We start from the raw sequence: 506,821 nt of genomic DNA, 5'->3' as shown, positions 1-506,821 counted from the left end.
TAGTACATCTGCAAGATTCATCCTTGTGTAACAGATGTCAGAATTTCCTCCTTACTAAAGGCTGAATAATATTCCATTGGATGTATATAAGGAATCCCCATTTTTAACAAGCACTGTGAGGAAATACACACACTACAGTTTGCAACTACCAATGAGTTTTCTGGTGTTCAAATTTTACTTTCCCAAAGCACAGATTTGTAAGGTTCTGCTAATTGTCTCACAACAATGAGGTTCAAAAGAAAGGTGCTTCACAATTACTGAATTTTCAAAATGAACATTCAGGAGAAGCTAGTAATATTCTGGGAATAGAGGAAGCTTCAAATAACACCACTGTTAAACTCAGTTTTTCCTTTTCACGCTGGTGAATTCACATTTGCTGCGTACAGAAGGAAGGGGTCCTCCAGGCTTTTCTGCAGCTCCTTTCCAGCCGGCTAGGAGAATTGGACTGATACCAATCTTTGATGTTATGGGAAAGATCTCAGGCAGAGATTGCAAAGACTTCTGTTTTAGAGGGCTGCTCCCTGCAGGCCAAAGTTTCATGTTCAGTGTCAGAGAGAGAGAGAATAATCAGCAAGCCCAGAGCTGAAGGTTGAAACACTGTCCCTGAGAATTATTCTTGCATGAATTAATCTTCCAAACTCAGACTCCTTTTGGGCTCTTGATATCTCAGAACAAAACATAAACTTTGATTTGTTAATATTATCCTATGTAAGTGGTTCTTATCCAGAGTTGCCTCCCGGGAACATTGGGATAGTCTGGAGACATTTTTGAAAGTTAGGACTCAGGAACAGGGATAGGGCACCGTTGGGGGTGGGGAGGGGGGGGGTTGCTACTGGCAACTAATGGTTGGAAACCAGTGATGCTGCTAAATATCCTACAATACACAGGACTCCCCCCCGAAACAAAGAATTATTTGGTTCAAAATGTCAGTAGAGCCAGATTGAAAAGCTTTGTCCTATTTGATATTGTCCTGCCCTGGTCATTCTCTGTTCCACCTACCCTCTGCCTCTCTACCCTTTGCTGGTTTTCTCTTAACATTTCTATCACAAACAGGTTCTTGGTTTGAGTAATTTGCCCTGGTCCAGCTTTTATGGCAAATTATAGAGCTTATAAGAGAATGTGTGATTTCCTGAGCAGCTAGGGTATAAGAGAGGCTCATTTTTGCACTGTTGCTTTAATCCTCTGCAGAAACTTTCAGAGGGATTTGTTTCTCTTCTGTACTTTTTTTTTTTTTAAGACTTATTTATTTATACATGCAAGCGACCTGGAGGGGCAGAAGGAGAGGAAGAGAGAGAGTCTCCAGTGGACTCCCCACTGAGCATGGAGCCCAACCCTGAGATCATGACCTAGCAGAAATCAAGAGTCGTCCACTTAATCAACTGAGCCACCCAGGTGCCTCCTTTTTTCCCTTTATTTAGATTAACTTGATCTTTGGGCCTCTCATTGAAGAAGTGAGTAAGATAATAAAGCTCAGTGTCATCACAGTCCTTTGGCTCTTGCCTTTAAAAAATCCCAAGTAATTCTTATGGTTACTTTTCATTTACCCTTGAAAGAAGTTTTGATATTTTCATTGATACGCCCTCTGCCATCTGTCTGAAGAGAATTTCTAAATGGAAACTTGAAATGGATCATAGGGTGGTGGTAGGGGATGAGTGAGTGGTGCCCCAGAGACCAGGGAGTTGGAGAGTGATAAGAAGAAAGAGGATCATACTCCAGTGACTTTACCATGCCTTTGTGAGATCACAGGATTTTTGTCGTTTTGTTTCTGGAGGGAGGGAATAAGAGACTGGAATTAACACTCAATTGGCAATATTTGCTTCAGACTCACAAAGTCCATTGTGTGCGAAATGCCAATTCTCAAATAGGACGGTATAATCTCTAAGGTTTTGAAAAATCAAATTCAGTATTTCTGACCATCCCAGGAATATGGTTGAGGAGTCACAGACCAGAGGAGGTGCATTTTCTCACTTCCCTGGAATAGAATGTCTACCATTTATTTATGTTATTATCCTTATTAATCATTTTCATGTATTTTCTTATTAATGCTCACAGTAGTTCTATGAGAATTAAGTCATTTCCAAATCTCACAATTCTAAGATGTCCATTTTTTCACACTTTACATTCTTGAAATCAGGATGCATCATACAATGTCTTATAGTTACTGTGAGAAAGACAGAGTACATGAAACCAGTTGTCATTGCCTGTTTGTGAGCAACCTGGATTTTTAATCCTGGTGGCACAAAAATATGGAAGCAGCAAAGCACGACTTGGAAGAAAATTCTAGGAACAACAGTAGAGACAGCTTCTAAAAAAAGGAGCATCATCAGTACTCTTGATGGCATAGAGACCAATATTATGTTGAAAAAATGGGGACATGTATGATTCTGACTCAAAAGTAATTCAGAAAGATCTCACTATGTAAAATTTGAGAAAGACATTAGTCTATTTTGCTAAGTTTTTCTTTTTATTTATGTTTCAGGAGTACATATGGATGAACTCTGAGTATATTTAAAGGATCTTTTTAAATAAATACGAAATAAAAATTCTGCATTGTAAGGAAGTATTGCATCTAATTGGCAGTGTTTTCTTTTCCTACTTATATGTGGAAGAACAATGAGTCTCACAATACACAGAATATTAGATTTCCATGAAATGTGATAAAATCCTTTTCCTGTCCATAAGTCAAAAGAGTCTTAATAATATTAAGACTCTTGCCTAGAGTCACACAACTAATAAGCGGCAGAACTAGGATGTGACCCTAGCTGTCATTTGTTCCAAAGTCTTTCCTTATTTCCCACTGCATTGTCTTGCTCCTCTACAAAATCTTTCTTTTTTTTTAAGATTTTATTTATTTATTCATGAGAGACAGAGAGAGAGAGAGAGAGAGCGCGAGAGAGGCAGAGACACAGGCAGAGGGAGAAGCAGGCTCCATGCAGGAAGTCTGACCTGGGACTCGATCCCGGGTCTCCAGGATCAGGCCCAGGACTGAAGGCGGCGCTAAACTGCTGAGCCACTGGGCTGCTCTACAAAATCTTTCTTAAAAATCATAGACTTGTTTATTTATTTTCACGGGCATTTTGTGGCTCTAGAACCAGGATATTTACTTCCATTTTCTTTATCTTCCTAAGTTCTTTTACAATGTGATGCATGAACTCAATAATTTAGTAGTGACTTTTGACTACATGAAAGCAAAGTCTGACATTTTGTTCCTATTTTTAATAGAGCTTGTCAAAACATTTAAAACTTAACAAAAAAAAAATGAACGGTTATTGCACTCCAGCTACACCAGGCACTGTGTTTGTGAGGTAGATCATAGAATTTAAGCAACTTACTCAAGGAGATACTGACAATAAGTGGCAGGAGTAGGACTTTGGTTCTTTTGACTGTGAGCATGAATGTCTTTTCCCAATACACAATAGCAATAAAGTGTGTCAATTCACCATTACTAGATACTATTGAACCAAAGTTACACTTGTCTTATGAGGAAGAATTAAACAATGCATATCTATCCCTTACATATACTTGCTTTCTATTGTTGTGTTTGGTATTAAATAGTGGCACTGCTGCTTCTTAGGCAACCTCAGCCAGACATAAAATGATCCCAGTTTCTAACTCCTCAGGTGTTACATATATATTAATGCTGTATTAGATTCCTTGGCACTCCTGCTTCCATTGGCAAAGATGGGATTTCTCCCTGTGCTCCAGTTTGAAGCATTAGAGATGCCCAAGGCAACAAACCCTTAGAGGAACATGTTCAAAGGTTCAGGATCAATAGTGGTCATTCAAGACTGTCATTCTCTGATGCTGACAGAGAAGCAGGGTCAGTCAACCTATCACTCCACCATCATCTTTTCCCAGTTTTATTGAAATATAATTGACATATAGCACTGTATTAATTTAAGATGTACAACATAATGATTTGGTATAGGTATGTACCATGAAATGATTACTCCACCCCCCTCATTTTTTATGAGCATCTGGGAACATGGTGAGGAGTTACTCAGTTATTGTTGCAAGTAGCATGCAGACAAGATTTTTTTTTTTAATTAACAGGTTATATGAATTTCTGAGTAGCATTTCGGAGAAGTTGGACTATTAATTCTTATACATGTTTTTGTCAGAACAGACTTTAAAAGCATTTATACCTCTGAATTGAAAAATACTTTTATTTTTTTTTTATTTTTTTTTTTAAATTTTTTTTTATTTATTTATGATAGGCACACAGTGAGAGAGAGAGAGGCAGAGACACAGGCAGAGGGAGAAGCAGGCTCCATGCACTGGGAGCCCGATGTGGGATTCGATCCCGGGTCTCCAGGATCGCGCCCTGGGCCAAAGGCAGGCGCCAAACCACTGCGCCACCCAGGGATCCCTGAAAAATACTTTTAAAAAAAGTTTACACAAGTAACATGATTAAGATGGTCATGTACAAAGTTTAGTTATATTAAATAGTAAAATTTAAGAAGCTACTATAGTCATAGTTCATTACTGTGTTACTGCTCATCAAGACATGCCAAGTGAGTACTGTTGTACCAAACAGGTTAACTTACAATGGAACGAGCACGTATAGACTACTTGTACTAATGAGTCATGATTTTTAATTTTATTTTTTATATATTTATTGAGTCACGAGTTTTAAATTTCCATTTATAAAGCTTATCAATCAGCCACTGTGATGACTGAATTAAAACTGGTAAAAGACATTACATTCATTAATGATGGGGGAAGAAGTTACATTTCATGCTCTATTCTTACCTACATAGATCAGTACAGAGCAGGAAGCTTTGAGTCAAATGACCAGAGTACATTGCAATAGTCTAGTCAGGGTCATACCCATACAGACGTGTCTACAAATGTTTATTTGGCAACTCTCAACATCAACAGGTGGCATGAGAAGAGACTACTTCTGATTAGAATTGCTGAGAAGGTGTCAAAACAACAGTTCAAGAAGTTTATATGGAGGAATTACCAAAAGTTCAGAATTTCAAAGTCAAGAAATGCATTAATTCATTCACTTGTTCATTCATCAAATATATACTGGACACTCAATGTGTGGAAGATACTTGCAGGAAGCCAAAATTGCTAAGGTTGTTCACTGGCAGAGAAAGCTTAGTTGTGTTAAGCATTACACAAAGACATTGAAAGGGCTTTTTATGAAGAGAAGTGACCGACCTATCTCTTTCTTACCAAAAGCCAAGAGAAAAACTTTAACTTATAGTAGTGTATTAATGAGATTCTAATATTCTTCTCCTCCTTTTTGCTACTACTACGCATCTCCTTTTATATTGTGATAAGTTTTTATCAGTTATATTGCTTAAGAAATAACAGAATTCATGTTATCTCAAGAGCAATGGTTATGCCAACTAAGTTAGGAGAGGGTTTCCTGTAGGAAAAACTGTATTGTCCTGTCCTCACTTCAAGAGTATCCATAATAATTTAATATGTGGTATTTAATTTGGAAATGAATGTTAAGTTCTAGGAATGCATACGGAAGATTTATGAAATTGAAGAAGTATATATGATTTATTTTCTTTCCTCCTTATTCATAAAACTAAAATATATTTGTGCATAAGTAATATTTAAATGAAGAAATAAAATAATCTGAGCCTTTTGTTTTCATCTGTACATAGGGTATACTGCCCATTATTAGACTGATGAACAAAACAACCTGAATATTCAAACTTAAAACATGACTCTTCTGACTCACATTGCCACTTGACTTTAAATCCTATTGCCTAATGATTGCTTCATTGAGATTATATGAATCATCGCCTCTCTTCTGTGTGTTGACTAACTAGAAGGAGACCTCCCAGTTTCTCCTGAGAGATTTGTTTCCTTTTTCCTGTGGTCGACATCACCATGACTCCTGGATAGGATAATCACATTCCAGGCACTAGATGCTGTCCTGAGCCAAGAGGCTAAATTAGGGATAGCACAACTTCCTTCTGTCCCTTAAGTATTCCATGAACATCTATTCAGTGTAATGCTCAGAATCATAGTCGCTGGCCTTTAAGACTTTACAGCGTGGCAGAGGAATGTAAAATATAGGACTACATTTTACAAGTGGGCCAGAGTAGGAGGTTTCTAATAAGCAAACTCAAAACATTCAATATTCATCCAGGTCTCTCTTAGATTCAGAGACTAATCTCAACCAAAATACTCTCCCATTTTGGACTAAGAAATCCTAACACGTCCTGTTTTTTCTTAAACATCAAAATAGATGTGTAGTGTTAAAAAAAAAAAAAAAAAAAAAAGCAGCACTGTGAGGCATCACCAAGAGCTACTTTGGAGTTTCCAAACTCAAGGGTCCAGTCTATACCACTCATTTTTTTCCCGATTCATAGCATTTTCCTTTGTAAGCACATTTCAGTGTGTTAACACCATTTACAGAAGGAAGAAAATAAACCCTTGGTTTCCTTGCTCAGTGTCTTCCCTCTCAACGCTGTAAGAGTGTTATTTGTTAATGAAGTGTCCTGTTTGGAGACAAGAGGAGATGAAGGGAGGAGGAAAGCAACAGAGAAAGATGATGAAGGCCTAGTTCAGGGATACTTCAGTGATTCAGAAAGAGGAAGAAGCCTGCCTGTTTACTACACCCTCTGCAGGTACTGTTTGTGGGCATGAAAAGCTGAGTCACTCTGCAGTGGTGAAGATGAGGCAAGGCCTTCTGTCTCCATTCTGTATTTTCTATTAGCATCAGATATAAAGTGGAGAAGTTCTGGACTGATGAAAAGTGCTTTGGGATTGTATTTGATTAGTGAATAATGAATGAATTTATGGCAGACTTTTGGGGAAACTGAAAAAGAAAGAAAGTCACCTGAAGCAAAAGCTACCTAAGCCACTCAAGCAAGATGTTTAGGACATGATCGTATAGGTCTGACCTGTCAGAGACTCCTAAGAGCTACACCCCACCTCTCTTTCTTTACCTTTTGCAAGCTCCTGTAGCACAAGGAGACTTAGTTTTTACCCTTAGTATGATTTGTTAGAGTTATTTATAAAACTTAAAAGTGAGAGGAGAATGCTTTTTAAAAATTCAGATATGTTTGAGTAGGCAAAATAGAAATAAGGAGGCACTTGTTTAGGAATTTAGAAGTGAAGTGGTGTGTGTATGTGTGAGAGTGTGTGTGTGCGCACATGCACGCACATGTGCATGCATGCCTACATGCTCATTTTTGTAATTTGTGATCCATTTTTGAGGGGGAACGATCCTTTTAAAATTAAGAAAAATTTTTTAAAAAAGAAACATTTCTGCCAAATACACTTATTTTTCTAGAGTATTCTTAGGAGAAAATTCTAAAATGGAAATCTTTTTTTTTTTTTAATTTTTTTTTTAATTTATTTATGATAGTCACAGAGAGAGAGAGAGAGAGAGAGAGAGGCAGAGACACAGGCAGAGGGAGAAGCAGGCTCCATGCACCGGGAGCCTGATGTGGGATTCGATCCCGGGTCTCCAGGATCGCGCCCTGGGCCAAAGGCAGGCGCCAAACCGCTGCGCCACCCAGGGATCCCTAAAATGGAAATCTTAAATTATGTCTGCTTCCACTTAGCTTCTGAGCACAATAATCCTGAATGGAAAAGAATTACACTGGATAGCCTCCTGTCTGAGAAATAATAAAACTAGTTTTCACTGGAGTTTCTGGGAAAGCTGAAAACCTCCCTCCTACAACTCAGGTTTTATCCAGAATCGAATGAAGAAACTTTATAAAAGAATTTTAAAAATTAATTACATGGTGTTCTATCTTCTATTCTCTACGTAGCCCCTATATAAATAAAATTGGTAACATAAAAAATAGTAGTTATTTTCTTGTGTAAATATGATTCATGTCTACAGCAGCCCCTTGCAAAATTGCCTCATTTCATATCGCCTTATTTCTCATGAATCTGAGGTTGGTAGTTGAGAAATTATTATTATCAGTCTTCTACGTGGACTTAAGATCCAAATCTGGTGTCACTCTGGCCACTAATATAAATGTATAGTAGTGGTGCTGTCTGAAAATGATAAGTTAATCTCATCTGGCAATTTTTAGTTCTTTATGCTGTGTAATGTGTCCCTTCCAAAGAGTGCCTGCAAACATTTTTTTGGTCTCTATATGTATTAGTCAAAAGCTATATATTTTTTACATATATGTCCATGTATTTATGTATAGATCTTATATATCTACATATATAGATAGACAAATAGAGATTTTATTTTATTTATTCATGAGAGACACACAGAAAGGAGAGAGAGAGAGAGAGAGAGAGAGGCAGAGACACAGGCAGAGGGAGAAGCAGGCTCCATGCAAGGAGCCTGATGTGGGACTCGATCTGGGTCTCTAGGATCAGGCCCTGGACTGAAGGCGGCACTAAACTGCTGAGCCACCCGGGCTGCCCAGATAGATAGATAGATAGATAGATAGATAGATGTATTCCTTTTTTTTTTTTTTTTTAAGATAACATCTAAGCTGGTGGGGAGGGGCAGAAGGAGAGAGAGAGAGAGAGAGAATCTTGAGTAGGCTCCACTCCCAGTGTGGAGCCCGACATGATACTTGATCTCATCACCCTGAGATCATGACCTGAGCTGCAACCAAGAAATGGCTGCTTATCTGACAGAGCCATCCAGGTGCCCCTGTGCATTTTGATTTTCTATTGAAAGTCTATTGAGCATATACTGTCTTCATTTTATCTACCAATTTGAGACTCTACAAATAGAACAGTTGCTTAACAGTCATTCTTATAAAAAGCTAGCTTATTCTGGTAGGAAGATACGCTGTAAACATGAACTTCACTCTCTCTCAATCAAAATAGTATACACATTTTTATAAAAGTGGCCTAAGTCTTTATGGCCTTTCCATGTAGGAACCTGTCCTGCTTATCTTGAGCTCTATAATACTGCAAATGTTTTGGCTTTCACTAAGGTGGCCTTTATGACAGTGGTAGACATCTTCATGCGACACTGGGTTAAGAAATGGAATGGAGGGATGCCTGGGTGGCTCAAGGGTTGAGTGTCCCTTCAGTTCAGGGCAGGGTCCTAGAGTCCTGGGATTGAGTCTCATGTGGGGCTCCCCTCGAGGAGCCTGCTTCTCCCTCTGCCTATATCTCAGCCTCTCTCTGTGTGTCTCTCATGAATAAATAAAGAAAATCTTTAAACAAAGATGGTTGTATGACAATTTCATATGGTTCAACCCAATTGAAAATGCTGAATGGAAAAAAAAAAAAAAAAAAAAGAAAATCCTGAATGGCAGTGTGGGGATTCTGCCTCTAGAATCCTGTCTGATATACCACTGTTTCTTATTTGGATCCTCAATGATAACTTATACTGCCTTTATTTAAATGTTACTTATGTACAAACATAGACAAAGCATAAACCTCTGATTCATGCATCTTTATTACACTATATGAGCAACAATTTAAAATAAATTAAAGAAAAAATCCTTAAAGGTCAAATAAAAGGAAAACTAAAAAATAAAGGAAAGAAAACTCAATTTATCACATCTATTTAATGAAATAATGGTGTTTTGCTGAAAGAAAACAATGAACTAGATATTTTTTAAAACTGTTACTTTATTACTTTAATAAAGTAATAAATTGAATGAAACATTCAAATTAATAGTGTTTCCCTCAGTTCTATACCAAAAGATAATTTATTTTATTTATTTTTATTTTTATTTTTTTAAGATTTTTTTTTTATTTATTCATGAGAGACACAAAGAGAGAGAGAGAGAGAGAGGCAGAGACACAGGCAGAGGGAGAAGCAGGCTGTATGCAGGGAGCCCGATGCAGGACTCCATCCCAGGTCTCCAGGATCATGCCCTGGACTGAAAGTGGCACTAAACCACTGGACCACCAGGGCTGCCCCCAAAAGATATTTTAAAAACCCACTGTTTTAAGAAATTTTTTTCACTCCATATTTACTGCTACACATAATGGTCATAAAATCTTGAAAGTGTCTATGTATCAAGATGGAAAGAAAAACTAAAACTCTCCCCACTGTCCCTAGGGAGACTCAGAGTAAACCTGTCAATTCTTAGGTCTTTAGCTTTGAAAAAAAAAAGCCCTCTCACAAGAAATAAAAAACTCAAGTTCACTCTATGTATGGATTTGGAACTTTCTGCATGGTCTAGGAAATTCCACCCTACCTGTTTTGCCCCAAATCAAAAAGTTAAGAGCTTGTCCCCATTGGTGGTACCACTCAGGAGCCTGACAAAAGCAAAAATCAAATAACAAACAAATAAGCTACTTTGAAAGGTGCTCCAAATCCAAGGCTATACAGAAAAAAAATCCCCACTGAAGAGAAACTCAAGTTTTGAAAATTAAGAACAAAGGGAACATAATTCACTATGTATGAAAGCTATCAGATTCAATAAAAAGCAGGTACATACATTCTCAAAACTTCAGTTTATAGTACTATAAAATACATATGTTTAAAAGAATTTAAGAGGGGTTGCCTAGGTGGCTCAGTTGGTGAAGCATCTGCCTTCTGCTTGGGTCATGACTTGGGGTATTGGGATCAAGCCCTGTGTCAGTCTCCCTGTTTGGCAGGGAGTCTGCTTCTCCTTCTACTCCTCCTCTCTGCTTGTGCTCACAAACTCTGTCTCTCAAATAAATAAATAAAATATTTTTAAAAAATAAAAATAAAAGAATTTAAGAGATAAAGATTACAAAGTGTAGAAAAGTGAGATATTATAAAAAATCAGGCTTTAAAAAGCAGAACTCCTAAAAATAAAAATGGAAAAATATAGTTGTAACTTATTTCCCTAAAGGAGGAATTCATGACCTGAAATATAGAAGCATACAGAGAATGTGAATCTCAAAGAGTTTAAGATAGGAAAAACATGAAAGAAAGTTTAGGAGACATGGAAGAAAGAAGAGGAATGTCCACAGTGTCTAATAGGAATTTCCTAAGGAAAGAATGGATATTGAAAGTGTGGCACTATTTCAAAACAGAATGGGTGAGAATTTTCTTGAATTGAAAAACATGAATGTTCAGAATAGAGAATTATAGAGCACCTAAAAAAATGTTAAGACAACCAGAGACTTTTAAAAGTTACACTAAAAGGGAGCATTGGTTAAAATGACCAATAGATTTTAGATTTTCAGAACTCATCAAGTTTAGAGTCAATGGAACAGAAGTTTCAAAACTATTAACTTAGGGGCACCTGGCTGGCTTAGTAGAGTGTGCAACTCTTAATCTTGGGTTTGTGAGTTCAAGCCCCACATTGGATGTAGAGATAACTTTTTAAAAAATCTTAACTTTGTGGGGCACCTGGGTGGCTCAGTCCATTAAGCATCCAACTCTTGATTTTAGCTCATGTCTTAAGACTGAGCTGGGCGTCAGGCTCTGTGCTCAGCATGGAGTCTGCTCAGGCTTCTCTCTGCCTTTGCCCCTCCTCCTGCTTATGCTCTTTTTCTCTATAAAAAATAAAATAAAAATAAATAAATAAATAAATAAATAAATAAATAAATAAATAAATAAATATCTTCTTAAAAAATTGTTAATTTAGAGTTGCATCCCCAACTAAATTATCTTTCAATTGGAAGGGTAAAATAAGGCAGAGAAAATTGACCACTCATAGACCCTTGTTGAAAGAGCTAGTAAAAGATTATTTACTCCAGGAAGAGGCAATTTGAATGGATAAGGGAGGAACAAGGAGAGAGAGGGTTGATAGATGAATGAGAAGGACAGTGGTTTCTGACCTCATGCCTCATCTCGCCCATCTCTCTCCCATTCCAGAGGGTTTCTGCTTCCCTTCCTAGTCTTTTTTTTTTTTTTTTTTTTTATAGTCACACACAGAGAGAGAGGCAGAGACATAGGCAGAGGGAGAAGCAGGCTCCATGCACCGGGAGCCCGACGTGGGATTCGATCCCGCGTCTCCAGGATCGCGCCCTGGGCCAAAGGCAGGCGCCAATCCGCTGCGCCACCCAGGGATCCCTCCCCTCCTAGTCTTGAAGTACATTGCCCTCTACCCTCCCACTTAATGGAATTTTTTTGTAACTTGTACTTTCTTCCCTAAGGTACCATGGTGCTTAGCATGAATGATAGAAGGGTACTGGAGAAAATAATTGATAAGGAAAACAAAAAAACTAACCTGTTTAATATTCTTAAAATATTATCCTCATGGTGCTTACATTCATTTGGTTGGATTATCATTGAAATGAAAATATGTCCCCGAGGGTTCAAGTCCCCAGCTTGAAAGCTCTGTGTGATAACATTTGCGCTTTTAACTTAGCAGCAGGCTCATTTGCATTGTGGTTTTAGGCTTGTCCCAAGCAAACAACGCAACATACATTCATTATCTTGTCAAAAGTTTTTCATTGGAGGTAGAGGGCTTGTGTATTAGAGATGTTTCCATGGTGTAATGGGCATTATTGTGAAAGGTAAACTTCCCCAAGAATCAACACAACTGTGTCCAGAGTACTTTCTGGGTGCAGGGTTTATATTGGCATTTAAGTCCACAAAGAGCTCAGCTTCCAGGTTCTTCCTTCAATCACATTATAAACACAAGTTCAAACAGTAATAAAATTATTCTATGGCTAGATAGCAACTTTTATCCTTTAAGAATCGAGCAGCTCTCATTGGATGGTTCTTTAGGATTCATTCGAAATGTTTGAGAAGACCTCATCTTGTGCCTGTCTGCTTTCATAAAGCAGGAAAGGACATAGATCAAAACCTAAAGGACATTTAAGATTCTGCAGTTCCACAGTCTATGCTCTGTCCCTTACCTTTTCCTTTTAACTCATCTTTGTTTGCACACAGAGGGTGGGGAATTGATAATTCAACTTTACTAGCAGTGAGTAATAAAATGCTTATGTCAGTACACAGAACTGGAAACACAGCTCATCCAGATAAGCCTTAGAGGATAAGTTACCCAAGTGACAATACATTAGCATATCTTTAGAAGCTTTTTTCTAAAAAGCCCACTTTTCACACTGAAGCAAAGATTTCCTGGCCTGGTCTGATAAAACACATTCATTGAGACAAATGTCATGGTTCCTATCTTACAAAAATGGAGAACAATGAAGCACAGAGAAATTAGGATCAAAAATAGCATGAATAATCCAAAAGATCCTGGTCCATGATTTCTTTTTCCAGGGGCCCTGCTTAGGTGGTAGAGGAGGTGTGTAGAAATAGGGAACAATTCACAAAGGATTGCCAGTGATATGCTGAGAGCTTGACCTTAACTCTGAGAGGATTACAGGAAGATGTTAGGGGCTATTTTTTCTTTTTTTCTTTTTAAGTAAATAATTTTGTCTTTGTAAACATGACACTGCTCATCATCTAAAGCAAAAACTAGGCAAAAACTTTGGAGGCTGGAAAGCAAAGCGATTAGTGTCAACTGACTTAGCAGAACCAAAGAAGGTGAAATCTAAGAGCTAGGGGAGGCCGAGAAGCATGGTGCTTCATACTGCAGAAAGGCTGGAATTTGGACGTGATGGGTACCCATAAAGTTAGGGTGCAGATAAGGTTAAAATAAGAGTAGTTGAAAGTCTAGGTAAGAAGAAGAAAAACAAAAACAATTATTAACTCCAAGAAGAAAATAAATTATTCCAAGGAAAGCAATAATTATGGCTTAGCTGTGGATTATATTTACATGGACATAATAATGCAAACACAGAATATTGACCTAACAAAGTTATAAGTGTAGTTAAAAGGGGAACAGCTTAAAAGATCTAAATATTCATTTTCCATGGAAAAAAAGTCAAGAGATAATGCCTAAAACTGAAAGTTAGGAATTGCCCTTACAAGCATGTTTTGGAGGAAGAAATATATAATACCAAAAGGAATAGCTAAAAAGAGTTTAAAATGGCTGCTTCTGGGAGTACAAAAAATTGGACATCTATGTGAGAAGGAGAGATTCCTGTTTTCATAGTACATCTTGTCAGACTTTGAGTTTTATTGCTGTGATACATATAACTTAGGAAGTTAAATTTCAAAAGTAAAAATATTAAACACACTCATCTCATAGGTTATTGAGGATTGAGAATAAGGTATGAGATTCTAATCCTATAAATTCTAGCTCATAGTAAGTGCTCATTACATGCTAGTTGTTTATATTATTATTGATCTAAAATAATTTTAAATATTAAGTAGGTAAGAAAAGTACAAAGATAAACAAAGTAAAAAGCCCAGCATTGAAAAATAAAATGTTAACACTGAGTGACCTTACTTTAAGTATCTATCTTTATATACCAAGAGGGATGGATTAAACTATAGGTGAATAGATTAAAATAATCTTATCAAAATAGAATCGTGACATATCTATTTTTTTAAAAAACTTTTTATAAAACAATTTTAGATTTACAGAGAAGTTACAAAGATAGTACAGAGTTCCTGTATTCACTTTTTACCCAGCCTCCATAAAGTTCACATTTTACATTACTATGGTTTATTTGTCAAAACTAAGAAATCAAAACTAGTATAAAACCATTAATTAAACTACCGACTTTATTCAGATATCACCTGCTCTTATAACGTATTTTTTTCTACCCAGGACACCACATTGCATTTAGCCTTCATGTCTTCTTACTCTTCTTCAATCTATGACAATTACTTAATCATTGTTTCTCATGACTTTGACACTTTTGTGTGGTACTAGTCATATATTTTGTAAAATGTCCATCAATTTGAATTTGACATTTTCTCATAATAGGACCATGGAAGATGAGTTTTGAGGAAGAGTACCACAGAGATGAAGTGTATTGAGGCACATGATAATAAAATTATATATTATTGGTGCTTTTGACCTTGGTCCCTTGGCTAAAAAAAAAAAAAAGATGATGCATCACCAGATACAAGGAAAATTATGAAATTTAATTTTCTGAGTAGTAGAAGAAAATAAACAAGAAGATCAAGAAATTGTTAAACTTCAGATGAGGTTTTCATAGTGAGAAATAGTGACTTCCAAAGTTCACTAAGGATTGAAGAAAAGAAATGATAAAATCCATGCATAATGTCGAGTCATTATTTTAAAAACGGTTTTAATTTTAATTCATTCAATAAATATTTATTTCAGCACATACTATGTGTTAGGCACCGCTCCAAGCATTGAACAAAACAGGCAAATATCCCTACCCTTGCAGAGTTTGCATTCTAGTTGGGAGGAAGGTGTTTAAAAAAATAAACACTGGGCAGCCCGGGTGGCTTGGGGGTTTGGCGCCGCCTTCAGCCCAGGGCCTGATAGAATCCCACGTCAGGGTCCCTGCATGGAGCCTGCTTCTCCCTCTACCTGTGTCTCTGCCTCCTCTCTCTCTTTCTCTCTCTCTCTCTGTGTGTCTCTCATGAATAATAAAAAATAAAAACAAAAAACAAAACACTAAGCACAATAACTGAGTACAGTATATGGTGTGTTGCAGGGTGAGAAGGCAAGGAATGCAATGGGAAAAGTGGAACAAGCTAAAGGGACCCACACATGGGAGTTGGGGGACAAGTTGTTTTAATAGTAAGGTCAGAATAAGTTCTCACAGCTGGGGAGAAGTCTTCCAGGCTGAGAAAGGGAGCAGCCAGTGCTAAGGTCTGAGGCAAGTATGATGGCTAATTTAATGTGTCACTTTGGCCCTGCTATTCAGTTAAACATTGTTTTGGATGTTTCTGTGAGGGTTTCTTTTGATGAGACTAACGTTTAGATCTATGGACTTCGAGTAAAGCAGATTGCCCTCTGTAATGTGGATGGGTCTCATCCAATCAGTTGAAGGCTTCAATAGAACAAAAAGCAAGAGGAAATGCAATTTCCTCCCCCAGGCAAGAGGAAATGCTGCAGTAGATAGCCTTCAGACTTCCACTGCAACATCAGCTCTTCCCTAGGTCTCTAGTGTGCTGGCCTACTTTGGGAGATTCTGTGTGTGTTTTTTATTAAAGATTTTATTTGTTTATTCATGAGAAACACAGAGAGAGAGGCAGAGACATAGGGAGAGGGAGAAGCAGGCTCCCTGTGGGGAGCTGAAAAACAGAAACAAACTTAGCATCTCCAGGCATGAGCTTTTCTCCCCTGCTTGCTCACTTATCTTTATTTTACACCTTCTTTTTTGTTAATATAGCTCAAAATTTCCTTACTTATTGTAACTGCTGGTTCAGATCAGAGGACTTAGGATAATACCTTTTTGTGAATGACTATTCCAAACTCTCCTGCTGGAGAGAAGACCCCTCACAATGAATCTCTATACTAGTAGTTGGCAAACAATAGCCCTAGGACCAAGTAAGCCTCCTCCATTTTTATAGATCCAAGGAGGTTTTTCACAACTCTTAATGGTAAAAAAAAAAAAAAAAAAAAGGAAAAAAGAAAGAAAGAATATTTTATGACATGAATATTACATGAATCCAAGTTTCATGTCCTATGTATAAAATTTTAGAACACAGTCCTGTATATTGTTTATATATAATCTATAGTTGCTTTCGTGATTCAAAGACAGAACTAAGTAATTAAATTAGGAACCATATGGTCTGCTGGGTAAAAAATAGTCATTATTTTGCCCTTTACAGACAAAACTGGTGACCCTACTCTATATGTCTATTCTCATTTTCCTTTGCTGGAAAAAAAATGAAGTTTTTGTGAGATTTACAGTCAGTATAATGAAACCTCTGGAATAATTTATGTTTGGACAAGCTTATGTAAATTTTCACTTTCAAATAAGTTTTCAGTTGGATGACATAAAACACAAGGTCACTGAGTTTAGCAGTTCCATAGGGACAGTATCTTTATAGGAAGCCCATGCCTGGAGGTACTAAGCTAGTTTCTGTTTTGGGAACAAGTGGAATCCTCTTCTCTGCGAAAGTGAGCCCCAGCCTCTTCAGACCCAGATCCCTGCAGCCCAACTGGGGCATCAGTGATCCACTCAGCCTCAGGCGAGGTTACCTCTTGCACCTCTCTTCTCTCCTCCTGCTGCCGCCTATGGCAGCTCACTATTCTGGGAGCTGAAGTGAGATAAATGACTCTGACTCTTTGTGGTCTCTTCCAAAGTGTATGTCTTAGGTCTGGATATTTGCTTTGGAAACTCAAAATCCAGAATTTGACTCATGTTTTTGTGTTCTGAGGAGCCAGCTTTTCCTACAGAGGGTAAGTGCAGAATGTTCTAGTTGCCTGTACTGGAGTAAGGGATTGGGGGACAGGAAATGAAAGACAGGGTCAAGTATCTCAAAATATTATCCTGACACATATTTCTTGCATATTTCAATTTGTGGACCAAGATGGGCACTCTATGCCTTCCTCCTGTTACTTCTCCCTAAAGATATCTTTCTCTGTGTGCCTTCTTTTGACAATCATACTCACTCTGTGATGGCTTCCAAATCCTTTCTCCAGTCTTTGACTTTGGACTGTTAACACTACTGACTTCTGGATAAAGCCCTTGGATGGATGGCCCAAGTACACCTTTGATTCAGTGAGACCAAGACAGAACTCATGATCATTCTCTAGAAACCTTTTCCTTAGTGTTTCTAACTTAGTTGATGGCAGCATCATTTTACCCAACTATTCAAATTGGAACATTGAGCTTTATCCTTAATTTGTCCTCAAATCCTGTATCAAACCCATTTCTAAGGCTACTGATTTAATCTCCAAAATATTTCCCTGTAGCCACTCTACTTGTTCCTATTTTGTTGTCTCATGTCTAGTTTTTTGTTTTGTTTTGTTTTGTTTTGTTTTGTTTTTGCAGTCACCCCCTGGCCATGTTCCTACTTCTGGTCTCACTCACCTTTAATCCATTTTCCACATCGCAACTGAAATGACATCTCTAAAACATAAAGTCCTCTCTCCTCTAGTTTTTACCACTTCCTTAAGCTTCAGCAGTTTGGTGCTGGTCTACCATACATTTACCCTCTGACCTGTCTCCCCAGGGAGGTGAGACACAGGCTGGATGGGAATTCTAGCAAGAGTCTGAAGCCCAGGTGACAGTGTAACTAGAAACAAAGAAGTTCCAACCTGCAGAGGTGAGATCAAAGTGAGAGAGCTTTTAACTGGGAATAGGAGAGATGACCCTGTTAGATGTGAGACAAAGCTGGGAAGAATCCCTTTAGGCAACAATATCCAGAGGGAGGGAAATATTTGTTCAGTGGAAATGCAAGTCCCAAGGGAGCAGAAAGGTGCTGTGGAACGGTAGGATTCTGGGACCTTTCCTCTTGCGGTTCTTTGTGTGTCTAATTTTTTGTCTTCATTTAGGACTCAGGTGGGACAATACCTTTTATGGGAAATCATGTCTTATCCTACTGTCTATGAGCTTCTGCCTTCTCCTGAATCTCTGGAAATGCTCCCACCTCTATGAGGGGTCCTGTGCTTCTACCTACAACCAATGCCCCTTTATAGTGAAATGACCAGTTTATGATGATCTGCCTCCTTCCTTGTACTATTGAACAATTCAAGGGCAGGACTGGATCTTATATATAATTTAAACCCAGTGCCTGAGATTTATTAGGTACTCCAATGCTGAATGACATCACTTCTTCTAGAATCTTTACTGTCAGTCTCTCCCCCAGCACTAATTTCTGTCTCTATACCTCCCAACTCTGTGTTTCCTCTACTTGTCTTTGTCACCTTCTCAGAGATGTTGAATGGCTCTGTTCTTTCTTTTTTTTTTTTATGTCAGACTAGATTTTAATACAAAGTTTGTAGGAAGAGGTAAGGATGGTCATTATATTATAATTAAGGAATCTATCTTTCAAGGAAATCTGACAATTCTCAACATTAATTCCTCATTTAAAAAAATCTTTTTCAAGAACTAGGATTGGTTTTATTGATTTTATGGATTTCAATTTTCCATTTTATCAATCTTTGCAGAAATGATTTTAACCCATGTGTTGCTTATTCTCCATATATTTTAGAATTTTCTATTTATCTGTTTTATCTTTCCATATTCATGTTTTCCCTTTGGGTCTGACAGCAAATTTCTATAAGGTCTCTTGTTTTAACTTTAATGAGGTGTGGGGGTTTATTTCCCTCCGAACTTGGTGATGCTGGTCAATGTTCCACCTGAGTTTGGGAAGACTGTGTGTTCTGCTGTTGCTAGATAAAATATTTCCTAAATGTCATTTAGCATTGATCAAAACACCTGTTCAGTTCATCCTTAATGACTTTATGCCTGATGCATGTATCAGTTACTAAAACAGCAGGGTTTCATGCTGGATAAAGGACTGGGAGTTTGACTGGCTATCCAACAAAAGAGTGGATTTGTTCGTTTTTCTTTTCCACCTTCAACACTTTTTGCGTCACATATTTGGTGTGTTGTCAGGTACATTTGCATGAAGGATTGGTTATGTCTTCTTGGAGAATAGACCCCTACCTCCTTAGGTAATGCCTTTATTTATTATTTATTATTTATTTATTTATTTAAATTGGAGTTCAATTTGCCAACATATAGCATATCACCCAGTGCTCATCCTGTCAAGTGTTCTTTCTTTTTAAGCACTCCTGTAACCCTCAGCTTTACTTCCTGATCCAGCCCCGAACTCTTAGTATGTTATTTTAATCACCCTCTTGCCAGCACACACTGTCTCCCCCTTGTCTTTCTATCACTTCCATCCAGCAAATCAGTCACATCAGATCAATCCAATCTTTCTCTCCCCTGTCCCTAAAATAGGGAACTTCCCTTTTGTAAATAATGTCATAGTTAATACATAGAACACAGATATAAACTGGCGTCTGTCCTTTGGGTTTGAATGGTCACTTCTAATTTTGCTTTTTCTCAAGAAACCTGTGCTCTTTGCATTTCTGGAATTTCAAGTTTGCATGTCCTATGTTACGGTATTTACCAATAGAGCTCTTTGTAACAACAGACCTGTAAGATGCTTGGGTGGAAATGGTTTCTGATATTAAGTAGTGCTGAAGTCCTTGAGTGGTGAAACCATGGTTAACCGTTTTAGCTCTGTCCCTTCCCAGAGAGTGTTGGTCTATACTCCCTTTATAATTCTACTTCCCTTCAGGTCTCACTGGGCACAGCTCTCTCTGTCTCTGCCCCTGACCCACCCACACACAGCCTCTGTCAGCTCCAGCTCATTGGAAGTCCAAGTTAGCTCTCAGGGTAGCATCCAGGTGACCTACTGGCCACACTATCACCTTCCAGAACAAAGGGATACCATGCTCCAAATGCAAATTCAAGTTTTCATACAGGAGGTAGGAAAGGTTTTTTAACTTGCAATTTTTTAATCTTCAGAAAACCATCTTTACATAAGTAATCACATTATAAGTGGGTCTTTAGATGTTAGGAATAAAAGGACTTTGTTGGTATGAATGTAAATTGTTAAAACCCATCTGAAAAGGAATCCGGCTACATATTTTAATAGCATTAAAAAAATGATCATATCAGGGCCTCTGGGTGGCTCAGCCTATTAAGCATTTGCCTTCAGCTCAGCTCATGATCCCAAGGTCCTGGTATCCAGGCCCACACTGGGTTCCCTGCTTAGCAGGGCGTTTGCTTCTTCCTCTCCCTCTATGATCTCTCTAGCTCTCTCTCTCTCTTAAATAAATAAATAAAATCTATTTAAAAATCCAATCATATCAATTTGTGCAATAATATCCATTAGAAAGCTTTCATAAAGATACAAGGCAAAATGAAGATATAGATTAATATGTAAAAATCTTCACTGTGATACTATTTTTAATGTCAAAAATCAGAAACAATAAACATACTTGATTAATTTTTCATACGTTCATATGTGATATCGTGTAGCCATTAAAATTGTGTATTTGAAATTGTATTGAAATTGTGTATTTGATTGTGTATTTGAAAGTTGCTAAGAAAGTAAATCCTAAAAGTACTCATCACAAGAAAAAAAAAAGAGAATTTGGGACTATTACATGAATAAACTGAAAGATCAACGGAACATTCCAACATTAAACTCACATACATGTGAAAAATTAGAGCACGAGAAAGTAGCACTGTTCATTAGTGGTGGATTGTAAACTGTATTATAACGATGGACTCACCTTTTAGAAATATGCATGCATATATATATATAATATATACATTTTAATGGCTTTATTGCTTTTGTAAAAATGATAGCTGCTGATTTGTATTTGTCAGTAAACTAGAAATCTTGAAAAACTCTCCCAAAGAAAGCAACAACAAAAAAAGCTGGATAAATAGATATTTTTAAAAAATTTTTAAAGATTTTATTTATTTATTCACAAGAGACACAGAGACATAGGCAGAGGGAGGAGAAGCAGGCTCCATGCAGGGAGCCCAATGGGGGACTCAATCCCAGCATTATGCCCCGAGCCAAAGGCAGACACTCAACCACTGAGCTACCCAGATTTCCTTATTTTTTAAAATTTTTTAATTAGGTCAGCAAAGCACCAAAGTGAGTTTTCATTCTAAGGATATCTACCAAACTGGATAACCATGTGATTCCCTTAAGGCTGCAATTTTCATGAGAAACAGAAAATAAAACTTAGGACTTGCCTGAGATGGGTGTCTTAGGTGAAACCTCAAAGGGTTACATACTCAGCATAGAATAAGAAATAGATCCACTGTCTGGAAGTAGTCAGCAAAAAACAAACCAAAACACAAACAAACAACCTTAGACTATCTTGATCTTGGTACAGGTTTGAGGAAAAAAAAATCTCCTCCTTAGAATTCATAACCACAAGCTAAATCCCACATTAGTTTTTTTGCTTGGATTCCTGCAACTTCTATGTCTAAAAAACCTTAAGTGGAGACTAATTTAAATTCTGATAGTGGACTGAAGTTACAGACAAAAGGAAATGCAAAATCTCTCCAGAGAAATGCAATGTACTTCAATCCAGCTGCCAAAGGATTTCCACAGATAGAGTTCACTTAAGACTCACAGAATTCTTAAGGAAGAAAGTATTTCATGAGTGAAAACCAGTAGAAGTAATAGGCAATAAGATCAAACCTATCAAGACTTCAAATACTGTCATCAACAGACACAAAGTATAAAATAAGAACTTTCATTACGTTTTGAAAAATCAAAGACTAGAAAGTGTGAGTAAGAGACATGAGACTATTTTTTTAAGTAAAGATTTTTAAAAAGATTAAGTAGAAACTTTAAAAAGAAAATCTGAATAATTGAAACTAGAAATGAGTGGATTAATTACACAATCTGATAAAAGAAAGTGAAATGGAAGACAGATCAGAGGGAAATTTCCAGGATGTGGTTCTACTACATAAAGAGATTTTAAAAATGTATAAGAGAAGTTAAAAGATCTGGAGAATAGAATGAGACTAACATACATCTAATTATATTTCTAGATATAAATAATAAAAAATAAGAATTCTAACATTGTAACTGATAACTTTTCTCAAAATTTTTTTTTTAAGATTTAATTGATTTATATATTTTTGAGAGAGAGAGAGTGCAGGCAGGGGGAAGGAGACAGACAAGCAGACTATGCTGAGCATAGAGCCCAACATGGGGCTGGGTGTCAGGACCCTGAGATCATGACCTGAGCTGAAACCAAGAGTCAGACAATTAACCAAGGGAGGCATCCATGTGCCCCTCCTAGAATTATTTAAAGACACTAAACCTCAGATCCAGAAAGGGTAGCTAACATAGGAAATACACACCTGTTAGGGAGCAAGGATTCTTGTCCCATTCAAGGAGCTTCAAGCCAGACCAAGAATCAACTTGACATGAGATTGATTAACAGGGGAAAATCAGATTTAATATCATATGTAAGGGGAATCCACACAGACATGGAAATTCCCAGGATAGGCAAAATCAGGTTTATATGTCATCCTAAACTAAAGAGAAGAGGGTAGGAAAACAGGAAAGGGCTCCAGAGGAAAGGGCTGCATTTCACAAAGCAAATAGAAGAGCAGATGTTGTAATTAGATGTCTGCCTTGCCATACAGGTGGATCACTCAGATAAAATTTATCTCTGGTAATAACCCTCATTCTAGGAAATATTCACCAATTTGGATTCTTCTAGTTATTTAAGGAAGGGGCAAAAGTTTCTCTTGAACCCCAAGAGGGTGTCAGTTGCCTTCAGCTCAAAATAATGTCATACCCAAGTGACCCATCTTGGGCAAGAGTAGTCTGTCCTTGGTACCTGCACAACTATATGCACAATCATGAAATAACAGAATAATGAGAAGATCCTAAAAGCAGCTGGAGAAAAGACAGATGGAAGACAATTAAAGCGATGTACAGAGGAAGACAATTGAGCCAGCTTCTCAACAGCAACAGTAAAACCCATAAAACAACATCATGATATTTTCAATGATAAGAGAAAATTGCTCTTGGTCTAGAATTCTATACCGGTTGAAACTATTTTTCAAGAAGAAGGGCATATACATGTTTTATTATTATTATTATTTGGGGATATAAAATACAGAACTTACCATTCAGAGTTTAGAAATTTTAAGAAATTCTAAAGGATGTCTCTCAAGTAAAAACAAAGTGATGCTACTATAAGCCTGAAAAGCATGAAAGGATTCGTTAGTAGAGATAAGTGTATGAAGGAATTAAAACAAACTTAATTCATGTAAAAATCTAATGTTTAATTAATGATCAAAGCCTACCACCTTTCATTAACTTTGCAAGACTGTTTGGTATTTCAACAATGTCATAGAGAAATGAGACATGGCATCCATTCACTGAATAAATGAGCCCCAAATAAGTCAAGGTTTATATACAAACATACCAATAAAAACAGATTAAGCCAAAAGATTTTCGTCTTTGCCTACCAAGCTTTACACGGATTCAAGAAAACCAGAATAGATTCCTAATCCTGAATGTTATTCCTGCTCATTAAAATACAGGGATTAAACCAATAAAAATGCAATAAAACTCTACAAAGCATTTAATTGCTGCTCCTTTACATTGAATAAATAACTGCTATATGATGAAATCAAAATATCTTTAACCAACAAATTTATTGAGTGTTTGCTCTGTTTTGTATTGAGAGATACTAAGAAATACAAAACAAGGACTGGGCCAGTAAGCTTTGAATAAAGTTTGGAGGGAAGCCTGGGTGGCTTAGTGGTTGAGTGTCTGCCTTTGGCTCAGGTCGTGGTCTGAGTCTTAGGATTAGGCTCCTCTCAGGGAGCCTGCTTCTCCCTCTGCCTGTGTCTGCCTCTCTCTATGTCTCTCATGAATAAATAAATAAAATCTTTTTTTTAAAAAAAAAGAATAAAGTTTGGAAAGAATGAGGACAACAAGGAAAGAAAACAGACATGTTAATACTTCATAAAGATGCCAAATGAGTGTCAAGGTAACTCATCCATTTATTAAACGTAATTGAGCATAGGAATTCAACACAGGGGGGATTGCTGTAAATTGGATGGAAGAATCGTTTATAATGCGTTTGAGGTGATGGTTCAGATGTGGGCTGAGGAACACAAGGGCAGAATCCAGTGCACAAAATCAGGGAGGCAGAGAATGGAAAATCCATTAAATTGTAAATCATTACATGAATGCCCAGAGGATATTGATGTCAGAGAGCACCATAGTCACCCGAATGGTAAATCATGTGATTAAGATGTTTGGAAAACCCCAGATGAATGTTTATAGGCACGCACTGCATACTTAGTTCATAATAAAATATGCATAGCTGTATAATGGCCTCTAGTGGTAAATATCTGTATGTTAAAAACCAAATGCTTCCAAAACTACTTCCTCCTTCGCTACTGTATTGCTTTCCTTGATGACTGCAGAGTTGCTAACAATTTCAAGTCATTACATTCAAGATTTAGTTTGACCACAGTATGAAGTACAAACAGAACTTCATATATAACATTAACTCTTGCATTTCCTATTTATCTACTGAGGTAGTTTTAGTCCACACTGTTGTTGCTGATAGAATTTTGCAGTAGTTTTCGGTTTCCAGATCAGGATGATCAATGCTGATTTCTGAAAAAAATAAAATGGCTTGTTTCTAGTACGAATGATTTGTGTTTGTGCTGAAGGAGTCTTTACCAGCTAAATGGTCTGGCAGGAACACTGCCCATATATATTGATGACCAAACAAGACATGCTTTCAATTTACTTTTATTGTTGTTGTTGTTTTCATTGTTTTTTGAGAATAGTGTATCTGTCTAAATTACCTAGTGAGAAGCCTTCCTTTGCTATCCTAAATCTACATTACTCCAAATATTTTAACATTTCATGAAGGTAAGATTGCATATTTATATATTTCATTTGATAAGATAGGAACTTAAATGTAGGAATACGAAATCATTATCAATTTACATCCATTGAATTACCAAATCTGGAGTTAATCCTAGCTCCAGGAAGTTCTGAGGGAACATTTTATGTATGATATTACCAGTTTTTTAAGATAGTATCCTTAGGGACACCTGGGTGGCTCAGCAGTTGAGCATCTGTCTTTGGCACACGACGTGATCCCAGGGTTTTGGGATCAAGTCCTGCATCGGGGATCCCTGTGAGAAGCCTGCTTCTCCCTCTGCCTGTGTCTCTGCCTCTTTCTCTGTGTGTGTCTCTCATGAATAAATAAATAAAATCTTAAAAAAAAAAAGATGCTATCCTTAATTAACCAAGAGATTATGTTCTGAAAGTTCATTAGCAAATCTTACATAAAAATAAATACTTTATATTGTAGCCATGTTCTCTGGGCAATCTTCAAAACTCTTCATCTCATAATACAACCTTTCAATACAATTAGTTAACTGTTTTTTTTTTAAGATTTTATTTATTTATTTGACAGAGAGATAGTGAGCGTGAGAGCACAAGCAGGGCAGAGGACAAGGGAGAAGCAGGCTCCCCCACTGAGCGGAAGCTTGCTGCAGGATCTATCCTAGGACTCCATCCTAGGACTCCGGGACCATGACCTGAGCGGAAGACAGACACTTAACTGACTGAGCCACCCAGGTGCCCCTTAACTGGGATGTTAGCAAGGATGTCTGCTCTGATCTTCCTATTCTAAATTATTCTGGAAGTTTTAGCTAATATAATAAGGAAATCAAGAAAGAAAGAAGGTAAGCAGAAAAGAAAAGGATATGGGGATATATATATATATATATATATACACACACACATACATATATATTTATATATATATATATATAAAGGAAAAAACAAAATTGTTGATATTGACATACAAAAGCTTCCAAGAAAATCTACAAACTTTTAGAACTAATGATGAAATTTTGGAATCCAAGTGAGGTCCGGAGCCAATGACCAAGAAAGAATTCTTGAGACATCTTTGGTGCAAAATGGAGGTTTTATTAAAGTACAGGGAGAAGATCCCTGGACTGGAAGATCTGCTGCCTGGGGCTTCTGAGGAGTGGCTGATTATATAACTGGGAGTTGGGGGAGGTAAGGAAAAGGGAGATTTCAAAAGGATTTTCATGTGCTAAGGAGGCCCTACAAGATACTGGAGGCCTTGCCATTGTCAATTTAAAGATTGCTTTTCCCTTTAGCAAGGCATTAACATTAAGACAACTGGAAAATTTCTGAAGAATGTCACACATATCCCATCCTAGATGGAGGTTGTATGTGGTATATCAGCTGTGCTTTGTCCTCAGCTAGCCCTGTTCCCCCATCACTAATAAGATCAACCAGCAGGCTTACTGGACACAAGATCAACATATACAAAAATAGAGAAAAATGTTCTTCATAACAGAATAAACCTTGTGAGGTAGCCAGCCATGAGGTATAGAGGGAAGTGATTAATGGAGCGGGCTCTGAAGCAGAACTGAGCAAAGGGTCTGGGCTCCAGCGCTGCTACTTACCAGTCAGGTTTGGGCAATTGTTGGCTTTCTAACCTAGACATGTTAGCCTGGTTCCAACCATAAATGTTTGTGTTAATGCCGAGGCAGTTCTGGCTAAAGGCATCAACAGTTAAAGTGATCTTGGGAAAGCTACCTTACCTCTTTCACCTTTCATTCTTAAATATTTTCATGTCTTGGGTTTTTTTTTTTTTTTTTTAAGATTTCATTTATTTATTTGACAGTGAGAGAGTGCGAGCAAGCCTAAGCAGTAGGAGGGGCAGAGGCAGAGGGATAACCAAACTTCCCACTGAGCAGGGAGCCCTGTGCAGGGCTCGATCCCAAGACCCTGGGATCATGATCTGAGCCTAAGGCAGACGCTTAACTGGATGAGGCATCCAGGTGGCCCTCATGCCTTGTTTCATAAATTTGAGAAGGTCTTTTTGAGCTAGTTTTGGTTCTCCCTCCCCCGGGATCATTGGCCACTACCTAAAATTATTTTTCATTTGTTTGTCTTTCCAAACAGAGCATTTCTGGTTTATCCTCAGCACCTTAACTTTCTTCATATATAAATGGAGATTCCAGTACAAAGTTACCTGTTTTACTTTCAATGCCATAATACTCATATTTTGCTTGTTCACAACAACTTTGACAAGGTTGATTCTTTTTTTTCTTTTTTTTAAGATTTTATTTATTTATTCATGAGAGACACACAGAGAGAGAGAGAGAGAGAGAGAGAGGCAGAGACACAGACAGAGGGTGAAGCAGGCTCCATGCAGGGAGCCTGCCGTGGGACTCGATCCAGGGTCTCTAGGATCATGCCCAGGGCCAAAGGCAGGCGCCAAACCGCTGAGCCACCCAGGCTGCCCGACAAGGTTGATTCTTCCTTAACTTTTTGACTTTCATTTTCTTCCCCCAGTGAAGGTCTCTGACCCCTTCTGTGGTCACTAACCAAGTAGAAGCACTGTTTGTTTAATCCCCTTGTTATGGTGACTATTTCTATATTTGATGAGTTTATTTGAGCTTGTCTTCTTTTTTCTGTTTTATAGCAAAAGATATGTGTTTACCATTCAAGTGAACTGATACAGTGGATAAATCGAAAGGCTAACATTATTAGAGAAAATTGTCATTTATGTAGGTTTTAGATTAATCATTAATAAAAATGATGCTGCCTCAGTTGATGTCTTGCATTGGGGACCATAGGCTGTGAAGTTCCTACACGGTCATGTCCAAGGTGTGAGGCTGCCAACCTACATTTCTTAGCTGTTACTCCACCTCCCTTCAAGAGAGTATCCCCAGAGGAGAGAATTAAGGCATAGGTGGGAAAACAGAAACAACGGAGAAATCAAGCATGGAGAGCTTCATGCTCTGCACAAACCTTTGTGTATCATCCTGCCCACAATATGGGGAGACACCAACTCAATTCTTCAACTGTGCTGGCATGATGGAAATCCCTAATGTAGTGCAGTGTGCAGGGCAAGAGAAACAATTATACAAAGGAGCAACATCTTTCTATTCCTTTGGTATTCTGAATCTCAGCATAGTGGGGGGGAAAGCTTTCATATTCATCTCCCTCACCTAACCCCCCCCAAAAACAAAAAAACCTTCAACAAAATAAAACTCTTTGTAGCTTTATCAAATTCATTTTCCCTGCTCTCAAAATAAAGGAGCTCTTTTTAAATTATATTCAGAAGTCTACATTAGACATGGCATATGTGATTTTGAATGACTGATCTGCTTCCTAGCATTCATTTAATCCTAAACCTCATGAGGTAGTTTGTAGGATTCCTATGAGGCTCACAGAAGTTAAGTGCTTAGCTAAGTCATATAAATATTGATCAGAAGAGGCAGAATTCAAACTAGGTCATCTTTAAATGAAATTCTATTAGTCTCTAATTCCTAGGAAAGCACTTTGGTAAACTCTCAATATTTCCTGTAGTTGGTCTCTTCAAGGAATATGAATGTCTTGGACATGGATTCCTAGTAGCAGAAGCTAGTTCTTTCTCTGGGCATTTCTACTGCTCCCTATGATGACAGAGAAGGTGTACTTGGATGCAAGTCACTCTGCAATTGAGGCAACTTCCTCAGAATTTTGTAAATATCCTTTTGAAAGTATTCTAGGACACGTGTTCTTATTTTTTGCATATAGATACACACAAAATAGATACTATATTCATTGAATTGTCCTTCATAAAACTACTTGCAAATATTGCACCATCCCCAGAACCTCTAGGCTTTCTGAATAAGAACCCAGCTCAAGACATTACTTCCATGTCAATAATCAAGATAACTTGATGACACATGATTTGAGCTGCTAGGACCATTCTTAGATGTATTCTCTCCTAAAGTGACTCTTTCTTCCTTAATTCCACCACCAGAGCCTCCACAGCGAAGCAGGATTTTAAAGGATGCTTGGATTATCAAGGGTGAGCATTTCTCATTTTCTATCTAGAAGAGCAGAGAATGAGTCAAGAATGAGTCCTTGTCTTCCAACTGCACTGAATGCAAGAGGAGAACTGACAGTGTCATCCTTTGTCTGGAAATACCAGTGTCCGTGGTTCAAAAAAAATTTAAATCTATCCAGTTACCTTAGAGAAGATGCAATTGTGATTTTAATGTCTTTAGTATCCTACTTCTGAGAATATAGACTGTGCCAATATCAGGATTTTATGGAATTTTATAAAGTTAAGTATTAGAGGGAAAAGTGTCATTCAGATAAATAAGTTGACCATAATAAAAGGATTTTAGGGAATTTGGGGAATCATAACTTTTCACTATAAGCCATACAAATAGTGAAAATGAAATAAAAAGCCATGGAAAGTAGTATTATAAATGCCAGATAGATATTGTAAAACCTTTGCTAGGGTCGGGGGGTGGGGGGGCAGGCATGGGAAACAAACATTTTGTTTGAAAGATAGCATTTAAAGACAGATGAGTTTTGGAAAATTCTAGCTCCATAATTTCTCATTCTGACTAAGCTCTCATATACTTACAGTCAAGGACATTTTCACATAGTCAGATATTAAAACATAATTTGTATAACTAATGATACTTTCTTTTTTTTTTTTTTTAATGATACTTTCTATTCACTTGTTTGTATTGCAGATAACTAAGCCAAAAACCCTGATCAAGCTGATTTGCAAATTTATTCTAAGCATGCAACTTTGCATTTACAATGAAGGTTTTTTTTTTTTTTTTCTATCAGCTTAAACACCTTTTCATCTCAGAGGTTCATTTAGGATATTATTCTCTCAAGATATTTAGGATAATTTACTGATGCACATGCAAACTGGATAAAAACTTTTTAAATAAACTCTTGATTTTAGAACAGTTTTAGATTTACAGCATTATTGTGAAAAGAGCCCACAAAGTTGCTATATATCCCACATCCAGTTTCCCCCATTATCACAATTAATGAGATAATATTGATGGTTTTATTAACTCAAGTCTATACTCAGATTTCCTCAATGTATGTCTAAGTCCCTTTTCTTTCTTTCTTTCTTTCTTTCTTTCTTTCTTTCTTTCTTTCTTTCTTTCTTCTTTCTTTTCTTTCTTTTCTTCCTTTCTTTCATTTTTTTATTGGAGTTCGATTTGCCAACATATAGCATAACACCCAGTGCTCATCCTGTCAAGTGCCCCCATAAGTGCCCATCACCCAGTCACCCCACCTCCTGCCCACCTCTCCTTCCACTACCCCTTGTTGTTTCCCAGAGTTAGGAGTTTCTCATGTTCTGTATCCCTCTCTGGTATTTCCCATTGTCTCTCCTTTCCCCTTTTTTCCCTTTCACTATTTTTTATATTCCTCAAATGAATGAGACCATATAATGATTGTCCTTGTCCGATTGACTTACTTCACTCAGCATAATACCCACCAGTTCCATCCGTGTTGAAGCAAATGGTGGGTATTTGTCTTTCTAATGGCTGAGTAATATTCAATTGTATACATAGACCACATCTTCTTTCTCCATTCATCTGTTGATGGATCCCGAGGCTCCTTCCACAGTTTGGCTATACTGGACATTGCTGCTATAAACATCAGGGTGCAGGTGTCCTGCCATTTCACTGCATCTGTATCTTTGGGGTAGATCCCCAGCAGTGCAATTGCTGGGTTGTAGGGCAGTTCTATTTTTAACTCTTTGAGGAAACTCCACACTGTTTTCCAGAATGGCTGTACCAGTTCACATTCCCACCAATAGTGCAAGAGGGTTCCCCTTTCTCCACATCCTCTCCAACATTTGTTGTTTCCTGTCTTGTTAATTTTCCCCATTCTCACTGGTGTGAGGTGGTATCTCATTGTGGTTTTGATTTGTATTTCCCTGATGGCAAGTGATGCAGAGCATTTTCTCATGTGCTTGATGGCCATGTCTATGTCTTCTTAGGTGAAATTTCTGTCCATGTTTTTTCCCATTTCATGATTGAATTGTTTGTTTCTTTGCTGTTGAGTTTCATAAGTGCTTTATAGATCTTGGATACTAACCCTTCATCTGATATGTCATTTGCAAATATCTTCTCTGATTCTGTAGGTTGTCTTTTAGTTTTGTTGACTGTTTCTTTTGCTGTGCAGAAGCTTTTAATCTTGATGAAGTCTCAATAATTCATTTTTGCTTTTGTTTCCCTTGCCATCATAGATGTATCTTGCAAGAAGTTGCTGTGGCCAAGTTCAAAGAAGGTGTTGCCTGTGTTCTCCTCTAGGATTTTGATGCATTCTTGTCTCACATTTAGATCTTTCATCCATTTTGAATTTATCGTTGTGTATGGTGTAAGAGAATGGTCTAGTTTCATTCTTCTGCATGTGGATGTCCAATTTTCCCAGCACTGTTTATTGAATAGACTGTCCTTTTTCCAGTGGATCTTCTTTCCTGCTTTGTCGAATATTAGTTGACCGTAGAGTTGAGGGCCCATTTCTTGGTTTTCTATTCTGTTCCATTGATCTATGGGTCTGTTTCTGTGCCAGTACCAAACTATCTTGATGGCCAAAGCTTTGTAGTACAGCTTGAAATCCGGCATTGTGATGCTCCCGGCTCTGGTTTTCTTTTTCAGTATTCCCCTGGCTATTTGGGGTCTTGTCTGATTCCACACAAATCTTAAATGATTTGTTCCAACTCTCTGAAGAAAGTCCATGGTATTTTAATAGGGATTGCATTAAATGTGTAAATTGCCCTGGGTAGCATCGACATTTTCACAATATTAATTCTTCTAATCCATAAGCATGGAATATTTTTCCATCTCTTTGTGTCTTCCTCAATTTCTTTCAGAAGTGTTCTGTAGTTTTTAGGGTATAGATCCTTTCCTCTTTGGTGAGGTTTATTCCTAGGTATCTTATGCTTTTGGGTGCAATTGTAAATGAGATTGACTCCTTAATTTCTCTTTCTTCAGTTTCATTGTTAGTGTATAGAAATGCCACTGATTTCTTGGCATTGATTTTGTATCCTGTCATGCTGCCAAATTGCTGTATGAGTTCTAGCAATCTTGGGGTGAAGTATTTTGGGTTTTCTAGGTACAGTATCATGTCATCTACGAAGAGGGAGAGTTTGACTTCTTCTTTGCCAATTTGAATGCCTTTTATTTCTTTTTGTTGTCCGATTGCTGAGGCGAGGACTTCTAGTACTATGTTGAATAGCAGTGGTGAGTGGACACCCCTGTCGTGTTCCTGATCTTAGGGGAAAGGCTCCCAGTGTTTCCCCATTGAGAATGATATTTGCTGTGGGCTTTTCATACATGGCTTTTAAGATGCTGAGGAATGTTCCCTCTATCCCTACACTCTGAAGAGTTTTGAGCAGGAATGGATAATGTATTTTGTCAAATGCTTTCTCTGCATTTGTTGAGAGGATCATATGGTTCTTGTTTTTTTCTCTCGTTGATATGATCTATTACACTGATTGCTTTATGAGTGTTGAACCAGCCTTGCATCCCAGGGATAAATCCCCCTTGGTCGTGGTGAATAATCTTCTTTTTCTTTTCTTTTCTTTTTTTTTTTTTAATAATCTTCTTAATGTACTCTTGGATCCTACTGGCTAGTATCTTGTTGAGAATTTTTGCATCCATGTTCATCAGGGATATTGGTCTATAATTCTCTTTTTTGGTGGGGTCTTTGTCTGGTTTTGGAATTAAGGTGATGCTGGCCTCCTAAAACCTGTTTGGAAGTATTCTATCCCTTTATATCTTTCAGAACAGTTTTAGTAGAATAGGTATTGTTTCTTCTTTAAACATTTGATAGAATTCTCCTGGGAAGTCATCTGGCCCTGGACTTTTGTGTCTTGGGAGGTTTTTGATGACTGCTTCAATTTCCTCCCTGGTTATTGGCCTGTTCATGTTTTCTATTTTTTCCTGTTCCAGTTTTGCTAATTTGTGGTTTTCCAGAAATGTGTCCATTTCTTCTAGATGGCCTAATTTATTGGAGTATATCTGCTCATAATATGTTTTTAAAATCGTTTGTATTTCCTTGGTATTGGTTGTGATCTGTCCTTTTTCATTCGTGATTTTACTAATTTGAGTCTTTTCTCTTTTGTTTTTAATAAGGCTGGCTAATGGTTTATCTATATTCTTAATTCTTTCAAAGAACCTCCTGGTTTTGTTGATATGTTCTACAGTTCTGGTCTCTATTTCACTGAGTTCTGCTCGAATATTATTAACTCTCTTCTGCTTGGTGTAAATTTTATTTGCTGTTCTTTCTCCAGTTCCTTTAGGTGCGGGGGTTAGCTTGTGTATTTGAGTTTTTTCCAATCTTTTGAGGGATGCTTGTATTGCGATGTACTTCCCCCTTAGGACTGCTTTTGCTGTATCCAAAAAATTTTGAACTGTTGTATCTTCATTTTCACTAGTTTCCCTGAATTTTTTTTAATTCTTCTCTAATTTCCTGGTTGACCCTTTCATCTTTTAGCAGGATGCTCTTTAACCTCCATGTGTTTGAGTTTCTTCCAAATTTCTTCTTGTGATTGAGTTCAAGTTTCAAAGCACTATGACCTGAAAATATGCACGGAACAATCCCGATCTTTTGGTATCAGTTCAGACCTGATTTGTGACCCAGTATGGTTTATTCTAGAGAAAGTTCCATGTGCACTTGAGAAGAATGTGTATTCAGTTGCATTCAGATGCAAAGTTCTGTAAATATCTGTGAATCCATCTGGTCCAGTGTATCATTTAAAGCTCTTATTTCTTTGGAGATATTGTACTTAGAAAATCTGTCATTTGCAGTAAGTGCTGCGTTGAAGTCTCCCAGTATTAATGTATTATTATCTAAGAATGTCTTTACTTTGGTTATTAATTGATTGATATACTTGGCAGCTCCCACATTAGGGGCATATATATGCATGATTGTTAGGACCTCTTGTTGGATAGACCCCTTAAGTATGATATAGTGTCCTTCTTCATCTCTTACTACAGTCTTTGAGATAAACTTTAATTTTGTGATATGAGGATTGCTACCCCTGCTTTCTTTTGAGGACCATTTGAATGGTAAATGGTTCTCCACCCTTTAATTTTCAGGCTGGAAGTGTCCTTAGATCTAAAATGAGTCTTGTCAACAGCAAATAGATGGGTCTTGTCTGAAACCCTGCATCTTTTGATGGGGTCATTAAGCCCATTCACGTTCAGAGTTACTATTGAAAGATATGAATTTAGTGTCATCATAATACCTATTCAGTCCCTGTTTTCATGGATTGTTTCTTTGGGCATCCTCTTTCTTTTACAGAGTCCCCCTTAATATTTCTTGCAGAGCTGGTTTGGTGGTCACATATTCTTTCAGTTTCTGCCTATCTTGGAAGCTCTTTATCTGTCCTTCTATTGTGAATGAGAGCCTTGCTGCATAAAGTATTCTTGGCTGCATGTTCTTCTCATTTAGGACCCTGAATATATCCTGCCAGCCCTTTCTGGCCTGCCAGGTCTCTGAGGAGAGGTCGGCTGTTAATCTAATATTTCTCCCCATATAAGTCAGGGATCTCTTGTCTCTTGCTGCTTTAAGGATTTTCTCTTCATCTTTGGAATCTGCAAGTTAAATGTCGAGGTGTTGAATGATTTTTATTGATTTTTAGGGAGGTACCTCTCCATGTCCTGGATCTGAATGCCTGTTTCCCTCCCCAAATTAGGGAAGTTCTCAGCTATGATGTGTTCAAATATGTTTCTGGTCCTCTGTCCCTCTTGGTGCCCTCTGGAGCCCCAATTAAACATAGATTTTTCCTTCTGAGGCTGTCATTTATTTCCCTTAACTTTTCCTCATGGTCTTTTAATTGTTTTTCTCTTTTTTTTCCTCAGCTTCCTTCCTTGCCACCAACTTGTCTTCTATGTCACTCACTCTTCTACTTCATTAACCCTCGTCGTTGGGACCTCCAGTTTGGATTGCATCTCAATTAATTGATTTTTAATTTCAGCCTGATTAGATGTAAATTCTGCAGTCATGATGTCTCTTGAATCCTTTATGCTTTTTTTCCAGAGCCACCAGTAGCTTTATTATTGTGCTTCTGAATTGGCTTTCTGACATTGAATTGTAATCCAAATTCTGTAACTCTGTGGCAGAGAGTACTGTTTCTGATTCTTTCTTTTGTGGTGACTTCTTCTTTCTAGTCATTTTGTTCAATGCAGAGTAGCTAAAAACGAGTTGTGCTTGTTAGAAGTGGAAACTCTTCTCTCTTTAGCATTCCAGCTGGAATGCTAAAGAGACCTGGAATGCTCTCAGGTCGAGGGCAGCCCGGGTGGTTCAGCAGTTTAGTGCTGCCTTCAGCCCAGGGCATGATCCTGAAGACCCCTGATGGAGTCCCACGTGGGGCTGTCTGCATGGAGCTTGCTTTTCCCTCTGCCTGTGTCTCTGCCTCTCTCTCTCTCCCTCTCATAAATAGATAAATAAATAAATACATACATACATAAATACATAAATAAATAAATAAAATTAAAAAAAATCTCAGGTCAAATTCGTAGGTTTTCAGGATGATTTGAAAGTTGTCTAGGTAAGTTGGTGGGGAAAGGTGACTTGGGGGCCCCACTCCTCTGCCATCTTGCCCCGTGCCCCTAAGGTCTCTTTTCTGATGTAGGACCCCATCTAGGACACCACAATACAATTAGTGCTCATGTTTCCTTAAGTCTGTCTTGGCTGTCACAGTGTCTCAGATTTCCCTTGTTTTTTGATGACCTTGACAGTTTTGAGGAGTACTGATCAAATATTTTCTAAACTGCTCCTTCAGCTGGAATTGTACAGATGTTTTCCCCATGATGGGACTGAAGCAATGCATGTCTAGAAGGAAGAGTAGGGGGTAAAGTGCCATTCTCATTACCTCACATCACATCAAGAGGACCTACTATCACTGGGGCTTAGTAGTATTGGTGTTAATCCTGACCACTTGGCTGAGATGGTTTTATCAGGGTTGCTTCATTGTCAAGTTATGCATGACCTAGACTCATGAAGTGTGGCGTTATGCCTCCCACTCCTTAAGGGAAAGTATCTATATAAATTATTTAAAATCCTTCTACAGGGGAGATATCGCTTTTCTTCCCCATTCATTTATTCAATCAGTTGTTTGTATCAAAATGGACTTGTGGATATTTATTTCATACCTTGGGATACCTATCCAATATTACTTCATTTATTCTATTGCTCATATTTTTCCAGTTGCTCACATTTATTCTGTTGCTCACAGCTACTACTGGTAGCTCTTTCAGTTTGTTCCTATATGTTTGATATTCCCCAGTATTCTGGGGTTTTGCTTTGTTTTGTGTTTTGAGCCCTTACTTACTTTCTGACTCTAAAGATGCAACAGGTTGCCATCTCAGCTGGCAAAGACCCATGTGTGTGCACATATCTATAAATATTTCTGCATCGATCTTCATCTATATTAGAATAATCATGTATTCTACTGGTGTCTCCAACAGTACTCCATTACTGCTGAATCATTCTAGCTTCATCCTCTTGCTTATCTAACTTCATTATCTAATTTCCCACTGCAAACAGTGAGAAACCCAGACCTGTCCATTCAGTACATTTAATTTTACAGTTCCAGAATACATGTATAGTGGTTTCAGAATTAACTTGTACCCCTATGGGGAACAGCTTGGTCAACTAGAGAACAGTATTTATGTCTAGTTCCTGTTGCTTTTGTTTTTACAGACTCCACTCATTTCCAACGTTATTCTGGTCAGCACCTTTTCCTCCTACCTACTTCAATGAGACTGTTTCATACATTTTTAATACATTTAGATTCTTTTGTCACATTCTGCATTCCATCTGGGATCCTTTCTGCCCTCCCAAATGCTTTTTTTTTTTTTTTTAATTTACTCTCTTCTGAGGTTTACTCTTTGTTCTATAAAGTTCTACAGGTTTTGGACAAATGCTTTATGTTCTGTATTCACCATTATAGTATCATACAGGAAAAGTGTGATCACACTAAAAAAAGTCTCCAATGCTTTATTTATTCAACTCTTCTCCTACTCCCATCCCCAATCACTGATCTATTAACTGTTTTTATAGTTGTGCATTTTCCAGAATGTAATGTAATTAGGATCATATAGTATGTGGCTTTTTCAGACTACCTTCTTTCACTTAGCAATATACATTTAAGATTCATCCATGTCTTGTGGCTTGATAGCTCATTTGATAGCTTTTTTCTTTTGAGTACCCATTCTGTAAATATGCCACAGTTTGCTTATTTGTTCACTTGGTGAAATAATCTTGATTGCTTCCAATTTTGGGCTACTATGAAAAAGACTACTCTAAACATTTATGCGTGGATACCAGTGTGGACATAAGTTCTCTAGTAAATTGGGTTAAGACCTAGAACCACAATTGCTGGACTATGAGACTCTGTTTAGTTTTGTTGGAAACTTCCAAAATGATTGTACCATTTTGCTCTCCCAGCAGCAATGAGGGACGGCCCCTGTTGGTCTGCATCCACTCCAATAGTATTTTCAGGTTTTTAGGTTTTAGCTATTTTCATTGGTGTGCTGTGATATTTCATTGTTTTAATTTGGAATTCCTTAATGATAAATGATGTTGGGCATCTTTTCAGGTCCTTTTTGCATCCTTTTACATCCTTTTGGTACTTTTGTATGTCTACTTTTATGAGATGTCTGTGCAGATCTTTTTTCTATTTTAAAAATTGAAACATTTTCTTATCATTGAGTTTAAATAGTTACTTATATATTTTGTTTTTTGTTTCAACATTTTATTTTAATTTTTTTTGGAAACACACTTGTTAGCATGTAATGAACCTCTCTCCATGTGTCTTCAAGCTACCAGGACACAGTACCCCCACACCTTTATTCTTCTCTTCAGCTCTTCTACTAAAGACTTTGGCCTTCATGGTGACAGGCCATTCTGGAGCTTTCCTTTCCCCAAAACTCCTTGACCACACCAAGTCAGTGAAAGGGCAGCTCCAATCTTGTTTTTGGTAGCATTTACCAGTGTCTGCTCTCTGACCAAGGTCCACAGTTTATCAAGGTTGACGATTGGGCAGAAACTCTAGTTCTTTTTTAAGTGATAATGCCGCATACTAACTTTTCTGAAGTAACCAGGATATTTGTTGAAGTTGCCACCAGCATTACCCTGGATCCTGGGTGCTTACACTACTTGCCTTCAAATACTCTTCCCCACACCCTGGCCAAAGCCACATTTTTTCAGATCTTCACCTTGAGAACCTGGTGGGGTTTACCATTCCTCTACCCCTCAAGAACTGTGGCTTCTACTCATGCTAGTCTGTACTCAGCCTCCAGCATTTCATCAGAATTATAATTTTTTTTCATCAGAATTATAATTTAAGTGTTCCTATTAGTGTATGGTGCCCGCATCTTCTGCTCCTGGTAGGCAAATCTTGGCTATGATTCTCTGGATTTACTTGTTTCTCCAGATTTCAGGATGGCAATTTTTGTCCTCCAAACTCAGTTTTCTGATGGGTCCAAGAAAAGTAATTGATTTTCACTTTGTCCAGCAAGAATGACAACATACAAGCTCTTATATGTCAGAGCTGAACTGGCAATCTCCTGATGAAGATTCCTTATTTAATCTATGCAAAATGTAGAAATGTATGGAAATAGTACATAAGTAGTGGACTATTACATTTAAGATGATCCTAAATAAGCAAACTTTGTCTCATGTTAGAAATAATAAAATTGATCCCAATTGAACATAAACTACTAAGATCCTAATTTTTCCTATAATGGAATAGATGGAGGGTGTTCAGTGATAAAATAGATGGAAATTATAAATGTCTTGCAGTGCCACAAAATGGGATGTAATACCTGTACAGATCATTTCATCTTTTCCAGCTTCAAGTTTTCTCATCTAAAAAATGGGTTATATAGGGTTTAGAGATAACATAGTTAATGAATCTAGCCATGGGCAGTCTTTACTACATGCTCAAAAAATGTTAGCAATTACTTTTAATTGAAAAAATGTGATGAAAGAAAGAATTCAAAAGTATTGCAGAGAATCTGAGGAATACTTATTGTAAACCACATTATTAAAGTAGGTAAGGCAGATAAACCCACCAGGAAACCAACTAGTTGGTGGCTATAAAAACCCAGGCTGAATTCCATTTAACCACAAGTGGAAGCTAGCTAGTATATGATCCTAGACTGCCACCTGCTGGTCTATGATAAACCAAAAAGAACACTGGAAGTTCCTCAAGTGGGAAGAGTGATAGAAGCTTAGTTTCTCTGAGACAAATGAATAGAATGACTTTTGAGCTATTTTTACTGGGAATCCTCTTTAGCAGAATTTCTTATGTGTGAGAGCCACTGTGATTTTTATAGATAACATTGGTGAGTAGAGATGGTTTTGTTAGGCTTATTAGTATTATCTATGGCTCAAATGTGAATCAAGGGCATAAGGAGACTTTATTCATTATTATTTTCCTTTCATATGTTAATCTTTCATAGTTTAATTATGGTACAATTATAGTGGCATTAAACTGGAACCAATTCAAATTATATAATAAATTATAATCAGCTCCAATTGTTATGATTAATTATAATGGTAGACCAGGTTCCCAAAAGGCAATCTGCAGACCAGGTTCCCAAACAGATCTGGCTGATTGCATCAGAATTGCCTAGTCTCAATTTCATATTTGTAGAATCAGAATATTTTTGGGTAAAGCTGAGAAAGTACCATTTTATAAAACACTGCCAATGTGATTCTCATTGAGAGGCCTCGATACTTGATTATAAGCTCCTTGAGGCAAGGACCATTCATTTTTATTCATTTTTTTATCCTTGAGGCTTAACAGTGTCCAGTACACTGTAGGCACTCACAGAAAATTAGATGAGTGAATGAACAAATGTGTGCATAGATAATTGATTCATGACTTGAGGCAGCAGTTAGCAACACAATGAGTGTGGCAGGCTAGACTTTCTTCTCTTGGTTTTCTAGTTTATGTGTACCAGTCAATTAGGCAAATATACTTTTGTTGGTCTTGAAAATATCAGAGGTTATACTCTGGGATTAATGTGGCTGCATGATGGGGTACCTGGGTAGCTCAAGCGGTTAGGTGTCTGGCTCTTGGTTTGGGCTCAGGTTGTGATCCCATGGATTATGATCTCATGGGTGGTAGGGAAAGCCCACTCACATTAGGTGAGGAGTTTGCTTCAAGATTCTCTCCTTCTGCCCCTCCCCTCTGCTCTTGTGCTATCTCTCTTTCAAGTCTTTAAGAAACAAAAACAAAACAAAACAAAAAACAAAACGTGTGGCTGCATTTTGGCCCCACCAAGTTCTAGAGGGTATAAGTTTAAAAAGTTGGAGCTAACCTAAGCTATAGTCTCTGAAATTCCATAGAGGTATTGATTGTGTCCTAAGAATGACATCAGACTGAATATGTTGATAAGGCAGAAAGAAACAAAAAGGGATCTTTTTATTCAAATAACCATATGCTTTGTTATTTTTTCCAATAAAAAGTCAACGTATTGCTGAATTGATTTACCAAAACTTATTTGCCATTTTTGCATAGTAAGAGGATGGGGATTGGTCACCTTTTAGCTTCTTTAGGTCAAGTTATTCAAATCTTGCAGGACTCTTTTGAAATTAACCACTGTTTAATGTCAGTAACCATGTGAAGAGGCAAGTACAGAGTTGGGAACAGAAAAATGTAAACAAAGAACTATTAGTGAAGAGGTCTTTTTTTGTGCCTGGTTAAAAATGGACCCTGTAGAGGCAAAAAGTTTTCCTTTCTTCTGCTCTAGATTCTTGGGCTTATCTAATGAATAAATTGATATAAGATAGATTAACAGAAGAAAAACGAATTTAATTCTCAAATATGAAAGCTTATAGATGTACGAGACACAATGAAGTTACCAAAGTAGGTAGCTTTTATATCTTTTAGACAAAGAAACAACACATTTGTGAAAAATTGACAAGACAAAGTTCTGGCTTGGGTTACTAAATTAGTAAAGAAGTAACAAGGTTTGTTCACATGCCTTCTCAGTCTTGATCCCTATCTCTGGTGATAGAGATGTTTGTCTCCTTTTCTCTTGGTACAAGGAGGGTACCTTTCACATGGGAAATTTATTTCCAGCTTTCAGGAAGTCAAAGGACAGTCAGAGGGTTTTTGTAGTGGCTATTTCTTAAGTAATTTCAATTCAAAATAATTAATATGCCAAAGCGTCATATTTTGGGGAAATCTGCCTTGATCCTTATCAACCCATAACAATGAACTCTAAAATATAATTTAGTAAATCGATCAGATTTGTTAAACAAAACAAAACAAAACAAAACAAAACACCCTCTGATTCTTCAGTCAAAACCGATAAGGTTCCAAAAGGGTAAAAGATAAAACCAAATAATTAATACTCTCACAGATACATAAATGAAATAATTCGAATCACTTGAATAAGGCAAGATGTGCTAAAAAAAATTGCTCAATTATTTTAGCTACAATCTCTTAAGCCCCAGGGAAAACAGGTAACAGTTATTAAGTTTGTGGCTTTCTGAAGTCTAACATTTTTGTATATGAACATAGATTTTGCTCAGCAAATGACATAACTGGAGAATGACGAGATCTGCATATTTCATAGACTGCACAGAAGAGAATCCAAAATAATGTTGGGGGGGGGGGAAGAGATCTTTGTGATTTGGGACAATGCTCTTCTGTCATGACATCAAATTGGCATGTTGGCCATAGCAAAAGAAATAAAGGTAAATGCTAACGTGTAAAAAGTTGTGGAAAAAAAAATGTAACCTGACTAAAGCTTGAAATGCTAGTTTTTAAAAGATATTATGTCAAGTTGAAAATGGTATCTCCTCAAGAAAAAAAAAAACATATCTTTTGGGGTGCCTGAGTAGCTTAGTCAGTTAAGTGTCCACTTTTTTTTTTTTAAAGATTATTTATTATTCATTCGAGACAGGGAGAGAGAGAGAGAGAGAGAGAGAGAGAGAGAGGCAGAGACACAGGCAGAGGGAGAAGCAGGCTCGATGCAGGGAGCCCGACGTGGGACTCCGATCTGGTTCTCCAGGATCACGACCCTGGAAGAAGGTGGCGCTAAAACCGCTGGGCCACCGGAGCTGCCCAGTAGAGGTAATATTATTATTAATACAATACCATTAATGGTATTATTATTACTAATAGTTTAAAACCCAGAAATATGACAGGGTCACAATTTTGAATGAAAAAAATACTATATTTTGATAGGAAGATCCTCAAAAAGTAATTCTTGATCATTCCTTATCCCTTGTACATTCTTTAAACTTAATGGTATAAAATAAACCAAAATCCTTTTTTGGGCACTTTTGAAATTTTAATTCCATCCAAGAACTATAAATCTACCTTTTAGTTCATTGAAACACAGAAGGGTGTTGAAATATTAATTTTGAAATCATTATAAAATAGATTATATGAAAGTCCAGTTGAGGCCATCCTGTCACTAGTAGTTATTTAGAGGCAGTAAGCAAAGCTTTTTAAAACTAAATTATTGATATTTTTTACAGATAAGTTATCTAAATTTTTTTAAAAAAGATTTTATTTATTTATTCATGAGATACACACAGAGAGAGGCAGAGACACAGTCAGAGAGAGAAGTAGGATCCATGCAGGGAGCCCAATGCGCGACTCGACCTGGGTCCCCAGGATCATGCTCTAGGCGGAAGGCAGGTGCTCAATCGCTGAGCCACCCAGGCATCCTACGGATAAATTATCTAGATAAAAGTTAGAATGCTAGCCAGAGAAATACTTCATTTTTTTTAGCCTTTTTTTAAAAAAAGATTTTATTTATTCATGAAAGACACACAGAGAAAGAGAGGCACAGAGACACAGGCAGAGGGAGAAGCAGGCTCCTCACAGGGAGCCCAATGTGGGACTCAATCCTGGATCCCGGGATCATGGCCTGAGCTAAAGACAGATGCTCAACCACTGAGCCACCCAGGTGTCCCTCAAAGAAATACTTCGAAAACACCTGTATTTATATTTATTTCCTCAGTACTAATTTGGCATGACTCTTTTAGTGTGGACATTTTATATTATAAACCATTTTTATTGGGGCGCCTGAGTGGCTCAGTCGGTTAAGTGTTCAACTCTTGAATTTTGCTCAGGTCATGATCTCAGGGTTGTAGGATTGGAAACTGCCTTGGGTGTGGAGCCTACTTTAAGATTTTCTCTCTCCCTCTGCCCCTCCCCCATCTCACACTGGTGCACCTGTGTGTGCACATTACTCCTCTCAAAAAAAAAGCAAACTATTTTTATTTAAAATAGAACATACCTATAGAAAACTACATAAAATGGGTATAAAGCCTAATGGAATAAAAGTACTTAAGGCAAACATTTTTAAAACTACCACCTAGATCATAAATGCCCTCCATTCCCATCATTCTTTGAGCTCCTCTTTATTTTCTGGCACCTCAAGATATCCCGTACTGCTCTGCCCCAGCCCTAGAATTAGCTCTTTCTCCAAAGAGCTCTGATTCATTTGATTGGGAAAATGGTATCTGTAAACTGAGATTTGGGGGACAGTTGTATTCACTACTAGAGTATTATTGCTTTCTCAAACAAGATAGTCTTTTTAAAAAATTTACTTGTTTTTTTGTAGACAGAGAGAGAGAGTGAGAGAGCATGTGAGCAGGGAGAGGGGTAGAGGGAGAGAGAAAACAAACTCCCCATGGATTGGGGCCCAGACCTGGGGCTCAATCTCACAACCCTGAGATCATGACCTGAGTTCAAACCAAGAGTCAGACACCTAACTGACTGAGCCACCCAGGCACCCTTCAAACAAGATAATCTTATTAAAAATGTTTTAAAGTACAGAAAGAATATAGTGGTATTTTCACAGTTTTAGAGACATATGTAATGTAAAGAATTATGATGATAAACAGCAACTATGAAAAAAATTACAGTAGAAAATAACTGATGAATAATAGGAAGTAGGATATCAATGATGAGGAACAAATATTACACTTCCTCTGTCACTCCTTCAGCAAATTTTAGTATAGCTGCTCCCCCAATTGAAATTTTGCCTATGTCTGTAGTACTAGTACCAGGCATGTTTCCACATCCTTTTCAGCTCTTTAGGAGCTTTCTGAATACTTGTTAGTAATGGAGAACATAGATGTCACTATTAAAATGTTGGAGGGCAGCCTGAGTGGCTCAGTGGTTTAGCGCCATCTTCAGCCTAGGATGTGATCCTGGAGACCCAGGATCCAGTCCCACGTCGGGCCCCTTGCAGGGAGACTGCTTCTCCCTCTGCCTCTGTCTGCCTCTCTCTCTCTCTGTCCTTATGAATAAATAAATAAAATCTTAAAAAAAAATGTTGGAAAAACTAATGTTCTCAATGTCAAAACTGAAAGCCTGCCTAGGGATCGTTTCTACAGAATACAAGATAGTGGGGCAAATAAAAGTTGAAATCATCATAAAGGTGTCATTTTATGCAATCAAGATGTGAACTATTCATATTACAAATTATTTCATCCTAATGACTTCAGAATGTGAGAGTGAGTTCATTGTGATTAGACTTCAAATTTTCTATTATTTTATGTCAAAAATTTGATTTCCATTACAAACAAAATCATTTCTATTAAGAGTTCTATTCCATTCTCTGAATAGTTTTTGTTCTTTTTCATGGGTATAGCAATGCCTTATGTTTCTAAAAATATTAATTATTTCTTTGGAAGATTTCTTTTGCTTTCTGCATTGGTTTATTAGGTTTAGCTTCCAACATTTAAGTCAAAGAATTTCCTGAAACATTTGGTGGTTTTTATTACTCTTTCATATTTGAGTAGGGCTGATTAGAAATGACTAGTGCATGGGAGAGCTCATGAAGAGTGGGCTTCACTGAAGAGATGAGGCAGTTTAGCAACCTGCTATTTCTTTGGTGGTTGCATAAATGCTGTCAGGTCCAGGTCTGTCTCTTGGGCCATTTTTCCTAGGGATGACTTTTTCAGGTTTTTTTTTTTTTTTTTTTTTTTTTTTTTTTTTTCCGGAGGTATGTATACACCTAGCTGCTTTAGCTTTAGGAGGAGAGTAATAGAGCTGAGAGCCTCATTCATTGTATATAGATACTTAAAACAATTTTAAAAATTGTGATAAAATGAAATTTACCATTTAAACCATTTTTAGGTGTATCGTTCTGTGGCCATTAAGTACATTCCCATTGTTGTGCTACCAACCTCCAAAACTATTTTCATCCCACAAAACTGAAACTATATACTTATTAAGCAGTAACTTCCCATGTTCCTGTCAACCTCTATTCTATTTTCATTTCTGATTTTGACTCCCTAAATATCTCAGACAAGTGGATTCACACAGGACTTTTTGTGACTGGCTAATTTCACTCACCATGATGTCCTCAAGGTTCATCCACATTGCAGCATTGTCAGGATTTCTTTTGTTTTTAAGGCCTGATAGTATTCCAACATACCTACATAACACTTTTTGCTTATCCAGTATTCTTGGATGGACACATAGGCTGCTTTCACCTTTTAGATATTGGGAATAATGCTGTTATGAATACGGGTTTGTAAACATCTATTTCAGACCCTGCTTTCAATTCTTCTGTGTGTACATCCAGAAATAGAATTGTTGGATCATAGGGTCATTGTATCTTTAATTTTTTGTGGATGTATATAGAAACTTTTAAATAACTTCCCTTTATTGACCATTACCCTCCACCACATCTAGGGACCCTGGGTTTGAAGATTCCCTGGGTCACAGTCTCTGCTTCCCCAATCATCTTCTGTCTAGGGAATGGGCATGTGTTTGGGGGTAGTCATCTGGCTATATGGCACTGAAAAATAATATGAGGGCCTGAACAGCCTGCATGTGAACTTTGAGCCTAATCTCTTTCCCTGCCACAGCTCTGCCCTCATCTCTATCCAGTGTATACTAGTGGCCACTGCAGATAAATGTGTCAAAAAAACAATTCATTGGGCACCTGCGTGGCTCAGTTATTGAGCATCTGCCTGTGGCTCAGGTTTGATTCTGGGGTCCAGGGATCGAGTCCCACATCAGGATTCCTCGCTCAATGGGGAGTCTGCTTCTTCCTCTGCCTATGTCTCTGCCTCTCTTCTGTGTCTCTCATGAATAAATAAAATCTTAGCCTCCCCCCATTCATCGAAGGCCGATTCATGTAAATGGCCAACCTGCAAATAACTTTTCTTCCAATTCTTTATTTTTAGTTTTCATTTTGTCTTCATAACTGCATTTTAAGGCAAATTCAGTTCAATTCTGCTTGTTTCCTGCTGCTGCAGCGGAGTCTGAGGGGTCTGCAAAAACAGGGACATTAAGATATAGAACACTCATTTTTTTATTCCTGGGGCAGTATCCTGACTCAGATTCAACTTGGAAGTTATTAAATAGGTGTTTGAGCTTTGGGCAAGTGCGCGTGTGCGCGAGAGTGTGCATGAGTGCGTAAGCGCACGCTTTGCCAAGATTAAACCCAGGGCAAGCGCGCACTAACAACCCTGAAGCGAGTCGTGTGACGTCACCGTAGTAGCAGCAACCCGTGCGCATGCGCCCATTTAAAGAGCCGGCGCTCGCCAGGCGCCGCTAGCCCCGCCCCCTTCCTCAGATCGCTCCTCCTCCGTCTCCCCGCGGCTTGCCCGCTACGCCCTGCGGAATCCAAGTAGCCAATCAGCGTTCAGCCTTCGCTTGCCGTCAACGGCGCGTGCCCCGGTTTCAAAAGCTCGGGGGCGGGCTCCGGGTTCCGCGCACGCGCCGTCGCCTCTCTATCCCCACGCTGGTTCCGCGTCTCCTCACTGCGGACGGTGCGGCTGGCCTGAGGCTTCTGGTGTCCGGGGGAGGTCGGCTCTGTCGCCGCCGCTGCTGTTATGGGCAAAACTGCCGACTCTCGGGGGCCGGGCGGCCGGCCCGACCCGGTGCGGAGCTTCAACCGTTGGAAGAAGAAACACAGCCATAAGCAGAGCCAAAAGAAGCAGTTGAGGAAGCAGCTGAAGAAGCCCGAGTGGCAGGTGGAACGCGAGGCCATCAGCCGCCTCACGCAGAACTACGAGAAGGTGAGGCCGGGGGCGGCGCGGCGGGCGGGCCGCGGGGCTGCGCGTCCTCGCGGCGGTGGGAGACCTGTCATGGGTGGGCCGAAGGGGGGCTGGAGACGGGGTGGGGTGGGGTGACAGGTGCGGCCGGGCCCCCCAGCACAGTTGAGGCCCCACAGGTGGTCCGCCCGGCCCCGCGGACCAGGCTCTGGACCCTCCAGTCGCTCTTCTGCTCGCCGCCCTGCTCGGTAGAAAGGATGGGGCTGAAGTGGCTCTTTAAGAGCAAGGAGTTAGTGAAACGGGGTAATAACAGTGGTACTAACGGCAGTAGTCATACTGACGACACCTACGATTTCAGCCCCTCACCGTGTGCTTCACGTTAATTATTTGACCTGAACTGGGTCTGGGTCTTATTCCCATTTTGCAGGTGAGAGCGTGGAGGCTCCGAGAAGGTAACGTACTTGCTTTCAGCTCACATGTTAGTAGGTGGTGTGGGATTGCAGCCTAAATACCCGTGTCTTTCCAAGTCCAAAGCCTCACGCCGCATCTGCGTCCCTTCTTGTGCTTATTTTCTCTCCCTGATTCGTGTCCCCGTCCAGGAATTGGCACAGGAAAGCTGGGCTCCTGGTGTGTGCCTGGCACCTGCCATCCCCCATTGTACTCGATGTTCTGAATAGCCCTGTAGTTACCATTTTGACCTCTTGCGCCTCCCCCCCCCCCCCCCCCCCCCCCCCCCCCCCCGCAACCCGATGTGTTGGCCGACACCCACCTCACTCCCCTCTCAGTAATTGCCCCTTCTACTGCGGTGTAGTCAAGGATTTAATATGTGGGACGTTTCTGGAATTATAGTCATCAGGTGTCATGCTGGTATGGCTTTCCTTTAAAGGACCCTTAGGTCAACAAGATTAGATAGATAACCTTTGTCTTTGCTTAGGCTTTTGAGTTAAGGTAAATGATAATTTGATCCTGGCTTTTGGTCACCGGTTGAATGTGTGGGCAGGTTACTTACTCTCTCTGCTTCCCTTGTCTTATCTTTAAAAGGCATAGTAATACCTGTTTTATAAGTTGTTTGGAGAAGTTAGTGACTCTAAAGCTTATCTGCACAATGCCTGATACATATAAATATATTAGCTGTTACGTTATTACTACTATTGACATACGCACACCATTTTAAGAAACCATTGATTGCATTTTAGAGTCTTCTTTATCTAACCAGACTTGTTTAAGGGGTATGGTCCCAGCCTTTCTTCTCTTTTGTAATCCCAGTGCTTATTCTTGTGGGTTATTGGCTCCCTTTTGTATTCTACCCACAGCTCCTCTGAGTTCGTATTCTTTTTTTCCGATGGTGCTGTGGATGTCTTTACCTGTCAGAATATTTTAAATACACAAGGTCATTATCTTTGACTCCAGAATTCACCGTTTTAGTTCCCTCTTGCCACTGTAACAAATTGCCACAAACTTCATGGCTTAAAACAACAGAAATTTGTTCTCTCGTAGTTCTGAAAGCCAGAAGTCTGAAATCTGTTTCACTGTGCTGGAATCAAGGTGTCAGCAGGGCCATGGTCCATCGGGAGGCTCTCAGGGAAAATCCATTTCTTCCTGCTTCTCACTTCTCACTCCTGGTGGCTGCATTCCTTGGCTTGTGGCTGCACACTCCAAACTTTGTCTCCATGGACACATTACCTTGGGTTCTGTGTCAAATCTACTTCTGCCGTTCTTAAATAAGGATGCTTTGTATTGCATTTAGGGCCCACCCAGAATATTGAGGATAATTTCCCATCTCAAGATCTTTAATAATGACCTGTACAGAATCACTTTTGCCATCTAAGACAATATTCACAGTTCTGGAGGTTAGCATATGGACATCTTGGGGCTGATACTTGGCGCACCACATGCTGGCCCCACTATCTAAGCGGACTACTGAGCTAGAAACCTACAAGTAATCCTAGAGACTTCCCTTTCAGTGGTCATACATCCAGTCATACTGATAATCTCTTCTGCCTTTAAAATTTTTTAAAATGTTACTCCAGGCACCGCCCCCCATGCTTCCCCGCCCCCCCACCCCCAAATCCCAAGCCCCAGGCTATGCCTTAGTTCAGGCCCCATCATCTCTTGCATGGATTACTATAGTAGCTGTTGCTTATAATGGGGATTAGCAAGCTTTGTAAAGGATCAGATAGTAAATGGTTTTAGCTTTGCAGGTCAGAAGGGTGGAACTACTTAACTCTGCCTTGTAACACAAAACCTAACATAAAAATACTTAAATGGGTATAGTTGTTTTCAACAAAACTTCCAACAAAACTTCAATTAGGAAATCTCATGGCTGGATTTGACCCTTAGGCCTTATCATCCTCTAATCTATCTTCATATTGCAGGTAGAATGATTCTTTCCTAGATGAAAATCCAATCACCTTACTCCAGATTAAAACCCTCCCTTGGCTCACAATTACTTTCAGGAAAATGGTCAAGTACTTTAGTGTGTCGACACGTTCTGCAGCAGAAGAGTAAGTTATTTGTGACCAGGCACACCTGGTTTAAATCTCACTCAGGAGGATCCCTGGGTGGCTCAGCGGTTTGGCGCCTGCTTTCAGCCCAGGGTGTGATCCCGGAGTCCCCGGATCGAGTCCCACATCAGGCTCCCTGCATGGAGGGAGCCTGCCTCTCCCTCTGCCTGTCTCTCTGCCTCTCTGTCTCTCTGTGTCTCTCATGAATAAATAAAATTTAAAAAAAAAATCTCATTCAGTTTGGGTATTGACTAGCTAAGTTCTTAATATTCCTGAGTCTGTTTCTTTCATTCAGCAGAGATTACTAACTACCCAGAGTGTAGTAAGGCTCAAAGAGGTGACATATGTAAACCAAGTGGTGTGTGATAAGCATATGTGCAGGAGCAGCTTCTAGTTTTGTGAGTTGGCCATACTCCCTGATACTGATGCTGCTGCTTCTTTTTTAAAGATTATTCAAAGATTTTACTTATTTGAGAGAGCACACATGAGCATGAGGAGGGACAAGCAGGCTCCTGGTGGAGCGAGGAGCCTGATGCAGAGCTTGATCTCAGGACCCTGAGATCATGACCTGAGCTGAAGGCAGATGCTTGACTGATTGAGCTGCCCAGGGACCCTAGTCCCCCATACTTCTTGTTCTGTACTTGATGTTTCTACCACTTGAGTGAGCACCTCCATTCTCCCACTCTAGGAACACCTACCAGTCCTTCAAGATTTAAACTTCTCTTCCTGACCTCCCTAAGTGGGGTTAGGACTGTTTGTCCGTAACATTTTGTATAGAGCTTTATTATAGCATTATCACCAGGCTGTGATAATTGGCTTCTTTCTTTAACTTCTTAACTCCTGCATGAACCTCTGAAGGTCAGAAACCATCAACACTCTCACCTTTGTATTTCCCAGACACTGGTTGCACAGTGCTTGCCTGGAGCAGGCACTCAGTGTTTCGATGTGGTTTGGTGCATGAAGACCTTTTCCAGATGGCTTTATTCTGGTTGGTAACTGGTTCCAGGTTAGGTCAGGCCTAGGAAACTCAGTACAGAGTGCCTCAGATGATAGTACCAGTGCATAAAACGTCTATTTCAGTATATTTGTAATACAAGGGTGGTGTTCAGTAGCCTCATTGGTAAAATACTGAACAATTTATTTTTTATTTTTTATTTTAAAATTTTCATTCATTCATTCATTCATTCATTCATTTATGATAGTCACAGAGAGAGAGAGAGAGGCAGAGACATAGGCAGAGGGAGAAGCAGGCTCCATGCATTGGGAGCCCGATGTGGGATTCGATCCCGGGTTCCCAGGATCGTGCCCTGGGCCAAAGGCAGGCACCAAACCGCTGCGCCACCCAGGGATCCCCAATACTGAACAATTTAATTTAGAAACATTTGGAATACTTTGATAAGGTATATATTGAGGCCTAGGTCAAAATAGATGGAAAAAAATACATATCTGTGTCTCTGGGGGGTGTGGGGGTTGATACATTTTGATAAATGTTGTAATCCTAAATATGTAGAGCTCTGTGGAGTTAGATGGTAGTGTAATTAGGGGGAAGGAGGTTGAATTTTTCTGTCCCTGCCCTTGGCTAGATGAGTTAGAAAAATGTGTTTCCCCTGGGCCTGTTGCCTTTCCTCCTTGTGGTCGCAGCCTCAGGCCTAGCTTATGGAGCTGAGTGTGAGCTGGATTTCAGCCTCCATATACCTTTGTATAGGGTGCAAACTGTCCAGCAGTTTGTGGTAGCCAAGAGTGGAGCTAGTTCTTGAATGATGTGTTTTCCAGACAGAAAAGATTAGCAAGAACATTGTAGGTCCAGGGAGCAACATAAGGGTATACAAAAAGATGTGAAAATGTGTGGTGTTCTTTGATGGGGAGATACTCCGTGGAGTGTGCTATGTGTTCCTGAACTGGCTTCTGATGCGGTTGCAGGAGAGGGTCAGAGATGGATTGTCATTGATTTTGGAGGTTGTAGTTGTGAGAATAATGGCCTCCTAAAGATGGCTGCATCCTAACCCTGAGCCTGTGAATGTTACATGGTAAAGGGTAATTAAGGTTGCAGATCAGCTGATTTTAAAATAGGGGATCTGGATTATCCAGGTAGGCCCAGTGTGATGACCAAAGGGTCCTGAAATGTGGAGGAAGGAGGCAGAAGAGTCAGTATGGGAATGCTGTGTAGTGAGGAAGACCAGAAGTCCATTGCTGATTGGTTTTCAAGATGGAAGGGGGATGTAAGCCAATCCAAGGAAGTAGGTAGTCTATAGGTGCTGGAGAAAGCAAGGGGTGGATTCTCTCCCATGGTTGCCAGAAAGAACTTTAGCTTACTGAGACCCATGCTGGACTTCTGACTTCCACTGTTATAAGTTAATACATTTATGTTGGTTTAAGCCACTGTTGGTCATCATTTGTTTCAGCACTTGTGGGAAATTCATACAGAGGCCCTTTTTAGAGACTTTATCTGGAAACAGTGGGGAGTCTCTGGGGGCAATTGGAGAACATAGCCAAGCTGTAAAGGCTGTGGAGATGGTTGGTATAGTCTAGGTCTTAGATCTTCTGAGAGGTTGATGCCAAGTTGGGATTAAGTGAATCGGAGATTGATCGGGGGAAATGTCTGCAGAAGTGAAGGAGAAGGAACAGAAATAGGGAAAGGAGGGAAGACAGAAGGAGGTGCCAGTAGGAAGAATCTCAGGCTAGAGCGCAGTCTAAGAAAGCTTCTGCTCTTGGGATGTCCTGCAGCCAGTGTTGCCCTTGAAGGGACTCTCCCATTCTGCAGGAGTGGGTATCCAGTCATGCCACTATGCACAGTCACTGGGAACAGCTGGGGAAGCACGGCCCTGGCAGGTGGATCCAGAGGATCAGCTACTGCTGGTCAGTCAACTATGTTTCTGCAGCTGGAGATCTGGGTAGTTTATTTCTAAGGCCACCGGGTAGGGTGTGTGTGTTGGGGGTTCTGAAGGGGAGTTGGGGGTTGAAACTGGTTGAGAAATGTTGAGCTCTGTCGGCCCCGATCAGAATTTGACATGGTTTGTGGCAGGTTGCTTTTCTTGTCATGATTGCAGTAGATGGAGCATTCTAGGACGTTCTTATATTTTCTTCTTCTGCTTTGAGAATGTGAAAACATTATTCACTTTTGTGAGAAGAAGAGAGTTGAAAGAAGTAAAGGGAGGTGGTCAGTGATATCCACCCCGTTCTCCCTTCCATACCCTCCAGCTTTCCCAATGGTGGTGGGAATTTCTGAACAAGTACTGTCAGTGAAACATCCGTTCTCTGAATTTAGAAGAGTTATACAAATTTCAGAGGGAGTGTGAACATTAGAAGAATAGAGCTGAAGAAGAAAATGGGTTAAAGGGGAGATAGAGTTTTATTTTGTTTGTAGGAACCGTAGCTGACTTCTCTGGCTTCTAAGTATTCCTTGAAATGTAATCAAGAGTCTTCTGGAACAGGGTCGGTAACCTTTTTCTGTAATAGGCCAGATAGTCAATATTAGGTTTTGTGGACCATGTGATCTCTGTCACAACTGTATAGATGATATGTGAGTGGTTGTAGTTATGCTCTGGGAAAACTGCAAGAACAGGCAGCAGATTGGATTGGGCCATAGTTTGCTGACTTGCTCTAGTTCATCAGTAGATTTTAGTCCTTCCATTTCTTCGACTTTTAAGAATGCGTTGTATAGCTTAATGGCCCAGAGAGTGCTGGAACAGTTCAATTCTTTCAGACTGTCCATTTACGACGTTAGCCGACTAAAGATAGGTGTGCAGTATTTCCTTGGAGTAGCCCACTTTGCCTGTGCTGTGTCTCTGATGGAGGCTCCTCTACTCCTCCTAGAAGCATTTCCTTTGTGAAAACAGCTTTTTAGCTGATCATATCACAAGTGCATGGGTGGACTGTGCCTAATTTTGATGTTGTGTTTGGGAGATTTATCTTCCAATTAAAGTTCCCTGATGGGACAGGTTATTTTAATGAACTTTTCTCTTTCTAATGTGGGTGTGCTGATTATTCCACTCTTCCCTGGAATGATTTGTAGAGATTAAGGCGATGTTTTAGTGTTTGTGTTTTCAGCATGTGAGGACTGGGGATAACCCTGTCTGGGCTACATTAAGAATACAGGAAAGATGATATGTAGACTGTAAAATGCAATAAAAGCTGTCATCCCTTTACTGCCTGGAGTGTAATTTAAATAAATGAACCTTACAAATGCAACTCATCCCTTTTGTGAATCATAAATAATTTGGCAGCATATTCCCAGATCTGAACAGGAGTTCCTGCTTTCAGCATCTGTAATAAAATAATTCTCCTGAGTAGCTGAAATTAAATTCAGAAAATTGGGTTTATGCTAATGAAGAAATCAGTAATGAACATTTAGATAATGTAAAGTTAAAGGGCAAAATGTTAGTTATTGTGGCTTCAAAGTGTGACTAAGACATTTTCTTCTGGTGATGGTTAAGTAATACTCCCTCCTTCACTGTACCCGCAGGTGAAGAGTTGTCAGGTTGGATTTGGTATGCCACTGACTTATGGTTAAAGCCCAAAAAGATTTGCGCTAACAAGATACATTTCTTTAATTAACTTCAATCTGTTCTCCAAAATGTGTAAATAGAAGTATTCTCATTGTGCTCTGTGGCTCAGAGTCATTTTCCCCCTTATTTCTTAATATTTCTTGATGGGCTGAAAGTAGAGTGTCTTCCTAAAATTGATGTGGTGATGACTTACTGTGTTCTCAGAGGTGAAGGAGGGTAGCGGTAGTGTGTGTTTCGAATGGATGAGGTGTTTTTTTCTTTAAACCAATTTAAATTGTTACAAGCTTATATTTTTGATTCATTACAGCTTCCTTAAGGCATATTTCTTTGTAGAAGGAATGATGGTTTTTAATTGGAAGTGATGATTGAATTCAGTCGTGTAGTACCAAGGACTAGCCAGGCAGCACAATGTAGACCAAAAATGGCTTTGTTGTAAAATAGATGAATTATAGAGTACATGATTTTGTCTTAGGTGACACAATCTTCTTTTTCTTTTTTTCAGATAAATGTAAATGAAATCACAAGATTTTCAGATTTCCCCTTGTCCAAAAAAACATTGAAAGGTAGGCCTATGGTGATCTTGGGACATGTTGTTGAGTTTCGTGATGTTTTTAATAAATGAAAAAAGATTTAAAGCATTTAACATGAAAGATACTTTTTGGCAAATAATTTTGATATCTTGAACCTCTACCACCAAGAAGCTATATTAATTCATTCAGTTTTTCTGATTCGTCATTCTCATCCTTTGTGGACTGTAGAACAGTAGTGAGAAAACAAGATGCCAGGGCCTCTCAGTAATTAAAATAAAATCTAATTATGTTAAAATGAACAAGAAAACAAAAGTGCTATCTTTTATATTAGTGTATTAGGGACACTATAACAAAATCTCAGACTGGAGGGGCTGCTGCTTAAACAACAAATTAATTTTCTCACAGTTCTGGAGGCTGGAATTTCAAAGATGGAGATGCTGGCAGGGTTAGTTTCCTCTGAGAGCCATTATGGAAGGATGGGTATGTTCTAGGACTCTGCCCTTGGCTTACAGATGACCACTGTCTTGCTGCATCTTTGGTGGTACCACTGTGCAGACATACCGTTGGTGTCTCTGTGTCCAAATTTCCCCTTCTTATAAGGACACCAGTTACATCAGATCAGGGCTCATTTGAACTTAATCACCACTTCAAAGGCCCTATTTCTGAATATTGTCATATTCTAAGGTACTGGGTATTAGGGCTTCAGTGTAGGATTTTTAGGGGGCATAGTTCAGCCGGTGTTCCTGTTTTACAGGGATTTTCTAAAGTGTCCCTCTTTCCCTCTGAACTGGCAGGTTTGCAAGAAGCCCAGTACCGTTTGGTAACTGAGATACAGAAGCAGACCATTGGATTGGCTTTGCAAGGTAAAGATGTTCTTGGAGCTGCCAAAACAGGATCTGGCAAGACTTTGGCTTTCCTTGTTCCAGTAAGTAGTTTATTTGTATTGGGTCAGGTCTACTATTACATGTTTTTAAGACATTCTGTGCCTAGGTAGAAATCATTATGTAGAGTGTTGTTTCCTGCTGGATTTCTTTGGCTAGAATGCAAACTTTATCAAATGGGAGCCATAGCTATCCTGTTGTCCATCATATTTCCTGTCCCAGCACAACTGCCTTACATGTGGAAGGCACTCAGTAACTTTTTGAATGAGTGAATTGCTGTGCCTTGACAAGCCTTTACATTCTTGAAGTATGTGGGTGTTCCACTGGGGAAGGCCGGGGAGGCTGTTTATGTGCTCATGCTTGCAAACCTGCCAGTTGCATTTATACTTGCCACTTATTTAGGATAAAGCTGAAATATGCACTCGAGAGAGATTGAGTGATTTGTTGAGAATTTTCCAGGACATTGATAGCTGTCCTTTTGAGCAGTAAGACAACAGAGCCTCTTAGGAATTTGCTTATATCTCATTTATGCAGTTGGTTTCATAATTTAATTCCTACAAAATAATTGGCTTATAAAAATCACACTTGAGTTTTTGTTCCAAGTATTGCAAAACCATTTTTTCCTTAAATCCAATTTTTCATAACAGAGTTTCTCCGTAACTTTCACTGTAATTACACAGTGACTACACAGATGAAAGTTTAATGTGGTTTCTGTTCAGAAAATGGTGACAAGGGGCACCTGGGTGCCTGAGTGGTTGAGCATCCGCCTTCAGCCCAAGGTGTGATCATGTGATCCCAGAGTCCCAGGATCGAGTCCCACATCGGGCTCCCTGCATGGGGCCTGCTTCTCCCTCTGCCTGTGTCTTTGCCTCTCTCTCTGTGTCTCTCATGCATAAATAAATAAAATCTTAAAAAAAATTGTGACAGATATTTCCCCGAAATCTGTTTTAATAGTTTGAGGGCTGCACATACCCCTCAGAGATTACCAGTCTCCTGTCTGCAGAGCTCTGGCGGCAGCTGACCTGCACGGGGCTTATGTTCCCTTCCCTCTATGACTTGAGGGGTCTGGTGGCTGGAAGAAAAAGAAAAAGCAAAAAAAGAATTTCTTCTTTCTGATTGGATGACACTTGTGACTGGTATGTCTTCTGCTTGGAAGATGCCTTTTTTTTTTTTTTAAAGATTTTATTTACTTATTTTGAAAGCAAGAGAGGATGAGCAGTGTGGAGGAGCAGAGGGAGAGGGAAAAGCAGGCTCCCTACTGAGTAGGGAGCCCAATGTGGGGCTCGATCCCAGGACCCCGAAATCACAACCTGAGCCGAAGACAGATGCCCAACTGACTGACCCACCCAGGTGCCCTGGAAGATGCCTATGATTTGGAAGAACAAGGTTGTTGGTTCAGGAAATCAAAATGCTGCCTTCTTAAAGGACTCAACACAAATTTGCTGTCTTTTTGAGGTGCTGGAAGCCTTGTATCGTCTGCAGTGGACCTCAACAGATGGGCTGGGGGTTCTGATTATATCACCTACGAGAGAACTGGCCTATCAGACCTTTGAGGTTCTCCGTAAAGTAGGAAAGAATCATGACTTTTCGGCTGGTCTCATCATTGGTGGAAAGGTTTGTCCTTTGTCTTTTTTTCTATAACTTTTATTGGAGCACAGTGACAGTTGATAGGAAAGAAATGGAGATTTCATTTAAACAGGTAGGCTGGTATCCTGGTGGTGTCACTGTTATCGAGGGTTCTGATTATCAATTTTGTGGGTCCAGAAAGTCCAGTACTGTGAGGGTATCTGAATTGATCAGGTTCTCTGAGATTAATGTACTCTAAAAGCCCTTAAATCTGGGATCCCTGGGTGGCGCAGCGGTTTAGCGCCTGCCTTTGGCCCAGGGCGCGATCCTGGAGACCCGGGATCGAATCCCACGTTGGGCTCCAGGTGCATGGAGCCTGCTTCTCCCTCTGCCTGTGTCTCTGCCTCTCTCTCTCTCTCTCTCTCTGTGTGTGACTATCATAAATAAATAAAAAATTTTAAAAAAAAAGGTTGTCATCCAGTTTGTCTCTTTTGCATGTATCTGTCCAGTTTTTTTAACATCATGAATAAAAGAGACTATCTTTTCCCCATTGTATATTCTTTTCACCTTTGTCATAGATTAGTTAATGTATGTGTGGGTTTATTTGTGGGCTCTGTATTCTACTACACTGATCTGTGTGTCCCATTTCGTGCCACTAATATACTGTTTTGGTTACAATAGCTTTGTAATACAGTTTTTTTTTTTTTTTTTGTATATTTTTTTATTGGTGTAATACAGTTTGAAATCTGGGATTGATACCTCCAGCTTTGTTCTTTTTTCTCAAGATTCTTTTGGCTATTTGAGGTCTTTGTGGTTTCATGCAAATTTTAGAATTCTTTGTTCTATTATTGTGAAAATACCATCCTTATTTCAATAGGGATTGCACTGAATCTGTAGATTGCTTTGGGTAGTATGGACATTTTAACAATATTTTTGCAATCTGTGAACTCGAGATACCTTTCTGTTTGTGTAGTCTTCAGTTTCTTTTACCAGTGTCTTAAAGTTTTCAGAGTACAGATTATTTTTATCTCCTTAGTTGTTAATTCCTAGGTATTTTATTAGTTTTTAGTGCAGTTGTAAATGGTACTGTTTTCTTAATCTCTTTCTAATTTCTTGTTATTAGTATATGGAAACACAACTGATTTCTATATGTTAATTTTGTATCTGTGACTTTACTGAATTCATGTATTATTAGTTCTCACACTTTTTTGGTTGAGTCTTCAGGGTTATTTATATATAATATCCTGTATCAGCAGATAGTGACAATTTTACTTCTTTTCTACTTGGATGCCTTTTATTTCTTTTTCTTGCCTAATTGCTCTGGCTAGGAAAAGTTTTTAGATTTTTTTATCATTGAGTATGATGTTAGTTTTGAATTTGTTATATGTGGACTTTATTTTATTGAGGTACATTCCTTCCATACCCACTTTGTTGAGAGTTTTTATCATGAATGGATGTTGAATTTGGTCATATGCTTTTTCTGCATCTATTGAGATTATACTTTGTTTTGTTAATGTGGTATATCATGTTGATTTGCAGATGTTGAACCATTCTTGCATCTGTGGAATAAATCTCACTTGATTGTGGTGTATGATTCTTATGATGTATTGTTGGATCTGGTTTGCTAATTATTTTTTATCATTTAAATATTTTCATCATATGTGTATTGTTTAACCTCCATCCCTTAGTTCCCCCATCTCTCTACCCACCTCCCCTCTATAGTTAAGAGTCTGTTTCTTGATTTGTCTTTCTTTTTCCTTTGCTCATTTGTTTTGTTTCTTAAATATCACATTCGAGTGATAGGATATGATATTTGCTTTTCTGAGACTTATTTGAGTTAGCATGATCAGCTCCATCCATGTCATTGCAAATGGCAAGATTTCATTCTTTTTTATAGCTGAGTAATATTCCATTGTATATATATACCACCTCTTCTTTATCAATCCATTTATCCTTTATCAGTGGACACTTGCGCTGTTTCCGTAATTTGGCATTTATAGATGATGCTTCTATTCAGGGGGCATGTATCCTTTTGAATTAGTATTTTTGTATTCTTTGGGTAAATACCTAATGGTGCAATTGCTGGATCCTAGGGTAGTTCCATTTTTAACTTTTTTCTTTAAAGAGCTCGTTAGACAAAGTTGTCTAGTATTTTTTTTTTAAGATTTTATTTATTAGAGTGTAAGTGCATGTTCAAGCAGGGGGAGGGGCAGAGGTGGAGGGAGAAGGACAGGGAAGACTCTGCATTGAGCACAGAGTCCTATGTGGGGCTTGATCATCTGCTCAGAGTCTAAATCAAGAGTCCAGTGCTTAGCCAACTGAGCCACCTAGGCACTCTTATTTTTAACTTTTTGTGGAACCTCCATACTGTTTTCCAAAGTGGCTGTACCAGTTTGCATTCCAACCAGTAGGGCAAAAGTGTTTTCCTTCTTCCACATTCTCACCAGCACCTGTTGTTTTCTCGTGTTGTTGATTTTAGCCATTTTGACAGGTGTGAGGAGATAGCTCATTGTAGTTTTGATTTGTATTTCTCTGATGATGAGTGATGTTAAACATCTTTTCATGTGTCTGTTGGCTATCTATATGTCCCTCTTTGGGAAAATGATGGTCTTCTGCCCATTTATTTTTATTTATTTATTTATTTATTTATTTATTTATTTATTTATTTATTTATATTTTTTAATAATAAATTTATTTTTTATTGGTGTTCAATTTGCCAACATACAGAATAACACCCAGTGCTCATCCCATCAAGTGCCCCCCTCAGTGCCCTCCACCCAGTCACCCCCACCCCCTGCCCTCCTCCCCTTCCACTACCCCTAGTTCATTTCCCAGAGTTAGGAGTCTTCCATGTTCTGTCTCCCTTTCTGATATTTCCCACTTATTTTTTCTCCTTTCCCCTTTATTCCCTTTCACTATTATTTATATTCCCCAAATGAATGAGACCATATAATTTTTGTCCTTCTCCGTTTGACTTATTTCACTCGGCATAATACCCTCCAGTTCCATCCACGTTGAAGCAAATGGTGGGTATTTGTCGTTTTTAATGGCTGAGTAATATTCCATTGTTATACATAAACCACATCTTCTTTATCCATTCATCTTTCGATGGACACCGAGGCTCCTTCCACAGTTTTTCTGCCCATTTTTAAATTGGATTATTTGAGTATTGAGTTGTATCCGTTCTTTATATATTGGATACTAACCCTTATTTGATATGTCATTTGTAAATATCTTCTCTCATTCCATAGGTTGCCTTTTAGTTTTGTTGATTGTTTCTGTTGTGCAGAAACTTTTTATTTTGATATAGTCTCAGTAGTTTATTTTGATATAGTCTCAGTAGTTTGCTTTTATTTTACTTGCCTTAGGCACATCTAGAAAAATGTTGCTATGGCTGATGTCAGAGATTTGCCTGTGCTCTCTTCAAGAATTTTTATGGTTTCAGGTCTCACATTTAGGTCTCTAATCCATTTTGAGTTTATTTTTGTGTATGGTATAAGAAATAGCTCTAGTTTAATTCTTTTGCATGTGGCTGTCTGGTTTTCCCAATACTACTTCTTAGATTGATTTTTTTCCATTGGATAGTCTTTCCTACTTTGTCAAAAATTAATTAGCCATATCATTGTGGGTTGATTTCAGGGTATTATTCCTTTGATCTGTGTGTCTGTTTTTATGCCAATACCATACTGTTTTAGCATAACTTGAAATCTGGAATTGTGATACTTCCGTTTTTTTTTGTTTGTTTGTTTTAAGATTGCTTTGGCTACTCAAGGTCTTTTGTGATTCCATACAAATTTTAGGATTATTTTTTCTAGTTCAGTGAAAAATGCTGTTGGGATTTTGATACGGATTGTATTAAGTCTGAGTTTGCTAGTATTTTGCTGAGGGTTTTTGCATCTGTGTTTATCAGAGATAGTGATCTATAGTTTTCTTTTTTTGTGGTGTTATTATCTGGTTTTGGTTTCTGGGTGATGCTGGTCATATGAAATGAGTTTGGGAGTGTGCATTCCTCTTCAATTTTTGGGAGCTGTTTGAGGAAGATAGGTACTAACTCTTCTTTCAATATTAGAACTTACCTGTGAAGCTGCCTGGTCCTGGACTTTTGTTTTTTGGGAGTTTTAAAATTATTGATTCTGTTTCATTACTTGTAATTTGTCTTTTCAGGTTATCTATTTCTCTGTGATTCAGTCTTAGAAAGTTGAGTGTTTTTAGGAATTTGTTGTTACCTAGATTTCTCAGCTTGTTGTAATTCTAGTTTTTTATAATTTGTATTTCTGTGGTATTGGTTATAACTTCATTTGTAATTTTTTTGGGGGATTTTTCTCTTTCTTGATGAGTGTGGTAAGGAGTTTATCAATTTTTAAAAAGTCTTTTCACAAAACCAGCTTTCATTCTATTTTTTTTTAAAGACTTTATTTGAGAGAGAGAGAGAGAGGAGGAGATAGAAGAGAGTCAGAGGGAGAAGGACAGGCAGACTCCCTGCTGAGCAGGGAGCCCAACACTGGGCTTGATCCTAGGACCCCGGGATCATGACTTGAGTTGAAGGCAGATGCTTCACTGACTGAGCCACCCAGGTGTCCCCTTCTATTGTTTTTTGAGACTCTGTTTCATTTATTTCCACTCTGATCTTTATATTCTTACTTCTAATAACTTGGGGCTTTAGCCGTGCATTTTCTGTTACCTGTCAGTGTAAAGTTAAATTGTTTATCTTGAGATTTTTCTTGTTTTTTGAGTTAGGCCAGTATCACTGTGATGGTTGATAATGATTTCAATCTTCAATTTGAGATTTGTTTTGTGGCTTAACATGTGATCTGTTTTGGAGAATGTTATATTTACACTCGAAAAGTATGTGTATTCTGCAATTTTTAGATGAAATGTTTTGTATATACCTGTTAAGTAGATGTGATATGATGTTTTTGTTTTTTAAAGATTTTATTTACTCATTTGAGAGAGAGAGCATGCACATGTGAGCAGGGGAGGGGGCAGAGGGAGAAGCAGACTCCCCACTGAGCAGGGAACCAGATGTGGGACTTGATCCCCAGACTCAGATCATGACCTGAACTGAAGGCAGATGATTAACCAACTGAGCCACCCAGGCACCTCTAATGTATTAAGTCCAGTGTTTTCTCATTTGTTTTCTGTCCAGATAATCCATATGTAAGTGGGGTCTTAAAGTCCCCTACTATTTGTGTATTGCTATCTATTTCTCCCTTTATGTCTGTTAATATTTTTTGTATTTAGGTGCATCTATGTTTGGTGCAAAATATTTATGAATGTTATATCCTCTTTTCGGGTTGATACCTTTATCATTATAAAGTAATACCTTTTTTTTGTCTTTTGTTATGGTCATTGTTTTAAAGTAAGTTTTGTCTGATACTCTAGCTTTTTGGAGTAGAAGATGGTTTTGAGGAATGTTGATTTTAGCTCATGGTGGAACCTGCTGTGCAACTTGTGCTCTACTTTCTAGTATACCTGGAATACTTGCTTCTACTGGAGTTTCTTCTAGACTGTGAAGATAATACTTGAACTCTTGAATTGATATGCAGACATACTCAAAGGAAGAGTAGCATTACAAACCTTACATATTCATGTACCTGTCACCCATCTTTAAGGACTAACATTCTGTGGTTCTTGTTTCAAGGACACAACTTCTAGAACATAGAGTGCTCAGCCCACTTCCTCTTCCACCCCCTCCCCACCCCCCAATCCACAAAGTGCAGTGAATGATGTTGGAGAGCTTCCCCACTGCCTCTGGTTCTGGCTTAAATAATGGCAGTGATTCCATGGTAAGTCAGTTCTGGCAGATGTAAAGAGAATTGAAGACTTGGAGCATTTATAGAAAATTTTTCTTGGCCTCAGAATCCTGGGTATAATTAAGAATCTAGTGCACTCTGAGCTCTTTAGGACTTCACTTAGGACTTTTGTTTGCCCAGAAATTTGGACATGTTGCAGAAATATAAGGGGGAAATCCTGTCTCTTTGTAGCATAGCTACTTGCTATGATGAAATGATACATGCAGATGGCTTTTATAGTTTTGATATACAGGCTGCTCATGATGTGTCTGTGTAATCAAAAGAAACAACTGTTTTCAGGATCTGAAACATGAAGCTGAGAGGATCAATAACATAAATATACTTGTTTGCACTCCGGGTCGACTTCTTCAACACATGGATGAGACGATATGTTTTCATGCTACCAATCTCCAAATGTTAGGTGAGTCTAATGAATTTCCAATGAAACAATCTGAGACCTAGGAGAGAAACCTCATAAATTTTAATGACAAATTTTTATTTTATTTTTTCCTTTATTTATTTTTAAAATATTTATTTATTCATGAGAGACACACAGAGAGGCACAGAGACATAGGCAGAAGGAGAAGCAGGCTCCTGGTGGGGCACCCAACATGGAGCCACGCAGGTGTCCTAATGATAGAAATTTTTAATCTTAATATTTATGTAATAAAACATCTGAGAAATAACTTGAAACAATATTTTGGCATAGGGATTCTAAACCTAGAGAGTACTAGACTTTTTTTAAACAAAATGATCAGAAGAATATAAGTAGTTGTATATGAAATTAGACACTTCAGTAGTTGACACTGCTAAGAATTTATCTTTTAAGATATATGCACTTTTGATGATATTACCTAATGTAGCTATTTTTTTCTGAACAGCTCTGTACTTTGGAATAGTTCTAGATTTACAGGTGCAGTGATAATACAGGGAGTTCCTTTATGCCCCTCCCCAGTTTCCATGTATAATGTCTTACACAACTGTGGTACTTTTGTTAAAATGAAGATTAACATTGATCGTTATATAAATTACAGACTTTAGTTGGATTTCACCACTTTTTCCACTAATGCCCTTTTTTTCTCTTCTAGAATCCTGTGCAGGATACTAGATTACATTTAGCCTAATGTATATTTTAAATACTGTAGTTCACCTTGAATTTTCTCTTTTTAGTTCTTGATGAAGCAGATAGAATCTTGGATATGGGCTTTGCTGACACCATGAATGCTATTATTGAAAATCTTCCCAAGAAACGTCAGACTTTACTTTTTTCAGCAACACAAACCAAATCTGTAAAGGACCTTGCACGCTTGAGTTTGAAAAACCCTGAGTATATCTGGGTTCATGAAAAAGCAAAATATAGGTATGTACTATTTGAAACCATATTTGATTTAGTCAGAAAAATCAATGTTCTTTTTAGTATAATAATTCAACATTTTAAATTAATGCTTTTTTAGGAAACTAGACATCATTTTATGGGTTATGAATTGTGGGAAGCAGAATAAAATATACTATTTAAAATTATTTAAATATTTGATGCACATTTAAATGTTGGAATACTCTAATGCTGTCTTTTTCAAAATGTGGTCTGAGGAACAAATATCTTTCTGTAAGATGTTAACATGTTAACAGCTATTTATTAATAACTACTTCTGCATAAAATGAGGGGCAATGGGGTTGTGTGGCTGTGTGGGAAATGGGTTTGGGGAAATAGATTTTATTTTATTTTATTTTATTTTATTTTATTTTATTTTATTTTATTTTAATTTAATTTTATTTTATTTTTGGGAAATAGATTTTAAAGAGTATTTTGACACAAGTGGAAGTTTGTGTATGTATCATTGTAGACTGTGAACATACCTGACTTGTAGAAATATTTTCTAGTCAGGGTCTCAATATGGATTCAACCCTACCATTATCTCTATCATGACTTCTCTTTCTTCCTATGAAATGTTAGTCTAAAAAGAAATAGATTGGGGAAAATGCTGGGTTATCCACTTGGAAAGTTTTCAAGTGTTGGGAATATGGGCCTTGAGGTCCACATTAACTTGGTTCCGCTAATAGATGTCTAGGATTAAAGATAGCCTTAGGAGAGGCCAGACTCCGTGCTTCCAGGTGATCTTAATGGATGAACTTTGGTATCTTTGGTTATCAAGAACTCGAGAATGGCATAGCAAGAGATTCTTGAGGTAGTTTACTCCTTAGCTTAGTGGAGTAGACAGTGGTCCTTGTTTATAAGGTTGTATTGAGATAGCTATTGAAATTCTTGGTACAATTAATAATCTAAAGATTGTCTAGGTCTTTAGATTTTCTCTGTTCTTTTTCTATTTGTTTTCTGCCTATTTTCAAGACTCTTTAGTGTTTTTACAGGACACGAATTTTTTAATCATTAGGGAGTCTCTAAAACTGTGCATAAGTTAATTGTACATAGTACCCTTGTTGCCAATTTCTGTAGATAACAATGAGCTATTATCTATAGATCAGTTAGAAAAAATTGAATGCAAATACTATACATTTCATAGATGATTTTTTAAAAATTTTATTGTTTTAGAGAGAAAGAGAGCATGAGTGGGGGGGAGGGGTAGAGGGAGAGAGAGAGAGAATCTCAAATCGACCCTGCAATGAGTGTGGAGTGCATTGCAGAACTCAGTATCATGACCCTGAGATCATGACCTGCCCCAAACTAAAAGTCAGACACTTAACTGACTGAGCCACCTAGGCAACCCTATAAATGATTTTTGAAATGCAGTTCCATCACTTATAAAAAATGGGGCTTTCAGAAACCATGTCTCCAGTGACATAATTGACAACTGCAGGCTGTATGGTAATGACTGTGGCACTCTCTAATCTCCTGTTCACCAGAGTGCTACAAAAAGCAGACTTGTGAATTTTGTCTCATGTCATTATTGAAGTTTCTTCTCTAGCTATTAATTTGGTTAATACACCATAGGAAAATCATAGTCAAGAATATTTTTAAGGGCCACTGTCTTGGGTCCCCTCCCTCTTTTGGAGTTTTGTACTATTGTTCAATAAACTTGATTTGCTTCCCACTTAAAAAAAAAAAAAATTAAGGCACTATAGAATATCTGCTCTCAAATTGTGAAGGACCAGAAAAGTAATTTAAAAGTTAGATCTTTCTGAAGTTGTGTATTAGAGTATACTTAGAAACAGTATACCAGTATGTTTTCTTTATATTGCTATTGTAGTGAAATGGTGCTTCTAATGATTTTTTTTTTTCTTTGAGAAAAAATTGTCTTTAGATCATGGTAATTTGCTGTTTTACGGTGAATATAAGTTGAATTCTGTGGTGAATTATGAACCATTTCAAATTCAAGATGGATATGCTGAGCTTATGTTATTAGGTGCATACAAATGTAATATTACATTTCCTGTTAGCGTAATTAACCATTAGGAAATGTTGCTCTTTATCTTTACTAATGCTTTTTTGCCTTGAAGTCTAGTTTGATCTTAGTCTCCCTATAGCAGCTTTCTCTAGGTTCATGTTTGCATGGTGAGTCTTTCTCTGTTCACTTACTCTGTACATTATATATGCCCTTATGTTATAGATTTGACTTTGTAAGCAACATATGGTTTTATCAGGTAGGTTAATTCCTTTGCAACTGGAGAATTTAGTTCATTGACCTGTGACTTACCATAATAGGTAATAGTTTTTACCCCTTTCCACTGTGTCTTCCTTGTGAAGTATTTTAGTTTCATACATTTTAAACTCCATAAGCTGTTAGTAATTACTTTTTGAAACACGAATATTTATTTAGATCTATCCAAATAGTTATTCTTTATGATATTTTTATTTCTTAAAAGAATTTCCTTTTATTCTTTGGGTTTGGGTTTACTAGTGGAAAAATTCTGTTTGGACTTTTCTGAGAACTTCTTTATTTCTTCTTTACTCTTGAAGGATATCTTGGCAGGTTTTTTCTTCACAGATACCTTTCTGTTGGTCTAACATAACTTTTGTTATTTCAGAGTTAGCTACAATTTTCTTGTTCCTTTGAAGGTATTGTGTATTGTTTAGGATTTTCTTATCTTTGATTCTTAGTTAAACCATGAATGATTTTATTTATTTATTTATTTATCATTCATTCATTCATTCATTCATTCATTCATTCGTTTGTTGGCAGGTAGATGTTGTAAGGACAGATGACCCTGATCTGGGCTACCCTGGCTTTTAGACTCTGGGACTGTTGTATTTCTGTTCTTCTTAGAGCCCTGGCTGGGTATTGACCTTCTGGAGGTCTCAGCTGAAAGGTGTGGGTATTTACCAGAGCACTTCCATCCTGGCAGGCTCTGAACTTCAGAGCCCTGAGACTGCCAGGATCTCTGGTCAGCTCTGAGCTTCCCAGTTGTTGCTTTTTGCTTGTTTTCATTCATTTTGGTGTGTGTGTGTTTAGGAGTTGTCACACTTCTCGTGGGACAATTGAATGAAGAATTTAAGATCCAGTGTTTTTTTTTTTTTTTTTTTGGTTTCTTCTCTCTGGGATTTTGGACTGCCGTATTTAGGCAGAAGGTTGCTATTCCACCTCACACCTGCCTTGCAAATCAGCAGATGCTTTTTTTTTTTTTTTTTTTTATTTATGATAGTCACAGAGAGAGAGAGAGAGAGGCAGAGACATAGGCAGAGGGAGAAGCAGGCTCCATGCACTAGAAGCCCGATGTGGGATTCCATCCCGGGTCTCCAGGATCGCGCTCTGGGCCAAAGGCAGGCGCTAAACTGCTGCGCCACCCAGGGATTCCCCCAAATGCTTTGAAGGAAAAGTGGAAATTACTCTGGGGCTTGCCTCAGGGCATGTCTGTTTATTTTTCTGTACTTTAAGTCCTTAGACACCTTGCTTGCTCTCTGATGCCTTCTGTTGTTTTTGTTTTATGCTGAATCCAGGCTTTATATTAGCACTAGAGGCCTTCAAAATGTTAATCTGATATGGACAACCCCTTTAAGGCAGGAATGATAGCTTTTTAACCTTAAAGTTTTAGCAGCCAGTGATGGTTATTGCCTAGATCCTTTATTTCATTATGATTTGCAAAATTGTGATAACTGATTCTATTTTTAATTTCTAAGAAGTTCTCTTTCGCAGTATGTGTATGTATATATGTATGAGAAATTTGTTGGAGAGGCATGCTGCTGTTAATAGTTTCCTAATTTTTTTTTTCTTTTTTGGTGGGTCTGGATTTTAAAGTTAACTGATATGGCATATTTTTAATGTTTTTTTTTCCTCTTATTTCCATAAGCACCCCTGCCACTTTGGAACAGAACTACATAGTTTGTGAGCTGCAGCAAAAAATAAGTGTGTTATATTCCTTTTTGAGAAGCCACCTGAAGAAGAAAAGTATTGTATTTTTCTCCAGTTGTAAAGAGGTACTGAATGATTAAGTAATTGACGTTGAATCATCCCTTTTAAAATAGCAAGTTTCAGTTAGATAAATAGCAGTTTCTTCTGTTTTAATAAATACAGTGCTAGACATGGTAAAGAATATGATAAACAGGTGTAGTATCCCTCAGTGAATACTGGTAGAACAAACCATTCATTGAATGGCTAGATGAACCACAGGTCTTTATAATCTGACACCCACCCTCTATGAATACTGAACTGAGTATGCTATATATTTCCATGCTTTGATGCCCTGATGCTCTCAGGCATGCCCTCTCTGCATTCCTTTACACTAATGGCTGAGGGAGTGGTGGATGTCCTTTGAGGCTAAGCTCAAATGTTACATCTGGGGATCCTTCTCTAATACTCTGGAACTCCTTGTTAGAATCAGTGGGTTCCTCCCCTATCATTCTATAGTGTGTATGACTTTAATGCAGTTACACATTTGTTTAATATTAGCCGTTTGCTGTGAATGAAGGATTCAGTGATAAATAAGAATACTTGTCTCTTCCCTTAAAGAGAAGGCACCTTAAGTGATTTTTATGTCACTTTCCTCTCTATATTTAAGATTACCTGAGGATATATAGTTGTTGGCATATAATAGATAGATTCTAGATTTATAGGTTTTTGAATACTTAATGTGGTAAATATGCCATTAAGTTTCCCTCCAGCTTATGGGGAAGATAAGTGGTGGTCTTTCTGTTGTACTCTGTCTTTTTTAGGAAACCTCTTCATTTCCATGGCTTTAAATGCCATTTGTGTTCTAACAACTGCCACACTGACATCTCAAGCCCTGACCACTCTCCTGAGCCCCAGAGTTATGTATCCACTTGAATACTAGAGATTTCCAGTTGAGTGTCTTGAGGGCGTCTCAAGTTTAAAATAAGAACAATTTAAGATTTCATTTCCTGAAGATTATTCCCTCCCATCTCTTCCCCATTCTAAATGACTGAATCCTTAATTGTTGCCTGTCTTCAGCTTATTGTCAGTATTTTGATAACTCTCATTACCTCTACCACCTCTCACCACACCTCATGCTACAGCTAAGTCTAAGCTATACTAACCTTTCTCTTACTCGTGGCTGGTCTCTTCATTCTCACAGTTTCTTTCCTATAGTTATTGTACATTCTAGCCAGAATGATCTTAGAAAATCATCTGCCTCAGCGAGTTTTTTTCAAGAGCAAGAATTCAATCAGTTTTGACTCTGGAGATGGAAACTGCAGAAAAATTTTCATGAACTCTGTTCACACCTCTAAGTTTACATATGCACTTTTTTGAGCTTAGTTTACCTGTATCTGTCATCTGCAGGTTCACCTTTCTCCTCTACCCTTTTCATGATAGCCCTTTTAAAACTGCAAAAGAAAGGCACAAGTCCGACTATATCTAATCCTACTGGTGCATTGTCTTAGGACCTGAGAACCTTCCTGGCACCAGGGGGATTGCTGTTTAGAAAGTGAATGGCTTTAAGAACAAGCCAACAAATTTAGTTGGCTTACATTCTTTACTTAGAATTTGTAGGGAGACTTAATGGACTTACTAGTTGATGGATTATTATAAATTTTCTTTATCATCATTTTGAAATATAGGCATTTAGGGCAGCCTGGGTGGCTCAGCGTTTTAGCACTGCCTTCATCCCAGAGTGTGACCCTGGAGTCCTGGGATCAAGTCCCGCATCGGGCTCCCTGTATGGAGCCTGCTTCTCCCTCTGCCTGTGTCTCTGCCTCTTTCTCTCTCTCTCTGTGTCTCTCATGAATAAATAAAATCTTAAAAAAAAAAAAAAAGAAATATAGGTGTTCAATGAAGTAAGGTTCTTTCCAGTACATTTTCTTTTCTTTTTTTTTGAACTTATTTTTAAAATTCCAGTATAATTTTACATATGGAGTTACGTTAGTTTCAGGTGTGTAATATAGTGGTTCAATAATTCTGTATATTAACTCACTGCTCACCATGGTAAGTGTACTTAATCTTCTTCACCTGTTTAACCCACCCACCCTCTGGCAACCACTAGTTCTCCATATTTAAGAGTATGGTTTTTTTGTCTGTTTCTGCCTTTGTTTGCTTGTTCTCTTAAATTCCACATTCGTGAAATCATATGGCTTATATCTTTCTCTGACTTATTTCACTTAATATTATACCTTGTAAATCCATCCATGTTGTTGCAAATGGAAGATCTTATTCTTTTTTATGGCTGAGTAATATTCCATTGTATATATGTATTGCCTATTTTTAATCCATTTTTTTCTGCAGGGACACTGTGCTTACCCTGTCTTGGCTATTGTAAACAATGCTGTAATAAACAGGGATGCATGTATTTTTTTGAATTAGTATTTTGTTTACTTTGGGTAAATACCCTGTAGTGGAATTGCTGGATCATTTGGTAATTCTATTTTTAATTTTTTGAGGAGCCTCCACACTATTTTTTTTTTTAGAGATTTTATTTATTTATTATTCATCAGAGAGAGAGAGAGGCAGAGACACAGGCAGAGGGAGAAACAGGCTCCATCCCGGGAGCCTGACATGGGACCCGATCCTGGGTCCCCAGGATCATACCCTGGGCTGAAGGTGGCGCTAAACCGCTGAGCCACCAGGGCTGCCCACCTCCACACTATTTTCCACAGTGGCTATACCAGTTTGTGTTCCCACCAACAGTGTACCACAGTTCTTCCAGTACGTGTTCTGTATTTTTGTGAAGAGATTTTCCTAACATGCATATTAGAGAAAATAGGAATAAAATAATATGATACTCTACCTCAGTGTACCAATTAGTATGCATTTGTTATCATTTAAACTAAAGAGAAGTAACAATCAGTTCCATTTACTTCCATATATGAAGAGATGTAATAACATCCAATGTTGTATAACAAAATTATTATCTATTAGTTTGTTTTGCCTTTTGTTTTTTAAAAAGATTTATTTATTTAGAGAGAGCATGCATGTGGGGGGTGCAGAAGGAGATGGAGAGAGAGAATCTCAAGAATACTCCCTGCTGAGCAGGGAGCCTGCTGCAGGGCCTCAGTTCCATGACCCTGATATCATGACCTGAGCTGGAGGCAGACGCTTAACTGACTGAGCCATCCAGGCACCTCTCTGTTTTTCTTTTTATCCAATTCTAACATTACTTGTTCTGGTTAGTTCTACACTAATGTAGTAGTAGCTCAGCCTGAAAATTTTTAATGCTTTATTGTAGAAAGTTGTAAAAAGTTTAAGATAATCAAAAGACTTTGAAGCATTAAACTATTAAAGTAAAATTCTGTGGGGTCAGAAAGTTGACATAGGAGTTCAGGAAGGAAAAAAATGCAAAATTTCTTTGTCTTGAGGAGTTTATTTTGTGTTTAATTTTTTTCTAGGACTTAATTTTTTTATGGCGGTTTTAAGTTCACAGAAAAGTTTAGGACCTTCTTTCACACAGGCATGGCTTTTATTATTTATTTTCTTAAAGATTTTATTTATTTGAGAGGGAGAGCAAGAGAGCTCGAGAGAGCACAAGACCAGGGGGAGGGAGAAGCAGACTCCCCTGTGAGCAGGGAGCCCATGTGGGGCTCCATCCCAGGATGCTGTGTTTGTGACCTGAGCCCAAGGCAGACAGACATTTAAGCAACTAAGCCACATAGATGACCCATGGTCTTCATTATTTTTACATACTTTAAAAATGATTGTGGATATCAAATTGCTCTGCTACTTAGAATCTACTGGGTACATGTATAAGAAGTTTATTTTAAATTCTGAACATTTAATATATCCGAAATTACATTTTTTGCAGCTAGTTACATTTGGAAAAATGTCAGCTATCAAGTCGAAAACAAAAGGGGAGCATAGTTTTTAAAAAGTTCTCACAGGACATAATGTGAGCAAAAAATGCTTGAAGACCTCAATTCTAGACTGCATTTCCCTTTCTCTGCTTTTTTTAATTAGTGAAACTTGTGCTCCTTAAAGCAGTTTTGCTGTTCATCTCAGCTTGCTGTGCTGCTGCTATCTGGAAGAACCAATCTTCTTTCTCTGTTCGTGCCCAGGTTCAGTATCTGTACCGAGTGTTCTGCCGGCTACGTCCTGGCATCTCTATCCTTGCCCTGCACGGCCGCCAGCAGCAGATGAGAAGAATGGAAGTCTACAATGAATTTGTCCGCAAGAGATCCGCAGTGCTCTTTGCTACTGATATCGCTGCCAGGGGCCTGGGTAAGAGCTTAGCAGAAAATATTCTGGGATCATGGGATATAGAATTTGCTTATAAATGGATGGATTTGGGAATTCAAGTTGTTTCACTCAAATAATTGGGCCACTTTTTCTTAGAAAAACAAGTAAATTGAATTAAGGCTACATTGGTGAAAATTTTGGTTGTATTTTTGTCTTTGCTTATTATTTATGAAAATAATTCTAGAATCCTGAGGACCCCCCACAATCAAAGGAGGATAAAGGTTTAAAGATAGGAGGAAAAACTACTCTTGTTTCTTTGAAAATTGGAAACTTGGTAAAATATGACAACTTAACAAGAAAATTTGAAGTCAATTTTTTTTCACCAAGTGTTTTCAATTTAAAAACATAATGTATTGAAGCTTTCTAGAAGCCCATTGATACTATTTTACAGTTGGTAGCTTTGTGGTTGTGGAATGGGGTATGGAAGTGAATTACAGGATGTAGAGATATGAATATAAGACAAGAAAATAGGTAGTATTTTAAATTTTTCAGTTTATTTGTTAATGACTGCAGCAGATATTAAACACACATGAAGAATATGCCCAATATTACCCAGCTTTAGTGATGATTTTTTTTGTGGTCCCCTTTTTCTTCCTGTCTGCTTGTTTGTCTTGGAGTATTTTAAAGCATATCTCAGACATCATATCCTGTTCATTCCCATGTGACTGAAGGCCTTAGCCAAGTATGCATATATTTTTAAAGCTCTCTAGCCTATATTGTTATCCAAGACTTTTAGTAAATTCAACATTTTGTATTTACCTTGTTTGGCCATGTAATTGTTTGCTGAGGGAAATTGTGTATCAGTTGTCTCTGATCTTGTACTTTTGTGTTAATAGTTAAGATTTGCTTAGTTTGTGATCCTAGTTATTATTTTTCTTAACTGTCCTAGCAGATGTCCCATGCTTATTACTTTTCTAACAGTTCAAACACAGCCTGTTTCTCTCTTGCAGCCTTCCATTGCCAACTCTTATCCAGACTGGTTGCTCCATAATCCTCCTGCATTTTTGTTATCCTGAGATGCTTCTATCCAGATCTCTTTCTTCCTCTTTCTTGATTTATTCTCTCATTTCATTTAAAAAATTTTTAAATGTCATTCTCTAGGGGTGCCTCGCAGGCTCAGTTGGTGGAGCATGTAACTCTTGGTCTTGGGGTTGTGGGTCTGTGTCCCACATTGGGTATAGAGATTGCTTAAAAAAAATTAATTAAAAAAAATTAAAAATCTCATTTTCTTATAGCTGCTTCAGTAAGGGTGCACAAGAAGTCAATTTGAGTTGTTACATACATTTCCTATTTTTTTAAAGATTTTATTTATTTATTCATGAGAGGCACAGAGAGAGAGGCAGACATAGATAGAGGGAGGAGCAGGTTCCTTACAGGGAGCCCCATGTGGGATTCGATTCTGCAACTCCAGGATCATGCCCTGAGCCAAAGATAGACACTCAACCACTGCGCCACCAAGGCATCCTTCATTTTCTATTCTTGAATGATAGTTGGGATAGGAATAGAATTCTAGGTTGAAATAACTCTATAGTATTTGCAGTTATTTTTGTGTATAGTTTATACTCAGGACTACTTCAATATTATGGTACTTATTAGACCCACAATGATGTCTAATGTATTAGTAAACAAGCATATACATTACTATATCAGAAACTTCAGTAAATAAAAAAGCTTATAACTCCTTGCTATTATGTTTTACTTTATGCATTTAAAAACATTCTGAGAAGGGGTTCATAGGCTTTATTTATAGTACACAAATGTCAAAAACCTCTGTTCTAGATTGTTTTAAAAAGTTTATATGAATGTATTGATAGGCAATACATAAAGTATTGAGTATATAAAAAGTTTACGTGAACAATGTTATATATGCTAATATAGGACTTGGCTTTTGAAGTCTTTTCATTTTTTTTTTTTTAAGAAATCCCTATATCCAATGTAGGGCTCAAACTCACAGCCCCAAAATCAAGAATCACTCCACCAACTGAGCCTGCCAGGCACCCCAGATCTTTCCATGTTGACGTATAAAGATCCAGTGTGTTTTGTAGAGTGTCTCATGGTATGAATTTACCCATTCCTGGAATAATGAACATTGAAGTCTTTTTATTCTAAAAATGTGCAATGAATATTCTGACGCTCTGTTCTTAAGCATCCTTGAATTTCTTTAGAATACACCAGTACCGTTTTAAAACTTTATTAACTTTTTTTTTTAAATGAATTATCACATGTACATGGGTAAAAAATAAGGTACGAGTCCTAGTAGGCTCTATACTTCCTCACTCTTCAGGAGCAACTCTTTAAATTTCTGTTAGTCTTTTTTTTTGTATTTAGTTTTATATTTTGAAGTGATATTCTTACACTGTGCTTCTTAATTTACCAAATTTAGAAGAACTGCCAAATATTTCCTTTTGTTGGGATCCCTGGGTGGCTCAGTGGTTTGGCGCCTGTCTTTGGCCCAGGGCGCGATCCTGGAGTCCCGGTGATTGAGTCCCACGTTGGGCTCCTGGCATTGAGCCTGCTTCTCCCTCCTCCTGTGTCTCTGCCTCTCTCTCTCTATCACAAATAAATAAATAGATAAATCTTAAAATAAGATTTCCTTTTGTTATGTCTGTATCATTCTTCTTGTGGTATCCCCAATATTGTTTTTGGTTTTGTTTTGGTTTAGTGCTGAGCCCTTTTCTCTGTTATAGAAATTGATCTGAAATCCAAACAGTAAAATCCACAGATGATTAAAGGTAGTTGTTTTAAGGAGTTGGGAACAGGGTGTCTGGAAACAAATGAAAACTTCTGTAGCCAGATATGTGTACTGCATAATTATTGCTGAGAAATGAGAAAAGGGACTTAGACATCATTAATTCAAATGGAGATGGGAATAGCAAGGAAAGTAAAGTTTCATTTAAATTGGGAAACAAGTTTTATAGTTCACTAGGAGTCATGAGAAGTGGTTTCTTTTAGGTTATTAAATACCAGGGTATTTCATTATTTGTCTGACACAAAGCAATCTGTTCTGTGTCAGATACAAATAATGTTCATATTCAAACACTGTCAAAGGAGAATTGTTTATTATCTCTTGATTCATGCAGTTAATTTAATTTTTTATTATTTTATTTTTTTAAATTTTATTTATTTATTCATGACAGACACAGAGAGACAGAGGAACAGACATAGGTAGAGGGAGAAGCAGGCTCCATGCAGGGAGCCTGATGTGGGACTCGATCCCGGGTCTTCAGCATCAGGCCCTGGGCTGAAGGTGGCACTAAACCACTGAGCCACCTAGGGATCCCCTTGAAACTGATTTTCTAACTTGATGTTCTTTGTATACAGATTTCCCAGCTGTGAATTGGGTTCTTCAGTTTGATTGTCCAGAGGATGCCAACACATACATTCACAGAGCAGGTAGAACGGCCAGGTAGGTGTGCCCACTCGTTTCTTTGCTGTTGCAGTTGAGACATGTACGCTGTTGATAGGGTGCTAAGTGGTTAACATCTTTCTAGGTCGCATTTGGCAATGATTATTGAAGCCTGAGAGTTCTTCCTTTTGTTTCATGTTCCACATTCAGAAACTGATCTTAAGAAAACAGAGATGGGGAAAGTTTCAGTAAAGATGTTCATTTTATTGACTTTTGTAATGGTTAAGAATTGGAAACAACCTAAATAATAATAGGGTTATGAGTAATTATGATTAGCCACAGACGGACTGTTTCTTTGCATTTACCTTGTGCCATTTACTTTCTCATTGTAATTGGATGCATATTTATAACATGGTTGTCAGTGAGACATTGATCCTTGATGATGGCAGAGACACCACCTGTTGGTCTGCATGGTCCAACAGTTACTTCCAATTTTTAAGTTGCAACTTGAGCTGAATGGTTTCCCAGGGATGGCAGGATCTTTAGACCCAAGATTTATTTTTTAATTTTTTAAATTAAAAAAAAAAAAGATTTTATTTATTTATTAATGAGAGACACACAGAGAGAGAGAGAGGCAGAGACACAGGCAGAGGGAGAAGCAGGCTCCACGTAGGGAGCCTGATGTGGGACTCGATCCTGGGTCTCCAGAATCACACTTGGGGCTGAGAGGCAGCGCTAAACTTCTGGGCCACCGGGGCTGCCCTAGACCTAAGATTTAAACCATCTTGCAAGCAATGACTGCCATTCTCTAGCAGGCTTGCCTTGTGTCCCGTTTAGCAAATAGCCCCAAGTGTCCCCTGTCCCTTGTTTATCTGGTAAATCTCATTGGTGTGCAGTTATTTTAAATTTCTTTGAATCCACAGTTTTTGGATGGCTTTTTTTTTTTTTTTTTTTAAAGATTTAATTTATTTATGAGAGAGACAGAGGGAGAAGCAGACACCCTGCAGAGAGCCTGATCTGGGACTTGATCCCAGGACCCTGGGATCATGACCTGAGCCAAAGGCAGATGCTCAACCGCTCAGCCACCCAGGTGCCCCGTTTTTTGGATCGCTTTAAAGATTTTTTTTTTTTTTTTTGGTTGTATCTGGTGAATTTTATATGTTTTGGCTGACATGAAGGTTTCTCAAGTCTTTTAGCAGCCTAGGGAGAAGCAGAGCTCTTCCTTCATTTTTAATTTTCATAACATATTTGATTGCTTAAACATTTTTTGACCGATTTACATTTACTTTGTGGGCCATTAAACATGGGCTATAATCAAAATGTAATCAAACACATTTCTTTTGATCAGTGTGAATAGAGAGACTAGTATAATAGTGAAAAATAAAGCTATTTAAAAATAGGATTTATATGCTACAGGGTGAAAAGTAAGCCTTTGTATTGCAATTAACAATATAATTTGAACAAGCAATGGAGTTAGAAGTGGGTTCTGTATATGGTGTCACTGTGCCTTCAGACACAGTTGGCCGTAGACTGATGACATTTTGATTTTCTTTATTTTTTTTTCCATTTTGATTTCTAATGGGGTATGAGGAAATGGGACCTGAGTGGTAGAACAGATATCTTGCTTTCCATTTTATAGGAAGGTGGGTGGTGTATCGGTGATCTTTGTATTGGGTACACGTTTGGGTTATCTTACATAGTGAGATACTCAGAAGGTGATAAATAGTGGTTGGTGGAATGTTTCATGCTCTTCAGTAAACGTGTAGCATGTATGAATTTGTACATGTACTCACGCACATTTGCATTCTAGATAAAGTGGAATATGACCCTTCACGAACATATAGCTTCAGGGGCACGTAGACTTGTTTAGTTATGCCGTTTGGTGTTGACATAGGGCAAGCAGGTATCTTTATGGAACACTTTAATTAATTAATTTTAAGATTTTATTTATTTATTCATGAGAGAGAGAGAAAGAGGCAGAGACACAGGCAGAGGGAGAAGCAGGCTCCTTGCAGGGAGCCTGATGTGGGACTCAATCCTGGGTCTTCAGGACCACGCCCTGGACTGAAGGTGATGCTAAACCACTGAGTCACCCAGGCTGCCCTATAGAACACTTTTAAATAGTATTTTAAAATTATTGTTCCTTTATGAAGATGATTGGATCATCTTATTGCATCAGAAAACAGTTCACCAAAGAGGCGTTATTTCAGGGTGTTTGGTTCCTGAGAGGTTGTTAAAAATTTTATGTAGTTGAACATGCCAGGGTGAACATTAAATTGTTCTAATGACATTGGAGATGAAGAGTAGGTACAGCAACATTATAATTGTGTTTGAAGAGAAAATACTAATTTGAAAAACTATTGTAATGCAACTTCTGCTGTTATTAATTTTTAAGGTACAAGTCTATTTGATCCCTCATAACCAATTAAAAATGTTTTGAATCGGCTCTTTTAGATGAGTAGTTAGTGGAAATGTTTAGGATATGCAATGCTTATTTTTTCTTGAGTTTAATAAAATAGTGAAATAGCAGTTTAAAAGTTGCCATTAATGGGCTTACAGATAATTAGAAAGTTTCGTGGGCCATGAGATGGGATAATTGAATTGATAAAGGCTAAATTAAAATTTAAAACTCATTAAAATCTTGTGTTTATGCTGTAATTAAAACTGTGTTGCCAGATAGTGTTTAGTTGTGGAATTGAGCTATAATATATGAATAGAGAGAAATGAATTCAGTGCTTTGTATCAAAATAGCTAAGGTTTGAGGAATCTGTTTTTCTTTTCTGTGTTTTAGCTAAGTGAAAGTAGTGATTCTGGTACTTGTCTTGAAGTACTTTGTTTTAATTTATTCACCTGAAATTCTCTTGATCCTTAGTATTGAGAAAAGTTTCATCTTTTTTCCTTAGCCATCCACACCCCTTTTAACAGAATGATCTCATTTAGAGACAAGTGAGGCAAGGAATATGAATATAATTTTATTAAGCTGTATTCTGAGGTGCATTGTATTTAAAAATGATTGTCTTTAGGGCCTGCAGTTCTTGGTACTCATAAAACCAGACTTTTCCATTTCTTTTTTTTTTTTTTTTTAGTTATTTATGATAGTCACACAGAGAGAGAGAGAGAGAGAGAGAGGGGCAGAGACACAGGCAGAGGGAGAAGCAGGCTCCATGCACCGGGAGCCCGACGTGGGATTCGATCCTGGGTCTCCAGGATGGCGCCCTGGCCAAAGGCAGGCACAAAACCGCTGCGCCACCCAGGGATCCCCCCCCCCTTTTTTTTTTTTTAAGATTTTATTTATTCATGAGAGACACAGAGAGAGAGGCAGAGACATGGGCAGAGAGAAGCAGGCTCCATGCAGGGACCCCAATGTGGCACTCTATCCTGAGACTCCAGGATTACGTCCTGGGTGGAAGGCAGAGGCTAAACCTCTGAGCCACTCAGGCATCCCAAGGCTTTTCCATTTCTTATGGAAATTTGAAATTTCCATTTCAAATGCCCATTCGAAAACAGCAACAACAAAAAAAATTGGGAATAGAAGGTAGGTATATACTCCTCTTTTAAAAAAAAAATTGTTTTTAAATTAGATATTTTTTAAAGTAGGCTCCATGCCTGGTGTGGGGTCCAGTGCAGTGCTTGAATTCACAACCTTGAGATCAAAGACCTGAGCTGAGATCAAGAGTTGGACACTTAACTGACTGAGCCACCCAGGCACCGCACTCTTTTTTTTTTTTTTTTAATGCTTTTATTTGGGGAGTACAGGCCTGTGGATGGAGGATGTGAATTATATGTAACTGTAGATAAGGTGAGAGTCAGTGCCTAGCTGGCTCAGTCAATAGAGCATGCCACACTCTTGATCTCAGGTTCATGAGTCCAAGTCCAATGTTGGGCCTAGTACTTACTTAAAAAAAATGAGTTCATATATGTGTAACTATTGTTTTTTTCCAGAGTCAAGGTAAAACAATTTCCTCAGAAGTGGTATTTCTCCTGAGCCTTACTTTACTGATCTCAGACTGTGTGATGTAGATAGCAGAAGGTGGTTCCACTGGGGGGCAGCAGAGGCCAATTCTTTGCATCACACACTGGCAGCAGTTTAGATCAACAGCAAAGATGAAGATGCAAAGTAGTTAAAATTTCTACTGTGACAACTTTGAAGAGTTTATGGTTTGTGGAAAATACTGGTACTTTATGGAATAGATAAGGAAGATAATTTTTTTAAAGTGCCCTTTATTGTTTTGTAAATTGAAATAAAGTGAAAAGACAATTTCTGTGAGCCTTAATTTACTGAAGGTTACTCTGAATATCTTAGGTATCAGATGGGAGCAATCTTTGCTAGTGAAAATTCTTGTTGCTTTAATTCCTTTAGGTTAGATTTATGAAGATCCTGTCTTCAGCCTGCTGCTTCTTGGTAGATAATGGTTCTTTACACGGCCTTCTTCCTTGGTCTAGTTGCTATTTAGAATTGAAAGTTTTTTTTTGTTTTTTTGTTTTGTTTTTTTTTTTTTAAAGGGCAAAACCAGTTTTTTATTTTGCATCAGGAAGCATTGAACTGGGATACAGCAGGGCCAGGACAGCTACAGAGGTAGATAAGTAGGCTGATATTTTTTTAGGAGTCGTTGAGTTCCGTGAGTTCCAGGGCTTCTTCATTGCTCTCCTGCTGTCTGTTCTCAACACAGCAGGCAGAGTGATCCTTTTAAACACAAGTCAGATCATGTCAGTGCTCTGATAGCTTCCTCTTCCCTCAGAATAAAAGCCAATAACTTGATATTATTCAATCTCCTCTAGCCTTCCTTTCAATTCCCCTATGTACCATGCTGTACACTGGTGGAGTGGTTTTGTTCATGCCGAGCATATTCCTCCCTGCACCCCCCCCCCCCCAATCATGATCCTTTTATATTACTGTTTCTTTTGCTGGAATGGTTTTTCCTCAAGGATCTGCATGGCTATATTTCTTAACCTGGCTATCTTAACCCTGCTCCAGCCACTCCTCCTCACTTCACTCTGTACTTTCTTTTTTCCATAGCACTTAATGCTTTCAAATATACTAAGCATTTCTTTATTACATTGTTTCTCTTTCTCTTCACCAGAATGTAAGTTACATAAAGGCAAGGAAATATGTCTACTTAATTGATATACCCCGAGTGCTTAGAACCCAGATTTTGCACAGAGTTGGCAGTTTAGATAACACAATTACTTTCTCAAATCAGACTCATGAATTAGAGCTTACCTAAAATTAATTAATCCACTGCAGTATAACAAATTACCCCACAATGTAGTGTCTAAAACAAGAACTGTATATTATCTCACAGTTTCCCTGAATCAGGAATCTAGGTGCGGCTCATTTGATTCCTCTGGCTGCTCATCTGGATCCTTACAAGTCTGTGGTCAAGGTGTCACAGGGTACTTGAAGGTTCAACTGGGGTGGATCCTGTTCTAAGCTTGTTCACCCTGCTTGTTGGCAGGTGCCTCTCTGGTCCTTCCACATGGCTTTTCTTTTTGTGGGGCTTTTTATAACATAGCACCTGGCCTCATCAGAGAGAGTAAGCGTAAGGGGGAAGCAGCAGTGTCTTGTGACCTAGATTTGGAACTCAAACTCCATCTTACTTGGGGTAGCCTAGTGATTACAGAAATCAGCCTTACTCAGTGTGGGGAAGACCACAAAGGTGTGAATGCCAGAAGGCCCAGCTCTTTGGGAGTTGTTTTAGTAGCTGTCTACCACTCCTAATAGCAAGCTTTCCTAGTAATTTCAAGGGTAAGGGAAGGTAATTAATGACAAGGAATATGTGAGGCAGGAAGAGGTCTGCCTCTTCCATAGCTCCACAGGGCCATTCTCGACACCTCAGGGCAGGCTCTGACCCAGCTTGACCTCGTGGTCACTGAGCCATACATGCCCTTTATCACTTCCATAGATGGGCTATTGGTGTACTCAGTTACATGCTGCTTATAGAGACCTCTTCCTTGCATCCACAGACTTTAAATGAACTCGGTACATCCTGTTATTAACATCTCCTAGATGAGGGCTCACATGTGAGCATATGCCAAGTTTGTTTCCCAGAAGGCCTGTCATTAGTATATTTATGAGGAGATTTGACTGCATCACTTTTTCATTTTCAGCCAGAGGCGCCTCTTCCCTAAGAGAATGAACAGGTTGTAGCTTAGACATTTACTTTCTAACACTCAAATATCTGTTGAGTGAACAAATGCAAGAACTCATTTAGTCTTCATGTAAGCCTTATGAGAGAGGAAACAATTTCTTAGGGATTATGCGGTAAACTGTATCTAAGATCCCTCTGGAAATACCAGGGCAGGGATTTGTATTTGGGTCTTTCTGACTCTACAACTCCTCTTCTTGCCTGTGTGCCCCAGACCAGATGTTTTCATTTGGTGAAATGTAGTGGCTGCGGCTCCCAGGTGGGGCTTCCAGAAGGTTTGAAAGCCAGGTGCTGGGAGAAGGAAGGTAGATATTTTTATTTAAACTTGCTGCTGTTTGTGATCTTGAAGATAAACTAAAAATAAATTTATTTTCCTTCTTTATTTGGATTACGAAGGACAGATATCCCATGGTAGATCAACACTATCCTTAAAAGTCAAGAAATTTAGATTTGGATCTGACTCTGTCACCTGATGGCTTTGGACCCTTTGACCAGTTCTTAATCTCTTTAAGCTTTAATATCTTCTCTTGTAAGATGGAGTTAATGATCTCTTTCAGTAGTTTCCAGAAAGTATAATTTCAGGTAGTATAATTTTTAGGCAGTACTTTTATGTATGTTTTCTTCCTGCTTTTAATGTATTAAAACTTAGTTTAGACTCTTTTTAAATTCTGGGAACAGAGTTGATAGACTGTAAGGACGTCTACCTTTTCTCTGTGAGCTCCCTAAATCCTTGTTCTTAATCAGTGTGTTAGAAGCTTTCCATACAACCCACCGTAACCAACTTGGTTTCTTCCCAATTATTGTGAGCTTTGTCTGTCAAACTGCTATGGTGTACCTGTTTCCAAGTCCTTACACTGCACCTGGCTCTATTTTTCCCAGAATATTTTACAGTCTGTCCTTTTCTCTTACATCTAGTGTAGAGTCTTTAGCTATTCTGTGAGTCAGAGATCACCCTTTTCCTGGAATAAGCTCTCCTTTGTGCCATATTGTGCAGGAGGAACAGAGCAGTTGGAGTCTGGTTCCTCTGGCCATCTGCGTGCGTTCTGCATGGCTGACTGCACTGTTGTCTTCAGTGGCGAGGCGCTTCATGGGGCTGCTTACCCCAGGAAAGACTACGGTGTAGGGAGGATAGAAGGAGATGCAGAGAGGGGGCAGAAAGAAGGCTGTGGGATAGCAGTGTGCCCAACAGTTGTCTCTGTTTATCCACCTCCTGATCCTACTTCTGTGAACAATGACTAGTATTTAAGAATCACGGGTATAGAACTTGAGGCTCTGAAGGGACCTGGATCATCTCCTTCAAACTATTTATAAAGGAGTGCAATATATGGTGATAAAGGGACTCATTATTCCAAGGTTATAAAGATAATGAATAGTACAGCTGGGGCTTGAATTCAGTTCTTTTGACTCTAAATCCAGTGTTCTATCTGCTTACACAACTTCGGGTGGTTTGTTTATATCTGTCACTCACCAAATATTTAGTGAGCAGCTCTTAGGTACAAATGTATGGTAGGTAGGAAACATGTATTCATATATGTCCTCAAATTTCTGGTTGAGATAAGGAAGTACCCTGATGTTGATAGTACTAAGATGTGTTCAGTAAAGTGAGAATGACACAAAAGATGGAGATTTTGAAAGCATATATATTTTTGTTTTCTACTTCATATTTGTGTTTTGTTATAAAAATAGTGTTTGTTTACTGTATAGATTATAGACATTGGCAGAACATACCACCCGCATCTTACTACCTAGAAAAGTTCTCATATATATTTTTAGAATTACAAGAAGTGGCATGTTTGGGTGGTTCAGTTGGTTAAATGTCTACCTTTGGCTCAGGTCATTATCCCAGGGTCCTGGATCAAGCCCCATACTGGGCTCCGCACTCAGCGGGGAGCCTGCTTCTCCCTCTACTTTCCCCACTGCTTGTGTTCTCTTTCTCCCTCATGCTCACTCTCTAAATAAAATATTCCAAAAAAATTACAAAAGGACTTATTCTGAAACAGACTCTCTTATGGTCTGATCTGTAATTTGAAGAACCAGGCTAGGAGATCTGGCAGTCATGAACACTGCCAGATCTTGTTACAGTAGTAGTTGGAGGTCTGAATGGGCAAAGTTTAAGGGACATTTAAGGTCTCAGCTAGAATGGAGTTTGTATGTTGGGAAATAGGCATTGGAGTAGTTGAGGACTAGTGGTTATTGGGTAGAAGGCAAATTACTGCCAGAAAGGCAAGGCTTTTTCCTCCTTCGGTCCAGAGTTTGTTTCGAGGTTATTTCAGTGGAAGAATTACCACTGGGACCCAGAAGTCCGTGGTCTGGGTCTCCCAAGTTTAGTTAGAAATGCTCGTGAGCTGTAGGATGTGGAGTTAAGTTTCTGGGTGTTAGAGAATCATGATCAGCCTATTAAGGATCTTTCTTTCTGGAAAGAATCCTGGAGAGCTGAAAAAGGTAATGAACTGGAAGTTTAAAGCCTCTGATATATAATAATTAGCTAGTGGTTTTTGTTTTTGTTCCATATTTCTGGATTTATATATATATATTTTTTATAACTTCTTGGTCTTTCCAGAAATTTATTTTCTCTACCAATTGCTATAAAAAACTGGCAAATTAATGTAAAATGAATTTTCTCCTAAATTCTAAAGGCTACATAAATGTAACATGGTGTTACTACTGATGGTGCAAGTGAGATTTTTTTGTGTGTGTGTGTTTCATATGCAGGGCTTTTTATTTGGTGCCTGGAATGTTTCTTACAATAACCTGTCTAAAATGGAGTTCCAAGATGTAGATCTTGTGAAGAATGTTTATTTCTCTTTATACAAATACCAAACTTCAGCCCTTGAATACTGCTTTTGAAATATAATAAAAAGCTAGATCATGGGTTATAGGCTATCCTTATAAGCATTTGAAAAAAAAAAGAAATGTGGTTCTGCCTTCTTTTTAGATGTGTTTTTTATTTTTGAAATGAAAGCTTACTGGAAATTTTTGGGTATTGTATGTGGAAGATAGTTTGTGCTTTATGCTGTTTCAGGGAAAAAAATGTGTATGATGTTAAGTAGGTAATGTGGCCAGTGATGGTTTTTTTGATAAATGTTTGCCTGGTGGGATTCAACTTTGGACATTTTTTCCATTTTCCTTTGGGAATTCTGTTCTTTTAGATTTCAGGGTTGCACTCTGTTTTAACCTTGTGCAGATCTGTCTTTTAGCTATTACAGTTGTAAAAGGTTTGGATATGGCCCTTGTGTGACTTGAATCTGATCCATTCTTCCAGATTGTCCTAGGTTGCATGAATGGGTAGACAAGATAGATGTAGTGATTAGGCTTATGATTCCTGTTTTGGACTCTGTCTGAAGATCTGAGGACTTCAACGGGTGCTGTTTTGATACCTTAGAGATTTCTCTTTACTCCTTTACTGGCTTCAGAAGTTGAGATGGCTCTCAGACACCTTCTCTGCTCTGGGTGTCACTTCACTACTTCCTAAACTAGCGATTTCTGCCTTCACAGATGGTTTAGTCCAACACTGTGTAGGGAGAATGCTTTAAATTCATATATCTTCATAGTAAATGATGATGAAACATTTGAATCATAATAGTTGGTGTTGGAATACAGCAAGGAAGGTATTTGGCATTAGTTTCTCATTTATGAAACAGTAAAAGGAATAAATGTATGTTCCACTTTTTTCCTTTCTCTCCCTGTTCGATACACATGCATTTAGAAACCCTAGAAAAAGCTAATAAGCATGAAGAAGATGAAACTATCCACTGGACTCAATCAAATGCTGCCTTTTCTCCCTGGTAAACTTGACTCTCCCCTAATGTCTGACTAATTTGTACTTTTTTAGGTCTCTGCTCTTAGATGTCATTTGCTCAGGGCAATTTTCTTGACTCCTAGACAGCATTCAGTAGGGCTGTCTGTTACATCTTTAAAGCTTCCAGTATGCCTACTGTAACACTCACACCACTTTATTGTTAGTTACTGGTTTTAGTGTCTGTTCCTGATTGTCTATAAGCTCTGTGACAGCCAGAACTATGTCTGTTGTAGTGCCTGGCATTTAGTGGCCCCCTAAAAATGTTTTTCAATTTATAAATTTAAGAGAACTTTTAAAGCACTTTTAATAGGATTTATTTCATACTTTTCTGTGTGTGTACACAAATATACGTACAAGTATTTCTGTTAAAGATATTACACTGGAATTTCACCTTGTGTGTACAAGGGGAGTTTTGAAATCAACATGAGGTAAAAATTGCTCTTCTGTCTTTTAATACCTACAGTAAGTCAACATAGTCAGTTTTTCCCTCCAGTGTTCAATGATAAAATTGTACTTACATACAGTGGTATGCTATCTCTCTATACACTGGCAGCCATTGTCCTCCAAAACCAGACTCTGATGTACCTTTCTGGCAGTCTTTTCTGGTGTCCACTTAGTTGCACTGGCTTCCGTTGGATTTCTTCTATCTTTAGTTAGCTAAGTTTGCCTTGTATTTTTCTGGTTTCTATTCCTTTGTTCATGCTATGCTCCCCCTTTGAAGACCTTAGTTTTTCCCTTTTTGTATTTACTTTCAAGATCCTCCCCAGATTCATCTGCTCTGACAGATGTGTGTTTCTCTGGCCAACCCTGAGTGGTCTCTTTCCACTTCATGGCATTTATTGCCCCTGGTCATCCTTTTACATTTAGTAATGTACCATCTTGGGGAATGTTCTCTTGGATCTCTGGCTTTTGTGTGTGTTTGTGTTTTCTAGTCAGCTAGATTATTAGATCACTGAAAGACAGGGATACTCTTTTATTTCTTTGTGTTCTTCATAGTTTATGCCTGGCACAATGTTTCTCCATAAATAATGTATTTAACTATAAAAATTTGCTCCTCCTATTATAGCATGAATCCTGAACAGAGTGCTTTGATGAGAATACTTTTTCTTTTGTTTCTTAAAAAAAAAAATTCTACAAACACCCAATTCCATTTTGGCTTACTGCTTGCACACAAGTTGTTGACACAATTTTTCATTTGAGCAGAGATTTGTTTCTTAAAACTGATGCCACTAAACAATTTTGCTCCCAAGGTATAAAATCCCCAGAAAGATGATTTGATTCCCTTAATGTATTGGGTACCATGTTTCTTAAATTAGTAATTGTATTATAATTCTCTTGTGGCTTGAATGGGGAATTATCTTTTTGCTGTAAGTAGAGAGCTATTTAAGAAATTCTTTTTAGCGGTGCCTAGGTGGCTTATTTGATTAAGCCTTCACCTCTTGATTTTGGCTCAGGTTATGATCTCAGTCGTGAGATTAAGCCCTGTATCAGGCTCTGTGCTGGACATGAGCCTCCTGAAGATTCTCCCTCTTCGTCTGCTTTTCTCCCCCTAAAAAAAAAAAAGAAAGAAAAATTCTTTTTAATTGATTTGTTTCTTAGGATCTGACTCTCCTCCTGTGGTATAGTTTAAAAGTCACTCAGAATTAGAACTGGTGGTGAAATTTTGAAAAAGATGCTCAGAGCCTTAGTTTTCTGTTACAGAAGTTAAAAAAATGGTATTCCTAATATTTACTAATTAAGTGAAGTTACTTCTGTGTTACCTATTCATCAGAGTGTTAAAATGTAAAATGAAGATTGCAATGATGTGGAAGAAATTTCTTGTTTTTTTAGGTACAAAGAGGATGGTGAAGCCTTATTAATTTTGCTTCCCTCAGAAGAAAAAGGGATGGTGCAGCAACTTCTCCAGAAGAAAGTGCCCGTGAAGGAAATCAAGTAGGAGCTGCTGCTGGGTGTCTTGATGTTATTGTTAGGAGAATAGAGAGACAATTATTATGCTGAGTATGGACACTTAATTCCCTCCTTCCTCTTCTGCTGTCTGGTTTGACTTTTTTGTTTGCTTGTTTTTTTTTTTTTTTGTTTTTTTGTTTTGTTTTTTTTAACAAGTTTTTGGAGAAAATAAGATGAAACAGAGAACTTGTTACTTTCAGCAGGCATTGGTGGATAAGATTTGTAGGGTTGTGTGTCCATTTTGGAGGACTGTGCTGTCCTTTGAAGACACTTAAATTGTCGGCAGAATTAGGATCAAAGTTTCACCTGTGCTGGGGTCCTTGAAACACTGGCTTTACTTGGAGGGTGTTTAGATTGGGGCAGTGGGCTGGAGGGGTTGGGTAAGAGTTTGATGGAACAATGCTGTGAGCTCTTAATTGCTGAGGCCCAGTGAAAATTTTCTACCTTTTGAATCTTTGATTTTTTATGTGATTTTATAATTAAAAGAGAGTAAAGAATACCTCATCCATCCCCTCCTACCACCATCTTGGCTTTACAGGAGTTGAGTGGTTCACTCTAAACTTAGGGAAACAAGTGGGATTTCTTTTGTGAGACGTAGACTCCTGTAAGAAATTCATTGTTTCCTGTATCCTCCCTTGTGGAGTTAAGTAATGATCCCATCATGTTGAGCCTAATTCCCAGATAATGAAAGCATTATTTATATCTTTGGGTACTTGTTTATTATTTGAAATTAGTTTTATGGTATTTGACTGAAAATGGAGGTACTTACAAAAATGACGTTAGAATAGATTTATTCTCTTTCATGGACAGTAGATCTCCCATGAGAAGGCTACTTTCTAACTTTATGGATGTAAGAAATAACCAGTGATAATTGAATGTTAACCTTAGTATCTTTCACTCAGCCTGAGGCATCTAGAGAAGATTCCTGATCTTGATCTCCATCCCACCCCCTCCCTGCCCCGCCCTGCATTATGCCTAATACGTGATAGTCAAATTTATGTCTAGAGTAATTTCAGTCTACTCTGGTGATGAGAAATAATGTTACAGATTTAAAAATATTGAGAAAAATAGGAAAATGCTGTATGCTATCTTCAGTTTCTAAAATTGAGATGTCCTAGTTTAACCTTTATTTTTTTGTTACAAAGAATCAACCCAGAAAAACTTATTGACGTGCAGAAAAAATTGGAATCATTTTTAGCACAAGATAAAGATTTAAAAGAAAGAGCTCAAAGGGTAAGTTGTTGGAGTGGACCATTTATGAAAGTTAAAATTCATTGTTTTCTGTTACTTTTAGGTTTCATTATTATGCTTCAGATAGTCAAGTAGTGCAATTTGCAGATAATTTTAGCAGATTCTTTAACTTTTAAAAAGACTATATATTTCTTAGAGTAACCTGGGAAACTGTCATTCAGCTCTGTGCTTCTTCAGCAAACTTACATAATTTCTTATATGAGGTTAAATTTCTAGAGAGCATAGCACTTCTACTAAATTGCCTTTTAGGAATGAAGTTTTAATCTATAAATAGTACTTAATGTTCCTAAATTACTTTTTTGACTTAGAAATCCTTTTGATTAGCAAATACAAAGAATTCTCACTTTTCCTTAAACTTACTTTTTAATTCTTAGAGTGCCCTGTGCCTCCTAACCTGCTTTAGGAAAGGAATAAGGAAAATAATTTTGTGTTGTGCTTACAGCTACCCAGTCTTTAAATTGGATGAATATTTGAGTCGGGGTCATAAAGCTCACTCTTTTCACCATACTTTTAAGTACATTGATTATGAGATCTACATACGATCTCCATCTCTGTATCTCCCCAAATGTATCAGCAGTGAGTTAAGAGAGTCAGGATTCAGAGTCAGGATTTCAGCAGATACATGAAGCGAGGGGAAGGAAATAAAAGATGTGGAAAGAGCATCCTAAGTAGATAAGGAGTCTGAGCAGAAAAACGATCCATAGTAAGGCTTTTATGTTATGGTTTGGAAACTGGATATTCTCGGGAAGGAAGTTTTATTTAAAGAGCAGATCTTACATTTCTTTTTAAAAATTAACTTATGTTATATTTTATCAAGTTAGCCTCACTGTGCTTAAAATAACACAAGTGATGAAAGCTAAAATTTGAATGCTTGCTTGGTGTTAAGCACTTAGTCATGACATGACTCTGCTACATGGCAATTTGATGTGTGTTCTTAACTTCATCTTCCCAACAGCCCATGAGGGAGGGGATATTGATGTGGTTTTATACAGGAGTAAATAGTAGATTGAGAAAATTATAGATTGTCCAGGGTCACATAAGCTCTTAAGTAGCAGGCCCAAGACTGAAATCCTTGTGTGACTTTCTTCAGGACTTCCATCAGGAGAAATATAAAACAACCAAATATTGAACTGTGCAAAGTTGAATTTCTAGAAGCTCACTTCACCTAAAATCTAATGAAAAGGACCTTTAAAGGCAAAAAATTTTTCTTAATTTTTGGACTTGCAAACATCTATGTGTATATTTTGTTTAAGAGACATACATTAAGTTAGGAGTTAAACCTTTTAACGGTTTTATTTTTTTATTTTTTTAAATTTTTATTTATTTATGATAGTCACACACAGAGAGAAAGAGAGAGGCAGAGACACAGGCAGAGGGAGAAGCAGGCTCCATGCACTGGAGCCCGACGCGGGATTCGATCCCGGGTCCTCAGGATCGCGCCCTGGGCTAAAGGCAGGCGCCAAACCGCTGCGCCACCCAGGGATCCCTTTTTAATGGTTTTAGAAATAGTATGCACATTTAAAAATATACATGAATTCTGAAATGTCGTGACTTGCATACTTAAGAGGCCATTCAGTTATGAATCAGGAAATAAGGAACATTGGAAGGATGTTTCACTGGTTTGTGCATACAACAAATGAGGCTTCCAGAACAAAGATTATAGAATGCACATTGAAATAAATGATGTGATTTATTGGGTGTCACGCATGGTTTAACAGAATGGCTAACTGTGTGCCAGCAGCACCAAGCTATCTAGTTTCATAGAAGTGATTTTCTAGCCTTTGATTATAATATGGATAGAACAAAAATGATAGGCTACATAAGGGGTGATTATTTTTTTTATTTTAATTTTTTTTGTGAACAATTGTAGGGGAAAAAATAAAATTATCCTTGAACTGTAGCCATTCATTGTTTTTCATGCCTATGGAGATAGGGAAAATAGTTTGAAGAGAGGATTAGTGTAAAGTTAGAGCAAATGTGAAGTTCAGGGAATATAGAAATGGGAGTTAAGTATACTTTACAAAAATTAATTTTAAAATAATGCTTCCTTAGATGTGTTTCATCATCTTTGGTTATGGCTGACAAATAATCAGGATCATATTTACTTTTTTGGCTTATATAGTTCTTGATATAAAGATTCCTTTTTTCTTTTTAAACACCAAAGAAAAATAACTCAGGTTGATGCCAAATTAATTGAAATGATAATATAAAAGGGAAGGCTTTAGAAATAAACGTTATTCTAAAAAAAAAAAAAATAAACGTTATTCTGTTATGATTTTATTATGCTTAATTTAAATACAGTAACATTTTATTTTGTTGGAAAACATATTCTTTGACTACTAAAATAATTATTACTGATAGCTACTGTTTATTGGTATTTACTGTATTCCCAGAAGATACACCAAGGTACTCTAGATGCATTTTTCTGGTTACCTTTTTGTAACGCTTTAAATAGAAGGTGCTCTGATCTCTGAATGAGGAAATTGATAGAGATACAAGAGATATGCTCAGCTATTAAGATAATGAGCTCAGATTGTCATCTGTATTATTCCAAAGCCTATATTTTCCCCTTCTTACACCATATTGCAACAGAATGATACTATCATTGAGAATAGCTTTTTGAGGTGATATTCTTTGTTGAGTTGGCTTGATGAAACAAATTTAAGGTCTTATCTAATTATCTAATATTACAGTTCTAAATAGGTAGGTTGTATTTTTTTTTTTTTTTTTTTTGGTGGAATGGAGATATGCCCAACTATTTTTTAAGATTTTTTACTCCTGTTGAATTTATCCCTTTGGTTAATTTTCTTTTATCTTGATTTATTTTCCATTCCTATTATATGTCATACTTTTAAACCTCTTATTTTTACAGTGTTTTGTCTCCTATATACGTTCAGTATATCTGATGAAGAATAAAGAAATATTTGATGTGAGCACATTACCTGTACCTGAATATGCCCTGTAAGTATTCATATTACAGTTTTGATTGTGAATCCTCAAAGGTAGAGCTCATTTGTCTGAAACCTGGTTCTCTGAGAGGCCTTCTTGAAACTACTCTGCCTTATTAAAAGAATCTGTTAAAGATCTGTAGAGAAAAAGAGATTGTGTTAACTAGAAAACTAGGTGAATGTTCCTTTTTTTTTTCTTGTCATACACAAGTTTCTTAGTTCAAAGTGAAAATTTCTGAGTGTTACATTGGCCGTTTCCTATAGTTTTGTCTTAGTGGAGATGGAGAACAATTTTTTTTTTAATAAATGAATTTTTTATTGGTGTTCAATTTACCAACATACAGAATAACACCCAGTGCTCATCCCGTCAAGTGCCCCCCTCAGTGCCCGTCACCCATTCACCCCACTCCCTGCCCTCCTCCCCTTCCACCACTCCTAGTTCGTTTCCCAGAGGGAGTCTTTATGTTCTGTCTCCCTTTCTGATATTTCCCACACATTTCTTCTCCCTTCCCTTATATTCCCTTTCACTATTATTTATATTCCCCAAATGAATGAGAACATACACTGTCCTTCTCCGATTGACTTACTTCACTCAGCATAATACCCTCCAGTTCCATCCATGTTGAAGCAAATGGTGGGTATTTGTTGTTTCTAATGGCTGAGTAATATGAGATGGAGAACAATTGATAAGCATTGTTGGAAATCTTTAAATGTCTGCAGTTCTCTTGTTCTTTGGAATGCTGACCTGGTACACTGTAGACATTCTTTTTTTATGCTTTGATTACGAGTTTCCTTATCAGTTCTTCCCTTATTTTAGATTGATTGCCATAACTGCGTGCTTTATTGCTTGGATATTCTTTGTGTTGTGGTGTTTCTTATAGGTGCTCACAGTTACCATGGCAAAATGTCCCTGTTTAGTAACTGAGGTTACTATTACAAAAAAAAGGAACTCTTGGTTTTGTTTTGGCTTAGTATTTGAAGGACTTTTTTTCCTAACCTTTCAGCTATAAAGGAGGGAATGCTCATTTTTTCAGTGGGGTTCTTACCTGTGGGAAAAGCATTGACAAAATCCTATAGAAGCACTGTTGAGGTTAATAATACATTAAATGTCAGCATAAAACTTCCCAGCCTGTGATAAAATATATATTTTCAAGGCAAAGTCTGTATATTTGGGCCTACTCTCCAGGAATTCGAATGTCTTTACCTGTAAATGGTGTCTGATAAAAACTCATTTCTGGGCAAGCTGCTATTTTCTGCTCTTCATGTTGGATTGTAAGTTTAGTATAACAGGTAATTTGTCATTTTTAACATTTTAGAGTGATTGAAATTACTAGATAACAGTGTGAGGCTCCTGACTCTGTGTGTAGGTATTGATAGAAGACTGCATACCATGTATATAACATGTTTTTGTCGCTTATCTGTTTATGTAGCAGTTACTAATTTCACCATTTCTGAATACAATTCATGGTTTAGGTTATTAGCTCCTTTTTGTACTCTATGAAGAAGTTCTATCCTGGTTTTCTGATCGACTTACTGAGACATTAGCAAATAGGAGAAGCACAGGGTTTTAACACTGGAGGGTCATAATTATGGGACATTTTGTTGCTGCCAGCACCAGGAATTCTCATCTGTTCATAGTTGAAGACCTTTGCTTTTTATTGGTGATGTTTAGGAAAGGCAGAAAGTTAACTTCTGAGCCTAAATTATTGATACAGTTTAATTTGGTGTTGTTGCTTAATTTTTGTGGATGTTTAGATGTGTAATTTCCTTGATCTATAAATTGCCTTAGAAGCCCTTTGTTACCTAAAGCAGTGTTATGTATGTAGGATATAATAAATGATTTAAAAAACCATTTTCCTAAAGAAACATGTTTTGAATAGCTATTATGTATAGTTCATTGTGCTAGATGTTAAAATTATAGATGTATGTACTCCTACCTTAAAGGAGCTCCAAGTTTTAAGTAGCTGAGATAGAACCATAAATGCAAAAAAAAAAAAAAAAGAAACATAAATGCGATTGTAATACACTGAGAGAAACGCTCTGGCAAATGATAGGTAGTGGCTGCCTGTGTGGCAGGCAGTATTTTAAGTGTATTGCTTCTATAAACTCATTTTATTCTTATAACATCCCTGTGGTGTTGGTACTGCTCATGCCATTTTGCAAATAAGAAAACTAAGTATAGAGGTTAAGTAATGTCTTTTGGCCACAAAGCTAGTGTGTGACAGTCAGGATTTGAACCTCTGCAGTCCCATTTCTGAGTGTATGCTTTACCGCCGTACCTCTCAGTTTCTTGGATCTTGTCTCCTAGCAAAGAGGCAATGGATTCATGTTATAATGTTGGCTGTTTATCATAGCAGGCCCGGCTTTAGGAGTTTATTTCCAGGCTGTTAGTGGGCACATAGGACTTGGGAAAGACCTGATTATAAAGTCAATCTTGATTTTAGAAAGGGAAAGTAATTTTTCTTTTCTTTTTTGGTCTTTTGTTTAGAAATCCTTTTTTTTTGTAGAAGAGATATTATTAAGTGACTATTATTAAGTGACTTATTAAGTGTTTATGAGGAGAGGATGGTGACAATGTGGGTTTATTCTTTGCAGAAAACTGTTCTGTCCTTTCATGTCTTTTTCCACATCCGTGTCTTTTTCAGCTTTAGTATTTATGTTTCACAAAGTGTTTTCACATAGTTAGCAAGTCAGGTTGTTACAACAGTTGTGAGATGGGCCTGATAGGTCCTGTTACCCCATCTTTGTGGCAGCTGAAGCGGAGAGGTAAACTGGACATACGCAGATTGGGTACATGAGCTGTTCCCTTGTTTCTGGTCTTGTGTTTTTTGTTTTTTGTTTTTTAAAGATTTTATTTATTTATTTATGAGAGACACACAGAGGCAGAGATATAGACATTGGGGGAACCCGATGTGGGGCTTGATCCTGGGACTCCAGGATCCCGCCCTGAGCCGAGGGCAGACGCTTAACTGCTGAGCCACCTAGGTGTTCCGTGTTCTTTATTTTGTACCTTGTTAACCTCTTAATGAAAAATGATGTATCACCAGTGTTTTCTGACAGGTGTTCAGTATTTTTTGGATCTGCTTTTTTTTTTTTTTTTTTTAATTTTTTTTTTATTTATGTTAGGCACACAGTGAGAGAGAGAGAGAGAGAGAGAGGGGCAGAGACACAGGCAGAGGGAGAAGCAGGCTCCATGCACCGGGAGCCCGACATGGGATTCGATCCCGGGTCTCCAGGATCACGCCCTGGGCCAAAGGCAGGCGCTAAACCGCTGCGCCACCCAGGGATCCCTGGATCTGCTTTTTGATTACCTAACCTGTCAAGATTGAGTTGTATCTCAGAGAAGTGTTTTTATTAAAATTGTCGCATGGTACCATAAGCACACCATCAGTGTCCTGAGATAACTATTTTCATTTGTTCATATTTAAGGTCTCTTGGTCTTGCTGTGGCACCACGGGTAAGATTTCTTCAGAAAATGCAGAAACAACCCACCAAAGAATTGATGGTGAGCCAAGATAATCAAGTGATTGAGCCAAGGGCTCCCTCCCTCACCAATGATGAAGTAGAAGAATTTAGAGCCTACTTCAATGAGAAAATGTCCATCCTTCAGAAAGGTGGGAGAAGACAAGAAGAGACAGAGTACACACTGGCTAATGGGATTAGTGATGAAGAGAAGGAAGATGAGGAAGACCTGGAAGAGAAGCTGACAAAAGCAAAAGAGTCTCAGCCTCAATCTGTCCCTCTCACTGGGGAGGCCAAGGAAGCTTCTGGGCAATTCTTGGACAGAGATGAGGAAGAGGAGGAAGATGGACATGATGCTGATTTCTTTACAGTGAAGAGGCACAATGTATTTGGGTTGGATCTGCAGGAGAATAAAGCACTACAGGTAAGTTTACCACTAGTGGAGGGTCTTCTGTGATTTCCTGCCATTTCTTACCTTATGCTGCTTGTGGCCTTTGGGGGATTATGGGGGAAATAAGACTAGGAGAAATTTGTAGAATGACTTTCTTTGCAGTGAACTCTCCCCTCCTTCTCCATATTTAAAGATGGAATAGGTGCCTGAGAATTCTTCTTGTTTATAACTTTGGGAACTCTAAGAAGGCTGACAATTTTAATCTTCTCATTTATTGTTCTTCTGAGGCATATTTTAAAAGTATCCAAAGTCATGGTTACAGGGTTATGGAAGGCAGGTGATGGGGTTCTGTGGTTTATGGTGTGAGGAGCCTTCACCATGATTCTACTTTCTGATTTAAATCATGATAGATGTTCCTTACAACAATTTAATCTTCCTAAGCAAGAGTTTTACTTTTAATGAGACGTTTGCTTTTGGGCACCAACCCAGTAGTATCTTAAATAGAAAGCCAGCACTTTTTAGAGGCCACTTATGAAGGTTTATTAAAAGTTTCATGTAGATACTTTGTTTCTCCATAGCTCCCTGCTAGGAGAAATAAAAGGGATAATTCAGATGAAGCATCTGTTTTCTGGAGAATTTGTAGGTGTACAGTAAATGTATTTCTCCTTTCCTTCCCCTTCTTGTTCCCCTCCTGTTTTGTATATCTCTGCTTTTTTTTTTAATCATTTCTTTAAAGCGAATTGAATAAAAAAATGAAGCCAAGCTCTTATTTTTTTATACAGTGTTCTGTATACAGTGTTCTGAGTAGTTTTGGAATACTAAATTTTGAACTTTGAAACTTGGATAGGTGTTTAAGTAACTAAATAAAAATCTTGGAAAGGTAGCAAACATCCTTATTGAGTACTTCATATATAATCAGGCATTTTCTAAACATTGTCTCATTTGGTCCTTGAATAACCCTGTGAGGTAGGTACTATTTCACTATATAGGTAGAGGGAAAAAACAGCTAGGACACAGAGACTGTAAGATAGTGAGGTGCACAGCTTGTTACTAACATAGTTAGAATTTGTGCTTAAGTATTCTGATTTGATTGAACAAGAAAAGGAATACTGAGCTTGTTTTTGAAGTGTGATTTATCACTTTTCCTTACAGAATTGATATACTTTGTGCGGTATGTGATAAATCTGTGGTTAACCTAAGGCCACAGAGATTTTCTCCTGTGTTTTCCTTGAGAGGTTTTATAGTTTTAGCACTTAAATTTTGGGCTAGGGTTTATTTTAGCTTAATATTTGTGTACATTGTGAGAGAAAGGTTAATATTTAAAAAAATTTTTTTTAATGGATGTCCAATTGAACCAGTACCTTTTGTTAAGTAGTTCTTTCTCTATGCAATAATCTTGACCCTTTGTACACTGTTGACTATGTATTTGTTGGTCTTTTTGACTCACTTTCATTTCTATAGCTATCCTTTCATCAGTAACATCCATCTTTATCAGCTTCATGGTAAATCTCAAATTAGGTAGTACAAGTCTTCCAACTGGATATTTAAAAAAATTTGTTTTGGTTCTTCTTGGACCACTGCATTTCCATGTAAGTTTTTGAATCATTTGGTTAATTGGTACAAAAACATCTTACGATATCTTTTTTGAGATTGCATTGAAATCTTTAAATCTGTTTGGGGAGTATTGATATTTTGAGTCTTCTGTTTGGGGAATATGGCCTGTCTTTCCATTTATTTAGGCCTTTTAATGTCTTTTTGTGTGGTTTTATAATTTTAAGTATGCATACTTCCATGTTTTTTCTTAGATTCATCTCTATTTCATAGTTTTCAATGCTATTATAAATTACACTTTTAAAATATAAATTTCTAATTCTTGCCAGTATATAGAAATACTGCTTTTTTTTTTTTTTTTTGTATGCCAGTAATTCTAAACTGGCGTGTTGGTTCTAGTGGCTTTATTTTTGGAGATTCTTTGGGATTTTCTCTGTAGATGGTCATGGGGTTTGTGAAGAAAGATGGTTTCATTTCTTTTTTCCAAGTTGTGTGCCTTTTATTTCATTTTCTTAATTATACTGTATGTTGAGTAAGTGGTGGTGAGAGTGGCCATCATTGTTCTGTTCCTGGTCTGTGAGAGGGAAGACATTCAGTCTTTTAGGATTACATCTAATGTTAGCTATAGGTTTTTTGTAAATGTCTTTATCAGGGTAGGAAGCTTCTGTTCTGTTAGTAGTTGGGCTGGTGTATTTATCAAAATGGATGGCAAAAATTTTGTCAGATCCTTTTTTTTTCCCAACTTCATTAAGGTGAACATATATAGTTCTTTTGATACATTGATTTTATTTTTAATGTCAAATCAACCTTAAATTCCTATGATAAACTTTAGTCATGGTGTGTTTTAGCTCTTGCAGGATTTTGCTTGCTAATATTTTGTTAAGGGTCTTTATTTCTGTGTTCATAAGGGATATTTGGCTTAATCTCTTCTAATGACTTTGGGACTGTGACACATTTTTAAAAGCTTTTGATACATTTTGCCAAACTATCCAAAGAGCAGTCATAGTCATTGCCCACTTACTTACTCGAACACTGAATATTAACATTTTTTTACTATTTTGAAAAAAAAATCAATGTGAAATGTGTTTACCATATGAATTTCTTTCTTTGGTTCTATTATTGAACATTATTCATTTATTTCACTTGTATAATTTTTATGTATGTATATTATGTTTTCCCTTGCTATGATACTGTTTTTTTCTGTTGATCTCCAAAGTGTCCTTAAACATTAGTTACTGTCTCTGGCTTTAATATTCCTTGTCACACAAAGTTGTGTGTTGCCCTGCCTCCCTTACTGGATTCTGAATTCCTTGAAGTTAATGTCTTGCTGACTAGTAGTACGTGGTTAGGACTGGTACGGTGTCTAGTTCATGTTGAATTTCAAAGATATTTCATGAATGAATTAGTGAATTACTGAAATTCTTATTCTTTCACTTTGATTGTTTTGTTTGCTGTGAATTTCATATAATTCATGCATGTGGGGTGTATTTTTGGAAATCTATGTTTTGAAACTGTAAGATTTTGAAAATAGATAAAATTTATCAGATTGACTACAAATGATTCAAAAGATATTGTTTAATTTTCTATAAACATGAGCATAAATAACTACCTTTTTTATACTCATTAAATTATATATCTGTGCAGGCCAAGCTTTGGAATTTAGATAGTAGATGAACATATCTAATAGTGATACAAAGTTCTGGTTAAGAATACATTTGCATGGTATACTGTAAAAAGTTCTGTCTTTAAAATACCTACATGGGGGCATCTGAGTGGCTCAGTCAGTAAAGTGCCTGCTTTCACCTCAGGTCATAATCTCAGGGTCCTGGGATTGAGCCCTGCGTTGGGCTCCCTGCTTAGCAGGGACCCTGCTTCTCCTTCTGCTTCCACCTGCCGCTCCCTCTGTTTATGCTCTCTCTGTCAAATAAATAAATAAAATCTTAAATTTACATGACTTTTTTTTTTTAGATGTAATAAATTGGAGTTTATGACCTCTATGTCAAATGTGAGGAACAGTTTGGGATAGCAGGATTTTGAGATGCTGATAAGAGAATGCTTTTTCTTTTTCTTCTGGCACATTCCCTAGTAAAACAGCCAGAGTTGGAATTATTGGTTCTTTGGCTGAAATAGAAATACAAAGGCTACTGCCTTTCACCTCCCCGCCCTCACCTAGTCTTGCGGCTTTACTTGTTATGTACCTTCAGGCTTTCAAAGTCAATATTTACTTGTCCTCAGATTATCATCATCTTTTTGGTTCTTCATCATATTTTTAAAGCATTTGGTTTTGAGTGTGATTTTTTGCATCTGCAGTCACAATCAGCTTTCCATTTTAGCCTTTGTTCTTGCATTTTATATTTTAGTATTTAGTTGTGCTAACTGGAGGCTGTTTTCTTCCTTTATTATCTATTATTAAGGATAGACCTGAGAAAGTAAAGAAAACCAAACTAACTATACTCAAAAGGAAAATAATACTATTATTTACACATAAATGAATGTATTACCCTTGGGAGACTAAGGCCTTTTTAGACACTGATGTCTTTGTTCAAATATTTTTGTTGCTCTTGTTTCAGAATTCCCTTTGGGGACAGCATACCAGATACACAAGAGAACTGGTCACATTACTTATATCATAGGCTATTCTTTGTCTGGATTATCTCTCTTTCCTTTCTTGCCTCCTTGGAAAAGGGAGGGGATTTATTGAATCATTTAAAGCTTGGAGCCAGTGGAGATGCATTGGATTGCAGATGACATGAGATTTGTTTAATAATCCTCATTGTCGTTGATAAAATAACGTATTTGGTGTTTTAGCACATACAAAATTCTTACAAGTTTTTATTTTGTCCTCATGACAGGAAAGGCAGATGATATTTAAATTTCACAAAGCCTTTTAAATGACTTTTCCAAAGTCACAGTGGTGGAGTCAGTACTCAGAACCTATCTCGGATGCCAAATCACATTCTCCTTCTACTTTGTCCTGTTGCCTACCACAATTTGTACTTAGTTTATTTGCTCTAACTGGGTGGTGTCAGCATAACTGACAGCATTTTAAATAACTTTGTGCTGCCCATTGTGTGCAGAAATGTGGAATACAGAATTTATAGGTTTACCTCTTTAGACCTGAGCATGAATGGAGAGGTACCGAATTCCAGGTGCCAGCAATGTCTTCTGGAAGACTGCCTGTCATAGTCTTTTTCTGTTTGACAGGATCAAGGTATTAGCAGAGAAACGGATTTCCTTAGCACTGGAGAGCGAATCATGAGTGACAGAGCAGTAAAAGAGATGGGTAGGAGAGAGCCCAGCTGCCGTGATCACACACCAGGGCAGTAAGAGAAGGTTGGCTGATCTCCTGTCATAGGGAAGAAGTTTGTGTTTTGGGTAGTTTTTTTGGCTGTTGGCTAGAAAGTTGACCTCCATGGGAACAATGTTAGAGAAGAGTATAAAAATACGAAGTGATGAATTTGAAAATGATTTTAGAACATTTTCTTAAATATAAGAATGAAGTCTCCAAGCATATACTTTTTTCTCTCTCATTTTATAATTGTTTAGAGATGAGACTGATAGGTAGATTGCATTTTTAGTTCATCCACTTGTTTAAAGAGTAAAGCCAGGTCAGCCTTGAGATTTGAATGATACATATAGATAATTCTTTGTTTAGAGTAGAATCTATACTTTTTTTACTTGAAGTCTTACATTTTTGCATGAAAATTCTTGGTATTGCAAGAACTTCCTAGTGGTAAAGCAGAGATTAGCTAAAGATGTTACTATTATTTATAAGTATTCTCTTATGAAAGTATTCTAAAATTCTGAATCAAGATTCTGATATATGAGAACTGAAGTTTTCCTGCCTCTTGTGTCTATCTTTTCTCTCTTTTCCCTTTCCTTCTCCTTCCCTCTTGTCCTTTTTTTTTTTGTCTTCCTTCCAGGAGCAAAATTACAGAGAGCCTACTGGGTGCCAGGGATTGTTCTAGGGACTTAGTGAGTTTTAGATGCTTGTACTTGAGTTAATGTGATAAAATTTACTAATTATTAAACCAAAATTTCAGTAGAGAAATTCCAACTTTCTCTTCATTTATTTGTTATGCAACCAAGTGTTTTAAAGCTCTGTTATTGGCACCTGGGAGAGAATTTGACCTGGGGCAATTTTACCTTAAAGAATGGATAGGTGTGGGGTACCTGGGTGATTCAGTAGTTGAGTGTCTGCCTTTGACACAGGGTGTGATCCTGGGGCTCTGGGATTGAGTTCTGCGTTGGGCTTCCTGCAGGGAGCCTGCTTCTCCCTCTGCCTATGTCTCTGCCTCACTCTGTCTCTCATGAATAAATGTATTAAATATTGGGGAAAAAACCAGTTAAGTGTTCATAGGAGAGGAGAAAACACTCTAAGCAAAGAATATAGAGTGAGAAAAACCATGACCATAAGAAAATACATGTTTATTTTGGGGAACTGTTTTTGGTATGATGTTCAGTAGTTAGCCTTTCTGAGCCTTAGTGTCTGCATTTGTAAATTGGATCCAATAACAGTGTCTACTTGGCAGACTTATGATTAGACATAGAAAGCACCCAGCACAGTTGTGTACATAGAAGGAGATAGTTACCATTAGCTCTGATTTCCACCTGATAAAGTATAATAGGAACATACAAATAAGGGAGTGATAAAATGTTGCCAATGCCATGGCTGGGCAGTATCTGAGGTAGTTGCTGGGGAAAAATAAGGCCTTTGTGTGAATCAGGGCCAGTTGTAGAAAGAAAAAGTGATGCATTTCACTTACTCCAGGTGTAATATCAGGAAACAAATTTGCTTTTATGATTATAGCATAGTTGATAGAGAATTTTTCACATTCTCAGTTTTGTACATTGATCTGGAGTGCTAAACCCTACACTACTATCACAGGTCTAGTTGACATCACAGCCAAATATTTATGGAGAACTTGTAATTTGATATAACAGGCTATTAGGCAAACACAGTACCTTGTAGAAATAAATTGATTGCTTATAAATAGAACTAAAAGTGGTATTAACAATAGATATTTATTTCATGTGGAATCATTAAATAAAATTATTATATTTTCTGGATGGGGAGTTCTTTCCAGTTACCTGGAAATACTCTTGTGGATAATAATACTGTGCGGTATATTTCTAGAAGATACTATTTAGAAGATACTAGGTTATGGATTTTGCTTATATTTAAATACCCTTGATTTAAAAATGGACATTAGAGGAAGTAATGCCCTTGTTTGGGGAATGATTGGGATGTACTGATAAACTGTTGTGGGAGAGTGTTGTTTTAGCTGTTTTTTTAATCCCTATAATTATTTGATGTAAAATGAGAATGAACTATGGTAGCTTCTTTTCTGAAATTTCTTGCAGACGACTCAGTTTTTGTAAAAGAAATAGCAGGAAGAATGTCTGTTAGTTTTCTTTAATCTGCTGTGCACTTTAATTATTGTATATTGTTTAGTAAAATCTTATGACCATTTCATGTGGTATTACCCCCATTTTGCAGGTTAAGAAAAAGACTGAAAGGTTCAGTTGCTTGCCTGATGTTTCACAGTTAGTGAAGTGAGATAAATAGAATTTGTACCTAGGCCCATCTGACAGGAGCCTTAGTGTGATTGTGCTTTTTTTTTTTTTGTTTTTTTTATTTGTGTCGTTTCTACATTTAGCAGTGTTTGTCTTCACTTCCCATGAGCACTGCCACTATTCTGCCCCAGCCCCTTACTGCCTCAGACTTGGCGTGGGATGAACCTCATAATTGATCCTTATTGTTGTTCTTCCCCTGAGGTCCTCTGGGGATCCTCTGCAGACGGTTGTCAGGTTAGTATTTTTTTCACGTGGTTGAGTTTCCATGCTTCCTCTCATCTTTTCAAATGGGCTTTGTAAGCTAGCTGCTGCCCTACTACACCACCAGGCCATTCTTCCCAGTGTGAGTTTCCACTTAACCCTGAGGATTGTCACCATGACAGCATTTCAGATCTTAGCTCCTGTTCAAGATGCAGTGCTGATCATGCCTCTTTCTTGAAACCAGCCTTTTACTTTATCTCACTGACATCTGGATTCCAATTTTCTATTTCACTAGCTTTTTCTTTTTGGCGTTTCATAATATACCTCCACAAATGTCTTAATTTTATTCTGTATCAAGTGACTACTGAGATTGCCATAACCTTTGTTTGCAAGGGTCTTATATAATGCTTACTTGAATTAAACAGAAAGGAGAGCTCTTTAAGACCTACGAGTCAGGATTACTTTACTCTCCTCAATTTTTGGTAACATGAAGTGGTGGGATGACCTTAAATGTTAGGTCAGAGTTGGTGTATATGCTTGTTGTGCTCAAGATTGCGAATCCGAGAAACCACCAAGGAGCTGACACCGATGCAAGTACACGAGGGTTTATTTACAAACTCGAGCTTGGGTCCAAGTGTACCCGACACAGCGGAGCAGGGACTTGGACCCCAAGGTTAAGAGGCATAGCAGTTTTATAGGGGCCAGTGGCCAATGAGATTGTAACACACCCAGAAAGTTGCACAGTCATGTCGGTCCACACGCAGGTGGCCAATTGAATTACAATTTACCCTATAGTGACTACCTTTTGAACTAGCCTATCACTCTGGTCAGAATTGGCACGCAGGTTTGTTGAAGGCAGGGTTTACATTCTTTGGCGGCTAGGGGTTTCGCATTCCTATATGAGCCGGTTTCGGGTAAGGGTGTGCTCAGTGGCTTGACTAGGGTGGGGGAGTACCTTAAGCAATAAGCAGGTCATGTGGGGGTTATACAGGAGATGGCGGGTGTAGCACAAAATGGAGTTAGTCCTGCTCTGCTTGTCCAGGGGTAGGGGATTTTTGTTAAATTCCTTGGGTCCCACAATGCTCTTTTGTCTTCCTGGAGGTGCCTTTTCTTTTTCTTGTTTCTGTTCTTAATTCTTTGTCATTCAAGCTTCATTTCCAATCCAAAAGTTGTTGTGTGATTTGAAAGTTAGATGTACATACTGAGTTGGTATATAAATATGTTTTCCATCCTTCTGTATTTGAATTTTTTATGCATATGGTTTCCTGAAGACATAAATTGACAGTGGAAAGCTAAAAGCTTTTGGCTTGATAGTTATTCTTTCACATACTGAATCATTGTTGTATCAACAATATTTTGATTTTTTTTCCCTCTTCATTTCCTACTTTTATCTGTCCTCAATATTGAAAGCATCTGCTGGCTACAGAATTCTTTTCTTTTTTTTTTTCTTTCTCTCTCTCTATTTATTTTTTTTTTATTATTTTTAATAATAAATTTATTTTTTTATTGGTGTTCAATTTGCCAACATACAGAATAACACCCAGTGCTCATCCCGTCAAGTGCCCCCCTCAGTGCCTGCCACCCACCCCCACCCCCCGCCTTCCTCCCCTTCCACCACCCCTAGTTCATTTCCCAGAGTTAAGAGTCTTCCATGTTCTGTCTCCCTTTCTGATATTTCCTACCCATTTCTTCTCCCTTCTCCTCTATTCCTTTCACTATTATTTATATTCCCCAAATGAATGAGACCATATGTTTGTCCTTCTCCGATTGACTTATTTCACTCAGTATAATACCCTCCAGTTCCATCCACGTCGAAGCAAATGGTGGGTATTTGTCATTTCTAATGGCTGAGTAATACTCCATTGTATACATAGACCACAGCTTCTTTATCCATTCATCTTTCGATGGGCACTGAGGCTCCTTCCACAGTTTGGCTATTGTGGACATTGCTGCTAGAAACATCAATGAGACTGAAGAAAGAGAAATTAAGGAGTCAATCCCATTTACAGTTGCACCCAAAAGCATAAGATACCTAGGAATAAACCTAACCAAAGAGGTAAAGGATCTATACCCTAAAAACTATAGAACACTTCTGAAAGAAATTGAGGAAGACACAAAGAGATGGAAAAATATTCCATGCTCATGGGTTGGAAGAATTAATATTGTGAAAATGTCAGTGTTACCCAGGGCAATTTACACGTTTAATGCAGTCCCTATCAGAATACCATGGACTTTCTTCAGAGAGTTAGAACAAATTTAAGATTTGTGTGGAATCAGAAAAGACCCCAAATAGCCAGGGGAATTTTAAAAAAGAAAACCATAGCTGGGGGCATCATAATGCCCGAATTCAGGTTGTACTACAAAGCTGTGGTCATCAAGACTGTGTGGTACTGGAACAAAAACAGACACATAGATCAATGGAACAGAATAGAGAATCCAGAAGTGGACCCTCAACTTTATGGTCAACTAATATTCGACAAAGGAGGAAAGACTATCCACTGGAAGAAAGACAGTCTCTTCAATAAATGGTGCTGGGAAAATTGGACATCCACATGCAGAAGAATGAAGCTAGACCACTCTCTTGCACCATACACAAAGGATAAACTCAAAATGGATGAAAGATCTAAATGTGAGACAAGATTCCATCAAAATCCTAGAGGAGAACACAGGCAACACCCTTTTTGAACTTGGCCACAGTAACTTCTTGCAAGATACATCCAGGAAGGCAAAAGAAACAAAAGCAAAAATGAACTATTGGGACTTCATCAAGATAAGAAGCTTTTGCACAGCAAAGGATACAGTCAACAAAACTAAAAGACAACCTACAGAATGGGAGAAGATATTTGCAAATGATGTATCAGATAAAGGGCTAGTTTCCAAGATCTATAAAGAACTTCTTAAACTCAACACCAAAGAAACAAACAATCCAATCATGAAATGGGCAAAAGACATGAACAGAAATCTCACAGAGGAAGACACAGACATGGCCAACAAGCACATGAGAAAATGTTCCGCATCACTTGCCATCAGGGAAATACAAATCAAAACCACAATGAGATACCACCTCGCACCAGTGAGAATGGGGAAAATTAAAAAGGCAGGAAACCACAAATGTTGGTGAGGATGTGGAGAAAAGGGAACCCTCTTGCACTGTTGGTGGGAATGTGAACTGGTGCAGCCACTCTGGAAAACTGTGTGAAGGTTCCTCAAAGAGTTAAAAATAGACCTGCCCTACGACCCAGCAATTGCACTGTTGGGGATTTACCCCAAAGATACAGATGCAATGAAATGCCGGGACATCTCTCTCTCTTTAAGTAGGCTTCATGCCCAGCGTGGAACCCAACATGGGGCTTGAATTCACAACCCTGAGATCAAGACCCGAGCTGATATCAGAGTCTGATGCTCAATGGACTGAGCCACCCAAGCACCCCTGACTACTGAATTTTCTAGTGACTTAATTTTATAGCCTAACTTTTGGAAACTATTTTTAATCACTGTATGTTTATCTTCATTTTAAAGTAGAGGTAAGGAAAAAAATGTGAAATCGGACAGGTTATTCTTGAGGGCCTAATTACAGCCCTTGAACTTGATTGTTAGGATAATCAGAGATAAGGAGCTTTCAAAAGTCATCAACTTGTTTGATGGTTTGTATTTATAGCTGTAATAAATGTAACTGTAGAGAATTTAGCCTAATATAGCAGGTACCTTCGTTATGAATAGGTTAGTTTCCAAAATGCTGTTTGTAGGATGCTTTGTTCTTAAGCCTTAGCAGTCTATATATGTATACTTACCTAAAGCTTTTTAATGGGAGGACTGTATTTATGGAAGCACTGGATTTTACTCATCATGTTCTCTTCACCTCTTAAATTTCCTTGAACATTAATTCTGTTTATATTGTTCTATTCAATATATGTTTTTTGAATAGCTTCAAAAGTATATGCTGAATCTAAGTCCAAGGCAGCAGCTGAAACAGTGCCGGGTGACAAGCAAAGTTAAATCACCTTTGATGGGGGATCCCTGGGTGGCTCAGTGGTTTCGCGCCTGCCTTTGGCCCAGGGCGCGATCCTGGAGTCCCGGGATTGAGTCCTACGTCAGGCTCCCGGCATGGAACCTGCTTCTCCCTCTGCCTGTGTCTCTGCCTCTCTCTCTCTCTCTCTATGTCTATCATAAATAAATAAAAAAACTAAATATTAAAAAAATAAATAAATCACCTTTCATGTAAAGCTTTGCCATGAAAGTTTGCATTTCAGGTGAAATGGAAGCTTATTAAATGAGGGCTTCATGGTTATTTATTTATTTATTTATTTATTTATTTATTTATTTATTTATTTATGAAAAATTACTCACTAGATACTTAATGAACACCTCAGTTGCTAAGTACCAGGTGTTGAAAATGTTAACAACATTCCCTGCTCTCATGGAGCTTAAATTGTAGTGGAGGAAGATGGACCAAAAAATAGGTGCATGTGTTGTGGGAAAAATGAAACAGAGTAGTTGGGAGGCAGGGCTCAAGGGGTGGGGTGTTGCAGCTTCAAATAGAATGGTCAGAGGCCCCTCCCTGGGGCCATTTCTGCCATTGCTGGGTTAAGACCTTTATTGATTTTTAAGCACTGGAAAGATTACTGTGCTCTCTCCATCCATATGTAATTTGAAACAAAAAATATACTAAATTTTGCAACGAAAAAAGTCCCTAAGTTCTGATTTTTTCCATAATGACTACTTTATTGCTTTTGTAGAAATATATTATTTCACAAACATTTTAAAGTATTGTGGCTTGGCTGGTGCCCTGAGCATGTGTGATTTGCTGGTTGGTTGTTGGAACCTGGGAGATAGACTGGGTAGAGAATGTAGAGAATTCATACCCTTCTGGGATCCCTGCTAGCAAGTTAATTGGCCAGAGCAGTGGCGCTTCAGTAAAGTTTGGTGAGAAGAGGGATGCTTGTACATTAAGAAAGGCCAATTTTTTACAGTAAACAGTTAAGTGTAAGTATCACCTGTATACAGTTGATGTTAAAAGCAGAACAAAACCAAAGGAGCCAGCTCTTTATCAGCAAAATGAATTTATTCAGGAATTTATTAGAATAATTGCAATTCAGGACAGAAAAAGTATGACCAAGGGGCACTGGGTGGCTCAGCCAGTTAAGCACCTGACTCTTGATTTCATCTCAGGTCCTGAGATGGAGCCCCTTCTGGATCTGTACTGGGTGTGGAGTCTTTTGGGATTCTCTCTCTCCTTCTGTCCCTCCCTACTCATGCGTGGATGCTCTCTCAAAAATAATAAAAAAATAAAGAAAACCACTGACAAAGCATAAACATCTCAGAGAACAGAGGAAAGGAGGAAGTTGGGAGAGGCTGTTTTGAGGAGTTTCTGGTGACGATGGCTTCTCCTTGGCCCAGTATGTAGGTTTCTCATTGACTGGGCTATTGCTGGGCAAGGAGAACTTCTTCCTTCCTCCTGACTGGCTCGTAAAATAAGTTTTCCTATGGTTTGCGATGTGATTGGTGGTGCTTGAGTGCTCCCCTTTCTAGGCTCCCTGACTTCATTATAAAGGAGGCTTCCTTTACCTTTGATAGTAGTTACAAGAATAAGATCAGTATGCTGACTTCACGATGGCTTAAATTTTGAAAGGTTTCATGGTAGTGTTTCCCAAGCTATGTTTTCTCAAGGCCTAATTGTTTATTTTCCAATCCATCACAGACCAATAATGCTATAGAACATTAAAGAAAAATTGCTAAGGTAAAATGAACCTTTCTTTGTTTTCTGGCTCTACCTCTACCTTTTTTTTTTTTTTTTTTTTTTTTTTGTGCCATATTTGCTTTCTTTCTCTAGGCTAAATGGTTTTCCTTTTAATTTTGGATCAGAGTCACCTTCTGTATTTTTTTTCTTGTTGGCAAATCTTCTGTTTATATGGCTGTAGTAGAATACAGTGTTGTAGGATATTTGTGTAATGAATGATGCTTAATGAATGGAACGTACTATTTGTCATTTAGAAAATTGTGCAGTTTCTCTATAACCCTACCATGTCTTCTGGATTATTTTTGATGGGTGGGATTTGGCTCTGTGAGGGACACCACCACACCTGGGGTATGAGGCTTCTTTCATCCCTTGTGGTACTGGATTCCCTTTTTAAATTGGGTGCTCACCTCTTCAAAAAAGGAAGGAAGAAAGATTAAGGGGAAGAACTGGTAAATTGGTCTTTGGTAGGTACGTTGACTATGAAAGAAATGTAGTCAGATAAAACTCCTTGAGACCAGGTTCCATTTCTTGCTTGTTGCCGCAAGGTCTGCAGCATCTTTCACCTGGTAGACACTGCTTGTTTCTAGTTTGGGGTCATTCTCTTTCAGAGTCTCTCCTACAGGTATTCATCAATAGCACTTTCATCTCTAGTATCAAAGTAAAGCAATAATGTGACTTCCTAAACAAGTCATGATTGGAAACATCTACAATGAAGTTTTAATAAGCTGAATTTTTCAAGTTGGGAGTGTTTCGCTATGGGACAAAAAGTTTATCTCTATTAAACAGGTAGTGGATTATTAATCTCTGGACATTTCCACCTCCAGACAGCTATTGCTATTTTTGGTTTGTTTTCCTTTCTTCTTTTAGCTTGCCTGGTGGTTGTTAGAATAAAGGTGACAGACGGTCCTGATATAGTGTTGGACAGAAAATCTGCTGGTTTTTGTTTGGCATTATAAATGATTGAAAACAGAATGATATTTTGTTACAGTTCTAATAAAGCCAACACAGTAGTGATTCTTACAGTGCATTAATTTTAAGCTCCAGAAACAAGTGCCTTAATAAATGTCCCTGGAATATATGAAGAAAGTCCTAAGCATTAGGCGTGCATGAGATAGAAATCACATATTGCAACTTTTCTGAGAGCACATAAAGGATGCGTTCATATTTTCATGGATAATCTCCCATGATGCAGTTTTCCTTACCGTTGATCTGCTTCCTCCCCATCCCTCACATTGGTGGGATAAATGAATCACTTAATTTCTTAGTAGCAATCACTCTAGAGCCTGCCTCCAAATAATAATTCCTAAGTTTGTTTTCTAAATTAAAAAGGCATATTTCCTATTACATCTTTTGGATAGTCATGATTAGAATAATTCTGCCACCTGCACGAATTTTCATATCTGCTGATTTTTGTTATGGAAAGCAGCAGAGCAAAAGAATGCTTTCTTCCTTGCTGTGATTCCTAGTTTTGGAAGGTACACTAATTTCAGAATGTTTGATATAGGAAATGGTTGCATATTCCAATCTCACTTAGTAAGAACTTGCTAAATTATCTGTTCTTTCCTATGGTTTGGTTCAGCATTGTTTTGTTTTCTTTATATTCTTGATCTGTCAAGACTTTTTTTTTTTAATATTTTATTTATTCATTCATGAGAGACACACAGAGAGAGGGGGGCAGAGACATAGGCAGAGGGAGAAGTAGGCTCCATGCAGGGAGCCTGACATGGGACTCCATCCCAGGGCCCCAGGATCGTGCCCCAAGTCAAAGGCAGACGCTTAACCTCTGAGTCACTCAGGCGTCCCATTTTTTTTTTTTAAAGACTGTTTTTTCCTAGCTGCAGACATGTCCATAAAGTAGAACTTTACAAATCAAAGACTAGGTAAAATTCAATTAGGCTCTGTCCTCCCCCACTACACCTTCTCTGATTTTTTTTTTTTTAAAGGGATCTGTAAAGCTGGCTTTATGTGGCTCTTTTCTCCTTAGTAGTTTCTTTTTCTTTTTCTTTTTCTTTTTCTTTTTTTTTTTAAAGATTTTATTTATTTATTCATGAGAGAGACACACAGAGAGAGGCAGAGACACAGGCAGAGGAAGAAGCAGGCTCCATGCAGGGAACCTGACGTGGGACTCAATCTGGGGTCCCCAGGATCACACCCTAGGCTGAAGGCGGCGCTAAACCACTGAGCCACCCGGGCTGCCCTCCTTACTAGTTTCTATTAAGAGTTGTTACTTGACTCAGCTTCAAGCACACTCAGTAATAGGTGTTTTAATAGTTGTTAGTCCATTTTATTTGATAACTTGAACAAAGTATTGTTTTTTTAATGAGTGTTTTAGAAATAATACTGATTTCTAACTTTCCCTCTTTCACAATAAGAGAGAGAAAGTATTTAATTCCCCAAAACTATGCTATCAGGCAGGCTTCAGGACACTGTTTGGTTTCTAGCCCTAAAATTTCTTACCTATTTGGTAAGGCCCTAAAATGGAGAGGATTTATGTTTGCTGGGACTGAGTAGGTGCTTCAAAATGTGCTTCCTCAGCTGCCTGCGCTTAGCAAGCTCATAGCCCAGAACATGCTGCACTTTCATATTGTTTGTTTTCCCTGCCATACTATTTACCTTTATGAAGGCAGAGAATGTGTGTCATTCTTTTTTGTGTTTGTATCCATCAGGATTGCCTATCACTGTAGTGGGTTCTCAGTAGCTATTTGTTGAATGGAATGGGTGAATGATAAGTAAATTAGTAGAACCTTCTAAATTGAAATCTAGTTGACTTTTTATCTGTTTATTCAGATTCCTTTCCCCAGTTTGAGACTATACCACATTCTCTCAACCTGAGAAAACCAGAATTTAGAGCAGTACATCTGATAACTGTGAAATTTTCATTCTTTTTTTAGTTCATATGCTGTGTTCATAAAGCATCATATACTAAATCGTAAGTTTCAAGATATTTAAAAGGGTTGGATTCATACACAGTATATAGGGATCCCTGGTTGGCGCAGCGGTTTGGCGCCTGCCTTTGGCCCAAGGCATGATCCTGGAGACCCGGGATTGAATCCCACGTCAGGCTCCTGGTGAATGGAGCCTGCTTCTCCCTCTGCCTGTGTCTCTGCCTCTCTCTCTCTCTCTCTCTCTCTCTCTCTCTGTGTGACTATCATAAATAAATAAAAAATAAATAAAAAAAATACCATACACAGTATATATATTGATTACAACTGAGTCAAAATAGAAATCAGTAAGACATCTAGGAAGACCCCCAAGTACTAGTAAAACTAAATCTGATTAAGGATTGAAGAAGTGAATGTCTTTGCTTAGTACCTATTACTGGCTTTTCAGCGCTAATATTGTCATGGATGTTCATTTTTAAAAGTGAGGTAAGAATACAGAGGAACACAGAATGGGTGGCATATGAACTATTGAAATCTACATCTGAATTCCTCCCAGCTTTATTGAGATACAATCATGTGGATGTTATTAGAGGCCAGAGTATGATGTCGTAGGACTCCATTACTGCACACAGTTTGTGAAGTAGAGATTTGTTACAGGGTACTCCCCCCCCTTTTTTTTTTTTAATTTATTTTTAGAGAGCAAAAGAAGGCATATATGAGCCAGAGGAAGAGGGAGAGAGAATTGCAGGCAAGCTCTACATTCAGTATGGAGCCATCTTCGGGGCTGGATCTCATGACCCTGAGATTATCACCTGAGCTGAAATCAAGAGTTGGATACTTTTTTTTTTTTTTAAGATTTTATTTATTTATTCATGAGAGACACACAGAGAGAGAGAGAGAGAGGCAGAGACACAGGCAAATGGGGAAGCAGGCTTCATGCAGGGAGCCAGATATGGGACTCGATCCCAGGATTCCAGGATCACGCCCTGCACCAAAAGCAGGTGGCTAAACCGCTGAGCCACCGGGGTGTCCCAAGAGTTGGATACTTAACTGAGCCACCCAGTCACCCCTGGGGTATTTTAATTCTTTCAAGTTGATGTGTATACTGTTATTCATGAGAATCTTCATTTAAGGAACAGGGAGTTACTGCCTTATGTATTTCACTATTCAAGTTTGTTAGTTTACTGAGAGGTTGCAGGTTTTATCTAGTCGAAATTAAAGGTTCTCTTGATGTTTAAAGGTCAAAGGACTGATTCTCTTTTGTTATGCTTGAAAGAGAGAAACCATATAATCTTATTAAATGTTCCCTTTAAATGCTTGGCTTTGTCTCCAAGCTTCTTGGAGGTGTCACTGCTATAATTTTTTTTCTGTAAATGTCAATATATAGAGAGTGTATAAGAAGACATAAAGTAAAAAAAAAAAAAAAGACATAAAGTAAACTGTGGCTGAATCACATTGAATATGTTGAATTTCATTAATAAAATTGAATTATGAAAGAAATCACATAAAAACTTTTTAATGATCATTTAAAGAGTGCAGAGTTTCAAGCAGGTGTTATTTTGATTAAAATTATTCTTACCTGCAAATGGATTATTAAAATAGTTGTTTGTACTTTTTGTTAACAAAGGTTTTTGTTTTTTTGGTAAGAAGATTAGGTTAAACAAGTATTTAAGAACTGTATTTTCCTGACATTCTACATTGAATTAATTTGTTGGAAATATGATGATTCAGTAAGTACTCTGTAAAAGTAATTTTTATCTTGAGCTTGTAATTTCTTTTTTTATAGAAGAAACAATCATGATTAGTATAATCAAAGCTAAAATAAAATTGCAGAATCTGTATGAAGTACAGCTGTTACTTTGAATGTTGTGGTTGATGGAAATAAGAAGCCATATTGAGATTCTGATATGAAAGATCCTACTTGAGAAATTGACTGTCATTGTTTTCTTCTTTAGAAACAATTGGAAAAGCTAACCTCAAATAAATCTTTTGTTTTAGTGTGTTTAGCAGTGACTGTTGTTTTATAATACCATTACCAGCTTGGTTTGTCCTTCTTTTAGTATTGACTAAGCAGATATACTTTGGGTTGATTTATACTTTAAGGTTCACCTGACAAATGTGATTATAGAGAATGGGAGATCTGAATTATAAGCTTTCTACTAAGAATTTATAGGATATTGAACTACTCACACAACTGTGCTGTATATCTGTTTCCCTGTTGTGTAGGGTTCCTCACATTCTGTGTCACTGTTACCCTCTTGTCTCCTGCCATGGGCCCTTTTAGCAGTCTGATAGTGCCTATAGACCCTACTCAGTACTGTGTCAAATGCATAAGATAAAATACAAAGAATTACTTGGTACAGAGTTCATGGCCACACCCTTCTCCCTTTTCTCATATATCAACTGCAGATGATGAGGTTTTGTTATAGGAGGAATTGAGTTAGATGGACTCTACTACTTCAAGTCTTTGATTCTAAACTGTGGAGAGTCTCTTGATGAAGTATCTTAAAGTAATTCAGAAATCTCTTACATTGTAATTTATTGTGATTCTTTAGATATCCTATAAACTACCCATCTCTAGTGCCCTTCAATATTTTGTGTTACAATACATGGCCTGTTTACTTATTTATAAACATTGAAACATTTATAATAGGCAGTGAATATATTAAACTCTTCCAGCATCCATTTGAGTCTAACATAATGCTAGGAATATAAAGCAAAACGAAAGGTCCTTTCTGTCATGGGACGTCAAAATGTAGTTTGGGAGATCTCTACATCCTAAAACAACACCAGGCTTAAAGTGATTAAGAAATTAGTGAAAATACACAGAGTGTAAATCAGAAATATTTTACTCAAAAGCTAAGTAGAGTTATTTTCATACCATGAAACCTTAATTATATGGTCAAGTTTCTTCTTCTTCTTTTTTTTTTTTTTAAAGATTTTATTTATTCATTTATGACACACACACACACACACACACACACACACACACACACAGGCAGAGACAGAAGCAAGCTCCCTGCAGGGAGCCTGATGCAGGACTCAATCCTGAGTCTCCAGGATCAGGCGCTGGGCTGGAGGTGGCGCTAAACCGCTGAGCCACCTGGGCTCCCCCTATATGATCAAGCTTCTAATGAGTGTTGTAGACTTCAAGTTTAAGAGTTCCTCATCATGCGATGAATAGAGGTGGGGAAGACTTCCCCAAAATAGAATTATATAGATTCTGAAGAACGGAGCAGATGGTTAGAATGAGGGACTGACATCATGACTTTGTTTTGAGGATTGTCAATGTAGATCAATGTAGTGACTCGTGGGTTTTTTTTTTTTTTCAGCTTTATTGAACTATAATTGACCAATGAAATTGTAAGATATCTAAGGTATACAGTATGATTTGATTTATGTATATATTGTGGAAGGACTTCTCTCATGGAGAAATTCACTTTTATCACCTCTTGATTGATTGATTGATGTGTGAGAACATTTAAATTCTGCAGATTTAGCCAATTTCATTTATACAATACATCAACTATAGTCAACTAGTTACATTAGATCCTCAGTTTTTATTCCTTGTATAACTGGAAGTTTGTACCTTCCTATCAACCATTCCCTGTTTATCCCACCCCTTAGCCCCTTGAACTATTTTTCTTCTCTCTTGCAGTGACTATTTTTATGTGGAAGTATTAGAAATACAGTTGTGCAGGGTATTCAAGTTTAATCAGATTAAGTGCTTATTTGCTCTTGTTATGCATACTCAACCCAAGATTGAGAGAAAAGCAGAGTTGTCCTAATACTGCCCTTTAGCAAGTCAGTGTTTGGGGTATCTGCCACCTATTTTTGCTGTTTTCTTCACCTTTTATCCTGTGGGATGAATTGGGTAGAGGTGGCCCACCGAGTAAAATATGTAGAGCCTTGATGAAATTCACAGATGTCACCACCTGATAGCATGAACATCCAGTAGTATTTTATCTGATAGCCAGTGATGTATATTGTGTATTATTGGATCTTTCTTGATGTACTTAGTCTATTTTGAATCGGTAACTGATGAATATCATGGTTCAGTTGGAATACTTCTGTTGTTTTTGTCTAACAACCTCATTGGATTGCCACATGCCATGTGATATTCTTTGTGGGATGATCAGAGTGGAGAAAACTTGTGTTCATTTGAAGTGGTTTTGTATTTGTCACAGACATATTCTGTTACTTCTAAAGTTGAATTTGTAGAAAATTGCAAAACAGATGTTTTCCCAGCACCAAACAATAAATGTAACCTAACATTTCTGCCATTTTTGTCAGCATAATAATTTTTATATTGCTTAGGTAATTCAGTGTTATTTTTTTGATGCTAGATTTTGAGTCAGTACTAGGCAATCAATGAATATCACAGGGACAGTTCCATTTTTCTTCTTGGGGTCTGGCACATGAAAGGTGCTAAATAAATGTTTGCTGGATTGAATTCTGGTAGCCAGTCTAGGGTGTTGGAAAATGTACAGCTCTTTATCGTAAACTAGAAATGTGTTTTATATCTATTACCAGTGACTATTAGCAGTCTTTATTTCAGAAGGGAGAACTTTATAATAAATAATAATTAGTACAAACCAAATAATATAATTGAATAGCAGGACTTGAGTATTTATTAAAAATTTATAGCTTAATCAAAAGGCATAGACCCTATGTAATTACTAAAATGCTTATCCTTGGCTGGATAAAGACTATTTAAATAGAACCACTGATTTTTTTTTTTTTTTTAAAGATCTTGTTTATTTATTTGAGAGAGAGAGAGAGCGAGAGAGTGCACACCTGCACAAGAGGGGGGAGAGATAGAGGAGAGAAAAAATCCCAAGAAGTATGGAGTCTGATGTGGGGGGCTTAATCCCATGACCTCGAGGTCATGACCTGACCCAAAACCAAGAGTTAGACATTTAACTGACTAAGCCCCCCAGATGCCTCTGCAACCTCTGATTTTTAATTTTTTTTAATTTGCTGTATTCTTATTTTTAGATTAAAAGAAATAACAGTAAAATATAGATTCATAAACATACAAACAAATCTACAAAATATAGTCATCCACTCCAATGTGGATAAACATTACAAAAAGAAGCAGCAGCCAGCCCTATTATGTATATTTTATCCTTACAAGGATTTATAAAACAATGAAAACATATTTTGTTAGGTGTTAAAGGAACTCCCAAATGGCCATTCTTCATCTGTGTTTCAAATTTTCATTGGTTATGCTTTTTATACATATAAACAGTTTCTTTCTTTCTTTCTTTCTTTCTTTCTTTCTTTCTTTCTTTCTTTCTTTCTTTCTTTCTTTCTTTCTTTCCTTCCTTCCTTCCTTCCTTCCTTCCTTCCTTCCTTCCTTCCTTCCTTCCTTCCTTCCTTCCTTCCTTCCTTTCTGATTTTATTTATTTATTCATGAGAGACAGAGAGAGAGAGAGAGGCAGAGACACAGGCAGAGGGAGAAGCAGGCTCCATGCAGGGAGCCTGACGTGGGACTCGATCCCGGGTCTCCAGGATCACGCCCTGGGCTGAAGGCAGAGCTAAACCGCTGAGCCACGTGAACTGCCCAAAACAGTTTCTTTCATTGCACTTCACAGGTACTATGTTTTTTTAAATATTGAAAGTTTGTGGCAGCTTGTGTCCAGTAAGCCTGTTGATAGCCGTTTTTCAGCAGCAATTTTTCAACTTTGTGTGTCTGTGTCACATTTTGGTAATTCTTGAACTATCTTCTGCTTTGTCATTATTATATTTGTTGTTGTGATCTGTGATCATCAATTTTTGCTGTTACTGTTGTAACTACTTTGGGATGCCACAAACTATGTTGGCCACTTAAGATGGTGAACTTAATCCATAAATGTTTTTCATATTCTCACTGCTCTCTGTTGACCCACTCTTTCTCTGTCTCTCTTCCTCTTTGGGTCTCCTATTCCTGAGACACACAAATGTTGAAATAAGGCCAGTTAACCCAACAGTGGCCCCTAGGTTTTCAAGTGAAAGGGAGAATCACATCTTTCACTTTAAATCAGAAGCTAGAAATGATTAAGCTTTGTGAGGAAGACATGTCAAAAGTCAAGATGGGCCAAAAGCTAGGCTTCTTGCACCAGTTAGCCAGGTTGTGAATGGAAGGAAAAGTTCTTGAAGGAAATTAAAAGTGCTACTCCAGTGAACACGTGAATGATAAGAAAGCCAAAACTGCCTTATTGCTCGTATGGGGAAAGTTTTAGTGATCTGGATAGAAGATAAAATCAGCCACAGCATTTCCTTAAGCCAAAGCTAATTTAAGAACAGGACCCTAACTCTCTTCAATACTCTTGACAGTGGAGAGAGGTGAGGTAGCTGCAGAAGGAAGCTCGCAGATGTTGGTTTATGAGGGTTAAGGAAAGTGGTCCCTATAACATCAAAGTTCAGGTGAAGCAGCAAGTTCTCCGTGAGATCTAGCTAAGAGAATTAAGGGAGATGTTGCTAACCTTAAAAACTGCCGGTTATTTTATTAGCAAATGTGTTTATTTGGAAATAACAGAGAACTGCAATCTGGGACAAGCAAACTAAGCCAAAAACTATAGGCAAGTTGGCAGAACAAGAGGAAAGCTCTTCTATAGGAAAAAGGGGTAAGTTGGGAAGGCTGTCATAAATAAAAGTCCATTGGAGTAAACTGGGAGCTGGAAGCATGGTGGCTTCTCATTGGCTTGCTTGTTGTTGGGGCAACAGGAAAGTCTTTCTTCCTGATAAAGTAGTATTTGTGGGCAAGGTCCCTCTCTTCTATTGGATTTGCAGTTGACATTAAGTGGTAGGGTGTGAGAGCTCTTCCTGCCTAACCTCCTGACTCCATGTTAGTGAGATTTTCTATTATTAATTTTCACAGTGTGACACTAAGCAGATTTTCAGTGTAGATAAAACAGTCTTTTGGAAGAAGATGCCATTTCAGATTTAGCTGGAGAGTAGAAGTCCATGCCTGGATTCAAAGTTTGAAAGTACTGGCTGATGCTCTTGTTAGGGGCTAATTCAGCTGGTGATTTTAAGTTGAAGCCAGTGTTCATTTACCATTCTGAAAATCCTAGGGCCCTTAAGAATTATGCTAAATCTGTCTGTGCTCTATAAACGGAACAGCAAACCTGGATGACGGTGCATCTGTTTATAGCATGGTTTACGAATATTTTAAGCTTACCTTTAAGACCTACCCCCAGATAAAGATACCTTTCAAAACATTACTGCTCATTGACAATGCATCTGGTCACCTGAGAGCTCTGATGAAGATATACAACGAGGCTAATGTTTTCATACTTGCTAACACACTGCAGCCCATGGATCAAGGAGTAATTTTGACTTTTGAGTCTTAATATTTAAGAAATACATTTTGTAAGGCTATAGGTGCTGTAGATAGTGGTTCTTCTGTTGGATCTGGGCAATGTCAGTTGAAAGCCTTCTGGAAAGGTGATTTACCATTCTAGGTGCCTTTAAGAACATTCATAATTCATGGGAAGAGGTAAAAAAATCAACATTAACTAGAGTTTAGAAGTTGATTCCAGTCCTGATGGATGACTTTGAGATGTTTAAGACTTCATTGGAGGAAGTAACTATAGATGTAGAAATGGCAAGAGAACTAGAATTAGAAGTGGAGTCTGAAGATGTGACTGAATTGATAAAAGCTCATGATAAAACTTCAGTGCATGAGGAGTTGTTTCTTATGGTTAAGCAAAGACACTGATTTCTTGAGATAGAATTTACTTTTGATGAAGACGCTATGAAGACAGTTGAAATGACAACAAAGGAGTTAGATTAGAATATGACAAACTAAGTTGATAAGGCAGTAGTGACAGGGTTTGAGAGGCTTGGCTCCCAATTTTGAAAATATTTTACCCATAGTAGAAGTTTTTTCAGGTAGCATGACCTGGTACAGAGAAACTGTTTGTGAAAGGAAGAATCAGTTGATGTGGCAAACTTCAATGTCTTATTATAGAACTTCCCATGGCCACCCCAACCTGCAGCAATTATCACCCTGATAGGTCAGCAGCCATCAATACTGAGGCAAGACCCTCCCATCACCAAAAAAGATTACAGCTTTCTGAAAACTCAGGTTTGGTTAGCATTTTTTAGCAATGAAGTATTCTTTTAATTAAGGTGTGTACATGGGAAATCAGAAATTCATTTGACTTGCTTTATTGCAGTGTTTGCTTTATTACAGTTATTTGGAACCAAACCCCACAGTATCTACAAGGTATGCCTGTTTCATGGATGCAAAGGATTTTGTATGCACTGAGTCATGCAGATTTCTAGTTGAGAAGAATATAGGAAGCTAGAATAGCATATTTTTTTGAGATTTATTATTTTAGAGAGTGCAGGGGTGGGCAGGAGCAGAGGGGGAGAGAGAATCTCAGAGTCCCCACTGAGCATGGAGCCTGATGCAGAGCTTGATCCCATGACTCTGAAATCATGATCTGAGCCGAAATCAAGAGCTGGACACTTAATTAACTGAGTCACCTCGGTGTCCCTAGAATAAGCATTTTAGATGTATAGTTCATATGATGTATTCTCATTTGAACATTTAAAAGCATCATGAAAAGTTGGAAGTATTGAATATGTGACAAATAAAGCAAACATATTATCCTGGAATTAATTTGGAAATTTTTAGTGAAGTTTTTTATTAAACTATGAAATGTGTGAGCTTAATTTTTAATTTATTCTACTGAGCCACAAGGTACTTGCTTCATAGGAGTATTAAAAGATATGAATTAAAGTTTCTTAGGCTTTTCTTGAGATGCCTTACAAATGTAAAATGCTGACTGTAGAGTGGTTATGTGTGTGTGTGCGCACGTGTGTGGTATATAAAGTAACATACATTACATTTAATACTGGCTGCCTTTTCCCTTAAAAGAAAGTCATTAATTTCCCAATTTATCTTTGCATTAAGTTTTGACAATTATTTCTAATTCATTAAAGAATTTGTTTCTAACAAAGTTTTGATTCTGATTTATGTTGCAGTCAAGTGATGTGGACTCTATACAGTGGCCTATTTTCTGTTCAAATTTGCTGCTGTTGTTTCTGCTGGAATGTATCATATCACCGAGTTATTTACTGTTCCCAGTACACAGTATGACTTGAATGGCCCAGCCTTATGCTTTCCCTGGTGGGTTGTCCAAACTGAAAGAATCATACCCTCGTTGGTGTTTCTCACTGTGTTTTTATACATTGACATGTTTGAGTGTCTTGTTCATTTTATAAGGATTATTTTGGTAGTGCCAAGTTTGAAAACTATGGCCGTAAGTTTCCAAGTAGAATGTGCTTGATGAGTCATTGGGATATATAGGAAGGCATGTTAGAATTTGTATGTACATATCTTACTCTTCATATTCTTCTTTTATGTTTGATTTTATATTTTTCCATGTATATTTGTACACAAATTTTGTAAAGTGATTAAAAATACTTGGAAACCAAATAGATACTAGGTGGGTAAAAGTCAAATTAGACTGGTAGCATTAAGAATATGAGAGGAAAAGGAGTGATTTAAGATCTATTGTATAGTTAGCTGTAGGTGACAGAATAAGATGAGCAATAGAAAGGTGAAGAAGATTCCATTTTTGTTGTTGATATCTTGAATTAGGCCAGGCCAGAACAAGATCTGTCCTCTGTTCCTGAGTGCTAACTGGGTGGGCAGCCAGGAGGATATCAGTTAAAAGCTTGAAAGTCAGTGTCAGAAAAGGTTGAATTTTCAGATCAGTGCATTTACATCTGTTTAATTTGTAGATGTTAACTGAAGTGTGCTCTTAGGCTTCCTTCCTTCACTATTCTAGGAAGATTTTGTTGGCTGAATGTCATGACCCCCACCCCAGCAGAACAGATGGTGTATTGATGGGGAGTAAATGTGGGCCAGGAACAAAAGTAGACTGGCAGCAGCCCTGGTGCAGACTGCTGTGGCTCTGTGAAGCCTGTTCTTGGCTGGAGGCGCTGCCTTCCCTGGGGATTCAGAAAACCCTAGAGGTGCCCGGGTGAGGCAGCAAAGGGAAAAGCTTGCTCTTAATGCTAAAACAATGCATTTTAACTGTAATTAAAAAGGACTTTTTTTTTTCTGCAAACGAAACCACTTTCCCTTGAGAAAGCCTTGATACTTCTGACAGGTTGTGTGCAGTTTTTGCTGTAATTGATTTATATAGGAGTCATGAATTTTGAAGTTTTTTGAAATTTTTAAATCTCCTGTTTCTTAGCTAATTTGGACTTAGCAACGTGGGGCCCCCCCAAGTCAAATCTGGCCTATTACCTGTGATTGTAAATTTTTATTTTTAAAATTTTTATTGGAACACAGCTATGCTCATTTGCTTATCATTGCTTTTTTGGTTTCAACAACAGAGTTGGGTAGCTGTGATAGGGATCGTGTGGGCCACAAAGCCTAAAGTAATCATCTGGCCTTTTGCAGAAAGTATTTGTCTCTTTCTGGATGAGTTGAATTCGCAGATATTTTATGAAGAGTTTTTTTTTTTTTCTCTCTCTCTGTTAGATGGGTGTTTGATGTTCACATGGAGCAACTTACCTTTTTTCAGACAGTATAATAAAATGGTTAACAACACTGGTTCTGGAGTAAAACTTCATGAGTTCACATCTTGCCTCAGCTTGTTCTCATCTTGCCTCAGTTTGTCAATTTTGTGACTTGGGGAATGTTACTTCTCTTCCCTTTAATTTCCTTTTGAGAAAGTATGGCTAATAATAGTACTAGCTTAAAGGGTTGGTGTGAGAATTCAATGAGCAGAGCATCTTGTGTATGACAGTTGCTCAATAAATAAATATTAGCTGTTTTCACTAAAGATTCTTTTTTTCTTTGCAATTTGAAATAGAGGAAAAGGTAAAAGGAACTCCACCAAGTTCATACATCATGTTCAAAGTTTGTGCTTTCCCTCCTACCTGGCCTCTGGCTACACTGACTTTGTTAGTGCTGCTATAGTTTTCTTCTTTAAAGATGTTTGTTCAAACCACAGGAAGGTTAGTTTGCAGTGAACTTAATTGAATGTGATTTCTATTGGTTAATCCATGCTTATATTTCATATATCAATTTAATGAAATTTCATCTGAAGTTCATTGGGCTGGGTGATTCTTATGTAGAGAATTTACCTGTGACGTGACATCTCATGCATCTGGATGTCAAAGTTGCTGAGATCAAGTTGCATTCTTTATCTCCTTTAATCAGATTGCAGGCATAATGAAGTTCAAATTTTAGTTGTCTTAAGAATAAGGGCACTGAATAGACCAGAGATAAATTGTTATTGACCCTTTATTTTCACTTAAGTTAATTTACTCACTTCACTGAACTATTTATTTAGATTTTAGGTTGCTGCATGTAGTTGGGTTTGTCTGTCGATTTAACATATTATAGCATTTACCTTATACTTTGTTTTACATGGACTGAACTAGTAACTTTGCTTTTGTAATATCTTCAGAGCTATGAATAATTTTCTGCAGACTTCAGGTAGGCTACTTTTGAAGTCCCCTTCACTGTAACCTGTCTAAAACCAATAAGGTAATAAATATTCTCATGGTGTTTTCACATGCTTTCTTGATGGTTTGTGATGGCCGGTAGGCTCTTTTGCCTAATTGACAGTGAGAATGTATGTTCTTGTGTTTTAGTAAATTTCAGTCAATATCCATCTAGTCATATCTTAATTTCAGATTATTTTGGTCTTAATTGAAGGAGAATAAATTGTAAAGTCATTAAGTAAAATTACCTCTCTTGTAATTCCTCAAGCATCCTGACATGCATTAATTCCCCTGACCTGGGAAAGATGTAAACAGTGAAGCTGATACAGAGCATATGATTTCAGCTTTGGTCTGTGTTGAAATTCTCAGGGAGGTAGATTCTTCCCCAAGAGTGAATGGAGGTTGGGGGGTGGGGTGGGTGGAGTGGGCGGGTAAAGACAGTGGTGGAAAGGGCTGTGTTGGGAACCCGATGGCCTTCTGAGTCTGTGATCTCTGGCTTCAGGAGGATATCTCAGGCATAATTTTACCAACGCAGTCAGACAATTCTCCCATATCTCCCTGCAAAAATTCTCTAAACCTAAACAGCCTATTTGCATTCCTCTCCATTTCTTCTTCGTACTTCTTCCTCTTGACCTGGCTCTGTGGAAGAAATGCTTGTTCTTTTTGCAGTTCATGTTGCATATCAAAATCACTTGATTTTCAAAAACTCAGTTGTCACCATTTATGTACTTGTGTGTGTAACATAAGGTCTACCTCTTAATCATAATCTAGTTAAAAATATTTACTCTATTTTTATAGTTTTTATAGTTTCGCAGATTATTTATGGTCTTTGGAAGCAGACGTATGCACACACCACTCTGTTTCTTATGATAACTTCCATACTTATCAAAGTTCCTAGGGCCAAATAGCCAAGACTTCTGTGGCCAAGAATATCCCCCAAGGCGATTTCTACAAAATATTTCCTAAAAATACCTCCCAAGGGTATACCTCCTTATCTTCTTTGGTGTCAGCTTCAGTCAAGCTTCTTTTCATAGTCTTGTGCCCAGTCTCTTATGCCCAGATTTGAGCAAACTCTTTGATTCTGTTTCTTTCTGGAATTATCAGTCAGTTGCCCTTGTGGAAACCGTCACAGTTCTAGTTAGATCATAATTGTGTCTCTAAGATGCCTTTATGGCAGCCAGAGGGAGAATAGGAAATATTTGCTTGCTGTAAGGTGGTTTGTTTTGTTTTTGTTTTGTGTGTGTTTGTGTTTTTTGGTCCACACTAACAAATATACCAGTTCTAGGAGTGCTATTGTAGTATAATCTGTATGATCTTCTTTTGTTTTTCCCTCAACCATGTTGAGTTTTGCACTACTGGAGGTTAGTAGTAGTATGGTTAATACATGTAATGAAAAATTAATAACAATAATACTTGTTTACCATTTAATGCTACGTAGTTGTCTTAAATTATTTAATAACAATAATACATGTTTACCATTTAATGCTACATAGTTGTCTTAAATTATTTGATCATAATATAACTTAAAACTATGTCTAAGTTCCTCATACTTTTACAGCTCTCCTATGCCTCTAAAATCAAAACAAAATAAAAAATGAAGCTAAAAACCAGCATTTGTTTTATGAGATTGATGATACTCTTTTAATCAGTCATGCTAGTGCTGAAGTGGGTGATGAGTCAGTTTCCTGCTCTACTTGAGGTTTTCTAGCCTTTGCTTAAGAACTTCAGTAGTTCTACATGGTGCCAGTATGGTTGTCAGTACTCCACTGAGCTCAGATGTTAGATATGGTTGTAGGATGGGCCTCCACTTGATCCAGATTGTGAACTAATAAGGTTTTTAGATTGTCATTGAAATGAAAATGCAAAATTATAGAAATTCTTATAGTGAGACCTCTTCACTGTGTCTGTCCCAGGGCTTTGAAGCCTCCACATTTGACAAATACTCAACTGGGCAGAATTTGGTTTTGTTCTATCATTCTGCATCTGTTTTCCTCACAAGTTATAGCTCATGACCTAGATTTTCCATAAATTCATTTAATTCAATAGTTTGTGGACTCTAGGATGTGGCAGTGAGACTTTTGTTACAAGACGCTAACTCCTAGATGCTTTATTTTATTAGGAAAATTATCAGAAAGGAGGGAATTTTCTAGGTATCTACTCTGTTGCCAAAGATGGAGATATTTTTGTGTGGAGGATGTTTTTCTTAGCCACCTTCCATTTCACTGTGGTATTGAATTGGTCTATGAAAGAAACAGTTTTAATAGATGTAGATACGGCGCCTGCCCTGATTAGTGTAAAACAACAAAAAAAAAGATAACCAACTGTAAGAGAGATAAATTGTGTATGTGAGTGGAGGGTATATCTACCAATTCTTAGGTTTCTTACTGGTTATTCTTTTTTTTATTTTATTTATTTATTTTTTATTTTATTTATTTATTTATTTATTTATTTATTTATTTATTTATTTATTTATTTATTTAATTTATTTTTCTTACTGGTTATTCTTTTCTTTGAACCTGAAACTTCCACTCTTTATTTTTTCCTTTTTGTTAATGTTTTTGTGTTGTATGTGTATAGTTTGGTTTTTCTTAGCACTGGTTTGCTTAAATTTTACGAATTTGTTATCTTGAACTGAATTTTGCTTGGAATATGTGCTGTTTCTTCAAGAAATACGTCTCAGGGTGCCTGGGTGGCTCAGTTGGTTAAACGTCTGCCTTCAGTTCAGATCGTGATCTCAGGGTCCTGGGATCGAGCCCCATGTTGGACTTCCTGCTCCTGCCTACCTCTAGTGCTCTCTCTCATGCATGTGCTCTCTCACATGAGTGTGCTCTCTCTCTCAAATAAATAAATAAAATCAATCTTTAAAAAAAGAGAAATACATCTCTATAAGGAAATTGGCATAGCTCATTAGATTACCTGGTGGGTTTGATTTGTGAGCTGATAAGGGTGGGTGTTGACATGTGAAGACTGAGGGAGAGATAGGGAAGGATATAGAGACATTAAAATATTTCTACTCCTTTTTTATAACTATGAAAATAATTACCGCATTTAATGTATTAAGAAAAAGACCTGAAACTTGTTCTAGTTCCTATATGCTTTCATATGAGCTCATATGAGAATGTTCCTAAATTGACCTTTTACAGTTACAGGTAATTTATTTGGCAGCTGAGGAGCAGCCTCATTGAGAACACCTCCCTTCATATTGTGTTTTTATTTGGGCAACTATGAGATTGTATTGGGACTTGGTTAGGACATGGTCTTACTGAAGTACAACATAGCCTTGTTTGTTTTAAAAAAAAAAAAAAAAAAAAATGGAGGTTCAGGACCTGTACTGGGAAAGATGGTTACCTTGTCCTGTCTATAACCATTAACCTACAGATGAATGGCTTGTTGAACTGGAAGTCTAGAGTTTAAGAATTGGGGTAACTTCCTTTTGTGCTGTTCTCAGAAGAGTTTGAAGTTTGATTTTTTTTAAAACTTTTGCCATTTATTCTTTCTCATGGATTATTTTAATGGCTATTTTCTATGTTATTGGCAGAGCTATTCACCTAAATCTTCTTTGAAATGATGTTGAAAGATCTTAGGACTGCAAGATTGAATAAACAAAGTAATTCATTCACCTAAGCACATGCTGTAGGAATTCTAGCTATGTGACAAAACTGAGCTTATTTGTAGTTCTTTACTGGGGCTTCTAGAAAAAATGATGCAAATACAAGGTATAAAGTAAAAACAATTTTCAAGCTCTTATCACTTCAGAGAGCTTTTATTTTGGAGTGTGGTAAGACTTTGAAGGACCTGGTTGGTTTTCTGCTTCTCTTCCCCAAATGTGGCAACAGTATGAATAGCCTTCAAGAATGAGAAAGCCAGCAGATCTCTTTTCAGCTTTTGGAATGCTCAAAGCAGGGAAGTTGTGCTGGAAGCTTGACTCCATTTTGATTTTATATGAAAATCATCTTATTATGTACTTTTGTATTTCTCTCGGAGAACAGTATTTCAGAGGTAGCTGTGTGCTCAATTTTTTGTGGTTTGTGAGGCAGTTCATTTTTCATGGCAATAACTGCAGTATGTATGGAGTCCTATTTAGCATCCTTTTTGATTCTGGACTTAATTTCCAAGTTAGTTAACTTTTAATGACCTTTTGGACTTTCAGTCCCCTCTAATATAAAATTTCCTTGATTTTTAGAACATTCTTAATTCTGGCTTGGTGAGATTGCTATTTCCCTTTTAGTGTGTTACCTTCATTGATCAAGAGATTACTGAAAAAAAAAAAAAGAGAGATTACTGATTATAACTTCTTTGTTGGGAAGCTCAGAAAACATGCCTGGACCACTGTATCAGGGAGATAAGTGTTTTAGAGAAAGGGTCAGGGTTAAATTCATACGTATTCTCCTTATAAGACATTTCTGCAGCAGTACTGGTGATGTTTCTGCTCCAACTGGCATATCTTTTGGTTACCTGTACTTGGGGTGGAAAAAGAAAGAACCATCAGATAGGCTAAATATCTTGTAGGAGACGTGAAACTTACTGGTAGCCTGGAGATTGCATATTGAAGGAAATTGGAATATAATGTGGAAGCACACTATGTTACTATGGGAGACTTAGATTGGAAATAGACATAATTTGTAATAAAAAAGTAAATATACATAATATTTTTCTGTAGTAATATAAATGTGAAAAATCAAAGTTTAACATTGCTTTCATTGAGAATAATTGTGATTGATGTTTATTGTTTACTGGGACTTCTCAGGTTCAGTTCTGGTAGTTGGGTTAGAACAGTAATCCTCCTTTTGAATTGAACCTGCTGTTCCTAATTTTCTTAAATTATTAAGAAGAAAGGCCTGTATATTTAAAATGAAGAATTATGAGCAAGTCATAGCTAGCAGTACTTTTGTCTGACCCAACAATAGTGTACATGGATAAAGGTTCATTTACCAAATCTGCTTCACTTGTCAAATCTGTTTATGTTGAGAACATTACTATTATAGCCTACCAGGTATGAATCAGAGGTAACTTTTCCTTAATTCCTTGTCCCAAACCCCTCCTGATTTGCCATAATCACTTTATAGTGGGCACAATAAGGCTTATTTAGAGAGCAAACAACTTGACTTCATCTTAAGTATTAGTTGTATTCAGCCAAAATTGCATAAGGGGACATTTTGTGCATTTAAAAACATTTCCCTGTTGACTTCTATTGAATGTAAGTGCTATGTTAATAAAAGATTTGTACCCAGTACATAATAAAAATCTTAAATATTCAATTCAAAGGGCATTTAGCCTTGAATGATATGAAATCTTGGGGGGGGGGATTTAATTGCCATGCAAGAAGGTACTCAAATGGACAGTCTTTTTGACCTACTCTTAAAAAGGCTCAAATATGTCAAAATGACAGTTTCTATTAGTTTTTAGAGATTTCTATACTTGTCACATAGTAAGCTTTTAATCAATTTTAGCTGAACTAAATGTTTAAGCATTTGGAATGATTCCAGGAAATTGCTATTTGCTAGATTTCTTTTCATCCTCCTATCCCCTTGATACCATTCAATTGTGTCTACATCTCTCCACTTAAAACAACAGAGTTAATTTTGGCATCAGTGTTATCATATGCTTCGCTTTTAAAGAGAATTATAGATGTATACACAGAATCACTGAATAATACTTGAAGATTTAAAAGCAAGTGCAAAAAGTTAGAAGGATGGCATATAGTAGGTTTTTTTTTTTTTTTTTTTTTTTTAAGGTAGATTCTGGGAGTGAAAGCTAGTAAGGTAGCCTTGATATTTGATTATAGTCCTATGACGTAATAAATAGTTGTAAGCGATGCAGGGAAGAAAAAGGAATGAACTCTTAGGAGTGTGGATTATGTAGTTCACTTTCTGAGCAGGTTTGTTAGATTGAAAAATACAGGGAATTCTTTAGATGCGTACATAGTGTGTTCTGTTTTTGACAATATTCTCAGAGCATCTTTGGTAGCAAGGTAAAGAAACTGGGAAACCCCAAAGAACTGTCTGTTTTGTTCTAAAGCAGTACTACTTAAAGTATGATCTGCACACCAGATTTAGTCCATAAACTGTTACTGGCCTTAATCAAGTTGCTGTTTAAGTTTCTAACCTTGACTGTTAATTTCTGTTTTCCACATGGCACACCTGAGAGAGCTTGCCTAGATATGTCAGCTTCCTTCCTTGCTCTCAAATTCTAATGTTTGGGGTATTCTTTGTGCTAGTGGTTCTACTTGGTTTGCTTGTCGCTGAATGAAATGCTCAAGTAAATAACACATGCATTACCTTACATATATTTATTAAGTTCTAGAATTGTAACCGAAAATCAAAGGTGGTTTGCTAGTTTTCACTGCCAGGATCTACCTCAACTTAAAAATACAGTAATATAATACAGATACATACTAGTGAGGTGGAAATAGATCAGCACTTCCTATATAGGTATTAAAAGTCAACAGATTAGGTAGTTACTACTCCTTGAGTTATTTTCTCATTTAGGAGGGTTGTGTTGTCATGCAAACAGTGTGGTTTATAGCACACAACAAATCTGGGACTACAGGATAATTAATAGATCCTTTCTGTTGCTGATAACATCATGATGGGAATTGGGTATTGTCAGTGTAGATCAGAAGCCCAGGCTTAAAAACTGCAAACAAAGATGCAAAAACTTGGGAGTAGCCCCTGAAAGCAGGACTGACCTCCAGGTCAGCTAGTGGCTTTCTTCTGTGCAAAGGGGAGCTTGATTATTCAGTGAAAGAGTTGAAGAGATGGAGGTTCTCAGAATACCTTTCTGTCACCGTGGTATGAAGCAGATCTTGCTGGAGGTGAGCAAATTGTACTCATTAAAGTTAGAGGAAAGCAAAGTTATTTCTAGACCAGTGATCTCAGTTTTTTTTTGGGCATTTATATAAAAATTATGTACATTTCTATCCTGATTTTATATATTAAGTATTTTTTATTTCACGTACTCATGAAGAACACTATTTAGCTGACAGCAAATGTTCCTTTCCTTCCCCCCTTTTTTAGAACAATGTTATTCCTTCAAATGTCAAAAATAGGTTCTGCTCTTTCTTGCCTTGTATATAGAATGACTTCCCATTAGAATATCTTTGAATTTCTGTATCATGTTTCAAAGAAATAAATTCTAGTCACAAAGCAACCACAGTGCACTAGGGGTCCTTTACTCCCTTTTCCTGTTGCTGCCTCTTCTGTTCTCATCGATTCTCATTGAACTTGTGCTATAGTGCATGCCTCCATGCAGAGTGGAAGAAGTTGGTTACCCTCAGCAAAAATCACCATGACTGGGCAGAGCAGGTGCTCATTTAACAGACTCAGAGAAGGGCCTAGTGCTGTTCTTCCTCTGGTTTCAGTTCCTCTGCTGCCAGCACAGTAGCAGTGGGATGGCACTGACATCTTCATTTCATAGGCTTTTCTGAAGGTCATCCTCACTTGGGCTTATTTTTACTTAGCCCCTCTCTTCTTGGTTTAAGGAGAATCCATAGTAACATAAATCTTTTTAAAAAGTATCCATGAGGGAGTGCCTGGGTGGCTCAGTTGGTTAAGCATCTACCTTTGGCTCAGGTCATGATCCCTGGGTCCTGGGATTGAACCCTGCATAGATCCCAGCATCTCCCTCTTCCCATGCCACTCTGCCTGCTTATGTTCTGTGTCAAACATTAATAAAATATTTTTTAAAAGTATCCATGAGGCATTTTATTACCAGACACAGTGTGTTAATAATACATAAAACCAATTGAATCAGAAGGTGAGAGATGTGAGGATGCTTAACACTTGAGAAAGAACATATATTAAAGATTTATTGTCTCCGCGCCATGCTTTTTCCAGTGCTGAATTTATTGGCCTCCTTTTTTAAATGGGTAGAAAGCTTTGTATTTGTGAAATATTTTATAGGTGTGCAGTGATAACCAGAGTCATTTGGTGAAAGAATGGTGGACTCTTAAAATTGAATTTTAGGGCAGCCTGGGTGGCTCAGCGGTTTAGCGCCTGCCTTCAGAAGGCCCAGGGCATGATCCTGGAGACCTGGGATCGAGTCCCACATTGGTCTCCCTGCATGGAGCCTGCTTCACCCTCTGCCTGTATCTCTGTCTCTTTCTCTCTGTCTCTCATGAATAAATAAAATCTTAAAAAAAATAAAATTGAATTTTAAAATGAGTTTTGAGTCATTGGATAGTAGGTTCTGTTTTAATGGGAGGAATAAAGGAACTGGGTGGGAGAGAAAATATTTGATTCTGCTCAAAATGTATGTATAGTAAAAAAAAAAAAGGTTTCACTACCTAGTAATACTGCATTAAATAGTTTAGGCTTACAATTTTGTATAAGAATAACTAATATTTAAAGAAAACATATGAACAAAAACAATTCTTCTGTCATACGCTTATAATCTGTTAGAGGAGAAAGAGGGTTTAACAGAAACATAGGACAATACAATGAGAACTATAAATGTTTTCAAATTTGCAGAAATTACAAATTAACAAGGGCCAACCATTCTAAATGTGGAGTTCTTATTTTGTTGGTCAGGTGAAGAATTGTATAAATAGGCATCTTTATTTTGAAGGCAAAATGTCTAAATCCTCTGGCAGGTTTTAAATGAAAAAAACCTTTGTATTTTAGTGCACTTTTATAACCCCAGATTTATGTTTGAGAACTGCCTTTGCAGGGCAATCTATCAGTGGCAACATGAAATTTGCCTCTTTCAATTCTGTGAAATAACCCAGCACAAATTAAAGGAATATAATCCTGTCTAAGAAATTTTTGGTGTAGCCAAGGAGACCACAAGATGAAGAGTGAGAGAGTTGTTAACAGGGATTGTTAGTTAATTTTGGTGCTGGAGGGAAGTATCCTGAAGTTGTTTTTTGGAAATAAAGTTCACTACTACACAGATTACTTTGAATATGTTGCAAACAGGCATTATAAATTAGGACTTTTAGAGGGCAAAACAACAAAAACAAAACCAAACAGGAAGAGAACACACACACACACACACACACACACACACACACACACTACTACCTTGATGCTATGAAAGTAAGAAATAATGAAGTCTATTTGAGATGAAATGGGGCATAGAATGCATTTTTTAAACATTACTTTCCTTGACTTTGTCTCTTAAAAATCTATAATGATTTGAGAACTGTGGTATGATGAACTAGTACTTGGATAAAATACCTTTTGAAGTGTCATAGCTATGGTGATTCTAGTAGAAATTACAAAATAAAGTTAAAACTCACATTCATTTTGTTTGCTTTGGAGTAAAAGGCACGTTCTTTAAAAGCATATTCTGAGAACATGCAAATACAAACAGATCTACATGGATTGCAGTTTAAAATTGAACACTCGTTTCTTTGTTTTTATTTTTGTTAATGTTCATGAAAGGTTTTAATTGACCTTCAAATTAAGTAACAGAAGAAAGCAAAATTTTTCATAGATCTGAAAGAGACAGAAAAATCTTAAGATTTGTACTATGACTCTGAGGCAATGAATATAACAATCTATTACTTGCTTAAAATTGATGAAAGTGTCAAAACAGCTGTAGTGATGCAGGATTTAAAAAGTAGGCTGCTTTTGGGGTTTTATGCTCATATTGTCCCTTCATTGAATTCTTAAACCTATGTAAAATTATAGTACTTGAATACAGATTAAAAAACATCAACAATCAGGTTTTAGGTACCACAGTATTAGAAAATACAGCTCTTTTAGACATGTTATTTAGGACTCAGTGACAAGGTGCTGTTAGTTTTTAAGTAAATCAGATGCTCTGTCTTTAAATTTGGCCTAGAAAAATATTTGTAGCCACAGTTTCACTTCAGCTGCGGAGAGGAAATAAAATATTTTGACTGCAGTTTGAGAGATTTGACAACCTCATATTAAATCCAAGAGTTATTCTGTATTTAATACGTGTCAGTTTACTTCTGCATTGCAAAATATTTTACTAACCACTGTGGTTGACATTTGTTCATGCACCTTTTTACCTTTTTTTTTTCACGTGAGTACCACAGAATGATTTTTGTTCTGCATCTAAATAGATGAGGGTTTCTTTTTTTTTTTATTAAATCAGGTATGCGATACAATCGTTTATTTTAATTAATTAATTAATTATTTTTTATTAATAAATTTATATTTTATTGGTGTTCAATTTACCAATACAGAATAACACCCAGTGCTCATCCCGTCAAGTGCCCCCCCTCAGTGCCCGTCACCCATTCACCCTCACCCCCTGCCCCTCTCCCCTTCCATCACCCCTAGTTCGTTTCCCAGAGTTAGGAGTCTTTATGTTCTGTCTCCCTTTCTGATATTTCCCACACATTTCTTCTCCCTTCCCTTATATTCCCTTTCACTATTATTTATATTCCCCAAATGAATGAAAACATACAATGTTTGTCCTTCTCTGATTGACTTACTTCACTCAGCATAATACCTTCCAGTTCCATCCACGTTGAAGCAAATGGTGGGTATTTGTTGTTTCTAATAGGTGAGTAATATTCCATTGTATACATAAACCACATCTTCTTTATCCATTCATCTTTCGATGGACACCAAGGCTCCTTCCACAGTTTGGCTATTGTGGACATTGCTACTATAAACATCGGGGTGCAGGTGTCCTGGCGTTTCATTGCATCTGAATCTTTGGGGTAAATCCCCAACAGTGCAATTGCTGGGTCATAGGGCAGGTCTATTTTTACCTCTTTGAGGAACCTCCACACAGTTTTCCAGAGTGGCTGCACCAGTTCACATTCCCACCAACAGTGCAAGAAGGTTCCCTTTTCTCTGCATCCTCTCCAACATTTGTGGTTTCCTGTCTTGTTACTGTTCCCCATTCTCACTGGTGTGAGGTGGTATCTCATTGTGGTTTTGATTTGTATTTCCCTGATGGCAAGTGATGCAGAGCATTTTCTCATGTGCGTGTTGGCCATGTCTATGTCTTCCTCTGTGAGATTTCTCTTCATGTCTTTTGCCCATTTCATGATTGGATTGTTTGTTTCTTTGGTGTTGAGTTTAAGAAGTTCTTTATAGATCTTGGAAACTAGCCCTTTGTCTGATACGTCATTTGCAAATATCTCCTCCCATTCTGTAGGTTGTCTTTTAGTTTTGTTGACTGTATCCTTTGCTGTGCAAAAGCTTCTTATCTTGATGAAGTCCCAATAGTTCATTTTTGCTTTTGTTTCTTTTGCCTTCCTGGATGTATCTTGCAAGAAGTTACTGTGGCCAAGTTCAAAAAGGGTGTTGCCTGTGTTCTCCTCTAGGATTTTGATGGAATCTTGTCTCACATTTAGATCTTTCATCCATTTTGAGTTTATCTTTGTGTATGGTGCAAGAGAGTGGTCTAGTTTCATTCTTCTGCATGTGGATGTCCAATTTTCCCAGCACCATTTATTGAAGAGACTGTCTTTCTTCCAGTGGGTAGTCTTTCCTCCTTTGTCGAATATTAGTTGACCATAAATTTCAGGGTCTACTTCTGGGTTCTCTATTCTGTTCCATTGATCTATGTGTCTGTTTTTGTGCCAGTACCACACTGTCTTGATGACCACAGCTTTGTAGTACAACCTGAAATCTGGCATTGTGATGCCCCCAGCTATGGTTTTCTTTTTTAAAATTCCTCTGGCTATTCGGGGTCTTTTCTGATTCCATACAAATCTTAAAATAATTTGTTCCAACTCTCTGAAGAAAGTCCATGGCATTTTGATAGGGATTGCATTAAACGTGTAAATTGCCCTGGGTAACACTGACATTTTCACGATATTAATTCTGCCAATCCATGAGCATGGAATATTTTTCCATCTCTTTGTGTCTTCCTCAATTTCTTTCAGAAGTGTTCTATAGTTTTTAGGGTGTAAATCCTTTACCTCTTTGGTTAGGTTTATTCCTAGGTATCTTATGCTTTTGGGTGCAATTGTAAATGGGATTGACTCCTTAATTTCTCTTTCTTCATTCTCATTGTTAGTGTATAGAAATGCCATTGATTTCTGGGCATTGATTTTGTATCCTGCCATGCTGCCAAATTGCTGTATGAGTTCTAGCAATCTTGGGGTGGAGGCTTTTGGGTTTTCTATGCGATACAATCGTTTAATTGCACACTGTGTGCTCCACGTATTACTTGGTGCAGTGAGAGAGTATTGAAGGAAGTGGAAGATTGAGTTAGGTGATGCTGTAACAAATTTGAAATTGTTGTTGAATTTGACCATGTTTTAAGGAAATGGAAATAGCTTCTCATTAATATGTTGGAGTCTTGATTTGTAGGTACTTACAAAATTGATCGTTGGGAGTCAGTTGTGTTCCTAACTTCAGCAAAACCTTATTTAAACTTAATTGATGGTATATTGCTTTAAAAAATGATTTTGAATTGTGTCTTTTCTACAGGTTATTTCCATAGGTCTCTACATTTACAGCTCTCATTGTATTGTTCTTTGTTTCTGTTACTTTTGTACTGTCTTTCTCCTCTAGAGTATTATAAGCTTATGAGGGCAGAATTGTTTTGTTTGCTTTTATATCCTTCCTAGAACCTAACACAGCTTTCCTCAGATAGAAGTAAATTCGTACATAGCTATGCAATTGGTTTTGTACCATTTATCGATGGTATCCGTCCATTGTTCTTTTGTAAAGTCTGATTGATCATTTATTTTTAGGATGACAGTTAAACCAGACACAAGAACATTATCTAGTAAAAGCAGCTCTTAACATATGCATGGCTTTGGACATTCTTACTTGAAAATCATCACAAGCTACTTATTTTTTCAGATTTTTTAATGATCATAATTGCTTTAACCAGACAGTTCTTGAGCACCTACTATGTAAGATGTATGTTTTCTCATCCTGATTCTTTAGATTTGGAGCAAACTTAGAGTCACATGGGTCTGAGTCTTATTTGAAGACTCAAATAAAAAAAAAAATTTTTTTTAAATTTTTTTAAAATTAAAAAAAAAAAAAGCAATATGAAGAGAAGGTTAGTTTAATGAAGGATCTAGTTCTTGAGATTAAATTGTAGTAAACTAGGTATGTCATATTGGGCAAGAAATTTATTTTTATCACCAGAAAGCAGCACCAGTTCTTGGTACATAGAACCAAGAGTTCTTAATACTGAGTATTTGAGTGACTGAGTGAAGGAATGAATGTATAAACAACTGGATGTATAAGGAATAAATGTATAAATAACAGTTACATAAAGTTGATATGTAATTACCTGGTTAGGCTGTTATGCAACCATTAGGACTTGAGTTGTTTAACATCTTCAATTCAATTAGGTATAGAAAACTTAATTTCTTTGAGAACTCCTGATATCAAGTAATGTGTGCTGATTGTCTATTAAATGTTGGCAGGGGCAACAAAATCTTCCACTTTTGGGGTGCCAGCTATATTATCTTTCATATTGGAGAGTGAAAGAAAAAATAGGCCCCAAGTGTTACGGACTCCTCATTATATATTGCCAGTAGTTCTTGTCATCTGTATATGCTTTCAGCAGCCAGTGGATTCATCTGTCAAATGGTTCTACCACTTACTAGAAGTCAGTATTGTGATTACTTTTTTTACACCTAGATGTATTCTGAGAAAAGGCAGTGTAAAAGTGCACCTGTGCAATGGAAATTTGTTTTATCCGGCAGAGTGGGACTCCGATTTCATGTTCCTTTGAGGCTAGTGAAACCCTGTCTGCTTTGCAATACAGGCATCTGAGACTTGATAATATGTGGGAACCACGGATTACTATGAGGAGAGGAAGGTGGAAAAGATTAGACTGGGATCCACCAGCAGCTTTATATTCTACAGTGAGGATAAGGATGTCACATCTTGGATTTTAGGAGTGAGTGCCAGGGACATGAGCTTTGTGCCTTAGCAATTCAGAACTACAGTTTCAAGCTGTGTGTTTTTTTCCTCACAGAGACCATGCCCTTTTATCTCTTTGGCCTTTGCTTATGCTGTTACATCTCTCCGCAAACTCTTCACTTAGTCCCTTCTTTGCCTAGTTAACTCATGATTCTTACAATTCAGGGAGTATTTTATCTGGGGAAGTTGTGCTTAGTATAGAATCCTGCGCATATAATGTGTCTTTGCAGAGTGAAGAGTAGGGTTAGGTTATCCTTTAGAATGTAAGAAGAAAATCATAGATTTTGTTGTTGTGTATATATTTATCTTGAGAGAGAGAACTTAAGGTTTGGTAACATTATATGGTTGACACTGGCACTCATGTGTCAAGTGACTTGTTACAAACAATATGAGCAATTCCCCAAGGTAGAGTGGGAGTTTGTGAATCCCAAAGGGGTTTATGTCAGTATCCATACTTACTTGGCTTTTGGCACACTTCAGTGCTATTTTTCAGTTTGTCATATGTACCTGGTTGTCTTTGACATTGAGATGTTTTGGTTACCCTTGATGTGATAAAGGCATCCTTGATTTAAATCTAAAGTTAACCATTTTCTCTGCCCTCCTCTTGTACAATATGAAACCCTTGGACCAACCACCTTAACTTCAGTCTCTCTCCCAACTCAACTCTAATGTTGTTATATTCAGATTGTTTCATGCATTTTTATGTCTTACACATTAGTTATTTCTCTACCCCTTGAGCAGCAGTGCTTATTTTTTAAAAGTAAACCTGCACATTTACTTAGTTGATCAAGTCTTGTGCCCATTTTTCATTTTTAATTAGTTTTCCTCAAAATACATTTTGTAGTAGTTCTTTCAGTGAGGACATGTTGATAGTAGATCCTTTTTTTCTCTGAATACACTAGACTTAAGTGTTGGTTTGATTGGGTGCTATAGCAGGTTTTTTTTTTTTTTTTTTTTTTTTTTTTTTTGCTGTTGTTAATAAAAAATATTATCCCACTGTCTGCTGGCTTTTGCCATTGCTGGTGTTAGTCTATTTGTCATTCTTTTGTAGTAATTTGATTTTTTTCCTTCTGTTTTTTCTCCGTGAGTTCACAATTGAGGATTCATACTTCCTAAAACTGAGGAAACTCCAGTTGATAGTATCTAGTATGTTGTGTTTATATTTTATTCTCTTGGTCTTGTCATCTTTTCATATTTTCTGTCATGTTATCTCTGTGCTGCCTCTGCTTAATTGCTCAGATTTATCTCCCAACTCATCTCTGTTCTCCTCATCTGTGTGTAATTTAGTGTTTAGCCCAACCATGCAGGTTTAAATTTCAAGTGCCTGTTTTCATTCCAGTAAGTTTTATTTGATTTCCAGTATACCCTAAAAAGAACTTATTCTCATGTTTTTTATTTCTTCTCTTACATGTTTAATAAATTTTAAACTTAATCATTTGAGCCTCTACCACATAATTTCTTGACCTAAATATCTTGGGACTACAAATCCCTGTGTTTTGTGTATGGTTATGATTATTATTTTTTATGATGATGGGTTGTTACCATGTGCATTTCATAATTTTTGGATTCTGAAGTTATTTTCAGGCTGCTTTTCTCTAATGGAAATTCTGTAGGGTGGTTTACAAATATGTTCCTCCAAACCTGTTCTGTCTTTGTTTGGCAGCTAAGGTATTATAGACTTCACTTAGATGAATTTCTTGGTTTGGGAGTTGTCTCAGACCAACCATGTACATAAACTTTCGCTTGCTATTGTTCATTTAAATTGTTTTGAATTGGCATGTTTATGTATATATCCTTAATTTCTTATTACTGAGATCTTGAAACTTTCAAGGAAGCACTGGGGATGGAATTGTAATTCAGTTTTGTTGTTGTACCTGCTAATTGTGTGAGGTAAGATTTGAATAATCTGAATGTAGATTCTTTGTCACATAAAGTTACTGGAACTGATGTGTTTCTAGAAAAAAATGAAGCTGTTTTGAAAAGTAGGAATGCTTTAGGCTAGCAAGTCAGAAACTTTATGGTTGCAAGAAGTCTTGAAATTTGTAGACATTCTTTGTAGCCCAAAGAACTTTTGTTTTTGTGGGTTATATCTTTTGATATTTACTCTATTAGAAGCTAATGTTGGAAAATTTTTATAATAACTTAAAATAGCAAACTGATCCCATGTTTAGCATAAAGGTTTTTATGTAAGATAGTTTTCCAAAATAAAAAAAAAAGAAAATGGCACTATTATATTTTTGCAAATCTCCTTAACATCTGGCTAAATAGAATTCTATTTAGAATTGTAGATAGCTGGATTCTAATAACAGCTTCTGAGTTCAGTCTGTTTGCAACATGTTTCATTGAAGTATATGAGGAAAATCTGGCCTCCCACGTAATTCTACTTGGCAGAAGAGGTATGATGGATTAGCCCTTTCAAGTGATTGAGGATGCTCTTTGATGCTACACTAGAACTGACCACTGAGAATTTCTTAAAGGTTAGTTGCAGTATAGAATCTGAAACTATTAGTTGGCCTCTTTGTTCTTTGTTAAAATAAAATTCATTAGTCTATCTTGCACTCTGAAAATACTTTTTTCTTATGCATTATTTTTATATCTCATGCTTTATTTGGAAAATATTTGTTCTCCAAATTACACAGATCTTCTAAATGGTGACCCAGTTCATTTTATAATGAGAACCCTCTATTCCACCCCCACATCGTTAATATCAGCACCATTCTCATTTAAGAGAAGTCTTTAAATATTGGAAAGTCATCCAGTGCATGAGAGATGAAAGTTCCCAAAAAATCAAATTTTCTCTTGAAAACCTGAATTTTATCATTGGCAGTACATGCTGTTGGTTGTTTTCCTTGAAATAACAGGCTCACCTTGTTCATATTTGAAGAAGTATTGCAAATGTCCAAGACTCAGAAACCATTGTCACAGCTGTGTAGCCAGACATCAGCAGGAATTCACCTGTAGTTGACTAAGTTGGGTTTATTACTTGTGGTAGCCAGGGAGAATACTAAGAATTTGTCAGAAAGGATTTATTACAGGACTTGGGTTTGTGTTAGATGTTTCAAGAGAGGGTTAAAAGAAGGGGGCTTTGTGCTGGATTAGATGCTGTAGGTAACTGGGATGATTGTACAATTAATTGAGTATCTTAAATCTCATATTTAAGAAGGAATAAATGGTAGGGGGGCAGCAGTCACAGTTACTAGCCAGTAGAGGGGGATGTTTGGTCATTTGTGGTTTGGATGGTGTTCATATTTTTGTTTAGATTCATGATGGTTAGTGGTGTTATCTAATGTTGATGTTTAGTTATGTTTAATAGGAGAACATCAAGGCTTAGTTGTGAGGCCCTGCTGATAGTACCAGACAAATTTCCATCTTTGCGGACTGCTCTTGTTTCTGCATTGTAGCTTGTCAGTTGTTTTAAGTAACAGTGATGTGCATGCAAAAGGCATCTAGTTCTCATTGCAGTTCAACAGTCTCACAAGTGCTTTTCCTAGAAATAACCATTGTATTGCCCTGTGCAGCAGAAGTGCTCTCACTCTGTCACAGAGAATATTAAAGATACTTGGAATGAGCTGAATAATGTCCTTAGAAGATATGTTCACATCCTGATTCCTGGAATCTGAGAATGTTTTCTGGAAAAGGAGTCTTTGCAGGTATAATTAAGTTAAAGATCTTGAGATGAGGAGACCATTTTGGATTATTTGAGTGGGGCCTAAATCCAGTGATAAATATCCATATGGGAGAGAAGCAGAAGAGAAGACATACTTGGGGATGATGAGGAGGTAATGTGTGATCGTGGAGGCTGAGGTGAGAGTAATGGGGCTACAAGCCAAGAAACACCTGGAGCTAGCAGAAACTGGAAGAGATGAGGAATGACTTCTATTCTAGACTCCTCGTTAGAGGGAATGTGGCTTTGCTGACATTTATTTATTTTTTTAATTTTTATTTATTATTTATGATCGTCACAGAGAGAGAGAGGCAGAGACATAGGCAGAGGGAGAAGCAGGCTCCATGCACCGGGAGCCCGACGTGGGATTCGATCCCGGGTCTCCAGGATCACGCCCTGGGCCAAAGGCAGGCGCCAAACCGCTGTGCCACCCAGGGATCCCTTTGCTGACATTTAAATGTTATTCTGGTCTCCAGAACTCTGGGGGAATAAATGCCGATTTTAAGCCACCAAGTTTGTGATTATTTGTTATGGCAGCCTCAGAAAAGGTATATGCTTGTACTTAAGGGTTGAGATTTAATGAAATCTGTAATTTTTACTGGTTTATGAAAGGGCATTTGCAGGTGCAACTGATATCTTCTGTTATAAGGAGTATGTGTAGGTGGCAAGTCCGAGAATTGGTTTTGCCAATTCCTTGATTGGTGCTAATGCACCAGCAGTTTTATCTACCATTGCATTTGTATTGTGACTGAAAATGTCAATATGGTAACACATCGTAGTAGTATTATTATGAAGATAGGTTTGATCTTGCAGACTTCCTAAAAGGGTGTCGTGGTAGTAGTGGATTATCTGTGTACCACATTTTTGAGAACCATTGCCTAAGAAACCCTGACTCACTTGCAGAACCCAGACAGAAAATGAAGAACTTTATTCTTTGAGACTTTAGGGCCCAGGATATTCCAACCACTATATTCTTTTTCACTGCTGGCTGACATAAACAGTGGCATAGTGTATCTTGACATGTAACACTTCTGTTGAAATACAGCTTGTATACTGTTGTAAACCTTACTGTACTCATGTAAATGAGAAGGTAAGAATGATTTATCTTCCTAGGAAGTAGACCTTTTACTTGTAGTAGAAACTCAGCTCAACCCTAACTTTCTCTTCTGCCCACTAAAGATGACTGCTCTTGCTTTTGGAGATTTACGTATCAAGGGAACAGCACTTACTATTGGTGTCTTGTTTTTTGATGAGGTCTGCCTGTCTTACCTACATTCTTTATATGCCATAGTCTTTGCTTTTGGTGCTATAAAATGCTTGTTTTTTTATACCAAATTATTTCTAGATCTGTGAGCTTTTTCTCTCTTCTAACCTGTGCACATGTGTGTGCTCCCGTATACACACTCAAATGCACTTTGCACTTAGTTATCTAATTGTTTCTCACCTTGGAATCTGCCTCTGTTATCACAGAGTTATAGATACTGATTTCCATAGATATTAAAGGTTTGGCATTAGTTTATTTATAGCTACACTGAGGAGAACAAAATACAGTGGAGTAATTCATTTGCATCACAGAGTTGCCTATAAAAAGGATTTTAAAGCTACTACGTGTTTAAAGACTCATAATATATTCTTATTTAATTGTTTTGGAGTGTGCCATAGCAGTGAGATGGGAGTTCTGGCCCTGAAACCTCTAGTTGGGAGCATAAGTATTTGGCAAGAGGATATCTTGCTTGCATTGACAAGGAAGACAGTGCTGGTTCCCTGGGATCCAGAATGCTGGGCTGGGGAAGGGGCCAAAGCTGTGAGGAAGCACAAAGGAAATTGCTTCGTGGGTGAATAGAGTTAAGGTGTTTTTATAAAAACCATAACAAAAATGAACTGTTACAGTTAAGAAAAGTCTGTGCAAGTACTTGATAATCCTAGGGCCTCCCCCTCCCCTACATTGGCTTTGGACTAGTTGACAACCAGTAAGAGAAATCTCATTTGTACCTAGAAGGAAATGCGATGTCTAGTAGGAATGATGCTGTGGTTCAGTATAGGAATGGATTTGCCCTTCGTCAGAGGAGAGCCATTTGTCCTCTGGCATGAATAGCCTGGCGTATTGTGGGCATTTCCTGGTGCAGCCACTCTGGTTGTGATTTTCTTCACTGCTGATTATTGCTTTACTGTTGTTCATCCACCTAGCATAGTATTAAAATGTTGTTACTATTTGCTGTGTACTATCCTCTTTCTCTTGATTTTTTTGGGGGTTTACACTTCTCATCAAATGCTTTTTAATTTATTCCTTTTTGGAGGGATATATTATATATCCATATAGTAGTGGTATATTCATTTCATTGTTTGAACTGGAAATCTCTGCCTTGATTTATTAACAAGTCTTGAATTACACCTCAGGCATTAACTTTTTCTGCAATTCCTAGAACCCATATCTGGTACATTAATTAATGTTGTTTCATATTCCTTTTCCCCTCCATTAACCTATGCCCCTATAGTCTTTCTTATACTATTGTAGCTAAGAAGGCTTTTTATAGTTTGTATTACAGAAAAATATAGGCACATTAAATATGCTGTCTCATGCCGTTTCCTGGTATGTTTTGAGGAAAGATTTAGATTTGGATCCCTTTTCTCCAGTGAAAATCATACAAAGCTCACTGTTTAGAGATTACTACCTCCTCTCATCAGTGTCTAACTTGCTCTGGAGCCAGAAGACACATCTGTTTATATAACTGGATGTCTGGCAGCTATTGACCCTTGGTAATTAGTTTAAACTTTTCTTACATGTTTGCTTTTAGTGAAAAAGCTCAGTACCACGTAGCTTTATGGGTGACATAGGACACAGTGAAATGTTTTCAAAACCTATTCTGAATTGGATATTGCCTCATTTAAATGGTTGGTATTGCCAAATGTATCCAGTTCTGAAAGAACTGAAATAAATGTGAAAGCTATCTTTAGCTCATTAGTGAAATGAAGGAAACATTGTGAGTATGAGGGTGAGTTGTCATGGGAAATTGAATGGAAATGAAAAATGTTAATAATCTTAAATTGGTTTTGCTATGCATACCAATTTTTAAATGTCTCAGGTTACACTGGCAGCTGGATGCTCTAAAGACTGTGACCTTCACAAGGAAGCACACAGTTCATTTGACAATTGAATGAATGTATCAGCAATTAAATGAGTGAGATCCTGTCTAATTCAGGAATTGATGACTAGTTAACTGAAAAGAGTAAAGAGGAAAAATGTGAGCTAAGTCTTGTGGTACCTGGGTCGAGTTATGGAAATTTTAGCATCTGTCCAGTTAAATTCAACATTTCAAAGCAATACTTAAGGTCTTGGTTTGCTTGTATTAACAAGGCTGTTGAAAGGAATGGATTGACTTTTTTATAAATTTCCATGTCCAAATACCATTTAGAATATAAGCATATAATTGTTTCCGTGTCCAAATACTATTTAGAATATAAGCATATAATTGTGACCCTGAAAAGAATTGACATTTGTTCAAAATTACTCATATGAGTAATTCTGCATACTTATGCCTTTTCCTGCCCTTCTCTGACACAACTGCTATTCCATTCACCTAGCTTAGTTTTGTTCACTTTAGAACATCAAATAAACGTAATCCTGCAGTATGAACTTTGTGGTCTCTTTTGCTCAGCATGTTTTAAAAATTTATCTGTGTTGTCGGACGTACAAGTCTAGTACAGTATGGCGCTGGCTTAAGAACAGATACATGGATCAGTGAACTTGGATCAGTAAGGCGTGCCTGACTGGCTCAGTCAGTAGAGCATGTGACTCTTGATCCTTGGGGTTGTGAATTCGAGCCCCACATCTGGTGTAGAGATTACTTAAATAAATCTTTTAAAAAAGCAAAAAACAAAAGATACAGGGACTGGCAAAACAGAACCAAGATCTCAGGAATAAACCCATGCATTATGGTTATATTTGACAAGGGAGCCAAAATAGTCAATGGGGAAAAGATAGTCTCTTCAGTAAATGCCATTGTAAAAATTGGATATCCACATAGAGAAGAATGAAACTGGACACTAATTTATACCACACACAAAAAATTAAGTGAAAGTGGATTAAAGATACAAATTTAAGACTCAAAACCATGAAACTCCTAAAAGAAAACATGAGAGGGAAAGCTCTGATATGGGTCTTGGCGATGATTTTTTTTGGATATGACAACACAGGCAAAAAAAGCAAAAGTACACAGGTGAGATTACATCAAACTTGAAAGCTTTTGCACAGCAAAAAAACCGTCTTCTCATTTCTTTCAACAAAACCAACAACAAAATGCAAAGGAAACTTATAAGATGGGAAAAAAGTATTTGCAAACCATCCTTCTGATAAGGAGTTAACATCCCAAATGTTCAAGGAACCCATACAACTAAACAGCAAAAGCCCCAAAATTTTATTCAAATAATGGCAGAGGATTTGAAATAGACATTTTCTTCAGAGAAGGTATAAATGGCTAACAAGTTCATGAAAAGATGCTCAGTATCACTAATCATCAGAAAAATGCAAATAAAATCCCTCTGAGATAACCCCTCATGCCTGTTAGAGTGATTATTATCAAAAAGACAAAAGATATGGAGAAAAGAGAACCTTTGTGCACTGTTGGTGGGAATGTAAATTGGTACAACCACTGTGAAAAACAATGTGGAGGATCCTCAAAAAAAAAAAAAAAATAGAACTACCAAATGATGTGGCAGTCCTACTTCTGGGTATATATCTGAAGGAAACAAGATCACTACTTTGAAGAGATATCTGTACCCCGATGTTCACTACAGTATTACTTACATCAGCCCAGATGTGGAAGTGACCTAAGTGTTCTATATTTTTTGCAAAAGTTTCTGTTCAAGTTTTTTTCCCAATAGAAAAACTGGATTGTTTACACAGTCTCAAATTCTTTTCCAGACATATATTTGCATATATTTTCTCTTGGTCTGTAGCTTGCCTTTCATTTTCTCATAATGGTAACTTTTGAAGTTCAGAAATTGTAACCTTTGGGGTCCAGTTCACATCTGTTTCTTTTCTTGCAAATCTAGAGCTTTGTATATTTATGAAGATTCGTTATACCAAGATATCAATAATCTACTCTCTTTGGTTATTGTCTAGAAGCTTTGTACTTTTAAGTTTTATATTCTCTTGGAAAGGATTTTTTTTTAAAGATTTTATTTATTTATTCATGAGAAACACAGAAAGAGAGAGAGAGAGGCAGAGACACAGGCAGAGGGAGAAGCAGGCTCCATGCTGGGAGCCTGATATGGGACTTGATTCTGGGTCTCCAGGATCAAGCCCTGGGCTGAAGGCCGCGCTAAACCCCTGAGCCACCCAGGCTGCCCCAGGAAAGGATTTTTTAAATAACACTTTGAGGTAGGTGGGGATCAGGATGTATTTACTTTTTCTTTTTAAGATTTTATTTATTTATTCATGAGAGACCCAGAGAGAGAGAGAGGCAGAGACATAGGCAGAGGGAGAAGCAGGGAGACCTATGTGAGACCTGATCCCTGATCCCAGGATCATGCCCTGAACCAAAGGCAGATGCTCAACTGCTGAGCCACACAGGCGTTCCAGGATGTATTTACTTTCATATGGATTTTCACTTTTTACACACCATTTCTTCTTTCCCCAGGAATTTACTTAGTCTGTTGCCAAAAGTCAACTGATTTGTTTTGTGGGTCTGTGTTTGGACTTCCTATTCTTCCCTTTTTGATCTGTATCTGTCCTTATTGCCAATATTGTACTTTGTTAATTATGGTGGTAATTTTAGAGTAAGTCATGAAAACAGGCAGTGTAAGACCTTTAACTTTATTCTTCAATATTTCACCTATTCTGAGTCTTTTGAATTTCTCCTTTTTAAAAAAAAAAAAAAAAGATTTTATTTATTCATGAGAGAGAGAGAGAGAGAGAGAGAGAGGCAGAGATACAGGCAGAGGGAGAAGCAGGCTCCATGTAGGGAGCCTGATGCAGGACTCCATCCAGGGACTGCAGGATCACGACCCTGGGCCTAAGGCAGATGCTTCTTAACCACTGAGCCACCCAGGCGTCCTGGTCTTTTGAATTTCTTTGTAAATTTTAGAATATACTTGAAACATGTTGGGTGGGTTTTTTTTTTTTTAAAGATTTTATTTCTGTTTTTTTTTTTTATATATTCATGAGAGACACACAGAGAGAGAGAGAGGCAGGCTCCATGCCAGGAGCCCGATGTGGGACTCGATCCCGGGACTCCAGGATCACGCCCTGGGCCCAAGGCAGGCAGCTTAACTGCTGAGCCACCCAGGCGTCCCTGTTGGGTGGGGTTTTAATGATGATGTCATTGATCAGTTTGAGAATTGGCAAATTGTTAATATTGACAATATTGTATCTTCCTATTTTCAGACATGGAATATATATTTGTTTCCTTCTGACAGCACTGTTTTACAATTTTCTGTTATAGGTCTTAGCGTTTTATTTCTTTTTAAGTATTTTATGATGTGTTGTTACTGATGTTTGTTTTTTGTTTTGTTTTGTTTTTTGGAGTAGTGTGAGGCTTGAACTCCCAATCGTGAGATCAAGAACTGAGCTGAAATCAAAAGTCAGACACTTAACCAACTGAAGCACCACTGCGATATGATGTGTTTTTAAGATTTTATTTTTTAAGAGTAATTTTAGGTTCACAGCAAAATTGAGAAGAAGATACAGAAATTTTCAATACTTCTTATGTCTCCACATGCATAGACTCCCTCATAGTGGTACTTTTGTTAAAAATGATGCTTACGTTGATATCATAAATGCTCAAAGCCCATACTTTATGTTAGGATATACTTCTGGTATTGTACATTCTGTGGGTTTGGACAAATGTATAATGACACTTTATACACCATTGTATATTTTCACTCCCCTGAAAATCCTCTATGCCTCACCTATCATAAATTTCTTATGAAATATTTTAAGATTTATGATAACATGTAACTGGTATTTGAAAAAAAATATTTTTAGGTTTTTGCTAATGCAACAAACTTGGAATTAATGTTTGTATTTTGGTTTTGTATCCTGAAGCATTGGTAGATTTATTCTATTAGGATTTTTTTTGATATATTTTTTAAGGATTTTTTGCATAAACAATCTTGTCTTCTAAATATAAAGATAGTTTTAATTTTTTCTCGTTGTATGTGTTTATTTACCTTTCTTGCCTACTGCAGTGGCTAGGACCTCCTATGCAATTTTAAGAAGAAGTGAGTGCCTTTTCCCTGATCTTTGCAGGAAATGCATTAAATATTTAGCCATTAAGTATGATATAGAATTTAAATATTTTGCTCCCACCCAAGGTTTGTTTAGGTTCACCTAAACATTTGGATGGAAGAGGGAAGACTAATTGCTATACTTGGCTTTCAGAGCAACCTCAGGTGTCCCTCTTTTTTGGGAGCCCTTGCTGCATTCCATGGGTTAATCTTGCTCCCCCTGCCCCCATGAGAATTCAGATGCAAGGAGACAAGATCCCCAGTGAGTGGGTGGGGGAACCATACTGGCTTAGAAGCTTCCTGGTCCTCCAGAAACCGTCTCTTGTAATAACTCCATTAGGTATCTCCTCCATGGTCCATTCTGCAAGGGACATATCCATTATAAAGAAGTTTAAATTTATACTTCCTATCAGATTATTAGTTTTCCTAGTCCAGATGCAGTCCACTAACCAGGGTCATTATTATTGTTAAGGGTAAAGTTGTGGATGTGTACTATCTTTATCAGATAGGAGCTACCTGGTAAAGGAGATAGAACTAGAAAGTTAACCAAATGTCTACTTACCCATATCATAGTTGTCTTTCATCAGATTGAGAAAGTTCTCTATTCCTAGTTTTGAGTGCTTTTCTTTTTAAAATTATGAATGGTCATAATTTGGTCAAGTGCTTCTTATAACATCTAAGATGATACATAGTTTTTGTCCCATATTTGATTATTGTGAAATATTACATTGATGGATTTTGCATTCCTGGGCTAGACCCAAATTGTAAGTTAATCTTTTTGAGCCTCATTTTCATCTTATGTAAAAAGGTAAGAAAATCTGTCCTTCATGGCTACTTGAAGATTTAATTATATGGTTTATAGAAAGCCCTGGGAAAAGAGTGGACGGTTCATATAGATGAAATTGAAGATCATAGCTATAGCTGTAGATGTGTTTTGCCATCTTGCTTTCCAAAAGTAAAATGGCCAATTTGCAGTTGATTGCTTTCTTTTAACAGGCCTTCTATGTAACTAATGACACAAAGCAGAGAGATTACAAGTAGCAGAGCACAGGGTAGCAAAAGTTAGACATTAAAGAACAGACTTTACAATACTACCCTGATATTTGGTACCAAATCAGGTTCCCAAAAGATAGTTAATTGTCCTTTTCTCCTGAGTTTTGTGCATCAGGAGGAAATCCTTTTTAGGTGACTAAAAGAGTGGTTTCTGGACACTTTTTCCCCCTTTCTCCTCCTGCTTCCATTTAGGACCAGCTTGTTTGTTTAGGCAAGCAAACCATATTATCTGAATTGTTTCCAGTATAGCTGCTGTTTGAATAGTCATGATTTCTAAAAAGCTTTGTATTGGAGTTCTTTATCAAGTGCTAATTGGATTTGTAATTTTCCTAGTTTACCACATTCTCCATAAATATACTTGTCTTGTGTCTGTGTCCCAAGGGATCCTATTTTGTTACAGTGCATTCAAATAACCTATTTTTAGTATTCTACTGAACTATTTTATTAATGTGAATGCCTGGGTTTATATTGTTGCAAAATGTTTCTCTTACAACTTGCTCTCTTTCTATTTGGATGGAGCAGTAAATAAAGGTACTTAATTTACATAAGCCTATTAAATGAAATTCTCAAGAGGAAGGAAAATAATTTTAAATGCAGTGTACAATGTGGTGACAGCTGATCCACTTACAAACAAGTTCATTTAGTGGAATTGGATTGAATGAAAAAACTTCACAAGTTTTATAACATTATTTGTGATACATCCCAAATGGTATTCATAATATTAAGCTGTATGAAGAGAATAGCTCCATTTCTGTTGACCCCCTTCTCTTCTCTGTTGTTACTCCTAGAGGGTAAAAAAAGAAGAAGGGTATTTGTTTTGCCTTCCAAAATGATTCTGTCAATTTACAGCTGAAGTGGCTTTCCCTTTTAGGAAGCAGAGAGTCTGAGCTGTAGTTATTAAAGGTTCTGAGAGTGTAGCTCATATTGCACACCCAAGGAGCCTCTCCCTTTCCTTGTTTATTTTCTTTGTTGGATGGACAATTAGCAGACTTCTTTTTTTCTGGTAGACAAAATTAGCAAAAAAGTATGCATGGGACAACCAAATTGCTCTTTTTTTTAGTATCTCTTTAAAAGTTTTTAAAAGCTGCTTTTGTAATATTGTAAGGACTTCTGTTTCCATTGGCCATTGGGAATTAAGAGCACAACCATCAGAAGAGATTATTCTCACAAATTTCACTTTGACCTCTACAACGATGGATTTGGATTTTCTGTGTTAGCAAGCCACTGGCAAACTCACCTAATGAAGAACATGGAGTTCATTTGTTTTAAAGGGTTGCAGCCTTAGGGCAGAAATATGACACATCAGCTTTTCCAATTAATTTCTGAGAAGCTCAGATGATGACTGATGTGTCAGATTTTATGGTATGGATATGGGCAGTGGTTACCTTAGAAACCATCTATTTCCTTAGGTTTTTGTGTAGGAATTGTGATTATTAGAGGCAATTTCTGCAGGACATTCTCAGATTTGAATTTAGAGGTAGAAGACCCACTTACATTCTTCAGAGAAAGCACAAGTCTAGAATTCTGTTAATTCATTCTGCAGTTCTTTTTGAACATCCTTTAGATCTGGTTAAAACTTGTATGAGCAATTTTTCTCATCTGCAATTAAATTCCAGTTAGACTATTTCTAAATCACTTTAGATTCTGCAATTTAATTTCCCCAGGATTACTTTCTGCTTGCTTCTTTTCAATGCATTTTATTAATCTGCCATAGTGTACCTTAAGTCACTATTCTAGCACCATATTATCCTTATAACTGCTATTTCTTTGTATGTTAGTTTGTACTTAACTTTTATGAAAGCAATTAATTTGACCAATTCTGTGGAGAGAACTGAATATTCTTTTGTACTATCATTAAAATTACAAATGGAAACTTTACTGTGATGTGGTTTGCAGTGTCAGTCAGTAGTAAGCTTGGATCAGATCTTCAGAGAGCAGTTAGAGTGTGAGGAGGATGGAGGCAGACTCTGGAATAGAAGAAGAATCCAACAAAAGAGAAGGATAGGGCAGAGAATATGAAGAAAGGAAAGAGTGTGATCAGTGGTATCAAATTCTGCATGACAGGGATCCCTGGGTGGATCAGCAGTTTATGCCTGCCTTCAGCCCAGGGTGTGATCCTGGAGACCTGGGAACGAGTCCCACATCAGGCTTCCTGCATGGAGCCTCCTTCTCCCTCTGCCTGTGTCTCTGCCTCTCTCTCTCTCTCTCTCTCTCTCTCTGTGTCTCTCATGAATAAATAAAAAATCTTAAAAAAAAAATTCTGCATGACAAGTTAATTGATTTCTTCCCTCCTTCCTGATCATGGTTGTGGCCTGAGTTTAGATCATTTCTGTATTCTTAACACACATATGCTTTGTCTGGAATATCCTTTTCCACTGTATGACATTTAAGAATTTCTGTTAAACCTTTAAAACTGAGATTATTCATTGCTTCTTGGAAACCATTTCCTAGCTCCAATTCCCTATGATTTCCATCCATCATATATACACCACTGTCACTGAACTTATTTTACCACCATATTGATACGATCTCTTTTACTGTTCTTCCATAAGACTGTGAGCTTTTTAAGATAGGGACTATTTTAATCAACTTTGTACATTAAGTGTCTAACATACAGTTTGACTTTAATGGAAACTTAAAAATAAGTAAGAAAGAAATATAGAGACTTACTAGGGGTCTTTAATTTTAGCAATGATGCAATAATTGGTAACCTTCCCCAAAACAGTTTTAATCCAGTAGTGGAGGTGGAAGGACATAGTGAAGTGGTTCGATAAATGAAGAGATGAGAGGACCAGAGTTCCAGAAGGGTGGCTGTGAAGGGTGTGGGGTGGCATGGGGTCAGTGGGTGTCATGGTGGTAGCTGGTGGGGAAAAGAATATATGGTACAATTTATTGGTTGTAAGAACTGGCAAGTTTGGACTAGGAAATGTGAACATATGTAAAAGCCTAAGGGGAGGAGCTCCTGAACCTCATTGAAGAGACTGCGAAGCAAGCATGTTGACGAGGAATAGGAATGATCAAACCCAGAGTATGGGGCAGAGGTGAGCCTTGGAAATGACAAGCTATCCATACTCCTTGGAGAACAAAAGGAAGAAAGATTTAAATAATTGACTTGAAAGTGAATTTTAGGATAGAAACCTTTATTTATTTTTTTTAATAGTCTTAGTTTTCATGCAAGGAAAGTAAAGTGAATTATGTGATAACCACACTGCAGCCTGAGTCCTCTGCTGGAAATTCTGGTATGGAGCTTTATGAGGTGATCCCTGAATTCCTGATTGGGAGACTTGGTGAACATAGTCTCTTTACAGAGGTCGTTGGTGAGATGGCTCTAGGTTTTAAAGACATCAGTGGTGACCTTGGCAAAGTTGTCCATGGCAACAAGGCAGCCTCTGGCTAAGGTGCATCTATTGTCAGTACCCACCACCATCAGCAGCTTGTTGAGCACAGGAGCCAAGACAGTGCCAGTGCCCCTGAGGATGAGGATGAGACCCACCAGCACAGAGCCTTAGTGATTGTCACCTTGGGACAGTGGAGGGCCTGCTGATCTTGTTCCCCTAGTAGCCTTGGCACACAGGCGACAGTGGAGAACTGGTGCAGGATGGTGGCCCTTTGTATGGTGATGGCTAACTCCTTGGAGTGCTTAACACACAGACTGACCAGTTGGTTGTAGACTCCCATAGTGACAGATTCCTTGAATCTAATCTACTCGCCAGTGTGGCTCTGCTTTTGCACAGCCATAGTCTTCAAAACATCATCCTTAAGGAATAACCCCAGGAAAAAGTCAGTAATCTCAGATTTCTTGAAGAGTAGGGAGGAGAGACAGATTTCCTCTAGGGAACTCAATTTTCATATCCTAGACCAAGTGGCTCAGTTTGGTGATGGAGATCCACACTTTGTCTTGGCTCCATGGAAGCTGTCTTGGCCTCCCATTCCAGGACCCTGGGGCTACCTAGGTGTCTCACAGCACTGGTGTCATCTATTGTTTTGTATTTTCTTGGAGAAGAAAAATGCAGATTCCTTTAAATCAGGTGCTTCCTCCTCTTGTACCTTAAATCAGAGCCACGTTGAGTATCTTCCAGCAGCATAAGATTGGTGGCATTGCTTTTTGCATGTTTAGGTGGACTTGAATTAAGCAGAACAAAGAAGGAAATGCCATCTATGTATTATTTCTTTCTTTTTTTTTTTTTTGAGAATGTCATTTATTTTAGACGAAAATTATAGTTCTGTCTGGGAGATAGTTCTTGTTCTTCTTGTTTTTTTTTTTTTTTTTTTTTTTAAGATTTTATTTATTCATGAGAGACAGAGATATAGACAGGAGGAAAAGCAGGCTTCCTTACAGGGAGCCTGATGTGGGACTCGATCCCAGGACCCCAGGATCACTACCTGAGCTAAAGGCAGACGCTTAACCACTGAGTCAACCAGGTGCCTGTGCCCTGCCCCCCTTTTTAAAGATTTTATTTATTTATTTATTTATTTGACAGAGAAGAGCAAGCGAGAGAGAGCACAAGCAGGGGGAGCTGGAGCAGGAGAGGGAGAAGCAGATTCTCTGCTGACCAGGGAAGCCTGATGTGGGGCTTGGGCTCCATCCCAGGACCCTGGGATCAGGACATGAGTCGGAGGCAGACGCTTAACTGACTGAGCCACCCAGGAGCCATGGAAGATGGTTCTTAAAAAACACATGTAAAAGATATATACAAGGTAGTACTGTCTTATATACTACTACATCATTCAGTTTTAAAGAAGAACTTCTAGTCATTTGGAGAGGCAACTGAGCAGACATATCTTTTCAAGTATTCTAAATAAGATACTTTATAAGCTGTGGGAAAACACCTTTTCATGTACAGTAAAATGATGACATTCTTTGCTAGCTTCTGTAAAATTGCCTTGTTTTTTGTTAGCAGAATGCTTCAGTTCTGCTTCCTGTTTATAATGAATGCCAAACTTTTATCCTGAAAATTTTGTTGCCGGGTATACATGTAGGATACTTGTCACTGCAAGTGACAGAAAACACAACCAGAACTGGCATACAGGAAGAGAAAAAAAAATGTGTTAATTACATAATGAGAAACCTGATAAAAGACAATTCTGTTGTCAGTTCAACAGCATTATGGATCACTGTTCTATCCATCCTGCTGTTCTGACAACCTTAGTTTCTGTTAAGTTGATTTTTGTCCTCAGACTTGTCCTCTAATGATTAAAAGACATTTTGGGCAGCCTGGGTGGCTCAGCGGTCTAGTGCCGCCTGCAGCCCAGGGTGTGATCCTGGAGACCTGGATCGAGAGTCCCACGTTGGGCTCCCTGCATGGAGCCTGCCTCTCCCTCTGCCTGTGTCTCTGCCTCTCTCTGTCTCTCATAAATAAATAAATAAAATCTTAAAAAAAAAAAAAAAAAAAAAAAACACTAACTCCAGACTGATTGAGTTGGGGAGGATTGTTGGGGAGGGAGGGAGTCCTGTCATTGTTTTTTTAAAAGTTCCCAGATAATTTTGGCTTGCAACTTGCTAGGATTGATAACAGTTATACCAAGTAAGATTTACCGTGAAGATTTTATTAACCCAACCCCCTTGGCCATTTGATGGCTGGAGAAAGCAGGAATTCTTTGAGCAAGGAATAAGGAGGGATACAACCCGTGTTACAGGCCCTGATGCTGATGATTTTAAAGTTTAAAAACCTTCCACAAAAAACACAGTGTGATTGCTGTTACCACTTTAAAAAGAGCTATTTAAGTTGTTCTTACCCCTTGCCTTAGGGACAGTTAGGCAGCTTTATTAACCCAGTTAACTACAAAGAGAATGTTTTGGGTAAAAAGGAAGCAGAACTATTAAAGTATGTTTTGGGGCATTTGTCTGGAGATAAGTATCCATCTTTTTAGATAAAGGCAAAGTAATGCTCTATGTTGCCTTGTCTCAGGATTGTAGCCAGTTCTTGATTAGTCAGAATTGAATCTCTCCTTCATAGGTTATATAAAATATGTCCTGTGTTGTGACTCTTGCCCTTTGTAATTTTCAGATGCATTCTACCTTCACCAACATGTGCCAAAACAGAATTTATTATTGTCCTTCCTACAGTTTGTGTCTTTAAATGGCATCAACATCTTCCAGAGGACTCAGGTTTACTTGGATGTTCTATTTGCCCAGACATTTAACAGGTGTAAGTGTCTCTGGCAAGCATGTTTTCTCCTCACTCTTGGTCACAGACTCTGCGCCACATGGGGGTCTCTTGCTTTTGACTCTTGAAATACTACTATAATGGGTCTCTCTCTCTCCATTCTTCTGCCCACACATACTTTTTTCAGTTTTTCTGTTTTAATTTATTCCTAATAGTGCTTTTGGAGTTCTCATCCTAAAATACAGATGGGATCGTGTTGTTTTGCATTCCCCTAATAAACCTCTTGACCATGATTCTTCTTTATGCTTGATTCAATTTGCAAATACTCTGTTGATGATTTTTACTTCTGTGTAAAAATGAGACCAATTGTTCTATAGTTTGTTTTTTTGGTAATGTCTCTGTGAGTCCGTTTTTAAACTATAAATTCTTCTACTAAATATGGGATTATGTCATTTACCTTTTTCTTAAATGCCCTTCAGTAGTTTTTGTTTTTATTTAAAAAATTTTTTAAATTTTTATTTATTTTAGAGAGAGCAAGCAGGGGGAAGGACAGAGGGAAAGGGAAAGGGATACTCAGAGTCCACATTAAATGTGTGTGGTTCAATCTCATGACCTTAAGATCACAACCTGAGCTGAAATCAAGAGTCAGCCACTTAATGGACTGAGCCATACAAACAACCCCACCTTCAGTAGTTTATTTACCTCTCTAGGAATTTTCCCATTCCACTTAAGTCAGCTGAATTTGTTGATGTGAAGTTGGTGGTAATATTCTCTTATTAGTCTTTCAATGTCTTTATGATCTGTAGCAATGTTCTCCCTCTCATTTCTGATACTGTGAATTGTGTTTATTCTCTTTTCCTGATTTTTAGGAAAAAAAGGGCTTATCAGTTTTACTGAACTTTAAGCCAGTTGATTTTCAGTAAAAACCTTTTTATGTTTCTTGTTTGTGATTATTCTTGTTCCTCATGACCTTGATGGTACATATCCCTTGTATTCTAGTTGAGTGTGTATTTGTGTTTTACCCCTTCACCTCCCAGGGGACAGTATGCTTTTTTGGCACAGTGACTGTTAACTCATTTTTGCCTTTTCTGCAGTCTTGAGTCAAACTGGACTCAGCAATAGTGGATAATCATATCTTGGAAGTTGGCATAAGTTGATTTATTCTTTTCACTGTTTCATGTAAAATTCAGTAGTAAGTTAAAAACGTATGGAGAGAATGCTCGTTGGGGATGACAAATTTAGCGTTTTTTTTTTTTTTTTTTTTTTTATTCATTCATATGAGAGAGAGAGAGAGAGAGAGAGAGAGGCAGAGACACAAGCAGAGGCAGAAGCAGGTTCCATGCAGGGAGCCCGATGTGGGACTTGATCCCGGGACTCTAGGATCACGCCCTGGGCGGAAGGCAGGCTATAAACTGCTGAGCCACCCAGGGATCCCCCAAATTTAGCGTTTTTAATAAAAAAGTTGTTTGTCTCGAAATATACCAGTAATTATATTAAGATTCACATTCTTGTTAATATGCTTTAGATGAATCTAGTTTCACTTTTCTTTGGTAGGCAGAAGGAGAAGGGTTCTTCTAGTACCTCTATCTTATTTAGATAATATTTCTTTTAACCTCCCTCTAAGCCTTTCTCTCATGCGGTAGTGGAGATAAACAGGAAGAAATCTGCAGGAGGATATAACAAATAGATAAATGAATTCTATTATAAAAGATCCACTCTTGGAGATAGAGCTCTATCTAGTAAATAACGGCTTACCTAGTACATTTAACGTATGACTGGAGTTATCACAATTTTATTGATAAAATCTCTCAGAAGTGCACCTCTTATGTAATTTGTAAGGAGAGCTCTGCCATTATCATAGCTCAAATTCTGGGAAGTATAAATATTCCTATTGTGTTCTGCCAACAGCAAATAACAGAACAGTGGGTTATTTGCTGACCTTTTCAGATCTTTTAAGATGAGGAGAAGTATAAATAAATAAAGCAATTCTTTGATTCCTGATAAATGGCCTGGTGGCCGCAGAGCAATAGAAAGGGCTTCTTCATTCTATGGCTTATGCAGTTGACTGCCCCTTTATCTGCTTGCTCAGCCACTCCTAAATAATGATCCCAAGGGAGCAGACTTAGGCTGCATCCTTCCTCTTCCCATGCTTAGAAACCTTAACAACCATCTTTGAACCTATCCCTTGAATTCTCTTTATTTTTTCAACCTTTCTAAGCTATGTTCTTTGATTGCCTACTTCCATCTCTTGCTCCATTTCAATACATTGATGTCTTATTAATCTTGGTGAGAAACATTTTAATTAAATCACTGTTTTGACCTGCCAGTTTTGCTTATAGAATAAAAGACTCTAAACTCTTGATCTCCAGTAAAGGTTCTTTTCTTTCTCCTTCCTGAGGCACAGACTCATCCTCTGTTACTCACCTTTTCAGTCACAATGAATTTATTAGAATCTTTTGGTTTTTTAATTTATTTTTTTAGTAACATTTAAAAACTCACAGAACATTTCCCATCTTAAGTGTTCTTAAGTGTATGGTATAGCACTGTTAAAAATATTCACATCATTTTGCAGCCAGCCAATCTCCCGAACCTTATTACCTTGCAAAACTGAAACTCCATTCTCTTCTCCCTCCAGCCCTAGGCGACCATTATTGTACTTTTGTTTATATGATTTTGATGACTCTAGAAACCTCATGTAGGTACAGTCATACAGTATTTGTCTTTTTGAGATTGGCTTATTTCATTTGGTGTAATGTCTTCAAGATTCATCCATGTTGCATGTGTGTGAATTTCCTTCCTTTTCTTGGGCTGAATATCTTACCTCTTATTAAGAGCAAGTTTTTTTATGGGTACAGGATTGGGAAAATTGGAATGTTAGAAGAATTAGTGTAAGTTCCTTGGTAGAGTGGGGAGAAAAGAGATTCCAAGGTGTTTGAAGATTCAACTTTGCTTAGCTTTGCTCATGTAGGGTGACAGAACATGCCACCGCAGAACATGCTGCAGGGGCAGGAGGGTTATTTTGAGTTAAAGGCACATAAATAACAGCACATGCAAGAAGGACTCTGACCTTCCTTTCTCTTCTTGAAGGGAGAGGGAAAACTCTTGTGAGAGGTGCCTTCCATACCAAGAGAAAGGAAGACATTTTTACCCGGAGAGAGGGAATAAAGGCTGAAAAAAATCTGCAAACAAGCCCTATTAAACTAACTCAGGGCGCCTGGGTCATTTAGGCCGTGAAGTGTCTGCCTTTGGCTCAGGTCATGATCCCAGGATCCTGGGATGGAGTCCTGCATCAGGCTCCCTGCTCAGAGGGGAGTCTGCTTCTCCCTCTCCTGCTTCCCTCCCCCCACTCTCTCCCTCGTTCTCTCAAATACATTGATAAAATCTTAAAAAAAAAATCTGACCTTATTAAACTAACCCTACCTTCCCAATTACTTCTTCACAGTTTTCTGTCCCAGTCCAACCCTTCTTCTTGTCCCATCTTCCTAATTTATTGCTCTTTGTCCAGCCTAATGTGTGATATCTTGGCCCTAAGGGCTTTGAGTCTTCATTTTTCTTATGAAGTCTTCCATGTACATAAAAAATTACAGAAACAATTTGTATGCTTTTCTCCTGTTAATGTGTCTCATGTCCATTTAATTGTTAGGTCAGGCCAGAGATCTGAGGAGGGTAGAGTAGAAATTTCATCTGCTTTGTACTTGTTTCCTATTTATTGAGTTGCCTCTAAGTATCAGTAGTGCTGGGGTACTGTTTTTTTTTTTTTTATTTAAGTAAATTCCCATCTAAGACCCAGTTTATTTCTAATTAATAAGCATACCGATCCAATAACTGTATCTCCTGTCTTAGGAATTGCTTTTCTTGCAGTTTTTATGCATGCATGTGTGTGAGAGAGAAATTGAAGAGCTGTTAAAAGTGATGTGTAAATGTCTTTTTGGACTCATGATAATTCACATGATCTGAAAAGTATTATTTTTTAGAGTTCTTTAAATCAGTGATAGGAGTGGGGAATTATATTAACATGTGGAATGTGTGTTAGCATGCCATGCTAAGTGCTTTGCAGTGTGATGCAAAACTAAATCCTGCTCCATCTCTTCCCAAAGTCTAGTTCTGTCACCACTCACCTTCATCCCTGACTTCACCTCTACTGGATTGACTAAGAATTCCCTAAACATGGCTTACCCTCTCCTTGCAAATCAGGTTCTCCCTGCCTGGGATGCCCTATGCTTGTTTTTCCTGTATCTGGTGAAATCTCATTATTTGATCTGCCAGGTTCCTGGTCTTAGCCTTAGAACTCAATGACTTTGAATAACTGTTTCTGAATTTTTCCGGGGATGGTATATGAATATTATCATCCTAGAAGTATAAGAGTGAAGGTAACTCTTACCTTCTGCGTATGCTTTGGGACATTAGGAATTCAATGGATATTTCTAATATTCATTAAGAATATTATCATCCTAGATGTATAAGAGTGAAGGTAACTCTTACCTTCCGCGTATGCTTTGGGACATTAGGAATTTTTTTTTTTTTTTTTTGGAGACCCCTCACTAAAGATCTAGTCCCCTTTTATTGCCCCTTTTATTTGTTTGTCCCCTTTTATTGCCTTTGCACAGACTCCACTCCTCTGGAACATTAGCCACCTTGCAATTATTCGTTTATGTATTCAGCTTTTCCATTTAGGCTGGGTATCTAGAGGACAGTCTCTGTCTTATTTGTTCTCTCACCCCAGGACTAGGCTCCATGCCTGATACAGGGTTGATGCTCAATAAATATGAGTAGACTATAGACAGATACAGATCCTCGGGCTTACAGTGACTTCCCAAACGTAGTTCAGCTTCACTTTTCCCAGCATGATCATAGTCCATGTCGTTCATTCTGTGTTCTTTCTATAATGAGTACCTGAATATTTATTGCTCTGCTCTCCAGTTGTCTGTATTCACTTCAGCATATTCTTGCTCCTTGTGGCTGCTTTGCCTGCCTAGATGGAGCTAAATGCTTCTAATGAGTTGGTATGAATTTTTGGAAGCTCTAGTTTCAGATTTATAAGAAATAAAATTCATGTCGATTAATTGACAGTTACATGGAAAATTGCATGAGATGATGCTTTTGTGTAACTTTTTGGACAAAAATAGGATTAAACCATTTATTTGAATAATAATGTTGCTTTTTTAGGATTTATGGTTTGTATGTTATCTCTTTTCTGAGTTGATATTAGTTTCCACTATATATTATTAAACTTAGCCTCAGATGTTTGCTCTATAAATTGATTTGCCGTCCAGGGGATAAAGCAGCTTCTCCCCATTCTTTTCACATCCTTGCTTATCCAGTATGTAGAGATGGAAATGGGTTTTGGTTGTTAGTTGAAGTCTTTTTGTCAAAGACTATGTGCTATGACCATAAAGAATTAATCCTTTGAGTTGGCAAAACTGCAGACCTGAGGGGTCAGTTCTCTCTTTTTCAGACTCTGAAAGGTGGTGATAGTACATCTTTTCTTCACAGGAAGGACTCTGATGTTAGGTTATGTCCATTGGGATATCAGAATGGGTACTTTGAATGTTGGAGTGATTGTCTATATTTTGTTAAGAAAATATTTAACCAGATCAGAGTTTTCTAACAATATTAGAATAAAAAAAATTATTTCCACTTCTCCTTACCTGCCTAACTTCTGAATGGAAAGGACACATTCAGTAGTTTGTAACCACTCAGAATCAGCACTGGGTTTCGGTTCTATTGGCTTGTCTTTCCCATCTTCTTAAAGCTTGAGATAAGTGTGCTTTTTTGAGTGTGTTTAGGAACCATGTTTTCAAAGTGTCTGAACTTGGTAAATGTTAAACTCATCCAAGATTGGCAGGAGCTTGGTGTGTGTGGAAAACAGCATCTGCTGGACTAGATGTGAGGAGCCCTGTGGACCCTGAGTGTACTGTGCTCTGTTACCTCACCACAGGCAAGGTCTCTAGCCTCTTATAGCCTCAGTATCTTGTGTACCCTGTTGTGGAATGAAGTAAAAGCTTCAGGGGGAAGTCTTCCTAAGCCGGTGTGGTACAAACGTGAAGCGGCTGCAGTTGCTGCATTTGATTTCTGTGTTGTTACTAAATCAACTCCCATTTCTTGCATAAATACATTCTCTACGCACCCAGCCCCAGACACACTTCCTCTTGAAAAATTTGTGTGTGTTTTGTGTGCTAGATACTGCTGAATAACATAATGAATAAGTAACAAATTTAGAATCCAGATCCAGAAAAGTTCTGGCCATTCACTACTCTGTATCTGTTACTTATCAGCATTCTTTTGTCATCATTAATAATAAGGGTGATTTTGTTATTTAGAGGTGACTATTAAAAGGGAGCTATGGGAGGCTTGAAAAAGAAAAATGTAGAAATTCTCGATCTGGCACTATTTTAGTAAGTGTATTTGTAGTCCTCCTACCCCCAAAAAGAAAGAAAAAAAATAGAAAGTGTGTATTGAGTACTGTGTGGCCTGTTGTAGCTGATCAATTGGAACCCATCCCTGTTCTGTTTAGAAAACCCAGACGTGTAAGGGTAAATCTGCAACATCCAAGTAATAGTATATTGATGTGATTTAAAATGCACACAATTCAATAATCCTGTAACACGAAAGATACCAGTTTTTTCCCCCTTCTTTAAAGCAATCTTCTACATTTTTATTAGTCCTCGTTTGTTTATGTATCAGAAAAAAAGAGCATCTGATTTCTTTTCTTTCTTTTCTTTTCTTTTTTCTTTTCTTTTCTTTTCTTTTCTTTTCTTTCTCTTCTCTTCTCTTCTCTTCTCTTCTCTTCTCTTCTCTTCTCTTCTCTTCTCTTCTCTTCTCTTCTCTTCTCTTCTCTTTTCTTTTCTTTTTTTTGAGCATCTGATTTCTTAGGAGACAGCAGCATACTATTTCCTGTCAGGAATAGGTCATTCTCTCAAGCCTGGTCTGTCATGCTTAGAGTATGTTGCTTTCTTTTTATTATTTTCTGAAACTTTATGAAATTCTTTAAAAAGATAATTACAAGATTCCTGGAGTTAGTTGCTTACATTGCATGGTAAGGGCCACATATGTACTTTTATTTTTATATGTGTGCCTTAGTGAAACTTCCACCGTGTGTTAGCACAGTGAAGGTTTGAATGCTGTAAGTGCTAACACAGAATAGTCTCTCATGAATTTATCTTTCTGGACTTGAAATTTAATTGTATCAATCATTCAGATTTGGATATAGATACAGCTCCTAAGTAATACAGGTAGAAGCAAGCCTATAAAATTAATGTCTGCACCTAATCATTTTTAGAAATCCAACATAGGAAAAAGGAAAAAAAAATAGGCAAACAGATTTGACTTTCTTCTGTAGAACTGATAGTCTGCTATTAGAGACACCTGCTGTCTCCAGCAGGCATTGCCCCCTCCCCCACCCCCCCTTGTTTTAGCTGCCTTCCGTTTCCTCTCTTTCCACAAATAATTCTTTGCTAGCAGCATTCTTTCAGTATATCAAATTTGGTTCAGTATTTTAAGTTTTTTACTACTTTTTATCCTCAGGGTCGTTTCCACTCAGGTGAATATTATTAGACAGAAGCAGTATTTTAGAACCTTCAAGCGTCTTTGTTTTTGTTTATCATTTCTGTCTTCCTCATTGTATCTCTGAGGCATCTGGTATATAAATCAAAGTTCTCTTTTGAGATCACGCACTTAATATGTATTTTTATAGTCTCATTCTTTTATATTTTTAGTAAGTAAACTTCAGATACTCATTTCAGCAGAAGGTTCTTGATTTTTAATCTTTTATTTCTAAGGTAATCTCTAGGTAACAGCATTTGAGAAATAAAGCAAATGGTTTTGTGTTGAAATATTTTAAGTAGTTGCCTCTGAACTGTGTCTTCCTTTTGCTAACTTGTGAGGATATTTTCTCACTTTTGGTTCTACAGCCTCTTGTCTCTTTTTAGAGTAAGGCATTGCTGATGAGTCTGATTCCAAAGAAATTTCCAGCTTCTCTAACGTGTGTGTGTGAGCACATGCACACACGTGCACCTGTTTTATCATACAAGTGAAGTGTAAGTGGGCCAGAATGATCAGACACTCACAGTTAATAAGCATTTTTGCAGTTATTGTATATTGTGTTAGTCCAAGTATATAGGAGAAGTAAAAATAACATCAAACTAGAGAGCAGTTTTCTATTGCTGTATAACAATTTTCCACAAGTGCAACAGCTTAAAACAACACACATTATGTTGTGTTTTCTGTGGCTCAGGAGTCTGGGCACAGCTGGGTCTCCTGTTGGTGTCCCATAAGGCTGCAATCAAGGTAGTGGCCAGTTTACATTCTCATCTGGGCATTTGAATGAAGAATCACTTTCTGAGTTCATTAAAGTTGTTAGCAGAATTTCTTTGGTAGGTGTGTGACTTAGAGCCCCAGATTTTTGCAGGCTGTTGGCTGGGGACCACCCCTAGTTCCTAGGGGCCACCCACAGTTCTTGACCATATGGGCTTCTCCAGCATAGCTGCTTACATCAACAAGCCTTCACAGGAAGTCTGTAGCTCCAGTTGCTTGGTCAGATGGGAGTCTCATATAATGTAACACAGTCATGAGAGTGATATGCCATTACCTTTTCCATATTGTGTTGGAAGAAGGTCCTGCTTCCACTGAAGGACAGAGGATTACACAAAGGCATGGACACTAGAAGGTGGGATCATGGGAGTTCATCTTAGGATCTTTTTGCCAAAGACAAGATGTAAATATATGGGTGAAAAGTAAATCTCAAGTGATTAACAATAATGCATTTTATTGTTTAGATACTGTGTTCATGCTAGGACTGTATGGCATGATCTACCAGTAGGCCAATGAGGGAGTAAAGAATGAATGGAGAATGGTATGAGATGAGGTTGGAGAGTTACACAATGGCCAGATTGGGTATGGGTCTGTGGGCCCAGGATATGGAGTTTATATTTTGTTATAATTGTCTTGGGAAGCCATTGAAGGATTCTAAACACATCAGTGGCTTGATCTTAGTTTATCCTGGTTGCTGTTTGGGATAAGAGAGGAAGCAATTGTACCATGTCTAAATAAGAAATGTCTTGGACTGAGGTAGTAGGTGGTGCAGATGGGAAAGAAATAGATTTTTGAGATAGTATTGATGGGATTTCTAATCAGTTGGATTTCTAATGATTAGATTTAGGAATCAAGAAGGATTCCTCAATTTTGGACCTAAGCAACTGGAAACTAAAGGACTATGAAGTGTAGTGGAGATCTTTGAAGTGGAAAAGGTCGATGAGGATCAAACCATGGGAAAGAGGTTTTCTTGCTTAGTGTGAGGCATACCTCAACAGGACTGTGATGTGATGTCATCAGATTTACATTTTAGGTCATGACTGATAGCAGTGTCAGGGCCTCATGAGATAGATTCAGAAGGAGAAGTGAGAGAACCAGTGGAGAGACTGTCATAGTGACCTTTACATGGTGGTGCCAAGGGTTGGCTTGAGGTCGAGTGGGCATGGATTTTAAGGGGAAGTTTTGAGAGGTAGGAAAACTAATTGGGTATGTTGACAATATATCACATGGAGAGAATGTGTTCTAAATATTTGAATAAAAGCAGGGGAAGGGGAGGAAAAAGAATGACTTATTTAAGCTTCTGAGTTTGATTACTGGGCATTGATCAGAAAAATCCTGGTGGGATATTTATGGGAGAAGATGATAAGTTTTATTTTTTTACATGGTAAGATTGTGTGCCTTTCAGGCATCAGAGTTGCAAACAGCTGATAAGCAGCTGGACTAGGGGTCTGGGCCCCAGGACAGGATTTAAGATTTGAGAGACATCTGTGTATAGGTAATAGATGAAACCATATCAAGGATAAGATCTTCCAAAAGAGAAGAATGTAGGAGAAGAAGGCTGGAAATAGTACCTTCTGAAATACTAGGTACAGAGTCATTGGTGGGAAGGAATGGGTATGAAGGAGAAGGGACAGAGATATGCTTATCAGTAAGGTAAAAGGTACGTTAAGAAATTGTCATATCCTGGACTCAGGGAGGAAGCCGTGAGACACAACGTCAGTGCCACAGATATGTCAGGTAGAAAATTGCAAAGATCCTCATGACCATACTTAAAACCCATTTTAGTAGAAAGGACAAGAATGAGAGGTTAATATGAGTAATTGAAGGAGAGAGGAAGACTATTTAAAACAGGCTTAGTTACAATGAAATGAGAAAGAGAGTAGTATCAAGAGACATGTTTCAATGACTGGAATGTGCCTATTGCCGCCTAGTAATTTTTTTTTTTTTTTTTTTTTTACAGTAGACAACGATGAACACTTTGAGCATGTAGACTACCCATGTAATTTAATGTTTAAGTGAAAAAAAAAGCTTAATTAATTTTGGGTGGAGGCACATTATGGACACATGCATTTATTACTTACACGTGGATTTGTGTATCTGTTAGAATGATATCAACTTCATTGGTGCTTAGTTTGGGGAACTAGATGAGAATGACTTTAAGTACCAGAAAGATGTTGACCTGTAAAGGTCCTTTAGTTAGTTACTCCTTTTCCTTTCTCCCATGTTTCTTGATTTTATGCTTGGAGTTTTATTTTGTTATCAAAATTTGGTCCTTTCTGTAAAGGAAAACATAACTCCTGCCTCATTTTGCTTTACGTGCATCTTTATATCATCTAATTATCTCATTGGACATACTATATGGTATGGAAGAATGAGTTCAGGAGGAGCTGTGTCTCTGTTTGCTTCATTCAGTCAATAAATAATCAACTGTCTTCATGTACCAGGCAGTGTGTAAAGACTGGAGATACAGATACAGATGTGGTTCATCCCCACACTCATGGAGCTCACATTCCAGTGTATATATCTTCTGCATATTAGCCACTGGGTAGTAGTTTTCTTATGTAGTGGTGTCTGGCAAGGTGCTTGGCATACATAGTAGGTACCCAAAAAATAAGTTAATGAATTCCTCTGTACTTACTTGTTCTGCTGTTTTGGTAACTTATACTTAAGGTTATATAGCCACGTCTCTTTACTTTTTTGGTATAAGAGGCATCTCAAAAATTTTTTATAAGTGGAAGTAATCTCTACATGCAGTGTGGGATTTGAACTCATAACCCCGAGATCAAAAGTCACATATTCTTCCAACTGAGCCAGCCAGGCACGCCCAGAATTGGTTGGTTTAATACACAAGTAATGTAAATCTTAAGAAGTAGTAACAGAGTTTAAAAAAAAAACTAACATCAACACTACTGATAGCCTTTCTTTTATGAATGATTACTGTTTGAGAATTTTTTGCAGCTTGGAATACATTTTGCCATAGGTCATCCATAAATGTTTGTTTAGTGTTCTCCATGTATTCAGGACTTAGTCTGGAAAAAGAGATGAGTAAGGTCAAATTCTGTCTGAATAGATGGACATTTTAACCACAAGATATAGAAAAATATAATAAGTATGAAAGTAGGTTATGGACAAGTGATAGGGGCATGAAGTGGGGGGATGATTAATTATGGTTGGATATTTGTTTTCCTTCTTAATAAAAATCTGTTCTATTAGTAATGCAGGAGAACTTGCAAATTTTACTAGGCAGAACTCAGGGCCCCAGGAGGGAGAGTAGAGATGATTTCTTTTAAATGCATAGGTTTTTTAAAAATTTGGTATTATTTGATATGGTTTTAATCATGATTCATTAGAGCAGTGATGACAACCTCTGTGGGAAAGAGTAGGAGTGTACCCAGTGTATTTATAGATGATTTATAAATTTGTTTTGGAGGGCTGGCGTGTGGGGGAGAAGGAGGGAGAGGGAGGTGAGGGGGTGGAGTGGGGAGAGGTTGATTGAGAAGCAGAGATTGTGTTGGGAGTTCTGTTAAATTTGTATTTAGAATTGACTGATGAGGGCCACATCTCTAAAATCAGGAAACTGGACTAAATTCAGGCTACTATTAAAGCTTATTAAGTGTAAACCATTATTTTTCCATGGAATCTGTGCTTTGTTTTATTTTGAATTTTTGCCATACTTGTGTAATGGTTTACACATACACAAATAAATGCATGGCTAGACACTCTGGGAATTTTAATCAACTACTGACCCCTGATCTTCACCTCCCCCCAAAATGCATACCACCCACTAGTCATTCCTCCTTTACCCTGTTATATGTATTTTCCCCATAGCACTTAAGCCTTCCAACCATTATTCCTTGTCTATCTCCAATGGAATGTAAACTCTCCAAGGGAGACATCTTTGTTTTGTTTACCTTCTATAAAAAAGATGAACAAAATATCTTCTACAAGATACTTTTATTCACCTCCTATAGGAGGTCACTAAATTTTGTTGATGTTAGTCAGTAGTTGGGCCACTTGATATACTGGATAAGTGTATTATATTGACTGTCATTTTTGTACTCAGCGTGTGCCCTGTGAAGTGTGTGTCTATGTGGGGATGGTGGTGGTAGCTGTGGCTACATACACTTCCAGTCTGTCACACCTCACACAATTACATTGTGGACATAGGTAGTATGTGTAAAAATCTGGAAATGACACAAGACCTTATAAAGTTAAGTGCTATATTGTGCAGTAGGAATTGATCAAAGATCAATTGTTGAATTGAGTAGGAGAAGGCTTCATGGCTTAAATGGAACTTGAACTTAAAATGGAAGAGGCAAAGGTGAGGATGAAACTTCTAGAAAAGGAGCCCTCATGCTATTTCCTTTTTAAATTTTCTCTGAAATTACCCCATCCCTTGGGATTTTATTTTTTTAATATAAGATTTTATTTATTTATTTATTTATTTATTTATTTATTTATTTAGGAAGAGAGAATGTGTGTGAGCAGGGGGAGGGGCTCAGGCAGAGAGAGAGAATCTCAGGCAGATTCCACGCTGAGCGTTTGGCCCCTTGCAGGGCTTGATCTCATAACCCTGAGGTCATAATCTGAGCTAAAATCAAGAGTTGGAGGCTTAGCCCATGAAGCCACCCAGGCGCCCCCAGGATTTATTTTTGAAGAGGAGACCGACTAAAAAAGTTACCGTCTTCTACCATGATCTGACATATATCACATAATGAAATTTAAATGTTATTTTGTAACATAACCATTGAGTACTATCTTTCCTCAAAGGAAAAAATATGTTGGATTTACTGTTATTACCTTAGGGATACTTGTTAAAAAGCCGTCAGGCAAAGGTGTGTTTTTGTGGTGGGTAGGAAAGAATCATTAGAAGACTTAGTATGGCTTTTAGTACCCACTTAAATTTTCTTATTAATTTCCCACCAGCTTCCCATTGCCTTTATGCTATGGAAATTATTGAATTTTAGTTAGGACAGAGAAAAGGACGGTACACTTGTCCTAAAATCTTTCACTTTCATACTGGTCATAGCATGTTACTGTGTTCCTGTTTTCTCTCCTAGGAAAATTGTCTATCATTTTGCATTAATGGCCAACAACCAACCTGCTCATTAATTTCTCTCTTGCAAGAGGCTTTTTCTAACACACTATATGTTATTTGTGGCATGGGCAATAAAATCAATAAATAAGACGTTAACAAAATCCAGTTATCTTTCCAGGTTTGTTGAACAAATCATTACTACACAGATACTCTGCCTTTGAAATAGGCTGTTTTTGCCACCACAGACCATCAAATCTTGCTGCATTTGATACTATAAGTAGCCAATTAATTAGGTACCTTTGTTGATAGTAGATTTTTGTCTTTCAAAAGTTCATTTACTAAATCTTCCCTTTTATAGCACTTGGAGGGGAATGTCAGTACTTCATAGATTTTTGAAGAAATAGGTTAGCTTGTTAGTTATACTGGTTTATAAGTAGATTTATGTTGTAATAGACAATATCGTGTTACATTTTTGTTATTTTTACGTATTACTATCCTTTATCTAATGTTCTTTAGTGACTGTTGACCAAATTCATGGAGGCATGTGTGAAAAGATATAAATGAAGATTTCTGAAACTGTAATAAAAAGACCATCATAGGGCAGCCCCGGTGGCACAGCGGTTTGGCGCCGCCTGCGGTCTGGGGTGTGATCCTGGGGACCCGGGATCGAGTCCCACATCGGGCTCCCTGCATGGAAACTGCTTCTCCCTCTGCCTATGTCTCTGCCTCTCTCTCTCTGTGTCTATGAATAAATAAATAAAATCTTAAAAAAAAAAAAGACCATCATAGGGCAGCCCGGGATTGAGTCCCACGTCGGGCTCCCTGCATGGAGACTGCTTCTCCCTCTGCCTATGTCTCTGCCTCTCTCTCTCTGTGTCTATGAATAAATAAATAAAATCTTAAAAAAAAAGAAAGACCATCATAGGGCAGCCCCATCATGGCTCAGCGGTTTGGTGCTGTCTTTGGCCCAGGGCGTGATCCTGGAGTCCTGGGATCGAGTCCCGCATCGGCCTCCCTGTGTGGAGACTGCTTCTCCCTCTGCCTGTGTCTCTGCCTCTTTCTCTCTCTCTCTCTCTCTCTCTCTCTCTCTCTCTACTTGTCTCTTATAAATAAATAAAGTCTTAAAAAAAAAAACATCGTAAAATGCCATGAACAAATACTTGCTCTGTATGAACAGTTTTCCTAAGTGGTTCTTAAATTGGTATAAAATTAATGATATGTTTTTAGAAACAGTCAAAATTATATGTATTTTCTTCTTTATTAATATTGAAAATACTTGATTATATTTAGAATTTACTGTCTTCATAGCAAGGGAAAAAAATCCCCAAATTATGACATGTTTCTTGTTCAAAACTTGTATTCCTTCTCATATTCAGGGTAAAGTCAAACTCCTTAGTGTTCTACAAGGCCTTATGTAATCCAAAATCTTCTACCAGTCTCCAACTTGCTCACTCTCGTCTAGTTGCTCTGAATTTTATGTTTCTTGAAAACAATCTCATTTACACTTGGAGGCTTTTGGTGCTTACTCTTTCCATTACCTGTAATTCTTTTTTTTTTAAGATTCATTTATTTGGGGGAGAGAGCAAGGTGAAGGGGGCAGAAGAAGAGTCTTAGGCAGACTTTATGTTGAGCATGGAACCGCCATGGGGTTCAACATGGGGCCTGCTGTGGGGCTTGATCTCACAGCCCTGAGATCATGACCTGAACCAGAACCAAGTGGAGGATGCTTAACTGACTGCTCCATCCAGGAGCCAGCCTCTCCTTGACCTGGAATTCTTACTAGGTCATGGATGACTTCTACATAATTTAGATCTTTGCATCAGTGACTCCTCTTCAGAGAGGCCTTCTCTAACTATCTAAAATTTCTTCATTCTATGCAGTCACTTCTTAGCCCCTTACTCTGCCTTCATTCCTTTAGTTTAAAGCTCCTTGACATGTTCTGTGTGTGTGTGTGTGTGTGTGTGTGTTATTCTTTCCTGAAATGCAACCTCCATATCCTAAGTGCCTAAGGTAGGACTTGGAATATAGCAGACATTCAGGGTTTGTTGAATAAATGGCTGAGCCTCCTTTATTTTATTTTATCCTTCCTAATCCCACAAGAAATTAGAAGTAGCTTAAAAAATACTTCCAGATGTAATAAAATAGAAAACATCAAGCATGCAAAGTATAGATAGAGTAGAAATGGTGGGAAATTTAATATGCAGGTCATGTAAAGTTTTACATATGGATCAGGAATTTGGCTGTGAGGTCTTAACTGCCAGAATGAAAAGAACACTTTTTCCATAAGGAGCAAACATTCTACTCCAGAGAAGCACAGCTTTTCCTTGCATTTCAACAACTGTCCTACAAGACATAAAAAGAATTTTGTATGGAAATGTTTAATATCCATCCTTAAAGGAGACTGGAGAGGTGATACCAGCATGAGGTTCAGGAAGAGCAGCTCTCTGGAAACAGACTGATAAGATACACACATCCATACTACCTCCCTCTCTGTCTCCCCACCCACTGATGTACACGTGGGCATCTCTGAGTAAGGTAGAGCTGTCTTAACGTGATTATCAATGTACAATTCTTTTCTACCAAAGTAGCAAGAGAGTTTACTCATTATTCCTAAGATGGATAGCTCATTCCAAACCAAGTTGAAAATCAGCCAGACAACATGCCTTTACTCAAGTGAGGCTTCCTAGATGCTCAAAGAAATAGCTGATAATAGTACTGTTTTGATCAGATCATTCTATGATAGTCTGTGGCCTTCTAAAGGAAGTTTTGACATCTAGAATTTTGGATTCAGAATTAATGAGGCCAATTATTGGTGAGTTTCATGATATTGTAACTCTGGAAATCTTAATGCACTGGTAGAAAATTAATTGCTTCTTAATAGAGATAATTCCCATCAGTTCAACCTGTTTACTTGATGTGTTTGAAGTTGAATGTATTCACAGTTAGTTTGATGTAAATTTTTTATTAGGATCATGTTATTTAATGCTTTCATTTATTAATGACTTGGCTAAATCCTTCAAATAATTACATGGTTTAAATAATTGAAGTATTTTGGGAAGAAATAGTGCAGAATGTGTTATAGTGTTGGCCAGTGAAAGCATACTAACTTAGAAATGACTGCACTGATTCCTAGAGACTCATTTAATGTTCCAATATAGTCTTTTCTTTTGGATTTACCACTCCTAGTCTGATATCTCAGACATTCTTTAGGTGTAGTGGAAAAAATATTAAGGAGATGAATGCCAATTATTATGCATCCTGTCAGTGGCTGGGCAAGAAATTCTTAAAGAGTTTTCTGTTTCAGTTTAATCGTTTGGTTTTTTTCCATTTAGAGTTAATAGTTTGGTTAGGTGTCTATTAGGGGAAAATCGGTTTGGCAATATGGTGCAAAGTTGTTTTTTTTTTTGTTTTTTGTTTTTGTTTTTTTGCAAACATCACTAATTGTCAGAGGAATTTGTTTTCATAGTGCTCTTCTTCTTCCTTGTCTGAGTTTCTTTGATTTTGTTTTCAGATTGTCTCCTTTCATTACCCTGTCTTACTCTGCATGGCTGTCCTGCTTTTTACTTACAGGCTGTGTCTTGGTATCATAGTTGTCCCTGAATCTTGTCACAGAATTCTTATTACCTTTCTAATTTTTTCCTCCAACTTTATTTCATCTCTGCGTGTAATTACTAATTGTCTTTTTCTTAGGGTGACAGGTTTAGAGCCTACCTCCATCCCTTCAAGCTGGATAATTGCTTAACTTATTTTACTGCCAGCTTCATCATCTATAAGATGTAAGCAGTACCTCAAAAGGGTGAATGATATATAAAATACAGCTAGCATACTGTCTAGCACTTGGCATCTCTATTTACTGTTCCATATACTTCTCAAAAGTTTAGTGACCTTTTGATATGCCAGGTAAACCCATCTGTATTGCCACTTATTATGCACTGGATTATAGGACAGATTTCATAATCTCACGGATTAAGGAATAGGCTTTGTTGGAAAGGGGATGTTTTTGGGGAAAAGAAGTAAGGCCTGAGTTTCTGCTCTCCTTATTATTCCATAGAGAAGGATGCCAGGGTTTTAGCAGTCTGCTCAATAGAAAGCATAGATTTTTATTCTAGTGAAAGTTTGCTGTCCCCTATTATTCTCTCTTATTATAGAAGTGGTAGGTCAACCTTATCAGTGAGTGGTCACCCAAACTGCTTCAGAACCAGAAAGCATATTTAGGGGGTGCCTGCAATCATCTGAGAAATGCATTGGCCCAGCATGTGGAGACCTGGAGCCTGGGAAGTTGGATCTATTTTGCAAAGAGAAGAAGCCATGGTTCTGTCAGAAGCTGAGTGTGGTTGCAGCCTGTCATGTTGGGAGAAGGGGATGGTGAAGTGATTCCAGTTTATTGAGTAGGCATCCACAGTGAATCCTGACATCATTTTCAGATAGTTCTATTGATTTCATCATGCTCTGTTATTGCCCAGGGTCAGTGGATCCATTTTCTCAACAAATAAGTGTTAAATTGAATGTGAAATATTTTGTTGTTGTTTTTAAAATTTCTGTGCTATTAAATGGCACAAGTTGATGTCAAGATAGCTAACTGAAGAATTCATTTCAGAGTCTTTGGGTCAGTGTTGCTCCCAATGAAAATTGTCTTGATTTGCTCAGGCCCAGCTCAGCTTCACAAGTAATTACTGATTTGTTCAGGCGCAGTGTGGGCACTTTCTGTAGAAATTAAATGTAACACAAAGTCCATAGCCTCAGGGAGTTCAGTGTCTAAGAGAGGTAAAATAGAAGGGGAAGAATCTCTTAACAGTGGGAATATTAGAAATATCATTAGAGACATTACCAGAGCCTGAAGGTAGAAAGTGAGAAAAGTTTCCCAAAAGATAGGCAGCATCACATCTTAATCAACTTAATTTTGCCTTTTAGGGGAGAATTTCAAGCATATTGATAGCTCTTGTGTTTTCTAGTCTATGGGTGGGACAGTAGGAAGGAGAGTGATTTTTAAAAAAATGATGGTTAGCTAGGTAGCATACAGTTTAGAGACTAGCAAAGATTTCATTTTTTAGTATATGTACTGCCGAAGAGCACCAAAGATTTCATTTTAATTCTTTGGAAACTGTGGTTTACAGTAGTAGTATGTGGTAAGTTGTGATTCAGAATATTACATTTGTTGCTACAGCTTTCCTAACAAAATGGCAGGGATTCATTCTAAGATGGGAGAAAAATTAACGAGCAATCATCTGTCAACAGCTTCTAATGACTGTCAAAATTTGTTTTTAATGATTAAGTGCCAAGGAGGGCAGATGGAACTTGTATTAATCACTACATGCTCAGCCGCAATTGCCAGGAAATAAAAGGACAGCATAGAGTATTGAGGGACGAATACTTTTTTTCTATGGATGCTATACTTTTGAGATTTAAGAATATTAGAGGTTAAGTTTAGTAGTCCTCTCTGTGGTCTTCCTATGAAAGCAGAAAAGGACACTTTTAAAGTGCATTCCTTGAAGGATTCTTTTCCTTTTAAAGAAAACATTAAAAAAAAAAAAAAAGAAAACATTTGCTGTCCATCAGTTCTTGATTTCAGTTTTATAGAGTCTCTTGAGTATTGTTTAGGAAAATTATGATTGTCGGAGGTGTTTCTAAGATACTGTTGCTGTATGTGGTGTCAAGGTAAGAGCACAAACTAGATTTCTGGGCCTAACTTTGCCATCACTAGAGCTGTGGTCTTGAAATCCTCTTATCCTGTGCAAGTACACATGGTGTTTGTTTCTGTGAGTGATCTTGGAGGGCCCTTTCATCTTCCACGTTCTGTACTTAATAATGCCAATATCTTTTATCAGCATTATATGGCTTTGCAGACCACCATTTCATAAATGTTCTATTTTTAAGAATATCCAATTTTAAATAGACATCATCTGAGCACATTTTGATGAAACGTGGTACAGTAGGCTGGCTTTTGACTTTTCATTTGGTGTTTTTTGCTTAGCTAACATTTTTATACAATAAAAGGGAGATCTTGGAAATTTTACTGTACATAGAGTTGTGCACATGGCTTGGACTGGGCATGGTAGTAATGCTTGTGATTTCTCTTTTAGTTAAGATACATCCTATGCATATCTTGTGATTTATTACTGTTAAGAGTATAGAAAAATGCCAGACACTGGAACCATGTATAACGAGTAGCAGTAATTGCTTTGTCTTGGTGTGCTGGAAGGTCAGCATTAGTATCTCATCAGTGTTTTACAGTAATGTGTCAAAAATGTCTAATTTAACCAGGTACCAACCCCAATTTGAGTTTAGTATATATCTTCGTTCTCTTATTGTAGTTCTTTGTGAAGTGTTTAAATCATAGATTCTCTTTCTGTAATGTATAGATGCAAAAGTTTGTGTGTAATTTTTTAAATTGGTGGTTTACTGAATAAGCAGTATTATATGGCCTATATTTGTGAGACTTTCATGATGAATGAATTTTCAGAAACTGCTTTAGATTACACTAATCAGACTGCCAAGTAATTTGTTAATATTGTAGGTGCTGGAGCCAACTATAAAATTCTCAGCTAAACTTATAACTAAATATTGTTGAATGTTATTTTGATGCTCTTTCATTTTGTTTAGACAAAGTCTCAATAAATTAGCTACTGATACATTTTTGCTGAGTCTCTGCTATCTCTTGGAAGGAAGGTGATAGAGGTGAAAACCGCTCAAATGCTCCCTCAAGAGAAGTGTAGTTGTCATGCTGCCTTATAATAGTTGCATAGATGCTGCCCCAGGTCTTTTTACTTCATTCATTACTACTGTTCTGCCTCCTTAATACTGTTAACTGAATGGCCATGTGATACAAATTAGCTTTTGTTTTAATACTACTGTTTTTTTTTTTTTTTTGTATGTAGCTTACTATATTTCTGAATTCTAGAAGAATTTCAAAAGTTGTGGGAGACAACAGGAATTTGATGTAGCCAATTTGGTTACAAGTTAGAAATGAAATCCATACTGTCATTTTTTGAAATCTAAAAAGAGAGGAAAAAAGTGTGTATCAGGCCCTCTTTCTCTAAATTGCTTCCAGCTGCCTGCTTCCTAATATAGAAATATTTATTAAAAGTGGCAGGTTAAAAATTGGATTCCTAAGGCAAAATATGACTGGTTCCATAATTTTGTTAAAGAACAGGAAGCATCTGAGATTTCATGTTTATGGTGGCATTTTTTCTTTTTTTTTTTTCCTTTAAAAATTTACTTGGTTTGTTTTTTTTTTGGAGGGGTATGGTGTGGAGCAAATAATACGTATTTCCTGACTAGCAAAACAAAATAGTAAACAGCTTGGACAATTTCAGTCAACTATAGAACATTTCCTAAGGTAGCGAATGAGAAGTAAGAAATTTTCTTTGTGTTCCAACAGGATAAATGCATTCAAAAGAGTAGAACAGAGCATTTAAGACAGTGATGGCTCTGGCTAGCCATGAAACTCAGGGATGAGGCCTGAAGTAAGGAAATAAGCAAAATAAAATACAGCTGGGTGGAGAAACGAAACTGAAATCTTCTAGACTAATTAGGAGGCAAGGAAGGATTTAAAGAATTATTAGACTGACATGCTGTAAAGAGGCTTTTTAAAATCGAGGAAAAATTTGTTAATTCTGACAAATTATTGAGGAAGGTGAATATGTTGAAGGAAAAAAACTGGTGTTTTAGGGTTTGGTGGGGGAACTTGTATCTGAAGAGTAAGAGAAGGAATTGAGGAAAATAGAAACCGTATTGGAGATATATCAGAAACTTATTTTTCTGAAAGCATTCAGTAGTTAAGGTGGCAAGCACACACTCTCAGAAGAGTTTATTAGGTTAAGAGCATCTTCTGGATGGTATCCCAGGTTAAGCCTGTGGATTCAGGAAATAGGAATCCAGAAGGAGGATTAAAAAAAAAATACAGGGTAGAGAATGGTTGCACCCTGTGATCCTCCATAGGCAGAAGGAGGGAAGTCCACACAAAGCTGAGATCACTACATATCTGTGTAGTTTTTGATCAGGTGGGGGGAAAAAAGCAATATTCAGTTGTCTGCTTTCCTGTTTAGATTGACCTGTTAAGATGATTTTTTAAAAGAATCATGAATATTTTGTAATAAATATTTTGTTACATTGCTTAAAATATTTAGTATTCATTAAACATTTTCATCACTTTATACATTAGAATTGCAGTTCACAGACTACAAAGAAAATAGTTCATGGCCTTATTGACTATACAGAATAGAGATTGACATTTACTTATGGTCTGCTTCTTACATAATCAGAAGGACTAATCTAGCTTTGAAATATGAAGAACTTTGAAAGGATATGTGGGCTCTCATCTGTATGATTTTGTTTGAAATAAACATGCATTATCTAAAATATAAAAAATTGGAAGGATTTCTAGAATGGGTCTTTATACTGGCATTTATTTATTTATTTATTTATTTAAATTTTTATTTATTTATGATAGTCACAGAGAGAGAGAGAGAGAGAGAGAGAGGCAGAGACACAGGCAGAGGGAGAAGCAGGCTCCATGCACCAGGAGCCCGACGTGGGATTCGATCCCGGGTCTCCAGGAACGCGCCCTGGGCCAAAGGCAGGCACCAAACCACTGCGCCACCCAGGGATCCCCTAGACTGGCTTTTAGATACAATTTATGAAGTATTGATATCAAGTAATGAGACAAGTATTACACACAAACAAATTCTATTAATAGCTGTGATTCTCATCAGAAAGGAAGTAGAATTAGGGCCTTTTAATTTGAAATTGCATATTCAGTTCCTAACATTTATATTTGGATGTGAAAACAATTATTTTAAAAACCAGTACAAATACTGTATCAGAAAGTAGAATCTGAAAAAAGTCTTTCTTAATGGGCCATGAACTGGATAGTTGAAAAAAGAATTTTTTCTAAGAAATCCTTTTCTAAAGGTTTCAGTTTCTCAGAATAGCAATTTTCAAACATTCTTTCAAACTTGATAGAAACGTAAAAGGCACATATGGAGTCAGATTATGATGCTGTAACCTAAGACAGTTTGAACAAAAATCAACTAAGCATTGTAGAATATGAACAACAAAGTCAGGTGCCTTTTGATTTAAATTGTACACCCTTGAACAAATTGCTGAATTTATCTAAGCTTCCGTTTTCTAATTAAAATTATCAGAGGCCAGCTTTGAGTCATAGTTTTTATGAGCAAATGAAGTATTGCTTTTATTCCACTGGGAATTTGCTCACTAATTCTTCTTTCAAGAAATACTTACTGAATGTTTCCTGTGTGCCAAACTCTCTGTGATGCCCTGCGGATATGAATTTTAATACAAATTATCTTAATCCTCCTGGAGATTACAATCCATTAGGAAAAATAAATCAGGAACACAAGTGACGACTCTGGCTTACTGTAGTGGTGGCAAGAATGTATGCAAAGTCCATGAACAGGCCACCATTGGTGGTGGTTACTGGGACTTGGGTTGAGGGGCACTGGTTCTCCTCGTTCTCTCCAGGTCTTGCATTTATGATTTTATTTATGCATATTTCATGAATATGCATGCAAATTTATGCACAGTACCAAGGTTTGTTGTAGCTTGCCTTCTATTAAACTTTAAACAAGGAGATTGGTAAATGTGGACATTTTGAAAAAGAAAAATCCTGTGAGATTGATTAGACCATTTTATAAGATCATGTGTATTATTTATAATTTATAAGTGCCCCTGTTTCATGCCATTTTACTTGATCTGCATTTAAAGTTCTCTTGTGTCCTTCCCATCCCTTTCACTACCCGCCTGGGTCCCCATGCTCCAGCCACTGTGTAATTCCAAGACTACTGCTTTGTCTTAAGTTTACATTTGTGGAGGAGTTCTGAAAAGAGAAATGATTTCTATAACAACATTTTTTAATTTTCATTTTTTATATATTTGAGAGTGAATGAGAGATAGAGATGTGTGTGTGTGAGAGAGAGAGAGAGAGAGAGAACACACATATGCACATAAGCAAGGGCAGGAGCATAGGATAGGGTGAGAGAGACAAATCCAACAGACTCTGTGCTGAGCAGAGAGTCCCCCTATGGGACTAGATCCCACAACCCTGAGATCAATACCTGAGCCAAAATCGAGAGTGTGATGCTCAACTGGCTAGGCCACCCAGACTCCCCCGTAACAACATTTTAGCAGGAGTCCAGTTGTATTCTAGGTGGCTCTTTATTTTTAATTGTAGTAAAATACATATAATGTCAAATGTACTACTACTTGAACTTTTTTAAATATAGTGTTGGTCAGTGTTAAGCACACTGCTGTAGTTGTACAACTGATCTTCAGACCTCTTTCCTCCTTGGAAAACTGAATCACTCCACCTCTTAATTTTAAGACAATAGTTGGTGCCAAGATTTCACAAATATACCTTTTCTACATACTGGTGGTGGTGTTTTATTTTTTTTCCCCTCCTAGCTTTATTGAGGGAATAATTGATAAATAAAATTGTAGTATTTAAGTATACAACATGATTTTGTTTGTATGGACAATGTGAAATGACTACCAAGATTGAGATAATTAATTACCTCACAGCTAATTTTTTTTTTTTGCGTGCGTAATGAGGTTGCTTAATATGTACTCTCAGTAGATTTCAAGTTTACAGTACAGTATTAACTATAGTCACCATGCTCTACATGATGTCCTCAATTTATTCATCCTATAACTGGAAGTTTGTACCCTTTGACCTACATCTCACAATTTCTCCCTCTTTCTAGCTCCTGCCAGCTAACCATTCTATGTTTCCATGAAATTAGCCCCCTCTTTTTCTCTTTAAATGTTCCACATATAAATGATACCAGACAATATCTGTTTCTGTCTGACTTCACTTAACATAATGCCCTCCACGTTTGTCCATATTGTCACCAAATGGCAGGATTCCATTCTTTCTCATGGCCCAATAATATGCCATCGTATTTGTATACCATGTTTTCTTAGTCAATTTATCCTTTGACAGATACTTGAGATTATTTTCGTGTCTTGGCTATTGTGAATAATGCTGCAATGAACATGGAAATGCAGATATCTTTTTTAGAAACTTATTTTGTTTCTTTCGGATGTATACCCAGGAGTGAGTGGTATTGTTGAGTCATATGGTAATTTCAATTTTTAATTTTTTGAAGAACTTCCAATCTATTCTCCACTGTGGCTATGCCAGTTAACATTCCCACCAACAGTGCATGAGAGTTCCCTCTTCTCCACTTCCTTGCCAGCACTTGTTACCTTCCATCCTTTTGATGATCAGTCTCCTAATAAGTGTAAGGTGCTGTGTCATTGTGGTTTTGATTTATTTCCCTGGTGATTAAAACTCCTGGAAGAAAACATAGGAGAAAAAGCTCCTTGATGTTAGTCTTGGCAGTGATCTTTTGGATAAGACATTGTAAGCTTACAGGCAACAAAAGCTGAAGTAAACAAGGGGCATATATAAAGCTTCTGTACAGCAAAGGAAACAAAAAGGCAAGTTATGGAACGGGAGAAAATATTTGCAAACCGTATGTCAAATAAGGGCTTTCTGAGTTATATGTGTAGGGAACTCCAAAGCAAAAAACCCAAATAATCCAATTTAAAAAGGACAAAGGACCCGAATAGACTTTTCCAAAGAAGATATACAAATAAATGGACAACCAGGTGCACAAAAAGGTGCTTAACATCATTAATCATCGATGAAGTTTATTTCCTAAACGATTTTGTAAGTGGCTTTCAAATAAAATGTCAAATAGTACATCCTTAATTTATACTGTAAAATTACAACGTGTGAATTATTGTGTTCAATAACTAGGATGGTGAAAGAATGATACATAGCAGGTGTTTATTTTGTTTGCTTTTTAAATCATGAGTTCTATTAGGGTATAGTGATTTAGGCAATGGAAATTAAGTACACTTGGACTCTTGAGCGACAATGCTTACAAATGCTATGAAATGCCTTTGTTTTTAATGTAAGGGCTTAGGTTATAATAAGTAATCTTTAAGGTTACTTATATATTAATCACCAGGCTTGATAGTTCTTTCTTTTGTTGGTTTACTTCACATCTATCTATCTATCTATCTATCTATCCATCCATCCATCCATCCATCCATCCATCCATCCATCCGAGTTGAGAGCGTGTGCACTCTTGTGTGTATATGGTGGGTGGGGACGGAGAGGGAGAGGGAATCTCAAGCATTTTCTCTGCTGAGTGCAGAGCCATACAGGAGGCTCGGTCTCAGGACCCTGAGATCATGACCTGAGCCAAAACCAAGAGACAGGTTTCCATTTGAGCCAGCCAGGTCTCCATCACTCTTAGATATCATTTCTGTTATAAACTGTTAATTATTCCATGATGCATATAGGGAGCTACTTTAAGGAAACCTAAACAATCTGATTTCTTTAGAGAATCTTTTTTTTTTAATTTTGACTTTGATCTCCTTTTGTTTTGTTTTTCCTTTTTTTGCAATTATATGTTTATTGTATTCTCTAGAAGTATAATACTAATGCTTATATTAAAGTAGGTGTTCTTTTTTTCATTGATTACATTTTGAATCTTCTTGTAGCTAGTGTTAAAATGAACATGTGGGTATTCTGTATGTTGGCAAATTGAGCACCAACAAAAATTAAATAAATAAATAAATAAATAAATAAATAAATAAATAAATACATACATAAATAAAATAACAACAACAACAAAAAAAATAAAATGAACACGTCCTGCTAGGAACCCTTGCTTTTTGGGACTGTTCTTGTTCTGTTATTTTCCAGGTTATTTGTGGCAACCTCCTACAGTTATCATAAGACCTTGAAAATAACTTGATGCTTTATCATATTTGTATTTTATGATATTTTTCTTTTAGCATTTTATTCTGAATTCTAGCATATATGTAGTGAAAGACATGCAAATGGAAATGAAAATTTCATTTTGATGTTTTACATCTTGTCAGGAAGTCTTTCCTTAAACTCTTTGGTGGCTGAAAGTTTCATTCTTTTTTTTTTTTTTTTTTTTTTTTTTAAGATTTGTTTGTTTATTCATGAGACACAGAGAGAGAGGCAGAGACATAGGCAGAGGGAGAAGCAGGCTCCTTACAGGGAGCCCGATGGAGGACTTGATACCGGATCCCAGCTGATCACAACCTGGCAATCCCAGGTGCCCAACCACTGAGCCACCCAGGTGTCCCTGAAAATTTCATTCTTATACCAATAATACAAAGTCTTGTAATCAAAATATGACTCTTGCCTCACAATAAGATACTTGATATTTTTCATGATTTTAATGAACAGAAATTTAAAGTATTAATGAGCACTCCCCCTGCCCCCCTTATCCAAGAGCCAGTGTTGAAACTTTTAGGAAGAGTGAAATCTGCATTTTAAGAAGTTAAATTCATTTTTGAAGTCTTTTAGTTGGGTAAATATTGTTAAGTGTGGTACAAAAAAAAATCCAGGAAATCTTATTAATTTAAAAAACTGATTACACAAAGATGAAAAGCATATGTTCAGCAAAAAATGAAACAAAGGAAAACAAAATATTATCCTGTATGGCAAAAGTCTAAACAAATGATGCAGTGGGAGAAAATATTGATACAATTTTACTAAATGAAAATATTTCACAAAGTAAAAAGTAAAATGCCAGGAATTCATTAAAAATACTGGTAAAGAGTATACATGATGCATAGGAAAAAAATGCCTTTGAAGAGATGTTCTGCAGTGCTTAAAACAGTACAAATGCAAATTAAAACTTCACTGAGATATTATTTTTTCACCTAACTGGCAAATATAAAGCCTAATAATCTATTTTTAAAAATAGATATGGAGAATCAATTACTCTCAAATTTTTGTTGGGAATATTAAATTTTGTGTAACTTCTCAGGAGTGTTATTTGGAAATAGGTTTTGAAATTTGAATGCACATAGTTTTTTACTTGAGTGCTTTAACTTGTAGAAACTTATCCTAGGTAAGTAGGTGCACATTTACATGAAAGTATGTATACAAGGCTATTGATTGCAGGGATAGGTCTTTTAGTATTTTTGTGTTTTTCATATATATATTTGAATGTGGGCAGAATATCTCTGGAAAGGATATAGAAAAAGCTATTAACACTGTTTTTTTGAGAGGTAAACATGTGGCTGAAGGAGACATGAATGGCAGCTTTTTAACATGAATATGACATGAATTCATAGAACATGAATATCCTTTACAAAATAAATAAAATAGCATGTATCACGTGCTACAGTTAATATTTTAAAGAATGACATTGAACCCAGCTAACTAAGCCTCTCTTGTAAACTGTATGCGAAATCCACCATCTGTGGACACCCCGAAGGTACCAGTAATGCCACCATGTTTGGCTATTTGCCACTCAGTTCAAACATTTTTCCCTCAAAAGGAAATTTTCCTTAACTTTCTCTCCTCAGCCTAGACTGAGCAGGGACCCTATTATGTAGAATTCATTCATCTTGTATATTTTTCCCATGCTGATGTGGAACTCGATCCCAGGACCCCGGGATCATGACCTGAGCCAAAGACAGATGCTCAGCCACTGAGCCACCTAGGCAACCCCTCTTTTTCCTTTTTTAAAAGATTTTATTATTCACTAGAGAGCAAGCACAAGCAGGGGGAGCAGCAGGCAGAGGGAGAGAGAAAAGCAGGCTCCCTACTGAGCAGGAGTACTATATGGGGCTCTATCCCAGGACCCTGAGATCCTGACCTGAGCCAAAGGCAAATGCTTAACCGACTGAGCCAGCCAAGTGCTCTTAATGTCTTCTTTCTACTGATAGAATTAGGCTCAGGAGGCTTGGGCGTCCACCTGTCTCTTCAGTGCTGGATCCCCAGTATGCACTATGATGTGTTGTGTATGACACTCTAGTGCATATTTGAATAATTGAATAATAATTCTCAAGTATCGGAGCAGAGCTACAGCCTGTCAATAAAATAAAATGAAATAAACATGTGTCTTCTCACCCGTGTTGTAATTTCTGTTCTTCCTTTCTGTGGCTTCCCTCAAACAAGCAAACTTAAAAAAAAAAATTTTTTTTTTTGGAGGAGATCACAGCTCCCTTTTAGAATCCATGATAAACCATAAAGATACAAATAACCCCAAGTTTTGTGACATAATTTCAGTGGTTTCATGGGTTTCAATAAAGCTCTTGATGTGGACCTGCATCATCCCAAGTTCCACTTCCCAGGGTTGGTTTTCTGATGGACTTTTTTCTATTCTGACAGTTTTGGGTATTTTTGCTCTGTGACTTTTTCTCTTGTTCCTGGGACCAGGCTTCTATGTTTTATTATAAAAAATTTTTAACATAAAAGTTAAAGTGTACTTTTGGACACCAAAATATCCATCACTCATATTCTACAATTAACCTTTTACCATATGCCTTTTACCATTTAATTCTTCATCTATCCATTTATCACTCTTTTAAATTTAATGCATTTCAGAGTAAGTTGCCAACAGCATTACATTTTCTTCCATATACTTGAGCTTGCCTGGCATTCATTAAAGTTCAGTATTTGTTTACAGGACTCTCTCTCTTTTTTTTTTTTTTACAGGACTCTCTTGAGGTAGAAATTTATGTATGGTAAAATGTACCAATCTTAAGTATAATATTTGAATTTTGACAACTTAAACATCTATGTAACTCAAACTCCTGTCAAGGTATAGAGTATGACTATCACTCCCAGAAAGTTGCTCCTCAGCATTTTTTTGTTTTTATTTAAGTGGTGTAACTTGCTCCTGTTTGTTATTTTTACATTGTGATGATCATCTGAGTTTGCACTATTTAATCAGCATTCTCTCTCTGGTGACAGAATATTAGCCAACCCAGGATCTTCAAGAATTGACCTAACTCTAAAACCAAGAAGGTCAAGTAGGAGGAATCAGTGACACAGTTGCCAACCCTGGTGGCTATGTTGGTAGTGCTGTTTCATAATTGTCTGTGGGGAAGAGCAGGGGCTGGGGGTAGGAATAATGGCTGGGCAGAAGGAAGTGCAGGGGGTGTCTTATTAATGCCCTGTGTCACAAGGTGACCTACAGTTGGCAACTTAATCTCAGTTGACAAGCTTCCTATCACCCTGTTTTCTTTCAATTTAGAAGTTTTACCACCACACAACTTACTCAGTTACTCTTAGAAGTAAGGAAATGAAGATTGTATTATTTTCTAAAAGAGAATAATAGTAATATATCTCAGAGTAGAGTGGTGGGGAGAGAGTTATGAGGGGATGGACAGAGCAATTTAGGGTCCTGTGCAACTAGGACAGGCAACATTCATGCAGTCAGAGCTGGTGGTATTGGGGGATAGAGGAGATGGGATATCCCATGGGAAGAAAAAAACCTAAAACAATTGTATTTCTTCTCATAGAAATCTTGTGGGGGGCACACATAGCAATCGTATCATATTGATGTCTCTCTCTGATGTAATAAAAATTTGACATTTGAGAAGAAATGAATCTTTTCATAAGCATTTTATGGATTTAAAATCTTAGTATGTTTTTAAATTTGAAATGATTTGTGGTCTGAGAAATAAGCTTAACTAGATAGTATAGCTTGCATGCCTTAAGAACCAGAACTATAAAAGCAGTATTAGGAATACACATATAACAGAACCATTGGTGTCAAAGCAACTTTATTGTGCTTAAGTTATCATATCGCAGATACGCTAGCTGATTTTCATAGTAAGTATTATTATCTAAAAATATAACGTATTGATAGCTTGACACAAACCTCTGTTTTAGTAAGTGCATTGTTTTTTATTTCATCGTACTTATTTTTAAGCATTTTTGATACACTATCAGTATTATTTACCTTAAGTGAGTTATTCTTTGTATATATACTTATTAGCATAACATAACAATCGTAGCTAAAGTATATCTTCTCGAAGCTTATAGTAATTCTTGTTTCCTAAATCAGTTTTTCCTTCCTTACTTTTTCTTGGGTGGCTACTTGTAACACAGAGTTAAAAAACCAATCAATTAGGAAATTCAAAGTCCAGAATTTTGCAAATTAAACCTTTGTACAGTTAGCATGATCTTTTTAGGTAGTGTGAAATCAGTACATAACAGTGGTATTTGTGGTTTATCGACTACTACATTTTGTGTGTTTTACATTTATTAAATTCTCCAGAACAACCCTATGAGATATAGATATTTTTGAGGATACTCCATTTATAGGTAAAGCATAGTAACTAAACTTGCTCTTACATAGCTCACAAGTGGTTGAGCTTGAATTCAAATCCATTTTCTTAACTATTGTCCAAAGACGACTTCTGTCTACTCATCTGGTGGAGGCTGCCTTAGATTGGTTTACTAACCACCACCCATGGTAGTCCTGGATCTAATGTAAGGAGTATAATCAAATTCCCCTAGGTTGCCATCAGTGCAGGCTGTGGTCTGACCTGGACAGCTCCCCATTCAGATCGTTCATTCATCATTCACTTAGCATCAATAAGCAATGACTCTGTATTTTTAGTACCTTGCTTTGGTGGTTTTAGGACATTAGGTGGGTTCTGATCAGTGTATCCTGTTAAAAGTACTCTGATTCTATCTCACCTTTGGACACGTCTTAGTTATCAAAGGTATTTCCCAGTGTTCATATAATGAATTACTGTAATGGGAGGAGGAATGTTGAATTGCAAACAATGTATTGCAGTAATTTTGCTTTCCAAGTAAACATTTTCCTATTCTGAACATTTAAGTTTGTACTTGGAATGAAAGCTATTTATAAAATGTGCTCAGTGTTATAGCTTCAAGGTAGCTTTATTTATCTTGAATGTCCATTTGTTACATTTTCATGTTAGTTTCTGGTGCTTCAGCATTATCAGGATAGCATAGTTTTAGTAATAGAAGAAATTTTAAAGGTTACTTATGTCTAATATTTTTCTTATTTAGACGTAAGTCCCTTTAGCACTGGGGGTATCATTAGTTAAAACGTCTGATAACTTGGTCTCTGGACAGTATTTTCGATGCTTCTTATTAGCCAATGAGCAGTAAATACATTTAATTTTGGAAAGTGTATTGCAGACTTAAATAGCTGATATAAAGCAGCCATTTAATCATCTCTCTTTTTGTACTTTTTCATACAGAAAAAAGAACCTTCTAAATCCAGTGTCAAGAAAAAAGTGACAAAGGTTGCAGAAGCAAAAAAAGTAATGAAGAGAAATTTTAAAGTTAATAAGAAGATAACATTTACTGATGAAGGGGAGGTAAGATTCTTAAATGCTTCATTTCTGAGGTACCATTCAGGTATTGTAAAGAGTCTGACTCTCTTGCTGACTTACATTCATTAATGAGAAAAAAGAAAATGTTTCTTTAAAGCAGTTCTTTTCACTGTTGTCTTAGGCATTTTGTCAGCTGTACGTCTGTAGGTAGGAATGCCTCGCTGACAGTAAACTGCCATACTTTTGGGTGCTAATGATTACAGAGTTGGTTTTGAACTTTATAAATTCCATTTTTACAGATTAATCTTTCCCTTTAGGGTGTCTGTCAACACTATCTGTGGCAACAAATACAAGAATAGTAACACAATTACTTGCCACAGCTGCTTTTTCTGGACTCTAAAAAGTCTCTGCTTCACACACATCCTCAGTTTACATGCTGTGTCGGCATGTTTCTTACTGGCCAGCTCTGAGATGGCATTTCCTGCTTCACACAGGTGCTGGGCTCTCACTTCACCCTTACTTTGGTCTTGGTGTAAGTACATACCCGCAGAGTAGGAGAAGGTCACCACTTGCGGATGGCTCATGGAAACTCCCTCTCTTGAATCACAATGTCATCTTTGTTTTTAAACAAGAGAGAGGTCTGGAAAGTCAGGTGACTGATCTGAGGAGTGATGGTGGTTAGTGGTCATAGTGGGATTTGCAGAATAGCTGCTCTTGGTTTTCTCTCTCTTTACCCTATAGCCTTTCCTGTGCATCCTGGTTGAGCACACAGCTCACTGTGCTCTCTGCCCCACCATCATCTCATTTTCCTTGCCTTGTCTTTTATTTATTTCTTCCTAGCACGTATGTGACTTTACATTCTCTGTTTACATGATTATTGTCCTTTTCTTCCGCTCCAGTGGAATGAGGGTAGCTACCTGAGGGAAGGTGTCTATTCACTTTGCTCACTACTCTGTCCCCAACACTGAAGATGGGGCCTGACAAATAATAAACCCATAAATTTATTGAATGAATGGACTATTTTCCAATATCCCAATAAAATAACACTTTTTAAGGTACTGACTATAATGTGTCACAGAAAACATCTACTCATCATTAATACAAATGTCGCATAAACAGTCTGTATCCAGTGGAGTATGTTTCCTGGTAGCTGTGAGGTTAACAGACATTTAAATGTTACTTTGGGGAAGGAAGACCAGACTTGCAGCACTAAGAATATGGGGTAAAGTGGTATACAAATTATGAAAAAAGAGTGCAGTTTAAAGTTGTTGGAAGTTGCAGAAGAAGCCTGTGGAATTGTTGATAAGTAATGGATCTTTATGAGATGGCTGGAAAGAGGTCAGCATCTGCAGCCAACGCGGTCAGAGTAGAGTTGTGTGACATCAGATGCTTACTGTACAGGAAGATGAGTGCTGGTAGTCTGATGAGTCTCCTCGCTGTGCTTGTACGTTTCACTGTGCAGCTTATACCAGTTTGCTTCAAGATGAGCATAAATCCTTAACTGTAAAATGCTTCACTGGAAGCTTACTGTTGATAGGAGCCCTGTGTATGGCTGTGAGCCACACCGAAACTTCTGCTCTAAAGCTCTGAAAGAACTTCTCATGCAGCCCACAGAGACACAAACTTTTTTTCATGTGGTTATAAAATAGGACTGAAGACTTAGAGCAGTGGATGGCATTTTTTCTGTCACAGCCGATCCCTTTCACTGCTTCTTCAGTGTCAGTGGCTGCCAGCATGGCTGCTAGTGCAGTGACATATGTGACCCCCATTCACTGCCAAAATTCGAGACACTGTGGGAATCCCATCTTGAAGAGTGGCTGGTGACAGGAGTGATAGGAAGTGACAAGAGAATGTTTTGTGCCTACACCTTCACTTAGCTTGCAGTTGAATTAGTGGCCTTTCAAAATAATGGCAGCTACTGCAATCCTCTGGCAACCAATTACTGGTTGAAAATAAGACAATAGGTTTTGTTTAAATTGTCTTGAGTTTTATACCGTTAGACCTGAACGATTATTGAGCCAAATGGACGTTTTAAAATTTTTTTTCAGACAAGGACACAGATGCCCAGAATGAAGTAATTTATTCAGGATTATGCAGTAGGCCTAGCAAAAAAATGAAGAGTAAGCCAGATCAGTGCCCTAACTTCTGTGTTACCTTGTTCCTAACCATGAACTGTATGTGTAAATTGTGTATCTTTGAGCCAGCTCCTAAAATCCAAGCTAATTTTCTTCTATGCTCAGTTATTTTAGTCTTTGTGTATAGTACTGGTTGATATGTAATTTATTGATCAATTTTGAGCATCTGATATGTGCCAGCTACTGTGCTGGGCTCTGAGAGTACATGAAGAAGATAGACAACTGCCCTCAAGGAGATTAGAGTAATTCTAGTCAGAGAAACAGGAAAGTAAACAACACAGTAGGGTGAGAGAAGTGTTGGAGGTGCCGAGTAGTTGGTGGGTCCTGCTTGGGTCCCCCTGGCTACTGCTTTGCACACATTGTTTGGAATGGAGCTGGTAGAGCATAGCCCCTGAAGAACACTCTTTGAGATCATGTTGAAGCAACCAGCTTCTCCTGCAAGGTATTTCATGACCTTTTCCTTGAATCTCACCGTCACTGGATTGTGGCAGTATCACTTCCTCCTCACTAGGACAGTCTTTGTAGGGGTGGCTCACTTTATAAAGTTTGTGAGAAAGCTTAAGAAATACAGGTTGTAAGGCAGAAAGTGGGTAATGTACCATTTTGAAATCATGATACAAAGGGAAATGTTGATGTCCCCATCCCGCTCCACACTTAACCTTTTTCCCATCTGCAGTTACTTCAGCAGTGGCCACAGGTGCAGAAGTCTGTCTCCAGAGATGCTGAGGAGGAGGACAGTGCTGGTGGCATCAACTTAGATAAAGCAAAAGAAAGGCTGCAAGAAGAGGACAAATTTGACAAAGAAGAATATAGGAAGAAGATCAAGGCAAAGCATCGGGTAAGCTTTCCATCTTGAATTAATGCTGAGTGGGAGATCCCTGAGTGGCTCAGCGGTTTGGCGCCTGCCTTTGGCCCGGGGCATGATCCTGGAGTCCCGGGATCGAGTCCCGCGTCGGGCTCCCGGCGTGGAGCCTGCTTCTCCCTCCTCCTGTGTCTCTGCCTCTCTCTCTCTCTCTCTCTATCTCATAAATAAATAAAATAAATCTTAAAGAAAAGAAAAAAAAGAATTAATGCTGAGTGACGTTTAATATGTCCCTAAATATATCAAAATAGTCAGGGATCCCTGGGTGGCGCAGCGGTTTGGTGCGGGCCTTTGGCCCAGGGCACGATCCTGGAGACCCGGGATCGAATCCCGCGTCGGGCTCCCGGTGCATGGAGCCTGCTTCTCCCTCTGCCTGTGTCTCTGCCTCTCTGTCTCTCACTGTGTGCCTATCATAAATAAATAAATAAATAAATAAATGAATGAATGAATGAATGAATGAATGAATACAAAATAGTCATTAGATGTTTATCAGTAACTGCATTACTTTCTTCATTGATTTCTTGAATACTTCTTTCTCTGTGGGTATTTTGTCATTTTATCTAGTCTCTTTTTCTTGTTTCTACTGATTGAGACTTTATATACTGACCGATTTCTGAGAACGTCACCCAAATCTATTTTTGGTTGAGATATCCGAAATAATATTAGTGATTTTTTTTTTAAGGTTCTGATTTTGAGACATGTAATTTTACATGTTGCTGTAAGAAGTAACATACTCTCTGTATTACTCTCTCATCCTGTGTACTCCATTCCTATAATTGTTGCCATTTCAGGAATGTTATATAAATGAAGTAGTGTGATGTGTAGTAGCTTTTTGGGATTTGCTTTTTATACTCAGCGTAGTTCTGTGTAGATTCACCCAGGTCGTCATGGGTGTCAGTACTTGGTACAGATGTACCACAAGTTGCTTACCATTTACCTAAGTAAGTGATATTATTATTTCCAGCTTCAACTGAATAATTACATTTATTTCCATAGCAATTAGTTGATAATGTATGGAAGATTTACTTAGTGTATTTTTAAAAAGCTAGAAAAGAAGAAACCTTGTAAGAGGGCTGCTTCTGTAGAAGCATGTGCACCGTTAGCCTTACACTTGGCAGTTTTCTGTTGTCCTTGAACTGGGCTATTGCATTCTGGTCACTCATGGCCTTATGGTCTTTTCACTCTACTCAATTCCCACAAAAATGGACATTTCACTAGATAAATGGTTCAGTTAAGGAAATAAGACAGGTTTACATTTTTAAGGACATTTCTATAGCATGCCCTTGAGTTGGTAAATGATTTCTGGGGAACACAGTATCATGCCCAAGAATCACTGATGTAATGTAAGGTTCTGGGTTAAGAGATTTGCAAAGCTTTGAATGTAGACAGAAGGATTCTTGTGGTTTTTGACTCCTCTTTGACCTAGTAATGATTCAGTGGCTCAGTCAACTTTTATAGGCCAGCAATTCTCATTTTTTCTTCAAGGTTTGATGCAGCTTTGCAGTAGCACTTGATGCATAAGAAAAAGTAGACATTGAAGATAGCTGCAGGGGTGGAAATGAATGGTGAGAAAAATCCTTTTAGAAATGTGGGAAACAAATGAACCTCAAACATAGTTTGCAGTTTGAGACTGTTATTTCAAAAACTAAACATTTTATGCATTGCTCTTTATTACAGTTCTTTAAATGGAAATTTCACACTAATTATTTGTTATTCAAATGTTTAATAATATTAAGAATGTCAGCAGTGTGTCACATTTCAGCTTACCGTCTACTTAGAATACTTATCCAGGGGAAGATTGAGCATAAGGACATTTTATCCTTTATTTTTAAGTTGTAGCCAGCAGTAAAGGCAACAGGAGGCATTTACATGATGTAAAGGCTTTCCCACTCCTGCCCTTTCTTGTCGCCCCCCTCCCCCCATTCCTCCCCCATGTGTGGAAGTTACTGTATCTAGGCTGTGGAATATTGTTTCTGAAACCTTTAGAGACAATTTCAAATTGACTAATTGTACATTTATTATACAACATGTGCTAGGCTCCACCCTAGGCTGTGAAGATAGAATACTTAAAATACTTGGGTTCCTCTGTCCTTGGGAAGATTATAATTAAACCATAGTTAACTGTGGATCTTCTGTCACTGCACAAAAGCTTTTTATGCCTCTATTTTTTTACATCAACATTTTTGAAATGAAAAATATATTCATGTTCTAAAATCAAGATCATAAAAAAGCTAATGTTGAGACATCTACTTCTGTCCATGCCTGTCGTTCTTACTCATACCTACTCCCTCTAGGTAACTATTTTTATTAATTATTAACATATCCTAGGAACACCTGGGTGGCTCAGTTGGTTAAGCTCCGACTCTTGATCTCAGCTCAAGTCTTGATCTCAGAGTTGTGAGTTCAAGAGCCACATTAGACTCTACCCTGGGCAGGCAGCCTACTTAAAAAAAAATTATTAACATATCCTGGCATTTCTTTATGCAAATGTGTATAAATAGAAATACAGATTCTTATTTTTTCCCTTTGTTACAGAAAAGGTGAATATACTATACGTAAATTGTCCTGCACATTTCCATTTTCACTTATTTTTATGCTTTTAAATCATTTGTACCATTGTTGAAAGTAGCATATTATTTTTAAACTATCTTTATGACTATCTTACAGCAAGGTTGAACAGAGCACTTTGGGCTGACATAGTTTTGAGAGACATCACAAGAACTTCACATACTACTGGTTTTGATGCCTCCATAACAAAAATAGACAAAAGGTCCTTTTAACAAGTCAGAGCTTGTTATTTTGTATGAAATAGGTATATTCTGCACAAGGTAACCGATAACCTGAGGTATACTTTCCATATCAGATGTTGAAAATATTATGTAGCCTGAAAAAGTGCAAGGAAATAACTAAAATAGTCTTCTCTCTATTCAACTTCAATGTAAATGCTACCTGAGTCATATATGATTAGTTTCTTGGTATTTGCATCAGTAAATTTATTACTTATGCATACATAAGTATTTGTGTATTAACTTAGAGAAAATTTCACATTTGAGCACTTTGGAATAATTAAGTTTATTGGTAGCATACATAAGACATAATACAGATGCTCAAATTAGTAATGCACCAAGCTGTCATGGACTGGATTTCTGCCTAGAAGGCACGGAATATTTTTTTGGCAAATTTGAGCATTTGACTTGTTTGGTGGAATGAGTCTTACACTGTAAGGTGGAGTAATTGAATTTGAATCTTGAGTCTGGCATTGCCTAGTCCATTTGGGATTACCAGTAACCAGTGTGGACTGCAGTGTCTTGTTATGAAAATGAGCAAGTGGGAATGGGAGTTCACAGCCAATGGTCAGAGGGATCCTCTGGGTCCATGTGTATAAGGAGGACATGGGAATAAAATTACTCCTTGTTGTTTGGAAAATGGAATTTTAATTGGTCACCTTTACCTGTTGACAAAATGGATTCCTTGCTTGATGATTAGGTCTCCTTCTTGTTCACTTATTTTACAGTGGTTGCTAAAATTTAACTTAGAAACAAAGTATATTATTAACCTCACACAGATTATTTTATCTTAATTGCTTCACCTGAACATGAAATTCGTTTTGAAATCATATATTTTTTCTTAATTGAGGATATTACTTATTATAATGACAATTCTTGGTTCTTCTGCATAAGGTTTTATCTTGGGCAAATATAATATGTTTCCCTTGAAATTGTCACTCATAATTTTGTCATTTCTATGGAAGAATATTGAGAAGAATTGTATGTCTCTAAAGAACACTTGAAATACTAACTTAGGCTCTAGGAATAAGCTTTATTTCATGAAGATAGAAAAAGATGAAGAAACTTTGACAAAAAATTATAAGGAAGGGATGTGCCTGAAAAAAATTTATATATAAAAAGAAAACTCTATAAAAATCTATATTTCTAAAAAATATGTATCTGTTTTAGGAGTTTTCATAAGCTTAGAAATGTTCTTTTAGCATGTTTATTTCATGACTGTTTTTTGGTTTCAGAGGATAATATATTAATGTATATGTGAATTTTGTCTTAATGATTCTGTTTGAAAGTAGTCATTTGCTCCTGTTCTTTAAAATGAACAGCTTTGGGGTGGCTCCGGTGGCTCAGTGGTTTAGTGCCGCCTTCAGCCCAGGGTGTGATCCTGGAGACCTGGGATCGAGTCCCACGTCAGGCTCCCTGCATGGAGCCTGCTTCTGTCTCTGTCTGTATCTCTGCCTCTCTCTCAATCTCTGTCTCTCATGAATAAATAAATAAAATCTTTAAAAAAAAATAAAATGAACAGCTTTTTGCACCTAGTTTTGATTGGACACAGTCTTTTAGGTGTAGAACTCAGCTGTTCAGTTTTTTCCTACGTGCTGTTATACCTATTCTTGACTCATAACATTCATCTAGCAGATTTTGAAAAATGTGTAATTTCTGCTGTGACTCAAGCAAATATCTTTGCCCTAATGATTTAGAAATGGAACAATAAGAATTTTAACAATAAGAAATACAAAACCATTATGGCATCACTGGTAGTAGAATTTTAGCTGCTGCTGGAGCTCTGAGCTCCTCACTCTGTGGACTTCAGGCCCTTGTGTACCTGCTGTGGGTCACTGAGTCAACAGTGTTCTTTATCTCTGTGAGGCTTCTTTGCAGCCATTTAACCACTTATTTTATTTTTTTTCCTGAGACCATTCCAGTCTTCAGTTTTCCCTGGCAGCATACAGGTGGCTGTTCTTAACTAGGCCTGTTACTGTTTAATATACTGAACCTCTTGAAACCACATATCAGAGCTAAGATTATAGTAGGAGCTATTATCTTTGCACAGAAGACCATTAGAAAGTAGTACATTGTAAAGGCAGAACCACTACTTTTGCATAGAAACAGGGTGTGTTTTCCTTTAATTCAGTCAGAACTCTGAAAGGTGGGCTGTGGATCACATCACTGAAAGGTGTCTTTAATGGAGTGAAAATCTGCTTTGTGTTATGTGTTATCATTCATAGCTCTGAAAGATGACTGTATTTAGTGTGATAATATCTGCTAGAATAGCTGGGAGTGGAGAGAAAGCAGTACATCATGAAGTTCTCTTTCATTCCCTTGAAATTTGCTTTGAGTGCTTTATCCATTTTGGATTGTGTGTTTCGATAACACAGCCATGTCAAGATGTGGCTCCGGACTGCTTGCAGAGATGATACAGTACTGCTCTGGGTCCCACTTAACTACTAGTATGAACAGCAGATAGGAAAGAATTAAAGGGACTTTGTAAAAAAAATCTATTTCACCTTTGTTTTTGTTGACACAGAATTTAGTTTTCATGGAATCCAGATACCTCAAACCTAAATGTATATGAGAGTCAAGAGGGAGGGAAGCAGTCCTCAGGCGTCTTAGAATAGTAGTAACAAGAACATTGATATTAAAAAAAAAAAAAAAAAGAACATTGATATTAATAAGCAGTTAGTTGATTGGGTGCTGTGCTAAGTGCTTTGTGTGTATTACTGTATTATGTGCTAACAAATTACAGGTGACAGTGCAGACGTAGAAGGATCAGGTAGTTTGTCTAGTAACAAATAACAGCCCTGGGACTCTTAACCCCAAAGTCTTTGTTTTTCACACTATCTTAAACCATCAGGCATTCTCTTAAATGCTGACTCTGAAACAGTGAGTGAAAGGGTTGGAACAGGAGTGGAGGATTTTGAGGAAGGAATGACAAATAATGGAAATTATTCATGTTTCCAAAGCAAGGCCATTGGTGTCAAATAAATTAAGGAATAAATTAAGTGTTGTGATTAATAGCTTAGTTGAGGACCCAATACTAATAATGCCTTTGCCTGAGTGTTCATTGAATATAGAGTTACTAGTACTAGAGTCCGTGTTTAAGTAGCTATGAGTCTAAAAAGCCTAAGGCATTGTCTGAGACTGGTTTGGCTCAGATGACCTAAAGAAATTTTTACTACTGTTAGAAATGTCATCGTTAGGATAAAGGACTGAACATCTGGTGCTTAACTCTTAAATAGACTTTATGAATAAAGTTTATTCACAGAGGAGGAAAAGGAATCCTCTTCCTATACATCCTTAACCCCCTTTCAGTTTCAAACTTTCCTTACTACCACCATTACAACAAGGTGTACTCTAAGAGAGGAGGCAGCCTGTTACTATGGAACCTTTGCCTGTAGTTTGGAGCTGTCTGCCTGGAGGTATCTGTTTTTATTTCCAAGAGCTTACAGCATCTTGTGATACTCAGTTCAGCTTCTTGGTACATGGGCCCTCCTTCATATACAGCATCCAAAACAAGACTAACAAAATACTCAAAATTGCAAAGATCTTATCAACTCTGTGGCAAGCTCTTGAGATATTTATAATGTCTGTTTTTTATTGTTAAGTAAAATGGGATTATGGGATTTTTTTTTGAAACACCATATAATGTTTGAGAGGCAGAGTGGTGGTTGTTAGATGGGTGGTCAGTAGATGCTGGGTTTGAGGAACAGGGACAGAGTTTGGTGCTAATGTAATGAGGGGGTCTGACGAGGAAGGCTAGGTCGTAGACTACAAAGACCAGGGGCAAGTAGGAAGCTAGACTGTTTGCTGATCCCTAGAGCCCACCGTGAGGTCTAGCACATAGTAGCTCAGCAAATGTTTGAAAGAATAAATTAGTGTTTCCACATACACTTATTTTTCTTCCTGTCTTCATATCCTTTTTGGAGTTATTACAGATTTATATATAGGAGATCAATTTTTTATGTCATTCTCCTGAAACTGTGGAATAGGGAACAGATCAGAGAACCTTGCTTTGTTCTGAGTCCTTGGGAAGGATTTAGGTTAACTGGGGTTTTGTTCTCGGAGGGCTGGGGCTGTCTTCCGGGCCACAAATCCTTGTAATCATTCTTTTCCTCACTTCATTGACCTAGTTTTCTTCCCTGAAGAGAGATTCCTGTGCTCCTGAAATAAGAATAGATGTCTCCTGTTTTCTGTGGCAGCTGGGAAATCAGTTCCTCACCAAAGTAACACAGCTGCCTGAGAGTCAGTCATTCAAACAGCTCATGCTTCCCCCACCTCCTGAGTTGTGTTTCCAAATATTGCCATAGAATGATTGCCATAGAATGAAAATGATTTAAATATGTAGCCTTGACTGCTGATGACATTCATACTTAATGGCATTTTCTTTTCTGGAAGCTAAGGACCTATAGTTGTAAGAAGCCAAAAGAAGTGTAATAACATCTATAAAGGGAGTGTTTTGTACCTTGAAATGTGATTTCTCTGTTTTCCTATCCCTTGCGAATTTGGTTTCTATTATTGAATTTCATGCTCTTCTTACATTTAGTCATTTGTAGCATGGTAGGACTGAAGATACAATTTTGCCTTCTTTTTGTGTGGCATCAAATACCTTTTGGTACCACACTGTCCTTAAAAATGAAATAGGAAAATAAAGGGTTTAAAGCATATGAGCCACATAAAATTAAAGGGGAAGGAGAATCTCAATTATTAAATCTAATAAAATTAAATTATATTTGCCCCTCAAGTCATTGTACACCAACTCTTTGTCTTTATGTCTTGTCATTTATACCATCTATAATTCATATATATATATATTTAAAAAGTTAGTTTTTCCTGCACTTTCTTCCTATGTTCATTTTCTAAATTTTGGATTACCATAAATTCTACTTCCTGTTTTTCTCCTCTGTTTGAAGACTAATGTTTATTCCTTCCTCTTTTCAGATAGAGCAGTACCATAGCTTTTTAAAATAAGAAAAAATTTTTTCTAGCTTTCCTTGTGTTTCACTCAGTATTGAAAGTTATTCTTATTTGTAATGAAGTTCTGTGTGATGTTCACTTCCTATTTTCAAGGTTTTAGCTATCCTTCATCCATCCAGGACTTGTGGTAGAAATCTTACAAGGAAAAATTAACCTATTTGCATGCACATGTGAGTTCTGATAGTTAAAATTGGAGATTTGTAATGTCTCTCAGTGTCTATAATAGATTAATACTGGAATTTTCTTTAGCAGTGGGGAATTATCAGTATATTTTTTCTGCTAGGATTAAAATGGCTAGATAAAAAGTCCTAGAGTAGAGATTATGTTTACTGGTATTGATAGGGTTTTTCCGATTTGAACATATTGAGGTTATTCTTTGGAACTTTGAAGTGCCATTTTCCGATCCTCTAATGTGTTGAGAGAAGGTCAATTACTGAATAATTATAACAAAAATTTTTGTGACTGTTAAATAAATGTTTTTTTCCCCCTGCACAGAAGGTTGGCAAAAACTAATTAGATAATGTCCACAAAATGCTATCAGGAAAAAAAAAATGCTATCAAGATGAAAAGATCCATACGGTAGCAGGCCATTATTAATAAAAGGAAATGGAGCATTTGTCTTAAACATATTGATAAGATAAAAACACTATGTATGCATCCACAAAGCAAGTACGCTTTCTAATGGACTAGATAGACAGTGGTGAAGAGGTGTGCTGGAGATGAGGGGGAAGGTGTTGGCTCTGTAGACCCAGTTTTAGTCTCAGTTTCATTCACTGACTGTGGGATTTCAGGCCAGTTACTTAATCCCTTTGGTTCAGTTTTTTTTTCCATCTGTAAAATGGGAAAAATAATACTTCAAAAATTTTGTTAAATGGTTTCAAAATATATGTAAAATGCTAGCATATTGCTATTTAATTCAGAGCTATTACTGTAGTAAGAAAATAATAATAGTAATAATGTGTTAGTGGACACAAGTTTTTTTTTTTTTAACAAGTTCACTTTCATTACTGTTTTATTTGTTTTATACAGCTGCATCTCATGTAGGTATAGTTTTAAAATAACTTTAAGCGGTGCAACTCTTGAAAGTCACCATGACCTTTTAGAATAACAGTAAATACTGCTCTGGTTAATGTTACCTTCCAAAACATGAAAACTTATTTGTAGAAAATAGAAGTGTGTGTGTGTAAGAGAGAAGAAAGATTACAAATAGCTGATAGTCTATGGATATTAATATAACTAAATGTAACTATGATCAGTTGTGAATTCTTTTAATATTTTGCTACTTTCATCTATTCCTATAATCTGCTAATGCCAATAAAAAATCAGTAAATGCTGGCAACTTTTATAAAAAATTTGATTGCAAATATTGAGAAACTGCCATCCATGAACTTTTTTTCCTCCTGAGGAAGGGTTGAGAGTATTTTATTTTAGTGGCAGAACCAGTCTCAGAAGCCTGTCAGAGAACCAGGTCAGGGGTGGTGTGGGGTAATAGCAACGGCATTCATTGGCTGCTTGTTAAAATAATACCAGGTACTATTTCCTCTATTATTAACGTGTCATCTGTTAAAGTCTCTAAACCCTGACATTTTAATTTTTCTTGGATTGTATTGGAAAAAACCACTAGACTTGGCACACGAAGACCCAGGTTAGAGAACAGTCCTGTCACCTCATCAGCTTCTCACAAAGAGTGAGCCATGTTCTGAGTTCTTGTTCAGCATTCCTTTTCCTCTGACCTTGGTCCTGGGACTTCCAGTCTTTAGAGTGTTCCTCTGTATAATTGCACATTGTTTAAGTTTTACCTGCCCTTTTAGTTTTTATGTTTTATTTGGAAGTCAAAGGGATATCCATTTTCTCCAAAAGTGGGTTAAAAAAAGAATAATAACAGAAAGGAATAATTTAACATGATGCATTATTTAGGGGTGTGACACATTCATAGTTGCCATGTGCGTGTGAATTTTTGTTAGCTTCCCTTAGAATTTTGCTCTCCTGCTGTGCATTCCAGAGCTCTAGAAACTGAGTTGGTAAGCTCTGTGGAACCCCCATCTCTTTGCAGTAATTATTATTTAATCTCTTTTGAGACTTTCAACATTTATGTTCTCAGTTTGTCGTAAAGGAGTCTATAAACCTAGATGAGGAGGATAGTGATAGTTGGCTACTGTCAATGCTTGGAGCAACAGAGAGGCCTCAAGTCTGTCTTCAGAGTATGCGTTAGAATTGGCTTTTGAATCTGGAGAAGATCATGTATCGGTACAACATAATGATAATGACAGCCCAGATTCAGAAAACTTGTTAATTTTCAAATTAATAAATGTTGTAATAGTGAATCATGGTCATAAAAGGAAATTACTTGTTGTTTACTCAGATTTTACATTGACCTAGCAGTTCATTAAATTTTTTTACGAATAACATAGTTAGTTATGAACTTTGGATTGAGTCTAGCCTTTTTGTTATTTCAACACTTTGTTTTTGGAGAGAGAAATAGTTTTTTTTTTTTTTTTTTTAATGTAAAACAATTGTTTTTGGGGTGTTTGGGTGGCTCAGTTGGTTAAGCATCTGCCTTCAGCTCAGGTCATGATCTCGGGGTCGTGAGATTGAGTCCTGCATTGGGCTCCCTGCTCAGCAAGGAGTTTGCTTCTTTCTCTGCCTCTGACCCTCCCTCCTACTCATGCACATGTGTGCGTGTGCACGTGCTGTCTCTCAAAATCTTAAAAAAAAAACAAAAAAACCAACATTCTTTTCAACTTTAGCTGGTTGTTTCATTTTGACTTTTAATGTTGTATACACTGATTTTTTTCTTCTAAAAATGTTAGTTTTGCATTTTCTGTTTTATGATCATTGGAAAACTAATGGGGCAATTAATTATACAGCAATTTAATAGAAATAACATGCTTTATAAGAATGATCTTCCATTGTTTTTTTGTTTGAGAAAATGTTGCCACTTTTCTAAGAACAGATTTCATATCCTTATAAATTTTCCTTTTAGAGTAGTAGGTAAATAGTCACCAATGGATTTTTTTCCCCTATTTATTCTAATAGCTGACATTGACTATATACCAGTCATATCTCAGACATTATCTTAAGCACATATGTATATAGTATCTTATATAATTCTTATACCAATTTTATGAACTGTGTGTTCCTGTTATCTTCATGTTTCAGTGAGAAAACGAATTACAAAATATAAATAAGTTGCCCCAAATTACAAAGCTAGTAAGTGGTAGAACTGTGATCTGACTCCAGATCTGTTTGACACATAATTAACGATTGTGATTACTTATACCAAACCCGTTGTGGACACTCAGTAAATATTTATTGAAATATGAATGTCAGTATCAGTTGACTTTAAAAAAATGACGAATGTGTAGTTTGATTTAAACGTAATAAACAAGAAGTTTACATGCTTCTGATTTCCCCCTCTTGTTGTAGGAGAAAAGACTGAAGGAAAGGGAAGCCAGAAGAGAAGCCAGTAAGAGACAAGCAAAGGTAAGTATTGATATTTTTTATGAAAAAAATTGTTTTAACATTGAATGGGATTTAAATATTCTGCTTTTCCATATGCATGATGTTCATATTGGATATAAGTCCCATGTGTGCCTGTCATTTACTTTCTCCTTTTCTTCCCTCCATAAAGCATGTTGAAAAATATATAAGATAATTTGCTTATTGGCCATTGCCCTTCTATTCACATCACCTTTTTCCATTATATTTTCTGCCTAAATATGGGGGATGGTTTAGGACAAGCTTGACAGGATTTTAAACTCTGCCATCTTTTGACTAGGCAGACAGCTATGTGGACCCAGCTCAATAATGGATATCTCTGAAAGCACTGGTTGCTTCAACTCCTGAGATCTAGGGGAAAGCAGTCTGTATCATATGCCTTCACTATATTCTGTAAACAAAAATTTTCAGCAAGTATATACACACAGTATCATTCATATATGTGCATGTATACACTTCTTTCTTTAACAAAATTAAGATAATACAATGTGAACACCACCCATGTGAACGTATAATATTTGGCTGTTGTGTTTCACACTGAGAAAGGCTCAGCTTCTACATGCTGAGGGCATTTAGTACAAATGATTTCCTAGAACCAGGACCCAGTAACATGTCATTTCTCATGCCGTGTCTCATTGTGCTATGCCTGACTAGCCATGATTTTTTCTTGGCAGTTAGCAAAGATCCGACTCCCTCGAGTAAGCCCATAATATTCTTTGTCATTTTTTCCGTGCTGGCCATAGCACTTACAGAGCAAGTCAGAGATGATAACTCATTTTATAGTTCTGAAGTGGGAAGCAATTACTCTGCAGTGTAAGATGAAAAGACTGCTTATATTCAGTATTAAATATCACTCTGTCTTCAAAGGTGCCCCAAAACGAGAGCTATACTGTGTGCGGCCTGACTGCGAAATCAGGTGGTGGATTAGGCATATGCTTTTAAAATACAGACATGCACTGTCATGGCATAGAAATTACATCTAAGGGGCTGTAGTGGAAAAAATTTAAATTTAAGAAGGAAACTTTAAATCTAATGAAAGCATTTGATATTTATGAATATTTCATGTTCAGCATAAATCTAAACTTATTTTATTTCACTAAGAAGCTCTCTCATTTCTGCACAGAAAATTATAAAATGAAAGATGTGTAATCTGAAGCTATAAGAAAGCCTGCTTACTGTATTGCCCTTCTGTATATTCCTGCATATTTGTGTATATTCCTAAGATGGTTAGTTGTATTCTTGTTGACGTTGTATCCTTCACCTGTGTAGTGGTTAAAGTCATGAATTATTCTCACCAGTGAGGCTGCTTCTTGTGCCTCTTCTTTTATCTTCCTATAAATTGGCATATGTATTTGGTTTTGATACTTTGCCAGCTGGGACATAAACAAAAAACTGGTAATGGCTGTCAGTTTATTTTTTCCACTGGGGCAGATTGCTGAAGTGAACTCCTCAAGCCAAGCCCACTCTTCCACTCCTTACCCCCTTAAAGGTTTGTCATCTTTTTGCTCCTGACATCTAGGAATGAGGACACCTCATTCTGTCCAACCACTAAGGTTTGTACTGGAAATACAGAGAAGAGGCTCTGCAGCTACTATGGCTGTGCTGCTAGGCCAGGAGCCCTCAGTAGACAGAGGCTGTCTGATTGCTCACTGGTGGCACCTGTCTTGTAAGAATGATTTTAGCAGAGAGATGAGTGGCCAGGTTGTAGCCAGGACTCAAACATTTCATGAGACACCAAGAACTGGCAGCAGTGACAGATTCAGGCTGACTGGTGGAGTCCCAAGGAATTAGCTTGAATCAACCTGTTTGCACCCCACTTCTTTTCAAATGAAAGTGGCAAGATGAAGACTCCCATGGCTTTTCAGGTGCCCCTTTGGAAACAGACCCACAAAATATTATCTGGAGCAACTGTAAAAAGGGGTGATGGCCTTATGTTCTGTGATGTCTAAGAAGTACATGGTGCAAATTATCAGGTGTCCTTACTGTCTTTATGAATGTGCTTTAAATGATAATTTAATTTTATCATCTCTTTAATATATTTCCACATAATCACGTGTGACTTGTGGCTGTGCCTTCTGAGGCACTTTGATCAGCTTCAGGCTAGAGCATCTTTCAATTACTAAACCTACAGGATATCCACAAGATGCCTTAGTGGTGAAAGGAAGTGGTCTTTGCAGACCTCCTGTACCAGGATGTGTAGTCTTACCCGTTTAGAGCTCTGTAAGGAGTCAGTGTACAGCAGCTGACAGTGTGAGAAAGGGACACTCCCATGGCCTATCTACCTTGTTTTGTGCTTCATTTGGCTGATATCATATTACCTGAGGAGGAACATAGAAGACACAGAATATTATTTTTAATTGGGGAAAAATTTTCAAATGAAAGTTGATGGATTTGTCTTTATTTCACAAAAAAGTGAAGGCTTAATGGTAATGTGAAATTTCAGTTTTATAAATGACAGTTGGGGGTTATCTCTTCTGATATATAGAAAGTATTCCTAAGAAACATTGCTTTGAAGATGGAATACAGTGAAACAAAGTTGAATGAACCTCTCAGGAATCTGATGCTACTTTTAGTGAAAAGAAAGATCTAAGACTTGCATGGAGAATGTTATGTGCAGTGTCAAGAGTAGGAGAGAAACATGAAATTGAAAGTTTTGAGGTTTTCTGGGTGCCCAATACTTCATGATCCTGAAGATAGAAGTCTTTCGAGTATCAAAACTTTGTTTAGCAGAGAAATATTTGAACTGCAAAATGGACTTTTACTTTACCAAGATGTTGTATGTTCTTATAACTTAGAAATTTTAAAATGAGATGTGGCAAAAAGAAGTTACAGCAATGAGCAGTAGATCACATTGCTTTTCAGGTTCAGGAAGATCAGGTTCCAATAGTCCTGGAAATACAGCTTCACCTTATTCTTCAGCTAGATTTCCTCAGGTCATAAAGTGCTTGTACCAACCTCTGATGTCTGGAATGATTTTGTGGAAATGTAAAGAAAGGAACAACAGTGCTGAAACTTGAGGAAATAGATCCCCAGAAATATCTCTGTGTTATGCTGCTTTTGAAAAGAAAGTAGAATTTATTAACCAAGAAATTTATTAACCAAGTATAAGGTTGGTGAACCAAACAGAATGTGGAAGAACAGAGTAGGAAGCAGCTCAGAGGCACTTGAACACGAAAACATTACGTGTTGCTTGAATATATTACACATGCTTATAGTTGTTATTTTTTAAGCATGGGGAAAATTATATTAAAATAACTAAAATGATGTTCTTTGTTTTGAGGTTGAAGTTTTATAGTCATAAACTTGAGCTTACTTTTCTCTGTTTTTTATTGCTGTTTTTTCATTTTAGTGACCCTGGGACACTTTATTTATTTGCTTTACAAATGGTAGACTTTAGGAAACAATTTTTTGGATATGTAAGGTAGTCTTAGTTAGTTCTTCAAGGATATAGGATCCAAAGACGTAGGAGTTGTGTAGGTTTCAGATGTGAGTAGACCTGAGACATGGTATTCTAATCTGCTGGTCTGTCATATCTTTTTTTTTTCTGGCCACTAATAGTTCTATACAGCTAAGCTGCATTTATTCATTCTGCGAGAATGTTCTTTTTTTTTTTTTTCCTTTGGCTTTGGAATGTCCTTTTATTTATGAAATAATAATGATTTTTTAAAATTGTCATTGACAAAGTAATAACCCTGTTTCAATCCTTCGAAATCTCTTTTGAACTTTTCCTGGTCCCTGACATTTAAGAGTGTGGCTTCCACTGAAGCGTTCTAGTGGTTTGAGTTGTTAATAGTACAGTGAGTACCTAGGTGTTTTATGGACCTATTTGGTGCAGGATCCTGGGCTACCATTTTGACTTCCATCTGAGCCACTCCATTTTTTCCTTCATGTATATATTAAGGTTCCAGGGGACCTTTTGTTTGGCTCTCCTTAAATACCTACATTCTTAATATCAAATAAATTAAGTCTAGAAGCAAGTAAATGACTTACCCCCATCCCTGGCTTCCTTGGTAGCAGAAATGGTATGTATCCTCATTCCCTGCTACTGCTCCATGCTGCTTCGGTATGTTACTTTTTACCCCTTTTATTTTATATTATATATTTTATATTATAATTATATTTTATATTATTTTTCTTAAAAACAAACCTGATTTATGTACACTTATGTATGTAGGCTAGCAGCTCTTCATAGAAAATGTTCACAGCAAATCTGTGAAGAGAGAACTTTGTGCTGACACTAGGAAGTAGGCCATCCCCATGTTGCTGGGTGACCCCTGACGTGTCTTTACCCCTTCTGGCTTCTTACAATGTGTAAAATGAAAAGTGTATCTGTCATAGTCCCTTTTAATCATATTTACATTTGTGGTCCCATATAATCTCAATCTGAGCGAGTTAAGTACCAAAAAGATATGCATTGTACTCAGTACAATTCCAATGTGGGTCCTCAGCCTTTCTCAGCATTTGTGGAGAACTCTTGTGTTTTCTATCACATCTTACTGTAGGCCTATTTGCTAAAGGATTCTTTCCTTACGGAGCTACAGATAGATGTTCATTAATGTTGGTAATGGTCATGCCTAGGTCTTAAACCTTTGCATTTATTTCTTTTTGGCAGTGTTTTATTTTGACTGATACCAAATTAAAATTTTTCATCTTGAGGGGAAATTTCTCCTCATTCCATATATTTCATATAACCCTGTGCACACACCGCCCCCATTTTCCCTTTTCCTGGCATTTCATAGTATTGGAATTTACTGGTCTCTTTCTTTGTTTCTAATACGGTTGGGATTTCAAGGGCTGTAGGGGGTCAGTTTATTTTAAACCAAACAATTTTTGATAAAATTAAAAACAAGATAATGGAAACATAAATTTGTTTTTAGTCCCAGTTCCCAGAGAAAGAAAAGGTCCTCCCTGAAAGTAAATTGCTCTTATATTTGAAGGGGCTGAACCCTTCTAAGCTCCCCTTTGCTGCCCTGATACAGTCACTTATTTAATGGTGCCCTTAATGAGTGGTCCTCTTTCTCAGAGCAAAATACTCAAATAATATTTTGTTTTAATGCTATAAGACCCATTATGCTTTCCTTCTACTTTTTAAATAACACAGAATCTTTTAGATAACATGCTTTTTTCCCTTTAATATCTAAGTCAGCAACGAATACTCAAATAGATTTAGCTTTTATTGTGATTCTAGTGTTGGTTTGGTTTGCATGGATATTACTATAATGGCTCTTTTCTTTACTCTTATTTCCTCCGGTCCCCACAGCTTGTCCCCTCCCTTCCCCTTCTCTTTCTTTGAGAATGAAGAAGGGGATTTAGTAATCCCCTTTGAATTTTTAACCCTCCTGGATCACTTAACAGATGCTTTCAGTTCCTTTGTCAGAGAATTGTTCTCCAGTCAGATGGGAAAGTGCAGGTCATCATACCTTCCATCATGGTGAATACAGGCTGTTCTTTTAAGACTCAACTTCTGTGTCCTCCCTTTTATGAACACTTTTCTACCACCTCAGATAAAATGGATTTCTGCTGTTATAACTCCCACTTCAGTCTCCCATAGGAAGCATCTGATGGTCTACAGTACTTACCTGGGCACATATTTGCCTTTTCCTGTTCAACTCTAAGTCTTATCCTAGTGTCCCCATTGCAGTGCTTGTTTCCTGATAAGCGCATGATAAATGTTTGAATGAATGGCTGAGTGGGTGAATGAATGACTTTATGGCCACAGGGCACAGACTTAAACATTCTTCTAAAGTATATTTTATTGCTGTAGAATATATGTAAGATTCACTCTTTCATCCATCTTTAAGTGCACTGTTTGGCAGTTATGTTCATATTGCTGTGCAACCACCACCAACAACCATTTCCAGAACCTTCTCATCCTGGACAAAAAAATCTCTGCCCATGAAACATTAACTCTCCATTCCCCCCTGCCAGCATCCTCACCCCAGAAAACAAACCTTTAAAGAGAAGACTCTTATACTCCAAATCATTTTTCAAGTGAGGAAGTGAAGGGTTTTTGTGAATAGGTGATTCTTCCAAGATCCTACGCCAGGTGTCTGGATGCTTATGTGTGTGTGTTTTCATTCTACCTTACACTCGCTTCCCTCCAAATACCAAAGAGCACTGCATGTCGTTTAGAATTTTATTATATTTATTTTAAGGTGTCATGTATAAAAACGTAACAAAAACAAGTTATTTAATATTATACTCAGTCACATCTCAACACTTATTAAAGATTGTGACATAAGTAATACTGAAAATTTCAATAGCAATGTTAAATTTATCAAAAAGATTTTTGTAAAGAATATCTCCCTTTTTTTCTGTAGAATGTATAGGAATTGTAATAGGAACATGAGTTTGGGGTACAATTTTTATGGACATTGTAAAACATAATAGTAATTGGTGGCTGCTGTCATTCATTGTGTGCTGTGTTGCAAATACTGTGATTAAAGGTTCTACATGTGTTATTGCTTTAATCCTCACAAATAGCACTGTGAGTTAGCTGGTATTATTATCTTCATTTTGTAAATGAAGAAATTGAGGCTTAGGAAATTTATGCAACTTTATGAAGATTTTGAAGCTAGGATATGGCGGAGCCTAGAGTCAGTCTGCTTTACAGTACTTCAGGGCCTTGACATTTAAAGCATTGGGCCGTACTGGCATCTCAGTTCCAAGGCAGTAAGAGCATAAGGAATATGAAAATCTTAAAAGTTAAAGCAGACATTGCAGGTAAACAGATTTTTCTCCTGAAATCCCTCTTTTTATCTTCATTTAGTTCCATCTTAGAGTAGGTACTAAGAAACAGAACCATTGGCAGATACAGAATACCGTTGATTTCCTAGTAGTTTCTATAAATCACCATAATCCTTTACCATTATTTTCAGCCATGGAGAACATGCCATATTCTCCTTTACTTCTTTTATATAAGCTTCCCTCTCCCTGGGTGGTCTTCACCTTCATTGCTTCTTCCTCCTAGCACTGTTTCCTTTTTGAAGCCTGTCCTGCCCTCTTCAGGCAGATTTAGGCATTTCTTTCTGCTCTACTATACCTTTTGTATATTATTTTGCCTTGATTCTAATCTAAATGGTTTTTGTCTTTCTCATTGTAACTTGTAAACTCTGAGATCAGCCACGGAGTTTTTTTGTAGTAGCTGGCACATAGTAAATGCTTATAAATTTTTATTGAAACAAGGAAATGCAGGCATATTTATTCTTAAAGTTAGCATTTACATGTTAATGCTGTATCATCACAGGCTCCTTAAAACCCAGGGGCTGGATTACATAGAATACAGTGGAGTTGCACCATACTCATTTAAATTTGTGCCAGATGGGGTGCACCCATGACCCCCAGGGCTCTTCAGATTGCTCCTCCTTTCCTCCCCCTTCTTGTGTGTTCATCACCACTACAAACAAATCCATTAACTTATACTAAAGTTATAGATTTTAATATTAAAACAGAATGTAACAAATTGCAGGTAGTTCACATTCAGTTAGAATATTTGACGAATACTGTTTGCTAAGCATTTAATAGTCTTACAGGTTGAAATGTCCTAACATGTACCTAATAGTTTTCATTTTCTTCCCTTCTTTTATCTAAACTTAGAATATACATAGCTCCTATATCTTACTGGTGATAGATGCATAGACTGCAGTAGTTTGATCCTGATTTTCACCTTGCTCGTAAATTATTTGTTTATTGACCAAAATAGGGGATTCTGTTAAAACTTCTCTGTTGGCAGTGTCATGGTGAATATTGTATTTGGTGGTCTTGATCATGGTTTGCCTGAGTAATTACAGTCTACTTCAAATGTGGTTAGACCGTGAGAAAGCTAGGACTCAGTCCAGGTGGAAAGCTAGAACTCAGTTCAGGTCTGTCTCTATCTCCTAATTCATAACCACTGAGAGCTGTGCAGTGGATGTTAAGATTAAGGGTGATCATAAACCTGTACTTTGCAAGCTTTAAGCCCTGAGAACCAGAAGAAAATTTTCAAAAAACAAGTTAGACTTGTTAGACTTGTTGCTTTTAAACTTGCAATTCAATACCAGGTTAATTTGAGACAATTTTTGAGACAGAATTTTAATACCTATTTCAGGTTTTCTTATAGTACTCCTTAAAGAATGTTGTTTCTTTTATAAAACTTGCAAAATAAATGTTATAACCATTTATATATTTTGGGAATTTATTTATATATAAATATTCAAATTTCTAACATTTTGGGAAATGTTTGAATAAGATGCTAAAAAAGCACTTGTGTACTCATTCTTTCTTATACATATATGTATATATATTTATATTTATATATGTGTGTGTGGTTATATAGGTACATATTTATGTGCATACATATTATCCCTTTCTGTATATTATAAATAATTGTATTCTTAAATGTTTTGATGGTCTCTGCTAATTTGGGTGGTCATTTAGGTACATATTAGTACTTTAGGATCAAGTTCAGATTGGACCCAAACAGATCCAGATGGATCAGATTGGATCAATCTTTACAATGCCCTTTTTGGTTATGCTTTATTATGCTTAATCTCAAGTTATAGATAATTTGACATTTATATGCTTGAGCTGGTGGTTTATAGAAACATCTCTGACAGAATAGATTAACTGCATCTGAATCATTGTGGTCAGCTGGTAATTGTGTGATCATTAACACATACCCTACTTTGTGGAAACTGTTGGTGAGCATGTGTATATATGTGTGGCCATAATAATTATGGAGGCTGATGCTTAGAATCATCGACCCATATTTTTATATATATTATCATTCACTAACTTTGCTTGGCTGTTACTCAAGCTGTTAGTATCTGTTGGGAGATTATACCATCATAATTTCTTACAGTATACAAAAATCTCAAATTACTGGGGAAAAAAAGTACATGTGGGTCCTTTTCTCCTTTCTTGTTAAGATTTTGCTTCACAACTCAGAATTCTTTCATTTATACTAGGAAATAGAGAATACCATAAATCTTGATTTTTAATGATTCTCAGTGTGATACAAGAATCTCTGCGTTCTCTATGCTATTACTAGAGATTTTTTCAAATTCTTATAAATACTCAACATTGGCTATCCCAAGAATGAATACATTTATTATAATTGCTTGAAATTACGTAAAAGCTGTTAAGATGATCAAAATACGAATTTATATTGCTAAATTGTCTTTTCTTAAATGACACACCAAATGTAGAATTGCTACCTTATACATGGTTTTATGTTAAACGCCCTCTCTTATCAAGAGAGATGGATTAATAAACAGAATGGTGTGTAAACAGCATCAGCCATACTTGTAACTCTTAGAATTTAAGACTATTAGTGGCAGGCAGAACAGGGAGGAAGAGGATGCCGGTATTTCTTAACAAGGAGGCTGTTCCCAGTCTTTTAAATGAGGAAGTTGGGAAAAGGGAATAACAGAAATGAAAAAGAAAATGGGGATAAGACTATGTTCATTCCTAAAGACTATTCCTCATTTTGGAATTGGGAATGGGTGAGAGAATGAAGCTGACTCCTAATTTTCAAATATTTCTGGTATCCACTAGTCCTGTATGAAATACTTTTTTGTGAATTAGGAAAGCTATTTTGGGGGACGAACTTTAACTTGCCGTGGTATTGTGAGTGAGCTGTAGAGTAGCCAAGCTTAATCACCCCTTCTCGAAGCCATAAAGACTTGTGTTGGAGAGTACCGTAAGCCAGTGTTTGAAAGAAAAAAGCTGGTGGCTAGAAGAATTTGTTCCTGGAGATGATCAAATATACAGAAAATAGCATTGAGGACTTGTTTTTCTCACAGACACCTTTTTCCCCAGGCCTCTAAAGAATTCTATCTGAAATGCTTTGTGACCATGAAGCTCTAATTAGCAAATCTTATTATTGTTGTTCTTGCAGTTATTGTTACCAGCAACATTAACAAATTCCTGTTTGTTGTGTTTTCTTTCTTTGGGTAAAGTTGTAGCCAGGCGTCTGCAGTGTTTTGTGTGGGAATATCTTTCCCTTTGCTTCAGAGCTCTTTATTATTGATATATATTTCATGATCCAAAGGTTTCTTGACTTCAAGAGGACTCTAGAATTTGCTGTTTATAGACTGTGTTGTTGCAGATCGTCGACACCATTACAATGTTTATCCTTTTCAAAGAGCTTCCATCAAGGTTTATCAGTTTATCTAATAAGTGGAAGCATTACGGTCATCTGACAGTGGAAGAAGCTTTAGAGAGAGAAGCTAGGTAAGTAAGTGACTTGGTTAAGTTCATACACCTAATTTTTTTTTTTTTCATACACCTAATTTTGCAGGTAAAAAACCCCTTTGGTTTCTGTCTCAAGGCCTGATAGGCAGAGGTCTTCTGGTACTGGTGAAGGATTGATCTGTTTTCTTTCCTGCAGATTGTACATTAATAAATCTCAGCCTGATTACCTTAAGCATTATCTGCCATGTTCAGGAGAGAGTGCTATTAAATTATGACACCTGGAACTTATCTCTTTCTTGTCTTAAATCACTATATATTTAGGTGCAAAATCATTGTAATCCCCTAAACTTTAGTTTTCCTGATGAATAGTGCAACTCTTTGGGAGAAATGTTTGGCAGTGTCTGCAAAACTGGATATATGTCTAATCCAGAGCCCCACATGTGCCCTCTTAGGAATAAACTCAAGAGAAATGAAGAAATGTCTCCTAAAAGATGCTCACAGAGCACCACTGTTCATAATCCTAAGATTCTGGAAATAACCCAAATTGTAGAGTATACAAATTTTGCATATGAATACAGTGAGATATATATAAGTTATGAATTATTACTATATGGAATAACAAGGACACATTTTACAAATACTGAGCAAAAGAAGCCAGACACAAAAGAGTAAATAAATACTGTAGTATCCCATTTATGTAAAGTTTTTTTGTTTTAAAATAAAATCAACATTGGGGATTAGGTTAGTGGGGTTACCTTTGGGGAAAAGAGGGAATTATTACTGTGAAAAAGTATGAGGGGGGGCTGCTGGAGAACTTCGTGTTCTGATTTCTTACTTTGTGCAGTAGGTCTGTAGGGGTATTCTTTTTATGAAATTTCATCAAGCTCTATGTTTATAATTTGTTGTACTTTCCTGAATATAGGTCATACTTAAATTAAAAAGGTTATCTTGAAAAATGGAGTGGCATACTAGATTTTTCTGTATGTGCCTTCAGTCTACATGTTTTATTTTGTGGATTTAGGAATATATAAGCTATTATGGATAACTCTTGGAACTCCACAACTATTGGGAGCCTTAGTCTCTCGAGTCATCCATGTTTTATGAAAGCTATGAAAGAAAATTAATAATTTATATCCTTCATATAACACATTTCCTTTTTAAATCTCCTTTTTCCAAGAAGTGTTGCATTTTACCTCCTAAAACTTGTAAAACAGTTTCTTCAAAATGAAAAATGAAAAAATAATATTCTTATGATTCCCATGCAAATTAAAAAGAAATATGCATGCATATTTTCTGAAAGGGCATGGTAATCATTGTGCCCTTCAGACACTTTTAACCTCCTTATGACCCAAGTGAATTTTCCAGTTTCTACTAGAAAACTGCTAGAAACTAAATTGTTGGGCTTTTTGGTATCTTAAAATGTTGTCCCAGTTCTCTACTGTTAATGCCAGCTGAGAAGACCCTGAGAGCTGTTGAAGTTGGATTTTTTTTTTTAAAGATTGTATTTATCCATTCGAGAGAGAGAGAGAGAGAGAATGGCAGAGACACAGGCAGAGGGAGAAGCAGGCTCCATGCAGGGAGCCTGACATGGGACTCAATTCTGGGTCTCCAGGATCAGGCCCTGGGCTGAAGCCAGCGCTAATCCACTGAGCCATCCGGGCTGCCCTTGGATTTTATTTTGAATAGTGAACACAAGGGTTGATGAAATGGACATGGTATGAATGGTCCCTGCATGTACTATCGTAACTTCATGAATTGGAACGTATGCACAACTGAGCACAGAAATTGAGAAATATTCAGAACTTGAAGGATTATTTAATCAAAGAAGTGATTATCTTCCCATGAGTAGGCTTTTTTCTCCTTTGGTTTATCTCGTTCTTGCTTATAGAGATACTCAGATACAGTACTTTCCATGCATATCTTCTGTGAATTAAGTGTTCACTCCCTTTCACCATCTACAGATAAATATCATTTGACAGGTACCTGTTCAGCATCTGTCACGTACCTGGTCTAGTAGTAAGAGTTTATAGTGTCAAGGAGGAAGGAAGTAGTAGGCTTTGTTACATAGCTTCACATTATCTTACTTGAGGGAGTAAATCTTTTGCCATTCTGAATCAAATGTTAAGCTTTGAAAATGCTACAGAAATAGTATATTCATGATCCAAAAGTTCCTTTATCAGGAATCATGCTGCTGGTCTGTCTTTGGACTATAATCACTGCTAGAACTAAGGCCACTTGTTTTATTTTACCCATCTTGATTTTCAGCTGTGTACATCAATTTTCCCCCTACTACAGACACATTTGATTTTTATTTCATAAAGTCCTCTCATTCCCTTCAGTTGGAAATGATATACACTTTCAAGTTTATCCATTTATTTATATTAGTGCCGCTTGCTTTGGAAATGAGAAAGTGTATTGTCATAGGGCATCAGCTTCATGGAAGTGGTTTTAACATGATTCTTATCTAAATTCTAAACATGACTGCTATTGATTGCTGCCTCTTGGCATCCATCCAACCCTGAAATTTTTACCCTTCTCAAGTACAGCTGACACATGGTATTTTGGTGGTGTTACTTTGAAGATAACAGAAAGTGAAAAAAAGAAAACAGAAAGTGAAAAAAAGAAAGATTAAGTCCTATCTAAGTAAAAGAGAAAAGTAAGTGAATTGTGCATTGTGAGTTCATCAGTAATGTTAGATCAGAGATTTTTGAGTATAAGGTCAGCTTTTATCACTAACTGCCAGCTTGTTAGAGCTCTTCCACCAAAAGCATGAAATTTGGAAATAGAAGACCCAGGGTCTGTTCTTGCCAGTAAACTCTGGACTCCAGGGCAGCCATCTTTCCCCTGGGCCTCAGTTTCCTCTTTTGTAGGATAACAATAGTGATGTTGCTTGCAGTCTTCCAGGTCTCTTGAGAAGACAGTGCAGGTGTAAGGGCTTTGCAAGCTATGAGTCACCGTAGGGAATGCCAACCATCGTTTTTTTAATTTTAATTTTATTTTATTATTTTATTTTTTTATATTTTATTTTATTTAGATAGGCACACAGTGAGAGAGAGAGAGGCAGAGACACAGGCAGAGGGAGAAGCAGGCTCCATGCACTGGGAGCCCGACGTGGGATTCGATCCCGGGTCTCCAGGATCATGCCCTGGGCCAAAGGCAGACGCCAAACCGCTGCACCACCCAGGGATCCCGAATGCCAACCATTGTAATCAGTATTATTATATGTTGCCTTTTTAGCAGGCTTGTTCTGAATTAGCCAACATCTAAAACAGTTGCTCAGTCAAGACTGGAGTGTGTTGGGGACACCTGGTGGCTCAGCAGTTGAGCGTCTGCCTTTGGCTCAGGGCATGGTCCTGGGGTCCCGGGATCAAGTTCCACATCAGGCTCCCTGCATGGAGCCTGCTTCTCCCTCTGCCTCTCCTTCATGAATAAATAAATAAAATCTTAAAAAAAAAAAAAAAAAGACTGGAGTGTGTTAAATCCAAATCACTGAAAGATGTCTCAAAATGCACGTGTTTAGCTCCTCCTCACCTTCCTCCCATCAGAATCTCTGGAGAAGGGGACTTATTTGCATACATTCATGCAGTATATATGTGTATAATTAATGTATGACCACCACTCCTTTAAGAGCCACTGATCTAAAGCCAGATGCACACTTTTGTACTTGCATACAACCCTGAACTGTTAAGCTTTTTCTATTTTTGGTTTGGCTTATGCCACTGTGCCAGAATGTCTGCTAGAAACACATGCATAAATGCAAGCTCAGTCTCTTGAGTCAGTCTGTAATCCAGCTTGACTAGCTCTAGTTCTTCCTCAGTGTGTCTGACTGCATGTAGGTTGGCATCAGAGAAAAAAGCTCCTTTTGTTCTTGCCCTGAACTTTCATGGACAGCCTCAAGGACCACCAGGATTTGGCTTTTCCATGCCATGTATATAGAAGTCCTAGTTTATGTACATAGTTTATTCAGCTCATTTGAGGAGAGAGAGAGAGGCCTATAAGTGACCACACTGGGAGGAAGTGCCCCTGGTTTGTTAGGTGGAATCAGTGTTGACCTACAGGATCTAGTGGGCTGGGAGCCTGATCTTCAGGCTGCCAATAGATCACTGTGTGGCCTTGAGCAGATTTCTCAACTTGCTTGAAGTGTTTTGCACTGGATGTTCCGCTTGGCCCCTTTCACCTCTATAATTCTGATGTGCTTTTTTGGGGGGAGCTGATAAATCATTCTCTATCATTTTTAGATCCTTTCTAACCTTTCCACATAATGCTTGCAGGTGTGTTGTCTGTTCTATGTAACATTCACCAGTGATAGAAATATACCAAGAGATTGCAATCATTACAATGTAAGGCGTTTGGTGCTCTCGGCAATCATTATGATATGAGAGGATCTATTAGTTTTTACTAGCATAAAGTAGAATAGTAAAAGCTAGGGCTGGAGAAAGTTGGTGGATCATAGAGGATCTTATTTTTTTTAAGATTTTATTTATTTATTTATTCATGAGAGACAGAGAGAGAGAGAGAGAGAGAGAGGCAGAGACACAGGCAGAGGGAGAAGCAGGTTCCATGCAAGGAGCCTGATGTGGGACTCGATCCTGGATCTCCAGGATCACACCCCAGGCTGCAGGCGGCGCTAAACCGCTGCGCCACTGGGGCTGTCCATAGAGGATCTTAAATGCCTAGTTAATGATTTAGGCTGATTCAGGAGAACGTGGGGATGTGGTGAAGATTTTGTTGAAGAGGTACAGAATCAATAGTAGCCTGACCCTAGAAATAGTCATTTATTTACTTCATATATATTTCTTGAGTGCCTACCCTGTATGATCAAGCATAATTCCAAGATAGAATTAACCTGCTGTTGTGGAACTCTAAATTTAATGGAAAACATTTGTAAGTAGTACAGTGTGTTGAATGCAATGATGGAGAAATTTTGTGAGATATATCCATATATAATGCTTGCAGCCAAAGGAGAAGAAATGAAGCATGTATATTGTGCTTTCCATGTGTCAGAGACCAGTTCAGGTGCTTTCCATGGATTTAAAAAAAAATGTATATTAGCATTTGAACATTAGCCTTTGAAGTTATAGGTAATAATATTATCATCCCTAATTAACAGATGAAGGAATTTCAGCATAGGAATGTTGCACACTTTCTTGTCTACAGTGATTCAGGATTTCAGTGTAGTGTGACTCCAAAGAATAGATGAGAGAGAGCCAGGTGACAAATCCTTGGGAATAGCACCTTTGCGGGGCAAGCAGCTGAAAAACAGGACAATTGAGAAGATGGTATCAAACAGATCAGAGGAGAGGAAGAAAAATTGTATATTGGTCTAGGAAGTGTAAAGAGAGAATTTAAAGAAGGGTCTGGTTTAAGAGTGTTAGGTGCTACAGAGAGATGAAATAAAGGGAGAACTGAAAACAGACATAGCTTGACGATTATCACTATGATCTATCTTGCCAGGATTAATATTATTTGCACTGTGTGATTGAATTGCAGTACTAGGACAGCTTGGGAAGTCAGGAGACCATTTCAGGAGTTGAGATGTTAAGTAATGATAGCCCACATATCACAGTGAGTGTAAGAATAAAGAGGAAAGGATGTTTTATTCATGGTATTCAATAATATAACTGCCAAAGATTGGTGACTAAAGGGGGTACTGGGAAAGACGAGTCAGATTGCCCCGATGTTTCCTAAACTTCGCATCTCTCATGTACTGACTGTGTTAGGAAGTGTAAAGATCAGTAACAGAGGACCATTTTTAATAGCCAGTATCAAACTGCTGTGCAGCATATACTGTGCTAAGGCATTTTATTTAGTACTCACAGGTAGACATTCTCAAAACAGTTTGATAGATGAGGGACCTAGAGCTTAAAGAAATTAAACATATTTGCCCTAGGACTGACATTTGGTAAGTGACTATCTGAGTCTCAAATCTTGCATTTAACTTCTGTTCTGGAAGGCAGATCTAGATAAAAGAGATAAAATATTGGACATGATGATAGTAGCAGAACCATTCATGAGTGAACAAGGTGCAAACAATTCAGAAGTTGGAGAGGTCATTTCTGAATTATAGGATTCAAAAAAGAGAGAATCCCAGGAAGAGGGCCATTTGGAGCAATAAATCAAGATAAGTGTTCCTGAACATCCACTAATTGTAATGTACCATAGAAATATTATAATGACCGTAAGTGGGGTTGAATGTTGGCACCAAACAGAAGCAGGGGAGTATAAGTCACAATTTAGTACCAACAGAATTTTCCCAGGGTGAGGTAGAGATTTTTCAAAGTGGGGAGGAGTACAAGTTGAGGCTGGAAATAGAGGGCCTTGAATATTATAGCAAGTAGAATGCACTTTGTTAGTGGGTGACAGAGAGCCATGAATTGTTGAGAACATAGCGTGTTTATGAACACAGCTCATGTTTTAGTATTTTTTGCAGTTAGGTAAATTGAATAGCATGAGTAGCAAGTTGGAACTTTGAAGAATGAGCCAAAACTTCATTTGATTCTTCACTATGGGAGGATTTAGTATACATTTAAACAAATAGTTTTAAAATTGAAATTTAATGTCATCTCTGATAAAGTACCCCACTAATTTGAAATTTGACTACCATACTCAAGAACCAGCAGTGAACAAAAAGCTTCTGGCCTGTCAGCACAGAGCATGTGCATTGTGGCTCCAGGGAAGGCTGCACCCCTTACACACTGATTTGCATTATAGTCACATTCCAACAAACATGGTTTCGTGGGTTGTGAAGCTCCACAGGATAAATAGCAAAGTAGAATAGGTAGTTTGTTTATAGGACACTCTCCTGTTTCATCATTGAAATGAGATCCTTAACAGCAAGGAACATTAATAGCAGAACTATTAATAAAACAGACATCATGATTGAGAAGCACCATCGTATGGGGACAGAGACGGCCATCAGGAGTCTCAGGAGACCCAGAAGGCACCACCCTATTCCAGTCCTGATGGTTATGATTTATGCTCTCAGACAGCAGGGAAATATTGTTATTTTCTTTCTTTAGGCAGCCTCCATATATGGTTTGACTTAAAGGTCTCTTTCATATGAAAGTACCTTGGGACGCAAGACATTAGGATACTCCCAACTTTATAGATATTACAGTTTGGTATCCACTGGGATGATTTTCTTTTGCCTCCAGCTTAAGTCTGTTGATATTACTTTACGTTGTCATATGGGTTTGCAGTCAGGAAAGACGAAAAGGCAGAGAAAGTCTCGTGGTACCTCATCTCATGTAATACCTAGTAACAGGATTTTGATCTGTGATTCATAGCAGCACTATGAGGTAGCTCTTTGTGTCACTTCCATTTTTTCAGATAAGGAAAGGAGTCCCAAAAGTTTAGGTAGAAGGGCATTCTGGGTGCACGGAACGTGATTGGTGTGGCCCGATGGTAAAAGATGATGAAGTATGGTTGTAGAAGAGTGAATGGTTCACTGCAGGCTTTTCCATAATTTCCTGCCAGGACCCTCAAGTAGGAAACTAGCTTTACATCCCTTCCCAATAATATGTGCACACAACACTGAAAAGTGAATTTCACAAAACCATACTTAAACTTACCATGTGTTGTATACTTATTCTATTTCCTTTTGGAAAATGATAGTAACAATCTACCCAGTGACTTCCTGAATCACTGATGAGATGTGCATTGTGATAAATGGTAGTCTACTATGGAATTGAGTTACTTTATGAGGACGCAAAGCCGGAGAGATTATTGCAGTGATTCTATTGCACATGTTCTCCAGTGCCAGGCCAAAGAACTTGTCTTAACGTAATGGGCAACAAGGAGGATTCGAAGAATTTGTGTTAAAATGATAACATGATTACGTCCTTGTGCCCAAATAGGATGGTAATTCTCTAATAAGGTTCTTTAATGGCTTTCAATTAACTTTCACATGCATTATGTAACTCATTCTCAATAGTAATAACGTACAGAGATAGGTAAAAGGAGTTATTGCCTTTATGCAGATGAAGAAACTGAGGTTTACAAAGGGAGACCTTATCCCAAGTTTAAAACCATAGCTGGGAATTAAGTTCAATTTTTCTGATTGCTAGATCAGCGAGTAGGTGGGAGAGCTTAGCCAACTGGCCTTTTCAAAAGTCTGGGCAAAAGGTAATGATCGTGATGGAGTGGAAGGGAGATGTCAGATGCAGAATTCAAGGAAAACTCCGATAATTGCTTGAAGAATTTACTTTTATGTTGAACCTATGTGCATGCATCCTGAACTCTGATTTCTTTCTTTTTCAAGATAGTTTTTTGTTGTAAAATTCCAACCAACCCATTTACCCAGCAAGGCCAGGGTATGAAGTTGCCATTATGCTCTGTTATGGCTTGTGGTAGTTTTCATCACTCACTTTCTCTTTGGAAGGAACTGAATTGAGAAAGCATTTTCCATTGTTTAACATTCAAAGCTGAAAATACTGATATTTAAACCAGAAACATCCTATGTGGAATAAGATATATCAGCTGGTCTTCTGTAAGGTGTGAATTGTTATAGAGATGCCTGACTTTTTCCTTTCTGTTGCAGTTTATTCTGTATTTTCATTGATAACTTTAAGACATGATTTTTTTTTTTTTAAGATTTTATTTATTTATTCATGAGAGACAGAGAGAGGCAGAGACATAGGCAGAGGGAGAAGCAGGCTCCATGCAGGGCGCCTGCTGTGGGACTTGATCCTGGGACTCCAGGATCCTGCCCTGGACCAAAGGAAAGGCAGGCACCAAACTGCTGTGCCACCCAGGGATCCCCAACATCTGGTTTTTAAAAATATTTTACCCCTCTGAAAGCCATTAAAAGAATACTAAGTTTGGCTCCACATTTTACTCTGAACAGACTACAGATCACCCTTGTTAGTCTGAAATGCAGAAATGAAGGCATGAATGCTTAAATATATTTGTATGCAAGTAAACTTTAAAATCTCAGTTTTGTATTTTCTGATCTTTAATTCTGCCAAAAGATTTTTTGTTTCATTTACCAAGAACCGTTTGATATATTTGATATATATCATGTTTTTTTTTTCTAACTAATACTTTCTGCAAAAAGTGTTATGTTTTTAAAGGTCATTACTGAAATTTTGACAGTTGAGATTTTTAGCTTCATTATAGAGGATTATGGTAAAATGTGGATAGTAATTAAGAGAAGGTTAAAATTGAAAAACTTCCCTCATTTGCCTATCTTTTCTTGCCTAGAAATCTGAGAATCATTTTTGCCTCTCTGTACTCACCATACGCAATTAAGCATCAAATTCTTGTAATTCTATTTTTAAAAATCCCTCTCCAGCTAATAGGCACTGTTCCCTGGGACCAGTGCTCTTATAAGCAACTGCCCATTGGACATCTTCACTGGAATTTTTAGTTGGAATCTCAAGCTTAACATGGCTAAATTCAGACCCCAAATTTTTATCTCCCCAGTTTTTTTCCCATAGTCATTCCGAGGAAAGGACTTACTCCGTCCTTCCAGTTACTCAGGCAAGACCTTGGAGATGCCCTTAGCTTCTCATTCTTAAACTCCATCACAATTAATCAGTAAATCCTGTTGCCTTTGCCTTAAGTGATCCAGAAAAATTGGTGAATCCAAGACTGCAGTCCAGTTAGTAGTAATATGCTAGTGTTGGCTTCCTAGTTGTGACAAATACACCCATATGATGTTAATAATTGGGAAAAGGATGAGGCATATATGCAAACTCTCTATTATCCTAGCAAAGTTTCTGTAAATATAAAATTATTTAAAAGTACTTTCTTAATAAAATCCAGAGTCCAGCCATTTTGTAATACCCCCATTACTATCATTTTTAATCCAAGTCACCATCTCTCTACTCTCTCTATATCTCTCTACTGTGGACTATTAATTTTAACAACCTTCTAACTAGCCTGCTTGTCTCCTTCTCACCTACCCCTGCCCCCATCTCCTGCCCCAGTATATTCTTAAATAATAGCTGGAATAAGCCTTTAAAAAGTCTTGTCATATCAACCCTCTGTTCAGAACCCATCCCTCAAAGGGCTTCCCTATCTTATTCATGAAACTACAGAGTCCTCCATACATGACCCAGCTCCCAGCTTTCTGTCTGGTCTATGCCCTACTGCTCTGCCATGAACTGCTTAACCTCAGGCCCTCCTGATGATTCCCTAGATGCACTAAACTGAGTGTACCCTTTGCCCTTAGCAACGTTGATAGTTTTGTGACTTGCTTATCCGATCCCTTCACCTTCCTACCCTGCATACTTTTAATTTGATTTGTTTTTCTCCATGGTGCTTACTTCTACAAGACAGTATATAAAAGCATGCCAGTTGCTGTTGCATGTCTTACCCTCACTAGGATATGAGCTCTGTGACAGGTGTATCACTGATGCCTAGACTCATACCCAGCAAATACCAGGCAGTCCATACTTAATGAGGGAGTGAGTGAAGTGGTCCCTTGTTTTCACTGTGATAACGTGGTGTAGCAGAATTATAGCGTGCTTTATATTGGAAGGCACAATAATAGCTTTGGGGATATTTCGGGTTTATTTCAAAAGAAGAAGAGTAAAACAAAATGAAAACAAGGAGGGGGACTAGAAAGCAGTGTTACTGGGCCTACTAAATCTCGGCAGTCTCTGTACACTTTGTTTCTCCAAGTTCATTTGTAAGCTGGAGCATTTTCTCCTAGAAAACATGTTGCACACTGCAGCTGGTTTCCATTGTTACTTGGGGTGACCATGTCAAGTACCATACAAGCAGGATGCTTAAGAGGGAAAACGGGTGCGTGAATTATTAGGCTTGGATACCTGGTACTCACCAAACCTAGGCTGTACAGTCACCCTCGTGCTAAGAAATTTAAAAAATTAACAAATGACTGCAATAATAGTAATGATTTACTAAAATAACATACTTTGCAATGTTCTGAATTTGCCCTTAATTATTATGCAGTTATCTCTCTATTCTTCCCTTTGTACAATATATTCTTAAAAAACATCTTGTCAAATGTTCCTGTGAATACCAACCTCTGGTATAATGTTATATCAACAAGATAAATCACAAGTATGTAAGAGATTGATGACTAATTGTCATCAAAGTGAACTTAATTTTACATAATTGATTTTCTATTAAGTGGTTATTTGCCCTCCATATCCTTTAGGATCACTGTGTTCTCTTTTAACATGTGTAAAACAAGCAGTTTCTTCACTGTGTTAGCTCTTTCAGAGAAAAACAAACTAGTATAAGCCTAAGATATTTAGGAAAACAGTCCTCATTTCCTTAAAATGAGTGCTTATGTAAGTGAGTAGAGGGTGTAGCCTAAAAAAGTATTTGAGTTGCACAGAACCAGGGATACTTTGAGATAATATTCTCCCCAGGTTTAGACAGCTTTGGTTTGCAAAACAAACTTGTTTTGACAGCAAAAACACAACTATGTTTTGGTTCAGTTGCTAGCTTCTTAACTGATTTCTATTATTTCTGGCATGATTACTATTCTGCCCATTTTAGAAGAACTTCTGAATATATATTGTGGTACTCAGTGGTGTCTGGTGGGGTGTGTGTGTGTGTGCGTGTGTGCACGTGTGCGAATTTGTGGAAATACTTGTCAATATTTCCCTTCAGCAGTGCTTTCTTATGCAAATACAAATGTGTTGTTTATCTCAGAAATATAGATGTGCATTTTTCCTATCAACTCCCCCACTCACCTGCTTAGTTTTCTTTCAGTTCTCTTCTCTCTCTGTCTCTCATTCTCCTTTCCCTTCAGTTACTCATGCTCCTATCCCTTTGGCCCCCATACTATAAAGTCTTCTGAAAACTAGAAATTACCCTCATTGCATATGGGCTGTGCTGTCATTTGAAATCTAGAGCCACTTACGGAAAAGAGACCTGGAATGGATTTGTGAGTAAAGTCTTTATAGTAAACATCATGGACATAGTTAAACATCCTGAGTACAGGATTCTTTATAACTCTCTCCTGAATCAGTGGAAGGTTACCCTGATATGTTGCATTATCACTTTGGGTTAGCATAATTATTATAGTATTTAAGTTTGGATTAAGTGGCCATATTTTTCCATTGGAAAATACAGCCTCAGTGTGTCCACTTTCTAAGTAGGTGGACAGGATGTCTTTTTCCTGTCCTTTACTATGCGAAGGTCAGATTTGAGGAGAACCTGACACTCTGTTCCTGAATAGCATGATACATATCAGGAATGAGTGTGTTGTATCGTCCCCAGGGAAAAGGCTTGCACTCTCCTTCCCTTCCATCTTTTCACCATCAGCTTTCCATCCCAAACGTGGTATGCCTGATAGTTCAGGGAGACATCTTTTTTACCCTCCTAACTGATTGAACATCCTATTTATATAGGAGCTGACCATCACAGAGCTATTTTTCCCTCTTCATTTATCATTCTTTCTGTCTTATAACATTGTCCTGGGTGTTCCAACTAAGAAAACTTTTTTTTTTTTTTAAGTTTTATTTATTTAAGTAATCTCTACACCCAGCATGGGGCTTGAACTCATGACCCTGAGATCAAGAGTCACATGCTTTTCTGACTGAACCAGCCAGGCACCTCAGGAAAACTTTTATTTACCTGAGAGCACCTTCTCTTGGGGACAAATTCTTTTATGGTCAGCATATCTGCTTCTCTTTTTCCCCTTATAGGGAATATTGAATTTCTTTCATAAAACGTCTTTCGGAAGAGGTTAAATGATTGATTGGCCCAGAAGGAGAATGCAGACTTAATGTGCTCTGACATCTATGTTGCCTATGCATTTTGTTTGACCTAGAACATCCCTTAACTATTTTGTTCATGATACAAAGCTGCCTTGTAAGAAAGTTAAGATGTAATTATAGTTTTATCAAAACAGATTATACAACACCAGTCCCAAATAAGTTACTTTATTAATGCTTTATCCCTCTAGGTATTGGACTACATTGGATCAGACCGTACCTGAACTGTGTTTCATTCAAATAACTCCAAAGGGTCTATTTCTCTGAAATGCTTGAGCTATTCCCCAGCAGGTCCTGAAGGAGGACACATTCCATTTAGTTTGTGAGATTGCCGAGGATAAGAAGGAGTATTGCTTTAGGTGACTGTATTGTGTTTTCACAGCAACAGACAAAATTCCAATGTTTTATAGCCACAAGAAGTGCAGCAAAATTGGCGATTAGCCCAAGATGACCTAGCTTATGAAAATGAAGCCAAAAAAGTATTCTATGTGATGAGGAGCAAAAGTTGCCCTGTGGAAGAACGTCATGACAGTTCCAGATGAGGGTAAAGTGTTGTACCTTCCACTGTCAGACTCTGCTCTCTCAGAAGCCAGGGACTCCTGCCCTCCGTGGTACTCTGGGTGAGAGAGCTTCTCCGGCCTATCAGGAGACTCCAAAGCTCATAATTCTGTTAATTGTACTTGAAGAGATATCTGAGAAGGTGCACAACAGCATGCTGTCTAGCAAAGAGCTGTCTTTAAGGGTGATAGTTCCTTCCAGAATTAGCACTCACATATTTGAAGGTGCTTGAAGAGAGTTCTGTTTAGTAGCTTAGCCCTTTCTAATATCCTCACAAATCCAGCCCTAGTTGATCGATTAACAGTTCATTTTAGCTAGACTGTTTTTTAAAAACCATCGGTGTCAAAGTGACAGGGCCTAAATTAATAAAGCATCTCTCAGTTCCTTTATGGGGGACAGTAAAGCAGAATGACAGAGGGCTAGCTCTGGAACCAAACTATATGGGTTTGAGCACTTGGGCAAGCTACTGAAACCCGGACAGCACATTCTACATTTCTAAAATGAAGATAATAATATTTCACAGCACTATTGGGGGGATTTAGTGAGGGATGCATGCAAAGTGCCACTACTAAAGTTAATCATAATAAAAGATTGCTGAGCCAGGAGAAGCATTAGGGCAAACGGTTTTCTTGACTTTAAGGAATAACTCTAGACCAAGAAGAGACCATGTTTCTGTGAAGCCTTCATTACCGTGCACAACATTTTAATTCTGTTTTAAAAGAAAAGATACTGGCTGATATGGGTCCATCTATACTGGTGGTCTATTGACACACAAATATTTCCTAAAGTTGTAATCCATATGTTTTAAAAATTAGACTTCCTGCATCATAGGCCTTCGTCTCCACTGAGAAGTAATGAGTCATGGTTTGCAAGTGCAGAATCCTGGTGGAAATCAGAGGGGTTTGTGGTCACAAGCTTTAAAAAAATTGCAGGTGCTTCTAATACCATTTTTAGAACTACTGGTGGCCCTTTTTTCTGTCAGTACAGAAGGATAGTTTTAGGAGTTGTGAAGTCAGAAGGGTCCCTCAGCAAGAGTTTGTTGTTCTTGTTTTTAAGCTCTTATTAGAATGCCTCTTGCAGCTGCTGGTGTGTGAAGTACACAGGTGCACAAGACTGCCTGTGACATTCAAGCGCTTACCTAGGGTAAATGACCAGGTGGCCAGGAGAACAGTTGGAAGAGGGAAGGGTCTATTTCCACAGAGAGACACCCCAGCTGTTATTCTGCCAGATGTTAGCCATAACAACGGTGGCCGTCTGCATGGGCGCTCCAGTTCCTGGAGTGCTTGCATATAGCTTGCTCCTGTTGGTCAGCTTCTCACTACAACCTTTGCAGTGATGTGGATGGGGACTACTGTTGTATTAGTCGGGACTAGAGGTGGACAGTGAGATTGGAAAGGCCACATGAGTGATTGCAGGGGGCATGCATGAGTTTTGCCATTTTATCTTTGTGTCAGTAACCATAGTCTGATGTAGGGAACCTGATTGAGTGAGTGACGTTGTTGTGTACACTAGAGTATCATGTTCTCAGCAAACCTGTGGTGTAAGTACTGTTTTCTCAGTTTTTTTTTTTTTTTATAAATTTTTATTTATTTATGATAGTCACACACACAGAGAGAGAGAGAGGCAGAGACACAGGCAGAGGGAGAAGCAGGCTCCATGTACTGGGAGCCCAACATGGGATTTGATCCCGGGTCTCCAGGATCGCGCCCTGGGTCAAAGGCAGGCGCCAAACCGCTGCGCCACCCAGGGATCCCTCTCTCAGTTTTGTACATGCAGAAAACAGAGCCTTGGGGAGGTTAAATATTAGGTTGAATCTTTAAAAATTACTACTACTTGACAACTTTTTAATGGACATAAGCAGCAGTTTCATATGGTTCAATTTAATAATTAACTCAATAATACTAAATGGGCATGTTTGTAGATCTCTGATCCATTTTATGTTAATTTTGTTGTTTGACTCTTAGAAGACTTATTTTCACTTGGTTTTAGGTTCTTTGAAAGTACTTTGCTGTTGTCTCCATGACCTACCTGAGAGTTATTACTTTCTTTCATAAAATGAGGAGCTCTAGAGTCAGAGAGCTTAAGTGATTTCTCTGAAGTTGCACAGGTTATATGTCAGGGAAATCCTCATACTCCAAACTTATTTTCCTTCTATGCCACATCAGTGGACAAAATGGTGAGGGGACTTTGAAGTCATGAGAGGCAAGGAATGGTTACAGAGGAACTGTGGGTGTTTAACTTGGCAGAGAAAATATTTAGGAAGGGAAAACAACATTGACTTTTGAGTCAATCAGATTTGAATTAAAACCTGTCTCATTATTTGCAGCTAAGTAATCTTGAGCAAGTTTCTCTTTCTTTCTTTCTTTCTTTCTTTCTTTCTTTCTTTCTTTCTTTCTTTCTTTCTTTCTTTCTTTCTTTCTTTCTTTCTTTCTCTTTCTTTCTTTCTTTCTTTCTTTCTTTCTTTCTTTCTTTCTTTCTTTCTTTCTTTCTTTCTTTCTTTTATTTATTTATTTATTCATGAGAGAGAGGCAGAGACATAGGCAGAGGGAGAAGCAGGCTCCCTGCTGGATCCCAATGTGGCATTCAACCCCTGGACCCAGGGATCACACCCTGAGCCAAAGGCAGATGCTCAACAGCTGAGCCACCCAGCTGTCCCTTGAGCAAGTTTCTTAAGCTAAGTTTCTTCTTCTGTCACATGGGGCTGTACCTAAATCTTGGAGTTATTGAGAGAAAGAAGGTAACATTTGTGAAGTACCCATTAATGCTTGGCATGTAAGAACTCCTCCACAAATTAGTTCCCTTTCCTACTGTTTCCCCTTTAGAAGAGAGAAAATGCATGCTTTTCTGTTTGTTGTGGAAAGTCACACTAAAGGCCATTGTATGAATGTTAAAATGTGGCAGGTTTCATCATAGGTTTTTTAAGGATTTCCATTAAAATAATACTGCCACCATTTCTAGCTACATCCAAAGAAAAGTCAAAGGTTCCCTTTGTTATAAAAAGGATTCTTAGTTCAATAATGGTTGGTCCAGTTGACCTCCAAAATCTTTCCTAGTTTTTTGGAGAGATAGCCATAAGCATAGAGAACAAAGGGCCAACACTTGTAACGTTGTCTTCATAAACCATCAGAATATTCTGTAAGAGTCAAAATTTTGGTACATTTCTAAGATTGCTTTTTCCCCATAAACTTGAAGATATCTAGCTCCCATTGTGGAAAGGCTAAGTGGATGAAGTCCTGGTTGTCTTGTGACTAATTTTATGTACCACATATAACTTTTCAAAAGAATGTTCTTGGATTAGAGCATGGCACAAACTTGAATATAAATAATTTATGAGGTTATTTTCACAGTTCTTTGAAACTCATCAGCACCATTTGTCTTTTGGGGTTTTTGTTTGTTTGTTTGTTTTTGTTAAAGATTTGTTTATTTATTCATTAGAGACACACAGAGAGAGGCAGAGACACAGGCAGAGGGAGAAACAGGCTCCATGCAGGGAACCTGATGTGGGACTTGATCCCGGGACTCCAGGACCAGACCCTGGGCTGAAGGCTGTGCTAAACTGCTGAGCTACCTAGGCTGCCCCAGTCTTTTGTTTTTTATGATCTAGATGTTCTGGGGGGGAAAGTCTGGTAAAGTTAAGTGTATTTATAGTTCTTTAAATTTATGTAATGCAGGTTTTTAATCTACATTTAAAAGAAAAATGCTAAAGGTCAGGGAGTTAACAATTTATGCAAATTTAGTTAATAAGTGGCTAATGGAGATCTCTGTCCTGGTTTTGGCATTCAGACTCCAAGTCATAAAATTATAGAAGTTTGTATCAGGAAGAGATATTACAGACAAACTCCTTTGTTTTACTTGCAGAGATTGCTCAACTACTTAGAGGAAAAACAAAATTATACTATTACTTTCAGGCTTCCAGTCTTGAGGTCCTGCCATTCAACCAAATTGCTGCAGATTTAACACCTCTCAGGAAGGAATCTGATAACACTTTGTCTTTTGCAGACCCCATAACAATATAGCAAACATAGTTACCAAGAAAACATTTTGTATACTTATGTTGATTGTTTATGACAATTCAAAAGTGTGTCTATAAACTCATAAATCAATTAATAAAATGATAACACATAAAATAAATTTATGTAATGCTTTTGGATATAGATAGCACAGGTAGAAATCTCATTTTAGTAACCTGTTGAGATTTTAGAAGGTTATGTTCTATCTAAATCTCAGCAGTTTGAAACCTATTGTTACATCATAGTTGCTATCAAGAACTTAATTGACTTTGTAAAATATTTGTATAAAGCAAACTTGTGTTGGGTGTTTATTGTGTTCCCAACCAACAGCTAAGAGGGAGGTTGGTTATGCATGACTTGTTTGGAGGCATGGGGAGGTACCTTCTGAAGGTAAACTTATATTGTGCACATTTGCTATGTAAAAGGTATACATTTGATAATCTAATCTAGTGGACCTAGGTAGCTATAAATGTTGTCATGGGAATCCTGTAGAAGATACTTGTGTAGCTCTCAGGCTTTTGTCTTGAAACGTAAAAAGTTGAAAAGTTAGAAAAACGCAGTTTGCATTTGATGTGTTGTTTGCTGTAGCTTTCCCAATTTGGCAGAATTCATTTGATCATTTGAAGTTAAACAATCAGTCTAGCCCAAGGAAAATAAATTTCACATTCAGAAAGCTTTATTAAGGGAGAGCCAGATGATGCTAGCTAATGTTTCTTTTTCCTTATCTTGCTTCTATTTGTATCTTGGTGATTTCCTTTTCACCTCTTGTCTCCCTCTCTTCCTTTCTTCATTTATTTCAGCAGAAGGAAGATATGTAAAGGAAAGCTTTTTAAAAATCGACTTACTATTTGAAAATAACACCCAAGACAAATTACCAGACTTTACTGTCTTTGAACCTTTATGTTATTCACAATAAAGCATATGCAGGACAAGAAACTTTTTTGTTTGAGACAGCATTTGCAAGTATGGAAAAGTTTAAAAGCAAAGAAGAAAAAAAAAAAAACCCAAAACAGGTGGACTGGACAGAAATTTTTCTTCATTTTTTGTTTCTCTGGAAGAAAAACCAAGTAAACTGAGATGCCCTGAAACATGTTACAAAGAACTGGTTGTCTCAGTGAACTTTAGATGGCCTGTCAAAAGTTTTCTATAAATTACATTGTGGATACAGATGTATATCACACCATTGCTACAGACGATTTTTTTGTATCTTATTTTCACCCCTTTCTCTTGGCCAGCTTCTGTTTTTTCACTATGATTGCCACGCTGGTTCTCTTTTCTTGCTTTCTTCCTGTAATACAGCATTGCAGTTTTTCTTTGGGAATGAAATTATGATTACCTGAAAGTCATCCTTTTTCCTACGGCAGTCCATCAATTATGACAGAGCTTTCTTTAATGTCTCAGTTTGTTTCTTTCTGATAAGGTCTTTATATTTGACATATTGTTATATTGGGATTCTCCATCTTGAGAATTTCTTGGATAAGATTTGGTTAAGGTTTGGGTAAATACTCACCAAGGCCATGTTTTAGTGTGAAGAGCTTGGGCATTGCTGACAGACAGACTTATTTTTATCATCTCAATTCAGAAACTTAATAGGCCTGTGAACTTGGGTAAATTACTTCTCTAAACCTCAGTTTACTGACCTACAAAGTGAAGATGGCCTCTAAATAGAACTGAAATACTTCTACTTTTATTACAGCTTCTGTGGAGTTCCACTGTCAGCACCAGCTGGAATCAGGAATAGAAAATTTTTTTTCCATTGGAAGTCACGTAAACATTCAGTTCAGTTCATTTGCTGCATTCTTCCTAAGATAAATAGTCTCCTATTTATGTGTATAACATTTAGCTTATACTCAAGCTTAGATTCCTCTTCAAATTCCTGAGATAGAGCCATATTCATAAATAATATTATCTTCCTGAAATAGTAACTTCTGCATTGCTCCTACTGATGAAAGATCATGAAATAAGAATTGCACTAGGCTTTAGCAGCAGTTAGTAATACATGATTACATAACATTTGTCTGGTTCTTTTGATGCGGGGACATGCTGAAGTGCAAGAAATACCAACAAAAATGTATTACGTGGACCTGTTTTGTTACCGCGTTATGATAAAGCAGGGAACCCTGCTTCTGCCTGAACACTCCGGCCAGCTCTGGATAAGTGGCAGGAATAAATTAAGAGTCATCACTATTTCTACACATAATAACTTGTTAATTAAAAAAAAAAAAAAGATTTTTGCCTTGTAATGGGGTTATTCTGACATGGCTTCGTCAGATTAGCCTTGTCAGATTGTCCCTTTTTTTCAAGGTGACAATCATATCAAAAATTTTTTTTGCTACTTACATATATCAAGACCAGGTTTTTATTGATGTAATTGCATACTTTTCTAACTTTAAGACATGTTGTTCAAAAAATATGTTGAAAGGAATAGTTGAAATTTTGAAGGAAATTTACTAATATGTGTATCTTTTAAGACTAGCTTTGAAGAACACCTCATGTGACAAAATACTTTCTTGGCATTTGTGTTAGCTCTGCTGCTATAACAAAATACCACCGACTGAGTAGCTTAAATAACATATTATTTTCTCGTGGTTCTGGAAACTACAAGTATACAATCAAGGTTCTGTCAAGATTGGTTTATGGTTAGGCCTCTCTTCCAGGCTTGTAGACAGCTGCCTTATCACTGTATCATCCCATGACATTTCATCTGTGCATGTGTATTAGGGGAGAGAGATCTTTGGTGTTGTCTTCCTCTTCATATAAGGATTCCAGCCCTATTAGATTAGAGCCCTACCCTTATAACCCCATTTAAACTTAATTACCTCATTAAAAGCTTTATCTACAAATGCGTATCTACATTGGGCGTTAAGGCTTCATGATACAAAGAGGACAGGGGTCACTGTTTTTATCCATAACAACATCACATTAAGCATTGCATATATGAACATTAATTAGACTTCATCTTAATCTTCAAGAGGCTTGTTCTCTAATGTAGAAGCCCAATGTATAAATAAATTACCAGGAAAAAATAAATAAATAAATAAATTACCAGAGTGTAATCCGGTAAGTAGAGTAGCAGATATATTCAAATGACAGTATAATTTTAACTGGATAATGAAAACATTGTGTTTTTGTTATGAATAAGGAAAATATAGGCATTTTGGGAAAAGTAAGTAACATCATACTACAGAGCTGAGCTCTTACAGAGTTAACTCTTACAGAGTTAAGTGAACACTGTAGTTTTAAACAGGAAAGTGACATAATCTGATTTGTATTTTAGAAAGATAGCTCTGGTCATCTGGCCCAGACTCCAGATGGATGTATAACTCCCTGATTCTTTAAGCACTTAATCCAGGCTATTCCCAGGTGGTACATCTAACTGCATTTCTGGGAAGAGCTTTATTCTACTATGCTATTTTGGAGTCTTTTCTGATATTGACCTTGAATTTTCCTTATGCAGCTTAAAGCATTTTTACATTGTTTTCTTTGACCCGAAGGAAAAAAAAAAGTCTATTTTTATCACAACCACTATATAGATAGACTGTTACGTACCTTTTTGCTTTCTCTGAACTTAGCCATATGTTTCTGTATTTAAAACTTCCCCTTAATCATTTTTGAAGTGCTCTTTAAACTTTCACTTTCTCTGCATTGTGAGCATAAAATTTTACAGCACCAAAAAAGGGTTCAGTATTTTTATCCTGTAGAAAGCTCTGTGAATAGTCAAACTGGTGGCTAACTGGGAGTTCTCTCCCGCAAGATGGTTGAGGTTGTTAGGTTTCAAAAATGCTTTCTGAGTGAAGATTGGCTTTGTGGAAATTTTTTCATTATCAATTTGGTAATGTGGAAAGCTTAGATGTGAATTAAAGATGAGTTCACACACTGTGGTTATAATGGCAAGCCTGATATTTGAGGTAAAACAATCTGGGAAAATGTACCTTATATAACAAGGTTAAAGGAATTAAGTATCTTGCCTAGAGGAGAAAAAGACTTTGAGAAAATTTAAAAACCACCAGAAAAAAAAAATATGTGTGTGTGTGTGTATTTTATATACGTATGTGTGTGTGTGTGTGTGTGTGTATGTATGTATATTTTTCAGATGATCATGGTAGACTCCATTTTCATTTTGGACAGGACTAAAGTATGTCAGAAGGAATTAGGCTTACCACAAGAGCTGTTGAGTCTCTGGAAATTTCAAGACAGGAGGATCAGGAATCTTTTCTGGGGAGGGGCTGAATAGATATGCCTTCTTAAGTGCCCTTTAAATTCTGTGCTTACATGAGGTTTTAATACACTGTGGCTGTTAACAGAGTCAGAGCTTATATTCTGGGTAAGATCTGTGCTTGATGGAAAGGAGGGAAGGGTGATTATTGCTGGTCAGAGACCAGAAATATTAATAATTAGTTCTTTGCTGCAATTTTTTGTTTCTGATTGCTAGGCAGAGTCATTTTTCAGTGATCGATTAGTTTAAATATTATTGTCTGTCTCTTACCATTAATTACAAACAGGTTAGAATCACCAACAAACAATTGTCTTTAACACCTGCTTGTTAGAAACAAGGAGTCTGTGCCTTACTTTCTGGTAAAGAGAATGTCCACTAATTTCACTCCTAAGTGATTGGTAAAAACCACTCCATGCTTCCTTCTGTAAGTGTATTCAGTGTTTCCCTTCCAGTCTTCTTTCCCACTGCCATCCACTCCGGCTTGAGATTTCATTGTGTCCAACCACACTACTATGAAAGCTTTCTAAATGACTCCAAACTCTTGGAGGGGCTGTAGTTCACATACAGTGTCATGGATAATGTCACCTTCTGGTTCAAGGTAGCCCTGTGATACCCCCTTCACCAGCTGTGCGTAGTTCTGTACAATTAATCCAATCAAAATGCCCTTCTTACTGTGTTGGTCTGTTGTTTAAGAATCTTCATATTTCCCCTTTGCTTCTTAGCTAAAATCAGAGCTCCTATTTGGAAATCTAGCTACCCGCCTCATAGATTATTTTTACTTTATTTTGTGGTTTCCCCTCACTTCCTACTTCCTTATATGAGGGCTACTCATTTTCCTCAACATTTCAGACTCTGAACATTCCCAAAGACCTTCCTAGTCCATAAAAACCATGCTTCACAAATATCCTTTCCCGTTTTAAGTGTGCTGAGGGAAGGGGTAGAGAAAGGAAACTACACCAAGTGAGCCAGGAGCTCCCCACACCATCTTATTTAATCCTCTTTCCAAATGTATGACATCTAGTTACTGTACCGATTTGACAAAAGAAGAAATAGCATTAGAGAGATTCAATCATTTAGCTGAAGTTATATGCCTCTTAGAGTTGGGATTTGAAGGTGGGTTTACCTAATTCTAGAACTTCCATATTTGTTTATCACTTAGCCCTTCCTATATTTGTCTATATTTAGCAACAGGTCAGGTAATATTTTCTTTAGTTTTATTTAGGCTATGACAGCATCTCATGGAGACTACTGAGGACGTTTCTCTCCTGTCTCTGTCTCACTGCAGGGTTATAGTGGAATAGTATGAACCTTTACAGTTTACTAAAATAAAGTAATCATCGTGATAATAAGTGATGTATGTCAGACAACTATCCTGTGGTAGGCTATCCTTCAAGAGCAAACTATTAGAATTCATTAACAAGTGGACATATTCTGTTTTTATTCAATCTGTTTATTTCCTGATAGAGGACGGAGCACCATGACGGTTGTTAACTATGAAGTAATCATGGTTTGTGGGGGAGAAAGAAACCTGGAAGCATCCCATCCTCTCTCAACTAGATGAAATAATCAGTCCAAATTATTCAAGAATTCTCTAAAGTCACTTTCTTGTTTTTCTTTATTATCTTCCATGAAGTAGTGTGTGTTCAAAGTCTGTCCCCCCCTTCTATAAAATCTGAAAGCAGGCAAGGCAGAAATGGTCCCATTTTTGTGTTTGCTAATTTTAAAAGAGGATTCTCCACCATTATGATGTCATGGTGTTTATTCACGTAATTCCACATCTCACCCAGAAATGGAAGCAGCTGTTAGAAAGAACAAGTACCTAGTAGTCCATGGGAATCTGGTTGAAAAAAGGAGCTTGTGTGTAATTCCACTTTGTAAAGACATACATTCTATAGCCTCATTATAATTTCATGTTGACATCCATAATGTAAGCAGTGAACCCTCAATTGTGTAGGTAAAAAGTAATTTGAAACATGCTCACAAGGTATTATGTAGTTAGAGAAATTTGTTGCTCTTCATTGATGGATAGGAGGTCAGATTTTTAATTTTCTTATGTTTCTGTTACCTTTGGTTTCTTTTTCTCTTAGTATTTTAGGAAACTACAGAAAATGAGTTTTAGTTAATATTGTACTAAACTATTCTAATAAAGGATTTGGCACAGTAGACTGGAATTACGACACTATGCTTCTTGCTCGTTCTGGGTCAGTGACATGGACCTTAAACAGGTGGCTTAAAATCTCTGGGTCTTCACATTTCCTCATTTATTTTTAAAATGTTACTTTCCCATGTAAATTTCTATGATTCAATCATGTCTTTGCATTCATTCTTCTTTTTTCCTCCTGCCATTTAAAATAATGATCCTTAAAGATTAATTATAAAAGAGCATGAGTGGGTCTGCCCTCCCTCCCTCCCTCCTTTCCCTTTCTCTTTCCTTGCCTTCTCTGTCTCTCTTCTGATGTGCTTTCTGCTTAAGAACACATTGTACTAGTTTCCATTAAAGCTTGAGTTTTAATATGTTAGCTATACTTTAATTAAAATTAAAAACTTAATGAAGAAAAAAAAACTTGAGTTGTAGCTCACTCAGCAGGTTGCTAATTATGTTTGGTTGGTATACCAAAGAAAACTGAAGATAAGTTTTTACCTATATGGCTCATAAAAGCAATGATCATACTGAAAGTCTTTATTTCCTTAGTAATAATAATCATGAGATTCACAAGCCAATTAGTAGATTCTTTTTTTTTTGGGGGGGGTGTCTTTGGATCAGTCTATAATGGAATGAGGTTCCATATATAGTACATACTGTTTTGTTCTTTACTTTGGGGGAATACATAGACTGGGGAGAGTGGGGGAGGGGTGGGGTGGTGACATCATGCAAATGATTTTACACTTTTTCATTTCTTTACGAATATATGCAGATCATACCTTATTGAGGCTTTATTATAAGAAGTGTAGTCTAGAAGAGTGAACACCAGAGGAATAAATATTTCAGATCTGTTTTAGGGGACTGTGGCTCTGACCTTAGGGAAGATTCCTACCCCCCAATTCTGTGACCTCCTCTGCGCTAGAAGGAGGTTGAACTAAATTATTTTTGGTAATAATTACAATCACTAACATTTCTCGATTACCTGCACAGATGTGTGACCTCATGAGGTATGTTCTGCTATTACCCTACCCCATTTAAAGATAAACTGGGAACACCTGGTTGCCTCAGTCGGTTAAGTGGCGGACTCTTGATTTCAGCTCAGATCATGATCTCAGGTTCATGAGATTGAGCCCCACCTCAGGCTCTGCATTCAGCATGGGGTCTGCTTGTCCCTCTACTTGTGCTCCTTCTCTTGCTCATGCACGCTTTGTCTCGAATATAAGTAAATAAAATCATAAAAAAAAACAAGCTGTAGTACAGATGACCTGACTATTCCCTGCCTCTAAAACTCATAATTTGACCAGTTTAGTACACAGCCTTCCATTTTAAGTGGTTCGTGATCCTGCAAACTTCTAATACAGACTTACCTATCTTACAGTGTTCACAATCTCAAGGTACTGCTCATATCAGTTGCTTTAGCCTTCCTATGTAAATCTTGTACACCCCACACCATATCATGGTGCAAACTTCTGACACCACTGCTTCTAAACAACTTTAAAATACTCTGTACTTAAGTTCATAACACTCTGGAAGGAAGGATGGGCAAGTGGGTATAATACAAATAAGAAAGGAGATGTGGCAGGTGTTGTTTAGGCAGCAAACTGGTGGAACCCAATCCAGAACCTACTTCGGGCTGCTCCGGTTTCAGAAGACCATGAACCTTACAATGATTGCTTTGGAAAGTTTGCTAAAAGAAAAAAAAAAAAGATAAAAAGAATAAAGTCACTTAAAGGCTCTATCAGATTACTACTGAGAAAATAGTAATAATAGAGATTATATTATGTAATATTCTTTCCTGTGTCTGTGCCTTTCCATCTGTTACCATGAATAAATTGTCCCAATATTTACCCAAGGCCTGTGTCTTTACTTGGATGCTGGGTCCCATCCCTTCCCTTCTACTCAGGAGCATTGCTCTTGAATTTCCCTGTGTCTCTTTTGTAAAATCAATTTCTCCCTCTTTATCGGATCATTCTTTTTTAGAGAGAGAGAGAGAGAGCATATGAGCAGGGGGTGGGGGGAGGAGCAGAGGGAGAGAATCCTAAGCAGACTCTCTGCCCAGCGTGGAGCCTGATATTGGGGTCTGTCTCACCTCCATGGATTATAACCTGAGCCAGAATCAAGGGTCAGATGCTTAACTGACTGAGCCACCCCGGCGGCCCTACCAGTTCATTCTTACAAGCATACAGTCATGTAATATCTGTCATCGTGAAGGGGGGAAAAATCCCTAGATTCTGCATTCTCCCTTAGTTTTGTCACATTTATCAATTTCCCTTGAGAGTAAAACTCCACAGATTTTTCTGTGCTTCTTTGACCACTTCCTCATCACTCTTTTCTTCAGGCTCATTGTTTGGGATGCTATCCGTCCACTTCACCCAGATGTTTCTTTTCACCTCCCCAGCAACTTTCCACTTGTCAAGCAGTCAGTGCCCAGTCTTCATTTTACTGGACCTCCCATCACTTGACCCAGTTGTTCATTCTTTCTTGAAACCTTTCTTTACTGAGCTTTCAGAGTATCCAGGTCTGAAAATCTCTCTGGGAACCTTTCCATCTCTTTTGCTAACTTCTCTTCTACTTCTGTACTTCTAGTTCTTGGAATACTTCTGGGCTTAGTCCTTGGACCTCTTCTCTGGGTTTACTCATCTCCAGATGATCTCCTCCTTCCTCACCACATAGATATCATCCTTATGTTGATGATCCTAAATCTGTATCTTTAGCCTCCACTTCTCTCTTGAGCTACTGGTTCATACATTTAACTGCCTACTTAACAGTTTCGCTTGGGTGTCTTTTCGGCATTTCAAATATATCATGGCTAAAACAAACGTTTTTTTCCATGCTAAGCAAGGAAATTCATAATAAGCTTTTAAGATCAATAAACTAAAGGGAAAAATAATTTCAGTGGTCTCCATTCTTGGGAAAGCATAAGAGGATGTTACGTGATTGGTGGAATGTCAGTTCATCTTCACTTGCAGGCAATTCCTAAGGTATTCTATTCTTTCCCATGAAAGAGGGAACATGGTAGGGGAGTCATTCTTGAAATGGACCCATTGCCAGAGAGAGTCTGTCTTAACAAATGAGAGACCTCCGTACCTGGCAGTCCTTTTCTCAGTGCCACCCATTGCATTTAGGTGAGAAGCGGGAAAGGCAAGACATGTTAAGTTGAAGTGCAAGCTAAACAAGCTGTTGACTTAAAAATCTCTGCCCCAATTTCTGCCGGATTTATACATCTCCACGTCTTCACATCATGGTTTATGATTCACGTAGTTGATTGGGCTCAAATCATAGGAGTTCCGTGAAACCCCCAAGTTCATTGCTATCTCTGGGTCTTTACACTTGATGGTCCCTATACTGAAAATGTTTGTTCCCCAAGTCCATGTATGGTTCTTCCTTTCTTTTCCTAGCCTCTTCTTTGCCTTATCTTTCCCCTTGATCCCCTCCCCCTCCCCTATCACTTTCCCCTCACTCTCTCTTCCTTCCCCCTCCCCCCTTCTCTTCTTTGTCCCCTCCTCTCCTCTTCTTCGCTCTCTTCCTTTCTCTCCTTGTCTCCCTGATACCCCTGCTCTCTTCCCCTGTCAGTTGTCTTCCTGCTATGGTGATGAACCATCTGAAAAACTATACAAAACTTCTTGAAGAAAACTCATTTATTTTTTATTACCAGGTTTCTGGTGAACTGGAAGTGAAAGAAAATCCTCTCTCTTCCCCCTTAAAATCTGGGCTTTGTGAAAGGACTGCTGAATTTTGCCATGAAGATCCATCCTCATTTGAGTGCTATTTATAATATTGCTTTGACTGCTCTGACATCTAAAAATGTCTGTGACATCAGAGTATCAGAGTAGCTTTTATTTTCTTGGAATGAAACAAATGGAAACCACAGGATAGCAGTTAAGGGATACATTTCTTAAGACAGAGCCAACAAACATTTTTTAGCTGTTTACTGCCTTATGAAGATGATCATTCTTTGAATCTGTGTTCCTTTGTTGTTATTGTTTACCAGCAAATATTATTCTATTAGCCACATAAAACTCTCATGAGATGAAAATGCACATGCTTTACTGGACATTAAGGGTTATCATTTTTATTGCTGTTGTTCACATAATGAAACATTTCCAGATTTCATCTTCTGGGCAGTCTTGAACACCATCCTCCTCTTCTTCCTCCACTGAATATAGCAGTCCCTACTTATCCACGGGGGACATGTTCCAAGACCCTCAGTGGAAGCCTGAAACTATAGATAGTACCTAACCTTGTATATGCTATGTTTTCTCCTATATGTACATACTTACCATAAAGTTACATTTATGAAGTGGATACAGTAAGAGATTAACAGAACAACAATAATGAAATAGAATGGTCATAACCATATACTGTAATAAAAGGGAAATGTGGTTTCTCTCTCTGTCCCATATTATACTGGACTCACTCTTCTTGTGGTGATATGAAATGATAGAATGACTTCATGATAAGATGATGTGAAGTGAATGACATAGGCACTGAGGTACCACTAGGCCACTACTGACCTTCTGACAGTTTGTCAGGAGGAGGATCATCTGTTTCTGGACCGCAGGTGACCACAGGTAACTCTGGAAAGCAGAACGACAGATGAGGGAGGGACTGTTGCATATAACTGTTATAAAATAATATATGGCATGGAAACATTAGAAGCGGAATAACTGGTTACTTATGTGTTTTAGTTTTGGAAATACCTACAATTTAGCAAAATTTTATAATTCACAGAGAAACGAAAGGTTAGTTTCTTTTCTGCCATTTTAAGGCTTTGAATAGAAATACTTCGTTGCCATATTATACATAGGCCATGTAGGTATCACATAATGTATTGCTTTACCCAATACAAAAGTCAAGGCTGTTAATCACAAAGGAACTAATTGATCTTTAGCATTAAGTACTTATTTCCAAAACAGAAAAATGTCAAAGCATTTCTTAAAATCTTAGAGGTATTTTTTTCCTTATATTTGTGTAGGTAGCAATTTAGTTGCTTGTGCAAGTGTTCTTATTTTTGTTTTGTTTTGTTTTAGTTTTATCATTGATTTTTTTTCCTTAAGAACTGTTGGTGATACAGCAAGTTTGTTAGGCTCAAAGTGGATAACTAGTGAATTCTCATGATACAGAAAATAAACTCATATCTGAAATAACCTGAAAATCAGTCTGCTAAAGACACTGGTTAGAAATAAATTAAAGGCTTTCCCCCCCCCTCCTTCTAGTTACTAAATTACTCTTGATTTTTTATGACCGTTTCAATCAGTGGAAATGCATATTGCTTTGTTTGAGATAGTGTTTTTAATGCTTATAAGTATTATTTTTAAGATTAGATGACTCAAGGATTTTAACAGCCCTGTCAGTCACTTCATAGACAAGTCTTCTCAGTAGAGGAGTAATGATTAGAATGAAAATAAAGATACCAAACCACTTATATTATAGGCACTGAACTGTAAAAATCATCTGTCTATAGGGAATGTCAAATTAGATTCAAATACAAGAAGACAATACTATCAAACTCTAATGTGATTTTATTGATAACGTATTGACAGACAACATGCATGGCTTCAGTTATCTTAAAATACTTCCATTTTCTATCTCTGTCCCTCCCTCCCTCTCTCCATATATATATATATATATATAGCACCACCCTCTTAGTGTTGTAGTTATGTTTGCCAAAGAGGCTATTAAACTCATTTTTTTAATTATACAAAAACCCAGTGATTGTCTTCACATGTAAAGGATACTGCCTTCTGGTAATTGCTACTGCTACCATGCCTTGACTATCTCTGTATATATTCTGCATGAGTGCAGTCTGCACACAAAAGATTCCTCAAAGACTAGAGCTGTAGTGTTGAGTTTATGCTCTAAAATCTGTTTACTTTCCCAATTGAGTAAAGTTTGCTTAAAACCAAAGCACTTTACCAGGGAAATTGGACATGCTGTACTCATTGTAAACAAGAAATGGGACATAGATTTTAATATATCTGACAAGCTTTATCAAATCCCTCCCCCCCCCCCCCCCCGGCAATTTAAAATTTCTTTTTGTAGTCTGCTTGGCAGATTTTCTTGGCGTTCCTCTCTACAGTTGAAATCTAGTTTAATAAAAGATTAGATACTGTGATTTAGTAATAAGAACACAGAACATGCAGTTAGAAGACCCGATTCCAGTCCAGAGCCTGGTCTTTACCAGAATTATGGCTTTAGGCCAAGATATTTAAGATCTCTGAGTCTCTTTTCCTTGTCTGTAAAATAGAAATAAAGGCCCCCAAAATAGATTGGTTTGAGAATTAAGAGTCAATATAGTCAACAATGTGTTTTTGTATTGATTGTATAGTCATCAGAATTCTTATAGATACTATTTTTTCTTAATAATTGAGCATCCCACTGTGTTTCCAGGTCTTCCTCAGCTTTTATGATGATTACATAGTATGTAGATGTCAAGAAGACAGAAGATCGAGCTAAGTCTGTATGACCCACAACACAAATTGCTTCTTTCACCTAAAAGTTCACTGAACCCCAATTTTTACATAATTGAAGATTCCAGTTAGTTGTGTTTGAATAATGGAAGTTTTAGTTTATGACATTGAATTACTTTCAGCTTATAAAACTTAAGCCAGAGCACAGCTGACTGTAGAAAAAAATTCTAAATTCTGTAGCCACACTAGAATAACTGGAATTATAGATGTTTATAAAGACACCTTCAAGAGGTTGTTTATGATAATAGTAATCAACTGTGTGTTCTTATTATGGATTATTTTATTATTTGTTGTTGCTGTAAAACAAGTAAAACAGAATTAAAGAACAAATACAATTTCAGCAGAACCAAAACTAAGAAAGAAAAGCATGAGAAAGATGAAATGTGCTTAGAGTTTGGTTTGAATAGCCACATTATCAATATAGGTGATTGTTCTGATGACACATTGAGGCGTTATAAAAAAAAAAAAAAAAGTCCGGTGGGTCTTTAATAGACATTTTCTTTTCTTTTCTTTCTTTCCTTCTTTTTTTTATTTTCAATAATTAAATAGGTTAGGTTAAGGAGTAGCAGTTAGATTTCTTTCATGGTAGAGATTTCAAAAACAGATTGCAACTATTGAATCTCCTCTGTAAGAGAAAAATACGTGAAACTTGACATGGGATCAGACATTACAGAATAGACCGACCAGTAGATGTTAGGTATTTTTTAGGTGTAAATGTATGGCTGCCTTAGATGAAGCTCCTCCTTGAGAATGTCACAGTTCTGAGTATTTGGTAATTTTACTATGTCTTCTGCAAGGGCAAATACATTATGAAAGAAGTGTCTCGAGATGATCATAATCTCATAAGAATGAGAAAAGAATAAAGACTTACTATGATACCCCCATTTTGTGCTTAGAAGAGAACATCCTTATGAACAGGCCATCAGTTCCGAAAGTATTGATCCATGTCACTGTGATAGAAACTGCAGCCGAGAGAGACTTTGCCTTCTGCCTCCTGATAGCTTGTTGGGGATAACAGCTGGAGTCTGGGTAGGATCCACCGACAGTATGTTGCAAGTGCCTTATTCTGAAGCTGTTGCTTTGTTCTTGGTGTCTCTGGTTGTCACCTGGTACCTGTGATGCCTGAATGCCCTCTCCAATTTCTGCTTTTTTTTTTTTAATTGAAAATTTTTTTATTGCTTTTACTGTTAGAATGAAAGTTTTAAATGCCTCTCAGTACTTCAAGTTAGATTCCTATAGCAGTGACACCCACTGTTCAGCAGTGTGAGCTTTTCATACCTATCTTTTATGGTCGTCAAAATTGTATTTTAGGTTCAGGGTCCCTGGGTGGCTAGGTCAGTTGAGCATCTGCCTTTGGCTCAGGTCATGATCCCAGGGTCCTGGGGTTTAAGCCCTACATCAGGCTCCTCGCTTGGCAGGGAGTCTGCTTCTCCCTCTCCCTCTCTGTCACTCACTGGCTTATTTCACTTAGCATGATCCCTTCAGTATCCATTCATGTTTCACAAATGGCAAGATCTTATTCTTTTCTATGGCCAAGTAACACTCTGTTATAATCTGTCTCAAAGATGACAAAAGCACAATTACTATCATTTGGGGAGAGACGAGAATGGAGGGATCTACCCAGTTCTTTTTTATGATCAAAGAAGTCCTTAGTTTTATAAAACTGATAACCTTGGGCTCATAATTTATGAATTTATTATGAATATACAATTAATATAATTTATGAATTCCAGATTTGCTGAGCTGACCCTTGCATACTTCATTAGCCTGGGCTCTCAGTATTCTCCCATCCTTCATTGCACTGAAAACCACTCTTCTTCCCTGCCTCTTTTTCTTTCTCTTTGCCCTGTAAATTCTAACCCATCCTTAGGACAGGTCTTTTTGTGAAGTCTTCATGGTCCTCTTAGATTCCTTTTCTCGTGTGTATGTGCACACTAATAAAGTAGTTTACTATATAGAAATCTTTCACCCACTACACTGGCATATAGATGATCAATAAATATTTGCTATGAAAAGAAGGAAAAGATGATGTGTACATGAGAATTACATAAATTCATGCTGGAGCTCTCTGGCATAGTGATTGTTGAGTATTTGTACTGATTTGAAGATAATTGTTATTAACATCATTTATTTGGTAGTTCTCATTGTGGGTGAAGGACAGAGAAGCTTGATTAAATTATCTTTTGTGTATGTGTGTGTGTGTGGGGGGGTGTCTTAATTTTCTATGAAAATCCAAAGATTTGATTTCTGGCTCTACTAGTAACTATACTTAAATATATATTTTTTAAGATTTTATTTATTCATGAGAGACACACACAGGCAGAGACATAGGTAGAAGGAGAAGCAGACTCCCTGCAGGGAGCCCAATGCAGGACTCCATCCCAGGACCCTGAGATCACGACCTTAGCCAAAGGCGGATGCTTCAACCACTGAGCCACCCAGGCATCCCTATACTTAAATTTTTAATCCTATTTCTTTGTCTGTAAATGTAAGATTCTAGCACCTTTTCATCCATTTGTTCATTAGACCAATATTTATGTTCTGGACATTATTTTTACTTATAAATTTTAACCTTTAAGTTATATATATATATATATATATATATATATTTTTTTTTTTTTTTTTTACTCATATTTCCCAAACCTTTAGAAAAATGCACTAAAACATTTGTTTTATCATTTTCTTCTTACTTACCATATTCTTCTGGAAAACTGCACTAAATAAACTGTCTTTGAAATACATGATCCCTAGGGATTGTAGTCTCAACTCCTTATCTCTAAATAATTATACATGGATAGGTGATTTAAATCTTAGCCCAGTACCTGAATTATGTACAGAAATTGCTTTTTGTCAGTTTCTTATCAGGGCAGCATTGATTGCTAAGTAGAATATTAAAGAGATTGATATGTAAGATTACCTATTTTTTTCCAAACAGTAACAGAAATAATAGAAGATAAAAAATTTCATGCAAATTTATGCAGTAGATAAGTTAGCTGTGATTTCCAAGTATTCATCTCCTCAGAATATGTTTCTCCTATGTCAACAAAACATTTGCTTTGCTTTTGTCTTGCTGAATGGAAAATTGATTATCTTAATTGAACCTCTGTTCAAACTCACCAATGACTGTGACAGACTGTAAAGAGAGAGAATAGGGAATTTCCACTCTTGAAAGGGGTTTCACTGCACAGGTGAATTTTATGAAAATCTAATTTGGATATTAAAATCATGAACTAGTTAATTTATTTCTCGGTAAAAAAAAAAGAAAATCACATAAGTGAGAGCATGGGAGTAATACACTTTGTACGTCACATAGAAGGTAAAAGGTTGGTGCTGAGATGTTTTATATCTAGCAGGGAGAGTGAGAATTAGGAAATAGTAAAGTTGAAGTATCTTAATTCATTGTTAACAGTCTTTAAGGTGAAGATATAAAGATGCAGGAAGTTGATAGTAAGAGATTTTTATCTTTTCTGTAATGACATACACTTCAGATGGAGATTCTTATGTAGAATTTAAGAAGATGTATTTTTTCAATTTAAAATGAGTTTTGTCACTGTTTGTGATATAAGCACATTGCTTACTATGTGCTGTAGATCCTGAGTTTTCTGATTTTAATTTGTAATTCATTTCAGCTTTACTTGAAAATGAAGCCTAAAGTGAATAGTGAAGCAGATTTAAGAAAATATTATAATGGCTTGTCTTAGAACTGGCTTTTGTTAACTTTTGTAAGTAAAAATTTAATTCTTTTGTTGCCAAATTGTCATGGGATAGGTAACAAAGTTAAGAACATTCAAAATGCAGAATGTCTTAGAAAATGGTATTTTCCTCATTTAGATATACTTCTTAATATTCTTACTATCCTTTTGTAGAATATTTCATTCTTAAAAACATTTAAATTTCTGGTAAAGGACATTGTGACTTTTCAATGAAATACTTAATGTGAAATATTAAGGGAACTTGGGGACATTTAGAATTCCTTTGCATTTGAAGAAGAGCCTCTTCATTTACTCTATAGATTATTGAATACCTTCCTTTCTTCCTTCCCTCCTTCCTTCCTTTGGAAATTTCCCACTCTATCTAGAAACAGTGTGTTGGATTTATAGTAGGCATTTATGCTGTGGCCTATTTTAGGTAGTTTGTAACCTAAATCGGGTGAGATTGGAATTATCTACCTTGATTAATAGAAACAACTTTGAGCTGGGTAATTAGAATGCATGCAGGGACCACTCTTAGGAATGCTTGAACAATAAAATTCACTATTTAAAGGTATGAGAGTTTTCTGAAGCCAGTGTAATACTCTTTAGAATCCTTTTCCAGAATATGAAATGCATCTAGTGATTGATTTACCTTTTTGCTTGTTGCACAAGGCATGACTTTTACCTTTTTTTTTTTTTTTTTGAGTCCCATTGTGTTATATTGAAATCTTGTATGTTCTCCTTCAAATGTGAACTCAGATCGGAAAACTTTGCTTTAGTCTCTTGTTAAATGAACTTTTCCCAAAATCAGAATGCTATTTCTTAGTGAATATTAAGGATTCACTGTTTTTCTTTTTGTTACATGTTAGGTAATATAGCAGCTAGACTCTAATTTAGCTTTCAGATATAAAGGAATTATGTTTCTATATTTTAGTAATACATTAAAATTAATTGTAACACCCATCTTCTAAAACTATCACACTTTCTCTATGTTCTAACATAAATTTATTTTTATAAGGAGGAAATAATCATATAGGCTTGCTTAATAATACTGTTATAGCACTAGAATATATCTTAGGCATATGTCAGGAGATTAGAATTTTAATCCAAAATCCAGTAGTTTTGAATAATATAGAGGTAGTAGTTGAGGAAACATCCAAGTCCTGTTTTAAGTGTAAATGCTCAGATACTAAACATGCATGGTGCTTGTTTTCCAGTTGTCTTGCTTTTGGAAAATTCAATAAAGCTTTTCCAGATAACCCAAAAGTTATCAACCTACTGCCCAGAATACCAAGTTGTTTTCTTCTTTTGTTGTTTATAGTGAACCATGAGTGTGGAAACATATTAGTGAGCCACAGTTAAGAATCAGTGCAGCCCCATCCTATCTGCAACTAGCAATTTCTAGAGCAGTAATCCCTCATGTTTTTTCTTCCTGCCAATGCATGTTTCTAACTTTTCTCCTCCTGGGCCCCATTTGGAAAGGAAATGGTTTAGGCATGTTTCTTGTGATGTGTTCTTGTGAGTGATGATAAATGCATGTATTGGAATCTGTCTAGCCATGTCTCTCTTGTCCTAAAATACTAACCCGTGCAGGTTTCAGAGTTGGAAGTTGTCTGATACTAAAGTAGAAAACCCAGTCTATAGTATATTGATAAAACAATGATCATACCTGGTCTTTATCAGAATTGTCACTGAATTCTGTTTTGAAATCATACCAGTTCTATAACTGAAGCTTACTCAGAGGAGTTCAAGTCAGCTTAAAATTAGATGTCGCTTTCGATGTCTTGTTTTAGTTGCCTTTCTGTTGGGAAGGAAAGAATTTTAGTAAGTGCTACCTCTTGCCAAAATACTTTATACACATGTAATTTTTATGAGAGCGTGGCATTGTCTGTCCTTGACTGGAAGACTCAAAAACTAAAGATGTAGACTTAGTTCTGCCATTAACTTGTTTTATGATTTTAGGGAATTTGCTTAAACTCTATAGGTCAGCATATGTTTGCTTCTACTTATTTGTAATCTATAAAGTTGAAAATATTAGCTAATAATCTTTTTTCAAAAGATTTATTTATTTATTTTAGAGAAGGAAGAAGGACACAGAATCTGGAGCAGACTCCCCGCTGAGCATGGAGCCTGATGCAGGGCTCCATCCCATGGTTGTGAGATCATTATCTGAGCTGAAATCAAGAGTCAGATGCTCAACTGATTGAGCCACCTAGACACCCCTAATAATCTCTTTTAATTGTGGTAAAATACATAACACAAAATCTACACTTTTAACCATTTTTAAATGTACGGTAGTGTTGACTACATACACATTATTATGGAACTGATCTTTAGAACTCTTTGACTTTGCCAAACTACAATACTCTACCCACTGGACAGTTACTTCTTTCCTGCCTTCTCTCAGCCCCTGGCAAGCACCATTCTATTTTCTGACTTTTGAAGTCAGAAAATTTGGACTCATATGAATGGAATCACATGGTATTTGTCTTTGTGATTGGCTTATTTCACTTAGCATAATGTACTCAAGGTTAATCCGTGTTGTACCATATGTCAAAATTTCCTTTCTTATTAAGGGCTGAATAGTATTCCATTATATATTTATGCCACATATTGTTTATACATTGATCTGCCAGTGGACATTTAGGTTGGTTCTACCTCTTAGCTATTGTGGATAATGCTGCAGTGAACACGGTGGTCCAGATATCTCTTTGAGATCCTTCCGGTCTTTAACTTGCAGTTCTGATGGTGAAAGGCAGTGATTCCTGTGTGTTTTGTTCCCATCTAACCAGTGTCCTAACTGTAATAAAGAATGGAGAGGATCAAAGTAATGAAAAGTTCCAATAGTATTTTTTGTTTTCAGGAGGTTTTTTTTTTTTTTTTTTTTTTTTTTTTTTAGTAGAACCATCTATATAACAACAGCATTACATTGTAGTACACATACAGAATGCAAAATACAGAATACAGATACTAAGATACTCATAAACTAGTGTTAATAACAAGTGGCAGAGTAGCTTATGAAATTCTTCATAAGTGAAGAATATGAGCTTGGACATGATTTGTATTCCATTTAAACTTAAAGTACCATAGCAACTTTATTTCCCTTATTGAAGGTAGATGGCAAGTTATTTAAACAATGCAGATTCTCACAGATGAAATATCACCAGTAATATGTCACTGTTTAGGAAAATTAAGGAAAATCCTAGAAAATATCTTAGTATAATTACTTAGAAAGTTGTATGCCTAAAAATGTGCAAACATATATAACCTCTGTATAATTAATGAACAAATCCAGTTGATAATGATAAAACTAAAATAACCAAGTTTCATAATTGAAGAAAAATAACAATTGAAAATTTTACCAAGCTGAGATAAGAGGGATAAAGCTATGATAACAAAGTGACCCTTAATTTTTTAATACATCATTTTACTAATCTCTAGTAATTTGGCTAAATAGATTCCCAGTAAATAGCCTTTAGAGCTGTATGAAAAAAAATTAAAAGTACAGGGAATTATTAATCATTTTCCTTAAAGGATAGCAGAAGGATCTTGTGTTAATGAGTTTGCTACCTATCTTAGCTTACTAGTAGGCCACGGACCATCCCTACTTTGAGACTCATAGCTCTGAGACAGAGGTTCTCCATGTACATGGACCCTTCAGAGTTATGTGATCCAATCATGGTCAGTCTACACAATTCATCTCCCCTCACAACTATAACATTCACATCGTGAAAGCAGTGACTGACCAATAGGAAGTTGAGGACAATTTCTGTGTTGTGAATTTAGAAAGGCATTACCTGCTGCATGTGAGAGGTCAGAGTCCTAGGGTGAGGTTATCTGTGCCTGTGTCAACCACAAGTTAGGTGAGAAAATAAAAAACTTCCCTTCAGAGCATATAAGTAAATACAGTCATGGCACTTATTCCATGTAAATGTGACCTGGTACCCAAGAGTGGTGCCTAGTCAACAGTAAAACAATGATGGGTAGTTTGTAAATGGAGCACAATGCCTCACACTTTGACACATGACATTTTTGGCTCTGTAGGAATAATCATATTTAACTGTGAGCATTTTTTGTGTGGTTTTTGTTTTGTTTTTGTTTTTCTTTTTTCTTCTTCTTCTTTTTTTTTTTTTTTAAATCTTACTGTCTTTAAGCAGGCCACCCAAAATTCTGGTGTTCCCAAATGTTCTCTGAATACAGTGTTCTGAACTTCAGCTCTAAGTTACTGTCTCAGGGTACTTTCTTAATACCCGCTGTTGTTTTCTCACTTTTCACCTGCTTCTGGCTTAAGTTTCTGATCCTCACAGATGGATGGGTATCTATCATTTTTTACTCTGCTGTGTTATTCTGGAACTACTTTTATTGTTTTTTTCCTCCTCTGTGTTAGGTTACAAATTATTTTGACTTTTCCAGTAGGCATCTATTAACATTATTTGTTTATAATCTTGGGCTGAAATTTATGATACCCTTAGGTAGGTTATAAAACTAATTACAGAGATCTCAGGAATATATTGAGTACAGTGATCCCCAAACTTTTGCATTTTAAAACAAATAGAGAATGAGGGAGAGGTGCCTGGGTGGCTCATTGGTTAAGCATCCAACTCGATTTCACTCAGCTCTTGATCCCAAGGTTGTGGAATTGAGACCCACATTGGGCTCTGTACTGGGCATGGAGCCTGATTAAGATTCTCTTTCGCTCTCCCTACCTTTTTCTCCCTCTCTCTTCTCTTTAATTAATTAATTAAATGTTTTTTAAAAAATAAAGAAAATGAGAGATATCATAGTATTGCCACTTCTTGTTTCCTTTCCATTGGGCACATATAAAAGCACACACAACCATCATTATATTATTTTGCAAAAGAAAATGTAAATGGGTAATTTAATACTAGAATAAAATGAGAGAAGTCCTTTACTATGGTAGTTGGCAGTTTTGTACCAACATAAAGAAAACAATACTGAGAATTATTTTGTAATCCTAAACTTTACCTTTACTTGGCTAAACAATAGCTACCTAATACAGATATTTTGACCCTTCAGCAGTCCAAAGATACATTAGCTCTGGATCCCAGGCCCATCCACCTTTCTAGAATAATTTACATTCCTTTACTTCCCTTTTGCCAAAACAACTATTTTGTGTCATTTATTGAGTTGCATTGGCCAAGCTTGGTACAAAGCACTATTTCCTCATTAATCCATGGCATCGCTAACTACTTATTAATACCATATTAATTCCCAGAGAGTGAAGCTCTAGTGCAGTGAGGTTGTGATTTACCAAAAGTCACACAGCTCAAGTGGAGGACCCAAGATTTAACAGAGGTTGCTTGGTCACCACCACCACTGTCCCTGTATGTTCTTCCCATACAAACCCGATCCTGTCTTCCCCCATTTGGTTGATAGATGTGGGAGAATGCCTGGCTGAGGGAGTTCAGTGGAAGCTAAAACCAAGTGGTCTTCTACTTCCCAGGCTCTGTACCCGGGCAGGGACTGCATCTGGTTGGAGACGGGGGAAGTATCTTGTTCTAGTTACTTTTCCAGGAATGACCTTTTATGTGCCTACGTGGTTTATGCCCTACGTCTTTGCTTATGTCTTCACCTGAAATGCCCTTCTTCATATCCTTGACATGTTCCAATCCTTATTTAGCCTGAGCATAACTTAAATGATGCTCTGCATAAAACTTCCTCTAACTTCTGCAGCCACCGCTACCCTATCCTAGTGTCAGAGCAGGCCTTCCCCTGGTTAAGCTTCTGTAGCATTTTAATTGCATTTTCTCCTGTAAAACATACATCATTTCTTCCCTTGTATTAGAATTACCTGTATTTGTGCTGACTGGCCTACCTTTTCCCTTGTTTATGATTCAGATAAAGGCCACAGAAGAAAAATTCCTTATAGAGCAGTTGCTTATTAACAAATAAAATATTTAAGACTGCAGCATATGTTTATGAGCTTCTTATTCATTCAGAACAAAGGGAAGCTTTCTAAAGTATTTTAGATATATTTCAACATAACCCCAGAATATTCACAAAATTGAAAAAAATAGGGTAAAATATCTCATGAGGTATATGTAGGGTCATATATATTGCTTATAGTTTTAACCTTGGAAATAAATGCTATAATGAAAAGCTGGTTACAAATACAGAAGCTGAAATTTAAAGCATATGAATTTTTTTCTAATACAAATCTTAGGGGAAAAAATGTGTTGGTTGTTTCACTTGGTCCAGGGATCTAGGACCACAGTTAGCTTCTATGTTATATTTATGCAACAAATATTTTCTCAATGCTTACTCTGTGCAAAGTGCACATGATAAGGGGCTTTGAGGGATACAGAGAGAAATACAAGGTTACTGCTCCTAGAGTGCTTCCAGACTAATAGGGTCATTAATGTAGGGACATATATATAGTAGTTGCCCCTTATCTGTTGACAGTACGTTCCAAGACCTCCAGTGGATGCCTGAAACTGTGGATAGTACAGTTATACACTATTTTTTCATATACATACTAATGATAGAGTTTAATTTCTAAATCAGTCACAATAAAAGATTAATAACAATCAAATAGAACAGTTGTAACATTTTATTGTGGTAGAAGTTATGTCTTATTGTATTGGACTCACCCTTATTGTTGTGATGATGTGAGATGATAAAATGCCTGTGTGATGGATTCAGTGAGGGGAATGATGAAGGCATTTTGACTTGTAGTGCTAGGCTTCATCAACCCCATGGTGTGTCAGGAGATCTCTGCTTCCAGGCCATGGTTCACTGCAGGTAACCGAAACCATGGGTGAAGGCTACCACACTTCATTTCTTTCGTTAATGAGTGACATTTCATTGTATGGATGCCCTGCATTTTATTTATCCATTTATCCTTTGTTAGAGTATTTGGGTTGTTTAAATTTTTTGGCTATTATGAATCATATAGCTAGGTACAAGTTTTGTTTAGGTGTAAGTTTTTGTGTGGAAATACATTTACATTTCTCTAGGGTGTGTACCTAGGATTGGAATTGCTTGTTTAATAACTCCATTATTAACGTTTTGGAGAACCACCTATTTTCCAAAGCAGTGTCCTTGTTTTATTTCTCCTCTCCTCCCCTTGAGTCATTGGTGTTATAATAATGGCAGAAGGGAGCGAGAGAAAACAAGAAAACATTTTTATTGCTGTGAGTGTTTTTTTAAAATGGACAGTTTATCTAATCTAGCCCTTGGAAATGGTCTACTTTTATTAGGAGGCTGACTCTCAGAGTAGGGTGATCTTAGCAGAAGTAACTGCGGCTCCTCTTTACAAAATGCTGAAAAAAGTTGGTTTGAGTTGGGAATGTTCATTCAGTAACATCTCATTCAATGATACCAGAATCACCTGTTTCCTTGGAAGATAAGCCATCATAGTTTGTAACTTTTACATTTGTAGGGGATGTTTCACACTGTATTTGGCATTTTTGGATTTTTGTATGCTCATAGTCAGTGAATTTTCATGTTCTACTGGATTCATTCATATACATTTGTCAAAACCTGAATTCATTCAATTTATTTCTGATTTTAAATTACTATTTAATTTTCATCAAATGTGAACCAGTTTTAGTCCCTGCAGAGAGTAGTTTTCCAGTAGTTCACTGAGAAAAGTTGAGGTTATACTTGGATTTCCCCTTGGAGAAATGAAGAGTTGATAGAACAAACCATGAAGAATGTAGTCAGAGTAAACATACACATGATTGAAAACCCATCTTGTCAATGCTGTAGCTCTAGCTCTAAAGCTATAGCCTAACTGGCTAACCATGTCATCATGGCTCTCTTTTCTCCTTGAAAAATGAAAATTTTGGCCAAAGATTGCAAAGATAGTCATGTGGCAGAGGGGAACATGATCTCACTCATTCTGTGACTATTTTATGAATTGCTATTAGGAATTCATGCCCTTAAAAATGTTGGTTATGACTTCTGTGTTTTTCTGCTTGTCACCTTAAGAGATGCATGTATCATTAGGTAGTGGAAACCTAATTCATGTTCAGAGCTTTTGGGGAGGAGTGACCCTCCTATAACTCAGACCTGTCTAATTTGAGGCCTGTATGTTGTCCCAAGCATTAGTTATTGACCAGGGACAGGAGTCAAGGATGGTTGGTGACTCATGGACTCTTAAAAGTTATGGCTCTTCCTCCCTCCAAAATATATATGTAATTACTAAGAATTTTTTTATATTGTTTCAGTAGTCTTGTGGTTTCCAGAAACTCTACATTAAGAATTTCTAATTGAAAGTGCAGTGTCATTATATTAGAGAGTCCATACAAACTTCTTTAGAATCTTTTAAAAACAGTATTTCATCTCTTTGACTTCAAAAATATTACTCATTTTTTGATTGATAGGAAGAGGAAATACTCTGTAATCCACGCCTGCCACCCAAAGTTTCCTTTATACATATTTATTACTATGGTCTTTATAATCTACTGATTAATTATCAACACACTTAAAGACATTAAAATATTATTTGGGGCTCCTTTACTAACTTACGTGTAAAATTCATTATTTGTGGTGTTCATGTATGGATTTTGACAGATATGTGTGTACATATCTCAATGCTTACTCTGTGACAGATAATGTGTACATCTGCTACCATCAGAGATACACAACATAGGTTCATCGTCATCCCCTCCCAAATTTTCTTGCTGCCTTCTCCTGAACACCTGGCTTGTTGTTTTTCCCAGACTTTAATATAAATTGAATCTCAGTATATAGCCTTTGGGGTCCATTCTCTTTCACTTAGCAAGGTGCATTTGAAATTCACCCATGTTGTTGCATCAGTCCTTGTCATTGTTGAATAATATTCTGCATATCAAACTATTTACTACTTGGTTTACAAAGTAATTCTTTTATTTATTCTTGAACTACCTTTACTAACATTCTAATGTTGATACTTTCAACTCTTTATAACCTTAATAAATATTAGAGTTTCCTTTCTGTTCTCTTTTGTGTATAATTTTCTGTTTATTTTTATTATGAATATACTGCTCCCTGAGGAGATTCAAATCTATTGCACATTTCTGTCCATGTTAGAATTATGTCTGGAGAAAGCAGAGGGATGCCTACAAAGGATAAGATCACCAAACTGCTGGGATGTCTTCTTCCTGTTCGTATAGTTCTGCTATTAATGATGATAAACATTATCGTAGACTTTTTCTCAAGCTTTCCTATTTGATGCTCATAGCAACACTGAATGGTAGGTGGCAGTGTTTAGATTATACAGATGAGGAAACAAGCTCCCAGAGTTAGTAAATTGCCTAAGGACACACAGCCAGCTACTGGTGGGACAATCAAATCAGGGTCTTGTGACTCATTTTATGTTAGAGTGTTCATTATTGTGACAGGAATAGTAAACTGGAATTTGTATTTTGTTTAACATCTTATTTGGTGTAACTTTCCTCTGGAAAGAAGAGAATGAAAAATAAAGATGATCAATAAGGGGAAGCACTATTATTTAGTAGGATATTTTGAAATTGTAGCATTCTCAGTATCTTTCCGAGCTCCGTGAGATATTCATATATTAGGTAAGCAAATAAGTAAGCAATTTAGGAAGAATAATGAATTTTGTGCAAGGCAGCTTTAGAAGGAATTTCATTTTGTTGAAAGTCTTATTAAGGTTAAAATGCTGAATCATAGTTGCTTCTGTCATGGTGTGTTTCAAATTACAATTCTTCTTCTGTAGCAATGCTCAGCAAACAATAAGTATGCAGTAAATAGTTGTTGAGTGAATTTTCCAAATTCTGAAGATCCTTCCAAATGTGAGACTTGCTCTTTGAGGCTTTGAATATTCATGTGCCAGCCTTTCACCTGCCATTCTTAACTGTGTTCGCTTCATGTATTATTTATATCACCTCCTCATAGTCTTTCCATCAAATATTTCTATTGTTTTGGAACACTTAGAAGAATTTAAAGAGAGTACTGAGTGGAATTCGGGTAAGCTTGACTAGATTTAAGAAAGAAATTCTCTAAACAGGTGGCCTTTGCCTAAATTCTGCTTGTTCCCCTGGATATTGCTTTCATCATTCCGCAACATCCTGTATTCCCTTTGTGTTCTTTAGGTGGCCAGGGCTGAAATGTGTTGCCTTCTGATTCACTATGCCTGTTAGCTGAGTGCTGGAAGTTAGGAAGGACAGATATATTTCTGAACAGGAACCCCATAACTGTAGAGTCCAGAACCCTTGACAGGATTGGGGATTTCAAGTGCAGTTCAGCCAGTGCATATTGGAAGTGCAGAAAAGGCACACTTTGGCCATATTCTGAAGAACCAAGTATAAAAATTAGTATTAGGCCAAAGCCCCACATCCACCAATATGGAATAAATTTCTGGGAGCCAGAAACCAAAAATATTCTAAAATATTTTAATGAATATTACAGCATCCTTATTAAAAAGTGAGAGAGGCTATTAAAATTTGGCATTATGGTGCAGGAGGGGCGATTTCTCAGCTCTGCCAGTTGCTCCTGTGTTTACAGTTCTGCACGTGGACCTTGGTAGGTAGATGTCGACTTTCAGTGTTTAATATCATTAACCTTCTTGTGCTCATAGTTCAGAAGAACCATTTCAGTAATTTTTTCATCCAGGAACTTTATCCCTGGAATTTATAGTGTGGGTAAATCTCAAAAAAATCAATCCATCTCTAGCTACTGAAGATGGTTGGCTGTCTTTAGCAATCAGAAATTTTAAGTTTCAAAACTATGAAGTACTATCTTCTCAATGCCTTCTTTGAAAGTTATTTTGAAGTTTTATTAGTGAGAAAAAATGTATTTTGAATACCTCATTTTTCTCTACAGTTCTCTTTTACTGTCTTTACCTTCCTTTTCAGGATCAAACGTAGTTTATTATGAATTTTGGAATTTTCCATTATGAAATTTTGATGTCAGAGTTGGCATTCTGCTTTTCATTCATGCAATATGGGAAGACTTCTTTTTTAAAATCCTGAATGGAATTAAATAGCTAAAATCTGAAGACATTTCTTTAAGCTCCTTTAATTTATTTTTGATGATGCCGTCTGGTTTACAGGAAGGTAATCCAGATAGTTTCTCCACATGGAGACTTTGGGTTGATTTTTCCTCAGTGATGGTCATGACCTGTAGGCATGTGTGTTCCCTCCATTCGCTGAGTGCAGTATTGCCATTTCTACTCCTTAGCAAAGTGATTGATATCAAGTCTTATTCCCCGTTGTTTTATAAACATTTAAGGTCTTTGGCCCTAATAAAATATACTGTGGTGCTAGGTGAGGGTCTTGCTTTGTGTGTGGTTCAAGGAAATTTGTTTTCTTTCCCTCCCTCATCAGTCCTTCTCTCTCCTTCTGAGAGATGTTCTACAGTTAGGTTGCCTTTTGCTTTCTTTTTATTAAGCTTTGAGTGTTACATTTCTTATTGGGCCATTTTGTGCTCTCTCAGTTTTAGCATTAGGATTTCACTTTTGTTTTTGCTTTTACTGTGGTTATGAGTGCCCTCAGAAAGAAAGAAGTAAAGGAAATACAGCATGTATAAGAAGTGTATTTAAGCATAGGTTCTGACTTTATCATCTGTCTTCTTTTTTTTTTTTTAAAGATTTTATTTATTTATGAGAGAAGCACACAGAGAGAGAGTGAGAGAGAGGTAGAGACACAGGCAGAGGGAGAAGCAGACTCCATGCAGGGAGCCCGACATGGGACTTGATCCAGGTCTCCAGGATCACACCCCAGGATGAAGGCAGCACTAAACTGCTGAGCTACCTGGGCTGCCCTATCATCTGTCTTCTGAAGGAAATTTAAACAATATTCTATTCTAAAATTTAAAATTTTTCAAAGACTCTCGTTCATTTTTTTCATATCCATGATGGGCTAAATATACTGAGCACTCAGGATGATTATTAATTCAAGCTGAAAAAAGTGCTTGAGGTTTCTGTATTTTTTGAATGAGTATAAGGATCAAGGACTTGGTCATAGCTAAGTCCATAACTAGATTCTTTGTGTATGTATAAGCCCTCAGTGTGTGTATAGACTCTGACCTGAAGTTTTCTTGCATGATCTTCTAGAGGAAATTTAAACATAATTTATTGTTATTTTATAGGCATTACCAAACATTCATTTTTTTTTTACTGACCACTCATTTTTTCCTGGTATGATGTTGATTGTGTATTTTCTAAGCATCTACAATTAAAACTGTTATCAGCTTCCTTAACCCTAAATACTTGAGGAATCTGAGACATAAGTAGTTAATGAGATTTCTAACTTAACTAGTATTAAACTTTAATCATAATAAGGATTTATATACTGAATGATAATATTGTATCGCACTCTAATATTTTCACATTAAATATCTATTTATTAAATATTTGAGAACCTGCTCTATGGTTTTTGATTACAGCAGTGAGCAATGTTAAAAAAAATGTTCAAAGAAGACAATTTTGGTGATACAAACTTTGTTTAACATGTTGTGAAATGGACAGTCTCCTTTTGGAGAACTGCAAAATGGGGCATATGGCAGGAAGCATTTATAGGATAAAGAATAAAGAACAAGGAAGAGGAAAAAATATCTAATTGGTTGGAGCACATAGTCAATCTTGTTCTGGGTAAGGAGACCCAGAGTTGGCTTAGCACTTGGGGATTAGCTGACTGGATGTAGTGCATTTCTGATCAAGCAGAACATTTACAGGAACACAAAAGTTTTGATTTGCTCATGTGGCACCCCCTGTAGGAGTGCTTCCATCTTGGGTTTGGACATTGATTTCAACAGCAATAATGGGATATGGTCTCTACTCCCATGGAACCTACTGCTTAGGAAGGAGTACAGACATTAAACAGTGTATTCACTCTAGATGTAGCCCTAAAGACAAATCTACAGGAAGTTTTGCTAAGGATGTGATGTTTAGAAATGTTTAATGTGAGACTTGATGATTTGGAATTGGAATACCATGTGTGGTATAACAAAAAACATATTTGATCTTTATTCCTGGTTCCTGACACTGAAATTCTAAAATCCTTGGAATTTCTTGAGTGATAGGAGTGTTCATTACTCATAAAGAGCCCCTGTCCAGTGCACATGAGTTTGTGTTACAGAGGTAACTCAGGGTGGGGTTTCTAGATAGCTTCAGAAGGAGGCCTGGTCACTAAAGAGACTGAACACATGATTAGAGGATGAGAACGTTTAGCCCCACCTCCTCTCTCGGGAGGAAGTTAGGCCTAGAAATTGAGTTATAAGAACTCTTGAAAAATAAAATTCTGAGAACTTCCAGATGGTGAATATGTCAATGTGCTAGGAAGGTGGCCCACCTGGAGAAGGCCTGGTGGCTCTGCACACCATCCCTACTCCATACCTTATTACACATCTCTCTTCCATTTAGTTGTTCCTGAGTTATAACCTTTATAATAAAGAAGCTGGCAGTTTTAGGCAGGACCCTTTCCTGAGTTCTGAATCGTTCTAGAGAATTTTCAAACCTGAGCAAGAGATTGTGAGAATCCCTGAATTTGTAGTTAGCTGAGGAGAAGTGCAGATAGTTTGGGGACCCCATTTGCAGCCGGCATTTGACGTCTTATGGGACCAAGCCCTTTACCTATAGGGTCTTTGCTAACTCTGCATAGTGTCAGAATTGAATTATTGGGACACTCATTTGGCATTGGAAAATTGGTGTTGAAAAGATACCACACTTGGTATCTGAAGACACCGTACACCAGGCAAGAGGAAGTGAAAGAGGATCTAGTGAAAGAATAGCTGGTGTGAGGATGTTGAGATGGGAAGGAGCTTGACTTGTTCTAGAATGTGAAAGAAAGTGTGTCTTAAAGATTGTAAGCAGATGAAAACATGATCAGATTTGAAACTTAATGAAACAAATAGCTCTAATTACAAAGTAGACAATTGATATTATCAGAAGGGAGGGAAAAATGGTTACAGGGAGTCTCATGAAGAAGTGGGTGCAGGACTGCATGCAAGAGAAACCAGAAATGTACTTGGGAGACCAGAGTGGTCAGAGTAGAGATGGATGCATGCACAGTGCACTGAAAGCAGCGCTCTATGTTTTATGAAACTTATAAAATATGCTTGATTCTGAAGAAAGAATTGTTACAGGCAGCAAATCCAGAGATTTTATGGTGAAAGTTAAGATTCTGGGTGATAACAGGAGAAGGCCTGCTGTACATCCAGGTTTATGTGACCTTGGTTAAGTTATTTAGTCCTCTGAATCACAGTTTGTTTTTTTTTTTTTTTTTCATTTTGAAAAGAAGAACAATAATTATCTTCTTATTTCATAGGGCTTGAAAATGTGTCAGAGCCCTTTATGAATTTGTTGTTGGAGGGTGACACTTTCCATATGTATTGCTTGCCATCATCAAAACTGAAAGCAAGCTAATAAATAAAATAAAAGCTAGTTGGGTTACATTTCTTTTTCAGATATTTCTTCTGTCCTACTTATAATTGAGTCTTCCAAGTAACTATATTAGGAAAAGCCATTCTTAGTTTAGGTGAAATATTTTCCTCAGAAGTTCTTAAACTATATTTCAAGAACAACTGGTTCATAGAGGTGACCCTGATCACTTTGTGTGTGAGGTGTATTTCTCAGGGGTAAGAGGAGTGTGTGACAGTATGGGTTCTTGTTTTGTTTTGAGCTGGGGTTGGGGGAAGGAGGTAGGAGACTGATTAGTCAGTGAGGCAGGAGTGGTTGCAGGTTCTAACATGGAAGTACCTGAAGAGAAGTATGTTGACAGTCAGGATCCATAATCAGTCAGCTGCATGTTAGAGGAACCGTAAGTTGAAGACTGCATTCTATAAGACATAAGGCATTTTAGTGACTCTAGTCACTAAATTTAGTCCACTAAATGACTCTAGTCAGTGGAGTCCGTTCATGCTAAATCAGCTATTCCCCAGAAATAGCAGAACCTGGCTTTCATGTGAGTGCTTCTCCATGCATAACTATCCTAGAACAGTTCAGTTTCTTATTAGGGTAGAGACTTTGTTTTGTTCACTCTGCATCCCCAGAACCTACTCATGTATCTGGTGTATATATAGCCTCTTAATAAAGACTTGTTGAATAAAGGCATTTTTTTAAGGCGTCTTCACAGTATTTATCAAGCTGCTTTCTTGGACTGTATTTGACATGTATAGTTATGGTTCTGTGCATATTCTCTGGAATATATTATGTACCGTGTAGTCCACTGAATCTGGTTGGTTCTCCCTCCTTAATGTCTCTCAGACATGTCCGTACCTCCATTTCCGTTGGTATTTCCCTCATTGAATAACCTCCTTCCACCTGGATTATTATAATTTTTAAACCAATATCCTACCTTCAAATCTTAACACCCTTCAGCCACCCTTCCCATTACTTTCAGCCACCATCTCTAAGGTGGAAATCTACTTTTCTGCTTAAATTCTTAAGTTATTAAATAGTTCCCTTTTTGCCATGAGTTTCTAGTCATGATGTCCTAACACACTAAGGTGTCACAGTCAGTTGGGAGTTGATAGGAATATCAGAGTATTTGTGTTCTCCTGAAGAGAAGTCCAAAAGGAGATAAAAATTAGTATGGTGCCATTTTTATAAACATTCTTTTAAATGATTTATGAAATCACAAGGATAGAGATGAGAGCAACTAGCATGTCTTTTTTTTCCTGCCTTATATAGCTAGAAGGAACATAGTTCTGAACTAGACCTCACAAGAAAGACAAAGAGTACTTTTCTCTAGAATGTTTTCATTGTGACGGTACTCCTAGTGACTTTTATTTATGCTTTGTGTTTATTGTAAATGATAGTTTTTGTTTTAATAAAAGCTACCAGAGTCTCATTATATTTTTCATAATACATATATATTTTATAGTTTTATTTCTGATCATATGAAGAATAAACCAAAGGACAAGAAAGATCAATATAAAAATGACTTTTTTTCCATCATCCCTACACTTCTGGTAGATTGAAATTGTATTTCTGGGTGGCCCGGGTGGCTCAGCGATTTAGTGCCGCTTTCAGCCCAGGGCCTAATCCTGGAGTCCCGGGATCGAGTACCGAGTTGGGCTCCCTGCATGGAGCCTGCTTCTCCCTCTGCCTGTGTCTCTGCCTGTGTGTGTGTGTGATGAATAAAACCTTAAAAAAAAAAAAAAGAAATTGTATTTCTGAAAGGAGTGATTGCCACCTTAAATTCATTTGTCTTTGTCATGCATTAAGGTATGTAATGCAGTACAAACAATATGGTGATCATCTTAGAAGTTAGGAAATAGCAAAATCTGAATGCTGTTAATTGGAAGAGAATTATATTAACAGAAAACCAAATAGTATTTTATCTATTTAAAGTAAATTTTCATCATTCTTAGTATTTTTCTTCAAGTAGTTAAATATATACACTGGAATATTGAGTGAGATATTTATACTAAGTCTCCCTAATTTATTTCTCCTATTGTAAGCATTTTATGAAGGCCACTTGCTTTATAATAAATGCTAAAAGGGCATATTAAATGGTACTAGGTGTTAAAATGCAGTTAAGTGAAATATTCTGCTTGAAGTGTCAGAGCATAGATCTCAAAGCTAACAGAGCAGGTGGAAATTAAAGTGATTCTCACAAGCAAAAAAACTATAGAGAAGGTGAGCCCAATTCAACTTAAATCCTTGGCTGAGTGTCACATGTCATAGGCTCAGGGGAGACCTTAGGAAGCCAAGCTAAAAAAGCAGCATTTGGAAACCACAGAGATAAAACAGAGATATAAGCAGCTGAGCACCATGGTTTAGAGTTTGTGGTTTGAATCCGAGCAAGATAACTGCCTAATAGAATACAAATCCGATAGTACTCGGAAAAACATGACGGAGTTCAGTTTCTATAACTGCAGTGTCTGTTTTTCTACAAAAATATTAGAGATGCAATTAGGCAGTAAAATGTGATCCATACTCAAGAAAAGGCAATAAAAAAAAATTTAAAAAAAAGGCAATAAAAGAAACTATTAGGCCAGATTTGAATTTAGAAGACTTCAAAGCAGCTATATTAAATATGTTCAAAGAATTAAAGGAAAGTATGTTGAGAGAATTAAAGGAAAATATAGTATGGATGAATAGCAAAGAGATAATCTCAGCAGAGCAATGGAAACCATACTTAAAACAAGCTTGGAAGTCTTAGAGCTGAAATACACAATTACTGTAAGAAAAAAAAATTGCCAGATGGGCTCAAAAGTAGTTTGGAAATATCAGAAGAAAGGAATAGCAAACTAGGAGACCTAGTAGAAATGACCCTATCCAAAGACCAAGAAGAAAAAGGATTGGAAAAAAATGAGTAAAACTTCAGAGAACTGTGAAGTAGGCCAATATACATGTCATTACAATCATGGCAGGAAAGATAACAAAGAGGCATAAAAATATTTGAAGATATAATGGCCAAAAACATCTCAAATTTAGTGAAAAACATGAAATGATAGATCCAAGAACCTTGCAGAGCCCAAAGAAAGAGGAACACAAAACCATTCCCAGACATATAGTAAAGCTCCTTTATGATAAACATTTGAAAGCCACCAGAGGAAAATTACATATTTGCTTACATTTCAAGGAAAACACTGAAAATATTTGTTGTTAATCATAAAATTTGAATTTTTAAGAAAAAATAAGAATTTTGGAAGGCTTGTATCTACCAATACCTTCCCATATTTTGAAGGACCCTTTTTATAATTTTGATAGTGAAATTAACAAATACGATTTTGAAAAATACTGTGAAATGAAATGTGTCAGCACTTGAAGATTCACATAAGGAAGATCAACATAATTCAGTGAACCAGTGTTTTCCAAATAGCTGATGCATGATGTTATGAGACCACTCACTGGTAAAAGATGGATTTGAAGTGAAAAGTAGACCAATGGATTTTAATGTAACAGTACAGAATGGCTTCAGATTCTACATTGCAGCTACTTGTTCTGAAACTACTCATCAGGGTTTGTTGTATTACCAAAGAAAAGTAACTGCAGTTACCTGAAAAGGCTATTAAACTAATCCTCCCTTTCCCAACACTCTTACCTCAGAGAGACTAGATTTTTTTATATTCTTCACCCAGAACAACACATTGTGAATGCGGAGGAACATTTGGGCATCCAATTGTCTTCTTTTAAACTAGTTAATGAAGGGGCACCTGGGTGGCTTAGTTGGTTAAGCATCCAACTCTTGATTTTAGCCCAGGTCATGTTCTCAGGGTTGTGAGATCGAGCCCTGAGTTGGGCTCTGCACTGGGTGTGGAGCCTGCTTGAGATTCTCTCTCTTTCTCTCTCCCCTGACTCACATACACACACTCTCTCTAAAAAAAGAAAAAACAGGAAAAACAGGAAAACTAGTTTTTGAAGGAACTTGCAAAAATATAAAAGTGTTCTTTTATTTTGGAGAATTATAGCTGTTTTTCATAAAATATGCCTTTTATGTTAATATGCAGTGAGTTTTATTTTTACTTTAAAAGTAATTTTTAAAATCTTAGTTTTAATTTCTAATACAGTAAATTTCAGTAGACATAATCCCCATTCATAGAAGATCTTTGGAGTCCTTCATAACTTTTTAAATGTAAAGATGCCCTGAGACCCAAAACTTGAGAATTATTTTGAGTCTGCTCTGTCTTCAAATTCCATTGAGAGCACCAGACTGGAAAATTGGAAATATCTTGTAGCCCAGGAGATTAGTGTTTCTGAGTATATGATGACATTCATTTTTTGTTGATATCCTTGATTATTTTCAAGTAGACCATATAGTATGCTGTGGAGGATGCTGCTTAGTGCTTTTGATGGCAACTCCCCCTACCCCCACCTTTGATAGATTTTTTTTCAGACCTGTTATTTTCAGTAGGGAACTTTACCAGAAAAGCAATAGGGGCCTTTTGCAGTGATGACTAATTCTTTTCTTTTCTTCTTCCTCCTTTTGTTATGTTTAGAGGTTATCAAGAAAGAGATGTTGAGAAAGTGTTAGAGGGCCTCTATTGTGGCCTGCACAGTCACTTGCTATGCTATTCTGAGTTGTTATTCACTTCCTGGGAAAGAACATTAAACATTTGAAAACAGAATCATTGACGTTTGTCTTATATGGTGTGAAGAGGAATTATAAAGATGGTAACTGAGAGAAACTTATCCAGATTTTTTTTTTTTTGTCCTACTTATAATCTGTTAAATGCGTGTGGCAATGCTTGTTTGGTTTTGTAACCTAGTAGATAAGAACCACAATGTGCCAGAAATAAATTTTCTATAAGGGATGGTCATTACATAAATGTGTAGTAAGTTTATTTTAACATTACATTACTTTGTTCTTTGACAAAAATAAACCACTATAAAATAAAAGCAAAAATAGCCCACCTACTTACCTACTTGCATGAAACTGAATTATTCCCAGCTCCTTTGATGTGTTACTGCTTCTCCTGTCTCTTAGTGTTCCTCTTATTTTCCAGTGTTCTTACTGACTTCATACTTATACTTGAATTTAGAACAGTCCTTATTATTAATGAGCTTGTATTGGTCTGATTGTTAATTTTATCACTTAGATTACCGTGGTCATAAAAGTCATCAGACCAAAAAGAGAGTTTCTGTACCCTGTCTTCAGGCCTTTTATATTTTCATATAATACTTTTGAGAGTTTAAAATTCACATGTGTTTGAACAGGAGCACAAAAACAACTTTATTTTATACTTTATTTCTTTGACTGTTGAGTTACGTGGAAGTCGTAAAACTGACCATTTCCCCATGTTGTGTTTAAGGACTTAATGATGATTTACTTTCTGAACCGTATTTTCATTATATTTTCGAAATGACACAGGTTTCCTTTATCTTTGCAAATGATTATGATTCTGAAAGTCACAGAGACTTTCACCAGAAGAGAAAGCTTCCAATTTGAGGATATCAATTAGAGAAGTATTTATTTGAGTCTAGAAATAAAACTTGATTATTCATCAGCTGTTTCCTTATACCACAATTCCCTTTGTGTTTTCTTTAGCTCAATGATGAAGAGGAAGCCTTTCTGGATTGGAGTGAAGATGATGATGATGATGGCTTTGATCCAAGCACACTTCCAGATCCAGATAAGCACAGAAGCTCTGAGGAATCAGATAGTGAAGACCTGGAAAATAAAATAAGGTATGTTTTTACTTTTGGTAGGATTGTATATGGATCTTCTCCTCTGAGTCCAAAGGATGTGTAGAGACAAATATCTTGTACTCTTCCAATCATTTAGGAGGCTCTCTTATTGTTTCTGTTATCACTGTTAGTTGTGAGAGTTATAATAAGAATTGGTTTTTTTCCCCTCTATTTTTCTTGTCTTTCTCCTTCTGAATCCTTTATGCTTAAGTATTTGATGCAGTAGGGTATATTTCATGCAAACAGAATTTTATTTTGATTCACTGTCAAAGGACTCTGTTGAGACTATTGTTAAAAATTTTCTCTGAATTTTGTGCTTGCTTCGTCAGCACATATACTAAAATTGGAATGATACAGAGAAGATTAGCATGGCCCCTGCGCAAGGATGACATGCAAAAATTTTCTCTGGATTTTAAAAAAGGGCAGTTGTACTTTCACATTCTTTGATATAAAACTAAGTAACAACTACATAAAATAATGGGAAACTTAAACAGCCCTTGGAAGAGTCTCTTAATTTAAAATTTGTTCATTTGTAATGTGAACTTATTTGTGACCATGCCAAAAACAGATAAAATGCATTGAATTGCATAATAGTATGATTTGCTCAGCATTTGTTTCCAGAGTACTGTATTGGATTACATTGGGATTGTATTGATTTAAAAAGTTGAGGTCACTGAACTTCATGCACATTCTAAACCAATGAGCCTCTTCGGACAGAAGGGAGGTACTAATAACAGATGAAGGTAATATGATTGAAGGAAAGAGGAAGCTTGTTGGAAGCCCTAACTACTAGCTCAGGGATTTGGGAGTTGGAGAGATAGGCCACAAAGAGCTATAATCTGATTTTAAGTAAGAACATTATGAAGAAAAAAATCTCAAAAAGATTATCCCCTAAGAGTAAATGTTAAAGGAGGGATCATTTCAGTTACCCTTCATTGTGATCTTGTGCTCATTTAAACATAGAATTATTTTCTAATACTGAAATGACATCCATAATACTGTCTTCCTAAGTGAGGCCAGAAACTTGAGACATTTGCTATTGGACAACTAGGTAGCAGACAATGGTTTTTTAGTATTTCTAGGGGACACAATAGCAAACCAGATAGTGAGCATACTGGCACCACAGGTGAAAATAATTTGATCATGATTTAGAAAAATATGTGCTGTAAGGGTTAAATAATTTAGGTTCAGAGCATATTCCTAATCTTTAGAAATTGATCTTTAAGGGAAAATATGCACACTTTCCTTCAGAAAGTTCTTTGGTGAACGTGTTGAAACCTTGATGAACTAGCAGTTCATGAAGTGTTTAAGTTTGCTTCCCTTTATGTTCTAAAATAAATGTCCCCTTTTCAGAGATGGCTTATGGGATCTCCATTTTGATAGATGTGATCTAACTCAACACGTATGACTTTATGTCATTAACTTTGTTTAAAAGACCAAATTCGATTGAGTAAAATTTACAAGTTTTAATGGATTTATTTGACAATTCATGAAATCAGACAGCATCCCATCTAACAGAAATGAAGGTGCTCTGAAGAATTCTACCAAATGAAAGGCTTTTATAGGTAGAGGAGAGCAGGAAAAGGAAATCATGGCAGGAGAGATGACAAAGAGGCATAAAAATATTTTTTAGCCATATTTTGTGTATCTAATATACCTTTAGGACAGAGAACCTACCTTTGAAGTCACTGGCCAGTTGTCAGCATTCCTTTTGCATCTGATTTATTATAAGAATTTTTTTCCTAACATTTCTTATAGCTTCTGGGTCATCCTTAATCTGTGTGCAGCAGACACTTCATTTCATTCTTCTCGCATTTCTTACCCTCATAGTGACATTTCCCTGCTACCACCTCTAATAGTGTCACGTGCTTCATTCTCTTAACTAGCTTATAAATGCTTCAGAGCTAGAAACTGTCTTTTTTATCAATATATCCAGCTCTGTCTCCACTCCTATGTCCACTGTTAATGTCACAGGCACAGAGAAGGCCCTGAAATATTTAAATTGATAGATTAATTGATGGAGGAGATTTATAGAGTAAAAAAAGAGAAGTATATTTATAAGCAACTATATAATTGTCCCTCATAGCTTACATGATATAAGAGATGATAGCTTAGATGGTTGGAGAACTGAAGAAGCCAAGTTCAGATAATGTAATGGCAAGGAACTAGAAGGCTAGATAGAGTACCTTGAGATGCCAAAGCATCTTATCATAAAGGTTCAGATGGAAAATAATTAAGCATTACCTGGAAATTAAAATGGTTTTAATTTCAGGCACAGCTAGTAAATTTGCATTAACAGAAATTGAAAAGAATTAGTAACCTGTCTTAGCCTGAAGAAAAATTGTCTTTTGTTGAAGAAAGTATCAACAAAGGTTTATTCCCTTTAGCACACGTGAGGACTTTCTAGCAGTTTTGTTTTTGTTTATGACAACAGATTGTCCTAGTCTAACACTCTCTTCTTAGAGATAAAGAAACCAAAGTTTCAAGGGGTAGAATATTTTGTGATCACAGTGCTAAGGGGTGGATCAGCATAATGTGCGTAAACCACATTGATTCTGTAGTTCTAATACTCCCAATGACGTTATAGAGAATTACTCTGGCATTAAGAAGGGTAGCTCAGGAACACTCTCTGAAGACTGTTTTAATGTCATTTGGGTAAAGACTTGATCCATGAGCTAACTATAAGATAGATTTGACTAGATCATGGTTTCCTGACTTCAACATTACTTACATTCTGGTACAGATCATTCTTTGTTTGGGTGGGTTGGAAATGATTGCAGACTGTTGAGCACCATCCCTGGCCTCTACCATAGTGCTTCCCCAGTTGGGGCAACCAGAAATACCTTTAGACATTGCCACATATCCCTCAAGGAGCAAAATCTCCCACTGGACTAGACCCAGGATGACAGGCCCATATTACTGGTGATTGATTTCCCCATCCCTCATCCAGTATATACTTTGTGTATATTCCTTTCCATTCAGCTTAAGCAGTCCTTCTCAATACAGCCTGAATCAGTCAGTTGGGATTCCTACCGAAGGTAAGACCTATGTGCCGTTCCCGAACTAAGGTAGGATATGGGATAGTTACAGGAAGTAGCCCACATGTGAAGTTCCTATGTTTCCCCTACTTCCATTTTTTCTCCCTTTCCCTTTCTCCGTGAAAATGAATAAAGTATAAACTAAAGCCAAAATTGTTTTTAGAGAAGTAAAAGTATTCACAAGTCAGTCCATATACACTAAATTTTGATAGTAGTAATTGCTGTGTTGGTACTGCTATTTATATTACTAGCACCAGTACAGTTTTACTGCATTGTTCCAGTTTGGCTACATCTTTTTTTTCATGCCTCCCATAAATAAGAGTAGGTGCTAGGATTTTGTGGCATCAGCTTTAGAGGGCTCTCCTGGCACACTCACGTTTGCTGCACTGTTTCTAACCTCAGCTGAGTAATTGCGGCAGCAGTGAGTGTTTTGGCCTCTTGGTCATCTTTGCTCTCTCAGTGGGTTATTCCCTGCTTATTAACTTCACATTTTCTGATATGAGTTACTTTTATGAGACCAGATAACACCAATTAGAAAATGGCTTAGTCCCAAAGTAAGTAGCATGAGCCAGTTTCTTTGAAAGTTTCCTTTGGGTATTTCATTGTCCTTTACCTCAGTGACACCCCTAAATATTCAGCATGAGTAACACTTTTGTCTCTCTGCATGGTGAGACACTTAGTAAGAAGTAGGCAAAGGAGAGCCAGATGTAGTGGAGAATGGCAGAATCTGAGGTGGATCATTCTTCCTCAGGGAGGTGTGCTTAGGGTTTAAAGAGTATACCTCCCTCAGCACAGTGCAGTAGAGTCTACACTATCCTTAACCCTCTGTAGAATTCTCAGAATTGTCATCTCTAACACTGATTCCAGAGGGATTCTCTTGTGCAAGATTCAGCTCCTTTAGGTTCACACGACAAAAAGAGATCTCTTGTTTAAATATGGCCCCAGAGACAATGAAAATAATGTGACCTTGAGTTCCCTTGAAGGAACCTTAAGAATGTTCTCTTAAAAAAAAAAAAAAAAGAATGTTCTCTTTAATAGCTTGTTGATTTCCAGAAAGAGAACAGTGAAATAGGAACAGTAGTGTCCCCATAGTACAGAAGGATGTCTACTGGTTTGTCAGCAGCAGATGCCCAAGTTCCATCAGAGGCTCTGAGCTTTTGTGTGCTATTTTTGAAAACAGAGAAGGGAGAGCTTGCTTTGATGCCTTGTGGCTTCTTTCCTTATTTTCCATCCTCCTTACACATTGGCCCAGGTTGTGTTTTACTCTGTAGCTTTCCCGTCTGCTTCCTCCTAACTGTGGAATTAGCATGGGTTAGAATTACTACAGAATGTTAGTATTTGTTGTTATTGTTGTTGTTACTGAAACAATTTGATAGGAAACCTAGATCTTTGCTGCAGTGGACTTGGTGACATTGTGGGAGTCATTGTTCGTTAGGAACTGCACAGAACTGCGTTCTTGCTTCTAGTAACTTGTGATACAGACTTAAATACTTTCTTCAGAGGAAGAAAGACCTCAGATATTAGAACTGTCTTTGTGCTATTAAGTGATTTTTTTTTATTTCTTTATCTCCCCAACAGGCTATATAATGTATTTATATGCTTGTATGATAAAAATATTTGGTGTTCTTCTCTATATGTGGTGCCAAGAACTGGAGTAAGAATCTTCTATATTATTTAAATCATGTTCCACTTATTTAAGAGTTAAAAATACCTACTTATCTGTTAGTCTCCAGCTTGCTGTAATATTTCTTCCGTCTATCCATTCAACTACGAATATTTTAGTAAGCTATCAGGTGCCAGGTGATAGTGCAGGTACAGAGGATAAAACATAAAGAAAAATATCTTTCCTGCTGTCACAGTTTGTGGTTTAGCAGAGATTACAGACAGCTGAGCCTGCACCTACAAAACAATATGATGGATACAGGCTGTGATCTGTGCCCTGGGAGAGGCAGTAGGGAGCAGGGCAGGGAGGGAATGAGCTGAGCACAGAGAGCAAGTGAAGAATCTAACCTGGGCATGGTGAATCTGGAAGAGCTACCTGAAAGGAGTAACATCTAAGCTAAACCTGAATGAAGTTTTAAATCTTACCTGAGTGGGGAGAAGGTAGGTTGCGCTTCTAAACAGTGTGGCCTTTGAAATGAAACAAAAGTATCTTTAACCATATTCCAATTAAACTCTTTCACTAAGATTGTTCCTTTCAGCTGCGCCTCAGAAGCTGAGAGATTTGGTTTTGAGCATGTAATATAAGATTAATTTTTGTATATCTAGAAGCATTCATCATGTTTGGTTTATGGCCATCTTCATGTGAATTGCTAATGAGGAAAATTTGCAAAGTGTTGAATATGATGAAAAGCAGCTGGGTGTTCAAGATATTCATTATCCAGTCAAATTAAGTTTTTAATATTTATAATCCTAACCTTTTTCAAACAGAAAAAGGAAAGAGAAAGAAGGTTGTGGTTAGACTTTTACTGCCTGATAATATCTCACTGTTTATTTCACAGACCATAGTCTCTAACCACGGCAGGTTGCTTTATAAAAATCCTTAAATTGGTGGCGTGTTTGGTCAATCATTTTAGGTGGCATAAGACCCATTACATCTATAATTTGTACTGAGATTATTGGCATAATTTAGACATGGTAACTTCTATATGGATTGATGCCTTTTCCTGCACAGCGTAAACTGTTCAACATTTAATATCAGGAGCTGTTCTTTTTGGCTTATGTGACACAGCTCTGTGTCAAAAGACTGATGAAGGACTTTTGTTTATCTTTTTTCATTTGTTTGAGGTTTTTGTTTTATTTTTCAACCATGTTCCACGTTGGCTTTCTGTGTCTACATAAACTTATGTTTAAGAGTTCTCCCCTAGGTGAAGGAGGTGACCCATGTTTATCTGTGTGATGCCTCCTTCTGTTGTTCTGTGACATTTCTTCACTAAATCTTGCTTCCCAACTTCTCTTCCAAGACTTATCAGTCAGCTTTGTAATGTGTGGAAGGCTTTCCACCTGCAGCAGAAATGTGTATGACTCAGAGACGAATTTCTGAGGAAGGAAAATGCCCAGAAAGTGTTTTCAGTTCTTTGTGTTTTCGGTTGGGGCCAGTTATGGCACATTATTGTTTTTATGTGAATTTTAGTGGAATTGTTGGTGCTGAATCTAGGAGGTGATTATTTTTTAAGGGGATTTTTTTTTTTTCCTCACTCAGAGTCTAGGTAATTGTGAAAAGAAAAATACTACTGACTACACTTTCCATTTAGTTGAATCCCTATTCGTTGGTGGATCTATTTGTGAGTGGCAGATAGGGAAAGAAGTCAGCTCAGCTTAATGATATATTGACTTTATTGTGTGCCTGTCATTCCTTCCTTTCACTCTTTTTAACTTCAGGAGATTTATCCCTGATTCTAATATGCCTAGCAGCTTCCAAGGGAAAAAATCTCCATCATCTCTTGTTATTTGTGAAATAAAAAGTTCATGAACTATCACATTTCATTGGGCTTTGATCAGAATTTCATGTAAATTATAGTTGACAAGGAGTTAATTTTATTTGACTTTCTTTCAATTGTGTTCATTTTCTCTTTCTCCCCTTTGCCATTGTCCTTATAACACAACACAACACAACAAAAAGAATATCCTGTGTGGTATATAGCATGAATGGAGAAATTTACAAGGCAGATTGTTGGGTTGGGTGTGGGAAAAAGCAGTACTAGTCTTGGGATTCATAGGGGAAAGGAGGCTACCCATTGAGGAAGGAAGGTGTTGTTTTCTGAGGTGAGGGTTAGGATGAGGAAGACATATTTGGGAAATTCTCAGCTAGACCTTACTTGTGGTCCTAGTTTTTGCCCTGTGCTTTCTGTTTCTTTGTCGTTTAGCGACCCACTGAATAAATGGGACTTGATGACAGGAGTTTGTCCTGTTTCAGAAGTGCTAGGGTCTCTAGGAAGATGGATGAATGACTTGGATGCCAAGAAGCCAAGAAAAACCATGTAATGTAGCAAGGGTAATGAACCAACTAGTAGGGTTCTCTTGGCTGCTACCCAGAGTCTGGTGCATGGCAACTTTGTTTTCACCGAAAAGACTGTTGAGAACTTCACTTTCTTAGGATGATCCTTTTCTTAACTTCACATGACTTCATGTAGAATGGATTCATAACTAATGATAGCATTCCATTATTTATACACTGTAATTTCCTTATCTACTCCCCTTTTAGAGTTCTAGGTTGTACCCATGCTCAAGATTTTCATTTTTGTTGTTTTGTTTACTTTTGCTTTTGCCATTGTATTTTTTAATTGAAGTAAAATTAGTATTTAATTCAGCTGTACAACATTGTTATTTGACATTTTTATGGGATACAAAATAGTGATAACCAAAAGTCTAGTTACTATCTATCAACATACAGTTTGACCCCCTTTACCCATTTCACCTAACCCCCAACTCCCTTCTGATAACCATCAATCCATTCTCTGTATCGATGAGCTTGTGGTGGTGGTGGTGGTGGTTTTTGTTTTTGTTTTTTTCCCAAATTCCACCTATGAGTGAAATCATACAGTACTTGTCTTTCTCTGTGTGGTTTATTAGCATAATACCCTCAGGGTACATCCATATTGTCCAAATAGCAAGATTTTATTCTTATGGCTGTTATTTATACAACATATTTATTTATCTGTTGATAGATATTTATGTTTTTTTTTCTATATCTTAGTTATTGTGAATAATGCTGCAGTGAACCTATGGGAATGCACATATCTTTTTGAATTGGTGTTTTCATTTTTTTTTTGGATAAATATCCAGAAGTGAAAAACCTGGATCACATGGTAGATCTATTTTTAATTTTTGAAGGATCTCTGTACTGTTTTCCATAGTGGCTGTACCAGTTTATATTTCCATCAACAAAGCATGATGGTTCCCTTTTCTCCACATCCCACTTGCTATTTCTTGTCCTTTTGATAATAGCCATACTAACAGATATAAGGTGATATCTCATTATAATTTGGAATTGCATGATTAGTAATGTTGAACATCATTTCATGTGTCTGTCGGCCATCTGTATGTCTTTGGAAAAAATATCTATTCAGATCTTCTGCCTTTTTAAAAAAATTATTGTTTAGTTATATACATTCTTTATCTAGTTTGGATATTTACCCCTTATGGGATATGATTTACAAATATCTTTCTGATTCAGTAGGTTGCCTTTTCATTTTGATGATGATTTTCCTTGCTGTACAGAACCATTTCAGTTTGATGTAGTACCGTTTGTTTATTTTTGCTTTTGTTTCCCTTGCCTTTGGAGTCAGATCTACAAACACATCATTGAGATTGATATCATGGAGCTTACTGCTGCTGTAAGTTTTTCTCTAGAAATTTTATGGTTTCAAGTCTTCTATTCATATCTTTAATTCATTTTGAGTTAATTTTTGTGTATGGTGTAAGATAGCAGTCTAGTTTTATTCTTTTGCTTGTGGCTGACCAGTTTTCTGAGCACCATTTATTGGAGATACTGTCCTTTCTCCACTGTATGTTCTTGGCTCCTTTGTCCCAAATTATCTCTGCGTATGTGGGTTTACTTACGGCCCCTTAGATTTGTTCCATTGACCCATGTGTATGTTTTTGTGCCCATACTGTACTGTTTTGATTACTATAGTTCTTAGTGTATAGTTCTAGTGTAGTTGGAATTAGGGAGCATGGTACCTCTAGCTTTGTTCTTCTTCCTCAAGATTGCTTTGGCTCTTCAGGATCCTTTGTGGTTTCTTACAAATTTTAGGATTATTTGTTCTAATTCTGTGAAAAATGCAATTGGAATTTTGATAGGGATTGTGTTGAATCTATAGATTCCTTTGGTTATATGGACATTTTAAAAATAATAATTCGTCCATCCGTGAGCATGGAATATCTTTCCATTTATTTGTGTCTTCAGATTCTTTTCACCAAGGTCTTGCACTTTTTAGTATACAAGCCTTTCACCTCCTTGGTTAAAAATTTTTCCTACATATTTTATTCTTTTTGATGCAATTGTAGGTGAAATTGCTTTTTTAATTTATTTCTCTAAGTTCATCATTAGTATATAGAAATGCCACAGATTTTTGCATATTGATTTTTGCATCCTATAACTTTCCTGAATGTATTTATTAGTTCTAACAATTTCTTAATGAAGACTTTAGGGTTTTCTATAGTATCATGTCATCTTCAAATAGCAGTGGTTTGTTTTCCTTTTTCCTTTTCAATTCTACTTCTGACTTTTATTTATTTTTGCCTAATTGCTGTGCTTAGGACTTCTAGTGCTATATTGACTAAAAGTGATGAGAGTGGGCATTGTTGTCTTGTTCCTAACCTTAAAAGCTTTCAGTTTTTCGATGTTAGCTGTGGGTTTGTCAGTATGCCCTTTATTATGTTAAGGTACATTCCCTCTATACCCACTTAGTTGAGAGTTTCTATCATAAATGGAAGCTGAATTTTGTCAGATGCTTTTTATGCATCTGTTGAGATGATCATATGATTTTTATACTTCATGTGCTGTATCATGTTGATAGAGTTGCAGATATTGAATAAATCTTGTGGCCCTGAAATAAGTCTTACTTGATCGTGGTGTGTGATTTCTTTTTAATGTATTGCTGAATTTGGTTTGCTAATATTTTGTTGCAGATTTTTGCATCTATGTTTATCAAGGATATTGGCCTGTAATTTTTTTTTTTTTTTTTTTTTTTTTTTTTTGTGGTGTCTTTGCTTTTGGTATCAGGGTAATGCTGGCCTTGTAAAATAAGTTTGGAAGTTTCAGTTTTGATAAAAATTTGAGAAAGATAGGCATTAAATATTTAAATGTTTGATAGAATTCACCAGTGAAACCATTTGGTCTTGGGCTTTTGTTTCTGGAGAGGTTTTGATTAAGGATTCAATTTTCTTTTTTTTTTTTTTTTTTTTAAAGATTTATTTATTTATTTTATGATAGACATAGTGAGAGAGAGAGAGAGAGAGAGGCAGAGACACAGGAGGAGGGAGAATCAGGCTCCATGCACCGGGAGCTTGACGTGGGACCCGATCCCAGGACTCCAGGATCGCGCCCTGGGCCAAAGGCAGGTGCCAAACCGCTGAGCCACCCAGGGATCCCCAAGGATTCAATTTTCTTACTAGAAATTTGGTCAGTTCATATTTTCTTTATCTTCATGATTCATTCATTGAAGATTGTGTATTTCTAGGAATTTATCCATTATTTCTGGATTGTCTAATTTGGTGGCATATAATTGTTTGTAGTGGTTTCTTATGGTCCTTTGTATTTCTTTGGTTTCAGTTGTTATCTTTTATTTCTGATTTTATTTTTTGAGGCTTCTCTCTTTTCTTCTTGATGAGCCTGGCTAAAGGTTCATCAATTTTGTTTTTTACAGTAAACTAGCTCTTAGTTTCACTGATCATTTCTATTGTTTAGTCTTTATTTCATTTATTTCTGGTATGATCTTTATTACTTCCTTTCTTCTCCCAACTTTAAGTTTTATTTGTTGTTCTTTTTCTAGTTGCTTTTAGGTGTGAAGTTAGATTGTTTACTTGGGATTTTTCTTGGTTCTTGAGGTCTTGAGGCCTGTATAGCTATGAATTCCTTATCAGAACCACTTTTGCTGCATCCCGTGTATTTTGGTATATCATATTTCTGTTTACATTTGTCTTTAGGTAATATTTTGTTTCTCCTTTGATTTTTTTCAACGATTTTTTTGTTGTTTAGTAGCAAGTTGTTTAACTGCTATGTTTTTGTGGTTTTGCCACAAAACCAGTTGTGGCAGCAGTTGTTTAACTGCTGTAGTTTTGTGGTTTTCTTCTTTATACCATTGTGATTGGAATTTTCTTCTTTATACCCTTGTGATTGGAATTGGATTTCAATTTTTGAATTTGAGACTTGTTTCATGGTTTAACAAGTGAGCTTTCCTGAACAATGTTTCATATGTACTTTACATTTAAAGTCATTAATTTTCAATAGGTACATGTACATGTGGCCATTTTGTTTATTAACTTCAGGTTGTTTTTGTAGTTCCTTGTTCCTTTTCCTTTTGCTCACCAGCCCCTTGTATTTGATGAATTTCTTTAGTGTTAGGCATGGATTCCTTTCTCTTTGCTTGCTTTTCTGTAGTTCCTCTATTCCCTTCTTTTTCTCTCTTCTCTCCTGGTTTGATGACTTTCTGTAGTGTTATGGTTAGATTTTTTTCTCATTATTTTGGTGTGTATTTACTACAAATTTTTGTTTTGTAGTTATCGTGAGGTTCACATATAACATCCTTTGTATATAATGGTTAGTGTCATTTCTTTTCAGCTTAAAGAAGTCCCTTGAACACTTCTCATAGGTTCGGTTTACTGTTGATGAACTCTGTTTGTTTGTTTATCTGGAAAACTCTTAAACTCCCCTTAATTCTGAATGATAACTGTGCTGTGAGTGGAGAATTTCTTGGTTAGAAATTTTTTTCTTTCAGCACTTTAAATATGTCATGCCACTTTCTTCCTTTAGTAAAGTTTCTGCTGTAAAATCCGTTAATAGCCTTATAGGATTTCCCTTGTACTTAATAAGTTGTTTCCTCTTGCTGGTTTTGAGAAGTCCATCTTTAACTCCCCCACTCCCCCACCCCCACCCCCAGTCATTGAAGGGGAAACTTTATTGAGGCCCCAGGCAGGAGGCTACCATGTGGTCAAAGGAAGAGCCAGTGGAGAGGCCTTATTTTACCTTCTTGGGGTGCAGGTTGTTGTGGCCACACTGCTTGTGGCAATCGAAAGCACAAGGTATAGGCAAGCGTTACACTGGAAGCAGATCATCTTGTCGCAGTTGGATTTCTGGGCCAGCTGGCAGAAGGAAGGCTCAGTGATGCCACCATGCAGATGAAAGACCAAGTACAAGATGGATTCTTTTTGGATATTGTCTGAGAGAGTGTTGCTATCCTCCAGCTATCTGCTCTCAAAAGTTGGATGCTGCTGGTTAGACAAGATGCCCTCCTTGTCTTTGTTTTTTTTTGTTTGTTTGTTTTTGTTTTTTTAATAAATTTTATTTATTTATTCATGAAAGACACAGAGAGAGAAAGGCAGAGATACAGGCAGAGGGAGAAGTAGGGTCCATGCTGGGAGCCTGATGTGGGACTCGATCCCGGGTCTCCAGGATCATGACCTGAGCCAGAGGCAGACGCCCAACCTCTGAGCCACCCAGGCGTCCCCCCTCCTTGTCTTTGAATTTGGCTTTAACATTCTCAGTGGTATCACTGGGCTTATCCTTTAGGGTGGTGGTCTTACCTGTCAGGGTTTTCCTAAAGATCTGCATCTCTGTGTCTATAAGGCCTGAGCCCTCAGCCACTTGGCAATCTTGTTGAAAAGAAAGAGTCTCTATCTTTAACTTTTACCATTTTATTTATTTGTTTGTTTATTTATTGTTAAAGATTTATTTATTTATTTATTTATTTATTTATTTATTTATTCATTAATTCATTCATTCATGAGAGACAGAGAGAAAGGCAGAGACACACAGGCAGAGGGAGAAACAGGCTCCAGGCAGGGAGCCTGACATGGGACTCGATCCAGGGTCTCCAGGATCATGCCCTGTGCCGAAGGTAGTGCTAAACTGCTGAGCCACCCGGGCTGCCCAACTTTTACCATTTTAATTATAATATGTTTTGGTGTGGAGCTCTTCGGGTTCATCTCTTTTGGAACTCTCTGGGCTTCCTTGATCTTAATTTTTGTTGCCTTCCTCAAATTAGAGGGGTTTTAAGCCATTCTGGCCTTTTCTCTCTTTTCTTTTTCTGGGTTCCCTATAATGCAAATGTTATTCCACTGGACAGTGTCCCAAAGGTCCCTTAAGGTATCTTCTTTTTTAAAAAATTCTTTTTCTTTTTGCTGCACTGTCTAGGTGAATTCCATTGTTTGATATTTCAGCTTACTGATCTATTCTGCTTTATCCAGTGTGCTGTTGAACTTCTCTAGCGAATATTTCAGTACAGGTATTATTCTTCAGCTCTGTGACTTCTGCTTGATATTTTCTTATGTTTTTCTGTCTCCTTTGGAAGTCTCACTGTGTTCATCCATTCTTCTACCAAGTTCAGTGATAAACATTGCTTAGAACTCTTTATCAGATGGATCATTTATTTCTGTTTTATTAAGGTCTTTTACTGAGGCTTGTTCTTGTTCTCTTTTGGAGCATATTCCTCTATTCCTCTGTCTCCTCATTTTGTTTCTCCGTGTTTGCTTCTAAGTATTAGGTAAATTAGCTACCTCTCCCAGCCAGGAAAGAGTGCCCTTGTATAGGAGAGGTCTCATGAGGCACAGAGACACTATCTCCCCAGCCACTTGCACTAGAAATTCAGGGTGCATTCCCCTGTCTGAGCTCCATGTGCCTCCCTGCTGTGTTGGAGCCACAGCTGTGGCACAGGAGTGTGTAGGGATGTTGCATAGCCTAGCTGCATTGTGCTGCTGTGGCACAGGGGTGAGCAAGGCTTTTTCTTGGCCTGGCTGTGGTATGGAGGTAGGCAGGGCAATCAGCAGTGGGTACCCTCCAGTGCCAATAGGCTTGAGGAAAAGTTCCAAAATGGTGCCTTCCAGCACTGACATCAGCAATAAGACTTCAGAAATAACCCTTACCAGTGTCTGTGTCCCTAGAAAGTCCCAGCCAAGTTCCTGCTTCTCTGGCAAATTCAAGATTAGTAAGTTGGTCTCCTTCACATATAGTCTAGGCAGTATTCCAACTCGTGTCTCTGCACCAGGTCCCAGAGTGAGGGAGTCTCTTGACAAGCCCTTTATGAGTATGTTTTTTTTTTTTTTTCCCCTATAGTTAAATGGTTTTCCTACATGTAATCCCCATTTGTTTTCATAGCATTTGGGGGGCTCATCTCTCCTGTGCAGGATCTAGAGGTTGGCTACCTGATGTGGAGCACAGACCCCTGACTTCTTTGGGAAAAATTCTGTATCTTTGAGATTCCTCCGGCTTAGGCATCACCACACTTGGGCTTAGTTGCTGTTTTGTTTTGCCAAAACCGTATCTTCTTCTCCTACTCTTTTCAGCACTACTCTTCTATCCTTTGTTGTGGAGGCTCTGTTCATCTGGTTATCAGGTCTTTTTCAGAGGAGATTATTTCATATGTAATTTAAATTTGTTGTGACAATGGGAAGAAGTGAGATTGGGATCTTCCTATGCCACCATATTGACCCCTCCCTTCTTTAAGTAATTCTTTAACGGACAGCTTTTGCTGAAGATTGGATTTTCTTTCTCTTGAAGTCATCTGAAAGACTAAACTGTAAAACCTAACTTTTCCAGATATCTGGACGACTAGGGGTATGTTTGGGTAGGTGATGATCTTGAATATTGAAAACTAATGAGTGAAAAGTAGTTTGAGAAAAGCTGATGTGCTCCTGGGAAGCCCAAAATGTTCTACGTAGACATTAGCAGTGAAAAAAAAAAAAATGCATAATATTAACCCAGCTTGTATGGGTGTTTAATTTTTTTTTTTAATCTGAGAGAAGAGAAACAATTATGTATGCCTTCTAAATTACTGCAGAGCAGGGTTTCTTAATCTGGGCTCTATAGATGAACTTTAGAAGAATCTTGAACATCTTGAAATTGTATGCAAAAATGATGGTGTGGGCGTGCATATTGTGTAGATACTCCCATGCATTTATGTGGAAACGGAGGCTATTTATTTTCATTGAATTCTCAAGTGGATTTATGAACCAGGAAAAGAGAGTTGGAAGGCCAGAACATTTTGCCAATCCCAAATGACCCATGTGCATTTTTCAGAAGGAGGTATGTACATGGATCGTTCATGTGATTGTGGTCCTCTGCCTTCTGTTTCCTCTCACCAACCCCAGCCTTTTCTCATTATTAGAATTTTGACCTAAGAGGGGATCTTTTGCTCTTTTACTTACGTTTGTAATGAATGCTGAGCCAGTTAGTCTTTTCTTTGACTACTTTTCTTTTAAGCAAATCTAGTTTTAGTCCTAAGCAGCTAGAAAAGAAGCATTAAGGATATAATGCATTCAGTTCCATTTCTATATGTAGGGGCCTTCACCATCAGAAGGAAGCTGGACAGATTTTATGGAATGTACTGCAGTAATCTTCATTAGGACTGTTGCCATAGCCTTGTAAATTAAAATTTATGATAATGGGTAAGGTCTCTGGCACAACATATTTGAATACCAGAGTGCCTGTCCTTAAGGATAGATACAAAGATTCCTGAGAATATTTTTTAATGGTCCCAAGCTTATTTATTATTAGCTTAAAATTCTTTAGGAAAAAATCCAGGCTACATTTCTTGATATGAATGCAAAAGGAGAGCTTTATACAAAAGGGCATGAACTGGACACTCAGGTGCTGACTCTCATAGCTTTCCACATGTAATTCGGCAGCATGTTTTAAAAAAAACTCAAGGGTTTCTGTATAAGTGAATACTTACTGTTTCCCATCTCAGTCCTCAGCTTCCTTTTAGCTGTATTAGTCAGCAGTTTCACCTGATTTCTTTCCTTTGCATTCCAAAAAAGGAAAAAGCAAGAATTTGAAAAGCTGCATGGCATTATAGCAAAGGGAGTGTGCTTTCTCCAGTCTGCACCCTGTCCTGGCTTTTGTTAGGTTTCTAAAAAGGTTTGTGAATTGATGTCAATCCTCTATTTTATGATGTAACATACACAAAAGTGCACACTCCTAATTGCGCATGAATAAATGCAGCTGCCTCAGAGGTTAAGAGCTCAAACATGAGCAAGCCATCATGATGCTTTCTGGCTGCAGTCTCTTTTCTAGTGCAAGGCTTACAGAATTCTCAGTGATTTTGGCTGCCATTTTATCACTTAATAATTGGAACTGCTTGCCCCAGTGTCCTTGGAAGTTTGGTACTCACTCCACTACATTGTGTTTCTGCAAAGCCTGCATACACCAGGGAAGAAGTTGACAGGATTCCCCAGCAGATCTTCTTCTCCTATAGTGCCTTGGCCACAATCATAACAGACAATGTTTGGAACATTCTTGAAGCTCAGAGTAGTGGTTTTGACCGCAGCATCCTTGTAGTCCAGAGATTATGCTTTCCAGGTTACAGAGGACATTCTGATCTCTTTTTATTGGAATTAATTCACACATCACTTATTTAAAGTATGCCGTTCAACAATAAGCGGTCTTCCGATTCATGGCAGGTGCTAATGACTATGTTCTTTTTCTTGTAATGTGTCATTTGTCCCATCCCTCCCCACTTGTGTAAGTCTGGCTAAAGCCTCCTAAGGGTCAGACAGAGAATTTTTAAAAGATCAAGTGGCGTACGACCCCGTAGTTTCCTCTACATGGAAAAATATCAGTGAATTACTCTTTCCTTTTGCCTTTCAGTTTTTTTCATAGATTTATTTACTTGAGAGAGAGGGAAAGTATGCACACACACAAGTGGAGGGAAGAGCTGAGGGAGAGAGAATCTCAAGCTAACTCCCCACTGAGCATGGAGCCCAACAGGGGTCTCAATCTCACAACCACCACAGAGGGCTTGATCTCACAACCACGGGATCATGACTTGAGCCGAAATCAAGAGACGGAAGCCCTACAGACTGAACCACCAGGCACCCTTGCTTTTCTGTTTTAATACATAGGAATTGAAATAGTGTCTGCTCCTGGTGGGGTGAGAGGCATCTGTATCTTAAATATAATTGCTCTAGCAAGTGTTAAATAAGAATTACATGAAGTTCTATGGATCAAGAGACTGAATGCTTTGCTCAAATACACCACTGCATATAATTTGGTAATATCGATCTCTGTGCCATATCCTTATAAACTTTGCAACCCTATCATAAACCCCATGTTGAGAGGTAGGAATTTTGTGAAACTAGGTCTATATTAGAACAAAGGCAGGCTACTTGGCCTTGTGGGAAAACTGGCTTTTGGAATCAGACCTGAATTTGAATCTTCCTTCCTTTTATAAACTTTGGACCATGGACAAATTACTTAACCTCTGTGACCCTGAGTTTTCTTCAGTGAAATTAAGATAATTTTTACCCTGCAAGATTATTGTGAAGATCTAATGAAGGTAAAAAGAAAGAGTATGGGGATCCCTGGGTGGCGCAGCGGTTTGGCGCCTGCCTTTGGTCCAGGGCGCGATCCTGGAGACCCGGGATCGAATCCCACGTCGGGCTCCCGGTGCATGGAGCCTGCTTCTCCCTCTGCCTGTGTCTCTGCCTCTCTCTCTCTTTCTCTCTCTGTGACTATCATTAAAAAAAAAAAAAAAAAACAAACCTTAAAAAGAAAGAGTATGATATGTAATAGGATCATTAATATATGATCTTTTTAATTACTAAAAGCAAAACTCTGATGGGAATTTTTAAATTAATATATATATTTATAAGAATAGAATTTAATGTCCTCTGGGATATCTACTTTCCATTTTCTTCCTCATCAGAATCGTTCATTATGATGTGGTGGGCCTTATATTCAAAATAGTCTGCAAAAATATCCTACAGACTCGAATGAAATGATGAATAATGTAGTGAAGAAAATGTCATGTAATGTATTTTGTTCAGCATCTGGTTAGAGAGTCTGTATTACCAAATTGGAGCGTGGGAAATGCCCTCCCTTGTCTGTTCTCCTCCTTTGGCATCCCCATTATTTAGGCATTCACTAAACTGAAAGTTAACTTGTGTGCCTGGTGTAGAGCTTTAAAGAAAAGAGACTAGATGATCTCAACCCTCACGAAGCTTAGCCCCCGATGGAAGAGACAGACCATAAAGGAGTAAACAAAAGGACAAAAAGGATCCTTGATTAAGGCCATGAAAGCAATCTCTGTGGAATAATGGGAGAGGATCTGGGAGAGTTGACTCTCTATGAGATGATTAGGGAAAACCTCTGTGAGGGGAAACCTGAAGAATTACTGAAAACCTCAAGTAGAGAAGTAATAATCATCCTAACATTCTAACCATTGCTTGGACAGTTAACAGAATTTAAATATTTATTCTAATAGCATAATTGTGGCTGTACACTCACACATACTCCTGCCAGAGGAGATTCCTGGGCTCCTTCTCATCCCATCGTCCTTAAATCATGTCTCTGTCCTGACTCTGATGCCAGTTGGTCATGGAAGGTGATGAGGGTAAGAAACAGCTGCTGTCCTATTCCATAGAGTGGCAGTTCATTAGAAGGGCATGTGGCAGTATGAGGTTTATGAGAACAGGGGAGAGAATGTGAGATGATCTGAGTATTCCTGATGAAGACTGCGAAGTTACTTCAGGTTATGAGTTAAAACAGCATGTTTTAGCATTAGAGAAAATTCTAATAATTTAAGTTATGCTGGTGTATATCAACTCTTTTGAACTAGGCAAATATTTTTATAAATAGACTTGACTTTTTTAACAACTTTAATTTTTATACTAAAAATTTAATGAAAAGTAGAGTTGCCATGTGTGTACCATCCTGTGCCATGCCTTTTCTATAATCAACATTTTATTACTGTTCATTACCATCCAGGGAACCTATATTAACACATCATTATCACTCAAAGTTTATAGTTAGCTTTAGGATTCATTCTTGTACATCCTATGAGTTTTGATAAATACATACTGACATATATCTACCTTTATAGTATCATACAGAATAATTCCCACTTCTTCCTTTTTCTCCCCATCCTTTCTTCTTCCTGCCTCTCAAACCCTGGCAACCATGGATATTTTTCCTATATCCATAGTTTTGTTTCTAGAATATAGTATAAGTGGAATGATATTGTATTGTGGCCTCTTTTATTTAGTGATACACTTTCAAAGTTCCTTCATGTATTTTCATGGCCTGATGAAAATAGTCCACTGTATGGATGTGCTACAGTTTAGTTATCCATTCATCTATTGAAAGACATCTTGGTTGTTTTGGCAGTTATGAATAAAGCTGCTATAAATATTCATGTGCAGGTTTTTAAACGTACATAGTTTTCAATTTCTTTGGGTAAATACCAATGAGTACAGTTGTTAGATCACATGGTTAAGAGTGTGTTGAGTTTTGTAAGAAACTTCCAAATCGTCTTCCAAAGTATATATATATCATTTTGCATGCTCATCAGCAATGAATGAATGTTTCTGTTGCACCACACTGTCACCAGCATTTGGTATTGTCAGTTCTTTTAGATTTTAGCCATTCTGTAAGAGTTTTTATAGTTTAGAAACTGGTTTTATTTGACTTACAGAACATAGTAGAGCCTGACAATCAGATGCTTTGTTTTTAAAATTTTGGTAATATGTAGAGTGAAATCCTATTTCACCAAACATGAAATTCTAACTCAGCAGAGCCCTTTCTTATGAATGGGACTGCCCTTTGAGGAACTGTGTTCCCAACCTCTCAAAGCTTAAGGTTTCCTGTTGTAGATAGGAATAATGATAGACTTAATAAAAGCAGCAAAGACTACTGTTGCTGAGAAACTTCACCTAACAGAGCACCCAGAAGTCTGTCTCCTTACAGAATTCCTGTCTTAGATTCTTACCCCATCAAGGCCCAGATCTCCCCAGTATCCCTTCCTGACTATCCCAGGTCCCCAACAGTTCTTTCTATTGGTGGTTCCACATCCATTAGGATGTGAGCTGAGTAGTCAAAATCTGGGTTGTGGTCACTCTTGTTCAGTAGCCTTACATGTTTGATGAGTTTCAGGGATTAGCCTTCACTTCATCTACCATTTAGACACACCCCCCCCCCCCTTTTTCAATGAAAAACTGTTCTGACCTTAGCAGACTTAAAACTGTTTGGAACTCAAGGCATTTTAAATTAAAAGACTTTCACCTTATGTGATAAAGCCCAATATAACCCAAATAGCATTAAAAGAAAGATCAAATACTTTCTACCATCAGGAGTTGGAGAAGGTCAATGAACTCTTACAGTGTATTTGCTATGCATGTATCACTTGTTTATCACTGCTTTCCAAGAGGTAGATGATAATCATATTTTAGAAATTAGAAAATTGACACTCTTTGAAGTTATGCCATTTCCCAAGTTTTAAGCAGTTGCTAGCATTCCAGTAAGGTGTGACCCTAACATGCCTTTCTTTCCTCCATACCAAAATTTTTGTAGAGCCACATTTAATAACTGTAGAGTCACTGTTAAGTAACTGGTTTTAAGAAATAACCACTTCAAGAGGAGATATGATAGAGGACAAAGGAGGTATTCTTTACATTGCGAGATATATATATATTCCAGAGAAGTTACATTTATTGTTGCAAAGAAAATAAAAAATACTTGCTCATTGAATTGAAATGCCAGGTTATACTCTTTCTGTAATTTTGAAGTATTGCCTCATTTCTTATTCTGAGTTTGAGGTTATTGGGTGCTTCTTGCTAGTGTTATTTTCCTTCTAATGTATTAATTTTCACTTTGGCTTTGATCGGTCAGATTTTGGAATTAGTGATACATTCTTTGAAAAAAAAGTACAGGTTTAAACATTTGCTTACATACTGGCTTGCAAAGAAGGTATGCGTGTGGTTTTAATTAGAGATTGTTCTGTCTTACCCTATATATTTTAAAGTAGGTCAGTCAGATATTTAGCAGTACAGAAGCTCAGCCCACTGGCTTTATTCATCATTTAAGAAACACTTATTGAGCCTGGGATACTAGGGCAGTGTGGCTACAAAGAAGAATAAAAGTTTTTGTCCTCAAGGAACTTGCAGTTTGAATCTAGAACAATGATTTGCAGCATTTTTCATCATCAGAGAACTTGTTCTTTCAACCTTAATGGTCCCTATGTTTTGAAAGATTTTTGTGTTTTAAGAAAGTTAATAAAAGTTAATGTTTCATATTTATTTTATTAACAAAGACAATTTCCAGTCCACCCAAGTGTCTGGAGTCCAGTGTTTACAAAGCTCAGTTAATATTTCCAGTCAAACCAAAGAAATACCAAAATTTAGTCTCGGGCACACAGTTGTAGGTGTTTTGAAATTCTGGAAATAACCCATGATCCATCTATTCTGACAAAAGAAATCTCAGCGTTCTGCATATTTCTATAGATCCAAGGACCCAAGTTGAAGCTTAGATAGCATACCTACTCTCATGCTTCTGAGCTTTGTGGAATTACAAAGAATAATTATAATTATTCTTTGCCCAGAAGTACTTTTCCCTTCAAATTTAACTTTCTTTTTTTATTGCAAAGAGTAATACAAGCTTGTTAGAGAAAAATCAGAACATCTAAAAATTCTTGCAAATTTTTTTCTCTGCAAACATACATGGAAGCCTTTCTTAAAGATGGAGTCTTGCTCTATATTGGTTTTGTAACTGTTTTCAGTGTCAACTAAGAAATTCCTGCAACATTGTTTTTTTAATAGCTGCATAGAGTTTCATTTCTAATTTTATAACTTATTTAATGAATTAATCCCTATAATTGGACATTTGGGTTTTCAACTTTCTGAAATTACAAATAATTTTGCCTTTAGTATCCTGCAACTAAATCTTTATACACATTCTTAATTATTTCTTTGGGATAAATTCTCAGAGGAAAAATTGCTAGGTAGGCATTACCTGAAAGACTTTTGAAAGGGGGCACCAAATTGCCCTCCAGAAAGTTTAGTAGTAATTTATACTCCCACCCAGGAGTTTACCTTCTAAATAGGAGTTGAATTGCATACAGGTGGAAAAAAAATCAATTTAGTGTTAGGAAGTAATAATGCCTATTGCAAAATGACTAATAAACAATGAGAGCTGTAGGCTTTCAGAGGAAAGAGATCCAATTGAATAGGGAGTTCGGGTACCTTTCATGGAAGACAAGGAGCTGGAGAGGGCTGAACAGGAGGGAGCGCCGCACTGACAGGAGAGCATAGGTGGGACACACTGGAGGGGTCTCTGATCTAAACCAGTGCAGGCTGTGTTTGAGGAGTCCAGGAGGAAGGCTGCTTGGCTTAGCAGCGGGCCCAGGGGTGCGGGTGCAGGCATGGGCACTGGGCAGGATGGGACTCCAGGTGGGCAGGATGGGACTCCAGGTGTTCCTCCCTCTGGTTTCTCATTAGTGTAACACAGTTACTTACTTTGAGAGAGGAGGCAGCAGCAAGTACTTGAAAAAGTTAAAATGTTGAAACCAGGAAATCAAACCTCCTGAAAAGATCTGTTCACTTTCCAGGAGAGCTTTGGGTTTTGAGTTCAGAAAATTTAGAAAGAAATGTATATTCCATTTAAAATTCAATTACTAATATATTTATTAAGATGTTAAAATTGAATTCACATTTCAGTGTTAAGCCCTTTTTTCTTCTTAGTGATGAACAAATTGGTTCACATGTTTCCTTGGTATCATGACAAGCTTTTGTGTAATTACTTTCACGAACATTTCAAAGCCATTGAAGTAACATTATCCTGTTGTTGTACATTCTAATTATATATTACAACAGGATATTTTCTTTTTGTTTATCATAGGATTAGTTCTTTAAATGTAAGACATTACTAATTAAATCTCTATTAATTGGATTACTGCAAGATAAGTAGGTCTGAATTCTTTAACTGGTGGTTTTGTTTTTATAGTAGTAGTGCCCTGAGCCATGCTTTTACTTTTTAGGCTGTGTTTTATTAACCAGTATATTATATTTTTATAATGTTGAGCAGTAAGATGGTCCTTTTTGACACTAACTTCATAGATTTGAAAAACGTGGAGATAGTTTGACACTTTATGTCCCATAGAAATCCTGAAATAAAAGTAAAATACAGAGCTCAGGCCCAGACTCCTGGCCCTGATATATAGGCCACCATCTAGTTCTCCATTCATACTGTGAGCCCTCTTCTTCAATTCAGTAAACTTTCTTCGTGAAGAAAACTCAAAAATGTTACTGCTATTTCTCACCTGTACTGTGGTTCTTTCTTCCAGCAGACCTATTTTCAGAATGTTCCACCATCTGATTGGTAAACTATACCAATGATGTGCTACCATGGGATAGCTAATAGAACTCTTGATTAAGAAGTACAAGCATCCTTTCTAGCAGTTGCAGAAAATAATTGAAGAACAAAGAAACTAGAACTCACTGTTACACACATTAGACTGTGAACCAATCCTAAAAAAGTCCTAGGTCTTAATTAAATCCTGTAAGCTCCTGTTGAACATTAACTATATACAGGGTCAGAACCCTTCTGCCTGATTCATCAGGATGTAAATAAAATAGAGGTTTCTAATGCCACACATTTCCCCTCACCTTTATTGAGATATAATTAATATATAGCATTGTGTGACTGTAAGGTGTACACCATGTTATTTGATATATTTATATATTGCGAAATGATTTGCACCATAATATTACTCGCTTACACCTCCATGGCATTACATAATTATGTTTGTGTGCGTGTAATGAGAACATTACCATTTATTAGCAACTTCCAAGTATCTAATATAGTATTGATAATTAGAATCTCCATGTTGTACATTAGCTATCCAGAACTTACTTATCTTAAAACTGGAGCTTTGCACCATTTGACCAACATCTCCCCATTTCCCCTACCCCCTAGCCTCTGGTAACCACCATTCTAGTCTCTGTTGAGTTTGCCTTTTTTAGATTCTACATATAAGTTGCTATCACACAGATTTCATCTTTCTCTGCCTGTCTTATTTCACTTAACATGATGCCCTCAAGGTCCATCCATTTGTTTGCAAATGGTAGGGTATTCTTTTTTTCTCATGGTTGAATAATATTTCATTATGTATATATATACTACATTACCTGTTCATCCATCTGAACTGGACAGTTGGGTTGTGTCTATTTCCTGCCTGTTGTGAATAATGTTGCAATGAATGTGAGAATGCAGACATTTCTTCAAGATCCTGTTTTCATTTCCCTTTTTTTTTTTTTTTAAGATTTTATTTATTCATGAGAGACACACAGAGAGATAGGCAGACACGCAGAGACATAGGCAGAGATAGAAGGAGGCTCGCTGCAAGGAGCCTGATGCAGGACTCGATCCCAGAATCACGACCTGAGCCAAAGATAGATGCTCAACCACTGAGCCAACAAAATGGGTATATATACCAATAGGTCATTTGGTAGTTCTGTTTTTAATATTTTTAGGACCCTCCATGCTGGTTTCCATAGAGGCTATACTGATTGCATTCCCACTAACAGTGCACAAATATTCCCTTTCCACACTCTCACCAGCACTTGTTATCTCCTGTTTGATGACAGCCATTCTACCAGGTATGAGGTCATATCTCATTGTGGCTTTGATTTGCATTTCCCTGATAATTAGTGATAATTGAGCACTTTTTCTTGCAACCTATTGGTCATGTGTATGTCTTCTTTGGAAAAATGTCTTTCCATTTCCTCTGCCTATTTTTCAATAAGATTTTTTGTGGGTTTTCTCTTTTTGCTGTTGAGTTATTGGGTATTAACCTTTTATCATATTTATTTATGGCTTGTAATATTTTCTTTTTTGTAAGTTGCCTTTTAATATTTTTGTTGTTTCTTTTACTGTGTAGAAGCTTTCTAGTGTGACATCATCTTATTTACTTTTGCATTTGTTTCTTGTGCTTTTGATGTCATATCCAAAAACCTGTTGCCAAGACCAGTGTCATGGAGTTTTATCCCTGTGATTTCTTCTAAGAGTTTTATGGTTTGGAGTCTTCTGTTTCAATCTTTTTAATCCATTTTGTGTTAATATTTGTGGAAGGAATCCAGTTTCATTCTTCAAAATCTGGTTATCCAGTTTTCACACCCTTTTAATGAAAGAGACCATTCTTTCTTCATTGAGTATTTTCTGCTCTCTTGTCCAATATTAATTGACTATATGTGCAAGAGTTTATTTCTGGGCTCTCTATTGTGTTGGTCTGTGTGTCTTTTTCTATGTCAGTGCCATACTACTGTTTTTTTGATACCATAGCTTTGGTATAGTATAGTTTGAAATCAGGATGTGTGATGCCTCTGGATTTGTTCTTAGGATTGCCTTGGCTTGTTGGAATCTAGAGATTTTATATAAATTTATGGTTATTTTTTTCTATTTTGTAAACAATGCCATTGAAATTTTCATAGAGATTTCATTGAATCTATCAATGGTTTGGTGTAAAATGGACATTTTAATAATATTATTCTCATCATAACTTATGGGATATCTTTCCATTTATTTGTTTTCTTTAATTTCTTTCATCAAAATTGTACAGTTTTTAGTGTACCAATAATTCACTTCCTTGATTAAACTTACTCCCAAGTATGGTTTTGATTTTGTTGTACATAAGATGCTTTTTAAAATTTCTTTTTCAGATAACTTGCTGCTAGTATAAAGAAATGGCACTGAGTTTTGCATGTTGATTTTTGTATCTTGCAACTTTATCTTATTAGTTCTAACAGTCTTTTGGTGAAGTCTTCAGGATTTTCTATATATAAGATCATATCTGCAAACAATAACAATTTTACTTCCTTTCTGATTTGAATGCTCTTTCTTTTCTTTTCTTTTCTTTTCTTTTCTTTTCTTTTCTTTTCTTTTTTTTTCTTTTCTTTTCTGCTTGCTTTCTCTGAGACTTTCAGTATGTTTAATAGGAATAATGAGAGTGGCTATCCTTGAATTGTTCCTGATCTTACAGGAAAAGCTTTCAACCTGTAACTATTGAGTATAATGTTACCTGTGGCTTGTCATAAAAGATTTTTATTATGTTAAGGTACATTCGCTCGTTACCTAATTTGTTGAGAGTTTTTATCAAGATAGGCTGTTGAATTTTGTCAAATGCTTTTCTGCATCTATTGAGCTGACTATACGATTTTTACTTTTCATTTTATTAATTTGGTATATCACCTTTATTGATTCAGATATGTTGAACCATCCTTGCATTCCAAAGATGAGCCCCAACTTAATTGTCATATGTGATCCTTTTAATATCCTGTTGTTATTTGGTTTGCTTATATCTTGTTGATAATTTTTACATCTGTATTCATCAGGAATATTGACCTATAGTTTTGTTTTCTTATTAGTATTTTTATCTGGCTTTCACATTAGTTTAGTACTGTCCTTGTAAAATATGTTTGTAAATATTCTCTTTAGTGTTTTAGAAGAGTTTGGGAAGGTTTTGCATTAATTATTTTTTAAATGTTTACTAGAATTCACCAGGGAAACCCTCTGGTTCTGGACTTTGTTGGGAGGATTTTGATTACTGATTCAATCTCCTTATTCATTATTGATCTGTTCAAACTTGTTATTTTTTCATGATTTAGTATTGTTTGGTTGCTCTTTCTAGGAATTCATTCATTCTAGGTTATCCAAATGGTTGGTGTATAATTAATCCATAGTGATCTCATGATCTTTTATATTTTTATGGTAGCAGTTGTTATGTCTCCTTTCTCATCTCTGACCTTTAGTCTGAATTCTTTTTTCTTGAGTTAATCTAGCTAAATGTTTTCAACTTTATCTTAAAAAATAAAAAAAAAAAACCAACGACTTAGTTCTTAGTTTCATTAATTTTTTTCTTTTGTTTTTCCAGTCTCTTATTTATTTCTTTTCTGACCTTTGTATTTCATTGCTTCTGCTAACTTTGGACTTCATTTGTTCTTTTTTTAGTTCCTTGGCATATGAAGTTAGGTTGTTTATTTAAGATCTTTCTTGTTTCTTAATGTAGACTTTTAACACTATAAACTTTCTGGTTTGAAATGCTTTTGCTGCATCTCACAGGTTTTGGTATTTTGTGTTTCCATTCTCAGAGATTTAAAAATTTTTTTTTAATTTCTTCTTTGACCCAATGGTTGTTCAACTGTGTTATTTAATTTTTATGTATTTGTGAATTTTTCAGTTTTCTTCTTGTAATTAATTTCCAATTTGATAACAATTTCAATATGATTTTCATCTTCTTAAAATTTGCTAAGAGTTATTTTGTGACCTATCATGATCTATCTAGCAGATTGTTCCATGTGTGTTTGAGAAGAACATGTATTCCTTTGCTATTGGGTGGAACGTCTAGTATATGACTGTTAGGTCCTTTTGGCCTAAAGTATAATTCAGTTTTAACATTTCCTTTATTAATTTTTTTGTCTGGATAATCTAGCCATTGTTGAAAGTGGGTTACTGAAGTTCTCTTTTCTTGTATTGTTGTCTTTTTCTCCCTTCAGATTTGTTAGTATTTGCAAAATATATTGTAGTATTTCAATGTTGGTTGTATATATATTTGTGATTGTTATATTTTCTTAATGTATTGACTTCTTTGTCATCATGTAATGATCATTTTCATCTTTTTTTTTATTTTTTTTTATTTTTTTTTTCATTTTCATCTTTTGTTACTGTTTTTGGCTTATGGTATATTTTGTCTAAGCAGCTACCCCTGCCCTCTTTTGGTTTCTACTTGTGTGGAATATCTTTTTCCAGCCCTTCATTTTGGAACTATATGTCCTTAAAGATGAAGGTGAGGTTTTTGTAGGCAGTATAGTTGGGTCTTATGCATCCAACCACTCTTAAGCCTTTTGTTTTTTTGTTTTGTTTTGTTTTGTTTTGTTTTGTTTTTTCTTAAGCCTTTTGATTGGAAAATTTAATTCATTTTAATTTAGAATAATTATTGAGAGGTAAGGACTTAGTAATGTTATCCAACTCTTTTTGGGCTCTTTTGTTCCCTTGTTTTTTTCTTCCTCTCTTGGCTGCCTTTCTTTTTGAGTTGATTTCCTTTTAGAGACATGCTCTGATTCCCTTATCTTTATCTTTTGTAGATATACTGTAGGTTTTTACTTTGTGGTTACCATGAAGCTTACACAAAACATCTAGATAAAAGTCTATTTTATGCTAATAAAGGCTTACTTCAAATTATTTTATTTTATTTTATTTATTTTATTTTTGCTTACTTCAATTTCATACATAAACTCTGTCCTTTTATTCCTCTCTTAAGTTTTTGGTGTCACAGTTACAATATTGTGTATTCATTAACCAGTATTGTAGCTATAGATATTTTTAATAGTTCTGGCCTTTAACCTTTATAGTGGAATTATGTGTGAACATGTCACTATATTAAAGAACTAGCTTTTTTTAAATACTAGCATATTTTATGTTTAAAAAAAAAAAAAACTTTGAGAGAGAAAGTGAGGATGAGCAGGGGGAGTGACAGAGGCGAGAGAAGCAGACTCCCCACTGAGCAGGGAATCCGATCTGGGGCTCAATCCTAGGCCCCTGGGATCATGACCTGAGTCAAAGGCAAGTGCTTAATAAACTGAACCACCCAGGCACCCTTATACTAGCACATTTTATTTTATTTTTTTTTTAATTTTTTTTTAAATTTTTATTTATTTATGATAGTCACAGAGAGAGAGAGAGGCACAGAGACACAGGCAGAGGGAGAAGCAGGCTCCATGCACCGGGAGCCCGACGTGGGATTCGATCCCGGGTCTCCAGGATCGCGCCCTGGGCCAAAGGCAGGCGCCAAACCGCTGCGCCACCCAGGGATCCCTACTAGCACATTTTAAATTTAACTATATACTTACCTTTACCAGTATATTGGATAGTTTCATAGGTTTTCATGTACTCTGCATTCTTTCATTTCAACTTGAATTCCTTCAGCTTTTGTTTTTTTAAGATAGTCTGTCTCTCCCTCATTTCTGAAGGATAGCTTTGTTGAATAGAATGTTCTTGGTTGGAGTTTTTTTCTTTCATATTACCCATCCTCCCTAAGCCTGTAAAGTCTCTGCTGAGAAATCTGCTGATAGCCTTATAGGAATTCCCTTGTCAGTTATAAGCTTCTTTTCTCTTGCTGCTTTTAAGATTATCTTTGTCTTTGAATTTTGACAGTTTTCTTATAATATATCTGAGAGCAGATTTCTTTCAATTGAATTTGTCTGTCAGCCTGAGGTCAACTAGGAATTGTAAGGCTTTCTCAGACCTTCTGTGGCTCCACACTTCTTGCTCCCTCTTGTGCCAGAATTTTTAAGCTTGTATGTCTTCTCTTCATCCTGAAACATATGAAGCCAAATGTTTGTAGCCCCCTTTCTGCTTTCCCAAGAATGGCACTCATGCTGAATGGTCTTTCCCTGACCTGCAGATTTGAGTCATGCTCAGTTAGCTGTCTGCCAAAGCTTACTCTCACCACCACTGTCAGGAGCATGCACAGGAAGTTGGACACAGATATAGGGGGATGTGGGTGAGGACACAGTGCTGGAGGATGCCTATGGGCCCATTGGAGGGATCTGTGTGCAAGGCATCTTCTCTGGTTCATGGATAGAAATCCATAACACAGTGAGTAGGATTCATATTCTTTTATTCTGAGAGTCCTGTCTGCCACTCTCCCAGCTTTGTTCTGCCTCCTGACCTTTAGCTGTGCAATTAATGATTTAGTACTTTGGATGCAGTGAGAGAGAAATGGGCCTTTTGGGCAGCATTCCACACAATTTGGGGAGCTGGGCACTCACTTGCTCTCACTTTCCACCATGGGAAAAATCATGGCCAAGATCTCTCAGGCCTCAGTTTTGCCATCTAGAGGGAAGAGTGATATGCATGAAGCCAAACTGTCCCTCTTACCTTCTCCAGTGTGTTCAAACTCGCACTCCGCCCCCCCCATCCCTCCCCCCCCCCCGCCCCCCGCAGTGGTGTGCTGAATTTCTCCACTGGAAAACTGGACTTCCACAAAGGTTCTCTCATCTGTGGGTAATTGTTTGAGGTGGTGTTCTCCCACTGCAGAGAAGGGCTGGAGCTAGTTCACAGCTGGGACTGTAGTCTATATGCCTATTACCCGAAGTATGATTGGGTGAGACTCCTCTCAGGTCTCTTGACATCTAGTATTGGATGCCACAGGTCCCACAAAAGCATTTTTGTCTGTGGATAGATACCACATGTTGGGAAGGGACACAAACCAGGGATGCCTTCTTTAGCCATCTTGCTGACCTCACTCTGTAGTACTTCACCATTTGGAAGAGGCCTTTTCTGAAGGTACTGCATTGCGACTGTATTTTGCTTTCTTGCTTACCTTATATTTTCTAGATTCATTACATTATTCCCCTTTTGGGTGAATTACCTATAGAATATCTGTATTATTGTTTAATAATTAATTTGTTACACAAATTACTACTTACTTGCTATGGAAAGTAGGACAGAATACCTTTCTGGAATTTGAACTGGTCTACAAAGCAGCAAAGCTGCTAATTATGAAAATATTTGGGTTACATAAAGTTCCCATCTTCCTTTTATTATCTGAACCAGCTATTTCCTGCAGGGAATATGATGTTCAAGAGCACATTAACAAAGGATCCATTAGTAAAGCCCACTAATTAGGCTGTTTCTGATGAGCTGCTCTGAGGTGCACTTGAAGTACAGGCAGGGCACAAATTTGTATTACCCTGTACCAAATAAATCGTGGTACTCTAGCCCAGTGGAACTGACACAGACAGGACTGGCAATACTCAAGCAGATTGAGACTCAGTACTTTTTTTAAAGGCCCCTTTTCACTAAGAATTACTGTCTTTGCTAACTGAATTCCCATCGTGGGGAACTCTTTCATGGTCATCTCTCTAAGCATCCTTTCAAAATGGAATTGTCTGTAGCTTTAAGTAACCTCATAATGCTATCTAGTTTGTCTTCCCTCCAGTGGTGAGAGAGAATGGCTGCTGAGTCAGAGCATTGGTCATTTCTGGGAGGTGAAATGGGAAATTATTTACAGCTGTGCTTCAAGCTAGTCATAAGTAGATATGCTAAGCGCATTTTAAGCACATTCTTGTATCTAGGCACACTTTCTTAAGTAATATACTCCATTGGAACTTGAGCAATTTGTTCTTTTTTGGAATACATCATATGCTTGGAGTATATTTCTGTGACTTTTTTTGCTTATTTTAACATCAATGTAAGAATTTATTTGAAAGGAAGTAGTTTATAGGCAGAAGGGAAATTAACATGTATTATTAGAATGTTCTCACCTTTGTATAATTTCATGTAAATTCATATACCAGTTCTGCTAAGTAAATTATATAATCTTCATCTTTACAGATAAAGAGACTAAGGCTTAGAAATGGTAATTGACTGGCTAAGATTTGACCATTAGTGCCAAATCAGTGCTCTTTCCACAGTTAATTCTTTTCTTTCTTATCTTACAAATATTGACTGAAGCAAGTCAACTCATTGCTTTCAGTAGCCCAGCTTTGGAGCCGAATTTAGTCTTTCAAATCTGGGTTTGAATCCCATGTTTATAATCTAGATACAGTCGTTTAATCATTGTAGAATGAAGGTAATGCTCCCATACCAAGGATTTTCATAAAAATAAATTACGTAATCTGTGTAAAGCATGCAGCACAGTGCCAGACCATTAGTAAGCCCTTAATGAAGGGTTGCTACTATGAAGACTACTAGATGGGCTTTTTATTTTGCTTTAATCTTGGATACAGTAATTGGGTCATTTTTGAACATGATGATGATATCTCAAAATACTTTGAGAATGTTTTGCCTTTTCTTCTATTTTTAATGTATCAAGTGATTTCTTCTACCTTTAGAAACTAGCTTCATTTTTATGGTCTGTGCCTCAAGTGTATACAAAATATTGCAATAATATTTGGGCTTTTTAAAATTAAAATATAGTTGACACCTAATCTTACATTAGTTTCAGGAGTACAACATAGTGATTCCACAACTCTATACCTTATGCTATGCTTACCACAAGTGTAGGCACCATCAGTCACTGTACAGCACTATTACAATACTATTGATTATATTCCCTGTGTGCTGCTTTTCATCTCCATGATGTATTCATTCCATTACTGGAAGTCTGTATCTCCTATTCCCTTCACCCATTTCACCTGTTCCTGCCACTTTCCCTCTGGCAACAACCAGTTCTCTATGTTTATGGTATGTTTCTCTCTTTCTGCTTTTTGATTGTTTTTCAGATTCCACATATAAGTGAAATCATGATATTTATCTTTCTCATTCTGACTTATTTCACTTATAATACTCTCTAGATCTATCCATGTTGTCACAAATGGCAATAGCTCATTCTTTTTTATGGCTGAGTAATATTCAGATGTATATATGCTACATCTTCTTTATCCATTCATCTGTTGGGGAACACTTTGATTGCTTCAATATTTTGGTTATTGTGAATAATGCTGTGGTGAACATAGAGGTGCATACCTCTTTTTGAATTAGTGTTTTCATTTTCTTTGAGTAGATACCCAGTAGTAGAATTACTGGATCACATGATATTTCTATTTTTAATTTTTTGAGGAACCTCCATCTTTTCCACAGTGGCTGAACCAGTTTGTATTCCTACCAACAGTGTACAGTGGTCTCTTTTTCTTCACATCCTTGCTGACACTTGTTATTTTTTATCTTTTTTTGATACTAGCCATTTTGATACTTAATTGGATTGTTTGGCTTTTTGGTGTTGAGTTGTTAAGTTCTTTATATATTTTGGATTTTAGCAGTTAATAGGGTTGCCTTGTTTCGTTGATAGTTTCCTTCACTGCAAAAGCTTTTTAGTTTGATGTAGCCCCAGTAGTTTAGTTTTGCTTTTGTTTCCCTTGCCTGAGGAAGGAACATATTTAGAAAAATGTTGCCAAGGCCAATGTCCAAGAGATCACTGCCTGTATTTTCTTTAAGGAATTTTATTGTTCAGGTCTCACATTTAGGTCTTTAGTCCATTTTGAGTTTATTTTTGTGCATGGTGTAAGAAAGTGGTCCAGTTTCCTCTTTTTTCATATAGCTGTCCAATTTTCATAGCACCATTGATTGAAGAGACTCTCTTACCCATTGTATATTCCTGTAACCTCTGTCATGGATTAATTAATCACGTAAGCTTGGTTTATTTTGGGACTCTCTATCCTGCTACATTGATCTATGTGTCTGTTTTTGTGCCGGTATCATACTCTTTTGAGTACTATAGCTTTGTAGTTTATTTTGAATTTGGAATTGTGATACCTCCAGCTTTGTTCTTTTTTTTTTTTTTTTTTCAAGATTCCTTTGGCCATTTGGTGCCTTTTGTGGTTCTATACAAATTTTAGGATTATTTGTTCCAGTTTTGTGAAAACTGCCATTGCAGTTTTGAAGGGATTGCATTGAATCTATAGATTGCTTTGGATAGTAGGACATTTTAATGATACTAACTTTTCCAGTCAATGAACATAGTGTATCTTTCCATTTATTTGTGTTGTCTTCAAATTTCTTTCCTCAATGTTTTATAGTTTCCAGAATACACGTCTCTTACCTTGGTTAAATTTATTCCTAAGTATTGGATTTTTGTGTGCAGTAGTAAATGGGATTGTTTTCTGAATTGCTCTTTCTGTTACTCTGAGATTAGTGTATAGAAATGCAGTGGATTTCTGTACTGGTTATGTGTTCTACAACTTTACTGAATTCATTTATTTCTAATAGTTTTTGGTGGAGTATAGGGTGTTCTGTATATAATACACATCATGTGAAAATAGCAGACAATTTTACTTCTTTCTCCAATCTGGGTGCCTTTTATTTCTTTTTCTTGTCTGATTGCAGCAGCTAGTACTTCCATTACTATTTTAAATAAGAGTGATAAGAGTAGAATACTGCAATAATGTTTGTTTTTCTAAGACTATGGGTCTTAGAGATTTTAAATGGGGGAAGTTTATTTGATATCTTAAATAATTCAACATGTGAGGTTCTATTTTATTCATGATCTATATAACACAAGTTAATAACAACAGGTATTAGTGTCTGGTATTCTGATATCTGGTAGCCTACAAACTCCTACCTAAAGGATGACCTAACTTTAAACAGGTGGTTTGTTGTAGCAGGACAGGCACAGAGAGGAGCCTGTCTGGAGCCAGAGTATAGGCCATCAGTGTCCCCAGATTGTGGATAATGTATCCATAGTTCCCTAGAACTGTGAGGATTGGATGAGACTATGTGTACAAAGTATGCCATACAGTGCCTAATACATAGTAGGCCCTCTCCCTCTACCTGTTGGTGGGAAGGTACTTAGGACACAGTTATCCCAATGATGTTACAGTTTCTTCTGCTCTTGAATAAATAGTATTTTACCAACTGTTTTTGGTAATTTTTTCCTATTTTAAGTGTTTGGTTTTGTAATGGATTTAGTTATTTATCAAGTAAATCATTGGATTTGTTCCCACCAGTGATACCAAGAAGAAGCAGGGAATGAGGAAAAGAAACAACAGCGGAGTGGAAGATGTGGGATCCACAGGTCGTAGCAGGAAGAAGGCCAAGTGGGAGACCTTGGAGCCTTTGGATACAGGCCTGTCTTTGGCAGAGGATGAAGAGCTGGTGTTACATCTGCTCAAAAGTCAGAGCTAGATACTCCGTGCTCTTCTCCTTGAAACCTCTGGTCATGATTACATGGACAAGAAGTTGAAAAAAAAACAAGTGGCTTTGGAACTAGGTGATGAGTCCCGTGCCCAAAGGACCTCTCCTCTGGACCGAAGCGATTCTGTCTCTAAGCCCCTTTTCTCAGGTTGTACTTGTACTTCCTAGAGCAAAGTCAGAGTGAGGGCAGATTATAAAATTTCCTGATCCCATTTTCCAGCTATGTGCTCTGTTAGGTTTTATCTCGGGGTTCCTACATCTTGTCATTGGAAATGGCTTCCTATGTTTTATTGGCAACTTCTGGAGACTTTGTTTCATTGTTAGAAATTCCAGTCTTGCGTACCATACAGAAATTTCTGTGTACTGTAAAACAAAATTGCTCACAATTTTGATGTATTTAATATCTCTAAAGAGACAGAGTATGGTGGACCAGCCCTGAGAAAAGAGTATTTTTGAATAATGACAATCATTAATAAACCTATTTCCTATAAAATAGTAATGTTTTCATTGTGTCCAGTAATATGAGAGCATTCTCAGGGGAGGGTTCTTGAGAGTAAAATGCTTGGCCAATTCCTGACAGTGAATTTTTCATATTCTTAAATTAGCCTTCCTAAAGATACCGTTTAACTTATACTTGCAGATTTCATAGCCATTTTTGAAAACTGTAGAAGTTGTGAATCTGAAGACAGGGATCCCAGACCAGCCCCTTTGTGAGCACCCAGAAGGCCATAGGTCTTCCATAAGGGCCTTGTCCAGCTCGCACCACAGAGCCCCGCCCAGAGTCAGCTCTTGGTAACAACAGTAGAAAGAATGACACAGAGCCTGTTTCTGGTTATAGATAACAGATTCTTTGTGGGAAGAGAAATCTGGGCCTTTCCATGCTGGCTTTACCATAGATTTATCATCCTCTCCCCGTTCTCTCTCTTGGCTACTTCCCACTGCATGAACAAACAGAGATAATTTTTGATAACTGGTGCAAGTCACTCATGAATCCCAGGAAGGGAGTATCCCACCTCGATATCCCACTAACACTTCCAACTCTGCCAGAGTCCATATTGTTTCTGAAATGTTTCTCCTACTTGTGTAACTGGTATCCCTCATGGGTGACACCAAGGGACTCAACAATTCTCAGCCTCTACCCTGACCACTCTTCACTTTACTGGTTCTGTTGATTCCTCTTCACATGAGTCTTCGATCCGTGGTTTGTGCCTTCATCTTCCCAGCGTCTCTCTTCAGTCAGAATTCACATTCTCCTCACGACCTGCTCCCATCATGCCAGTGACCTCCCAGCTCGGTATGATGCCTCCAGCTTGCCATTTCTCCGCCAAGCCTTTCACACTAGCCAGAGTTCTCTGCATAGCACGTTCTCCTAGCTCTTTCTTACTTCTACTATGGTGCTTACCATGCAGTGTTCCAGACACTGTTTATCAGCCTGTAACCCCTGTTATGTGACAGGTTTCTAGACCATGTTTATGCATCCTGTGTGCCCTCCCCACCAGAGCCAGATAAAGCACCTGCCTCATAGTGGGTTCTTGGTAAATACTTACAGAATTAATGAGTGAACAATAGTGGTTTGAGACAGTTTTTTAAGCAGTATGTTGTCATACATTCCATTGTCACCTCTGGTAGGAAGGATATAGAGTGATGGAAATGAGAACTGGGTAAAATAGCTATTATGAGGAAGAATGACCATAATGGGGAAAAGAGATGGGGAAGGAATGTAGGGTGTATGACAACCTGAGAAGATTTTGAAATTAAATGTTCTGGTACAGGATCCCTTGGCCTTGACTATTTCCAAAGGACAAAAGGATGTGAGAGTATGAAACTGAGGGTTTACCATTGAATTCGCTCTCTGCAGTTTTGGATTTTGTTTGTTGTAACCCAAATGAGGAATTAGGGCTGTTTTATTACCCCATATTTGTAAACAGGGAATAAATACATTGTCAGGTCTTTAGTTCATAGACTAATTTGAGTTGTTTCTGTCCTTGGAACTGAATAAATGTAGGGGATTTTAATTCACTGGTTTTGAAAACTAAAATATCAGAACAGCATTGATAGAAAACATGCATGGTAGATTTTATTTGGTGTTATTGGACAGTATTATTTTTCACCAGATATTCCCAGCACTCCCCCTCCCCTTTCCTCCCTTTGGAAAGTGTTATTTTTTCCCTCTCTCCTGGTAGTCTTGGCCATGTAACTCATTTCAGCCTGTGGAATGTGGTGGAAGTGGCTGTGTGCCAGTTATGAGCATAGTTTTTAAGGTACATTGATATTGCCATCAGCCCTGTACCTTGAGACCAACATGGCCCAGAGAGAGGATACAGCTTCATTGTGGGTGCAAAGTGATCACAGGACATGTCAAACAGACCTGTAGCCACCACGTTCCCTCTAAGTCTTGGGTAGCAAGAAATCCACTGAGACTTGGGGGTGGGTTTCCACAGAAAAAAGATGAGCGAACCAATGAGCAATAACATCCAACCATTCAATAGATGTTAATAAATTCAACTACCATATGCCAGGCTCTGTACTTGTGAGAAATACAAACAGTTCCCTTCCCTGCTACCATATAGTAGGGGAAAGAAAGAAGCAAGTTCATAATTTTTGTGCATTATGATAAGAGGTGGAAAAAGGAAGACTTTCTGGGTGAGAGCAATGTTGCTGAAGTGCAGAAACAGGGGAAGACATAGGTGGTGAATGTCCTAGGACCCAGAGATTAATTCTTGCATGGTGCTTAACCGAGGCCAAGAGGTCATTCGTCAGATCCAGTCGTGTAAGATGATCCCGAAAATTGCAAGTCTTATAGCAGATACACCCAGCAGCAGAATCCTTTGGAGGACTGCCATCTCATAAGCTTAACATGGCATTTTAGATTTGTTTGGAGCTGTAAAAAATGGGTAAGTTTAATTAAATGTAATTAATTTTGTTATACAACATTTGAAATACCCTGAACATGAAGAGTCATCTCCATGCCTGTCAAAGCCTGCCAGAGGATGCAGATGTACCTGGGAGGTGTGGGGAGGAAACTGGGATGGGAGGTGGCTGATGTAGGTAGAGGGGGATCGATTCTGCAACCAGTATTTGGAAATCTTGTTTCATATCTTTTAAGACCATTTTAACCAGAAGTGTGATCACGGTGTGACTTTCTTCCCCAGCCCCTGCTGATCAGACAGCCCAGACCGGACTTGCTTTATATGATAATACTCTGTGCCTGCTGAATCAGGAGTTGGCAGCCAACCCAAAGGCTAGCTGTGAGCCTGTGAGCAAGGCTGGTTCAAAAAGCTCTTTCCAAACAAGGACAAATTGGGCAAATAAAATAATGTTCTTACTCCCAGAAACTGAAATTTAGGTAGTCAAGAGAATAAGGTTAGGAGAGAGACCAGGAACCATGATAGGTAGAGAGCAAGCTCAGATTAGGAATCAGGCACAGCTATGAATGAACAAGAACTCTGGCCAAAATATAAAGGTAAGTGATGAGGGGACCCATTTGGTCATAGAACATGAGGCAAATCCATGGAAAGTAGAGAATCTGGGCCAGAGCCATGAAGACCTGCAGTCCCCACTTGCTGAGCTCTCTGAGATCCACATGGACCCTCTAAGACTTGTCTCTGTGAGGCTTTACTTTCTCCTCCATCCTGTTAGATTCCTGTGTCTCCCTCACTTCCTGAGGTGTAAGTCTCCATTGCCTCAACTAGTCAGAGTGAGTCTGGGGCTTCTGTATCCACAAGAGCTTCGGTAAACTCAAAATACCCTAATGCCATGCTGCTTAGACTTTAATGTGCATGGGAGTCATGAGGGGATCTTTTCAAAGTACTAACCTGAGTCAGCAGGTCTGAGATGGGGCCCAAGAGTCTGCATTTCTTACAGGCTCCAGGTGATGGTCTGCTCTTGGCCCTTGGTCACATTTGAGGAGCAAGATACTAATGGAATTCAGAGAGTTATTAAAATCATTATTCACAGGGTTCTGTCAGAGTTCCCAGCAGGAAACAGATGGTGTACACAAATTAGCATGATTCTAAGGGGATTTAATAAAAGGATTATTTACGCAGGCCAGGACAGGTGTAAGGAAGTCATAAAGGACGGTCTACCTGAAGCTAGTCATAGAGATGTTCCCACTCCTCACCCTGAAAGAGTGAGGGGAGAGGCGGGAAGGAGAGACAGCTGGGTTTTGGCCTTCCTTTACAGCCCACCGGAGTTGACCATAGGGAATAAATAAGTCCTGGCACCTTGCCGTTGCCTCTCTAGCCCAAGAAGCAAGCTGCCTATAGAGGTAAACCTGTGTAGTCACCCAGGACACCTAGCAAAGTGGAGAAGTAAGGGGACCCACCAAAGAAATTGGCACAGAGATAGAGGGGGTAAATAGGTGGAATCTTTCTGTGGGACAAGAGAAAACTTCGTCCCTTCAGCACTTACTGGGGAGCGCGCACTGCTCCAAGGACGAGGCACACACCAAGGATGGACTGCAAGTACTGCAAGTGCACCAGCCTGTAACACGCTGTCAGGTAGGGAATACATGTTGTGGAGAAAGGTAGCACAGAGTAAGGAGATGGGGCAGCGGGGCAGAGAGCAGGGACTCTGGTGCTGAAGGCCAGCCCAACCCCGGGCAATTATGCAGTTGGAAGAGCAGGGGTGACTCCCCAAGTGCAGTCGCAGCAGCTTGGCAGCAGGAAGCAAGTAAAGAGAGCTGTCTAACTGTATGGACTGGTGTCCCTAGAAAATTCATGATCACTGTCCTCCAGTGGCCTTCAAGTGCCACATTCCTAGCTTTACTGTCTCTCCTGCTCTCCAAGACAGCTATTCCACACCGTCTCCTTTCAAATTGCTAAAACCTTTTCTTCACTCTTGGCCTATGATCTTCCCCAAACTGCCACACCCCACCCACCCAGTGGGCTGCACCTGTGCCTTCCCTCCTGCTGCTGGGGAGGGACTGCACTCCCACCTGGGCTGCCCCCTGCATGTGCTGGGCCCCCTCCTCTGCCCTCCCACAGATGTCACTGCTCCCATTGTTCCTCACTTTTCCCTCCCTCCTGGGCTATTCCTATCTGTGAACAAACATGCTGTACAATCTCCCATCTTAAACCAAACCCAAACCATCTCTTCCCAGCCACAGCTCCATTTCTCTCCGTCTTTCCCTTTTGGGTATATATAATGCCTTGAAAGAGTTATCTCTGCTCCCTATCGATGCCTCCTTCCTTCGGAGTCCTACAATTGACAGTGAATAAATTGCACGTTTAAAGTACACAGTTTGAGAAATATTGACCTGTGCATATATCCCTCCATGTGCACAATGAATAATGGACATATACCTACTGACCCTAAAGGTTTCTTTGTGTTGTCCTCCCTCCCCATCCCCCAGCCAGCCACTGATGTGTTCTGATTCACTAGGGGTTGGTTTACATTTGCTAGACTGTAAGAGTCTAAATAAATAGGATCGTACAGTTTGTGTTCATTTTTGTTTGGCTCCTGGAACTCAGCACCATCTTGAGATTCATCCATATTGCAGTGCCCATCAAGGATTCATTCCTTTTATTGCTGAGTAGTAGTAATCCATTGTATGGATCATAACAGTTTATCCCTTCACCATTAACCAATGGGGGAAATGTTCATTCTTAATACTTACAAATAAAACTGCTAGGAAGTTTACAAGTCTGTGTGTGGGATCCTATGTTTTCCTTTCTCTAGAGTAAACACCTGGGAGAGCCAACGGCTGTCTCATGTGGCAGCTGTATATTTAACTTTTTAGGAAATTACCAGATGATCTTTTAAAGAGGGTGTACCATTTTACATTACCACCAGTAGTGTATGGGAGTCGCAGCTTCTGCACACTCTCACCAATGCTTGATATGATGGGTCTTTTTAATTTTAGCCATTTTAATGGGTACATTAGTGGTATCTCATTGTGACATTAATCCAAATTTCCCCAATGGCTAAATACGTTGAGCATCTTTTCAAGTGCCTATTCCATCCATATGTCTTTGGTGAAACGTGTGTTCAGATATTTTGCCCATTTTTTAATCTGTTTGCGAACCAATGAGCGAACCAATGAGCGAACCAATGAGCAATAACATCCAACCATTCAATAAATGTTAATAAATTCCGTCTTATTGAAATTTATAAGTTTATCTGATATTCTGGACACAAGTCCTTTATCAAATACACGATTTGCAAATATTTGCTCACATTCTGTGGCTTGTCTATTCATTCTCTTGTTTCCTGGTTGTCTTTTGGAGAGCAGAGCTTTTCATTTTGATGATGTTTATGTTTTCTTTTATTGATTATGTGATTGGTGTCATATCTAAGAGATCTTTGTTTTATCTCAAGGTCACAAAGATTCTCTCCTGTGTTTTTCCTCTAAAATTTGTTATAGTTTTTAGGCTTTCTGTTCAGATTCATGCTGCATTTTGAATTAATCCATGTAAATGATGCAAGATGTGGATCAAACTTCATTTTCTGGCACATGGATATCCAGTTGATCCAACATCATTTGTTAAAAAGACTGTTTTTTCCTCTGCTGAATTGCCTTTGCATTTTGTCATGCCAGAAAGTAAGAAGATGCTCAAAAAGAAAAAAACCCCACAATGCGGTGGTAGCCAAGGGGTATATGGGAGCCAACTGAAAGGACTCTCAGTGTCCAGAGTGGAGATAGGTTGAGCAACAAATAAATGAAGTGGATTGAATTATAAACCAATACATATAAGGACCATGAGTCCATGCTGATCTAAATAAATTATTGAGTAAATAAATGTGGGTGAAGAGACAAATCTCACATGTAGAAGAATCCCAAATAACTTGGGTAGATACTCTGCTCTCAAGGAATTGGGCTGCATATAGTGACTTTCTTCCAAAGAAGACAATATAAAAAGAAGGGGGAAAACCAAAGGAGTAATTTCACAGCAAAAACCTGACAAACACCACCTCAGCCAGGTGATCAAGCCTATAGTAACAGTGGCACGTGATGGTGACAGCATACACTCTGGATATAGATGGCATAAGAATGGCATGCTACCTCAGTAGTCTTCCCAAAATGCATAACTGCAATCTGATCATGAAAAGAGACATCAGACAAATCCAAGTTGAGAAACATTTTACAACACAGCTGACCAGTGCTTCTAAAAACTCTCAGGGTCATCAAAAAACGTAAAGTCTGAGAAATGCTTACAGCCAAGAGGAGCTTAGGGCGATGCACTAAACAAAATATAATGTGGTGTCTTTGGTGGGATCCTGGAACAGGAATACGACATTAGATAAAGACGGAGGAAATCTGAATAAAGCATGGAGTTTAGTTCATAATAATTTATCAGTATTGGTTTATTAAATGTGAGAAATGTACCATAATTGTAGAAGATATTAAACACATGGGAACTGGGAGGAGAGTAGAGTATATGGGAGCTCTGTACTAGCTTCACAATGACTGTCTTTTTAATGATGAAAAAGTTTTAAATGAAAAGTTTATTTTAAAAATGACACATAGCAGATGCCACATATTTAATCTCTTATGATTGGACGTTTAAGTAGTTTCTAAATTTTTGCTTTTAAACACATTTATGATGAGCATCCTTATGATTAAGTCTTTGCCTACATCTGTTACTATTCCCTTTAGAATAAGTTTGTAGAAGTGAAGTTGTGGAATAATAAATATGCATATTAAAATGGTATTAAGGATTTTGATATAATATACCTAAAGCACTTTCAATGGAAGAATGGTAACTCCAAATAATGAGGGATGACCCGTTTTGGAAAGAGCTGGGGTATTTTCTCTGTGCATGCCAGTCACATCAAAATGCCATGAAACGGTCCTGTCAGCTCCCTCAGAAAGTCACTTGCCAGTGTTTGAACGCTTGGGGCCTGTGTTCAGGGGTGCACCTGGCATTGGGATCTGCAAGCCGTACAACAGATTAATGAACCTGTTAAGGTACAGTTCTCTGTCAGAAGACATGACTTCCTCATGCTGAGGTGGACAACCCACTATTTTAAAAAAATGAAAGCAGAAAGAAAAATGCAGATCTCTATAGGATGTGACAGAGTCCTCCTGGATTTTATCAGTAAAACTAAGACTAATATTCTAGATCAGTGGTTCTCAAAGTGTGGTCTCTGGGACCAGAAGCATCAGCATTACCTGGAAATGTGTTAGAAATGCAAATTCCTAAGGCTCCAACCTAGATGTACTGAATTGGAAACTCTGGGGTTGGGGTTTTGTTTTGTTTTGTTTTGTTTTGTTTTTAGAAGTATATGCTCTTAAAATTTTAAGAGGGGCCTGGGTGGCTCAGTTGGTTGGGCATCAACTCTTGCGTTTGGCTCAGGTCATGATCTCTGGGTCATGAAATTGAGCCCCAAGTCGGGCTCCAGGCTGAGCAAGGAGTCTGCTTAAGATTCTCTCTCTCCCTCTCCCTCTGCCCTACTCCTACTCCCACAAGTGCTCTCTCTCAAAAAAAAATTATATATATTAAAAACTCAAGTAGCTTTATAAGCTGTAATTCACAGGCCACACAATTCACCTGTTTAAAATACAATATTGAACGGTTTTCAGTTATTCTCATATTTGTGCAACCAACAGCACAGTTTTAAAATACTTTCATTATTTCGAAAAGAAACCTTGTGCCCTTTAGGTGATAATCTCCTATGCCCCCAACTACTGATCTGCTTTCTGTTGTTATAGATTTGTCTGTCAGTCATATAAATCAAATCATACAATATGTACCCTCTTCTGTCTGACTTTTCCACTTAGCATAATATTTTCAAGTTCCTCCGTGTTGTAGAATGTGTCAGTACTTCATTTCTTATGGCCACATAGTATTCTGTTATATGGAGAAAACACATTTTGTTCACCTGTTCATGAGATGATGGACATTTGGGTTATTTGCACCTTTGGGTGATAGTGAGTAGGGCCTGCTATGAACATTGTTTCCACAAGCTCTTCCGTTGAGGCCTGTGCACACCACCGGGTGGAAGCACCAGTGTAGATGAGAGGAGGAGTGAATAGGAGATAGTTCTTTTTAGTAAGCACACAGTACTGTTTATCCTTTAGGCCAGACGTCAAAGGAGAAAGGCAAGACCCAGGGCAGCGGAATCCACCAGTGTGAGGTCCCTGCGCTGAAGTTCCTGTCACAACAGACACAGGGAAAGGTGGGCTTGAGATGGTGAAGGAAAAGAAGCTATGGTTGGAGTGGAAGGGCTCACTTTTTGACCACGAGGCCACCCCTCACTGACTGACCAGCATCTTGAGGTGGTCTGAGGGTCACCTGGGCTCTTAGGCAAGGAAGCTTCTCCTTAGGAGTGCCTTCCTGGCACCGCGAGTTCCTGGGTTTTATAAAGTGTTGCTGTTTGCTTCCCTCCACAGACTCTCCATATCCTCAGGGCAGCCTGGTGTCTCCATTTTACAGATCACGCCACCAAGGCACAGTGAGAAGAAGTGTCCTGCCTGAAGTCACAGAGCAGGATATGGTAAAGCAGGGGTCAGCCTCAGTTTCGTACCCCCGACGTCACTCCCACAGTGCCTCCCAATCCCAGTGGCACAACACCATCAGGCTCTGTGCCTGGAGACTTGATTTAATTGGGCTGAGATTAACCCCAAGCCTTGGTATTTTTTAAAGGCCTCCTGGAAGATTTTTTTCCCCCTGATTACTTTCTTCTTTTTTCTTTTTTTCTACTCTTTCTATTTGAAATAATTTTAGACTTAAGCAAGAGATGCAGAATAGCAAAAGAAGTCCTGGCCGTCCCTCCCCCTAGCTTCCCCAAATGTCACCATCTCACATAAACACAGCATAACCACTGTTATATGTGAACATTGACACAGAGCCATCCACTCATCTCCAGTGCCATCCACTCAAATCTCATCGATTGCAATTCTGGATCATTTTAGTTGCTCAATCTCCTCAGGGTCCTTTAATCTTTCCCAGGTGATTTTTATTATATTTATTTATTTTTTTTTATATTTTTTTATTTATTTATGACAGTCACACACAGAGAGAGAGAGAGAGGCAGAGACACAGGCAGAGGGAGAAGCAGGCTCCATGCACCGGGACCCCGACATGGGATTCGATCCCGGGTCTCCAGGATCACGCCCTGGGCCAAAGGCAGGCGCCAAACCGCTGCGCCACCCAGGGATCCCTATTATATTTATTTTTTAAGATTTTATTTATTCATGAGAGACACACAGAGAGAGGCAGAGATACAGGCAGAGGGAGAAGTAGGCTCCCTGCGGGGAGCCCAATGTGGGACTCAATCCAGGACCCCGGGATCATGACCTGAGCCAAAGGCAGATGCTCAACCACTGACCACCCAGGTGTCCCTCCCAGGTGATTTTTTTTTTTTTAATTGGAGTTCAGTTTGCCAACATATAGCATAACACTCAGTGCTCCTCCCAGGTGATTTTTAAATGCACATCCAGGGTGCGAGCTGCTGGGGTGGACAGTGGAGCCACTTAGTGTTCTACAGGTGGACCTGGTGGCTACACGGTGCACAGGCCCCACCTTCTCTGACATGAAAGAGCCTTGTCTGAAAATCCAGAGATGGCCAGGCTATTGTTATGCTGCTGATGGGATGAATCGTTTGAAGATTCCTGACTATTTTTTATGAAGTGTCTTTTGTGATATCTGCCAGGAGGAGAAATGAGGCTAGTTATATTCATTAGCAAGGTTACCAGCACCCTGGTGGCGATGGGAAATGGTACATCAGGGAAGGAAGAGGTAAAGGGCTTTCACATATTAACTTGCAACTTAGAGGTCTAGAGCTCTGCCCAACAGAATGCCTTTCTTCAGATGTAAATGTCTTGAATCCAATTTAGATTTTAATTAGAGATGTGCTGTATCTTAAGGTAGCGGTATTTATAGAGGGAGGCCAAAGATGCTACACTGAAAACCTCGAAGTTCTTACAGATGGTTTATTAAATTAAAGAGGGTCTCCCAACCTCTAGCCTTGACCCTGCCTTTGCCAGGATGACTCACTGAAACCCTAGCCTATCAGTTATCCTGAGTGATTGGCTGGGCATTCCAGCTGGGTGCATTGCCCGACAGCCCGCCAAGCTGAGTAATTCATAAGGGTTTTTATTTTTATTTTCTCCTCCAGTTGAACCACCTTTATCCAATTAGAATTTTCATCCTCATCTATTTATTATCTCCTGCTCTGAGTAAAAAAACAAACTTGTGTGTCTCTGCTGTGTGCAAATTAGCCTGGCTCCCGAGGCCCCAGGGCTTAGCAGAAGCCCATCCACGAGTAAGTAAAAATGTTATTAAATCTGAAACCAGCATCCCCGTCATCAGCTCTGGATTCCTCTAGGCCACAGATGTTCACTGTCAGCAAAAAGGCACCCACTTGGAAGCATTTGAACCTAATAGCATTACATGTGTGCTTATATCCAAAATCGTATGCACAGATACATTGATTGCCTTCAGCTTCTCAGAGAAAGCAGCCGGCTGCAGTCACGGCACACAGCTGCCAGGGCTCCTGGCCTGCGGGCCTCAGCACGGCACATCCACGGCCCCGGCTTCGGAACACGCTGCTCCCTCTGCCAGGAATGCGCCCCCTACCACCCTGCACCTGCACACCCCTTCTTTTCCTGATCAATGTCACCACCTCCTCCCAGAAGCTTTCCTCGATTTCATCCTCCCACCTGAGTCCCACATCGTCTCCGTGTATTTGCACAGCATGCAGTGCTTGCATGTGCCACAGTGTGATTGTTTCTATGTCTCTTTCCCCATGCCCTACCCCCAGCCCTGTGCCTGCTACATAGCCTGTACCTAAGCTGCGCTGGTGTGAATGGGTGCATGAGGACCCCAGGCTCCTTATCCAGCCTAACTGCACCAAGGTAGTGCTGAGCCCTGGCACCCACTGTCCCCTTCAGTCCAGACTACCAATCTGAGGAGGGGACGGTTTTACAGATGGAGAAACTGACTGTGATGCTGGGAAACTTGCTTCCACAACACACAGAATCTGGATTTGAACCCAGCCGATGGAGCTGTGACCCCAGGCCTCAGCTGGGTGCGGGCATGGCTGGCCATGAGACCCCTGACGCTCTCCCTATGGAGCCCCTAGCTCTGGGCCACCCGGACCTCCGTTTGAGAGGCAGAGCCCCTGGCCCTGTGATGAGGCTGTGCTGTGCTGCTGATGGTCCCGACCAGCCCCACTTTGCACTGTGTGCCAGGACAATGGCCCAGGAGGAACACGAGTACCCCATGGCCGCTGGGCCATGTGCCTAGACCCCAAGAAGCACTTGCGGCTCGGCCTCGCTGGCGGAGTGCTGGGACACACGAGGCACAGTCTGGCAGATGAGAAGGACTGTGAGCCAGTGTCTGATCCCTGATGCTTGGGGGGTAGCTCCTTGTCTCGGGGTCCCGGTAGCACCAAGCAGCCGGCTCAGCCCACAGGGTGGGGCGGAGGGGAAGCCACCCCTCCAGCAGGAAGGCACCAAACTGGCGGGGATGGGAGGACTGCGTTCCAGGCTGCCTCCCCAGGAAGGGCCACTCGGGTGGGGACGTCCCGCGGGGACGGAAGCCTCGGCGCGGCCACCGCACACGCTTGCCCACTGGCTCTTCAGGTGAGTCGCACTCAGATCCATGCTCCTCTTGGGCACACGTCTCCGGATGTTCTGGAAGACACCACAGGGGACAGGGGACCCAAGAGACCCCTTTGCATCTGGAGCTTCCCCGCAGGTAGCCTCCTCTTGCTTCCTGGCTTTTCAGCTGAATAGGTAACAAATCGTGAAGACAGTACAGATACTTTTCAGGTTTCAAAGACTCAGGAAAGCAATCTCTACTCGGGGAAGCCTCTTGTTGCCTTAGAATACTCTCTGTCCCGACCTACTCTTTCGGAGCCTCCTACACCTGACAGCTAGAGCAGTGGGGGGCGGCTTGGGCTGTCTGGGTTATTCACATTTCCCTTCCTTGCCTCCCCCTATAAGGTTAATCCATATATGGAGGTCTCTCTGGCATCGTAAGCGTGATCCTCACAGAACCTTCTAAGAAAAGACACCTGTCCCACCTCCCCCTACCTCCCCCAACCCCATGAGAAGGCTCCACCTCCCAGGAACCTCTGCTCCTTCCTGCTTCACGGCTGCCACTGAGCAGCACCGGGTCAGGGCCCTCAGCAAACGCTGACTTGGCTGCTGGAGAGAAAATAAAGGGGCTGGAGCAATGAGAGGCTTGTGAGGGAGTTTAAATCAGGCGCCACTGAACTGTGGCAGTGAGGCTGGCGTGTTTGCTGGAGACCGAGTCTGTGGTACAAAGGCCCGAGAGGAGGGGCCACACACCCTGTCCGGGAGCTGCAGACCTTGTCAGAGCCACAGTGGGAGGAGCCGCCAGTACACGCGGCCGGCTCTGCAGCTGGGCCTGCAGAGAAGCCCCAGCAGGTGCTTTCTCCCCCTGGTGCTGCATCTTGTCCCGAGCCCCACACTGTAAGAACAAAATGTCCCCTGTCATTGGTCTTCTCCTCAAACAGTCCTCGAACCGCTGCCCTGGGCATGGCATCCGTGTTCCTCTGAGGCCCAGGCAGCCTGCGGGGGGGCTTGTGGACAAGCCCGTCTCTTGTCAACAGGCTGTGCCCCCAGCTGAGTAAACACTTCCCAACATTTCTGAGGCGAAGATGCAGAAATCTGGACGTGACCCTCGCTGGAGAGCCACCACCAAAGCTCGGGCACGTGGGATCCCCAGGGGGGCCTGGGGTTTGCAGGCGAGGAAATGCCATGGTGAGGTGAGCTCTCGTGGGCACCCCCCTGCACCCCACCAAGAGCAGTCCCCACTTCTGGGCAGGCCGAGGAGCGCCGAGGAGATCCCAGGAATCAGTGACCTGCCATAGAAGAGGGTTCGGGAAAGAAGCAGGAGCTTCCAGGAGTAAACATGGTATTGAAAACTGCCCCTTAGACTGTTTCCAGAACAAACACAAACACAGAAAATTGTCATTGTTTGTTGAAGGAGGTGTTCTAGGGGATTGGACACTGTGGTTTTTAATCCAACTTTGTGACTAATGGAGCAGCTTTGGAAAAAAGAGAGAAGCTCATACACAGGGTCACCAGGGGGGCTCCTGTGTTTGTTGGGACAACTTGGCCACTATGCAGCTGAGCGCCGCTGCGCTGGAGACAAAGGCCACGGTGAGGCCTTCAAGCCGCTGAGACCCTGCTTCTGCTCTGCCTTGAAGACTGCGCAGAGGTCTGGGGAGAGACCCCCAAGGAGTTTTTATTTTGGTTGGATTTTCTTCTCTGTGCTGGAGAACGTTATTGAATTCTAAAAAAAAAAAAAAAAAAAGAAAAGAAATTAAAAGAAAAGAGAGATTGAGAGAGAGAAGAAAAGGAAAAGGAAATTAGCCCTGTTCAGAGTCTTAAGAAGCTGCCTTTAAAAAAATAACAGAAATTATGAGTTTTTTTCTGCCTTGCAAATCTTTATTGTGAGTCAGGGACAGCCAGCTGCATTCGAGGAGCGCCGCCTGGGCTACAAGGGGACAGGCTCAGTGCCTGAGCAGGTGCTGTGACTTCCAGGGCACTCAGGGGCATTTCTTTCACAGACACAGTGTAGTACAGTGTAGCAGTAATTAGAAACCCACCTGCCTCAGATTCTCTTTACTGTTTCTCAAGGACAACTTGGCAAAATCTGTCAAGAGCTGTGAATGGTGTGTTTCTTTTACCCAGAAAATCCAGTTTCATCAGTTTATGCCAAGGAAATAATAAAGGATATAGAAGGGTCTTCATTTCATCCTTGTTCATAATCATAACGTTCTCTCCCACCTCAGGGCCTTTGCACGTGCTGTTCTCCCTGCCCAGAGCACTCTTCCTCTGTTTTCTCCTGGGCAGCTCCTTCCCATCCTTCAAGATCTTTGAGCAAATGCCACTTCCTCACCGGGACTCGCCGGTGTTCCCACATGTGCTGTCCACTTCCATCCTCCCCCCCATCTCCCGGCATTTTGGGGACCCCTATAAAACACACAGCTACTTGTGTAATAATGTCTCCCACACTGGACAATAACCTGAGGACAGGGGCTGAACCTCTCTGTCTTGTTAGTCTCTGTGTCAGATGGCTGAATCAATAAAGCATTTGGATCCTTTGGGCGCGCGCGGGGTAATGGTCTCAAATGAAGGGCGTTAGAACCGGGTGGGAGTTATGTTGGGGGGGCCTGCCAACCTAAGGAGAGAGCCTTTCCATGAGGAATGCTAAAAAGGTAAGCAAAGCATTCTCTGACCTTGTGGGGGAAACGTGAGTTTTAGATATGGAAGAAACTGAAACGGATAAAAATCAGATATTTTAGAAGGTGTAAAAAATAAATAGTCTGACCTTGTCTTCAGAGCATCCCTGGCCTCTGGGATATATTTGTATGCAGCTGTCACTTCCTATTTATAAATTAGCCTGGAGGGGCTGCGGGTAGGTCGGTGGACTGAAGGTGAGTCTACGTGGGGTGAGAGAGGAAGGGAAGAATGCAGAGATGCCGCTGTTCTTCTGTATCTCATACGTCCATTTACAAATATTTCTTATTTTTTATTTACGAATAGTCAATAGTGACTTACCGCTGTGCCCAGCGCTGTGCTGTGCACTTTTGGGGGCCGGAGGGGCTGGTACTACAGAGACAGAGGATTGAAGGCTCGAGGTCAGTGGACGCACAGAGCAGACAACAGTCTGCACAGGTGCATAGGTGGGAGCAGGTGTCACCGGAGGTGGTGAATTTCAGCTGAGCCTTAAGGAAACGTTGGATTTTTTTGGTCAACAAAGAAAGGAGAGAGCGTTCCAGAAAAGGGAATAACATGAGCTTGGAAAAATCCCAGAGCACTGGGGTAATAGCGAGAAAGTAGATAGAGTAGAGCATGTATCAGGAACCCAGGCTGGAAAGTGGTGATAATCGTAATAATAGCCGACGCTTAGCAGACACGTCTTCTGTGCCAGACCCCGCTTATGTGCGTGAGCCGTGTTATCTCCGCTTGTAAGTGGCAGAGCCAGGGTGCTCAGCCAAAGCAACCGAACTCCAGAGCCGCCCTCGTGAGCACGGAGCTGGCTATTCCACGCTGTCAAGGAAACCGAATGCCATGCTTGGCTCCTGGGCGGGGAGAGACCTGGGGAAAGACTTTACCATTTGGACAAGGGCCCACTCAAACTGTGCTTTAGAAGGAGCTGCGTGCAGACCCGATGTGCTAGGTGTTACCCTCAGAAAATGGAGAGCCTCACAAGTGAGCCAACAAAGTGCAAGAGCTGTTGCCACGGATGAGAAACGAGGGAGTTCTAGAGGAGCTTGGAGACAGCAGAGCTACCCTGGTTCAATGGAATGCATCCATTTTAACTCGAGAGAAGGTACAGCTCAGGACTTTCTTTGCCTCTCTGGAGTGGAATCATCCCATTTTTCCTGCCAAATATACTCCTTTGTGTCCTCCCCAAATTCATGCTCATCCTGAACCTCACAGCATGACCTTATTTGGAAATAGGGTCATACAGATGTGGTTAGTTCTGATAAGATCATTCTGGAGTCAAGCGTGCCCAAGAGGAAGAGTGACTCAGTCACGTGCACAGAGACACAGACACATGAAGAAGGCATCGTGAAGGCCGAGGCAGAGCTTGCAGCGATGCCAGGATTGCCAGCCACCACCAGATGCTGGAGGAGGCGAGGAAGGAGCTCCCCTGCTACAGCCTTCGGGGGCGGCGGGTGGGAATCCTACCTGCTGACACCTTGATTTTGGACTTCTAGCTTCTGGAACTGTGAGAGAATACATTTCTATTATTTTAAGCCCCCCAGTTTGTGGCATTGTGTTATGGCAGCCTTAGGACCACCAGGACACCAAGTAGCCAAGAAACCAGAAGCAAGATCCTGTCCACGCACCTAATCTTATGGCCACGGATCCCATAGCAGGGGTGGGATCCAGCTCCAGACAGTGGAGCTGAACCAGCTCCCGTCTCCTGCCTGCAGCTTGAACCGGCCCCAGACTGTGTTCAGGGCGTGCACTCTGGATTTCAGGTCCCTTTCCGGCACTTACTGCTGAGTGATCTTACACAAGCTGCTCACTGGCCATGTGCCTTGGGTTTCTTACCTGGGAGACCAATTCATCACAAGGTTGTTATGAGGATGAGGTGCGTTGATACATGTTAGCATTTAGAGCACCGGTTGCTGTTGCCTGTCATCGCCAATGGCATCAGTCACTTCACAGTGGGGAGCAAGATGCCACGGACCTCCGGTGCTATCCCCCTCGCTCTGAGCAGCCATGCTCCTGCCTGTGTGTGTGGCATCCTCAGTGTTCCATATCCCTGCTGCCCTACACATGGTCCTGTGATGAGGGCTGCGAGGGTTTGTGCACAGACAGGGCCCGAGGCTGATGAAACCCTTGTCATGTGCATCTAAGATTCCGGCCTGTATGTGCTAGTGTGGGCTCTTCTACCTGAGAACCATCTGTGACTTGGATGGTGCGGCGTCCCAAGGGCTCGCACACCGAGCCTGCTGTGAGGTTGTTTGCTCCAGAAGAGGTGGTGCCAGTTGCCAAGCAGTGTAGAGAGGCCTCAGCTGTTGGATCCCAGGAATCATACCTCCTGGTCTCACAAGGCCCATTGCAAATGCAAGGGTCTGGGAAGAGCTCCAAAAGCGTCATTTGGAGCCTCTCTTTCCTAGACCCAGCCTATCCCACTGGTCACCCGATAGCAACTGCTGAGCATACCAGTTCTGAGTTTTATGCTGGCAGCAGAAAAGTGTTGAGAAGAGATTGTAGTGTTCTCTGGGGTTCTCACCCTATTAGCCTGCCCTGGTTTCTCAGGACCCCTAGGGCCTGGGAGGCAGTCATCCCTTCTACTATCCAGGGTTCTGGCTTATAGACTATCAACACAAAGAACTGAGCCAAGCAGGGGTCTCCATGTCACCTTTATTTCCAAAACTAAGGGCTTAGGTAGGCTTGCTGTCAAAATGGGGCTTCTTGCCCCATCCCCCACCTCAAAATATGATCTACCCTTTGTGGTGGAGAAGCATGGTCATAAATCCTTTGACCCTCCTGCCACTGCCGGTAGGATCAACGGTCCCTATTCTGGGGTCTGGGTGGACTCTGAGTGCTTTGGTCAATACCATATGGGCACAAGTGACACTGGGCCAGTCCCACAGCTGTTCTTCTGGCCTTTGGAGCACTCACCCTTCCGGCCGTGAGCAGCCTTTGAGCCATCCAGCCACCCTGCTGGAGACACCGTGCCTCGAGGCCCTCAGACTCTGTGGAGAGGAGGAAGCACCAGCTGAGCACTGCCGTCCGGCCATCCCCGCTGTGGTGCCAGGCCTACGAGTGAAGGAGCCCTGACCCAGCCTAGCCACCAGCTGAATATGACAGAGCAGATTCAGTGGGTGCTATGTGGGGCAGAAGAATTGCCCAAATTCCCAATCTACAAAATCACAATATAGTGCAACATGGCTGCTGTTCTAAGGTACTAAGCTTTGGAGGAGAAATTGAAATGTGTTGCCTCAGAAATAGGTAAGTTTCTCAGAAATAGGTGGAGAAGCTAAAACTGAGAGCAGAGGTTGGGCTTGGTAGAACAGGTGGGTGCTCCCCGGTTGTGCTGAACAAAATGAGGCTGGTGGGCCAAGGACAGCCCAGGGTCCCAGAGCAAGAGGTGAGCAGTGAGCCCAGGCTCTTCCGGTGTGAGGATCTGCCCCCCGTGGGTGTCAGCTTCTCAATAGGTCACTAATCAGATCAACCCTTTCCTAGAGGACTTCTTGAGAGGATGGACGTGTCTGTAGAAGTTTCTTCTTCCGTGGAAAACTGAAGGTAGAGGAGTAAATATCATATGCTAACTGGAAAAACAAATAAACAAACAAACCACCCAAAGACCAGAAACAGGTTATCTGGTTTGACTTTGCAAAGGCAGACATTCTTGGAAGTGGCAAGATAGAACCTGGCAAACGGTTGGATTTTCCCTCCCTGACTTGTCTTTAATCTAGAGCTGGCCAGGTCCCATTCTATGCTCTCTTGGCACTTTTTATGTCTCCTTTGGAGCTCTTTTCACCATTGCAATGAATGATTCCTAGGATTATCTGTTTGACATCTGCGCTTCCCTACCCTATGGGTCCATGTGGCAGGGGGTTATTCTCCCTGAATCTCCGGGAGAGATTGAGGCCTAACTCAATCCCTGCTCGTCAGTAAGTACCCACTGAAGGGGTAGGTGAGTCAGCAATGTGTCCCCAACATTCCCCTTATAGAGCCCTGATCTCACCTGCTCTTTATGCCTCATCCTGAGCCAGCACCTCAGCTCTCCTTCCCCCACCTCTGCATGGAGGCCTTTCAGAAGGGGGCTCACCCTTGTAGGGCATGGGACCCACTTGTAGGGCATTGGCAGCTCTCAGGTCGCACTGGTTGATCTGTATCAGCATGAGGAGGAGAAAGCTCCAAGCGCCGGGAGACAGGTGTTGCTCTTACCACCTTGCACTGTCAAACTGCCTGTGTGGCCCTAAACAAGTGACATACCAGTTTGTACCCCAACCTCCTGTAAATAAGCATAACCTCTGCTCTGCCAACCTCACATAGTAGTTGTGAGAATCCCATTGGAAAATAAGGCTAAGACATTTTGTAGAACTCCCCTTTAAGCCATGAGGCGTGGACATACATTTACAGAATTCAGGACTGAAATAATACACAAACTTTGTGGTTCAAGATTTAAAAAAAAAGAAGAAGAAACATTGACATATAATTCACTTTTTTTTTTTTTTTAATAGAGGGAAGGAGGACAGAATCCTAAGCAGGCTCTACCCCCAACACACAGGCTGACTTGAGGCTGGATCCCACAACCCTGAGATCATGAGCTGAGCTGAAATCAGGATTGGATGCTTAACCGAGGCACCCAGGTGCCCACAATTCACCATTTTAAAGTTTGCAATGAACCGACTTTAAGTATGCTCCCAGAGTTGTGTAACCACCACCACAATCAATTTTTAAACATTTTGATCCCCTCAAAAAGAAACCTCATACCTGTTTGCATTACTCCAGTATCCCCTCGGGCCTCCCCAGCCCTAGGCAACCACTAACTTACCTTCTGTCTCTATAAATTTGCCTTTTAGTTTTTGCACATTTCATATAAATGGAATTATACAACATGTGGCCTTCTGTGTCTGGCTTCTTTCACTTAGCACAATGTTCTCAGGGTTTGTCCATGTATCTATCTCATTCGTTTTTATTACCAAATACTATTCCATTGCATGGATATGTCACATTTTGTTTACTCATTTGTGAGTTGATGGGCATTAGGATTGCTTTTCCTTCTTGGCTATTCTGAATAACACTGCTAGGAGCATTCATCTAGGAGCTTTGGTGTGCACCCATGTTTTCATTTCTCTTGAGGATATACCTGCTGGGTCATGATGTAACTCCACATTTAACATCACGGCTAAGGGATTTAGTGCTTTGGGAACAGAAAAGTGAGGCCCGGCCGAATGGCAAGTGTGTGTGTGTGAACATGCATGCACTCGCGTCGATCACAGACTGGAGTGGTGCTGCCAGGGTAGAAGCCACTTGGGAATACCTTTTCATATTCAAAGGGATTCTTGACCCATCAATCCCTTGTGACCTGCAGTGTCTGCCTGTCTGCCCCATTGTCTAAATATTGTTGTCTGTGTGGGGTGATGGTCGTCAAATAGTTCCTCCATCAACTCAAACACTTTGACAAAAGTAGAAGCATTCTGGAAGAATCTGTTGTAAAGATATTGTAAAAGTTATTATAGTTGTCACTGTTGTCACTCATATCCATAGAATTTGTGGTCAGTGTGTGGACCAGCACTGTGGAAGATGCAGCCTCACTGGCTGGTCTGCCAGCGTCGGAGCAGCTGAACTGGGGCAGACAGGGAAAGGGGGTTTACGTTCCAGGGTAAAGTTATTTCCCAATTATAGACAGTCATCCTTCCAGATGACAATCGCTGACATTTCTTCCTAGGTGGGCTTCCATTTCCCCCAATAACTCCGAATCCCTTCTCCCCTTTGAGAGGGGGCTGCATTTAAGTCATTGCTGCTCACGTCACCCTGGCTGGGAACCTAGGGTCGCAAAGGCCTGGCTTTCTATCCTGGAGCCCCATGTCCTGTATTCTGCAGTGTCCATGACAAGCACTCATCAGAATGGTCCACGTGTACTTCTCTGTGGGCAAAATTGGTTCTTTGTGGGAAGAGTAATCTCTGGAACAGACATCAGAAAGACACTCGGGTTTCCATGGTTTGACTGCACAGCACAGATGCGAGGACCTGCTGACGTCAGCAGAGCAGGTGCCTCTTGACTTAAGGCATCTTAGTTCCCAGTTGATGACAGCTTCTGATAATCCTCAGGATTTTCCTCCTGAGCCATGCCCACAGGGCTGATTCAGTACTGCATAATCTGGTGGCTTTTTTTTTTTTTTAAGGGTGAGGGGAACTCTGACCTTAGTTCACCTATTTATTTTTCCTTTAAACCATGTGCTCTTGGGAGAACTCAGTGGGGTGATAGTTCTCTGCCTGCCCAAGCGGAGCCTCTGGCTCCAGGTAGGAAGTCTGTTTTTCTGCGTCCTGCTGGCTGCCTCCCAGAGGCTCCTGTCACTCAGCCACAGTCCTAACTCAGCGGGAGCTCTGCGGCCTTTACCTGGCAAGACCTGTAGGCCCACAGTGTTGGGGAAAGTGGGAGTGTAACAAGAAGCCACATGTCTTCTCTCTGATCCCAGGCTGGACAGTGGATCCTCACATTGCCTCTAACTTCCCAGAGCTTTTATAGCACTGTCTGAGATCATCACCCTCGGGAAGAATCAAGACCCTTGCTCAGGCCACCACAGGTGGGCCAGGATGTTGAAATGTCAAATCTGCAGAGAAAGAAGTCACTCGGTGACAATTTTGGGAGAGGAAACCCTGTTACTAACATGTCTAAAGATTTTTTGCGGAACCCCTAAGATTCATGCAACAGTGAGTGCCATAAAAAATTGGCATATCGATCCCTTTGTCAGGGAAATGAATTGTTCAGGGGCTCACATGATGCCCTTGCATAGATTTTATTACACCTGCTGAACTGAGAGCATTTCTGATTGGAGAACGTGTTGACACCCTAATTGATAATATTCCCTAATTTTATTATAAGCCACAGGACTGCTTCTGAGGGTAACAATTTATGTTTTTATTGGCAAGAGCTTCGGAGCAGAACGTGTGTGTTATTTCCCAAAAGGGATGCAAATCAAGACACGTGTGAGATTAATAGGAAAACATCTCAAACTTCAAATCCAAGAGAGACCAGTGTCAGTTCCATGCAGTTCATTCTCATGGGGACGAGTGTCTCCACACACAGACGGGAAAGGCCCAGCAAGTGTGAGGGCTTGTGGGTTATAACTCGGATCAGCAGACTATAGTTGCCTCCGGGAGAGTCAGACCCGGGTCTGGTTTCCCACGCACAGGGAGCTGCCCAGTGCTCTACCCGTCGGCATAGTTTGCCTTCCCCAAGTCACCGGGGAGACTTGGAGCTTTCTAGGAGGCTGGAAACTAGGGCAGACCCCTTTCCCCTGGAGGCCCGTCTCCAAACAGTGCTGACACGACTCCCCGTGCCCCAGGAGTGGAAGGTAAGGCTGGCTTACCTTACCCCCTCCCAGCCCTCCACGGCCGAGGCCGTTCAAGCCTTGCCCAAATATTTGCAGGTGCACACCTATCCTGAACAAATAATTGCTCACAGACTTAAATGGTTGGTAGCATTTAGCATTCTGGGCTGCTAGCTTCCCTCACACACTTGCAGATTTTTAAGTGCAGCCGGCAGCAGGCGTGTTGGGGAGGCTGCCCGGGGCCCAGAAGCAGAGCGAGTGTGTGCGCGTGGAACGTCTGGTCCGTTCCAGCCCGGCCCACAGCCCCTCCTCACCTAGCCCCTGACGTGATTGTTCCGAGCTAAAAATAGGAGTGTTATCAGCCCTCCTGCAGCTGGGAAGCTTTGTGAAAAGAGATCGTCTTTGTCTTTTCCGTCCCTTCCCAAGTCCTCGGGTGCCGCACGGACAGCCGCTGTGGAGCCGTGTGCGTGCCCGGGGGGCCGGGCGGTGGGACCCACGGTCCACTCGTGCCCACACTCAGAGGCGGGGCCAGGGCAGGCTCCCCTGTTCTACTCCCATCATCTCCTGCTGTAGCATCCCAAACAGCACTGGTATGTGGTAAAACATTATCTTAGAAAACTGCTGAATTTTGCTCTTTTCCTGCTATACTTGGGATAGTACTTGGAAAAAAGGAGAATAGGGAGTATTAGATGTACCTACTGGAGAATAAGTTCCTAAATATTTATCCACTTCCTGCTCTGAGCAAAGCAAGAAAGGTTTCCCGGTCATGTAATACGGGAGCCACCTCCTAAGGAGATCCTTTGGTGACATCAAGGAGTCACGGTATAAACATACAGGTTATGGTAACATAATAATCAATATACATTAACAACTATTTAGCATACATAGGATTTTCTCTTACTTCTGGAATAATCTCTTAGGAAAGCTGCTGGAGCAGTTGTGTAAATGTCGGCCACTGTCCTGGGAGGAGTGGATGAGCGAGAAGTGTTGGGTGAGGAAGTGAGGTAGGGGTACTTGGATTTTGCAGGAAGCAAAAAAGTGGGCCCTTATAAACAACAACTCTACCCCTCCACCCCATCCAAGTAATCTGCATGAGGGACACATGGAAGCCAGCACCGTGGATTTACTGGAGACATTCCGCCCCACACGTTGTCATTTCTCCTGAATATTGCCACTGTGGGCCTCATGGCATCCCTACACTGGAGAGGATGTGTCTGTCTGCAAGTTATATAGGGTCAGGGCCCCGTGGGCTTACCCTGTATGGTTCAGGGTGGCTAAGCTGCTGACAAAGCCCCCCACCAAGTGGATGAACACCATGTTGGTTTATTTCTGACTCATGTGGCAGTTCAAGATCAATTGCTTCCATGTGTTCAACCAGGGACTTCACCTGATGGCTGCCTTTTCAAGAGTGGGTGTTTTAGGGGGATCCCTGGGTGGCTCATAGTTTAACGCCTGCCTTCGGCTCAGGGCATGATCCTGGAGACCCAGGATCGAGTCCCACATTGGGCTCCCTGCACAAAGCCTGTTTCTCCCTTTGCCTGTGTGTGTGTCTCTCTCTCTAAAAGAAAAAAAAAAAAAGAGTGGGTGTCTTAGCTTGGGTTCTCCCATTAGAAAGCAAAGTCTGAGGATCACCTGGGTGGCTCATCTGATTAAGCATCTGACTCTTGATTCAGCTCAGGTCATGATCTCAAGGTCATGAGATCGAGCCCCATGTTGGGCTTCACACTGAGCATGGAGTCTGCTTGAGATTCTCTCTCTTCCTCTGCCTCTCCCCCTACCCTCTGAAAGAAAGAGAGAGAGAGAGAAACAAGAAAAAGAAAGAAAAAAGAAAGAGAAAGAAAGAGAGAGAGAAAGAAAGAAAGAAAGGAAAGAAAGGAAGAAAGAAAGAAAGAAAGAAAGAAAGAAAGAAAGAAAGAAAGAAAGAAAGAAAGAAAGAAAGGATGGCTCAGGGGTTGAGCGTCTACCTTTGGCCTAGGGCGTGATCCCATAGTCCCAGGATCGAGTCCCACATCAGGCTCACTGCATGGAGCCTGCTTCTCCCTCTGCCTATGTTTCTGCCTCTCCCTCTTGGTGTCTTTCATGAATAAATAAATAAAATGTTTAAAAAAAAAAAACAAAGAAAGAAAAGAAGGAAGAGAGGGAGTGTCGGAGGCAAGAGTGAGGTGCTGGGACTTTATCTGGAAATTAATTTTGAGATGCAGGGGCCTACGAGAAGTTTCCAGGGAATACTGAACCAGGCACTAGGGAGGCCAGTGTATTGTGTGAAACTGAGGCACCCTCTTGCTGGGACATTCTGAGAAGTTATCTCTTCATTTTCTAGGGTTGACATAACCAAGTGCCACAAACACGTGGCCTAAACATCAGGAATGTATTGTTCTGTGGTTCTAGAGGCTGGATGTCTGAGGTCAGGCTGGTTGGTTCCTCCTGAGTCTGTCCCAGCCTCTCCCCCAGCTCCTACTGGGGTGCTGGTCATCTTGGGAGTCCATGAGCTTGTAGAAGCATCATTGGTCTCTGCCTACATGTTCACGTGGTGTTCTCCCCATGTGTCTATGTCCGTGATGAAAGTCCCCCATTCTGTAGGGACGTCCGTCATACTGGAGTAGGGCCCGCTCTAAACATCTCATCCTAACACAGTCATTTGCAAAGACCCTGTTTCCAGATGAGGTTTGGCTCACAGGTAGTAGGGATTAGGACTTCAACATGTTATGGGAGAATGTCATTCAACCCCAAACAAGCCATATAGATTCCACCTCCGAACTATCTGCCCGAGTGACTGAAGAGGAAGCATTGGCTGCTGACCTCTATGGCCAGTGTCCTAGGAGAGTACACTTTCCTACTTTCCCAGATGACCCCTGCTGGCATCCCATATGGCAGCTGCCGAGGATTTCCAGGACAGAAAGCACATTAATCTGGATCCAGCTGTGGGAAGCTTCCAGGGTAACTGCAGGCCTCAGGGGATGGGAGATAGGCCAGGAGGAATCTGATGTGGTGGGTGAGGCATCCCCGTGATCCCCTACCCACCCCACAGCACTACTCCTGCGTGTCTGCCTCCCCTACTGCACCGTGAGCTCGGTGAGGGCAGGCTCACGCCGGTCTTTCCCACGGTGGCCTCCTTGCTGCCCAGCAGAGCACAGTACGTGAGAGCATTGCCAGGACGTAGGGGTGTGCATCTAGGCCCCACGTCCCCACCATGCTGGGCACTTTGGAGACTTGACGGAGCTGCAGGAAAGCTGCTTAGGTGAATCAGGGAAATAGGATTCTCTCTCGTCTCTCCTCCACACGCAGACAAACCATTGGGAAGGTTACAAAGCATGACCTGCCTCCTTCTACGTCCTGAGGGGTGGGGGTGTAGCAAGGCATTTCGTGTGTTTGCTTGTTTTGTTTAGATTGATCACATCAGCTGCCTTTTTGATGAGACCACCTTAGAATGTGTCCTTTAGGTACTTTCATAACCAAATTTTTTCGGATGGGATCCAGGATGGAGCCTCAAAGGAACAAATAGTGTTAGCACAAGGTTACTGCATTATTACCACGATCGCGGGCTTCTTTATTTCAACACGGACTTGCCGAGAGAGGAGAGGTCATCTGTAAAATGCTCATTTAAAACTAATTTCTAAGCATCTGTCCTCACTGAGCGCTGCATTAGGTACTAAGTGTATGGAGCGTGTTCAATTGGGATCCCAGCAAGGTCGCACCGCAGCACTCACCCACGCGCTCAGACCGGGTGGAGGGGACACTGTGACCTGCCTCTACGAGTCACTCATTAAGAGAAACAGAAAAAGAACTGTTTTTGTTCTGACCTCAAAGCACTTGTCAAGTCTCAGTGCCTGCAACACAGGCCAGGCGCAATGCTCCCTGAGGCTTGGTCCCAGGCGAGGACCAGACTTGTGTCCCCACCCCTTTCTCCACCCTCTGGTTGTCTCAGGGATCATGTATGTAGCCTGGGCTGAATGGGCTGCTCCAAGTGGGAGTCCCTTCCCCTCCCCATCACTTTAAAACCAGGGGATAGGGACATCACTCAGAGTCACAATGGGACAGATGAGGTTCACCAGCCCCAGCCTCTCCCCTCTCCCCTCTCCCAGGCAGAGGATGATTTGAGGCTCTGTGACCACAGAGCGAGTGTAATGGGGAGCTGGCCTCTGTAGGGGAGATGCCTGTGTATTGTTGGACCGGCCATCAGGTTTACTCTGCCCCTACCTAGGTGATGAGGAATCAGAGGGTGAGAATCACCAAAATGTGAGGGTCAAGTGTCATTTGTGGTTGTGCAAGGAGGTGGAAAGATGTGGCAGCAAGTGCACAGTGACTGTATGAAGCCCCTCCCTGACCCCACCCACACCGTGCTGAGGACATCTGAGGTATAGGGGAGCCACAGCATCCCACTTAAGGAGACTAGCCCCTTATGGCCTATTTGTCCCCATGCTCAATGCCAGAAAAGAACCAAAGGCCCATCAGAGGTTCTGCAGGAGGCATAGCATCGTGGCTTCGTTCTCAGGTTTGGAGACAGACAGACCTCACTGAATCCCAGCTCCACCCCTATTCTCTGGAGGACCTTGCCCAAGCTACTGAGCCTCACCAAGCCTCAATTTCCTCCTCTGTAAAATGGGAATAAAAGTAGCAGATCCTACTTCAGAAGGTTATTGTGAAAACAAAAACAAAAACAAAACAAAACAAAACAAAAAAACAAACCCAACTTGTTAAAATGCTTATCACAGGACCTGAAAACAAAACCAGATTTTAATGATCAGTTCTTGTCTCTCACATGAAAAGTTCTCAAGGGCTTATCTTGTGGCTCTGCTTACCTTCTTGCCTTGGTGATTAGCTGAAAATAAGGCAGAACTGTTTCAGGACGGGCCTGAGAAGCAGGTGAGCTGGCCAGCCATGCTGAGGAGATGGTGTCTGATGAGGAGAGCCCTGGTGTTCCCTGGGTGGGAGCTGACCCTGGGGAACCTTTGGCAGACTTCTAGCTGCAGGCTCTGGCCCATCCTGGAAACCATGCCTTCTTAGAAATCTTGCTTGTTGCTAATTCGGGACAGTGTCCTGACCTGGTTGTCCATGTGGCCCAAGTGGGAGGGCCTGGGTAACTTCTGACAGGCAGGGTAGGGCCAGGAGCTCCTTGTAGGCACACCAGGATTTGATCAGTCAGTGGATCCTGAAATTAGTAAAAAAGATGATCTTTCTTTTAAACAATTTTTAAAAGATTTTATTTATATATTCATGAGAGACACACACACACACAGAGAGAGAGAGAGAGAGAGGCAGAGACACAGGCAGTGAGAAAAGCAGGCTCCATGCAGCAAGCCTGATGTGGGACTTGGATCCTGGGTCTCCAGGATCACGCCCTGGGCCAAAGGCTGGCACTAAACCACTGAGCCACCCAGGGATCCCGAAAGAGAAGATCTTTAAAAAGAAATAGACTTCCACATCTTTGGAAAAAATACACACTAAATAAATTTTCCCATTCTGATATTTGCTTCAGAAGGAAATTGCAGAGACTGATGAGGCTCACCCAGGTTTGTGTTTTCTCTTCTTTTTTTTTTTTTTGGTTCCTAATTTGCATATTTTATTCATATCATACTTATTTAGTCTTTCATCCAGATTTACTAAGGAAATATAATTATTATTTTTGCCAGTTTTATTGAGAAATAATCGACATACATTACTGTATAACTTTGAGAGGCAAACCAAGAAATGGACTCTGAACTACAGAGAACACACTGCTGGTCACCAGAGGGGAGGTGGGTGAGGGGAAGGGGGAGCAGGTGATGGGGATGAAGGAGTGCACCTGTCGTGATAAGCACCAGGGTGATGTATGGAAGTGTAGAATCACTATATTGTACACCAGAAACTAATATTACACTGCATGTTAACTAGCTGGAATTTAAATAAAAACTTAAAAAAATGTTTAAGAGATACCGCATGATGGTTTGATTTACATATATTGTGAAATGATTATTGCAATACGTTCAGCTAACATCCATCATTTCATGTAGCTATAATACAAATAAAAGATGGAAAGAGAGAAACGAATTCTCTCCTTGTGATGAGAACTCTTAGGATTTACTCCCTTAACAACTTTCCTGTCTATCATAGCGGTGTTTGCTGTGGTCATCATGTCATGCATCACATCTCCGGTACTTATTTATCTTAGCTGTGGAAGGTGATGCCTTTTGACCACCTTTCTTCAACGCCCCCACCCCTACCCTCCACCTCTGGTGAACTCAAGTCTGATCTCTTTTTTCTATGAGCTGCGTTTTTTTGTTTTTTAATATTCCACTTATATGTAAGTGAGATCATACGGTATCTGTCTTCTCTGACTTATTTCACTCAGGGTCCATTCATATTGTTGCAAATGGTAGGATTTCCTCATTTTTTTATGCTGAATAATATTCCGTTATATATATATGTGTGTGTGTGTGTTGTATACATATATATACATATACATATATACACAAACATATATAAATACATACATATACGTACATGTATATAACATACATGTATATACACACACACATCACATCTTATCTATTCATCCATCGATAGACATTTAGGTTGTTTCCATGTGTTGGTTATTTTAAATAATGCTGCTATGAACACAGGGGTGCAGATATCTTTCTGAGTTCATGTTTTTATTACCTTTGCATATAGACATACAGTCCCAAGAATGGAATTGCTGGATTATAAGGTAGTTTTATTTTTTAATCTTTTGAGGACCCTCTATCCTGTCTTTTTTCCTATACTGTTTTCCATAGTGGTTGTAAAAATATACAATCCCAATCCCAAAAGTACTCAAGAATTCCTTTTTCTTGACAATCTTGCCAGTATTTGTTACCTCTTGACTTTTTGATGATGGACATTTAAAAAAAGTGCACAGTGATATCTCCTTGTTTTGTTTTGCATTTCCCTAATGAATAGTGATGTTGAGCATCATTTCACGTACCTGTTGGCTTTTTTTAAATCCATTTGAGTAAATTTTTGTGGGTTGTGTAAGATATGGCTCTAGTTTCATTCTTTTACATATGCATGTTCAATGATCCCAGCACCATTTATTGAAGATACTGTCTTTTCCCCCACTAAGTACTCTTGGTTTCCTTCTCAAAAATTAATTGACTATATATGTTTGGGTTTATTTCTGGACTCTTTAATTCTCTTGCATTGGTCTGTCCATTTTTATGCCAGTACCCTACTGTTTTGATTACTAGATTTATACTATAGCTTGAAATCAGGGGGTGTAACGCCTCCTGCTTTATATTTCTTTCTCAACATTTCTTTGGCCACTCAGGGTTTTTTGTGGTTCCATAAAAATTTTAGGAGTGTTTTTCTAGTTCTTTAAAAAAATGCTATTGGAATCTTGATAAGCATTGCATTGAATCTATAGATGGCTATTGTTTGGTATAGTTAGAATTGACATTCTAATAATAAGAGTTCATGAACATGGAATACTTTTCATTTATCTGTGTCTTCTTCATTTTCCTTCATCAATGAGAGTAGAGATCTTTCACTTGCTTGGTTAAATGTATTCCTAAATTTTTTTGATGCTGTTGTAAATAAGAGCAAATTTTGTTATTTCTTTTTCAGAAAATGTATTGCTAGTATGTAGAAATACTACTGATTTTTGTATGTTAATTTTGCATCTTGCAATTTGACTGAATAGATTAGATCCAGCAATTTTATTGCTTGAGTCTTTGACATTTTCTACATATAAAATTATGTCATCTGCAAATAGAGACAAGTTTATTTCTTCCTTTCGAATTCTGATACTCATTATTTCTTTTTCTTGCCTGATTGCTCTAGCTAGGATTTCCAGTACTATGTTGAATAGAAGTGATAAGTGGCCACCCTTGTCTTCATCCTGATCTTAGAGATAAGCTTTCAATTTTTCACCATTGAGTATACTAGTTGTGAGATTGTTGTAAATGGCCTTTATTATGTTGAGATATTTTCTTTCTATTTGCAAGTAGATGATCATATGATTTTTTCTTTCATTCTATTAATGTGATAAATCACATTGATTGATTTGTGTATGTCAAACCATCCTTGCATCCCATGGATAAATCCCAGCTGATCATTGTGAATGATTCTTTTAGCATGCTGCTGAATTCAGTTTGCTAGTGTTTTATTGAGAATTTTTGCATCTATGTTAATCAGGGATATTTTCTTTTTAGTAGTGTCCTTTTTTGGTTTTGGTATCATGGTAATGCTGGCTTTGTAAAATGAGTTTGGGAGTGTTCCCTCTTTGATTTTTAAAGCAGATTGAGAAGTACTGATGTTAATTGTTCTTCAGATGTTTGGTGAAATTCATCAGTGAAGTGATCTGGTCCTAGGATTTTCTTCTTTGGGAGATTTTTGATTACTCATTGAATATCCTTACTCATAATTGGTCCATTCAGATATTCTGTTTCTTTCTGAGTCAGTCTTGGTACATTGTTTCTAAGAATTTTTCCATTTCTTCTAGAGTGTTCAATTTGTTGGCATATAATTGTGTGTTTTCTCTCTTCTTTCTGGGCCATGGCTGGACTACATTTCCCAAACTCCATTACTCTTAGGTAGGTAGGAGACACATAACTGAATTAAACCAATGGAATATGAATGGAAGTGGTATGGGCTGTAAACACCTACCACTTTTGATCCTCACTCTCTCCCCCTGTTCACAGTGGGCTGGAAGAGATTCTGAGGATTTAAAAGAGGGCAGAGTCACAAGAGGAAAGGAGTCAGGGTCCCTGCATGACCACATGCTCCCTGTCTCATGAAATTATGAAATAAGGAAGAAACAAATTGTCATTGTATTATGCCACTGGGATTTTGAGGTTGTTACAGTGGTTAGCTTTATTTTCTGGGATACAGTTTACTTAAGGTTATACTTTACTCACATGCTGCTGACTGGCTGTCCTGATTCTACATAGATTGTGTAGGTGAGCATGATGGCATCTTGTGTTTGAATGCAGACTCTTTTTCTTTGGCCAAGGGCATCAATGTTTATTTGGTTGGTAGTAATAAGGCTTCAGACATCTTTCATTTTTTACTCTATTTCCCCACCCATCTCTTCTATGTTCCACTCCTCTCCCATGCCCTGGATTCAGACTGTGTGTCAAAGGAACACATGGAGAATATGAGACTTTTAAGCTGTGGCAAAATTGATAAAATATTGAAAATCAAAACAGAGGATAATGTGAACCTAAAGAATAGTTGTCTTTTGAATATATCTTTTCAGTTTCTTTCTAATATACAGACCTATATATGCATACATACCCAGTTATTGATACATTAGTGCTAGCTAGGATTTCTTTTTTTTTTTAAGATTTTATTTATTTATTCATGAGAGACACACACAGAGAGAGAGAGAGAGAGAGAGAGAAGCAGAGACACAGGCAGAGGGAGAAGCAGGCTCCGTGCAGGGAACCTGATGTGGGACTCGATCCTGGGTCTCCAGGATCACACCCTGGGCTGGAAGCAGCACTAAACCGCTGAGCCATCCGAGCTGGATTTCTAGCTAGGATTTCTTAAGAGATTGCTATAAGATATTTTTAAGTACCTCTAATTCTCAGAGTAGCCTTTAGAATGGGTATTATTCTTTCCATTTTCAAACACAGAAACTAAAGTTCAGAGAGATCAAATAACTTGTTTAAGATGACACAGCAGCAATGGGGTATAAGCCTTTACCTGCTCTTACCCAGATCTCACCTCTTCTAATAGACATTTTCTCTAGTACATTTTCCCTATGCTGGTAATAAGAATTTGAGGGGCCTCTGGTTAGAAGTCTTGACCCTAAAGACAGTGATCTTCCCTTCTAATGACTTATCCAATAAAAAGTTATAGGGAGACTGGTATACTCAATGTTAGGCTTCTCTGTGGGGTCTCAAACCAGGCCCCAATACCTCTGTACCCATCTGTCTCATCTATGCCTTGTCCAGCCTCAATGTTTATGAATTTCTGAGTCTTTCCTTGTTGGGGCCCTGGCCCCAAGTGGAGCCCTGTCTGACAAGAGCAGTTGAACAGCTGAGATGGGAAAATGTAAGGCTCTCTTAGGCTAGTGGTCATGTGGAGGGGGACCAGAGAAAAGATGGCTAGAAGGCAGAATAGATGGTATGCTTTGGTCAATGTTTGTGGAGGCAGGGGAGGAAAAAAGAGGAGTAGATGGTGTCTTCAGGTTTTTGCCTTGGGCCACTGGGTGGGCAGCTTGTGGTGGAAAGGATCAGCTTTAGAAGAGTATTATAGGGGCACCTGGGTGGCTCAGTGTTTGAGCTTCTGCCTCATGTTAGATCCCGGGTCCTGGGATTGAGTTCTGCATTGGGCTCCCCACAGGGAGCCTGCTTCTCCCCCTGCCTATGTCTCTGCCTTTCTCTGTGTGTTTCTCATGAATAAAAAAATAAAATCCTTAAAAAAAAAGAGTATTATGAAGGAAGCTTGGATCCATATGCACCTCTCATCAATACCTTTCTTAAGATGACACACAAGTTAATGTAGGCTTTACTGGGCCATCATCAGAAGACAGTGTGCAGTAGCTCTTAGGACTCTTTACTGCATTTTAACCAGTGGCAACATAAGAACTAAAGGATGGTTTGGTTCATTTTTCCATCACACAATGTGTCTGTTTTATGAAGTTCATTTATGGCAATGTGGAATGCTGCTGGCTTCCATGGGTGTTTTCCTTCTGTGAATATTGTTCCCTTACATATTTATATTTATTTTATCACATTTATACACACATATGAGGCATTCTCTAAAATAGTTCCTTTTTAAAGGAAACAGAGACACAATTTGAAATGAAATTAAGATGAATTTATTTTAGCTTTTACTTTTGATATAATGGAACTAATTTTTCCTGGGTCCTAATTACCTAAGCTAGTGGTTCCCCTACACAACTGCTCGTCAAGATTACCAGAGACACGGGTAATAGATACAGCTTCTGGCCAGGATGCCCCCCACCAGGAGGTTCTGATTCACTGGGCTGAGGCATCTACATTTTAGCTTCAATGCAAAATTCTTATGAGCAGCCAGATGTGGGAATCCCTCGTCTGAGTCAGAGCTTCCAGATTTATAATCCCAGCTTTGGTTACATCTGCATTTTATTTATATATTTGAAAAAAGTAGGCATTTTATTATAGAAGTAAATGGTGTTTTATTAATAAAAACTAATATTAAATTATTAGCTATTTGATATTGCTGGACCCAATCATTTTCAAGAATTACTTTACTTAGGGGCACCTGGGTGGCTCAGTCAGTTAAGCCACTGACGTTTCATTTCAGCTCAGGTCATGATCTCAGGGTCATGAGATTGAGCCTCCAGTTGGGCTCTGTACTCAGTTTGGAGTCTGCTTAAGATTGTCTCTCCCTCTTCCTCTGCCACTCCCCTCTGCGCATGTGTACTCAATCTCTCTCTTTCTCTCTCAAATCTTTTTTTTTCTTTAAAGAATTATTTTTCTTTAACTCAGCCTAGTTCTCATTAATGAGTTATAGAACATCCTCATGTTCTGAAGCCAAGGAATCTGAAGCCAGAAGAGTTTGGAGAGATAATATTTGAGTAGCTAGTTCAAGTGACCAAGTGGAGGAATCTGGTTAGAACCCAAGTATCTCTGACTCTAGAAGGAAGCCTATCTTTGTATTGCCAATTTCTGGGATTAGTGATGGTTCAAAAATTTCTCAGCTACCTTTTGTCTTTTGGAGATGAGACCCCTCCCTCTATTATGAGTGAAAGGGCAAAAAGTCAAAGCTGACACATCCCACAATTGCTGAGTGCTCTGGTGAAGAAAAATCTTGTTATTTCTTTGCTAAAAGAACCAGAAAGAAGGCTTTGTTAAGGAAAAACAAATAAACAAAAGCTAAGAAGAAGAATGTCAAAACAAAAAAACTATGCATTCCTAAATTTGCACCAGTTAAGGTCTCTTATTCTTTTTTTTTTTAAGATTTTATTTATTTATTCATAAGAGAGAGAGAGAGAGAGAGAGAGAGAGATGCAGAGACGCAGAGACACAGGCAGAAGGAGAAGCAGGCGCCATGCAGGGAGCCCGACGCAGAACTCGATCCTGGGACTCCAGGATCACGCCCTGGGCAGAAGGCAGGCACTCAACCGCTGAGCCACCCAGGGATCCCCTCTTTTTTTTGTTTTTAAATTTTATTTATCCGTTCATGAGAGACACAGAGAGAGGCAGAGGCAGAGGGAGAAGCAGGCTTCCTGCACGGAGCCTGATGAGGGACTCAATCTCGGGACCCCAAGATCACACCCTGAACTGAAGGCAGGTGCTCAACCGTGAGCCATCCAGGTGTCCCAAAGGTCTCTTATTCTTTTTTTTTTTTTTTTTTTTTTGAGAGCCAGGATTGATTTATTACTTACGTGTTAATGTATCCAGTTAACTACACCCATAAGATGAGGCTTCTGTTCACACTGTCATCAATCAATGAGAGACTGTTAATAGTAACACCGGCTTAATCACTCTGATGCCTCTTTTTGCTAATGAGGACTATAAAAATAGATGGAGGTGTGAAGAAATGTGTTTTCTGAAATTTGCCAGGCTTGAATGAGCAGAGCATGGACCTGGAAAGTGAAGCTAGAAAAGCCTCTGGGATGCTGGTGATGCCAACTGCTCCATCACCTCACTTCTGCGTGGCTCTTTACACAGCACCTGCCTTACCTGGCACATGGCTCTGCGAGGCAGGCATTTTGGCCTCCACCTTGGGGCAAGGGCTCCCGGGCAGCTTTCTAGTCCAGGGCTGGCCTCTGCAGCCCTGCTCTGGGTCCTGATGGGCACACACCTGGCCCCGGCCCATTCCCACTTATTCCTTACACCCCCGATACTTCCCAATCTCTTTGGACGTGGGTGGTTTTCCCATGTGCTTGATTCGAACCGAGCTAGACTGACTCAGGAGTGGCTTCAGGCTGTGCAATCCCTCTTCAGTTGTTGGTAGAGAGGGAGCAGAGTAACTGAGTGGTCATTAGGCTCCTCGGAGGGGGGGGGGGGGGTTGCCGTAAATTCTGTCTTCTCAGTAGCTCTGCTCCATTAGGGCATGAGCCCCAATATTCTTCTTCATTTCCTAACTTAGTGCTTACACAAGGATCATTGCTTTGTGATATTTAGTGTTCTTGGCATTGTGGCTGGATTAAGTGAAGACCAGTTGGGACCTGGAGGGGAGGGACAGGGAGCCTCTCCTCTCCTTGGCTTCTACCTCTTGGCTTGGTTTCCTGTGTTTCACGAGCATGGTGGAGAGCCCAAGAATTGACCTGCATACCTTGGGCCTCCACAGAATCAGGGCAGACCTTGCAGAAATAAAGGGAAGTATCATTTAAAGTGTTTCTGAAATTAGATTCCTCCTCTTTTTCTGCAGCAGGCCTGTGTTGCAGGTGCTCATGCGATTTTCCTATTAGAGCCAGGCTGAGGTGAGGGGGGGAGACATAGGAAGGACTCTTTCTTTCTTTCTTTCTTTCTTTCTTTCTTTCTTTCTTTCTTTCTTTCTTTCTTTCTTTCTTTCTTTCTTCTTTCTTTCTTTCTTTCTTTCTTTCTTTCTTTCTTCTTTCTTTCTCTTTCTTTCTTTCTTTCTTTCTTTTTCTTTCTCTTTCTTTCTTTCTTCTTTCTTTCTTTCTTCTTTTTTCTTTCTTTCTTTCTTCTTCTTCTTCTTCTTCTTCTTCTTCTTCTTCTTCTTCTTCTTTTCTTCGAATTTTATGTTTATTTACCTATGAGGAGGTTAATTTTATCAAACTCCAATTCCAATTTATCTGTAGCTCTGGAATGAGATGGCAGCCCTAGTGAGTGAGTGCTGGGTTCAGAAGGGGCTGGAGGCTGTGTGGAGGACTCTGTGACAGGAATTACCTCAGAACTAGACACAGGTTTGCCAAGAGTTGTGAAAAAATATGAGAATTCTGTGGAGCCTGGGAAGTGGTGGTCTTCCAAGTAACTTGGCCCCAAAAGGTTGTAGCACCCTGAGGAAGAAGGGTGACATCAGCCCAATGGGTACCTCTCCTCCCCCTCGTTTGCCTCAAAAGCCAAGAAAGAGCCAGAGAGGTGGACATAGGGCCTCTCCTCTCTGAGGCTGATGGGGTGCTTGGCACTTTCCTCCTCCTGCAGTCTTAGCAGCCTTGGAGGAAGGGACCCCTTCCTATCCACGGCCAGACCCAATCCCCCCGATCCAGCAAAGAAAAAGTACATGCGGATGAGAGAGTCCAGCAGCCAGAGGGAAAATGGGGAATCACAACCAGAAGAACACAGCCTCCATAAAATAGAGGCTGTGCTGGAGGAGGGAGGTGGGGATGGAATAAGTAAGACTACTGACAGAGATTTAAGTTCAATACAGAAAGAATTTCTAGGGGAAGACATCTTCATTTATAGCTTCAGGAGCCATAACTCAAAGGGTTAATGGCCACAGTTGAGACCCGGGTTGATGACTCAGCCAGCCAAAGCTCAAGGAACAAAATTCCACATGAAAATCCAAAGAGAACAAAAGAAATCTGACTGAGAAGATAGAGCCTGGGGACATAAGCAGCCAGCACAAAAGTTTACAGAGGGCGAAAAGGAACAGCTGAACAAGAGGCAATAGTTGGACACATACTAGAAGAACATTTTCTGGAAAGACCAAATTCAATGTATTAAAGGGACGAGCCAAGTTACAGGCCATATTAAAGAGAAACATGAGATCCAACACAGTCATGAGCTCTAAGACTGAAGAGATAATCTTGTAAGTTTTATATGGGAAGAACAAGTTACTTACAAGGAAACAGAAATAAGACTGGCGTTGGAGGATCCCAAAGCTGGAGGATATTGGAGCAAAATCTTCAGAAAAATAAGAATCCTATTCTCAGCTGAATAACACCCTCCCACTGAGGCAAGAAAAAAGAAAAGGATCTGAGGATGGCTACTCCTTGAGTGCTTCACTCACCTTCACTCTCTAGGTGAAATACTTGAAAAGCGCTCACAGGGAACAGCACATGGATCAACCCAGGAGAAGATGTAGTGGAGAGGAGAACATCTTACTCTTTGTGTCTGGAGATCCGTAGAGATGGAGCAGCATCCAAGCCCCCAGGCCAGCAATGTCCGAAAGAGGAGGGAAGAAACTAGGACTCTGTGGAAGAATTTGTCATGGAAACAGGCCCCATGACTAGCTGGGCCTTGGCCTCCCATTTATCTCATGTCTAAAGAAAGATGGTTGCAATGTTGCTTAAGCTTTTCCTGAAAAAGATGAAAAAGTTGAAAATTCACTTAATGGAGCCAACCAAATTCTAATCCTGAACTCTAATAAAAAAGTTATACTGGAAATTTAAAACTATAAACCAATCTAACTTGTGAATATTGATACAAAACATAAAATAAACAGCAAGCAGAATCTAATGAAGTTTTAAGGTCATACTGTGACCTAGTAAGATTTATTTTAGGAATGCAAGAATAGATGGCAATGGGCTATCTCTGTCAATAGAGCTCATTACATCAGCTCATTACATCAGAAAATTCAAGGAGAAAGATCATGGGGTTCTGTTAATAGATTTAGAAAGTGCGTCTTATAAAATTCTTATGCAAGAATGTTAAGGAACATATAAATAGAAGTAAACAACCTAAATATGATCATGATCATAGTCACCAACCTCTCACCCCCACTCCACCCAGCAAATATTACCCTAGATTAAGTAGCAAAACTGTTAAAATCAGGAACAAGAAAGGAATATTCCAACCATCATTATGCAATATTGTGTTGGAGTTTCTAGTGAATGAAATAAGTCAAGAAAAGAAATAGCTGATGGCAAAACAATTTCTATTGGTCACATGGTTTTTAAAGCCCTTCAAAGCCTGAAAGCTCTACTTTTAGGTATTATAAAAAAATGACTGAGGTTAAGAATATAATGTGCAAGGTAGCTAGAATAAGATACATAAACAAATACCCCCCCCCCAAAAAAAACAAAAAAACAAATACCCAAACTGGACGTTTTTCCTGCAATAAGCAGTCAGAATGGACATGGAAAAATTTACTTATAATATTTCAATACTATGACATATTTATGAGTAACTATGTTAAGAAAGACTCAGAACCTATATGAAGAAAACGCAGAAAACTTATTGGGGGACACACAATAATCTCTGCACATTTGGCAAGACTTCCTTTTTCTCAAAGGAAAAATTTAATAGAAAAAAGATAATTTTAAAATTCATATACAAATTTTAGGAGTTCCTGTCAGTTCCCAATAGGGAGTTTTTTTCTTGGGAATTAGACAAAATAATCTTACAGTTTATAAGAAAGAAAAAAATTAGACAAGCCAAGAAAAGTGTGTGAGAAATGAAGATTTCCCTCAGCAGATATCGCTACCTACTTTTAAGAAAATGAGATTTTATCAATATATTCTGGAATGATGTAGACAAAAAGACTAGTGGAACAGATAGATAATTCAGAAATAAGCTTGATTTATGTGAGAAGTTAGTCTATTCCAGAGGTAGTATTTTACTTCAATAGGAAAAGGTTGTATCTTTTCTTTTTTTGTTTATTTTTTTACTTTTTTACTGACTATAGTTAATGTTGCTATATGGCATATATGAAAATTGTTAAGAGAGTAAAACCTAAGAATTCTCACCATAAATTTTTTTTTGTATCTATATGAGATGATGAATGTTCACCAAACTTACTGATGAGTAAGCCAAATCATTATGCTGTGTACCTTAAACTCACAGTGCTGTGTGTCAGTTACATCCTAATAAAATGGAAAAAAAATAAAAATAAAGTAGAAAAAGTTATGAAAGGATCCTAAATATACAAATAAACAACAATAACAACAGCAACAACAAACCAGGAAATGCTGCATTTAATAATAGAGTCTTGAGATTCCTAGCTCCCCATCTGGAGGAAAGCAAAATTGGATCACTTTATATCACTTTCTATGACATGATAGTCATGGAAAAAATTTTAATTAAAACGATTAATAGTCATACATCTAATAATATACAAGCAATTCTTGCAAGCAGTGAAGAAGGGACAAATGTAGAAAATGGTCAAATGATATGCAGAGACTTTTGGCAGAAGAACAACTCCAAATGGACAAAACTTTACGAGAAGTTATTAAAAGTCACTAGTGTTCAGAAAATCCAATTTTAAGTAACACTGAGATATAAAATGGCCAAAAATTTAGAAAGCAATAATATCCATTGCTGGTGGGGAGTGAGTCCTCTTATACAGTGCTGGTGAAATATAAATTTTTATAGTCTTTGTGGAAAGCAAACTGTTAAAATCATTAAAATCAATACTACACATTTCTTTCTGTTCAGTAATCCTAGCCCTGGGACTTAAATCAGATTCATAAAAGAAAACACTAGACTATAAAGAGATTGCAATCGTTAACCTGGTTAGCCAGCTTTAGTCCGCCATGAGGTACCCAAATATTTGGTCAAACATTTTTTTGGGGTTTGTCTGTGAGAATATTTTTGGATATGATTAACATTTGAATCTGTAGAGTGAGTAAAGCCAATCGCTCTCCCCTATGTGGGTGGGCCTCGTTTAATCAGATGAAGACTTAAATAGAAGGAAAATGGTGACCCCCTCTGAGAGTAAGAGGGCACTCCTCCTCCTGCCTGACTGCCTTGAACTGAGACACTGGTCTTTTCCTGTCTCTTCAGGAATTGAAGACAGTATCTTGAATTGAATCGAAACACAGTATCTTCCTGGGTCTTCGGCCTGCTGGCTTTTGGACAGAACTTATACCACAGGTTCTCCTGATTCTTAGGGCATCAGACTTGAACTGGAACTAAAGCATTGGCTCTCCTGGGCCTCCAACATTCTGATTGCAGATCTTGGGACTTTTTAGCCTCTGTAACAGATTGCCAATTTCTCATAATAAATCTCTTTCTCTCTTAGTGTGCAAACTATTGATACTGTGTCTTTGGAGAACCCTGACTAATGCAGACTTACACAGGGAAAGCAAACTGTTTATGGAGAGGGGAGTGGTTTCATCAATTACTGTGTTGTCATCCACACCATGACTTCTTCTGCAGGCATTAAAACAGTACAAGCAAAAACAAAAGACATAAACCTGTAACTCCATCACCAGGCTCAGAGGCACTTCCATGGGGGAGAAAAGCAAGATGCAGAAAAGCATTTACAGTATTATTGTGTTTGTAAAACAAACCATGCCATGTCTCTTCTAAATGTATATGACTATGTAAGTAGATGTGGGTGTTTGTGTATTATTATCTGAGCACAGGGAAGCTCACAGGTGAGGCTGCTACCAGGAGATTCCTGTTTGGGGAAAGAGGCCATGATGTGCTTAAGTGGAATGGAGAAGGGGAGCAGGGTTGCAAAACAAAAGGAAAAACCCAACAGTGTCCGATGGGATACACTTGTGCATCGAATTACAAATGTGTATTCTGTGTACAAGGAACTTTAAAGTGTAACGAATTTGAAGAGGCAGATGGAGCTGCTCAAGGCTCTCGAGGTCTAGCTAGCATAGCGTAACTGGCAAGACCCAGCCGGTGGCAGTCCGGGTGGCAACTCCATGGCACCTACCTGGCCCACTCTACCACCTGGTAGTTTTGTGCATCGCACGAGGTAAGACACTTAGTTGTGGCTTCACCAAAACTGTAAGCTGTTTTGGGGTCAGATTTAACACTAAAGAGGAAGTTGGGTGTAAGTAGGCCAGGGCGGCACACCAGAGGACTCTGTGTTAAGTCTTAAAATAATCGAGGTACTGATACGTTGGGACATAAAAATGTTTGTAAAAATTAAAAAGGCCTAGAAAGTTCCCCTTCTCCCAGGCCCGAGGTTAGGGTACTCCCTCCTGCATGGTTCCAGTGTTCACATGAACTTACATTTAAAGGGACCTGGAGGTAGAAAAATCTTCTGTTTGAGCACGATGTAACTCTTACAAAATGCCAAGGGTTTCTTGGTGAATTAAAGGGAACCTGGTGTGTGTGTTGCACCTTTATGACCTTAGAGTCCCCGAGCAGATTTTTAGGGTTCTTTATAGCAAGAGAATCCATGTCTTTGTCTCGGTTATTCCTGCTGCTCACTGCTGCTCACCGGTGGTTAGTCCAGAAGGGAGGGACCCTTGCCCTTCTGATCACTACCGCCTGCCTGTCCTGGACACTTGCAGGATGGGCCGGTCTGGTCAGGACTGCGGGGAAGGAGGGAAGTCCTGAAGCAAAGCTCGAGTGACTTCTGCTGCATGGTTAGTGAATCCACTTAGCCTCCTGGAAGGCAAGGGGCTGCACCGCGCAGGAAAGTTGCAGCTGCAAAATTGCCTCTCTGGCCTCTGAAGAGGAGTGGTAGGTAGCAGGAAGTCTGAATGAGCATCACTCAGACAGCTTCCCGCAGGTGTCCAGCACACCCCACCTGCCTGAGGAGACCACGGGGTCCCCTCAAGCTGAATTTCTTGTTTGACTTCTGCCAAGTACAATGCCAGCACAGGCTGTGTTTTCTCTCCCATTGGTGATCTTGTTCCAATCACCAATCTTGTAAGTTATGAAAACTTAAAAGAGCCTTAAAAATGTCTTCTGTCCAAGATAAATTGTGTGCTCTGTTCTCTTTGACCTTTCCCCGTCTTGCATCCCTGGGTCCCGGCTTCTCCTCTCTCTCTACACTGCGATGTTGGACGCTGGTGGACAAAGCATTTATTTAAGTCTCTACGAGAGGTTTGCTTTTATACCAGTAATAGACATCTGAGAATGACTCCTGGAGACAAAATAAATTCTTATTATTTTTGAGAGTTATTGATTAGTATTTGAAGGAATCTTTTGACCAAAACCAACCTGGGATGCTGGGAGTTGTAAATTTTATTTAAAGAAATACCAAGACTATTTGATTGGTACCCACCTGGATAAAAGAAGTGAGAGAAAGAAAGAGAGGGGCAGAGAGGATAAATTATAGTAGGGCCAGTTCTCAGGATATCCAATTTTTCAGGCTACAAATTGGGACACATAGTCTGGCGAATATGTTTGTAATAGCAGAGGCACTAAGGCAAACTGTTTTATGTTTGGACTTTCTCAGAACTTGATGGCAGTAAGTACTTCATTTCAGTATATAAAACAAGGGAAGCAGAGAGAACCATGACATTTAGATTTCAAGGGAAACAAAATTTTGGTTTTATTGCTGCCTTCGAAATCCCATTGGTCCTAGAGGATTTCAGAGGTCAGAGCCTCAATCTGTTGACTAATTATTTAGGGGAGTCACATCATGGTGAACCTTCTGCCTCCTTTTCAAGTATATGATTAGAAAATGATTTGGGGAGATTTCTGGCCAGTTTTATGGACCAAGCTTCCAGATTGCTAATGTTTGAAGGAGCCTGGGAAGGAAGTAATTAAGGACATTTGCTGTAGGTTGCTGCATTGAGTCTTGCTTCTGGGCACATTCTGCACTTGAAAATGAAATTGGAATTTCAAAACACAATCAACATCTCTGCTGTTTTCCAGCTTCTGCTCAAACCCTTGGGTTTCTGTTTTCGGCACTCTTGGAAATGAAAATGGACTCCTTGGTTTCTTCTGGCCCCAAGTTGTTGCTCATATTCCCACGGAGAGAAATGTTAATTGCTCTTACAGAACAGAAATATGAGCTACCAGGATTTTTCAGGGAAAGCGCCAAATTGTTGTTAATGTAAGAGTTCTTAAAATCACTCATAATGGACTGAAACGATCTATTTTGAATTTGGAATATGGGAAGCAATTATTTTAATGGATTGAATTTCAATCTTCTCTGACAAACTATTTTTATTGAGTTTGGTACTTTTAAAAACTAAGTGTAAATTGTGCCACTTTTAGGTTGATATTTCATGGTTAGAAAAAAGGGGCACTATCCTCTTATTATCTCTAATCAGGGGGCATTTCAGTAACCATGTAGAGTCGTAGAGCTGGAAGGGACCCAGCAGTCACGCTCTTCATCTCTCCATCTTCTAGATGAGGCACATATAAGAAAGAGGTTCAGAGAAGCTATGGTGACCCCAGGTCTCACAGCCAGAGATACGGTTAGCAAGACTAGCACCTGGGTTTCCTGACTGCTTGGCTCTCTTTCTAATTCACTGTATTGCCCTGAAGATCGTACTGACCAACTCTATTCTTACCTTAAAGAGCGTGCTACTCAGTATGGTCAAGAGCTTCTGCTGTGCCTCTGCTCCACTGGTGCCGTCTCCCAAGGACTCTGTATTTTTAATCTTCACAAGCATTGCTCCTGTTTATGTTTCTGTGTCTAGAAACATTCATTATGTTCATGTGTCCATTTCAGTTAAACTAGGCGCAGAATGAACTGCGACTAGAAGGCTGATTATTGTGGGTTGGACTCTAGTGATCATCAGGGCAGACTCTCAGTGTAGTCTCAAGATGAGTGGTTCTTCTCTTTCTCTTTGGAGGCAGACTTGCCTGAGGCATGTATGATCAGGTGCTTTTTCCTTTTGGGAAACTGACCAAAGAGCTCGAGCCATTGAGAATTTCTGTTGGAGGAAAGGATCAGAAACGAACCAAATGGGAACACAGGCATCTGTCTCTGTGCCTTCTTAAATGGCTCCGGGAAGCAATGAGCAGAGATCTTGGGGCAGGGGCATCCTGTAGATGACCTTCCTTCAGGACCTGGGTTATGTCTCTCGGTAGATGAGGACCTGGACCTTTTTTATTCTGTGATGTTATGGAGTTAGGTACCTATTTGTTAGGTTTGGAGTAGGAGTTGGACCTTGAACCCTCCCACTCACCCCCTTCGTTTTGGGTTTCCTTCCAGGGAATCTATGCATACAAAGAACGAGGACCATATGGGAAACACATTACTAGCACCAGCAGTTATAATACAGCTTGGCAAAGACCCAGTGACCAGCCACCGTCTCCCCAGCCCCCTGTGTCTAGTAGGGCTTCTCTGTTAGAACTGAGCCGGGCAGCCTGTATGACTTCGGCTTGAGCTGAACTGCCTCTTCTGCTTCTTTCCTTCTGCATCTCTGCTTGTTCTTGCTCCCTCATCCCCAAACTAAAGAGGGATCTTTGAATTGTGAATCAAAGACAGGCTAATCCAGAGCACACCTGCTAACACCAGGAAAAAAAGGAACTAGATATTAGCAAGGGACATATTTATTGCCAGTGTTGCCCCAAAGAGGATTTATACTATTTTGTTCAAGGCCAAGTTGGTAGCTCAAGTTAGGCTGCCTGATGACAGAAGAGAGGAGATGGATGGGCATTTTCTTAGGCAGCACAGCAGGCTGTGGCTTTCTAGCTGTTGCATGCTAGGGAGTTCAAAAGGCGGTGCTGCTTCTGGTACAGGAAATTAAAAAAAAAGAAAGAGTAGTCCCTTTCCTGTTTAAGGCACAGTAACACAACCACCCGGCACAACGTGGTTGTGAACATTGAGGCCCTGACCAGTCAAGACACAACCCCTGCTCATGGAGAGGGCTGAGAATTAAGTGGAGGGGGACCAGAATATGAGCACAAAAACTTTTGTCTGTCCTGGGGGCGAGTATGAGCCAAAATGTGGGGAAATAAGTTGAGAATTTCCTTTCTTGACAAAACTTTACCATTCATAAAATAAAGGCCTATGGTTTTACAGATTATTAAGGAGAAAGCTCATATGAGTTAACATGAAGCCGTAAACTAGAAAAACAAAAACAAAAACAAAAACTTGTGCCATTCTGTAGTTTTCTATATGACAAGAGCTAGCAGGCTAATGGTTATGATTTTGCCTGCTGAATTTCTATGTTTCTTAATGCTAGGAGAAGTGTGACCTTGGGCAGGTCACTTCAGTTCCCTAGGATTCATTTTCTTCAGGTATAACATGAAAGTTTTGAATTGGATGCCATCCTTTCTGAATTGAGGATTCTGTGACTTTGTGACTTGTAATTATTTACAGTTGCATAAGCCAAGGCAACTTAAGGAGGATTCACTATACGTTGTGCTGTAGTGCTCTGGAGAAGTGTTCACGCCGACCACTTTGGTGTATAAAGGGTCAGACAGAGACGTAGGGGACTCCACAGGAGAGAGGCAGGCTAGGGTGGCATTGGGAAGATATGAAAAGCATTTCTGCTTCAAACTCAAGGGGATTTAGAAGAATATCTTGGCAATTACCCAGAGATCAGCAGATTGGGCACTTGATAGATTTAGAACCAGCCAATGACACAAAGAATTCCAAGCTGGGAGAAAGGAGGGCTTTCACATTTATTCCCTTTCTAAAAGGAGATATTCTAAAGGACACTGTAGAAATGTGGAGTTTGGCAAGACTGTCTCAATATAGCAAGTGGAAAAGCAGACTGTATGTTTATTATGCACATGAAGATACTACTATATTTTTTTTCAATAAACCCTTTCTCTGTAACCTTGTGATAAGACTATTTTCAAATAGCGGAAGGGGAAAAGATATTACCTTTTAGTATGGTATGTTTTTTTCCAGATATTAGATGAGGGTAGATGTTATATTATTTTTAATTCATAAAAGGGTAAGCACGCTGCTTGTGACAGGGTATAAAATCCACAGTAGCATATAAAACATTTTTAAGTTCTTGCTTTTAAAACCCTCAAGACTCTTTTTTTTTTTTTGTAAATTACTTTCCTTATTCATTTAAAAATTTTAATTTATAAATAAATGGTCAGTTCATAAACTGTGGAAATCCATTAATTTCTTTTTATTTTTTTTATTTTTTTTTTAATTTTTTATTGGTGTTCAATTTACTAACATACAGAATAACCCCCAGTGCCCGTCACCCATTCACTCCCACCCCCCGCCCTCCTCCCCTTCTACCACCCCTAGTTCGTTTCCCAGAGTTAGCAGTCTTTACGTTCTGTCTCCCTTTCTGATATTTCCCACACATTTCTTCTCCCTTCCCTTATATTCCCTTTCACTATTATTTATATTCCCCAAATGAATGAGAACATATAATGTAAAACCCTCAAGACTCTTAAAGATAGCATTAAGAAGCTTTTGTTTGAAAAGCAATGAATTTATAACAATAATTTGGTGGGGAGCTATGTCTGATGGTTATAGCAAAGATCAACATGGCAAAGTTCACATTAATGAATTCTGAATTCATGAGGGTTCTCGCCACTCAAAGTTTATCCATGTAACTTCCTTTCATGCCAGATTTCGAGTGAAGTTCAAACTCTTCTCACCGAACTTGGGCTCTCTCACTGAAGTTTTCACACAAAACCCCCACATTCTGGTGGGAAACTCTAATTTGTCTATCGATAAATTCTAATTTGTGTTGTGCTATTTTTGTAAGAGGATAATGACATGAAGTAGAAATTGTCTTTTAATAGACAGATGAAGGTAATTACAGTGATTATAATAGATACGGCAAATATCGCAATACATTGACTAATTTAGTTCCCATTACAGAAACTACTAAATCTGAAGCATTACATCCTAAGTGTGCAATCTTTATTAAAGATCACATCGCACAAGGACCTTTGAATTGGTTATTTTATGGGAACTATGTCTCATCTTCATTGACCTAAATTCATGATGCTTATTCATGAGTCGATACCTTCTAAAAGTTAAAGCCTGACAGTTTCCTCTGTCTCCCTGCCTGCTTTCCTTCCTGATCTCCCTCCCTTTCTTCCTCTCTTCTTTCTCTTAGACCTTTAATATCTTATCTCTTTCACCCCGGGTATTTTCACCAGGAGTTTTGTGCCTGAAGCCTTTATCTTGACTGGGGCAGAGGATCCAAGAAATGGCTATACAGGCCAGAGATTGAGAAGGAAAATAACCTTCACATTTCCGAAACATCTCTTCGAACTCTGCTGCGCTTCCTGGAGATGAGAGGCAGTGGGTCACATCGGTGGAAAAAAGAGCCCACGTAGCAGAGCTGGGGTCATCTCGGTTACTTTTTACTCTCAGCATTTTCTTCTGGCCGGGTCTTTCTGGAAAGTTTTCATCTTCAGGGTCGTCTCTGGTTTAATCAGGACAGCTCAGCCTGTTCAGCCTTTGCTCTCTCTTCCTCCTTCCTTCTCAGAATCGATGCTCCGTTTTTCAGCAACCCTTGCAAATGCTTTTTCTAAAAATGTTCTCAGCAAAACCAGGATCCTAATTATCCCTTCTGAAGCAGATGGCCCAGTGCCACCTGCTCCCCCTCTCCTCTTCTTTTCCAAAATACATTTTCCTCTTGACCAAACTCCCTTGATTTTGCACTGGCATGTGTGCAAGCGATGCAGCACTTAAATCACACCTAATTACGTTTCCCGCCAGCAGGGTTTGCTACCCAGAATGGAAATGAGAGAGACCGAGAAGCAACGGGAGGAGAAGCAGCCATCCAAAAGGGGAATCGAGCACTTGCAGTTGGCTGTCTTCTGTTAGAAAGACAAGGAACTCAGACTATCCATTCTTAACCCACCCACAGCCTAGTGAGTAATTCAGAAAACCTTATTCAGACTGGGCTGTGTCTCTGTCTGGCAGGACTAGCTCTCCAGGTCTTTGAGATCCATGGAAATGGAGAACAGTTGTGTCTCTGGAAGAGGCTTGGCGCAAGGAAGGCCACAGTCAAGATCTAGCAGAGCCACCTCTTTGCACAGAGGAGGCTGATGGTTTAACTCCAGAGAACGTCCAATGACCTGGGTTTTGTTATCTCTTTATTTTAAAAAATTTCCAGCTTCTGAGTTCGTTTGCTTTTATCCTCCAGTGATTCTGAGCTAATTTTTCCCCCTTTTACTTTCATCTGCAGAATGCTCAGGAGATATATAATAAGTTTTAATATAAAAGTCAAATATAATTAGGTATTAAGTCTTGCAGAGCAAATTTTAAGTAATTTTTCATATAGCCTGTGTATTCCCTGTTCTAGCAGCTGAGGGAAGCATAGGTAAGGTGGATGGAAATATTCATGAAATCCTCAACATTGCCGGTGTGCTAATGGCATCTTTCTTGTTCCCATGCCATATAATTTTCTCATTTTAATGGGGCTTGGGGGCAGTTTAGAAATTAAACGCACCTACTTGGTATGCCACTTAGCACCACCGTTCATATCTCTGACTTTGCATCAGCTGTTTCTCTGAAATGCCTTTTTCTCACCTTTGGAAGTTTCTTCCAATTCACCATGCACCTCTCCATTACTCTTTCTTTGATAAGGTCACACTTCAGTTTCATGTTGGCCTCTCCCCATGGGAAAGAGGGTTCCTGCATATAGCAGCTGTGTCTTCTTGCCCTACTTGTCACTGTGTCCTTAGTGGCCATCAGAATGCTGGGCGTGCAGGAGGTAGCAGCTAGATGCCCCCAAATTTCGGGGCATAGCCAGCCTGCTCCATAGCTCACCCATGCTATCTTCCATCAACTCCTTGGAAGAAACCGTCACTCTGCAACAGTGTGGAGCTATCAGGAGTTGAACTTTTAGGTACAGATGCTGTATACTGGTTGTCTCTAGGGTCACCGTGACCATCTGGGCTGGAGTGGAAAAGCAATCTTTTAAAGATGTCTCAAGGGTCTGATATGGAGACAGACATCCATTTTCTCACACGTGGAGAAAAGACAGGGCAGGTTACCATTAAATTTCAAGGGAGCACCTTTTGTTCCCTACTTGAAAGAATGAAAGTGATCATTGAAATATTTATGAAACACAGCAAAAAAAGTACTTTATTAAGTAGATAAAATCGCTAAAATGAATTTGTTTCTAAGACACATGGAACTCGGAAAAATGTTTAATTATTATATATCCCACAATATTCAATTTATAAAATATGTAGCACATACATGTTTTAAAACATATGAATAGGTCCCACCCGGGGAAGAAAAAAAATAAATAAAAAAACATATGAATAAATTAAACACCAGGAATTCACCACTCTACTTAAGAATTAGTATATTGGAAATATATCTTCATCCCTCTATGTACTCTTCACCATCTTAAATCCCTGTTTCCACCACTGAGGTAAGTTCTCTTGAGTTTTAGGCTCACTATTCCTATCTGTCTGAGGTTTTAATGGATAGAGAGGAAGAAATGTCAGAATATGATTGGTATGGTTCCACATCATTTCTATCAATCTACAACTGAACTTACTTGACAAGCAGTTACTTCTATGGCTCATTCATCCATTCATTCCTTGAATCCGCACATTTGTGTGATTTCCATGTGCCAGACTTTGCATGAACAAGATACTGTTGGAGCCCTCACCAAGCTCACAATCTGGTAGAGGATGCAGAAAGGTTGGCTGGCAGTGGTGTGTGGAATGATGAGCATTCCACACATGGGAGGGGAGGGGCCCCTGAGGGACCTTGTAGGAGAGGCAACTACCCTGGGGCCTAGAGGGCAGGAAGGTGAGGAACAGGGAGTGTAGCTTGATTCCTGGGAGATGAGTAAAAGCCAGCCAGACAATGGGGAAGGGTGGTAGGAAGCAGTGTGTGTGAAGGCCTGGGAGCATACAAAGCCTGGTTGGGGGGATGTTCATGGAGCTCAGCAGAAGTGAACTGTACAGAGCAAGCAGGTCTGGGGGTGGGAGTGAGGAGACTCAAAAGGAAAGCAGGACCAAGAGAGCTATTATTATTTTTAAGATTTTATTTATTTGACAGAGAGAGAGAGAGAACAGAGAACATCAGGCAGAGGGAGAAGGAGAAGCAGATGCCCAGCTGAGCAGGGAGCCAGACATGGGGCTCAATCCCAGGACCCTGGGCTTATGACCTGAGCTGCAGGCAGACGCTTCACCAACTGAGCCACCCAGGTGCCCCAGAGACAGCCATTATTAACCAGCATATGCTATTATTTTCTTTTTTTAAAAAAAGATTTTATTTATTTATTTATTTATTTATTTATTTATTTATTTATTTGACACACAGAGAGAGAGAGAGGCAGAGACACAGGCAGAGGGAGAAGCAGGCTCCATGCAGAGCCTGACATGGGGCTCGATCCCGGGTCTCCAGGATGACGCCCTGGACTGAGGGTGGCGCTAAACCTGGACCACCCAGCATATGCTTTTCCAGCATATTCTATGTGCAAAACACTGGGCTTGGCACTCAGAATATAGACTTAAAGAACAAATTCTTGCATTTAAGGAACTTAAACTCTCCTCAGCGAGATGGACCGTGCAGGGGCTTGTGTACACACGGAGCACAGAAATGGCATCAGTAAGGTAGAGTTTGGTGACCAAGGGCCACATGAAGCCATGAAGAATCACTTGAGACCAAAGGTGTTGACACCAACAAGGGGGAAATCAGGTCCTTCAGGATGTTTAGGTGCTTTGCTGGCAAAGGCAAGAGTCACAGCACACGGAGTCACTGTCGTGCTTCTGATTCCTCGCTCCCCGAAGTAGTGGTCCTGGAATTGCTTTGTTCCAAACCTGTCCCTAGGCCACCAGCTGGCTCGAATAACGTTCATAACGTTCTCTGGGACGCCGCTGTCCCGCAGGACTTTGGGCAGGGATGGCAGTGTCCTGGGAGGCTCCTCCAAGGCCAGCTTCAAGGCAGGGGCTAGGAAAGCAAGCGGTCAATGGAAGTGAACGTGGGGCCCAGGAGTCCATGAGGAAGGCGCCGAGCTCCCCGGGGGCGGTGGCACCAGCCTGGCCCCGGCGGTGACGGGAGTCCCCGGCCCGGCTCCCTGTTCTCTCGTCATCCCTTGACCCTGTCCTGAAGCTCTTCATCCCCGTCGGGTGGTCACCGCCCGGTCACCCCCCGTGCGCCAGCGCCAGCCCCGGCCTGGTGGCACATCCCGAGCAGCGGGGCTCTAGTGCTCCCAGCATTTCGCCCGCCCTCGAATGATGAAGTCCCGCTGCCCGCTCAGCGCCCTGGAGGGACCGGCCTGGTCACGGCCACATCTTCTTGGTGCCCCGCCTCTGGGCAGTGATGTGCACACAGTAGGTTCTGGAAGAACAGGTCCGGTAAGGTCAGGCCGCTGCGGGATTCTGCTGCGTCTGGTGCGGTTCCAGGGGAGCCGGGGACCAGCTCCCTCAAATGTCAAAACCCCCCAATTCAGAGCAGAATGTCGCCTGCCTCTGTCTATTCCTCCTTGGTAGGCATTTCCGACGGGGCTAGAATCTGCTTTGACAAGCAAGCTGATTAGCTATAGGCAAGACTAAGCAGGCTTGGGAAAGAAGAGTCGCTTGAAGACTTTTATCTTCCAAAGATTAGTTTAAGCCTTTCTTTGTTGTCTTCAGCGAGAACAAGAAAAACAAAGGGAAAAATTCACTGCCTGCCAATTCACCCTGTACAATGGGACTTACAAGGACATGCAAGTCCATTCCATTCAAGCTGAAGCCGTAAGGACTCAGGGGCCTAAGCTAAGGAGTGAGTTGGCTGGCTGAGGGTTCTGGAAGGTAGAGGGGAATCTGTTCCCAAATTTGTGGCTGACACTTATGGTCATTCTCCCTATAGGTTCAAGATCACCCTTGGTTCTGTCCTTTGAGGAAACCTTCAGTGATGCATTCGATCAGTCCAACCCAACACTCAGGCTTGGCCAGTGATTAGCTGGGATGCCTAGTGTCTCAATTGGTAACAACAATCACTAGTATCTATGAGCCACTGACTCTGAGCCAGGTGCTGTTCTGAGCCCTCTCTGTGTGGAAACCCACTTAATTATCATGGGGCTCCCATTCATAGGACTTAGGTAACTGTTATAATCCTCCCCATTTTGTATCTGTGAAACTGACCCAGAGAGGACAAGTAACTCACCTAAGGTCTCACAGCTTGTGTCTGGATGTGCAGTTATTGGAATCTAGCTGGTCTGTCTGGAGTTTGCACATGCAAGAGCAATGCTGGTCTGGCTTCCCAACAGGATCAGAGAGGACTGGAGGAGGTGTGCAGACTTCTGGCTTGTTCTTGCAGAGGCTGTTATGAGACGAATTGTACCCCTCTCAAATTTATATGTTGAAGTCCAAACCCTTGCTCTTGGCCTTCTGGCCTCTAGGACTGTGAGGAAATAAATTTCTGTTGTTCAAGCCCTTCCTACCCCGTACCCCCCTGGTCTGTGGTACTTATTATAGCAACCTGGCAAACTGATATATCTGGTCAGAGGTGGTAAAAGTTGCGCCCACCTATGTTCTCTTAGACTGCATCGCTAAGGAGCTGGGTGTCCCTGTCCATCTGGGTGTCCCTGTCCATCTAGTCTGGGTGGAGCATCAGGGATGCTGGGTGACGTGCCCTTTGTTGGGTTGGCTGCAGGTCAGCAGAGCCCTCTGCCCTTCCGGTCTATAACCCACTGACCTCTGGTCACTATTGGATTTGTAGATCTTTGGTTAAATCATCATGAAGTGCACATGTTGAACTGTACTGTGCTCTCTGAGAGAGTTCTATGAGGCCTTTGGGCCTCTCTTTCACCACACAGGGCTCCCTGGAGGCTGAGACAAAAGACTTGGCTGGGCACCTCCTGAAATTCCCTGAGGTGATGGAAATTCTTGCTAAATTGCTCTTCACTATAGCTGCCCCAGCACAGAGCAACCCAAAGAGAAGAAAGTTCTTGGATCATCTGATAGAGGCTGTATCCTAAACACTGAAGATTTTCTCCCCCCTAAGCTCATTACAATATATGGGAGATTAGAAAATCCAATTAAAACAAGATCCCAAATGGCATTCTCTTAATGTGTCTGAGCTTGGTATCAGGTAGGCCTGAGGAGATGGGATCTAAATTCTATTCTGTTTGCATTCTTATGCAAACATTGCTGCTTTATTTCATGGACCAAAATATCTTTTTAATAGGCTTCCAGCATGGAAAACTGTGTGCTATTAAATGCAGGTGATTTCTAGTCTCTCATCTGTTTCCTTTGGCCAATGAGGAGAAAATGTTCACACACTTGGGTGTGTGTGTATGCACGTGCACACACACACACACACACACTCACACACAGAGTAGATTGGATTCCACTGAAATATCTCTTTAAAGCACATGGAGTTTATTTTTTTAGAGAGGAAGTGGGGGTAAGCAGAAGGGGAAGGAGAATCCTAAGAATCCGTGCCCAGCAGGGAGCCTGACATGGGGCTTGATCTCAAGACCCTGAGATCTTGACCTGGGCTGAAATCAGGAGTTGGACACTTAACCACCTGAGCCACCCAGGCGCCCCTGCACCACACAAAGCTTAAAACCCACCCCTCCTCCTTGATTCTGATTGTGGAGCTGAATTATTTGGCTTCATCTCTTGAAAGCTAGTTTGAGGGTGTTTACGCCATGTTATTAGCTTGCGTTGAAGGCTGACACTTCTCTCAGCCAATTGACACTTCTTTCAATCCAGCAGTGTGGATTGAAAGCTTCTGATGAGCTGTGCTGAGGCAGATGTAAAAGAGGACAGAGGTCCTGGCCCTTATAGTCGAATTGGACCAGGACTCACTGACCTGAAGGAGGACCCGCTGGTGCTAACTGGTGGGATCCTAACTCAGAGAAGGTAGCCCCACCAAGAGAGACCACAGGGTGGATCTGTTGGGAGAGTGTTCTGCCCCCAGCAGCTCTCCCCTTCCACAGGGCCATGGCCTCTGTCCGTAGGGCCACAGTGTGGTTCCACGGGTGCACCCCAGAGCCCACATCCATGGGCATACCCCAAAGCCCACATCCACAAGTGCACCTCAGAGCCACATATAAAAATTGGCATTGATGGGACATCTGGGTGGCTCAGTCAGTTAAGCATGAGACTCTTGGTTTGGGCCAGGTCCCTGTGCTCAGTGTTGTGAGATCAAGCCCTGCATTGAGCTCTACCCTCAGTGCGGAATCTGCTTATCCCTCTCCCTCTCCTCCTCTCTCTTTCTCTCATAAATAATTTTTTTTTTTAATTGGCATTGTGGGCAGCCCGGGTGGCTCAGCAGTTTAGCGCTGCCTTCAGCCCAGGGCCTGATCCTGGAGACCCAGGATCGAGTCCCACATCAGGCTCCCTGCATGGAGCCTGCTTCTCCCTCTGCCTGTGTCTCTGTGTCTCTGCCTCTCTCTCTCTCTCTCTGTGTGTGTCTCCATGAATGAATAGATAAAATCTTAAAAAAAAAAATTGGCATTGTTGGGGTGCCTGGCTGACTCAGTCAGAGCATGTGACTCTTGATCTCAGGGCTATGGGTTCAAGCCCCATGTTGAGATTACTTAAAAAAAAAACATAATATTTATTTATTTATTATTTATTTATTATTTATTTATTTAAAAGATTTTATTTATTCATTCATGAGAGACACAGAGAGGAAGATAGGCAGAGAACAGATGCAAGACCGATCCTGAGATCCTGGGATCACATCCTGAGCCAAAGGCAGATGCTTAACCACTGAGCCACCTAGGCGTCCCTGTACATAGTGATTTCTAAAGGAAATAATAATGCTAAAAAAATTATATTGGCCAATGGTAAACTGCAAAAGCCAGTGAATTTTGCCATATTGCCTCTCCAAGTCATTATACCATTTGACCTTTCCATTAGTATATGAGCGCCTTTTCCCCAAACTCTTTCCAACACTGGGTATTGGCTGTTGTGCAAACAAACCTAGTTCTATTATTTACTGGTTGTTAATTTGGCTAGATTTCTTAGTTTCTCCTAATCTCAGTTTATGAGACTAGTTTCATTAGTCTATAAAGTAGAAAAAAGGAAAAAAATCCTATCTAGAGCTTTTGTAAGGGTCTTGTAAGATCATCTGTGCATACCACTTAGCACTGCCCTTGGCAAATAGAAAATATCCAATAAATGTTTAGTCTTCCAGAGACAAAAGGGTAAAATAGTCAGGAACAGGATTTTGGAGTCCATGTATCTGGATGAAAATTCTCTCTTCAGCCCTCTTTAGCTGTATGAGTCTGAGTAATGACTTATTTCCTTATCTGTAAAATGTAGGTGATAATAATAGTAACTTCCTCACAGGAATATTGTGAAGATTAAATTAATGAATTCATGTAAAGTATTTAAAAGAGAACCTGGATCATAGCAAATAATAAATATTAGCTATTTTTGCAACTTTGCCCAATTTCTATATCTCTAAATGTTTAATTTGCATTTATTCAATTACTAGTAAGTTTACATAGTTTTTAAAATTATGTATGTTAGCCAGTTCTATTTTTCTTGCAAAATGCCTATTCATGTTCATTGGCCATTCTCCTATGGGGATGTTTTTCTTATTTTCTTTTGTATTTATAAGACTTTAGGCATAATATATATAGGATCTGTATCTGTCATATATGCTTCAAATATTTCTTTTTTTTTTTTTTTGCTTCAAATATTTCTTGACTTATTTCTTGTCTTTTATTTTTCTAGCCCACTAAGGAACTGAGACATGGCATGACTCAATAGAAAAAGATAAAGAATTCTTCCATCTGCAGCACTTCTCTTATGGAAATAATAGTTTAGTACAGAAAATGAGTCACATACAAATGGAAATATAACAAATAATAAGAGGCAACAGAATAAATGCTAACTAAGTGGTTTCAGGAATAATGGTAATGACTGCCTACTCTGCAGGTAGATTGTTCTGCTGTGGTGCAGTTCCAGTGAGCTATTTCTGTATCGTGAGTTGGTAGGAAATATTTACCATTGATATGTTTGTCGTGAAGCAATGTTTACCCTCGGAGTGGAGTACAGGTTGGGTTAGAAGATTATTTGAAACTATGAGACCACCCAAGAGAATGTTTGTCATAACTGGGGAGGAAGAGATGAAGAACCTTTGTGGCAGGGGCGTCTGGGAAATGTGGTTCCTGGTCTTCTAACCCCGTGCACAGGTGACAGCAGGAAGGGGGAATTGCTAACACTGTCTGGCATGGCTACTGTTTGCACGGGGTGTGGAGGAAAATCCTTTCAGAGGCAATGGCCCTAGAAGCCCTCCAGATTTTGTCTGTATCTTTCTGTCCCACTAGTACGTGTCATTATTCTGGACTGTCATCCTTGAAACAGCCACCATGAAGGTTTCTCTTCCCCCAATCTTGCACTCCTAAAATCTATCCCCCACTCTGCATCAACACTGACCTTTCTAAATATAAATTTAATCATCACTACTACAAGAGTCTTCAGGACAGAGTCTGGATCCATGGCATGACATCAGGGGCTGCACAGCCCGCCCTAAATACCGCCTCCACCATACCTGTCCTGCAGCCCCTCTGGATACCCTAAGCTCCCTCCCTCCCAACTGCTGGACGGTTCCAACAAACCATGCACTCTCTAGGCTCAGACATGATTCCTCTTCCCCCTTCTCTACTTCCATACTCTTTGCCAACCTTTTTTATCTGTCCTACTAAACCATATAACTTCCTCATCTTCCTTGCAGCCAGGGGAAGCCATGGACTACTGTTCTGGAAAAAAAAATTATATATGTATGGTTTTTAGAAGACGGTATCCATTCCCAAATAAAAAGGCAGAATTCGTCCATGGAGTCTTTGGTGCCTGACTCACACCCATTTTTTTTCCTGTCTGGAAAGTAGACAAAAGATCTGGAAGCACCGTAGCCATCTTGCAACCCCACTGGGAGAGAGAGATTGAACGTGGAAGACAATATGGAGAGGATGATGAAGCAGAAAGATGGAAAGAGCCTGGTCCTTGATGATGTTACTGAGGTGTACCCTGGACTTGCCTCTCCTGAGCTTCTGTTGGGGCTTGAGAGAGGAAACACTGTCTGTGGGAGTTATTGGTTAGTTATCTTTCATTGCTTCAGACTGTATTCATAATGGACACAGATCAAGTGCAAGTGGCATATCTTCTGGAAACATCCCAGTCTGCCATAGAGTTCTTTCAACTGTCATCTCACGTCATCCTGTACTACTCCTTGCCTAGAGTCTTCATTATATGTCTTCCGGGGTGTCTCACCCCAGAATCTGAGCTCCTGAGAGGGGAAGTTTACTCCAGTTCTCTTTGCCTCTCCATCTCTTTGCCTCCCCAGCACCTGCTTCATAGTGTTCAGGGTTGACTCTGGAGTCATCCAGTAATGGCCTTGCTGGAAGCACTGATTTAGCGTGGGGAGACGGTAGTGTTTGAGGACATAGAAGTAGCAAGAAGTAGCAGGAGGGATGGAGGAAGGGTTGGAGACAGGAGGGACAGACGGGACTACAGGTAAAGTAGATGCTGGAGGAGATGAGAGCAGGTGGAAGTATTATTCCTGGCGAGGAAGCAGGACATTTCTCAGTCATGAGAGTGAGGGAAGTTCTGGAGATATTTAAGGAGAAGCTAGAAAAGCTGAGGGAATAAATCACATAAAATTGTTATAACCTTCCCAGGAAATAGAAAATTATCTGTAGACAGTCAGGTGGCACATTTGAGATTGAAGCTAAGGGCCACAGGGGGAGAGGTAGCTATGAGAAGTGCCCCTTCCAGGGGGAGAGCTGAAAGCAGCACGAGAGGTTCTCAGCAGAAGGAGGGGCTCAGCCGAGATTGGCAGCATGTACCTGGTTTTACACTGACACAGGTTCAGGGTCATTTTTATGACTCTATCTTCACTTTTCAGATTGCCAGTATCTTCTGGAGAAAGTCTTAGGAAGGGGCTGCTTAGCTGTAGAGGGACTACATCTGGATGGCAGATGGGATTCTAGAATGGAAGGGAGTGCTTTTCTAAAGTTGACTCTGTGGGATATGGGTGGACTAGGAATACAGGCAAGGAAATGAAGATCATAAGAGATCCACCAGGAGGCAGAGAAAGGATCAGGAATTGGGACAGTTAGAGTCTGAGACATGGTGTGATGCTTTGCGGAAATGTGGAGGAATGATGACATCTGTGGAATTCTTATGTCCCTACTGGTTCCTCTGGTTCCAGAGACAGAGGTCCCTAGCTCTGTAGAGAAACTTAGAGAGACCAAGGAATTAAACGGATTGTTAAGAGGGGTGTTGGAGCCTCGGGGATGATGCCAGGGGCATAGAAGAAAGCAGGCTGTGATAGCATCTGGAGGAAGGTGTAGGATGATGGCCTGCCCACCATCTGTTGAGGGAAGGAGGCTGACTGTTGACTCAGAATGGAGACTAGGAAGCTTGAATGCTGGTCTCCTATGTCTGGGCAGGAGGAGAAGTCCTTTCACCAAACAGGGATGGGAGGAAAGTAGAGTGAAAACAACGTTTCAATTATGAGAACTTTGGGGACTGACTGGAGCATGAGCTCTGCTTTGAATCCTGACTCCTCTAAATACCCCCTGGAAATTCAACCTCCTATACCTCTATTTTCTCATTTGAAAATGGAGATACTGGTTTTTTACTTACAGCTTAGGTCAAAAGCTATGGTGAGAATTCTTTGAGAAAATATATAAAAGTGCCTGGCAGGTAATAGATGTTCAATAGTGATGCTACTATTATTACTTTTCCATAGGGGTGTTTATAACAGAATGATGCTTCTGAAGAGCCCAGGGCAGGGTTGGTATGAGCTCGGTGGAGTCTGGCCCATCTGGACATACTTGTGAGCACAGGCAGGGGAGCAGGAGGGAGGCATATGTGGTCTCTGTGGCAATTGTCAGTTGCAGGGGTTGGGACAGAATAGGGAGATACTAACAAAAGAAGGGCCAGCATATCCTGGCAGCTCTTGAAATACCAGGACGGGAGCCACGGGGAAGGGCACCAGGTTGGAATGGATAGAAGCTATCTCTGAGCCATCTGCAAACATGACACAGTGGAAGGAGCAGGTGCCTGAGTTCAGAAGGCCTAGGGCTGATTGAAGCCTGCTCCCTCCACCTGAACCAGACAAAGAAAGATCTGTGTGATCTTGAGGAAGCCACAAGATGACACACGTCCAAGTGGGTTGTCACCTGTTCAGTGCTGTGCATTGTGGAATGGGGCTATCGGGAAGAGACCTGGGACTGTGTTGGATATGAACGCATGCACTTAGGGAGAGCATCTCCTACTAACATGCTAATGAGGTTGGTAACACTAAGTTTGGCCTCTTTTTCTTAAAGATAGGCTTTATTTATTTATTAACACATTTTAGGTTTTTTGGGGGAAATATTTTATTTATTTATTTGAGGGTGAGTGCATGAGTGGGGGTGGGTGTCAGAGAGAGAGAGGGAGAAGCTGAGCAGGGAGCCTGACAGAGGACTCGATCCCAGGACCCTGGGATACATGACCTGAGCTGAAAGCAGCTGCTTGACCAACTGAGCCATCCAGGAGCCCCGCCCCCCCCCAGCACATTTTAGTTTAAGAGCACTTTTAGGTTCACAGCAAAATTGGAGGAAGATGTAGCGATTTCTCATATACCTCCTGCCCCCACCCATGGACAGCGTCCACATCGTCAGTATCCCCCACCAGCACGGTATATGTGTTATGATCAATGACCCTTTGTTGGCACATGATAGTCACTCAAAGTTCATGGTTTATGTTAGAGTTCACCATTGGTGTTGTACATTCTACAGGTTTGGAAAAGTCTAGAATGATATGTATCTAACATTATAGGATCATACAGAATAATTTCATTGCCTTAAAAATCCTCTGTGCTCCTGTTCTTCCCTCCCTCTCACCAAACCCTAGCAGCCACTGATCACTGTACTGACTCCATAGTTTTGCCTTTTCCAGAATGTCATAGAGTTGAAATCACACAGTGGATAGAAGCCTTGGTTTTAGAGCTCACAGAGGACCATCATAACTATGGCAACTTGTGAGGGAGGTATTATCATTCCCATTTTATAGCCAAGACACTGAGACTCAGCTGGTTAGGAGATGACCCAGCAGAGCAGAGGTGACCCTGGATCTTCAGATCCCCTTCCTACACTTGAGTCTTCCTGGTGTGGAAGGGGGGAAGGCTCTGATGATGGTGACTCACTGTTGTCCTGTTTGCAAGACTTTTCTCTGTGGCCCTGCATGATTCTCTCTTACTTGGGGGAAAATGTTTTCCAAATACACAGTTTTTCTTCTGCAATTGTTTCAGCCAGAGAGCTGATTTTTCTGTTTGCTCTAAAGCTCCTGTTGAAATACTTCTGTCTCCGCTTCTGCCAAATCAATCCCGAAAGACACTCCGCCCTCCTTGATCTCACACCCCCTGGGGCCAGGCATCTCTGCTTGTCCCCATCCTGTCAGTGATGGATTCTTATCTCAGCCCCAGCACACGGCCTTCCTTGGGACAGTGATGTTCTTTGCCCTGCCACTGCTTTCATTTTCCCACTTTTTGATATGTTGTCCTGTGATTCATGACGTTTAGCAGGGCTGTTTAATAACTGAATTCTCTAATGGGACAGACATGTCCTGTAAAACCCCAGCTTCGTTCTGGAACAAGTGCAGTTGCCGAAGGGGGGCGGCGAAGTGGAGGGGTCCAAGCTGGGTTTGGGGAGGAGGCATCCGTGTTACAAGCCTGCCTGTGTGTGAGAGAGAAGCGGATGTGGATTCAGGAGCTGGGGTCGTTTTCAGACTCTGTCATCCTGGGTGATGAGAGAACAAGGACTTGCCTTCAGCAAAACAAAAGCAGAGATTTGCAGCGGCAAACATGAAGCATTTCAGGGGTTGCCTGTGTGAGCCCATGACCGAAGTCCAAGAGGAGCCCCCCTGGTACACTGGTTCTGCAGAAGGCCCTGGGATAATTGCACCACCCTAAGGACAAGCCCCTCAATTGATTGAGATCAACTCTTTTCCCACCATTTTGAGGGAGCCCCAGCATTGGATTGAAGCTGATTTAAAAGTACCCGCAAAAAAAAAAAAAAAAAAAAAAGTACCCGCAAAAATGTGGTTTTCTTGCATATCTGAGTTTGTAGACAGAGATTCATCTCTGCTATATCTATTCCTGGGCACAGGAGCCTCCAGGACCCGGGCCGGTTTCATCCTTAAACACCCCCTCTTCCAGTGTGCGTTCCCAACATGGCCAAGCACTGGCAGTTCCAAACAGAAGCGTCTTTCCATCCCACTGCCTTTGCTTAGGGCCCGGGCAGAAGCTTCTGAGCAAAGCCAGTTGTGCGCAATGTAGTCTGCTTTAAGTAACCTACCCCACTGCTCTGTGTGCAGGTAACTTGACCCGGGAACAGACATCTGACGCACAGATCCACCCCCAGGTGGCCTGGTGTGAGTAGGCTGCGCTGTACTGGATGGGAGCTGGCCAACGCAGTCCCACTCTTCGAGAGTTTGAATGCAAGGAACAGAAAATCAGCTGACACACTAGCATGGGAGGAAGCCAAGGCAGACAAGGAGACAGGGTAGGATGAAGATCAGTGGAGGTGAATACTAGGAATAGACAGAAATTAGAGCGAATGAGGTAAATAGATAGCAGTGGCTGGACATGTGGAAAGAGGGGAGAGATAGGCAGACAGGGAGAGAGGCTTAATCACCAGTCTGCTGAATCACCAGAATAAAATGCAATGGATCCACTTCTAGGAGAACTCAGGGTATGTGAGCATTAAGAATTGTGTTCATTCTTGAATGTTCCACGTGAGGTGTAGCTCTATGTATCTTTACATTAAATTTCCATTAACTGAAGCAACCTTTTTGTCTTGAAGTCTGGAAAATTTTAATGCAGTCCTGAGATCCCAATTGCCTAGACTGTCCTTCTCCCTGTTTCCTCACAGCTTTCTATTCTTGCTGTAAAACCCCATTCATGCCTCCTCCTTTCGTCTCCCCCCAGTCCACTGCGCCCCCTCGGCTGCCACCCTCTGTGCTCCTAGGACCACATGTCTATCACTGTGTTTGGCTCACCCTGGTGTGATCATCTATTTATCATCCTTATTAGGTGCTTACCGCTCCCTGGCAAGGATTATGCTTTACCCATTTTAAAATCCAACTAACAAATGTCAGAACTTGAAGCTGAACCCAGGTCTTCTTTACTACTTCCTCTCTAGTCCTTAAGCTTTTTAGGACTGCTTCCTCCTGTCCCCCAGCAGATGTTTCCAGGAGATTTCATCTGGCATCTTCAAACTCACACAAGGGGAGGACTCTACTTGCTGAACCCTGACCACCTCTTAGTAAGGGGTTTGCTTGCTAGCTTCTCAGTTGAAAGATAAAACACACAGCGATTTCTTTTTCACTGAAGAAGTAGTACAGTTGATCAGTTTATGGTTTGACAAAATGAGATCTATCCTCAGGAGCAAACTATGTCAAAATATATCAAACACGTACATTTGTGGCGAAACGAGGCCCGATCTGCAATGGGCTAAGACTGAGTGGAGAAAGCAAGATTGTGGCTGCACAGCTGCTGACAGCCTTGGTGTAGACAGGAGGAGGAGCACTGCAAAGGATCCCACTGCAGGCAAGCCAAGGTGTTGGGGGCTCGAAATCCAAGGAGGCCACGACGGTGACACCAAGTATGACCCCTTCCTGAAACTTTGCACCCTAGGTGTTGCACTTGCCTTGGCCTTGCCTCTGGAGTCCTTGTGTCAGAGCCCGAAACAACCTTCTTAGAGTTTGTGTACCTTTGTGATTAGGAGGATTTCAGAGATGGCATCGTGCCTGTCTCCTATTGCCACATCCCCAAGACCGAACACACTTACTGAGTTTGCTGAGTGAATAACTTAGTAGGATCTGGGGAAACCAAAGTAGATTCAGCAGTGAGCGGTGTCTGTTCTTTTAGAGCAAACACGTAGAAAGAAACTTATATTTTTGAACAGGTGACTTAGAATAGAAGAGAGACAGATTGTTGTACCTCCAGAGAGAGGATTAGTTCCAACTCTCCTCTTCCCTTGGGGGTTTTTGTTTGTTTGTTTGTTTGTTTACAAAGAAAGCACTAACATTTAAATGAACTAGTGTAGGTTAGTGATTGGGGATGAGATGAGATGGCTTTGGAAGCACCTCCAAATCTTTAATCTGGTGTTATTCATTAATCCATTTTTCCAAAAATCATTTATTGAAGATCTACTTCATGTTATCAACAGGACTAATTGCTGTGGCATGATTGAAAGCCTGTATCTAAATATAAAAACCTTATTGGGGCACCTGGATAGCTCACTCAGTTGAACGTCCGACTCTTGATTTTGGCTTAGGTCACAAGCTGAGACTGCCGGCTTCAGTTTCCATGAGATGGAGTGAGGATTGAACATGGAGGGAATCTGCATAAAGTACTTCCAGATTTTTATAATCTCTCCCTCCTCCAGTCTTATAGAAATTTCTCATCCACACCTAATTCACCAGCGATTTTTAATGGCTCAGTCTTTCTAAAGCCATTAAAGGAACATTCATTTTAGGAACTAATGTCTTTCTCTTCACATTCATATTTAATCAGTTTATAATATACAAGTACACAAAAGTATCTAAACATATATATATACTTATATATCATATAAGTATATTTTATATATAAAATGATATAATGATATATCATATGATATAAATGATATATATACTTATGATATATAAGTATATTAAAAAATATTTAATTAAATTACATAAGGGCAGACCTTGGAGATACTGCAGGTTTGGTTCCAGACCATTGCAATAAAGCAAATATCGCAAATGAAGAGAGTAAAAAAAATTTTTTTAAAGATTTTATGTATTTATGTATTTACTTATTTATTCCACCGAAAGAGAGCATGCAAGCGCAAGCAAGGGGAGGGGCAGGAAGAGGGAGAAGCCGACTCTCCACTGAGCAGGGATCCCGATGTGGGGCTTGATCCCAGGACCCTGAGATCATGACCTGAGCTGAAGGCAGAAGCTTAACTGACTGAGCCACCCAGGCACCTCCTTTTTTTTTTTTTTTAATTTCCCAGTGCATATAAAAATTATGCTTACACTATACTATAGTCCATTAATTGTGCAATAGCATTATGTCTAAAAAATGGATATCCCTTAACTAAAAAATTCTTCATTGCTAAAAATGTTGACCATCATCTGAGCTCTGAGTGGCCTGTGATCACTCATCACCAGATCACCATAACAAACATAAACATAGTGAGAAAGTTTGAAATATTGTGAGAATCACCAACATTGTGATGCAGAGACACCAAGAGAGAAATGCTATGGGAAAACTGGCTCCAATTGATTTGCTCGATGCAGAGTTGCCATAGAATTTCACTTTGTAAAAAAACAAACAGCAGTATCTGCTAAGCACACTAAAGCGAAGTAATTATAATTATAATAGGTAAACAATTTGTGTATGTGGGACTCAAGTCCTGCGATCACGACTTGAGCCAAAGGCCAATGCTCAACCACTGAGCCTTCCAGGTGCCCCCACAGTTTATGTTTTATACAACCCATATTCATAGAGGCCAACTGGGAGAAGTGTGTGTTAATGAGCTTAACCACAGTGTTCAGGGTCTTGTGGCCACTGCCCGTGTGATCTACAGAAGTCCTGGAGCACGCTGGTTCTGTCATCTTAGCCAGTAGGGCTTGGTTAAGAATATACTAAATCTCCATTATATGACCAGTTCCAGAATTTGGTCTTCCACTTTGGATGATCAGAAACTCACTTTTGGTAAGGTCGGAAGGGAATGAGGCTAAGACAGTGGCTCAGACTAATGAATTCACAGAGGCCTAAGGCCTGTGGCCGCGTCTTAGTCCCTTGTTTGCATGACGGATGGCTGTCAGAGGATCCGGGCTATTGGAGGTCTGTGTGGTGAGCATATTCTATGTTGTCTCCGCTGCTCTTGTTTTTTATTCCTTTATCACATAACCTGTCAAAATTTGTAATTATTTTAATGCCTGCTTATCTGGTAATTGCAACTGAGGGCTGAATGAGGATTTTTAAGATAGTTTTAATTGGCTTTAATTTTTACAGTAATTTGCGGTTCATAGCAAAATTGAAGGGAAGGTATTGAGATTTCCCCTCTACTCCCTGCACCCATGCAAGCACAGCCTCACCCATTCCTGACACTTGCCACCAGAGCGGTGCATCTCATACAACTGATGAATTCACTGACCTGTCATTATCACCAGAAGTCCAGAGCTCACATTAGGCTCACTGTTGGTGTTGTGCTTTCTATGTGCTTGGACAAACGTACAATGACATATATCTACCATTATAGTATCATACAAAAAATCTTCTGAGGAGGGGGGTATATGCAGGAAGCTGGAAAGAAGAGGGGTAGATGTAGGAAGGAAGGCTAGCTAGTAAGTTGAGAGAGTTCTTATAGCTTTTCTTTTCTTGGTGAAGTTAGAGGTAATATCTTGAGGGTTTCAGAGGCATGATGATGGCTTGGGAGAGCAGTTCTAGAGAAGGGCCTTCTCACCCTGGAAATATTCCAGGCTAGCTGACTTTTGAGTCCACTTGGGACTGAGGCCATGCCTGGTTGTGGCCCTTGGAGCTCAGGCATGAGAATCATGGCGGACGCTGGAGGGTTTCTGGGTAGTTTTGCCAGGTGGGGGCTCAGAACTCATAATATTGTCGAGTGTGGTTGAAGGAATGGCTTCTCTGAGGCCTTCTTTGCCCACTTTCTTGCTTTTGGACTCTGTTTTATGCGATGGGGCCACTGGCTTGGTGAGTACGGAGATGCTGGTGAGGGACTAGCACAAGTCTGGAAACATCTTAAGGCCAGCTTACTGGACTTTCCTTATATTGAAGCACTCCACGAACGCTGGATATGCATTTTAGGAATTAGCCATTCAACAGTTTAGGTAAATCTATTACACTAACTGGCAATTTTTTGTGGGGCAGAGCCAGTGCCTGAAAATATAAAAATGAATATTAAGGAACTCCTTTGTTCCAAGAGTTTACAGGGTAATGGGAGAGACACGTAAGTAATTATATAGAAAAATAATAACATGTTAGGTCCAAAGGTAAAGACATTTACCCCATGTTGTGGGTCCCTAGGGACAGCTGGATGCTGATTCAGTCATTTCTCCACTCTGCAGAAATGAAAATAGGCAGAAAAATGCTGAGCTTTGCCTCTCTGGTCAGAAGGGATGCCCTGCAGGGCAGCAGGTCTGGGCCCGGCTGGGCTGGAGTTCAGGGTTCCCATCCAGGAGCTGGGGCCCAGCTGGCAGCAGGGACACGCCAGGCTCCCTTTGAGGGCTGTGGAACCAGCAGGGGGACTCTAGCCTGGCTGCCTTAGCACCACAGCATGGATTTTCCGTGGCAGGGAGCCTAGCAGGAGCTGCATTGAGCTTTGGCAGATCGCGATCCGCATCAGAGCACAGAGGTTTGCTGTAAAACCTCAGTCAGCAAGAGATCTGTCAGGGCAGCGTGAGTCAGGGAGGGGCTTCTGGACACTGGTCTTCTCAACTGTAAAGCTTTGGGCCCAGCCTCCCATCCCCCTCTCAGTACAGCCGTCAGGGGCAGTGTGACTTTTTGGAAGGAACACGCAGGTAAGGTCGGGAGGCAGCACACGCTCAGGCCTTGCATGGGTCTCATTCTTGTCATCCGACCAGGGAACAGGAGTAATAGTAATAACACTAATAATAACGATAGCAACAGATACTATTATGACTACTACTGACACTTATTAACTGCTAGCTGAGGAGTGACATGGATTAATCGCTCCCACAGGCTCGCAGTAGACGTTAGGGGCTCCGCGTTAAAGATGATGCCTCAAGGTGTGAAGAGGCTGAGCAACTTGCCGAGAATGGTTCTGCTGGAGGCGTCCTGAGGTAGCACAGGGCCCAGGTGCGATGAACCTCCCGGTCCCCCTTCTTCACCTCGACTGCCCACTGCCCCAGACACATTTTACATTTGTGCGTTGCCTTCCAGTATTCGACTCACTTTTCCCTCCATCACCTCACGTTAGCTTCAGAGTTTTCCCAGGAAGCAAGCGGAACAGGTGTTACTGGCCATGCCAGAGATGTGCAGACTGAGGGCCAGAGAGGTTAGGTGACTAGGCTGGTCGTGCAGGGCTGGGTTAGAGCTCCAACCAATGTTTGCTGATTTGTATCCTCCTCTTCTCTTTCTGTCCCACCTGGTTGCACAGTTCTCCTGTAAAGAACTACAGGAAAGATGAGAGGATACACTGTCCTTGGAGGAGCTTGAATGCCTTTGGAAAGAGCCCTAGCCACACAGGAGAGGGAAGCAGCTCTGTGCTGGGGCTGCTTCTGATATTTGCAGTTGTTAAGGTGACTTTCAGGGGCCTGCTATTTGAAGAGTGGGGCTGCTTCGGCCAAGGTCTGGGATTAACCCTGTGTAGGCTGTATGGGCTGGACACAGAGAGAAACCAACCCAGCGGAGGCTCACCTGAGATTGCCTTAGTAAGCAGTGGTTGTTGGCCTTCTAATGTACCCTCCATCCTGCAAGGTTCTGGGTGCCCACTGGCTATCCCCCTGCACTTGGCTTATCCCCCATTAAGAACGATAGCCATTGACACTTGGGCAACACTCCACACTTGGAAAAGTGTGCAAACATGACTTTTACACTCAGGATCTTATTGGCTTCTCATAATAGCCACGAAGAAAGCCAGGGAAGACATCTTACAAACAATTATTAGAGGGTTCAAATGACTTTTTCAGGATATGAATATTAAGTGGTAGAACAAGGGCTCAAACATAACCCCATAGCTCTAAAATCTATGGTCTTTTTACTGCCCTTGATTTCCAAAAACCCATCTACTCTGCCTTCCATCTCCTCAGGGCTTCAAAGTTTTCAAGATCATGTATTACTTTTATTGCTATGTTTTTAGAAGATTCTGGTGACAAAAATGCTTAAAATTTGGTAGAAATTCTCGGGGAAAGTGAATTATTCGGCATGGGCACATTTTACCAATGCTCTTAAACCCAGCCCCTAGGCATGTTTTTACTTTGTTATTGCCACGGTCCAATCTCCAGTATTCCCATTGCTTTACCAATGGACCCCCTCATGTGCTGGGGTATGTGGATGCTCATCCGTGCAAGTGTATACTCGCTGCTCTGCCAAAGTCATATTTTGCCGTTGGTGAGTCAGGGGCTCCACCTTCTAATAGGAGAATCAATGCAATTTTTATTAGTTTATAGTTTTGAAGAAATACTTTTGGCAACTGCATGGCTATATTTACTCTTCATAGGTGACTTTGAAGGTATAAGGATGGACATAAAAATTACCCTAGAGATTTGACAGGTAGAGTAACCACAGAGACATTGGTCTGACCCTTTTAATTTATAGCTGTATATATCCTTTGGGATACTTTTGGCTGCAAGTAACAGAACACCTATCAGCCAGGTCTGACATCATAGGACATGTGCCATTTTCTTAACAAGAAGTCTGGAGGAAGTTGTAGTGTAGGATGTTTCACTGGTTCTGAAGATGTAGGTTCCTCCAGTCTTACCCTCTGTCATATCCATGCATGGCAATGTCGTTTCTTACAGTTGCAAGATATCTGCTTCACTTCCAAGCATCATGTCTCTTACAAAAGGTCTAAAGAAGAATCAAGAGGGTATTTGGGGAATGTGAGAATGTTTTCCTCTTATGTCTCTGTTTTTTCTTTTACATTAAGATTTTATTATTTTTTGAGATTTTATTTATTTGCTTGAGAGAGAGAGAGTGAGCAAAGAGGGAGAAGCAGACTCCCTGCTGAGCAGAGAGCTCAACTCAGGGCTCTAACCCAGGACTCCGAGACCATGACCTGAGTAGAGGGCGGATACTTAACTGACTGAGCCACCTAGGTGCCCCAAGACTTCATTTTTTTTTTTAGAGCAGTTTTATCCTTTGACCTGCACATGCATGGCTTCTTGCATTATCAATATCACTCAACAGAGTGGAACATTCATTACAATTATATAAACATATATGTACACATCACAATCACTCAAATACCATAGTTTATATTACAGCTCACTCCTGGTAGTGTACACTCACTGGACTTGGACAAATGTATAATGACATGTATCCATCATTATGGTATGATACAGAGTATTTTCACTGCTCTAAAAATCCTCTGTGCTCTGCCTATTTATCTCTCTCCTGCCCACCAACCCATGGCAACTATTGATCTTTTTACTTTCTCCATAGTTTTGCCTTTTCTAGAATGCCACACAGTGGGAATCATGCAGTATGTAGCCTTCTCAAGTTGACCTCTTTCCCTTAGGAGTATGCATTTCAAGTTCTTTTGTGTCTTTTTATGGCTTGACAGCTGTTTATAATTCCAAATAATATTATGTTGTCTGGTTGTACCACACTTTATCCATTCACCTGCTTAAGGACATCTTGGTTGCTTCCAATTTTTGACAATTATGAACAAAGATGCTAACAAACATCCATGTGCAGGTTTTTCTATTGACATAATTTTTCAACTCCTTTGAGTAAATACCAAGGAATGTGATTGCTGGATTGCACGGGAAGAGTATGTTTAGTTTAGAAGAAACTGCCAATCTGTCTTCCAAAGTGGCCGTATCATTTTGCATTCTTATCAGCCATGAATGAGAGTTCCGAGTTCCTGTTGTTCCACATGCTTATCAACACTTGACATTGTCAATGTTCAGATTTTGGCTATTCTGATAGGCATGTACTGGTATCTTGCATTTCCTTGGTGACATATGATGTGGAGCATATTTCCATAAGTGCATTTGCCCTCTGTATATCCTCACACTGGTGAGGTGTCTGTTAAGGTCTTTGGCCCATTTTTAAATTGGGTTGTTTGTTTTTCTCATTATTGAGTTTTAGGACTTCTTTATATATTTTGAATAAAAGTCCTATACCACACCGTCTCTGCTTTTCAAGGATTAAATTCTTATCCAGAATTTCCCCAGCCAATTTCCCCATATGTATCATAGAACCCTGACTATAAGGAAGGCAGGACAGCATGAATTCAACATTTGCAGCCTTCATAGTTGGAAGCAATCAGCGAGAAGGGGGTTGGAGATACCTCCTGAGTGGCCAATCACCAGTACCTAACCAAGGAGAGCCTGAACTCCTGAGAAACAGTGGGACTTCTCTGAAGTCACAAAGCCAGTGGGAGCTGGGAGTAAAATCTACATTTTCAGTCAGGTATCCAAAATGGGAAACTGAGTGTGGGGAGTGGGGGAACTTCTGTACCAGAGCATCTCTTCTTCTGTTCCGATCCATGGAGATTACATGTCCTAGTTTTTGGCTGGTTGAGATCCCAGAACTGTAATTTGAAGCCAGATTCTTGGTAGAGGAAGCTGGCCTTGGTGGTCAAGAGACTATTAATTGTTCCTTTTGTCTCTTAGCTTGCGGGCAAAGACACCTGGTCACCTGTCTGACCATCACAGAAAATGCTGATGTTTCTTCTGTCAGAATTCATCTTTTGCAAGGTGTTGGTGATTTTTTTTTTATTGGTCAGAGGACAAAATAAAAGTACTCGAGTCTCTAATTCCCCTAAGGTGAGCTATTTTAGAAATCTTCAGAAAGTTAGGTAGGAAAAGATCACAGCCCAGATCAATAACTGCCTCCTGGCCTGAGAGCAGAAGATGGTTTATTTATGTGCCTGGGATGTTGTTGAGTGTATGCTCAATACCCAAGACTTTGATCACATGGGCGTACATAACACCAAGCAGTGAATTATTAAAACCAAGAGAGACTTGCTTGGTTCACATACCCTCCTGTGCTGATGCTCCAAAAAGCAACTTCTACTCTCTTGACTTCCTTGAAAAATTTGCTGGAGCTGTGATTTGGAATTACTTTTGCCAAAGATCTTAAGTTCCATATAGGTCAAACTCATCACACACAATAAGAGTATTCCTAGGAGGGCATGTGTAAGTGCTGTTTGGGAAAATTGCATAGTGTTTTATCGCCCCAGAGAAGCAGGTAGGTTAAAGAGATCTTGAAGCCCAATCCTTTGCAAAGAGAAGGCTCATTTTTGCAATGCTATTTGTAATGCCAACAAACTCCACCCTACATATCTATTCAGTGTGTGATATACTGAGTTGGAAGTTCCATGAGAAGGAACCACACTGTGTTTCCATAATGTGAAAGGATAGGAGGAGGCTGGGATATTTGTTCTGTATGTTGGGCCATGAGGTTCTGCCTAACAGTGGAAGGGCTGAAAATGTTTCAGGAGCTAGTTAGAGACTTCTAATGTGATTGAGAAAGTCCAGAGGAGCATGGTGGAAAATTAAAATTTGTGTGGAGAATGCATTTGGTAAATTCTAATCAGTATGCACAAAGACGCTATGGTCCTGTGGTCAGATGATATGGATGCCCTGTGAGATAGGCCACGTATTCATGGGCCTGTGATCACTATGTCTCACTGTAGATTAACAAAAAGTTAATACACCTAGTTTGGTGTATCAGTCTCTCTTCAGTGCTGATAAGCATTCTCTGTTCATATTGTCCTTTCCAAATTTTTAAATTTTGTTAGTCCCAAGCCTAAATAATGCAGGTTCCTGGAAGATTTTCATTTATATCTTTTGCCAGATGGAACTTGAACTCCCCTCTCAGACTTCCTTACCATGTTTCTTAAGCACATTTCAAATATAGTGATTTCCAGAGGAAGATGGATCTATTCCATCTTTTTTCCTGGAATTTTCTAGCATCCCAAGACCCTTTGTCTCATTGAAGGCAAGACAAGACTTCTCCTCCTCATCTTCAAACAATGAAGCCTGTTGGACCTCAGTGCTTTTGCTCACCCTAAGCCTTCTGGAATCCTCTCCACCAACTCTACTGTCACTGGACAAAATGCTTTTGGTTCCAAAGTTGAAAAAGCAAGCAAAGCTGGCTTAGATGAAAAAGAGAAAATTCACCGGAAAGACAAATGGGGGGCACTTAAAAGAACTCAAAGGTGGTGGTGTCACAGGGCCTCAGGAGCCAGAAACTTGGAGGAGGTAGAAATTCACGTAGTATTTCCTGTCTCACATTTCTCCTTGTTTCTCATCTCTACTTCTTGCACACCCACCTTTGTTCTTGCTTTCTGTAGACTGGCTCCTTCTGCTCCTCATTTACATGGTGGGAGACATGGCCTCCTTCCAGCTCCCAAGTTTGTAAGTTATGCACTCATCTATGCAGAGAGGCTAAAGTTCTCTTTCTTTCTGGGTCCCAATTCCAAATTCCAAGAAAGGTACTCTGATTGGTCCATTTCATGTCAGTGGCCCAGTTCTGGACCAATCAGCTAAGTCTAGGGATCAGGGTCAAGCCACAGAAATGTAATATTGCTGTTAGAACAGAGCCTATGGGATGGGTGGGTAGGTTTCAGAGAACAGAGGTAGGCAAGTCCAAGGATGTCTGCTGTCTCCCCTTTCCATGCCTATGAAATAAATAGACTCACTTTTTCCTCCCTTTCTTCCTTTGTATATTCAGTGAATGTCTCAGCTCCGAACAAAGCCTGTTTTGTTCTGAAATACTTCAGTGACCTTATAGATGAGCAGACAATACAAGTGCAGGAAGGTTTTTGCTTATCTTTTACAACCTAGTTCGGATAGGACTCACTTTAGTTGGAGAAGCCTTTCCTGACACTCTCCCTGCCCCTTTCTCATACTTATTTGTGTTATCCTCGCTTTCTACTCCCTGTAACTCTGTGTACCTACTCTATTGTGGTAAGTATGTTTCATTATAATTTTATTCCCATGATTCTGTCTTTGTAGCTTGGAAGTTTAGGGAGAAAAGAGATCGTCTTTGAATTCAGAGTAGTTGGCCCCAGGTACATATTCAGTGAATGTCTGTTGATTGAACAACTGCTCTCCATATGTGGAATCTAAAAAAAAAAAAAAAAATCACACAAATGAATAAACAGACAAAAAGCAGAATCAGAGCTATAGACACAGAAAATAAACTGATGGTTGCCAGAAGGGAGTGAGTGAGGGGATGGGCAAAATGGGCAAAGGGGGTGGGAGATACAGCTTCCACATATGGGATGAATAAGTCACAAGAATCAAAAGCACAGCAGGAGGAATATAGTCAGTGATAATTGTGAGAGCATTGGATGGCGACAGGTGGCAGCTGTATCTGTGGTGAGTGTCGCATAGTGTTTAAACTTTGGGAATCACTATATTGTACGCCTGAAACTAATGTAACATTGTGTGTCAATTATGTTCAAATACAAAATTAATTTAAAAAAAAGAAAGAGGGATCCCTGGGTGGTGCAGCAGGTTAGCGCCTGCCTTTGGCCCAGGGCGCGATCCTGGAGACCCGGGATCGAATCCCACGTTGGGCTCCCGGTGCATGGAGCCTGCTTCTCCCTCTGCCTGTGTCTCTGCCTCTCTCTCTCTCTCTGTGACTATCATAAATAAATAAAAATTAAAAAAAAAGAAAGAACTGCTCCCCTTTAGGAAAGAGCAAGACCCAGAAGCCTGTATTTCCTCTAAGCTTTATGGCAGAGGAGGGGTCTCTGCAGAGCTACGTGCACCATCAGTGTAGGGGGCCTGGCGTCTTGTGGGAGGACAGGGTGACCATGAACACACACACCATCGAGCCTAAACAGGAGCTGGAGGAATGAGCCTGCTGCCCACAAGAGCAGTAACTGATTGTCCTCGATAGTCCCAGTGGGACATACTTCACAGCCTGTTTTTATTGCAGAAAATGCAGGTCAGACCATTAACTTGATGACTTTCTGAATCTTGCAGTTTTCCTTAGAAAGGGAGGCTTAGAACAAGGTATCCCCCTACTCCACTATTCATTATTTCCTTTCCCCAGCAAGTCTGTGACAGGCTCCAGCGGATGCAGTCAAGAATTCTCTGTTTGTTGAAGGGGAAAATAAATAAAATACAATTTGCCCAAAGCATGCTTTGAGTGAGTCACAGAACAATTAGCAGTACCCAGGTTTGATTTAAATGATAATTTTTTTTTTAATTAGAAAAAATGTTAAAGTATTTAGCCAGTGCTTATTATGCTCCTAGAACTGACTCATGGTCCTTTTGGATTTTTGAGTGAAAACCATTGTGAATTTTCAGTTTTCAACAATACATAATTGGCACCCAAGAGCTTCACATTTTTCCCTTTTCCCATGAGTCAGTTGTGAGTGGCAGGAGACAGGAACATTTCTCAGGGTCTGTGCTTCTTTCCTCTTGATGAGTCTTGTAGTATGCTGGTTGCTTGTTCCTTGCCATCCTCGCTGGACTACATATACTCTGAGGTGTTGGCTGCTAGGATGTTTGGTAGGGGAAGTTTCTATTGCCTTTGCTTAGGTGTGTTCCTCCTTTGTGTGTTCTTTTCATTCTGCATTTTCGGGAGAAGATCAGTGAAAACAATTCCTTTCTTTTTCTCCCCACCTTGTTTTGGGCAAGAAGAGAGTGGTTCAGGCATTGACCATGTAAGTTAGCAGAGAGTTTTCACTAATCAAGAAGCCATTGGTTCTCTCCTCTGTAAAATGAGGTTAACGGTAGAATGTCCTTCCTAAGGTTTTTGTCAGAAACAAAAGAGAAAATAAATAAAGGAATACATGCAAGCACTTAAAATACTGCATGGCACTTAGTAAGTGCTCAGTAAATGATAATGCCTGTTAATTTTCCTAAGACTTTCTAGATGCTCACCAGTATCTAGCTATAGAGAAAAACAAATGAATTGGAACTCATCCCTCTACCCTCAAAGCTCTGTTATGCCACTGTCCTGGTCAGAGTCCTTTGAGAAGACACCAGCAATGAGCTGCTGCTGCTGCTACTGTCTATCTTCCATCCTCCAGACTAACATTTAATATCTAAAAATAAATGTAAATTCTCTGCACATACATGTTTTTAATCTATTGGCAATGAGATGTTGCTGCCATTTATTCTTCACTTAGAGTAGTCTTTCAAGTTAAACAGTTTGCAATTGCTGAAAAAGAACAGCTAAGAAATCTGGATTCTAATTAACTTTATCTCTAATTGTTATGTAGCTCTGAGTCACTGGGTATTTTTTTTTTTTTTTTTTTTTTTTTTTTTTTTTTTTTGGTAAACAAGGGTAAGAACTACAAAGATTAATGATGGTTGTCCAGACTGGTAGAACAAAACTAAAAATTTCCATAATGATATCTTTTTCCTTTTCTTTCTTTCTTTCTTTCTTTCTTTCTTTCTTTCTTTCTTTCTTTCTTTCTTTCGAGAAGGAGGTGGGGAAGGGCAGAGGGAGTGAAAGAATCTTAAGCAGGCTCCATGCCCAGTGCAGAGCCCGACATGAGGCTCAATCTCATGACCCTGAGTTCATGACCTGAGCTAAAATCAAGAGCTGGACACTTCACTGACTAAGCCACCCAGAAGCCCCATAATGATATCTTATGAATCCAATATCTACTTCACTTCATTGCATAAAGCCTGGCAAAGGTAGAACTATGGTTATTTCGGTTTTGGTGTGCAGGGAAACCGAGGCTCAGGGGAGTTGTCTCTTTCATGTAGCTTGGTTTTGAGATTCCTTCCCTGTGTGCCAGTCCTCCGACACAGCTCTCTCTGCCCTATAAGATAATTGCCTTCTTTGTGTGTCCTTCTTCCACCAGAATGGGATGTTCTGAGGATAGAATGCCATCTTGTTCTTTCCTGGGTCTGTCTCAAGGCCTGGCACAGTGTGTCTGTACTTGATGATATAGAATGAATGGGTACATGAACGAATGAAGAGAACCAAGGCCCAAGGTTTGATCCAGTGATACTCAGGCAAATGCCTGCTGACATCCTTTTGCATGCTTCCCATCCCCCAGTGACCATGAAGTTATCAGAAGGAAAGGAGAGATGGTAACTTATAAAGCTAGCTATAAACAGGGGTACCTGGGTGACTGAGTTTGTTGAGCATCTGACTTTATCTCAGGTCATGATCTCGGGGTGCTGGGATCAAGCCCCACATCAGGCTCTTTGCTCAGCAGGGAGTCTGCCCCTCCCTCCACCTACTCATGAGTTCTGTTTCTCTCTAATATAAATAAATAAAATACTTTTTTAAAAAAAAGCTATAAACAGGAAGCACTAAACCAAGAACTATAGATTTTTTTAATTTGATTTTTTTAGATGAGACATTAAAAAAAATCTAACCTAACAACAATAATCAGTCACCACAGATTTATTGAGGGTTTGCTCTGTGTCAGGCACTGAGCTCAGTGATGCAGGCTTGGTCTCTAGTTTGGGAAAGAGGAGGGGCGGATGTGACCAGGTTGCCAGAAGTCAGCAGTGAGAACTGAAGGTCCTAAAAGGCAGGGGCAGAAGAGAGGGTGACCTCATGGAAGGGGCTAGATTTGTCCTGAGTCCTGAGGGGAGAGGCTAGTGAATTGGAATAGCAGAGGGGACCAGGGAGAGGGGAGGCACCAGAGTGGACAGTGCAGGGTCTGTTTGGGAACTACTTGGAGTGTGCTCCACTGGCTTCTCACTGAAAACCACAGGAGTTTTCAGGGGGATGAGAACTTCCTTTATGTCTTCTCTTCCAAGCTGGTTCATGGGCATTCGGTATAGTGGTCTTGAGATGCACTCCTCTAAGGCTAATTAATCACCTAACAGAGTTGTTCTTTTGTCAGAAGAATCAATATTGAAGATACTGTAGGCAAGAAAGAAGAAAGTTGTTTGAATAAATAAAGTGATAAATGGACATGTGCAAATTTTCTGTTTGGCCATCCTTTGTCACCCACTTCCCAGCCTGGACATTCGAGTCAGACACAAAAACGTTTGGGTTTACTTTCTTTCTTTCTTTTTTTTAATTTGACACTTTCTAGTTAAACTTAACCGGTTATTCAACCTCTCTGAGCCTTAATTTTTCTCAGGTATACCACAGAGTAAAGAAAGCTACCTTGCAAAATTGCTGAGGATAAAAGGAGGAAGCATAGGGAAAATGCTTGGTGTGTAGAGGGTGCACAATAGGAGGTTCATTAGATGCCTTAGGTCCAAACTCAAATGCCTACAGAGATGAGGCAAATGACATGAATGCATAATTAGAAACTAAGTATCAGGTATGTAGAAGGGGCTAAGGCAAAATAGATGGTGTACGTGCTCCCCAAAAGGAGCAGCTGATATTCAGAGCCATCTAATTATTATTACATTGGAATTTGATCCCTGCATTGTCAGATCTATTTTTTAAAGAAGTTAATAATTTAGAATTTTATATGAAATCCTTTGATTTCAAACATGACAGTTGTGGTAGAGATTACTAATTGCCCCCACGTTCCACTTTTCCTTTTTTTCTCTCTGTCATAGAACTCACAGGTGTTAGGCACACATTCTCTCCCTTCTCTTTTCTTTCAACAGCTAGATAGTATATGTTCCAGCTTTTCTTGCGGCTAAATGTGGCCTACTGTCCTCAATAGAGCATGAGGATGAGTGACATGTACAAGTTTGTGGTCATGTCCTTAAGAAGAAGAAGCTCCTTGAATTTCCCTTCTTTTTTCCTCTTCCCACTGGTGGTGAGCCTGTTACAGCCATATGGATGGAGTCATCACTTTGGGGACAGCTGGGAGCAACCAGATAGGAGTGGAGTTACCTACCCTTGGATTGCCTAGTCTACATCCTTTACTGAAAAAGAATTAACCGATCTATCTCACTTAACACACTGTTATTTGGTCTCTAATACAACTGTAGGACCTTATTGTGAATTATACAACTAACTCACAATTTAATAAAATGAAGGAAATATTGTCTAAATGAAAAACGTATTTATGACTGAGTTTGCTTATGGGAGGTTAGTCTCTAAAAGAATTAAACATTGTAAGACATAATCCTGCTGACTAGAAACTTTAGTCTCCCTGAAAATACAGAGCAATGAACCCATGATACAAAATAAGAGTCTGTAGATTCTGAGTGCTATAAGAATTCAGACAAATCAGGTACCAGCTAAAGACCTCCACATCCTTTGCTAGGTCATGGGCAGTTTCCATTGTCCGGAGCCCTGATGTAGCAACCATCAAGGTGGTACAAGTTGGACTGGGGACAGGACAGGTGCATTTTTTTTTTTTTAGATTTTATATATTTATTCATGAGAGAGAGAGAGAGAGAGAGGCAGAGACACAGGCAGAGGGAGAAGCAGGCTCCTCACAGGGAGCCCCACGCGGGACTCGATCCTGGGACTCCAGGATCACGCCCCGGGCTGAAGGCGGTGCCAAACTGCTGAGCCACCAGGCTGCCCAACAGGTGCATTCTATGCTTGTGACTGGTACTTTCTATTCCTGCTGAGCCTGGTAACTCTCCAGGAGACAGAGGGATAAGAAGACATGGACAGGTGCATCTCCTATTGTTGAGCATCCACGTTTTATATCCACTGTATCATTTAAGTCACCTAACCTCTTTTTTCAGGCAAGGAAGCTGTGGCTGAGAGGTGAAATGAACTTTCTTGTAATAATTGATAGGATAGGGGTTCAGACTCATGACTGCTTGTTGCAGACTATTTCCTGCTTTCTGCTGCCCAGCCATCGCATCTTCCTCAGGGTGCCATGGCAGGCCAGTGGCATTGTTAATGATACCAAAGGAGATGAGGAGGAAAAATAAACTCTGAGGTCTCTATTCGGCATTGTAGGCATTGCTTGAATAAATTCATGAGTAAGAAATTCAAGAGAAGAGAGGAAAAGGATGAGGTAAAAGAAGTGCTTTCTCTTTCTTTAAGTTGAATCACTTTGGATAAACCTAGAAATAACAAATGGTGTTTGGAACATCATTTTTTTGAGGTTCCCACAATGTATTTTGATCTCCAAGAAGAGAGGCTCATTAAACAGGAAGATTATCTGCTTATTTGGGATGACAAATCTGTTCTTATAATCATGGCTGCAAGTACTTGGGAGCCTGATTATAAACACATTTTCATAATCCTTGCAAAGATTAATGAACGATAATTACTTTATTCAATGGCAAAAACTTTGTTTTGGAGTACGCGTCATAGTAAAAATTTCTGCTATTCATATTCCAAAATGAATCTACATAATGCATTCCTGTAATCCCTGTGGTTTTTGCCCTCTCTCCAAATTCACTAGTAGACTCTCTTCATTTTGTAGTATAAAACAACTATTTCATGACTGTCAGTTACTGCTTTAAAAAAATCACACGTTGGGCTTTAGTTCTCTGGTGAGCCAGGGCCATTACTCAATATTTGTTGACATTGTGGCTGCAGGAGCCTTTGTTTCCTTCAACTTAAATGAACTCCCATTTCAATATTGAAGTTTCAGGAACACCAAAGAGCAGTTCTGACATTACACAGTTGATGCTCTTAATTGCAATGTAGGGCCTGGAGACCATCGCTGAGCTGCAAATTAATAAAATCCTTCTGAAGTGGAAAGGTCATATGCGGAGACTGGAGAATTTAAGGAGACCGGCTAAAAATCTGGGAAGACATCCATATTTGTACCAGCAAAAATCTACCCTGACACGGCCCCCCAATAATTGGTGAGGAATAAAAACAGGAGTGGTCTGAGCACCCAGACAAGGTTAGCCTGGTTGGGGGTGGGTGGGAGGGGGCGGGTGTCCAGCAGAAATGTGGCGGAGAGACCGCACATCACATTTGTCCTCAATCTTCCCTCCATGCCCCAAGGTGACCGAGACAGGTGAGTGTCTTTCAGTGATAATGGTGCAGAGTCGTCTCACCCCACTTCTCAGCACAAATGATGGGAAAGCAGAGGCCGCGGAGACACGGTTGCCGGTTCAGCCTCTCAATCCCTTGAAAATTCTCTTTTCTTTTAGCCACAAATTCACATCCCTTCCTGGAGGTAGATCTCATCCCTCCAGATCTCACAAAAGATATTATTCAAGCCGTATATGTAGAGTAGGTTCTTAAAATTCTTTTCCACTAAACAACCTCTGAATTTCATCACAGCTCAGGTTCTTGGCCCACAGCACCTTCATATTTTCCTTCTTTTTTTTTTTCTCTCCCCTTGGCTTTCCCATTTTTCTGTGGTGATTTGCTCCAACATTTCTGTTTCGCAGAATCATTGTGGCCAGGTCATGAATCTCCTTTCTTTCTTTTTTTTCTCTCTCTCTCTCTCTTTTTTTTTTTCCCCCTTGTTACAGGTCCCTGAAATACTTCCTTTTTGATAGCCCTTTGCTCATGCAATCTGTTCTTGTGATCTTACCTTCCACTCCAAAATCTTTCATTTTTAGGAACATAGACTCTGGCAAGGGAGGCTTTTTCAGCCCATAACTAGAGACCACGTTCTCCTCACCCTGAGAAGTGGATAATTCTCTGGCCTCTCAACATTTTTGTACCTTGAAATGGTGGGGAGGGGCAGAGCCTGAGCTTTTAGCTCAATCTCTGTACGTCCAGTTTCCCCATTTTTTTCGTTTTTCCTAAAACAGAAGCCCACCTTTCCCCTCATTAGTGTAGGCAGTGTATCCATACTTTGCCAATGTCGAGGCAAAATTCAGCTCCTTCCCGGGCTTCTACAAGAAATTCAAGTAGGTTTACTGAATATCTGTGGGGTCACTGGGATAGCTCTTCACAGAGCACAGACCATTTCTCTGGGAAAATCTGTTCGTTTTTTCTCTCCTTTTGTTTTCTATTCCCCTTTTTCACCTTAGCTAGGGGTTCTGCTTTTCTGCGGGTAGTTAGCCCCAGCAGAGCTCTGCTGCTTTTACTCCGTTCTTCCTAATTCTCTTGGCATCCACTGTTTCCTCGCTTTATTATGTAAAGTAGCTCTCTCTGCTCCCCTGGAGGAAGTCCACTGCCCAACCCAGTACCCTTGCTTGGGAGGCTGATTCTTCTGGATTTGGATGAATGGATTTATCCAACAGCTTTTCAACAAAGCTAGCTTTCTCCTTGCAGAAGAATTCTCTGACCAGCTGCTATTAACAAAAAGACAAACATTTCTGCATATAATTACTCATAAAATAGGGGCTATTAACATTTTGAGGGGTTGCTGGAGGATAAAAGGAAACCGTGAACACAGAGGCTTTAGCACACTGTAGCTTATCACCACCACCACTAAATGGAATCAGATTATGCAGCGTTGAGCTACCCTCTCCGGATCTGTGTGACCTCCTCCATTCCCACACGTTAGTGAGATTGTCTGAGCTTCCTCCTGGCTTTGAGCTCCCCAAGCGTCCACACTTCATCTTATCCATCCTTGTATCTCCAGCACCTACTGCAGTATCCAGGGCAGAGTGATGCAAGATAAATGTTGAACAATTGAATCTCTTGGCCTGAGGGGATTCTGGCACATTCTAAAAAAGCACTATATGTAGAGAAAAAGACAGATCTGGGGAGCGAGGAAAACTAAGATCCAGAGCCATTGCTGAAAACTATTCAGTGCCCTGAAATCACTTTGCAGAGAGGTGAGAGAGAGGCTGTGCTGGCTCTTTTGTGGATCCCAGTGCCCAACGCTGTGGTCAGAGATGCTAAGGATCTCTGCTGATAATAGACCTCTTATATTCATTTATTTGTTAGCAGCTTATGTTTAAAATTTTAGAAAGAGTTTATTTATTTATTTTGAGAGAGAAAGAGAGTGCGAGAGAGAGAGAGAGAGAGAGAGAGCAAGGGGAGGGGCGGAGGCAGAGAGAGAATCCCAAGCAGACTCCATGCTGAGCACAGACCCATGTAGGGACCCTCAGATCATGACCCAAGCTGAAATCAAGAGTCAGAGGCTCCATTGACTGAGTCACCCAGGTGCCCCAGCTTATGTTTAATTTTCTAAACTTAGTAAATTAATGTTTTACTGCATAACCTTTAATGTTAATGAATGAAGTTTTAACCGTATCAACTATTTATCCTAAGTCCCTACTCAAAACAAAAGGATTAACTGTAAGAACATCTGTGCTTTCACCAAATTCTCACTGTGCTTTGTCCCCTCTGGTTCCTCTTTCCATTGTTTTTATTTTTATCTATTTATATTTTTTTTAAATAAATTTACTTTTTATTGGTGTTCAATTTACCAACATACAGAATAACACCCAGTGCTCATCCCACCAAGTGCCCCCCTCAGTGCCCGTCACCCATTCACCCCCACCCCCCGCCCTCCTCCCCTTCCACCACCCCTAGTTCGTTTCCCAGAGTTAGGAGTCTTTATGTTCTGTCTCCCTTTCTGATATTTCCCACACATTTCTTCTCCCTTCCCTTATATTCCCTTTCACTATTATTTATATTCCCCAAATGAATGAGAACATACACTGTCCTTCTCCGATTGACTTACTTCACTCAGCATAATACCCTCCAGTTCCATCAATGTTGAAGCAAATGGTGGGTATTTGTCGTTTCTAATGGCTGAGTAATATTCCATTGTATACATAAGCCACATCTTCTTTATCCATTCATCTTTCGTTGGACACCGAGGCTCCTTCCACAGTTTGGCTATTGTGGTCATTGCTGCTAGAAACATCGGGGTGCAGGTGTCCCAGCGTTTCATTGCATCTGAATCTTTGGGGTAAATCCCCAACAGTGCAATTGCTGGGTCGTAGGGCAGGTCTATTTTTAACTCTTTGAGGAACCTCCACACAGTTTTCCAGAGTGGCTGCACCAGTTCACATTCCCACCAACAGTGCAAGAGGGTTCCCCTTTCTCCGCATCCTCTCCAACATTTGTGGTTTCCTGCCTTGTTAATTTTCCCCATTCTCACTGGTGTGAGGTGGTATCTCATTGTGGTTTTGATTTGTATTTCCCTGATGACAAGTGATGCAGAGCATTTTCTCATGTGCGTGTTGGCCATGTCTATGTCTTCCTCTGTGAGATTTCTGTTCATGTCTTTTGCCCATTTCATGATTGGATTGTTTGTTTCTTTGGTGTTGAGTTTAAGAAGTTCTTTATAGATCTTGGAAACTAGCCCTTTATCTGATACGTCATTTGCAAATATCTTCTCCCATTCTGTAGGTTGTCTTTTAGTTTTCTTGACTGTATCCTTTGCTGTGCAAAAGCTTCTTATCTTGATGAAGTCCCAATAGTTCATTTTTGCTTTTGTTTCTTTTGCCTTCCTGGATGTATCTTGCAAGAAGTTACTATGGCCGAGTTCAAAAAGGGTGTTGCCTGTGTTCTCCTCTAGGATTTTGATGGAATCTTGTCTCACATTTAGATCTTCCATCCATTTTGAGTTTATCTTTGTGTATGGTGCAAGAGAGTGGTCTAGTTTCATTCTTCTGCATGTAGATGTCAAAATTTCCCAGCACCATTTATTGAAGAGACTGTCTTTCTTCCAATGGATAGTCTTTCCTCCTTTATCGAATATTAGTTGACCATAAAGAAATTAAGGAGTCAATCCCATTTACAATTGCACCCAAAAGCATAAGATACCTAGGAATAAACCTAACCAAAGAGGTAAAGGATCTATACCCTAAAAACTACAGAACACTTCTGAAAGAAATTGAGGAAGACACAAAGAGATGGAAAAATATTCCATGCTCATGGATTGGCAGAATTAATATTGTGAAAATGTCAATGTTACCCAGGGTAATGTACACGTTTAATGCAATCCCTATCAAAATACCATGGACTTTCTTCAGAGAGTTAGAACAAATTATTTTAAGATTTGTGTGGAATCAGAAAAGACCCTGAATAACCAGGGGAATTTTAAAAAAGAAAACCATAGCTGGGGGCATCACAATGCCAGATTTCAGGTTGTACTACAAAGCTGTGGTCATCAAGACAGTGTGGTACTGGCACAAAAACAGACACATAGATCAGTGGAACAGAATAGAGAACCCAGAAGTGGACTTTATGAACTTTATGGTCAACTTTCCATTGTTTTTAAACAATCCGTAGCTTAATGTGAACCGAAGGGGAAAAGACTCTGCTGAGCTGCCTGGGATCTAATTGTGTGAGATTCCTTTTCTGTGTGCTCTGCTTCCCCAGACCCAAGAGGAGTGTGTGTACTGGAATGGCTGCGCTAAAACATGGGAGCATCCCAATAATGTGATGTCCTATCAATCTGATATTCTTAAACATTTGTTCATCAGAGGCCAAGGACCTGTCTCATTGGGAAGGAATGCCAGATTGCAGATGGGGGGAAAAATGTAGATAATAGCTCTGAGCAATTCATATCAGCTCTGAAATTGTGCCCCTGACTTGAATAGGAGAAATATCTGCATTAATCCAACCACCCTTCCTAGGAGGCAGCTCCTGAATGTGCCATTCAGTTACTTGCATGTGTTCCTGGGTGATGAAGGGCTCATCCAACCCCAAGTGGTTTTCAAAATATTTCTTCCAATCGCATAGACAAGCACCTGAAAAGGGTTTTTGTAAAATATACTTTTCCACCTCATTACCTTTCCAATGATGTCTTAGCATCCATTACTGATTGACAATTCAGCTGATGTCACCTTAATATTTCACATCTAGCTCCATTGTGTCACAAACTAATAAATACAAAATTCACTGCTTGTCCCTATCTTCCTGGTATTTCCATAGGATGTTGAATGTGTGATAAGCTGGCCATATATGAAATCCGCTATTTTAGGAAGCAGCTGAACTCTCTCGCCCAAGAAAAGTTTCTTATAAATAAACAATTCCATGTATTATATATAAAGATATACCAAAAATCTTGATATGATTTGTCATTAATTTTGATCACTTCATTTTTTGGTATAGAGTAGTGTTTATTATTCTAGCAATTGATGTCTGTTCATGTGTGTTCAAGCATTCTGAAATGCTTGTACAGGTTTTATGTCTCAAATAAGGAGGTTATGGAATAGAATTCTGGAGCATTCTCCACCAAAATAGCTCTGACTAGTATGGTCTGACTAAATAAGTATATGACTAGTACACTATCAGGCTGATGAAAGATCTTGCTTTTATTTTGGGCTCTTTTACCTTGAGCTGCTGCTCAAATTTATACAACTGTAAAATGGGAATACAGATTTCTGTTATGTTCTTTTATAAAATGGGTGAAATCAGTTAATAACTAATCCATTCTGATATATAGAATGAAAAATTTTGGTGTGGAGGAAGACCTTAGAAATCTCTTCCAACCACTTTTACAACCCTAAGGCCAGAAGTTTAAAAGACTTGCCTAGGGTTATGTGTCATACCGTGAGGGCTGTTTCTATTAGACTGTACTGGTGACTCCTGATGCTACTATTTGCCATTGGCAACATTTTATCGGGTGTTCCCCAACTGTAGCACATCTGAGGACTTCACCCATTTGGTGGAATTGAGGTTACCCCAAACCCCACGACAATCTCCCAGTAATTAAGCTAGCCATGGAGGGCAAGGAAAGTTAGTAAAATTCAATCCTCTTGTAGAAAATTAGCAAACTGATGAACTCCCTGGCTGGAGGGGTATTCTGAGATCCAGATGGACACCTGACAGAAGCACATCAGATTTTCATGGAGGCAATTAGTTCCCTCTAGTTAGAGCCATTCAATTATAAACTAACAATTAAACCCTAGCCTGCAACATTAAAATGTGATTAGCTTTTCACTAATAATACAGAAGAAACATCAAGGTGATTATGAGGGAGGAGCGAGAAAGTCTGAAGTACAAGAGGTTGATCTTTCACATTATTTGTTCAGCATTCCCCCAGTGCTGTGATGCGATGGTGGAACTTCTTCGGTAAGATGTATCTGCATTTTGTCATTATTGTTGATAAGAAAGGGGAATTCTGTATCTCACATCTTTGACTTCTGCCAAGGAGTTCTCTAAAATTTTATGTTGCATTCTGGTTTAGATACCAGTCAAAAAAAAAACTTCTCAAGCAATGCTTGAGAGGTTTTCTACCACATGCCTAGAGAGGCTTCCAGGAAGGACAGTGACATGCTCTTCTTCGTTCTAGTGGAGCCAGCACACACACACACACACACAGACTAGATTACACTTCAGTGGCTTCTGGGCTCAAAATTAACTACTAGTAATTGAAGGTAATATTATTCAGAATTCTTGGTTGAAGGGACGCCTTGGGTGGCTCAGTGGTTGAGCATCTGCCTTCAGCTAACATCGTGATCCTGGGGTTCCACAGCAGGCTCCCTGCAGGGATTCCTGCTTCTCCCTCTGCCTATGTTTTTGCTTCTTTCTCTGTGTCCCTCATGAGTAAATAAATAAAATCTTAAAAAAAAAAAAAAAAAGTTCTTGGTTGAAAAGGAGAGAAACCCAACTCAGAGTTCCTGAAGTGAAAAAATAATTTCTTGGGTTTTTTTCACTGACAAGATCATGGGCTCTCACTTCAGAGAAGGCTTGGTCCGAGTCCTCAGTCATGTTATTAGGATTCAGTTTCTTCCTTCTTCATCTCCTGACCAGCTTGCCTGCCAGCCCGTCTTCCTTCCTTCTACCTCTTCTTTCTTTCTTTCGAAAGAGTTTATTGAAATGAAATTAACGTAGCATAAAGGTAACCATTTTCAAGTGAACAGCTGTAGTACCTTCACTGTATTATGCAACCGTGATCACGTCTGCCTAGCTCCAAAACATTGTCTTCACTCTGATGTGAAAGTCCTTACCCACTAAGAAGTTTCTCCTTCTTCTCTGACCCCCCCAACCCAACACCAGTCCCTGGCAACCACCAGTCTGTATTCTACTTCTGTAGATGTATCTATTCTGGATATTTCATATAAATGGAATCAAATAATATATGGCCTTTTAAGTCTGGCTTCTTTCACTTAACATCATGTTTTGGAGATTCATCCATATTATAGTATACCTATCAGTACTTCTTCATTCTGTTTTATGGCTGAATAATATTCCATTTTATATGTAGATCACAATTTGTCTATCTATGTATCCACTGGTGGACATGTGGCCAGTTTCCACCTTCTGGCTATTGTGGATAGTGCTGCTATGAACATCTGGGTACATGTACTTTGCTTGTGCTTTGCTGTTTTTAATTCTTTGGGGTACATACCTAGGAATGGATTGCAAGATTATATAGAGATTCTATATTTAGCTTTTTGAGAAAGCACCCAACTGTTTTCTATAGCGGTGGAACCATTTTACATTCCTGCCAGCAATATGCACAGGTCCAAATCTCTCCACATCCTCATCAATTCTTGTTATTTCTCCCTACTTCTTTTGTTATTATAACCATCTCAGGGTGAGTGGCACCTTATTGTGGTTCAGATTTGCAATTTTCCTAATGACCTTTTCAGGTGTTTATTGGCCATTTGTATTTCTCTGGAGAAATGCCTGCTTGCTTTTATAGAGGCTGCTCTCTCTTGCAACGTTGTGCCATGGTGGGATGGCCAATCAGCTCAATTTGTGTGGGACTGAGAGGTTTTCCAGAATGCAGAACTTTTAGATTTAAAACCAAGAAAGTCTGAAACAAACCAGGGGAAGCTGGTCACCAAAGTGATGGAAAAGATGGCTCCTGGAATCTTGAACTTATATGACTTTACAGTTCAGGCATTAGACCAAGAAATAACATGATTATTCCTTAAATCATAGGAACAGTCATGGTGATATTTAGCATTTCTAATTGGTCTGACTTGGAACACAGATCCATCCCTGGACTCTCTGTGGCTGGGGAGGTAAATGACTTTGACATGGTTAAGCATGTGTTCACCTTGAGTTGAAAGGTTAGTGCCTAAAAAAATAGGGGTGGAGTAGGATTAATAGGGTTACCATGGAATTGGGGAGGCAATTTTTCAAATGTAGGGATGCTTGGCAGACACATATATGCTCATCACAAGCATCTGTATGTACTAGCTGTCATGCTTGATGCTTGCACTTGGATTATTCCATCCAGTGCTCACCATTCCCCTACTGGATAGGTATTAGTACCCCTTGGCAGATATTAATTAATAATTAATATCAATACTTGGTAGATATTAATTTTAGACAAAATTGAGCCTTAGAAAAGTTGATTTGCCATGCTTAATGTCATATAATAAGTAAGTGCTGGAGACAGAATAGATTAATGTAGTTTTAATTGAGATATAATTGACATGAGATTGTATTAGTTTTAGGTGTATAACATAATGGTTTCATGTGTATATATATTTATATTTATATATATATTGCAAAATGATTTAAGTTAATTTTCAATATGACACATTCTAAAAAAGAATTTCTAGGCAGCAAAGAGAATTGAACTTCAAAGCAGTTAAAGAAGCTTATTTCAGAGAACTTTGTCTCAGGGCCCATTCAGGAAAAATGAACCATGCATTATTTTTTAAAAATTTTATTCAGTTATTTGAGAGTGAGTGAGAGAGCAGGAGAGCATGATCAGGGGGAGGGGGAAGGATAGAGGGAGAAGCAGACTCTGTGCTGAGCAGGGAGCCCAATGTGGGGCTGGATCCCAGGACCCTAGGATCATGACCTGAGCCAAAGGCAGACACTTTTTTTTTTTTTCTTAAGATTTTATTTATTTATTCATGAGAGACACACACACACAGAGGCAGAGACACAGGCCAAGGGAGACAGGCTCCCTGCAAGGAGCCTGATGTGGGACTCCATCCCAGATCCCAGGATCATGCCATGGGCCAAAGGCAGATGCTCAACTGATGAGCCACCCAGAAGTCCCTGAAGGCAGACACTTAAGCCACCCAAGTACCCTTGAACCACACATTATTTTAATAGAGAATTTAATAAAAGTAATTTGTTAAATAGATATTTAAGTATTTAAAGGCAAAAGGGAACGCTGAGTTAACATAGCTTCCTGAGTTCAGGAAGAAGCTACTAACTCTACAGCTGGGGGAATAGAAGCACGAGGTTGGGATTATTAGAATCTAGAATCTAGGAGAAGAGATCCCAGACAGCTGACAGGTGCTTGTATCTCTGGAGAGGTGCAGTACAGCTGGTTCTGGAAGTGTGGGAAATGTTTGAAACTGGAACCAACTACTACTGTTGGTACAGAAAGCATAAAAAGAGGCATAATCTTCCCCCTCCTGCAGCCTTCCAGCTCCCCCCCCCACCCCGTAGCACCCCCTATTAGCAGACCCTAGTAGACCATTGGCTGGCAAAGCAGGAGCAGAGCTTGCAGGCTTCCAGCTCCAGAATCACAGAGCATGGCAGGGCAGGTTGGTAGCAGAGAGACAATAGCTTAATTACCAACATTGCCTTTAAAAGTGGGAACTCATCTTTCAGAGTTTGCAGTGAATTTGTTCATATATAAAATTAGAAAGATGGTTAGATGCTTTAAAAAAAATAATCCCAGAAGCTTTTTATTTTCTGGAATTAAGCTTACTTTTCTAGATTTGAGGAATTAGCATGAAGTCTGCCTTCCTTTGTGCAGGTGATTTACTGATTTGCTATCCCCAGTCCTACTCCAGATAACATCGTGCTTGAAACTTTCAGGCTCAAATTCATTTCCATTCTGTGATTTACCCATTGAAGTATTGCTCAGAGCTGATGTGGAAAGATCCAGGGCTTTGGAATCAGAAAGGTGTTGATTCAGTGGATCTCCTCTCAGCCACTTGGCTTGAGGTTTCACCTCCAGAGAGTTAATTAGTCTTGATTCCTCATCCTTTTAAGGGTCAGAGTTAATACATATCAATATCATAGGGCTTTTGTAAGGTTTTCATGAAATGATGTTTTAAAAACTAACATGCTGACTAGCACAGCAATGATGCTTACTAAAAACAAATTCCATTCATTGTTCTTTTATTCTTTTAAAAGACTTTATTTACTTATTCATGAGAGACACAGAAAGAAAGGCAGAGGGAGAAGCAGGCTCCACACAGGGAGCCTGATGTGGGACTCGATCCCAGGTCTCCAGGATCACGTCCTGGGCTGAAGGTGGCACTAAACCACTGAGCCACTGGGGCTACCCTTTGTTCTTTTATTCAACCCCGCTGTTTGAGGTGAGAAGTGAGACAGACAGACCACCTCCCTGAAGGTTGAATCTCACTTTTGCAGCACCAGCAAGAATTGGCTGGACAGGCATTGGTATCCCTCACCTAATTCCCATCAGTCCTCTCTTAAATCTCCCCCAAATAACCCAACGATTTAAGCAGCAGTAGGATCAGTGAATACTTAATTATAGCCAAGACAAGTTCCCTGTTTTCTCCTCCCACGAGATTGCTTCATCCTTCATCTGATGAGAAAGCCTGGACTCAAAGACTGGTTGCTGTCTTTTCCTTGCTCCTCCAAACTACCCTAAGATTTCTTTATTGAAAACTGAGGGCAGGGGCGCCTGGGTGGCTCAGTCGGTTAAGCATCTGCCTTCAGCTTAGATCATGATCTCAGGGTCCTGGGGTGGAGCCCCACATAGGGGTCCCTGCTCAGTGGCGAGTCTGCTTCTCCCTCTCCCTCTATTCCTCGCCCCCACTGGTGCTTGTGCTCTCTCTCCCTCTCTCAAATATATAAATAAAAGATTTTTTTTTTTTTTTAAAGGGCAAAGACTCATCTTCCAGCTAGGCAGTCTGGACTTGGTTGAATTGTAGTGCATTCCCAGTGTGCACTTCTAAGGTTTGAGAGGTGGTATTCTGAGCTAACAGAAGCATCCTCTCCTCAGGAAAGGAATTAGGGGTAATGCTGGCAAAAGTGCCAATTATCTCTTGGGCCACTTTATGATGAAATTGTAGCTGGATAAATAGTCACAGATATATGGAAGTCTTGGGTGCCTGCCTTAAAATATGCTCTGGAGGGTACCAAAGAGAGACATAGATAGTTGCTTTATTTTCAGGAAATGGACTATAATTTACCTTTACCTCATCAGAGAGGATAAGCTTACTGTACCTTCCCTGCCTTTTAGAGAACCCACAAAGATTAGATGTATGTTCCCCAAGGGTTTTCCCGAATGCAGTGGTAAGGTGGGGCGTTGCTCCCAGAGGACCTCTGCAGGGTAAGGGTTAGCACGTGCCGCTACTGGCTTTTCCTAAAGGAAAGCACATCATGGAGCTAAATGCTCCTAGTTCTCATAAGGCTTTTGCATGTGGGAATTAATACCTGTCGGAAAACTCAAATTTGAAAACAAAATTATCAGGTCGCATGAGGGCAGAAAAGCAGGGCAATGCTCTAGCTGTCTTCTTTTTAAACAATCTGTTTCCTTTTTCTCTTTTTTATTTGTTTGTTTCTTCTCAACTTTTTATCCTTTCTTTGAATCAAACTGCTTTCTGGATTGCAAACTCACTATGTTGCTTTTCAGCTTCAATTGAATTTTTACAGCAAGTCATAAACCCTTGGAAATAGGATTTATAATGGAAACGCTGATACAGGCCTAGCTAGCGTGGCCAGAGAGGTGTTCTAATAATACTGGAGAGTAATATTCTCTAAATCTAATACCCTATAGATTTTTTTCTTGCTGTGATTCATACTGACCCAATTCTTTCCCTAACTTCTTCAATGCCAAAGCCTGTGGCCTGTCATGCCCATGACAGGACATGGCACAGTTAAGTCCTTCGGGTGCAGACTTGGGGTAGGCTGAGCGCCGGAAGGAGACCAGACCCCGGAGAGGGGCAGGCTCGGGCTGCAGGGACAGGCACAGCTGACTATGGCTAGGAGTCCAGTAGGCAGAACCTTGTGGGAGGGAGACTTTCCGGGTAAGCAGACAGGCTGCCCCGACAGGTGCGGAATACAGCGATGGGGAGCCAGGTAGCATTCCTAGAGATCCAGGCAGGTGGCTCTGTTAAAGTGAGTTTCAAGTCGTGGCTGTGGCTCCTGGCAATTTGGGTTATAATTAAAAAAATATATATGATTGGGACACCTGGGCAGCTCAGTTGGTTAAGCATCTGACTCTTGATTTCTGCTCAGCTCATGATCCAGAGTGGTGGGATCGAGCCCCGCTTCCAGCTCTGTGCTCAGTATGGGTTTAGAATTCTTTCTCTCCCTCTGCCCCTCCCTCCACACACGCACTTGCTCTCTCTTAAGTCAGTAAATAAGCCTTTAAATAAAAAGGAATTAAAAAAGAATATGGTCTTTGCCTCCAGTTCCTGGCACAGAAAACTTGACTGTTTATTTGGAGAATGACTTTAGGATCCAGTGGAGGAGGGTGCTGGCAGGAGCACGATGGGACCCAAATCTCAGAAAGAGGAAACCCCAGAATCTGCTTATTTACTAGATGTGGGATGGCAGACAAGTGATTGAGCCTCTTAACTTCTGTTTTCCCATCTGTAAAATGGACATAATAACATATGCATGAATAGGTTGTGTCTTCTTTTTCATGATTGGTTTGTAGTAGGTAATCAGCGATATTTGTTCAATGAATGAGTGAAGGACTGTGTAAACAGTAGGTACTCTATAAGGTGCCCAGAGCCAGGAAACGAATCTGGAGCCTAGCTGTATGCCTGGGGTGTGTAGTTCAGGTGGAGCCGGAGGGAAGGGTGTCTTAGCTCTAAGTAGATGTACAAAGCCACTTACATCCCCTTTCCACCTGCCAGAGATCAGGATTGGGTCTAGATTTTTGGAAGCCTGCAGGGGAAAGCTGGGTGGCCGGAGCTATGGGAGCAGAAGGCCGTGGGAGCTGGGGTGTGGAAGGGTCTGGCTTACCGGCTGCAGAGGAACAGCCAGGGCCGACTTGCCCCCAGCCACCGGGGTTCTAGTCCCAGCTCTGCTTGTTAGCCCTGTGCCCTCAGGCGAATCAACCTCTCCGAGGTTCAGTTTCCTCATCTTTATGAAGCAGGGTTAAGGGCAGTTCTGACCTCATGGGTTGTGAAGATAAATGTTGGCCCTGTCTCAGGAGTTTCCCCAAGAAATCTGAATCTGTCCCCCATACAGGGAGGGCAGGGAGAGACCCCATAGAGAGGCAGCCACCCCACACTGTTGGCAGGTTTGACAAAAAAGTCCATTTTGCAGCTGGCTTTGGGGGCAGCAAGACCAGGGGACCTCCACCCCTGCCTTCCAGCATCTGACAGGATTAAGAGGAGGTCTCACGGGTAGTCTTGGTACCACCCACATGGTCGCAGCAGCACCTTTCTCTGCAGACTACAAGTACCGGAAATGGGGTCAGGTCCTGGGAGCGCAGGGCAGAACCAGGGCGGGGAGGGGAGGGGAGAGGAGCCTGCAGTGGGGCCGGCGGCCCTGAGAGCAGTGCCTTGGCTACCCAGGTCTCCAGGCCTTCCAGGCCCCCAGGCCCTCCAGGTCCCCCAGGCCCCCAGGCCTTCCAGGCCCCCCAGGCGCCCCAGCCCCCCCCTCCCCTGGGCCCCCCGGGTCCCCCAGGCCGTCCTGGTCCCCCAGGCCGTCCAGGCACCCCAGGCCCTCCAGGCCCCCCGGCCCCCCAGGCCCTCCAGGCCCTGCTGGTGTGTGGCAGCAGCTGCTCCGTGTCTAAAACACAGGACTTGAGCCGCACGTGTGCTTCTGTGCTGACACTGCGCTCTGATTATCTCGAGTGAGCCAGTTCAGTGGTCTGGGTGGTGCCCTGACAGCAAAGGCAGAGGGAGATGGGAATTCCAGAAGCATCCTTTGTGTCCTCCAGAACACAGGAGACCCCTCCCTGGAGCAGCTCCATTTCATTCCACAATGAATGGACACTTGAGAAGGTAGGGCCCCAGGCACTTCAAGCGTCTCCCTTGTTGGTCATTTCCTGTCAGATCCTGAAGGTGCACTTCTTTCGGCTCTGGCTTCATGGCCTCCTGGAGGGCTGCCTGGGCCCTCTGCCGGGGGAGGTGCTGCTGCGGGGCCCAGGGTCTGGCTGACCGGGTCTGACCTGCAAGGGCTGGTGGGACAGGGGGCCCGGGGCACCCACCCCCAGCAGTGCCAGGGCCCCAGCAGAGGTGAGGCGGGAAGGGGCATCGGCTTTGCTTGCCTGCTGGGCAGTAGACGGAACTCTTGACACCCAGTTTGGGGCCGGATGCTTAGCCGAGGACACCCAAGGTGGTCTTTGCAAAGAAATTCCTAAGGACGCGATGTGAGAGGCGGGCGGTCCGCTGCCTCTGCAGAGCTTCTTAAGGCACACGGTAGGGCCCTGCCTTCATCCTGTGGGGACAGCGGTCGGCCTTGTATAGTTAACAACGGGGAAGGACTGCTGGGGGGCGAATGTAGGAAGCAGTGTTGGGGGATCCCTGGGTGGCGCAGCGGTTTGGCGCCTGCCTTTGGCCCAGGGCGCGATCCTGGAGACCCGGGATCGAATCCCACGTCGAGCTCCGGGTGCATGGAGCCTGCTTCTCCCTCTGCCTGTGTCTCTGCCTCTCTCTCTCACTGTCTACCTATCATAAATAAATAATAATAAAAAAAATTAAAAAAAAAAAAAAAGAAAGCAGTGTTGGAGCTGGACGGCCCTGGGCAGGCTTCAGGCCAAGGACCTGAGGCCCAGGGAGGAGCCGCTTGCCTAAGGACGCTCACTCACAGCCCGGTGGAGAAGAAACACCTGTTGGCACAGGTATCTTTCTACAGGCTTTTAGGACAATTTGCTGATATTGTATTTAAGTAAACTAGACCACCCGTGGTCCTCTGAGAAGCGAGTAGCCAATTGCTGGAGGGCAGGAGCTCCCCCACTGGGGGCTCCATAACCTCCTCTGGAAGAGGGAGAAGCTGTGGGAACTCTTTGGAGGAGGCTCTTGCAGGTACAGATTGGGATGGGCCGCAGTTAGCTCTAATTCCATCTTCTGTCATGGCCCCCTCTAGGATCCAGCGAAAACCCTTTTTTCTCTCCCTGCTGGTCTTTGGCTCTTCCGATTCTCTTTTAAGTCTTTAGGTAAACAAGAGCAGCAGTTGAAGGCTGCGTGTTTTTCTCCTTGTTTAGCCTGAAGGCTATGTGCCCTTTGGCGGTTAACCTCATAAATTAAGGCTTCTGAAGAACATGCTTGTTTTTGTCCAACTTGGCAAGTCTTGAGATTCAGCATTTTCACAGGGATGCTTCATTCCGTTTAGAATGGCGGAGATTGCGGCCTGAGGGAGCATTCTATGTCTTCTCCTTGAAGTAATTTATTTTGGCTTCTGTAGGACTGAGGCTGCCATGTATGGCTGTCCAGGCTGTGCACTGCACAACTCTAGGGTCGCAATTCTAAGATGTGAATGGAACCCCAGTGTATGGTACTGGGATTCTGGTCTTGATTGTCATTGAAATGCTGCACTTTTGGAAGCCTCTGCGGTTCACCAATGACTGAGTTACTCCACGTGTCTCTGTTCTTTTTGGTGTTTTAGCTTTGGCTGTGCCCTGCTCTCTTGTAGGCTCATGCTGTCTTCTGGCTTCCAGGGAACCCAAACCAGGGTTTATCCATTCTGGGCAGTAGTCATGAACTGCATTCTCTCCTACTTGTTTGTTTTATCAAAAATTTTTTTCTGAATATAGCATATCTACCAGGACTATTGGCATTTATAAGGGTATATCTGGAGACAAAATAACAAGCTGAATGAAAAATTATTATTGATGTTGTGAGGAGTGTGTTGGGAGGGGAGGGATTTTGGAGGAAGCCCTCATAAATTGGGATACCAATTCTGATAACCTCTCTGCTCCCTACCTTCCCCTCCCCTCTGGTGTTCTTCACCCATTTAGTCCACAAATATCCTTTCCTATTTTTGCATCCTCCCACCTGAGGGCAGAGCCTTACCTTTAATCATCCCCAATACCACCTAACTCTGGGTTTTGGGCCCTACCCATTCCCCTAAAACTGAGCTTGGACACAGATTTCTCCCCTACCCAGACTTCAGGACAGCTGGAAAGGAATGCTTTTTTGAAAAGAACTTTTGTGGTGTTTGTGCTTAAAAAATCTTTTTCTAAAATTTTTGTAAATGGGCAAAAGAATAAGAATCCAGGAATGAAGATTAATAAGGTAGGTTAAGGGTGTGTGTGTGGGGGGGATTGTTTAGAAAGTATCAGCTAAATAACAACCAAAATGGAACCTCAAATTAAGTATTGCGCTTCCTGTATCAGCTCAACAGAGGAGGCACCACCATGGTTGCATGGCTGTCATTGAAGGGAGAAAGTTCATTGTTCGAAGAGAACAATTTTTCTACAATTCCAGTGGCAAAACATATATTAATGGGGTATATTTTTTAAAATATTGTAATGCGATTTTTTTTCCTTTCTGAGTTTATGACTTCTTTCTCACTCAGCTAACGATATCCATCTGCCTTCAGGTGTGTTAGGGATGTTACAGAAGGAATCCAAAAAATGTGCAGGGTTTCAGCTGCTGGCATGCAAAATAGAAAGCAGTATGAAACTAGGCTTGAAAACCAAGTATGTTAGAATAATATAGGATCTACTGAATTTAGTCTACTAAAATTCTGAAGCCTGTATTAGTCTGACACGTCAAGGTCTGAGCTTACAGGATTCATGTTACAGAGTTCTGACATAGAGAGAAAGCACCCTTATTCAGATCATGGAGTTCTTTCAATGTGCAGGAAAAAGCAGTCTGGATCTTAGAGTGTGGTCCACAGACTAGCAGTATCAGCATCACTTGGGAACTTGTTAGAAATGCAAATTCCCTGGTCCTACCTCAGACTTAACAGAAACTCTAGGGATAAGGCTCAGGAATCTATTTTTCTTTTTTATCAGGAATCTATTTTTTAACAAGCCCTCTAGGTGATTCTTATGCATACTTAAATGTGAGAAATACTGAATCTAGAGAAGTCTTCACCCCTTCCAGTCCAGGGCATTTGGGAAGATGGAGGAAAGAGGCATGAGAGATGGATATCCCTATTTTTTTCTTCTCCAAACTTCAGCCAAGAAAAGGAGGAATTTTAAAGAAGTGGACACAGGGAAGACAGACACCAGCGTTCTCTCACCCATGATCTGTATTTGGAAATCTATAGTGGCCACCTTTTTAGGTTGGCCTACCTCGGCCGAGGGTGTCACCAGACCTAGAGAGCATTTGTTATTGCTATATGGTTAGGCTGACAGGCTTTGCATTTTTGTTTTGGTGAGCCTTCCACAAGTCCCCTGTGCCATAGATGGGTCCCAGACTTAGCTGAGAGTCCAACAAGGGTGTTTGTCTATAGGAATGATTCTGTCAGGGTAAAGTGGTTTTGAGCAAGGATCACAAGTGGGTTTTCCAGGTCGAGGCAGCTGGCAGCACAGTCGTATCCGAGAAGGTTCTTTAAAATCAGAAACCTTAACCAGGTTGGTACAGGGCTCTTGTCAAGCCGAAAGAAAGTGACATCAGCCACCAGGTGGACAAGGGAACATTGTTCCAGAGTCCAAGACTAAGTCACTCCTCTCTTTCCCTTTGTACTCTAGTTTCTGTCACTTGCAAAGGAAGGTTTCTGGAAAATAAGCATCTCAAACTCATTAATGCAAAGTGAAACTCATCTTTACCCAGTCTGGTCCTGTTCTGTGTTCCGTTTCTATTAATTCCACCATAAAGCCTAGGCCATATCCCTGGGTTTCAGCTTTGACTCTTCCATCTTACTTCCCCTCTCCTCCTTTTCTTATGAATCTGATCACTTTTCTTTGCCCCGGTTCAGGCCTCTACAGTCTCTCCCTGGATTGTTGCAGTGATTCCTAACTAGTGCTCCTGTCATCATTCCTGCCTCTTCCTCTCCATCTTCACTCCACAATCCAGCAACAGTGAGCTTTGTAAGGCAAAACTTCATCATGTGATTCACTGACCTGTCCCGACACTTCGCCTTTATTATACACTGCGAATCTCTAGGAGGCTTTATTAGACACATTTTCCTAATAGAATTGACCATGAGGCTTTTATTCATGAAATATTTCATGAGGATAATGTTCTGCTGAACACAATTTGGAAAACAATATTCTAGAAGAATTTAAGGGCAAGAATTACCAATTCTTATCTCCAATATTAAAAGACTCTAATTTGATTCTTACAGGTTGTGTCATTTTAATAATAATATATCTGGCATTTATTGAATTCTTATTATAGGGCAGGCATTGCTAAGTATTTTAAATGCACTATCTTATGTAACCTCCAAAACAGTCTTTGAGGTTACTATTATTATCTGCATTTTATAGATGTGAAGTAGAAGGTGAGGTTAATTTGTTCAAATTCACTTGGGTAATAAATGAGAGAATTGGGATTTGGAACTAAGATTTTAAAATTCTGAAGCCTGTATGTTTAACCACCAGCTAGTATTTTTCATATCCTGTTTTATATAGCTCTGGAGTTTTAGTTATGCCTCAGAAGCAGCTGCAAAGGAAGGAACAGGAGAGCAGGTGATGAGGGGGAGACCAACTCTGAAATGGTGGGTCCCTGAGGGCCACTTCACCTGGAGCATCTATGCTTTTCTTTTTTATAAACGGGGTCTCTGCAGAAAACTTCCATTGTGCAAATGTTCTGAGCATGTTGGAAACTACTGGAAAGGGACATTTTTGTTGTGAGGCTGCATTTCTGTGAAGGCACTGAAGGAGCATTTGACTGGCACCTAGAGCTAGCTCATTTAGCTTGCGTCACTGGTAGTTCCTGCTTATGAGAGAAGAGACTGTACTAGTTTCCCTAGCTGTCTTTGAATTACAGAAAATAGAATTGGGGTGGGGGGGGTTGTATATTAGAACACTCCCTCAAAAGCCTGCCTGCGCCTCGTCTCAGATATTAGATTTAGGGAATTGCAGTTTATTCAGTGGAGAGCTGGCATAGAATATTGAGGGATATTTGAGACTGATGGGTCTGTGGAACCTAAAAAGATAAAAGGAATACAAAGTGAGTAGAAGAGTTTTCAAAGGGCAGGTTCCTTAAGCATCTCAATAAAATTAGGTGGGAATTTGATTGTGAACGAAATCCCTTTTGTCTCAGATACCTATCCTCGAGCTGCAGACTGCCTGGCATAGATCGCTGCCATCTGGCTTGGTGGCTCCTTTCCTATTCTTGTTATCTTCGCTTAGACACCATCTTGTTTCCTGCCAGTCAGGAGCGGCCTGCCTAAACATGGAGTTATGCACTGGCTTCAGCAACTCTGCCCCCCTGCCACCTCAGTATAAACCTCCTGTACTTCTGGGGATTTCTACTTCATTTCTATTTCCTGTCTGGGGCTGGACCCAAGCCAGACTCATTTCCCTAATCATGGTAGTTAACATGTGAGCTTCAGTGAAGACTCAGAGGTTCCTAGCTCAGGTCATCCTGGTAATTACATAAATTCCAAGGGCTCTGTTCTCTAGTAATATGCCTTTTAACTGTGGCCTTTGGGCATCCATTCTGATTTGTTATTGTTTTAGCTTTTTGTTAAATTAATGCCCTTAATGAATTTGATGTGTTTGATTGGAGGAGTATGGTACAGAAGTCCCTTTAATGTTGGGGAATTATATAGTGGATACAAATCTCGGAAGAAGATTGTGTTATGAGATCTCCTAGGTCTTTTGATCTATTCATTTCTTTTGCAACTCTTTTGATCTATACAGCTGTTTTGATCTATGCAATTCAAGCTAAATAGGAGGGCCACCACTGATACCCTTCAATTCATAGCACACAAGGCACATTTAAACAGAGTTAAGTCTATTCATAGCTATAAAATATGGATGCAAGTTAGAGACATATTGGGGAAGGCTATGGGAGGTGGCAGGTGGGTTGTCAGGGTACCCCCTTTCCCTGTGCTTGTGTGTGGAGTCACTTATACTGCTGTAATGTCTTAGCTGTTTGGGCATACAGTGGTGATGAAAAGTATTATTGGTGGAAACTGCTTATTATTATTGTTGTCCTCTTCATTTAATTACTTTTATAAAGGAAAGTTTTCCAAAAGCCCTGAAGAGATTTCAAGACCGAGCGTGTCTGATGAGTGGTGGTAGCATCTGTAATCTTGGTGCCTTTCTTAGTTAAAATAAAATTGAAGAATGTCAGATACCCAAAACCATGACACAAAATTAATCAAACTTAGCGCCTCTTTTCCTCAGGGATTCCTAAATCCTAAATCTTAGCCTTTTTAAAAGTTACTGCAAAGATCATAAGGGATAAAAAATGGTCATATTAAAACCCATGGAAGAACATTAATTTAAATTATGATAATATGACCTATTAAAGAGATGTACTCTGGTCTCCCACCAGACGAGGCTAAAATAAATCAATTTTTGTGAATCTTTGGGGAAGCAAATGGAAGTTACTTACACTAGTGGTCAGAAATTAAAAACAAGTGAAAGTAGCTACAATTTATTACCTTTCTCTCTAGTGGTGTTTACACAGGGAGTCATCATCTCTGCCATTTTCTAAGGCTTTCTACACTTCTTTAAGCTCTATGCTTGGGTGGAAAATGATCAAAAGCATCACAGATTCAGAGAAATACCAGGCAGATTCCTGCCCGCATCAGGAGAAACAGGCAACTTGACACAGGTGTTCATGCTGTGGGGAAAGTGTATATAAAATTAGTGGCATGTGGGGACGCATTGGTGTCTCAGTAGTTGGGCATCTGCCTTTGGCTCAGGTCGTGATCCCAGAGTCCTGGGATCATGTCCCGCATTGGGTTCCCAGTGTGGAGCCTGCTTTTCCCTCTATGTCTCTGCCTCATTGTGTCTCTCATGAATAAATAAAATCTTAAACATTAATGGCATCTGTGCCATTAGAGCTACTAATTAGAGTCAGATAAATACTTTACATAAAAACTCAGATCTGACCAACACCCAAGCCACCCTCTCACCTACAACACATTTACAAAGGAGCATGGCCCCCTCAGAACTCCTCCCATCTTGCCTTTAAGTTCAACAGACAGACAAAGTCATGATGGTTTCATGGGGAACCTACAATCAGGATTGGAGTAGTTTTATCCAGCATGCCAAACAAAATTTTAAAATATTAAAGATATGAGTAGAATATGAAGCAGAAAAAAAATCTTTAAGATGGGAGTTAGAATACATGAATACTAAAGAAAGAATACATGAATGCGCATTGTAAAATGCTGGGATCACAGAGATGATGCCTTTAGAAGTAATCTCTGACACCATATGGATGTAATTAGCATATGAGGGAGTTTTGGCAAATTGGGGCATAAATGCAAAAATGTTTCTAATCATTGTGGTTAGCTGAATTCTCTTGAACTTTTTATTCACTAATTTGTTCTACAAATATTTATTGAGAACATTACATGTCAAGTGCTGTTTTAGGTGCTGGGGATAAAATCAAATTTTTGCCCTCATGGATCTTTCACTCTTTTAGATAGTAGTTCCCTCTGTTGTAGTCTGATTCAGTGCTTTTTCAGATACTTTTATTTTAAAACCACTGATCTACTAAAGAGCTCTTTGTTTTGGATTATTCTATATGCTGTACTTAATGCTAGGCACAACATGTAAAGTAAGTGCAAGTCAGTCACTTCTGGTTCAGACAGAGATATAGAAGTACATTTTTGGCTTTGGAAAGTAGGCAACAAGACAAACAGGGCAAAGAGATCAGAGAAACAGCACAAGATAACAGGAGAGTAGTGATTTGGGGTGAGTGTGAGGAACTGGTAGCTGGAACCAACTGAGAAGTCTAGAGTTGGATTGGGAGAATGCTTGATCCTGAGGGACCGTTAAAAAGACCCTGAGCCAACCTAGCAGCTAATATGATAAATGAAATGAGTCAGACTGAGAAAGCAAAATAGAGTATGATTTCACTCCTATGTGGAATCTGAAAAAACTTAAACAAATGAATACATAAAAAGTAAAATCAGATCCCAAAATACAAAGAACAAAGTGATGGTTACCAGAGGAGAATGGGGAATTGGGTAAAATGGGTGACAAGGTGTGGAGGATGCAGTTTTTCACTTATGGAATGAACCAGTTATGGGAATAAGAGGTATAACATAAGGAATATATATTATAGTCAAGATATATTATAATAACAAGTAGGGTGATAAGTATAGGTGGTAGCTACATTTCTGGTGAGCACAGCATAACATATAGAGTACTGAACCCCTGTGTTGTATATCCAAAAGTAATATACCATTATATGTTGTCTCTATTCAAAAGATTGAAAAAAAAAAAATCCCTGAGCCAAAAAAAGGTAGGGGACCTGGAAGATAGGCATAAATAATGAATAAACTCAGGTGTGTGTGTCAGGAGCAACTACAAGCAAAACTAGGGTACAGGGCAAGATCTGACATATGTAGAAACCAGAAGAGAAGAACAGAGCCAATGAGAGGCTAGAGTAGCTGGATGGAGTAGACTGTATTAGGGGGTGGGGACCAGGTGGTCTGGGCAAGTGAGGCTTTTAGGGGCTAGTAACAAATACAGGAGGAGATTGTAGATGGGGAGACAAAAACACCTCAGTTCAAACTGGCAAGTCTTTACGGAAGCAGGATGAGTATTAAAACTGAGAATTTTGAAGCAAAGACAGGAAATCGTGAGATGGTAAGGAAGATGGGAATCCGGGTCCAGACCTGGTCAGGAAGTTCAGAAGCCTCTTAACACGAGGAGTAGGCTAGTTTGAGGAAGGCTGGTAGTGTGGTTATCCTGAGATTGGAAAATCTTGGTTGAAATTTTGAAGTTGGCAAGTAAGAACAGTTTTCTTGAGGGGGCATCTCAGAGCATTTGGGGCCCATTTGTTGGGGGACAATCCACCTTGAAAAGGATCCAGAAAGAAAGCTAACATTTGTGAGCACTACTGTGCATCAGGCTGTATTAAAGGCATTGCACGTATAAAAAATAATGATGGATATTTTTAATACAGAGCTTACTGCTTCTGCTCTGTTCCATTTTCCACACAGCAGGGAACAAGGCTGTTTTTAAAATATAAGTCAGGGTTGCAACTTATGGAATGTGGTATGAGGAGATTGGCAGATTCTTTGTATAGCAAAACAATACTTTAATGAAAGTACATCAAAACTATTAAAACCTTCTGGAAACTGTCCTTAGAACATACAACAAATGGAGAAACATTTATTTGAGAAAATCTACCAAATCTCAAAACAACGAGTCTGTGGCATTTGGACCAGCACCTATGCCCATCTTTTCTTCCCCCAACTCCATGTGACCAAAGCTCTAACAGACACACTACGTGCAGCCACAAAGAGTTTTTTTTTTTTCCTACTCCCAACTTCTAGGGCTACTGTTTTGTTTCCGTAGGGGTGGGCCAGTGTCTCTTGCTTGGCCTCCACACTCCCAGACTGTGTCACCAAAGCACTATTCCAGGCAGGTGCACCTGGCAAGATTGGTACTGCCTTCTAGCTACCATTTGCATGGCAAGGGCTGTTGCTGCCCCCACCTCTAGTGGGGTGGTACAGAAATTCTTCCCAGGAAAAGAGGACAGAGAACCCCACAACTCTGCCTCAGAGGACTGAATTTATTTGGAACAGAAAATGGAGAAATTCATGCCTAGGGTTTTGTTGGAAACAACAGATAACCTGGGTGGTGTGCAATGAAGAAGGCTAGTAGTTCTATGATACTAGTAGTAGAGAAATTACTGAGAAGAGCCTTCACTCTGACGTCTAAGGATCTAGAAGGCTCTGCATATGTACTTGTACCCACTCAGGAGCAATAAAAGCAGAATGTGGCGCAAGCATTAAAGCATGAATTAAGCCACTTTTGGTTCGCAGCTCTCTTGGGAGCTTCCTAGGTATAATCTAAAACCAGCTCCCAAACAGGCAGGGCAGGGAGAAATCAAAGAAAGAAGGCTCCTCCTTCTCCAGGTTGGTAGGTGGCATAAATAAGGGAACTTATATATGAGGCCTGTTTGGGGCAACAGCAACATGAGTGGATCCCAACACCTGCCCTCCAAAATTTAAAAATTTATACAGGGGCCCTAACTGGGCTCAGTCACATATACCGTGTAGGTGTCCTCAGCACCATATCATCATCTTAGGGCTATATCTTTGGAGCAGCCTATGGAAGTGAGAAAGACAAGTGGAACTCACATCCCAAGGACAAGGGGAAAGGGTGAGGAGCCTCCAAGTGCCTGGGTCCAGCTCACTGGTCAGTCAATGGTCATGTCTTTTTGGTGATATTCCCCAACACCAATGCACAGATCCATCAGAAAAATATGGAAGCCTTACTGCCTTAAGGGAAGTAAGTATAACCTCTGGCCAAACACTGACTAAACAATAAGCCACTCTGATCCAGAGATGACTCCTAAGAAGCCAAGCTTTAACAAAAAATCACACTCTTCCCCAGTGATCTGGAAGACTGTGTGCATACACAAGGTGTGCCCTCTCAGGAGTGAATGGTGAGGAAAACTGAGCTAGTGGCCCTGGAACAAAGCTTTAGACTACAGAAACAGTTTTTGAGCCACACATAGATCTCACGGTAAGTGTACATGTATATCTAAGTTCCTAAGGGGGCTTATACACAATCTTTGATCAAAAAGTGGTTCATACAGCCCCAGATGTAATCCCTAGGAGTAGGAGTAGGAGGAAAAAAACACAAAACATACACACACAAAAAAAAACAAATGAAGCAAATTTAGTTCCAAAATGCTTCCCAAAGAGGGGGAAGGATCAGTGTTGAGTTTCTACATTATATTATTTAAACTGTATAGTTTTCTTTTCTTTTTTTTTTTAAAGATTTTATTTATTTATTCATGAGAGACACAGAGAGAGGCAGAGACACAGGCAGAGGGAGAAGCAGGCTCCTCACAGGGAGCCTGATGTGGGACTGGATCCCCGGACCTGGGATCACGCCCTGAGCCAAAGGCAGACGCTCAACCGCTGAGCCACCAGGGGTCCCCGAACTGTATAGTTTTCAACAAAAAATAAGCCTATGAGGAAACAGGAAAGTGTGTTATAAACACAGGAAGAAGAATAAAGTGGACAATAGAAAATACCTTTGAAGGAGCCCAGATGATGGACTTAGCCAATAGAGACTTCCAGGCAGCTATTATACATATGTTCAGAGAACTAAAGGAAACCATATTTAAAGATTTAGAAGCAGGATGGATGATAACAGTGACTCATCAACTAGTATAAAAAGACAAAGTATAAAAAGAATTGGATATAAATTCTGGAGTTTAAAAGTATAATAATTGAAAGGCAATATTCACTAGAGGGATTCAGCGATAGATTTGAGTGGGCAGGGCAACCTGGGTGGCTCAGCAGTTTAGTGCCGCTTTCAATCCAGGGTGTGATCCTGGAGACCCGGGATCGAGTCCCACATCGGGCTCCCTGCATGGAGTCTGCTTCTCCTTCTGCCTGTGTCTCTGCCTCTCTCTGTCTCTCTCATGAATAAATAAATAAAATCTTTAAGAAAAAAAAAAAAGATTTGAGTGGGCAGAAGAAAAATCAGAGAATTTGAAAGCAGATCAATAGAGATTACATAATCTAAGAATGGAAGGTAAGTAGAATAAAGAAAAATGAACAGAGTCTCAGAGAAGTGTGGTTCGCACCATTTAATGCATTAACATATATGTAATGGTAGTGCCAGAAGGAGAGGAGAGAAAGGTGCAGAATAAATGTTAAAAAAAAAAAAAAATCATGGCTGGAAACTTTCCAGATAAAGTGAAAAAAGTGCTGATACCACATCTCAGCAGTTGAACAGACTCTTAGCAGGATAAACAAGAAGAGATTCATACTCAGAAACATCATAGTCAAAATGTTGAAAGCCAAAGATACAGAGAAGCTCTTGAAAGCAACAAGAGAGAGATACCTGAGCAACTCAATCCACTGAATGTCTGCCTTCGGCTCAGGTCAGGTCCTGGGATGGAGCTCTGCATTGGGCTTCCTGATCAGCAGTGAATCTTCTTTCTCTCCCTCTGCCCCTCCCCATTGCAAATTCTCTCTCTCTTCTCTCTCTTTCCCAAATAAATAAATAAAATCTAAAAAAAAAAAAAAGAGGCAAGAAAAACATGACTCACCACAATAAAATTAACAGCTGACTTTGCGTCAGAAATAATGGGGGCTAGCAAGCAGTGTGACAGTATATTCAGAAACAAAGAAAAACTCTCTACTAAGAATCCCATATCCAATAAAGCTGTATTTCAAAAGCAAAGGTGAAATAAAGACAGTCTCAGATAAAGAAAAACAGAATTGATTGTTGGTAGAGCTGTCTTATACGGAATACTAAAGGAAGTTCTTTAGGTTGACAGGAAGTGACATCAGACAGTAATTTGAATCTACGTGAAAAACAAAAGAGCTCTGCTAAAAATCTAGGTAATGATAAAAGACAATATTGTTAAATTTTTATTTTTCCTTCTACTTTAAAACAATATCTGTAGAATTGTATTATTGGACCTATAACACATAGAAATATATTTGATAATAACATCACAAAAGTGAGCGTGGGCATGAAGCCATATTGGCTTGAGGAAATGACACCAGCTGGTACTCCCATCCACAGGAAGAAATGGAAATAACTCCACCTGATAAATAAGAAAATTAATATATTTTAAGAAACTCCTACCAATGTATATTTGTGCTCTCATTTCTTCTCTTAGCTTACATAAAATACAATATTATAAAAAGCAGTAATTCCAAAAGTGTATTGTTGGGTTTGCAACCTAGATAGGCATTCGTATGTATAACAATAACAGCACAAAAAGGGGAAAGAGAGTGTAGCAATACAGGATAAATTTCACTATCTTACTAGAATTAAGTAGTGTTAATTTGAAGGAGATTTTAATAAGTTAAAATGTATATTGTAAGCCCTAGAGCAACCATGGAGAAGATCACTAAAAAATATATAGTTCAAAATCCTTAAAGGAATTTAAATAGTACACTAGGGGCTATCCACTTAAGTCAAAGGAGATAGTAAAAGAAGAATATAGAACAACAGGATTATGAAATGTATAGAAAACAAAAAAGAGAATGGTAATTAACCATCCAGCCATATGAATAATAATATTGAATATGATTGTATTAAACCATCCAATCAAAAGAAGGAGGTTGCCAACCTGGATAGAAAAAAAATGCTCCCACTATGTGTTGTTCACAGGAGACACACCCAGGATTTAAAGACACAAATAGGTTGAAAGTAAAAGAATAGAAAATGATAAGCCATGCAAACAGCAGGCATAAGAGATCCAGACTAATAAAATATCAGATAAATATACTGTAAGATCTAATGTCAGCTAAAATAGACTGTAAGACTAAACACAAATCAGATCTTGCCTCTCCCCTGGTTTGAAATCTCTGGTAGCTTCCCATCTCTGAGAATAAAATTCAAATATTTAAACCATCAACTATCTCACCCCTCACCCTCCAATTTCATGCTATCCTTCCCTAAAAATGCCTTTATTTTATCCTACCTTTTTATTTTAGTTTGGTTAGGTATAGAATTCTTGGTTGGAAATAATTTTCCCTCAGAATTTTGAAAGCATTCCTCCATTTTCCTTTTCTTTCTTTTTTTGCATTTTATGTAAAAATTCAGGTTTTATTTTTACTTATTCTTACATTGTTGGGGACTGATATCAGGAACTTACAGGTAAACCAGAACTTTTGTACCTCTTAGCTGAACAGAAATACACATGATGTGGCATTATCATTAAGCAAGACTTTGCTACTTTGCTTTTTTACATTTCACACAAGAATACAGTATTATCCTTTTTTGAACAAAATGCCCAGATTACTAAGGAAGCCATCTTTGGGAGGAAGTGTTTAATAAACATATTTTATTTTAATGAATTCTCCAGTAGGAAATGAGAAAATTCATTGCCTTTCCTTAGCAGAAGGCTGTGTAAGTAGTTATCTGTCAAATTTGTCCTTGCAGCTCACCAACATTCCTCATTGGAATCCTCAATATTTCCCCATCATAGTTCCCTTTATTTTTGTTTAAAGATTTTACTTATTTATTCCTGAGAGACACACAGACACAGAGAGAGAGGCAGAGACACAGGCAGAGGAAGAAGCAGGCTCCATACAGGAAGCCTGACATGGGACTCGAACCCGGGTCTCCAGGATTATGCCCTGGGCCGAAGGTGGTACTAAACCGCTGAGCCACCTGGGCTGTCCCCAAAATGACTTTAAAAATTCTGGGTCTTCTTTGGTTTGTTTCTCTTTTGATTCCTCTCAGACTTTATTAATGGTTCACTTCATATCATCATCTCCATATTCATAAATTTTCTGTAGAACATCCATAAGTCCCTAACTGGGATCTGTATCAGTGTCTCAGGAAGAAATTTCTTTCCCTCTGCACTTTTTCTCACCTGAGTCAGGTAATCCCACTACGTGTTTTGTGCTTTCTTACTCCATAAGATAAGAACTCTATCTGTCTTGGTCTTTTTTTGAACTGCCTTCTGTGGAGATGGGTTTCAAGAGATTGCTCACAATCATGAAGTAACTCTTCCCATTTTGGTTCTTTGCCAAAAGATCAAATGACCTCTCTGTGAAATGTACCTGCACATTCTCAGTGGAGACTTGATGAACTCCAGTTAAGGTGGTGTAGATTTTCACAACTTATCTGACTGATCTCATCTGTAATTACCAATTTTCACTGTATATCTTGTTATGATGGGAGCAACCATAGCAGCTGGCTTTTCACTGTCAAGAAGCTCTGCTTTTTTTCTGTGATTTCTGCTGCATCTTGTTCTTGATTTCTATCTGATCTTGGATTTTTCAGCTCTAAGGCATTGCATACTTTTTTTCTAGTGGCCTTTCCCAGCAGCACCTTTACTCCTTTAGATCTTTCTGTAGCTCTTCCAAAGCTGAAGCCATGGTTGGGTTGGGTCAGGCAAGGCCTGGGCTGCAGAGCTGCAGCCCCGCAGGGGAGAGAGCAGAAAACATTGCTCCAAACATCATCAACCAGACGCAAGCCCCACTTGCAGGAGTCAAGGTGCCCGCAGCCTGAGGGTACACTCTACCTGTTGTGAGACTGGGCCCACCTCTCCCTTTAGAAGCTTTAAGATTATTTAAGCTATTTCTCTTTAACCCAGTGCTCTGAGACATCATGAAAATATGCCTGAGTATGGATCACTTTTCTTTCATTGTGCTGGACATGCAGTGGGTCCTTTTAATTTGTAAACTTATATGTCTGTTTGTGATTTTTTGTCCTCCTTCTATCTGCTGTGTTCTCCCTTTCTAGGAGAACATTTTACCAACTGTTCCCTAGTGTGGGCCATTTCTGCTTATATGTTGAGTTTTATTAGTTTTATTAATTCTGGCTTCAGGATATTTTCCTGTCCTCTACCAATATCTGTGAGGAGGTTACTGCAACCCCAAGTGCCCCTAATCTGTTCTCTTGACCATCTTTTTGGCACACAACTATGCTTAATCAGTATTTATCTATTGCTACAATGAAACTAGTTAGCAGGAGCCACTGCAAGATGACTGAATGTGCATTTGTCACTGCTTTAGGTCAGCTAGATGGTCCTACATCACTTCCTCTTGTCTCACTTTCTTCTGTTAGTCTCTGTGGGTTCCTGGCTCTGATTCTCATAGATGTGACAGCATTCTAGTTGTGTCTTGATCCACCTTTAGTTACCATTCTCCAAAACTGTCTGCAGCACAATCCCCAATTTCTCTGTCTTGCTCCAGAGTCATGCATTTAACCAATTGGTTCTTCTGGCTCTAAAAGTTCCCCAGATTAAGAACCATGTGAATGAAGGTAATATTAGTTTCCATTTATAAAGCTAAGGTAGATCTCACAATCTGTTTTCATACGAGGCAACTAAAGCTTGCTTGAGTGAAAGAATGAGGCTTCTAATCCAGGTCAGACTCCAGGGCTTCATGATTTTCAACTTTCCACACAGCCTCTCAGTCTTCACAGTGTATTTGTAAGGAACAGATGAGGCAAGCAATGTTAGAAGCTGCACAGACATTGGTATTGTTAATGGGCATGCAAATTCTCTCCAGAGTTTTCTCATCTGAAAAGGTGATTTCTGGAGCTAAGAGTGATAAACACAAAAGAATGAACCCCTGATGATAAGAATTAAGATGAGAAGCAGATAAGGGGAAGGTGAGAGAAGTGGGCTGGGTTTCTGGGGAAAGGGGGCCTTTTGGCAGTGCCCTTGGAGGACCTCATCCAGGCGCTGCTTGGACAAGCCAAGCTAGGTGATAACAGCAGAGCTTTCATTGGCATTGGTTCTTATACGGGTGACAAAGCCAAGGACAGTGTGTTCCAGCTTCAGGGGAGAAGCAAGCTGTGCAATAGGAGGTAAATTTCTGGCTTGCAAAAGGTTGAGTAAGATGCTTCTTTAAAAAGCTCACCAGTTGGCTAAATTTAGGGTGGTGAACACCATCAGGCCAAGAATATACTTTGGCCTTGGGCCCATGGCATTTTCATTTGACTGGGAATTGGATGCATTTTCATTTTCTCTAAGCTTTTCTCTTGACTCCTAGTACCTTTGTCTTTGGAGGCAGGAGACTGTATGCTGATAGTTGGGTGGAGCCCTGTAGCTATGAGTAATGTCCCTGTTGATAATGACAGTTAATGATCACCTTGTTTTTTGGAATACATTTTTTGTGTGAATGGTTGGGTGTGCACTGTGATGTTTTTATATAATTTTGTTTCATCAGTCATCAATCTAGAGGGGCTTTTCTTGACACATTTCTGCTTTTCTTTCTCTTCTGTGTTCCCTTCTCTGATTCTTTTCTCCAAAGCTGTTTTCAAAGACAAGATCTTTGGCAACATGAGCCCTTTGCCAGCCATAGATAATGGGTCTGAATGCCTGTTCATCTGCTCATTGATTCAGTGCCATCACTTCATGTCAGCTGCCACAACTTCAAGGGTGTCCAGCTTCCCAGCTAGTGTGTTGCTAATAAGAATGTGAAAATAAACATCCAAGCCTATCGAAGGTGAGAAGCAATGAGGCAGAGTGAATAAAGTATTGATTCTAGCATCAGCAGGTCCAACTTTGCTGTTTACTGGATGCATTATTTGCTTCTATAAACATTGGCTTCCTTATGTGTAAGATGACTGTATTACTTTCCTTGTTAGGTTTTATTTGGCTTAAAGGAGATGCATGTAGGTCCTCTATAAGCGGTTGCCTGTTTCTCTTTTCTTAGAAGAAGCAGCTGGTTGGGCCTTGTAGTAAGGCCCTCTGACATTGTACATTCAGTAGCACCAATCCCTGGCTCAGTGATGTAACCTAATCCTAGGTGAACTCTAGGGAGAGCACCTAGTTTTCACACTTAGGGACTTATGCTTTCCTTTTACCAGGTTTATTGGTTAGTCTACTGAGGTAGACCTGAGTAGTTTTTTATTACAACTATTAATCTGACTCAGATTCATTCTCTCATTCAACAAATACTTATTGAGCACTTGTATATGCCAGCACTGTGTTAAGAGCTAGAGATGTAGTCTCTCTCTGTCTTCAAGGAACCCAAAGTGTAGTGGAGAGACACTCTAGTCAACATATAAGCACAGTAGAGCCAGCTAATGCTAATAAGGTAGGTGCAGTTGCACAGAGAAAGGGTATGGAAGCCAACGTGGGGAGTCCCGAAGGACTTCCTGGAGTAGGGAATGTTTATACTGAGATCTAGAGGTGAAAAAGAATTGGTCAGGCAGAAGCATGGCAAAGGTAGATTGGGTGTGAAGGATGGTGAAGGTGGAGGCAGCCGTATCCATGCAGCATGAATGACATGGGCTAACCTCATTTCTGTCTTCTAGAAGCTTCTGGATGTTACAAGGCCTGGATGTGTTTCAGAGAGGCAGAGAGTCCTCAACGGTGACTGATAAGAATTGTTCTTTTGTAGAGTATTTTAAAAGATAACTTTATTACTTTTCAGATGGTATTCTGAAATAGTCCCAGTGTGATATTTTTGTTGTTTAGTTGGTGGGTGTTTGTGAGCATTTATGTATGGAGAGGTATAAGGTGCAAGAGAGAGTCACTTCTCTCAAATTTTATGGCATGACATTAAATGTGTTTTCTTTGTAGGGGTTCTTTCTTTAGGCTCAGGCAGTTTGAAGAACAGGCTGTGACACCTTCACTCCAGTTGGCCCCAGGTACCCATCTCCACCCGAGTTGCTCATGAAACTTCCATTGACTCTAAATGAGATGCTGCTACATTAGACAGGGTTTAATAGTAATATAACAGTAGCAACAGGGGCCATGGATCCCTGTCCAGACAGGAGGGGCACAGAAGTATGTGTGTGTGGGTGAGGGGGGAGCTAAGCCAGGATACCTCTGAAGCTGAATGCCACTTTTTCACCTTCCATTCCTCTATTTCTACCCTGCCCATCGATTGCAGATGGGGAACCTGACCTGGGTTAGCCAGCTAGGGTCACAGTGGCTCAACAGTTTCAAGTCCATCCTGGTTGGGTAGGAGGCTCTGCCATTGGAAACTTGCAGCCACGATTTCAGGGGAGGAGAATTGTCCCATTTAACTTGTTCTCCATCCTGCCTTCCCACCCCTGACCCCAACTGCCTTTGAGTATGATACAAGGGAGTTCTGTTTGATCCAGATTATCTAGTTCATTTTGCATGTGATGAAGCTGATGCATCAGCAAGTGCAGTGATTTGTCTAAAGTCACAGAGTGAGTGAGTATAAGAACCAGGTCTCTAATTATAGCCCAATACGCTTTCTACTAAGTATCAACAACTTTATCTGACTTTCTTGTATATAGTCCCAAACACTGGTTTTAGAAGTGTGAGAGAGAACTAACATGTGCTGAACACTGTGCTAAGGGACTTACACATATTTATCTCACTGGTTCACCATTCTAGCCCTTCAAGTAGGGCGTGAGCATGGGCAGCAAAGGAAGGGAAACAGACTCTGAGAAGGAAGCACATTACCCACAAGTGGAACTGGTGTTTGGAACAAGGTTCAAAGCCCACATTCTGTTTTCTAGGCAACTTCACCTCAAACTGCCACATTTGAGCCTAAGAACTGACAGGCTTTGGACTGGGGTCAGGAGTGATTGCCTTTTGTCATTGACATTATGCAGAAGTCCAAACCTGCATTTTCATGGTTACCCTCTACTCTGAGGCCTTTGGGATTTTGTCTCTCCAGAGATGACATTATCACAATTCTGACTGAGTTCAGTGTCTTCCCCAGCTGGCTTCTGGGGAGTATATTTCTTTTTCTCAGCCTTCTTGTTTCTACCCAGATTTATTCTTGGCTTTTGGATTGGTTAAAGAATATTTGCTGACTGGAGGAGGAGGAGGAGTAAGTTTAAAATGCAAACTTACTAATGTCAGAGATGGATCTGAAATTCTTTCGAGTAGCCTTTCATAATGCTTTGCTGGCTTCCTGATCTCTACTTGTCTTTAGCTCTTGGGAAAATTGGAATATAGAATTTAAAGGGGCCAGGATGATGTTCTAACAATATTTTTTGTCTTAGATTCAAGTTCGTTATGTTTTGGGCATCTTCATGCATTTTGAGTTTGATGTGCTTGTCTATGGTGCTCCAGGATGTTCTCATATGGCTACACAGTGTTTCTGAGTTCCCTGAAGTCGTTACACATTTCTTAAACATGCTCCTTCTTCACATCCAACCACAGCTGCCTCTCATTTTCATGACAGAATTTTGAGGCAGTCCCAAATCTCAGCACCTTTCCTTCCTGGGACATGAAGCATAGGCTCAGGCAACTCCCCAGGGCCAGGCTCCCTCTCAAGGACTGCATCCTCTAAGTGCTGAGTGTACTTTCTTCTTGCCTTTCCCAGCCAACAGCTCTCTGGCTTTTTACTGAATTACTGATCCACTGTGAGCTCTCACATAATCTTTTTTTCCTCCCATGGACTGATTTTTCTCAGGAGAGAAGCTCCTAACACATACCAAGAGCCAGAAGGGCACTGGGGGAAGAGTGCTGCTTATTTGCCCACGTGATCCCTCTGCAGTGGGCTGGGGTATGGGGTGTGGGAATAATATGGCACTAACTCTTCCCTCTTTTCAGAGCGAGACCTGTTCTTTAGGAAGCTTTTGCAATTCTTCTAAACCCTCCAGATAATGGAATGCTATAAGCGACTGTGGGCTTCTGAGCAAGTAAAGGGGATTTTTAGTGTGTAAGTGTGCTCTAGTGATACCAACTTAGGACTCTTCTTCATGGAAATGTCTTTCTAACCCTTCCTCTGACCCCATGCCTTTAGTCTCTTTCCCACCACTCTGCTAGCTTTATCTAGTACCCCTTCCTGATTTCTGCCTTATTTGATAACTTACGTCTCCCCCAGACCTGGTTGGATTCTCACTGCAATGTGTTCTGTGATGATTTTTCAGCTCTGGGTTCCGGTATGCCTTGTTGTTCTTATTCTCCTTTATTATTTTTTTTTTTTTTTTATTCTCCTTTATTGTTGTTCTCTAGAGTCTGATGGTCTAAGTAGAATTCATCTGGGGTTGGGGGTTAAATTAAACCTCTGTGTGTTATTGCCTTATTTTAAAGATCACAAATGCCCCAAGGGTATGGTCTAGCCTGTCCTTGTAGTAATGCTCAATGCCTCGCAGTGCAGGCAAACGCTGACCTAGTACAAAATGCCAAGGATGGGGTGAGTAGGTCCCCGAGGTGAGATGACAAAGGGGATTGTCTCTCTGATGGCATCCAGCCTAAATTGCTGAGATGGAAATGCTGGTGGGGCTGGCTATACAGTCTCTCTCTTTAATCTCACCTCTTGAAGCTGCTTAGCAAATGCAAGAGTGCAGGGAAAATATGGATGTGGGCTTACTTCTCTGAAATCCATTTATTTAGTAGAAAGGATTCCAGAATTAGGTGCTTTTTTTCCACTTCATTTTTTTTGCTAACAGATTTTCTCTCCCTGTTACAGTGTAAGATTGATTTCTGTCTTCAAAATGTGTTCATGGGGATGAGGGCTTTTCAGTAAAAGCATTACAAATCATCCACAAACATCAGGCATCTTTGGGAGAAGTGAGGCTGCGTCTACAATGCTCATTTTTCACAGAGAGCAGTACCACCTGACATCTTCCTGAATTTTCAATTTCGGATTGTCCTTGTCTATTTGAAGCTTGGGTATGTGAATTCCAGATGAGCTTGTGCAGGCTTTTAAAATTTGCATGGTTTGAGAAGAAGGAGGAATGACAGCTGATTGACACAGAAATGGCTAAGGAAGCCAGGCTGAATCAGAAGGCCTGCTTCTGATGAAACCCCCATCTTTGCTGAGTGCTGGCTTGTCACCAATGAGACTGTATTTCGAAGTGATTTCACAGGTATTTGTTCATTGTCTCCTCCCAGCATCTTGTGAAAGAGACAGAGGAGGAAGGATTAAGTCCACATGGCAGAAACAGAAGCTAGGAGCTTGAATGATTTTGTGACTTAGCCTTAGCCCAAAGCAGGTTAGCAGCAGAGATAGGATAAGAACCCAATTCTTTTTCCATCATACTTGGAGGGACCGAGGCCTGGGGAAATATTCCTTAGGAGTCTATATATAGTGCCTCAGGTTGAATAATAACAAGGAACTCAGATAGGATCAGAAGATTAGTCACAAAAGATCTGGATTTTTAGGTAGCAATAAATATGCCTTTATATTAAGTTCCCAGGATGGTATTTGGCCCACAGTAGGCTCTCAGTAAATATTTGTTGGGATAATAAGCTCTCATCTCCAAGGCCTAAGCTCTGAGAAAATAGAGCTCCATGTTAAGTGCAGGATGTAGAGAGATGAGCGGGCACACTACAGAGGTTCAGCCCAGGGGCTCTGAAAAGGACCTCAGTGGCAGCAAACAATGTCATGTAAAATGAACCTCAGGATGACTGCATCTCAGCCACACACTACTTGTTTATTTGATCCCATAGGTTTTTTCTTTTTGAAAGATTTTATATATTTATTTGAAAGAGTGTGTGTGTGTGTGTGTGTGTGCGCGCACACACCCCCCCCCCCATGAGTTGGGGGAGGGGCAGAGGGAGAAGCAGATTCCCTGTTGAGGCTTGAAGTTAGGCTCCATCTCAGGACCCCAAGATCATGACATGCATGGTCTGATTTCTCTTACATTTCCAGCCTTCCACTGGCTTTTGACCATGATTTTGACTTGGAAATCCATGTTGCTCATATATGATTCCTTCCTTTGGATCTTCCGGTGCTCACATGCTTGGCGGCTGAATACCTGGATATACCTGGACTCCCTGAGGCTTGACAGCTTGCCTGACCTCAGACTCCCAACTCTGCCCTAACCTTTGGCTTCTGGGTTCCTCTAACTTCTGGCCCTTTGACCTGAAATGTGTCTTACTTTCAACCTGACTATTTAAAAAAAAAATCTTTTCAGCTGACCATTCTTAACCATTTCCATGTAGGGGGGGAAGTTATTTTGTAAGTTGAGAGCAGAACAAATGATCAAAATACCAACTAATAGAACTTTGAAAAAAATTTTGTCAAACTCTTCAGTTTACAGATGAGGAAACAGGCCCAAAGAGGTTTAGTGGATTGTCTCAGTTCAGAGAGTTGATAGATGGGTCAAGGATAGAACCCAGGTGTTTTGCTCCCCCACTGCATAACTATAGTGCCTCCTATTTTTCTTAAATTTATAAAAACATCTAAACCCTACTGACAAAGGAAATGACCAGTAGAAACCTCTTTTCTAATGGAATGGTACACACTCCTTTCCTGTGTCCTCAGGCCCCTCTTCATCAATACTTAAGGTCCTAAGGCAGGAGAGGAACTTAAAATACAAGTGCTCTGATTGCTTAATGCTTCTGGTCTCCCAAGAGTCAAGACTATGGGCCATTAGCAAAAGCATTACATTTGGTTCCCACAAAGAAGCACGAAGTGATCCCCATGGCAACCATGACCAGAATGGAAATGGCAGCTTGTATGGTATCCTGGAGCTAATTGTTGGCCATAGAAGACCACAGACCACAGATGTAATGAGATCCAGGGGACTCATGGTCTCACACTAGTGGTATTGGATGCCAGCCAAAGTTTGTAAGTGAGTGAGCTTGAACAAACGTGATTTGTTAAGCTGTATAGATAAGAATCAGAGAAATTCACCTTTGAGAGTTGTCCTGTATTTTGTCCTGGAGCTATCTGGCTAGGTTAGGTGCAGAGTATGATGTGTTGGCTTCCTCTGTGGCTGAGAAGCGGAGCTGTGCCCAGGGGCACCCAAACTGGACAGGCCAGACTTGTGTTTCCTGCTGTCTCTTCTTTGAATCATGTCATGCCCCCTTGAGTTCTATCTTAGGGAATAGCCCATATTTTTTTAGGACCCCTACTTAGCCCTCTATTTCTTTAGCCCAAACAGCTAGACCCAGGTAGAACTTGGGGTGGGGTTCACTTTAAGGGGTGATGGTCTTGGATGTGAAGGTGCTATGGGCCCAGTTCACTTCTTCTGCCCTCAACTTTTTTCCTGGGAGTGACTGCAAATCCAGGAATCTTAGGTCAAGGGTCATGTTGCTGAAAACCAGGAGAGAAGAGGCAGTGGTTTTAGACAAGTTCAGACATATGTTCATGTTGTCTAGGCTACTTCCTGCCCCAAGTACTTCTTTGTGTCGTTTGCTCACAAAATCTTGTCCCCGTGCTGTTAAGTTTTCTCCCTTCTTTCTGTCAGGAAAGGCAACAGATACGTTCTGGCAGACATTTCTATAGCTTCAACGCCCTGTGGAAGACATAGCCCGATTCTTTTGTTAGAGGTGTCATTGGGATGGCTTCAGTCAATAAGGACTGGGAAAAGGGGAACTCTAAAAAAAAGTGGGGGTGGGGGGGACTCTAGTTCTAGAATTACTCTAGACTTACGGTAAGAAACCTCTTCTGTTCGGCATCAAGAAGACACCTACGCTGAAGCTTATGATGGGCCAGGACACAAAGGTGAATGATGGAAAGCTTCCTGGAGGAGGTGCTACCTGAGTTATATGTTAAAGAATATGTGAGCCAAGGAAGGAGTATAAGGAAATTCCAGCCAGTATGGTCAGTAGGAGCAAAAGCACAGAGGCAAGAAAGAGTGGAGTATACAGGATGTACCAAACATCTGGATTTTGCTAGTGCATGAAGTGAATTGAAACGCAATATTGAGATAGGAGTATGGGAATCATTCTTTTATGATGAGCTGACTGCACTATTGATTCTTTCACTGTTGCTATTTCAGGCACCTTAATGAAAGCTATTTTTTGATTATCTGTTAATGGAGCTTCAGACATTACAAAATTATGGATAATTGTCAAATCAATTAAATCTGGCCAAAGAAAGTGACCAGGAGAGAGTGTTGGAGTAGGTAAGGCCTAATTTATTCCCCTTTCACCAGAAGATCCATTTGAAGGATATGGGATCTGCCTGCAGCATTTCCTTTGCTCTTGTCTCTGAGCAGCTCTCTCACAGTTGTACCCAGGGGCTCTCTGAGGGTCCCACCTTCCTCTCTACTAGCCTTGTGTGCTGGGGAGTGGATGGGAGAGGGCCCAGGGCTGGGAATAAGGCTCCAGACCTGTCCCTGACATTTGAACTGGCTGATCTCAGACTAGTCACTTTACCTTCTGAACTTCAGTCGCCCTTACTGTAAAATTAAGGGATTCATACTCTGAAATCCTGGTGGGGAGCTTTGCTCTGCTCCGAATGCCCATAGCTCCAGAGATGATGCCAGCTGTGATTTTTCCTGAGTTGTGTTTTTATTTTATAAAAAAAAAATACCCTGGCATAGTAAAAAACAGGAACTAAAAATCCAGTTGTAAAATGTAATATCATAAATATGTAAACTATTAAATAAAAATATAATGATATATATGTAGTATATGTTTATGCATATATATGTTTACCATATACACATATACATACACATTTCAGAGTATTAGTGCATCTGTATTGTCTTAGCTCACATTTTAAAGTTATCTTTGGATTTTGGATATTTTGTGATATCATTTCAGATAAAGTAAGTAAACCTATGGGGAAAGCCAAAATGAAAACTGCCCCCAATCCTTTTTTTTTTTTTTTTTTAATAGTACAACCTAATTGGAATCTATATTAACCATGTCTTTTGGGTATACGGGGTGGGAAGGACAACTTTTCACAAGGAAGTAGGTTAGTAAGAAATGGAACATGGCCTGAAGACACTCCCAGGGCCAAGTGTGCTTTAGCCCTTAGAGGTAATGAGGAAGCCATTCAGTATATTAATAATACAGTAGCTACCACGTGTCAGGTATGGTGCTCCTTAGGTATTATCGCTAATCTTTATACAGCCTTGCAAGGTGTATATATATATTTTTTTTTCACCCATTTTTCAGGTGAGCAAACAGTGGCCCAGAGAGGTTCAACAATGTGCCCATAGTCACAAAGTGAGTGCACAGGAGTTGGAATGTGAGCTAAATCTGTCAGAAAAGCTGGTTCTTCCTTCTAGGTTACCCTGCTCCTTAACTAGAGTAACCTCAGTGTATGTGACCCAGACGGTATACCCTCCCCTGCCTGAGAGTGCTAGGGAGCAGCCTGGAAACTGAGGACGATAGAAGCTTTGTCTTCATCTAGAAGATGGACATGCAGTGATTCTCATATAAGATTATATGAAGGACACAATGCTCATAGTCGGGGCCAGCTGATTCTCTCTTCTGGGTATTATAAAATATTGAGATATTAACTCAGAATCATAATACATAGCTAATTTACTTGGTTTGGTGGATACTTACTGTTTATATGCTCCGCATCTGCTGTTTTTGGAAACGGCAGCCCCTAAATTTATCTCTGTGGTTTCTGCTGGAAAATGGCTGTATTTTTTCATGACCTCATCTCTTTGACTACCATTGACTCATACAAGGTTGGACACCTGATGCAGTGGGGCCAGTCCAAGGTGCCTGCTATCTTGGCCACTGTTGACTGGCCCAAGTTTGGAAATCTCTCTGGATCTGGGTCACAAAGCTCCTTCTTCATATGTTTTTAATTGGGATCAGAGAAAGCAAGAAGTCAGTCTCTGAGTGTTAGACCCTTAAGACCTACAACTCTGGGATTGTTGTTGACCTTGCTTTCCTCCACATTGATCCACTGGAGAGAGAGAATGAAGCAGGGGCACAGAGGGAAGCAGAGACTAGAGAATGGGAGGAACCCTGGTGGTGCTTGTGTTCTTGCCGTGAGTTGTTACTGAGTTTGGAGCATTCCTAACATAGGTTCCATGAGACACCTCAGAATAATTCTTTTTGCCTAAACCATTTCCAGTTGAGTTTTTTCTCACCCATACACAAATTAGCCTTCATGTTCTCACTTCATAACTTTATTTTTTGAATAAACCCAATAATTGTTGATGAATTAGATTCCACAGAAGGGTAGTGAGTCAAGTGTTCGGAGCACTATGCTAATGAAACCAAGGGTTTACAATATATTGAGATGCTCTGTACTATATTGTACAGTTTCCTAGTTTACTGTTCTGTAAATGGTTGGGCTTGTTTTTCTAATAAATTTAAGCTTTGGGCACATTTATTTAAAAGTGGAGGGTAGTATCCTGCAGAACCAGAACTCCAAACCCTCAAGCCATAAAATAAAAGTGGGCATGGTAAATCCCTGGACTGATAAACATGTTCTGTGCTTGGTGCTACGGTTTTGCTTCTTGCTCTCCCACCTTCAATTTGGTGCCCTAAGTGGCTATATTTGTTTTTTAACCTTTTTTAACCTTTTTGGCCTCTAACTCTGGCTTTCAACCAGCTCCATCTACACTGAGATTGTGATATATTGGTACTATCTGGCACCCTAAGTCTGTCCCACTGATTAGATTCTCAGTTTTATTCTCCTTTTTTGGGTCCTGGGTCAACTGGAGCCTTGTTTGAGGCAGGACTCAGCTTTTCCCTTTGGTAGTAAGAGAAAGCATTTAAAAGTATGTGGTTAGATCAGTTAAAATTCATGATCACTAGCTTTGACCACCAGTCAGTAACACCATCTTTTTTTTATAGAAAGCTGCCTCCGTGTTCATGTTCAGATGAGTTCAACTAGCTCTAAAGTCTAGATGAAAAGCAGAGATAGCAAAGAAAGGTAGGGGCCTTCTCTCCCCTTTGGGTTCCTCGGAACACGTAGAGCTCCCTTTTTAAGTCACATTACACAAAACGTATTTTCTCTGTTCTTATTTTTAAATGTATTCACATAAATTTGAAGCAAAAACATAAAATAATTTTTAAAAAATAGTACAAATTGATATTCTGCCAATGATGTGTGTGTGTGTGTGTGTGTGTGTGCGTGCATCTCAGGCATCACTTTGAACAACCAACTATTTGCAAAGCAGTTAAGAGTATTTTACTCAATACAGTTCCCATTTGGCTTTAAAAGGCATTAATGCTTGAGTGAACACCAAATGGCTATTCTGCAAAATGAAAATAAGTAGCTAATCACTTCTGGATCACGTCTAACAGCACTTGACTATTACCATTGGAAACTACTGTAGGGACAGCAGTGCAATGAGACTGTCCACACAGCCCTATGAGGACCCAACTCCTGTTGCCTATTAATACTCAATAAATGTGTGCGGAATGAGCATAGATAGAGAGCACAGTGTTTGCTTATTGAGCTGCATCCCAAATTGGGTATGTAGTAAGAATCCTGCTCAAGGGACATGCCCCAAGCACCACAGGGGCCTTCCCTGTGGATCCAAGGTTCCAGGGGTTTGGCGAATGCTCTGGGCCAATGCAGCTTTTTTCCACTCGCATTACTGATGTTATCTCATACTCCTATTGAAGTGGTTCTGCTCATCACAGTACATCATTGGCTATTTTCAAGACGGGAGAATGAGAGTGGTGTTAGGGAAGAGAGCAGAGTGAGCTCTGGGTGGAAGGTGTGAGGGTGTGGCTCACAGAACAGGGTGCTGTTTGAGGAGGAAAAAAGGAATGGGATCCCTTTAGGGTATGAAGGATGGGACTTCTCTCTTGTGTGTTAAAGGGGACAGGTAACGGTCTCTTGGTTCCCTAGCCCCAGCCTGTCTCTAGCCTTATCTTTGCTCTTAAGGTTTCTCATTACATGCCTTATTTTCAGTGACATTATTCTCTGAAGAATGGGGGTGGGGAGATCTCCACACCATTGTTCACATTGATTTCTCAATCTGGACTGCACTGGCATACTCTCAATCCTCTATCTCTTTCTAGGAATTATCTCTAGTGCTCAAAGTCCAGTTCACAGGTCACTTCCTGTAATGTCTTCCTTGATTCCCATAGGCAGAAAAGGTTCTCTCTCAGAAATTTCATGACACTATCACTCCTTGATCATTTATTGCATTTTGTTACTTAGATGGTATCATAGTGTATGTATTTTTCTGTGACTTGTTTTCCCTCATTATTTTTTTTTGACATTCATCCACATCATGTGTAATTGTAGTTTATTTACTTCACTCCTATAGAATATTCTGTAGTTATAATTTGCCACACTTTATTGATTTCCTTGGTGGTGATATGCATCTGAGTTGTTTTAATTTGGCTGCTCTTTACATATGTTACTGCTCTGTCTTCTAGTGCACATGTGCAAGTGCTCCTAGAACGTATAGATAGCTAAAGGTGGAATTGTGGTTCATTGAAGTTTTCAGATTTAAAGATAATATTAAATTATTTTGCAAAGGGACTGAATTCAGTTATAGTCCCGCCTGCCAGTAAGTGGGGATTCCTATCGTCCTGCATTCTTACCAAAAATTGGAACTGTCAGATTTTAATTTTTGCATTTCTGCTGATATAAAATTGCCTTTCATTGCAGTTAAAATTTGTATTTCACTGATTACTGACAAAGTTGACAACTTTTCCATGTGTTTATGATTATTTTTTTTCTCTGTAACAGGACTAGATAAACTTTTGCCCAGTTTTCAGTTAGGTTCTGACTTTCTTATTAATACAGATGAATTTATTATAGATTCTGGTTAGGAATTCTCTGTCAGCTGTGTTTATTGCAATTCTCTTTTTCCTAGCTTATTGCTTATTTTTTTAGTTTTTGAAAAACATCTTTTGCTTCACAAAAGTGTCACATTTGTCATAGTGAAATATAGCAATCATTTTTTTTTTGTGCATGTGTGTGATTTTTATGTCTTGCCTAAGTTTATGGAGATATTCTCTGTTTGCTGCTAAAAATTTTGAAGTTTTATATTTCACAGGTTTATAATCTACCAGAAACCAAAGTTTTGTATATTAAGGGAAGTCAAAGTTATTTTATTCTATTTGGGTAACCAGTTGTAATAATATCAGCTTTTAAATAGTTTCTCTTTTCCCACTGACATGCAGGGCCACCTTTTTCATATATTATGTTGCTATATACGGATGGCTCTCTCTTTTATTATCTGCTTGGACCATTGGTCTGTTTGTATATTCTTGTACCAGTGGCACACTGAGTTTATTACTATAACTTTATAATGGGGTTTGAATATTTGATATGGTGAGTTTTCCTCTTCATTCTTGTTCAGGAATGTTGTGGAGTTTTCTTTCTACAGTTTTAGATTCAGATTATTAGCATCCACAAAACAGAACAAAAATAAAACAATCATTAGCATATTTATGAGAATGGCATTGAACTATAGATTAATTTAGGAAAACCGATATTTTATGTTACTGAATTTTCTTATCTATGAACATACATCTCCCCATCTATTTGGGCACTTTTTAGTGCCTCTCAAGAAAGTTTAATAGTTTTTGCCATAAAGGCTGTATACATTTTTCTGTTGTTAGATTTGTTTCTAGGTGACTCTGTTTCCTGTTGCTATAGTAAATATTTTTTTAAAATTATTTTTTCTCTTTGTTGCAGGAACATAGAAATGCAAGTAATTTTGCATATTGATTTTATATTAATTCACTTAACTCTCATCAATTGTAATTTGTTTATAGTTGCTTTTGGGTTTTCTCTGTAGAAAGCATTAATTTATGAGCAATTTATTCTTTGATTCAATAGACATTTTTTGAGTATCTGCAACGTGTGAGGTTCTGTTCCAGGTAATATTCTAGGAAGTTAACAAAATAAAACTCCTTGCCTTCAGGTAGCTTACATAGACCATTTCCCCCCCAATCCTTGTAATTTTTGTTATTAGTAAGGGAAAGGTTAGCAGCTGGTTGTAATCCATCCTATTCAGGGAAGAGAGGAGAAAAAAACTCAAAAAGGAGTTTTTGAGTCATAAAGAATTAAATGACCTGATCAAATCTTCTTGTAAACATAATGTAAATCTCTTCCTTATGTGGGCTGCTTTTATTCAGATAGGTCTGACCTATGTAGGTTGTTTATGGTAAACAAACCAGTTGTTTGTAGATTTATGGGACATGGCCCATTGGAAAATGTCAGTATCAGCCATATAATTTCTGGTGTACAAAATGGAGATGTTTCACCATAGGAATTTCTCCCTGTTGTGGAAATGATGTCCAGCATGCATCCTTAGAGAACCCAACTTGAATCTGTACCCGGGAGCTGTCACAGCACAGTGAGGAAAGAACTAGGAAGCTGTGATGATAGCTATCAGAATTTTCCATAATTGACCTGCTTCTTGTGGCTGCCTGTATTCTTTGAATTATTAATAAAGTTTGATATTAGGTAAGGTCTCTGATTTTTGTGAATTTGACTTGATAAATGGAGAAGATCACAAATGGTCATCACAGTGCTTTCATTTTCTTACTGTAATGAAGTAGGATGATATTAGTTGTTCATGTTGTTCCTGATTTTATATAGAATATATGTAACGTTCTTGCATTTAGTAGGTTTTCTGCATGTTTTTGGTAGATATGTTTAGCAGATTAAGGAAATTCCCTTCTATTTTTTCTTTCTTTCTTTCTTTTTATACTCATGAATAAGGGTATTAGATTGCTTTGAATGATTTTTCTCCACCTGTTGAAATGATGAATTTTTCTCTTTTAATCTGTTAATTGGGTGAATTGTATCATTGCATGTTAAATCAGACTTGTACTCTTGGAATAGACACAGACTGGTCATGATGCATGTACTAATCAGGGTTCTTCAGAGAAATAGAACCCCTAGGATATATATACATATATATATAGATAGATACATAGAAGAAGAGATTTATTATAGGAATTGGCTTGTGTGGTTAGGGAAGCCAAGAAGACTTCTTTGTGCCTGCCCACATTAGTAAGGATGGATCTCTTTACTCAGCCCACTGAAATCAAATGCTAATCTCTTCCAGAAATATCATTATGGACATAAACAGAAATAATATTTGCCAGCTGTCTGGGCATCCCTTAGCCTACTCAAGTTGACACATAAAAGTAACCATCACAATGTATAGGAGAAAGATTTTTCTTTTCTAATTATTTTCGGATTTTGGTAGTATGATGATATATTCTTAACTACAAATTGGGAATATTCCTTATTATTATTTCCTATAGCAGTTCTTAAAAGATTCCATTTATTTTTCTTTCTTTGTAGGAAATCATTAACTACTAATTTAATTTCTTTAATGATTATGGGGCTATTTGGGCTTTCTATTTCTTCATGAGTCACTTATGACACATTATTTTTTTTCTAGGGATTTGTCAGTTTTATATATTTTAAAGTTTACTGGCTGAAGTCATTATCTTTTTAATTTTCTGCTCTGTTTGTAGCATGATCCCCTTTCAGTTTTGCTATTGAATATTTCTGTCTTCACTCTTTTTTACTTGATTATTCTAACCAGAGGCTTAACAGTTTTATTAGTTCTCACAGAAATGTCGGATTTTTGAACACTTTGTATTGTATCTTTGTTTTCTCTGTTGTTTCTGCTCTTACATTTATTATTTCTTTCTCTTTGAGCATTTTTCCCATTTTTTTAATCTTTTTATTTATTTATTTATTTATTCAGAGAGAGAGAGAGACTGAGAGGCAGAGACACAGGCAGAGGGAGAAGCTGGCTCCATGCAGGGAGCCCGACGCGGGACTCAATCCTGGGTCTCCAGGATCAGACCCCGGGCTGCAGGCGGCGCTAAACCGCTGCGCCACCAGGGGTGCCCCCATTTTTTTAATCTTAAAAGACATGGATATTTATCAGAAATACAGTTTTGTGGAGGGTATCTGGGTGGCTCAGTTGATTAAGCATCCCAAGCTTGATTTCAGCTCAGGTCATGATCTTAAGGTAGTGAGATCAAGCCCTGTGTCAGGCTCCATGCTGAGTGTGGAGCGTGGAGCCTACTTGAGATTCTCTCTCTCTCTCTCTCTTTTCCTGCCCTACTGCTCTCTCTTTCTCTCTCTCTCAAAAAAAGAGAAAGAGAAAAGAAATGCAGCTTTTTTTTTTTTTTGAAGAGAGAGCTTTTGTTTTCCTGTGTGTGTCCATGACATGCTAATCAGATATTTCAGAAATCACCAGGACATATGCTTGTTAGATTCTAAAAGTATCATCTAGAAAAAAATTGTACTGTTCTAAAATTTTTTCTGAGGTAGACATTCAACTTTTACATTTTCAGCTTTTCTTCTATAAGCATGTGACTATAAATTTCCTCAAATTATTATTTTAACTTTCCACACGTTTTGATATGTATGGTTACTACTATTTAATTCTAAATACATTTTCATTTTCATTATATTTTCTTTGACTCCTACACTATCTAGAAATACTTTAATTTCTAATCACAGGGGGCTTAAATCATCTTGTAACTGCCTTCTAATTTAATTGTGGTCAGAGAATATGCTGTGTATAATTGGAATAATTTGAAATGTGTTGAGACTTATTTTATGACCTAATTTGAGACAATTATTGTAAATGTTCAATGGATCTTGAAGATAACACATATTTTTTACTGTTGGATGCATGGCCCTATAAATATCCATCAAATCAAGCTTTGAATGTAAATTTATATGCTTAAATACTAATAATTGAAAGATGATTGTTAAAAATGCCTGATATAATAGTAATTTTATACATTTCTGATATTCTATTAACTTTCATTTTATGTCATTTGAAGTTATTTTATTGGGTGCATATATGATCCTTATTTTCTGAAAATTTTTATCATTAAGCAATGACTCTCTTTATAAGTGTTTTTTTGTCCCCAAATTAAATTTTCTAATATTACTTGTTTTCTTTTGATTAGTACTTACCCAATGCATCTTTGTTATATATAAAAATTTTCCATGTTTGTACATTTTACATCTTTTTCTTAGAAATATCATTTATCTGATTTTTAAAAATGTCTGACAGTCTTTTAACTATGAATTACATTTACATTTAAATTTATTACTGATATATTTGAACTCATTTTTACCACCTTATGTTGTGCTTTCTATTTGTTTCTGATGTTCTGTGCTTATGTACCATTTCTGACCTTATTTTAGATTTTTTCTTGTTCACCACCCCACTTCCCACAGACAAATGCCCCCACTCCATGCCCTGTACTTGTTAGGATTATATGCACAACTTATCTCCTTTTCCTGGTTTCCCTTGTAGTCTGAAAGTTTAAAAGTAGCTTCTGAACTTCTTGAATAATGTAAGGGTCTTATGGTTCTTTATCTCTTATTATCCCTGTCTGGGCTTATGTGCTGTTGTTATTCAAGATTTTATGTCTAGCTTTAAAAACAGTTTTGTAATTTAAATATTATTACTGTATTATACACAAAGATTTTTTTTTCAGATTTGTCTAAATCCCTACTAATTTCTTTGCTCACCATTTTTTATCTCAAATCTTTTTGAATCATTTTCCTTGTTTTTGAAGTTTATCATTTAGAAGGTTATTTTTGAGAGTTAGTGGTAGGCTATTACACTTTATGGGAGGCTATCTAAAAATCATCCTTTATATCACCCTCGTTCTTCAAAGTCTTCCTGAGTTATGTAATTCTGGAGTTACAGGTATTATCCTGCAGCAGTTTGACCATTACATTAGATTCTGGCTTTTGTTGCTACCCTTGAGAACTTTGATGTCAGTCTAGTTTTCATTTATTCAAAAATTATCCTTGTATGTGTGGCTGTTTTTAAGATCCTCTTTTAAGGTTTTTAAATGATCTTTCATGTTTACTTATTCCATTTTAATATGTTTGTCTTTGTTATTCTGTGTTGTTCTGATTATAATTCATTGGGACTCCTGAACTTGAAAATTGTATTTCATGGATTCTGAAAAATTCTTAGTCATTCTTTCTTCAGACATTAGATTTCCTCCATTCTGTGCATAGGCTTCATTTCTGAAACATCCCATAAGATCTGTTAGGTTCTCTCACTTTATCCTTTGTGTCTTAATTTTTTTTTTTTTTTGAAATCTCCCTATCATTTGTTTTAAATTATGGATTGGATAGATTCTTTAATTCTTTTTTCCAATATGTTCATTATCTTTTCACCTATATCTAATCAGAGGCAAAGTCTAATTTTAGACTTTGATTCCAATATGTATATATAGCCCACTTGTGAAATTTAAGACTTTGATAATTACATATTTTCTTTCTTTTTTTAAAAAAAAATTATTTATTTATTCTAGAGACACAGAGAGAGAGAGAGAGAGAGAATGAGAGAGGCAGAGACACAGGCAGAGGGCGAAGCGGGCTCCATGCAGGGAGCCTGGCAGGATCACGCCCCGGGCTGCACGCGGTGCTAAACTGCTGCGCCACTGGGGCTGCCCACATATTTTATTTCTAATATTTTATTTGGTTCTACTTATAACTTGGTCATTTTTGGTGGTCTCTTATTCTTACTTACTTTTTGACTCCATTAAAGAATTTTTAAAAACATATTATATGGAGTATTTTTATATTCTGAATCAGGTAATCCTGAGTATCTGAAGTCCTTGGTAGGGGGTTTATATTTTCTTTTTTTCCCCCCTCTTCTGACTCTTGCTCTTAGTATCTTATTTCTTCACTTGCTTAACAGTTTTTGTTTTATTTTTATTTATTTTTTAAAAGATTTATATATTTATTTGCTCATGACAGAGAGAGAGAGAGAGAGAGAGAGAGGCAGAGACACAGGCAGAGGGAGGAACAGGCTCCATGCCAGGAGCCCAACGTGACTCGATCCCGGGACTCCAGGATGGTGCCCTGGGCCAAAGGCAGGCGGTAAACTGCTGAGCCACCCAGGGATCCCCACAGTTTTTGTTTTAAACTTATTTTATTTTTAAAATTATTCTGTGAGAAGTCTTGGGGCTTAGTTTTGGTGTCTTCACCCAAAAACAATGACAAATATTAAGAACTAGGACACAATCTTATTTACTCTCTGGATTAAGGCTTCTCTGATTGTACTCAGGAGTGAGCAGACCTATGATTGTAGCTTGTAAATTCTTACAGCGTAGCTATCATCAAGGGTAATCTTATTTTATTGTTTACTACCATAGCCATAGCAGAAGGAGATAGGTTTCCTTGTAGGCTCACTGTCTTCCTGGGAAACAGCATTTTTCTAGCTCCCTCTCATTAATGCAGAAGTCTGCACTTCCTTTGGCAATCCAGTGAAGTCTATATACTCTTTTTGGAATATTTTTGAGTGCATGAAATGCAGAAGATTATGAATGATTACAATTATATTGAAGTATAGTTGTTATAGGCTAAATATGTCCCCTCCAAATTCACATGTTAAAAAATAACTCCCAGTGTGATATTTTGGAGATGATATCTTTGGTGACTAGGTCATGAGAGCAATGGCATTAGTGCCCTTTATTAAAGAGACCCCAAAGGGGCATTTGCTTTCTTGTGCTATGTGAGGAGACAGCTAGATGATGGACCTCTCAACCAGGAAGCAGGTTCTCACCAGACACTAGATCTGCTGGTGCTTTGATCTTGGACTTTCCAGCCTCAAGAAGTGTGAGAAATAAATTTGTTGTTTATAAGCCATTGTATTTATTATATAAAGAAGTCATTGTATATAAATCTATCGTATTTTGTTACAGCAGCCCAAGTGGACTGAGACAGCAATTATCAAAAAACTAAAAATCAAATGTGTGAGGGATCCCTGGGTGGCGCAGTGGTTTATCGCCTGCCTTTGGCCCAGGGCGCGATCCTGGAGACCCGGGATCGAATCCCACATCGGGCTCCCGGTGCATGGAGCCTGCTTCTCCCTCTGCCTATGTCTCTGCCTCTCTCTCTCTCTCTGTGTGACTATCATAGATAAATTTAAAAAAAAATCAAATGTGTGATATATTAATATATGTACTCCTTTTAAAAAAATTCATTTTATTTTTTTAAAGATTTTATTTATTTATTCATGAGAAACACACAGAGAGAGGGAGAGACATAGGCAGAGGGAGAAGCAGACTCCCCGTGGGAAGCCTGATGCAGGACTCGATCCCAGGACTCTGGGATCACGACCTTAGCCAAAGGCAGATGCTCAACCACTGAGCCACCCAGGCGCCCCAGATTTACTTATTTTTTAAAGGAGGAGGAGGGGCAAAGGGAGAGAGAATCTCAAGCAGACTCCGTGCTGAGCACTGAACCAACCCTTTGAGCTTTCAAGGGGCTCCATCTCATGACCCTGAGATCACAACCTGAGCTGAAATCAAGAGTCAGATACTTAACTGAGTACCCAGGCACCCCAAATATGTGCCTCTTTATTCATGCACTAAATAATAAGATCTGATGATCCATCTAGTAACTACTATAATTGCAAAACAGTCATAAGGAGTGTAAACATTATTTCAAGTTATCTGCAAAAGTAGAAATCTGTAATTTTTATTAGAGGTAAAGACACAATTATTACTCAAACTACTGTGATTTCTTGCTTACATTTTATTTTATTTTTTATTTATTTATTTTTTTAAAGATTTTATTTATTTATTCATGATAGTCACAGAGAGAGAGAGAGAGAGAGAGAGAGAAGCAGAGCGAGAAGCAGGATCCATGCACCAGGAGCCCGACGTGGGATTCGATCCCGGGTCTCCAGGATCGCGCCCTGGGCCAAAGGCAGGCACCAAACCGCTGCGCCACCCAGGGATCCCCCTCTTGCTTACATTTTAAAAGTAAAGGAAATTTTAATTAGAGATATATGAAAACAAAGATATAATTTTTTTCCAAACCAAGTACCTGGATTCTCTAAATTCTTTCATGAATACCTTGAGAGCCCACAGACTTGTTTAGATCCCTTGGGAAGACTAACCTTCCCTTTCTTTTTTTTTGCTCAAAACTCTAGGCTCCTGGTCTTGGCACATTCTTTCCAGTTACCCCTGGCTTCTTTCTTGTTCAGAAGAGCATGCTCAGGTTTCAATCCCACTTTCCTTTTTCCCCCTCAGTAAGGGTTCCCTTACTTTCTCAGAGATCAACATTATGTTTCAAGGTTTTTTCTGCTGGAGCTCCTTGCATATTTCAGAAGGACTCTTCATTACATGAATAAGGTATAGTCTCCACACTGCCAAAAATAGATTGTAGGCTTTTCCTCTTATTATAAGATCATAGAAGACACAGGCTTTTTCTTTCGTTGTTTCTTAAAACTGCAGCAGTTGACAAAGTGTCTACGTGTAATAGATTCTCAGTAAATATTTGTTGAATGGATAAATAAATCCATGAATGTGAGACTCAAAGATTGCCTCTGACTTATCACTTCCCAGAGCCAACTCTGTGAACTGTTCAAGGAATTTTATAGTTCCATGGTTTTGAGATACAGTCCTCCTGTGAGTACTATGTGACCTATGTTCACAGTGAATATTCCAGCTACAGACCTATATATAGAGATAATGAGTGAAGCATATACCAGGCACGGCTATATATAGATTTATCTCACTCCAGAGAGCTAGAGAAATTGAAACAGAGCTCTTACACAACTTTAGAAAGATGGTAACATTTCCTACATTTATAATTGCTCTAATAAAATCATTTTTAAAGAGAAACATTTTACAAGATTGTCTCTCAAACACTCAACTTTAAGTACCACACTTCTGTCTGAAGATAGATTAGTTTTCATTTTTGTTTAATATCTTCACCTCAAGGGCAGAATCAGCCAGACTTCTCACTACTGCTGCTTCATTCTGGTGCTGCTGCCAAACAGGAGATGATGGGCTATAAATCCTGACTTTGGGACAACTTTAGTACCAACATAACTGTTTCCCCAACTCATTATTTTAAGCTACTCTTAAGAATAAGCAAAAACACCAGGGTATGTTAGTGACATTTTCTGTTATGAAAGCTTAAAATTGAATCCTGGCTATGTTTGGTTCCTGCTGTAATTAGTCTTTCCTTTATGGAACACTGTTGCTCCATTACTCCTCTGCCATTTGTTAAGAGCAAATTATATATTACTTTTAGCATTTCATTCACCTTTTATCTACCAAAATGTGGTGCTGAATAAGAAAAGGACATTTTGTTCAGAATGTGCAGTGTTCTAGAATGCCAAGTCTCTATAGAAAGAAGAAAAATGGGAACACAAATAGAAAAACCACAAAAGAGCCATTTCGGATTTATTATGTTCAAGCATAACACACTTGGATACGCACATACACATCTGTTTTAGAGTGGGGAGCAGTGGATAGCTCACAACATCCCTTTAACTGAAAGGTCAGAAAAGAACTTTTTTTCTGTGTTTATTGCCAAATACATACTTTCTTCCCCCACTGTTGTGGGACTTACACAGGCAATATTCAGGATTAAAAAAAATAAGATAAAAGGGAAAGCTGGCAACATTTCCTTGGATTGAGTTTTGGAAGACGAATAACTGATCTTTAGGAAATAGTGAATAGTTGCAAAATGAGCAGGATTTGTGGATATTTGTCACAGGTTGAATTGTGTCCTCCTAAAACATATGTTGAAGTCCTAACTTCCAGCACCTGTGAATGACCCTTATATATAAACAAGAGTCATAAAAAATATAATTAAGTGAAGTAAGGTCATACTGGGTTAGGGTGAACCCTAATTCAATGACTAGTGTTTTATCAAAGGTGGGAATTTGGATACAGAGACAGAGGCACACAGGGGAGAAGGCCATGGGCAGGTGGAGGCAGAGATGGGAGTGATGCATCTATAAGCAGAGGAACACCAAGGATTGCTAGCAACTCTCAGGTGGTGGGAGAACATCCACAAAAGGAATCAACCCTACAGATACCTTGATTTTTTACTTCTGTCCTCCAGAACCATGAGAATAAATATCTATAGTTTAAAGTTGGTGATACAGCAGCTCTAAGAAAATAATACAGTATTATTCACTAAAGTGCTTTCTGGATTTCAATGACTTATTAAAAAAAATTCTCTTTATTTTTTAGTATGAGATGTCAGTGTACATATTAAATCATGACATTAAGTGACACCTTGACCCTTTCTAAATTCTGGGAAAATCTCTACCTTTCTTTTTGTAAAATTGAGATATAATTTGACATATACTATTATGTTAGTTTCAAATGTACAACATAAGAATTTGATATGTGTATAGATTGTGAAATGATCACCACAGTAAGTCTTGTTAACATCCTATCACCATGTACAGTTACCAACTTTTTTTTTCTTTTGATGAGAACTCTTAGGATCTACTCACTTGGCAAATTTCAAATATACAAATAGGGGTTGACCATACTGTGTAATATATCCCTATGATATTACATCCCAGGCCTTATTTATTATGTAATGGGAAGTTTGTACATTTTACCCATATTGCTCCCTTTGCTCCCACCTCTGGCAACCATCCATCTGGTTCTCTGTATCTATGAGTTTCCTTCCTTCCTTCCTTCCTTCCTTCCTTCCTTCCTTCCTTCCTTCCTTCCTTCCTTCCTTCCTTCCTTCCTTCCTTCCTTCCTTCTCCCTTTCCTATACCATAGATAAATGAGAGCATATGGTATTTGTCTTTCTCTGTTTGACTTATTTTTCTTAGCATAATGCCCTCAAGATCCATCCATATTGTGAATGACAGAATTTCAATGATTTTTTATAATTCTTTATATTTATTGATTTTGTTTGTTTGTTTGGTCTAAAACCTAGAAAGCCGACTGTTATGCCTTGGGGCCCACAGGGCTTTTTGAGTTGTTGCTACATTCACTTTCTTTGTCTTCTTTTTAATATTAAATATATATATTTTATTTTATAAAACCATAGCATCATTATTATCTTGAATTATTAAAAATCAGTCTTCCTGCTTGCTTCTGGTGGCCCTCCCCTCAGTCTTTTTATTTTTTTTTTAGTTTTATTTATTTATTCATAGAGAGAGAGAGACAGGCAGAGTCACAGGCAGAGGGAGAAGCAGGCTTCATGCAGGGAGCCCCACACGGGACTCAATGCCGGGTCTCCAGGATCACACCCCAGGCTGTAGGCGGCGCTAAACCGCTGAGCCACAGGAGCTGCCCCCATCCCCTCAGTCTTAAGAGACTTTCAAACTCCTTGCACATTTGCCTAACACAGAATCCTGCCAAGTGGAAAGGATAACGTTGTGAACAAATAACAAAGAGGAAAAGAAATGCTGGCACAGTTTCAAACGTTTTAAAATAAAAATAATGGGTGCATGCTATGATTTTCTGAGTGTTTTTTTTTTTTTTTTTTGTAATCTGTGTGTTGGCCTGTGGGCTAAAACATTGTTTCTTCTATACTGGCCGTGTCCAGATCAGGCATTGCCAAGGCTTCCCATCTTTGTCCCAGAATACTCTGGGCTTACCTCTTTCAAAGCATCACATTTCAGTGCAATGGTGCTTTTTTTTTTTTTTTTTTAATAAAGAGTTTTTATTTAAATTCCAGTTAATACACAGTGTAATATATTAGTTTTAGGTGTACAATACAGTGATTTGATAATTCTATACATCACCTGATGCTCATCACAAGTGCCCTCCTTCATCCTCATCACCTGTTTCCCCCATTTACCTCCCCTCTGGTGACCATAAGTTGGTTCTTTCTAGTTAAGAGTTTGTTTCTTGGTTTGCTTCTCTCCCCCTCACCCCTTTGTTCATTTGTTTTATTTCTTAAATTCCACATATATGTGAAATCATATGGCATTTGTCTTTCTCTGACTAACTTATATTGCTTAGCATAATATGAATGAGGCTGGGGCGGGGCAGAGGGAGAGGAAGAAGCAGACTTCCTTCCCTCTGAGCATGGAGCCCAATGTGGGCCCCATCCCAGGACCCTGAGATCATGACCTGAGCCAAAGGCAGGCTCTTAACTGACTGAGCCACCCAGGTAGGTGCCTTATTTTGCTTAGCATAATACTCTCTACCTCCATCCATGTCATTGCCAGTGACAAATTTCATTCTTTTTTATGGCTGAGTAATATTCCATTGTGTTATATATATTGTGTTTATATACACACACATACCTCATCTTTATCTATTCATCAATTGATGGACACTTAGGCTGTTTCCATAATTTGGCTATTGTAGATAATGCTGCTATAAATATCAATATTTACTAATTATATTGAATTACACCTTTGTATTCTTGTATTCTCTGGGTAAATACCCAGTAGTGCAATTGCTGGAATGTAGGGAAGCTCTATTTTTAACATTTTGAGGAACTTCCATCTGTTTTCCAGAGTGACTGCACCAGTCTGCATTCCCACCAACAGTACATGAGGATTCCTTTTCCTTCACAATCTTGCCAATATCTTCTTGTGCTGTCAATTTTAGCCATTCTGATAGATGTGAGATGATATATTATTATGGTTTTAATTTGCATTTCGCTAATGATGAGTGGTGGTGAGCATCTTTTCATGTATCTGTTGGCTGTCTGTATGTCTTCTTTGGAAAAATGTCTATTCATGTCTTCTCATTTTTAAATTGGATTATTTGTTTTTTGGGTGTTGAGTTTTAGGAGTTCCTTCTATGTTTTGGATACTAACCCTTTATCAGATATGTCATTTGCAAATATCTTCTCCCATTCCATAGGCTGCCTTTTGGTTTTGCTGATTATTTCCTTTACTGTGCAGAAGCTTTTTATTCTGATGTAATCTGAATAGTTTATTTTTGCTTTTATTTCCCTCACCTCAAGAGACATATCTAGAAAAATACTTGCTATGGCCACTGTCAGAGAAGTTACTGCCTGTGTTCTCTTCTAGGATTTTTATGGTTTCAGGACTCACATTTAGTCTTTAATCTGTTTTGAGTTTATTTTTGTGTAAGGTGTTTTATTTAGCTAATTTTCTATCTCTGTCTCTGGTCTGTCTCTACCACTAGAGTCTAAGGGTTTGGGGGCAGGGTGCTGTTTGCATTCCATCTTTGAAGTCTTTGTTTTCAGTATCCTGCCTCGCAAAGAACAGGTTCTCAGCCTTGGAACAACAGAGTCTCTGCCCTCAAGGGCCCTGTAGTGCAATCTGGCACCTCTTTTTCAAAGCAACATTGACAAATGGCAATGGCTTTCTATTCAAGCCCACATTTGTTTATGCTGCTTTTAACAAAAGGTGCCAGCATGTTATCCTGGCACCTGTGCCACCATAAAAACAAAACAGAGTCATCTACACAAAACAAGAGTTATCCTGAGATAAGCCTCTGTGTCAAGGAGGGAGGTGCAGGAGAGAGGAGTCAAAAAATTTACAGATGTATTGAGGTTGTGGGAAATATCTTTAAATTTCTGGTTATTTATGTTCTTCTATGCAAGCCTTTCTCTAGCAGTGACTTTAGTTAACTGTGGGTGCCCTGGCTTTAAATTAGTGGTGGTGCTGCTGTGGACTTTTGGGAGCAAATCTGAGCCACTCCATAGTTTAACTGATCTGTCAGGTGTTGCCAGTAGCTGCAAATTAATCTGGCCCCCGCCCTGCCCCCCTTTACTGTACCATACTCGTTGGGCAGGATTTACTGGCTGCGGCTGTTCTGTGTTAACGTGCTTCTTGGAGTGGGACTGTCCCAGCGATGATTATTTATTTTCAGGAGGTGGCCTTCTCACAGGAGCTCATCCGTCCCTGTGTCGGGGCATCCTTGTCCACCAGCTGCTACGGCTGCCACGGGCATCCTGCCAGCTGAGCACTGCAGGCAGAGAGTGGCTTTCTCTGCTTCCTCTAATTCCCCTTCCCCTTCCCTGCCATGTGTATTTCCATGATAAATCACCCAAGAAAGATTTTCAATGTGTTTTGACAGGATGAAACTGTGTGATTTGGCTTGATCTCGTTAAGAGCCCCATAGACTAATCCCTCCGAAGCACAGAAGACAAGGAAAGCTTGCAAACTGTGGATGGTTTGTCTTTCTAGTTGAGAGAGAGAGAGACACTGAAAGACCTTAACTGACACGGCTGACTTCCTGTCCTTGACCTAAAGGAGAGGGGGATATTTGCTGCAGGTGCTCATCTGCAAAGTCCCTATGGAAGTGAAGTGTAGGTCAATGAAAGCATTCCAGTAAGGGGCAAGCGCCTTAGCCCTCTTCATTCATTCATTCATCTACTCATTCACTCATTCCACAAACATGTTAGTGCTAAATGTAATAGGCACTGTGCTAAATAATAAATAAGACAAAAATCCACGCCCTCGGGTAGCTCACAGTGTGGTGGGAAAGAGGATATGCAGATGGATAATTAGATACAGTATGTGGAATACAGTGGTATAAAAAAGCACCTAGTATTACAGTGAGCAAGGACACCATACTCCATCTGAAAGGGGAGGTAATGAGGATAAACTTCCTGGTGGGAGTGATACTGAGACTGGTTTCATAGGATGCACAGGTGTGAGCAAGATGGATTTAGGGTGGTGGAGGTGAACAGTCTTGGGCAGAAAGGGCAGCCATGAGCAAAGCCTCTGTGTCTGTCCCTGGTGTCTTCGGTTGCAAGATTTGCTCATGGGATGTGATTCTCTGATTTGTCCCTTTTTGTTTTCTGTCTTGAGATGTGTGTTGTCTGTCTGCCCTAATTCTGTTTGGATTTCTTTGCATGAACCAAATTTTTGCATCCTGCTTAAATGATCTTGACCATCTTCAGCCCACCCCTTGGTTTTAGGTTCGCCACTCTTCTCTTGACACCGACAGCTTGTGGTGATTCTTAGGGAATTCATAACCAGTTAAAAGATAAAACACGCTTCCTCAGAAACAAGGTGGCAGTGTGCCCTCTGTCTAGGTTGACAGCAAATTTAAATTTGAGTTTGTGTTTTCTTCATATTTTTATTCCCAACTGCCATATGCATAAGAAGGGAAAATGGATAAATAGGTGGCCCGACTAACAGACATCCTGTGCATTCAGGGTCTTTTCTTATTCTATCTCTTCTTCTAGAAAACAGGGAACAGTGGTACCCACATGGTTTTTATGATAATTTAACTTATCTGCAGAGTCAGAAGGAGTCTGTAGGATTTAAGAGAGCTCATAGTCAGATGAGCATTATTGTATGTGATGTGTCAGCTGTCGCAGAATGGGGAGGGTCCGTGAGCACAGAGACCACAGGCCGGAAAATCAGAGCAGAAATGATAGTGGAGATGGGTTTGTCTTTATCCTGTCCACAGTGGCTTATATTTAGGACTCTTGGCCTTGGCTAGACAGGAGGAACTTCTGGTCTGTATACGAGAGAGGCAGGAATGCTTTTTCTAGGCAATTAGCTGAAAAAGAGTACAGTTTCTTGGCTTTATGGAAATGCCAGAAAAGATTATGAAGTCTCTAAAGAGCAGACAAGAGCCGGGGTGGTAAATGACATTTTATTCATTAGGATGGATACCCAAGTATTCTGTGCCTCTAAGAGAATGCTTTGTCCTTTGTACACAGGGGTGGAGCCTCTGCGGTACCATTACTTCCCTAATAACAGCAATAAAACCACCTTACATTTGATTGGCACTTTGCAGTTGAACCTTGCTTTAATGTATGTAATTCAGATTATAGAAGGAACTTCTTTTGACGGGAGGGTGGGAAGAGGAGGTTTGCAAAGGAAAATTGACTATCTCCGTCCTTCAGGAAAGTTAACCATCAGCTAAGGCTTTGTCCCTGGAGTCTGATCCAGGCTCAGCTTCAACCGTTCTCAGGGTAGGGCTTCATAGTTAGGAGTGTGAGCTTACTTGGCTTGTCCCCCACTACTCTGTGCTGCGCCTGGCATCATGAGGAGAGTCTTAAACCTGAGTCCTTCCTGGAAAAGCCTGAGACTCTACAGTCAACCCCACTCACAGTGGCATGTGGCTTCTTGCAGTCTTGGTTCCTTTCCCTGGTGGCTCTAGAACCTGCATGTTGAAGAGCTGAGCTGCATAATATCACTGGTTGGATGGGTGCCTCCTGCTTGCTCCCTTGGATCATACTTCCAGGGCCTCTGCCGCTGAGACTGGTCTCTCCCCCTGGACTGTGTCCTGCATCTTTCTGTAGCCTTTGTCACTCTGGCCGTCACTAATTCTGATGGCAGACATTCCACTTTAGTCTCCCTGTGGTATCTGTTGCCACTGTAATCGCATGGCTACCATTTTATTTCTTTTTGACCACTCGTGGTACCGAGGCAACTATACAACCGAATTCTGTGCACAACTTGATCTCTTGTGTTTGTCCCATTTTTAGGTCTTCAGGGCCAAGAAAAATAGGATCTCATGACATAGCTATTATCCCACTTGCTACTAGACTTGTCTCTTGCTTTCAGAGATAGCTGTCTTGGCAGAAGTGAAGAGCAACCCCCCCCCCCCCACCCACCCATGCTCGATGGAGAAAATTTGGTTGAACCTAGGAAGACTTAGGGAAATTTTTAGTTATATACTCTTTCAGTGCCAGAATATATGGTTGTGGTCCTACTTTGTGATCCTGCCAGCAGGAGGGAAAGATAATAGCTTCTTCCCAAGGGCGAGGAAAGTAATATGCATTTATTCTAATAATCACAACTGCCTTACACAGATGCTATGCCTGTGTTGCAGATGAACACAGGTTCAGAGAGGTGACATAATTGGCTCAAATCATACTGAGGGGAAAGGCCCCAGAGCTGGTTGTTATGCTCAGATTTTTCTGGCCTCTAAGCTTCTTTCCACTCCATGAGGTTTCTTCTTCTCCTTTCTTTCTGTAGTCAACTGAAAGCAAGCCACAGGAGAGGCTTCCAAAGCAGGTTATCCAAAGCCATGTCATATTTTTGGCCTTAATAGTTTTCATACTATTATCTTATTTGAGCCTCAGAAAACCTCTGTGAAGCTGGTAAGGCAGTAGTATGAAAACAGTAATTGTAAGTTGAGGAGACTGCAATTTAGACAAGTTAAATGATTTCCCCAAAGTTAGAGAGCTAAGAGGTGATAGAGAATAGGGTTACTTCTAGGTTCTCTGGATCAAATGCCCATGAATTTTAAAGTAATCCTCATTTTAAATCTGATTACAAAAATAACTTCTGTTTCTTATGGAGGAAAAAAATCCCCACAGGGAATAAAGTAAGAATCACACATAAATCTGACTTCCAAAGATTCTGTGTCCTCCCATCTGCCTATGTTGGCAGGACAGTTTTTGCTGTTTCTGTGTGAAGGTGGCCCCGGGTACTCTGGGACATGATTGTGCCCAGCCATGGCCTGAATGTGTGGGGTGGCATGCTGAAGAGGGTGACTATGAATTACCTAATTTCTTCTGTGTGATCCTTACTAGCTCTTCAGATTTGAACCTGCACCCTGACATCTTTTTTCTACATTCTTCTCTCTTGTCTCTGAAGACCAAGATCTACCCAGAACTGCTCAGGATGAATGACTGCCATGACGCTTTCCTACCTTGGTTGTTAACCAAGACCTGGGTGGTTTACATCACTTTAAGATGTTAGGAGTTTCCTTGGATGGAAGAGATCAAAGAAACAAAGTGTTCACCTTCTTTAAAGCTGTTTACCTCCCTTATTACTTGAGTGAATGATTAAGAATGTCTTCAGAAAGGGGATCCCTGGTGGCTCAGTGGTTGGGCTCCTGCCTTTGGTCCAGGGCGTGATCCTGGAGTTCCGGGATCGAGTCCCACATCGCGCTCCCTGCATGGAGCCTGCTTCTCCCTCTGCCTGTGTCTCTGCCCATCTCTCTCTCTCTCTCTCTGTCTGTCTATTATTTTGCCCATCTCTCTCTCTCTCTCTCTCCCTATGTCTATCATGAATAAGTAAAATCTTTAAAAAAATTAAAAAAAGAATGTCTTCAAAAAGTTGTCTCACTAAGGAAAGAAACATTTTTAAATTAAATGAGATCGTGATGGGCTAAATGGACAGTGATAAGTTCTTCTTGATTGTCATTAAATGATCCCTTTACTGGAAGCAGTGACCTGTGCGTCCTCAGCTGAGACATGAAGGATTCAGGGCTGGGGACCCAGCCAGGGTCAACGAGGCAATGGAGGAGGTAGGAGAGGAGCCTGAGGAAGCAAAGTAGAGATGGCCTGAGCTGACTGTCTGGGTTGGAAATCTGATTTCTCATTTATTCTGCTCACCAATTTCTTACAATCACCATTGCTTCACTTATTCCTGTTTGGCTTCATGGAATGTAGAAGAATTTGTTGATTACTGCCTAGAAATTCACACGAAGACTCAGAAACACAGTGATAAAAAATGGAGACTTCTGAGATAGAGCCTTTGATGGAAGTAAGTTTTATGTTTTCATAGCCCTTCGCAGGCTGGGCTTGAACTCACTGAAAAGCAGTCTGACTTGATGTCTGGGCACTTCTCTCTGTCCTTTTCTTTGACCTTCCCTGTCCCACATTCACATTCTCAACCTCAGCCTGAGAAACAGAGCTGTTCTCCTCAAACCTCATTGTGAAAGCTGATCACCAAGAGATCTTGTTAAACTGTGGATTCTGAATCACTGGGCCTGGGGTGCCACCTGAAGATCCCAGGTGGTGCTGCTGCCACACCTGTGAGGGCCACACCATGAGGTCCTTAGACCCAGGCTCTGAGCCTCTGTGGGGTTAGGACAGCCTTGGGGAGGCTGCAAGCTTGGCTACAGACCAAACCAAGCGTCTAGCTCTAAGAGACCTTGCTATCAAGCTGGTGTTGGCTCAGGGTGACCCAAGGGTGTCAACCTTGAAGGACAAAACAGCCATTTGCCCCATTTCTTTGTCCCCATGGAGCTCTAATGTGACTAGGCTCAGGCCCAGGGCTTTCTTTATCCTCTGTGACTCCACTGGGCCCACCCTGCTGCGGTTACTGCTTCCAAGGTCTTAGCTTCCCAAGTATTCCTGCAGCCATAGAAAGGGACACATATTGGATGTGCTTTATTATCTGTTTTCTCTCCCTGGCCTGGCCTCTTGTAATGACAGAACCACTTTCCTGTAGTTTTAGGGACATGAGGGCAGTGCTTATGTAACAGTTCTAAAATGTGCTCGGGTGAAAAAGAAAGTGTGGAATCAGTGGTGGTGTTATCGTTAAGCTACTCTTGATACTCTCGCTTGATATTGACTGACTTGGCTGTTTTTCAACAGTTAGAGACAAACTGTTTTGATTATTTTTTCCCCCGATCGTCTGTCCTTCCAGGCTTATTACCTGACTGTGACTGGGGAAGTTTGGGATAGTGTGGGTAGCCCTCTGTGATAAGATTAATTTCTATGTAATTATGGTTTTAACCGTACTATCCTTAAGCACCCTGGGTGCCCCTTTGGCTCCCAGTCTTACTGGATTTCCCAGAAGCCAGGATGCTGGTTTCCCAGTTTAAAAGGGCTAGTCTTTAAAATATACATGCTTTTAAAAAATTTTGCTGCTGTGTATTTGGGACCCAAAATAATTTTTGACCAAAATATTTAGGTCAATTGTTTTTATGCAAATTTAAATTAAGGCGAACCATAGCCAGGAATCTGAAAGATTCATGGGTTCTATGACAGATTCTGAATGGGATATAAGGGAATGTGGTCTATGGTAGGGCTTTTAAGGGGCAGGGGGAAGATGACTGTGTTGGTTGTTGGGGTCTCTGATGGAGGATGGGGACCAGTCCTGAGTTTGTAGTAGCAATCAAGACATGGTAGGACGGGATCCCTGGGTGGCGCAGCGGTTTGGCGCCTGCCTTTGGCCCAGGGCGCGATCCTGGAGACCCGGGATCGAATCCCACGTCGGGCGCCCGGTGCATGGGGCCTGCTTCTCCCTCTGCCTGTGTCTCTGCCTCTCTCTCTCTCTCTCTGTGACTATCATAAATAAATAAAAATTAAAAAAAAATTAAAAAGAAAGACATGGTAGGAGAATGGACTCCTGAAGCCTGGGAGTGGCAAGAGAAGGCCACACTCGAGGAGTGCTCCAGTGACCAAGGGCTCTGGTGGGAGGTGCCAGGGAGGGGGCTGGTGATGTATTGGAGGGGGAGCTGTTTTGGCTGGCTAAGAGTGGAATCAGGAACAAGAGGTGCAGGGTCACACACCCCACATAAGTTAGTCCGATGGTGCCTCTCCCACAATCCTTGCCCACAGTAGCAGGCCTGGGTAGCACAAACCTCAGGGCTTTGCTCCCTTCTCCTTCTGCCATAACTTATTGGCTTGGGGGTGGAAACCTGAGCCAAGGATGGTAGTCTAATCTGACAAGTGGCTTTTGACACGTTCTGGGGTGAGGCTCTGTGTAGAGATGAAATGGGTCAGGGAGGTTCTCTTTCTGGGGGTTCTCCTGCAGGTACTGCAAGATGGTGATGTGGAACTGGGACTGGTAGCCATGTTTGTCTCTACACAGAAGTGCAGGCAGAGGATGGTGCTAAGAGAGAACATTCCTCTTATTTCCATGTGGACAGATCATGTATAGGGACACTCCTGGCCTCTTTCTGCCTCCTCACCCACTCCTTTTGAGAAGAAGGGAAGTAGTTAAACATCTTTCCTCTGATGCAGTCAGAGGTGAGCTTACTGGGCCTGTCTTTGCAAGGACTCTGCTGTTACTGGTGGCTGGGTTTGATTTAAGGGCAAAATATTAGGGAACCACTTGGCTCTGACCCCAGCTACATTCTGCAAACAGCTTCCTCAATAATAAAGATAATATTTTAATCCCTATCTGCCTGATCGCTGTGCATCTCCCAACTGGTTCTGAATTTGACAGAAATATAGGTGATGATTTCTTGATCCCCCAAATCCCAACACTGTTAGATGATCTGGGAACCTTGTGAAGGAGATAAGATGTAGAATTTGGGGGTCAAAATAACTGGTACATCCTGGGCTGGCAACTCTAGTCATTAAGTGTTAGTAGGTGTCTGCAGGGACCTGTATTTTGCTGTGTGACTAGTGTGAGTAGTTGTGTAGTTGGCTTTTGATAGGCCTGGCCTTCTAATAGCTTTAGGCCCTGGGTTTGATAAGTTAGTCATATGAGCACACGATGCTAATGAGTTGTTGCATACTGTGGCAGCTTTGCCTATAGGCAAAAAGATGCTTTTTTTTTTTTTTTTTAAATTATTTTAGAGAGAGAGATCCTGAGAGAGAAAGCATGCAAGATGCAAGTTGGAGTAGAGGGAGAGAATCTTTAAGCAGACTCCCTGCTGAGTGCAGAGCCTGATGCAATGCTCGCTTTGGCAGCACATATACTAAAATTGGAGCCCGATGTAGGGATCAGTCCCATGACCCATGAGATCATGACTTGAGCTGAAATCCAGAGTGGGATGCTTAACTGACAGCCACCCAGGTGTCCCTAAAAGGATGTTTTTATAGAGGAAAGTGTGTATCTACACAGGCAGGGCTCTGTGTGAAGGGCTGCTGCTTAGACCTTAGCAGATGCCTGGTGGAATGATAGCTGCCCCCAAAGTGGAACAAGGCCATAACTGGTGTTAGTATGATAGGGAAGGCTCAAAGAGGGATTTAATCATCAAAAGTGAGCCTCGAGTCCCATTGAAGACTTACCTTGAAGCAGGAAGACTGCCAGTAACAACGTTTTGCCACTCTTACTGTGCTTCTCATCAAAGTCCACAAAGGTAGCTACATTCCAAGTAGAACTCACTAGTGTGTGTATGTGTATGTGTGTGTGTTTGACATTCCTAGCTATAAACTGTTAATGCCAGACTGAAGTAGTTTGTTTGAACTTGTTGCCTCAAATTCCATTAATTATGCTCAGGGACAAGGGGGAATTGAGGGTGTGGGGCAACCTAGTATTCTTTGTCTTAAGAGTCACTGGTCCAGCCTTGTTCCAACTTAGGAACAGGAAGATAGGTTTGGTTTTATGTCTCTAAGAACTGAGCTGAAGCATGGACTAGCCTGGCTATAGGTAGGTTTTTTTGAGATGATCCTAGGAAGCCAAAGAGAAGGAATGGGGTTAGTGAGAAATAGCAGGAGAGAGCAACACACGGTGTGTCATGGAACTGCTTTCCATTGTGGGCAATGGTACACTCTGGGGACTGAATAGAATGTACTGTGCCTATCACTCTGTAGCCTGAGAAACTGGACTACTTGTCTACCGGCCCCTGTTCTCTTGAGAGCAGCTCTCTCTCTCTTCTGGGCTATATCTGCACAAGGCCAGAGTGATGTTCTGAACCTTAGGAGAGAGTCCTGAAGCAGAAGAGCCCTGGGAAGTGTCCGAGAGGAGACACTGGTGACATATCAGAACTGTCCACCTCAGTTCTGTTGAAATCAAATAGCCTCAGTGGGTCAGGGAAAGTGGATGGGGCTTCTGTGACTACATATTGGTTATATAAACTCTGACCATGATTTTGGATTTCTGAGATCCATAAAGTAGCAACTGGTTTTAAGAATAAACAAGTGCAAAAAAGTCCGTATTATGCAGAGAATATGCCGTCAATAGGAATTAAAATAAAAATTATCTCGATAAAATTATTTCAAATACAAAGGCTGGGAAGGCTTTGGCCTAGAATCTTTGGTTCCTAGAAATCAAATTAACTTGGGAAATCAAAGAGAAACAGGAGGAGTTTGAAAATAGATTTCAGTTTTATTATTAGAACAGTAGAAAGGGGAAAAATAAAATAATAGAGGAAAGTATGATTAAGCTGTGATAGAGGAGAGATTTCTTCAGGAGACATGTTGCAATGGAGAGGAAAAACAGGAAGATAATTAAAACTTAGATATTTGAAAGCTAAGATAGACAGATATGGAAGGGAAAATGAGATATGCCCTAGTATAAGGGCTCTTAAGCAGGGCTTTAGAAACAGGGAAATATTTTATGTGTTACTAAATCAGACAGAGTGACTGGGGTCCAATAAAGTTGAGAGAAGTAATGTCTTAGGGAGTAAACTGGAATGACTCCTCAAAAGATGCCAGAATCCAGAAAACAACTGAAAAAGACTCTTAGAGCAGAAATACTCCATCTTTGCAAGTTGGGTATGAAAAAACTGAGAGAAGAATGCTAGGAAGAGAACTAGCTTGGAAAGCTTCAAAATGAAGTCACAGAGAAAAATGAGAATATTTTTTGGGAGTAAAATGGGAGCAAGGACATAGTAAGAGATGAAGTCCACGCCTGTGTTGACTTGGTAGGAGAATGTGTCCTTGGGATTGTCCACCCCAATGAGATTTTGAGGGTGGGAAGTTCTGTTTGAATGGTGGGTGGTTGCAGTACACCCAGATTGTCTTGGTCTTGTATTTCTTGCTGTAGGAGACTGTGCAAGACAGAATCTGAAGCTGTATATTCTAAAATCGTATGTCTGAACAAGAAGGAAAAGTAAAAGGAAACAAAATAGGCAGAGCTTTGTCCTACCTGTGTTAGGACAGAAAGAGATGTCCTTAAGCATCTTGAACAGTTAGAAACTCAAATGAGTCTTCCCGAGTGGAACTACAGATGGAAATAGTATGTACAAGCAGTGCTAGATGTTCTCCACTGATTGCTCTGTGTCTGCTGACCATCCTTCCAGACCCTGCTCTGTGCCTCTGGAGGCAGACTGCTATCACTGAAGCTGCTTTACCCTCTGGATCTGGTTGGCTATGGCCAGTGGAAGACAACAGGAATCAGAGAGGACAAGTGGAGAGAGACTGAGGCACTAATTCACTGAGTCCCTGCCTTTATCCTGCCTTTGGTCCCTGCCAAGCTACTGCTCCCTCCCTTTATCCCAGTTTAAGCTGGTCACAGCTTCCATGCATGGTTCCCTTGTATACTCCCTTCATCTGCCCACAAATCCTCAGAGTGCTCAAAGAAGAAAAAAAAAAAAAAAAAAAAAAAAAAAAACAAAAAAAACAAAAAAAAAAAAAAACCAGGTTTTTAACTATGTAGGTAAGCACAGAAAATCATCCCAAAGAAGACCTGTTGATTGATCATCACTGCAGAACTCTGATTTTTGCAGTAATAATTATTTCTTGCAAGAACATCGTGAATGCCATTCGTTTTTTGTTTTGTTTTTTTTTAAGGAATAAAGCATTTTATTTCTTAATCTGTTTGGATTACCTCTAAGAAGATGAGTAATGAATGAAATTTGGGATTAGTATACAGGAATGGTTTTTAAGAGACTGTCGGACTCTGGGACATCTTTTTCTTTTGCAGAACTTCCCCTGAATATTTTTAGAGAAAATTCTCTGCTGGGGTACCTGAGTGGCTTGGTGGTTGAGCGTCTGCCTTCAGTTCAGAGCATGATCCCAGGTCCAGGGATCGAGTCCCGTATCAGGCTCCCTGTGGGAAGCCTGCTTCTCCCTCTGCCTATGTCTCTGCCTCTCTCTGTGTGTCTCTCATGAATAAATAAATAAAATCTTTAAAAAAGAGAGAGAGGAGGCAGCCTAGGTGGCTCAGCGGTTTGGCGCTGCCTTCAGCCCAGGGTGTGATCCTGGAGACCCAGGATCCAGTTCTCCCTGCATGGGGCCTGCTTTTCCCTCTGCCTGTGTCTCTGCCTCTCTCTCTCTATGTCTCTCATGAATAAATAAATAAATAAAATCTTAAAAAAAATAAAAATAAATAAAAAGAGAGAGAGAGAGACAATATTCTCTGCGATATTCTTAAACACTGAAGGAAAGGGAATTAAATGAACACCTGAGTAGCTCAATGGTTGAGCCTCTACTTTCAGTTCAGGACATGATCCCAGGGTCCTGGGATCGAGTCCCACATCAGGCTCCCCACAGGGAGCCTGCTTCTCCCTCTGCCTATGTTTCTGCCTCTCTCTCTGTGTCTCTCATGAATAAATAAAATCTTTTTTTTTAAAAAAGAGAATTAAGAAACTCTCTGCATAACTAGTCTAGTGTCTATCTAATACACTTCATCATCAAAATTGTTTTCTTTGAAGTATTTTTTTAAGATCTCAGATTGTAATTTGCTATTTGTTTTTATTGAAGTATAATTAATACAGTGGTATATTAGTTCAAGGTGTACAGCACCATGATTCAACAATTCAACACATTATTCAGTGCTCACCATGACAAGTGTAGATACTATCTGTCACCAAACATTATTACCATCTTACTGACTATACTCCCTATGCTGTACCTTTCATTTTTGTGACTTACTTATTTTGTAACTGGAAGTTTATACATTTTTATTCCCTTTATCTATTTCACCAATATGCCCACCAACCTCCCCTCTGGCAAACTCTTGTTTGTTTTCTGTATTTAAGAATATATGTGTGGGGGATTATCTCTTTTTTGCTTTGTTCATTTGTTTTGTTTCTTAAAGTCCACATACGAGTGAAATCAATATAGTATTTATCTTTCCCTGACTTATTTCACTTAACATTATGTTTTCTGGGTCCATTCATGTTGTCACAAAGGGTAAAATCTCATTCTTTTTTAGGGCCAAGTAACATTCCATTGTGTGTACACCACATCTTCTTTGTCCAGTCATCCATTGATGGTCACTTGGGCTGCTTCCATACCTTAGCTCTTGTAAATAATACTGCAGTAAACATAGGAGTGCATCTATCTTTTCAAATTAGTACTTTCGTTTTCTTGAGGTAAATAGTCACAAAATTACTGGATCATATGGTATTTTGATTTTTGATTTTTTGGGAGAACATCTGTACTCTTTCAGTGGCTGCACCAAATTGCATTCCCACCAGCAGTACAAGAGGATTCCCTTTTTCCACATCCTGACCAACACCTGTTATTTCTGCTCTTCTTTGAGAGGAAGACAGTGTGAGAGTGGATTTCCCCTTAGGAACAGTTAAGTACATAATGTCAAAATTAGCCTCCCATTGGGAGCTTTTCCCCCCTTGAGTTGAAGGGCACAAATGATGCCCTCCCAACAATGGCAGAGACTATCAGGTGTTCTGGTGAGGCTGAATTGAGGGATCTTTTTTAAATTTTATTTTTAAAGATTTATTAATTTATTTGAGAGACAGAGAAAGTATAGGGGGTTGGGGTAGAGGGAGATAGAATCTCAAGCAGACTCCATGCTGAGTGTGAGCCAGACACAGGGCTCCATCTCAGGACCATGAGAGCATGATCTGATCCAAAACTAAGAGTCAGATGCTTAACTGACTGTGCCACCCAGGTTCCTTGTGAATTTAGGGATCTTTATGGTCTGCTCTTTTCCCCTCCTAATGCTGTGTTGTTATGGTCTGATGTATACTCAGATTGGGGTTGTTGAAATGCAGGGATTGACTGCTTTAGGGTCTATGTTTTGTCAGTATGGGACTAGTACTGTGATAATCTTATGTATTCTGTTAACTCTTTTGATTCCTTAAAAATGAGACATATACACTTCTTGTCATTTAATTCATCCTGAGAGGGTCTGAGAAAATGAAATTCATACAGTGGCAGTAGCCCAGGCAACAGCTACCAAAGAATCCAGTGTCTACCCAGGCACCATGAATCCTCCAACCTGAGGCTGAGCAAAATTAAACATTCATGGAGATTATAGTATAATAATCATATAGATTTAAAATTCTCTAGACCTTGGATTTAAAAGGCCAAGAGAATTTGATTTTGGACTTTACCTTGCAAAAAGATTAAGTTATGAACATTAATTTTTTCCCTGGAAAATTAAGAATTAAAGGTATTGGATACAATACCATGGGGACATCTTGATGACACACTGTTGATAGTAATGGATTACAGTAGTTGTATATTGTTATTTAAGGGCATTGCAAAACCTCTGATGAGCTGTATTATATATCATGGTTAGGCAAATTTGGGATGGGAAATAGAATAAAAAGTGAGTTTTTCAGCTTTGAAGTTAATTGAGTTAGTGAACTGTGTTGTCAACCATTTCAGAACTCTTGGAGAGCAAAACAATACCTTCCCTATAGTTGCCCCAGAAGAACCCACAGAGAAGCAATTGTTGGCATTGGGAGATTGACCTCATGGAGATGGGGTCTGACCTCCTCCCCACTGAATATGGGATGAATGCAGTGGTTTTCAATGGTGACTGCCCATTAGGTTATCCTGGGAAGCTTTTCAAAATCCCAATACCCAGAGGGTGCATGGGTGGCTCATTTGGTTAAGTGTCTGACTCTGGTTTTGGCTCAGGTCATGATCTCTGAGTCTTGATCCCATGATCCTGAGATCCAGTCCTGCATCGGGCTCTGTGCTCAGTGGGGAGTCTGCTTAAGACTTTCTCTACCTCTTCCCCACCCAAATTAATAAATAAATCTTAAAAAAAAATCCCGATGTCCAGGCCACTTCCCAGACTTACTAAATCTGATTATTTAGAGGTTAGAACCCAGGCACCAGTATTTTTAAAGTTCTCTTAGGGTTTGCAGTGATGTCAAAGGTTGAGAATCACTTGCTTAAAGGTTGAGCAAAGAAAAGAGGAAAAAGGAAAAAGAAAAGAGGAAAAAGGAAGGAAGGAAGGAACCCCAGTGTTAGGTTGAAAACAATATCCCTCCCTCTACCTGTTTCCACGTGGGATGACTTTAGAGATTGGTAATCCTCACTACTTTCTGATCTCACTCATTACCCTTTAAGGTAGTAGAACAAATTTTTGAGTGGAGGACTTTGGGAGAAGTAACTGGGAATACATTTGCCTTTTCTTTCTTTCCTTTGGATCCTCCTACTGAAAGAACATTTGCTCTCTTCTGGCTAAGAGGTAAATCTAGTGGGTTTTTTTTTTTTTTTTTTTAAACACTAAGGCCTTTTGCTTTTTTAGTTTTATTTTAAGTGTTTGTTTTGTTTTAAAGACTTTTGCTTTTTAGTGAAGGCTGTGTTGGTCCATCTCTGCTAGTGAGTGACTCATTATGTAGAATTAATTCAGGGCTGAAATGTGAGAAAGTCTACTTGATCAGTTTTTAGTTATGTTCTCTAAACAGATTTTGTAGTTAAAAGTCAACACTTTACATTTACCTGCTTGACTTCTGTGTGTTTTATTTTTCTTTTTTTCAATTTGTTGAGAGAAGATGAATAGAATAAACTAGGACTTGAGGTAGACCAAAAATATGACTACTAAAGGCAGGGTAATAAAATGACAACCCTTTTTGTTTACTTGTTTATTATTTATTATTGACGTATAGTTGACACACAATGTTAAATTATTTTCAAATGTACAAGATGGTGACTTGACAACCCTATACATTATGCTGTGCTCACATGAAGTGTGTAACTATGATCTGCCACCATGCAATGCTATTATAATGTCATTGACTCTATTCCCTGTGTTGCATCTTTTATTTTTATAACATTCACTCCATAACTGGAAACCTGTTATCTTTCACTCACCTTTCCCATTTTGTCCATATTCCCATCTCCTCCCCTCTGGGAACCACCAGTAACTCTGTATTTTTCGGTCTGGTTCTGTTTTTTTTTTTTTTTTGTTGTTGCTCATTTTGTTTTTTAGATTCTACATGTAAGTGAAATCATATGGTTTTTGTCTTTCTCTGTCTGATTATTTTGCACTTAGCATGATAGCCTCTTGGTACATCCATGTTGGCATTAATGACAAGATCTCATTCTTTAAATATAAAAATAATATTTGATTTTTTATGGCTGAGTACTATTCCATATATATAATGAAATATTTATTTATATGGATGTAGATACATATAAATAAAATTAAAATATATATATTATTACTTATCATATATATATTAATCTATCTAGCTCACATCTTTTTTTTAATCCAGTCATCTATTGATGGACACATGGGTTGCTTCCATAGCTTGACTATTGTAAATAATTCTGCAATAAACATGGGGGTATGTGGGGTGCCTGGCTGGTTTAGTTGGTAGATTGTGTGACTTTTGATCTTGGGGTTGTAATTTCAAGCCCCATGTTGGGCACAGAGATTACTTGAAAAAAAATTAAAAATCATAGGGGTGCATATATGTTTTTGAATTAGTGTTTGACAACCCTTTAAATCAATATTTTATTTTATTATTTTATTTAAAGTATTTATTTGTTTGTTTATTTATTTATTTATTTATTTATTTATTTATGAGAGACATAGAGAGAGGGCAGATACATAGGCAGAGAGAGAAGCAGTCTCCATGCAGGGAGCCTGATGTGGGACTCATCCTGGGACTCTGGGATCACGCCCTGAGCTGAAGGCAGATGCTCAACTGCTGACCCTCTCAGGCATCTCTAAATCAATATTTTAGAAATATTTCTTCAACCTTTTTATAAGGGAGGGGGAGAATTTATATGTCATGAAGAACATTTTTATGCCTCTTCCTGCATGTCCAGATTTACATGCATTGCACCAATGTAACCTAACATTTTAACTTATTTGGCTTATCTTTCATTTCTAGATTTTTATAGAACTCTTGACTGGATAGGGTTAGTCACTCAGATTCACTAAGGTTGGAAGTAATTTACATAGAAATACTTGCTAAGTCTCATTCAAAATATTTTGAAAGCTTCCCCCCCTCCCCCCCCCCCCCCCGGTTTATATGTAGGCAAAGTATTTCACACTTGTTGGTTGATTATGCTTTAATTTTTTTTAAAGATTTTATTTTTATTTATTAGAGACAGAGAGAGAGAGAGGCAGAGGCAGAGACACAGGCAGAGGGAGAAGCAGGCTCCATGCAGGGAGCCCGACGTGGGACTCGATCCCGGGTCTCCAGGATCAGGCCCTGGGCCAAAGGCAGGCGCTAAACCTCTGAGCCACCAGGGCTGCCCTATGCTTTAATTTTCTTTTAGAATTTTCTGAAGCAGACACCTTCTGAAGAGTCATACTAAAAGTTTTAAATAGTAGTAAAATAGATAAATAAATAAATACATAAATAAATAGTAGTAAAATGTTCATTTGCAGCAAAAGGCATTACAGAGTGTCGGTTGGGATTGGCAGCTTCAGATTACTGCAGTCACATCATGAAATGTGTACACAAACCTTGTGAAAATAGTCAACACAGAGAGATCGGCACTAGCTAGGATTACCTTCTGAAATTTTCATTTGAGGGTACTGCCTTATTCTGTAGGAGCTGGATCACATTTTGCCTGTGATGGAGTCATGAGTGGAAACTGATACCACAGTCCGATGTGTTCCCTCATGCATTAGTATCCCTTATAGACTGATCACACTGATCACATGGGGCACCTACTTCTTGGCTCCTCCCTTTTTCAGGGGCTGACCAAGATGAAACAGCAAAGACTGCTAGCCGGAATGCCAAAGAGAGGCCAGGCTTCAAGTCCGTGGTGCTTAGACTATTCAGTAGAGTAGCAAGTTCTAATGATGGTGGCCAAATTAAAAGTGGTGGGCTAGAACATAATGTGTATACCTTTCAGTGTAAGGTCCAGAGACCTTACCAGGTAGATAAATATGGGGAGGACTCTGATGATGAACTGTTTATATTATATGATGATTTTTGACTTGACCAATATAGGCATTAAAGTATTATGCATCTAGGATTCCCAGAGCGAATGAGCACAGTGTTGAAGTAAAATCAAGTAAAAAGTTTTCATCACCAAGATACAGTGGAGTAGTCTTTAAGGAAATAATTTAAAACTATTTTTGTGTATGTACTGCTGATATTATTATATTGATTGTATTATGTAATCTTACTAAAATTTTGAATTAATATGTAACTGGTTTATTGATAACACTCTCCTTTTTTTAAAAAAATGTTTTATTTATTCATTTGAGAGACAACGAGAGAGCACAAGCATGAGTGGGAAGGAGGGGGAGAGGGAAAGGAAGAAGTAGACTCCCCGCTAAGAGGGACCCTGAGATCATGGCCTGAGCTGAAGGCAGATGCTTAACCAACTGAGCCATCCAGGTGCCCCAATAATATTCTCCTTTTATGTCAACTTTCTTCAGAGAAAATCAGAAATTAAAATCTGCAAATATAATTAAGATTAACACTGGATTATTATTATTATTATTTTTTTAACACTGGATTATTTGAATCACTTAGGAGTGCTCAGAGTTAACCACCTTAGGATCTGATCTCTTAATCCTTGTATTATAATGTTGCACTGGGGATGCCTGGGTGGCTAAGTGGTTGAGCATCTGCCTTTGGCTCAGGGTGTGACTCTGGAATCCCGGGATTGAGTCCCACATCGGGCTCCCTGCATGGAACCGGCTTCTCCCTCTGCCTGTCTCTGCCTCTCTCGCTCTCTGTGTCTCTCATGAATAAATAAATAAAATTGTTTAAAAAAATGTAGCACTGTTCTTTTATGCCATCTGTTATCAGGTGCAAAAAATAACCTGAAAGCATGTTAGATCTCAGGGGTGTTCATGTCGTAGGTCAAGTGCTATGTCACCTATAATTAACTAGGAGGCCTTCTCTATCTAGACCTCTATTCCTCATGAAATTTGTGTCACTCTATTCATTGGTGGCACTTTGTGCAACTTACCATCTTCTTCAACCTTGGAAGATGGACAGGGCCAAATATCATTACTTTACACCTGATAGTTTTATAAATTAGGGAATTCACTCAGTATAACAATTAAAGACCATGTCTATTTCATCTATTTATTCCTGGTATAATTTTTAGCATAGAGTACATATTCTGTGAATGCATGTTGAATAAAGGAGCATATTTCTGAAACTTCTACCAACCAACATATTTTATTGAAGCATATTAAGAAGTCTAGATTGTCAAAAATGTATCGGCTCCTATCTTGTCTTAAATTGCAGAATGACCAATGAATCAAATAAGTAGTACCTTCATAGTCTTTGGAAGGGTTCAAATTTGATGAAAATCTGACATCATTTCTGAATGTGACAGTTGTATAGATTGATAACATAGAACTAAGAGTGGTTGAATTGGCCAAGATTTCACTTCGTTCAGCAAATCAGCTTTCCAGTCATTTAGAGTTGGCAGGGATGTGATGGAGTGTTTGGATATATGAAAAGATCCTTGGCAGAATCTTTCTGGTTTACACGTTGAAAATCTGACAAGTCTTACACAGAATAATTAATGATAAATCTTAGGAAAAGACAGGAAGCAGGAATACTTACACTTGTTATGATTATTGTTTTTCTCTTACTCTCTTCTTCAGATTGGGTTAATTTCTAGGGCTCTGTCTTCAAGTGTACTGATCCATTTTCCCTTCATTTCCTATCTGCTGCTGGCCCAATGAGTGATAATTTCATTTCAGCTATTGTAACTTAGAATTCTAGAATTTCTTTTTATTTTTTATAGTTTCCATGTTTCTGTGAAGTATCTCCATATATTTACTGATTAAGACAATATTTTCTTTAAATCTTTGAAGGTGTATATAATCACTAATTTAAAGCCGCTCTGAAAATTTCAAGATGTGTTGGGATCACCTAAGGTTTTGTTTCTGTTCATAGTTTTTTTTTTTTTTCTCAATTGTGGTCCACATTCTCAACTTCTTTGTATGTCTAGAATTATTTATTGTATGCTACATATTGTAGATGATACATTATAAGGAGCCTAGATTATATTGCCTTCCTTTATAGAAATGTTGAGATAGCTGATTTTTGGGTGTCTCTCCTTGATCTTTTCTATTTTTTAAAAAAGATTTTATTTATTTTTTTGAGATAGAGCAAGGGGAAATGAGCATAAGTTGGGGGGTTGGGCAGAGAAGGAGGGAGAAGCAGATTCCTTGCTGAGCAGAGAGCCTGATGCGGGGCTTTATCATAGGATCCTGGATCATGACCTGAGCTAAAGGCAGATACTTAACTGACTGAGCCACCCAGATGCCCCTCTCCTGGATCTTTTCAGGCCTGGTTTTCAGCTTTGTTAGAGTCAGGCTAGCCAATAAACCTTTCTGTGATGATGGAAGTGTTACATATCTGTGCTATCCAATGGGGTTGGCGCTAGTCACATTTAGCTACTGAGTACTTGAAATGTGGCTAATGAGACTGACTGACAAAGTCAGTTTTAAATTTCATTGAATTTTAATTAGTTGAAATTTAAACTTAAATTACTGTGTATGGCTGTGGCTAATATATTGGCCAGTTACAGGTCTAGGTTAAACCTTATTCTGGGGTATGGTCCTTCCTTCTAGATCTTTCTGGAATCTCAGTGAATGTCTGCCGTGTTAATGAGTCTCTCTGTTCTGACTGAGCCAGAGCATTAGCATCTCCAGGAATTGCATAACCTCTAATATCTTTGTTCTACTTTTGAATCTAACTGCCATTTTCTGCCAGGCTTTGTTGAGCTTCACCCTGCATGTGTACACCCAACTCCAAGCCAAAAACCTGGAAGGGAGCCCTTACACATGCTTATGCCATTGACTTGCTATAATTGGGATTTGGGACTTTTTAGCATATTTTGATGTTACATATTTCCTTGTCCTGTTACTGTGCATAAAGATCAAGTCCAAAGTGATCTTGAGAACTTAAAAAGTAAGGAGGGCTGAAATGATAGCTTTTTTTTGGCTCCTTCCTTGCTGTTCCTAAAGCACTTTTTCTTCCCCCAAATTATCTCTCATCACATTCCTCTAGTGAGTTACATCCAATGTCTCTTCCCAGCCAGTCTGCAGGCTACAGAAGAACAGAGACTGTGGCTTTTCCACTTTTGTGTTGTTAGTACCAAGGACATGATTGATGCATAGTGATGCTGTATTTATTGAATTTTAGAAGGATTGACAGAAGGCAGGAGGAACTGAACCTTTAACAGGCTTGGCAAACCAGCACGGCAAAGGAAATAAGTCCTCAAGTGAGCTGAAAGAGGCAGTCAGACAAGAGCTATGCAGCGATTGCTGTCACATCACCAGACGCTGATAGTCTCTTTGAAAAGTTAGGAAATTAAAAAGACTTTGTGTGTCCCAATGTTATTCCACTGTTCCAGTGGGGTCCTAAGAGGGCAGATCTTGATGGCAGCAAATTAAAGTCAGAGAAGCACACCTGTGATTAAATTCTCAAACCCACAGTGATGTTAAGAGCAGCTGTAATTTGAGTAATTGTCGTATGTCAGGCTGTGTATAAGTCTCTCACAACAACCCTATAAGGTAGGTGTTATTATCTCTGTATAACAGACAAGGAAACAAGTATAGAGAGAATAGGAACTTGACCAGTTTATAAAAAATAACACTTGTCAAAGAAGGAATCTAACCAGGCACTGTGACTCCAAAGCTCATGCCCTTAGCTTTTATATGATCTTCCCTCTTGTATTCCCTTTCATGATTATTATCTTGATGTGAGGAAGAATGATGAGTATAGCATTGCTTGGCAGCATCTTCAGCATCAGTATTTTCAGCAGACACATGTATTCTGCAGGGCTGTGCTAGACATCAATAGTTAAAAGATGAACTGTATAGAGCCCTAGTCTAAGGAACTTGATATCTTGTGGGACAAATAAAACATAGAGCTAAAAATTGAATAATGATGTAAAACATATGCTAAATATACTTAAAGATCAAACAGTTATTATCAAAATTTATTATTACTTAGGATACTTGGGCCAAATGATCATATAATCTAACCATATTACAGGTGTGGAAAGTGAAGGTCACAGAGGTTAATTGACTTGCTCAACCCCTTAAACACTCACTTGTCTGTCTCTCTGTCCTTTCCTCCATCCCTCCATCCATTCAACCATCCCCAATAAAGTTACCTACTTTAAGAAATTGTGCTTAGGTCCTCGGGATCTATGTAAGTAAGAAACAGTCTTTATTTTCAAAGTTTGATTTATTTATTTTTATTTTAGGGAGAGAGAGAGAGCGAGAGAGCGAGCATGAGCAGGGGGAGGGGCAGAGAGAGAGGGAGAGGCAGAGAATCTCAAGCAGACTCTGTGCTGCACATGGAGCCCAATGTAGGACTCAATCTCACGACCCTGTAAGCATCACCTGAGCCAAAACAAAGAGTCAAATGCTTGACTGACTGGGCCAACCAGGAGTTCCAACAATCCTTTCTAAGGAGCTCCTGCTCTAGTGGTGAGGACAAGCCCCATAGCACTAGTAGCCATCTAATACACTATATAATATCTTTTTGTTTTGTTTATTGTTTGTTCTCTGTTATAATGAAGGCAGATATATATATGTATATATATATATAACATTTTTAACATTTTTACTTTTTTGTTATATTTATAACATGCTTTACATATTTTAATATTATATATGTACACATATATATTTTTTTTCTCTTTGCTTCACTCTTATGTTCCCATCTCAGGAAGATCAAAGTTTTGTGGGATTTAAAATTTATACAACATTTCAGCCTCTTTTGTAAGAAAAATAATACAAATTAGTTCTGAATGGATACTTATTTGGAATAAGAAATCACACATAAGTGATTTAATTGCATTTAAAATACACATTTATGAAGTTGACAAATAAAAAAATAAAGTTGACAAATAATATAAACATCATACTTTTCAGAAAAATAACATAATACTCTTATTAGTTAATTGCCTGTCACTGCTGCCATACTTTTTCTTCACATTTTATTTCTATTTAAGACAATAGAATTATAATTCTTTCCAGGTTGATCAAATTTGTTTTTATTATTGGAAGTTTGGAAAAGTTTCTTTCACCTTGGTAGTTTGTTATTTTGGTATCATCTGAACGGTTGTAGACATACTTGCTGTTTGTAGTTTGGTTACAGGTTTGTGTCCTATAAGCACAGACAGGCCTTTTGATAGTTTAAGTTTTGCATGATCCTAATCTGAAAAAGAAAATAAATATATGGTGCATTTTTAATTGTTTGAATGACATTATTAGATATATTTTGGTAGTAAGAAGATTTTGTTTTGTCTTAGAGTTGATAAGGACCAAATTGCTGGTGTTTTTCCATATTTGATTTTGGACAGACTAGTTTCTGACGAGTATGTTTAAGCCTCATTTCTCTGCTGCACACATACTTCTTGCACTGGGTACTATGGGATATGCTCATGTTGCAAGACCGGGGCTTGGCTCAGCATCTCTGTGTCACAGTGGCTGGGTGGGCACACTGCACAGTATATTCCTAGAAGCCATTCCTACTGCAGGAAGGCTAATCATAGATTAACTGCGCACAAGAGTGACTGTGAACCATGTAAATATACCTCACTAAGCCTGAACTAAATGTAGTCCAGTTCAACTTCCCCTTGGTCAGATCCCCCAAATACCTGCTGTGTCTCCTGAGGGGAGTGCAGAGTGGAAAGACAGGGTACTTTCAACTGATTAAGATTAAAGTACCGTACTTGTGCAAATATGGCAGAAACATATGACCACATATTGTTAGAGACCCCTCTAGGATGTTAGAAGTTATAGTTGTAGGTGAGGTGCTCTGTAGCACCATCTTTAGCTTTGTGATAAATCCACGTGGTACCTGCTATGTAGGGTAGTGCCTGGGACCATGTAAATTGTGTGCTGGATGAATGAATGATGATACAAAGAGCTCAGAGTCGTCACAGAATGTTGAAAATATCCCGTGGAGGTTAAGTGTGGGCCCAGTGATGTCAGGAAGTATCTCTAACTGCATCTGGTAGAGAAGAGGAAGCAGTGACCTTGAAGCAGGGAAACAATATGAGGTGACGCTTGAGTACAGGGCATGCTTGGAGGGTTGTGAGTTTGTGGCAGAGGTCAGTTTCACAGGAATCTGTCGTCTTAGTCCAGTGATCCTTCCACCATATCAAAACAGCTGCTCATTTGTTTGGAAACAGGTATTTCTTAGCTCTTTAACCCTTAGAAGCTGCTACAGTAGACTCTTGCCTCCTGTGTGCTCTTTTTATAATATGATATTGATACTTTGTGCATTGAGGGTGGAGTGACAGGGTGAGGAGTGCTTGGCTCCCCAAATGTTTTTACACCTGACACTGAACAAAGCAAAAATTTCTTTCACACATAGGATTGTATTAATTAATGTGCAGCTTTTTGGCTCCTGATTTTAGGCTTTTACTTTTCTTTGGTCTTGATGACATCTTTACTTTCTCACTTGTGCAGTCACAGATACAGTTGCTATCAACTTTGCTTTCACTTACTCACAAATCGTTACTGAATGTCCACTATGCGTCAGGCACTGTTCTAGGCACAGGTGATATAACCATGGACAAAACCAAGAGTCTCTGTCCTCACAGAGCTTATACAACAGTGGGGGGAGTAAATATACACATACAAACATAAAATAGTGCTCGTATCACAGAGATAAAATGTTGTAACAGAAATTCTGTAACAAAGAAAAATGGAGTAAGGATGTAGAATGTGATGGTGGGTTTTAGAATAGGATGATTTCAAATGGCCTCTTTGAGGAGGAAACACTTGAGTAGAGAATTGAATTGAGTAATGGGCAGACCATGAAAATATCTAGAGGAACAGTATTCCAGGCAAAGAGAACAGGTGCAAAGACCCTAAAAATACTGCATACATTTTTATTCTCTCCAGGGGTTTGCATTGCATCAAATGCTCCCCAGATGGGATCTGGGTCTAGCTGCTCTGTTATTGTTACCATTTGCTAGCTGAGACCTCTACAGCTGCCCAAAGTAAGGTACAGAGCTGCCCACCCATGGGCCGTAGGTTCTAGGAATTTTCATCATTTGACTTACATGTGCTTCAGGACCATTGCAGCAAGGGGTTAATTCTTGTCAGTGGAATTCTTTGGAACACTGGGACTTTTTGTCTTTAAATAGGCTGATGAGTTTCCTGTCTCCGCTGAAGGCTCAGCCCCAGGAGTCTCTAGGATTTTACTTTTTAGCAATGTTACCTTTTACTTGGGGCTTATTTGCATGGTGTATTGGTCCTAGAAGCAGGTAGTCTCCGTTTTGTTTAATTACCTGTTTCCTGCATCTGCTTGCTGAGATGTCTAGTGGGAGGCAGTTGGGGTATAGGCTCTCTGAGGGCAACTCATCCACCACCCAACAGCCATATGGCCTCAGGCAAATAATGCCTCTGTAGGTCTCAGTTTACTTTTCTGTAAAATGGCAGTTTACATATCTGTAAACTTATCTGTAAAATGAGTCCCCCTTGATGTAAATCCTTCTTAATTCCATTTCCCAATTCCCGGACAACTCCTGGTTGTGGTAGTGTTAAATTACCTTAATTTACCTGGATGATAGGGTAAGAGACATTGAAGTGCATGGTGAGCTTGCTCTCTAGATGACAATCTGCTGGTAGACACACCAATTTTAATGATCACTCATTCATTTTTCCTCTTGGCCCTCAGACACTAGTTACTGGCTCTTGAGAGAACCATTAATCCTGTTATTGGGTACAGAGGCTGGGAGAAGAAACATAGTGTCCAAATTCTAACAAATGGCTCTCAAACATTGCCCCCTAAGTGTTATGGGTGGATCCAATGGCACTTGGAAGCTTAGATACCTGGCCTGACGGATTATCTAAAGATTGAGCTCTGGAGCTCATATGGTAAGAGTTGCTGTGAATAATTGTGAACAGCTCCCAGGAATAGCACTGTGTTTCCAGGGGATAGCAAATAATAAGCAGGGCACATTTTTCTATACAATAATTCAGTTATTCTTTCTAAAAACTTTGTGAGATGGTAAGCCTTAAATGATAGTCAGCAAAGCCTGTCTTTACTAAACACTGAAATGTCTCTGAGAAAGGCTGTCCTCCAAGGTGGGTTGGCTTGGTCATTAACTGCCTTGCAAGAGCCCCTGGTGCCATTAACTAAACAGAATGTTGTGTGTTCATTACCTGATGAGCCTGTTAATGTGTCATCTTTTAAATCCCAAAGGGGCACAAGTAAATGCCCTAAGTGATTAGATGCCCCTCAGCCTAGAAGACTTAATAAATCAGAGGTTTGTATCATAGGGCTCTTAGTGGAAAAAAAATGTTACTTACTTTAGGAACCATTATCCTAAGCCGTGTTTTCTCCTACACGTACTTGCATTGTTGCTGTGGTATCTGCCTCCAGTGTAGCCAGATAGTCCTCAAAGGAGCTACCTCCATGCTAGTGAAATCTCTTGCTGACCTTTTAGGGCCCTTTGTGCAAGGAGGGGCATTTAAAATGTAAGAACTGGTCATGAGGGGTGAAGTGTTGGAGGATGTAATTGAGAAGATGTGACCACTTGACCTGGATCTGGGCACTTGGAGGCTTCTTACCTCCTCCCTTAGCCTTGGAATGTATGTTCAGCCCACGTTTCTCACAGCAGAGCCATATTCAAGGACTCAGGTTTGAGAGAACAGTGTGGTACTGGGAACATCTGGATAGTACACTAGACTGAACCCAGAATCTGGGTTCTTAGAATCTTCTAAGATTCTGGCTGATGGGTGCAGAGATCTATTCTCATCTTATGGCTACTCAAGAAAAGCCTTGTTTGTAAGTTCCCTTGCATACTAAACCTGCCACCTCTCAAAGAAATGAAACCCAAAATTTTGTGAGGAAGGCAGAACAGATATTCTTTTTATTTATTCATTCAGCTCTCATTTACCACGTATTATGTCTCAAGCAGGAGTAGATTTTTTTTTTTGTATCTGTTATCTCATTTAATTCTCAAGATGCCTTAAAAAGGAGTTCTCAGAGTTCCTCTTTCCTCATGAAACAGCCTCAGAAAGATGAAATACTTACCCAAAGTCTCCAGTCTAGGAAGGATCAAAGCAGGGCTGATATTCAGCAGGTGCACACCAAGCGAGCTACACTTTTTGTTAAAGCATCAAAATATTTCCAAGTCTGTGATAACTAGTCACTGCCTGGGTCTTCTCACGTGCCCCCACCATGCCTCTCCTCTGATTTCTTCTCCTCAAATCCTTCCCATGATTTAATAACTTAACTGGTCAATACCTGGCACAGCAGGGACCTAGTGATGGCTCCAATTGGTCACTGCCTTTGCCATGCTGGCCAGTAAGTACCTGAATATTACCCCTGGACAGAGGGGAAACCAAAGTTAAAACAGATGAAAATGGGTTGTACAGAGTCCAAGGGAGGACTCAAACCAGGGTGTTTTGACTCTAACTTATGTTTTGTTTGCCGATTTGTTTTATCAACATGACCCTACCTCTCAGTGAAAGGAATTGGAAATATTGAGCCATAAATTTCAGATTTTTCTCTCTAAACAAAAATTATAAACTTTATATTGCTTACTTCTCAACAGGTTATTTAATATATATGCCCAACATCAAGTGGTATAAACTTTAATACTTTTATCAGACAGAAGCAAATAGGGCAAGTGTCATCTGCAAAGAGTTTGGTTCTGGAATTTGTGGGGGATAGTAAATCTAGGGTGGAAAATAGCACACCCTTTATCAGGAGTTTGCTTCTGTTCTCAAGCATGTCTCATTTCATCCGCACACCACTCTGGACAGAATCTCCCTGTAGCAGGAGTGTCCCTGAAATTTCAGAGCATTTGTAGTGACATTGCTGCTGCAAAGGGAGGGCCTTTTCTAAATATAGAGCTTGTGATTGGAAGATAAAGTTCCAAGTCTGGGCAAAGTAGTGCCTACAGACAGTGTTTCGAAGTGATCCAATCTCAGAGCTGAAGCGGCTGTAGGATTTCCCTAATTCATTTAGTTAAAATGTTAAGTGGCAACTATGAACCAGGGTGTAGGAGGCTCTGAGGATGCACTATATCTTCCTAATGAAATTAAAGGCTCATTGAAACATACCAGTAAGAAGGCATGCCTATATGCTGTAATGTGGCTGCTGTGGTCCGAAAGAAGGGGGCTAATTATAGGAGGAAAACAGATTGACCAGAGGCCATGGTTGCAATGATACTCCTGTTTTGCAGAAGAAGACAACAGTGGGGTATCTCAGGATAGGGGATTACTGGGTGGGTATGGTGGCAGGATAAAAGGATCAGAACATCCTAAGTATTAGCCAAAGAGTGGTTTAAATGATGGATCACAAGGTCTACACTTGCTACAGAAGGATGTGAAGCTGACAATTTGGGAGAAAGTGGAGGTTCCATTGCTTGGATGTCTTCATGAGGTCACAGTTCAGGAGCAGAGGTGATAAGTGTTGGTATTTAGGAGAGTGAAAAGATAGCATCGAGGGAGTGACCCTGTTAGGCAGATGAGGTGTGGTAGGCTGAAGAAGCAAAATGGCACTTCAGTGGACATGCCAGGCTTTAGTCAAGGCATGACAGAGGAGGGAGGGGTGTTCTGTGAAGAGCTTGAGAATATTGTGGGAGACAGAAAGGAGGGTTAAGAGGAGGGAGAGAGTAGGAGGATTGAGGTTGTATTTGGAGTGAAGAAAGCCCAGAGCAGCATGAGAATGAAGGTGTGAGAAGGGATAAAGGATTGGATGGCTGGCATTTGGGGTAGCACTCAATGGTGAGAAGAGTGCTAAGCTGTTCTCAGTTTCCCAAAGGAAGGAATCATTGAGGCTTTTTGATTGCTGAAGGGACTGAGGTCCCAGACAGGGCCAGGGACTCAGGGCACATGCCAGAAGATGTGCCTTTATTTCAGGTTCCAAATGGGATGTGGCAGAGAGTGTCAACGTGCCTCCACAGAGGCCCTTGTCCACATAGACAAGAGATAGGATTGCTCTATTCTCAGAATCTTCACCTTGTTGTAGAGAACTCATATCGCAGCTCAAGTGTGCAGGCAGTGGTATTTGTTTGTTCCCAGGATCTCCATCTTGTGCAGTAAACATCATCAGCCATCAGCCACGAGTTATAAATGTGTTATGTGTCAATTTTCAAATTCAGTGAATTATCTTTCCCCATCCCCATTGAAAAGATACAGTTTCTGGAAAAGCCTAGTTAATATTGATTCATTTTATTACAATTTACTTCAAAAGTCTGAAAGCTGGAAATATGTTATCTCTGTTGTTAAGAATCCATGCCTTTAGGGGATCCCTGGGTGGCGCAGCGGTTTAGCGCCTGCCTTTGGCCCAGGGCGGGATCCTGGAGACCCGGGATCGAATCCCACATCGGACTCCCGGTGCATGGAGCCTGCTTCTCCCTCTGCCTGTGTCTCTGCCTTTCTCTCTCTCTCTCTCTGACTATAATAAATAAATAAATTAAAAAAAAAAAAGAATCCATGCCTTTAGAGGAGGACATTCTATTGAATTTAACTCGTAGTTTTGGAGGTGTCATGCTTACCTCAGACTGAGACCAGAAGTCAGTCTCTCTCACTAAATGCTGAAGTCTAGAAAGTTGGTTCAGAGGGATATTTGATAAATGTTTGCAGAGCTAATAAGTTTTTGACCATTTCTTTGCATGATGGCAGCTAGTTCTTCTGTATTAATACCTCTTTTGCACTCTTGCTATCTTTGACCACCATGATGGTACAGGCTCTAAAATCTTATACTGTGTGTGGGCTTCTTCTTTTTGTGTGTGTGTGTGTGGGGGGGGGGGGGGGGCGGGGACTTCTTAACTAAAGTCTCTTTCTCCAAAATCTGCCTTCTCCAATCTATCCTGAAGATTATTATCTACTCTTTGCCCTAAAACGTTATGTTTACCATGCCAATCCATTGTGCAAAAGCCATCCCTAGGTCTTTCCCTAAGTGGTAACATCTAGAGTTCAGGATGTGGTATTCAATGTCTTCCATAATGTGACCAACATTTTCCCAACTCGGTCTTTTATTTATCCTTTAGGAACCTACCTTTCCAGCACAACTGATGGGTTGACTGTCTTCTGTTCATGCCTTGCAGTTTCTTACCTCTCTTTCTTCTTGCTTGGAATAGCAAACTTTCCCTTCTACTTATTTGCTGCTTTCTGGAACTAATGTATGTTAAGAAATTCTGTGGTAATTCAATGACAATTCACTTGAGGTTAATCCAGTCTTTCACTCAACATTTATTGAGCTTATTACAATGTATTAATTACATGATGCATGGCATCACTGTATCTGATAGTCTTATTTGCCTGGAATTAAGGTATCAGACTGTGTCTCATGTGGAGCTAGTGATTCTCTTCCAAGATTACTGGTTGTTGGGATAATTCGTTTCTGTGAGGTTGTAGGACTTGTCCCTTATGTCCTATTGGCTGTCAGCTGTAATTCTCTTTTCTCTCCTAGGGGCCTCTCTAAGGTCTTCTCCATGTGGCCTCTTCTCTTCTTTGAGCCAGCAATGGCACCTCAAAACACCTTGCTTTAAATTTCGTACTTCCTCTTCTGCAACCAGCCAGAGAAAACTTTTTAAAAATATTTCATTTGTTTAATTTTTCACTTTTTAAAAATAGTCCTTATACCCAGCGTGGAGCCCAATAACTCACAACCCTGAGATCAAGACCTGAGCTGAGATCATGAGTCAGATGCTTAACCAACTGAGTCACCTGGGTGCCCCAACTGTGCTTTTGAAGGGCTCATGTGATTAGGTCAGGCCCACACGGATGATCTCCCAATTAAGTCAAAGACAACTAGTTCATAACTTCAATTACATTGGCAGTGTCCCTTTGCTGTGCAATGTAATATAATCACAGGAGTGATACTCTGTCTATTTACAGTGGGGGGTATTATATGCAGGAGAGAGTGCTTCTAGGTCATCTTGGAATTCTGCTTGTTGACATATGGGACGGGCACTTAACCTAATTTCAGGATTGAAATGGGAGCTGGTAGAGCAGGAAAAAAGTTTTTTTCTTTTTAAAGATTTATTTATTTATTCATGAGAGACACAGAGGCAGAGACACAGGCAGAGGGAGAAGCAGGCTCCATGCAGGGAGCCCGACGTGGGACTCGATCCCCGGACCCCGGGATCATGACCTGAGCCAAAGGCAAGTGCTCAACTGCTGAGCCACCCAGGCGTCCCAGGAAAAAAGTTTTTCAAAGGAAGTGATATCTAAGCAGAGAACTGAAGGGTTTATAGAAATTAACCAGGTGACCAGTATGGTAGGGGTGATATTTGATATCAACCAATGTTCTTTTGGTTTCATATATTTCTTTTCTGCACTGAAATCTTTCATTTATTTTGTGTTTTTGATCCTGTAACCCATCCATTTATTTCAGGTGGCAGCTAGGGCAGGCTGGGCTTACAGCTTCAGGGAAGGGATGGGTCAATACTTAGCTTTTGTGTTCCATAGCAGACTTTTAAAATTCATGGAAGAGCCAGTAGATAAAAGGCAAAGGTTTTTTTTTTTTTTTTTTCCAGCTCAAAAGTTAAAACCCCAAAGAACTAAGACATAGAATTTTGAATTGTTAAGACTGAGAAACTGTCAGAATCAGTTTTTCCAAATGAGAAGAGAGAAATTCTTCCTAAGAGAAGAGAGGAGAATTGATGAGAAAAGAAATAGAGTTAGAAACTAGCATAGGTATCTGATAAGTGGTGATGTACCTTGTACTTGATCTGAGCCCTGTCTGGGTGAGGACAGTAGAATCATGGTATGGAGCAGAGGCTCCGAGAGCAGGATGGAGCGGAGTCCTGCTTCCCTGTTTGGAGTATTGAAAATCATAAGCCTTAGCAAAATTCCCTTGCCTCTAGGGCAGGAGGGCATTAGTGGAGAGGTGACTGCAGGCATGTCTAGACTAAGAGGCCTGAGGTAGCCTCACTCTGTTTCTTATCACCCCTGAGAGTTTGAGAGTATGAACCAACAGACCTGACCAGGCTTTGTGGACAGAAAGCAAGACAAAGCAGAAGATTCTCAGTTAGTCTGTAGAACCAGAAATGCATGGGAACTCAAGCCCAATACAGATTTTAGTGGGGAAAGACTGACGATGGGTCAGTGGGAGGGTGTGTACTTCTCAGTAGGTGCCAGAAGCAAGAGTGACAATGCCAAGCTGTTAAGGTCCTCCTTACCTATACCCCACCTAAGCATTATGTATAAGCCTTCCTGGAATTTAGATGCAGCTTTACACAGATGAGGAAGCTAAAAACCCATAAATGAGTGAGAAATCTCTGATCTGGGCAGAAAAAAAACCTAACAGGACCAGGATTAAATTGCTACCTCTAGTTGGTTTGGAAGCTTGAGCTGGAAATCACATTTAATTACAGAAAAAATAAAGAGAATTACATTCCTGGATACCTGAGTTTGTGGCCTGGGAGATTTGTACCCACTGCATAGCTGTGAAAATGGGGAAATCTTTGTGTCCAAGGAGTCTGGAGAGAGAAGGCCTGGATTTTAGAGGATTTGCAGGTCAGGGAGGACATTGGGTGGTATGGGTGGGGAATGAGTATAGAGAGCCAGCAGAGGGAGGGAGGTAGAAATGAGGGTGGAGAGGGCTGAGAGCCTAGTTGGAGCACAGAATCATATACAGAATTTATTCGGATACACGGTTGCACGTGGAGGGTGGAGGGAGATTATGAAGGGCAAGGTGGGCTGGAAGAGGAGGTGCTGAATGGGGTCATAAGATCTGAAGCGTCACAGAGAGAGGAAAGCAAGGCATTATTTCTTTAGTGCTTTTTGAGGGCCAGGTACTTTGCGAATGATGTCCCAATTATTTATAATAACCTTCAAGGCATGTATTATCCTCATTTTTACAAACGAGTACAGTGGGGAGTACAGTGAGGGGTTGTTAACTTTCTTCTATAAATTCAAATAGCTGATGGGTGATGAAGCCAGGGATTTAGGCTTGTGCCTTTGGCTCTGCAGCCCAGGAACTTTCCACTGTACCTCAGAGCCCACCTTCAGTAGATTTTTGAATAGAGGAGAGGCCTGGAAAATTAGCATTTTTGAAAGATTGGCCTGGCATAACTGTGAATAATGGATTGGAGAGGGGAGAGGTTGGAGAGTAGAAACTGGAGCCTTAATTTGGGAAGCAGGCTCCATTTGGGAGAAAAAATGTCTCCAAGAAATGATTTAAAGGAAGAAGCTTCATAAGATGGATCTGATAGACAAGAAAGGTTCTGTTTTCTGTTTTTCTTTTCTTTTAGTCTAAATGATCTCCCTCCCCAGTTTGCGAAGGTTTCAAAGGCATTCTCCACGAACCTGAAGCCATTAAAAAAAAAAAAAAAAAAGGAAATCATATAACATTAAAAGTAATAGCCCAGGGCTTTTCACTTTTGGCAGGTTTATTTGAGGACATCTATTTCTCATAATTAGTTTCCAGAAGGTATGAGCTCTACCTACAGCCTTTCAAAGAAACAGTTTAACTTTTTCCAGGTTTTTTGATAGGAAAATTGACTTAGCCACTGTTGCAGTTTGCCACACATCCAGAGCTACACAGACTGTTCTTTTGTAACATATGGGAAAAGAACAATGAAAGCACAGTCCTCTGAGATGTCTGAAATTTATGCAGTTTATGCCCACGTTCTCATGGAATTTCTGGTAACAAGACATCTGGAAGCTTGCTATCAGCAGTCTGCCACCAGCAACTGGTCCCTATTTCTGAGGCAGGTCTGCATATCAGGGCCTCCGCTGTTTTGTGAGGAGTTCATTTTCCTTCTTCTGAGACCTTGCTGTCACCGGCAGTTACATGGCTGGCCAGGTTCTATTTAATACGTCAAGTTCATTGGTTGTAAGCAGTAAAAACAGATGCTGTCTAGCTCAAGCCAAAAGAATGAAGAGGTAGACCAAATGAAGAGTGTTGGGCAGCAATGCAAAGTTTATTGAGTGCTAGTACAAAGCTCCTGAAGAGGGCAGGGATCTGAGAGTTGTTTCTAATTCTAGGGTTTTTTTATGGCTTATTGGTGGGCTGTTTTAATCTGATTAACCCTCCATGCGCTTGTCACCCAATCAAATTTTTGTCCACATGCTCATCTACCTATCAGGTAGTTGTTCACAAGCGAAAGGGTGAAGAGCTCCTTCCAGGATGGTGTAAAATCCTTTTAAGAGTGATTTCCTCTTAGGGCAGGTGGGGGGGGGGGTGTTGTTCCTGCCTGTCTTTCTTCTGACTATCCTTCGTTAAGACCTCTCTAGAGTTCTGAGATTCATGCTGTCCAGCTATGAGGGCTGGGGTCTCTCCCATTCACAGCTTCTATTCCAGAGAGAATCTGATTGGTCCAGATGTGGGGTTCCCTTTGTGTATCAAAGGTTCTTCTCAGAAGGGAGACTCAGAGAGTCAGGCTGGCATCCTATAATAGGTTGACAATAGTACGCTTGGAGTCAGATTTGGGTTAAATCTCCGTTCATTCATTCACAAATATTTATTGAGAATCTACTGAGAATTTATTGAGAATGTCTGTATTTCATACTTATAAGTGTTCAATAAATGTGGGTTTCCACATTTTAGAGAATAAGTATAGAGACAGTCTCTGTGTGTAGGTTCTGACAGTCAAGTTCATTATTCAAACAAGAAAGAGCTTAGACCTCAACTCTCCTTCTATTAAGAAGACAAACCACAGAGGATCCTTGAGGTAAATACTCAGAGGTATTTAGAGCAACAAGTGAACTACTAGTGAGCTACTAGGTGAGACTTCAAGATTGAGTCTATAAATGCAAATTTGTACATTTTTCAGGACGATGAATAGTAATACACTCAAAAATTTTAAAAAAGGTTATTTTTGAGTCATGGATTTGACTTCTAGGCATTTGTCCAATGGAAATAATACAACAAAGGTAGAGATACTATACTATTAAATATTCAACATGGGGGGATCCCTGGGTGGCGCAGTGGTTTGGCGCCTGCCTTTGGCCTAGGGCGCGATCCTGGAGACCTAGGATCGAATCCCACATCAGGGCTTCTGGTGCGTGGAGCCTGCTTCTCCCTCTGCCTATGTCTCTGCCTCTCTCTCTTTCTCTCTCTGTGACTATCATAAATAAATAAAAATTTAAAAAAAGATTTAAAAAAAAATATTCAACATGGCAGTTTTAAAATAAAAAAAAAAGGGTGGACTTTGGGGCAAGTCAACCTCAGCATATCCAAGTGTCTGGGCAAGGCTCAAAATTTAGAAATGATCTGAATGCCAATAGAATGGGATTAGTTAAATTGATTATCATATCAACCATCCAGCCATTAATATCATGTAACAAACCATCCTGCCATTAATATCATGTCGCAAAAGACTATCGATAGGAAAGTTCCCTACTAATATAAAGCTTGCAAAACTGTACCATTCTCATGTTTTTTGGTGAATAAACAAGGAAAAGTATATACACATGAAACTGTCTAGGTATAACTACTTATCTCTGAAAAGTGATACAAGGATTCATAGTTTTTATTGCTTGCTTATATTTTTTCAATTTTTTTCCACAACGAAAGTATTCTTTTTATAATTTGAAAAAAAAACCCACAATGATTAAATAATTTGAAAAAATCCCAGTGATGCCAGTCTGCTACTTGGGAAAACTCTGCCAGCACAAGGGCCCCAAATTGCTTGGCTTCCTATTTTAATTAGCCAGTCAGATCCTACCTCCATTTGCTGCTGTCAGAATCTTGAAAGTAAGCTGATCTTTCTTTTTTTTTTTTTTCTGTCTCATCATAACAGAACCAGCCTTTGCCTAGTCTGTCCTAGGTCATGATCAGAGCATTGAACTTGGGAAATAACTCAGGAGGCATTAAAGAGGCAGTGCTAAGAGCAGACTTGGAAGGCCTTGCAGATAACAGCAAACAAATGATGTGGCCAATGGTGGACCTGCTGGAGCCACAGGGGTCTTTTTCCTCCCTGTCCTGCAGTTAGGCAGTCAGTGGAAGCCCATGGATTTATGTCCGCTGTTTGTATCCTTTACATTAAGTGGGTCATGAAGTATATCATTGCCTTTCCTTGAGCCATAAGAGCAGGACAACTCCAGTCTGCTTTTTCCCCTGGGCTGTTTTTATCTTGAAAGGTTTAAAAGGAAGAAAAAAGATGAACTCCCTCAGAATATCTACCAAATGCTTTGTTTTTCTTCTTCTTCTTCTCCTTCTTCTCCTCCTCCTTCTCCTTCTCCTTCTTCTTCTTCTTAACATTTAATTCTATACTGTTTACTTTAAAATAAAAATAAAATGCTCTTAAGCTCTTCCTAGCCATTTTGTTGGAGGAAATGATGTGACTTAGCTTTCAAGCCTGTGCTTAGACAGTTAAAATGCTGATGTAGCCTCTGCTCATTGCTTGGCAAGGCTTTCCCGAGACAGAGACTTTATAGAGGAAGAGCCAGCTGTATGTATGTTTGAGTGTCACTTTCCTGACCACTCAGCAACCCCGTGTCTTGGTTTACTCATCTGTAAAATGGAGGTCATAATACTTCAGCATTTTGAAGTTTACATATCATGTATGTAAAGCACTGAGCCTGTTCCTCTGATACATCAGCAAGCACTTAAATACTGTTCACAGTATCATCAATTGGGGCTAATGTGGCAGCTGTGGGAAGTCCAACTAAAAAGTGGCTTGTGTGCTAGAGGAAATTTGTTGGCTGACTTATCTGAAAGGGTCAGGGGTAAGAGTAGCCTTAGGTGAGATTTGGTCCAACATCTTAGTAGTAACAGCCTAAAAATTTTGTTTATCTCTCCCATCCTCCACCTGCCTTCACCACCAAAGGGCTGCTCACCTTGACACTTTAGGCTCTCCTCTTCTGACTATAGTCAAAATCTCAGATTGTCACTTTCTATCCTACAGGGAAAGAAAGAAAAAGTGTCCTCTGGTATTTGTAGCTGAAGAGGTTTTTTCCTACTTGAAACTGTTGCTTCAAGTTGCAGCCTTATGTTTCACGGGTCCTTATTAGGTTTCATGGTCATACCAAAGATCATGCATGGCCTAGAAAATGGGGTAGGTTAATTGTCTGGGCTCAATCAAATTCTGTCCCTAGAGTTAAGGTTGAGTTGAATCACACCCAAACTACACAACTGAGAATGGAGAGGTGGTTTTATAGAGGAAATGTGATTATAAAGGTTATTAGATACAAAAGGAGAAGGAGGAATGCATAGATATTAAACTACAAACAACAAATGTTTACTACTCTGGTTTTAATTTTGCATTTCCCTCGTTAATAATGATGTTTAGCAGTTTTAATATGCCTATTGGCTTCTCTCTTTTTTTTGAGAAGTGACTGTCCAGTTCTTTTGCTCATTAAAAAGATTGATTTGTAGGAGTTCTTTTTGTATTTTAGTTATGAATATTTTGCCAGTGATATGAGTTGCAAATATCCTCTCCCATCTGTGGCTTGCCTTTTCATTCTCTTAAAGAAATCTACCGATGAACAGAAGTTCTTAATTTGGAGAAAGTTCAACTTCTCTGTGTTATTCCTTAAGATAGGTAATTTTTGTGTCTTGCTTAAAAACTCTTTTCCAATCCCCAAAAGTAAATTTCAGGTCCAAGTGGTTTCATATACCAAGTTTAATTCCAGCTGGATTGCAGACCTAAATGTGGAGGGTAAATAAATAATAAAGATAACTTTTGGGGGAAAGTTTTTAATTATAAATTCAGGTATTCACATATTTTATTTCTTCTAGTGTCAGTTTTGGTAGGTTGTGTTTTCTCCAGGAATGTGTTTATTTCACCTACATTGTTGAATTTATTGGCATAAAGTATTAAGTAATATTTGTTACCTTTTAATGTTTATAGAAAGGCGTGGCAAGCTTTTTTCTTGTAAAAAGACAGATAGTAAGTCTGTTGGACTTTATGAGCAGTATAGTTTCTGTCACAAGTACTCAACTCTGCTGTTGTACGGTTTCAATAACACTTTATTTGTGGGCACTAAAATATAAATTTCATGTGTCACAAAATATTATTCTTTTGATTTTTTTTCCTCAACAATTTTAAAATATAAAAACCATCCTTAGCTTGCAGGCTATGGAAAAACAGGTGGCAGCTAATCAGGCCCATGGGCCATAGTTTGCTGTCCCCCTGGTTTATAGCATCTGGAGCATTAGCTTCTCTTGCATTGTCCAAATGATAATTTATGCTTTTTCTTCTTTTTTTTTCTTGATCAGTCTTGCTGGAGTTTTTCAAATTTTATTAGTCTTCTTTGGAGGTAATATTTGGGTAACACTTGGGTGGCTCAGCGGTTAAGCGTCTGCCTTTGGCCCAGGGCGTGATCCTGGAGTCCTGGAATCGAGTCCTGCATCGGGCTCCTGCATGGAGCCTGCTTCTCCCTCTGCCTATGTCTCTGCTTCTCTCTCTCTGTGTCTTTCATGAATAAATAAATAAGTCTACAAAAAAACCAAAGAATATTTGGCTCTTCTGTTTTTCTCTATAGTTGCCTATTTTCTATTATGTTGATTTATGTTCTTTATTATTCTATCTACCTATTTTATGTCTTATTTTAGGTCATCAATTTTAAAGCTTTCTTCTTTTCTAATAGAAGAAATTCAACCTATATATTTCCCTTTCCAAGCATTACTTTAGGTGCATCCCACAAATTTTGTATTTTCAAATTCATTCAGTTCATAATGTTTAAAAATTTTCTTCTGTTTTCAAATTTATGGTGCAAATCTTTTAGATGGCAGTTAGTTCCCCGCCCCTTTCCTTTTTTTACTCTATTCTGACAGTTGCTGTCTTAATCATAGTGTTTTCTGTATTCATAGTGTTTTCTCTATTTCTTCTATTTGTTTGATCAATTTTCTGTTTCTCTTTCCCTGTCTTTTGAGTTAATCAATAGTTCATATTACAATTGTTTTTTATGTTTGCATTTTAGCAATACCCAATCGTAGGTTTATATTGCAGAATGACCACAATAATTCTAATTAACATTCATCATTACACATAGTTATAAACTTTTTTCTTGTGGTAAGAACTTTTAAGATCTACTCTCAGCCACTTTCAAATTACAATACAGTATTATTAATTGTAGTCATCATGCTATAAATTATGTGCTCATGCCATATTTATTTGTAACTGCAAATTTGCACTTTTGGACCACCTGCACCCATTTTAACTAACCCCACCCCCTACTCCACAGCCACCAATGTGCTCTGTATCTATGAGTTTCCTTTTTAAAAACTATTCTACACATAAGTGTGGTCATACAGTATTTCAGAATTTGTCTTTCTCTGTTTGTCTTAGCATAGTGTCCTCAAGGTTATATATCACAATTTTTCTATCCATTTATTCATCAAAGGACAGTTAAGTTTACATTTTTTGCCTATTATAAACAATGAGGTAATGAACATGTAGATATCTTTTAGAGTTCGTGTTTTTGTTTTTCTTAAATAAATATACAGAAGTGGAATTGCTGGATCATATGGTAGTACCATTTTTAACTTTTTGAGGCACCTTCATACTGTATTCCACAGTGGCTGCAGCAATTTGCATTCCCACCAGCAGTGCAAAAGGGTTCCCTTTTTTCCATACCATCATCAACACTTGTTATTTCTTGTTTTTTTTTTTCTTTTTTTTTTAAATAACAGATGTGAGGTGGTATCTCATTGTGGTTTTGATATGCATTTCCCTCATGATAAATGATATTGAGGCTCTTTTCATGTGTCTGCTGGCCATCCGTACATCTTCTGAAAAATGGCTATTCAGATCCTCTGCCCATTTTTAAATCAGATTGTTTACATTTTGCTATTGAGTTGTATTCTTTATATATTTTGAGTATTCACCTCTTACCAGATCTATGACTTGCAAATATTTTCTCCCACCCAGTATGTTACCTTTTCACTTTGTTGATGTTGTTTGTTTTGTTGTGCAGAAGTTTTATAGTTTGATGTAGTTTCACTTGCTTCTCTTTTGTTACCTTTGCTTTTGGTATCAAATCCAAAACAATCACTGCTAAGACCAAGGTTAGGAGCCTGTGGCTCAGCAGTTAGTGCTGCCGTCAGCCAAGGGCATGATCCTGGAGACCTGAGATGGAGTCCCATGCAAGGTTCCCTGCATGGAGCCTGCTTCTCCCTCTGCCTGTGTCTCTGTCTCTCTCTCTCTCTGTGTCTTTCATGAATAAATAAATAAAATTTTAAAAAAAAGAAAAAAAACCCCAATAAACTCCTAGCTTATGGTTTCAGCTGTTATGCTTAAGTCTTTAATTCATTTCGAGTTAACTTTTATGCAAGAAAGTGGCTTATTTTCTTTCTTTTGCAGGTAGGTGTCCAGTTTCCCTACACCACGTATTAAAGAGATTGCCCTTTCCCCATTGTGTATTCTTGGTTCCTTTGCTGTAAATTAATTGACCATATGTGTGTGGATTTGTTTCTGGTCTCTCTGTTCTATTGATCTGCATGTCTGTTTTTATGTTAGTACCACACTGTTTTGATTACAACAACTTTTTCATATAGTTTGAGATCCAGAAGTGTGATGCCTATAGCTTTGTACTTCTTTTTCAAGATTTCTTTAGGTCTTCCACTGTATTTTTTTTTTAAAGTGAGTTTTCTGTGATTGCCATGTGCATTCTTACCTTTTCACATTCTACTTCATTTTAATATTCTGTAACTACATGTAAAAATACAAGAACCTATAATGGTACATTCTTTTTATTTTCAATCTGTGTTCTATTGTCATAGATTTTACTTCTATATATGTTGTAAATTCTGCATGATACAATGTTATTATTTTTGCTTTCTGAATTTTTTTTAATTAAAAGAAGAAAATATAGTTAAAAAATTTGCCTGTGTATTTACCACTTCCAGCACTATTCTGTTGAACTGAATTTCCATTTGTATTATTTCTCTTTAGTTTGGAGACTTCAGCATTTCTTGCAGTGTAGTTGTTCTGGCAGCAAATTCTTTCAGCTTTTATTTACTTAAAAATGCTTTTATTAACCCCCTTTTTGGAAGGATTGTTTTTCCAGATATGACTTTAAATTAACATTTTAAAAATACTCTAAAGAAATCATTTCATTTTCCTTTGCCCTCCGTTTTTTTTGGTGAATGGTAGCTGCCATTATTATAGTTTTCCCCCTGTGTATAATGTATCATCTTTTTCTGACTGCTTTGAAGATTTTATTATTTGTTTTCAGCATCTTGGCTATTATGTAACTTGGTGTAGTTTTTCTTCTTGTTTATCTTGCTTTGAGGTTTGCCAAACTTTTTGGACCTCTTAGTTGATTTATTTTACCAATTTGTGAGACTTTCAACCATTATTTATTGAAAATAACTTCTCTGCACCATTCTCTTTCTTTTCTCTTTCACAGATTCTAGCTACATGTATGTGAAACCACTTGATAATTTTCCAAATATAATTGAGGCTCTCTTAATAAAAAAAAAATAATACCAAAAAAAAAAAACTTCTTCCTTCTGTCAGTGTAGAGAATTTCTATTGATTTGTCTTCATGTCAATTTACCCTTTATTCTGCATAATCCAATCTACTTTAAGCTCATTTGGTGAATTTTTCATTTCAAATTTATAATTTTCAATTTTAGAATTTCCATTTGTTTCTCTCTCTTATCTTTTAATAGTTTCTATTTCTTGGTTGAGATTCTCCATCTGTTAACTCATTTTGCCTATATTTTTCTTTAAATCCCTACACATATTTCTAACAGCTCTTTTAAACTTCTTATCTGTTCATTCCAATATCTTTGTTTTCTTTGGGTCTTTTTCTTTCGACTTCTACTTCTCTTGGATGTGGGCCACTTTACATGTCTAGCATTTTTTATTATATACTGCACATGGTGGATAGTATACTGACAGGAGTTGGATTATGTGACCTTGTGTCTCCATTCAGCCCTCACTCCCATGGGAGCCTCTCTCTATTAAGTGTTGTAGAGTCATTCTGCATATAGACAGCCCTGCATTTAGCCAAGGGTAAAACTCCATGGTAATGTTCCCAGGCACTAACTTTGCAAAGCTTTTCAAATTCTAGTGCCTTGTTCCACAAAATCTAGTCATCTCAGGTGAAATTAACTCTGATGTCTTCTCCCTCAACTCAGCTGCTCTCTACTTTCTATCTCACTTTGGGTCCCCACCCTCGCTCCACTAGCAAAATGTGCCCAGGCAGAAATCCAAAGCCAATGTGGGATGGATCTGAGCTTTCTCTCAAAGACTGTGGTTCTGTGCTCTTTACTATCTAATGCATGACAACAGTTATCTTACATATTTTGTCCACTTTTTATACTTCTTTGTGGCAAGAGAATAAGTTCTAGTTACAGTAGTTATTGCATCATATCCAGAAGCAACTGTTCCTATATTATAAAAATGAAGAATGATTTCTCTGGTGTTTTGAACTATTTGTTATCATCTTTTTCTTGTCTTTGTATTCATTCACACATTTAGATGAAGGTGAAAGTCATTAGAGTTCTGCTTGCATTTCATTGGTTCTTAAGTTTTGATATGCATAGGAATCACTTTTAAAAATAAATAGGTTATTTGGACATGGAGTGTCCAAATAGGATTATGCATTTTCAACATGCATATAAAAAGATTTTTGGTATGTTTGATCTTAGTTCCACGCTTTTCAAAACACTTTGTATTGTGTTGGATAATAGCTTATTTGTCCAAATGAAGGCTCACCTTCAACAAATCTGTATCACTGACAGGGAAACTTCATGAAAATCACAGAAATTATTTCCTCAGAGGGATGTTGTCACTTTACAATGATGGTGCAGCATTTTCTTTACAGGTGTTCATTAGCCTTGAAAACTGGTATGCAATTAGGATTTTATTTAATAAATTGGCGGATAATTTTCCCCTGATAGACATAGGTTTACTACATGTAATTTAAGACTGATTTTAAAATATGGGAATCCTGGAAGTATTTAATGGTAACATTATAAATCAGGTTCCATTTTGTTTCTTGTGATAAAGACTAAAATGTTAGGGGAAGTCTAACATTCTAAATGTTGGAAATCTTCTATGTTTAAAGTTTACATATTGCTCTCCACAGGAAGTGTCTTGCCTTAGGCTCTGGTGTGATCCTCTGTCATTTGGTTTGACAGAAGGAATCCATAAGGTTGTTTGATTGTTTCCTTTTGTGTACCTTCTATGGTACATTTCTTTTCTGAGGTAAAGAATTTTTGTTGTACTCATGAAGGGATGCTAATCTTTCCCGTTACTTGTTTAATTTTCAGTCTGTCTTGTTTGAAATGTATAAACATATGAGCTCTGTCTATATGTATCCAGAATATAAATTATACAGAAACATGTGCAGATATAGTCCATTATTACTCTTTTTCAAGACATTTTCTGGTTTTGTTGAATAATGAAAGTCAGTGTAGCTCAGGGAAACTTTAAATAGAGTTCATAAAATAATGCTGTCCTTAGGGAGTCACTATTTGAATTATAGTCTTCATATATTTAGCCTTTATTTACTAAGCAAACACTCATATCAATGGCTAATAAATCCCTAAGAGATGGTAACAGAAAAAGGAATGGAGATAGTAGTTTTCTGTGGATGGTAATATATTATTTTCCAAGTGTGGTTAACAAGGACCTGAGTCATACACAGTAGTGATTTCCTTTCTTGCCAAAGTATGGACAAAGTAAAGTAGTCCCCTCCCTGTAGTCATCTTCATAGAGGGTTCTTTCAACGTTGATTCCAAAAGATACTGTGAGCTTACTGTGTTTCAGGCATTGTATCAGGAAATTGAAAGCTGAGACTGAGTATCTTATTCACCATTGCATCTCTATTGGATAGCAAATGCTCAATAAATGTCTTTGAAATAAAGGAATAGGTGAAAGTTTCAGCCCTCGAGGAATCTAGATAGAAGCACAGAGATGTAAATGAACTCTTATGATAGAATTTGAGATATGTTCAGTAGAAAAAGGTACAAGTGTCATGTGATTAAGCTGGAAGAAACAACTAGGCTCGGAAGGGGTGAGTGGTTTCTCTAATACAGTAATTTTTTGTAGGTTAGGACCATTAAGTGTACCCACTAAATTAAATTAGGAAAAAATATGAATTCCTTGTTGGAGAAGTGGTTAAGATGTAGCATCTAGTGGTGCTAAAAATATTTTTTAAAAGATGAGGATATATTAGAAGGACACAGGAGCCAACCTGAATAAACTCACAATGGTCAAAGCTGAAACAGTTTAATACCAATACTAATAGAATGGGATTATAACTCAAAGAATAAAAAAAAATTCAAAGTGCCCTAAAGTCATTGAATAAAAAATAAAGGGATAATTCTTTCTTACAAAATAACTCAATCAATGTAGAAAGAATGAGGGACATAGAAAATCAACATTAAAAAAAAAGAAAAAAAAAAAGAAAACATTAAAACACCATAGTAATAACTGCCACAGACAAGATCCCCTGATGTATGTTAAAAGAATATTTTCCCATAATATTTAATCAGTACAAAAGGAAAATATTTACTAATTACAAATACATTTTCTACAAAAGTGGAAAATCTGGGCACACTTCATTTTAACAAAGTGATCCAAGTCCATACCACTAGTGACAATTCATATGGGTATCATGTGCTCTGTTTTGGAATGCACCAAGATGGGTCTGTTCCTTCTGTTATATTCTTCCCAAACCTGGATGACCTCAGTCTAATCATGAAAAGCCACCTGAAAAAGTCAAACTGGGAGACAAAACACCTGACCAGTATCAGTACTCTTTTTCAAGAGTGTCAAAATCATGAAAGACTGAAGGGCTGACACAGATTGGGGAACACTAAAGGGAAGTGACAAACAAATGCACTATGGGATCCTGCAAAAGAAAAGGGATATTAGTGAACATCTGGTGAAATCTGAATAAAGCCTATGGTTTAGTTACTATTATTATGTTAATTTCTTAGTTTTGGTAATTATACTGTGGTTGTATAAGATTGAAACATTAAAGGAAGCAAGGAGGAGGGTATATTGGAATTCCCTACTGTTTTTTGCAACTCTTGTATATGTCTAAAACTATTTTGAAGTAAAGAGTTAAAAAATTAGAACCTCTGTATTTAAGCTTGTTTTGTTAGTCTGGGGACAGCTGTGCCCTTTGTTCTTTTTGAATTGCTCTTTACTAATTGAATGGAAACAAGGCTGACATGGATACTAGTATTAAACAATGCCTCAGGTTTGTATGACCATCAAACAGTGGCACTGAAGCAGCTCTTTCACATTTGGTGTCTCACTCTTCATTTAAGGCAGATGGTAGGGCTCCTCTAGATCTTGGCTAGCCAGGATAAGAGCATTTCTATACCTTCAGCAATCTAAATGCTTTTTTATTCTTCTATGGAAGAATTTATAAATGCTTTGAGCACAGGACAGAGTTGGTTTGTGTTGATGATTTTACTGCATAGTATTCTATGGGGGAATTTCAGAGACAGGGAGATAGTAGATTGTCAGATAATATTTTGACTATTAAATCTGTGAGGAGGGAACAGATGTGAGGAGGGAACAGATCTGGGAAAGAACAGATGGAAGTTTTTATGGATCTTTCCTAGGAGGAACAGAGTTTTCTAATCAAGAAATATGTAAATCAATCATTTTTACCAAATTAGCAAGTTTTTATTGAGCAGTTACTAGATGTCAGGCACTCTTCATGTGCTATCCCATTTAAGCATAAGCAAAACCCTTTGAAGTACAAGTGAGGAAACTAAGACTCAGAGAGGTTACCCAAAGACACAAACTTAGCAGTCTTACTTGTAGATGGAGGAGCATTCTAAGAATATCAGGCCCATTCATTAGATAAAAAGACACTTGGTACTCTCAAGGTATGCAGTATATGGTGACTGGAGGGCACAGAAATCAGAAAGTCTGATTTTAAGTGAAATGAGGGTGCTGGGATAACAGCCCTGGGCTTGTCTGAATGAAAAACTGATCATCTTTGATCTTTGTATCACATCAGATGGATTTTGTAGGGATTCCGATGGAAGAGGTGAAACTTGAACTAGAACTGGATGAGTGGATAGGATATGTATGGACAAGGAAGAGGCGGAGATAGAGTCATGTTGGAAGTAGACTAGATTCTTAATGATTCCTTGATGGTTTAAAGAATTTTCACTCATATTCTACCATTTTTTTTCTTGAACATGGTCATCTCTTCAAAGAAATTCATCTGCTGAGTATCTTCAGGTCTATCTGATAAAACTGTATTTTCTTTTTATTGGTGACTTGTTCCCAGATTCTTAAGAATTTCTCTCCTCTACTGAAAAGTGTCTCGAGATAGTATTGATATGCTGAAATAATGCAGAGTCCTCCTTCTCTGTGCCCCTCTATCTGAAGAGCCTTATCTTAAGTCCTTCATTTCTTCTAAAATATTTTGGGTTCTGAAAGAGGGTGGTGGTCTGAATGGGGCCTTTGTTTAAGAACTCCTCTTTTGACTGTTAGCTTTGCAAGGACTTAGGCATATTTTCATAAAGGTGATGTGTGGGCAGATGAAAGATAGATCCCTGTCAGCTTTCCTGCTTATCCTGTCTGCAGCCCTTCTCATTCAGTAGAGAGAGCTGTTGAAAATTTCAGAGGGACCCAGAACAGTGTTATTAAGTGAACACTGAACATTGAACCACTCATTTTTATCATAAGTTCTAAAGGTTAAAAAAAATGACCTTCATTCCCATAGAGTGGATAATTCATGTGCTGAGCAGAGTACAACAAATTCTAACTGGGATGTTACAGAATACTTGAAGTTGTATTATGCAGTAGACATTCGATAGAGGCTTAAAAGGGTTATTTAATTCTTTCCAGTGCAATCCAATAGTTTCCCCCATCTCTTCCAAAGGTTGCTTGCCCTAGAATGGAAAAAGATCAATTTATTGTTAAACAACATTTTTTTTTTTTTTTTTTTGGTAAAACACTATTTTCAAGTATTGTGTTAGGTGCTATAGGTAAAAAGATGAGTAAGATATTGCTCCTACCCTCAGAAATCTGGGGTAATCCAGTGAGAGAAGCTAGCAGTAAATAGGTAAAATAAAATGTCATAGTACTAGAATGAAAGTTTATCTGAAGATGTGGGGAATGAGAACCTCGGGGGATGGGAGATGGTTGACATAAAATCACATGGATTCATGGTCATCGGTAGATCAGAGGTTGGACGAATGTGGTCCAACCCTTTGGTTGTTAAACGTTTGTCTTAGTCTGTTCAGGCTGCTGTAACAAAAAGTGGGTGGCTGCTGAACAACAGAAACTTACTTGTCACACTTCTGGAGGCTGGGAAGTCCAAGATCAAGCTGGCAGCAGATTCAGTGTCTTGTGAGGACCTACTTCCTGGTTCATAGATGGCCATCTTCTGTCTCACATGGCAGAAGGGGTTAGGGACCCCTTTGGGATTGCTTTTATAAGGGAATTTTACCCTCATGAATGAGATTGCCTCCAAAAGGCCTGCTTCCTAATACCATCACACGGGGGATTAGGATTTCAATACAAATTTTGGGGGAACAGAAATATTCAGTCCATAGCAAGGCTCTAGCAGGAGTATTTTCCTAGAGGTAATGTAGACTAACAAAAAAATTTCCTGGGTGAGAAGTTTTAAAAAAATTAATTTAAAGGCCAAACTAGTCCCATGAAGGCAAGAAAGAATCATAAATTAAATCAGAAATTTATAGGGCAAAGTCAGTGGCATTTCTATACACTAACAATGAGACTGAAGAAAGAGAAATTAAGGAGTCAATCCCATTTACAATTGCACCCAAAAGCATAAGATACCTAGGAATAAACCTAACCAAAGAGGTAAAGGATCTATACCCTAAAAACTACAGAACACTTCTGAAAGAAATTGAGGAAGACACAAAGAGATGGAAAAATATTCCATGCTCATGGATTGGAAGAATTAATATTGTGAAAATGTCAATGTTACCCAGGGCAATTTACACGTTTAATGCAATCCCTATCAAAATACCATGGACTTTCTTCAGAGAGTTAGAACAAATTATTTTAAGATTTGTGTGGAATCAGAAAAGACCCCGAATAGCCAGGGGAATTTTAAAGAAGAAAACCAGAGCTGGGGGCATCACAATGCCAGATTTCAGGTTGTACTACAAAGCTGTGGTCATCAAGACAGTGTGGTACTGGCACAAAAACAGACACATAGATCAATGGAACAGAATAGAGAACCCAGAAGTGGACCCTGAACTTTATGGTGAACTAATATTCGAAAAGGAGGAAAGACTATCCACTGGAAAAAAAGACAATCTCTTCAATAAATGGTGCTGGGAAAATTGGACATCCACATGCAGAAGAATGAAACTAGACAACTCCCTTGCACCATACACAAAGATAAACTCAAAAGGGATGAAAGATCTAAATGTGATACAAGATTCCATCAAAATCCTAGAGAACACAGGCAACACCCTTTTTGAACTTGGCCACAGTAACTTCTTGCAAGATACATCCATGAAGGCAAAAGAAACAAAAGCAAAAATGAACTATTGGGACTTCATCAAGATAAGAAGCTTTTGCACAGCAAAGGATACAGTCAACAAAACTAAAAGACAACCTACAGAATGGGAGAAGATTTATTTGCAAATGACATCAGATAAAAGGCTAGTATCCAAGATCTATAAAGAACTTATTCAACTCAACAGCAAAGAACAAACAATCCAATCATGAAATGGGCAAAAGACATGAATAGAAATCTCACAGTGAAAGACATCGACATGGCCAACAAGCACGTGAGAAAATGCTCCATATCACTTGCCATCAGGGAAATACAAATCAAAACCACAATGAGATACCACCTCACACCAGTGAGAATGGGGAAAATTAACAAGGCAGGAAACCACAAATGTTGGAGAGGATGCGGAGAAAAGGGAACACTCCTGCACTGTTGGTGGGAATGTAAACTGGTGCAGCCACTCTGGAAAACTGTGTGGAGGTTCCTCAAAGAGTTAAAAATAGACCTGCCCTAAGACCCAGCAATTGCACTGCTGGGGATTTACCCCAAAGATACAGATGCAGTGAAACGCCGGGACACCTGCACCCCGATGTTTCTAGCAGCAATGGCCATGATAGCCAAACTGTGGAAGGAGCCTCGGTGTCCATCAAAAGATGAATGGATAAAGAAGATGTGGTCTATGTATACAATGGAATATTCCTCAGCCATTAGAAATGACAAATACCCACCATTTTCTTCTACATGGATGGAGCTGGAGGGTATTATGCTGAGTGAAATAAGTCAATCATAGAAGGACAAACATTATATGGTCTCATTCATTTGGGGAATATAAAAAATAGTGAAAGGGAATAAAGGGGAAAGGAGAAAAAATGAGTGGGAAATATCAGAAAGGGAGACAGAACATGAGAGACTCCCATGTTTTCCTCTGGGAAACAAACAAACAAACTAGGGGGAAGGGGAGGTGGGTGGGGGTAACTGGGTGACAGGCACTGAGGGGGGCACTTGATGGGATGAGCACTGGGTGTTATTCTATATGTTGGCAAATTGAACACCAATAAAAAATAAATTAAAGAAATTTCTAGGGCAATTAGGATATTGGCAGCTTTTGTGAAGGTACAAATGATTTTGATACATTGATAAGATATGGGTAATAGATGAATTTAGCCAATGCTGGCTTGCTCAGCTATTTTCTTTTAGTTTTCTTTCTTTCTTTCTTTTTGAGAAATTTTGTATCTGAGTGAAACATCTTTAAATATGAAATCTCAGAGGATATAGGCATGTTCTACTTTGGCTTGCTTCAAAAGACGCCCTATGAGTATATTTTAATGTTAAGAACAGGAAACAACATGAGAAGTAATGTACTCCTAGGTACAGCTGGTGGCAAATTATTGTTAATAAACTAGCTGCCTGTTTTGAATGTTGGCTCATTGTCATATGTCTTATGCTCTACATGGTGTTCATGTAGGTTGTGTTGCATTGAATTAAATTCTTCAAATATTTATTGAGGGCTTGTTATTCACCAGGAACATAGTGTATGGGATACAAACTGGATCTGGGAAAGTGAATTCAAGAAGGAAGAGTGTTGGCTTCATTCAAACTTTCTGTTATCACAAAGTCAAGGGATTTTAACAATTCATAAACCCAAGAATGACAGAGAAAAATACAGATTTTTGCCTATCACGTGTAGGTCATTGAAACAAATTGTTATATTAACAGCTGGCACCAGAATATCTCTTAAAGGAGAAACTATCTATTTCGGAAAGTACCTTGCTATGGTGCTTGGGGAAAAAAGTGAGACACTGAACTGATGGTTTAGTAGAAGGTAAAACCACAAAGGCATATAGAAAGCTTACTGTTAGATCTGAAGAGAACATTACTGTAATAAGGAAGCCAAGGAGATGGAAGCAGTGTGGCAGAGTATCCTAGGATGATTCAAAACAGGATGTCTAATATTCAATTTTAAGTTTTTAAAATATTCAATTTTAAGTTTTTGTGTTGTAGTGAAATAAACTCCTGTGTCTGCCCCTCCCCCAAACTTTCAGTAAACTCTGCTACACACAAGGCTCTGTGTGTGTGTGTGTGTGTGCATACACATGTGTTTGCGTGTGTGTAGATAGAAAGGTGGAGGGAGAGGGAGAGAAAAAATGCCATGAAAAGGGACTGTTTTCCATGTCTGCTGACATCCAGGGTAGAAAAGAGATGAGACCATTAGGTGACTCAATCTGTAAATGGAATAAATTCTGCAAAAACTGTGGTAGAAGTGACCAAGAGAATTTGGGCTATTGCTACCTTGAACCTTGAACTTAGAGGTATTTTGGGGAAGCCATTGGACATCAGAATCTGTCTTATAGGGATCCCTGGGTGGCGCAGCGGTTTGGCGCCTGCCTTTGGCCCAGGGCGCGATCCTGGAGACCCGGGATCGAATCCCACGTCGGGCTCTCGGTGCATGGAGCCTGCTTCTCCCTCTGCCTGTGTCTCTGCCTCTCTCTCTCTCTCTCTCTGTGACTATCATAAATAAATAAATAAATATTTAAAAAAAAAAAAAGAATCTGTCTTATATAGGTCTTTAGTGTTCTATAATCCTGTTCAATCATCTTACTCTGTTTTATTGCCTTCATAGCATTTGATGTGGCCTGAAATAATCTGGTTATTCTATCTGTTTTTTGTTTGTTTGTTTAAGATTTTATTTATTTGAGAGAGAGAGAGAGAGAGAGTGCTCATGAGAGAGAGCATGGGGTGGGGAGGGTAGAAGGAGATGGAGAAGCAGGCTCCACGCTGAGCAGGGAGCCCCGACACGGCTCCATCCCAGGACCCTGGGATTATGACCTGAGCCAAAGGCATATGCTCCACTGACTGAGCCACGCAGGCGCACCTTATCTGCTCTTTCCTTGTTTGTTATCTTTGCCCTCTTCCCCACCTCCCCACGCCTGAGTTTAGACCTCTGGAGAGTGGGATCTCACCTGTCTTGTTGCCTGCTGTAACCCTAGTGCTGGCACAATGTCTAGTACATTCGTAGGTGCTCAAGAAGCTGTGTTGAATGAAGGATCTTTGAACTATGAGGATTACATACACCTCACTCTGATGTTGTCCTTTGAAATTTTCCTCTGCTTGTGGTCAGTATCACTCAGTTTGGCCTATATTTAGACTATATTTCTTTTCAAATGTGTTAGTGACTACTTCTTATACTCTGTAGATTTTAAAGTCATTTTGGAGTAAAACAATGAGGCATTAATACTTTCACTCTTATTTTTAGAAAATGTCTTTTCTTCCCCTTTCTATTCCTTACCTTCACTATTTCTGTATCAACATTAGCATGGGCATTTCTGTTTGTACCAAGATAGTGGGGGAGTTGGAAATGGTAATTTATTTAAGTGGAGAAGAGTGTCACCCTGAAAAGAATTATGTGTCAGTGGTGGATGGGAGTATGTGGCAGACCGTGTCAGGAGAATGCTGTCAGTATTCCCTGTGCATTTTCCTCTTGTTGCATATTGATTAAAAAGATGCATGGAAGCTGGAGTTCGCTAATGACCCTCCACAAAGATCAGATTCACCTAGGCATGGAATAGTTTGCCAATTTTTCATTTTGATCTAGGAATGAAGTCTTGTATTTGAGAATTCCCATGCACATTTTCCTCCTAATGTTGAATATTCCCCTGTTGGAGATTCACATTTTTGTACGAAGTTTGATCCTCTAGTGTTTGACACTGGGATACTATTCATTAAACCTACACTTTTACTGTCTCTCCTCAGCATTACTTACTGTTTCAGATTTCTCTTAGGGAAATGGTTGGCAGATAAAATACAGAGTGCTGAGTTACATTTGAATTTCAGATAAACAAGGAATAATTTGTTCATATGAGTATGTCCCATGCAATATTTGGGACATAACTACAGTAAATTGTGTATTGTTTCTCTAAAATTCAAATTTGACTGGGCATCCTGTGTTTTTATTTGTAAATATGGGAACCTTACTTAGGAATACCATTTGGGATTGAGATGGCAAATTCTACATTTTAGGACATTGTAGGATACACAGCAGGATAAGCCTGTCTCGTGCTGGGGAGGGAACATGAAACTACTGCAGTATGTCACCCTGGCAGGAACTGAGCTTCTTTTCCAGCATTTTCTTTTCCAAACACGTGCAAAAGTAATTTTCTAGATTGGAGTAATGAATTCCAGATCTTTTAATACCATGTACTGTAATTAGCTGGATAATAATCTGTAATTATTCAGGGAAAGTGAGCCCATGTATAAATTATTAGAGTTGTAAACTATGCTCTTTCAGTGGAGGAACTTTTGGCCTTTTCTAATCAGCAGCGGCATTCAGAATCCTGTGATGAGTATTTGGCCCTCTATGCTGGGCTGCCAGCCTCCTGTCTTCAACATCCTCCTAAACCTCACTCACTTTCTTTGGAGAGGCAGGCAGATGATGCTGGGTCTGCTATGTCAGTACATGGCACAGAGCCCAGACCAGGCACACAGAGAGCAATGTGAGTTCCATGAAGCAGAAGATACTTCTACAGTAGTTAGGGATGCTGGTGCCCACAGATATGTAGCCTGGATGTTGCGAATCAGTTGGGAAGTGGAAGATGTTGTACATGAAGGGTCCATTGGTGAAAATCACCTCCCATAGATATCACTACAGTGGAATACGCTCTTTACACCCAGCACCTCTATCTGGGCAACATGATAGAGCTGTGAAGTTATTAAATGTTTATCATTAGAGCTCATTAGCTCTTTTGTTCTTGATAACCTTCCTATTCCTATAATGTTCCCTGTCTGCTTAGTCACTAATAGCTAACTTATTATCACTCTGAAGAATTGAAATTTAAAAGAGGAACTCTGGCAAGGACTATTTCTGAGATTTTTATCCAAGAAGCAAGGCTCTATGAGTGAAATTTCAAACACTGTGGAGACTAGGGGAAATATGTGGGAAATGGGAACTTTCTGGCATTCCTTGGTTCATATCACATGAAAAACTGATATAAGGCAAATCATGTCTGGATCTTGGTGTTGAATATGGGGAGGGCCCAGTGCAGTGACAGATTGTCCCAGCACTATGTCCCTGAGCTGCCATCATAGTGGATTCTTGGTCCTCTAACTGAAGGGTCCAACATCCCGTAGTCTTAACATTCTTTCAAATCTCCTCTAACAGAGTTTTGTATGTTCACTGTTAAAGGATCCTGATTAGTCTGCTTTATGCATTAAATATGAAAGGGAGGGATCCCTGGGTGGTGCAGCGGTTTAGCACCTGCCTTTGGCCCGGGGCGTGATCCTGGAGACTCGGGATCGAATCCCACGTCGGGCTCCTGGTGCATGGAGCCTGCTTCTCCCTCTGCCTGTGTCTCTGCCTCTCTCTCTCTCTCTCTCTCTCTCTCTGTGTGACTATCATAAATAAATAAAAATTAAAAAAAATAAATATGAAAGGGAAAAAACCCCACAATAATGCTTTTACTTATTAAGTGCCAAGTATGTGTTTGATTTTCACAATATGCCTATAAAAATATCATTAGATGGGCATCTGGACGGCTCAGTTGGTTAAAGCACCGCCTCTTGGTTTTGGCTCAGGTCATGATCTCATGGGTCGTAAGATTGATCCCCACATGAGGCTCCGTGCTCAGTGGAGAGTCTGCTTGAAGATATTCTCCCTTTGCTCCTCCCCCCTCAAACAGATAAATTAATCTTAAAAAAAAATCACTGGAGTCATTTTACATTTTAGCAGAGCGAACCTCACAGACATTAATGATTTGCCCAAAGTTAGTGAGTGGTGAAGTCGGAATTTGAACCCAGCTCTCTCTATATCCATGCTGTTTGTGGACTTCCATTACATTTGTTTGTTAAGGGTGGTCATAAAGTGGCACCTGATGAGGAGCCTACCTCTGTTTAAATTTTAGAGCTTGGAGATACCTTGGAGACCATCTCATTTCCTCTCAGCACTATTTCGTTTTAACTACCTCATAACTTTATGCTCCATGTTTCAGTTACAAGATAGGCTTTGGTTGGATTGGCCATGTATGCATCATTATAAGGAGTGCTCCTGCCAGTATGGCTATTTTTGTGACCTTTCATGGGGTCAGGGATCAGGTCTGCCTTGTTTCCTTTTTGCATGTCCCACATTAAGAACAATGGGAAGCTTGACGGTGATTGTGATGAAAGTAATGATGGTGATGATGATGATGATGATGATGGTAATGGTGATGATGTTGGTGAGGATGGTACCTTTAGGAGCTTTTGACTGAAGACACATAAATGCATTTTTCCAGATAATACATACATAACCAGAGACTGAAGCATAAACAGTACAAAAAAAAAAAATACACTCCTTCCTCTATATCTCAGGGCTTAATACCTGATGGATCAGTTGGTTGGGTAGAAATACAAACCAATTTGAGGGCTATATGTCTAGTATTTGTAAACAATTTTTCTTGTCTACAACTGTGGGTTTTTGTTAATATGTATTGACTACTGATATTTTTCTTAAATGTAATTTTAACCAAAGCATTAAACTGTTTTGATGAACAGGAAAAGTTTTTTTTTTCCCTTCATTTTTAGGCTCTATCAAGTACTATTACTTAGAACTCCATCAGTGACCCATTCAGCATTTATAAACCCTAATAGGAATACTGAAATAGAAAGCATTCTCATTGACTCACCTCAGTGCACAGTTACTGACTTCCTGCTGCAGCTTGTGAATTGAGTAGGGATATACAAAATTGGCAAACATGTCTGAAATCTACACAATGAAATGAGAACCAAATCAGTGACAAATGAGTGGTGTGCATGGTAGGATCAGAGGAGGAAGGTCACTGTGAGCTGGTGTGGCAGCCGAGGCTTCACGAACTGGGCAGAATGGATCTGAAGTTCACTTGGGGCATGAAGGGAACACAGAAATGGTCAGTGTGTTCACCACACTGTGAAAAACAAGTGTGGGATTCAAAATGGTGTTAGGGAGTTGGAGGAAAGGTCAGAAACTGACAAAGCAGAGTCTAGGAAGATACCGCCTCATTCCTGCAGGCAGAGAGGACAGAAAGGGAGGGTGTGGTTCATTTTTTCATTCAAACAGCATTTGGTAAGTACTTCTTATGTGCACAGAATCCATTGGTGAACAGAAATGGATGTATCCCGGGGCACCTGGGTGGCAGCTCAGTTGGTTAAATGTCTGCCTTCGGCTCAGGTCATGATCCCAGGGTCCTGGGATCGAGCTCCATGTCAGGCTCCCTGCTCAGTGGGGAGCTGGTTTCTCCCTCTCCTTCTGCCTGCTGTTCCCCCTGCTTGTGCACGTGCTCTCTTTCTATCTCTTCCTATCTCTTTCTGTGTCAAATAAATAAATGATTTTTTAAAAAGTAACAGATGTGTCCTGATGGAGGTCTAGGGAAAAGCACATGCTTTTCTGGGCTCTATACGTACCTAAATCTATTATTTAAAGTCTAGATAGTGAAGGGTTGAAAGATTGAACTTCCTAGAGACAGAAAAAGATGGAAGGACATGGTTGGTGCTTTTGGACAGAGAAAAGGCAAGAGATCAGAGTGAGTAGAGCAGCTAACAATAGGTCAGTGACATGGTACTGTATTATTATTGTTGTTGCTATTGTTTTAAAAATAAGCCTAACACTAGCCTTACATGAAGAAAATCTCTCACTAGGTAATCAAGGGGTCCTATTATATGAAGGTAAATACTGTTTTGCAACCTCAGCATCCAGAAATTTTGTTCTTCCATGGATTAAGACCACACAAAAGAGAAGAAAAGGAAACAAAAGGATTCACTCCTTTCTGTTCTGATCCTATCCCACCTTCTTTTCACTTTCAACCCCTTCCTCATCCACGCCTTCTCTAAGAAATAAATGAAAATGTAGAGGCTTGTAAGATCCCATCTGTTAAAAGGCATGTTAAATGTGAGTAGATGTTAAAAGGCATCTACTCACAGAGATGCTCCAAACTTTATTCTTCTGTAATTTCCAGCTATCACTTTTCTTTCCTGAACTTGACCAGCACAATGCCCTCAATATTAGTGCCTTGACTTCCAGCTGGAGAGCGGGTCTATTGTACCAGTAACTGCAGTGTTTATGTCCAAGACTTGAAGCTGGAAACCATTGTCTACACAGTCAGGGGAATTCACAGAACAATTACTGTGGGAAATGATTGTTCGCAATTTGGTCAAAAAAAACAGCCTTGCTGACTTATATGCACTGCAAGATAATTTAGCTCTGAAGTACAGGGAATAATAACCAAGTCCTTTCTTGAGGACCCCTGTAAGTGAAAGCCACAGCCACAGCAGCTGAGTACATGAGTTCAGAAAGTACCATCAGGGGCAGTTTTTAGCCTCTGAGAGGCTGTTATATAAGCTTTGTCAGTGTGCTGTTTTCCATTGTTTTACTTTTTGTTGCATGTGACACACACAGCCCACCCATCTCTTTCCCAGGGCACTTCAGGGTTTGGGAGGCATCCTCTCACATGCTTAGTCTGCTGCCCTCCTACTTTTATGGCTAATGCACTTTAGGTGTAGGGACACATTTTTGAGCTAATTCATAAGGAAGAAAATTAGTCACTAACAGGCTGAGAAAAGAATCTCTCTAGAACCAGTCACTTTTTTTTCCTGTGATAAATCCATCCGTGGTCATGGATTTTACTTAAGTTTTTTAAATAACAAAATATTTTGACCTTTTGAAAAATTTGTCCTCTTCTCCCAGAGAGTTTATGCCCATTAGATAGGGAATTAAGGGTCATCAGTTTGAAAGCCAGTTTTGTCACTAATGACTTCTATGATCTTGGGCAAATCACCGTCACGATGAGTGGGGTCAGTTTCCTCATCATCTCTATGTAGCTACTGCAGTGTTCCTTGGCTGAGCCCAAAGATAGATTGGGCTGGGGGTCCTGAAAGCCCAAGGCCACCTTCCACTGGGCCTGTTCTCATCAAATGGTATTCATGAGGACCTCCTTACTCTTCTCAGCCAGGAGAGAAAGGAAGGACATTTCTGTAAAAGTACAAGGTAACACAAGAAAAGATTAAGATAGTGAGGGGGCAAATAATTTGGAATGATTTTGAGCCCTTACAGCAAGATATGTTAGAGTCAGAAGCCAAAGAAACAATTTTTGAAAGAGTCTTGGTGAATCTCTAAGCATAGGCAAATGCTGCTTCAGGGCTCATTTGGCACAATACAGTCCAGGAGCGGAACCAGGGCTGTTCTCTTCCATCAATTACATGCAGCAGTTCAAAAGTGAAGGGAACTCAAAGTAAAGCCTTCTTAGGTTTTCTGAGGTTGACTGCTCTTTAAGAGAGGTACCAGAAAAAAATGGTGCTGGGAAGGGATCTTTGGCCTCATATCTGGACACGGAATATCTAAAAAGATGGCCCTTTCTAGAGAAAAAGGTTAGACCATATCAGCTCTGGCCAGACATCTTGGCTTTGAGATAGCACTTCTGTAGCCCCAAGCCTTGGTGTGTCATCAGAGAAACACATTTTTATAATGGAGAAAATGATGATGAAATTTGATCTTGTAAAAAGAATGAGGTCAGAAAATGAAGGCTTTCTTGGAGAGTTCTCTTTCAGCCTTAACAAAAACCTTTGAACTTTAGCTGAAACATGCCTCCTGAGAAGCATGCTCTGGAAGGAAATAAAAGAAGGATGATGACAGTTTGCAATGGCTTTTCACTGTAGTCTGTCCATCTGCTCTGGTAGACAATGCCTACATTGCTCTGATGGTGAGCTTGGCTATATTTAAAGACTTATTTATTTATTTGAGAGAGAGAGAGAGAGAGAGCACACTTGTGAGCGAGTGCATAGGAAGCAGGAGGGAGGGTCAGAGGGAGAGGGAGAGAGAATCTTAAGCAGATTCTACACTGAGCATTGAACCCATTATTGGGCTCGATCTCTTGACTCTGAGATCACAACCTGGGCTGAAACCAAGAGTTGGATGCTTAACTGACTGTGTCACCTAGGTGCCCCTGGAGAGCTTGGATGTATTTAACAGAAATATGAGAAACTATAGGACTGTGCAGGTTAACTTTTTAAGCCTGACCACCTGGAAGGGAATGAAGGCTCTCTACCTGTATGTGTCATTGTTTTTATAGAAAACCATAGTCTATTGGTTTTCAAACTGTGTTCCACAGAACCCTCAATTTTCCTTAGTGCCTACCTAATGGGTACCCAGTAGAACTCAAGAGTAGGAAAGGGTCATAGTATAGGGTGAGAGGCCATTGGATTCAGACTCCTGGTCTTCTTCTCCTGCTTTGAATATTGGACCACTGCTTTATGACCTTGTTTAAACAAAGCACTCCTTAGTTAATCATGGCCATTGTGATAGAGGCTGTGGCTAGAAATGCCTTAAGAATTAATTGTTAGGAAAACCTTAATGCAGGGCTTCAGTGCAGGCTCTGGCTGCAGTGACAACATGAATAACCTTATGGTTCTCTGGACTTCTCATGGGCTTAGAAGAGGAAGAACCTCAGACCATTTGGGATAGTCACTAAGATCCTGTCACTATTGAGGAGGTATTCCAGATAGTATAGTCTATTCACATGTCAGAGCATTGTCTGGGTAGACTGCCAACGCTACCAAGACTGCGGGGAGCATCATCTAACCCTGAAGTATGACTGTTTCTAAAACAAAGACAAGGGACTTCTTGAAGCAGAAAAAAAATCCAGTATTCTGCTGTCATTGGTCAGAGGATAGCTATTTCTTAAAGGACTGCAAGTTTAGGGAATGTGTAATTAGGGATTCAGAAGCAAAATGTACTAAAGAGCATGGGAGCTGTGTAACCTGCTCTTCTTATACCACTATCGCCCAAATCTCTAAATTCTCAGTTCCCAGCTAGTAGAGCCTACTCCCCAAATTCCTCACATATTTGAGTTCTGATAGAGCTCTTGAGGAAGAGGGTGTTGAAGGCATCTGTATTCTCATAGCTGTTCAGACCAAAATCTTGGAATCTTCCTTGACTTCATATCTCATGTCCAAGCCATCAGCTAGTTTTGTTGTATCTGTCCTCAATATGGATTCAGAGTTTTGCTGCTTCTTACCACTTCCCTGAATATCACTCTATCACTCAGTCTCCTTTTTCTTTTATCTGGATTCCTGCAACAGCTTCCTGACTTGCATTCCCACTTCCCCCATCCATTCTTAATAGGGAAGCCAGGATGATTCTATTAAAGTAGAAGGAACACGAGTCACATACTTAATCTGTGTAAAATCCCATTCACTCATAGTAAAAGTATCTTCTTAATAGCCTATCAAGCCCTTTTACTTGATCTGATCTTCCATTAGTTCTCTGAACATCTCCAACCATACTCACTTCTTTACTGTTTCTTGAATATTCTGGACTGGCCTGTCTTAGAGTCTTTCACTCTCTTTTCCTTGTGGTTGCAATGTTCTCCTGCTGATGTCCACAAGATTAATGTACTAGTATCTTTCAAGCTTTTGTTCAAATGATATTTTCTCAATGAAGTCTTCCCTGACTACTCAAAATTGTTCCTAGCCCCTACCAATATACACTTGTTGCTCTTCCTTGCTTTGTTTTGCTTTTTCTTTTTTCCAAAGCATGTTTTAGTGTTTGTAAAATTTACTTCTTTACTATGTTTATTTTGTGTCTTTTCCTGACTGAATATATGTTCCATGAGAACAAGGATTCTTGTCACTTTGGTTCACTACTGTATCTGAAGTGCCGAAACTCGTGCCTTCCTCATATTAGGTGCTCTCTACAAATTTCTTGAATGAGTGAATGAATGAATGAATGAATGAATTAGGGAGCTGACCTAGATTCTTTCTATTACCTCTCCTACTTTAATATGGTTTGATTCTGTCATAAAAATAGAGAGCATTTCTCAACAAACTTTGTTTCCTGGTCAGAAAAAAAGTACTAGATTTGGGGAGTGAGGCAACTAATCGTATTTCTTCTGATTGGACGAAGGCTCTTGCAACAAGTATTCAGCTCTATGATGTGCTTGGGGATGGCTTTTAGTGTCCCCACAGTACTGTATTTTAATGAAAACCCAATGGGAAGAAGGAAGGAGGAAAAGAAGGTAGGTTATGATGACCAATTCCCCCATCCCATGGAGAAGAGCTCTTGTCAACACTTGGAGCATATGGTAAGGTTGCTGCCTAGTAGTCATACCCAACATGAATGTTCTGGTCTGTGCTAATATTTCTAATTGTAAATTGATAAACTGGCATTCAGACATCCAACTCAGTTTCATTTGTGTTTTAGTGAATGAGAGTTAGGTTCTCAGCCTGAGCAGAATCTGGATCGTGGTGACCTAGTTATGGTTGGGCTTCTGAGATTCTGCTCAACTCCTGATAACACTACCTAATATTGATACATCTTCCATCACAATCTACTGGTTTGATCAGGAGCATATCTGTTTGAGAGAGTAGGATGATTTGCATCTTTATTAACTGGAATTATTGATAAGAAAGTTCTTTATGCATAAAAATATGAGTTGTTTAAAAATCATATGGTTGTGAAGGTTCTATCTGAACCCTAATTTTATCATTTCTATCAACTTCTTTCATCCTTACTTTATTGCTTAAACTTGTTCTAACATTCTTTATTTACTTGTAGAGAACATCTTCAGAAAACCCAAATGAAAGTAAGCAAGAGAAGCAGTACATATGGACTATTCTTTTTTTCCCAGATTTACTGAGGTATAATTAACAATGAAAAATTGTATCTATGGAATATTTCTCAGCCATTAGCAATGACAAATACCCACCATTTGCTTCAACTTGGATGGAACTGGAGGGTATTATGCTGAGTGAAGTAAGTCAATTGGAGAAGGACAAACATTATATGGTCTCATTCATTTGGGGAATATAAATAATAGTGAAAGGGAATATAAGGGAAGGGAGAAGAAATGAGTGGGAAATATCAGAAAGGGAGACAGAACATAAAGACTCCTACTCTGGGAAACGAACTAGGGGTGGTGGAAGGGGAGGAGAGTGGGGGTTGGGGGTGAATGGGTGATGGGCACTGAGGGGGGCACTTGACGGGATGAGCACTGGGTGTTATTCTGTATGTTGGTAAATTGAACACCAATAAAAAATAAATTTATTTAAAAAAAGAAAAATTGTATCTATTTCACATATATAACTTGATGATTTGATATACATATTCATTGTGAAATCACCACCATAATCAAGCTAATTAACATATCTGTCACCATGTATATAGTGTGTGTGTGTACATGATGATCTTAAAGTCAACCTTCTTAGCAAATTTCAAATATACAACACCATATTGTTGACTGTAGTCTCAGTGTTGTACATTAGAGCTCTGGAATTTATGCATCTTGCATGACTCAAACTTTGTACCACTTGCCTGACACACCTTCAATTCTCCTCACAGCTCCTGGCAACTAACATTCCACTCCCTGCTTCTATGAGTGTGACTATTTTTTATTATACCACATATAAATGAGATCATGCGATATTTGTCTTTCTGTATTTGGCTTATTTCACTTAGCATAATGCCCTCCAGGTTCATCCAAGTTGTTACAAATGGCAGGGTTTCATTTTTTTAATGGCTGAATAATACTCCATTGTGCATATACAACGTTTTTTTTTTTTTTATTCACCCTTTGATAGACACTTAAGTTGTTTCTATACCTTGTCTATTGTGAAAAATGCTGAATTGAACATGGGAGTATAGATATCTCTTTGAGATCCTCATTTCATATCTTTTGGGTATGCATTCAGAAGTTAGAATGATGGTTCATAAGGTAGTTCTATTTTTTATTTTTTTTTAAGATTTTAAAAATTTTGTTTATTCATTAGAGACAGAGAGAGAGAGAGAGGCAGAGACACAGGCAGAGGGAGAAGCAGCCTCCATGCAAGGAACCCAACGCGGACTCGATCCTGGGTCTCCAGGATCACACCCCCCCACCCCCGGTTGAAGGTGGCACTAAACCACTGGGCCACCGGGGCTGCCCTGTTTTTAATTTTTTGAGGAACCTCTATACTGTTTTCCATACTGCCTGCTTGCACCAATTCACATTCCTGCCAGCAGTGTACAACGGTTCCCTTTTGTTTATATTCTCACCAGTTCTTTTTATCTTTCTGGTAATAGCATTCTAACAGATATGAGGTATATCTCATTATGGTTTTGATTTGCATCTGATAATTAGTGAAGTAGAGCACCTTTTCACATACCTATTGGCCATGAGTATATCTTCTTTGGAGGTATCTATTTGTATTAAGAGGTATTAATCTATTTATTAATAGAGTTATTCTCTCTCTCTCTTTTTTTTTTTGCTATTAAGGTGTATGGATTTCTAATATATTTTGAATATTAATCCCTTATCAGTTATATAGTTTATACATATTTCCCCCATTCCATAAGTTGCCTTTTCACTCTGTTGGTTGTTTCCTTTGTAGTGTAGAAGCTTTTAAGTTTGATGGAATCCCAATTGTGTATTTTTGTTTTTGTTGTCTGAGCTTTTGATGTCATAGCTAAAAAGTTGTTGACATGGGTTATTCTTTATATTAGTATCTGGAAAGCAGAATAAACTGAGCTTCATAATAACCAAGTTCTCTTTTGAAATCATATGTCACTCAATAAATGTACAGGTACATGTAACCATTTTGTGGGCAATCTGTGGAGAAGAAGCAGTACTCACATACCAGGAATCATATCTACAAGGCAGGCCTCCAGAGCATTTCTGGGCACAATGCATAATCAGGTCCCAGTGTTGATTACTATTGTGTCCCATCTTTCAGGCTGGAGGGAGGGAATATATATTAGCTATTCCTCAAGGTCTTAGGCAGTTTTTTTCTCTGTTCAATATATACTCTGCTCAGAGACTAGAATCCTGGGAAATCGATTGCATATTTTCCCTAGCTGCTTCACTTTAATGGTCCTTTCATCTGAGCATTGGGTGAGTGATTGCGATGACCCAGTTTGTTGTAATATCATGTGCATGACTGTATCGTGTATTGTTACAGTGCATTAGAGTATGGTGATGGCTCTATTTGAGCACAAGGGACATTTTATAGAATCTCTGATGTGTGATTTGAGAATATTACTGTGCTGCATATGGACTTGCCTTAAGTACTATAGTGAAAAAAACAACACAAAACTTCCACTAAAATGTAATAAGTCCAAAGTGGAACGATGTCATTCTAAACCTTGCTTTCTTTTACTTCTGAACATGTGCCTGTAAGAATTGCTTAGAAGCTCTGAATATATAAATTGTAGAGCAAACTAGGTTTTATGAATGCAATCTCTTTTGGTGATTATGGGTCAAACGAACCCTCTTAACTTCATTTGGTCAGATTTAAAAAGACTTCCTGCTTCTTATTGTATATTTCAGCATTTGGTGGTATATGTGGATAAAATACACAGACTGAACTTACCTTGAAAAAATTCTAGGAGCTCCCAGCATATTGGCAAGGGCAGTAATGATGTAAAATCCCTTGTCTGCTGGATGATTAGTGAGGCTCATTTTATGCTCCTTCTACTATTGTATCCTTTCTCTTTTGGGCCAGCTTTAGACAAGTGATTTGACAGCTGGCTTATTAATTGGAGGATTTAGATCTTAGGTTTAAATTGTTTATTGGTTGTCTCTGGGTTTGAGTAACCAACATCTTCACATCTTTCAGCCCTCAGTCAGTGCTAGTGACTATTCTTCTTACTTTTCCCAATCTGTATCTCCTGCATCCTAGGCAATTCTTTGTGACAGAGGTAAAAATATAAATGGAGAATTTTGGGGAGAAATGAAAGACAGAGTCTTCAGTACATCAGACAAATAGCATACAAAGGTATGCAAATAGTTGCCAATGAGCTTTTGGGTTGGAGGTCTGAAGGCCAGCAATGGTTGCAGTTTGTCTTGGAACATGCTTCTCACTACTTGTGGCTTTAGGCCAGTTGTCCATTTTTCCCTAGGAGTATAAGAATTACCCCTGGGCTTTGGTTGAAAGATTTCTATTTCTCACTCCTTTTGACCTCTATCTCATGGTATCTGAAGTTGAAGGTTTTAGGGATGATCTGATTTTTGAATCCTGCTGGGCGAAGCTGGGGAACTTGTGATGTCAGGTGAGTTCTTCCCAGAGGAAAACAGAGTTCTTCAGGGCACATTTCTTTGGGCAGATCTGCTGTGTTTGGTGTAGAGCCTATGTCTAAACACAGATCAGTTAGAGAGGGGGAAAATATGCTGAGGTTTGGAAGAATGGTGGGCAGGTATGTTAGAATTTAGGGAAGAAAGGTAGGATTTATATCCTTATTAAGTGAAACTAGTCTGTGGAAATTACCATCTTGGCCTACTGTTCCCAATGCAGATAGACCCACTGCCGTTTGGGCTGATCTGAACCACAGCAGATTTCTAAACCTGCATCTTGAGGCTGTGTTATACCCTTGGTTCATTCATTTGCTCATTTGTTCATTTATCCTCTCCATTTACCTACCCATTCATTCAGCCCATATGTGCTAGACTTTGAGCTGAGCTCTTTTGATAAAGACTAAAAATCCACAGTTCTCCCCTCACATTCTGGTAGGAGAGACACAGACAGCTTGGTGATTATAGCATCGGGTGCTGTGTGCTAAAGCTAAGCACAGGGCAGTATGGGGACTCAGAAGAGGGATATCCCATGCAATCTTGGAAATGAGGCTTTCATGAAGTCTTAGAGGATGAGAGAGGGTTAGTGAAGGAGGAGAAGGACCTTCTGGGCAGTAGGACCATGTCTCACCATCAAGTTAAAGATGCAGTTTCAAAACTTTTCTTCTCTATTTTCAGACTGACTGGAAGAGGCCTAGTATTCTCTGGGGTGAAGTTTCTTGCATGTTTACTGAATTCATCTGACAACTTTGAGTCTTATTTGCTCTAGCAATTGTTTAGTTCTCAAAAAAGAACATAGAAGTCCCTGCTCAATTGACTTCAGGCAAGACTGAGATGTGTGTGCTATCTGCATAGACACCTTTATGGAGATTCTGCTTTTCTTTTTAAGTAATTCACAACAAGCTTTATAACAAAATCACTCTGGTTAAAATAATCCCTACGAACTGATAAAAGCTTGGATAGTCTTTGGGATTTCCTGCTAAGACTGGTATTCAACGTCAAGACCCAAGGTCAGAAGGTAACTACTTACAAAGGTGGTTGCAAGGGAATTGTTAAAGAAATGTTCTAACAAAGTGGAGTTGAATCATTGGCTCGGCACTGTTCTTTGAAACAAAGGCCCAGCTTTGATCCTATCAGACTGAATTGACAGTGGTTCACAACAGACAGTGCTTTATCATTTATCTTGCTCCTTACATATACCACTCCTCCTTTTGCTCAGCCAAATAAGTGCTCATATTTTCATTTTTGGCTTTCTCAAGATGCCTGAGAGGGCTGAAGTTTCATACCACAAACTGCAGATTGTCTTTCTGACTGTTGGAGAAATTGCCAAAGGTAAAAGGATCTTTTCCAATATCATACTATAGTATCTAGGTAATTTTTCCTCTCTTTTCTGAAGTGGACAAAAAAAAAAAAAAAAGAGGCCTCAGTTTTGAGCACTGGCAACTCCTATCAAGTGTAGGATCTCAGTGATAAGAGAGCTCTCTAGTCCTCCTACACCTAAGACTTGTGTTTGGTGAGGTTTGATGGTAAACACTCAGCAACAAGAGGCAGCAGCTAGGTGACTAGTGCCCTAATTGAGAGCTGCTCTGACAATTTAGAAGTAGGTCCTGATTTTTAGACAAAGAGAGCTAATTTATGTCGAGGCATGGGGAAACTGTCTAGATCAGAGAAACCTCTTTAATGGTCTAGAGGTAGGAATTGCTATATGCTGTGGTGGTTCAGAGGAGGGAATCAAATCAATACATGTGGGAATTCTGAGCTCACATGGAAACTGAATCCATGCCCTTGATCCCATTCCAACCAAATTCACACAACTGAAGTTCTCAAGGGATTGAAGGTGGGAATGGGAAAGTAGGTACATTAGTGTGAAGTATGGCTCACTGGTATCAAACAGATGTGGAGTTCGGATCTGGGTCTCCCATTCATGAACTGTGTGGTTTTAGATATGTTACTTAACCTTTCTGATTGTCCATTTCCTCTTTTGTAACATGGAGAGAATTAATTTCAGGATGATAGCAAAGACTAATTAGTGAATGCTGAGATAAAAAAGAGGGATGTAAAAACACAACTAGTACGGTGACTGGCACTCTAATAAAGGATACCTAAAATATTAGGAAAGATTAGTCAGAAAGTGATGAATGTGGGTAGGATAGGGCTGAAGACTGGGTGACTCCTGGGACAATGGGAAACCTTTATAAGACAATTGACCACACTATTGACATCCACTCCGAAGACAATAATAATAGCAATAACAACAGTGTGTGCTTTAATTGGATTTTGATGTTATTAAATGGTATGACTCTGACTTAGCAATGCTCAAATGCTGTCCAATATCCATTCCTTCTCCTCCCAGCACCCGCCTTGGGGCCTGAGCTTGAAGCTTAATGAACACTGCCTTCCTTCCAGGTCTTAGGATCTCAAACACTCTTATTAGCCACATGGATAAAGTGGTTAAATAAGTGGGAGAGCTAGCTGCTTGGTCCGGTGTCCAGAATAGGCTTGGACGGAGTCCACCCCCAGCTGCATACCTACTGGGCAGTAAAAAAGCACCAAAGAGAGACAGCAGGCTCTCTGGACTGTGTATTCCCCCAGCAAGGTGCATGCTAGGAAGGAGAGGTCCCAGAGCCCAGGGGGATTCCCATTAGGAAGACCTGGCCCAGCCAATCCCCTGCAGCAACTTCATCCCTGGAGGAAACAGGGTCAGGGAAGAGAATTGAAAGTTTCACTCCCCAACAATAGGAATGGTAGCCAGCATTTGCTGAGTGCCCACAGGTAGGACTATCTGGCTCCAAATCTCCTGTCTTTAACCTGCCTGCTAGGAAGTCCCAGAAAAGAAGAAGGTACTGCTCCTCCAATCTAGAAGACAAGAGCATGAATCTTCTTTGTGAAGATTATCCTAATGGCGGCACTTATTAATGTTTTCTATTTGCCTTACCTTTTAAGCTTGCAGAATGCCTTTAATCATATCATACTTCAGGTGTATTTTCTCTAGCTCTCAGCTTTTTAAGCTGCCCAGCTTGGTAGATAAGTTACTTTATTTTCATCTTAGAAATCTATACTGAGAAATCTGCATCAGTTATCTTGCCAGGTAAGCATTCTTGTTCCCAGTGTAGAGAATCAATTTTGTTTATATGTTAATAGAGTTAGGTCTGTCTGGGCGATGTGTCCTAAGGTCTTCTCTAGGCAAACATACAAGCTTGTAATGCTGTTAGAATGCACCTAGAGTGCAGAGCTAAAACCAAATAGATTCAGCTACATCATTAGGTGTTTCTAATTATATACTCACAATTCTGAAACTTCTCCATCCACATCTTCTCTGAGGAGCCAGAAAGCCAGCTCAGTCACAGCAGATATACCCCTCTTTGACTATGGTCTTGGATTCTCTTCTGTGTACTTTCAGAAACCCAAAGGCTTGATGGAAAGGTTTTTATGTACAGAAAAGCTGCACCCTGACATTACCTGTTGTCACTACTGTTATTTCAGCAGTAATGTGGTGCTATTCAGAGAAGTTTGTTTAGCCTTTTCTATGTGCCTGGCATATTCAGGATGTTTTGGAGAATAGTTTTTTGTTTTTTTTTTTTTTAAATCATAAGATTTAATTCTTCATGCAAGGAGATTATAATTTACTGGGATATCTGGCACAAATACTTGGCATTCAGGAATGAAATAGATTAGAACACTGAAGTGCTCAATTAATGTAGAAAAATGTTAAGAAAGTGTCTTGGGGAATAAGCATATTAGGAGGACAGTTCTCAGCCACAGTGTTATTACATAGTCATGTGTCACAATCAGGTGTGAGATTTGTTGCAGGTAATTTATTAGTAATAATAACCAGAGTCCTAAAATTTGTGAATTACTTCGTTCTCATACAAATTAAGGTGGATTCAGTATAATTCCTAAATACATTGCTTCTTTGCATGCTGAAATGCTTTCTTGAAGGAGAAAGAATCAAAGTGATTGAAGCTAGCAAGCTGTAATTACAGGACTGCTCCCTGGTTAGGAGCTTGCCCCCTGGAGTCAGATCATCTGAACTTAAGTTCCAGTCCCCTCACTTTGACCTAACCTTGCCAAGATTCCTTGTTTAGCCTTGAGGATTCAAGGAGGCCCTGCTGGTACTGCCGAGCTTACCTTGCCAGGAGGCAACCAATAGATAAATGGTCAGCCAGTGTCATTATTAATTATGTGCAGTGCTGGGTACACAGCTATTGTTCTAAGAGACCAAAAAGGGAGCAAGCAATGTTGGCTGTGGTTCAGAAGGAAGATGTAACCACAGGGTCAGTGCGGAGAGCAGTGCAGGTTTACAAGAGGGGTTAATTTTCTTTTTTGCTGCAAATGCCTCAGCTGCTTGGGAGGCCCATGCTATCCCTGCACTCCTTGTTTTCCCCCATTACTGATAAGTCATTTTCTGTTGTTGTAGAGTTTGGCATTGTCCTTTTAGATTATTTGGCTTTGGGAAGGTGTGCGATGCCTTGATTCTCTTCTCACACTAATGGAGAAAAACGCCACTCCTGACTCTGATTTGTCACTTCTATTCCTATACAGATATAGACTGGCCCCACCCAGGTCAAGACCCTCCCCTTGAGGTGGATCTGTGTAGTGTTCTTCAAACCCCAAATCCCTTTTCCCTTAGTAACTCAGATCATCACTCCCCTTAAGCCTACCACTTGCACTCTTTTTTAGAAAAATAAAATAATTGTATTAAAATATTTTAAAAATACCTCAAAGGAAAGATAATGAAGTTTTACCAATTTATATTCATGTTCAATAATTTTGAAGATTTTGCCATATTTTCTTTATGCCGATCTCTTGGCTTTTTCTTTGATGAATTATTTAAAAATAAATTCCAAGTATGATCTTTTACAGCTATGTGCTTAAGAACGAATGCATCTCTAAATTATGGACATTCTCTTATATGATTACCATGCTGTTACTGTGTCCAACAAAATAAAAAGTAATTCTTTGATATCATTGACTATCCAGTTAGTTATTAAAAAATATTTAAGTTGCTTTGTTTGAATTAGGACCCAAACAAAGTCCACAAATTATGTTGTAGATTTCCTTTAGTCCAGATAAATGTCCTTGCTGCCCTCTTCCACCCCTGTCCTTTGTTAGCCATACTGTTGGCTTACTGAAGAGAAGGCAGTCATCCTTGGGAATGCCTTCTGTTTCCAATTCACCTGTTTGTTACTTTGTGAAAGCTTCATCTAAGAGTATGGAATGTTTTCCCATTTGTCTAAATTTAATTTTTCATCTTTGTGTAGTGTTTAAAAACTTTCCTTGTGTAGATGTTGCATGTTCATTGCTCAGAGTATGTCTAGGTAGTTTGTCTTTTCAAGCCTTCTCCTCCTTTAAATAGCATAATATTCTAGTGCTTGTATAAATGGAAACTATTAATGCTATAAATTTTATATCCTGTTAATTTACTACATTGTCTGTTTTTCATTGATTGTCTTGAGTTTTCTTAATATACAGATCTGTTATTTAAAAACAGATCCAATTTTAGCTCCCAGTTGCTCTATCTTATCTAATTGCATTGGTTGATTCTTCTAGTATCATGTTAAGTAGTTGTGGCAATAGTGGGTGACTTTGTGTTGTCTTTTATGTTAATGCAAATGCCCAGAAGTGTTTCCCTAGTAAGTAAGGTACATGTTTAATTGATTTGTATTTTAGGAGTGTGTATGTGTGATTAGAAATAAATGTTAAATTTTTTCAAATGTTTTTTTGACTTTGTTAGAGATGATAGTATGATTTCTGCTTTAATCTATTGCTATGATTAGTTACATTAATGGATTTGCTCATACAGAATCATCTTGTATTCTCAAAAGAAACTCTTTGATCACAACATGTGTTTTTTTTTTTACATGTGTTTTGACATAAGATTCTATTTTTAATTCTTTGCTTAGAATTTTTATATCAGTTTTCATGCATGAGAATGATATATACCTTTCTTTTTTGCATTATCTCTACACATCTTATATCACTGAATATATTTGCTATAAAATATTTGACTTTCCTTCTTTTTCTATGCTCTGGAACAATTTAAATAGCCACTAGATTACCTGGTTTTTAATCGTTTTGTAGTATTCCACTACAGTTTATAAAACCATCTGTTTCAGGTGCTGTTTAGAAGAGTAGCTTTTTGAAAACCCTCTCAGTTATTTATATGATAATCGATCTGTTTGGATTTTCTATCTCAACTTTTTATTTTGACTGAAGTTCTCCATTTCATCTAGGTTTTCAAATATTTGCTTAGAATTGTGCCAATATAATTACACAGATTGAACAAGTTCTTTACTTTGATGGTTATTTTTCCTTTGCCATTTTTGTTTTGTGTATTTATACTTTCTGCCCTTATTTACTAAAAAAAAATTACAGTAGATTTGTACATTTTATTGTTTTCAGAAGACAAGATTACTTTTTTATTAATGCTATATTCCATTTTCTAACTCATTTCTGCTTCTATCTTTAGTAATTTTATTTTATTTTGCTTTCTTTTGACATTCTTTATTCTTTTTTTCACTTTTGGAGTTGAGTGGTTAAACTTTTTTTCATTTTTATTGATATAGATAATAAAATTATGAATTTTTATTTGAGCATTTCCTTTAGCTGTATCCCTCGATACAATATATTCCATTTTATTTATTGTTGCCCTGTGGAAATTCAGCAGTTACTTTTTATATTTCCTTCTTGACACCAGAGTTGAATGAGTTTTTTTTTTTTTAATTTAATGTGTTTACATTTCCAAGTGGAAGGACTTTTAAAAGATCTTATTAATTTCTAGTTATATCACACTTTGATCAGAATACTTTGTATTTTAAAAAATTTACTATAACTTTGTGGCCTAATGTGTTAGTTCTTGTAAATGTTCTATGTACACTCTTAAAGAAGGTGCATTCTCTATTATTAGAAAATGTTCAATATATATCAATAAGATGTATCTTATTACTTATTTATATCTTCTGTATCCTTAGTAATTGCTTTGGTCCGTTTGATCTATTGGGGTCTAAAAGAAGCCAATATGAGAATAGTTTGTTTTTCTTTTTGTTTTTCCTGGTGAGTTAAGCCCTTTTGCAGTTATTGACATGATGGGTATGTTTAGTGGTGTTTTTACTTCAAACTCCTGTGTTTTCTTTGCCTTGTATTGGTGTTTCTTTTGTTATTTGAAAATTTTCATTTTCGTTAAAACAGCAAATTTCTATCTTGTTTAATGTTTAGTCATTTCTTATTTAGATATAACTTATTGGTTTTCTAGTATGACCAGTACAGAAGTTAACTAGTCACCATTTCTGTTTTCCTACATTGTCTCTCTCCTATGCTCCAATGTTAGACAATATTCTCTCATCTCAGTTCCAGCATGTCTATGACCTCTATATTGAAGACAATTTTAGATTAGATTTTAAACCCTAGTTTTCAGTTTCTTTCTTTGAGTATGTTAAAAGTGCTACATTGTTTATCAGTATGAAATATAGTCAAGATGGATATCTAATCTGTGCTGATGTTCTTTTCCTATAAATGACTGAGACTCTTTATAGATATCCAAAGGACTTTTCCTTGTATTTAAAAGCTATGACTTTACCAGGAAATGTTTTTGTGTTGACACTCCTGGATAAAATTTCCATGGCAATAGTATACTTTTCAATATATTGATGCAAGTTTTCTTTGACTTTAGGAAATTTTTCTTGAAGTATAGTTTTAAATACTTTTCTATTTCATTTATATGTTTTTCTTTTTTGGGAGGGTACCAATTGTATATTTATTTTTTCTTATGTTTTCTATTTTTCTTGAACCATACAAAAATTTGAAAATTTCTGATTTATTATATTATTATTTTATTTATTTCCCTTCTATCTTCTGTTTCCCAAAAGGTACTTTCTTTGGTTTCTATTCATTCTTGTGTTTCTTTAATTTAATTGTCTTAGATTCTGAAATTCTAATTCTTTTCCAAAATGTCAATTTTTACTTTCTGTATTCTTCTTCCTAATCATATAATAGCTGAGCTTTTCTATTTCTTATTTGTGCTGTTGTTTCAAAGCTTTAATAATTCTTGAAATTTTGATTACCTCATTTTGAAATAATTGAATAAAGTTTTCTGCTTTGTGCCACATTCTTAGATATGTTTTCATTATCTGTCAAAGTGTTATAATGTTCTTTTTCAACGTTTTTTTCGATGTCATCATTTTGTATGAGGCTATTATCTCATTCTTTTTCTGCTTACTTAATATGTTATTAGGCAATTAGAAAATGTCTAGGGAAGAATTGAGTTATGATTATATTATCCTGGGTTTGTCATTCAAAGTGCTCCCTCCTATGCGATTACCATAAGGAATTCAAGGTATGGCCTCTCTCTCTGAGCTGAGCTGGGTCCAGAAAACTTTCTGACTCTCTATAGATCTTACATTCGCTGGTGATGCCCTCACTTTTAGAAGTTCCATTTTGCTGTTATAGTGCTTTCTGGGTTTGCTCCATCAGTTAGTCCCCACCCTCTCCTCTATCTTTAGCATCTCCCTTTCCTGACTCCTCCTTATCCCATAAACACAGTCATCTTAAAATATCCTTCTCTGACACTATCCCCTTCAAGATACCATCCAATCTCTTCTCTTTTTACCCAAATGTTGATTCACAGTCTTCATTTCCTCATCTCCCAGTTACTATAACTCATTGCAAACTGCTTTTTATTTTCACCACCTTTTTTGAACTAGATCTTGTTAGTGTCACCAATGAGTTCCTAGTTACAAATCCAATGGATGCCTCTGGATTTATCTTATTTGACTCCACTCTTATATCGAAATTGATGATCTTGCCCTCCCATATTCTCCCATATGTCCCTGTAAATTCTCTCTGACTATTCCTTCTCCATTTCCTCACTCCTTCCTCTCCCTTTGCCTACGCTTGAATATTCCTGCCTGGTTGGGCTCCTTTAGCTCAATTATCTTCTCATCTTAATTGTCTTGGTCTTGTAAGTGATTTCATCTACTTTCAGAACTTTACTACTCATAGGCTGGTGACTGCTAAAGCCCAGTTATCTCCTCTGAACTTCAAACTTGTTAATCTTTCTGTGGGCTCAGCATCTCCAAACAAATGTTACAGAGCTATCTTAAAGTTAGTAGACAACATGAACTTGTCTTTCTTCTCTAGGATTCTTGATCTTGGTGGTGACAGTCACACAAATTAGAAACCCAGGAATCATCCTTAATTTCTTTCTTTTTCGATCAGCTCCATTCATGTATACACTAAGTCCTATAACATTCTATCATCATCTCTTGCCTAATGTGATACTAACTGGTTTTTTGGCTTGTAGTCTTGTCTCACTCAATTACCAGCATATCTATCTTCTCATGTCACTGCCCTACTTTAAATTTTCTATGGGTACTTGCAGCCTTCGTGATAAAAATTAAGTTCTGTGACTTGAAGTGCAGGGACCCTAATGGTTTAACCTCAATAGTTTCTTCTTTTACCATTCCTAGACTCTAACAACATGTTTAATCAATACTGAACTGCTTTA

The 506,821-nt window shown here is 39.0% G+C and overlaps 1 protein-coding gene, 1 non-coding gene and 2 pseudogenes across 5 annotated transcripts; 2 read left to right on the top strand and 2 right to left on the bottom strand.

Moving 5' to 3' along the window:
• The first annotated feature begins 46,680 nt into the window (after positions 1-46,680).
• Positions 46,681-299,262, top strand: DDX10 (DEAD-box helicase 10). 4 transcript variants are annotated; one of them, XM_038536260.1, is made up of 19 exons: positions 46,681-46,993; positions 54,481-54,541; positions 55,303-55,433; positions 56,845-57,003; positions 63,048-63,168; positions 63,918-64,107; positions 67,989-68,115; positions 72,139-72,301; positions 75,641-75,725; positions 87,441-87,542; positions 88,703-88,790; positions 91,681-91,769; positions 95,186-95,642; positions 186,285-186,404; positions 189,171-189,332; positions 200,540-200,596; positions 210,699-210,823; positions 264,473-264,616; positions 276,499-276,510. In XM_038536260.1, exons 1-18 carry the CDS (start codon positions 46,808-46,810, stop codon positions 264,609-264,611), a joined length of 2,562 nt encoding a protein of 853 aa, XP_038392188.1. In that variant the 5' UTR covers positions 46,681-46,807; the 3' UTR covers positions 264,612-264,616; positions 276,499-276,510. The 4 variants fall into 4 exon arrangements, with proteins under 4 accessions (XP_038392188.1, XP_038392187.1, XP_038392189.1 ...); XM_038536259.1 differs by lacking the exon at positions 276,499-276,510 and adding an exon at positions 298,581-298,696 and having other exon boundaries at positions 46,682-46,993; positions 264,473-264,612; XM_038536258.1 differs by lacking the exons at positions 210,699-210,823; positions 276,499-276,510 and adding an exon at positions 298,581-299,262 and having other exon boundaries at positions 46,684-46,993; positions 264,473-264,612.
• Positions 264,926-265,027, top strand: LOC119872102. Its single transcript, XR_005360286.1, has one exon. It is a non-coding gene; the product is annotated as a U6 spliceosomal RNA (small nuclear RNA).
• LOC111095853 lies at positions 276,331-276,924 on the bottom strand (annotated as a pseudogene).
• A 106,713-nt stretch (positions 299,263-405,975) lies between the features above and the next one.
• LOC100687428 lies at positions 405,976-406,656 on the bottom strand (annotated as a pseudogene).
• Between the last annotated feature and the right edge of the window lie 100,165 nt (positions 406,657-506,821).

This window comes from Canis lupus, chromosome 5 (assembly GCF_011100685.1).
Source record: "Canis lupus familiaris isolate Mischka breed German Shepherd chromosome 5, alternate assembly UU_Cfam_GSD_1.0, whole genome shotgun sequence".
Taxonomy (NCBI): Eukaryota; Metazoa; Chordata; class Mammalia; order Carnivora; family Canidae; genus Canis; species Canis lupus.
This window is presented reverse-complemented; position numbering and strand designations above follow the sequence as displayed.

What these genes read in the sequence shown, in the direction of transcription:
- DDX10 (XM_038536258.1), top strand. Translation starts at nt 46,808, where the DNA reads ATGGGCAAAACTGCCGACTCTCGGGGGCCGGGCGGCCGGCCCGACCCG. An exon ending in CTTTGGCTTTCCTTGTTCCA is followed by an intron (nt 55,434 to 56,844) that starts GTAAGTAGTTTA and finishes TGTCTTTTTGAG; the next exon opens with GTGCTGGAAGCCTTGTATCG. An exon ending in TACCAATCTCCAAATGTTAG is followed by an intron (nt 63,169 to 63,917) that starts GTGAGTCTAATG and finishes TTCTCTTTTTAG; the next exon opens with TTCTTGATGAAGCAGATAGA.